The sequence below is a fragment of the Periplaneta americana genome, chromosome 1 (genome assembly GCF_040183065.1).
Source record: "Periplaneta americana isolate PAMFEO1 chromosome 1, P.americana_PAMFEO1_priV1, whole genome shotgun sequence".
NCBI classification, from domain to species: Eukaryota; Metazoa; Arthropoda; class Insecta; order Blattodea; family Blattidae; genus Periplaneta; species Periplaneta americana.
The window spans coordinates 153524034-154037592 of record NC_091117.1 but is presented as its reverse complement, the minus strand read 5'-3'; the positions used below and the strand labels follow the sequence as shown (position 1 = coordinate 154037592).

General features: G+C 36.5%; 1 protein-coding gene and 1 non-coding gene across 8 annotated transcripts; both read left to right on the top strand.

Moving 5' to 3' along the window:
• The first annotated feature begins 33297 nt into the window (after positions 1-33297).
• Positions 33298-33369, top strand: TRNAD-GUC (transfer RNA aspartic acid (anticodon GUC)). The gene has a single exon. It is a non-coding gene; the product is annotated as a tRNA-Asp (tRNA).
• A 61758-nt stretch (positions 33370-95127) lies between these two features.
• On the top strand, positions 95128-466534 carry Cdk4 (Cyclin-dependent kinase 4). 7 transcript variants are annotated; one of them, XM_069829863.1, is made up of 10 exons: positions 95128-95354; positions 178173-178268; positions 178424-178664; positions 253738-253811; positions 357626-357901; positions 377089-377257; positions 447269-447410; positions 449375-449703; positions 454847-454982; positions 460426-466534. In XM_069829863.1, the coding sequence occupies exons 5-10, from the start codon at positions 357781-357783 to the stop codon at positions 460600-460602; spliced, it is 1074 nt and encodes a 357-aa protein (XP_069685964.1). In that variant the 5' UTR covers positions 95128-95354; positions 178173-178268; positions 178424-178664; positions 253738-253811; positions 357626-357780; the 3' UTR covers positions 460603-466534. The 7 variants fall into 7 exon arrangements, with proteins under 7 accessions (XP_069685964.1, XP_069685957.1, XP_069685973.1 ...); XM_069829856.1 differs by lacking the exon at positions 178424-178664; XM_069829872.1 differs by lacking the exons at positions 178173-178268; positions 178424-178664.
• The last annotated feature ends 47025 nt before the right edge of the window (positions 466535-513559 follow it).

Genomic DNA, 513559 nt, shown 5'->3' with positions numbered 1-513559 from the left:
GGCGGGCTGATGTAAGGGCGCCAATGAACCTCCGGGTTCCTTAAAAGCCATAAGTAAGTATCATCATGAAATTCTATAACAATTATTTCATACTGATACATGATACAGTACTTGGAGTAGATCGCTAGAAATTCCACTCCACACATCATCTCTGTATTCCTCATCCTTCACTATTGCTACTTCTCGTCACTGGAACTCTCTGCCGCCTGAAGTCAAAGGCTGCCGAACCTTGAAATCTTTCAAATCCAAGTTAGAAAATTATCTTATGACGACTTGCCAAACTAACTTACTGTTATGACAAATGTTGTATTGCATGTTTCCACGTATTCACTACAATTTTTTTTATATTCTAGTGATATGTAACTTATTTTATGTTTTTGCTTTCATCATATTTTCCGATAATGGTATATCTATTATGTGATAACTTGAGCTACTTATAATCATAATTTTCCTTACTTTGTGTACCTAAAAATATTGTGTTCGTTGTATGCTTTATACTTCATTATTTTATTAACTTATTATTATTATTATTATTATTATTATTATTATTATTATTATTATTATTATTATTATTATTATCTCATATTTTTTTATTTTGTATGTCTCATTTATTTTGACTTATTGTTCACATTTTATTATACATTTTCCTTTCCTTCTATATCTTATATATTATGTCTGATTTCTACTGACTTGTTAAATGTTGTTAAATGTTACATTTTATTTAACGACGCTCGCAACTGCCGAGGCTATATCAGCGTCGTCGATGTGCCGGAATTTTTGTCCCGCAGGAGTTCTTTTACATGCCAGTAAATCTACTGACATAAGCCTGTCACATTTCAGCACACTTAAATGCCATCGACCTGGCCCGGGATCGAACCCGCAACCTTGGGTATAGAAGGCCAGCGCTATACCAACTCAGCCAACCAGGCCGACTACTGACTTGTTTACATTATATTATGATTATGTACTTCAGTTTTGAGTGTGTATGTGTGTGTGTGTGTGTGTTCGTACTGTAATTTGTAAATTTTGTAGTGTTTTTTGTATCGCAGTTTTACTTCTGGTTGAGTGTTAGAGCCTTAACTCTGCCAGGTTAACTAAACCATTATTATTATTATTATTATTATTATTATTATTATTATTAAAAGTTATTTATTTATTTATTTATTTATTTATTTATTTATTTATTTATTTATTTATTTATTTATTTATTTATTTATTTATTTATTTATTTATTTATTTATTTATTTATTTATTTATTTATTTATTTATTTGTCTGTCTGTCTCTGTGTGTCTATTTAATCTGGTGGGCTTAAGTACATAAGGCCTTCTCTGCAACACCATTAGAAAAACAAAATTTAATACAGAGAGAAGAAGTGAATAAGTTAGAATATTTATAAGTACAGATACAAATACGAATACAAAAAGAGGAGAGGAAAGAGCACGAGTACAGAGAGAAAAGTGCAATAGCTACAAATAAAAATGTGTTAATATATTAATTGCTTAGTATATTTAGTGTTATACTGCATGTTCAGTACTTGATCTAGACGGTGGTGGTGGTGGTGGTGGTGGTGGTGATGGTGAGTTAATACATTAGCCTTGATCCAGTTTCGCATAAGAATGCTTGCATTCCGCTTAGATCTAGTCTGCTCGCAGATTTTGATCTTATCTCGGCTACTCGAGGTCGTTTTACGGTGATTGTAATCAGAGCAGCAAGCAGCTAACGCATAGTAATTCTCACGCTATTTTATTTTCAGTAGATGCCATTAAATTCTCTGCTTAAATTGGCGTTTCTTCACAGTTTTAAATAGGTCACAAAATAACTTCATATGTTTTTTCTTTAAGAGAACAAAATACTTGAGTTACCTTTTCTGCATTTTAAAATGTGCAGTAGGGGAAACTGCTGTACCTTTAGCATAGTATACCTTCGAATATTTGTTGTTTTTTTATTTTTTTTTTGCTACCTAGAGGACTCAAACTGAAGTAGATAGTACAGAAACCCCTAAGTAGCTCTGGTCATAATTTCGGTTTGATTTATTGCAAAGTGTGAACTCTGTGGACAAAACAATATTTTTAGTACCAAAAGTAAACATTTCGTTCATTGATTATGTTTTCTAACACAAAATCATATTGTATTTGTTACTACCAAGTACAATGTGTTCCCTATCATCTGGTGAGTAAAAACATATTTTAATTTCCATGATTTATTCGAATCTATAGTTTTGGGAGCCATATTAGTTTAAACGTGCACCCTCTTGTACCTTTGAACACAATACATCTTGTACCATGGAACATGTTCCAAGGTACACAATACTATCGGTTTTTGTTTTTCTTTTATTTTAAAATCATGTCACGAAGTAAGTCTGGAGTTAAGAGGCCCCCAATTGATCCGGATGCCTTGAAGAAAGCTGTTGAAGCAGTTATTGCTCCTCTAGGAAATACAATCTCAATCAGAGAGGCCTGCTCTGGTTTGTGATGGCAAATACATTTTAAATATGATTGTCAGTTTTTACAGCTATATTTCAGCTTACAAGAGGATTTGTTCTAAGATACATGAACCTGTTGTACCTTTGAACACATTACAATATATCCCTTCATTTTACTTTTTCCATCCTTAATAAATCTGTAAAAGAGGAACATACATACAGGAAGTTGTAAAGGAATCTTCAGTAGTTATTTCAAGCATTCTTTCATTTAAAAATTTCATTTCCAAAAATAAAAAAAAAAAATAAAAAAAATAAAATGTGAAAAGTGTTCAAAGCTACAACAATCTCCCCTACCTATTTTAAAAATGCATTTGGTATTTGCATAAAATTGTTCTCCATTGCCTATTTATAAAATGACTAAATTATTTGCTTAGCCATCAGTTTTTTACAAAGTTTAACATAGACATTCTTAGCGCGGGCTTCCGGTGGATGATCAGCGAACTAACGTTTTTCGAATTCATAAATCAGTGTTAACGGTACGATATGATACGATACGATACGATACGATACGATTCGATACGATACGATAAATGATATGATATGATATGATATGATATGATATGATATGATATGATATGATATGATATGATATGATATGATATGATATGAATCCTGTACAAGTAATCAGTCGATAGCCGGGACTTGTTTAGCACGCTTGTAGCGCGAGCTAGCGAAATGTCTATGCATAGCACCCTTGGTTTCTAAATTTCTTGATAGGCTACGGAAAAAGAATCCGCAGCCAAACAGTGTAGTAGGCATAATAGACCTGCCATTTTATTTCCTACAGATCTGGAGTAGTATTCTTTTCTCATTCGAGTTTCCTTCCCCTAAACAGGTGTTCGTTGGCGTATTTTATGGGAGTCCTGTCTTTCTCACCTCTACAGGTTACTACACTCGGGTCAAGGGAACCTGGAGCTGTAGATGATTCGCAGTTCCGCGTAGGCTATAGATCTTACGGAAGCAGTGTTACGAGAGTTCTTATTTTCACAGCTGGCATGCGGTACATCACTTGTAATATGTTACACACTCATATAACAATACATGCAGCATTCCTGTCTTTATTTTTTATACAATTGGTAATAACACTAACAGACAGGTTATAGATAAGAATAATCCTATATTATTTCAGTTACCTTTGTGAAGTTTAAAATAAGCTTTAGCATTTATCTTTGCAACCAAGATATATGAATTTTGCATGTGACATTGCAGTTTTACCGTATATCTGTTATCGTGAGTTGGCCTAAACCTAGGATGCCAATTATGAAATATGTTTTCTGTCTTTATTCTTTCCCCCCCTTCTTTTATTCGTCTCACAGTTCTCAAAGGGCGTCGTTCTGAAGATTTCTCAAATTTGTACAGTAGTGGCAAAAAAATCTGGACCGACCCTTGTAGCTGATTTCAGAGCCTTGTTCACTCCAGAGCACGATAGACTGGTAACTAAGACTTTCGTGGTTCGAATCCTGCCTGGAAAGAAAACTTCTTTTTTTTTTTTGTTCCTTATTCAAATTTATTCCCAATACTTTTCAATTTCTGGTAAAATTCATGTTCTGGGAATAATAAGTTAATTAAGTAGTAAAATATCGCTGCAATCGAAAATTATTAGGATAAAATTTGAATAAGTAATAAAAAAAAGTTTCCTTCCCAGGCAAGATTGGAACCACGAAAGTCTTAGTTACCAGTCTATCGTGCTCTGGAGTGAACAAGGCTCTGAAATCAGCTACAAGGGTCGGTCCGGTTTTTTTTGTCACTACTGTACATTTTAAATGCTCCGAAATACCATATGGAGTGCTTAAAAGCAGTAAGTTTAATGATACGGGCGAGAGGAATCGTCACAGAAATGTTTGTAACTTCTGTAAATAATTCCAAGTACATGCCAAATTTATCAAGGATATTAGGTTATCGGCGCCAGAATGTTCACTCACAGTACTTAAAAGTCATTCATACTCCATATACGTTATTGCTGTTCATTCTTTTCTGGATTTGCTCAGTCAACATATTTTTACACGTAAAGCGCCATGTACAAAAACATAGTCCATTAGTAAGGGAAAGTCGGCTTTGATAGCGTAGCGGGTATAGCGCTGGCCTTCTATGCTCGAGGTTGCGGGTTCGATCCTAGCTCAGGTCAATGGCATTTAAGTGTGTTTAAACTTCTCCAGTTGCGAGCGTCGTTAAATAAACCATAATTTAATTTTTAGTAAGGGAAAGGGACTGTACTCAGAGTTGTCTCCGGTTATTTTAAAACTTAACTTCGGAATATGTCTTATATGTCTTTCTCGTGTTAAATTTTACCGTACCTGGTTAACATGTTTCGGCCTATTATTGACCTTCTTCAGAACTGGTTGTTGCTGGTCTTGGCACTTTTTTTTTAATTTATTGATTATGCCCCAACGAGTATAACTCATATGTAGGGGCTATACAAGAACACATACATAATATAATTGAAAAGTCATGAAACTACAGTCTGTGAAAAACAAACAATAACACAAGAATTTATGAAAGAAAGAAAGCAAAATAAGAGCAAATAGTAAGATAACATAAAGTTTTGGGCAGAAAGAAGAAAAAGTTTGAAACCATGAAATAAATATATCAACTGAGAATTAAAATAAATAATCTTCCCAAAAACGTATTTTTAAACAATTCTTAAAACACCGGCAATTTGGTAAAAGTCTATGTTCTAAAGGAAGTTGGTTAAAAGTTGTTGTTAAAAATGGTTAAGTCCTTTCGTTCCATAAGTTACGGAGCTATGCTGAGAAAAATACATATTGTCTTTTTGTTTTGTTTCCTGTGAGGGTGTGTTTGTGTAGTGTAATGTGGAGTCAAAGAGTGTGTTTGTTCTGAAATTGAGTTGTATGTTGAGAATTTCATTAGGATGTGTTTTTGTATGTCTGTATATTTCGTATTGTTCTAGTGTTTTAGTTTCTGACTTTTTGGTTGGATGTTTAGAATTTCTATGTCTGTGTTGATGTCTCTGTAAGTGTGGTTAGCATTTGTGACGTTTTTGCATATGTGGATGTGTTTTGTAGATTATTTCAAACACGTTAGAAAGAACACATCACAGCCATAACAAAATTGCTATCTGCTGGCGCCCTTGTGAGGATAGGCCGCGCTATTAAACAGAGACACACGCCAATATTGTAATTGCAGTGAACAAAGAGGACATTATGTAATACACAATACTGATACGGAAATAAAATTTGGAACTCCCTTACTGTATAAATTTCACTTACAATACACTGCGCATACGCAGTAAACGGTATAAATTATGATTCTTGTGGACAGTGGTGCAAAATTGTTGCCTATATACAGATAAACTCATATCAAGACTTGCTTCAAATTTTAATTATGTACATACATACGTTTCTTGTTTCGGTGTGCCCGCCAATATAAACATTTTCAGGTCATAGTATAGCGAATGTTCTTGATGACGTAACCTGCTATATTGGACTAACAGTAACTGATGTCACATTTCTGTTGAAACTGAAATATTAATTGAGTTATTTTCCAAGTATTTCACTTCCAGCCAGCATGTGTGGCTTTACAACATGCCACAGTTTCCCTGCAGTATGCAATTCATAATTAATTCTTTCGTGACACATCGAAGGTTTCGTACTTACTATTGATGGAACGCAAATGTACTCTTGTCGAACTGCTTAATCTTTTTTTTTTTTTCACTCAAACTTTGAAGTGTAAACCAAAACACAAACAATGTAAGTCGAATCAAAAAGTAAAAGGAGGGAGAAAAATTTAATATGAACACACCTTGATTTCTTGCAAAAGATCTCCGAATTCTACAATCCAAATGAAGGTTCTTGCATCAATTTGAGGGTGATGGGAAACAGACAATCTATACCTCTTAGGACTCGTAAAGGGTTGGATGTCTACGATACTCGCTAGTTCAAGAAGCATAGCTTTCTTCGACACAGGTAAATTGGCTAGTGGCTACGCCAATATTCTATCAGCAGAGTCATGTCTCAAAGTTATCGAGAGTCGAACTTCAAAGAGTTATTGAATTTCCTTCTCCAGCCACATAAATACAGTCGGTCTCAAAAGTATTCATCCGGTCACTACTTCCAATGAAAAAGAAAGTGAAAAGTATGACAACTAAAAAAAGCAGTGCATATTGAAATTAAAATATGCATTGATTAGCACATTAAGACATGACAATATAATAAATATCTCTCAAACAGTGTCCTATCAAAAACCAATGAAACATATAACATTTTCTTGGAAAAAGAAATGTCACAAAAGTAATCGTCCACTACAATAAATAATAAATTTATAAGCTTTTAACTGCATATCAGTACTCTGTGGACTATTCTTTGGAAGCAATGACTGCTTGAAGTTTTCTTGGCATTGATTGCACAAGGTTTTGTGTCACTTTTGGTTCTATTGTGTTCCATTTTTCAGCGAAGCATTATCTCCAACTGTCTGTACTTGTAACCTACTTTTTATTAATTTTTTTTACTTAAGTTCCCCCATAAATGCTCTATCGCATTTAAATCCAAAGACTGAGATGTGTATGTAGCACATGAGGTATACTGTATACTCCGTAGCAGCCATTCGTTAACAATTCAAGCAGTTTGCTGAAAAGAGAAGTCGCCGTCAATGCCTATTTTTTTTATTTTCTGGCAATTTATTTTATTTTTATTATTTTTGTGAAATTTGGTTTGAAGCTAGATTAGTTGTAATTGTGATAATTAATGATAACGGTAGTAATAATAACTGTTGTTTTACTATTTTATTATTAGTAGGTATTATTTTCATTTTGAAGATTCAAACTGTGCATAGTTACAGCACGAATGGCCGTACAGGCTTGTGCGAAGGATCTTGTGTACATGAGTTTGTATAATTTATTATGTATCAATAAATGCACTCCTATCTATCTATCTATCTATCTATCTATCTATCTATCTATCTATCTATCTATCTATCTATCTATCTATCTATCTATCTATCTATCTGTCTGTCTGTCTGTCTGTCTGTCTGTCTGTCTGTCTGTCTGTCTGTCTGTCTGTCTGTCTGTCTGTCTGTCTGTCTGTCTGTCTGTCTGTCTGTCTGCCTGCCTGCCTGCCTGCCTGCCTGCCTGCCTGCCTGCCTGCCTGCCTGCCTGCCTGCCTGCCTGCCTGCCTGCCTGCCTGCCTGCCTGCCTGCCTGCCTATCTATCTATCTATCTATCTATCTATCTATCTATCTATCTATCTATCTATCTATCTATCTATCTATCTATCTATCTATCTACCCTAATCTAATCTAATCTATCCCATCTATTCCATCTATCTATCTAATTTTTGCACACTTAGCGTCACATGCTGTTTTAGGATGTTCAAATACTCCATCTTGTCCATAGTTGTAGCCATTTCATGGTATTCACCTACCCCAGTCTCCGACATACACTCGCATATCATTATGTATCTTCGCTCATGTTTTATTGTAGGCTGTATATTCTTAGATTGGAGCTCCTTGTTCTTCTTTCTCCATACCTGTCGCTTGTCAGAGGAATCAAATAAGGGAAAAATTACACTCATCGGTAAATAATATTTGTTTTCAAAGCTCAGATGACTTGCTAACATGCTGCGTTGCAAACTCTAATCTTTTCTTACGGTTCACTTTACTTACCCATGGCTTTTTCCGGCTTATACGTCCATTCAAACCAGCTCTATGTAACACAGTCTGTTTCGGTGCTGATCTTCTTATCAGTTGAAGATATTACCTCCGATCGAAGTATAGGGTCAGAAACATGAGGATTTTTCTGCACAGTCTTAACAATGCTTCTCTCTTCACGCCGTGCCTGCTTCCTTGATCGTCCTGTTCTTGGTCTATTGATTACAGATGATGATGTTTAATATCTCTTGATGACATTGATTATTGTTGTTCGCGGTATTCCTGCTGTATTGGCAATTTCTCTTCGAGAGTTCCCTTTTTCATGTAGTTGAATAATTCGTTCGCATTGAACAAAGATCCTTTCCTTTGTCTTCACCATTTCGACTCTGTTTACTCACAGACACTGCATGCAATACTGACTGACTCACGACTGTATAGTAAATAAGGAGGACGAATACTTTAGTGGAACTATATCCTGGAGTATTTTTAATGATTTTTATTTAAAAATTATGAAATAATACGAAGCTTATTCTGGCTGCGTTATGTTAAGGATTTATTAGTGTTTAATTGATAATTTTTACGAGTTTTAAAGTGCTTTCTTTATTAACTTTTTATCCATAGATCGGATAGACGAATATTTTTAACCTAGGCGCACATTGTCGGCGACTGTCAGGACTAAATATTCGTACTGTACTGCCAGATTTACATGTAAACAGCTGGGATGTCCATTCTATCTCTAGACGCACTGTATAACCAACTGTCGTATCTCTTCTGTGATGACGAACCTGTATTCAACGCGTCTTTGTAGTTTTTGGACATTTTTGCATTTTTAGTACCGGTATATTTATTTCAAATGTATGAGTCGCGTAGAAACAAACTACACTTTATCCAAAAGTCTGATTTGTCAAAAAAAAAAAAATCTAGTGCAGTTAAGTAGACTGCAAAAGGTGATTTTACCACTAAAGTTAAGGAGCTAAATTCCAGTTTGACTCCAGATGAGCAGTTTATCATATTTCCTGCAAAATTCTGCATTGGAAAATAAATTAACCCTATATTTCATAATTATAAGAAAATGCAATTCGATTCTAGGCGACTCAAATGCAAAATACTAAAAAGACGCTTTTCAGGCACAAACATAGGTTTTAGGCATTTATAGGAATTCATTGTTTATATAGGCGTTTTAGATCCTATAGAATTTCAATAGAGGGGTCCTGTGTACATGAAACGTAGAGATATCTGAATAACATAGTCTAAAACGTAACAAACAAAATAGGTACGGAACTAGAAATTCGTTCCCCAGCAATGACAATGTATAAATCAAGGATAAGGGAAATTGAATTAAAAGAATATAATGAGAAGATTATTCTAATTCCACAGTCTTTATTTGAACATGTGAGCATGACTTAGCCTATCTCATTATAAGGTCCAGTTGGTTTATGTTGGCACAGGATTTTTAGTAGTGAAATAAAGGCTTCTCTTACTTACAAGCATTGTTGCCAAAACCGAGAGGGTGAAATCTCTGCTATGTGGTCGCTAGATGAAGTAGTGGTAGAGCAGTCCCTACTATGGTTATAAATCTCTGCCTATTTTTTTTTACAACTCCGGCTTGCAAAATCACAAACACAAAGAAGTGAAGCCACCACCGATATATTAAATAAATATTACACAATACGGTTTGCAGTTCCGGATTCATGATACATAGAATATATTTCAACTCAAAACCAAAACAATTTACAATGTCAACACCACTATTGACAACTACCAACTGACTCACAAGCGGCGCGGCAGCTAGGAAAAATGTATGAAAATAGCGTTTAGTTCCTGCGAAAAATCCTAGACCTTAATGAAGGTTTTCAATTGTCCTTCAATAAAGGTGGAAGCAGGTCGTTGCCAACATAAACCAAAAGAGTTATACAGTGCGTCTAGAGATAGAGTAGACTTGCCAGCTGTTTACATGTAAATCTGGCAGTAGGTGCAGAACTCTCGTCCAGTCCAAGGCCGCCGTGGTCCACTTTATCTCTAAACACACTGTAGTATTAAGTAAACAAATTTATTTTAACAAATCTTACTAACACCAAGAAGCAAAGTCTATAATTTTATTATTTCTATATTATTATGATGTACCGAAGTACATATGATATTTACGTGCAGAAATTCTACGTCATCATATGATGAAAGATGAGTGGAACAGAGAAAAATTCTCTCCGGCACCGGGATTTGAACCCGGTGCCATTGGCATATATATATATATATATATATATATATATATATATATATATATATGGCGCAGTGCATGAGGGCAGGCTACTAGAGGGAACCCAAGAGGTGGAACTTAAACTGAGAGGATTCGATCCGACATTGGGATGGGAATCCGGTGTGGCTTAGTGGATAGAGCATCAGCCGGAGAGAATTTTTCTCTGTTCCACTCATCTTTCATTATTATTTCTGTTGTAAAATAATTAAATGATTAATGATATCGCCAATATTACAACACCAATAACCAGAAAAACGTAGGCAGATTTGCAAATGCTGTAATGAAAACTTTATATTATCACTTGTGACAACACCAATTTCCTTAGAAGATTTTTAAAGTCCCTTTAAATGAAACGGAATTCCATTGACTTATCAATTCAGCTTCGAAGACTTATAAAATTAAATCCTCCATTTTGTCCAACATGTGACAGCCTTTCGGAACAGGTAGAATTAACATCCCAGTAGCATGTAAACTTAGCAAATTATAGATCAAAGTTTTGCCATTGCTATACAGGTATTCTGAATCATACAATTTTTGCATGCTTACATCAGACCATATCATTCCCAAGTCTCCGTTGAACACAGTCCCTTTACAACTTTCAACAATCTCCTCAGAAGGCCGTTTGTCCACGATGCGCCGCTTCATAGATTCGTCCTGGACGCAACATCGCTTGCTTGAAGTTTTATGCAGCAGTTGATATTATTAAACGAGTATTCGTGCACGAGGCTATATACACACTGTTGCCAACACGTTGGTTTACCCACTAAATCTAGTTTTTTTAGTCCTCTGTCAGTGGCTAAAATTCATTAAACGGTGGGCAGTGGGAAATCTAGTTTATTTTAATGTCAGTGTACATTTTTTTTAGTGATTTTGAAATAATTCTCAAACACATCTGTAAGGCAGATTGCATATAAAACACTTACGACTCTTTCGACGATGGCCATTATATTTTAAAAACACTTGTCTTGCAATATTAGATGTCTATCAGTGCACTCTGCAGTTACCCGTATAACAACCCAATGGCTGGAACTGAAAACAGAACAGTCTTAATACACAATTCATTATTTTTTATAAAAGAATATTTTTTTTTCTATTCACACACCCGTTTTGACGTCTGAGACCCCGCCTTAAATCCTGAAGAGTTCAAGTGAAATATGTGGTGAACATTCTGCGTTTCGGACAGGGTTTTAAGAACTATTCCCGTTTCCACTGTCGCATTGGCATAAATTGTCCCATTAATCATTATTAAGTACTTTCTTTAAGTACCGTATATTAATTCTATGATGTATCGAATGATTTACAGTTTCGCACTCCCAGAGGGGGATTCTTGATCAAGAATTAAAGCACCCACTATTGGAGAACGAATTTCTATAAGGAGAAGAGACATGCAAACCGACTGAACTGGATGAAACACAAATTCTCTCAAATATATTGCACTTTAAAAGGAAGAAAGCTCTCCATTCTGAAATGTTTCCATTTTTATGTGGCTGGTCAGTTATGAGTAGAGTCCGGATTTTTATGCAATATTCACGGTAAAAATATGTACATAAATATGTAACTAAAATCTCAAAATATGTACTAAATACGAGTATGTAACATCAAAATTGCAAATAAATTATTTATTTAAAAAATAGTTTAATTTTAACTAAATAAAATTAATTTCATACAAATTACACATTCATTTATGTCACGATATAGTTTTTGGTGCGATTTTGAAGTTAATTAAGACATGAAGAATAATATTTTCAGGAGTTGAAGTTCCGTTGGTGATTGGATAGCATGTTCTTATACATCGAAAATGCCTCTCGGCATCGTATGAGGTAACTGGTGCATATTTAAACAAATGGATGAGGCTGACAGCAATGTCTTCTGGAGGGTTCCGCATTTTTCCTATGACGATTTGGATAACAGTGAATAAACTGGGGTAACCCCGATTTCTTTCAAGAACAGTTTCGAAATTTTTCACGACTACAGGAGTGGTTGCCTTGTCCTGAATGCTGAAATATGTATCCCATTCTGCACAGACAACATTGAGTTTGAAATTGTATTAATATTTTTATAATTTAGTTTCAGTCTATGCTAAAATATTGATTCATTTCTTTTCAAGACATTTAATTTAACGACATTTGACATGGATGTTAATTTTATGTAAAAATATGTAATTATCTTAAAAATATGTAGTATTGTGCGAAATATGTAAAAATATGTAGTATTAAAATTAAGTATAATGATCTTAGTAACCTAATTCGCAAAAATTTTTCGTTTTCAGACATATACATACCAAGGAAAAAATATGTAATTACATAAAAATCCGGATTCTAGTTATGAGTCCTTAGTAAACGCTGGACATCGCAGTGCTGGATGGTAAAGAGGGGCGGTTTCTCGGGGGGGGGGAGTAATAATGAGTTGATATTTAGTGAAGAGTTGATAAAATTATAATTACGAGAAATGGAAGTAATTCCAGATTTTGTTTACTGTAAATTTAATTCCACTCGAATTCTTCAAGATTTGAAAGAGGGTTTTTACATGAAAATCCTATGCTCTAGCAGTTAACCTAACATTTTACTATATTGAACAAATAGGTTAATTAATTAAACAACACTATGCCAAAGTCAAGATAGTTTTACATATTCTACAATATCTTCTATTTGAGGAAGTCAGTAAACAATATACAGTGCTCATGTGTTGTGTGTCTTAAATAAAAATATACTTTTGACATGTGGTCTCTTTGAACAAAAAATGTTGACATCTTGCACCTCTCATAAAAGAAACAAGAAATTTGTTTGAATTCCATGCAGAAAAGGTTCGAAATTTTGATGTAAAATTATGGTACTACAATTACTTATACATGAGGATCAAGTTCGTCTAAAATTATTTTCTTTCTACTGAATTAGAGCTCTAAATGTTGCACCCATTCTTCCAAATCAATAAAAATTATTGTACCGGTACTACTGTAGTTGCAGTGCACTCTTACCTTTTCAACACATCTAGGCTATTTTAAGAAGATCGTGTTGTAGTAAATCCTAGCCGTATCCCCATCACCTGCTGTTACTGTTCGAATGGCAATGAGTTCGAATTCTAACACATGCACTGAGATTTTTGATACAGAAATCGACGTTATTCATGTTCGTATAGCCATTACACCATTGCACCATTTTCACTATATCATCACTCACGCTATCATCTCCGAATAGTTTCTATAGTTGAAAATAAGTGTTGAATAAAAGATCTACAAGAAATAGGTCTATATTTCGTGTAATAACTGATTACTGTAATATGTCATGGTGAACTAACACGAGAGAATCATAAGCAGATGTGCTGAATGTGCTTTCTCATATTCGTAGTGTGGCAATATTGAGGCAAATACTAATTTCTTTGATGGAAATTGAACTCGGATCCGTTAATTTATATCCGAAAATGTCACTAATTAAGCTAGAGTAAAATATACACTAACATACACACATAGTAACTTCTTAAACTATCATCTACGATGCGCGAAAGTGACTCTGGTCACTGACTTCGAAACAGAAATTATTGAGTTTTGACTTTTGCATTCCATAATAATTCAACCACAAACGAAATTGTAGCTAAAATGCAACCAAATAAGAGAAACAAGAAAGCCGATTGCACGTGTTCCAGAGAGAACTTCACATACTCTCCATCAGGGACGTTAAAATCTTTTGCTGACGACAGCACGGCGATGTACTTGTAGTGTTGAATCCAGTGCTCTATCAAACCAGCTTGTACAACTCGCAAAACCATTTTCCCAAGTCGCTGTATCAAAGGGAAGCCTTTCGGTGTTATCATTGTTATCACTTCAATAGTATAGCCTTGATCTAAGTGACAGATCAACGGTCTGTTGTCAGCATCGGTGTATTTGGAAGCTATCAAATACTCGGTAGGAATCCTTCCGAGAAGGATGGTCATATCACCATTTAGAGCTATTCTTTCATAGCAAGCCAAACGATCTTTGCACGCATTACGACGGCGATAACGTGGACTAAGAATATCTGGAAAAATTGGGACGACATCCTCGATGATACCCAATTCAACTTTTGAACTTAACATTTCCTTCTCTGTTGACATCTGATGCTGGAAGCCAGGATCAACCATGAAACTTGTCAAGTATGTTTGATACACAGTATTGACAGCCCAGCAATACAGCACCCATGTAAGGAACACCGCTCTGATGGATGGTGCGTGGGGAGGGTTGTTCGATGCGGATTCTTCAAGTATAACTGCCCAGAAATTTAAAATGCATTTCTGAAGAGACGTATATGCCTGATTTTCTATTGGTCCTGTAGAGACTTTGTTACTGGATTTCACCACAATCCACATCGCGATAGCCACTACGATGTAAGCTACCAGAAAACAAAGCCAGAGCGAAAGAGTAAACACTCTAGTCAAGCTCGTCCAGCGAGGAAATGGTTTTGCGCAAGGTACAAACCATAAAATTTGATCAACTATGTGAGACGTCACATAGTCCATTTCCTTGACTATATGGTAGAGATTCCAGAATCCTGCAGCACCAATGTCCGATTCATCATTTATTGCAAGATGTATGAGTCCAGTCCAGGTACCGTTTGGGAGGAGGATTCCCCACAATTCGTTATCAGGCGGTCTTCCCAGAAAGTTTATAGTCATATTCATCACTTTCGTACATTCTTTCAGTAAGTGTATGTCCACACCGCTGTACACGAAAGTCTTTGTACCATTGCTGTGTACTGTCACTCTTTCAAAAATATATGGAGGATGGTGGAAATTTGTAACACTTATTGGACATCCGTGTAGATCATCCGGAATCTTGTTCGGAAATAAACTAACGTCGTTAATAAAATGTCTCTTATCATCTCTGTCTCTTATCCAGCTGTCCAATTTCACAGAGTCTTTCACGTTTGCACAGTGTCCTGGAGGGTGATATGGAAACCATGTATACACATCGTATAACGAAACAGTATTTCCTTGGTCATAGTCAATTTCTGTATTCTCTTGTTTCGAATTAGGCAGAAGTGTAATTGCATTTACTATTTTATGTTTCCAAAGTTCGGCATGTATATCTTCTGCCAGTTCACTTCCTCCAAATTTCATTCTGTAAGGTGCTACAATATATTTCCCTCTAGGATTCCAGTCTGCATATTTCTTCAGTGTCTTCATCTGATAAGCCAAGTCCTGTATTATATCCTCACGTTTCTGCATACGTGAAAGCAAGATATAATTTCCTTTACATGTCCGAGTCATGTGTGGTGCTTTACTTGGACTGTCCACATCCATCATGATTAGAGACAATCTTTGTGATTCTATTAACTGAGACACTATCCACTTTTCACCTTCTGTTTCATGACACGATGAAATGTAATTGTCTTTTAAAGCAGTCATTAACGCTTTCGTTCTATTACATTGATGAAGTTGCCTGGAGTTAAAAGTAACTATTACACATGTCGATAAGAAATTCTTTGATGCGATATCAATCAGTGACTCAATTAAATCAGAAAACACCTTTCCATGCGCTGGTAATAGAACACTAAAAAACACTGCATAAAACACTTGCGACATTATGATTCTAAATATTAGCAATGTGCGTATAGTCTTACTCTTTTCCTACATAAAGTTAAAAATATCTTTTTGAGTTTATTGTTTTGAAAATCTACTCATAGCAGAAATACATTACCGAAACTACACTCAGTTCGAAATACTTCGGTTAAATTATTCGCTAACAGTTGTTAGGAAACCTGTAGTACCTACGAGGTGATAAAAGTCACTATGTAAACACACTCTTTTCGACTTATAAACCCTTTCAATTGCGTTTAGCATACAAATTAATAATGAAAACTATTCGTGTCTGTCAATATATGATTGCTACAATCCTCTTAACTTGCGGCCTATTGGAAAGTTCTATAATATGCGAAGAAATTGCAGCCTCATTTCAGTACTGTATTATTTAAATCTAAACGATGTCTTGAGTAATTCATCACGAATTTGTGCAGATGTAGGCCTAGATTTGTTTCTCAAAGAATCCATTAAAATCAAAACTTACATAAGATAACTGCACCGAAAGCTAACACTGACCCAAAGCCTGACACTATCAGTTTCAATGTGTCATAATAAGATTAGGCCTACACGTAGTCAGAAACAGAATTTCTGAACATCTTCCAACTTCCTGTTATCTAGGCAACATTGCACAGTATTTTTGTGGCAATACCAACGAGTTAGAAAGAGGCCTTCTAACTCGTTGGGCAATACACCTAAATCACTGCCTGCTGAATCGCATCTTATGGCTGCTGACACTGTCTGCTCAATAAGCACTTATGTGCGAGCACGGCCGACTTGATGCTCGCTTCGCACAAAAAAGCGAAGGGGACATCAAGTCGGCCGTGGTGCGAGTAATAAAAAAAGTTATTTTGCCGCTAGGTGGCAGGTAGTGTTCACCGCTATTAACATTATCAGTATATGTAAAGTACGTCCTTAAGTAACAGAAGAGACAAGGACTTAGGGAAATGGTGGCCCAGGGTGTCCGGATCCTTCCGCAGTGCTTAATGTGTATTAATATTAATACTGAACTTAAAACTTATTTTTTTCTAAGCGATACTACATCCAAACACAAGTTGTAATTAACGGGTTTGCATCATATAAATACAGTTATACACGTATGCCTATGCATGCTTTAGGCGTTTACTAAAATATTATTAAAATTAATTAATGTAATAAAATGTCTGAAACTGATGTAAAATATTTCAACAAGTTTAAACATATTTACGAAGAAATATATGCTTCCTGTAACCGAGCTAAGAAATTATTGGAAATCACGGTTCGAATTAACGACAGTATGGTGGTAAGTTCCTGCTTGTAAAATGGCAGTTTCTTCAAATCCATGGAAATGTTATACAGACACTAGGCCTACTGTTTTATTAAGTTCAGCATTACCAGAAAGTAACTTCCCCATATATAAAACGGTCCACTCGAAGTGTGATAAATTTTGCGCTCATGAAGGTACGTGGGGGGCATGGTGATAGACCCCCACGCATTCCATGACCTCGGCACTAGAATGAGGTGGTGTGGTCGGCACCATCCTCTGGCCGCCTTTAACCCCCGGGAAAGACCCGGTACTAAATTTTATAGGAGGCTGAGTGAACGTCGGGGCCGTTCTGAGAGTATGGCAACGAGAAAAATCCCGTCACCACTCGGGATCGAACCCCGGACCTTCCAGTCCGTAGCCAGCTGCTCTACCAACTGAGCTACCGCCCCCCCCGAAAAGAAATGATGAGTAAAAAAACTAAAAACAGATCATTTACCCCATACCTTTGGAAATATTAGTTTATAATTCAATGTATTTTACGAGACATTGTAGTGTTCTGAACCTTTCCACTTCATGTTGCTGTAATACCATAGATTACAGATAAGTTACACTTAAAATGACAAGAAATTAGCATAATTAAGATTTTAATAGGAAAAACTTACACCATCGTAAATATATATATATATATATATATATATATATATAATTAATATTGTTATGTTTAGGAAATCAAGTTTTGTATATCCTAAAAAAATCTTGTTTAGAAAACAACATTAAATTAAATGTATTTTAACTCGAGTATTTCTTACTTCCAATATATTTTCAAGAACAACCACATAATTAATAAGCAATTTGGTACTTTTATATTGAATCAAGACTGCTTAGAATGGCCTATTTACGATTGTCGAACAAGTGCTGAACTAAAAAACTTATCAGCTTGCAATTGTGATTAGCATATATTAATAAAACGGCAGTCTATAAAATTCACGATAATTTTTAAATCATTATTCTCTCATTGTCGCTTTATGATACAACATACAATATACACCCTATCTATTGTTAAATAGAATTTCGACGTTACTGCACGTTATTCTTTATCATTGTTGAAGAGAATAATCGAAATAAAGGAGTAATACATTTCAATTGCATTTCTACAGTCATTACAGTGCTCGAACAAAATGATGTATAAGTACAACTTGTCACGAATATAAATCTATTAAAAAATCTCATACTGGAACTTAAATCTGCACCAGGCGAAATTACAAAGACCGTAAAAGAAACTACAAAAAAATCCAAGCTGTCATACATTACCACATATTGCCAATATCTTTTGTCTGGTAAAATGTAGAGCAAATTGTCGGACATTGAAGAAACATTGTCACTGGTAGAAATAGCAAACTTTAAATATGCGCCAACAATGTAAGTTGTAGCTGAACGTTCTTTCCTCAAAATCAATTTTTAGAAGCGATGGAAAATTGTTTGTTTTTTCAAACCTTAAAATGATTACTGTTATACACTATAGTGGGAGAAATTAAGTTCACTTCAGCAACAATTCTAGTCCACCAATTAAGGTGAGGTTTATAACATTTTTATTCTCTGGTAGGCCACGTGTTAACTTAGATTTTCAGTGACAAAAATTATGGATGGAAAAAGAACATAATTCCAATTTTTTTATTATTTCATTTTTATGAGGTTTTGGATAGTAGCCTACATATTTTCTGGGTTTTTAATGCATAATATAGGCTATTCCTGTTTTAAATCTCATAATTACACACATATTTTGCTACCAAAGAAAGAAACGAAACCATAAGGATTGGAATAAAAGTTTTTAATTTAGTTGAAAGAATACAAAATTAAAAACAAATTTGGAAGTTCATCGATTACCGAAGGTGATTCTCAGCCATTGCTGAGAGGAAGGCGTGCTGGTAGGTCTACAACTCGCGAGATAGACGATAAAAGCACGATACCTATACTGTGATAAAAATCTTTGAATTCGGAATAGAAGAAGAAGAAGAAGAAGAAGAAGAAGAAGAAGAAGAAGAAGAAGAAGAAGAAGAAGAAGAAGTGCATATTAGATCAAATAAATCTGAATTACGCATGTTCTCTAATTTTCCCAAAGTATTCGTTCATGGTTCATGGCTATAATTTATAATCCCGCGAAATATAGTCGGAAAAAAAAAGTGGCGGCAGTTTGTTCTCCATTCTACAGCAACATTCGCGCCATCTGTCAGGCAAATTATAGTAGTCTTTCCTAGCGGATGAAGTTAGAACTACTTAGTATGTTGATCACCATTGAGCCACTTTTACACGCAATGTCATTCTTTATTAAACCATTCGTCCAAATTACAACTGTCACAGCAACTCAGGAGCTCGAAACGTATTTATTTTGCAGAAACTGTATTTGTTATTAATATCCATAGCAACATCCACAGTCCAAGGCCAGGGGCGTCGTTTCAATTTTTCACTGGGGGTGGAGCTAGATTTTTTAGGAAAGACCATATCGCGTAGCTTAATTCCTACCTATTTCCCCTGAAACGAACTGTTTTCTTTATATTAAACTGGGGTAAACGTGACTATAAAAATGTTTAAACTATGGTACTAGATACCTTTGGGGAGACCGAGGCGTAGATGGGAGGATAATATATTAAAATGGATTTGGGATATTTTTATTTTATTGGGTTATTTTATGACGCTGTATCAACATCTAGGTTATTTAGCGTCTGAATGAAATGAAGGTCATAATGCCGGTGAAATGAATTCGGGGTCCAGCACCGAAAGTTACCCAGCATTTGCTCGTATTGGGTTGAGGGAAAACCCCGGAAAAAACCTCAACCCGGTAACTTGCCCCGACAGGGATTCGAACCCGGGCCACCTGGTTTCGCGGCCAGACGCGCTGACCGTTACTCCACAGGTGTGGACAATTTGGGATCTGATGATAAAGACTGCACAGGATAGGGACCGATGGCGGGCTTATATGAGGGCGGCAATGAGAACCTCCTTAAAAGCCATTAAGTATGTAGTAAGTATGCTATGATACTTGATTTATTGAACAACTTTTAAAATCCATTTTTTTTCTCCGTTTCTTAAGTATTTTCATTATTCACCGTTAGGTTTAATTTTTTTTGTTATATGATGAAATTTATCTAACTTTACAGTGCATTTCTAGTTTCCACATACAGAGCTACTTTTACCTTCTTATCCTACGCAATTTACATGCACTTGCTGCTAATGTGACGAAGGTGCGTACAAATGATCAAACGATTTTAATCAAAAGAGATTTTTTTCAATTTCAGTTAATAAGAAAATTGTACCTACTTTTATTCGCAATAGATAACAGCTACTAATGTATCAAAGGTAACGTTTTACTTTCATTTTATTTTTTTAAAACGAAAGCAAGACGTTAATTAGCTCGAATTTTTTATTTCTTAAGCGTTTATAAAAGTGGATTATTTTAATACATGGGTTGTATATAAGAAGTGGCAACACTGCCGGGAATGGGTCATGCGCATTCGCATGCGTTACGAGACAACTGGTAATTATACTCGTAGTTGGAGATATTGTCGTTGTATTGAATGATGAAACCGGTTGCTATGACAATAGATGTTATTGTGCGTGGTTAAATGTAGAGCACTATTTGAACTGCTTGCTCTAAAGCATGTTTACTAAACTTGAGCAGCGATCGTAGATAAAAATCGAGGTAGCTCGTGGTAGAAATGCACGCCAATGTTATCAAGGGTTACTTGAAGCTTGTAGCAACGATGCACTATATACCGTATGGGATGGTTACAAGATGGGTCTTTGAATTTTGTACGGGTCGGAATGAGACGGCACATGTGGCTCGCACAGGTCGCCGTACCATTTGTGACGAACAAATGGAGTTAGTGCGAGGTCTCCTTCCTGTTGGCCATCGCTGGACTATACGAGAATTATCCATCGAGATTGGACTCAGTCATCAAACTGTGTGGCACATCCTGAAGAAAACCTCCACATGAGAAAAAGTGCAGCACGCTAAGTTCCTCAAAACCTGACAGAAGCACAGAAGTGGCACCGATACGCAATAGCTCAACTCCTCCTACAGAGATACCCAGCGAAGGAAACGCATTCCTGCAACGTATTGTTGCCATTGACGAGACATGGGCACGGGCATACGAGCCTGAACTAAAGCATCAGTCTAATGACTGGCACCACAAAGGATCACCACGGCCAAAAATAAGTGTGATATGAACTCTCTAGGGTGAAAGTCATGCTGATAGTGGCATACGACGTGAAGGTGTCATTAGCCATGCTCAGGGGCAGGTATTTATGGTGATTAATTTTATCATTTGTGTTTTTTAAGATTGATGTCAGCGGAGATTGTTGGAGATTGATTTGTACTCTTGGTGGAGAATAATGGAAATTTTGAAAAATATAATTATTTTGGAATTGGAATATTAACTCAGTATGAATATTACTTTCCAAATAATTAACATTAAAATTTCGTTGGATTCTGGTAAAGGTGCGTTATGGCGAATAGACAATATTTGTTTGGTTGAGACTCTATTTAACACACATTCATTAAAAACGAGAAAAAAAAACTTGCAGCCCTCAAATTAACACTTTCAAATTATTAGTGAAATGTTGAATTCTCCGTCTTTTGAGTTCACTAATGTAATCAGAACACCTGGAATACCGTGTAATGTAGCCTACTTGGATATATAACAAATTCAAGTGAAAAAAAAAATCCCCCCCCTCAAAAAAAAACTCAGAATATGAAATTCGCTATAAAACGACGCAATAGTAATAATTCGCGAATATGTTCATATTTCGCTACTAGAACTCTATTTCGCGACTTTCCGCGATAATTTTATCCGCATATTATTAATCAGAATCACTTAATTCGTAAAGATTAGTAAAAATCTATTGTATATCTATTATGTTATGATTTTAGCGATCTCCATAAATACCCGGCCCTACTCATGCCGTACCTCAAGTCCAAAATGTCAGTGCAATGTACTATACCAACATTTTCTCGAACATAACTTACTGTATGTCCAGTTATGGGCGCAAACGCCCACATTTCCTGAGAGACAATCCACCTTTCATCTTGCATGTATCTGTACATACAAATTGCTACAATGTCTTAAACTTAAACCTTAATGTACCTTCGGATGAAATAGGGTTTCCCATGCTGAATCTACAATAATAATAATAATAATAATAATAATAATAATAATAATAATAATAATAATAATAATAAGAAGAAGAAGAAGAAGAAGAAGAAGAATTTTATTTACATATTTACTATTTACGTATAATTAATTTATTTTTGCTGTAAAACAGCCTGGGCCCAATAACAGCTCAACACAAGATTTACAGTGAAAATAAATTACAAACACAGTGGATTACATAATTATTCCAATTAGAGACAAATACAAAGAAACAAAAATGACAAAATAGATAAATAACTGTAAATTACATAGTATGTAATAACTAAAATACAACACTAACGAATAATTGAAATGAATGTGATATAGATGTGTATACTTAATATATGAATAACCAAACAACATAACTACTGTACATATATAATAAACGGATCTAATTAATACAATGTAAATTGGCAGCTTTCATACATCAGACAACTGAAGAAAGAGATTTAGGCTTATAGGTATATATATATATATATATATATATATATATATATATATATATATATATATATTTTAATCTTAAACCATTAGAATGGACACGAAGGTAGATATTGCTTATGAAGAATTCACAATCAATACCAGCCTTTAAGGCCTTACAAAAGAATAAGTAGTCAAGTTGAAGACGTCTAGCATAAAGACTAGAAAAGTTAAAATATTTACAAGTACGCTCATAATTGAAAACATGAATTAGGTAGAAACCCATAAGCACATAGACATAGGGACACTATTAAAAATAAAATCTTTTCGTCAGGACGCAAAGGGCGTAAAACCAGTAATAACATTTTTCAGCTATGTCTCAGATGTTTCGTACTTATAACATTAAAATCACATTTTTAGTAACGTGTGTTATTCAGCATTGGATAACTCCATCCTTACCTCTTGCCATGCCTTGAATCAGGTTAGAAATGGCTTCTTGAGGAATGTCTTCCCATGCTTTAAGAAGTGATTGTCTTAACTCCTGTAAGTTTTCTGGTGGTGGCTGCCTCTTCCTAATACGCTGTGCCAGCGTACCCCACAAGTGCTCAATTGGATTTATGTCAGACTTTTTAACTTAACTTTTTCATGTTCTCTCGCTTTTATTTTATTGCTGAAACTCATGTTTACAATATCATGCTCTTTCAACCTACATTACTTAATAAATAATATTTTCTTTTATTTTGTGTTAGAAGAAAATGTTGATATTTGACCATTTTTAAAAATGAATTTTTTTTCATCATACAATTTATCAAAGGTAGAGAAGTGATTTTGCTTCATATTGTAAATATGACATGCAAAAATACACACAAAAAATTTAATCACAGAATGTTGAATAGTTTTTTAGTTATGAGAGAAACGCTTCATCACTGCACAGTGAACTGCCCCCATTTTTAATTTTGAAAAAAATATATATACCGGTATATATATATATATATATATATATATATATACTTTTTTAAATCGTAAAAATATTTTTTATAGCATGACAATGTTTTACACATACCAATTTTCATTATTGTATAAGATACAGTAATGGAAGAAAAAATGTTGAATGTTTCCAAAAATTTTACTGCTGTAAGCTGTACCTAACCCCTTAACAAATCCTGATTTAGGTTATTTTGGTTTTAATAAATTTAAGAAAAAATTTAACAAATTATATAGTATTCATGTCTCTTTTTCCTATTTTCTTTTTCTTAATTTCAATATGCTTATTCATTCCAACTTATATTCTGTTCTTGACTTGATTCTCTACTTTTATCTTCCTAATTATTCCTGTTTTGTAATAATTTTATTGCATTGTGATTTTATTGTATCTTTGTTATGTTCCACTTAGTTCAAAAAGTTATTTATAGCAACCGTCTCAGAAAACTAATTTGCTCAAACGAGTGTGCGCTACGTCGGTAATATGTATTTATTTTGTTTTGTCTGTAGCAATAAATACTAAATGGTAAATTTAATATCGTTAGTAAAATTTGTAGTCTAATTATACAAAAATGAGTCGATATCTTCATAGTACAGTAAGGTCCGAAAGTCTTGTCATCCCCCTTGTTTGTATGTTGATGTGCATCCATTTTGAACATGTCATAGCAGATGTGTGACAATAGTTGATACTTTACGCTCCAGCTTGTTTAGTGATCCAGAACATCAGTATGGTCACCATCATTGTCGCGGCACAAAATGATGCGGCACTATGTCCTGTGTGAAATTTCCGCAGCAAAGGCGGTGTGATTTCCCTAAATGCCTCCTTAAGAGCTTACTTCAAATCTTCAATTGTCTGGTATCGATGGACATGGCGCCGCATCATTTTGTGCCGCGACAATGATGGTGCCCATACTGATGTTCTGGATCACTAAACAAGCTGGAACGTAAAGTATCAACTATTGTCACACATCTGCTATGACATGTTCAAAATGGATGCACATCAACATATAAACAACGGTGGGGGGGGGGTGACAAGACTTTCGGACCTTACTGTAGAAATCTACATATTTACGAAGATTGTAACAATTTTTAATAATAACATAATGACATGATCTTGAATTCTGTTCACAGACGAATGAAATGAGATCGTGTGTTCATATATTGTGCAGATTTTGAAAGCTGCAAAGTGTAGAATATACTGTAAGTTTTAATAATTACATGACATGGTCTTAGATTCTACATACTTATGCCTAGATGAAAAGAATGTGACTTTTCACGTAGCCTTTGTACTGTCCGAAGACGAAATAAAAGCAATGCCTGAACATGAAACGAGCGGGCCCAGGTTAAAATCGCAGTTGGGACAAGTTACCTAGGTGAGGTTTATCCGGAGTTTTCTCTCAGCCCATTAAGAGAGAATGCTGAGTAACTTTCAGCTCTGGACATTGGACTTATTTCGCCGACATTTATCACCTTCATTTCAATTAGACGCTACATAACCATAGCAGTTGATAAAGCGTCGTAAAATAACCAGTTAAAAATAAAAAAAAAGGCTTTTACTTTTTTGTTATTTTGTATTGTCTTTAGTTTTTTAGTTAGGTCCAATTTTTATTTTGTCATTTATATGACACCGATGAAATACTCGTAGTTCGTTTAGCTTCTCATTTTGCTTCGCGTTGATCTTCAGGCCGAGGATGAAGGTAGGAATCTCTGCGAGTCCTATTGGAAATTGTGATTAATAAAGACAGTGATGGGGACTGGATTTCTGAGGTTCTTTATGCGGTGTCATTCCACCAACTATATAATCATAATCGGGATTAACTGAAACACAACTTTATCGGCCGCTGTGGACATAAAATATCTTCATGATACAACGACCTTCTCGCGGGAAGGAGCAAGCTCAGCTCATTCTCAGAAATCGCTTGAATACTTGTGAATGATGCAGTCAAGTACACGCGAATAATCTCGACGGAATGTACTTTGTCATTCATAAATTTGTTTGAAGTTGATAAACATTTAACTTTTAGACTCTTGCAAGTGAACCGGCTGGAGTTTGCCTTGACGTCATCCACACTTCCGGATAGCAAACAGTTTATTCACAAAACATTCTTTCCCATTAGCCTTAGCGACTTTGAGAGACTTTCAGATATAGCCCCTTTAGAGAAGAGTTCGAACCTTGACATCAAGAGCGATATCAGTAATGACTCAATAGTTTTTATGGCTCTCCTAGTTTAATTTCAAGGCCAATCATCTATTAGTATAATATAGCGTGGTTTAAACCTGGGATGATATAGCCTACACGTGTATATGTATATACTTTTTTTTCACTGCCTATTAGTGACGATTGGTCTCTCGATTAATTTTATTATAGATCCCTCCTAGTTAAATTTCAAGGCCAATCATCTATTAGCTCAGTGGTTCCCATCCTTTTTTGACTGACGACAACTTTATTGAACGCTCATGATATCGCGACACACTTATTTGATTTTATTAATAATATTATTAATAATAATAATAATAATAATAATAATAATAATAATAATAATAATAACAACAACAATAACCAGTACTTTTCTTCTGAGAAATAGGTGGTGGAACTCTGTGTAGAACATTTTATAGCGGACGGGGAGATGATTACTGTTCACTGCACGGGAATTTTGTCGCTTTTAACCTCCTTTTCGTCCAACTAAGACTTTCAAGATTTAAGCGAAATTCAAAGAAAAATTATATTAAAAATATCGTTATTCACACATATTTCGGTTCCACAATGAAAAATACAACAAAAAGGTGCCGGAACACCGTTCTAGCGCGTTTCGCTAGAAACAAAGCACTGATAACTTCTATGTAGTGTTGGACATCCAGTGTTGTAGATAGGTTGATGTTTACGCGTAATAGAAAATACTAAAAGAACAAGCAGCAACTTGAGTGACATTAGAAAAAAATAAAGCTATGTGTAAAATATCCCAACCTATCTATGCTGGATGTCCGATAAAATATTTTTATTATCGTTTCTGAAAACTCGCATATTTAAATTAATGTGAAGTCTGCGCTTGGTTGGTTGCACAGAGTGACTTTATGGTTGAAAAACTGGACTGAGCATTGTTGCAGGTGTTCACTTTCATTGGTAAAATCTGCCTCAAAATAAAATGTACCATATCAAAGACTTCGTTGCAAATGAAAAACGTGTTGTAAAGATATTTTCTGAATTGCATAAAATTTATTTTTCAATTCCAAAATTTCGCGACACACTGGTTGGGAACCCCTGTATTAGTATAGTATAGCGTGGTTTAAACCTGGGATAATATACTCGTGTGTCCTGGCAGATCCTTTAATACAACCCGTTGTAGGCACACTGGCTGCAACAAGACATCAACTATTGGTCACGTATTGGGATTCTGCAGGAAAAGCGAGCTGCTACGGATCAACAGACATCATAGAGTGAGGACAAGTATTGCAGAAGTCCTAAGACACCTTGGTTGGGAGGCTCATGAAGAGGTTCATTGCATTTAGGTCTCAGATTCCAACAGGCGCGAGGATATCGTAGTCATCGACAGGGTTAAGGATAAGGCCATGGTATTAGATCCAATCATCCGCTTTGACAGAAACCTCTCGCAAGCGGACGAGGTCAACAAAGAAAAACAAGAAATATATTAACCATGCCTACCGTTCCTCTCTTCTAAATAACTTATAACCAGACATCGGATTTTAGGGCAAATGCCTATTTTGTTTCTTTAGGAGAAAAGTAAAAATAATTATTAATATTTGTGTTTCATGGGAATTGAATGGCATTCAGAGAGTTTTATAGTGCCCTAAAATGCCCTAAAACGGTTATTAGAGCCTAATTTGTTAATATTCGCCTAAAATGCCTAACTCACTGTAAAGTTTCGCATTTTACTCTTACTTTTTATAATTTATACATGTATTCACTGCGAAATTTAAGGCATTTAAAAAGTGGAAAGTTTGCTTCACACCGGCCATGAAACCATTGATAAAGGAAACAAAATGTTTTGAATCTCACGACACTCGCAATAGATTTCACCGAATTTAACATGTTTGGAGGCATAAATGCCGACAAAGAACCAACCTTAGTTTTGAAGCAGGCAACAATCACAACATGTGCTGCTACCGATTCAGAGATATACTATACTATAAAAATGACTGTTTTCGGTCTGAAACCGATTAGCTGTACTGCCCTTCAGAGTGTCATAAAATCACAATTTTTGGAGAAAGAGTGTTTTTGAAATATTTATGAAAAGTCGTAAAACTCCGAATTAGTAGGGTGAACCGTTACAAAATATTTAAAAGAATGGCCCTCTACCAGGAAACACTACCAGGAAATGCAACAATAAGTGGAACTTTGTATTTTTGTCCAATTGAATCTCAATAACAACGGTTCATTTGATTGCTCGTTAACAGTTGCTCTTTCCCTCACCTTATTTGTGTTGAGAAGTTTTGAGCGGTAGGACGTTTTCCTGTGAAGTTTAACGCGATAATGCCGAAAAATAAAAGTGCAAAATCTACATTGATCCGGCAATGGCTAACAGAATATTCAGAATTCACTTATGATGGAAAAATAATATTCTGCAAGATTTGTAGCAAACAGGTATGTAACAATAGTTGAAATATATAAATTCTATTAATTTTAATGAGTAGGCCTATAATATTTATACATTGACTGAGCTATCCTGAGGTATAATTCTTTTTAAGACCACTACACTTTAACCTTTTAAATTCAGATAGTTAAAGTATTTGCAGGTCATTAAAATTTTGATTGTTCGAACCCACTAACTTTGTGATAGAAATACGGCAATACAACAATTAGGATTTTATTTTAATTCAGTTTACTTTACATTTTTAGATTTCGCAAGAAAAGAAGTGCCACCTAAAGCAGCATGTGCAAGGAGCGGCTCATAAGGCTAAAGCTCAGCAGAAAAATCAACTGCAACAAACTTTACTAACACAGCCTACTTCATCCAATCTCAGCAGCAATTTCTATGCTGATTTAACCAGAGCGTTTGTTGCTGCTAACATTCCCTGGAATGCAATTGAAAATCCGGTTTTAAGACAGTTTTTACAAAAATACTGCAAACAAAATATCCCATCTGAGTCGACCCTAAGAAAAAATTACTTAGACAGAATATACAATGAAACTTTAGCTTCCATTCGGGAGGATATAGGTGATTCTTACATATGGGTCTCTGTGGATGAAACCTCAGACCCTATGAATAGGTATATAGCAAATATGGTAGTAGGAAAACTTAGTCCTGATGGACCTTCGATTCCACACCTCGTATGTGTTAAGGAACTTTCGAAAGTGAATAGCCAAGCCATTGCTTATTTTGTAAATAAAGGCCTACAGTCTTTATACTCAGGTAATATAGACGATTCTAAAGTTCTGTTGTTTTGTACTGATGCTGCCTCATACATGGTTGCTGCAGCTCCACTTCTTAAAACATTTTATCCTAACCTCACGCATGTAACCTGTCTAGCACATGGCCTTCACAGGGTTTCTGAAACAATCCGGAATGAATTTCCTCTTGTCAATTCGTTTATTTCTAACACAAAAAAATGTTTTTGTAAAGCCCCATCCAGGATTTCAATATTCAGAGAGAACTTTCCAGATATCCCACTCCCACCTCAGCCGGTTGTTACACGATGGGGAACCTGGATTCAGTCAGTGGTGTATTATTCTAAGTATTTTAAAGAAGTGGTCACAGTTATTGATAAATTACCTGAAACTGATAGTACAGCGTGTGTGAAAGCAGTGAAAGATTGTCTGAATGACTCACGAGTGAAAAACGATATTGCCTACATAACATCAAACTTTTCTTTCATACCTGCAAGCATTGAACAATTAGAACGTGAAAAACAATCTCTTTGTAGCCAAATAGCAATAGTAAAGGAAGCTCAAGTGAACATACATTCTGCTTTGGGCGAAACTGGGAAAAAAGTTAAAAATAAGTGGGACAACGTATTAAATAAGAATGTAGGATTTTCATTGTTGGAAAAAGTATCAAGAGTGATATCGGGGGAAAGTGTAAATGTTCCGGTAAGTATTGATGTTTCTATTGTACCTAATTTAAAATTTGCGCGTCTCACATCAGTTTGGGTTGAAAGAAGTTTTTCTGCTTTCAAAATGATTCTCAGTGACAAAAGGCAAAGGTTAACTGTGGAGAATTTAGAAAAAATTCTGGTGGTGTACTGTGCAGATAATTATAATAAAGTCTGAGCATGGAACTGAATTTCAATAACTTAAAATGAGTAATCTTGATATCAATAATCATTATTTCATTAGTTTCAATATATTAAATTTGTGCAGCTCTGTTTATAAATATAATATAGTGTTATTTTTTAATGTTTAAACATACTTTTTTGTGCGTATTTTAGTGTATAACTAAAAATTTCAGTGAAGAAATAAGTATGATACCTTGATGTGCCTAAAATGCCTATTTTCATTAAAATAGAGCCTAATTTTAAAAATTTTGAGCTTATTTTAGGCGCCTAAAACTGCAATTTTTAGTGCCTAAAAATCCGATGTCTACTTATAACATATCTGTTAATCAGTGAGAGGTTCCCTTCCACAGTCTACCTACCAACTATTAGTGAAATTAAAATTCCAAGTCCTTCAAATACAAAACCTCCTATTACAAATTCTTAGGGACTTTTTACATATCATCCAATATCATTTATAATTTAAGAAATATAATTTTGTCAATATGACATTTTGGCATCAAGCGAATCCCAAATCCAAAATTTAGTATTTTTTTAATTAATAGACTAAAAGAACATAATTGCTCTATATTCAGGATCCTTGTAGTGACCCCCATTGGAGGGCTGATGATTTAATCAAATATATCTCTATCCCTCTCCTTCCTCTCTCTCTCTCTATTTTTTTTTTTCACTGTTTAATACGTGACGATTTATCTCTCGATTAATTATAGATCTAATCAGGATTGTTCACGCACTACACAATAGTCGTTTCGAAACATTAATTTTAGTCTGCTCTACTAATACTTCAAAATATTAATCCTAGACAGCTTACAGTAAAGATTGTATTTATGGGAGCTTAATTTGTATTGGATATTGATTAAAAGTACATATGAGGGTGTCCGGTTTAAAATCTGCTTAACGCAGTTTTTGATGAAATTGAGTTATGTACCAAATCAGGTATTCTGGGACATACTCTACTGAATGTAGTAACTATGGGTATCAAAATGTACTGTATTACCAAATAAAAAGGCTTATAAAAGTAAGGCTCCGCTGCAAAACATGCTTAATGCATGAAGTTAGTAGTGATTAGAGATGAACAACGATCGAAAAGCAAGACTAACAGCGCCCGCAAAGCCGAAAACCCGCACGACAATGTTGTATTACGTCGCGTCGTTGTCGTAAAAACTGCTTGTGAGTGTTCCGAGACGTCGAGATTGATCGCTCCCGAAGTCCCGAACGTCAAGCAGCCTTGAATCGCCACAATGAGTCACGACCCACCTCCTTCTTTATCCTAATTAACTCTTTACTATCATTTCTCGTATCATCCTAACATCTCCCGCGTTTGGCGTGCTACCTAACCGTCGAAGAAGACTGAACTTAGTGTGGTTAGTGAAATAAATGGCAGGTTACTTATGATTAGATAAAATAAAAAAAATCGTAATCATTAACAACAAGGATTAATCGTCACTGGCTTGTTCAGGTCTCAAAAGAATATTCAAAATTGTTGAGCTCATCCTTTTACTCGTCTCACATTTCTTCTTTGAATTGTTTGTAATGGTAAACAATCATGGTATCGAATAAGTACAGGAAATATTGGCAGCATAATGTACAAAATAGGGACCGATTCCGTACTGAAATGAATTGCATGTCAAGAGAGGACACTATGACCCAGCAGGGCGACAGAAAGTTTATTGCGCTAACCCTCAGACTGGAAGCTTTCTCAACCCACTCCGGCTGACTGCACTAAGGTTCGCTGCGTAGGCTACCTAGCTTTCGAGCAGCCAACCTTCTCCATGCGTCGCCAGCCGGCGTTCTGGGAATTCTAGTTTTTTTTTATTGAAGTAGGTTATTTTACGACGCTGTATCAACATCTTAGGTTATTTAGCGTCTGAATGATTATGAAGGTGATAATGCCGGTGAAATGAGTCCGGAGTCCAGCACCGAAAGTTACCCAGCATTTGCTCAAATTGGGTTGAGGGAAAACCCCGGAAAAAATCCTCAACGAGGTAACTTGCCCCGACCGGGATTCGAACCCGGGCCACCTGGTTTCGCGGCCAGCCGTGCTAATCGTTACTCCACAGGTGTGGACAGGAATTCTTGTGAATTATATTTGTCACCGAACGGTCGCGCTTTTATAAGAATACAGCACGCTGCAACGGGAACTTAGGCCGGGCTATGATAGTGATGGCAATGTCAACGCAGAAAATTATCAGCAGTTCCACTGGTACCAGTTGGTTGAGGGAAAACATAGGAGAAAATTATTCCAAATAGGTAACTTGTTCCAGTCAGGATTTGAAACCGGGCCAGCGTTTTCACAGATAGGCTACCGTTGCTCCGCAGCGGTGGATACCGATTCCGTACATCCCGTCAATTTTTGTAATTTTCAATATATTCATTCATGTCATCGTCCTAAAGTCCAATCCTTTTAATGCTGGCGAGAGACCGTAACGGGCCATTTGCCTAATGAAGAAAGGAAATGGAAGAATCCCGAGAAAACCCCACTTGGCTACATATGGAAAATCCCAGGTTCATCCGGGATTCGAATCTCTGACCACACAGCCACTGCAAACCGCTGAGGTAAATGAGCCCTTAGTCAGCTAATCAAATTTTTAATTCAGATGATGACGTCATATGCTCTTTACCGTTAGCCACGCTCTTTACTCATATTACCTCTAATATTACCTTCCATATTATCATGTTACACAGTAGACCAGAAAGACAGTAGAGAGTGCTAAAATCCAGAGCAATGCACGCGCGCAATCTGTGAGCAGATTACGATAAACTGTATCCCTTGTGGTGGTAATTGGAACTACGAAGCAGTCACTTGGATATAAGCCACTTTTACTTTTATTCTCATAGTTGTATTTCTAATCCATTATTGATCAATAATTCTAGAGATGTAGCCATACATACAGTAGCCTAGTTTCATATAAGAGAATTGTATAGCATAAAGAAAATTAAATTTTAAGCATTATACCACAATATATGTATACTGTGACTTTACGATGTATAATGGAAATCTAAATTCAATTCTAAAAGTGAAATAAACATAGTCATTCACTTCGTTCATCATCGCCATCTATTAACTAAACAATATTCTGCAATATTAGTATTCATCTTATGAGTATTGCAAGTATCTTATGTTTCGACATACATTTGCCATTTCTTTCGTGGTCGATATCTCTTTCTCTACGCATTGTGTATTGCATTATCTGAGTTGGAATTCTTCTTAGAGAGTTGCTATATTCCTGTCTATATACCATATATTATATTCAATGTTCTATGAGTTTCCGAACTATCTTACCGATTACAAAGAAGTGAGTGGAAATTATAGCACAACATCACATAAATATTAGAGAAAGTCGTACCGTGTCCTCGGTAGTATAGTGGTCAGTATCCCCGCCTGTCACGCGGGAGACCGGGGTTCGATTCCCCGCCGGGGAGAACTTTTTTTCTATTTTCTTTTTTTTAGTCTAATTTCAATTGCTTCTATACATTGTCTTCTTATGTGCGACAAATGTATGAAATAACTTTTTCTCATCCGAAAATGAAAAATTGTGACAAGTTTCCAATACCTTTGGATTTAGAGTCCACAATGACTCACTTCTACATAATTATATAAGATTCTTTTAAGGATGATGGTGTTCATGCTTAAGGTCATATGACGTGTCGTCATATGTCAGGCAGCATTGAATCAGATGTGTAACAGTAATACTCAGACGAATGAAAAAGCCGAAGATTCATAATCAACAACAGATAAGCCTGACATTAGATCTGTATTACTATAAATGCCGCCTTGAGTCATAGGTCGGTCACATTAATCCAATTTTCAATATCAAGGGTCATAAGGATGATTGTCTTTTGATTTGTAAGCCTATTTGGGATTGATGTTTTTATTACTAGTCATTTCATATTAGTTATAGGTATCAAATTTACATTTATGACTCATAATACCTTGTGAATATTGTGTATCGTACACAAACGAGAGCTTGGTAATTTAGCTCACTAGTTTTTTTTTTTGTAGGTTATTTTACGATGCTTTATCAACATCTTTGGTTATTTAGCGTCTGAATGAGATGAAGGTGATAATGCCGGTGAAATGAGTCCGGGGTCCATCACCTGAAGTTACCAAGCATTTGCTCATATTGGGTTGAGGGAAAACCCGAAAAAACCTCAACCAGGTAACTTGCCCCGACCGGAAATCGAACCCAGGCCATCTGGTTTCGCGGCCAGACACGCTGACCGTTACTCCACAGGTGTGGACCACGTGTTATTGTGTTGCTTGAAAATGTGAAATTTTTTTCAATTCCCTTTTGTTTGTGGTAAGGTTAGAGTGATTATTATTATTATTATTATTATTATTATTATTATTATTATTATTATTATTATTATTATTATTATTATTATTATAGGTAATAAATTAAAGATATTGCTCGCCATCGTCTACCTGAAAACTTGAAACACGGGTTCATCTTTTTTTTTTTTGTACGATAAAGGTTTGCAGATGTTTTCTATTATTCGATTACATTGACTGCATAATAGCAGCTAAATACATAGGTATATTTCTTTTCTATTTGAAAATGTCTTTATTATCTATGCAGTTAATTCGTAAAATTCTTATTAAAAGTATTGCTTGACATTACGCGATATTATTTTTTATCATACATTGTAGTATAGGTCATTAGTTATCTCGTAAAACTAAATGCATGCGTGCGCCGTAGCTTACAGTAAGAATCGGGGAAAGCGATGTAACTAGCTACAAGTGGAAGCATAGCGCAGATAGGTTTCACGAAATAACGAATGACCTATAATACTCATAAGTTACGAAACAATTTCGAAACAGGTCGCGTTCTGGCAATGTCCATCGCTCCATCTACAAAACTTGACAGTATAATTTTCAATAGAAACGAAAACAAAGTTGAATTTTTGTTAATACGTTAAAAGTGTTCAAGATCCAGATAGCCTATGTTTTGTTGTCGAAATTTAAGCTGTATATTTCCCGGGCGGAGAGAGGCTGTCTATCGGTATGCAGCTATGTAGGAGGAATGGAAGGTTATTCGAAAATAACCGGTTATCAGTTAACCGTTTATTTTAAAAAAAATTTAACCTGGAGGAACTTAACCGATCAAAAATATCAGGCTGACTTTTTTAATATATAAATTCGGTAATTTAGTCAGGAAAACGAAGTGATAAGTTATTGTCAATAGATATCAAAGAAAAGTTTACAGTCAAAACTGAATCAACCAGAATATAGTTAAAATAACGTCATTATACGCTGAAGATCATCAAAGTGTCCCTAAACAAAATACAAGTAATAAGAGGTTATGAAATTGTAGTACGCAGGGTGGTCCACTTACCTCTTTCACCTCCGATAGCGTGTGAAATATTTCAGATATACACAAATCGACAATTATAAGTTAAATTACATCGAAGAGGACATCTGATACACGTAGTGTATTTTTTGTACTTGAAGATATTAGAGTCAACTTTCTTTTTTTTTAATGGGAACGAACTATGTTTTTATTGCAAATGTTGCGTTAACTCTGTCTAATAACAACTGACTACTTCACTGGCTGTTTGATTATCATCAGTAAGACTAAACTGTCTGACCAAGGATCGAACAGAGGGAGGACAATTCTGGTTAGAGTTGTGCGTCAATATTTTTATGTCTCACTTCACCATGTGCAGTTTCTTTAAAACCAATAATTCCATTTAATCCAGTAATGTGGGAAAACTGAGCAATGTTATATGCACTAAATTTGATTGCATTCGTTTTATCAACATTGAGCGCTGCTAGTTTATCTGCATTAAATCAATCATTCATTAGGTTTGACATCATAATCAGCAGCATTTATGAAGTGAGCTACCTTATTGTTTACTTGAGATAATCACACTTTACTATGGTTACATTTCCTACTTTTCAGTAAACAAAGAGACCCCAACCCAAATACACTGTGGAGGATTAAGAGAGGGTTGTCACAGATATGAAAAATGGTAACTACAGTTATCGTGAAGCTCAGGAAAGGTACTGAGTTCCTATACCGTCATATATCATAGGTTAAAGGGACGAAATGTACCAGTGACCAAAATTGGAGTTGGAAGTAGTACAGCTCTTTCTTTTGAAACAGAACAAAAAATGTTCAGTGTCTGATAGCCCGTGCGAAAATTGGTGTTTACAATTACCCTCCTCTCAAAGTGGTAAATGTAAACAGGTGGGGTAAATATAAACTAGCAATTAAAAGATGAAAAAAGTCAACATTATTTTAAACCAATTTTCAGGGAAAAGAAAGATCTAAAAATAACACAATGTTTCTTTGTCATGCTTACCGTTACTGAGGGTTGTGTAATGTTGAAATATATTTGAAATCAGTGAAAAATGTTTACAATTACTCTGGTCTACCCTAGTAATAATAATAATAATAATAATAATAATAATAATAATAATAATAATAATAATAATAATAATATAACCTACGTGAGTCAGCGAGAAGAAGAAGACAAGAAGCTGAATCAAGAGGGTTCTAAGGGAGATAATGAGAAGGTGCTGTTAGCGATCAGAGAAGACGTAGGATGCGAAAAGTATGATGGGTGAAGAGATAGTGATTTCGTCACCACAAGGCAGTATTTTATCGTTGACGGGTACATTTAAGGGCCAAAAAAGTTACAATCTTAGAAGTTGGTGCATGAGCGGTAAGAAATAAATAAAAGGTCTGAATGAAATTACAACAGGAAGTTTGGTGATTTAATGTCTAAATCGTGTTTAGTGTGATGGAAGTGTGTTTAGGGGATCATAGATATAGAGATCAGTTAGGAAGTTATAGAATTGAAGAAAAAATGTTGGGAAATTAAAAAGTGGCTAGTTAATAAATATAGTTACCGAATGAAGTTTACTGTAAAGAAGTAAATCTTAGAAAGTGATATAGTGAAGTTTATGAAAGATGATCTGAGTGATAGTATTTACAATTTTCTATGTTTTTTTTTTTTTTTTTCTGAGTGTTGATTGTGGTTAAGAAATGAATGATCAATCTAAAGTGAACTAGATACTCATGTCAAAATTTAGTAAGATTATAATGACGTGTATTAGGTAGAAAAAAGATCCCAATGAGTATAACCGGGTGAAGTGTTACGAGTTAGATGTAAAGTAGAAAGACGGAATTACATATAAATTTAGTTAGCAAGATTAGAATGCTGAAAGGAACGTAAGTGTGGAACGAACAGATGGTGGACAGTTAAGATCAATAAGAAGAATTTGACTGATTAGAGTTAAGTTAATTGCGGGAGTAGATGAATTATGAGTTTAACAGCTGTCGGGATTGCATGCTATTTGTAGGTATATGTAATAGAAAGTTATGGTGAAACCCCTATACATAAGTTGTGGTACACCATAACTAATATAAATGTTGATGACAAATAAATATCTATCTATCTATAATAATATGATAATACACAAAATTTAAGATACCGATAATGTAAATGGTGAACAATTTTAATAATAATTACCCTCCACCCGTGACAAAATTCCGCGTACGCCACTGGTTGACATATTTAACTTCTCTTTTTAAAGGGAGAGATCATGTGATGAGAAAGGAAAAGCAGAAACGTCGCAGAAGAAAAAGCGTCTGGAAGAAGGCCGCTGCGATGACCACGTATGAAACATTCAGATTAAATAAGGAAACGTTTGCAAACAATAGGCATAAATTATTATTAGGAAAATGTTTGTTTGGATAAAATAATCTGTCACAATAGGCCTATAGTTTGATTTGCAAGGAAAAGTCTTCACGGCTTGTAACACTAATAATAATAATAATAATAATAATAATAATAATAATAATAATAATAATAATAATAATAATTTTATGAAGAATATACTGAAGCCTCAGCGTTTCTATTTCGAGTATTGCTTATGAAAAGTGAAGTAAACCAATCGAAATGGAGTAATCTTAGGGGCATGTTAAACCTGTAACATGAACATTATTATTCATTTATAGTCAAGAATGAAATGTGTTTATTACTAGCTTAAAAAGCATGAAGAGTCTTTATCTCTTCATTGGTTACATTAGTTCAAAAACATCGACACGCCTCAAATGTAGTAAAAAAAAAAGCAGGGCACATTGCTGTCTTATCTCTGAGCACGTGGCCTCAGCCATTTAAGCACAAACAGAAATGTCAATCAAAGACATAGCTGTTGAATTCTTTTTGTCCTATTTGCTTGATCTAAAAACAAGAATTCCAAGAATACAAGTCCTCAGTTTTTACTCCCATTACTTTAACACTTTTCAATGTCTCTTAATGTAATTTGACGTTTGTGAGAATTTCCTTACTAGAAATGTAGTGAAAACCAATACAAAAAAGACATTTGTACTTGACAGTTTATCGAGCAGTAAGAGTAAGGATGTTAAGGAAGTACATCAGACATTGCTTAACATAAAACATAGTTATTTCTTAATTGAAACTGTAATATTTTAATTAATATTTGAGGAAGAAAATTCACTCCGGCGCCGGGAATCGAACTCGGGTCCTTGGTTCTACGTACCAAGCGCTCTGACCATTGAGCTACGCCGAATTCAATCCACAGCATCGGATCGAACTCCCCTCCTTCAATGTTTCCCTTTGTGGCCTGACTCCAAGTTAGGCATATATGTTGACGAATTTTTCTCCTCAAATATTAATTGTCAATATTACAGATATTATTCTGTAGAACAAATTAATAAAATCTATAATATTGTAATATTTTAGTTTAAAACTTCTCCTAATTAAGAAAAATTTCCTTTATTTATTTTAAAAATTTTCACACTCAAAATTAAGAGCCAAATTGTTTAAACAAGTTATAATTAATTTTAACATCCATTATTATTACTCCACCTCGAGCGAGAGGACCTGGCTGCTTGAAAACCTACCTAGTAGTTGATATAGCGTCGTTAAATAACCAACTAAAAAAATTGAAAACCTGTTGGGAACCTCCCCTCTGTAAGAAGAAAAGATTGTAGTTCTATTCTATTTGTAGTTCAGTCGATGGGTTCACGAATATATCCCAAAATAACCAGAATTCTATTTATTTTCCTGCATACTTCAAAGTTATTCTCGACATTACTCTGATCGGAGGCTTTTTAAGACCGTCTTAACATCAGGGCCTGAATCACGAAGGTACAAATTACAAATTACAGTTGACAAAAGTTACAAATCTACGTATTTACAAATTTTTGTGTTTCACAAAGATACTCTTGTAAATTCGTAAGTGAAGTAGAAAACAACAGGTTCCAGGCCGTGATATTACAAATTCAATTGTAATTTGTTTACAATTTTACAAATTGTATGTTACAAATTATGCAAATCTGGCTTTCAGGTAGAAGCTCCCTGTGAAGCAGGCTTGAATAATTTCAAGGGAAAAATTGTTCCGGGGCTGGGAAGAATTGTGACGGTGTCGTGTATAGTTCCTGGGTTAGCTCAGTCGGTAGAGCATTCGTGCACTAAGCGAAGGGTCCCGAGATCAATACCCGGCCCCGGAACAATTTTTCCCTTGAAATTATTCATGTATGTTACAAACTTACAAATTTTGTAACAGATTCTTACCCTACTCTTGATATGGGTTAATAGCTTAATTGGAGGTTATATCGTATTATTTTAGATCCTAAAATTGGCTGATGTGTGTTTTGTAAAAAAAAATACATGTATTCTTCTTCTGATGATGAATAAATTGAGATTATCAACATAATCGCCATAGAAAGAATATTTCGAAAAAGAATTAATTGTCAATTTGAAAGTTTAGTGGAGTTTAATGAGTGAGTTAGGATGAGTGAACTTGAACTGCGACTAAATGATACAGGTATTGTACTTATTATTCATTCTGTGGATCAGATATTATACAGATTGAAGATATGTCAAAGTATGAAGATACATATACAGGCATATAAAAAAAAGATCAATTGATATTACATATTAAGACAATAGTAGATCTGAAGAAAATAGGAAGAAAAATCCATAGTCATTCTTATTACTAGGTACATCATGTTTAATTGTTTTGTTATAGCTGACATTCTAATATGTTTTGCATTCATGGTAGTGAATATTTTATTGATGTAGCTTCAATAATGACTTTTCGGAAATGTATGAAGTACCTTACCTATTTGGCTTCTCGTTTTCAAAATTATCCGCATATCATCAGCTAAGTACAAGATCTCATCATAACAATTTACTCATTATACCCTACCACAAGACATCTTTATATTCTTCATCTTATACAGTTTCAGTTGCTAGAAATTGGAACTCGCTACCGAGTGATGTAAGGGGTTGTTGGACAGTAACTTCATTTAGGTCAAAATTACATAAATTCTTACTTAACAAATTAATTGCTGATTAATATTTATTACATATAATGAAACTAACATCTGTTCATTCTTATTATTATCATTAACTTCTATAAATAGATTTACAAAACCTCTAATGGCAATTACATTAATATTCTCATTATAGAAATATATTTTAGATTTATATTTTTTTTTCTCCCTGTAACATAGTTCTAGTAAGCTTATATTAAATTAATTTTCATCATCACATCAGCTATCTCAAATCTCAAATCAATTATAATTGATTGAATTAAATTAGCTCATAAATTAAGTTACTACTTTACCTTACAGGTTTATCTAAATTTAAATAAATATGTAGTCTACTACTCGTTAAAACTTAACTGAGGAATATTGCTGGAGAACCTTTTAAGTGTAGTGTAAATATTCGTAATTTAAATATGTATTGTATTGATTAAGGGTGGTTGAGTGGAAGAGAAGGCCTTATGGCCTTAACTCTGCCAGCGAAAATAAAACATTATTATTATTATTATTATTATTATTATTATTATTATTATTATTATTATTATTATTATTATTACCTAAACAAAAGCTTATTACATAAATCACTCATGACCTACATTCTATACACCAGGAATACTTTCGAATGGTTTGTGAATCACATTCTACTGTAATTTGTAGTTACGGATGTACTACCTGTAAATTTGTAATTTGTACTTTCGTGAAATAGGCCCCAGGTAGGCACGATGCTAGACTTCCACTTCAGATAAGTTTTTTCTTATTTTTAAATGGATTTTATTTAACGACGCTTTATCAACTCCTGGATTATTTAGTATCCATGGAAAGATGATGCCGACGATTTTGTCACGTAATTATTAAAGATTTGCCTTACAATTGGGCAAATGCTTGAGAAACACCAACCATGGAATCAGCCCAAGCGGGAACCGAACTCATACCTGAGCGCAGTTCCGGATCAGTAGGCAAACAGGCGTACCACCTGCACTACGCGGGTGGCCATTTCAGATAATACAAAACAGCACACTGAAAAGAAAAGAAAAAAATATTCCTTAGCCGGGGTTTGAACAAGCATGCAGCATTAAAACTTAATCATCATTGTTTATATGCGTATTATTGCGTTAATAATTTTCTTTCTTTCTTTCTTTCTTTACTGTTTTTCTTGTATTCCTGTCATTAATCTTTTTTTTTTATTCTCTCTGGGGCCTTTCCCTCGCTCAGAAAATTTGAAATTTACGCACTAGACAGACAGAAAGCGGAACTTCCATCATGACGCAGGACCTTCACCCAAGACAACATGTGACGTCGCATTGACAAAAAACATCCAGTGCTCGAGACTATACTGGAACTTATGACTGTAACCTCTTCGCATTGCTAGCACCTCGCCTTTTAACCACTGTCCGCAAATTTGAGGAAAAAAAATAACATCCAAATTTATGTGACACAAAATACCGCTATCAATTTGGGCAACCCTGATCTGTGTTACTGGTTCCTTCACCCACGCAAACTTGCCCATTGTAGCACGAGATTGTTATATTTGCGACTGAGTCAATCTCCGTCTGCCGTATAAACATTTCCCAGTTGCCATAACAACCGATCAGCTGACGGTCCTTCAGCTCTTGTTTAAATATATTCGTATGACATCATGACCAGCGCCATATTGGCAAGATATCTTCCCCGTCGCATCTGTTGCGTTTGCTTATTATTTATGAATGGATGACATCATGCCAAGGAATTTAGACAGTCAGACAAATCAATCGATCGCCCCGATTCCCTAGTTACGTAACAGAGAGCGAGAGAGAAAGAAATGTTTCAGATCTTTATTTTATTAGTGCTCCCTATAAAAGGTACTGATCCATACAATGCTCACTGGGAAAGTCGTGGAAAATGAAAGCAAGAGTGGCATACGAGGAGACGTGATAGAATAGATCGTTCAGCCTGAATAAAAAATTACATACAGGGATTCTTATCTCATAAGAATTTATTGTCACTAATTCTGTTGTCCTCTGCTGCGGCTCAAGTAATAGTCTACCTCAATGCTCCGCAACCGGTGTGCCAATTCTTAGGACCAGGTGTGCCGCGAAATATATGAGGGGCTCACAACCAGAGTGGACCAAGTCCACCAGTGGTCAGTTTGTGGATTAATACAATTTCGGATGAAGAAAACTTAGCTTTATTCATTGCCATAACAAACAAGTCCATAACTTATTTGTTACTCCACAGAGGGCAGCATTTCCTATGGAAGATGAAGGTTGCTAAGCGTGACTCAATTTCTCAGAATTATTACAGATGGACTTGGTCCACTCTGGTTGTGAACCCCTCATATGAAACTTACATATTTCGTAATCATGAGTGTTGCACATTTCGTCCCAATATTTCATTTTGGTTGAATGTTAAGAGTTAAGTTACTATAGTTCCGGACAAAACGTAACGTTCTTAGTTCCAAGAAGTAATGGAGGCACTCACCCCATACCGATACACCCCACTGTAAATATGAGTGAACAAAAGGCAACCCTTCTCATACAAAGAAAGTTGAGCTGCCTTCATGCGGTGGAGTGGTATACGAGTTACAATAGCCGCTATTTTTTCATATAGCAGAAGGACAGTGTTTTACACACACCAATTTTCATTATTGTATAGTCCGACCATCGGATCTGTGCCCCCGTAAGATATGCGAACTGAACCTTAATTCCTTTTCAGCCTCGGCAATTCATTTCTCTCTCTGTATTCCTATTTCTCTCTTTTCTATACCTCTCTCTTTCTCTCCCCCACTACTCACAATTTTGAGCCTTCTTGCGGGACAGTTTATTTGCACTTGCAGTCCAGTGTTGTCAACTCAACATGAATACTGTAGCACGGAGTGGTGAAAGAAATATTATTAAGCAAGTAATAGCATTTTGCATAAGTCAATCAGCGTCATTAGACCTACTTAAATTAAATTATGGATAAGTAATAATTAACCTTACAGTATTATAAGCAATATTCAAGAGACATGATACTGTTTGACGAAAGTTTGGCAATATCCCTATTCGGCAAGGTTCGTGGCCTGCTGTTTGACGTAGTGGGAGAGAAACGGGTGGAATGGGGTGAGTAGAGGCGTTAACTTTTCCAATAACGACGACAGCGCTGAAGGGGCATAGATTCGATGGTCCGACAATACAAGATATAGTAATGGAGGGAAAAAATGTTGAATATTTCCAAACATTTTACTGCTGTAAGCTGTACCTAACCCCTTACGGTTAACGTCGGCAGCTCTTTGATACTGAAGATACAATGCACTTGTTATATTTTTTTCTACGATTTTGTAAACATTCTTGGGCGAATATACACGCCCACACATAGCAATGAGATAGCTCAGAGCGTGTTTTGTTTTTAGTATACTCGCCGTGCTAATCAATATTGTTGATATAAGGCTTGGCACCAGTATATCAATTCGCAGAAGAGCAATAAACATAAACATATGTCGGTTCGCGATGAGAAACATTCACATTCGCCAAGAATCATCGGAACACAAAAATCGCACTGTGACAGAATTGGTATTATCGATCGCGATTTTGAGTTTGATAATTTTTATTAGGTTTTTGTTTAATCAAAATACAGTACAGTATTAACAATGAGTGTTTTTACTCATGAACTGTGCTTTCCATGCGGACATACATTATGCAGTGTATATCATACTGTCTACAGCACATTAGCGTACACTATAGAGAATGAAGTTAAATTGAAAAATAATCATAATATGGATATTTATACACATTTTTGAAAAGAGTGGCCGTTCATTTCGATACAGGCTTCAGTTCTTTTGTGCATATTATCGCACTATAGACTATTGTACGTAATTCCAATTATCATGTTCGTACTTCGTATCAGTAACTCATGTTGAAATAATTCTGTACCTACTCTATAAAAGAGACCTTACGTACTGTAAATTCAATCTTCACTTCTGCCCGATCCGAAAAGATAAAATTACTCAGACATGCTATCTACTGTCCGTCCAAGTGGTTACGTCGCAGCGCCGTAGAAAGGGAGGAAATCACGTGACAGTTACTTAACGAAGCTCTTTTATTTAAGTTATTTTAAACAATTGTATGGGTATAATATTACGTAAAAGTCCAATTCCTAACAGAAATTAATGTTCTCAGAAAAGAGCTAAGACAGCCCTGCCACTAGCATTTACAGAGAGGCGAATAGAAGCAGGTGGGGGAAACCGGGATGTGACGTAGGCAAATGGAAAATAATGCAATATTGAAAGCTCTTTCGTCACTGTGAAAACGCGAACATATTTTTGGAACATACTGTTTACTATGACCGTAAGGCTACTATGACTGTATATGCAGTCTTGGATCTGTGTGGAGGACGGTTGAACTTCATTAGTAGAGTGGGTGGGAGTGAAGTACATTAAAAAAATCAGGTACAATAAAAATAGAAGTAAAAATAAAATGATGTCCCTGCATAACACTCTGGTAGGCTATAGGTCTCGCAACCACGGGCTATAGGTCGCGCCAGGGATTTTGGCAGATGGATTTTCTTAATGTGAACTGGAGAGCGAGTTCTTTCCCCGCTGCAAGATCGGCTGTTATCTCTGTCGCAGTGGAATGGGTAGGACATAAGAGTAAACATGCACGCCCGAGTATTTGTGCACTCTGGACAGTCACCTCTAAAAACTAAACAAATATTACAGTAGTCTATATGTGCCTTTGGTATTCCCAAGAAACTTGTTCGATTAATTAAAATATGTCTCAATGAAACTTACAGCAGAGTCCGTATAGGCCAGTTTCTATCTGATGCTTTTCCAATTCACTGTGGGCTAAAGCAAGGAGATGCACTATCACCTTTACTTTATAACTTCGCTCTAGAATATGCCATTAGGAATGTTCAGGATAACACAGAGGGTTTGGAATTGAACGGGTTACATCAGCTTCTTGTCTATGCGGATGACGTCAATATGTTAGAAAAAACTCCACACACGATTAGGGAAAACACGGAAATTTTACTTGAAGCAAATAAAGCGATAGGTTTGGTAGTAAATCCCGAAAAGACAAAGTATATGATTATGTCTCGTGACCAGAATATTGTACAAAATGGAAATATAATCTGTTTTATATATATATATATATATATATATATATATATATATATATATATATATATCCTTAGTAAATAGATAAGACTGAGTTTTACGAAATATGAACATTAAGGGATGGAAAATGGGAGGCAGTAATGATCAAAATAATTATACCGATTTATTTTTTTTAACCAGCAGACGTGCAGCCTTTAAATTTAAAACAAAGATTCACTCATAAAATTGGGTTAGACTATTTATCTTATCTCTCAGAATTGTTTCTAAAATGTATAAGGAAAGTAAAAAAATTGAATTTCATGTAGGCTACACCCTTGAAATAACTTCAGTTTTTTTGTTTTTGTTTTTTTTTTTTTTGTTTTGTTTTGTTTTTCTTTTTTACTTCCGAGCAGAGTGGAGAGAGATAGAAGTCGACGATTTTAAAATTTCACTAAATTATATTTAACTAGAGACGTAAAATTTAAAATGAAGGTTACTCTCTACAATATTGGTTAAACGTTCTTAGATTTTTTAAATACCATATCCTAAGATACTGATGAAAAGGCAGAAGGGAGTGAGAAATCTCATGTCATCCGATTTCGATGAAAGTCGACATCTGGGGATCTTTGCGATCACAGAATACGAATAAGGTATTATTTAGTCCGACTTTGTCCCTAAAGTGGTGGAGTGGGACAAAAATGGTTGAAAAATTAAATTAGATATCTTAGGGGTTTTCGAGACGAAAATTACGAATAATACAATTTGTGCGAATTCAATATGGCAGTTTCAGTACTATGAATTATATTTTTAAAAATTAAACATCGGATATCGCACAGGTAACACATGTACAGTATTTAAGGGGGTATGTAACACCTTTTGATAGTAGGCCTATACATTTAGTAAAATCCAAAGTGTAATTTCTACATGTTCTGAATGAATGTTATGCTGGAATTTAGTATAGTCATCAGCCAATACCTCTAGATTAATAAACAACTTTTTAGAATCCATAAAATACAGTACTTATTTATTGTGAATGGTAATTATATTTTTCAATTGGTGCAATTTGTGCAGGGAAAATTTGTTTCTCGATATTTTGTACGATATCGAATATTTTAAAATGCTTTCTTCTCTGTTATATTCACAATGTGCGTGTGAAGAAATTATTGCCCTTGTAATATCCATTACAATCCTATTTATTATACTCTTATATAAATCTAACTTCCACAGCATGCAGTTTTACCCAATTAACCAAATTATATTTTGATTATTAAGAAGAATCGTAATTGTATTAACTTGAATTGTCGCACCACCAGTAGACGATCCCTAGATTGTTACTGGACAAATCTTGTATATTGATCTGGTACGGGTAGGATTTTATATATATATATATATATATATATATATGCGCAATGCAATGCTTTTTCCTTTTAATTAAGAATTAATTTAATTTAGAAAATGTAGGAGACGTATTGTAAAATCATTGCGAACGGAAGTCATTTACATTTAGGCTATTAAAGGTATTCTTTGAGTAGGACTGTACCATGGTGTGTTTCATAATAAGGATAATTGATATGAGCTGCTATTATGAAAATATGAACGACTCAGAATGTTATCGCATCTCATTCTCGCAGCTTACACAAACAATATTGGCTCGCCTACTGGAAATGTCATCGAGGTCATCTGCCAAAATCGGTGCCTCCGACTATACCAACGGAAGGAATGCGAATCAAACACTGCGATAAGGAAGAGCGGGCGAGAGGAAAGGTCACGAGATAACTTGAATGATATTCAAGAGTACAGTCGGAAAAGAAATGACATCGATAGAATTAGTCTTGCGTTGTGATAGTTACATTACGACTTTAGTTTGTTCCATTGCATGTGAATGCGTGTCTTGTATCGCACGGTATTATTATTTCATTCGTAAACATGTGTTGCGCGTTTAATTAGTCTCGAATTTTTCTCGTGCTACGTTCTTTATTTCCATAACGATGTCTTTATTTGTTCATCTTCTTGGAAGAGACAGTACTTCTATCGGCTCGCACCTCTCCTCCCTCGGCGTGCCTACATTCACACGTCAAAACAGACAGCAACGCCACCATTGGTTTTCGGAAATCGTTTCTTGCGCGAGCTATACTCTCATACAGACTATTGATGAAACCTGTAAGCATTCTGCATATTTACTGTATATAGTTTCTGTGCTTATCCAGCATATAGGAAAAAAAAAACGTATTTGCATTGTGAAGGCTTTCTGGGCTCTAATGTGAAAGTCAGCGGTCACATAAACTTGAATACATTTCTCTCTCAGCTTTGGTACAGTTCATGATATTGGTAAGAAGGGAAACCTTTGTAATGTGTCTTGTGTAATTATTTTAATTTCCGAGCTTGTGCTTAAGGAACATGATTTATATAATAACAAAATTTGAGAGCCATGCCCACCTACAATCAAGAGACACCTCCCTTGAACTCTTGTTTCTTTGAAAATGCTGAAGCCATAATAAGACATCATCATTGATGTCAGTCATTTCTACAACGGAACCTGGTGGAGATCCTTTTTGAAAACTTCTTTGAATCTTTTTCTCTTGAAAACGATGAGACGTCATACTAAGGAAGAACCTATTGAAGCATTTCAACACACTACTGCCGTCACATTTTCTCATCTTTCCACGTTCGTAAGATTCACTGCTTTCCGATTTTCCTTTTCTGCTACAATCATTTTTTATGAGTTATTATTTAATGAAAAACCAGTTTCATCAACATTGTAGGCTTATATTTTTTTCTGCAGTAAGAAGCTTATCTGTTTCTATTGTAATTTTTCGATACAGTTCGAAATATTCTTTAAAAATCTTTTATTAATTCCTTCAGCGTTAGCCTTCGACAGACCCTCTGATTTCCGCAATGACAGGTCTGGGTGTCGCTTCATAAATCCAGCAAATCAATCCTCTCTCGTTGCTTTTTCATTTCCCAAGAATGATTAAATTGTTCTTTTTTTCTCTTTTAAGCAAAGGTATCTTTCCTAACTGCCAATTTTCAATCTTCCCTCCAACTCCTCATATTTAAAAAGCATGGTTTAATGCTTAACTGATTTAGGAATGAAGAAGTTTGCTCCTTGAAGGGCCTGTTTTGTTCTGGCAACTGAAATCTTATTCTGCAATGTCGTATACAGTGCTTTGAAGACGGCTTCTTCTGCGCGTAAATTTATTTTAAATTTTTATCTCCACACAGTACACTTGATATAGCCCTCTCTACTCATATCGTAATCCGGCCAATTCATTCGAGTTTCTTTTCTCTTGTACGTGCTTACCAACTGAACGGATAAAGAATATTGTCGTATTTTAATTTCGGAACGTAATTTTTGTTAAAAAAAAAAAAAAAACAATATATCGGTATAGTCCCGAAAAAAAATGATCGTAATAGCCCCAAGGGCAGATTTGTATTTCGTAGGTTTAGCTACACTGCGCCAGCAACGTGGAGCAATTAGCCTAAAGCTGTAATGCCTAACCTGTTGTTGTTTAGTCAACTGTCCGAACACAGGTCTGAACTTCACAAATGATACCAAGAAGGCACCACTTATGAGGCAACTAAGCCAGGAGGTAATGGGGTAGAGTGACCAGTTCCTTTCCCCCTCCATTGCATACATCGCCGACTAACTACATATGACATTAGTCGGACTTCAGATGCAAACAAACAATAATTGAACAATTTCTTCTTGGTGTTGCAATTTTCATTTTGTGAAGTGTATAAGATGTATACCGATAGTTCATTACAAGACACTCTCTCTGAGGTTAGAGTTTTCCGGACTAATAGGCCGTGGTCTACTGGCGTTGTAACGACCAGACGTTTCGTCTACAACTGTGGCAGACATCATCAGTAAGGAGCGGATTCTTATGTAATTAAATATTCTTTTTGCGTGTGATAAAACACAGTTAACAAAGTTAAACATTCCGAACATGAAGTTTCAAGTTTAAAACCCGAATTTTATTTCACATAAAAACACATATTTTCACAAAAAAAATTATGTAAATACATATTTTCAGGAAATGTATTATAAATATATAAATCTTGGAGATTTTTTACTTAAATAATTTTTACAAGAACTTTTAAATATTTTAAAACTAAATCAATTATATCACTCAGAAGTACGTTACCTTTTTAAGAATTCTTGGTTGCTTCGTGTTTCTAAGCGCTGTGAGGTGAATCCGTGATTCATTTTTGTAATAGTATCGCCTCAAGTTCTGAGAACTGCTAGGCAGCATATCAGTGTTATTATCAGAGAATAAATTAACATGGACAAGAAGGAGAGATCTTGCAACACATAATTAGGAATGTTTATTGTTGCTGAAGATGATTTCATTCCACGCTTGTTTGTGAAACACAACAGATAAGAGCACGGGTATGAATATTATTTAATTTAAACCAGTGGTCGTCAGCACACGGTGAAATGTGCAATGGATACGCGGTGCCGTCCCGTGTGCACCGTCGTGCAACAGGGAGAGATGGAGAGCATACCCGCTAGCAGCTACGAGAGCACTATAGTGCACTGCGTTTTCCGCAGGTAAGAGAGGCTAGCCCCAGCGTGCTCTGTGCTCACGACTCCTGATTTAAACAAATCTCTCGTCTCTCGCTCAAGTCTATCAAGTAAGGCAATATATCTTGTTGTGACTCCCTGTTATCGGGCTTCATCAATTGATATCCTTCAAGACATACTGAAAGATGGTTGTTTAAAAAACGATTTGGCTTTCCTATTAGCAAATCTAAGCTTTTTGTGTGACACCATAAAAAACTCGAAACATCCAAAAACCTGTTGTCTGAAACAGGGAGGTGCGTGCCGTGGAAATTAAACTAGACTCGCTACCAGGTTCAGAAGTACAAGTACTAAGGGACAAATTCCAGAATGTGTTCGGGAAAAACAGTGGATATAAAAAAATGTGTAAAGTTGCTCAAGTGTTGGAGGGTGTGCCTATAGGTGAAATTGACGGTGTTTGTGTTTGTCACATTCCTCTCTTTAAATATGCACGTCTGACGTCTTGTGATGTGGAAAGATCGTTTTCACAGTATAAGTCGTTGTTCAGAGATAATCGGCATGCATTTGTGATGTAGAATCAAGTGTGGTTGGTGAGTACCTAGTAACATTTTTTTTTTCAAGCTAAGTACGGTATTTTTGTCATATTAAAAAAAATATATATATATTTTTTATTTTTAGGAAATATTTTCGTACTTTTTAGCACATAAAAAATAAATATATTTACATTTTTTAGCACATAAAAATCCGCTCAGTGGTGAGGCACTCTGGGGAGTAGTGTTCTCTTCAGCGTGCCCTCACCACTGCTGCAGCTGTAGACGAAACGTCTGGTCGTTACATCGCCAGTAGACCATGGCCTATTAGTCCGGAAAACTCTATCCTCATTGACGCCGGCCGTGAAAGCCTACATTCGAAGACTCTCTTTGTTAGGAATTATTTCTACGAGGTGAATTAGGCCTGTTCATTGTAAGACTTTTCTATTTCGGAACTATTTCTACAAAGTGTACACCGATTGTTCCATTACAAGACTTGGAATTGTTTATACGAGGTTACACTGATTATTCATTACAAGACTTGTTTTTGTAATTTAGGAGTTTCTCCACAGATGTAAACCAATTGTTCATTACAAGATTATTTCGTTTAGGATTTCTTTCTGTAAGGTGTACACCGATTTTTCTTTACAAAACTTTTTTCATTTAAGAAATTGTTTCTATAAGATGTACATCGATTTTTCTATTACAATATTTCTTTTATGAATTGTTTCCACAAGAAGTACATCAATTTTTCATTGCAAGATTTGTTTCCATTTAGATATAAGTATCGCAGATCTTTTTGGCCCCTGAAATGTTAAATGTTAAGCAAAGGAACGAATCACTATCCACCTTGTATATTGTCTCCCAACCAGCTGCAGCCCCTAACTGATACCCGCCTGCCAATCGCCAAGACAGTAGCGGTCTTACTAATAAAAACTCTTATACAGACGTTTAACTGTCCTATACTTATACAATGAGTAGCTCGTCTATAAGTCGTGTGTAAATTTCTTACTAATAATCACTACATACGTCGTGTATAACAGTATAGCTGTTACACAGCTACGTCATAGTTTCGTCATTACTTCATTCCGAAAGGTAATAGAATATCTGTGGTTCTCTATTGCATCCAGAAGAGCGCTCTAGTGTTCCGTGTTAAGTATCGATAGTACAACTGGTTCTCATCGATTACCACACTATATTTTGGTCAAAGAGTACAAGCTACAGCAATATTATTCTAATTATTCTGCGCTCTTTGGTTTGTTCTTCTGTGGTTACAAGGCAACCATCATCATAAAATGGCTGTCGATACGAACAGCTCTTAGTGGGGCGCCCATTTTTTCTCTATATACAACGCTTAAACAAGGGGTTTCGTGTATATAACTACTGCAAAGCAATTCCCATTGTATAGTTACAGACTGTTTAAACGTCCATCGCTTATGCATAGTTTATTAGTAACGTTTTCTGTCTCAGCTCTGCATAAGTCTCGTATAAAAACTATACACGGTTTATTAGTAAGACCCAGTGGCGGCTCGTGGATATTGAATTCAGGGGGGCTGCATACAAAAATAAACCATGCAACTTACCTTATTTAAAGATTAGTTCCATGCGTCTTGTCTTTTAGGTTGCAAACTTTTGAATCATCTTCTTATTAAAATCCGATATGTCGTTTAACATAGTCTTTGCAATGGAAAACATAGCTAATGCGGTCAGTCTCTCTTCTCTCATCGTATTTCTGAGATAGGATTTTACTCTCTTTAAACACGAAAAGCAACGTTCTGGTTCGGAAGTTGTCATTGGTATGGTGATAGCTATGCGTAGTAATTCCACAACTTCTGAAAATGAGGCCTGCAAGTTCTCAGATAGAAGAAACTGCAAGAGCTTGACTGTGTCACTGATATTTCTGAATTCTTGTCTCTGATACAACACAGTGAGTTCCGTTTTTAGTTTGTCTTTATCGAACATTCGAAAAAGCTTCACACATTCATTTAGGTAATTTTCAGGAAATGAGCATTTGTAGCATTCAAATTTTTCTTGACACAGAAGAGAAGATAATATGAGATGATCTATGAACTGGAATCGGGTGTTAGCTCGTGTGAAAATAAGGTCACACACTTCCTTGGCTGCCGCAACCCTTGTCTGAATCCCTTCGACCTTATGACGCTTTTTAGGGTTTTCATTTTCACAGATCTCGCTGCTCAACATTAATGTGCACTGTTCAGTATTGTCTGTATGGCATTAACAAAGCTTGATATGCAGAGTCGGCCTCGGTAGCATAGTCGGTTGCGGGTTCGATCCCGGCCCAGGTCGATGGCATTTAAATATGTTTAAATGAGACAGGCTCATGTTAGTAGATTTACCTGGATTTAAAATAATCCTGTGGGACAAAATTCCAGCACACCGGCGACGCTGATATAACCCCTGCAGTTGCGAGTGTCGTGAAATAAACCATAACTTAATTTTTTATATCCAGATTTGAACCTTAGAAATATCTAACTGGCGATGTTATAATATATCTACATGATAAATCAATAAATGAAAAAACTGAGCCAGAAATTGAATTCAGGATCTTCAAGAGTACGCACCAGGGCGCTTGCCTCATTTATTGTGATGATGTTAGATATTTCAGATTCCATTATGGTTTGAAAACATTCTAGCAATGGCTCCTTCTTCTCATGAACAATATTTACTGTTCTTACTTTAAAACTCCATCTTGTTGCCCCAGCTGATGGAATTGTCTTTGAAACACATTAATCTAATACAGACTGTGTGGAGATCGAGAGAAGAAAGCAGGGATACTGGATAAATTAGCAAAAAGTATGCGAGCTTTGTAGGCTATTTTGTTTAGCGGCTCTTTCCATTATGAGATTCAACTGATGGGCACTTAATTTCACATTTTTCCTGAATTGTTAAGGTACTGAACTGAATAGACGGTAAATATTGTACAGAATTAAACATTGTTGCACTTGTTATACTCACAACATTAAAGAAAATGTATTTAAAACTGCGCGCTACTGACAAACTGCTGCAAATTTTACAGCGCCTGGAAACTCTGGATTCATGGCAAGGGGCAGCAGGGGGAGGGGTAAAACTACGCGCAAAGCATCCGAGACGAGACTGGCAGCTCCAGGGGAGGAAGTGGCTTCACCAATCCGTCCTTGTCTCTCGTTTCACTCTGACAGCACCAGGGGAGGAAGTGACTTCACTAACAATTGCGTGCATGTCAATGAGAGCGAAATTTAAAAAAAAATTCGAGCCGCTAGATGAGACTGTATAATAAATATATTTCACAACATAAAACGATACAAGAGCCACAAATGTCTGGGGGTGCTGCAGCTCCGCAGCCCCCTTTCGAAAGCCGCCCCTGGTAAGACCGTAGAAGTATAGATCTGTGATAGAAGTGTAGATAGATCTATAATGCCAAAACGTCACGAACACCAAAGCTAACAAAACGTTACAGAGTGTGCATTTATTGTTATTGTTAGAAATAGTTGCCTTTACACTATCACTACAACTGCTTTCATTGTAAGTTGTTATTACTGTGATCTCCATCCTATGCTTATAGTTCGTTAGTCTATCTTCCCACTAGAAGATGATGGGTCGGCCTTTCTCTCTGAACTTTATGACTGATAGAGATGATATTCTTTGCCTCTCGATCAGAACACTTCTATTTTTCCCCATCTTCTTACACTTGCACCCCAACTCTCTTAAAATATTCCTTAAACTAGTGTAGAATGGCTATTTTGCCATAGACTTTTCTTCCCTGATGTTCCTTCAGCTCCAAGTTATTATTGTTGAGCAAAATCCTCTTCACTGTTGTTAGAGACACCTTGTTTGTCTCTGCTACTCTCTGTATCTTATTTTTGACTACGCTGCTTATTTCGTCATAAAATTGTATACATTAAGAACGCTCTCTCTTGTTCACCCTCTTTTAGTAGGCCTGCTATATTTTAGTTTAAAAAGTTTCGGGGGCAACTCGCCTACAGGTCGATTTCTTCTTAGCAACTGAGCATACTTTTCTTTAGTGTCATTGCTCTTTCCTTTCCTACCTCAGTCCCTTTACTTGACCCATCCCTGCACAGGACCACCATCATAAAGGCTCGCTTGCTAACTTTCTCTCTCTTCACAGGTGCCAAAAAGATTTGCGAGTCTTACATCAATCGTTCAAGGTGTCTTTGCATAGTAACTTGTGTGCACTATGGTTAAGCTAGGTTATCGCATATTATTAGGATCTTACGAATGTACAGTACATGATTGCGTATTAGTATATTACAGTATATGATTTTTTTCCTTTCGGACTTTCTCTTCAGTATTTATTTTTTTTAGTATTATCTGGTAAAAATACGTTCTCGTATATTTACTGTAGCCTATATTACACCGGCTGCGTATCTTAAAGTTTGCTTTCATCTCGGACACAATACTAAAGAAAAGAACAAGGAGAGAGAAATGATTTAAAGAATCTAAATGAGAGCGAGTGCAGTCTGAATGAGTTGCTCGCGGGGATAATGGGTGTTGCAGCAACAATAAAGCAGGAGAAAGACCACCGGCGCGCCGTAGAGAGGGAGTGAGCTATTTCTATGGAAAAAGATACTTACTGGTGACATGACTGTATTATAATAATAACAACATATCGCGTTTATGATGCATGGGAGAAGGGGATTGGTCACTTTCCCACGAGCAGGCGCAGAAAATCTGCGCATTTACTGTAGCGAACGACAAGAAAACGGGTTCCCAACACATTGAATTCGTATGGCTTATTGACTTACATATGAGTATTTCTCCGCGCAGCAATGTCTCAAGTTGGAAGTTTCGGCACAGGTGCCGACTGTGACTTCATCCAGGTAGCCAGTATTCGATCCCAGGACTGGTCTTGATGAAAATTGTGAACAAATTATACATTGCGGAAGGTTTTGTTGGTATAATCGCTTTTCCTCCACCATTCCATCATCATTCTCCACACCCTCACTTCATCTACCATCTTCAACATTTAAAAATGGGCTGGGGTGAAATCTGGAGTAGTATGGATTTCCTACGCTGATATAGTGAGGACTTGAGGCCCTGGGATTTATCAGGTATTCATCTGGGGATGAGACCTCGTTTACCAGAAGGACACAGACCGATTATTTAGTCCTGACAGCTCAGCGACGCGAAAGAGGGGAAGTAATAGGAGGAGTGGGGATAGTTCCGGAGTAGAGATAAGGGCGAGCGGTCGGTAAAGGAATGCAGTACAGCTTAATTGTACTGGAAACATACCGCTCTACCGCACGCATGACATCCGATCGCTCCGAAGGCAAGCGAGTGAATAACCCATACACCCCTTGGCGTAACTAAATGGACTCGCCTGACCTAGGCGCACATCGCCGGCGACTGTCAGGACTAAATAATCGTACTGTACGTACAAGAAGGAGCCTGGCTGGTTACCAAACTCGTCGCTCGTAACTCGTAACCTAGCTGGTCACTGGGCAGAAATACGGGGTGATCAAAACGAAGCTTGTTTGCACCTGCTGGTCAGTGTAGCTTTTTCAAAACTGTCTTTAAAAACAATAATTATTTGTAAAAGTGCCAGGATGGACTGTATTGGTCTTCAGGTTATCCCAAACGTACCTTAGATATTTGGCCATTTTCAGTACGGAAATTATCACGTAAATAATTCCACTTTTCTGGAAAGTGTCTTCTGTCATAATAAAAGCCTTTCATTAAGTCCCATATACCTAGTTCATTCTGATGCAAATAGAACATTGATAAAATAATATGTATTAATTGCCGAAAGGTCAGTACCAATAATTATCTCAAGTTTCTAAAATCGTCACTTTCTGTAAAACATCAATTTTTTTATTTAGAAATCGGCTTTGGTGGCCGGGTTAAGCCTGATTTCAAACATTGTAAACATTGGTTATCTACCGAAAAAAATATTTTTAGAATTTAAAGTCTTGAAAATACGTCAAATTTATATCAATGTACTATTAAATTTTATACATAAAAATCACACATATTTCAGATCATATACTCACAAACACAAAACCAAAGGCATGGATACAGTACGTTTTTATGAGCCCAAGTGTTTAACGAGCACTGCTTTCAACCATAGTACTAATATCGGCCCTAGAATTTATAACAAATGAATGAAAAAATACGCGCATCTATTTACTCGTACTTTCAACAGCTTGAAATTTTAAAATGTAAGCAATTTGATATGAGTAATATTATTAATTTTTAGACGTTATTTTATTGTAATTTATGCATATAAATTTATTATGTATCGAATCCTCTCCTGAGCACAAGAATACTCTTCTTAACGGAAATGGTAGAATTTTGTAAGTTTACAATTTCTTTGTATTGTATTTTTTCAGGAAATAGACATTATTATTATTATTATTATTATTATTATTATTATTATTATTATTATTATTATTATTTGAAATTAATCTTTCACAATCCATTACACGCGTTAGAATGAATAGCAGTAGGTGTTTAGCACGTGGGAAAGTTGTACGGACTCTCAGAACGAATGCTTAGTAAAGGCATTTAGGTCGCTGGTAGCTGGGAAAATGAGGAGATCCATTCTACCAGCTACCAGCGGGCCTAGGTAGCAATCGACCGAACAGTCTTCGTCTTGCTCGTCTTCATTGCATAATGTTTAGGCATTCCTTCCAGCAAGGTAACCAGTCAGGCTGTCAGCTACCAGGCAGGCTTCGTCTTATACGTATCCCAAGGCAGAATGACCCATCTGACAGCATCGGATTCATGGTGCCACCCAGGCCATCTTCGAATTTGGACTTTTATCACATATATAGGATGCACAATGGGTCAATATACATCTAGGTGCACTAGCTAAGCCAATACTTGGTATGAATCTTACAGCTCTTGAAGAGTTTCAGTCCAATTCCATGTTACGACTTTTCTTACTGTGAAATTCTTTAGATAGACATATAGTGGCTGTGTGACAGGGTCGATATGTGACTTCCATGTTATTGCCATCATCATCATCATCATCATCATCATCATCATCATCATCATCATTAGCAGCAGCAGCAACAGTAATTCAAGGAGTACATCAAATTGTTATTTTTTCTCTTCAGTCAAAGTTGGTTGTTATGACTTTTTGACTTAGATCTACGTCTTTCTCCTTACTAGATATGAGGAGGATGGTAAACCTTGGGAATTGACCGTCACATAAAAATGCAAACCCCTCCCGCAGCTACTGCTCGCAAATGATAAGAGACAGACAGTGCATATACTGTTGGATAGAGGAAGGAACACTTCATCGAATGAGATGTAAACGGCGGCTACCAGATGTGTCTGAGCGGCCTGCCAACGTCTCAAAAATGTCTCACATTTGACTCCTTCCCTTTGTATTCACCTTGCTCTTCTTGTATTCCATTTGTCCTCTAAGTTATTCCCCTTTTTATCCCTTTCGACGTAGAACGATAGAACTGTATCTTTCTCCTCACTAGATATGGGGACTAACTTGGCAAATGACCGTCTTATAGAAATGCAACCCCTTCTCGCCGTAATGCTCGTAATTGAAAAGGCACAGAGATAGTGTATATTAGTGTCGTGCATTTCATGCTCTATGTTCGGTTCAAGTTTGTCGAGCGTGACAAGAACCGAAGTCTGCTTTGAAGAAGCGGATCTATCTCGCTCGCTCGATCTTGCGCTTTGTATGATCTGGGGCCTTTAAGTTCGCTGGCCTCTCCTACACTCCTCTCCCAACCCTTCACGCTTTTAGCTGAGTAAGGATTTTAAAACAAATCTTAGGAAGTTTTATTTAAATCTAAGGACAGGTAATTTTTATTTTAAAAAATATGATTAAACTTCGACAGAAATAGGCTACATGTGCATATAGGTACATCACATTATGTTTTTAAAATACATTACAATACATTTTGTAACACATACTGTAAGCTGTGCCTTCTTGGTATTACTTGTGAGGTTCAGACCTGTCTTCGGACAGTTGACTAAACAACATTTTCTTGTCATACTGTTTGTGAGGAAAGTAAATTAAAGAAGAAACTAAAATGATTTACATTAGAGCACATAGTTCAAGTTTCTATTTGATTACCTTGAAAATAATATAAAGACAAGCTGAATTATTTGTAAAATAAATAAATAAATAAATAAATAAATAAATAAATAAATGAAAAGGAAAAAACAATTAACCCAGAATATAGTTTTGAAATTCTCACTTTGTCTTCAAAATACTGTTTTTTTTTTTTTACTTTGTTGGTTTGATATATTTTATCTGTCTCTTATCGAATGTTTGTATTATTTTCTTATAGAGCAACTTGATAGTTATGTGGGCTAATTATAACAAATTTCCTTATTGAGTATGTATAAATATATTTAGTATACACAATAATAATTATGGAGTATTTAAAAGCAAGATTATTGGTAATAAATGAAGTAATATGTGTTTAACGACAATTTGTTTATGGTGTAGCAACTCCTCATCATTAGTAGCGATGAAAATGGTAACAACTGGCACCATCTCGTCACTGAGAGTGTAATAGATGTTATAAACGTCTAGAAAATAATTGCAATGAAGTTTCTTTTGTGTCTTGTTAATAGATTCTGCTATGTGGAGAAAAGTCCGAATTTGGAAAGCACGCACGGGGCAGCTGGATCGCTCGCATTATCAATGAACCTGGTAGTCTAGAGTCTAGACCGAACAGGTGCATTGTATTGCAGAGCCATAAAAACGTTCCAGTACATGATTCTCTTTTGGTACCGACTTTTATTATTATATTGGTCGTTTAGGGTCGAAGGTAATGCACCGGATAACATGACCTGTCCACAGCACAGGTGATTTTACTTCAACAGAATCGAAACGCCCATGCAATAAAACAGAGAAGCATTACATTGTTTCTTTATACTTTTTTGTATACTTTTTCCCTCTCTCTTTCTTGTTATATCTTTCTCACATTGTCGGTCCGTCTGTCAGTCCTTCCATCCATTTTCTTACCTTCTTTCTTTTATTTTTCCTTACATTTACCTTTTTCTTTTACCTCCTGTCTTTTTCTTTCTCTTTTACTTTTTCTCTCCCTTTAGCTTTTTTACTTATTCATTCTCTCTTTTCATTTTTCTCTCTCTTACTTTTTTCTCGCTATCGCCAGTTATTCATTGACTAATTAATAATTAATGAATTATCTAGTTTCTTTCTTTCTTTCTCTCTTTTGCTCTCTCCAGATATTTATGCACTCATTAATTCATTCATGCTTACATTCTTTCTGCCTTTCTTTTATGCTTTTACTATTTTCTCTCTCTTTCTTTCTGTTATTTTCTCCTTTTCTTTCATTTCTTCTCTCCGTAATACTAGTGACTGACTACAGTCACTAATCGCGATTATCGACTTAATCGCGATCGTGTTTGTAGTGTCACCACAGTCTAATATATACGAAGCTCAATACGTAGGGAATATGCATCCATGGATAGTTGCTAACCACTAGGATCGCTACTATCGCCTCATTACAGACAATGCGAAATAGTACCGGCACAGTCTATTGTTCCTAGTACTCTCAACAACTCAAGCTTCGTGACTGTGGTGTCACCCTTCTCGATCGCGATCAGGAGCTTAATCCTGTTTCCAAAACTAGATAATAGCGCTGAGGCACGGCCCAGTAGATGAAAGTAACATCTTTGATTTCGAATCACCTGGATTTATATTATTTAGGAAGTCGTGATAGCTTCTGCTGTGAAATTTTGTTACCCCTTCCATTGTATTATATGAAAGAGAAACAAAAATGTATGGCTAGAAAATGACATTTGGCTACTATTAGACGTATTGGACAAATTTAATGCAGATGTGAGAAGAATAAGAAGAAATATATTAACAAATGCCAGACGAATTATTCATATATAAAAGGCAATAGAAGGCTGCTGGAAGATATCTCATTTCAATAAAGATTGGAATACAAACTGGAACTGATTTCTTTTTCATATTTTTAATTTCAGTGTCCATTATAGAGCTGCTTATGATTAGGTTTTCTCCGGAGCGGTAACCTCCGGTTACCTCCGATTGATGCCGCGCAGGTTGTATATGTGCTGTGGCGCAGACATACACTTTTCGCTGAGCATTCCTTTAATCGGATCAGGTAGTGATTCGAGTCCTCTGACGTCCGCGTATCTTTTAAAATAAGTTGTAATTTCTTGTTGTTTATTCTCTCCTTTATGCTAATCTCTCTCTCTTTCTTCGGCTCTTTATTTTTTCTTGTGTTGCTTAAAGTGCTACGTTAGTTGACAGATTTTTTTTCTAGTTTTGAAATTCATAGTATATGTGGAAAGACGTATTAGTTTTATGTCATTGATCAAATTAATAACATTCAATCTAACTGCAAAACTAACGCAGAAGTAAAGCTTTTCAGTAGCTAATGTAAACATTTATACTTTAATTCTCCTAGAAACTCTCGTTTAATCGCAAACAGATTTTGTCAAGTATTATTCTAATCGGTTTAGTTTAACGTAAAATATATTAAGGGAGCTTCAGAATGGAACAATAGAAACGTGGGCTATCAATGGGATAAAGTTTACTGTCCAACATAATTTATTCAGATTCTTCACCGGACAGGATTGTGATTATTGTGTTAAAGGGTGTCAGCATTTGAACTGCCTCTTCTAAAACGCGCCACTCTTGCTCTGTAATAAAAATATAAGTGGATATCAACTTAAGGATAATTGTAATTATATTATTACCACATGTTTCTATAGTTTCATTCAGAAATATTTTAATCCAAACAGTAAAATATAACTCAAGTTGTCTAAACAGCAAAATATAACTCAAGTCGTCTTGTAAATATTTCATATATTTTTTATTGCCTCGAAAGTTACGTTTTAGAGAAATTTCAAGACTTTTTCCTAGACTGTGAGCCTTTGGAAACAATAGCACTAAAACAATTTAAAAAGAAATCCTATCAAATGTTTTGCGTAATTCTTTTCATCAAGTTAGCGATTGTACGATCGCTTCAAATGGTCTAACAAATTCGAAGTTCCACCACCCTTAGAGTAAATTCGCCCACAAAGTTTACAGTGTGCGACTTTATTATTACCTTCAACAAAATTAAAGAATTTCCATGCGACGGATATCCGATTTGGTGCTATTTTATTCCACTCACAACTACCGTCAGTCCGTACGCGCCAGTCGTCCTTGAGCTAACTGTCGCTTCGCTCCGAACCACCGCATCCCTCCGTATGTCCCCTGTTCCACCTACGGTAGTACCGGAGATCACCGGTGGAGAGCTTTATTCGTAATCTCCGATTCCTCCGCGGTAGTAGTCACTCCGATGAGCAGCACTGGTCCATTACGATGATATTGTTGAAGTTACGGTTGATTTTAAAAATATGTTTTTTTACAAAACAATATAAAGCTTAAATCTAATGATATAAATTATATAGGTTGTACAATCTCCTTCCAAAATATTATAGCCTAAATAGTAGTGGTATGACTTGTATCAGTTTAGATTATAAAACGTGTAAAAATTTTAACAAGCGAATTCCCATTATCAAGCCGCAAGAAACGACATTTAAAAAAAATGAACAACCATGAACAAACATCAAACGAAAGTATGAAACTCAGATGTTGTCCAGAAGGGAAACAAACATAATACGTACATAGAGAAAATTGTTTTTTCTATGGTAATTCAGCTGCTGACCAGACGGGAACAAGCGTGACCTAGTGTGTCTACACATTTTCGGTAATCGCGATCGGAGATAATCGCGATAATGGTAATCGCGATTAACGACTGTAATCTGTCACTAGTATTATGTCTCTCGTTCTTTCGTGTAGTTATTCTCTCCTTTTCCCTTTCTTGCTTATTTTCTGGCATCGTTGCTCGCTTTTTCTCATTCATTATTTTTTCCATTTCCCATTTCTCGTACTGCCTTTTATTAGGGTGACCAGATTCACATCGATAAAAAAGAGGACACAAAGCTTAAAAAAGGAGGGGATTGTACAGAAAAGATGACAAAATATGTAGAAATAAACTTCATTATATCATTAATAGTAATTATATCACTAATAACATTATATTATTATCTACGAATTTGTTACGCAAGCTTCATAATTTTATATGTTGAACCAAAATGAAATATTCAATTCCATACCTATAAAATTATTCCAACTGGAATAATTTTATCTTCAATTTCCATATTTACAGTAGTGGCAAAAAAAAAAAACCGGACCGACCTTTGTAGCTGATTTCAGAGCCTTGTTCACTCCAGAGCACGATAGACTGGCAACTAAGACTTTCGTGGTTCGGATCCTGCCTGGGAAGGAAACATTTTTTGTTCCTTATTCAAATGTATTCCCAATACTTTTCGATTGCTGGTAAAATTTAAGTTCTGGGAATAAGAAGTTAATTAAGTAGTTAAATATCGCTGCAATCGAAAAGTATTGGGAGTAAATTTGAATCAGGAATAAAAAAAGTTTCATTCCCAGACAGGATTCGAACCACGAAAGTCTTAGTTACCAGTCTATCGTGTTCTGGAGTGAACAAGGCTCTGAAATCAGCTACAAGGATCGGTCCGGTTTTTTTTTTTTTTGCCACTACTATACTTAGATTTAGGCTTAGCCCCTATATTATACCTACTTTAAATTACGTCAATATCTGTTTTGTTAAAAAACATTTACAGTACGGATTTAGGCTGATATCATACTTAAAATTATGTTAATATCTATTTTATTACACAATAATTATAATAAAAGTAATGATTTTACAGTTAGCTTCATATGAAAGCCAAAGGAACTATAATATTAAAGAGGACAGGAAATATCTATTTAGATTTAGGCTTAGGCCTATATTATACTTAAAATGATGTCGATGTCTATTTTATTACAGCATACTTATGATAAAACTTAATAATATAAGATGATTTTACACTTAGCTACATATGAAAGAAACGACCATAACAAGTATAGGAACAAAGAGAGTTATGATCGTTGGCAAAGAGTATATTCCGCTGATGCTGCTACCATCTACAGGCAAATTACTTGGAAAAGGCGTCAAATCAGATAATTTCAAAATATCAGGCATATAAGTTGCGAAAATGAGGACAATTTTGTGTTTTTTTTTAATCCGCCCGAACCCCGGCCAAAGGCCTAAAAAGGAGGACATGTCCGGACAAAAGAGGACGTCTGGTCATCCTACCTTTTACGTTTTTTCCTTCATACGTGTCTTCCTTCCTTTATTTATTTATTTATTTATTTATTTATTTATTTATTTATTTATTTATTTATTTATTTATTTATTTATTTATTCATTTACTTACTTATTTATTTATTCTTTCTTATTTTATTTTATTTATTTTTTGTTTCACTCCTTACTAAATTTTAGTAAATCATTAGTAAGAGAATGTGATGAATGAATGCTTTGTTTCTAATGGAACATTGGAACTTTCAGTGATTATTATTATTATTATTATTATTATTATTATTATTATTACTACTACTACTACTACTATTATTATTACTACTACTACGCACTACTACTGTTGCTATTGCAATTACGTTGAATAATGATTCCTAAATAATATTTCTTTTAACGAAATGTCTCAAAATTTTCCCTATTTCAATCAACAATATTGAAATGGTGAATTATGTTCTAAATTTTTTGAGAAGTTTCCAGGTAACAGCAGAACATTATAAGGTCTTCAGAACAATTTGACTCCAAGTTAACCTTATTACTATTGTTTATTCATTGCTGTTGGCACACCAGCAAATTCCCATCCCATCACCAGAATTGACACTGCCTAGAATTACAGGCTAACAGAGTTCAATTGCTCCATGGCACGTAAACATAACCTTGTTAATCAATTAATTACCAATTTCGCTGTTGCTAGGACACCACTTCCTGGAATGCGTCACACCAATTGACTGTCAGCTGGAGGGAAGTAAATATCTGTCAAGTGGGAGGGACGTGTGACTCACGTTCATTCACAACACATTTGTTCATTAAACAGTGTTGCTGTAATACACAAATAACCGACCAGATGCTTCGGATGGATTCCTCTTATATTGTACTGTGTGATTATTTAACTTTCATGAAATAAATCATAACAAAGTACATATATAATAACTGTGTAACTATCGCTGTATTTTAGGATTGTGGTAACATTACATTATAGTTCAGAGTCTGAAGTGACTGTGTAACATTGTAGTTTACGTTTGTGATGATATTACACTGTAGTTTTTAGGATTGTGATAACCTGATAACATTACAATGTAATTCAGAGTCTGATGTAACTGTATAACTAACACTGTAGCTTAGGATTATGATAACATTACAATGTAATTCAGAGTGTGAAGTAACTGTGTAACTAACACTGTAGTTTAGGATTATGATAACATTACAATGTAATTCAGAGTGTGAAGTAACTGTGTAACTAACACTGTAGCTTAGGATTATGATAACATTACAATGTAATTTAGAGTGTGAAGTAACTGTGTAACTAACACTGTAGCTTAGGATTATGATAACATCTATATATATATATATATATATATATATATATATATATATATATATATAATTTGAACTATAGTAGGGAGCAAAGATATTGGCGGGTCGTACTTAGCACATTTTTGCACGTATCACCCCCTCTCTTCTGACCTGTCCATTGGGATGACTGACTGGCAGTGTGTCGATGCGTTCGGGTGTAGTTGCTTGCAAGGCAATCGTTGGGTATTGAGAGAGTAGCCATCGTAGCTGTTGTCTGTTCACTGTGCACATATTAAAACAGTAATTTTCAATACTAACAGTGGAATTGCTTCTGTGCCTAGTTGAGCGACATGTCTAAAAGGGAGCGGATACGCAGAGCCAAGCGAAAGGAATTATTTATAGTGTTTACGAATACTTTAAAAAACTTTAATTAATACAACAAATTAAAATTTTCGTAATATATGATTGAAATTCTGGTTATTAAGAGAATGAGGAAAACAGGAATTAGGTCACTATAAGTTTAAGTGAAATATTTTAAGATCTGTTAGTATATTGGCAATATACTCATTGCAGTGAAGTAAATCGTTAAAAACCATTGTGTTATTATTATTATTATTATTATTATTATTATTATTATTATTATTATTATTATTATTATTATTATTAAATTTGCACTGATGGATTTTATTTAAAATAATATCACAAGCCATTGTTAAGTCAATTATATTATATAAAATAAAACCTGGGTACCGACACAATACTATTCACAAATTATTTACATCGACAACACCAGTGATTTTACTCACGGGACTGGCTTCATCTTTTCTTGCAACCTTTGTTTTGTTCAAAAGGTCTCTGGTCACTGCTGTCATTTGGTCACCTGCTGTGATTCTTCCTGCCGGAAGGTCCCTGTTGACTTTCTTTGTCGCAATCCCAGGACCGCTGCCATCATTTTTGGCCTCATTTCTGAACAGCTGGAGCCATTCATCACGACTTCTACTCTTTGTGAAGCGGATGACAATAGGACGCGTCTTCCCTGGCCTGGATGGTATGCGATGTGCTACGATTACATCATGTTGCACCAATTCACTATCACATATGACCTCCGATATTTGGTCAATGACTTCGTAAGTTGATTGTTCATCGATCTCCGGAACTCCAAATAGCATTATATTGTCTCTGCGTGTGTATTGCTGCAGATCACTCACTTCCTGTTTGAGATGGTCATTTTCTTGCACTAGCTTCTTCATCTCCTCCTGCGTGGAGTTGAGTTCATGTCTTGTGTGCGCCAATTCCTCTCTAAGACTGTCGAACTTGGAAGATATGAATTCAACTGATTTTCTTAGTTCATTCACCTCAAAATACGAATGCTATTCGATATCAGTATAATAGATATAAAATCATGTCGCATATTGTGTACCAGTAGTTTGTATTATAAGTTATAACAAATGAAGTGTTCACATGTGCTGTTGTTTAATGAAATAATTATAATGCTGCGCACAGAAAATTATACTAAATACTGACACACAGACAGTGTTTATATGTAAACACTATTTCGATGTTATAGACTTTAGGTTACGTAGCGAGGAGTGAAAGATGTTTCGGAAGCGACCCTTCGAAGAACGTTTACAGCTAAAGTAGGGGTGGAACGTGGGTTGGGTTAGTATGAAGGGGTATACCTCCATCCGCCAATATTCCTGCTCCTACTATAGTAATGGAAATTACGGGAAAACGGCTGAACGGATTTTAATAAATGGCCCCTCATTTTGAAGCTTGGAACCCAAAGTTTTTCGGAAAAGTAGTAGTTTTCAGTGAAATGTCAATTTTCCTACATAATTTTCCTATTTTCCAAAATCCATCTGTTGTCAGTTTTGAGAACTAATTTTATTGAATCACGGCCGACTTGATTGAATTTCAGAACAAAACACACACTACAATAAACAATAGGCTATTACACGAAGGCCGTGACCTGCAGGATTGCCGACATATTTAGAGCTCAATTCAATTTGTTATTAAAAACTGGTTCTGCAGTGTATAATTTTCTGAGTACAGCTGTGTATTGGATATTCTAATCTACGAAACTTGAGGTGGTTAGATGACATTGTTACCACTAGAAATTAAATATTATTATAGTTAATATCATGATGCGTCTATTTTTCATTAATTATACATAATATTGATGCTATATTGATGACATGAAAGTGAAACGTTTTGAGGTTACGTAAGTAAATGTAGAGAATATCTTAATTTAGATCTTCATTTCTATAATTTACTGAGTGGCTGCTATATATAACTACAAAACTTAAGTAAGATAATAATATTGTTATTAAAAATCAAATATTTTTATACTTATTAACCCAGTGGGGTTGGGTCTTTTCCATATACTTAATGGCGGTGTAGTGTAGATATTGATATGTGTCATTGTTTTCAGTATTGGCTCGAGAGAGCGCAAAAATTACAGTTCCTAAGGAAAGATCAAAAGGTATTACTTACTGATAAAATAAGAGGCCTAGAAAATTTTGTAGTCTCCAGATCATTTCAGCAAGATCTCTTAGTAGGATAAAATGATTTTACGCTCTACATTTCAAGTTCTACATGCAGCAGCTATACGAGAATGCTATTGTTCGAAAGCTTAGCAAACCTGACATTTTTTTAACTTTTTCCTACAATCCACAATGACCTGAAATAGCTACTGCTATCGTCCTGACATTGATACTTGCGTTTTCGCGTTGAAACTCAAAAACTGAAGTTGGATAGGTTCAAGAAAAAGTATTTGGCCTAAAAAAAATCCATTCAGAGGGAGTGTGTTTCATTATTATGGAAGAAAATAACTATTAAAAAGACAAGTATTCTTCATTGAAAATAAAGCTGAAAATTATTTATTTGAACGACTAACGAACTTAGTTTGCAGCAGCATTTGCTGCACAAGCCACTGGTTACAATGTAATTCAGAGTGTGAAGTAACTGTGTAACTAACATTGTAGCTTAGGATTATATGCCGTTCAAATTCTGAAATGAGTTTAACTGTCACTGTAGTTTAGGATTGTGATAATCTGATAATACAATGTAATTCAGAGCGGCTGTAACTAATACTGTAGTTTAGCATTATGATAGCATTAGAATGTTGTTCAGAGTCTGTAGTGATTATATAACTAATACTGTAGTTTAGGTTTGTGATGGAATTGAATGGAATTTACGGGAGGGGGGGCCAAACATTGCGACCTGTTACGATCTATTGCGCTAACTCCCAAGCTAGGCGCATTCCCAAACCTACACTAGCTGACTACACTAAGGTTCGCTGCGTACCCAGGTTTCGAACAAGCAACCTCTCCTCGTTCTTAGGCCAGCCCCCTCCGTGCGTCGCCAGTCGGCGATCGGCGAGTGCTATGGAATGATGACGAAATTGTGATGGGATTATGTAGATGCTTAATATTGGGGAAAACGGGAGAACTCCGATAAAAACCCCAAACTTCGACCTTGTCCGCCACAAGTGTTACTATGGATTTTATAATGAAAAATTCCAGATCTGATTGGGACTCGAACCCGGACCGCCTGCGTGACAGGTCGGAGGTCTAACCACTCAGCCACCGCAGGAATCTTTAGGTTTGTGATAATCAGGTAGCAGTGAGGAGGGGAACGATATGTACCCACCTATAGTTGTCAGTGTTGCCAATTCAGTTGTTTTCCCGCTAGATCTAGTGTTTTTCATTGTTAGTTTAGCGGGTAAAATTGATGAAATTTGTATTACTCGTTTAGGGATTTAGCGGGGGTTTTTTAACACTCACAGCGATAAAATAATCTTATTTTACATTGGCAATATATATATATATATATATATATATATATATATATATATGTATATATATATAGTAATTTAGCAGTTTCTGCAATGTATCTTAGGGGTTTTTAAGGGTCGAGTTAGCAACACTGAAGGAGCGGTACAGTCTGTACAGGTATAGTCCATTTTATATCATGGAGTGCAGTTCGGTGGCTCCTTTGAACACCCACTTACAGATTTATGACTTCCTACACAAACATCTCTGATCAGTCCATCCTGTACCCTCGTCCCAACAATCCTGGCGACCCTCGAAATGAGAGGATTTGTGGTCGTCATCCCCATCTGGTTGCCACGTGTTTTGAAGAAAACGTAATATCACAAGCTGACCGCTCAATGAATACTGCAGAATACACTCTCAATGATACTTTCGTGTTAACTGACGGGATTCTTGGAATTCGGAAAAGATGTGGCAACTCTGCCTCCACGTGGATTTGACGGGACCCTGTCAATTCTTCTGAACGAGATTGTGATTGATTATTAACAGGCAAAGACAAGTTCTCATCACAGTAAGGAAGATATTTATTTATGACAACCAATTAGTAGGGGGCAGTAGAAGGTCTGTCGGCACAAAGTCCTTTCTATAAACTGCGCTCCATGAAATAAAATCGACTATAACATGAATCATGCGTACGATACTTTGAAATGAAAGGGAGAAGTGAAGTGTACACAAAATGTGTCAATTGTACGATGCTAACGTTTGAATTAATTTTCGGGAGGGGAGCTTTTTTGACCCAGCACTGCAATATTTCAAGATCTATTGCACTAAAGCCGCGTTGACACGATACGAGTGCAGTCGAACCGAGCACACTCGTACGAGCCACCTTATACGATGAGCACACTCCTAGAATCGTTTGGCACGTTATCACCTATAGGATAATTTAAAAAATGGCGGATCTGGTATCGGAGCTGTCTCAGACATGCTGATCAAAGACCTAGAAATACATCAAACTCTTTCCCGTAGGTACGGCAAACAGAAGTAGTAATTTCCGCAGATGGATTAGAAGGCGCGATGAATTGAGTCATCTATTAATTTAACTTTAAACCTGGAACCAAGGTTCTCTAATCTTTTTAATATAAAAAAAATTAATGCGTCTTTATTTGAAAATAAAAATAACACGAAATGACAATCTACTCAAAATAGACTGTACAAATTTTCACCTTCCATAAGATGAAATTACACATGAAATGTTATAATATATGCACTATCAAATTTCGTTCAAAATGTGCAATATCTTTCAAAATATGTAACATATACCTAAATTGCAAGTTTCTTGTTTAGGCCTATATTAGTTAATTAGTTAGGATACAATTAATTATGATACTTAATCACTCATTTAAAGTTTGTGCGACTGCAACCTTATTGTATTTGTATTTCTGGTGGTGTGGAAGAGAAGGCCTGATGGCCTTAACTACACCAGAATAAGTAAATAAATAAATACTCTAAATAAATAAATAAATAAATAAATATTTATTATGCACCAAAATGTAGAAATATGTAACTTAAAAATTTGGAATAATGATATCTTTGGTGTGATTCGCCGATATTTTAGCTTTTCTTATAGCTACATATAATTATATAGGAACAGAATTATGTAATTACATAAAATCCAGGCTCTACTAACAACAATAAACATCTGTCGATTATACGTCAAGCTTACAAAATAACGCAGTGAACACTCGTGTCATGTGGCACAAATTTCAATTATTACCAATAACAAATTTATCATAATCGGTCTCACAGTAAATTATCAGAACGTATTTTTCTTATTTCGATTATCAATGGGGGGCACTTGTCTTGGCTATTAATTTGTAGGCTGAAAACAAAAATGGGGACTGATTACGGTAAACGATGGAAAAGCGAAAGTTGGCAGTTTGCGTTTCTTTGCATCGAATGCCAGTATATGCCATATTTTACAACCTGTCATAACGTGAAAAGTGCCAGAACAATGTGCTTTAGTTACTCGTATAATGTTTGTTCAAATGTTTCGTTAGTGATGAATGTACCAGTTGAGTGTTCAGGAGAACGCTGAAAATGCTTCTACAAAGCGTGACGAGAGTTTAGTTGTGTAGGTAAGGCTAGTCCACAATAAACTGGAAACGGAAACGTCAACGAGAAGGAGAACGGAAATATTTTTAAAATAAATGTATTTAAATGTGAGCATTCACAATTAATGAGAAGCTTACCGGAGTCCGGGAACGGGAACGTGAAAGTTGATTGTTAATGCTCACATTTAAATACATTTATTTTAACAATATTTCCGTTCTCGTTCTCGTTGTCGTTTCCGTTCCCAGTTTATTGTGAACCAGCCTTTAGTGATTGGGATAAAAAAAAATTGTTATTTTTTTACTGTAATATACTATTATTTTATCTAAAATATTATTTTTTTTTAATTTTAGAATTTAAAAAATAAGGTAAAGTATAAACTAAAAATTTTGAAAAGTAAAAGAAACAATTCGTTCAGGAAAACAAATCTGAGTATATAACTCTTTCTTAATCCCCTTTGTTTTCCATAGCATTATTCATGTAGCACAATAGTATTTATATGGTTTTACTGCAATAAGTAATATATGTACTAATAACAATATGTGGAATGGGAAAATACTGTTTGGTAAGATTCCCCAGAAGTTTTGTTTGTGACACTTTTTTCTTCGTTCACCATATTCAATCCTCAAATCATACCTCCACTTATGTGAGTGGTGAGTGTTTACAATTAGGCAATGATGTGTCGAGTTTTCAGATTTAGTTTCACTTGATTTTTTCATCAATATCTCAGCTGCCGAACGATAGCTTTTCAATTCTGTGTTCTTGTTAAACCCTGTCTTCACTCTCATTTAAGCTTCTATAAATACTTAAATTATTCTTCCTATAATAATTGTGTTATTGTATTCCTATGATTGTAATGTTTGCCAATATACCAAAAATTGAAATAAAAGCACAAATTTAATATTAATAAATGTCACAGATACCCTCTGATTATGTGTTAAATAGGCCTATAGGAGATAATACCATGACATTCTTATTCTTTCTTGGCATAAATTTTGCTCTCGAGGCAGTAAACTTACCGCGCAGCATCAAATATATCGATGCAAGGATTATTTAATTAATAGCAGCTTCAAAAGCCACGTTCTGGACGTTGCTCTCGCAAAGATGGAATTCTTGATGAACCCATTTCTCATATAAGAAGAAGAAGAAGAAGAAGAAGAAGAAGAAGATTATCTGTGAGAAGCCATGACCAAGTCACGTCACGTGGACAAGAACACTTTCAGTAACTGCATAGCAGGGGCCAAGTATGAAGCAGCATCTGTTAAAATAATGAGTAGTAATTTGTCTTCATCAACGTCAATATTATGAATGTTCAGTCCATTATTGAGGACACAAACTACTGTTTCTTGGTTTGTGTTGTACGATTGTTTTGTTCTTATCAGGTGAGGTCTAAAGTTTGTCCATTGCGAGTCGGAAATCAGGCCTTTGAGCGACCACAACGTTGCCATATAGCTGTAATAGTTCCAAACAGAGTTTTGGATTAACCAGAGCGCTAGCTAGAATCACTATAGGCCATTCGTTATCTCGTGAAATATACCTACGCAGAAAGTGTACTGAGAAGTTTTCGTCCCTCACTACGCTTCTACTTGTAGCTAGCGAGTTCACTTACGCCCACCATAAGGTTCTTTCTATATGCTACGGCGCACGCAATTATTTGATTTCATGAGATAACGAATGACCTGTATCTCTGTCACTTAATCCCCATCTGCTGCTTGCTTATGCTGGCTTTCGTAATCCATCCCTTAATACAAAACAATGTACTGTAAAATAATGTAAACATAAAACTTTAATATTCGATAAAATAATTCAATCTGTTTTTTTATTTTTAATCTGCTTCCTACAACAGTTTGTCCACACCTGTGGAGTAACGGTCAGCGCATCTGACCGCGAAACCAGGTGGCCCGGGTTCGAATCCCGGTAGGGGCAAGTTACCTGATTGAGGTTTTTTCCGGGGTTTTCCCTCAACCCAATACGAGCAAATGCTGGGTAACTTTCGGTGCTGGATCCCGGACTCATTTCACCGACATTATCACCTTCATTTCATTCAGAAGCTAAATAACCTAGATGTTGATACAACGTCGTAAAATAATCCACTAAAATAAAATAAAAATAAAAAATACAACAGTTCACAGATTCGAGTTACACCATGTTATTGTAGATTTCATTCATAAATATTACCTAGTACTTAAAGAAGCGAAAGTGTTCAGAAACACGATAATTAAATACTACTATAAAACAATAACAAAATCTATATATACCGAGAGTGACAGTTCAGTCGCTTGTGTCTGAGACAGGTATTCGGGAGATCCTGGGTTAAAATTCCCATCTCGCCCAAACCGATTGAGGTTTTTTTCATGGTTTTCTTAATTGATCATACTATGTCTTTCCAATAACAAAGGCAATTATTTGCTATGTTGGTATCTAATTTCCACAAAAGACAGACCCATGTATGCAATGGAGGGGGGAAAGGAACTGGCCACCCTATCCCATCATCTCGTGCCCTAGTTGCCTTGTTGGTATCACTTGTGAGGTTCAGACCTATCTTCGGACAGTTGACTAAACAACAAACAACAACCCTCTAACAATAGTATCTACACTTCGTTTCTGGGATCTGTAGAGTATACATAGGAACTGAAAGAAGTCCTTTGTGCAAGTAGTGGTGGAGGGGGCAGTCCAATGACCGCTCTGAGGGAAAGCTGGGCTGCTATTCGCTGGGCTGCTAATCCGGAGCTGCGTTCGGGCTTGGGTTGGATCCCCCTTTGGTCTTTGGTTTCTTCAGAGGTTTTCCACAGCCATGGGACTGAAGCAGGATGGTCTATGGCGAGTCCTCGGCATCAACCCCTTTGATTTGATTACCTGGTTGGGTTTTTCCGAGGTTTCCCTCAACCAAAAGGCAAATGCCGGGTAATATTTTGGCGAATCCTCGAACCTCACCTCATCTCACTAATCTCGCCAAAATATTGTAAAAAATTGCACAAAATTGTAAAAATTGTAGAAAATTACTAAATTGTAAAACTGTAAAAATTTGTAAAAATTGTAATTGTAATATTGTAAAATTTTGACTTGTTCCACATCTTAAAGCTTCATTGCTCATGTAAGATCTATGGAATAAAATAAATGAATGAATGAATGAATGAATGAATGAATGAATGAATGAATGAATGAAAGACGAGCGTCTAAAATGCCACTCCTTCTGTCAAGCGCATATTACCCCTTACCCACTCTTACTTATATATATATATATATATATATATATATATGTGTGTGTGTGTGTGTGTGTGTATGTGTGTGTGTGTGTGTGGAATTCGCGTATTGATATATTACCCAGCGGGAAGACGGGGCATAGGAGTCCTAGGACTAGATGGAAACAGCAGTTCCATTGACATTGAAACGGGGAAAAAAACCCAATCCTTGTTTAGGCGGAAGAAGAAATTATTTAATTAAATTTTTATTTAATGCAAAATAGTCGAATGTTTATAATATGTTCATAGAACTTATAAAATTGTTATTATTATTATTATTATTATTATTATTATTATTATTATTATTATTTTCGAGATCCCCATTAACTGCTTTAGGCTCCCAGAGGGCAGTGGCCTGCATGTTCGTTATAATATTATAGTCAGTACAGCTTGGAGTCTGTAATGAGTGAAAGACAGTATAAGGAACACGGTAGTTTTGAAATGTGTTAACCTATTACAATATAGTTCACATTTTGGCATGATTGTGGAATTAAAAAGGTAGTTTAGGATTTGTAATGCCTGTAAAATCAATTCTGTTTTCCCGAATAAGAGAAAGATAAATTATACTGCAGTTCACTTTTCGCTTCAGGTTATCAAAACACACATGCCGTGTAATAAAACGTTACTGAATACACAAGCTACTAAATAAGTCTCCCTTCCTTCTTGAAGGGGTCAGGATTGTTGGGAGATTAATGCAAAAGGCAACACAAACGATCCCGAAGGATTGAAGTGCTAAAGTCATCGAATGAACCCCCTCTAAAAACAACAAGATACAAATAAGTAAACATATTAAGAAATAAGATAATTAGTAAATAAATAACAATCAGCGCAGTTTCTCTTAGACGCTTTCAATTAAATAGGCTCACAAGCAAACATTCTGATGGGGGCAGATAAAAAATTATTTTTTTTCCTTCGCCATATTAATAATGTCAAAATAAGTGTTTATGCAAATTTTGGCCACTCGACCGCAATTACGAGGGCCGTAAAAAATAAGTTCTTCAGGGGCCGTTAGCAGAAAGAAAACACAGTTTCATTGGAAAAAAATTATAGGAACAGACACAGCAATTGTTGAGCTATTTGCCAACGTATTCTCCGCCGGAATTGAGACATTTGTCATATCATGGGATCGACAGAGAGGTGCAGACGGCTGTCAAACGCTGGTTCCGATCCCAGGCGGCTGACTTCTGCGACACAAGGATACAAAAATTGATCCCATGGTATGACAAATGTCTCAATTCCAGTGGGAGATATGTTGACGAATAGCGCAACATTTGTTGTATCTGTTTCAATAAATCTTTCCATGTAATTTTGTTTTTTTTTCTGTAAACGGCCCCAAGGAAAATCACTTTCTGGACGGCCTCGTAATTGCGGTCGAGTGGCCAAAATTTGTATAGCACTTCTTTTGACTTCATTAATATGGTGGAAGAAAAAAATTTAACTTTTTTATTTGCCCCCATCAGAATGTTTGCTTGTTAGTTGTTAGTGGAACTGATGACAACTTTCTTTCAGAATTACTGAACAATATTAAATTTATTATTTAGCAAATAATGTTTTTTTTTTCCAGTTACCATAATCTTTATCTCTGATTGAGGTTCTGGCTGATATGTACATTTATTTATCAGGCAGTGCATCTCATTTGACGATATGTGGTAGAGGAAGAACAATTGTTTGTATGCATCTGAAGTCTGACTAGTGTAATATGTTACTAATCAGCGATGTATGTAATGGAGGGGGAAAGGAACTAGCCGCCCTACCCTATTATCTTTTGGCCTAGTTGCCTCATGAGTGATGCTTTGTTGGTGTCACTTGTGGAGTCCAGACATGTCTTCGTACAGTTGACTAAACAAACAAACCATAATATTTTTGCTTGAGATAATTCTATCTAATAGAATTTCTATATAATTTGTACTGTCTCTTAAACGCTAGTAGAGAGAAACACACAGAAAGAAAAACTGTATTAATTTTGTAGTAACTTTCCTTTCTTTTTCCTTCGGAAAATTGGGGAAAGAAGATATTTTATGAAGGGAGAGCGCAAGTGCAAGATTTCTGACTAACGAAATTGAGCTATAAATGTATAACAGAAAACAGTATTATCGGTTATAGGGTTAGAGAATTGCGGCAATCTCAGCATAATACGAGAATTTAAGGTAGACTATGTGTTACAGCGTGTAGTGAATGGTTGATAATGACTTGGCTGAAGATTGGGAGACCAGTTTCTTACCAAATCATTTATTGTTGGATAAAAAAGTTAATTCCGCTTAATTTCCTTAAACTCGAACTAATAACCCATTTTTCTGCACCTAGGGCGATTTTATGAAAGTGCTTCTTACATGCCTTCTCTCTTTTCAGCTGTGTTTATTTCCATTAATATTCTGACCTGACTAAAATTGGTCCAATTTATCATGCAACTGTCATGGAAATTCTGAATGAACTGCGTTTAATGAGACATAAGAATTAAAAATAGTTGGAAATTACATCATCGCTTGAAGTTTGATAAGCGATGCGTTTTGAGAATGTGGAAGAAAAGAAGAATACTTCACTTACGAAAATCGTTAATTATTTTCACACTGTGAACATACTGTAATTATGAAGACTTAAGGAAGAGGGCAGTGATGATAATTTCTTATGTAACGCCCATTTCTAAACACAAAGGCCTATTCAGAGAAGATGATAATACGGTGATTAATTTTATTAAACGGTTGTGAGATGAAAATATTAAAGACTCGGAAGTCCTCGAAGAGAAACTACCTCACATTCGCTTTTTTCCCACATGATCGACCCAGGATCTCATCCTTGTTCCTTTTGATGAGAAGTCTTTTGCTGACTGATTGGATAAAGGCTCTACCAGAGTCACAAAAGAAACCTTGATCAGGGATTTCCCCACTATCTGCTCGAATAAATTCCGTCACAAGAGTTTCCTGTGTTCCTCATGATTAGATTTCACGTGTTCCGGCTAGTAACAAACTCGTGTGCCTAATACAGAATGACGACGATTCCAAAATTTGTTTTAAATACGAAGTCTTCCTTTGACTAAAATAACATTTTACATAACATGAAGTGGCAGAACTTACAATCAGAAGCGGAACTAGCCGGATCTGATCTTTGACCAGGATTAGAAAAATATATCATTAAAAAGAAAGAAAAACAGGCTTCTTAAAATTAATCTAGTTTTCATTTTTCTTTCAATCAAGTACTTGAGCAATATTATGAATGTACAAAGCATGCAACGAAACAATGTTCTACATTGTAAAGTTATACTTATTTAACTATTCTAAAATCACAAATCAATTATCTAAAAAAAAAGAAAAGAAAAAAATCACAATATATGAACATGTTTGTACATATTTATTTCTCAGTTCCATTTCTTTTGTACAAAATAAATTGACATCATTGGCTAACTTCTACTAAAGTTCCTTCCTCCAGTATTCAACTGCAATTGATAATTTTTCATTTTAAAATAATCCAAATTAATTTCAACACTGAAAACACTAAATAGGAAAACCATTTTTGATGTTTTCTCTGTATTCAAGAGAGTAAATTATTCTGCTGAAAAAAAGTGCTCAATTCTAGCAGAGAAATCCTAGTTGTGAACAACTGTTCATTTACATGGGATATTTTATTATTAAATTTAAGCAGTTCCTTTCCAAGACTCCTCCACAATCTCCCCACAGTCCCGACTTGGCACCCTCCGACTAACATCTTTTCGGTTCTGTAAAGGAGCAGCTGCGAGGCCAACGCCACGAGAGCTGGAGGACATCCGGAAAGCAGTGCGTCAGTGTCTTCGGGAAGATGAAACGGACTTCTACAACATGGGAATTTTCAAACTTACAGAACGGCGGGAAAAATGTGTGCAAAGAAGTGGAGACTATGTTGAAAAGTGACAGAAAACTCTGTAGATTAAGATGATATACCTAGTTTTTCTAAATAATAAAAATTAAGAATTATAAATAATGTGTTGCTCATGACTTTCAGTATGACCCTCGTATCTCACAAAAGCATAAGCATAGCGCTATATACAGTAATATAGTGTCCGGTGTGCGCTGGCCTTTAGTCAACAGTGTGGCTATTAAACATAATAAAATAATAAAGATTTAAATGACATGTAGTTAAGGAATAAAAATTTTCACACCCCGATACTTTATTTATAAGTCACAGGACGAAACATATTTCCACAAATAATGCCAGCCGTGTCTGACTAATTTCAAGTACATCAAGTTAATGTCCAATTTCATGATAGTCATATCCTGCATTGCATTGGTTCATACAGAGCGTTTTCCCGGGAACTTTAGTCTAGTGAACAGAGCGCCTGTTGCCGAATCAATCGGTCGTGTGTTCGACCTCGCTGTTATGCATTCTTTTTTTTTCCTATACTTGTTAAATTAAAATAATTACTTCTTCATTTGTTAACAGTATTTATCGCACTACTTATTTACGCTGAATTATTTTCCCTGGAACTTGTTCTAACTACTAAGAGACGACATACAACGAAACGAAAGAAATTATATTATCCATGTTGAATCTTTCGTATACTACTTTTAACACTTGAATATAAATAATTGATTGAATTATGGTGTTAATTATGTAAGCATGTGTGGCTTACAGCTGTTTCGGTGTTATTTGACAGCTAGATCATTCAAAACTGATACAAAGAACACATTAAAGCAATAACCAGTGGACATAATACATCTACATATGCCGAACACATAACTAATGCTAACCACACATACAATAACATAAATACAGACATGGAAATCCTACACATGCAACCCAAAAACCAAAAACTCAACACACTAGAGCAATATGAAATATACAGACACACTAAAACACACCCTAACCAAATTCTCAATACACAGATCAATTTCAGAACACATACACTATTTGACACAACTCTTCATCACACGAACGCACCCACACAACAGGCAGCGAAGTTGAGATAGCGCCGAGATCTAGTAGGCTCTGAGGATGGTGTCAAGTAACATCGAAATAGCTGTAAGCCACACATGCTTACGTAATTAACACGAGTAAGATCGCCATTCAATCAATTATTTAAATTATATTATCTCAACTAGTCGTTCTCTTATGAATCAGATCGCTCGTCCTCTGATCATGCGCACTGCATCCTTTCTGGGACTAGGCCACAAAACCTTTTTCTAAGACAGTACCTCCTATATCATTTGCATGCAGGCCAACAGTGAAGCAAAGCAGTTACAAAATAATAGTGAATGGAGAAAAAGTATTATTATTATTATTATTATTATTATTATTATTATTATTATTATTATTATTATTATTATTATTATTATCGCCATAATAATAGCTTTGTAATTTCAATGTGTGCGTAAATTTAATTCTAATAAATGATACCAATTAAGTTTTGTTATGTTTGAATGCACATTGTGTATTGATTTACTAATATTTCTTAGGTAGTCTATGTAATTAAAATAACCACTTTCATGTGTTAAAATAAAAACTCAGTTGTATGTTACCTACTTGACCAGTTTCAGCTTTCTCTCAGCAGTTCTTATGATATTCTAATCTCTGATAAGTATTTCTTCTAAAATTTTGAGTACCATGATCTTCATGACGCGGTATCTTTCGTGAATTTTTGTGTCATTCAATTTTATCAAAATGATCGTTTCTTAAATGGTTAACATAATCTCCATCTGACTCTCAGTTTTCGAGCAGTTCCAAATATAACAATTCTACGTCGAAACGTTTCGCCATTTTGTATTGCAATTAGTGAACCATTAAAAATTTAAAGACGGAAATTTCTATCACTAAATTTAATGATAGCTTTATTGGTTTGTTAGGCTAAAGATGCTTGGTGAGCTATAAAAATGATTTAATGAATCATTAAAATCTTAGTGAGGCTTGGTGAAACCGGCCCTCAGGCATGTAGGCCCTAAAGGGCTTTCACTTAGGTAAGGCAGTGAATATACTTTTACAGAAATTTGAGACAATTTCTAGTTATTTCAAAGGCATTAAAGATTGCCCAACTTTGTTGCAACAATTTTTTCAGAATAAAGATGAAACAAGAGAAAATGTACCGGTACTTAAAATTTATCAATGTTTTTCTAGTAAAATTTTTAATGTATTTCACAAAACAATCCTGAAACCAGAATAAAGTAAATTAGTAGTCATTGACACATGCGAGGCTATAGTTGAATTAAGAGAAAAAATTGTAAATAGAATTAATGAGAGTTTTGTTCGAAAAGGTGCAAAAATGTTAATTAATTGCCTTCTGCAGAATGAACAGAATAAGATTTGGGAAAATATCATGAGTTTTTACAACGTTAGTCTGAAATACCTAGAAAAACACTTTGATTTTTATGATAAAGTTTTTGTAAACTTAAGTATTGTTAATCTTACAAACAAGTTTGTCCAGCTTTCAGCATTTGAAGAAACTATAAATTCCCTGAATTTTTGTGAGATTTGCCAAAGTTGTAGTGCTGACAGTTTCTATGAAGAATATTGTAGACCTAAATGTAAAGCAATATTTAAATAAATTTTTCATCTAAGATTTGACAGTGTGGCGAAGTGATTACGTCTTTTAGTAAGTTTCCCATTAATGAATTCCCATTATGTATTTACTATACTTATTTCACACATAATAAGTAGGGCTAGGATTTTGATGATCTATAAATAATAAAAAAATGTCCTAAAAACAATGTATTTATGACCTAAAAATCTTTCAAAAATGCCCTTCAAAATGCTCTAAAAATTGATCTTACATTCTAAAATTGCCTTAGTAGGAAAAGGAGTTTTGTGCTACTTAATATTTAGACTAGTAATTAAATTAAATTAAATTCTAGTACTAACATTTAAGTTTACATATTTTTTTCTAAGTGGTACACTTTAATTATTTTACCTGATGTAGTTTCCATGTAGTTCACCACAAGGCCACTCTTATCCGGAACTAGCAGGTATAGAGGAGTCTATATTGAAGGGGTGATTGGATTGATCCATTACATGGGGTGTACTACGTTAAAAGGGCTATATTTGTGTAGAAAAACGATTAAAATATTATACAAAATAATGGGTATTAGCCACCGGCATAGCTCGGTCGGTTAAGGCGCTTGCCTGCCGATCCGGAGTTGCGCTCGGGCGCGGGTTCGATTCCCGCTTGGGCTGATTATCTGGTTGGGTTTTTTCCGAGGTTCTTTCAAACCGTAAGGCAAATGTCAGGTAATCTATGGCGAATCCTCGGCCTCATCTCGCCAAATATGATATCACTATCACCAACTCCATCGACGCTAAATAACCTCGTAGTTGATACAGCGTCGTTAAATAACCAAGTAAAAAATAAAGGGTATTAATGGACAAAATATGTAGACAAAATATCAAAGGAAATAAACATTATTTTATATTAATAATGGGGATTTGTGGCCAAAATTAAATGAAAATGCCTAAAAAAATGTCCGAATAACACAAAAGATGCTCTTTTGAGTTTAAACGGGCAAAAAATGCAAAAAATGCCCTAATAAATATGTCTTAAAACACTCAGTTTATCACATAACATATAAATACTAAAGCGGCTATGTTTCTGGCTTACTAGAAAAAAGATGCAATTTCATCAAAATCCTAGCCCTAATAATAAGTATACCAGGCTCAAACTCATTTGTAGAAAGAATGTTCTCTATATAGAAAAAGAAATGGAGTGATGAGAGAAACAGGTGTTCTATGGAATGTATTAAATCAGAAATTCAAGTAAGCTTAAATTATGATTATAGTATACAGGGTGAGTTTTAAGTACACCGACAAACTTCAGGGGGTGATTCCTGACTGAAAATGGAGCACGAAAGTTAATATCACCTTGTGTCCGGAAATGCATAGTTTCCACGGTAGATGGCACTGAAGAACGACATCAAACAAAGAGCCCTGGCACACAGTACATGGCCTGAATCCCATCCTTATCACAACAGATGTTCAAAGTGGCCTCCATGGGATGTAATGCACGCGTTCACACGTCACATCATGGATTGCCTCACTCGTTGGAATGTTCCGACCTGTGTCTGAATAGCGTCACAGTCTACGTGGACACGCTGTCCAAGGGTCTCAACATCAGGAACAGGCACACCGTACACAATGCCTTTCAGATGTCCCCACAAGTAGAAATCCAGGGGGTTTAAGTCCGGTGATCGAGCAGGCCATGCGCCTCTCGACCGTTTCCATCTGCTTGGCTATACACGAACACCATCTCGGCTTGTTCCTGGAATGAATACCGGACCATTGTGCTTCTGCGTTGCTTAAATCACACTATCTGCAACACACAAAACGCACACTGCAAGTTATGAGAGAATGTCGTCAGTGCCATCTACCGTGGAAACTATACATTTCCGGACACAAGGTGATATGAATTTTTGTGCTCCATTTTCAGTCAGGAATCACCCCCTGAAGTTTGTCGGTAGACTTGAAACTCACTCTCTAGATTACTTCGAAAAAGTTAATAAAGGTGAAAAACTTCTGTCTAAAGCTAAACAACTTTCTAAATATGAATTTTGCTCAAGACTAAGAACAAAATACACAGTGTAAACTAGCTGTAAAGATTGTTTTGTTATTATTTTATTACATAAAATAATTGTCATTGTATGCATGTGTAATTGTCGGTCATTGAATTGAGTACAATCAAGTGACTGTGTGGCTTAAATTTCAGTGATTTATTATTTGTGTATCATTTAAGCAACTGATGTTACACCAGACGTGACGAATTGTAATTGGCCATCTGTCGCATAGATAAGCAGGGTGCAAATTAACGGGGGGGGGCGGATGGGGGGAATTTCCCCTGTTGGAAAGTTATCCCCCTCTCATAAATTCATATTAACATCCCTGCCAGGGATAACTTCTACCCCCTCTCACAAAATATAATTGTTTTAATACGAATATATGTACTTTGTAAAGTATAAACTAATCAAAGAAAACAATATTGATATATTATCATCACCAGCAAACTGACAACAATCAATAACTTAGGAATTACACATCTTATCTTAAGCCTGCTCATGGAATAATAAATTATGATAAAGATGCAAGACAAGCAACTCAGTGCGACCAAGCGTTGAGCCGTATCGAATGAGGGTAATAATAATTTTATGTACAGTATGTATCTAGGATTTTATCCTCCCCTCATCAGAAATCTTAATTGTCACCCTGTAGGTAAGTGTCCCTTATTGTGATTCTGGGAAAGTTGGCAACCCTAACTGCTACTCCGATTACGATGAATACTACCAAGAAATTTTGAAAATCGTTTGAAGAAGGTTACAAATCTTTCGAAACACATATTTTATTATATTTATTTTGTGATGAAGATTTGTGACTAACAGTAAGTGAATGAAGAAAGGTGCCTTCTTTGGGTCTATTATGTTGTAAATGATTCCTGTACTGTAAAAGTGATGTATAATGAAGATGTAAAGGCGTGATGTGAAGTCATTAGTGCTTTTTTAATAGCTTCCCCATACTAATCATTTAATATTTTGTAAAGTGTCATGTCCAATGATCATTATACTATCGACACGGTGATCTAGTGGCTAGACCATTGGACTTATAATTCTGTGAATCCGGGTTCGATCCCCGGCTTACCTCCGAATTATAACTTGTGCTGGGCAAGCCCGTTGTCCGGCAATACAGGGGTTTTCTCCGGAATCTCCGCTTTCCATGTGGCATCCCAACAAATCTCCCTCAATATATTTTCATCTCATTGCGGATGTAGCGTAGGGTGCATTGAATTGAATTGAAAGAGAGGGAAGTGGGAGAAGAAACTTTAAAAGGTACGCCAAAATACGTCCTATAAGGAATTCGGGGCTGAGAAACTGAATATGTGAGCTCCTTCATGTTTTTGCACCAATTTATTAGATATTGACAAGCACAAGGGTGAAATGTAAGTGCGACAGAATGTTTTTGCGGCAATACTGGGAAAACTTTGGTATGAAATAGCCTATTTTAGGTTGGCATTACGGATGTTTATATCAAACTTTTGCGAGAAGCAGTGTATAGAGAAAGTCGGCGTGTTCTTCTTCCATTGTCGAAGTCACGTGATGAAGTTCATGATTTTGTAACGACGATACAGACAACCACTACAAAGAACGGAGAATTCGTCTTAATTAATGACAAAATAGTACTTGCTTGCGCTCGTTTCATAAACATACTCGCGTCTTAATTACTACCATTATAGGATCGTTGCATACGACTTTTTATGCTCGACCGCATTTCTAACTTGAAATTGTTCATAAGTATTCATGTTATTCTTATCTGAGTGGGGAGCGGAACTGACCTTGTGCAATATCTCGTAAATTATGAGATTTGCGCAGACGCGAAAGTATTGAATTTTTCCGAGAAACAAATGTCATTGACCTTGATATAATCTAGAGAGTAAAATAAAGATTAATCTTGATATAACCTTGAAATTGATTTAGACATTGAAAAACGAGATGACAATTGAATTTATCTGAATATTATTTACAATTAACGCTAATTATTATAGTTATATTATCGCCTATAAATGCGACAGTATTGGATTTCCAGCCTCCATGACGTTTCGCTAGTTGTCTTTCGATTGCATATCCGAGAATAATCGATACTTGCGCTTTCATATTGCTACAATGCTGTTTTCTGATTGGTGGAACACCTGAACTTTAATGAATAGGTGTACTTTAATGAGGTCCATTAAAGGGCTGCTACCAGGTGTATAATTACTACATTTCGGCATGGTCGAGCATAAAATATACATATATATATATATATATATATATATATATATATATATATATATATATATATACAAAATTGTGTTTGCATGTGAAGAAAACCTGCGGTTATTTTGCAATGTTCAGGCTGTCTATATGGATGGTACATTTACTGTGCCAACTACTACAGTCACACTAGTACACTACACATTTTTTGTGTTGAAAGACAAAAATACACTTACATTGATATTTGTAACGCAATTTTGCGAAGTGTGATCATCAGACATCGGATTCTAGGGCAAATGCCTATTTTGTTTCTTTAGGAGAAAAGTAAAAATAATTATTAATATTTGTGTTTCATGGAAATTGAAAGGTATTCAAAGAGTTTTATAGTGCCCTAAAATGCCCTAAAACGGTTATTAGAGCCTAATTTGTTAATATTCGCCTATAAATGCCTAACTCACTGTAAAGTTTCTCATTTGCCTCTTACTTTTTATAATTTATACATGCATTCACTGCGAAATTTAAGGCATTTAAAAAGTGGAAAGTTTGCTTCACACCGGCCATGAAACCATTGATAAAGGAAACAAAATGTTTTGAATCTCACGACACTCGCAATAGATTTCACCGAATTTAACATGTTTGGAGGCATAAATGCCGACAAAGAACCAACCTTAGTTTTGAAGCAGGCAACAACCACAACATGTGCTGCTACCGATTCAGAGATATACTATACTATAAAAATGACTGTTTTCGGTCTGAAACCGATTAGCTGTACTGCCCTTCAGAGTGTCATAAAATCACAATTTTTGGAGAAAGAGTGTTTTTGAAATATTTATGAAAAGTCGTAAAACTGCGAATTAGTAGGGTAAACCGTTACAAAATATTTAAAAGAATGGCCTTCCTAGTGTTAACACTACCAGGAAATGCAACAATAAGTGGAACTTTGTATTTTTGTCCAATTGAATCTCAATAACAACGGTTCATTTGAATGCTCGTTAACAGTTGCTCTTTCCCTCACCTTATTTGTGTTGAGAAGTTTTGAGCGGTAGGACGTTTTCCTGTGAAGTTTAACGCGATAATGCCGAAAAATATAAGTGCAAAATCTACATTGATCCGGCAATGGCTAACAGAATATTCAGAATTCACTTATGATGGAAAAATAATATTCTGCAAGATTTGTAGCAAACAGGTATGTAACAATAGTTGAAATATATAAATTCTATTAATTTTAATGAGTAGGCCTATAATATTTATACATAGACTGAGCTATCCTGAAGTATAATTCTTTTTAAGACCACTACACTTTAACCTTTTAAATTCCGATAGTTAAAGTATTTGAGGTCATTAAAATTTTGATTGTTCGAACCCACTAACTTTGTGATAGAAATACGGAAATACAACAATTAGGATTTTATTTTAATTCAGTTTACTTTACATTTTTAGATTTCGCAAGAAAAGAAGTGCCACCTAAAGCAGCATGTGCAAGGAGCGGCTCATAAGGCTAAGGCTCAGCAGAAAAATCAACTGCAACAAACTTTACTAACACAGCCTACTTCATCCAATCTCAGCAGCAATTTCTATGCTGATTTAACCAGAGCGTTTGTTGCTGCTAACATTCCCTGGAATGCAATTGAAAATCCGGTTTTAAGACAGTTTTTACAAAAATACTGCAAACAAAATATCCCATCTGAGTCGACCCTAAGAAAAAATTACTTAGACAGAATATACAATGAAACTTTAGCTTCCATTCGGGAGGATATAGGTGATTCTTACATATGGGTCTCTGTGGATGAAACCTCAGATCCTATGAATAGGTATATAGCAAATATGGTAGTAGGAAAACTTAGTCCTGATGGACCTTCGATTCCACACCTCGTATGTGTTAAGGAACTTTCGAAAGTGAATAGCCAAGCCATTGCTTATTTTGTAAATAAAGGCCTACAGTCTTTATACTCAGGTAATATAGACGATTCTAAAGTTCTGTTGTTTTGTACTGATGCTGCCTCATACGTGGTTGCTGCAGCTCCACTTCTTAAAACATTTTATCCTAACCTCACGCATGTAACCTGTCTAGCACATGGCCTTCACAGGGTTTCTGAAACAATTCGGAATGAATTTCCTCTTGTCAATTCGTTTATTTCTAACACAAAAAAATGTTTTTGTAAAGCCCCATCCAGGATTTCAATATTCAGAGAGAACTTTCCAGATATCCCACTCCCACCTCAGCCGGTTGTTACACGATGGGGAACCTGGATTCAGTCAGTGGTGTATTATTCTAAGTATTTTAAAGAAGTGATCACAGTTATTGATAAATTACCTGAAACTGATAGTGCAGCGTGTGTGAAAGCAGTGAAAGATTGTCTGAATGACTCACGAGTGAAAAACGATATTGCCTACATAACATCAAACTTTTCTTTCATACCTGCAAGCATTGAACAATTAGAACGTGAAAAACAATCTCTTTGTAGCCAAATAGCAATAGTAAAGGAAGCTCAAGTGAACATACATTCTGCTTTGGGCGAAACTGGGAAAAAAGTTAAAATAAGTGGGACAACGTATTAAATAAGAATGTAGGATTTTCACTGTTGGAAAAAGTATCAAGAGTGATATCGGGGGAAAGTGTAAATGTTCCAGTAAGTATTGATGTTTCTATTGTACCTAATTTAAAATTTGCGCCTCTCACATCAGTTTCGGTTGAAAGAAGTTTTTCTGCTTTCAAAATGATTCTCAGTGACAAAAGGCAAAGGTTAACTGTGGAGAATTTAGAAAAAATTCTGGTGGTGTATTGTGCAGATAATTATAATAAAGTCTGAGCATGGAACTGAATTTCAATAACTTAAAATGAGTAATCTTGATATCAATGATCATTATTTCATTAGTTTCAATATATTAAATTTGTGCAGCTCTGTTTATAAATATAATATAGTATTCTTTTTTAATGTTTAAACATACTTTTTTGTGCGTATTTTATTGTATAACTAAAAATTTCGGTGAAAGAAATAAGTATGATACCTTGATGTGCCTAAAATGCCTATTTTCATTAAAATAGAGCCTAATTTTACAAATTTTGGGCTTATTTTAGGCGCCTAAAACGGCAATTTTTAGTGCCTAAAAATCCGATGTCTAGTGATCATATTGTGTGTAAAATTTGAATCAAGAATTAACCTATAGAGGTTGGCTTTTTAATGGCTATCCATAGTGATGTCAGGCAAGTTTGGCGGGGAAACAACAATATCAGGTTGCAAATTTCACCTGGTACAAGCCTGGTGGAGAAAAATGCAATCTCTCAGCCTGGCTAAACTATATATAATCAAGAGACACCACAAGATAAGTGGCTTCATATTTTAAGCCTGTTTTATCTACCGCCAGAGGAAGTAAGTGACTGTTTTGCAATTGTTACGTCTGAAAATAATCCAAATAATGATGTGGTAACTGCGTTTTGTGATTATTTAGTTGACTATTACATATCTGAAGATACCGACTATTCTCCAACCAATTGGGCTGACCAGTCATCTGAAACCACACATACAACGAACGAATGTGTTTTATTCACCACATCCTGACATTTACATAACACACTAGAGGAATACATAAATTAATACAGGACGAACAATCTATCTAGAGTCCATTTTGCTAAAAGTATTGCCTACTTGAATAAGCCCCTTCAATAATAACATGATTCGAAGGCAGATTCGAAGTAAACAGAACACAATTTATAAATACATAATGAATACAGGGTAAAAATCTATGTAGATTGGATTTTGTTAAAAGAAGTTGCTTCAATAAATTAATAAAATTATTCTAATAACATGACTTTTAACAACACCAATTTAGTACTATCAATAAAAATTACCGCGAAAAATTTCCACTTTCTTGATAATGAAATTACCTGGTTGAGGTTATTTCCGGGGTTTCCCTCATCCCAATATGAGCAAATGCTGGGTAACTTTCGGTGCTGGACCCCGGACTCATTTCACCGGCATTATCACCTTCATCTCATTCAGACGCTAAGTAACCTAAAATGTTGATATAGGGTCGTAAAATAACTTACTTAAAAAAAAAAGATACTAAAATTCTCCAGCTGGTGGTCTAGCATTTAATCTGCGCATTTTATTTTCTTCGCAAACTTCACTTTCCTTTAAAATGCAATAATGATAAATGTTTCAACAGTTCAGCTTCTAATCGCAAACTAACTTATTCCCGCGAAAGAGAGTAGTAGTGTGTAGTAATTTGGAAGGCTTCCGCTAGAATACAACTCGTCTCAGGTCGTAGGTCCCACTATTTAATATTTGTACTCCTATTTCATATTTGTAATACTTCCTCTATTATATAAAAAATATTTCCATTGGTACAATTTCAAAATGTTCTGGGAAAAATGTAACATTCGCAGTGTTGCTAACAGTTGTCACCTCAAAGTGGTTAAATTCGATGTCAAATATCGCTAAAAAGTAGCTAAATTTAATTTCACAGCGTATATAAAGAAAGATTAGTACAAATTCGTTGCACGTTTTAAAGAAATCATCCATATCCTTCTCTTCTACTGCAACTGCTGACGTATAATATCAGAAGTGTAACAAGAATACGCATTACTAGTTGCAATCTTCCGCAGAACACGTTTTTCCCGAAATGTTTAGAAGTTGTACGGGAAATATTTGCTCTAGATAATAATATTACCCAATACTAAAAATCCTTTTAAAATAAAAAATATTAACATTATTACGACTTAAAACTTCAGCGATCTTTAGGTAACCCATGAAGCGACGTTGACTTCCTTTGGGGAGTCCGGTGCGTCAAGGTTCAGACAGTTCATACAGACAAGCAAAATTCACAGGGCTAACGGCTTCGAAGCTGGGTACCTGGTTCTAAATGAAGTGCACTGGTAGCAATTTGAAACATGTGGGCATGAGATAGTTACTCTGCCTGCCATTAAAATTCACTTCAATTAAATCCCCAAGGTAAAAAAAAAGAACCTCACCACGTTATTGGTGTCTCAAATTTATGTCACCACATTAGTTAAAGATTAAACATACATTGCTATAAACGTAGATTATTTCTCTTTAAAAATATATATAATTAATATTTCTAACATTGAGGAATAACAATGTATATTCAAGAAAATAACTTACCACTTTCACAGTTCTTAAAAAAGTTGTTAATTTTGGAAACGCTTGAATAGCTTTTGTCTATTATTGCGCTTTTTTCGTTTGACACAACCCTTTCCTAACGTTTCATTTTGCTACTCTAGTCTATTTCAAAGCATGTTCGTCTAATTATCGCCACAAATAGCCTACATTGCCCACAACTTTTTAATTCTAAAATACTTGCAAACCGGACCAAGATAAAACATGCGTTTACTGTGTTTTTTGTTATGGTTATGGATAAATGAGTGTTGAAAGTTACAGATTTTCTGGCATAATAATTATTACTTCTAGGCAGATCTTTATTTGTTTTTTTTTTTATATTGTCGGAACCTACGCCAGTTCAATATTCAAGGTCATATTCATTTTCTGATAAAGTGTGTTCTGAAGATGTGTCATTTTCACTCGAATTGGGAACTATCTCATCAGGACCATTATCACAATCGCTGAAATATGATTCATCTAACCAGCCCATTACAGCTATTTCACAATCTTCATCTTGAACAGTCACAATCCACCTTTTCTTTAAAACAAAATTAACATCATCTTTACTGAGGGATCTTTTTATTCCTGAAGGACCTCGGCTGTCCATATTGTACACGACAGCTAGGCTTGCCAACCGTTCCGTTTTTTTCCGGGACAGTCCCGATTTCGACCATTGAGTCCCGCGTTCCGAAATGAAGAGTCCACTGCAAGAATGATGGATGTCATTTGGAATACATTTTGCAGGAGAAGCAATTGACAGTTTGAAATGCTTAGTGCTCAAAGCTTAACTGTGATTTTCCGATCATTACTGGACAATGACTATCAGTGTTAATGCCATATAACTCTCTATGTACATTTTATATGTCTTAAGCTATACATTGACAGTCTTGGTTCATTTTCGACAAGAAAGTGACATCCATCATTCTTGCAGTGGACTCTTCAAATAATTTGCTCATGTATCAAAATATCCCGATTTCATGGCATAGACATTCATTCACAGCTGATTTTCGTTCCTAGAAGATTGTTGGATTTAGTCTGGATTGGAAGATAATTCCGCAGTCTCATACACACATGCATACGAAATGGAGAAATGACTCTAGTACGCATGTTCAAGGCAGAAATTTAATTCTCGTTGATGTGTCAATAGTGACGGGTGCAATGATCGTAATACAGAAGTTAGGGTAGGTTTGGTCACAGGATATTACTTATTGAATCATCTATTCTCTGTGCTCATCTTATGCACTTTATGCACTTTGACTTAAGTTTGGTGCCATTCCGTATTATGTCCACTTTGTTCCACTTGATGTGTCATTCATTGGTTTTGGCGGAAAAATGGAAAAAAGAAAGATTTATACGACCACTTCTACGACAGATATAGATCAGATTAGATTGATTAGATAAGATATAACAACAAAGACTTGTAAAATACCGCAGCCCCTCACGTGTGATAAGATCTGATGGCTCGAGTGAAAAATCAAGTAAACGTCTCTGTACTTTCCAAGAAGAGTGGCTGGAATCTTTTGTGTAGATAGGTTAGGTTAGTTCGGATTACGTTAAGTTAGGTTAGTTCATATTAAGTTAGTAATTACTTCATTAAGAGGTTCCTAGTTTCCATTTCTTTTATAAGGGATTTATGATTTATACTGTTTTTCAACTTGTTTTGTGGTCATTTTGACAAGTTTTTGTATTTTTTTTTACATATGAAATAATGTGGTTGTTAAAATATACATACACTGTTATAAGAGTACTACTGTTGAATATGTGGATAAATAGGTGGAAATAATTAGTGCAGTAAAATTGCTAGTAACGTTAATGTCCCTCATTTTTACTTACGAAAGTTGGCAAGCCTAACGACAGCCAATAAAAGAAACCGAAAATAGGAAAAAGTGAGAGCAGAGAAAACTTATCGAAATAACGTAGTGGAGTCAAAATGACCGCAAAGGACTTTTACTGTGATGTTACTTACGTTATAAGAGCTCTGGACCAAACACCTCACACTTCGGCAGTCACTTAATAACTAGACTCGAAGCTAGCGAGCATTGTGCCTAACTCAAGAAACACGAAATCCACTACGGAGCTGCCAAAATTCCGCCATGGTTGTGGGTATTGAATAAATATGGATAAATCAGAAATATGTTAACGGATCACAGAAATAGATTTTATTGTATTTGCTGGCCTAATTTGTATTGTTTACAAATCAAAGCTGTGAATCATACGTTTTTGCAGGCTTCTATTATTTTCACTTAACTGTACTTGGCAACGGAAAGGGTTGTTATGTACCTCTCACAAAAAGGCTCGATTTTCTTGGGTATTGCTGCTGTGAGACACCGTGCACTCTGACTACGAAATCACTCACTACTGGTCTGTCACCTTTCGCCACAGTTCAGCTGTCGTGTGACTTCCGAAGCACATGATGACATTCAAAAATCATTTCCAGAGATCGGAAACAACCCCCCGTACTTGAGAGAAAAAATCTGGAAAGTTGAAACTGTTCGTCTTAAAGCTATCTCAACGAATGGTCTACGTCTCGCTAACCTCTAAAATGTCTTTGGAAGGTTGCGTGCAAAATAATTTTCAGCCCTCTGCTTTTCGAATTCGCATAGCAATTAAAATAATCATAGAAATTACTAATTGTAATTACAAGGAATGTCTGTAAACAAATGACTATGGGACATAGCGAGAATCCACCTTAGCACTTTGATGTGAGGCACAGTACAGAGGTGGATTGTTTACTGTCCAAATTTTATTCCTATTTACACTTCTGTGTAAATATTGGAGCGCTTATAGATTTGGGAACGATAAAGCGTTTTAAAAATCTTTTACAAGGCTGGTATACTAGATAAGCCTACTGTTACTTACAAATGGCTTTTAAGGAACCCGAAGGCTCATTATCGCCCTCACATAAGCCCGCCATCGGTTCCTATCCTGTGCAAGATTAATCCATTCCCTATCATCATATTCCACCTCTCTCAAATCCATTTTAATATTATTCTCCCATCTACGTCCCGGCCTCCCCAAAGGTCTATTTCCCTTCGGTCTCCCAACTAACATTCTATATACATTTCTGGATTCGCCCATACGTGCTACATGCCCTGCCCGTCTTCAACGTCTGGATTTAATGTTCCTAATTATGTCAGGTGAAGAATACAATGCGTGCAGTTCTGCGTTGTGTAACTTTCTCCATTCTCCTGTAACTTCATCCCTCTTAGCCCCAAATATTTTCCTAAGAACCTTATTCTCAAACACCCTTAATCTCTGTTCCTCTTTCAAAGTGAGAGTCCAAGTTTCACAACCATAAAGAACAACCGATAATTAACTGCTTTTTAAATTCTAATTTTAAGATTTTTTGACAGCAGACTAAATGGCAAAACCTTCTCAACCGAATAATAATAGGCAGCCTACAGTTACGGTATTAAAAAAAATTCATGCAATATTAACGACACTTTGATCCTCTTTACCCCACGAACTCAGCCGTAGGTCAGTCATTTATTTAACGACTTCCCATGGTACTAGGGTTTGATCTCGGGCAGATCCTGTAAAATGTGTGATTGGTAGAAAAGGTACTCAGTTAAATTTTATTTTACACGTCAGTATTTCTTGCTATTTTAATTGTACTTTTGCTCTAATATCGTATTTTCTCGAAACTTGAAATTTCAAATAGTTTACATAAAGACTTCTTTTGTGTAAATTTCATTACTTGCATAATTGTACTTCTGACATTTAAAGAAAGGTTATAAACATTCGAAAGTTAACCCTACTTTAGATATCCTTTGGGAAGATAGCAACATCACTGGCATTCTTCAAATTCTTTGAACGCCCACGAGCTATGGTAATGTTTGTGGACATACTTGTAGGTCAAGTTGCTAGGAGGAGAGAAGCGAAATCGTTATAGAAGCAAGTTTCCACTCTGTTACTTTGTGTAAGTTTTATATAAAGACAGATTATGCAAAACTTCCTCTCTCTAACTTATCTCTCTTACCTGTTTGCCCGACATTCTGAAAAAATTAATTTAGAACTGAATGAAGACGATTTTTTTAATTGTAGGCCTACACTTAGAATATTCTATTTGCATTTAGCAGAACCGGCCAAAGGTTTCAAATATCTTCTGTAACATAATTATATAATTTGGTAATTTCTGAATCATATAAGCTAATGCAAATTAATTGGGGATGTCGAACAGTAACTGTTTGTAAATTGGTTTATTTTACGACGGTTTATCATCTGTGATGGTTATCTAGAGTCTGAGTGAAATGAAGATGATAGGTCCAGTGCCGAAAATTATCCCAGAATTTGCTTTTAATGGGTAAAATGGATAAAGGAAAAACCTCGGGAAAACCTCAACCAATTCGTGACTTGTCCCAACCAGGATTTGAACCCGGGTGTGCTCGTTTCATGGTCCAACACGCCAACCGTTACTCCATAGTGGCGGACGCGTACTTATTTGTTCGAAAGTCCTGTGTAGGCCTACGTACGTACGTATGTATGTATGTATGTATGTATGTATGTATGTATGTATGTATGTATGTATGTATGTATGTATGTATGTATGTATGTACGTGCACCCGTCTCAAATGGGAAGTTTGCAATTTGTATATGAGCATCATTAAACTCAAAATTTTGAAAATTCTTAGACCGTACATTAATAAGAAATTGACGAATTTTGTTCTATTTTGCTTTTAGTGCCTTAAAATAACAAATTTGTGGACAATAGACTATTATTTAAACTATGTTAGAATAAAAGCTATTCTTTGTTGCGTAAGTCATTATAGGATAAGTACTAAACTACTTTGATTCTTTTAAAGATTTAGATTCTCTGTTTGTCATACCATCTAACTCAAGGAAGTTGATTAATCTGTCCCCCCCCCTTTTATTTTGCACATTTTGAAGATGAAAATTCCCGAATTTTCACTTTTCAAACACGGCAATACTAGATTGGGGAAACGATTGAATTTTCATTTTTATGCAAATCCATCTTCCAGATAAGACACGTTTCTATTGTATTATGGTAAAATGAATAATCTTTCTTACTTATCGAAATCGTGTTCATTATATAATTTAATAAGATACGGTATTGTTTAAAAACAATATGAACATTTTCTATAATTTTGTTTAACGCGCGTGCGATAGCATTTTTTATTTATAAAATGGCCAATAGATGTCGTGGTCCGCGTTGAAAGATAGAACACACGGAACTTCTAGGAATAGTATGTAACTTGTATTGACGAATTACTTAACACTTCTAAGTATTAAAATAAGCATATAGTTATGCATAGAAGTACAAATCACGTTCGCATTTTAAAAATAAAGAAAAGTGATAGCAGAAACAAAGGATTGCTGGAGCGGTTGCGGCAGAGCAGAAGGAACACGATGAAGTAGCTTTCCGGTGGAGATCTTTGAAAAAGCATGTTGGGAATTCCATTCATTTGCTCTCAGTGGGTCAGACAATCAGTTCGTGTCGCGAAGCGCTGCCGGTAGAGTGTTACTGCGGGTGCTCGGTTCTTGGTGTCGTTCCTAACCGATGTTTGTACAGAAGATCTCAGTTACACGATGTTCTGAATAGATACGAGAAGACTTCAGGATATATCACTCCATCATCTCATTCAACATTTCCTGACAAGATAAACTGGAAGTGTAGACTGCTTTTGAAGTGAGTAATGTGTCTTGTTATTTCCTTTGTCTAGGTTAAGACTGTTTAGATCACGTAAACATAACATTGTTGTCAAAAATATATGTTATTTCATTTCCGTTACAGTTATTGTCATTGTTGATTTAGGTGGCGTATTTTGTCTGAATAGTAAATGTAGATTTAATGTTGTTTAGTTTGACTTTGCGATATGCCGTTATAAAATGCCGGTTGTCGCATGTGTATCGAGTTGTCTCTCAGCTGATTTTGACTGTCGACATTCTGGGGCCAGCTGAAGCCGGTTCACATTTAACAAATAAGCAGTTGCGTAATGAGTTAAGTAATCTTATGACATTAAACATTGACAGTGTTGAAAATAATACTGATAAGCGTTTTTAAAGATCTTTTATGCATTTCCGGGTTAGATGCGTAAAAGTAATTTCTATTAATAGTTGTGAGTGAAGATTTCCATGTGAGAAGCCCAATATTTTTATGTGGAATTTCTCAAAATACATTTTGTAAATGCCATGGTTTCTTCGCTTGTGTCACTGTTAGTGCGTTAGATATTTTTGGTTAAATGATTTTAAAAGAAGTGCATTATAAAGTATGTAATATTAAAGTAAGTAACTTTAACATAACGGTGATTCGGATAAAATAATCTCATTGTTGTGATAATACTAGACCGTTGTATTTGATTAGATTATTAGTGACGTGTAAGTTACGAAGGTTTTATTAAATTTAATAACTGTTGGTCATAAATATTTTACTCATATTTGGGGATAATGGATTTAATGTGATTTTATTTTAATTAATTTCTGACTAGTGCAATAATGGAAATTATCACTTTATCTTAATTTTTGGAAGTTACCAATTCGTTTTCTTCGGTCACTCATTTCTTTAGTCTGGAATGACACGCTACAAGATAGAAAATATACCTATTTGTGTTGAGGTTGGTTGTCACATTGAATTGTTGTTTAAGATTGATTTTTCTTTTGGGATGTCTGCACGTATCAACCATGTTTATGTGTTATGTCTACAGTGCATATTGTATGCAATTTTAAAATAATGAATTGTATTTGTAAAAATATGAATTGTACTTATTGTATTCCTGTATATACAAAAACGTATAGCATAATGTGATGATGATGATGATAAAGAGCAAGAATTGTGGTATACTTTGGAAGACTTTAATATTATTTTTCAAAATGAAAATATTTATAGCATGTACACCTATCAGACCGAATCAAATCGTAGGCCCCATTTCTCTGCTTTTCTTAATCATAAATGTAAAGTTGCCACTTCGCTGCCTTTTGTAATAATTAAATGTGTGTAAGATTGACACCTGCCCTGATTTTGTAAGTACTAGGCTATTCGATTTCAATGAAATTGACCCGCGACCCTACAACGCTTCGTTAAGATTTTATGCATTAAGACAAATAAAAATTATGTTTGAATGTTTGATAATCTTTCGATAAATGAACAAGTGACGGAAATCAGTCACCTTTTATGTTCATGGAGACAAAGATTTATGTTTCATTCATTGTTTAGCGAACGAAGTTTTCGCTGATCTCGAATCATATTTTGTAATTTGAACTGTATTCTAATTATTACTTAAAAATGTAGGGCTAGATTATTTTCTAAGCAACAACTATCAACTCCTTGTCTCTCTACCATTATTAATTTCCTGACTGGTTAGGTTTTTGACGTATGGATGATAATAATAGGCCAAAAATAACTACAACAATGTCAGCGAATACTCTATTATCAGAGGAGTTCGTTAAGGAGTATATCGACAAATGAGAAATGAATGGGAATATTTCGCAATGACAGTGCTTCATATTTTTTTTAAATTGTCAGTTTTGTTTGCAAGCAGAAACTGTGAATACAATTTCTTTTTTAGGCTAAACTGCAAGGTAACATGTTAGGTATTGTCTCATTCTTCAGAAGACATCTAGTGACCAAAAGTATACGTTTTAAAAGACAATATCAGCAGCAGTAATTGCTACTGCTGCTGCTACTACCACTACCACATCCACCTCCACTACTACCACTACCACGCAGCATTAAAAGTGAAATATGTTAGGAAGAGAGTGCGGATATTTGCATATTTACGTATATACTGTAGGCCTATTTAATTTCTCGATGAAAAACTTTGCTACAAAGTAAACAGGCTTCTTACTACTTGGAATGAAATAATGAAGTTTTATAGTGCACACAAATGTATATTTGGTAATTCGGTAGAAAACATAGGTCAATATGGCGGGCATCATCCAGGATCAGCAACAGTTTAGGTTTGGTTTGTTGAGGCTTTTGGTATGCCTACCAAAAAACATACAAGCTTATTCAGAGCATATCAAAAACCTCAACAAACCAGACCTAATCTGTCACTAATCGTCGATGATGTCATTGATGTCAATCATATTGACCAACTTCTTTTTTTTTTACCGAATTTCCGTATATTTCAGTAAGAATACAGTATTTCGGCGCAACTTCCATAGAAATCTAGATTAATCGCAACAGTTTCGCCAACATAGGCTACCTAAGTATCATCTACAAGTAAAATACTACTGCAACGAAAGTTAAACTTTAGAGACCAAATTGTTTTCCGGGAATAACGAGGACGTCTATTCTCCGGGAACAATAATTAAAAATGAGAGGTTGTCCCCAGAATTAGGGGACGTCTGGTTATCCGAAATAATTATAAGTCCATTTTTTCTCTTTCCTTCGCTGCTTTTAAATTTCTATAGGAAAGAATCGTGGAGTAACTTAATCTTTCAGACGAAGAGATGGAAAATTAATGAGTATAGACACTACATTGTAATACGAGAAAAAAGAGTTACCCTAAGTGAGCCGAAGTAGTACTATATCATTGAATAAAATACGAGAGTTGTCGTAATAAAACGAGTATTTTCCTGAGACAAAAACTACAATAAAAATGGAGTAAAAATTAGTAAGTTATTTTACCGTGGACTTAAGTGCACATTATCGTGGCTTACTATAGTGATTCCAAAGAAAATGAACTAAAGGCTGGTTCACAATAAACCTGGAACGGAAACGACAACGAGAACAGAAATATTAAAATAATTTTATTTAACAATATTTCCGTTCTCGTTCTCGTTGTTTCCGTTCCCAGCTTATTCAGAACCGACCATAAAGAAATGTACTACTGAATAAGAATCTTATTTATTGTTAGCAAAATAATGTCCCTGTTTCGGTCTTGAGGTTAACGAGAAGGGCTCATGCTTTGAGGCTATGCTAAGGCGTGGGTTCGAACCCGTGTTGGATTAATAACGTAGTTGGGTTTTTCCGAGGTTTTCTTCATCTGTAAAGCAAATGTAAGACAGTCTGATGGCGAATCGTATTAATCTCGCCATCACAAATTCCACCACCGCTGTATAACCGCGCAGTTGATTCAGCATCGTCAAATAAACGATAAAAAGGCATAGAGTACATAAATCGAAGAAAAATGTGGTTTGTTCCGAGAATGCATATGAGTGTAAAGGTTCCTATGGCAGTGGACATGGGTATCAAATTAACTTAAGCATACCATTTTGCGATTCTGCGAGTACGAGAAACATCATCTATAGATTTCTTTGAACGATGGGCAGTAGTTTAACTTCCAGGGGGTCGTATTGTACTGGTAGCGTTTTAAGTGTTTTGGAAATGCTAAATGGAAAACAAATTCTAAATATGTAGGCTACTGCTCTAGTGTATTGTTATAACATGAGGATTTTGTATGTAATTTGTGCACACTTTGAGTTTTTGAGCGCATAATTTACTGTTTAAATAGATAAATGCATACATATGTGATAGTTTTTTTAGTGCATTTAAATCCACTCTCTGTTTAAAAGTGTAATTTTAATTAATTATTGGTGGAATTTAGTTAGGCAGCTGGAATTGAAAAATAACGTACTTTAGAAGACAGTTATACCGCTGCATTTCAAGAGACAACTTTAGATACGTGAACATAATCGGTAGTAACCATGTCTTTAATAATCCGAGCACTTCAAAGCGTCCTTAAATAAAATACTAAGCTTAATCCTGTCCTGATTTCATCCACTTAGCGCGATCATTACTGAAGTGGACTAGTCATAATTGCATAACTTAAAAATACTATTCTCAGACACTGAGATTTCAATACTGTCAAATTAGTAAAATTCAAAAGCAAGAGTTAAGCACAAAATTATTAGGTAATTTGTATCCTAGTTAGCATAGTTGTTGTTTTTGTCGTGTCAACTGTCCGAAAACAGGTCTGAACCTCACAAGTGATACCAAAAAGCACCACTTATGAGGCAACTAGACCAGGAGATAATGGAGTAGGGTGGCCAGTTCCTTTCCTCACTTTATTGCATCCATCGGCGATTAGCTACATGTTACACTAATCAGACTTCAGATGCATGCAAACAATTGTTCTTCCTCTGGCACATTTCGTTAAGTGAGATGTACTGTCTGATAATGGAGATACATATTAGCCAGAACCCCAACCAGAGGATAGTTAGCATAAACATATCGGAAAATCTTCTGGAGTCCCTTAACCCACTAACAAATACAAAGGGCTTACAGCTACGTTATTTCTTATTTAATTAATGTCCGTTTTAGAATAAAAGAGAAAATGAGAAATTAAACAAAATTGAACGAAGAAATGTTCAGATTATGGGGTTTCTGTTAATAATCGGTTCTCGCTTAGCGGGGACTACTGCGTCACCGCTGTTACAGAGTAGAAAGATATGCTGCTTTGCTCATTACATTAACTGAATGCAGTCGGCAATATACTGTAACTAAATCAGAGTTATACGTAGTAAGATTATGAACATTTAACAAAGTGTTTTACGTTTCGTGATGCAGAAGCTACTTTAATTTCTTTGGACATTATGGCGGAAACCTGATGCAGAAACCATTTTAATTTCTTTGGCCATCATGGCGCCAACCTGTTGGAGAAGCCATGTTAATTTCTTTAAACATCATGGCGGAAACCATTTTGCTTTCTCGAAGAGAATGGCGAAAGGAACGCCCTTTAAATTTATCGAACACTATGGCTGTAGTAATAACATAAAAACTGAAGGCGAATGGAAGTATTGTTGATATTAGGTATATAATGTAATTAATTAGTCACATTTATGCTTTATTTTTAGTTCTATAATGTACATATGAGGCTTTTATACCCTAGATGCTGTCGTTTATAAATGTGTGAACATTTTTTATATCGTGAGATATGGTAAAACCTTGCGGCCCTAGGCTAGTCATGTTTGGAACCTCCCTCTACAAATAAAACTAGTAAATTAATAATGAGCCAACATAATATTTTGTTCATACTGAAATTACATATTTTATAATTCCAATTTATATTATAGTAGAGCCTACCAGAACTATCAACATTACACAATTTGTAACAGGAGCCCTTTTAAGTTCAATCTGTATGTTTTCACGGTAGCGAAGTCTTTGATAGTTCAAGTTCTTTTACGAATACAGAATTTGCTACAAAACTTTTTTGTTGCCTAGTGGCGGTCGTCTTTAAAACTACGACGAGGTTAAGTCATTGTATTTACGTAATTCCCAATTCGCCCCTCCCTCAGGATTCAGTAACTTGTAATGTGTACGTCGCGGGAAATGGAGAGGTAAAATTAATATACTGTTACAATGTTGGTAACTTCAACTGGGGAAGTTTCCCGCAAACTCGTAACTTCCCCAATGATTGGGGAGGTCTCTAGAGCTCGCGGCCCTAGGCAATGGCGTAGCGATAATCCACCACTGGCTCCCGAGACTTTACCATTCGCCCAAAGAAAATGATCATCATTTCGGTTTATGTATTTTGTCATAGTTTTTTTTACGCAGAATTACCGCTATATTGCATCCATTTTCATTTTAAAGTATGAGGTCTACAATTTCATAGATTTTTACATTTAGGCCTATTTGTGTTTGTTGTTTTTTAATAGTAAGTATACATAATGGTCACAAAACGTTATCGTCATGAAAATCTGTTCAGATCATAGAGCTGTTCTGTTTTAGTTGATGTTCAACTGTCCATCGTTTCTTGCGCGATTTCTCTACCTCTGTCCGTAAGTGAGATTGAGATTCAACTTTCGTAGTTCTTTTTTTATTCATTGTGGTAACTTTTCATTTTCTCTGATATTTTTAATGATCCACCATTTGTTGGTTCTTGCTTTTTATCTGCTCACATTTTACTGACAATAAATGCATCTTTTAGTAATTACGTATCTTAAAAATACATAGGCCTACAGTATGCGTACCGGTACCTTCAAGTTTGGAGCATGTCTGTTGGCTAAAATTTCTTGCAGAGTAGTATAGTAAAAAATAGTTTTGAAATTAATACGGAATCATAATTCATTATGATAGGAAGTAACGTCTGATTATTCCATTAATTTTTAACATTTTAATAATTTTTTACGTTTTCTCAGTGGCTGTTGCTCAAAATGTATTCAGATAACTACATCGTTAATGATTTTCTTCAAATATACTAGGGAGGATCGGAAAGTAACGGACAACAATTTCTTTACGGTACAACTTACTATCTTGGTTAGGAGTTCAAAGTTGGCAGATAGTTCGACTCTTGCGCTACAGACAGCAATGGCTCGATTAGGTGTCACCCTAGCAGAACTAGCGGTAACTACTGAGTAAAGATGGAACGTGTGCTAGCATCGTCTACTTGTGAAGAGCAGCGAGATGTAGTCCGGTTTTCCTGAACAGAACAAAAAAGTCCGAATGAAATCCACAAGGAAATGTTGGAGGTGTATGGTGCTGATTGTCTGGACCATAGCAACATCTCCAGGTGGTGCAGGTTCTTCGAAGAAGGCCGAGTAAATCTTACTGACGAAGCACGTTCCGGCCGACCAGTGACCGCTGCAACTCTACCCAGTGTCAGAAGCATTGAGGCGGCAATCACTCATCGTACAGCGCAGACCTCGCACCATCTGAGTTTCACCTCTTCGGGCTAATGAAAAAATTCCTAGGAGGCCGACGCTTTGGTTCGGATGAAGAAGTGAAATCAGTCTTGCGCAGGTGGCTATACGCCCAGAAAACGAAGTTTTATGAACGAGATGTACTGAATCTGGTGTCACGAGAGACTTTGTTCCTGTGTTGAAAATAGGTGAAACCTGTTGCTTTTTTCTGCATTATTTCGTTTTGCTTGCCTGTTAAATACGTTCCCACAAAAAGTTGTTCTGCGTTACTTTTCGATTTTCCCCCGTAATTAATTTCTTCTTAAGAATAATATTCTGCCGATTAAAATTTGTATAAACCAAAACGAATTACATGCTACTGTGTTATGCTAACGAATTTTTTAAGACTTTCTAACACACGAAAACTAGTTTCTGTGCTATCAAATAGTTACATTCCCTTATCCCTACCTTCTCGCACGTATGATTGTAGCAGTGAGTCGTCGGAGACTGTATTGTTCCATAGGCGTACTACATTATAGTTATATAGTATCTTCTCATTAGACTACAAACTTCATCGGCATCATTTTCTGGGGAGGAGAAACGTAATCAGTTCTAATTCTAAAATAGAAGATAAAAAAAAAAGAGTAATTTGAGCCAACTGATTGCTGCGAAATTGATATACTTACTGTTTCGCGTATATATGCACCATCCCTACCCCATTATCTCCTGGCCTAGTTGCCTCATAAGTGGTGCCTTCTTGGTATCACTTGTGAGGTTCAAACCTGTCTTCGGACAGTTGACTAAACAACAACGTAATGAATACGATCCTCCTGAACCCTGTTTTCATGAAATTTTCGATACGTACTGAAAACGATTTGATTGCGGAAATTGAAATTTCGAAAGTAGTTACGTTGGTTAACATGTAATCTAGATCTTAGCATGTTGCTCATCTTGTAGGCCTCGACTATGAACTACATTGCTCTTTCTAAATGAGGCGCATTAAAATTAATATTCTGGTCGATAATTTAGAATGGTAATAATGACGTTTAGGAAAATATAAAATATTATGGATTATAACACTACTTTTCACCATATAAAATTGCACTCGCTGTTGGTAAAACAGATGACAGATCAAACAAATGACGATTGTTCATGCGCTTAGCGTATTGAAATAGTTTTCAATACGATACCCGTTTTCATGCAACTCAATCCGTATTGAATACGATCTGATCCCACTTTTTAGGTGTATCAACTTCGAGATTCAGATCGTTTTGAATCCCCGTTTTCGTGAAGATTTCAATACAGTAAGCGTATTCAAGATTTGAATACTCCGTGAAAACGTAGTAATAGTAGCCTATAGGTAATTCGTTATCTCGTGAAACCAAATACAGTGAAACCTGTCTAAAGCGGCCATGTGAAGTTACCTTGTAAAATGGCCGTTTTATCAGGTGGCCGCTTGATTAAGGTTGCGGTTCTTTTATGAATCAGCTTGAAAATACTGAATTTCACTGACTTTTTAGGACTGTGCGCGTACAAAAATTCATGCATATTAATGTCAACCTCTTCCATTTTTGCAAATATCCTTTTCCAAACTAGCTAGCGGTACCTAAGTTTAAAAGACTGGATAATACCTTGATCAAGGGGCTGGAGGTGTGATGTATTTGGGGGAAGAAACGCCAATTTCACGGTCACATTGCGATTTTGTAGTTTAATCTTGGAATTGAAATCGCATAGTTAATTCGCAAACAATGATGATGTCATCCAAGCTTTATTGTTGGCAGTCCACTTCACCTCCAATAAGCCCATGTCAACATTTTTCAAACATCTCGGTTTCAATGATTTCCCTATCATTAAGAGTGGTTCTTTTTCTCCTGCAGCATTGAAACAAATGAGCAGGGTCATCCTGTCTTTTGCCAACTTCCCCCCTTTACACTCTTTTTTTCTTAAAACTTAAGTTTTGTTAGGGAGGACCCTGAAAATAAACCTGTTTCGTCAACATTATAAATGTCACTGAGTTCATATTCCGCAAGAATTGAAGGCAGTCTATTTATTTTATTCTTCAATAACATTGGTTGCAATGTCGCCTCCTTCACCAGACAGTACGAAATGCAATGTTATGCCGTTTTCTAAAGCACTCTAAACACGCATTACTAGCAACAAAATTTCTTACATTGAGTTCTTTCGCAATTTCAAGAGCTTTCTCTTGAATCATAAGCCCACTTACAGGCAATTTCTTCGCCCTCGCACACTTGAACCATTCGTAAACGAACTCATTCAAACTACTAAACACAGATTCTGTCTTCCTTCCATTCTTTTAATATTTCATCTTTATTCTTAATTATATCTCTTATTTGTGTCTTTCCACATTTGAATATTTCTGCAATTCTTCTCGCAGATGTTTCCTTCTCACTTTCTTCAATCATTTTTCGCCTCACCTCTAAACTTAACACCATTCTAAATTTATTGTTAGACATGATTTCTCACTCAAACTAACTTCACAGTTCCTCTGAATCAAGTGAATGAAAAGAAGAAAAATTCGTAAAAGCTGGTCCATATAGAGAAAGACAGAGAGAGGAGAACAAAAAAATCGAACGGTTAACTACCTAAAACATACTGTGACGTTTTCGTTAGAAAAAGTCCGTGTTTTAATCCTTAGAAAACGAGTAAGAATAATTTATAGTTGTGCAGGGTCGGAGTGGAAAGTGACAAGAGTCATAAAACAGTAACCAACTAACCCTAAGATATGGAGGGTGTACTGTTGTACACTTAGCTATTGCTTCCTGTCCTCTAACCGTCGAAAAAATAGGTCAGACAGTATCCGTGAAAAGATTTTTTGTTGGACAGTGACCGTTATAGTCAGGCTCCAATCCAAATAGACCCCGGCCGCTGGCCGGCGCATGAGGTGGCCGCTGAATAAAGAGAGAACTTGTATTGAACTTATGGAAAATCCAATTGGTTCCAGAGAAAATTGGCCTTTTGGCCAGGTGGCCGTTTAAATAAAGTGACCGCAAAGGCAGGTAGCTTACAGTTGGGGGTAAGGGTATGTGGGAGCTAACTACCTGCGAGTGGAAACGTAGCGAGGGAGGGAAGCTTCTTAGTCCACGTTTTTCTTCCCCTTCCGCGCAGCTACATTTCACGAGATATCGAATGACCCATAACTAACTCTGCCGACTTCACAGCAGCCATATTAGTAACCGCTTTGGCTAAGACTATCGCAATTACAATTTTATTAGCAGCCATTTCAATTGTTACATACTTTGTACCTCGAAATAAGATCCTGGTCTTGTTTAAGTACTTAATTTAAATTAGTATTGAGGTCATTTTCTGCATCTGATACAGTTTTTGTGAAACGAATTGAACATTGATTTTGTGAGTGGACATTCTAGATGATTCTCACACAGTCACAGTTTCGAAAGTTTATCTGTAGTGCTTGTATTTATTCATACGCCACTCTTTTGTATTTACATCTTGAAGTAGTTGCGCTAGCTTAAATTGGCTCAACAGCTATTTGTCCACATCCCTCGGCATTGCCAATTTAAAAACCCATTTTCTGCAACATCGTTAAACAAAGCAGTAAATGAAAAAAACTGCACTCAGATCCGGGTGAAATCCGGTTCCAGAGCTTGAAACTTGGCATGGTTCGACTCGTCCTGTAGGCTACCCCCGATTCTGATTTTATTTATTTTTATGTTCTAATTATACGAGGTATAGAGAAAGTATTGTACTGGAGGAAACAAATTTTGATGTAACTGCGTTTCCAGGATTCTTTCTGCAAACAAGTTTTCGGTATTTGCGTCGTTTTTCTAACATCTTATAGCTCAAGGCATTGGACACCTGCAGGATAGGGACTGCATGGAAGACAGCGTTTGAGGTATATTGATAACTAGAGCCCGGATGTTAGGCAAAATGCATTTTTAAAACTGAGTGTATGTATGAAAGACCTATGAGAGATAAACCTGTTTCCACACATTTGGGGATGATAGACCAATTTTTATTTTGCCTGTTTTAGCTCCCGTTGCCTATTTTAAGGCTAAATGTCTTTTTACGTCGCTATTGTACATTTTCTATATTTTTTATGCATTTAAAATAAACCGCACATAAATTATATCAAAATACAAAAAAGAACGGTTGTACAAATTAAAAATATATTTTCACCTCACACAAATATTTGCTGAGAATCTTATTCTCCAGCAATACATATGTTTCCAAGAAGTCGGTAAACTTTTCTCCCCTACCGATTCCATCTTTGTCACTTAAATAAATTGTTTTAAGTTTGCTCCAATCACTTCAGTAGAAGTAGAAAGATCTTTTTTCACCATGAAAAACGTTCTCTCTGACAGGCGGCTCATTATGACAGTTGACAACTTAAAAAAGCATCTTGTTGTGACATGTAACCGTATGGGATAGTTTATTAAGTATTTATCAATTTTTTGTCTGTTTCCATGAATAATAAATGCCTATTTCACTGCCTATTTTAACCAAAATAAATGCCTAAACATCCGGGCTCTATTGATAACTAAGCTCGGATTTATGTACGAAAAAGTATGTTTCTTATAACATTCTGATCTGTGAAAATTATATTTTTGAAACGTTACCAGTTTTACGAAATTACATATATTCAATTGTGTACGTAGATGCATTTTTAAAATATATAAATTTTTTTCGTGTGCATTGTTTTCTGTTTCTGGAAGGAAATGCAAATATTAATTTTGTACTTCTTGCGTGAGGAGGCCGATAACGTCTTGTAAAGAAAAACATTTTCACTGCATATTCTTAGTCGTTTCTCGTGGCATTTTTTATTCTAGTATTTGTTTTCGCATACATATGAGCACCATTTATAACGTTAAAATGTATCTGAAGCTACGAAACATTAATGGCCAACATTTTTCATCCTTTCTTGAACGAATAAAACCAAGGTAAAATGAAATCATGTCAGTTACGCAATTGACTTTCCTGAAAATCGGCTTTTGATTAAGTCGAATTTTGAACAATTACAATTCTCTCAGAATCTCATATTTCCTTTGGAGTTCGAATTAAAAAGATTATACGCTACTGCTGCTGCTACGTCTACTACCGGTACTGCTGCTATTACTACTACTGCTACCCGAAGGACTCGAACTCTTTTCTGGACCATGTTAGTCTTAATCCAATTTAGAAATTATTGCTTTTCTCCAATCGAATTTGTGGTGCGGGACGAGAATCCTGCGGAATCTGCGAGCAAGAAATCACGTGGAAAAGAGTCTGCGAAGTGCCACACATACCACAGACCCCTCATTACTCTCAAGTCATGCATGGAAATTGAAAACGGGCCCGCGGGCTGTGGTGAAAGGGGGCGCTAACACACGTCTCGTTTGGGCCGTGGAGAGCGGTCGATCCCTCGAGGTACTTTGATTTGCACTTAGTATTTCAGGAATGTCGGAAAGGCGTACCTGTCAGGTTGGTAAATTGCACCCCTCTCAGATCGAGTATGAGACCGCACCATATAATTTTTCCGCAGGGGTTAGAACTCTTCATCTCTCTTTGCTGGACCAATTACTCCACCATCCTTCTTAAAGCGTAAAGATCCGGATCTCTGACATCCATAAGAGACGCCGAGGAATGCTCTCTTCGCATTTGCGGAAATAATTTGGTGTACAATTTATCATTTCGATACTAAGATTTTTGGATGAACATTAGTACTATGTGGAAAATACCTCAGTCACGTTCATCAGACACATCGCACTGCGCTAAAATTTCGAGCCGACAGCCATTTTATCTCTCTCTCCTATTGGAGCTGGTTTCGTGTCGGTTGTCTTGTTTGTCCTGTGTCTTAAGTGGTAACCCTGCGCCGTGATGACCCCATCACCAGGGAATCCTGCTGCCTATGGACGTTCAGAATTCAACCGCAAGCATTAGGTCCTATAGGGATATCTTATGCGAAGTTTTACCGCTAGATGGCAGGAGCGTTCCAGGCGGCGCAACATGTTGTAGGGCTATGTTATGTCATATGCTAGAGTTGATTACGTTTTCCCGTTTGTTGGTTTTCTGTGAGTGTCAAACTTATATTTACAATTATTTTGTATAACATAGAATAATTTAATATAATTCAATATTTTCTTACCTCATAATTTAATTTAATTTACAATAAATAATAACGTAAACCTGTATAATATTGAACGATTCCCCAAGATGGATGGGGGAATCTGCAGTATGCAGAATATAGGATACGAGTAAATTGAATGTTCATGAACCTAAACGAGAACTTTGAGAGCGAGGTGCACGAACAAAAAATAGGAACTAAGTCGACGGTGAATATTGCCCTCTTTAATCATTAATATTTAAGAACTGTACGCTAAAATCAGGATATGCAGCCACCAATGTGCTTTTTTTTATAGGGAAGGGACTATCGAGACTGAATTCCTTGTATTTTTTTTTTCTGTAGTTGCAGAAAGATCAAATGCAATTTTTAATAGGATGATATAATATGATCGCACTAGTTATCAGGATTAGTCGTGCGTTTTGTAAGTTAAGGACATGCAGTTTTGAATACTATGTAGAATGATTTTGAAAATTTGAAGTTAAAACCTGGTTTTAATAATTAGGGTACAGTACATTAAAAACATTATTCACGAAATGGATTTCACTACGGATAGTCCTGGATAATAAACATCCCAGTTTATCGAGAGTTTACTGCAGGCGTAAACTTCGGAGACTCCTACAACTACTGCATATAATCTAAGCTAACATAGCTCGCTGTCGAGATTGCATGTTTTTATTAATTTTTCTTTTCCCTCGTCCAAAATGACACTGTAGTCAACAGTTCCTTACTTGAAGTAGTTACTTTTATTTAATAGCTAGCACTTTCGAGGCGCAATTTAATTACTTGTATTTTTTGAGGTTTAAAGCATATATTCATAATGTTTCGGGGCCTGATTGAAGACAAAAAGCTTTCCCTGGTTTTTACATATAGGAACATAACAAAAAATTGCCATTTTTAGTTGTTTTTAAGAGTGTTTCATATACTAATACACTACGTACAGTATATTCTCAATGTTTATATACCGAAAAACAAATGCACACGCAAAGCGCATTTCTCAAAGTACACGTGCGCTATCTGTTGGTGCTAGTTCAGGATATCCCTATTGGAGCTGGTTTTGTGTCAGTTATCTTGTTTGTCCTGTGTCGTCTTAAGTGGTAACCCTGCGCCGTGATGACCCCACCGCCAAGGAATCCTGCTGCCTATGGACGTTCAGAATTCAACCGCAAGCACTAGGTCGAAAACTATAGTATGTGTGGTAGCGAGGTTTGTGGTGACGGCAGTTACGATCAACGAGCTTCATTCATTCGCAATTCACGCTTGGTTGCGGATGTTCTCTTTGTGTTGGCGTCAGGAGTTACAGGTCGACCACGTTTTCGTCACCAACGGTAAGAATGTAAATTTCTTAGTTCTGTAACACCTCGCACAGTAGTAGCACAGTCTAGTATATACAGTCACGAAGCTCAATACATAGTAAATATGCATCCATAGATAGTTGCTAACCACTAGGATCGCTACTATCGCCTCAGTAGAGACAATGCGAAATAGTACCTGCACAGTCTATTGTTTATAGTACCCTCATAAACTCAAGCTTCATGACTGTATATACTAGACTGTTGTAATAGTGACTACGAGGCTTACTGCTGCTGTAGTTACCATAGTGATATTATCTAGGGAGCGGATTCCTATGTGATTATAGAAATATACGTTACGAGAGCGGTATGTTGACGTTTTCATGTTCGAGGAAAAGATTGAAAAAGCTCAACTACGTTTCGCTTTTTCAATCTTTTCCTCGAACATGAAAACAAACATACCGCTCGTGTATCGTACATTATTTTGTGCGAAGATCGTTTATTACATACCTGAAAGACGAATTTCTAATTAGTTGCAATGAAATCTCCATGTTGGTTTCTGTTTAATGACGCCAACTTCGGAACACCAAAATATCTTTCTTCAACATTGTTGCTGTAAAATGTTTTCTGTGTTTACTATACTCCAGCAGGCCGTGATATACATCTGTCTTCCCCCCCCCCCCCCAGTCTATAAATGCGAACTTAAAACAAACGGTAAGATTATGTAATGATTTATTTTTCATTTTAATATTTTAACAATATTATTTATACAACATATTGCAGTAATAACATCGGCATCTGGAATCTCGTTGATTTTTTCACGGCTTCCTTAATGTTACTTGTATCAGGAATGCAATAAGTTTCGTGGAGTAGTAGACTTTACTTAATTTTTGCAAATATTTAAAAGCAATAATTAACATTGCAATTTATGTGAAATTGCGGTGGTAAGTTTCCAATTTATAATTATTACTATGTTAAACGTCTCTAAAAATAATGTTAAAAGCCTAAAGCAGTAAAATGAATGTCGCGCTTAAGCGGTAAGAAGAGGGAAATTGTTGTGTGTGTTACGTTGGGAATACTGAATGTGGTATTTCACACTTACCGCGTATTGGTTCTGTGCGGAAAACAAGCAAATACGCACGATCTCGCACAAAATATTTTTTGCACGTGATAAAACGCAATTATCTAACAAAGTTAAAAATTCTTAATGTCAAGTACCAAGCGTAAAAAACAGATTTTTATTTCATATAAAAACATATTTTCACAAAAAAAAAGTAAATACGTATTTTTTTGAAATCTATTCATTCATAGTGTTCTGCCCAAGAGCAGGTCTTTCACTGCAAACCCAGCATTCTCCAGTCTTATAATTTCTGCATTCCTCTTTGTCTCTGCATATGATCCATATATCCTAATGTCGTCTGCTCAGAACTCTTCTCGCGTTCACCATTCCTTTCAGTGCATCCTTCAGTAGGCAGTTTCTTCTCACCCAGCGACCCAACCAATTCCTTTTTCTCTTCCTGATCAGTTTCAGCATTATTCTTTCTTCACCCACTCTTTCCAACATATCTTCATTTCTAATTCTGTCTGTCCATTTCACACGTTCATTCGTTTACATATCCACATTTCAAGTAATTCTATTCGCATCTCTTCACTTCGCTGTAATGTCCATGTTTCGGCTCCCATACAATGCTACACCCCACTCAAAGCACTTCACTAGTCTCTTCCTTAGGTGTTTTTCCAGAGGTCTGCAGAAGATGCTCCTTTTTATGTTAAAAGCTTCCTTTGCCATTGCTATCCTTTTGACTTCCTGGAAGCAGCTCATGTTACTGCTCATAGTACACCTCAAGTATTTGAAGCTGTCCACTTACTCTACTGCCTCATTTAGAATTCGCAAGTTTACCTTCCTTACTTTTCTTCCTATGACAATGATCTTCGTCTTGTTTGAATTTATCTTCATCCCATTTAGCTTGAGTAGCATCCTTTATGTTAGTATCATCTCGTCTTCTGCTAACAACGCTATATCATCAGTAAATTTTATGCACTTTATTCCTCCTGCTATCACTCCTATGTTCTGAAAACAGTTCTTCACTAAATCTTGCAAGTAGATGTTGAGCAGGGGAGATGATAAAGGACATCCTTGACATACTCCTCTCCCTATTTCGCTTTCTTCTGACATGTCTTCTATCCTGACTTTGACTCGTTTCATATAGGCCTACATAAAGGTTACTGAACAGCCTCTCCTCTCTTTGGAAATTTATAATAAAGATATAAATCGTGGAGTTTTTAAAATTGCATTAATATTTGAGAACGCCTCAATATTTTAAAACTAAATAAGTTATATGAATTAGACGTACCTTATCTTTTTAAGAGTTTCTACGCGCTGTGTTGTGAATGCGTGATCCATTTTTGTTGTTGCAATATCTTTGACTGTACTTCCGTAATAGTAATGCCACAAGTTCTGCGAAGTGAAAACTGCTAGGCAGCATATTATCAATGATATCTGAGAGTAAATTAACATGAACGAGAAGTCTTGCAATATAATATAATTTCTAGGAATGCTTATTGTTGCTTCGTTTAAAATAAATAACCGATAAGAGCTCAGTATAACAAAGCTCAGACTTGTCGCCCATTCCCATTAAAGTGTCGCAATATCCCAGCAAATAATAAAAGGTCTGGACGGGCCGAAAGTCTTAGACCCGGCCCTGCCCGGTCCGGTCCGATCTGAACCATACCCGAACCCGACCCAATACCAGAGATTAGCTTTTATAACAGGCCACAAGGGTCAGGAACTGCTATGAGAGATGTCAGTCCAGTAGGAGCATGAGAAAGTGATCCCCCAGTAGAGATGAGCTTAAACTATATTTTCAAGTATCTGTGACAACTGTGACTTGTGACAATTAAATATCTGTGACTTTTATCGGTGATTTTGTCACACCGATATTTTATATCGATACGTAGCATGAATTACACTGATATTTTGTCACATCGATAAAAATTTAGCAGGAAATATTGAAGAGCAGTGAAATACGAATGCGATCACATCACTCATCAGTGATTTATATGGGAAAATCCAACAAAGAAATTATGTACATGTACCATTAACAAATAGATACTTGCCTAACTGAACAGTAACATGTCAAAAGTTAACCTCATGTACCAAGAGGTTATATAATAGATATTTAACCAGTTCATCATTTTTAAATGTAGTTGGGTATGGAGAAATTGAGGTTATATGATTATCCTAATCGTTTTAAAAATTGATTCTTTTTATTGTATATAATATAATGGATAAATTATTTTAAGTTGTGCATTAACATTATAACATTGAGTCATAGAATAAAAATTAATGAAACATAAGTATTCGGAAAAACATTGGAAAATAATTACAAAATAAAACAGTTGTTCAGACAGAATTTTACACAAGATTAAGTACTGGTAACCAAAGGTGTCGTTATTTAATTCGTATAATAACTACATCATTCCTTTGCTGTGGTCGTGCCAGAGAATCAGTCCTATTCCGAAGCTTATTGTAGGGATTCGTAACAAGCTGTTTTTTTTTTACGGTGATATCTATGCGGATGACGTGAATATGTTAGGAGAAAATCCACAAACGATTAGGGAAAACACGGAAATTTTACTTGAAGCAAGTAAAGCGATTGGTTTGGAAGTAAATCCCGAAAAGACAAAGTATATGATTATGTCTCGTGACCAGAATATTGTACGAAATGGGAATATAAAAATTGGAGATTTATCCTTCGAAGGGGTGGAAAAATTCAAATATCTTGGAGCAACAGTAACAAATATAAATGACACTCGGGAGGAAATTAAACGCAGAATAAATATGGGAAATGCGTGTTATTATTCGTTTGAGAAGCTTTTATCATCTAGTCTGCTGTCAAAAAGTCTGAAAGTTAGAATTTATAAAACAGTTATAATACCAGTTGTTCTGTATGGTTGTGAAACTTGGACTCTCACTCTGAGAGACGAACATAGGCTAAGGGTGTTTGAGAATAAGGTGCTTAGGAAAATATTTGGGGCTAAGAGGAATGAAGTTACAGGAGAATGGAGAAAGTTACACAACGCAGAACTGCACGCATTGTATTCTTCATCTGACATAATTAGGAACATTAAATCCAGACGTTTGAGATGGGCAGCGCATGTGGCACGTATGGGCGAATCCAGAAATGTATATAGAGTGTTAGTTGGGAGACCGGAGGGAAAAAGACCTTTGGGGAGGCCGAGACGTAGATGGGAGGATAATATTAAAATGGATTTGAGGGAGGTGGGATATGATAGAGACTGGATTAATCTTGCACAGGATAGGGACCGATGGCGGGCTTATGTGAGGGCGGCAATGAACCTTCTGGTTCCTTAAAAGCCATATGTAAGTAAGTAAGTAAGTAAGTAATAACTGCACCATTTATAATAAGATGGAGAAACTACCGCCAGATTGCTGTTATTGTATCATGCGCACGCGCAAACCTACGACGTAGAGGAGAAAATATCAGTCACAGAATACGGAGCAGATTTCGATAGCGATATTTTGTCACAGATATTTCGCGTCATCAGTCACAGGTTTATCTGTGACAAAGAAATACCTGTGACAAAATATTGGTTTGTGAAATATCGGCCATCTCTATCCCCCAGTCAAATAGTGTAATAGAGTAGAGACAGGACAAATTCCGTACGAAATGTGAAGTCGAACTAAACAATAAGGGCCCTATTCATAGACATTCTTAGCACGGGCTTTCGGTGCATGATCAGCGAACTAACGTTTTTCGTATTCATAAACCAGTGTTAGATATGATATGAATCCTGTTTAGCACGCTCGTAGCGCGGGCTAGCGAAATGTATGAATAGCACCCTAAATTACGATACCGGTAGTCTAATGTTCTGGAAGGATGTCGGGTGGACATCTAATCGTGCATGCATTAAAATCGTGTTATTTTTAATAAATATATAATTCTCGGGGAGGAAAAGAGATTTGCGTTTCTTCAAGGCCCAAGACCGACCCTAGCCCGTGCAGAACTGTCGCAAATGTGGTGATTCCCCGTCATCGGGTCACAAGATGCATAGTGTGTATACATATTATGTGACGGAAGAGCGGAACATTTTTTTATTAGTAAATCTTTAAGGGCAGACAGAATAGTGGCGTCGCATTGTCAGTACTTGGAAACATTTACGATAAGATGTTTGTCTATTAGCCTCTTAAATTGCCGAAAATAAAATCGAGTTTGAGATCGCAGATCACGTCTTCAGCCGTAGATAAATTTAAAAACATATTTGGACAAATTTCAGAATGTTTCCGGGAAAAACATTGGATATGAAAAAATGTATAAAATTGCTGAAGTATTGGAAGGTGAAATTGCCATTGTATGTGTTTGTGGCATTCCTTTCTTTCAATTTGCACATCTGATGTCCTGTGATGTGGAAGAATCGTTTTTACAGTATAAGTCGTTGTTCAGAGATATTCGGCATGTATTTGTTGTGGAGAATTTGAAGATGGCCTTTCTTGTTCGCTGCAATTATATCGGACAACTGCTAGCAATGATACTCGAGTGTAACTGGTGTGTACATTTTTTCCAAGTAAGCAAGCTATTTTTGCCATACTTAGTTTTTTTTTCTTTCATTATAACAAATATTTTCGTATTCTAACACATAAAAATAAATATATTTAAATTTTTTAGCACATAAGAGTCAGTTCCCTAGGGATACGTCTTCGTGGTCACTGGTGTAGCTACTGTATTTCGATGGGAAGAAAATTATTTACAGTGTGTTAAGTTTCTGCTTTTCTTATTAAAGTTTTGTGATGCTGCAAAAATATATTTCGTATTATTCGCGGAAATGCATGTTTACTAATAACGAAAAAAATATTTTAGGCATGCTATCTGCCTATTCGTCTGCGTGTAGAGATTCCTTCTAAATTATTGGACGGTTTCTTTTCCTTTTTTTGATATTCAGTTATATCTACGAGTCAGTTCATCTGAGAATGATGTTCGAAATATGTTTTTTTTTTAAGGTTAATAGGTGGGCCTATTATTTTGAAATATAACGGCGATTAACTCGAAATGAGTTCACGACTTTTTTAGATTTTGTATCTTTAACGAAACAAATTGTTGTGACCCAGGGCATAACTACCCTGTAGCATTTTATCCATTTGTCTATGATTATCGTTGCCCTGAGTGGCGCAGTTGGTATAGCGCTGGCCTTCTGTGCCCGAGGTTGCGGATTCTATCCCGGACTAGGGCGACGACATTTAAGTGTGCTTAAATGCGACAGGCTCATGTCACTAGATTTAGTGGCATGTAAAGAACTCCTGCGAGACAAAATTCCGGCACACCGGCGACGCTGATATAACCTCGGCAGTTGCGAGCGTCGTTAAATAAACCATAATTTTTTTTCTTTAATTATCTTAGGAAATATTTAGAAATAATGTAACTCGTTTAAAAGCGTCGAGAAGTAAGTTAATAAGTTGTACAGAAATCTATTGTATAGTCAGGAAAGGAATTCGCTGATATAACTATGAACACGGTTAGACGCCAGCAGCCATCGACATACCTTTATCAACACGTGGATACACATCACAGTCTTCAATAAGTGTATTCATTCATGTCACATCGAAGTAAGATTGCCTACGTATAATCGTGTTCAATTCTAATTGACTATCAATGACGGAATATTAACAGAACTATTTTCCTGAGCGGAATTCCATTGTATTCACTTATATCGTTATTGCTGTTAAAGATAATTTGATGTGTTAATTTGTATTGTGTTAATTATGATGTCCCTATGGTTTTTCGTAAGGCATAAACATCTTAAGGGCACTTTTCCGACTGAAGGTGAGATGCGGTTGTTGAGAATACAACCCTTTTCTTTCAAGTTCGCGCTATCATTATTACTGAACTATTGTTGGCTTTTCACTGTCTAAGACCAAATATAGATTGCAGAAGATACTTCAAGAAAGTTCGGAAGAAATTATGGCATCAATTGTTGGACGGGACGAAAGAATGAATGAAGATATGTTTTAGGCAAGTAATCTGTTACACTGTTTTTGTAAATTCAATAAATCGAGTATAGTTTTGTTTTTAATTAGCCTAATTTAATCTTGAATCTGAATTAAGAAACAAGTAGATTTCCTATACATTAATTAATTTATTAATTTAATTTCTTCCTTTAACCACTACAGGTTGCCGTCGACAAAGAGTACCATGATACAATAGAGTAAAAGCCTTGAGGCTTAGTGATAAATTGTTGTTAGAGTGAAAAAGAAAGAATTTTAAGTATATTGAAACACATGATGTTAAACGAAGTAACGTCAAGGAGATGCGAATTAGTCATGGTCCATATGTATGATGCCTGAAAATAGCTATTGAGCCTTTGAGTGCTGCAATTGTTAGATCTCTTAAAATACTTTTATGCAGGCCAAAAGATTTACAGAAGTCGACTAGGAACCGGGGTATGGTCCCACGGGCTCCTATCATTAGTCCCGTAATGACGATGGATTCCAGATGGTATTTGTCCTTATAAAAACTGATGGAAGGTTCATATATATTCCTTTTTTCCTCGTGTACTTCTTCTGGCTGGTGTTCGTGCGATTCGAATCTCACATAAGGGTCTATGATGTAACCTTCAAGAGAGGGAGGTTTAAATGCAATTATGTCAATTCTTCGATTACTGCCCTCACTGGGTATGCCGTGTACTTCTTCATATACTGAATAACCTTTGTTCCTTAAGGCAGTTGCTATTATAGATCTTACTGTATGATGCCGCGTATTTCGTAGAAGTTCACCGTGTGGACAGGCCCCCAGGACATGGGCAAGGGTTTCAACCTCCCTGTCGCAACGTCGACAGAGGTTACTGCCCGAAGACCTGCCAGGTACACTACGCACAGCTGACACGTTCGCATTCATCTTGATTGCTTCCCTCCACTCACTACAGGAAAGACCATTGTGATTCCGGATGCACTTATTGGCCGGGGTATATTGTTGGTATAAGAGCACGCCTTTGCCTTTATGTTTTTTCTGGCTCCAGTTCTCAAACGCTTTTTCTCTTAATACTTGCCGTACCTTTCGCGTATCTACAGTGCCGTACTTGTCCAAAATATTTGCTGATTCGGTGATATTGAGTGCTGTGAGACTGGATGTAATTTCTTGGGATAATTTCCCTGTAGCATGTAGGAAGGAATAATTGGATTGAAGCAATATCTTGCATGCTAAATTTGCTAAGCTTCATTTCTCACACTAGTTTATTAAACCTTGTCGGACCGTAAAGAAAACAACTATCGCAATGTCCATATTTTATATGTTGTACACTATTATATTATTGTGAAATTTTAATCTTCCTACCAATTTTTTTCTATTCTATTAAAATTATAGCAAATGCTGCAAACTAAGTTCATTACAGTAGAAGTTCAAATTCAAATTTTTTAAATTTATTTCCAATGAAGAATACCAGACATTTTGGGAGTTATTTGCTTCCATAATAAACATATCCCTCTGAATGGTTTTCTTCATGCTAAATACTTTTTATTGAACCTATACATCTTCAGTTCTTGAGTTTCAATGCGAAAACGCAAGCAACAATGTCAGGACAGGACGATCAGTCGGTTTTTCATGTGGTAGTGAAGCAATAGGTCATTGAGGATTGTAGGTTAGAGTATTGAAAATATCAGATTTGCCATGCTTTCCAACAACAAACATAGCGTCTTGTATAGCTGCTGCATGTTTCGTGAACTACCTTGAAATGTAGAGGGTAGAATCATTTTATCCTGCCAAGTATCTTGCTAAAGTGATCGGGACACTAACAACATTTTGTAGGCCTCTTATTTTATCAGTAAGTAATACCTTCTGGTCTTCCCTTAGGCATTATAATTTTTGTGCATCCTCCAGACAATACTGAAGAGAATCACACATATAAATATCTATATCACTTACTTACAGATGGAGGTTCATTGCTGCCCTCATAGGCCTATATAAGCCCACTATCGGTACCTCTCCTGAGCAAGATTAATCCAGTCTCTACCATCATATCTCACCTCTCTCAAATTCATTTTAATATTATCCTCCCATTTACGTCTACCTCCCTTAAGGTCTTTTCCCTTCAGGTCTTCCAACTAACACACTATATGCATTTCTATAGTAATTTACAATTCATTTTAATATATCAATATGCCTGGTAAATTATTAATAAGTATTTAATGAATTTCAATCTTAAGGCATATAAACTTGCAAATGTTTATTTGCTATTTAATAACAATATATGAACGTTTTCGCCGTTTAGGGCATCTTCAGATATAATAAAACAGATAACATGTTTTGTTATATCTGAAGATGCCCTAAGATTGAAATTCATTAAATACTTATTAATAATTTCTATATTAACCCATACATGCTACATGCGCTGCCATCTAAAAAATCTGGATTTAATGTTCCTAATTATGTTAGGTGAAGAATACAATGCGTGCAGTTCTCCGTTCTCCTATAACTTCATTCCTCTTAGTCCCAAATATTTTACTAAGCATCCTATTTTCGAACACCCTTAATCTCTCTTCCTCTCTCAAATTGAGAGTCCAATTTTCACAGCCATAAAGAACAACCAATAGCATAACTGTTTTATAAATTCTAACTTTCAGCTTTAAATATCTACACTACACCACCATTAAATATAATATCGAAAATATCCATACCACTTGATTAATAACTATAAAAATATTTCATTTTTTATAACAAAATTGTTATCTTATGTAAGTTTTGTATGGACTACTATATAGCCATCACTCAGTAAATATTACAGAAATGAAGATCTAACTTAAAAAATTCTCTACGTCTACTTATATAAACCCAAAATGTTTCATTTTCATATCACCAATACAGCATTAATCTGTATGATTAGTAACAAAACTCACATCATGGCATTCACTATAATAATATTTCATTTTTAATGGTAATAATGTCATCAAACATTCCTAAGTTTTGTAGTTTTTAATATCCAACGCACAGACAGCTCTACTCAGAAAATTACACACCAGAGAATCTGACCTGTAAATTCATTTTAATAAGTCATGAAGTTTTTAATAACCAATATTACAGAAACGTTCTGAAAAAGTTACACAAATGAAGATAGACATATTTGAATTATGATGTCAGAGAATCTGAGCCATCTCAACTCTAAATATGTCAGCAATCCTGCAAGTCGTAGCCTTCGTGTGATATTGTTTATTGTAGTGTGTTTGTGTTTTGTTTTATTCTGAGAAATCAGTAGGCTATACAAAGAAGGAAGCGAGTATCAAGTCGGCCGTGATTAGGCTTATGTATTTCTCAAAACTGACGAAAGATGGATTTTGAAAAATACGAAAATGATGTAGGAAAATTGACATTTCACTGAAAACTACTACTTTTCCGAAAAAAAATTGGGTTCCAAGCTTCAAAATGAGGGGTTATTTATTAAAATCCGTTCAGCCGTTTTCCCGTAATTTCCATTACCAGTTCAAATTATATATATATATATATATATATATATATATATATATATATATATATATAGCCTATTAACCTGTTGTATCCTATAGGATGCTTTGTCAATTTAAGGGTTAAAACTAGCATAACAAGTAAAACAAGTGATATTAGCTAAATGAAGTATAATCAACGAAATTAGCCAAACAAATAAGATGTTACAATAATTGGAAACAAAGCACAATCAGCCTTTTTTTCATTATAAGTAAGGGGCGGATTCTTATGATCTAAAAAATAGGATATAAACTTGCAGTTAAGACCTAAAAACAAAAATATGACCAATAAAATTCGAAATATGACTTTATCGTCATGTATATTATATCCTCTGATTGAGGTTCTGGCTCATATGTAAATCTATTGTCAGGTCCACACCTGTGGAGTAACGGTCAGCGCGTCTGGCTGCGAAACCAGGTGACCCGGGTTCGAATCCCGGTCGGGGCAAGTCACCTGGTTGAGGTTTTTTCCGGGGTTTTCCCTCAACCCAATACGAGCAGATGCTGGGTAACTTTCGGTGCTGGACCCCGGACTCATGTCACCGGCATTATCACCTTCATATCATTCAGACGCTAAATAACCTAAATGTTGATACAGCGTCGTAAAATAACCCAATAAAATAAAAAAACAAATAAAAAAAAATAAAAAAGAACAATTGTTTGTATGCATCTGAAGTCTGACTAGTGTAATATGTAGCTAGTCGGCGATGTATGCAATGGACCTAGTTGCCTCATAAGTGGTGCCTTCTTGGTATCACTTCTGAGGTTCGGATCTGTGTTCGGACAGTTGACTGAACAACAAACAAAATGTATATTAATTTTTTTTTAATTCTCTGCATTATATGTGTGTACTTACGGCTTTTAAGGAACCCGCAGGTTCATTGCCGCCTTCACATACGCCCACCATCGGTCCTTATCCTGAGCAAGATTAATCCAATATTATCCTCCCATCTACGTCTCGGCCTTCCCAAAGGTCTTTTTCCCTCCGGTCTCCCAACTAACACTATATGCATTTCTGGATTCTCCCATACGTGCTACATGCCCTGCCCACCTCAAACGTCTGGATTTAATGTTTCTAATTATGTCAGGTGTAGAATACAATGCGTGCAGTTCTGCGTTGTGTAACTTTCTCCATTCTCCTGCAACTTCATCACTCCTAGCCCCAAATATTTCCCTAAGAATCTTATTCTCAAACATCCTTAATTCTGTTACTCTCTCTAAGTGAGAGTCCAAGTTTCACAACCATACTGAACAACCGGCAATATAAGTGTGTTATAAATTCTAACTTTAAGATTTTTGACAGCAGACTAGATGGCAAAAGCTTCTCAACCGAGTAATAACACGCATTTCCCATATTTATTCTGTGTTTAATTTCCTCCCGAATGTCATTTATATTTGTTACTGTTGCTCCAAGATATATGAATTTTTTCCATCTCTTCGAAGGATAAATCTCCAGTTTTTATAGTTCCATTTCGTACTTCCTTTGCTGTGGTCGTGCCGGAGAATCAGTCCCTTTCCGAGGCTTATTGTTTGGTTTCATAACAAGCTGTTTTTTTACGGTGATGGGTTGTTAGCCCTTCGCCCAACCCCCCAAGCTGGAGGACATTATACATTGATTAAAATGCAATATCTAATTGGTTGTTATATTACTTAAGCAAATTACTTCAAATGTCCTCTGTCTTTAGAATAACATGTTGGAAAGATACTGAAGAAACAAGGAGTGACCGAGAGGGAGAAGAAAGTTACGAACACTTGAAAATTGTAAGGAAACCCTGTTTTGTTGTCTACAGCATGTTTTCGCTCACAGGGCCAAACAATAGAAGCCAACCTGCTACTTGAAACCACACATTCCTAATTTTGGTCGTAGGTTTTGCGAGGTACTTCGTTCCACTATATTGGTATCCCACCACTGCGTCATTAATGATCTTAATCATGAGGAGCTATGTACTGTTCTCCAACCAGGAGATAAACCGTGAAAGGAATGTGCTTGCTATTGCGTCATCTATTGGAGCGAAGTAGATAGATAATATTAGAGTTATAACGTCAGTTTAAAAATCATGCGCTCTCCTCCATATGTTATTTCCTGTATGGTGGGATTAAAAGACCAAGAGATTAACAGTGATCTAATTATGTAACTAGGGTAGTATAAAAATGTGTTATGGTTTGTGCTTTAAGAGATAGCCAATAGAGATATGAGTACCCACGTGTGTGACCTTATGACATCAACATTCATTCACAGCATCACCCCGCTTCCCTTCATTCTCTGGAGACTTTCTTGTGGTTGGAGTACAGTATGTAGGGTGGGTACCGACTGCTCGCGAAAGAGTCAATTTTTTGCCCAACTGTGCGCAAGCGACTGAATTGTAAACAGGCCAACTGCGCGCGTGCTACTGAAGTGTAAACAGGCCAACTGCGCGCGAGGGGATGTACCACAAATATGTGAAATGCTTGCGAGTAACAGAATTGTGACAGCACTATAGTAGGAAATATTGTCAGTAATTTGTTTCGAGAATAGTTGTGGCTATAGGGATGATAGAACTGTTAACGACTGTCGATTGTTTCAAGTATATATATAAAATGACGTGGATATGATGTACTCCTTGTGTGTGTACATCTACATAATATATACAACTTTCTTGACAGATACTTTTACAAATCTATGTCTGTCTGCGAAAAACGTAGGCAATACATAGAGGAATTAATTTTAAAATACAGGCAAGGAATTATCTTAGGATTGCATTTCCTAAAGAGTGTTTGTTATTATTGCAAGAAAGCCACATAATTTAAGTGCATATTTTAAATTCTTGACAAATGCCCTGTTCTAATACAGGTATGCATATTTTAACTTCTTGACAAGTGCCCTATAGTCTACTAATTTCGACACGCATATGATACTACACTTTTAACCATATCTATGAATGGCAAATAGACTAGCATTCATAGAGAGTCCTAAATCTCCAAAAAATGGGAAGGAGAATACAGGAATAATCGCCGTGCGCAGTTTGATATATACTCAAAACTAACCGTCGCGCGCAGTCGGGCGCTTTAAAACAGGTAGAAATTTATCTAGCGCGCAGTCGGAATCCTCCGTGTACAGTACAGTATGTAGATTGCCTCCTATGGTGCACCGAAGGCAATACGACGCGGCGGCAAAAAGATCTACAGTTTGGCGCATCACTCCTAGAGGGGGACGCTTGGATGAATGGCGCAAAGTAAAGTACCCGCCATTGGGTAAAATATGACGATTAAGAAAGAATATTATGTTGATATAATTTACAAAACAATTATTATTAGAGCAGAAAAATTCGCCCCAAGCGCTCTAACCACTGAGCTACGCCGATCCTTCTCCTCTAGTGTTTTTCCCTTTGTGGCCTTACTCAATGTTCGACATAGGCCTAATGTTGACATATTATATTCAGTCAACTGCCATTATACAAGGAGCGCACTCAACTGAGTGACTTGGTGACGGGATTTCACAATATATGCACTGTTGGACGAAGAACCTACGTAAAGATTAATTTTTTGGTTTATCTGTTATGGTAACAATTATTATTAATAATAAGCCGCAAAATTTTAGTCAAGAAACAAGATACTGTGCACTAGAGAGTTAAATAAAGAAGAAATGTTAGACCAGCGGTCATCAGCACAATGCACCCTCGGGCTAGCGTGCATCCGTGGCTGCTTGCGGATATGCTTTCTACCTCTCCCATCTGCACGACGGAGGATATTACGATACACTCGTTACACTTCACCCATTTCAGCGAGTGCTGACGACCACTGTGTTAGACAATCGCATAATGCGCAGCAATCTGATATTTTGTATGATGAATGAGAAAGTGAAGGGAGTACGTGATGATGCAAACTCTGTAAATTATCTACGTAAAGATTAATTTTGGTTCTACAGAATTTATCTGTCTATCTGTCTCTATCTTTCTTTTTCAATATTTGAACCTGATTAAGTACAAGATTTTACATAGGTAATGAATCAACGCCTCGTTGAAAAGAAATGATGGAAAGTACTTTTCGGCACGTTTGAACATTTTTCTGAACTACATAAAATTCTGTCCTAATCCCCGGCATATCAAAATCGACAGTAATTGTATAACATTTCTATTGAGTATTCCAGGTGAGTGTTCCCCTGGTTCCATTAGAGATTTTTGATCCATTTTCATGTTTTATTTTCGTTTCTTTACGAATGTTTTTTTATCAGAATTCTATTGTTGGAACGCCTATTTAGGCCTATTTTTCCGCCGTAGGAAATGTTGATTTTATTTTAAACATTATAATTAAGTTGGCAATAATTTTTCGCTCTTATTTATGAATAGTTTTTCCACGTTTCTGTACACCAACATTATTTTGTAAAATGACTTAAAAGTCATCGGCGTAGCTCAGGTGGTAACTTTGACTTTCCCCTTCAAAATTTTTTAGAGCTCCTTCAGTGGAGCAGCGTAACCCGGAGTAAGACAAGTGAACAACAGGCTTGGAGCTCACATACTCAGTTTCTCTCAAACTCCATTTGCAAGAACACTTTTCGAATTTCTTTTAAATTTCTCCTCCCATTTCCCCTCACTTTCAATTCAATTCAGGCGGTAGACGCTATCGCCTGCCGATAAGGAGCTGTGCTAGGACATGGGTTCGATTCCCGCTTGGAGTGAGTATTTGGTAAAGTTTTATACTAAAGTTTTCTCCAATCTTAAACGAACATCAAGTAATCGCTTGGCAAATCCTGTCTCATCTCTCCCCAAATACCATTTGGCTATTACCAATGTCATCACTAAGGAAAGGAAGTTCATGCATTTGCATATTTGTTCTCTATCGTTGTGCGATTATTCTGAATCACAAATTTCTGAATACAATGATAGTACTTTTATTGTGCATAAAAGTGCATATTTTGCCTTTATTAATAAAAGCATCAGATTTTAACATTTATGCATTAAAACTGCATATTATATATGTTAATTTGTCTTTCCCTCATTTTTTAAAAATGTGTAACCTCGTAAACACGACTAATTTATGTTTATGAATTTTGAACGTAACGATGACGCCCTCATAGGAGCCTCTCAAGTTAGCAATTGGTATTCCTTTACTGCAGTCTTTAGCAGATTTCGATAGAACAATATCCAGTTTAACATCAGTAGGAGATAAAGTGAACGAGAAAACAGCAAATATTCTTTCCAAAAGCCCTGGCTATTATCAGAGAAATTGAAGATATTCTCGAAGGAAAAACATCCCAAAAACCAACAAAATTTTCTATAGAACAGCTCACAGCTTTTGTGCAAGCCCCTCTTACTTCTTGTGACGTAAAACGAAGTTTGTCGCTCTACAAGCTATGGTGAGAGACAACAGGCGAAGAATGACAACAGAAAACATACGTCACTGCTTAGTTGTGAACTGTAACAGCATAAATGGAGCATTCAGCAATGAGACAGGCACTTCAAAATCCATAAACTAAACTTAAGTTACCTATACCTTATTATTCTGTTAAAATAATCTCAGACTGATAATGCATATTTTGTACCATATTTATCTATTTTTACAACATAAATGCATACATATTTTCACGTTTTTAGGGCATGAACTTCCTATCCCTGGTCATCACGTTAAATAACCTACTGAAAAAGTATTGTATAGCATTGTGCTGCAATTTACAGCCCCATTGAGTCGATCAATAACACTGTTCTTGGCAACACGCACGGAAGTGACCAACTCCTTGCAAGAACTTGTGAGGTACAATATCCAGTATGTGTGTAACTATTTTTTTTTAATTTATAGTCAAAATAGTGAAATTCAGAAATGAAGGGCAACAACTTGTTGAAAGAATGACTCACATCCACAATCATATTTGAAACTCGTAATAAACTAATAGGCGAGATGGAAGAGGAATATTGACAGACCAAAGGAAAGATAGCTTGAATGTTTTGCACTGTCAAAATCTCGGAACAGACATAATTCTGTTTGATGATAATATTAATGCAGATGGCGGCCGGGTAGCTCAGTTGGTAGAGCAGCTCGCTACGGACTGGAAGGTCCGAGGTTCGATCCCAGGTGGTGACAGGATTTTTTCTCGTTGCCAAACTTTCAGAACGGCCCCGAGGTTCACTCAGCCTCCTATAAAATTGAGTACCGGGTCTTTCCCGGGGGTAAAAGCCGGTCAGAGCGTGGTGCCGACCACACCTCATTCTAGCGCCGAGGTCATGGAAAGCATGGGGCTCTACCTCCATGCCCCCCCAACTGCCTTCATGGCATGTTACGGGGATACCTTTACCTTTTAATGCAGATAATATTGATAATGATGACGATGCAAGTGATAACGAATGTTAATGTTGATGGTGCAGGTAATGATTATGACAATGATGATGAATAACGAGAATGAAAACTACTGTGACGGTGATGATGACGTCGAAGATAGTAGCTTATATTGAAAATGGTGGCGGTGATAATAAAAAGCTTACAAAGATTCGCATTTGTATAGTTTGGCGTGACAGTGCTGGAGACAAAGGGGCTGGTGCTGTGATAAGGAGCGCGTTTTTATTATGAGTGTTGGAAGGAGAGCGCACTGCGCGCGGCGGAGGGAGAGGAGATCTGGGAACGTGTCTGGCCTCGCGTTCCCATCCACTATGCATGCGCACAACACCCGGCGGCACGGCAGGGTTGCGGGGCCGGATATCTGCCAACTGTCCTCATCCCAAAGCGCTCAGGAGAATAATTGTTGCACCCCGTTGCAGAGTGTTGGAGATCTGGGGTGTAATTGCGACATGCAACACAGGCTCCTTGCCGTACTGCAAAATGTATTTTGAATGTAACATGGTACAGCTTTATTCAGGGATTTTGGCCCCTGCAAAAAGTACAACTGGATTCAGCGTTATTGGCCCTTGTCCTTGGTTGTTTGGCTAGTGAGCGACCTATGTGTTGCGTCATAAGAAATAAATTTAATCACAAACATGCATTGGAGGGGAAGAGGATTACTGAATATAATATCGTAGCTGAGGGACACTAATGTCAAGATATTTTTGAGTAGCTTAATATCAAAGACTGACATCTGATCTCAATCGAAATTTAGATAGCTGTGGCTTTTATACAATTTTTCATGCTCTTTCCAGTTATAGTGAAACCATACGCAAACTCTAACACTACATTTATAAAATAAATTGTGTTAAATATTACAAAGAACACTGTGAATTAAAAAATTGCGTCTAGATCAAAACTATGGAGACGACAGATGTCCGGCTTTGATATTACGCTACTCATATCATGAGATTGTTTAGTCAACAGACATAATGGTTAGTGACGGGACATGTGGAAGAATATTGTGTTTTAAGACGGAGTGTACCGCGATATGATAAGAAGGAAGTGTTAAGGCTCATTCACAATGAAAATTAAACATAACATAAGCGTTAACTTAAGAATATAAACGTTACGGTAAAATCAAGAAGTCATACCATCATTCACGATGGGAACATAAACATAACCGCAAACATACTTTGTAACCATGGAAACATAACAACGACGCCATTTTCTCATATTCTGTCGTATACTTCAGCAAACTTTCATGTTAACGTCTTATGGTAATGTTTATGTCAATGCTTATATGAATCATTGTGAATGATCCCATTTGGTAGCCTGGGCGCAAACTTCTGTGTTTATGTTACGGTTTGTTTAATTTTCATTGTGAATGGGCCTTTAGGTGTTTTGGCCTGACCTGTGTGACCCAGCCCGACAATATTGATGAGTAACTCGCTCTTAGTCTATTTACTTTTTGCAAGGACCAAAATCCCTGAATCAAGCTGTAGAAAGACTATAGGCCCATTCACAATGAAAATTAAACATAACCGTAACATAAACACAGAAGTTTGCGCCCAGGCTACCAATTGGGATCATTCACAGTGATTCACATAAGCATTGATATGAACATTACCGTAAGACGTTAACATGAAAGTTTTCAAACTCCAAACTTTCATGCTTATGCTTACGTGATTTGCAAACAGAACACAATCGTGGAGCGCTGAAGTATACGACAGAATATATTAGGAAATGGCGTTGTTGTTATGTTTCCATAGTTACCAAGTATGTTTGCTGTTACGTTTATGTTCCCATCGTGAGTGATGGTGTAACTTCTTGATTTTACCGTAATGTTTATATTCTTAAGTTAACGCTTACGTTATGTTTAATTTTCATTGTGAATGAGCCTCATGAGTGAATTACTCATGAATACTGACGGGCTGGGTCACACAGGTCAGGCCATACAGTCATAACACCTAACATTTCCTTCTTATCATGTCGCGATGGACTCCGCCTTAAAACACAATATTCTTTCACACGTTCCGTTATTATCCACTAATGTCTGTTGACTAAACAATGTCATGATGACTTACATTTTCTTGACATGAGTGTCCCTCAGCAACGTGCATAGATATTATTTTCATTCTTCATCTTCCCTCTTCCCCTCTTGTGATTAAATGTCTTTCTTATGCCGCAACACACAGCTCGCTCGCTAGCCAAACAACCAAGGACAGGAGCCAATAACGTTGAATCGAGCTATACTGTTCATATTTTCCAGTTGATACTGTAGACTACTTGATTGTAGTTTTTACATTTTTTTAGTTATTTTACGACGCTTTATCAACATCTCATGTTATTTAGCGTCTGACAGATGGTGATAATGCCGGTGAAATGAGTTCCGAGGTCCAGCGCCGAAAGTTACCCAGCATTTGCTCATATTGGGTTGATGGAAAACCCCGGGAAAAACCTCAACCGGGTAACTTACCCCGACCGTGAATCGAACCCGGGCCACGTGGTTTCGCGGCCAGACGCGCTAACCGTTACTTCACAGACATGGACTCGAATTTTCTTATTTTCAAATCCTATTTCATAAGGAAACACAAAATATTCTTATGCAACCAAATCTGGAGAATGACAACAGTTTAAACCCACCGTCTTGGAATATCACTTCAGCTCAAAACATTCTATAAGCCAATCGGTATCTCGTGAAATCAACTTGCGCGTCAGGGGAAGAAGAAAGTGGACTGAGAAGCTCCCCTTCTTCGCTACGTAGCACAGTGATAACTAGTTTGTGTTTGTTCTGGTGGTCGCGTTCTTAGTAAACACTTTCCTATAACTTGGTCTGCAAGATCGCCAGATATTAACCCAGTAGATTATTATTAGTTGTGGAGCTTCCTGCAGGAAAGAGCGTTTTTGAGCAAGCCTAAGACAGTTTATGTGTTGAAGGACTCCATCGCACACACTGTGGCGGATATTCCAGAACACGAACTCAACTGCTGTGTAAAGCATTGAAGAGCGGCTGTTGCTTGTACTTGCTTAAATGATGGACACATAACAATGTCTACGAAGAAATTACGACAATAAATAGGTAATGATGCAAAAAAATCCCATGTCTTGTGTAATATGCCAGTGCCAGAATTTTTAAAATTGTGTAAAATATGAAAAACATAAGAACAATTAAAGTTAGGTACCTCTTTTGAAAAACCTTATACTGTGTATAGGCCTATGTAGTGTGAGGGAGTGAATGGTATGAAGTAATTAGTACGTATATTTACAGAACTAAATTAAAATAACTATATTTAATAAAACAGGAAATTGTGACATTACTGAAAAAATCCATGACGTGATAGCCCATAGGAGTCTTGAAGTCCGTACGTCTCAACTGAGGTGAACGATCACCCAACCAGTACGTAGGTAACGTGTGGTTAACACGATCCCCTAATCGTATAGCTGGCTTACGAAACCGGATTTCGCTAGCCAAATTCATCACTATGCTGGGTGGGCACCTGTCGCATATACTGGTCGAGATTTCATGAGAAAATTTCTTCCCCACATGAGGACTCGAATCAGCGCTCATTTCGTATATATGTAGCTAGTAGAGATGGACATAAGTAACTGCCGCTCTCGCTGTGTTCGTTGCACTTGTCTTTCGAGTCTCGTCTCGTCTCGTAACTCTTGTGCGCTTCGAGTCTCGCTCATCATTTACGAAATAGCATTTGGTCGACGTAGAAAGATTTCGTAACTTTGAATAACATACATAATTGAAATAACATTAGAGATGTTTAATTGGTATAAAAAGACAAAGGAAATCAATATCACAGTTATCAAAATGTTCTGGTTCTACTATCGCTACCTATGGTTGTATAAATACAAATTTTCAAATAAATTTGAATTTCTAAGAAACATAATACATAGCGTTAAATAAATAGTTTTTTTTTTACTTGAGATTGTATACTTTATCTCAAACATACGAAAAAAGAATTTCCTAGTCTTTTAATAAGGGCCTAGTAATTAAATAAAAATTGGGGAACGGATTACTGCACTGAAAGGTGGAGATGACGTTTAAAATAGGCTACTTGATTGTTTATACATATACAACGGTTGCCAAAACAGATAAAAGTTCAGTCTGGTATAAACAACTGTCACGATTCAAGGCTGCTTGACGTTAGAGTTGATCACTCCCGAACTCCCGATATTTTGAATGTTTGGTTACAAGCAGTCAACGACAGGCAATACTGTCGTGCGGGTTTTCGGCTTTGCGGGCGCTGTTAACCCTTTCTAACCCAAATTAAATTTACAAGCAATCCATGTTGTAACAAATAGCTGTATTAGGACCAAGTTACGGGAGTGGCAACATTTGAAACAAAACTATATTGATGAAAATGTATTGAAATAGAAGTTATCCAGCAAAATTTACCTTCATATGAAACACACAAGTATATAAATGCTATAAAGTTAATTATTGCCATATGGTATCTATAGGTAAGAAAGGGTTAAGGCCCATTCACAATGAAAATTAAACATAACCGTAACATAAACACAGAAGTCTGCGCCCAGGCTACCAAATGGGATCATTCACAATGATTCACATAAGCATTGACATAAACATTACCGTAAGACGTTAACATGAAAGTTTGCAAACTCCAAACTTTCATGCTTATACTTACGTGATTTGCAAACAGAACACAATCGTGGAGCGCTGAAGTATACGACAGAATATGAGGAAATGGCGTCGTTGTAATGTTTCCATGGTTACCAAGTATGATTGCTGTTATGTTTATGTTCCCATCGTGAATGATGGTGTGACTTCTTGATTTTAAGTTAACGCTTACGTTATGTTTAATTTTCATTGTGAATGAGCCTTAAGTGTTGCATTCTCGCTCGTTGTTCATCTCTAATAGCTTTCCATGGCAGGACGTCAGCTATGTGGCCTACGTCGCGAGCACAGATTATTTCTGTATGTAATGCCGGAAATGCTAGTGTTGCTGGGCGTAACAATAACGATAGTCAAGTGTTTGTTCATTAGTCTGTTATTTAATGGCAGTGTACTAACTGTGCGTTGTTGGAATTGGTGAGCGAGATATTTTAGCCAGATGAGATTGAGAGTCGCCATGGATTACCTAACATTCACTTTTCAATTGGAGAAATCTTGGGAAGAACCAACCAGATAATCAGTCCAAGCGTGATTCGAACCCAGGCCGGGTTAGAAGACCGGTTTCTTACTCCTGATGTACGCCAGTGGATATTAATTATTTAAACCACAGGGACTATTGAGAGAAGGGACGACAACATGCCGTTGTTAAATGGGGGTTGTAGGAGAAACCACATGAACCACAACTCCTGCTGGAGATCGAACTCCGGTCAGTTTGCGAGTCTCAGTTGACTGAGCGACGGCAGAGTAACGATGGTTGAGGTCGTTATCTCATCAGTAGTGGACGTGGATAATTGCATAAAGGAGTGGATTTTTTTTTTTACATGCGTTTGAAACTCGATACATGACCCGTCTCGCAGCGGGTGACGGGTTTTATGTGCACCCATAAAACCATGTACTCGTAACAATAAGTGCATCGCATCTTGCTCTTTATGAATATATTAACACCTGATATCTAGCAACTGTGCAGTTGCATTCTGAGTAGGTTTGAATTTCATACATCTCTCTTCACTCGATATGGCTACTGACCATGCGAGACGAGTACGTGCGTCTTGGGGGAACGAGCGGGGACAAGCAAGGTCATTTTCTCCCTCCTTGGATTCTCGATTCGTATATCGCACCTACTGTATGTCATTTAAAAGTATATTTATTCTAATTTATGACATGATGTTCTTGTAAGCAACTATATACCTAACTTTGTGTTATGATTGAGAAAGCTTATTAATAAGTATTTGTATTCTCTTCTTCTTCTTCTTCTTCTTCTTCTTCTTCTTCTTCTTCTTCTACTGTATGTATAATGGATTGAGTTTCTGGACCCGTTCCTAGACTAAGGAAATAGAAACTGCTGCCTCCATCTTGTCTATGTCCAGTTTTCCATTTGGATTATAATACATTGTGTTCCGAGAATCATTATCACAAAGAAACCTGAATATCTCCTAAACTAATAGTGACTGAATAACCGGACTTAGATTTTATATTAAACTCCTTAAGTTTCAGTAGATCTCCACATGTGCGCCCCTGGTGGCCCGAACAGTATCAAGACTGTATTGTCTCCCTCCATGTGTTCGACAGCATTTACTTACTTACTTCCTTACTTACTGGCTTTTAAGGAACCCGGAGGTTCATTGCCGCCCTCACATAAGCCCGCCATTGGTCCCTATCCTGAGCAAAATTAATCCATTCTCTATCATCATATCCCACCTCCTTCAAATCCATTTTAATATTATCTTCCCATTTACGTCTCGGCCTCCCTAAAGGTCTTTTTCCCTCCGGCCTCCCAACTAACACTCTATATGCATTTCTGGATTCGCCCATACGTGCTACATGCCCTGTCCATCTCAAACGTCTGGATTTAATGTTCCTAATTATGTCAGGTGAAGAATATAATGCATGCAGTTCTGTGTTGTGTAACTTTCCCCATTCTCCTGTAACTTTCTCCCTCTTAGCCCCAAATAATTTCCTAAGCACCTTATTCCCAAACACCCTTAATCTCTGTTCCTCTCTCAAAGTGAGAGTCCAAGTTTCACAACCATACAGAACAACCGGTAATATAACTGTTTTATAAATTCTAACTTTCAGATTTTTCGACAGCAGACTGGATGATAAAAGTTTCTCAACCGAATAATAACAGGCATTTCCCATATTTATTCTGTGTTTAAATTCCTCCCGAGTATCATTTATATTTGTTACTGTTGCTCCAAGATATTTGAACTTCTCCACCTCTTCAAAAGATAAATTTCCAATTTTTATGTTTCCATTTCGTACAATATTCTGGTCACGAGACATAATCATATACTTTGTCTTTTCGGGATTTACTTCCAAACCTATCTCTTTACTTGCTTCCAGTAAAATTCCCGTGTCTTCCTTAATCGTTTGTGGATTTTCTCCTAACATATTCACGTTATCCGCATAGACAAGCAGCTGATGTAACCCGTTCAATTCCAAACCCTCTCTGTTATCCTGGACTTTCCTAATGGCATACTCTAGAGCAAACTTAAAAAGTAAAGGTGATAGTGCATCTCCTTGCTTTAGCCCACAGTGAATTGGAAAAGCATCTGACAGAAACTGACCTATACGAACTCTGCTTTACGTTTCACTGAGACACATTTTAATTAATCGAACTAGTTTCTCGGGAATATCAAATTCAATAAGAATATCATATAAAACTTCTCTCTTAACCGAGTCATATGCCTTTTTGAAATCTATGAATAACTGATGCACTGTACCCTTATACTCCCATTTTTTCTCCATTATCTGTCGAATTCAAAATATCTGGTCAATAGTTGATCTATTACGCCTAAAACCACACTGATGATCCCCAATAATTTCATCTACATATGTAGTTAATCTTCTCAAAAGAATATTGGACAACATTTTGTACGACGTCAACAAAAGTGATATTCCTCGAAAGTTACTACAGTTAGTCTTGTCCCCCTTCTTAAAGATAGGTACTATAATGGACTCCTTCTATTGTTCTGGTAAAATTTCCTTTTTCCAAATAGCAAGTACAAGCTTATAAATTTCGTTAGATAATGCGCTTCCACCTTCTTGTATTAATTCTGCTGGAATTTGATCGATACCTGGAGACTTATAATTTTTAAGATTTTCTATCGCAATTTCGACTTCAGAAAGTGTGGGTTCGGGTATAAATGGCTCAGCAGTTTGTGTTTCAATTTCGTCCCGATCATTTCTATTTGGCCTATGTATATTTAGTAGTTGTGCAAAATAGTTTTTCCATCTGTTCGGGATTGAATGAGCGTGTGCAAGTAAGTCACCATTCTCATCCTTGATCACGTTGACCCTTGCCTGATATCCATTCTTGAATTCCTTTATGCCCTTATATAAATCTCTAATGTTTTTATTTTTACTATTTGTTTCTACCTCATTCAGTTTTTCCTTCAAGTATTCTCTCTTTTTATTCCTAAGCGTACGATTTGCTTCCCGTCTTATATTGAAATAATTATCTGTATTCACCTCAACTAGATCCTGTAAGAATTTCAATTTTGCCTGTTTCCTTCTTTCTACTACCATGCAACAATCTTCAAAAACCACGGTTTCTTTTTATTAGTTTCATAATAACCTATGCTCTGTTCATCTGCAATTTTGATATTATCTCGTATATTTTCCCACATGCTGTTCACATCTAACTCTTCCTCAACATCGTCGGAACTTGCTAATACGCCAAACCTATTTGAAATTTCGACCTGATAATGTTGCTTAGTTTCCTCGTCCTTTAATGTCGGAATATTGAATCTTCTAATATTAACTTGTTGCTCTACTCGCTTGGCTACTGATAGTCTTTCTCTTAGTTCTCCAATTACCAAATAATGGTCAGAATTACAGTCTGCCCCCCTGAAGTTCGAATGTCTACTATACTAGTATGTCTTTTATCTATCAAGATGTGATCTATCTGGTTATGTGTCAATCCATCTGGAGAAGTCCAAGTATATTTATGTATATCCTTATGGGGGAATGTTGTACTTTTAACAATTACATTTTTTGATGTGGCAAAGTTGACTAACCTAATTCCATTGTCATTACTAGATATGTGTAGGCTCTCTTTTCCAATTGTTGATTTAAAAATATCCTCCCGTCCTACTTTAGCATTGAAATCCCCCAATGAAATTTTCATCAAAAGTCTGTTCCAATCCCTCATAGAAGCTATCCTTTATATGGTCGTCTTTCTCTTCTGTAGGGGCATGAGCATTTATAACTACGATATCGCACAATCTACCCTTAAGTACCAAATACGATAACCTATCACTGATAAATTCGACCTTTTTTACTGCTGATTTTATTCTTTTATGAATAAAGAATCCTGTTCCTAATTGGTGATTATCGTTTCCTTCCCCATAATACAACAAATAATCTCCTATTTGTGTTATGCCATTCCCATCTAACCTAACCTCCTGTACTCCCACAAAGTCTATTCTATATCTAGCTAGTTCTTTTGCTACTAATGTTACTTGTAACATTCCAAGTACCAAATCTCAAAACCTTATTCCTTTGCTGTGGTCGTGCCAGAGAATCAGTCCGATTCCGAGGCTTATTTGAAGGATTCGTAACAAGCTGTTTTTTACGGTGAAGGGTTGTTAGCCCTTCGCCCAACCCCCAAGCTGGATGACCACCCCTCATCGGCTGTCCGCGACTGCTTATTCAATATATTCACAGCTACCCTCCATATCTGGGGGCCGTCTCCTCGATCCGCAACCTGAGGACGCGCCATGCCGTGGTGATAGGGACCCACAATACCCATACATGTTCCGCAGCATTACATTTATCATTTATAATAATAATAATAGTAATAAAAGTAATAATAATAATAATAATTTATTTTGTTTGAGAATAAGTTGCTTAGGAAAATATTTGGGCTAAGAGGGATGAAGTTACAGGAGAATGGAGAAAGTTACACAACAGAGAATTGCACGTATTGTATTCTTCACCTGACATAATTAGGAACATTAAATCCAGACGTTTGAGATTGGCAGGGCATGTAGCACGTATGGGTGAATCCAGAAATGCATATATAGTGTTAGTTGGGAGGCCGGAGGGAAAAAGACCTTTGGGGAGGCCGAGACGTAGATGGGAAGGTAATATTGAAATGGATTTGAGGGAGGTGGAATGTGATGATAGAAATTGGATAACCTTGCTCAGGATAGGGACCAATGGCGGGCTTATGTGAGGGCGGCAATTAACCTCCGGGTTTCTTAAAAGCCAGTAAGCAATAATAATTTATTTATTCTGGCGAAGTTAAGGCCATCAGGCCTTCTCTTCCACTTAGCCAGAAACGAAAGAAGCTGATACAATTTTACTAATATTTAAAGAACACTAATAAAAAATGTATACAGTCATACAAGCACAAGTTGAGTGAATTAATGCAAACATACTGAATAATAATTACAAAATAATATAAGGCTCGAAGTTACATTCAATGAATATGCAAGCGGTAAGTGAACCAATATTACAAATTACAAGAATAACAAATTCAAAGTAAATTATAACTATACAACACTGAGGAAAATTAGGCCTACATGTATACACATATACACACAAAGGAGAATTAAACATGAATACTGATCACGTGTTTAAACAATTTACTTTTAAATTGTAATATTGTTCGTCAGTTCCTGAGGGAGCTGGCTAGGGAGTTCCAGAAACGAAATGCTGATACTGTGAAATAGGAAGAATAGTGAGCTGTTTTATGGCAAGGCATAGATAATAAAGGGTCATTTTTAGAACGAGTACCCTGGCTGTGATAAGAGGACAAGAAATTAAAACGCATCGAAAAAGTATTGATGATGCGATATAGGAAAATTAGTGAATGGATATATCTTCGGTCCTGTAATCTTACCATTGGAGCGTTTCAAGGAAAGGTGTAATGTCGTATTTGCGATGTTACAAATGAAACGTATGCAGGCATTATGAACGCGCTGCAATCTTTGGGTTAATCGCTGCAGCTTTTGCACAAGTTGGATTTTGTACGCTCTAAGTCGCTATCTTTTATGGACAATGTTAGCAGTCGACTTCGGAATACCCAGTTCTGAACTGGCCCGTCGAATTGATTTCCTTGGGCTGCGCTGAAATACTTGCCTGACATCTTCAACTTTAACTGCGGACACTGCTTTTCTGCTGCTTCCCTTCTTCCTTAACACAGAGTCTGTTTCCAACAGCTGATTATACCATTTCACAATGGTGTGACGCTATGAAGCATTTGCACCATTATTCCTGCCTAAATCGCCTTTCCACTGCAATTGAGAACTTCATTTCGCCTAACCAATAATAACATTTCACTTTCTGCTGTACCGTGAATTCCGCCATTTTAACTCTGTGTTGTCATACCCCGCGCATGCGCACTAGACTCATAATGTTCATAGCTACCAAACTTGGAGAGTTTCTGTATAAGACAGGATGATAAATATATTTCTAAATTCACTGAGTGACGAGATATTTATATTTTTTATGGTAGTGATTTTACGGGACACAGTGTAATATACTTGCCTAGATAGGCGTTTTGTGTTTACTGTTTTTGACGATCAAAGGGCACGATGTCTAAACGTACTAATAGGCCTAGTTAATAATTACACTGGTCAACAACCTTTTTGTGCCAGAGACAAAACCAATTCTTACTGATTTCGACCTACTAAATAAAAAATTAGCAAGCAAAATGTTCCATCAGTGCGAATTTTTTAGACACACAATCATTGATTTTTTTAAAATAAAAATTTGCATTATTTCGCGTTTAACACATCTCTGTACAAAAGTGACAACAATGTTAATGTTGCAAACAACATTAAGATGGGTAGATCACCATTGTAGAACGATTTACTAATGTGAAAGTTTTACTACCCTGTCACAGTGATTTATTGAGGGGTGAAATGGGAGAGTCATATTATGAATTTGCTTTAGTTCAGTTGCAACCTTCAATTGAGGTAGTATGTTTGAGACGTGAATTTTATTACAACCTTCAATTGAGGTAGTATGTTTGAGACGTGAATTTTATTACAACCTTCAATTGAGGTAGTATGTTTGAGACGTGAATTTTATTACAACCTTCAATTGAGGTAGTATGTTTGAGACGTGAATTTTATTACAACCTTCAATTGAGGTAGTATGTTTGAGACGTGAATTTTATTCTCAATACTCTTTAATTATTGTTATTAGCTATATTTTACAACTTATAGTTAAAAAATGTCTTGCATGTTAAGGAAAATGATATTTTTTATGTTATGACGAATTCATTCCAGTGAAACAAAAGTGCCGCCCTCAAGCCCGCCATTGGTATCATCCTGAGCAAGATTAATCCATTCCCTAGCGTCATATCCCACCTCCCTCAAACCAATTTTAATATTATCCTCCCATCTACGTCTCTGCCTCCCCAAAAGTCTTTTTCCCTGAGGTCTTCCAACTAACACCCTATATGCGTTTATGGATTCACCCGTACGTGCTACATTTCCTGCACATCTCAGACGTTTGGATTTAATGTTCCTAATTATGTTAGGTGAAGAATATAATGTGTGCAGTTCTGTGTAACTTTCTCCATTCTCCTGTAATTTCATCCCTCTTAGCCCCAAATATTTTTCTTGCAATTCTGTGCATCTTTTATTATTAGTACGGTTTCAAGTTCTCATTTCGGCCACTGGTGAACATAAGCACTGCGATGATGAAATAGCGTCTGCAATTTGTTACGTCGTTGTTAATCAGATAAACTTACAGAAATTTTAGTAATTGATTATTGTTCGTACGTCATTGCCCACGCTTGCACGCAAGGAAAAGGTCTTCAGTTTCCTTATGCAGAAAGAATGTTGTCTAACAAACAATGCAAATACGTTGCCAATATTATCCAGTTTCGGTTCCCAGACTGTCTCGTATGTGGGCAGTGCGATAAATATTATGCACTTAACCCCGAAATCACCGGCGCCTGCGCAATACAATGACCCTGTGGTCTACACCAGGGGTCTGCAAATTGTATACATTATCTGACCTTTCCTTCTAACAATGTAAGCCACGTAATGGATTTGTATTCTAGAATATAATTTGGTTTTCATTGCCATAGAGGAAGAACGAGAAAAATTTAGTCGTGCCTTATATATAATTTAAGGTTCGGATAAAGTAGCTGTATCAGGATAGGCATCCTTGATCCATGCGTTTTGTTTACAAACATTAACTAGGGCTATACTGTCCATTCACTGATGTTTTAGCTAGGGGTGGCGACCGCTCTTCGCAGTATTTAGGGTCTAATGTTTGTAAACAAAACGCACGGACCAAGGATGCCTATCCTGATACAGCTACTTCATCCGAACCGTAATAATTATGATATATACACATATGAGCAAACCTATATTTGGAATTACAAAAATGTGTGTAGGTTATATCTTGTAAGAATAAGTATATATATATATATATATATATATATATATATATATATATATATATATATCCTATTAATCTTATATACATGTATACTTATTCTTAGAAGACAAAACCTACATACGTTTTTGTAATTGCGAATATAGGTTTGCTCTTTGGAAAACGAATAATTGCAATATTGTGAGCACAATGCTTTTCGTTTCTGAATTATAAAATGTACGGTAAGTTCCTATTCCTATCTCAGGAGTTTCTATGTTCGTCTACCAATATTTCGTTTTCCTTTTAGTTTCTGTATTATTGCTTTCTCTAGTATTCAATCTACCTAGATTCATCCGATCCCGGGCCAGGTCGATGGCATTTAAGTGTGCTTAAATGCGACAGGCTCATGTCAGTAGATTTACTGGCATGTAAAAGAACTCCTGCGGGACAAAATTCCTGCACATCCGGCGACGCTGATGTAACCTCTGCAGTTGCGAGCGTCGTTAAATAAAACATAACATTTTCATCCGAAGGTATTATTTGCTCGTCCTTCACCGTGGTAACTTCATTCTCCTGACGAAGTTTTATTCTCTTTCAGTGTCGTGATTTTTTTTTCTTTTTAGGAGGGAGGGAACATCCCACGCACTACGACCTGAGGTCTATTGTACGCCCCTCCCCCCCCCGATATGGGATGAGTAGCGTGCCCACCGGTCCTCTACGCGCACCGACCTAACCACTCGACCTCCTTAACGACCGGTCCATACAGCCAACAGAGTCCATGTACCACTCCTGCTTCGGCAACCCCCCTAAGGCTCTCTTAACGGTCCGAGGCGTAAGTCCTCCCCCGAGAAGGTCTGCCCCGGATTCCGTTGCAGAATCTATCCATCATCGCATGAATACAATTCACGGAGGCCGGTCGAGAGAGGCAGCAGCTTCGGAGGGCCGCCTGTAGAGCGATCTGAAAACCAGAAGTAGTAACTGGATGATGAATGAAAGGATGATAGGGGAGGAAAGGAAGTGGCGAAGATGAGTGGGGTTCCAATCGCCTGAAAGTTTTATAAACTTTGAAACCTGGGTATGAAGAATATTGCATTTTGTTATGTTTCCTATTGATAGGACTACTCTTGTTCTAAAATATAAATTGAGGAAGTGGTGTTATAAGGTGATACAAACTATAGTGCGTTTCACGAATATGGTTCCGTATTTCACCAATTAAATAAGACACTACAATTAAGCATAAGATAAAAGTTACAGTTAAGATTGCCATTGTTCACAAGATCACGATTCACATCAAACTGTTTGAAATAGCAAACTGGTTATAACTTTATAGTATCTATGCAATAGGAACTACAGCAACATCAGCGACTTTATTTCAACCCTCACTACACCTGCATCAGAAAGTGTATACTGTATATGTATGTATTTATTCACACTGCAATGGGTATATACCCGGTGGCAGTGGTAACTAATTACACTCAATAATGACAATAATAAACTCATTAATTAAAATACAATTAATAATAATACTAATAATTAATAATAATAATAATAATAATAATAATAACAACAATAATAATAACAGAGAATATCCTAAATTAAATGAAGCACGATCACTTAAAATAACATTTAAAATAAATCTAATTTGTATCTTAAACTTAAGTTCGAACTAAAACCCACGACTACGATATGTTCATATCTGCACAAGTACCTTTCAACATTACTCATTTCGCTGTCAACTCACTCACTGCACTGGAACTACGACACATTTCACTGATTCTATCCTGATTTCACTAACACTTCAAAAACATTTCACTGTTCAAATACTTTGCACTGCCACTATAAACTATAAAGCTTCACTGACAGGAACACGTTTCACTTACACAACACACTTCACTGACACAATATAATTCTTCACTGTTACAACACTTCAATAACAAAATATCATTTACACCCTTTAAATACTGTGTATAATTACCGTCTATCAGTAAAGTCCTTAAGCTTGTTTTTAAATAGTATGTATAATATTAAACATTTCTTATATTTTCGGTTTTGGATTTGTGAAAAATTCTGACACGATGGCACAATTTGGAAGTCTGTTTCGAATTCAGCGCGAAAAATCTGATGAACCCCTTCAAATCTAAATCAGAAAAAAATTCAAAATATATAGGACAGTGTTAAATTTGTCTTTTTCTCTTTCATTGATGGTATCAAAACTTCCCCCAGAAGAGAGATTTCACTCACTGACTTGTTTTCGTTGTGGCCGGACGGCCAACTCTGCTTGTGGGGTCCGTTGGTCGCGCTCACGGGTGGCCTGCCCGGCCAACCTCTTCTGTGCGGGACTCACAAAAGGATTAAGGAACCCTAACCTAGTGAGAGAACAGACGCCCGAGGCGGTGTTGCCGCGTCGGCCGCTTCCAGGTCCAATCACTTCCTTTACATTCCACAACCAATTCGTCTGGCTTCTCTTTCTTTCGAAGCCATATTAGAATTATTACATATACTTTCCCGCATCCATAAACATTGACCTTTAATATATCGCAGATTCACTTCCTTTATTCCATACATAATATAGTACTGTCTATCGAAAAATTTAAGCTCGTATTGGCAACAACGCACTTAATGTTATTTTCCTTTAAGGCCACGCCTTGCCATAGTAACACAGTTCGTCGAGATGATGATACTACAGTGATGTCGACCTGATTGGCGAGTTGGTATTGCGCTGGCCTTCTATGCCCAAGGTTGCGGTATCGATCCCGGGCCAGTCAATGACATTTAAGTGTGCTTAAATGCGAGAGGCTCATGTTAGTAGATTTACTGGCATGTAAAAGAACTCCTGTGGGACAAAATTCCGGCACATCCGGCGAAGCTGATATAACCTCTGCAGTTGCGAGCGTCATTAAATAAAACATAACATTTAACTATAGTGATTCCAACGAATGAAGTATCACTCCGCCGAAGCACGTGGTACGAAAGGGTAAAGTAATTATGGAGTGGTAGGCCTATTTATTTCACTTCAATTTGCACTTTAAGAATCAGTAGGGACTGTATTTTTGGTGAAATAAAATCGATGATTTCTGTGTTAAACCTGCTACTATATATATATATATATATATATATATATATATATATATATATATATATATATATATATACTTTTCTTTTTTCTTACACATCATGACATTACATATCAGCGTGATAAAATATGAACTAGGCAAGGTTTCTACATTGTTCGCACAAATATTCGTGTAACAATGAGTATTTTCGTATACGCAGAAAAGTTCCTCTTACTGTCACCTTAGATATAGAGAACCATACTGCCTGCACACAATTCACACAAAATTCTTTGTGGTCCTCTTTCCTCTACTGGTTCCTCCAGATCTCTCAAAACCTGTTCGCATCAAAATACAGCCCCCCCGGTGCGTAACATACTGCATTATTATTTGTGAAATAGAAAAAATATAATTACGAATAATTGTATCTTGTCAAGATAAAATTATTTAACTAATTTTTCGCATCAGAAGTAGGACTAATTGCTAATTCACTATAAATTGCTTTAAGAGACCATTACTTGTTTTCAGTCATCTGATAATTATTCGTTATCTTCAAAATTCAAGTAAAGATTGAATAATGGTATGTTACATACGGCATTTTGCAGCACTCGACTACAGACATCAATAGTGATAGTAAATGTGTGTGTGCACAATATCCATAGACAAAATTCAGAAAAATATTGACGTTTCCAAGCGATTGACAAATTGACTGAATCAAAAGTCAAAAACATATTTTTAACAATGCTAAACAACATTTTGGTATATATTTCGTAGTTTTCGCGACAGAAGGGATTTATTTCGTGGTTAGTGGCGTATTTCGCACAATGATCCATATTTCGCTTTATTTCGCCAGTTCGTTTTGCTTAAATGTGATATTTCTAATTATCTCAAAGAATAAATATAACAAAGACAGTAACTTACAAAGAAGTACGGTTCCTAAGAATCTGTTACACTAGTGAGATCAGAATTTTCTCTTTCTGCAACCACATTGAAGACGAGGTCGGTTATGTTCTTTAGGGACTTTTTCGTAGTATTTAAAATGTGAACCCGAAAGCAAAGTGGTGAAATTAAGAGCTTATGGTCATATCGTAGGTCTTCTATAGGTATTTCTTGTGGTTTCCACCGAGGACAAGTGACTCCGTAAAGTCGTAAACAGCGGAACGGGGAAAATGCATCTTTGTAACAGAGTATTTTATAAATTTGTTTTATCTTTGTAACGAGGGGCATTCAACATAAAGTCCATGGAAAATATGCCACGATAGTGAAAAATTATCGCAATTTTCGGCTTTATTGTTGTATCTATCTTCGTTATACAGAGATTTAACTATATTATGTTACGTCATAAACTTATGAAGAAAATTAACATGAACAGTTGGCATTGCAATTGATGAAGAGACTTAATCAATCATGACAAAATGATGTAATATCAATGAGAAATAATATAAACAGATATGTTTACATCCATAACAAACTACTAGGACATCCAATAAAAACACTGGAGAACCCTAATCCAGAACACTCCCAGCAACCCAAGAAGGGGTGCAGTAGCAGCCTTCCGTCTCAACACTGGGCACGATATTCTGGCAAAACACTCCACTGCTTTGGGATTTTGGACTCTCCTACCTCCTACTTTATGGAATGGACGAAGATATGGACTGACAAAATCTCCAAAGATGTCCAGCCCTCCTTTGCTCCTCGGAAAGTATATTCTTTATAATTATATTGTCATTTAAGGCGTTAAAGTTTTAATATATATATATATATATATATTTTTTTTTTTTTCATTAAAGGATAACTTTTTTTAACTGTTAAAATTTACTCCAGAGGAGAAAATGAAAGTGAGATTTTGGAGATGTAATTTGAGGAAAAATATCTCTTCAGGTCGGTGTGGTACTAATAACATTAGAACATACTTTCAGAGAGAGGAATCTTCTTTCCTGTTTGGGAATGAATACAGGAATGCTGCAGTTGGGGAAAAAATCTAGAAGGGAAAAATTTCCTGGTTTGGCCTCCTTCAATTCGAATATTGATAATGTGTAATACAATGACATCTGCGTTCCATAATTTGCGTGGTACTATTGCCGTACTGGCATACTATATACTGTGTGATCGAGAAGTCTCTCCGCAGTGCTTGTGTAGCCGAGAATCCACTAGGCAGAGAATTAAAGTGTGTTTGATGAAGAATTCAAGTGGCAGCACTGGCCGCTATGTATAAGGGTGTGAGGTTGTCAAACCGGAATGAATGGGGGAGTGCCAACTTTCTACAGGATTGTATTGTAGGGTTACTAGAACTAATAGAGCTGCGGAGGAACTTTTCGATCGCACTGTATAAGATGGCTACACATGTTGCCTTAGTAACACATATAGTTCGTACTATTTCCTCATATGTAGTAGGTGACTTCTTTGAACATCCATTATAAATATACGACATCCTACGTCAACAGCTCTGACTACCCCCATCCCATTCACATACTGCACAGCTGCCACATTCCTACCGTCCCTAGACCGCTCAGTTTATTCATAAATATGGCTGCTGTCTCTCCACATCGAGATGATGGGAAAGTGTCAGTTTTTCTAAACGAGGGATTTGGTTGGTTATTAACAGGCGAAGACAACATTTCTGCCGCAGTAAAGAAAGACAACCAATTAGTAAGGGGCGATAGAAGATCAGTCGGCAAAGTCATTTCTGTGAAACTGCACTCGAGGAAATTGAACAAACTATAGCATGAGCACACTGCGGTTGAAACTTCCATCTTATGTACAGTAGTGGCAAAAAATACCGGACCGACCCTTGTAGCTGATTTCAGAGCCTTGTTCACTCAGAGCACGATAGACTGGTAACAAAGACTTTCGTGGTTGGAATCCTGCCTGGGAAGGAAACTTTTTTTTTTTTTGTTCTTATTGAAATTTATTCCCAATACTTTTCGATTGCAGCGATATTATACTACTTAATTAACTTATTATTCCCAGAACATGAATTTTACCGTAATCGAAAATTATTGGGAATAAATTTGAATAAGGAACAAAAAAAAGTTTCCTTCCCAGGCAGGATTCGAACCACGAAAGTCTTAGTTACCAGTCTATCGTGCTCTGGTGTGAACAAGGCTCTGAAATCAGCTACAAGGGTCGGTCCGTTTTTTTTTTTTGCCTCTACTGTACGTAAGTTATACTTCCAAGTACAGTTTGGACTACTATAGGGCGACTAGAACATGATATGGACGGAAGAAAATATATTAACTAACGTTACCCGCGCTCCCGCCAATAAGCAATTAATAAAATTCACCGTCAGACATAATCGGTCAAATACATTTATAAACTACAATATGTAAAGACTACGCAAGTTGCTGTTAATGCAGTGCTTATCCAGATTATTAGCTGACACTACAGGGGAGGGGTTCTCAACCTTTTTGAGATTGTGAGCACCGGCCACATGTAATACGAGTAGTAAGTGAGCGAGCGCCATGAAATCAAATATTTAAATACAGAAATTAAAAAAAGAGGTAAATGTAAAAGATAATGAAAAACGTAGCCGAAATAAATGAAAAAAATATATGCGAAAGGAAAGACTGATATGGAGAGAGTTTTGAAGATACTGTGATATTAACTAGGTAACAAGAACGAAGAAAAATTATATAAAGAACTACACCTCATTGAACATACGTCAGTGAACGACCTCACAGTTTTTGATAGGACACCGCAGTTGTATTGCTTCTGTGCTCATATTCAATTTAGAGGTGTGACGTCATGTACCGCACTTGCAGCCGCCCACTAAGCAGCCGAACCACAAAGAAATGAGAGTCCAGTGTCGAATTACAGGTCAGACCAGCACACCCCTTCTCTCCATTTGCACGATCAGTTTTTTCGTATTGAGTTGCGCTAGTTTCCATGGCAACATAGTAACTTCGTTAGTCTTGGATACGTACAGTATGTATTATTTTTAAGATATGTTCGTTACAGCGCGAGTTTTTTGAAGGTGAAAAATAGCTATAAGTGACAATCTTATTCTTCTTCAGTTTCCTTTTATTTTACTTTATTTTATTTTAAACTTGATGATCAGATGTCGATAAACACATTAGAATTATATTATTGATCGCATGGTCTTCCCTATCTTATTTTTAGAGTGATTTCTGTTGTTTAGGTCCCTTTCATAGGCGGAGAGAGAACCGTTTCCTTGGGGGGGGAGCAAAGCAAAACCTTCAAAATCGGGAAACAAAAAATATATAATATAATTTAATAAATCAACAAGATAAATAATTCTATTAACAAGATATTCTATTACAATTATTATAACACTGTCAACAATTATTATAATAATAGCGACAGTGTTATCAAAAAAACAGATCCCTATATAACGGGGTTATGGGGACATCATGTCTCTCCTCCCCCCGTTATAGCTTGACCGTGGTACAGTACAGTATATCGGAATATGATCATATAATAAAGGTATTTTCGGGGAGGCATGTTTCTCACAGTGTTAAATCCATATCCACAATGTTTCGGACCGAATTGTATAAGACTTGAACTATAGATCTACTACAAATTATAATAGGGCATGATTTAAAACAGTCTCTCTCTTTTCTTTCTCGTACAGGAACACATACACATCAATAAAAGTACGTAAAAGTGCTAATAGAAACTTTTTTATATTAAGCTTTCCTGAAGATATCAAATGAAATATAAACTCTAATTATTTTATTTAATCTCGTCTTTAAGTTTACGCATTATACCAGGATCAGTTTTCTTTTTTTCTGCATTGTTGTGCAGTATGTTATTCATATTTCTCCAAGTGGCGGCCTGAACACCTGCAGACTTCTAACACATGAGTACAGGCTGTTACAAAATAAATATTACAGTGCTTTCATTCATCAAATGAGGAATAAAAATTCTTACACAATCAAAAATTTAAAATAAATATTATAATCAAGACACATGATCTGAAGACATTAATTCGTAATTTTAAGCACACAAACGTAATCATAAACAAAAGCAAAAAAGATCTTTTGAATTAAATTTTTTTAACGTTAATCAAAAAAAGAGTTCAGACGAGTTTCGGGGGCAGTCCCCCCTCCCACTCCCGTAACTCCGCCTATGGTCTCTTTATTAGTGTCGTCTTATTTTAAATTCGTTCAAATTTTCTTAAAACATCCAATTAGTTTGGTAGAATTTGTTTCTAAGCTGTGTTGTAAGTTTATGATCCTTTCCAAGTCCCGATGATGTGACATTTAAGTATGTTATTTGTTTTTGAATGGTGATGTTTGCAAGTGATACGTTTGAAATACAAATATTCCCACGCAGTTATGCACCTGCTCCTACAGCAGTGCTAACGCAAGGAGTGTTATGGTATTCTCAGAAATTTCTTTCCATATTCCTGTCCGCTGTCATTTTGTAACAATACGCAGTTGCCACACAGCCCACACTTACGAGTCTGTTCTTCACTATGTTGCTTTTGAGACTTAGTGAGCCCCAGAGCATGGATTTTTTTTTTTCGGGCTATAGTACCGATCTTCACATGCCCTTTCTATTCTTGGTGTTCACTACATCACTTGGATTATACCCTTTCGTGAACTGGAGATTTTGTCTTGTCAATTATTTTCTAGATAGCCCATATTTGTACCCAATAAAAGACTTCAAGGGCTAGTGGCTCCGCTGAGCTAGAATGGGACTTCAGTGTTTTTTTACAAGATTGTATTTCTCATTGATAAGCTTTACTTTGACTAAGATATAAAGCTCTGTGATACCATATGCTTTATCATTTCACTGAAACTATGGTTCGATCTCAGGAATCTGTGGAGTAACTTCGCGCTTATGGGGGCGGAGTCTATTTGTGCCGGAGTGTATTGCGGGCAGCATCAGCTCGAGTCCGCTAAGGGGTATGATGCTAGTGGTACAAGGTAGAGTAGAGTTCATATAGAAATTATCACCTCCTGCAATCATTGAATCATTTTGAGGAAATTTTTTTTTACTTCCGCTTCCTGATGTTTTCTGTGTTTCACGGTGAAGCTGTGCCGTTGCGACCTTCCTTTTTCTTTACAATAGTTCGTTACCATAATTAACGCTTCTGAAATGTCTTGCCATGCATCATGGTTCTATTCAAACAGTCTTCATATACATCATTCTATAAAACCGGCCAGTCTCCGTACACATCTTTTAAAGTGACTGTACTTTCTCTGTTTCAGTCCATATTGGAATAAGCCTGTAACTTGGAATAAGAAATGGAACACTCAAGACTAAAAGCCTTGAGCCCCAAGTAAAATTAAATGCTCATTGTAACTGTGTTGACACCAATGTTGCGCCTTAACAATGTTGTCAACACATGTTTCCAACATTTCTTTGATGCTTACCGCTCACTGACTGAAAGCTATTTTTTGTTGTCAACGCGTTGCCAACATTTAAAACTGCTTTTTCACGTTTTTGTTGTATGTTATCAACATATATTGCCAACAATGTTACGCCGGTGTAAATGCGTTTTAAACTGTTCACTTGTTATGGGAGACTTAATGAGAACGACGAACTTTAAATTGAACGATGATTTCAACAGGCGGACATTTTCTCATTTTCGGTAACACTGTATCAGTAAGACATCGGGTTTCCACCTGAGACAATATAGGGTATCTCATAACGAGGAACATTTGATTAATGTCTGGCGGGATTTGGACTCGTGGCAGTGCCTCCATACAGTTTCGATGATCACGTGGCATACAGGTTTTATCAAAAGTTTAAGGACACTCCTCCATAGGTGATGTTTCATTCTGTCCTTATACAGTAGAGCATCGATTATCCGAATATCGAATATCGCTCAACCGAAACATCGGTTAACCGAAAGCGTTTCAGTCGGCAAATTTGAATTTGCGCGCGCGCCATGTATAAGTTTCGCTAGCGCTGTTTGCGAGATTTAGCGGCAAAAAACGAATCTTAGCTCTGAAGGGCGGGGGGGGGGGGGGGAGAAGTTTGGACTTCTTTCCATAAACTGTAGGCCTACTTTAATGGCAGTTTTCAACTTGTTAAACTAGGCTAGTCAGTTTTCTGTGTTATTTGTAAGACGTGTGATACAAAATATATACTTTATGTACAGTTTTGTGTTTAATATCAGTGTTTCTTTGTTTAATACTGCTCCTATGACTCGGGTACAATTTGTTTTCGTAAATGATCAGTTATTCGAAAAATCAATTATCCCAAATTGTTTCGAATAATCGATGCTCTACTGCACTTCAATACCCTGATGTTTATACAGGGACGAAATATCTGCGAAACGTCAAGTTTCTACTGCAAGCCCTATTTGTCTATCTTCCAAACTGTGGATTGTATAACAATGTCCACACCTGTGGAGTAACGGTCAGCGCGTCTGACTGTGAAACCAGGTGGCCCGGGTTCAATCCCGGTCGGGGCAAGTTACCTGGTTGAGGTTTTTTCCGGTGTTTTCCCTCAACCCAATACGAGCAAATGCTGGGTAACTTTCGGTGCTGGACCCCGGACTCATTTCACCGGCATTATCACTTTCATATCATTCAGACGCTAAATAACCTAGATGTTGATACAGCGTCGTAAAATAACCCAATTAAATAAAATAAAGTATAACAATTTTTCTGTTATGAAACTTATGAAAAATTACATGTTGTGTAGGAAGAAAATTAATTACTCCAGAATGGGTTGACTTAGATCAATGAATTTTGGAATGGAGTTAGATATTATCTCCAGTCATTCTTTCACATCCCAATAATCCGCGACTTCACGTCCATGCTCATTGAATTTCAACCTATTTTCATTTTTTTTCAGGGAAGAAATCCAATCTTTCCACACTTGTAGCAAACTCCACAGCTGATTACTAAAATTGAAGGGAATAAGCTGATTCACCAATGTTACCAACTCCCAATGTAATGTTGTAAATGGCAGTGGCGGATCCGGGTCTATTTGCCACAAATTTCAAGCTCAAGATAATTTTAGGAAATGACAATTTTTCCTGAAGGAAAAAACAACCATGTGGGTTACAATGCCTGCAAGAATTGGCACAAATTTTTTAAACAGAAAACAATAATTACACAATAAGTCTTTCAGATGTGTTTAAGTTCTGGAGTAATTAATTTTTTTCTACACAATATGTAATTTTTAACAAGTTTCATAACACAAATACTGTTATATAATCCACAATTTTCGTCTGATTGAATATGTACAGTATATTATCAGGCAGTACATCTCACTTCACGATATGTGTCAGAGGAAGAACAATTTAAAATATTGTTACAAAAACAACCCTTGTCAAAATTGCTATTTTTCAGAACCCAAAAAATAAATAGAACACATGTCAGCTGTTTCCGTACAACTGGTGTTCATCCTTGTGACTATTTCACCTGACATGTATCATTTTTGGAGTCTATAAACATTTGAAATAGTAGCAAATGTATCCTTAACTCAATTTCATTAAAAATGACTAGGGCTGTTTTTGTAATAATGTCTTCAGTTATTTGTATGCATCTGAAGTCTGACTAGTGTAATATGTAGCTAATCGGCGATGTATGCAATGGAGGGGGAAAGGAACTGGCCACCCTACCCCATTATCTTCTGGCCTAGTTGTCTCATAAGAGGTGCCTTGTTGGTATCACTTGTGAGGTTGACCTGTCTTCGGACAGTTATTAAACAACCCACAGTCTGGAAGATAGACAGATTAGGTTTGCAGCAAAAACTTCATTTTTCACAGATCATTTGGTCCCTGTATAAACATCAAGGGTGCTATGCATAGACATTTCGTTAGCTCACGCTACGAGCGTGCTAAACTAGCCCCGACTGTCGAGTGATTACTTGTACAGAATTCATATCATATCACATCGCTAACACTAGTTTATGAATACGAAAAACTTTAGTTCGCTGATCATCCACCGGAAGCCCGCGCTAAGAATGTCTATGAATATGGCCCCAAGGGATTTCATATAAATATAAAGATATAAATGAAACATCACTTATGGAGGGGTGTCCTTAAACTTTTGGTGAAACCTGTAAGTACCGTACCACATGGGCTACAGTTGAGTTCTTCACAGTCTTAGAAATTTCAGCTGGTCGTTTGCTACGGTGCGGATGGAAATCCTAAACAGACCTTCAGCCACTCTACACGACTCCATTCATGAGCGTTCGTGTACCAAATAACATAAACTTTGCAGTTGTTACGACGTCGTTAAAGTCAGTCGTCGCCACCAGCGACGCTGGAACAGCTTGTACCTCACACAGAGTCCTGCACGTTAGCTCCGTCATTTTCTTTTAATGGCTCGACTGTGTCCGTGTAGTTGTCACATTAAGAGTCTTCAGAGCATTGCAGACTCAAGAATGAATAAAATAACTTGGGTATTGACAGTTGACTGACGAGTACTACATGGTTGTCAGTCAGTTGTGTGGAGGGAGAAAACATGTACTGTTATACAAAGTAAATAGTTCAATGTATTACACTTTTACACATACTTTCTCATACATATCATCCTAAGAATCATAGTCATCACTTCACATACCCTGGAGGTTCTTCTGTCTGATATGTGTGTGTTTGTCACATTCTACCTACTCCTAAACTTTTCTGTATCATATATGAAAATTTATTACTGGAATGTGAGGTTTTATTTCTTTCCTTGTTCTTCCAGTCTTTAGCCTAGTTTTTCTTTATTTGAATTTTTTTTTTTTTTTTCAATTAAGGAGAAAATGTTCAGTTCCTATCTTCTTATCACCGTTTCTTATTTGCCACCATTCTTGTGCGACATTCCACCGTTTTAATATTTAATTTCCACTGCATATATTACATCGTTTTCGTTTCTATATACTTTACATCTATACGAAAGTAAAATAATAATGTACAGGCTTCTTGCTTATAAATATTACATATATATACATAAATGCATACATGCATACATACATACATAATAATTTTGTATCTTGTATTAGTATGATGAATGTAAATAGCCAAAATAGACTAAATTAAGCGTATTCAACAATTCAGATCCAAATGTATATTGTGGGGGAAGAAAAAACCCTAAAAACATGTAGTATTACTCTGTAATGGAGCATGTTGTTCAATAATAATAATAATAATAGTAATAATAATAATAATAATAATAATAATAAATACATACAGTCGGCCTAGGTAGCGTAGTCGGTATAGCGCTGGCCTTTTGTGCTCGAGGTTGCAGGTTCGATCCCGGCCCAGGTCGATGACATTTAAGTGTGCTTAACGGCGATAAGCTCATGTTAGTAGATTTACTGGCATGTAAAAACTCCTGCGGGACAAAATTCCAGCACACCAACAACGCTGATATAACCTTGGCAGTTGCGAGCGTCGTTAAATAAATCATAATTTAAAAAAAATACATACATATTGAATTCTTTCTCCCATATTTTAGCGAATTAAATAAGAAGTCGTCCTCGGCGGCCTCGAGGTCACCATGTTTGCCGTTGATCCCGAGGCCCTTAGGTTCAAATCCAGACGAAAGCGATTTTAAAGAATGATAAAAATCCTTAGCGTAGCTTCCTATGGGGAGAATTTAAAGTTGTGGCTCCCGTGTCATAGATTTACGACACGCAAACGAACTCTGTCCCTAATAGAGCTCTAGGCAAAATTTGTGTTGTTCAGTAATAAGGGAAATGTGAAATAATATCCAAGTTTCTGCCCCATACAGTGCCATATTGTGCACGAAGCACTTACTAGTCTCTTCCTTAGTTATTTTTCCAGAAGTCCGTAGAAGATGCTCCGTTTTCTATTGCCATTGCTATCCTCCTCTTGACTTCCTGGCAGCAGCTCATATTTCTGCTTATAGTACACCCCAAGTATTTGAAGCTGTTCACTTTTTCTACTGACCCATTTCGAATTCGCAAGTTGAGCTTCTTCAGTTTGTCTTCGTCTTGTTTGCATATATCTTCATCCTGTACTGTTCACAGCTGTCATTTAATTCCGCTAGAATATGCTTTAGTATCATTTTCTCTTCTGCTAACAACGCCAAATCATAAGCAAATCTTAAGCACTTTATTTTTCTTTCTCCTACTATCACTCCTTCCATGTTCTGAAAACAGTTCTTCACTAAATCCTCCAAGTAGATATTGAACAGGATAGGTGATAAGGGTATTCTTGTCGTACTCCTCTCCTTATTCCACTTCCCTCTAATATTTTTCTCCTATCCTGACTTTGTCTCGTTTAATATAACTGTATAATCTCCTCTGTTTCCAGTCCACACCATTTTCCGTCACGATCCCCATAAGTTTCAAACCCTTTCCCAAGTCCCCAAATGCTACATAGCCTACTCTTCATTTTTTCTAGGTATCTACCTATCTTCTGTACTTACTCCACGAGCAGCATTGTGTCCACTGTGATGGTTACCTACCCATTTCAATTTCAGCTGTTCCCTATTCTTGACTCTGGGGTTTCTATGTCTGGTACCATTCTTTGACATAATGTAATACCACATATTTCCGCTGTAATTTAGTATAACTTTGAAAGAGTCCATATCTAACGTATCTTTTGGTCTCTGTATGGTGAGACTACCGCGATTTAGGTCAGATACGACACTGGGCTAAACATTATTCCAAAGAAAGAATTCGAACTCACGATCCAGCCAGTGAATCTTACCAACTAAACCGAACAAAACTGGCCACCTAACCAGAACAACTAGATCAGCCACCTAATCCAGACTGACCATCTAACATGACCAGTCAGAGCGACAGTCAACCAACCTATCAACCAGCGGACTATAGTAGGGAGCAGGAATATTGGCGGATGGAGGTATACCCCTTCATACTAACCCAACCCACGTTCCACCCCTACTTTAGCTGTAAACGTTCTTCGAAGGGTCGCTTCCGAAACATCTTTCACTCCTCTCTACATAACCTAAAGTCTATAACATCGAAATAGTGTTTATATATAAACACTGTCTGTGTGTCAGTATTTAGTGCAATTTCTGTGCGCAGCATTATAATTATATCATTAAACAACAGCACATGTGAACACTTCATTTGTTATAACCAAAGCTCGGAACTTGGGGACTTGTGTCTTTGCACGTGACTAAGCGACCGGACTTCATGTCAACAAACTTCCGCTTCCAGCACGGAGGTACTGTCAGGTCTGCTACAAAAGTGGTTTGTGGCTGCAACAACATATTGATAATATTATGGTAGGTTGAAACACGTAATTTCATAGAATATATATAATAAAAATAAACATGAGGAATATATCAAATTTACTGTTCTGCTGTGTACATTTTATTACAGTGTATGACTACCTACATTCGAAGATTTTTCGGTAGTAGACTTAAAATACTGATTTTTTTCACTGTTACTGTTTTCTGTTCGATTTTCAGCAGTTGCTAGCTGATCTCGTATCTGAGAAAGATAAGTATATCCTAAATTTTTCTCGAAAATAGTTTTCAATTAGTGTGTCACTACTAGGGCAGGTCCCTCTACGTCTCGATCCATGGCTATGGACAGATTTTTTTACAATTTGAGGGACTGCAATGCCTTTCAATGAATTCCGTTTCCAGCCTCTAGTTTGTGTGTGGCACAACTTACAAAATATAAACTCTCCATTCGAAAAAAATTATGTATCTCCTCCGAATTCTCCACGAAATTCTGTATCTAAAATTAAAAAAAAAAAAATGTATTTTCAAACTTCTATAATACCCATTCGAATAACACGTATTTTCTAATTCCTCAAACAGACCGTTTACCTTTAATTCTCTGAATGCCATTGGCTTCGACATAACAGTTTCTTCGTCCGTCTTCCTGTCATTAGTTGTGGCCACTTTCTTAGTATATACGACTGTCCCTGAGCACTTGCAGCGTGAGCTTTGTGTACGTTGTACCTGTAACCTTACTCATGCACACGACACAAGTCCCCAAGTTCCGAGCTTTGGTTATAACTTATAATACAAACTACTGGTACACAATATGCGACATGATTTTATACCTATTATACTGATATCGAATAGCATTCGTATTTTGAGGTGAATGAACTAAGAAAATCAGTTGAATTCATATCTTCCAAGTTCGACAGTCTTAGAGAGGAATTGGCGCACACAACACATGAACTCAACTCCACGCAGGAGGAGATGAAGAAGCTAGTGCAAGAAAATGACCATCTCAAACAGGAAGTGAGTGATCTGCAGCAATACACACGCAGAGACAATATAATGCTATTTGGAGTTCCGGAGATCGATGAACAATCAACTTATGAAGTCATTGACCAAATATCGGACGTCATATGTGATAGTGAATTGGTGCAACATGATGTAAGCGTAGCACATCGCATACCATCCAGGCCAGGGAAGACGCGTCCTATTGTCATCCTCTTCACAAAGAGTAGAAGTCGTGATGAATGGCTCCAGCTGTTCAGAAATGAGGCCAAAAATGATGGCAGCGGTCCTGGGATTGCGACAAAGAAAGTCAACAGGGACCTTCCGGCAGAAAGAATCACAGCAGGTGACCAAATGACAGCAGTGACCAGAGACCTTTTGAACAAAACAAAGGTTGCAAGAAAAGATGAAGTCAGTCCCGTGAGTAAAATCACTGGTGTTGTCGATGTAAATAATTTGTGAATAGTATTGTGTCGGTACCCAGGTTTTATTTTATATAATATAATTGACTTAACAATGGCTAGTGATACTATTTTAAATAAAATCCATCAGTGCAAATTTAATAATAATAATAATAATAATAATAATAATAATAATAACACAATGATTTTTAACGATTTACTTCACTGCAATGAGTATATTGCCAATATACTAACAGATCTTAAAATATTTCACGTAAACTTATAGTGACCTAATTCCTGTTTTCCTCATTCTCTTAATAACCAGAATTTCAATCATATATTACGAAAATTTTAATTTGTTGTATTAATTAAAGTTTTTTAAAGTATTCGTAAACACTATAAATAATTCCTTTCGCTTGGCTCTGCGTATCCGCTCCCTTTTAGACATGTCGCTCAACTAGGCACAGAAGAATTCCACTGTTAGTATTGAAAATTACAGTTTGAATATGTACACAGTGAACAGACAACAGCTACGATGACTACTCTCTCAATACCCAACGATTGGCTTGCAAGCAACTACACCCGAACGCATCGACACACTGCCAGTCAGTCATCCCAATGGACAGGTCAGAAGAGAGGGGGTGATACGTGCAAAAATGTGCTAAGTACGACCCGCCAATATCTTTGCTCCCTACTATAAGAAACGAACCAACGTACAAAACTTGGGCCTACGTTATTCTGTCGGGCGTGGAAGGTATGCAGTTAAAGTGTTTGCATAGCAAAACATTAGTGTGTTAAATACCCAGTTAAAATAAAAGTAGCTGTGAATTCCCAGTCATTCAAGTACGAACGTTATTAGGTATACATCGGTGACCTCTGTTGCGACAGTCTGACTGTTAATGGCATTTCTAATTAATGCCAAAGTTAATGATGCGTATTGAGGAGGCTGTCTTCGCATTCATCCACAGAAATCGAAGGGAAATCCCGCGGAACTCTCCAATAGAAATTCACCTTGAATAATTGCAACAAGTTCCGGTCATATCTCAATAAACGTCTAGACCGCTGATTTCCAAACCATGGTTCGCGAGGAACCGTTTCATGGTTCGTAAGGTCTCCTGTCAGTACTTTGTAGAAATCGTGGTAGGAATTTTATCGTTCTTGTGGATTCAGTCCCGATTAGAGTCTGAGATCGAAGAGCATTCTCAGCATGACTTAATATTTATTCTAGGAAAAATCCGAAGGTAGAATCCTGTCTCTCATTGAGATAGCAACATGCAAAATTCAGGCATTTCTCGCGCGCGTCAAAATGCTCATTAACTATTAAATTCTATATCGACTTTACTTGTTCTACTAAATGGAGGTTCTTTGTCGGTACGACAATTAATGTTTTTGTCTAGTATCGTGGTTGGCAAAGATTACGTCATATAAAATGCAGCCCGGAATACACAGCAAAGGGAAAGGGAGGATCGGGAGATAACCAAACTGCTTAACATTGAATGAACAAATGATGGCTGAGGGGAGGGAGGTCATGCCTCACTCCTACCTGCTCGTGTATTAAGGGGTTGACTCACGAGTCAAGAAATGCCGACCAGTACTGGTCTAGTATTACCTATGTATGCGAATTTAAATGTGACCTCAACATTAACGTAATGGAATTAGTTCTGGCTTAAGTTAATTGTTCTTATATAACATATAATGGAAATACACGGCAGAAGAGGGCAACCAGTATTTCCATTAATTTAACATCTCTTTTCAATACGGAGACTATTTAGAGACGTCGTATGTTGTAGTGGTGAGGTAGTGAAGTTGAAGAATCGAAATATAAGGCCATTCAAAAGTCATTTCAAACTATAAAGCGTTTCAAATATTATAATATATGAGGGGAGGGATAAAAACATAATGGCGTGTTGGGCAAACAGTGGGGTTTGGTTTTTAAAAAACATTGGGAATATTCCGTCGCTCTCTTGTTCAACAAATATATTCTTCCTGCGATAATATAAACAGCATTTTTGCAGAAAATATCTTGGAACATTCCCAATTTCTTGCGTGGTAGCATCTTTCAGTTGCTGTACGGTTGTTAGGTGTCTCACGAAAACTCGTTCTTTAAGGTATGGTAACTTCACAACCAATAGTCGGCCAGATTGAGATCTGGAGATCGTGGAGGTCATATTATTAGAAAGTGCCTACTGATGACACAATCGTCAAAGGTCCGAGCAGTTGTTTTACAGTGGTGTAGATATATAACGGTACGCCATCTTGCATGAAAATTATATTTTCCAGATCGTGATTCCTCAGTCTAAGGGTGACGAAGTTCTGTAGCATACTTTATTTACGCTCCCTTTTTACTGTGACACTCTCGGTTGTTCCATTGTTTTCTTGGAATAAATATGGACCAATGATGAATTGCGAAGTGAAACCACACCATACAGTGACTTCAAATCATGACGATTTACAACCGGAAGTCATTTTCAGATCAAATTTTGCAGTTACTTTTGTTAATCCCACCATTAAGAAAGAAGTGTGCTTCGTCTGTCCGGAAAACTTTTCCCAGCCAATGATTAAATTGAATCTCTGCTAGCACAAATAAAGGAAAATCGCATTTTCTGGTTGTCACTTTCTTTGAGGGCGAACACTTGTTTTAGTTTATATGGGTAAGATGCTTTCTTGTTCAAACTGTGCTGTTAACTCGTTTGAAGATGCATAAACATTTAACACTTCTAATTTCACAACAATTATTTATACTTGTTTCATCACTTATCTGAAGCACTTCAGCAGCAGTAACATAATTGATTATTATCTTTGGTCGTTCAAATTTATTGTCGCAATAGAACCAGTTTCCTCAAACCTCGTGATTAATTTTTCATATTTACGAATGTAAAATGGGCCTTCTTTTAAATTAAGTGTTCTAAATCCTTTCAGACCTTGAGAAAGACTCCTATAGCTTTCATAATGGCACTGGATCAGCTGTATCATAGCATTTAATGATAAAACCATTGTTTGAAACTTAAAAATTTCTATAACAGTACTAATGAAATTATTTTTTTAATGGACAAAATGTTGCATAACTATAGAAATTAAAAAAGAAACAAAATGGAAAAACTCCGTTGTTTGCACAACAGTGATTCTTCTTTCTTTGTCTTTTTCTGCTTAAAATTATAATAATAAATTATAGTGTAATACGTAGCTAGTTGGCGATGTATGCAATGGAGGGGGAAACGAACTGGCCACCCTATCCCATTATCTCCTGGCCTAGTTGAGCTTTTGAATTATCTTATATTTATAGAAAACCTGTCGTACTATCAATTCACTCACTGCAAATATCTCAAATTGAATATTGGACCGTGGCAATCACTATATATTTGAAGGCTTAGTGAAATGAAAGTTTTTAGAAGTACAGTACATATGAGCCGTTCAGAGCAAAAGTGGTGTAAGTCAGAATTGGGTAATGAGCAGGGAAAGGATTTATATGTAAATACATATTTACTTATAAAGCTAATATAATTTATATTTTGCATTATCTTTATGTTTCACAATGTGTAGGGTTGAAAAATCCTACTTTTATTTTCCATATTTTTCCATATTTTAGAATTTAGTACATATTTTCGTTAATTTCCATATATTTTCCATATTTCATATAAAACAGTCCATATTATATTAGGTTTAACAATAAAACAAAACAAAATTCCATTAACTTTTAAAAATACATTTCAACAATAGAGATTTAAACACATGTTCAGTAATCCCTTTAACATCAGAGTTATTTGAAAATTAGCAGTCCTATCAACAATGGGAAAGTAAGTTACAAAACTGTATTAATTTAATTTAAAATTTTTAACAGACTTCAGTTGTGCAGCTCAACAGTTAAATGCCAGTCAGAGTACACATAGGTTCAGTTTTGTAAATCATACTATAAAGACGGTAAATATGCCAAAAGTACGTCATTCAGTCAATTTAAAATCAAAACTAACAAGTTACATTTCAGAATTTAAAGAAGATGGTTTATCAACTGACAATAAAATATTATTTTGTAATTTGTGTCAGTGTGCAGTATCATCTACACAAAAGTTCCTGGTGCAACAACACATTACAACTAGTAAACATCAGGCCAACAAACAACTAAATTCCAAGCAGAGACAATTGTTTTTAACACAACCAACAACATCGAATGTAAGATCTAAGTTTAACATCGACCTGTGCCGTTCTCTCATCTCTGCTGATATTCCTCTCTACAAACTAAAGAATAAGGTCTTCAGGGAATTCCTTGAAAAATATACTCAACATACAATCCCGGATGAGTCAACACTTAGGAAGACGTATGCTCCATCCATCTACGATGAGACAATACAGAAGATAAGAGATGAAATTAAAGATAGTTCAATTTGGGTTTCCATTGATGAGACTCCCGACAAAGAAGGTAGACTTGTTGGTAATGTAGTTATCGGTTTGTTAAGTGAACAATATTCTGAACGAATTCTTTTACATTGTGATGTTCTAGAAAAGTGCAATAACAAAACTATAGTTAAACTGTTCAACGAAGCTATGGGTATCCTGTGGCCAAAGGGTATTATGTACGATAATGTGTTATTCTTTATTAGCGATGCTGCCCCTTATATGGTCAAAGCTGGACAAGCATTATCTGTTGTATATCCTAAATTGACTCATTTTACTTGTGTGGCGCATGCATTTCATCGTGTGGCAGAAGTGGTCAGAGACAATTTCCCTAAAGTAGATTTGTTGATTTCATCAGTGAAAAAAGTATTTCTCAAAGCTCCCAGTAGAGTTAACGTGTTGAAAGAAATGTACCCTGAAATTCCATTGCCACCAAAGCCAATTTTAACTAGATGGGGTACATGGCTAGAAGCAGTTGAATATTATGCCGAACATATAGACTCTATTAACAATGTTCTCCTTGCATTGGACTCTGAAGATGCAGTCTCAATTGATACTGCGAAAACAGTTACCTGTGACATAAGTGTGAAGAATGACTTAGCTCACATTCAGCATACATTTTCATGCATCATAAAAACGCTCAAAAGTCTCCAAAATAGGCACCTTTCACTATCTGAAAGTTTTGAAATTATAAATAGTACTGTGGAACAACTGAATCGTGGTAGAGGTAAAGTTGCAGATGCAGTAAGAGCTAAGGTGGACACTGTACTTTCAAAAAACCCTGGATATGAAGAACTACAAAAGGTTGTTGCTGTGATGAGTGGTGAATCAACAGTGAAGATTAACTTGGACTTATCCCCAGCAGACATTGTGAAATTGAATTATGTACCAGTTACTTCTTGTGACGTCGAACGCTCTTTTAGTCAGTATAAATCTATCCTCAGAGACAATAGAAGAAGATTCACTTTTCAGCACTTGAAAGAAATGTTTGTAACCTATTGTTATGGTAACAGACAATAAAAATTGTGTTTTGTTGAAACTACATTGGAAGATAAGGTACGTCCATTATATTTTTTGTTTAGTTTGATTAAAATGTACCAATATTTAACGTACATAGTCATTTTTTTATAATTTTAAGTCCATATTTAATTCCATATTTTGGTAAAAATCCATATTTAATTCCATATTTTGGTAAAAATAACTACATATATATTTACATATTTCATATATTTTTAGTCCATATAAATCCGTTCCCTGGTAATGAGGTTTAAAGTAAACATTCTGTAAAATACAGTGCAAAGTAGCAATTAATATGGTCTTCTTGCTATTCACTGACTACTAATAGTTTAAATAAATTGAATATTAATTGCTACTTTGCGCTGTATTTTACAGAATGTTTACTTTAACCCTCATTACTCATTTTTTACGTACACCACTCTTGCTCTGAATGGCTCATATGTATACGCTATGCAACTTCCACCTCCTATATTAATACATAGATTAATAGGTTTATTCGCTCAGTAATATTCTTACTGTTGCTTTGTAGCTAAAATAAGGAACATCTCCAATTCTTACGTTCATCATATAAAATGCAAATATGGGTTAGTTACCGTACATAATGTATGAACTATATAAAGAGAATTATTAGCTACATTAATATTTGTTTTAACATGTTGGTGGTTCCCATTTAATGATATATGATATGATTGTACACATGATTATTACATTCTTATTTACACAGTATTGTGAAATGTCGAGAATTCATCCACAGAATAGAAGGTGTGAGAAATTAAGCAATTTTTTAGTTTGGCCTTAACTGTTTTTGTTATGACTTTTAATGTCCTCAGGAAGACTATTGAATATTTTTCGTTGCCATTATATTTTGAGATTGCGACACCAGTAAGACTAAATGTATTCCTCTTGATGACAGGCTGATAAACGATGATGATGATGATCAATGATTAGTGTCGCGGAATATTGATAGACCAGTATTGTTGCGTGGAGCTCTGTTTCTCAGTGATAATTATCTTACATGATGTTAATTTACGGTATGGGGCATACTTTCCGAAGGACGTTACACCGATTTTTCTAATAGATCTTAAAGTCCCTATTGTTCTTTATGTGGATTGAAACTGCAAATCTAAGATGTGATGGTGCCCTTGTCAAACCACCATCATCGACGGTAACCTGAAAAACGGAAGCTGTCTGCTTTCTTCTAACAGTATTACTTATATACAAAGAAAGTATTTCATCTAAATTGTAACGCGTTTGCTTCAGTTCTTGTCCGTAGAAAGCTCTCTCCGGAATCTTGTTTATGCCCAGGGAATGTTATCATCATATAAACTAAAGTTCAAGACATTATTGTATTATCTGGCTAGACTTTTTTCATGTGTGGTAATCATTTTGCAAATGAGGCATGCATTTATGGGATGAGGACAACATTGAGCAGAAGGGGAGAACCGTGGATTTGATTCTTATGAAGGCCAGTGAGGCAAGTTAAATTGTATTCTGTTACATGACAGACTTTTACAGTAGGTGTCGAAAAAAGTTGACTATATAGAAAGCGACTAAAAGTACTCGTCTACGATGAACTTAAATTGCTTGCAATGTCTAGTTGACCGAGAAGGGTTAGAGTCGCTCAATGTAAACGACATGCAACTTAAAATAATTGCATATGCATATGCTACTTGCGGTTTGCGCAATAAATTACAGGCACTTTCAAAAGTGGCATTGTGTACACAGAATTAGGGTAAACATTGGTAATTTCGTGATAATTTCATGAAAACTAATTTAAAATGCAAATGTGTAAATATATCCTTATTCCGATTTTTTCATCTAAAAGACTATAACTTGCTGTACAAATCTGGAGACATAAAAGATTGGATACGTTCTTGAATATGTGCCAAAAACCACTTTTACAACTCAAGCTGAAAGGTTGGTTATTTCGTGATAACCTTGGTAATTTCGTGAGAGGTAGAAGAATTGTGGAAAAATTCATTAAAGTCAAATGAAATTCTCATTCATTGTTGTAAGACTTCAAACATAGTATTTCCGTCTAATATTCATAGCAAGAAAACATAGAAATACATATGAACACATAATAAGAATGAAATAAAAGTAAAAATTGAAATTGAAAAGGGATCTTCTTTGCCCTGAAAGGGTGAACACTTTTATTATGGACTTTATGTAGCCTATATTACTAGGGTAACACCAAAAGTAATGCATAACGTTTGTTTAAAAAATATATTTTTATCCTACAGCTTTGCTATTTTCACAGAATGTAGATGCGTCCTTAAGGAACAAAACGTCACTTTTCCACATAATCCCTGTCCCTTTCAACTGCCTTATGTAACCTAGAAACGAGGGCCTGTAGACCAGCACGGTAAAAGTCTGGACCAACACGTCTGAGCCACTCTTTAGCAGTGTGCACAAGGGAGTCATCTTCTAACCTCGTTCAGCGAAGGGATCCTTCAGTTTACCAAAGAGATGGTAATCGCACGGTGCCAGTTCAGGACTGTAAGGCGGATGTTTCAGTGTTGTCTATCCGAATTTTCTGATCTGATCTGTGGTCTTGTGACTGACATATGGCTGTGCGTTGTCGTGCAATAGCAGAACATCCTGCTTCTCCCAATGTCGTCGAACAAGACTCAGTCGAACTTTAAGTTTCTTGAGAGTTGCAACATACCCGTCAGAATTAATGGTGGTTCCGTGTGGCATGATGTCCACAAGCAACAGTCCTTCTGAATCGAAAAACACAGCCATAACGTTTCCTGCCGAAGGTGTACTTTTGAATGTCTATTTCTTTGGTGAATTTGCATGATGCCACTCCATTGTCTGCCTCTGTCTCCGGTCCAAAATGGTGGAGCCATGTTCCATCTTCTGTCACAATTCTTGCAAGTCATCTAGCACATATCATCGACACTTAGCATGATAACAAATCAAACAGAAGCTACACTGAATCCATTGCGTCTCCGTTTTCTTTTTTGTTATCACATCCTGTCTTCAGATTTCTAAAATTCCTATTGTAATACATTTTATACTATTTTAAAAATTGTAACACATAATGCTCAACAAAATTTCGCCTCAAACAGCTAAGATTTCTATCAGTAAAGTTAAGCCTATATGGCGACTACAGATGTATCTAAAATTCCAAAAACATTTCCTAAAATTTCATGAAGATACAATAAATCTTTGTACCAAATATCATATGCTTACCTTTAGTAATAAGCCTGTAATGCAATTACAGACATACACAAAATTTGTATGCCTGAGAAGTCGACGCAAACTTGATCTCTCCAAACATAAAAGCTCACTGAAGCAACTACAACACAGAGCTTAGCTGTATGTTTCTGGAAACTGGACAACATATGCAATCCCTTGGCGGAAATTTGGATCTCGTAACACCATTGGTTAGTTCACAAAAGAGCAAAGAAAAAGTATCACGAAATAACCACTGCCACGGAATTACCAATGTTTACCCTACACCATCTGAAAGTGACTTTAAAAAGTTAAGATAATTGTAATTTTAGTTGCGCAAGCTATGACGCCAATGCACTTCGATACTACGCTTGTTCGGTGAATGGAAGGATTAGATAAAGAGTATTGTGTGTGTATGGTCTGTTATTGTTTTATTTTCAACAATATGTGTTAATTCGTGTATGATCTTTCGATAACTACCTGTACCGGTACTATGAAGGGTATTAACAATTTTTATAGTAACGGTTAACTTGTGTGACCGCGAAACGAGTGGGCCCGGTTTCAAATCCTGGTTGAAACAAGTTATCTGGTTCAGGATTTTCCGGATGCTGGGTAAAGGGTTAGTTCACAATAAACCGGGAACGGAAACGAGAACGAGAACGGAAATAATGTTAAAATAATGTATTTAAATGTCAGCATTCACAAGAATGTTCAAATTTAAATACATTTATTTTAACAATATTTCCGTTCTCGTTGTTTTCGTTCCCGGTTTATTGTGAATCAGCCTTAACTTTCAGCGCTGGACTCTGGACACATTTCTCTGGCATTATCACCTTCATGTAATTCAGATGCTAGAGTCGACGGCAATTGGGAAGGCGGGTGTCTGCTAGCGTTTGCGTCGAGAGAGACAGATAGAGAGAGCAAGGCAGCGTGCAACATTGCCACATCATTCTTCACGCGCACGTGTAAATACAAATAGCGCAGGAGAGAATTTAAATTATCAAAAGACAATAATGACCTTAGCCTTTGATTACTATAAGCATGACATCAAACATAAACTATTTCCTTCACTAATAATATTCTTTGCACGGTTTTCAATCCCACACCACATGCTTCTGCAGTCGTTTCTTGCGCATTGGCAACGTTGCAGCCAGCATCAAGATCGCCGGCAGCGTTCTGCTCGTCAACGTTTTTAAAATAATTATACACCTTAAACACTGTTTCCCGCGCCTGCCTGTGCAGTACTTGTCTTTTCACAGTCTCTTGTTCCATTTATTTATCTTACACATACACAGTAAATGTTAGTTATTCAATGTATTGAAACACTCACACTTGAACAAACGAACTCTGGAAGTACTTGTTATAGACTGATTCTGATTGGTTCTACTGTACAAGCTTGTGACGTCACATGCCAGAAATGCCATGGCGCATGTAGGAGCCGACCGCCTTCCGAACTGCCGTTTAGTCTAGAATAACCATCACAGCTGATGAAAATAAATCAATAAAAAATAACGTTTTGCGAGTGTCTGATAGATTTACTAGATTTATTTCTATCATTTTATTTTGTTACGTTTAAACACGCTTAAACATCTACTTCATATCGTGTACGTAGGATCTTTGGGTGTATCAATAGGCCATGGACTATTGCTGTGATTCTTTTTCTATTGTAGTAATATTTTATATAGTATGGCTTGTTCATTTTAACTGATTTCAGTTTTTATTATGATAATGGTGATTAACGCTGTGATGATTCATGGTATGTTAATTTTCAATCCGGAATTTACCTTTGTGGCTGAGGGGAAATCTGAAAAACCCGTCAGATTGCCTGGTCACTGAGTTTGTCTCAACGACCTCCATGCTAGTCTATAGTCTAGTGCGTTATCATTGAGCCACCTTGCTGGATAATGTTTTATTTATTTTGACCATCTTACTATAATTCGATCCGAAGAGCGTGGAAGTTAATGTAACATCATTTTCTGACATTTGTATTTTATTAGTCATTTCTGCGAAATTTAAGGCTGACCGGTTTTTTATTTTTTGTTATGGTAATCCATCCTTGCAAATTCTACATAAACAAATGAAATTTCACTAGCTACATACATACATACATACATACATACATACATACATACATACATACGACCACACCACCTCATTCTAGTGCTGGTAAAATTCATGTTCTGGGAATAATAAGTTAATTAAGTAGTAAAATATCGCTGCAATCGAAACATATTGGGAATAAATTTGAATAAGCGACAAAAAAAAGTTTCATTCCCAGGCAGGATTCGAACCACGAAAGTCTTAGTTACCAGTCTATCGTGCTGTGGAGTGAACAAAGCTCTGAAATCAGCTACAAGGGTCTGTCCGGTTTTTTTGCCACTATTGTACATCAAGAATCATTGACTGTGATTTTACAGCTGTGAGGGAAAAGTGAGAAAAAATTAACTATTAATAGCCTATTTAGATATTCTGATACAAATATAATTGAAGACATTATTACAAAAACAGCCCTAGTCACTTTTAATTCAATTGAGTTTAGGACACATTTGCTACTATTTCACATGTTTACAGACTTCAAAAATGACTCATGTCAGGTGCAATAGCCACAAGGATAAACACAAGTTCTACGGAAACAGCTGACATGTGTTGTTATGTTTATTTTTATTTTTCTATTTAAAAATAGCAATTTTGACAAGGATTGTTTTTGTAATAATGTCTTCAGTTACATATTCAGAATTTATTATATAAACTATTGAACTCCAATAGTTTTTTTCTTTCCATTACCTTCTTGTTCAAATGAAACCTAAAATCATCAAGTTGTGTTTACAATTTTGGCGATGAGGTTGGAATGTTGGGCACTAAGGTGTTAAGAACGTGTAGAAGTGCAGAGTACAATGACGACCGTTCTGTGTGAGCATTGCGTGCTACGTACACAGCTTTGGGGCAATCAGGTTTGCTTTTAACTAGCCGATATCATCAGGATTTCTGTCACGTTACGTCACTTGTCCAAATACGGAACACCTAGAATTCTAGGAACAGGTTTGCAGGGATCCGTATCATATGTTACGGTAAACGAGAAGAATGCAATCCGAGGTCCCACATATTTAATTACTAGCGGGACTCTATTAGCTTGCACCAGTGCCTACGCGGAGATCTAGACCAGCCTCGACGATATTTTGTAGAGATCAGCATAAAACAACGGAGAACTAAAATAAAAGAGTAAGAAAAAAAACATCCAGTGGCAACCGGGATTCCATACCGCGGAACACTTATGAAACTTATAGTGAACAAGCACACGTTTGGTAGGTTTTCTCAGGTTATTTCGGCTTTTAGTGACACTGTCATTATTTTGTAATGAAATAAGCTGTCTGGGGTAGTCAAATATGATTTTGAGTCGTATAAGGTTTCAGTAGTTTGTTTTCATTTTTTTTCAAATACATATTTAATGAGAGAACTTCTTGGATATCACTCTAATACCATCATAATTAAAAGAAGTCTGACTAGTGTAATACTCGGGGAAGTATGCAATGTGGGGGAAAGGAACTGGCCACCCTACCCCATTATCTCCTGGCCTAGTTGTCTCATAAGTGTTGCCTTTTTGGTATCACTTGTGAGGTTCAGACCTCTCTTCGGACATTGACTAAACAACAACATAATTAAAATTTACTTATAAATGGCTTTTAGAGAAACCGGAGTATCATTGCCGTCTTCATATAAGCCCGCCATCAGTCCCTATCCTGAGTAAGATTAATCCAGTCCCTAGCATAATCACATCTCACCTCCCTCAAATCCATTTTAATATCGTCGTTGTTCCTGCAATAACTCCTATGTGCAAAATATGTAATTTTTCAGTAGGAGGAAAAAACACATTTATTCATCCTATGGCAGCCGTACATAGGGGATTGTGAATTCTTACATTTTCGAAAAAAAAAAAAAAAAAAAAAAAGGAAATATAATTAGATATAGGCGATTTTATTATTTGCTATATCACTATTTAAGTTAAATAGAGCAAAAATCTGAAAATCAATAAATATGTCACATAGGAGTTATTGCAGGAACGACGACGATATTATCCTCCCATCTACGTCTCGGCCTCCCCAAAGATCTTTTTTCGTCAGGTCTCCCAACTAACATACTAGGCCTATATGCATTTCTGTATTCGCCCATACGTGCTACATGCCCTGCCAATCTTAAACATGTGGACATAATGTGCTTAATTATGTTGGGTGAAGAATACAGTGCGTGCAGTTCTGCGTTGTGTAACTTTCTCCATTCTCTTGTAACTTCATCCCTCTTAGGCTCAAATGTTTTCCTAAGCACCTTATTCTCGAACACTCTTAGCCTCTGTTCCTCTCTCAAAGTGAGAGTTCAAGTTTCATAACCATACACAACAACCGGTAATATAACTGGTTTGTAAATCCTGTCGGTAGTTTTACTAGGCATTTCCCATATTATTATGAGTTTAATTTCCTCTCGAGTGTCGTTCCTCCAAGATGTAATTTTTCCGACTTTTCATAATTAAAACTAGTATTAACTTGGCAGTATAAAAAAAAAAAAAGAAAAATTCTAAAAGTTGTGAAAGAATTCTTAAAATGCAATACATAATCTCTTTTCATAGGCGATTTCGTAGTAATATCATCTTGCATCAAGGACTCTGGTTTCACCGTCATTTTCATAGATTTCTCGTGGATGCAGTGCAACAGTTTCTCATTGTTTTCTCGATCGATTATAAAGATGATAGTGAATGTACCAGAAATTATGTGACGACAGAAATAGTCTGGTCACTTGCATCTCTGTCCATAATAAATTTTACTTGGACTCTCCAGGAAAATTAGAAGCTTAGTTATCTAGTTAACTGTGTGTCTCGCAATCTTAATCTTAATATTAATTACATTTACTAGTTAATGATGCTTTAATATCGTTAATCATTTTCCTTTTCTTCATAATGATTTGTGGAAAATTAATGAAGTTTAACCACGGTCTAGTATATACAGTCACGAAGCTCAATATGTAGTAAATATGCATCCATAGATAGTTGCCTACCACTAGGATCGCTAATATCGCCTCATTACAGACAATGCGAAATAGTACCGGCACAGTCTTTTGTTCCTAGCACCCTCACAACTCAAGCTTCGTGACTGTATATACTAGACTGTAGTTTAACTGTAATACAGTTTTCATGTATGTTTTGTATATAATAATGGCTGTGTTAAGGAGTGGTAGTGAGTACTAAGGAAATAAATATGAAGGAAAGTAACCAAGGAATCGAAATATGGGTGGTAGGTAGGTAGGTAGGTAGGTAGGTAGGTAGGTAGATGGATAGAAGTGTATATGGATGGGTGTTGTTGCTTAGTAAACTGTCTGAAGATAGATTGTAACCTTATAAGTGGCACCAATAAGGTGTTATCCATGAGGCAATTAAGCCAAATGATAATGGGATAGGGTGACCAGTTTCTCCTCCATTGCCTACATCGCTGACCAGTAACATATTTTACTAATCAGACTTAAGATGTCTATGAACAATAAAATTGTTCTGCCTCTGGCACATATTGTCAAGTGAGATGTACTGCCTGCTAATATATGTACACATAAGCCAAATATTAAATCAGGTAATAAAATAAAATAAGTAAAATAGAAAAGTGCGACAAAATGTAAATATAAGGAAGAGTGGAAACAAAAATAAGAGACGAAGATAGAACAAGGAAGTAGGGAAATAAGAAAGAACGAAAGTAATTGACAGAAAAGTGAAGAAAGGAAATTATTACGTAAATCGAAATGAAAAATAACAAAATAATTTCGATATGGTAGTAAGAAAAATAAGGAAAAAGAAATCATGAAAAGAATCAAACTCAATGGAAGTAAGAATACATGGAAAGAGACATAAGTAAGAAAATAATATATGTAGGCTATAATGAAAAGCAGAAAAAACAGAGAAAATAATTAAGGAATATGCTGGAAAAGAAAGATAGAAAGAAAGAAGACAATGTAATAGTGAATACGGAATGAAGTAGTAAAGTAAATTGATGTAGGAGGAGACATGAAACAAATATAAAGAGACGGATAAAAGAAATTGAGAATAAAAATATATAAAATAAGATGGAAACGGAAAGATAAGAAATAAAGGAATTGTACAGAGAAAGAAGTAAATGGAAATAAACGTAAACAAAAAAGTATTTCTAGTACTTAATTGTAAATTATTAATGAAACGTATATGTGTATGTATGTATGTATGTATGTATGTATATATGTATGTATGTAGGTATGTATGTGGCAATGGTATATAATACCCAGTAATATTACAGTAACTACAGCTACTCAGTAATAAAATAACCAGTTAACACATAGCATAAACGTAGAAGTTAGTCTAACTATAAATAAAGCCTAAATAAAAGCAAAGCTAACCAAATTAAAAGTAAACCTATTTTTTTATTAATCCACCCATTGTCAACATAAGTAATTACTAATTACATATCATCTTATGTAATTACATGTTAACTTAAATACTTGCGTTGAATCTGCATTACTTTTCAATCTCCTCCTGGTAGGACAGTCCTTTAATAATATTTATTAACACAGTATAATAATCAGCCTACAAGAATAATAATATATTACAAGAGATTTTTCGATAGCTATGGTTGGAGGTTAAAATGTCCATTTAAGTACGTCCGCAAACAGAAATGTCCATTAGCAAAATGTCCACTTATATAAATGTCCATAAAAATTAAATGTTTTCTTGGTTTATTTACATGTAAGTTATCCATATCGGCATTGGCCACACTTCTCGCATCACAGGTGCTTCTTTCTACACGCTTCCAATATAATTTATTACCATTTTTGCTCCTTGAATGAAAGTGATACGAAAAGCCAATGTGTACTAGAATGTGTTTCCTTTTTTGTGAACATATAATTTCAGCCATTCTGTCACTCTTGATTTAAAATTTGGTGCGTCGCTTAGCAATCTGAAAAAACATTTTACTTTGTACTCTTTCTCCTGGTTACTGCTTTTGTAAAAAAAAATGGGTTTTTTCTTCCAATTATGGACGTTTTTATGGGCATTTTTGAATGCAGACTTTTTTTTTATACTGGATATTTTGCCAGTGGACATTTTTATACTGGACATTTTTCCCTTGGATATTTTGCTCTGGACATTTTTTATTTGTGACCACTTTTCCTCTGGTCATTTTGAAGTGGACAATTTAACCTAGAAGCATAGCTATCTCTTTTACACTCCTTGGAGGGTTGTGAAGGTAGTTATGGAAAAAAGAAAGACATTAAAGTATGTGAAATAATGACACAAGAATGTAGAAAAAATACGAAAAGAATAAATAGTCTTAAGAAGTTGAATGCAAAGAATAAAAAAGAAATTTGTTTACATGAACTTCTGGGAATTCTTGCTTGATAAGTACTAGATATATAGGAATTCTTTCTTTTGTGTGTGTCTGTGTGCGTGTTTGTTTTGTTGTTGGTTGTTGCCCCCTAGATTTCCAAATTCCCTCCGCCAACACTTATGGAGCACTATTCAGCGCATTCTAAGCCGACATTTATGTATGACTTTTTTTTACAGTAGTTCGTGACAGCATTTTGTTATGAATGGGGTTGTGGTGGTGATGGCGGAAGCAGGTGATAATGAACGGGAGGGCGTAGTACGATCCCCTTGAGGGGGCCCCTATGCTCTTGATGTCGGCAGTCTGGAGCCTGAAGAACCATAGATCACTGACCCGTTCGTTGTGTACACTGGACGGCATCTCAAGATGCCCCCATAATTTATTCTACCTGACAGCCCTCAAACTCACATTTTAGAAAGTAATTATGTTTCTCATTTGACTATAATATACACTACAAAGGACACAATTTAAATATTTAATTTCGTACGAACTATATTGACAGGTTACGAAAATATTTTGTCTGAAATGTAATGGAGTAATAAAACTTTATTAATTATAAGAAATCCAGGTTTTACCCTGTGATTTGGAGGAGTCTTTTCTGCTCACAATAGCCATAATTGTAGTGCTTCTACAAATTTACGTTTATACCACTGGCATGGTAACACATGTAATGTGCCAATTGAAGTCTGCATGAGGATCAAATTCTTGTTATTAGTTCTTGTCGATGTTTGGTCGTTTTCCGTGTTCAGGCAATTTCTAGATAAAGAGTGACAGGACGCCTTGGACCTAGGGTCAGCATGATGTCGGGCCTCAATATAAGATCACAAAGAATATAGATTTAATAACGACCAAATATCCAGTCATCAGATGAGATTCGAACCAAAGACGCCTATCTACCTGAGACTATATAGTGTATAGTCTATACACAAATATTGATATTGAATGAAGTGTGGACAAATTACTACCTTTATTATTATTATTATTATTATTATTATTATTATTATTATTATTATTATTATTATTATTAGGCTACTTTAGGTTTCTATGTATATATTTATTCACACTGCAAATGGGTAAATACCCGGTGGCAGTGGTAACTAGTTACACTCAATAATGACAATTAATAGAACACAGTTAATAATAATAATAATAATAATAATAATAATAATAATAATAATAATAATAATAATAATAATGAGCATCGCAAATTAAATGAAGCACGATCATTTAAAGTAAATCTAATTTGTATCTTAACCCTAAGTTCGAACTAAGTATATGTTCATACATGCACAAGTACCTTTCAGCACGACACTCATTTCGCTGTCAACTCACTCACTGCACTGGAACTACGACACATTTAACTGATACCATCCTGATTTCACTAACACTTCAAAAACATTTCGCTGTTCAAATACTTTGCACTACCCCTATAAACTATAAAACGTCACTGACACAAACACACTTCACTTACACAACAAACTTCACTGACATACTTCTTCCACTGATACAACACTTCAAATAACAAAACGTCAATTACACCCTTTAAATAGTGTGTATAATATACTACCGTCTATTAGTAAAGTCCTTAAGCCTATTTTTAAATACATTTTTGGTTATTGGTAAAGCCTTTAATAAGTCTGCAGGTAAAGCAGGTAAAGTATGATCTGTGTAAAGTATTATTGTTCAGTAGTCTGCACAAGTCACATAAATCGACATCTTTGTAATTATTATGGGCTTCTATGCCAACTTTATAGGGTGTGTATCTACAGATTAGAAGTATGGACAAGCTTTGTAAGTGGAAAGTTTTAACCTCTAACTATTCCCGTCCAGTTATAAATGTGCAATAATAAACTATAAAAATTTGTAGTTTTAAATCTTAACTACTGCGCTTTGCTGTGGTCCATTTGAGGTGTTTGAAAAATATGAAGTTGCTGTGTTGCTGTAAATGCAATGTGCCACTCATTTAAAATCCTCCTATTTTAATTAAATGTCTGCAGACACACACTAGCGTCTGGCTGCCACACAGAGACACGCCGACCTGCCTCTGACAATATTCAACTCTTTTTTTCTACGCTGTCTGCCTATGTTTAAAATGCATCTCCTCGAACAAAAATTGTTTTGGTAGTTTTTCTTTTCTGTAAGTCACCTTGGCAGCGAGAGTAATGAAATGTAGTGTGGCTATATAAACTGTATAGGCTATTGCTTGCTTCTTACAGACCGTACTTTATAGAGGTAGTTTCTGGGCATCGTGATAGCAAAATACGAGCCTTACGTAACGTATTATAACGAAGGCCCGGAAGTTGGTTCATTTGCATATTTTTTACACGTGTATACGACCTGTCAATTTTTAAGTTAATTAAAAATGACTTTACATTGCATATAATCGGTATTCAAACGAAGAAAATGTAGAGGAGGGTGAGAAAACCCGTTCAAATATCGGGATATTTTATTATTATTATTATTATTATTATTATTATTATTATTATTATTATTATGTCCGCCGAGTTCTGTGGTAACGTGTCCGCCTCCAGACTAGCCGGCCCGGGTTCGATTCCTCGGGACTAGGAGAGACGACGGTGCGCAACTTTTAATCACTAGATGGTGCACCAATATGCCTGAGTTAAATCCCAAATCTCTTCGCAGTGCATATGAAGAGAAGGCATATGTCACTGTTGATAGTGATTCGTCCGTCGGACGGGGACGTTAAGCCTGGCGGCCCCCTTGGTGCTATTCAACAGGAGTAGGCTACGTGCAGCACCGGGTTTCCCCTTCTCCCTTCCTCATCTTCATCATCATCATCATCATCATCACTCATTCCAGACACTACACTTATACGAATACTTACACATACACTCACCCTAATACACGACATAACTCTCCACAGATACACATCATGTACAGGTCCACACCTGTGGAGTAACGGTCAGCGCGTCTGGCCGCGAAACCAGGTGGCCCGGGTTCGAACCTCGGTAGGGGCAAGTTGCCTGGTTGAGGTTTTTTCCGGGGTTTTCCCTCAACCCAATACGAGCAAATGCTGGGTAACTTTCGGTGTTGGACCCCGGACTCATTTCACCGGCATTATCACCTTCATTTCATTCAGACGCTAACCTGAGATGATGATACAGCGTCGTAAAATAACCCAATAAATAAATAAAAATAAATCATGTACAGTGTGGCCCGCCGAAGTGGTGTACAACTACAAAATGGGTCACAGTCCTGCCATCTGTCCCCAATATACGGAACCCGAATCATGTAAAGTGAAGTGGATAGGCATTGGATACATTATTATTATTATTATTATTATTATTATTATTGTTATTATTATTATTATTATTATTATTATTATTATTATTATTATTATTTCTCTTCTAATTGCTGTGACACCAGAGAAGGTGTTAAGATTTAGTGATACTGTAGTAAGTGGTAAGTCTATTTAAAATAATAAAAAATTGTATCAGAATGGAATAGTAGCATAATATTTCAGGAGTAATTTTCTTTTCCCAGTTGGGAATTAATACAAGAATGCAGAATTTGGGCAAAAAATCCGGAAAGGGGAAATTCTTCTACTTCTCCCCTTCAATTTGAACACTGCATGTTAATTGAATATTTTCGCTTATCAGTACCTAATAAGTAGAGCCCGGAAGTTCAGGCATTTATTTTGGCTAAAACAGGCGGGCAAGTAAGCACTTAAAACTAAGAGAAAAGGCAGTAAAATAATAAAAATAGGCATTTAAAAATTACGAAAATAGACAGTAAAATAATCCTGTGTACCATATTTCAGTACTTACTATTGTTTTTCTTGGTTACATGTCACAAGATAATTTTTCTCAGCTGACATAGTCAGCCGCCTGTCAGAGAGAATGTTTTTCATCATTGAAAAAGATCGTTCTACTTCCATCGAAGTGATTTGAGCATACTTAAAACATGCTCTTGTGTAGATGGACTCATATCAGTAATAATAGCGCAAACTAATGTGCCATTCCGACTAATTGCTTTAAATACAATTCGATCTGTCAGAGAATTTATTATTTTTCTCTCTCCGCAATGTTTTCTTGGAATCTGTAGAGTCCGAAACTCTCAGACGAAAGAAACCAACTGCCTTGTGGTGTGAGGTGCAATAGCAGTAACTGGTCTAATCAGTATAGGGCTGCTTTTTAGGTACGCCGCCACAAATAATGTAAATGTGTTTATGTGAAGTGAGATTCTCAGTATAGATTTCCATTATGTAAAAATATCGTTTAATTTTTGTAACAGGTGCTTCTTTTTAAAAATAAAATATTGTTTTCATTTATATGTTTTTTTTTTTCATTTCATTTATTATATTCCATAGATCTTACATGAGCGATGAAGCTGTAAAATGTGGAACAAGTAAAATTTTTACAATTTTTACAGTTTTACAATTTTGTAATTTTCTACAATTTTTTACAATTTTTTTTACAATATTTTGGCGAGCTGTAGTGAGATGATGAGAGGCCTGAGGATTCGCCAAAAGATTACCCGGCATTTGCCTTGTGGTTGGGGAAAACTTCGATAAAAACCCAACCAGGTAATCAGACCAAAGGGGGTGAAATGAAGTGAGGCTGAGGACTCGCCATAGACCATCCGGCTTCAGTCCCACAGCTGGGGAAAACCTCGGAAGGAACCATTCATTGTGACCAAGTGAGGAATCCAACTCAAGTCCGAGCGCAGCTCCGGATCATCAGGCCAGCGAGTCTGCCGACTGAGCTACATCGATGGCTCTACTAAAAATATAGACATAGCCAGTCAGATTAATTAAATTTACAAACGCAAACGATTATTCATCAGTTGATCTATAAAATATAATACTAAACAATTCAATCAGTTGTAATATACAGAAATCGATAATGCTTATCATGCAAATTACTTCAAATTACAAACACAAACAATTTAATATATTCAGAATTCGTACAATATTTCATTGTACTGATTTATAGTATTTAATGTATGCATAATAGCAGAAAATCTCCATCGAAAGCAAAAAAGGCAAAATAAGGCATTAAACCTTAAAATAGGCAAAAAAGAAAGGCAAAATAAGAATTGGCCCTAATGTTCCGAAATGTGTGGAAACATGCTTTTCTCTATTAAACTCTTTCGTGTGTGTGTGTGTGTGTGTGTGTGTGTGTGTGTGTGTGTGTGTGTGCGTGTGCATGTGCATGTGCGTGTGCGTGCGCGTGCGTGTGCCCACATAAAAAAGACATTTTGCCTAACTTTCGGGCTCTACTAATAAGTATTTTCAGTGTGCTAACGTTGACTGTAAGATGGTGTATTAAATAGTGCATTTATTTTATTTTACATCAATATTGTAATAGCTACGTGTTTACTATCACCTGAGCATGAAGTTGTAGAGGAAATTGAATGTATTCATCTTCATGACCATTACGAAATAAATACTCGAACAGTACTTGTAAGGTTGAATCTCAGACTTTGAATCTGGAACTTACTATTTATTTTCGTTGGTAGGTTGATTCATATCTTTCAAAGTATTTAAGCAACAGAATTTCAAAAGTTGATCGCTGAGGATAAATACAACACGTTTTCGAAGGCATACCGACCTACCATGCCAAATGACCTGCCACTCTCTGGGGTACGATGCACGTCATTTAGATGTACCTAAATAACATGGTGCTGGTTATAAACTGCATTTCATTGCTGATTTTGGACAATCAAACTATAGGGTGATCCGTTTGGGTATGGATAAAATAAAAACACCGTAAAACATTTACTGCTAAACTTTATTTGTTGAAACTTTGTCCATACAACATTGAAAGATGGGAGATTCCTCAGAGCTCAACATGACCCCCATTGCGCACCCTGCACAACTCATAACGGTGATGCAATTCTGCCTATGTCCGTTGTAACATAAGAGGAGTGATTTGTTGAAAAGCTTGAGTAATTTTTACTCTCAGATCATCAATGTTTCTGGGTTTCTGTGAATACACAATGTCTTTAACAAAACTCTACACGAAGAAGTCAGGAGGGGTTAGATCTGGGGAGTTTGGGGGGCCAAGTTAAGAGATAGCTGCTTCTCGTACTTGGTTTCGCCTGCGATCTCCTGCATGTTTTTTTAACACAGAACCTGTTTCTATAAATGTTCGATACCACAACATTATGGAATTGTGTTTAGGTACATTATGAACATCATACTCACTTCGAAATTCTCTTTGAACCCTTTTAACACTCAAAATTAGCATACCAAAGAACACATTGTGCCCGCTGTTGATTTGTAGTAGCCATTTTAATCATTACGATTTTCATTTGTCCTTTCAGATTGTGCGTTGTTGATCGTCATATATGGAAACTCCCATCTTATAATCATACTACAACCAGCAAGAGATTTTTCCTACTACGAGGCGCATCCAGAAAGTAAGTTTCCCTATTTCTTTTAAAAGGAACACACACTTTCAGGAAAACATTTATTGGCACAGGTACAGCAATGTTTCAGCTATTTTTCAACATAGCCACCATCAGAATTGAGAAACTTGTATCGTGGGATCAACTTTTGTATCCCTCTGTCGTAGAACTCTGCCGCCTGTGAATGGAACCAGTGTGACAGACGTCTTCAGCTCTTCGTCGTTGCCAAAACGCTCACCTGAGGACAGGAATTTCTTGAGGCGCAAGAAAACGTGAAAATCGCTGGGAGCAAGATCAGGACTGTAGGGTGGATGATCAAACAACTCCCAGCCAAATTCCGTCAAAACAGCTGCTGTGCGCCGAGCCGTATGTGGACGAGTATTGTCATGGAGGAGCACAACACCTGCAGTAAGCATTCCACGCCTCTTGTTTTGAATAGCACGTCGCAATTTTCGCAGTGTTTCACAGTAACGGTCAGCGTTCACTGTTTCACCTCTTGGAAGGAAGTCAATGAGCAGAATGCCCTTCCTGTCCCAGAACACCGTGCACATCACTTTCCGCACCGACAGCGTCTGTTTTGAATTTCGTCCTGACCGGAGATCCACTATGCCGCCAATGCATTGACTGCTGCTTGGTTTCCGGGGTGAAGTGCGAAATCCAAGTCTCATCGCCCGTGACGATCCTGTCGAGGAACTCGTCGCTGTCATCGTGATACCGTTGCAGAAATGTCAGTACTGCTCCTAAACGTTGCATTTTGTGTTCGGGTGTCAGGTTTTTCGGCACCCATCTGGCACACACTTTTTTGAACAGCAGGTGCTTAGTGACAATCTCATGCAACAAGGATCGCGATATCTGCGGAAAATTGCTGCTCAGCTCCGTAATCGTGAAGCGACGGTTCTCCATGATGCACTGCGGCACCAGCTCAACACGATCATCATTGATGAGGGACGGTCGCCCACTGCGCTCTTCATCATGGACACTTTGACGACCTTCGGAAAACTGCCTACACCAGCGACGCACCATCTGCTTACTCATGATGTTTGGCCCATAGACCTGACAGAGCTGCCGATGAATTTCAATTGGCGCAATGCTTTGTGCATTGAAGAACTTTATCATCGACCGAACCTCGCAGACGGCGGGAGAAGGAATAAGAGCTTCCATTTCGGACCACTGCTGCCACGCTACTGGCACCAGGCGGGACCTGTCCGGCATATGATTGATACGTGATAGACATGTTACGCATGCGCAATTGACACGGCTAATTACGTTTACTTTCAAGAGGAAAAAATCGGGAAACTTACTTTCTGGATCATAATAGCTTTATAATAACAAATTAATATTATCCATATCCTAGGAAACGAGAATGCGGATGCTTTAGCAAAGAAGGGCAGCACTGCTACTTACAGACCTGTTACGAAATCTGCGTATTACCACAGTCTACTATATACAGTCACGAAGCTTGGGGTGATTTTTTGCAAATCTCGCGATAGTTGCTAGCCGCTTGGAGCGCTGTGAGTACTAGGAACAATAGACTGTGCCACAGCCATCGTGATCTAATACAGGCCGTAAGGCAGACCATGTAACTCGCTTAACCCGATCACGAAGGGCGGCGTTTCAACCATATAAATTAGTTGGAATGCATAAATAGTAACATATGTTTCTCTAAAATGTAGTGTACTTCCATTAATAAAATTTAAAACAATGATTATGAGACACTTCAGACATAATTCACTTGCGAGTTAAGATGTAATATTATTTATTGTGTGAAAATTACGTTGTTCGTATGTGTAATACCTGCCTTTATTTCGATTAAATATTGCGAAATTCTTGTACATTCATTTATACACGATTCAATAATTTTAAATTGCACCGCACGGATATTTAGATATGTTGAAATTATAGATTATGTTTACTGTACCAGTTGCCCCTTTCTGTCTAAATTTAGTGATCTCCAATGCCTTGCCATTCATATGAAAATTATAGGTTATGTTTACTATATTTAACTTATATTCCTAAATTCGCAATCATACATTATAGTTAAGCATAATGTCATGTATGATACCCCGGACATTCAATTTGTCTGTATTTTAATACTACAATTGAGTACTGAATTATTGTATTTATCTACTACCTAAGGGACGAAGTAACACAATTGTACGTACACTAAATGGTAAATGTTTTGTCTAAAATTCAGGAATGTAGATGTGCTAAACTGAAATCACAATATAAATTCTTTTTTATTAAACCTCAAAATAGCTTCCATTCTAAACTTGAAATGTTGACGCGAACAGATTATGTTAACATGTAAAATTTTCTTCACATTGAAATAACACAGTTTTGTAATTATTTCTGCATCGTATTATGCAACAAGAAGTAAACGGAACTTATGGACACATTACACAAAATAAAGCTTAGCAATGATAAGCAATAAAGTTATAATATAATATTTCACTGAGCTCCATACACTGAAATAGAAAACCCGAACAAACATTACGCCTGGTCTAGATCGAAAAAGCATTTTTGTGAAAAGCTATGTAAACTGTGAAATGTTCGTTATCGGTTGTAATAAATGTAAATGGCTAAAATACAATAATTTGAATAATAATATGGGACAAGGAGACGTTTGTAGTACTATAAATTGTAAGAAAAATAGGTTGGAGTTATCCTTCTTCCGAAAGATCCAGGAAGGTGAGTTTATAGAATATAATATGTATTTTAAAAAAGTAATGTATAAACCTTATGATTTTTCATATTTCAATAGTGTAAGGAAGATGTTAATTTTTTCAAAAGAACACGATATCGAAAGTACAATACATTTTATGGTTTGTTAGGGAAAGAGTCTGTGATGAGGCGATAGTAGCGATCCTGGTGGTGAGAAACTATCTATGGATGCATATTTCAACTGTTTGTTTGCATATTTAGTAAGTATTAAGCTTCGTGACTGTATATAATAGACTGTGGCATTACTCTGTGAAAAGATTTATTGAATCTACGTACTTAGACTTCAACAAACAAAATTTGATAACACAATCTCAAGGAAAAAAATGGAACTCTCTGCGTCATAATCCACAGTTAGGCCTAATTCCTGATTTACCACGAAAATTGTCTATAGCTGCATTTAGATTGGTAACAGGCCATGATTGTTTGGCCAAACACCGGCATAGAATTGGAATATATCAGTACCCTAACTGCCCATTGTGCAACTCAAACCAAGAAATGGATTCGGAACACCTCAAAATCTGTGCTTCAGTGGCTGACCATGATAATAACTTTGAAAAATATTGGAGTGCAAGAGGTCAAATGACTTTGTCAAACTCCTGGCATTAGAAAACAACATATTATCCATATCCAAACGGATCAGACTGTACTTATTTGTTTCAATTTCTGAAGAATAGAAACAAGTCTATATTTGTTGAAGTTACTGTTACAGGAAATCATAATTTTCTTGATTTATTAGTAAATGTCTAATAGTGTATTTTTTTCATTTGTTAAGGTCATAATTGCATGCATATTTATTTTGTTTTAGAGGATGAACTTCGGATCCTAATTATAACCATTAGAATAGTGCAGATGATGTCACATTCGTCACACCCGACGTTCTGAGAAAGTTTACAGCCCTGAAATCCGTCATTGGATTGATGATGAACATGACGCTCCGGTACCTTGGCCAGGACGTTTATCGGATTGAATTCTTTCGATTTTTCCCTATGTGAATACTGGGCTGTGCTGCTACCATTCCCAGATAGACGAATTGTCTTATCGAAATAAACACGTTACAATGCCTCCAGGACTGAAACGGGAATCTTTGGACAGGTGCACTGTTCACTTTCACACCGAACTGCCTGTGAATTTGAAACTGCTCACTGAAGTTGGAATATAAACTGCTATTTTACGTAAGGCTCATAGAATGCGTATTCATACCAATAAACTACTGTGGAGTATGGCATGTAATAATGATAATAATGATACACTGCATGGTTTTATTGGTGAAATACATGAAACTGATAAAATCTATTCAAAATAGGCTACATACTAGTTAAGCGTTCGCGTAGGCTTCTGCGGCTGGTGTACATGGTCTGTGGATAAGCTTCGGGGCTTCTACCGCGTTGTCTTGGTGTTGGTGGCTGACGTTTCGACCGCTGTGTTGTAGTCATCTTCAGAGCATTTAGTCTTAAGGCTCATTCACAATGAAAATTAAACATAACGTATGCGTTAACTTAACGTTACAGTAAAATCAAGAAGTCATACCATCATTCACGATGGGAACATAAATATAACAGCAAACATACTTGGTAACCATGGAAACATAACAACGCCATTTCCTCATATTCTGTCGTATACTTCAGCGCTCCACGATTGTGTTCTGTTTGCAAATCACGTAAGCATAAGCATGAAAGTTTGGAGTTTGAAAACTTTCATGTTAACGTCTTACGGTAATGTTTATGCCAATGCTTATGTGAATCATTGTGAATGATCCCATTTGGTAGCCTGGGCGCAAACTTCTGTGTTTATGTTACGGTTATGTTTAATTTTCATTGTGAATTGGCCTTTAGTATGACTTTCTTCGGAACGTAAGTGCATCTGGGAAGTACACAGAGATCCTACGCAGACCGGTCCCATTCCAACTTCTGCCTAAGAAAATCTGTTGTCGGGCGGCGAACTGTCGTTCGACGGAGTACGTACAGCTCCGTGTACGCTTCCCTACGCAGACCGGTCTCACTCCACTCCTTATCGCTTAGCTTCCTCGGGACCGACGCCCCGCACTATCGTCATTAAGCCGACGTAACATTACTACCTGGAGCCAGTCTGCATAGGAACTTTCTGTACTTGTCATAGGTTTACGTTACGTAAAAATAACCCCGAATGGGAGAGCTTCAGCCAAAACCATTCAGAGAAAAAAAATAATATATATATTGTTCATCCACGAATTCATGATCTTCACAACTGACTAGGAGAAGCAAGTATTTTTCATTACAAATAGCGACACATTCCGCTCTTGCTTATGTCTTAAATTTGTTTGTGGCGAAAGATTTCTGACTATAGGCTAGTATTTTGCGACTTATACAGAAGAGTAAAATGTAAGGGCCATATTCATAGACATTCTTAGCGCGGGCTTCCGTTTGATGATCAGCGAACTAACGTTTTTCGTATTCATAAACCAGTGTTAGCGATATATGATATGAATCCTGTACAAGTAATCAGTCGATAGCCGGGACTAGTTTAGCACGCCCGTAGCGCGGGCTAAAATCTATTTCACACACATTTTATGCAGGCCTAAATAAATATGATTTTAGGTAAAATACTACAAGGTATCAGTACTACAAAAGTCTGAAGTACATTTAATATAATTACTCAAAAACTCTGGGTGATACAACAATTTTGAAAACAGATCTGAAATCAGCACGAAAAATGCTACAAGAAGCACTCATTCGTTGTCTTTTAACAAAAAATATGTTTCATTTTGTTGACCAGTGTCTCATTGCTATTACGATTATAAATAGCTGCAAGCATTGCTTAGGCGTTAGCGCGTTGATTCGGAGCTACCCATGGGCGTGGGTTTGATTCCAGTTTAGGCTGATCACCTAGTTGTGGTTTTGCCGAGATTTTGACCAACTGTAAGACGAATGTCAGGTAATTCATGGCGAATCCTTGTCCTCATTTCTTCAAATACTACCAATTTCATGGACTCTGAATAAGCTAGTGGTTGATGCAGTGTCGTTAAATAACAGACAGTAAATAAGACATAACTTGTGCCTACGTGTCCTGTATACTCCTTATGTCTGGCACATGGTTAACAGTCAGACATTCACCTTGTGTGTATTTTTGTATACATTTTTCTGTCTGAGGAAGACCCGCGTATCCAAGGCCGCCTGCTGTTAGCACATCATTATGTAAATGCTGTGAACCAATTTAGTTTGTTCTCTATAAGTTAGTAGAGGCCGCACTTATTTTGAATGGCTGAGTCTTGGACAGGCTTTCCAGTTACTGACCCGGCCAGATACCGGTTTATCGGACTCGTTAAGTATTTGTTAAAGCACTACAATATTAAATTACGGATGCTTGCTTTGTTCTAGCCGAAGATCAAATTTGTGGTGGTTTCAACCGAAATTATTATCTACATTAAAATATAAAGACATGTTTCTAAGGTTTTAATAGTTTGTCATCTTACAGGCCTATCTTAACACGTTGACGTTTTCATATTTTATTTCACTTGCAGTATACCGACATACGGAGGGATCCCTTGGATTGGTGTTTAACTTGACGCTAGGATTCCACTTACAGATATAGAACTCTTAACGCAAAAACTCGCTAGAATTTATGGGTCAAAAAGTGGGGCCGACTGTGATTATACAGTCACGAAGCTCAATACGTAGTAAATATGCATCCATAGACAGTTGCTAACCACTAGAATCACTACTATCTCCTCATTACATACAATGCGAAATAGTACCTGCACAATATATTGTTTCAAGTACCCTCAACAACTCAAGCTTCGTGACTGTATACTAGACTGTGCTAAGACCGTTGAACTGTTCCTTTCCAAACTGTCCTATCATCGGGTTCTGTCTTCCAGTGTCCAATTCCAATCACTCGGGGATTCTATTCTACGAGGTCTTTCTCTTTTTCTTGTTTAAGTTACCTTATAGAAAGTTACTTTCTTACTTAGTCTGATATCCTTATTCTGTATAGGTGCCCCGGTCATCTTACTGTAGTGACTTCGTTTTTATTAGGTCTCAGTCTTTGTATGTGTTATAAAATGGCCGATTCATCACGCTTAACCTTGTATAGTACCTACCAAATATTTTTCACAGAATCTTCCTTTCGAAAATGAGCACATTATCCTCGGAGGATTTCGGAATTGTCCAGCTTTCTGCACCATGCATATTTTTCGGTGTGATCGAAGTTTTAGGGATTTGCTTGGCGTTAGTTTTGATAATTTTTTGGATGGAATTTTTTAACTGTCAGCGAGTTTTATAATAATAATAATAATAATAATAATAATAATAATAATAATAATAATAATAATAATAATAATAATAACACTTACAAATGGCTTTTAAGGAACCCGCAGGTTCATTGCCGCCCTCACATAAGCCCGCCATCGGTCCCTATCCTGTGCAACATTAATCCAATCTCTATCATCATATCCCACCTCCCTCAAATCCATTTTAATATTATCCTCCCATCTACGTCTCGGCCTCCCCAAAGGTCCTTTTCCCTCCGGCCTCCCAACTAACACTCTATATGCATTTCTGGATTCGCCCATACGTGCTACATACCCTGCCCATCTCAAACGTCTGGAATTAATGTTCCTAATTGTCAGGTGAAGAATGCAATGCATGCAGTTCTGCGTTGTGTAACTTTCTCCATTCTCCTGTAACTTCATCGTTCTTAGCCCCAAATATATATTTTCCTAAGAATTTTATTCTTAAACACCCTTAATCTCTGTTCCTCTCTCAAAGTGAGAGTCCAAGTTTCACAACCATACAGAACAACCTGCAATATAACTGTTTTATAAATTCTAATTTTCAGATTTTTTGACAGCAGACTGGATGATAAAAGCTTCTCAACCGAATTAATAACAGACATTTCCCATATTTATTCTGTGTTTAATTTCCTCCCGAGAGTTAGTTGGAAGGCCGGAGTGAAAAAGACCTTTGGGGGAGGTGGGATATGATGAGAGAGATTGAAATAATCTTGCACAGGATAGGGACCGATGGCGGGTTTGTGTGAGGTCGGCAATGAACCTGCGGGTTCTATAAGCAATAATAATAATAATAATAATAATAATAATAATAATAATAATAATAATAATAATAATAATAATAATAATAATTCTTCAAGGGTTGGGCATGACCAATTCCGCCTCATTTGAGAATTTTGAACAAACTCTAGATGCTTGCGAGAGCTGGGACCTCTGTCTGTGGCCATCATGACCCATTAAGTCGACACAGGAGAGAAAGTATATACATATCCAGTCCATATAAGAGAGACGAAGTGCCACTTCTCTACCTACAATGTAATCTATTCCGCTGTATTTTTGGTAGAAGTGTTGAGCCACGATGGAATCATTGTTAATGGTATAATTGATATGAGTTTCCCAGATTTATAACAGGTTGCCATGGCAACCCGTAGCACTAATCGTGTGGACTGTGGAAGAGTTATGGTGCTTTATTAGTTAAAAGAGGAGCGTATAAAATTGGGCACGAGGGAGTCTGATGCGGGAGCTGGGATCGCAGACAGTTGTAAAGGTTTTATGGCCGCCGAGCTGCGCGTTGAGGTAGGCTCTTCGACTCTACCTGGCTGCTTGGCATACCTGTGCTGGCATCCTTCCCTCGGGCGCGGTGGCGAAGGACGGAACGGGGCAGGTAGGCACAAAAACAACTCTTCTCCACGCACGAGGGTGAAATATCACACCATGTCTCCTCGTTAAGATTTTACCCGTTACACATAAACATATATTTACGCCTGAGTCGGCTTATGTGCGTTCAACTTTTCCGTCTTTAGTTCCTCCACCTTTCCAGGTAACTTAAAATATAGGTAATTCTTGTTTAATCATGATCTGCTTCAGAGATTCGGGCCTTTCACTCGGTCCGCTCTCATTCATGTAAGAATTTTGAACTAACAATGGACATCACAAGTAGCAGTACCCATTTGATCCCTCCTACAATAGTGTAGAAAGTGTAATTCTGTGTGATAATGAAAGATATCTGTTGAGATTAAAATAAGAGTTTGGATTTTACATCGTGTGTTGAATTTAATATTTCCAACGTTTCTAGAGCTACTTGCGGGTTCATTTTCCCTTAGGGTAATAAAGTAGCATTACTCTTCCACAGTCCATACAATTAGTGCTACGGGTTGCCATGGCAACCTGTTATAAATCTGGGCAAGTTATGTTAATAATACCATGGGTTTTGTTAATTGTTCACACTAAGCCGGAGAGACAATTCTGCTAGCACTTGTTGCATTGTCGATCTCCGTCAATGTGTTGTCTGAGTGACAATCAGCGCTGCCAACCTGTAAGGAAGAAATTTCGGGAGACGAGGGAGAAAATATCGGTAGATTGGAAGGAAAATCGGTATTTTGTAATGTCAAAATTAAAAGCAAGCTCATGTCACAAGTGATGCTATAAAAATTATTTGTATTTTTTATTTAAAAAATCTTTATTGTATTTGGTACCATAGTAAGTAATAACAAATGTAACTTCCCTTTAATTAATACTAAAATCGAAGTGGCATTGCTACAAATAACACAATATTGTTAACAACATATTATTTTGTTCTGAATTCGTTCAAATCAATTGCTTTCAACATCACTGTCCTCTTTCTTTGAACCATACAGATACAATTCACTTTTTGACATTTTATTAATCAGTATTTTGCTTACTTTGAAATTGAAACAGTCGCTTTTGCAATTCCTGATGAGCTTTTGATGCACTGTGTTTCATAAGGGCATCTTTACCGGAATCTATTTTAATGTCTTTATCGCAACATTAGCAATAGCCATATATTTCTCCTTTCTGCTTGGTTTTAACCATCCCTTAAAATCATGAATATTTTCCTATTCTCCTTTATAGGACTGGACATACTTTAATTTCTTCCGCGAATTACTAGGCCTAGCTGATGCTTGGGAAAAATCACTATCCGAGTCACTGTCACCCATTCCGATTTCCACTTCCTTCACCTGACCTGAAATTCTTAGTACCTAATGTGATGTGATTATGAATGGCTGAATGAAAACGACTATTGGACTACAGAAACAGAAGGTTGGCTTATCTGCATTTTAAAATAACAGTTGTTCATTGTTGATGAGGAGCGAGAAAGGGAAATGTCGAAAGTCGAAGACAGAGATTTATATTTCCATTGTTAGAAGCAATTAATTAATTAAAGAAACTTGTCACTTTCGCATTAGCTTAATTTTTACTGTACTCATTGTTGACAGTGCTTTGTCGATGTTATGTGTAGAATACTTTCTAAGCGATCATATCTGATGTTGGTTCTGTAATAAAGATTAAAATTAAGAAAGTTGAAAAATAATCGGTAGAAATTAAAATGTTTCGGTAGATAATATGTGATTTCGGTAGATCTACCGAAAAATCGGTAGGGTTGCCAGCACTGGTGACAATAAGAAAGACGTAGTTGTTTTAGTGTAAATGGAAGAATGAAAATTCATGCTGGGATTGGTGACGTAATGTGATTGTGTAAGTTAAAGTTTATCTGGCTACGATTTACACTATCCGGTTTCTTTAAGAGATGATAACATTATAGCTAAACTCCATTCATGGAATTTGTACAGTATATCAGACGAAGCAAGTCCTTTGCGCAAGTGATGAGTGGAGGGGGCCAGTCCAATGGCTGCTCTGGGGGAAAGCATTGCTTGAAGACGAGCGTCTAAAATACCACACTATCCATCACTTTCTGCCACGCGCATCTTACCCCTTAGCTGCCGTGAGCTGATGCAACCCGCAACACACTCTCGCACTGATAGGCTCCGCCCATTCGTTTCTAATCGGCTCCACCCGAATGCGTTGACTTAAGCCCGGTTCAGACGGTGCTTGTTTTCTTGCTGGCTAGCAAGCTGGGTGCCGCGTTGGCTACGGTGATGGTTGTTGTTCTCACGGAGCTCGCTCTTCTCACAGTTCAAATTGGAAAATCATCTACTATATCATCTGTTGTCAACACTCAATCAAGAAGAAACTAAGCCGTGAGTAGAAAACAACTAAAGTCCTACTTTAACAATAGTAAATGTCGTAATAAAGTAATTAAGCCATAAGTGCAAAACAGCCAAAGTCCGATATTTAATTGCTGTTTCTTAGAAACTAGAGAACAAGAAAAAACAGGTTTCATTGGAAAACAACGAACATGGCGACATGGTTTCAGTGGTGATACTATAACATCGTTGGTTCCAGCCTGCAAACCAACACGAAAAATCAAGGAACCTACCCTCGAAATCCAGCAAGCTAGCTACCAAAGCAGCCATCAGAGCGCATTACTTCCAGCAAGTGAGCACGCAGGCTAGCCATCAGCGCATCCACCTTGGAATCCATCATGGAAACACGCACCGTCTGAACCGGGCTTTACTCTACAGATTCCAGAAACGAAGTTTAGATGTATATTTGTGTGTACTTTTATTCAATCATATCTTACCGCATTTACTCGCATAAATTCCCTCCTCCTTGTTTTTAGAACATATTTTTCAGAATTGTATTTACTTCGCGTAATTGACCTCAATTAGATTGAAAATGTAGACACCTCTTTTCACCTCAAGAGTATTTATTCGAAGATTCCAAGTAGACCTATCCTAAAAATAGTCATTGAAAATTTAACGTCATTGTCCAGCCTTTCTACAGTGAAACACTCCGATGATTAGTTTGACAACACGGAAGATGATCTCGATTTGTTGTTCGATGAAAATAATGGAGTGTGAAATATGCAGTATAAACCCGATTATCCGTCATCCTATTAACCAATCGGCGGATTATCCGACTGCCTTTCTCTCGCAGAAAAAAATGTAGTACTATACCTCATTATTAGCTATTTTTTCTAGAGTGTATTATTAAAATACACAGTATTACTGCCGGCAGTAAGTTACCTGAAGGTGTTTTTCCCAACTTGTAAAGTATTCACTACTTGCTTTCAAAGAAATAATCCCACTTCCGCACAATTTATAGCAAACCCATGCCGCGTTCAGTTCTTGTTCTACTGTTCGAGTGCGCATACATTATATATTCTATGCAATTAATGTATCTTCCATGGGCGTCAAGTGTTTTGCTAAATATCGAAATAAAAATGCAAACAATTGAGAGCTTTGGGAGAAGAGAAACCGTGGTTAATTTCTCATCAGAATACGAGATTGGCGTTAATACTGTGCGTGAGTTAATGAAAAATAAGGATAAAGTATATAAAGTAGGTAAATTTACAACAGGAGACATCTATAATTCCAGCGTTTCCACGAAGAAACATCACAAGCAATTTCCTTGGCCCTTACAAACCCATCGTTGACAAATTAATGAACTTCTGGTCCACTATCTAGAATGTCAAACACAACATTGCGGAGGAAATTACTTAATTCATGAAAATATGTTATAGTACGGATTATACGATTTTTTCGATTAACCGTCCAGTCCACTCCCTTAATTACCACGAATAATAGAGGTTCTACTGTGTGTCGATAAGATTAATTTTTTTACACAATAGATCTAAGTTAATTTTGATGCTAAATTTACATGTGAGGTTAATTAAGACAAATAAAAGCTGAAAAACTGTCTGTAATTACTCAAATATACACATTTAGCGTTAAACGTTAATTTGATTAGTAGGACTACAAGAATTGTTTGTTTCTTAATTTAATTATATAAATTATTTCAGGTCAAGGTGCAGTTTATGTTTTGGTGGATATGGATTACATTTATATTTATTATTGGATTTAGTGTTGGTTAGTTTTTTGGGTGGTTGATTTGGATATGAAATTTCTATTTTTTTATTTAAATGACAACTGTATTGCCGAGATTTTTGGTAATCATCGCGCAACTCTCCCCGTCCTCTCGTTTTTTTCATCGAATTTTTCGAAAAAGGAGGCGGAAACTACTCCAGTAAATACGGCACAGTATTTACACTTGGGTACAATGTGTTTATGATGATAGTCTTTTTCTGACAGTACAGTGCGAATATTGCTTGTAATCACAGTGACATGTCAGAAATGGAAGATTTACTATAGAAGAAGACTGACGACAGTTTCTGAATAGAACATGTGATTACGTGATGTGATGCAATTAGCTGTAAGCTCTTTTAAGCATACACTGGTGACTCGTTTCCATTAATTTCCACTGGCCAAAAACCGCTGTGAGAATTACACTCGAGAAAATCTACTCCATATTTGCTTTGTCAAACAAATATCACATAGAATCTCCTAGGGATAGAACTGGGATCTTTTTGATGACAAACCTTTGCCTGACGACCTATGTGAGTCGTGAGGACTGGTGTTAAAAGCCACAACACAGCGATTGGTTGTCTGGCTGGCATTTAACAGAGCAGCAGCACCGGCGATGTGTACGTATGCTGCGTATCGGTTCGAAGTACAGCTGTTCTTGTAAACACGAGGCCAATGGCCGTCTCCATAATTACACAAATTACACTGATTCATACAAGAAAACCCATTATGCTTCTTCTGAATTATCTTTCAAATCTCATTTCTGCAATTGTCCCTTATCTTTTTCTCCATTCTTTTCCTCTGTGTTTTTCAGTCTGTGGATCGCGAGTCTAATGACAGTAGCTCCACTTGGTTACTACTAGGTAATGAATGCTCAGACATTTAAATCAATTAATGTTAGGCATCTAAAGAATGATTAAAAATCGACCCTCACAAGTATTAACATTGTAACTCACTTTCTTCCATTTTTCAGGAGAAGCAAATGAAGTTTTAAAATGATCATGTAAATCAGTGTATACAGATGGTAACAATAAGATTTTACATACGTTTGGGAAGGTTTAGAGCTACAATGATAGTACTGGAAGAAAAAGAAACAATTTAAGACCATATTAACTAGCATAACTCAAAACCATAAAAAATTGAGTTACAATGTTAGTATTTGGGAGGGTCGAAATGTGCAAAGAAAGTTAGAGAGAGAGAGAGAGAGAGAGAGAGAGAGAGAGAGAGAGAGAGAGAGAGAGAGAGAGAGAGAGAGAGATCGTCCGGCCTTAATTAAGGATGACCACGAGAATCTGGAAATTAATAGCAAATAAATATAATTAATTAAATATAAATATTGTTACAAAAATAAAATGTAATAATTAAGAACCATTGATTATCAATTATAAAATAAAATCTTAGAAGATGACCTGAAAATTATACCTATAAATAAAAGATTTTATTTAAAATTAGCATATTCTTAATTAAGACCTTCTGAGTGGTATAAATGAAACTCTATAATCTGTAGGGAATCTTTAAGAATTTGTGAGATGATTTTTTGAATTTCAAAAGATGGTATTGATAATTGTTTAAAAAAAATATATATGTAAATTTTGGTAAAGAACTCCGACCACCAAAAAATAAACCTGTCGCTGACCAATTGAAGAGAGGGATGTTATACTTGGCACTGAGGTAGGGAATACAAGGCTCATAAATGACCCTCTTTTCATGATCAACCTGATGATGAGCTTGGTTTAGATCTCTCTTCATGCGTATAGTTGGATCTATGATAATAGACTTTTGTTGTTGCCTTAGATTTAAAATGTGTAGGCTCCAAAAATAGCTTTTAGGTGGCTAAATTAGGCGAATAAAGCTAAGAAATAGACTCTAAAAAAAACTAAAAAGCATGACCATTCATAACATCTTATTCAAACTTAATAAGTATCTCTTATACTTACGATTATTGATTAATTGATTATTAAGAGTCTTATAAAAATATTGTCCTTCAGAAATTCCCTTATACAATAATGAGTTTATTTTCCTAACTGTTTTTATTATAGGAGTATACTGAAATGGAATGGAAGCACGCAATGATGAAAAACTGAAGCATTTATTTTATTCCCTAAATTTACAATAAACTTTATTCATTTTAACCATGTGCACATTTCATAACACAGTAATTGCACTCGCACTACACAACAGTAACTTTTTCAAATTTTCGAGAGAATTTACATTTTTTATCTGTTAGCAAAATCGTGTAGGCAGAAAACTTAATACTTAACTAGTCTACTGATGTCGCGGCAGCATACTCAAATTTTGGAGGTGTTTACACTGGAAAGTTACATTTTCCACTTTATTACACTTCCCCGATAAAAAATTCGTTGCTACATTGAGATCGGTAAATCCAGGATTCTTCTGAAAAACATTTTCTAGTTTTTCACCAACTGAACTAAGTTTCTCCCGATCATGAGCGGGAAAGTGAAGTTGCTCGGTTTCCCTTTAGTTTCCAAAGAAGCGATCACAACACTCATTGTGACCTGATTTAAGCCTCCTCAATGTAGAGTCATTCTTAAGAAGATCATTAGCACAGGAGATATAAGTTGCCTCATCTTCCGAAGAGAAAAACTTGTGACTTCATCAAGATGAAGCGAATTATTTTCTTTGTTAGAAAGAAAGAAAGAAAGAATATAGGAAAAATTATGTTATTGATATTTTAAAATAAAATCGGCTAAAATGGGTTTTAACGTCAAATTAGACATTTTAAACTCTATAAAATTAGCATTGTTACTTACAACAATCCATGAAACGTGTTAGTACAAGATGAGTATATCTCTTCAAACACAAAATAGGTTTTTGCCTCAAATTCAATGTATGATTATAACTAGATCTCGGAGTTTAGGTTAAATGCCTATTTTTTTCTGTAGAGATAAACTAAAACTAATTAAATATCTTCACATTTTATACGTATGAATTATGGACGTTTGAAAGCGGTTTTATGGTGCCTAAAAATGTCTATTTTGCCCGTTGAGACCTTGATGTAAGCCTATCATGGTAGGAAACTACATTATTCCAATAAAAGCAACTTTAGATGACAAAAGTGTCTTCCGGGGACAATAATTGAAAATGAGGGACTGCCCACGCACGGAAATAAGGGATGTCTAGTTGCCATAGTCTAAATTCAACGAACTCTGAGATAGCTTATAAAATAAATAAAACAAATGGAATAAGTAAACCCCAAAATAGAAATAGGCTTATACAGCTACTTTGGACTATATAGTACGTAAATTGATTTGGTCTGAAACATTCCTTTAGTTGATTATAACGCACTGTTTTATCATGTTTGTCATGCAGGCCTATGTTCTCATACACATTATTTTTATTCCTGTTTATATAATTGATTGTATGTATGTATGTTGTATCATGTCCCCATGTATATAACCTAGTTCTCAACGCGACTACAATGTGTTCGATGTAAAAAGACGAACACGAATATTCTGACAAGTTTTTCTTATTGTGTATAGCCTCTGGGATATCTCACTCTTAGTATAAAATATGGCCGCCGTGACAGAGCTGCTTGTCTTCCGAAGCAGTGACTTGCTGGAAGTGTTGGCAGAGAGTGGTTTTTTGGGTCTCCCGTCTTTTGTTTGCCAACAGAGTCGCTAGAGACTGTCCACCTGTCTTTTGTTTTCCCAGACCACTTAACGGGTATATGTGAAATATGTGAGATGAAGTGATTCTTACTTGATCCTGCCCCATGTACTTTATTCGAGTAGTAGTAGTAATAATAATAATAATAATAATAATAATAATAATAATAATAATAATAATGTAAAAGACTAATAATGAAACTTACTATGAATCGGAAACAGGCCTATATATGGACAAAATTAAAGAATTGAAGACCTGAGAATGATAAGTGGATAAAGACCATTTTTTTTATGAAATTGAGATTTTAATGCCAAACGCAACTATAGCCCTTACTTCATCTACTGGTGCGAAATGGTAATCAAATACTTCGTACAAAGAGAACTACATGGCTCTGAATGTTATCATTTTCTAGATTTCCACTTTTGTTGAGAAGGAGAAGTGGACGAAGACCCTACTTATCCTATTCTCTCTCATTGTTACAGCAGAGTAGCGTGGTATATACATTACGCATGTCTAAAGTATGGCAATTTCGATCCCGGCCCAGATCGATGACATTTAAATGTGCTTAAATGCGACAGGCTCATGTCAGTAAATTTACTGGCATGTAAGAAACTCCTGCGGGGAAAAAATTCCGGCACATCAGCGATGCTGATATAACCTCGGCAGTTACGAGCGTCATTAAATAAAACATAATTTACAATTTTACAAATTTTTTTTTACTAATTGAGTTGTGGAATATGTAAAACGTTTGTATATTCAGGTAAAAATATTGCAGTGTCTGAGACACAACATGCTCGTAGCTGATACTTTTGTTGCTATGAAGAAAAAAGTGCATGTGAATGAAATTAATTTGGATTTAGCTGGAAATCTGTACGAATCGTCATTACCAAGAAATCAGAAAAAAATTGCGTGATATTTTGAAACTTGAGAAGTTCATTCCTCCAGTGTATAAACTGTGGTATAATCATATTCGTGAGTAGGTATGGATATTAATAAAAAGAACAGAGATGCACTCAGTCAAAATACTAGCATATAAATATATGTTTCCTATTCTTTTAACTAACTGCAGACATTATTTTGGCGAATAGTATTTACATTTACATACACATTTTGTCTTGAAATAATTTGAATTCTTTCTTTGAGTGCGAGAACTAGATACGTTTATTCTTATATTTGTTAAAAATAATATAAAGGGAATTAGTTAATTTTTACTATAATGCCATAAAATGATTATTTTTAATGTTAAAACACATTGTAAGTAAAGTTATTAATGTAGCTAGTGTAAACTTTTCAATGACTATTAAAACATTTATTGAATGTTGAAAAAAAATGATGAAAATAGTTCTTCTCGATTATCTCAAAACTGCTGTCTTTGTCTTTATCCACTTATCAATCTCGGGTCTTCAATTATAGAGAGAAAGAAAGACGAAGTACTAAATTTAAAGTAGTTCATGGTTCAGAACTACAGCCACACAGATAGCCTCATACACAAACAGCTTTAGAGCTGAGAAAACAATAATTTAAAGGAAACGTATTAATGTGCAATTTTATTGCAAAGTGACATGAGTCTAATCAATGCTGCGCTGAATAACGCATACTGAAGTTGCAAATACATTTTTATCACAAAATATCTACTCAACGTAACTTAATTCAGGCGAGATAACAACAGATAATGTGTACTTCTTCCTCAATGAGGACGTAAGGAGCTATTACAACACTTAAGTACGTTGTGCTTCTCATAAAGTAGAAATTAATCTCTAGAAACCGTAGAGGATGACCAGCTTCACGATACTAAGTTTTATTTCTTGAATTTCCTCGGCAGACAGCATGTTTCCCGAGGTATCGATGTCTGCTATGTCTTAAACCAGGAGAATCCAGCAGCATTTGAGGTATTGACTCAAACATCCATCCTCTATTTTCTACATGGATGAATGAATGAATCGATTCGAGGATGGATGAATCGATGGATGATTGATTGTAGTGAGAGAAGAAGAATTATCAATTAAATAGTAGGCCTACACGATGATAATCGCGTCCTTACAAGGGTTCTTGGAACTCCTGTATGGCTTAATGTGGTCTGGCTTTGCCGTCCAACCACGAAGAGTGAGAAACCATTCGAATAGTCGTTAAACTGAACCTGAGACACTCCGCAAGACGGAAGAGTTTTGCATACTGACTACAGCGCCTGGCGTTCAATAGCAATATATAATTTCTATTTTTCGTAACCGGTTGTGCACGACTCCAGTATGTTATTCACATAGTGTTCGGTCAGAAGTCTGCCCATCTAAACTTCTCCTTTCTATAGCTCATATACATAGCTGGTGTATATCTCCAGGCTCGCGGTAAACTCCTCTTCAGATTGTCGTTTAGAGCCTGTTTGATTAGCTTTAAGCTGAGTCTTGACGGGAGAATAAAATGTCTGACACTTTATCTCAGACACCTAGTTTGTGTGTTAAAACGGCCAGTACAGCAAGTTGCTGATATAGCGACACTGCTCTACTGGCCGTCTTAACACGGAAACTAGGCGTCTGAGATAAAGTGTCAGACATTTTCTCTCCTGTTAAGACCCAGCTTAATACTTAGAATACCGACGCAAGATTCCGGGCCATAGTATTGGATGGTAGTTCCATGCTTGTCTAATAAATTGGTTTGTTCATTATCGTAAATCCTACTGGATACTGAGATCCAAATGAGACGTTCTTTATTATTTCTGGGTAGAGTTTCTAGGGTGATCCTGGATTCTTCGACCAGCTTGGAGTGTACCACTCTGTGAGGTTTCTGCACATGCAAAGGAGCTCTGTTATAAGAAGAGAAATGTAAATGCAGAATGCATAAATGAAGTGATTTGTTATGTATCGAATGCAGAAGATACATTTTCGTTTTCTACATTGCATGCACCCGCGTACACACACACTGAGGTATTTTACATGATCCCAAGTAATAAGACATTTATAAACTGTTCGGTTTAGGTAGCTATGTATGTGTAATTAATTGCTACAAATATACATAAAATGTACATCTATATATATGTTCCCATATTATTTTAATTTTAATATATTTTTTCTATTTAGGAAAGTCGTCATTTAGAAGTATCATAATTTTGAAAGCATACTCATATGAATACTTTATTACGACGCTGAAAAAATGTTTTCATTTCATTCTAAACCTTCAAGAACTTTTCAGTCACTCAACCGTCTGTAACAAGTGCTCATACAAGCGACATTCTTGCAGGAACAATGGAGTATCCTCGTGTTCATTACCTGATCATAACTTAGATTTTGCTACTTAAAGAAATTCGCAGCGAAAAAGTAGAAATAATTTTCCATTACTGTATTATGATTAATTTTTCTTAAACAGTGTTTCCGTCGATACAGACTCACCCATCTCATTTGTAAGTTTATTCTGCCGAAAAAAATAAAGTAACTAAGGTTATAGGCCTACTTTAGTTCTCATGTTACCAGTTATTCCTCTCTACGTTAAATAAAATCACATCCTTGCATTGTACTTAACATTCGATCTCTGCTATCTCTCTCAACAGGCACACTCACTTTCAAACACATGCATAGAATTCTCAGATTCACGTGAATTACTTATTCATGGAAGGACAGAAATAGTGGAGGAAAGAAAAAAAGACTAAAAGATATACTAATAAATTGGGGGGGGGGAAGAAGTCATATTTAATATTTTGACTAATCTGTAAACTGATTAAGTAGATATACTCTATGTATGCCTACACTAGATAATTTTACTGAAATTTTCATAAATCAGCTTCTATGTTACAAACTTTCTTTATATGAGTATATATTAATATATATTAGGGCCTATACAATTAATACATATACACACAGTGTATATCGGTACCATTTCAAAGTGACTTGATCGTTAAACTATATAGACTTTGGTTCACTCAGCTCTTAGCAAATGCCTTTATAGAAGGGAGGTCTAATCTTTCTGATACTTGAAAATGGACCTTCTTTACTATAAAAATTAAATTAACTTAATAATGGTTTTTAACAATCTAAATAATGAAACAATATTTCATTGTTAATGTCTTAAATAAACAACTTAATATAGTATAAAATAAAATGTTACAATATCTAAAAGAAGTATATTACTGATTTAAATGTAAAATTCCATATTATCTATATCTGTCTGTGTATTCTTTAAATAAATATATATAAAATTACCAATGTAAATTACAAAATTTGTAATTTTAGCTGCTACACACATTTTATAAATTACTTATATCAGCACAAGTGTTCAGTTAAGGAAATGCGATGTATGATGGAAATCATCCTTATCACTAACAGGCTTCTTGTATTCTACAATCTTCTTTGGATATGAAAAAGATGGCTCCATAGGATCATTGTTTTTCTGCTATTCTTCTCCCTTTGGCACAAATTCTCTGGACCAATCGTAAAGAAGCGCACAGGCGTTTGACAGTGACTGTGTTGTTCTTGCAAGAAACAGTGAAGTTGATAAAATAAAACCTTTAGTAAGGCTTCTGATATCAGGGCCCCACTGAGACATGATAGTGATTACAGTACTCTGATGATTAGTAGCTGTTTAAAATACTGTTTATTATGAGATATATTGTATTTACGAACAAACTGTAGCACAGTAGTATCACAGACGAGCACTTGTCAATAACTAACATTCGAACGGAGCGACAGAAAGGTATCTTTGTTCAGGTCATAAACCGCTAGAGAAAGTGTGGAGTGAGTTGTTTCCGTACCAAACCAAAAATCCGCCTATTGATTCTGCCTGTACTATAATATTAAGTGTAGTACGAGGCGTGTTCTTAAAGTAAGTTCCAAAAGGGTGTAGAAAGTAAACGGGAAAATATTTACAAACCATTTTTGCATTTGTGGAAAATTCAAGGAAAGCGAAGAAATTGTGAACCTCCTGTTCTCATGAATTTTTTCATCGACAGCACGCACCAAATCGTCATTGATCAAAGATGGCCGACCGGTATGCTGCTCGTCATGCACAGAGATGCGGCCCTCGTTGAACTTTCTAACCCATCTCCTGACCATTCCATCACTAATGGCATCATCACCATACACCTCACAAAGTTGATGATGAATGTCAGCTGGTTTGATGTTTCTCGCATTCAAAAAACGGATAACAGACCGCATCTCACAGTCGGCGGGGTTCTCGATCACTTTAATCATTTCAACTGATCACAACTAACCACACACACGGACTGAAGCTCTGAAACTGCATGCACAGCTTGTCTGAGGACTGAAGAAGAAAACACGTATGCGCAAAATAACGATTGCAGCGATGCGACAGCTATAATTGAAAATGGAACTTACTTTAAGAACACGTCTCGTAGATAACTCACATGCTTGAAGGCGGTTCTGACTTGAATATTCGTAAAGAAAAGGAAAAGTGGTTCTTTATAAAATCATTGAATTCTTCAAATCTTGCGGGCCTGGAGACGTTCTGAGTTCCTCATTTCGTTTATGCAGGAAATAAAAATAAAACAAAGTCGTTCGGGTAGATTTCGGGTGCATGTTGTGGTTTTCTTTCAATTGATAAATGGTTAAATGACTCTAATCAAGGTAGTAAAAGTAATTCTCAGTTTGTGTCATATTCCAACTATTAAAGCTTCTTAATGCAGTATACCATATGTGAAATATCTACAGTGAATGTGGTTCGATTTCTTAATCCGCCATAAACTTATGACATTTATTTCCGGAAAGAAAAGTTTCATAATTTATTAATTAAAATTTAAATGGTGTAATAATGATAATAGTGGCCTAATAATGTTATGTTTTAATATATTTAAGAATTAAGCTCTTTGAATATGTTTAGGTCTTGTTCGTGTTAAAATTATGAATCAGCATTTGTCATTCACAAGGAGTGAAAATCTCTGGTAGACTATCATTGACGACAAACAAAACACAAGACAATGTTACGCACCCAGTGAACAATTTCTCCAAGTTTCACTTGTCTGCCGGATATAGATCTCGATTCGGTGGATTTACAGCCAGCGACATGCTATATAGAATTATAATTGTAGTGATGTTGGTGATGACGACGAAAATGGTAATGAAAATTTGTCCAAAGCTAATTTTATGAGAATAAAATTTCTTTCTCTGCTCAGACGTTTGTGACACGTGCATATCGCACATCTACGTGAGTACATGAAGGTAGATGATCAGTAGACGAAGTCTCGCGGTTGGGGAGACGTGTACGTCACTTAAACGGTACACGCACACACCCCTGCGCCGTGTTGACCGTTCTTTGAAAGGTGAGACGAAGGATGTTGTGTCTGTGGTCCGTGGGGCTAAGGCAAGGTGGGAACTCTGATAAGTAGGTCGAGCACTGGGGCAGCACTGACATGATTCTGGCACGTGATCCCGGCTCGACGCGGAATGGTTCCAGGTTCGATCCTGTCACTTCGTTTAATCAAACGGTTAGCAGTTCGAATCCAGAAGTGGAAATGACAATGTTGAGAATTCTAAATTTGTCGTAGTGCGTTTAGAATGAGTATTGAAGTAAAATAACAGTATAAAAATTGAAGGAAATTTGTAGGGATAAATCATATTTCTGAAGCACTTCGTATAAATAAGGTCAGTAGATTTACATTGAATGAATCTTGAAGAATGATAGTACAAAAAAAAAAAACGGATGATTATATGAAGAAATTGAAAGTACTTTATTTAGATAAACTAATTGTGAGCGAAATATCTAATAACATATGGAACGAATGGACAAACTATAAGTTACCTTTTATTATTGACTTACTGCAATCAATTGACAAGATATTGCAATATTTATGAAGCACTTCGTATAAATAAGGTCAGTAGATTTACATTGAATGAATCTTGAAGAATGATAGTACAGAAAAAAAAAACTGATGATTATATGAAGAAATTGAAAGTACTTTATTTAAACTAATTGCGAGCGAAATATCTAACAGCATGTGGAACGAATGGTTAAACTATGCCTTTTATTATTGATTACTGCAATCAGTTGACAAGATACTGGACGACTGAATAAATGTTGCAAAGGTGAAGAACATTTTGACATTCCGTAGCAACAGATACTTGGTCCTAAAGCATGTTCATTATTATTAGGCTATTATTATTATTATTATTATTATTATTATTATTATTATTATTATTATTATTATTATTATTATACCGAGGATTTGTGTATGAAAGAAAAAAAATAATTAAATATGCATGCATATATAGCCTACATGAAAATTTGCTAAAATATACATTATCAGTATATAGTTGCAATTGGTATAATTACAACAAATGCCTTACATCAAAAAGTTCATTTTATGTTTTACATTGCGTAATAAAAGGTAATTCTGACACTTTCTCCGATGAAACTTCGCAGTTTGTCGCAAATGAATGTGCTAGCCTATATAGTGGCAATATTGTTTCTTCACCATACGTCGTCACCGATGTCCATACATTACAGAAAAAAATTGAATTGATTACGATTTTTCTTCACTTAGCTGTTAGTGTAAAGCATATTGCCACATTCTGACCCCCTGAAAATGGGCCAGTATGCGTTTATTTTTTCAGAAAAGAAAAATTATCGAGCGGAGTAATATTATTTTTCGAATATCTCTTTTGCGCATGTTTTGCACATAAATCCGGGATATGATGTGGTAGCATTTTAATAAGCAAATTATTTCACAAAAATAGTGTAGTCTACAATATTTGCCATGTCTTTTCGTTAGGTTCAGAATTTACTGAGCCATAAGCAGGAATGACATTATGGAGATATGAAATAATTTAGAAAAAGTGGGTGAATACAGAAACGCAGAATAAATTGGGAACTGCTTGTTATTCAGTTGAGATATTTTTGTCATCCAGTCTGCTTTCAAAAAAAAAAAAAAAATTGAAAGTTATAATTTATAAAACAGTTATATTACTAGTTGTTTTGTATGGTAGTGAAACTCGGATTCTCACTTTGAGAGAGGAACAGAGGTTAAGGTGTTCGAGATTAAGGTGCTTAGGAAAATATTTGGGGCTAAGAGGGATAAGTTACAGGAGAATTGAGAAAGGTACACAACGTAGAACTGCACGCATTGTATTCTTCACCTAACATGATTAGGAACATTAAATCCAGACGTTTGAGACTGGCAGGGCATGTAGCACGTATGAATGAATCCAGATGTGGTATGGAGTATTAGTTGGGAGACTTGAGAGAGAAAAATACCTTTGGGGAGGCCGAGATGTAGATGAGAGGATAATATTAAAATGGATTTGAGGGAGGTGGGATATGATGGTAGGGACTGGATTAATTTTGCTCAGGATAGGGACCGATGACGGGCTTATGTGAAGGCGGCAATGAACCTCCGGGATCTGTAAAAGCCATTTGTAAGTAAGTAAGGTGGATACAGTATCTGAATTATAATGTTCAACTTATAAACATGGATGAACGAGAAAGAAGGATGGACGAAGACTGGAAACATAGCAAATAAGATTTTTTAAATATCTTTCAGGTTTCAGACCATACCAAGTAGGAGTGTGATCAGTTGACTAGTATTGTCTGCCTGAAACAGCCCGACTTCCTCGACGTGATCCTTGTGGGCAGCGAGGTACTATTCAATACCATATTCGGTATTTTATTGTATGTAGCTATGTTTGGTTATTTAAAGTAAATATACAATTTAAATACTGTATTATACTGTGTAATGCCCGGTTCCTGGTACACTTCAGTTAACTCTGTTACTTAACTGCTCTTATAAATTTAAGTGCACTAATAGCTTTCATGAATTAAATGTAGATTTATCAGCGCTTGTAACTAACAGTTGAGGTAACTTCAAGTTCAATATCTATTGTCGTCAATAAATGTCTCCACTAGTATTTTATTGGTGATCTTTTTAGTTATTTATAGTTACTTTCGTTTGCAGAAGTTTTCAGTAGTAATATGGCTGATAGATAGTTTACAGTGAGGTCTGTTCCAGTAGGTGCAAGATTTTTTAATTAAAGAACCATGTGATGAACGACAGTGTTCATTTACACTTCCATCTCAATCGTAATATGATTAAAAAACCAATAATTATTAGTATTTGGCATTATCATCGAGGTAACTAATAGTGGAGAGAAAGCTAGATGTAACTTCTGCTACAAAACTGCAACCGTATTGGTGACTATGGCAACCATATTGATACACATGCAAAAATATTTTACATTCGTCCATAAACTGCTTTTGCCTCCATGTGTTCAAATTGACTTTTTGGGTCCCGAAATACCATTGGTATTGGCAAAGCATCCAGTAATAAAATATTCCTTGACTGACGACTGATGACGAACATTAAGCTTTAGATATTCAAAATTATCTTTACAAACACACGTAGAAAGTAGAACATTTACGGTAAGTTACGAAAATAAAACGTCAATTTTTTTTAAAATTATACCGATAATATAGTAAATTAATTTATTGTGATTTATATTATTATTTAATATCAGTTAGGTACTTTAGTTTACGAAACAGTACTGCAGTAGCGCCACATGATTTGTTAGAATCGGTACTAACAGCCAGGTAACTACAGGCCGAGGCACAGTTACCAGTTGAAGCACAGTTAACTGTAAAGATTACGATAACTGTTGTTTCGGAAACTCATTTTAAACATATCAGCACGTTAGATCGTAGCTAACTCTGTATGTATAGGTAACTATCTTTCCAGAAACCGGGCATAAATAAGTTGTAGCTTAAAGTTAGTCCCATTCTCACAGGAAGCTATGTAATTGTAATTAATTTAAATACTATAGTACAGGAAGTCGCAGGTTCGAATCCCGCTCGAGGTTGTGAAATTTTTCTTTCATACCATGGCATGAATGTGACTATAATAGTATTTAAATTCATTAATATGTCACATCAACGGACGTTTCTACGTCACCAACATCGTAAGATGAAGATAACAATTGTAATGCTTTTATAATTGAAAGATAACTTACTTTATCACGTGGAAAGAAATCTTCGGAACCGTGGGTTCCATTTCATTATCATATTTTCTTGTTTAATTTAATATAATAACTTTCACATTAATTTGATAGAATATACAGACATATAATAGCCTATAGATCTGTGTTTAGACCTATATTGGAACTTTATTTAGGCCTATTGCGATCCTTTATTGACTGAGTGTGAAATCACAATCGTGAATTCGATCTTCAGAAATGCATTACAATTAAGCTGAAGAAGTTAATTCCATATTTTACCTACTGCTCTTCCTTAAACTAAGATATGTGGAGTCCAGAAATGGTTTCTGCATAGTTGGATGACATCCCTGGCGGTTAGAGCTTTATTTTATTGTTGCAACATCTAAACTTGTCAATGAAGGTGCAGTGTCCGATTTTGATTAAATTTACTCTATACAACATAAATAATCAAATCAAATTAATTAATTGCTTACAGTAAATTTCGTGCTGAGCACTGAGTAAATCGACAATCGTGTTTGGAAATTTAAAACTACAGCTTTAAATATTTTTTATTTCATATACAGTTATGGTACGTACTTCGAATTTCATAGTTGCGGAATACATGAAAATGTGGGTTTTTGAAAAAAAGAGAAATTGTGACAGTAAAGAAAACTTCTTGATTCGAAAGGAAAATGGCTGCATCATGGTTGCGAGGGTCGCAGCTGCCTGAAGGCAGTGACCGTCATGTGAGTCACTACTGCAGTTCGGCTGATACAATGTCAAGGCGACCACTAATAGTGCTCTGTGGCGCCCCAGACTTAAAGCTGATGAAATACACATATCTCTCCATGTTCTTTACATGAAAAATCATCTTCGTTTAAACCACAGTTTGTGGGCCATACACGGTACTGTATATACTAAACTCAAGTGTTTTGGTTGTTCATAATGTGACTCACTAGCATCTTTTGACTTCGGTTTTTTTGTAGACTCTAGAGATTCCCCCCCCCCCCTATTTCATGAGCTATTACTCATAGGTCTATCAGTTACCACGTCAAGTCCACCATTAGTTTCGAATTGCTCTCTGGCACGTCTTAAACGGTCTCGTTTGCCAGAACAAGGTACAAGCTCCATTTGATTGTAGGTAACTTACATTTATCGCGAAGGTTCGCACATTCATCGTGAAGCAATCAGGCTAATGCGATCTTAAGCCTGAGTGAGTCATTTTTATAGAAAGAACTGAAATCTAATGGGTGAGGTGAGATTCAAGGTACTGTATGTATAGGCCTACATTTTTTTTTTACAATTCATTTTGAGGAAGTTTTTCAGATAAGTCTTTGAAATTAAGTAAGTGGATTTAATGTTGTTCCGTCAATGACTCAACATGTTATACATAAGGTATAAAACCTTTATATTACATATTTAATTGTTCGTATTAACGTTTTCGTCGCTTTTGCTTGCGACATAATCAGATACCTTTTTTACATTCATAATATAACCTCTGTAATTGCATACCATTAATATCAATGAAGTTAAAGTCTAAAAATACATGTACAAAGTTTGATATAAAATTACAAATCTTCATTATTTTTTTTAAATCTACTTAAAATTCTAGTTAATAATATCAATGTTCTTATATTAAAATATGAAGACTTGTTTACATTTCATGTTTGACTATTGTGTCATATGGAATTTATTGTGTATTATGATGATGTATGTGAGTCTGTTATTATAACATTGATAAATTTATATTGACTCACACACATTAATTTGTGCTAAAATTAGTAGTTGTAATTCAGAGTTGATGTGTTTGCCGAAGAAGATAATTAATATGTGTTTATAATAAGAGTAACATATATATTTTCTATTACAGATGTATTCTTCTGTGTTGGAAGTAGTAGCGTGAAAATTGCATATCATTAACGTGTTCGAAAACTATTTATTGACTTCAATCTTCAATCTAGAAGGGATGTAATGTGACAGTGTGACATCAGAAGATTTCCGAACTGAAAGTAAAATATTTATGAATACTGTTTAAAATTAAGATTATCAAATTGTGATTAATATTTTTGAAAATAATTCGTTTATAATGTTATATCTTGAAATTATAAAGTGGGAAATATTAACAAGTACATAATTTTGCTGTCGAAAAGTTGTATTTTATGAAATTAAACATAAAAAAATGTTTAATGTTCATAAGTGGAAAAATTATATAACGTATATTAGACATGTAGATAAACTTGCGTTATATTTTATGTTATAGGAAATTGTGTTCACTCTGGAAGTGGCGTACATTTTTTGTCAAATTAAAAGACACAATTTATTGCAAAAAGTTTAAAGCAGTGATTTCTAACTGACTAACCTTTGACGTCGAAGCGCATTTCCCCTCACGGAGCAGAGCTAGTAGAACACCTGAAGGAGGGCATGTTGTGTCTTCGCTATTTAAACATCTTCACCCCTTCCACTGCCACTTCCCCTCCTTTGCTCTTATAGCTATGCTTCTCCTCTCAAGGAGTTCGAGAGGAGAGCCGTGTGACGTCACAGAGTCAGTAGTTGGAAATGCCTGGTTTAGAGCCTCTAGCAAGGGAATGACTATTACTAGTTATTACTAGGGGGCGGATTCTTATGCGCTAAAAACGGCAAAATATGCACTCTTAAAAAAAAAAAAAAAAGATAAATTTACTATTATTGAAGGGTTCAAAACCATAGTGCGCCAAGCGCCATTTACTAAAACCGTAAACAAAGGTTAATATGAAGTTATTACCATATTAGCAAGTAATATAAAGTATACACATTAAAACTAAATGATATGTCGATCTTCATTAAACTATGGTATTCACTCAACTTTAACCCTTGCTTTCTCCGTTTTTAATAAATGGCGCTTGGCCCACTATGGCGCTGAACCCTTCTATTGATGGTTTTTCTGTTATGGCGTACATAAGAATGTTGAGACGCCATCAGTTGCTAATGTTGCGTATTCTTGAGCCCACTGCTTAAGCAGTACACTTCTAGCACATTTTTCGTTAGACATAGTTGATAGAACTAATTCAAAATTAATCATTTACTTGCAGCTAAGCTGTTCTAAAATACATTGTACTGTACTCACAGTCGAAGTTTATTAAGACCTGACAGTATGATAAAATGAAATATTCTGATTTGCCACGTTAGCAAGTAAAAAACAGAAAATTGCATTATCATGCATATTGACAGCTAACAAAATTCGAGTTTAACGAGTGCATAACTCCTGAAGGGGGGGGGGAGTGGATTACAATGCCTATACAAACTGACACAACTTTTTTTTTAAACAGAAAACAATAATTACACAAAAAGTTTTTCAGATATGTCTAAGCCCATTACAAAATTCACTGATCTAAGTCAATCCATTCTGGAGTAATTCATGTTTTTTCTACACAATGTAATTTTTCAATAAGTTTCATAACAGACAAATTGTTATATTATTATAATCCACAGTTTGGAAGATAGGCAGATTAGGTTTGCAGTAAAAGCTTCACTTTTCATAGGCATTTGGTCCCTGTATAAACATCAAAGGATTTCATATATGTATAGGTCTCGCAAGTACGGATTACCGACGGAAGGAATGCGAATCAAACACTGCGATAAGGAAGAGCGGGCGAGAGGAAAGGTCACGAGATAACTTGAATGATATTCAAGAGTACAGTCAGAAGAGAAATGACATCGATAGAATACATTACGACTTTAGTTTGTTCCACTGCATGTGAATGCGTGTCTTGTATCGCACGGTATTATTATTTCATTCGTAAACCTATGTTGCGCGTTTAATTAGCTTCGAATTTTTCTCTTGCTACGTTCTTTATTTCCACAGCGATGTCCTCATTTGTTCATCTTCTTGGAAGAGACAGTATTTCCATCGGTTCGTACCTCTTCCCCCTCGGCGTGCCTACATACACACGTCAAAACAGACAGCAACTCCACCATTGCTTTTCGGTAATCGTTTCTTGCGCGAGCTATATAAGGAAAGGAGTGAAACATCACTTATGGAGGGGTATCCTTAAATTTTTGGGAAAACCTTTATTTAAAACTACGTCCCTCCTTCTGTCTGAGATGAAGTCTATCAAATGACTCTGTTTTTGTCACTTGCTAAACAAGTGTGTGAGTCATATTATCATTTTAGTATTGATGTGAAAATTCCAGAGGAATGTGCACCACTATGTACTTCCACTAGGTAAGCCAGGATAACGTATTGACAACGGACAAACCTGTCGTGAGATTCGAACCCACTTCGTCTTCCATGGTCGACTACAAAGTGAAATGTTTTCACATTTCTGGTTGTATAGTCGCTTATGTTGGTGTTTCTACAGTTTCCTTGGCCTCAGACACTGTCTTTGTCCCCCAAGCAGCCAGCAACTGAGGCTTGTTTGTTTTATTTCCGTGGAAAGAGGGTTGCAGGGGATTTACCGTTATCTCTTTCCTCTTGCCGGCAAAGAAACATTCCTCACATCAGCTGTCGACTTCATATATCTCCGTCCGTACACTGGTGCTTATGCTAAGAGCATACATAGCCCAGCGAGTTTCAAAGGAACCGTGCTGTAGGCCAATTGTGACGGACCCTTATCTTCGTTTACAAGAGATGAGTACAGATTTACTCTACCGGCGAGACAGGATATTTACATTTAATTTAAAAGAAATGGAAAAAAGCGACAGGAAATACGGTTCTTAAAGTTAATGTTGCATTCTTGGACAAATAAATTGAACATGTGCTTTTTCAGAAGAGAGGAGCCTAACCGTATGTAACGATTTTTAGTATTTTCATTCTGACAATTTGTCATTTTAAACTTAAGAAGTTGGCACACCAGTACGTTATACAAACGACGAATTTCACATTCAGCATTTTGAAATATAAGTGAAATGCCCTTTAGGTAAGTGCTGATAACTGGGTTATATATGTAGGCTGTAGTGTGTACGCGTTAATTTCATTAGGAACCTGTGTCAGAAATATACATTAAAAGTGCCAGTAATTAATAAAATATGATTATTTAATAATTTTACTTGTAAAATAACACTGTTGTAGCAACCGGGTTTACTCAAGAGGTAGGCGCGTGTGCCTACTGATTCGGAGCTGTGCTCGGGCGTGGGTTCGAGTCCTGCTTGAGCTGATTACCTGGTTGAGGTTTTTCCGAGTCTTTTCCCCCCAACTGCAATGCGACTATCAGAACACCCGTTGTGCAGTCATTCTATGTCAAATATAATTAAACTTTAATTAATGAAAACAGTTTCTTTCGGCTTTAACAGAAGTAATTATGTATAGGTCTACTGGAGAAATATCTAAAAGAGTCATTTGTAAGGCCTTTTGGACATGGAGCTTAAATATTTGGATTGCATCAATGTAATTGAACCCGGTTATCTACACAATAATAAAATTGTTAGGTATATTTATTAATTATTCTCATATTTATCAGTTGCAGTTGTTGGATTTCTATACCTTCAGTCATGATTCTTGTTATCGTCCTTCACATTTACAAGTATAACAATGCGCACAGTCATTTGCAAATCGAAATGCTTATCAAAATCCAGACAGCGGATTTTCGGGCCCGATACTGAACGTTAGGTGTAGGCCTACGTCAGTTACAGGGAGATCATCGAACTCATTGCTACGTTCCCTCCGTAAGAAAAGGAACGTGACGTCTTGTCGCTGTGTAGGGACCGAAAATCCGCTGTTTACTTATCACTGTATGGGGAAGAGTGTATTCAATCCGAATTGTTTAATTAATTTTTTGTTTAACAAATCGCTGACGATTTATCTGCAACATACGTAGGCTAGCTACGAGCAAGGAAAATAGAATTAGGCTATATTTTCCTTGGCTACGAAGTTAACATTATTTTCAACGATCGAGCAGTGAAAATAACGCAGAGTATTCAGTTACTTACTCTTGTACCAAAATTAACTCTAGATTTAAATCATGAGTTGAGTATTGCTGAATCTAGCAGTATGAATTTTTTTTTTACTAGCTGAAGATTTTCTCCTCTGGTAAACTTTACCTTTAATAGACTTGAGTTCGATTCCCGATGTTGACTGGAGTGATACTTGTGGTGGACAAGGTGGAAGGGTGAGGGATTTTTTCCGTTGTTTTACCGTTTCTCTCAACTTTACAAATTTCATTCCCGCAGAATTATATTTCACGTACTTCCCCGCATTGTACCACACAGTGATACCAGATAGAGCTGGCCAGATTATAACTGTGTAACCTCATGACCATGTATGGTGCCCAGACTTGCTGGATTGATATGTCCTATGGGTCGCAGTTAAGGAACAACAAGAATATATTTCTGCGGTGTCTTCTAGTTGCAAATAAGCATAATGTTTTCTTATCTCCTCATCTCACCTAGGGGTTGTACATTTAACCTATCAGACAATGGGTATATTGCGGAAGACTTTTCCTCAACCCCTCCGTAGATAAACACAATCCTCGAGATATACTGTCACAGTTACGTTATATCAGAGCCGAGAAATAAATCTTTTGAAGGCAATTAAATTTTGATAGCTTATCTCCCGCGTTGTTGGGTTAGTGGGACAATAATTATTAAGATTCATGCATTTGATGACCTTCAGGGTTGTATATTACTTATATCTAATACTTTGCCCCTCCCATGATATTTGTAATGTTCATTTTGATTGTCTAGCAAGAAGTTTATTTTCCTGTGTTCTCAAGCCGTAGGAAAATTTCTTCATTCTATTAATCAACTTTAACATTTCTTAATTATTTTAGTACTACTGTATATCTTCTGATCTGCAGTTGAAAATATAAGTAGCCTACATATGTAGGCCTATACTTTGGAACTTCTCATATAAATTACAATTTAAATTTTTCTTTCTTCGACTTTCATGGAAAATTGTTTACAGTATCGGTACAGTGCTGTTACAAACTTTGTAGAATGTATTGTGCGCTGGTAATGTTCGTTAGAAACGTTGAACCTCTGGTATATCGATGTGTTACTTTAATTGTAGTGAAAGTGGAGAGGCCTGTTGTGGGGTGTCTTGTCATAGAAATTCTGTGCCAATAATTAGCGAAGCTCACGAAATCCCGTTGCATTAAAGAATGTTGATCCATAAACGGAATTGCAATAGTGAAAGGTTCTTTAATATTTTAAAAGTTTTGTCGAGTGCTTTCATGTGAACGAATGAAGTTATTAGTGACTGATCTTTAACTAAACTTAAATAAACTTATGGCATTCATCTATTAAATAGGCCTATAAACATTAATTATATTAACTTTATTGAAATAAATAGGCCTACAACAATTTGAGATTCTGAGTTCAACATACACCAACATATTGCCTGTGAAACTTAAATTTGGAAAATAGAAATACAGAAAATGATACAAAACAAATTGTGAAAGATGTATTTAAAAGTATGTTGTAGATTTAAGACATTACAGACATTTTGTGTCACAAGCTAGCCTATTGTGGAATTCCTAAATATATGAAAATATCCTCAGAAATAACATTTTATGAAACTTTATAATTTAATTAAACATAATGTGGCCCCAATTTATGTATTTAAACTTCATTTAATGGAATGTTGTAAATAATTCTTGAATTAATAATTGACACATTTACCAGTTATATTTTTCTCACTTATTTTCAATTAAATGCGTTTTAAGATTAATATAATTTGATTAAAGATTGAAATTATCTTAAATGTTTGTATTTTTGCCTGAAATAATATGATAAACTCTTCCCATTAAACCTCTAAAGGTACTTTTATTTTAAAGTTCCTTGGCGGCCTGATGTATGTTGTAGGCCTAATATCATTGCAGTCTTTTAAAGGATTGGGACTTTCTTAACAAGTAAAAACTTTATTATCTAGTACAGTAGAACACTAGAGTGCTGAGTTTGACAATATTTTTAGATTAATAAACATTGTTTGTTAAAATTTTGCGTAATTTCTATTTTTACAAGTACGCGCTAAGATAATTTGTGTTTGATTGGTTTGTTAAAGGACCTAATGTTTTATTTTTTTACATAGCTATGTTTATGGGGTCTGTTAGATTTATTTTTTTGCAAAAACGCTAATTTTCAGATGACAAATGCTGTTAGGTTTTTACAAAAACTGTGTGGGGAATTTAATGAAGACTTATTGTATGAAATAAGGGCCTTATGTGAATATATTTGATATGTAACGAAAGTTAAGAAACGTTTTCGTAATATTAGCCACAATTTGTATATTATTTTTATTCAGGCTGGTCATTTCAGGCATCATATTTTTAGGCCTACCTTTCGGCAGTACCATTTGTGTCTCTAATTGCCTATTTAGCATAATATTATTGATATTTATGTATTATATTAAATGAAGACGAAGTGTAGATGTGATAGAATACTTAAAATATACTTTAATATCATTAATTTAAACTTAATTAAACGTTTTTATCATGTTTATCAAATTTGCAAATTTTTTATTGTAATTTTAATTGACGTATTTAACTAAATACTAAGTTGTAATCGATTTAGAGAGTGAAGGAAATCTTTATTCTATCATATTTGTCCTTAAATGTTAACCGGATGTAAGATTTTCGCATACATTTGGACGGATTTATACAAGCGTATGGTAGAAGTGCAATCGCCAAGTCGGCATACAAAATGGCGGCCGTAGGTCGGGAGACAGTCATGGCGGCCTTGGAGACTGCAGTGTTGCTGTCTGCGGCATGTTAGGAGCAACAGCGACATAAGTGCACTTTTACCCTCAAGCCTGGCTACTTCGACACGTGGTGGGGCGCAGTTAGGGCTGTTCTGGAACTATGTATAGTTAATATATGAATGCAGAATGTATTTTATGGACCTTTAAATTATATTCACAATGTATAGTAAATACATATACACGCCATCATTAGTTTCTGTATTCAACTCGTCTTTCACATATAATGTTGGTATGCTTTGATCATAAAATTATGCAGCGATTTCTTTTTGTGCGTTAGACACAGTAATAGACTATTACTTTGTGTTTTATATTGGTTTGGTAGACTACTATTTCGTAATATTCATTTAGGCGATTTTCTCTTAAATGTTACATATAAAATGGAATTAACGCATGTGAAAGTACTGCATTTGTTAGCTAGTTAGCATAGTCATGATTTCGATTCCCGCTAGAGGCAAGTGTCATTATTTTCTCAAATTTCAGGACTATATTGAAAACACTGCAGATAAGATTATGGTTTCGATTTATTATTATTATTATTATTATTATTATTATTATTATTATTATTATTATTGATTTAGCCAATAATTTACATTAATTTGATGCATTATGAAAGAAAATAAGAAATTCACCTCTGTAATTAGAAAAAAAATAGTAGCCTAAGTGTGGGCTTACTATTCAATTTACAAAGAAAAACATTTACTTCAGCCTACATATTGTCTGAAATATGGCCGTCTTTCTTGATAAAACAGAAGCAAAATTCATTTTTATTTTAGCCTATTAATGTTATTCTTATTAAGTTATTATTATTATTATTATTATTATTATTATTATTATTATTATTACATCGATTGTAAACTGCAATCCAAAGTCGTTAATGGGTTTTACTTATGAAAAATAATAATTTACATAAGTATAGGCTAATCTTAACTTAAGGTTGACTTCTTTGTTGAGCCACTAGAGACTATAGCATAACGTCTTTGGTTGAGCCGTGCATTTTCGTTATTTTTGTTGGGAATAAAGTTTGCCTTACAATTCCCTACCCTTCCTGATGATTACCGTTTTTTAAATATTTTCATTACCGTTTTTAAATATTTTTCTTCCTTATAGGCTATTACATCAGTTGAATATATAGCCTATAAGCTACTGATTTTTTATATAGGCTATTTCTTCGTTACTCTTAAGTTAGATGTTGCTATTTTATACCGACTTTATTTAAAGCAAAATAAATTTAATTAATCGGTTTTAATTATGAAATAGTATAAATAGTTTGTGTTATAGCCTATGTAGGCCTATGATAAAATCGTAATTTTATACATACGGATTTAACAGTCCCAGATAAACATGTAGGCCTATATAGTTACGCAAGACTAACATGCACGAAGAAATAGCCTATATAAAAAAAACAGTAGTTATAGGCTATATATTCGCTTAAAGTGCTTATGATAGATTAGGAAATACAAATTAATAATGTAAAATAATGTTTTTATATTGTTGGAAGCATAGGTCTGCTCATTTTATAATACACGTCCGAAGTGCTGGCCTCGATTTCGAATACATTTACCCAAACGACACCGCTGGAGTGGAATCTATGAGGAGGAATTATGCCGAATATTTCAGGATTCCCATATGAAAACAAAATCATTATACCTAAATAACAGAAATAGCGTAAGATCCCATCCCGCAAACCATTACTAGCTAAAGCCTTTGTCAGCTGATCTAGTATGGTAGACACACTAGCGTACTCCCTTTTGCGTTAAGATATTACGGAGTTGACTGAGTGTGCGGGATTGCATAACTTAGTGTAAATAAGGGGTAAGTGATTCACTGGTATTATACTCTGTGCATCGTGATTACTAGTAGGGCCAATTTGTTTTGCCAAGGAAAGCTTATACAAAGAGGACTGAACAGTAGTTCTTTCGTCCAAGAAAAAACAAGCGTAAAATAAACGCATAACTCGGCGTGCTAATATTACTTTGTTTCATTTTCTATAGCAAGATTAAATCCGGAGCGGGAAAGTATGGAGAAGGGTTGGTGTGGAGTTGGATTTCGTCGCTATAGAAACACGTTAACGAGAGTCCTCCTCAGAAAAGTGCACTCGTATATCACATAACTTAATAATTAATAAAGGAAGGTTTGTACGTGATCGTTACTCTCTTGTATTATGTAATATCATCAAAGTATGTGGGCCTAGCTGCAATTTTTTTTACATATTACTTATTGCACTTGCACCACAAATGCTTGTCTCTATAAGCATGTACTAGAATATTTTGTTTCAATGTCTCTTGCAATTTTAATGTGAAATGTTTATGCTCGAGAGTCAAATGAATAAATCGTTACAAAAATTTAAACATCTAACTTCAGCTGTTGTTTAGTAACGGCAGTGAGTTGTACGTCACACTTTTCTAATGTTACTTGCTTAGCAACGGATCAGACCTTGCACTGATATGGTATTTGCTAGAGGGACGAATTTACTTCTTGCATGAGTTATATTTCTTATTTCTCTTGTCATACTACTGGCTCTCCAACAAACCAATTCAGGCGAAACACAGCAAATTCATTGTAAATACTACAGATATATAAGTATATACAGACGTGTGCAAATTATTAGACTCAGCACCACATTTTTTACATTTTCATAATTATCATGAATTACTGGCCACAAAATAATTCTGTAGGACTCTATGCGACACGATCAGTACAAAAAAGTCCTAGAAACCCGAATTTTTCCACAAATGAGGGACTGGTTCCCTGATGGTGAATGTGTATTCATGCAGGATGGAGCACCCTGTCACAAAGCCAGATCAGTAACTAATTTTCTGGCTGAAAATAATGTAGACGTACTTCCCTGGCCAGGTAACAGCTCAGACGCAAATCCAATCGAAAATCTTTGGTCTATTGTAGAGAGAGAGAGTGAGAGGGAGAGGGAGATGGAGATGGAGATGGAGAGAGAGAGAGAGAGAGAGAGAGAGAGAGAGAGAGAGAGAGAGAGAGAGAATTGCGTTAAACTTATTTCAACCCCAGTCATATTTACAATCCTTACATCAATAAGTTACCTCTCATTGAGGTTCTGCCTGATATGTACATCTATTATCAGGCAGTACGTCTCACTTGACGATATGTCATATATGATAATTGTTTGTATGCATCTCAAGTCTGATTAGTGAAATATGTAGTATTCGGCGGTGTGTCCATTCGAGGGAGAAAGGAACTGGGCACGCTACCCCATCATCTCCTGATCAATTGCCTCATGAGTGCTGGCTCATTGGTGTTACTTGTGAGGTTCAAACCTGTCTTCGGACAGTTGACTAAAGAACAATATTAATAAGAACTGATTCCTCTAAATACCACAATAACACCCAACCGAGAACATAAACGTTCAACCCAATTACAGGAATCCTATGAATTAATTCCCTGTCATTTTTTTGTTTTCACAGATTTTTTCCGTTACATCATTGAATTTCCATAGACCTACATCAATATATCCTGAGTATTTATTCAATTATGTCTAAACGTACTATAGTATTACAGATTACCATGACAACGTGTGTAAATTCTACTTACAGTTGTTAGGTCTATATCAGATTTTGGAAATGAAATATGTTCCTTTAGCCCTAGTAGAGAAAGTTTTATGATGTTTCCCTCCACGAAGGTCAAACGATTGCAGAAAAGCAAACACAACACCACAGCGCTGTTTACATCCCCCGAATATGTGCTCCTCATTCTTGTACTGTATTTTAGAATGAAGGGAGAGCAGGTTTTGAAGGTCTCACCTTTGTGCGCTTCTCTTCACAAAGAAGCGCTTTGTGTGGATGGAAAGCGAATTTAGTGCTCAGGGAGAGTTTTTGAGGGTTCATTGCAAAGACGTTATACCCTATAGCATGTTCATTGCAGGCAGAGGCATCCTATTGATATTTGTTCGTTCAGTGGCGTTGCTTTTCCAAAATAATAATGATGATGATGATGATGATGATGATGATGAAAGGGACAGAAGCCTTGGACGTCCAAATTCAAGATGGTTTCAATAATCCTTTGAGCAGAAACGCGCCTAATTCCTGTATGATGGTGATGATGCTAATTATGATATTCATATATCTGGACGCCATTCTGTTCTGCATAATGATTACATTTACAAGCTTAACAAAAAGTTAAAGCTACCTGTAGATTGTCAGCAGTTGGCAAGACAAACCAGACATCGTCTTCTTCTTCTTCTTCTTCTTCTTATTATTATTATTATTATTATTATTATTATTATTAATCCAGTACAGTGTAAGGGAGGATGTCTTTGGACCAACTATGAAACTCTCTTAGAATGCGGGCCTCCCAGATCAGATTGTGTGGTCAGCACGATGGCCATCGCGGAAGCGACACAAAACAAACACAAAGCAAAGGAGAAACATCCTGTCCCATTGGAGAAAAATCTCTGTTCGCACCAGGAATCGAACTACTGACCATTTTGTTTGGAAGCACACACGCTTTCCGTTGAGCAATAGGTATAGGCAGACATCAGACATTCTTAAATTCAAGAAAGTAATTGCATGGACCTACAAGAGTTTCATCATCACACTAGCAGCTCCGATTCTTAAAACATGGAATATCGTGAAATCATTCGTCAATATGCAGTAGACACTTTATTTCTTAGAAAGGAATTTTGAAGAGGACAATACAAACGCAATAGGCACCTCTTCCATAAAAGATTAATATTATTTAAAACAGAAAATGTACGAGTATGTAGGCTTACTTGATGTGATATTCACGTTTACGTATGAGAATCATGACTCAATCATGCAATAGTATATTAAATAATAAATAAATAAGAAAATAAGTAAGGAAGTAAATAAGTAAGCAAGGAAATAAATAAGCAAATAAGTAAATATGGAATCTGCAACTGGGCACTAATGCCTGCACAGGCTAATCAAAAAATATCACGACAAAGAGTGACTGTTGGATATTTTACTTACAATGGACGGAAAGCAGAAGCAAATCAATTTGTTCTTAAAAGCAATCCTGTGCTTGAACATTTTCGATAAGGTCTGCTGTTATTTTCCCAGTTTAGAACTGTAACTATCGTGGTGGTAGTACTGTAGTAGTAGGCCTTCTAGACATTGACATTTTTTCATGATCTTCATCTTCAACATCATATTTTTCATTATGAGTCGCATAGCTTACCTGATATACTCTCACTTGAGTATGGTTGCATATCGATGATGTTTAGGTAAAAGAGCTTAACCCTCACTTTTAAATGTGACTTTTTTTGCTGTAATAGTGTAATTAGTTAAAATTTAATTAAAAAACGTGGAGATATGTTTTTTTTACAATTATGTTTACATTGTTCATATAAAGTAAGTAATTGGCTTGCTCTTTGGTGCAAGGGGCACTATATCAAGATTTTGTATCAATTTCTTTCATCGTTTCCATATCGATCTTTTGGAACTTCAAGATATAGCCATTAATGTTCTAAGACATTCCTTGTTAACTGTAAATAACCATCTGTACAGTTCTATATATGAAAAAAAATACTCATGTCGAGGATAGCTGGCCCCCAAAAATAAATTAAAATAAAATTAAATAAAAATAAAATTTAAATTTAAAATAGAATATTGTTGATCTACAATTAATTTAGGCCTAGGTGCTGTTACCGTTCGGTACCCCTTCTTCCAGGGCAGCTATCGTTTTTGGATTCTTCTCTCTCTCATATGCTAAAATTTAATTAACTTATAGCTGTTTCTGACAAAATTTCCTTTCGTGGGATAAGCCATTTTACTGGACACCGTCGATATTTTATAACAGTTTTATGCAGAGAAGATAATTTATTTGAAACTAACTTTATATTGCGGTAAAGTTTAACTAACAGCAAATTTTGAAGCCGAAGCAACTCGGTCGCCATTTTTAAAGCGTGGTGCTATTTTGTTAAATGTCCTCAGATACATTTTATACCGTCTTTTAACTCGGACCGCTATTTCTTACGTGGCTAAATGCAAAGGATTCTTGTGGTATGAAAATAGTTCGAACACCTGCATCTTGCGCGAAGTGTGATATTAATTACAGCTGGTCACTGTTTAATTCTGCTGCTTTAAACAAAACAAATACAATAGACATACAAGCATTGCTATTGTCAATAGGAATCTCTGATTAGGACATGCGAAAAAGCTTTTTATTACTGTATAGGTCTAATGACTTTAGCAGTGATGTCGCCGGTAATCTTGAATTTAAGAGGATTTCGTTGAATCGGTTATAAATTGGATTTAAGAGGATTTGAAGGGTTCAGAACCATAGTGGGCCCAAGCTCCGTTTACTAAAACCGTAGAAAACAAGGGTTAAATTGAAGTTATTACCATAATCCAATGGAAACATATAACAAGTAAAATAAGTATATACATTAAAACTAAATGATATGTCAATCTTCATTAAACTATGGTATTCACTTAACTTTAACCCTTGCTTTCTCCGTTTTTAATAAATGGCGCTTGGCCCACTATGGCTCTGAACCCTTCTTTTCATTGTGTAACATTTTCAAGTTTGTTAAATCGTCTTTTAATCAGATCTCTTATCAAAACTTTGTGGAGTTTGTTGCGGTGTATCTGATCGTCAGAGTATTTTATTTTACGTCGCTTTATCACCTGCTATGGTTATCCAGCGTCTGAGTGAGAAACAGGTGATCATAGGCACCGAAATAAGTCCAGGGCTCATTGCCGAAAGTTACTCAGCATTTCCTCTTAATGGGTTGAGGGAAACCATCTGAAAAACCTCAACCAGGTAACTTGGCCCAACCAGGATTTGAATCCAGGCCCTCTTATTCCACGGTCAGACATGCTAACCGTTAATCCACAGCAGTGGATGAGTATATCACCGTCCTTCGCAAGTCTTTCGTGGCTCCGACTTAAAGAACGCAGAACTTTACACTCTTTGTCTTTACTCTTTCGAATTCTGCACACCTTAACACCAAATTACCTTTCGTCTCTTTTCTCTTATCTATACTCTAACCACGACGTAAATACCAGATCACTATCTGTGGCACGCTAAGTATACCTCTTCATAGAACATCTTGTTATTCATCATCTTTTACAGTATCCACCTCGCGTCAATGGAATTCCTTGTCACAAAGTATTAGGGGCTGCAAGACAATAAACACCTTTAAGAACAGCTTAAAAGATAACCTTATTAACATTTCACTCCAATCATACTGATTTAAACTATCACTGACTACATTGTTACTTCATTCTTTTAGACATCATCCTGATTGTGCTGTATTTTCAAAATTGTCTCATAATAATCTCTTTCTATTATCTAATATTATTTGAAATATATTAACATTCTATGTATTTTAGCTTAATTCTGTTACACAGTTTATTTTAGTGTTTAATTAATAGTTCATAGTATTTTGTTGTTTAATTCGTAAATAACTCTTGTATACATGTAACTCTAATCTAAATCAAATTGTTGAATTCTTGTAAGTTCATGCATATGTATATACTCTTTTTTGCTGGTTGAGTGGAAGAGAAGGCCTTACGGCCTTAACTCTGCCAGCTAAAATAAATTATTATTATTATTATTATTATTATTATTATTATTATTATTATTATTATTATTATTATTATTATTATTATTATAGTACTGTGTATGGTTTGAAAACCACTGGTTTAGAAAATTAATTTTCATACAGTTTTCCTTTAAACTGTGTTAATTTAGTCCCTTATTATTGGCTGAATTTATATCTACGTCTTGAAATTAAGTTATATTCAAATTAAAACACATTCGTATCTCTTGAAATAAAGAACCTAATGCTCTGTGGTATCCTCAAGCCATCAGCGGAGTTAGCTACAGCTGGGCTCTGTTGCTGAAAGAGTATAAAGAATTTTTCGTGCCGTCGTCATGGAAACCAAACACTGGCGTTGACAGTTGGCAGCACTGCGGTTGCGTAGCAGCACGAACACTAATGTCACTGTTGCGCTCACGTCTCGAGCCTTGTCATTGCGCATGGCGCGTGTGCAGTGGATGGAGATTCACGGGAGCCAGGCCTCTTCCCCCTCTCCTGGCAGCATGTCACTTAGCAGTATAAGTACTGTACTGTGTATTAAAGCAACAGGGAAATCGTGGGAACCTGTCTGCAGAGCCTTCTTAATCGTGGAAACATCTTGCAGGATTTTATCAGTATGTTATAATTATCATCCTTGTGAGAATAGCGGCAGTTTTATTTATCTGTCTTGAATACAAATGCGTTTTTATTTTTATTTCTTTCTTTCCACATTTGTTTGTTACTTTCATTCCTTTCCCTATTATTGTTAGTATTTTCTTTTTTGTATTGTTTATTTTGCACTTTGTTTCTTCTTTCTTTTCGTACTTTGTTCCTTTTTCTGTTTTCCTTTTCGTTTATTTCCGTTCTGAGTTCTATTTCTTCCTTTTTTTGCTTTTCTTTCAGTCTGTATTTTGCATGTCTTGTTTTATTGTTTTCTTTCGTTCCGTCGTTGCTTCTTTGAGATTTTAATTACATAATACAATTTCAGATTTGCTTCTTCATATTTCTGACGTGTCGTTATCTTTTCCATATAAATATTTCTTTTGCTAGTAAATTGCGTCTCTGGGCAATTTCGGATGATAGCTGCAAAAGAAAAGCATACAATTATCACGAAAGTTCACAATTTGTCTTTTATTGATATTACTGAAATTTGTTGTTTAATTATTAATTATATGAATATATTTATGATAATCACTTTCATGTATTAAATGTAAACTAAGTTGACTAGTTTCAGCTTAGTAGTAGCCATCTTCAGAATAAATTGAACACGTAAAAATGATAATCATAAATGTATTAAGTGATATAGGCCCTAGTGTTAAAAATTGTGTATTCGACATGTAGTCTAGGCCTATATTAATTTTATTAATTTATTTTTATTTGAACACACATTAGAGGAAACATAATTGTACGATAGTAGAATTACAAGACGTTTCATTTTCTTTAGATATTGTTTAACGTCATTTTTTGAAGAATCTGATGTCAAAGTTAAGAATAAAGCAGGTAAACCTGCTCCATATTTGTATTGCGTAGGAAGAAATACAAAATGAAGTATTAAAGGTTGAAAAAGAAAAGCTTTGTTATAAGCAATGAAGTGCAATTTGTTCAGTTGTGGAAAATCTTGTGGCTTTATTGCGGGCGATATGGAGATATCTCAGCTTTCTAAATAATATGTTTTCTTTTTAGGAAAATGAAACAATAACAAATTGAAAGCTAATAGGGAAACGAGGAACAAAATGGCTAACGATTTAAACTCAGAAAAGTAGATAAATACTTTTCTGAGTTTAATGGAATAGGAATTAGATTGCAGTTAACAAAATAAGAAATTCTTAATGCAATAAATGCTGTTAATGAATGTAACGCATTTGACCGAACCAGCAGCAAATTAAGTGATGGATAATGGCGTCAAGAAAATAACTTCAGAAGAGCAGTTAAATAGAGAAGAAAATAAGCATTCCGCCCAGGTTGACAATAAAATAAAAATATGCGTAATTCACTTATATCCCTAAGTAATTTGACCAATAGGCTAAGTAATTGAACTACCAAAATATTATGCAAGATAAGTAGAGACGGAATGATAAAATAAACGACAAATAATCCAGCAAAAAAAAAATAAGTAATGCAAATATGATGCCCAGTTGATGTCGCCATGGTAACAGGTGGTGCGGTTCTAATTGGCGGCTCGCTCCCGACGCGGTGCTCAAGGTCCGGTGACGCAGCACCCGCATGGCCGGCTGCTCGTTGTTCACTTTATGACTCGCAGTAAAATATACAAAATTTGAGGGTAATTGTTCGTGAGTTTCGGGCGTGTGCTGTAAACTATCCCACAGTCACGCGCTGAATTGCATTACCTAGAAGGGACTTGGTCGAAGAGGACCAATGTCTCGTTAGATGAAAGGCCTATGTGGAGCAGGTCATCTTCTAGTTATTAGGCTTATTCTCGTTGTTAAAATTGGTCGTGCTGAATTATTCTTTCACCACCACTTACAGAGACATTGTACTTTTTTGAGAGGTTCTTGGATAAAAAATTGAAGACATTCTAAATAGTAGAACTCGTAGAGCTTCTGCAGTTGTCATGGCGCAAGGCCACTGGCGTGGCTTAGATGGTAGCGCGTTTTCCTACTCATCCTGAGTTGCGTTCGCGGCGTGGGTTCGATTCTCGCTTGAGCTGGTTACCTGGTTGGGTTTTTTCCGAGGTTTTCCCCAAACGTAAGGCGAATGTCAGGTGATCTCTGGCGAATCCTTGGCCTCATCTCGCCAAATACCATCTCGTTATTACCATTTTCATCGACGCTAAATAACCTAGTAGTTGATAGAGCGTCGTTAAATAGTCAAGTAAAAAAGAAAGACAAACACAAGACTTGGGTACAACAGTTGTGGAAGGGGGCTTGGCTTGGCTTGGCTTGGCTAGGCTTTTCTAGGATCGGACTCAGGACGGATTCTTCACTTAGGCTTACATTGGTCAATTGTGCTCCATATATAGGCTATGCTATAATTCCGCAAGTCCGACAGGTCGCATTCGCAAATTCGACGCTGACAGGCGAGACATCCTACCTCAGTTCTAATAGCCAGGCCCCATCTCCAGACGAGTGCCTGATACGCTCCAAGGCCTGGAGCTCCAAGCCCTTTCTGCATCAGCATCGGAAACCTGTACTATCCCCAGAATTTTACTTTAGACTATTTTGAATTATTGCATATGATAGATCAAGTGAAAGGAAAGTGGAGAAAGTTGGTGGAATGATAGTGAAGAAACGGGAGTAGACTAATTCGAGAAGAACCTTCTGCAATGTTTGCTTTGTCCATCACAATTTCCGCCACCGGGATCGAATCAGACCGCCTGGATGGAAGACACCGCGTGAAGCACTGACACTGCCTAGATGGAAGAGGGACTAGTCGAACTCGCGTCCTCTGGATTTGTAGCTTATTGTGAAACCTTGAATTGCAAAGAAAGACTCGATAAAATGATAAGAGGACTGGTCAGAGACAACGGAGGATTAATGTTGAAGGTGGTGGTGATCTCTGTTCCCTATAAATTTCGAAGAATCTGTCCACAACTTTAGCTCCGTTCCCTTTGAAGAAAAGTCGTCATATAAGTTTCTGACTATGCATTACGGCTATTCATGTACCGATGAAAAGAGACTTATTATTATTACTATTAATATTAGGGACCGTATTCTGCCCAAGGCATATGGAGATAAGGCTAGTTGTTCATAGACTATATTGGCGTGACGTCATGTTTCGCGCGCGATACAGGTACTATTAGGGAACATTTCTTTCTTGTATGTGCTGCAGTTTACATTCTATTAATGATTCAAAACTATACAGTATATCAATGAACGAAATGTTTACTTTTGGCACTACAAAAATTATTTTGTCCACAGAGCTCACGGTTTGCAATAAATCAAACCGAAACTACGACCAGAGCTACTTAGCGACTTTGTCTACAGTCTACTTCAGTTTGAGTTCTCTAGGTAGCAGCAAAAATTAAAATATATATATATATATATATATATATATATATATATATATATATTTATTTATTTATTCTAAGGTACACTATGCTGAAGGTACAACAGTCTCCCCTACTATTTCCACTGTTATAAAGGATGTAGGCTTACATTGATTGAACATATTTACACTGTTATATTACTATTCACAAAATCACAAAATAAAATACCTTGCACTACAATATACAACACTGTACATAAAAGTATAAATAATGTGTAATTAGTGTAGGCCTACGTTCTTTTGATAGTTTAAATAGTAAAAATAGCGTATTCTAGTGTATAAATAATTTAAATTGTACATATTAGTGTAATTGATAAACTGGTTCATGTTTTGTCCTGCCCAATCTGACGAAATAGAAGTCGCTTGAGCAGGCAGTCAAGTACATCTCTTGCATGTGGAAGCACTTCGTCCACTTAAAAACTGAGAAATACTTAACCTTGTAGCCTCGTGGGACAAAGTACGGTAAAAATAATAAGTCCACACCTGTGGAGTAACGGCTAGCGCGTCTGACCTTGAAACCAGGTGACCCAGGTTCGATTCCGGTCGGGGCAAGTTACCTGGTTGAGGTTTTTTCCGGGGTTTTCCCTCAACCCAATATGAGCAAATACTGGGTAACTTTAAGGTGCTGGACCCCTGACTCATTTCACCGGCATTATCACCATCTCATTCAGACGCTAAATAACCTGAGATGTTGATAAAGCGTCGTAAAATAACCTACTACTACTACTACTACTACTACTACTACTACTACTACTACTACTACTACTACTACTACTAATAATAATAGTGGAGTAACGGTCAGCGCGTCTGGCCGCGAAACCAGGTGGCCCGGGTTCGAATCCCGGTCGGGACAAGTTACCTGGTTGAGTTTTTTTCCGGGGTTTTCCCTCAACCCAATACGAGCAAATGCTGGGTAACTTTCGGTGCTGGACCCCGAACTCATTTCACCGGCATTATCACCTTCATATCTTTCAGACGCTAAATAACCTAGATGTTGATACAGCGTCGTAAAATAACCCAATAAAAAATAATAATAATGCAGTGTTATTATTATATGAAATAAGGTGGTTCATTCTAGTCTCTTTTCTTTAATACAGTAATTGAAAATAATAGGCCTATTACTGACATGGTTCAAGTGGAGAGTAAGTTTGTGGTTCGGGGTACATTAATGCTTTTAGTTTTATTTTGAGGAAACTCAACTGTAGACTATCGGTCGGACTGTAATAAGACTAGAACCTTAGGTCAGGTAACCAGTCCACAGCCCTTAGAAAGTCTTATGAGAGCTTTGTATTGTACCCACTCCTAAAAATACCTGGTTATTAGTTTTATATTAGAATGACATATAATAGACTATATGTCAAGCAATGTATTCTACGGAACGGTCCGGCTGAGCTACGAACGCACCAGTGCGTACCTACATTTATTGCTTTTGTACAAGAAGAACCATTTTCTTTCTACTATAGAACATCTTAACATTGTCAGTTAAGTTACTCGTTAATGCTATTCTTTCATATTCTAAATATAATAAGTTTATGTGGCAGTTTTTGCTCAATGTCTTCAGAAATAAGATCCTTAAATGGCGGTAACTCGTGAATCACCCTTATACATTTTACGAACTAATAGGCGTACTGAGAAAGACGAGAACGATGAAGTTATTACAGTAATAAGTATATATCATAATAGATGTGCAAAGTATGTGCACCAGTCAGGAGACTATTTAATAGTAACAGTAGTAATCATCTCCTCCGTATTCGTTCGCACCTTGGGAGCACGAGTTTGACAGGCATGATGTGTACTGTATAGGAACAAAAATGCACCTAATGGATCACGATTAATTGCTATACGTGATTAAACGGGCAGAAAAAAACACATGCAGAAAGTTTCGTTTCTGGTATCAGCATAAACATAGCCTATCTTACATAATTTAAATGTCGATATCGAAAACGTGTGTATGAAAATTTATAAATCGATTTCTTACATCTTGCATTACGTACTTCATTTTGTGACTCTTATAATGAAAGTGTAAAAAATACGATGAACTCAAATGTGATAGCAAATTTCCAGCTTAAAATATATACAGTTCTGGAAATGAGGCGTAGGGACATCCTGTTGCCCTCCAAATGGCCTACCTGGTCGAAATAACACTCGTAACCTCAGACGGGTTTATGGGCGACCTGCTAGATCGTTTAAGTTCTGTCTTCGTCGATAGTACTCCTTTTTATTATTATTTTACCGATGCGAACTGAGGCTACCATGCAGTGTGACAGTACACAGCCTCTAAACACATGCCGCCATGAGAAGGCTTTATTTCCTTTGTTGATGCGATTCTGTGAGGTCAGTGACGGCTTTCGCTTGTTGTTAGATTTCACTGCTCTGTAAGGGTTGCTAACTTTGATGTATTTCCTATAATACGAAGAAGTATTTATAAGTTAGGTTTATTTTTGCTTATAATAGGCGTTATTATAGCATAGTTTTTATTTGTAGTCCTATGTGTATTGCATTTATTTATAGTTAGATTTAAATTTACATTTATTTTATTTTTTATTGCTGTAAGTATTGTAATTTTATTATGGCAATTATTGTAATATTATTGTATATTATATATCACGGCCACCGGGTAATGTTGATAAATACATAAGCTTACATAACAGCAAATGCCAGTTTCAGTCTGCCGCAAGCCGATTCACTTTAAATGTTCGGCTAAAAAAAAAAAAGATTATGTCTCTTTGTGGAAGGCGCTATCATTCTTTCCCTAATACACAGGGCATGAATGTGATAAGTAGCCTGTTTGATAGCAGATTGTAAAAGGACCAAATGAGAGATATCTCTGGCAGGAGTATGTTAACATTGGCTGAAGAAGTTTATATCGGTAGGTGGAAGGACCTGTAGATGGGTTGATGGGTGGAGTAATATTGTATAGTTGGTTTGTTTTTTCAGTTGGTTGTTTAAGATGTATCGAATGTTAAATGTTAAGTTTTATTTAACGACTCTCGCAACTGCATGCTGTATCGACTACTAGATTATTTAGTGTCAATGGAATTCGTGATAGCGAGATGAGGCCAAGGATTCGCAATAGGATCACCTGACATTCGATTTGCTGTTTCGGAAAACCTTGGAAAACCCAACCTGGTAATCAGCCGAAGCGGGAATCGAACCCACGCCTGAGAGCCTCTACGGATCAGCAAGCAAACACATCTACAGCTTAAAATACGTAGAACACTTGTGTATGTATGATTGTATGTATGTGTGTGTGTAATTGTATGGGTGGAGGGTCTATAGGTGGGTGGATGTATGGGTGGAGGGTCTATAGGTGGGTGGATGTATGCATGGAGGGATCTAAAGATGGATGATTATATGAATGGAGGGAGGGATTTATAGATGGAGGCTGGATGAGTGAAGGGATTTGTAGATGGATGAATGAATTTATAGATGTATATAATGTACATGGCGCGTCCATAAATCTCACAGCTAGCAAACCATATGTTGCGCGAAGCGACTGGGTGTACGTGATAGAGTAATGTCCTGGCATGGCGCATGCGCTAGCGGAACTTCCCGAGTGTTCTCAGTAGCTTCGTTGCTTCGACTTTCCTATTCAGCTCCCGCAGAGTGTGAAGTGCGGTCATTGAAAAAGTTTTTGAATGCACAGGGCATAGCGCCGATTGAAATTGATCGTCAGCTGTGCCAGGTCTATGGGCAAGCAGATGGTGCGGTGCTGCTGTAGACAGTTTTCAGCAGGACGCCAAAATGTGCATGACGAGGAGCGCAGTGGGAGGCCAACCATCATCACAGACTACTTTGTGGAGCAACGCAGCATCTGCTTGCTCATCACGTCAGTCTCATGCCCTTCATCAGCACTCACATGCGAACGCAACCAAAACGACATTAGGTTGTAGTAAGATCAATGAAACGTACTCGGGGCGTTGGATCGATCGCGGTGGAGTTATTTCTTGGCCACCGAGATCACCCGATCCCTGATCTTACTCCATTGTATTACTGGATGTGGGGTTGGCGTAAGGCCGAAGTCTACGAGCGCAAAGTGGAAACAGGAAAGGAACTTCTCGCTCGCATTTTACATGCTTGTGCTCAAGCAAAGGAATGTTTGAATCAACTCAGATCAGCAACATAACAGCTGTTTACAAGAGCTACAAATAGCATTGAAGTTGACGGTGGACTTTTTGAACATGTTCTGTAAAGAAAAGTACACAATTAAACAGAACATAAGGAGGCCTAACAATGTTTTAATTTACTATCACCTGCACTTTTCTCGTTCACCATTGTTTCCATTAGTTTTCTCCAAAACCGTTAAGAACAGGACATAGCTATGTTCATATAAACTTTTTTTTTTCTGAATCACCAATATTATCATCTCTCAAACCATGTAACTCTCCTACTGCCTCACCTTGTGTTGTTACATTGTGTGATGAATTGATTTCTAGATGGATGGTTGTGTGGGTGGATTTATGTATTATATATGGAGGAATTTATACTCGTAGATAATGGAGAGTTGTGTAGTTGGAGGTATAGATATATTCTCTATGGAATTATGATGGAGTTATAGATGGATGGTTGTATAGATGGAAGGATCTGTAAATGGATGGAGGGATTTGTAGATGGATGAATGGAGGTATTTAAAGATAGGTGAATGGATGAGAGATGGATTAGTTATTACAACGTAGGCTTTCCAGCTGGAGACGAGAACAACTGGAATTAGTTTTGTTCATCGTGTACTGTAGGCACAGTTTCCCCCTTCAGTAACAATAAAAACAGGAATCTACCACAGAATCTCTGCCATTAGCTGATTGTGATCTAGCAATTTTCTCCTGAATACTTCGTTATTCACTGTAAAATTAATACATAAATGTTAAGTCGTATAATTACCAGGCTTTGAAGTAGTGGTCAGCGTATCTGAGTGCGACGAAACTAGTGGGCCCGGGATCGAATCCTGGTTGGAACAAATTGCCAGGTTCATGGTTTTTCCAAGGTTTTCCCTGAACCCATTAAGAGCAGATTGTAGGTAACTTTCAGTGCCAGACCCTGTGTTCATTTCGCCGTCATTAACGCCATTTTCATCAATCCTGCCTATTTCCATACTCATAATATGTTATCCTATCATACGTAGCTAACAGAATCCAACATAATGGGTGCCCCAACCTTAGAATAGGATTTTTTCGTCCACACCTGTGGAGTACGGTTAGCGCGTCTGATCGCGAAACCGTGACTCGGGTTCGAATCTCGGTCGGGGCAAGTTACCTGGTTGAAGTTTTTTTTTTTTTTTCTGGCGTTTTCCCTGAACGCAATATGGGCAAATGCTGGGCACTGTAACTATAGGTGCTGGACCCCGGACTCATTTCTCCGGCATTATCACTATTTCATTCAGACGCTAAATAACCTGAGGTGTTGATACAGCGTTGTAAAATGACCCACTAAAAATATGATTTTTCATCATAATCGCCAAAACGTAGGCCGAGGCGCAAATCGCTACAAATCAGTATGAGCGGCGTTAGTAGTAAAAAAAAAATAGCTTGTCATGAAATAGGGGTTTTACGCTACCGGACATACTACTGTAGAACTGAAATGGATTTTAAAATATTCTGTAAATGTAATTATCATAATCATTGTTCTGAAATCAGCTTTTGAGTCTAGATACGAACTGCCGTTTCTGTTGGGAAGCAAACCTGGCTCAACAGTCGGTTTGCAGAGATGTTTGTGTAGTGCGATAGGACTGACCTTGATGCCCTTGGTTAATCTTGTGATAGTTTCCTCCTTACGTTATTGCTTATAGCCTAGTACATCCCAAGTATTTGAATCTATCCATTAGGTCTACTGTCTCATTTAGAATTCGCAAGTTTACGTTCTTTATTTTTCTCCCTGTGACCATAGTCTTCGTCTTATTTGCATTTATCTTCATCCCATACTGCTCACAGCTGTCATTTAGCTCCAGTAGCATATCCCTCAGTATCATCTCCTTTTCTGCTAATAACGTCATATCTTCAGTAAATCTTATGCACTTTATTCTTCTTTCTCCTACTATCACTCCTCCCATGTTCTGAAAATAGTTCTTTACTAAATCCTCCAAGTAGATGTTGAACAGGGTAGGTGATAAAAGGCATCCTTGACGTACTCCTCTGCCAATTTCACTTCCTTCTGACATTTCTTCTCCTATTCTGACTTTGACTCGTTATTTCGTAAAAAGATTACAGAACAGCCTTCTCTCTTTTCAGTCCACATCTATTTTCTTTAGGATCCCCATTAGTTTATTCCAATCCACTCTCAAAAGTCTTTTCTAGGTCCACAAGTATGACATCACATTTGTGGAGCACCTTAATATAGGACATCTGGCTTATTTTTCATCTATATTTCAAAATTAAGTGTTGCATTTTGAATTTAATTCTTTTGTTAATTCGTGGGGGTCTATTATTTTTTGTTTCCTCACATAAGAATGAACACTGCAATGTAATTGCAGACATATTAGCATCATCGTCATCGTCATATACGTAGATGGGGAGATCAGTCGATCAGTGGATGAAAAGATGAAATATGAATGAAAGAATATTTTATTGAGATATGGATGGATTGATGGACTCTGTAATGGAAAAAAGAGATCTGTACATAGTTACAAGATCTCGTATTTTATCTCTGCCTCCATGCAATGTCACATTTGCGGTGGGGAGGCAAGGAGATGCGAGAAAAGTTGTAATGCTTTTCAATACGCCAACGCCCACGTTGTAAGATAAGCCACTTGAAATTTAACGGCCATTGACCGAATATAATATCTACATTGTTAATAAGTTATTCAATTGACATTACTGCTCAGAAAATCATCTACTAACAGTATCTAGTACTTCCATTGAAGTAATCTTTCACAGCCATGCAGAACAACTGGCAATATAATTGTTTTATAAATTATTTCAATTTTTTTGAAAGCATATTGGATGACAAAACTACTCAACCGAATAATAGCAGGCATTTCCCATATTTATTTTGCACTTAATTTCCTCTTTAGTGCCATTTACGTTCGTTATTGTTGTCTCAAGGCCTATCTATACAGTGAAGTCATATGTTTTATTTTTGGATTTACAAAAGTAATACATGAAATTGTTTAATACTCATCATCGTGATTAAATTGTTAAAAAATTCTTGAAACATATAAAGAAAAGTGTGTGTCCTTGGTGAGACTCGTATTTTTTCGAATTGACGCATGTCTGGCATAGTTTTCAATTATACAACGCAGGATTTAATATCGACAGCAGAGAAACGAATATGGCGTTAGTTGAATTCGAACCCACGACTGTGACATCCTCTCAAAGTTAAACCCGTGCCCCTTACTCTTTACGTACAGATACGGAATTAAAATTTGATTGAAATCCACCTGTATGTAGGCAACAATTTCACACAATTGCCCACAAGTAGCGTATAGGGCTACATATTCAATTCAATTTATTAAGCCATTAAACATACAGTGATAGGCTTCGTCACAATACAGAAGGGAGGAAAAAAACATACATTTGGAAATACACATATAATTGAAAACAGTGAAGCTTAAATAGAATGAAAACACAAAACATTTTGAAACTCTAAAATTAATGAAAACACTTCACTCTTAATGTAATATTTGTAACAAAATGTAAATAACTTTATTTATTAAAAACCATTTTCATATGAATTTATGTTAAGAAACTCATCTACAGAGTAGAAAGGATTAATTAAAAGCCAATTATAAAATCTAGCTTTGAAACTATTGGTTGGTAACTTATAATATTGACTGGGAAGCTTATTATATAATTTCATCCCCATGACAGAAAAATTTGTGCTAGTTTTATGTAATCTACAGTATGGAATATTAATTTGTTCACTATTTCTGATTTCATGATCATGTATATTGGTTATTAATGAGTAATTGTCTATATTTTGTCGAGTGTAAAGGACTAGGTCGTGTGTGTGTGTGTGTGTGTGTGTGTGTGTGTGTGTGCGCGTTATATATATATATATAAACTTAGACAGTTAATATCTGTGATTGTTTGAAAAGAGGTCGACAATGTTCAAGATAGTTTGATTGACATAGAATTTTAATGGCTTTCTTTTGCAAAATCAAGGCACTCTCAATTTTGCTACCATTTCCCCAAAAAATTAAGGCATACCTAATTATCGACTGAAAGAACAAAAAGTAGGCATATCTTAAATAATTTTGAGAAACGCAAGTCACTAATTTCTTTAATAAATATATAACTCATGATAATTTTGTGGATATATATTCGATATGGTTTTTCCTAGGTTAAACTGAAGTCTATAAAAAGTCCTAGGAATTTGGTATAGTTTTGTATGTTCCTTTTTATTACATGATTTAAGGTAAAAGTTATGTTGATAGTCTTTTCTTGATTAAGCAAAAAAACATTAGATTCAAACCATAAAGCCATCTGTGATAGAATATCATTGGTTAGAGCATGTAATTCATTCAGAGTAGAGCTAGAACATATGAATGTAGAATCATATACAGGGTCTCCTGTTTATTACACATGCGCAGTGTGTTGTAAGCGCAACTTATGCAACAAGGGCGATCCAAATTTTATTTCCGTATCGGTAATTGCGGCAGATTGGAAAATGTGGTATGAGTTATAATTTTAAAAGGATGTTAAATAAAGAACTTCAGTTGCCATTCACTCCCGTAATCTGTGTTGCGTACCTACTGCGCATGATTAATGAGGCGGTACGACATGGGAACGTGGTGCGCGGATCACTTTCATTCTCACCTGGTGGGTAGGTAGGCAGCCCGCGTGGCTGTGAAAGCTTAGCGGGCGATCAGGTGAGCGAGACGGAGCTCTTCTCGTGTCCCGCCCGAAGCAGACTGACCGCATTCCTATCAGCTGGCCGTTCCCACGCCCACACCACACCCGGCGCCGCTACCCCTCACTGACTCATATCTACCTGACACACACTTTACCTAGTTTTTTCTTGCCATCTTGCACTTTTTTACACTACCTTACGTCATAATGACGTGTGAAGACATGGGCTTCATGCCTTAGGGGCTTCCTGTATTAAAAAATCTTTGTTACACGAAGTACGGAGAAAGTATACGAACATTTGAGTTATTTAGTTTTAACCATTTCAGATATTTTTGGCAGTGTTTGAAATCACTCTCATCATCGTCTTTTCAAAAATCGTCTTCGTCGCATCGCTTGTCATTGCCGCCGTCGTCTGAATCGTTATCATAGTTTTTTCTTATTCATAATGTTGTCTTGTTCCTCGCCTCAACGATTCAAAGCCAGGATAGAAGAAATGTCTTAAGGAAGTGAAATAGGAAGAGGAGTACGACAAGGCTGCCCTTTATCATCTACCCTGTTCAACATCTACTTGGAGGATTTGGTGAAGAACTGTTTTCAGAATATTGGAGGGGTAAAAGTAGGAAGAAGAATAATAAAGTGCATAAGATTTACTGATAATATGGCGTTGTTAGCAGAAGGGGAGATGATACTAAGGGATATGCTACTGGAGCTAAATGACAGGTGTGAGAAGTATGAGATGAATGCAAACAAGACGAAGACCATGGTTGTCACAAGAAAAATAAAGAAGGTAAACGTGCGAATTCTAAATGAGGCAATAGAGCAAGTGAACAGCTTTAAATACTTGGGATGTACTGCAAGCAGTAACATGAGCTGCAGCCAGGAAGTCAAAAGGAGGATAGCAATGGCAAAGAAAACTTTTAATAGAAAAAGGTAGATATTTTGCGTGCCTCTGGAGAAAGAACTAAGGAAGAGACAAGTGAAGTGCTTTGTATGGAGTGTGGTATTGTATGGGGCAGAAACATGGACATTACAACGAAATGAAGAGAAACGAATAGAAACATGTGAAATGTGGATATAGAGAAGAATGGAGCTTGTGAAGTGGACAGACAGAATAAGAAATGAAGTTGTGATGGAAAGAGTGGGTAAGGAAAGAATGATGCTGAAACTGATCAGAAAGAGAAAAAGGAATTGGTTTGGTCACTGGCTGAGAAGAAACTGCTTACTGAAGGATGCACTGGAAGGAATGATGAACGGGAGAAGAGTTCGGGGCAGAAGAAGATATCAGATGATAGACTACATTAATATAATTATGTGGATCATAACAGGAAGACAGAAAATAGGAAATATTGGAGAATGCTGGGTTTGAGTGATGCCTGCCCATTGGCAGAATATGTATGTATGTATGTATGTATGTATGTATGTTATGTGTATGTATGTTTCTCGCTTTTGTCATCGTCTTCCCTGTCGTCATGTATTGAGGGTCTATATACGACACATGACAAAACTGAGTATCTTCTTGCAATATAATAGGCCTACTGTCAATCTGAGCTCAGAAATCGTAGAGTAGAATGTATACTGTCGTGCATGCAAGAATAGCTGTATCAAGTTATTCCATATAGGTATAGAAGTGTTTAGCGTCCGGAACATGGGGCATCCCTAAGCACTTCAGCCCAAAACGGCTTTTCGTACACCTGTGACGGAATGAGTTGCGTGCCGACTGTTTTGCTTGGCAAAACCGACCCCCCTGCATCCGTCATACTATTGTCCGCGAAACTTATCTGGGCAGTTAAAAGAGTGATGCGCGGAGTTAGAGAGGTAGAAGAAGAGAGGAGGACGGTCTACGAGACAGGTAAAATACAGTAGTGGCAAAAAAAACCGGACCGACCCTTGTAGCTGATACGAAAGAATCCTGTGCTGTGTATTGTGTCACACTGTGGTAATTTCAATATGGATAGTGAATCCAGTGATATGTACTGCTATTTAATGTAAAAATACGCAGTTATCTTTGCCGAATAGAGGCAGAAATGTAATATTGATACCAGATGAAAATAAAACTCTCAAAGGTTTTTCGTCTGTAAGTTTGAGGCACTGAAGGAAACAAAAGACGGTAAGAATGGAACAAATGCAATAAATTTCATTGTTACAATTAATTATACAAGATGGATGTGTTTTGTGACTAGCAAAATTTGAATCTGTGACTCTGAAATCAGCTAAAAGTGTCGGTCCGTTTTTTTTTTGCCACAGCTGTACATTTGCCTGCTTAGTGTGATCGAAGAGTCGTACTTACAGTTGTGTATTATTATTATTATTATTATTATTATTATTATTATTATTATTATTACTTTTATTATTATTATTACTTACTGGCTTTTAAGGAAGCCGGAGGTTCATTGCCGCCCTCACATAAGCCTGCCATTGGTCCCTATCCTGAGCAAAATTAATCCATTCTCTATCATCATATCCCACCTCCCTCAAATCCATTTTAATATTACCTTCCCAATTATTATTATTATTATTATTATTATTATTATTATTATTATTATTATTATTATTATTATTATTATTATGTTATTTTACGATATATGTTATATATGTGATTAATATTATACTATGTTCTATTAGAATATCCTTATAAAATCTTTGAAACGTAATTTTTTCACAGCCCAATTTTTAACATATTTAACAAATTTTAACGCATGTTTAATTTTGTATAATAAAAGATGCTTGTGTTATTATTACACTTGCACAAAAATTATTTGTTTTTTGTACTAGTAGAGTCAGAAAGTACCGGAACTTCGGGTGGCAACGCCGTGCTCTATAGTCAACTTCCCTGCCTTGTCCTTGTGGTATGTAACCTACTCTCCAGGCGTATAGAGTCGGTGCGAACATGCGTAGGTACCTGAGTCATTACACGTCAAATCGCATAAATTTAAACTCGAATTGACCTTCATGTCTCTGATTTAGATAAAACTAATTTTTCACATTCTATATATTGAAAAAAATGCCACAAGTTGGGTCTTCTTCGTCGAACCGCATCACGAAGACGCCTAAGAATTGCAACATACGCCTCCTTACTGACAGTTTGACCCTCAGCAATAAACTCGAAATGTACGAGACTCTGGATATCAAAGAACACTTCAAGCATTACTTTCGCCTTTGATCGGTCGGCACGGAATCTCTCTTGCCGTGGTGAGCCGGGAGATTTCCTCGTTGAAGACTGCCGCTTTGGCTGCGGATCGTAAAGGAAACAGCGTCACCTGTGATCACTCTGTGCAAGAGAGTTGGATCCTGGCCCTCCCTCTCAATCAGGTCTCCACCAACTACTTGCCTCTGTTCCCGCTGCTCATCTGTTAGGCTTCTTGGAACAACGTGCTCACACACACGTTGAATTTTCAAATCATTGTGGAGAATGGACTGCACAGAACCATGCGAAATGCCTACCAAAGTAGCCACATCATCTATTGACTGTCTGCGGTCTCGTCTGATTTCTTGTGCAACTCGAGCTATCATTTCCGTTCTTGCCGATCTGAACGTGGATCATCATCTGTTGAAAGATGACCACTTGTGAAACGCTTGTGCCACTCATTCACTCGGGTCCGAGACATTGCTTCTTCTCCATATGCTTGGTGCATGAGTGCCAAAGGCCCAGTAAATGTTTCACCGAGTTTAACACAAAATTTAATGTTATCTTTATGCTCTTTCAAGCTCATTTTACATGTCTTCACTAAACGAAGCGGAAAACTACACTATCTTACACGTCTTCACTAAACGAAGCTGAGAGCTGCATTGTATTTCGTTTGGTTTCCGGCTTCGTTAGTTTTCCCATTCTCATGCGCAGCCGCACTGAGTCTATACGCCTGGAGAGTAGGTCACATACCACACGGACAAGGCAGAGAAGTTACTTATAGAGCATGGCGTTGCCACCCGAAGTTCCGGTACTTTCTGACTCTGCTAGTACAGTATATAATAGTTAAGACACTTAACTAATGATGTCGGTACGTTTTGAACGGGATCGGTTTTAAACCAGAATGCTGTTTAAAATGTTTTTATCACGTTTTATTGGATTAATTGGTTTTATTATCAAATAAAAAAGATTCTTGACACAAATATTAATAATAAAAATGAGAATACAAACGGGTAGTGGTAGTGGTAGTAGTAGTAGTTAAATACTTTAGAGCTAGAAAAACTGAAAGTAAATTTTCTTCACAATACATGCTACAAATGTAATATAGCTACACTAATAGTAAGAGGAATAAAACTTAAAAATAATAAACATCTTTTCTCTTGTCATTTTGAAAACCACCATAGTTAGTTATAAACTAGAAAACAAATTTTGTTGCTACACTAATCTTCCTCAGTATTTGGTTCATCAGATATTGTAGGCTCTAGATTCACTGGTTCAGAACTAGTACGAGCTTACACAGTTCAGTATCACGACACGACTGGTTATGGACTAAAGCGCACACTGAACTGATCCATCAGTTGTATTATGGATTTGTGTACAAACAAGACATCCAACGACCAGCAGCATACACCAACAACGCTAGCGTCTAGCACACACAAGTAAAAAGCCCGGATATGTATGCAAAATGGATGGCGTGTGATGTTTGGATTGCATTCAATAAAATCCAATGAATCCTAGTAAACAGGGTTTTAAACCCATAAAAACCGATGTATATGGATTTAAACGGATTAAAACAGTTTTTTTACATCACTACACTTAACATAACAGGAAAATCCATGGAAACAATTAAATGTAATGAAATATATGTAATTTTATTTCAAAGTTCAAGGGGGGCTTCAAACCCGATAACCCTCCTTGCGCACGCCCCTGTAACAGATCTGTAGCTCTTCTACTTGAAAGACTTTATATGTCACGTACCATGAGTACTTGACAGTCAGATACGAATTGTAATAATTGGAGCTGTGATTATACTGTATTGTACACGGACGAGGAAGAATGTTATTTATTTATATTTATTCTGTGAATGCAAACACTTTCACCTACCATATCCAATGGAATGCACTGATAATACCGAATTATGTTTTTGTAACTGTACGTACAACTGCTGCAGCGATGATCAAATAGCTAGCAGCCTAGATCATGTATATATACCCACTTGCTCGGCCTTATTAGGCTTTGACGGTAACAACTTTTGTCAGGTTTACTATGCTGCCATCTAGTTGTTACATAAGGAGTCATGTCATAACTCTAATTTGAATTGCATTAGCGACTGTACTGCCATCTCGTGTTCGTTTACAGCGGACAGGTGGCGATTCTGGCAGTTGTTCTCTTCAAAGTGCTGCCGATTTTAACATAAGGATGATCAATCTGTTACATATATGATCTAGGCTAGCAGATAGCTACGGGGCAGTGAGAGAGCACTATGGAACTAAACTGCCTAGATAAGTTGCGCTGACAGTACGCCTGCCGTGCTCAATTTTGTTTTTACGCCTTTCACAGAGTTTGCGATAATCCGCCAAGCATGGTGACGTATGGCCATCTGGCGGCAGACTTTGTATGTAACCAGTGGTGGCTGGTGCAAACCAAAGGTACATATCGTCTTAGACACAAATAGTGGTCAGCAGCCATAGGCCAAGTCCCCTTCGGAAAATTTAGTGCGCCTTCGTGAAAACTTAGTTTCACACGTGAACGAATGTATTATGCGGCGAGAGAGTTCCAATAATTTGTTGTCATTGTTTGGAATGACTTCTATTGTAAGACTACGTAACTGTTACCGCGAGACACAGGGTTCACGCGGCGGCTTAATAAAAGAGAGGGTATACGTGCAAGACTTCGCAACGAGTCTTCTCGACTCCACCTGCACTGCGAAATGACGAAGTTTCTTTCAATGTGCAGACTTACACCAGCCATTTCTTCCTCGTCATATCCCGTGATCACTTGATCACATTTCCCTTCCATCGCATATATGGTACCTAAGAGGTTACGTCCATGTTCGGCTTTTCCCCTTCAAAATGTTCTAGAGCTCCTTCAGTGGAGCAGCGTAACCCGGAGTGAGACAAGTGGCCAACAGGCTTGGAGCTCACATATTTAGTTTCTTTCAGCCCCGAACCCTTTGCAAGGACGCGTTTTGCGTACCTTTTAAATTTTTCCTCCCACTTCTCTTTCAATTCAATTCAAGCAAGACTTCGCTCTGTATTTCTTTTATTTTGTTTCTTTGTAGTTGTTTCTGTTTACAAATCAATAAATAATTTAGAAGTACGATATATTCAAGGGGTAAATGAGTTGCAAAGTAAATATCCTTTCCCTCGTCGTGTGAACCAGGTGCTGTCTGAAGGTGGACTTGTAAGAAATTCAGGCTACAGGAGGTCGCTCATTTTTTGTGTCGAAGAGTGTACATTGCAACAGTGTAAATTAAGTAATTCCAGTATTCATTCCAATCTGTATTAGGTGGGTAAATAATTCTCGTATTCATTCCAGTCTGTTTTCTGTGGGCTGCAAAATATTCTAGGCTTACACAATATAACATACACATTTAAAACTATAAACTTCAAAATGCATATTACAATATAAGAAATAAAATCAAAATAATGTGTTGTTAGGAAATAGGCTACTAGAAAACAAATCCATCAAATTTATCAAATCACTCATCATAATTCCACAAGTGTAGTTGTCTGAAATCGGGAATTACATCAGTCATTGCAATTGTGAGCTGATCCTTCAAATTATTATCGTCTCTTCGAAACAAACACGACTAGATTTTCTTATTTATGTGATATCACCACCACCAAAATGCGATAATCTATTACTGCTAGATATTATTAATCTCTTACGAGTAATTGATCTTTCTGTTTCGAAATATATTCTTAAGCAATACTCGACATTCACACTTAACGAAATTCCTAGTCATGTGGTGAACATTTCATGACTGTCAAATTAATCAACACGTGTTCTTAATCGGGAATAGAACCTGAGTACGCTGCATCAGCTCTCGGAAATGCCAACATTTGAACCACAGCGGGACCTTTAATATATATGTCAGAAGGTCTGATTCAATATGATAAACTATTGACAAGCGCCATTTTTTCCTTCATGTGACTTGTTAGACTACAGTTCTTCCTCTGATGACGTCACTGCAGTGGGGGTTGTTTCACATATCCAATAACAAATATTAATTTCTTTTATTGTAGTTCAAGCGAGCACTCTTATATAACATTGGATTCGGAAGAGGAGTTGAACTATTTGTAATAGGATAGTGGGCTTTATGATCTATGACGTTGGATTCGGAAGAGGAGTTGAACTATTTGTAATAGGATAGTGGGCTTTATGATCTATGACGTTGGATTCGGAAGAGGAGTTGAACTATTTGTAATAGGATAGTGGGCTTTATGATCTATGACGTTGGATTCGGAAGAGGAGTTGAACTATTTGTAATAGGATAGTGGGCTTTATGATCTATAACGTTGGATTCGGAAGAGGAGTTGAACTATTTGTAATAGGATAGTGGGCTTTATGATCTATGACGTTGGATTCGGAAGAGGAGTTGAACTATTTGTAATAGGATAGTGGGCTATATGATCTATGACGTTGGATTCGGAAGAGGAGTTGAACTATTTGTAATAGGATAGTGGGCTTTATGATCTATGACGTTGGATTCGGAAGAGGAGTTGAACTATTTGTAATAGGATAGTGAGCTTTATGATCTATAACGTTGGATTCGGAAGAGGAGTTGAACTATTTGTAATAGGATAGTGGGCTTTATGATCTATGACGTTGGATTCGGAAGAGGAGTTGAATTATTTGTAATAGGATAGTGGGCTTTACGATCTATTCTTACAGTTCCTTGCTTTACTCTTATTTTATTTTAATGTAGATCTAATGCTTAAAAATATATACCGTACTGGTAATTATATAATTTTAACATCTGATGTTTCTGGAAATACGATAGAGTGATAGGAGTGCTTTTCTATGCATGCACAGACTTCCATCCCTGTCTTTCATACTCTTCTCTCGCACAGTAACGATTTCCGAACGCACAGATAAAGTGTCAGAATTCTAGTCTTGAAACGTTTCCTTGAATTCTTAGTTCTTACAGATTTCAGGGATCAGCACAGACCCAGAAACAAAATTTGGGCCACCTAATTTTACGAAATTTCAGATACAACGCATTGCGCATGTGCAGTAAGCGCCTAAATGTATGCTACTTGTGGACAGTCTAGTTGAGCTTCTTGCCCACATAGAGGAGGACTGCTACCAAGACCTGGCCCATTTTTAATTCCGTATCTGTACACAGTTGTGATTTCACTAAAGGTGGGCAGAATTATTAATCATGTTAAAATTTGACAGAATATATCAATTTCATTACGAATCACACAGATGTGGAAAACCGTTCTGAGTGCCGAAAGTAAAGATGATTTTCAGCGCCTTTTCAATTAATTTAATGCAATTAAAATGTATAGAATAATTTTTCAACTGAGAAACTACAGCAATTTTAATTGATAAAGGAACTTTCTGGTGACTGTCAGAGCTTAAGGTAAAACTAAGCCGGAGACTTCCTTCAAATATCAAAGAGTATGTAACTACCGGCGTACCTCAGTCGGCTAAGGCGCTTGTCTATTGATTCGAAGTTGCGCTCGGGCGCGGGTGCGGGTTCGATTCCCTCTTGGGTTGATTACCTGGTCGGGGTTTTCAGAGGTTTTCTCCAACCTTAAGGCGAATGTCAAGTAATCTAGTAATCTATGGCGAATCCTGTGCCTCATCTTGCCAAATACCATCTCGCTATCATCAATATCATCGTCGCTATATAACCTAGTAGTTGATACAGCGTCGTTAAGTAACCACCTTAAAAACTTCTAGTAGGCCTAATCGCAGCTTACATAAAGAAGTAAAAAATAAAATTAATACGATCTCGAAGATATCTGGGTACTAATGTGATGCTTAACGTTTCAATATCTAAGTCGTTCTGAATTCTGGATTTTGAAAACTAGAAAGAAGATGAAGAGTTTATGGCCACACCGCCAGACGTTGGTGGATAATTTATTCTAATTCTCGGTCCTTCATATTTTATTTAGGAAAGTCGACTATAGTGTGTGTGGAAAATGCGTGCGTAAAATGTTCGGCACTGAATGTAGGAAACTGTACTTCCAATGTCAGTTCTGTTGCCAGGAAACTATCATTCTGCATATTTGTAGAAAATAGTATATTCCGATACAAGCGTGGTAAGTGAGATTTACAGGAACGAGGAAAAGTTTGAAAAGACGTCTTTTAAATTTCCGAATTTCTGTAATACACTTCACACATGTATTGCACTCTATTTTTGGTCGATCCTAATATAAAAAATAAAATAATATTAATCATTTTAAATTTAAATAGTTTGTTTTTGCACGTGTGATCGCCGTTTGTTATTTTTGATAGGTGTCATTCTTTTGTTATTATTCGTATTTGTCGATAGGTGTTATTCATTTGTGCGAGATCGTGCGTATTTGCTTCGTTTCCGTACAAAACCAATCCGCGGAAAGTCTAAAATTCCACATTCAGTATTCCTAACCTAACACACATAACAATTTCTCCCTTCTTACCGCTTAAGTGACATATTGATTTTACTGCTTTAGGCTTTTAACATATTATTTTTAGAGACGTTCAATATAGTAATAATTATAAATTGGAAACTTACCACTGCAATTTCACCTAAATTGCACTGTTAATTATTGTTTTTAAATATTTGCAAAAATCAAGTAAACTTTACAACTCTACTAAAGTTACTGCATTCGTGATGCAAGTAACATTAAGGAAGCCGTGAAAAAATCAACAAGATTCCAGACTCATCATTGACTGGGGGGGGGGAAACAGACGTATATCACGGCCTGCTGGAGTATAGTAAACACAGAAAACATTTTAAAGCAACAATGTTGAAGATAGATATTTTTGTTTTGCAAATTTGCCGTCATTGAACAGAAACCAAGATGGAGATTTCATTGCAACTAATTATAAATTCCTCTTTCAGGTATGTAATAAACGATCTTCGCACAAAGTAATGTACCATACACGAGCGGTATGCTTTCTTTCAGTTCTCTGAAATTAAAAAAAAGCTCAACTACGTTTCGCTTTTTCAAACTTTTCCTCGAACATGAAAATTTCAACATACCGCTCTTGTAACTCATATTACTATTGTTATTTACTTATCGCACGTATGTTGGAAGCTTAACTTTCAAGACCTGCTAAGAACGTCGGTAAGGTTGTTAAAAACACAATCCGCCAAAAATAAATTTATATCACCAGGAATCAAAATTAATTTTCTAAAACAATGGTTAGGTCTATTATAACAGCATATGGAAGTAACTTTCCAGCCGCAGTAACTAAGTAATAAATACAATAAAACTGGGAAAACCCAGGAGACGCAAAATAGGAAGTGGAGACGTGAGAAACTGCAGAGTACAAAATATCATAAAGTAGGTGGAAGCTTAACGAAAAGAATGGATTAATCAATTAGGGCTATCACATGGACGTAATCTAATGTAAGCAGCAACAGTCGGCAAGCTGCATACTATGTTAGAACTTAGAAGACTGACAAATACTGTGAAACGAAGGCCACTAAACAGACTATTGGACTTCTTCGGAAACACAGAATGAGTAAAGAAAAACAGTGTAGTTTATACTCTAATTATAAGAAGACTTTGAACTTTAATGAGCTGAGCCTTAGAGTGGGTGTTTGTGTAAACGTTTTCTCCAGGTTGCAAAGTGTCGCCGCATTCCTTGTTATAATTATTATTGTCATTTATCATGAACGTATTTACACAGCATTTACCGCTATTATTAAACGCTACATTTAAATGGACCAATTTAAGCGCAGCTTCTCAGAATAAAGGCGTGATAATTATTTCAAAAGGAAGTGACGATAAAAGATAAGATTAGGCCTATATCATTTTTGTTTCTTATTGTTGTATTACTTTGCTTGTTCTGAATCTTACAGTTTGTTTTTCGAGCAAATTCCTTTACGTTATTTTACATACACTGGGAAATAGAACGAAAATTGAAACATTTCATGCTATTATGTGCATTAAATTCGGCTTCAAAAGAGTCAACAAATGCTGCCATAACTATAGTTTACCAGAAAATGTAGTTAAACAAATTGTACCCTTCAATTATACCGTGTACGCCCGCAGAGTCAACTTCTCGAGAGGATGTCGTCTTTGAAAAGGAAGAATAAGAGGATAAGTATGTTTTAAGCCTTAAGATAGGATTATAATTTTTTAATAGTGGGACGTATCTTTTTTGTATTTTAACACAAATGCTTCCATATGAGTAAAATTAATCCAATATGTTTAGGTGATTTTCTGGTGATTTTGGCACTATTACCTGGTGAAATTTGACTTGAGTTGGCAACTCTGTTTCTGTAGAGAATATTTAAGGGTATATGTACGTGAACGACCACAAATATTATCAGAAAATGCAGGCTCTAAATTTCTAAAATTTTATAAGGAAATGAACTCACTATAGGACAAAAATTACAACGTACCAAAGCTTATTAGAACTTAAATATCTTATAAAAGTATAAAAAAGCTTACTAATAATATTTTTAGAATTCATTTTATACTTTCAATTAAATTTTCCAAAATTTGAAAATTTTCACACATTATTTCGTAACTCCACAACCTAGAGATAGAATTCTGAAATTTTGTACACTGATTTAACATGCATTTATGCAAAAGATTGACTACAATAATGCCCATTTCTTTGAAAATAGAAAAATTAGGTCACAAAACATTATGTAAATTTTAATATAATTTATAAGGGACGAATAAAAATTTAATTGTATTAAAATAAACAATTCTACATGTCTGAGAGTAGTCTACTTTTCAGAAATAAGTGTTTATTACATACAGGAAAAATATTAAATTTATCAGACAGACCACAACAATGTTTATGTAACTGCAGTTTTTTTTCATACTTTGATAAAACTGTTTTGAAAAATACTATTAGTAATCTTTTTTATACTTTTATCAGTTCTAATAAGTCTTGTTGTGGTACCTTGTAATTTTTGTCCAATAGTGAGTTGATTTCCTTATAATATTTTAGAAATTTAGAGCTTGCATTTTCTGATAATTTTTGTGATCGTTCTCATACATATACCCTTAAGTGAACATGGACGGAAGAGGAGAAATACTTTTGATGACGCTGCTCATACGGAGAAAGAATAGACGTAGAAATAGAAGAATCTGGGTCCATCCATTGGTTTTTGAAAGACTGCATCGATAACTATTTCACATTTCATTTGATGATTTACATGAGGACGATAATTTTTTATTATTATTTTCGTATGTCTAAGTACTGTAGTCATTTCAAAAGCTTTTAGCTAGAACTAGCAATGAAATACGAAGCAAAAAAAAAAAAAAAAAAAAACAAATAACACCGTGGCACAGTAGGCTTATACTAGTGGGGCAGTGTAGGAAATTCATGGTCCAACATTCATCCGTTAGCAGCGCTATCGCCACGCTACTAAAACTAGTGGTGTGGCTGCAGCGCCGTGTCGTGTGAAACCTGCAAATCAGTTCCAAGTATTGGGACGGGAAGCGCCACTTTCAGTTTGTAGCGTAGACCAGCCTCCTATGGCGCATCTTGGACACCGACTCTTCTGGTAAATTGGTCTACAAAACTGGCTTCGTATGGGTGAATGACGAAGAGTCAAGTACGCGCCATTAGTAATAAAATAAATATCCATTACTCACAAGTTACAGCGCTCCTGAAAGACGCTATTAAGTGTCTTCATCTGAATTATATATGCTGTAAGTTGAAGTAATTTGTATGATATGTATTATCTGTTTTTGTATATATGACTTGATTGAATTGTTGTTTAAATAGTTCATTTGTGAAGCAACTTTCTAACCCTATCCTTTTCTTCCTTGAATATGTTTATTCATCCCGGAATAATGCACAACCTATTGACTAGCTGTGAAATGTGAGGTCCAGCATTACATGTAAAGAAGTGCTGTGACGAAATACAAGGTGGGTTAAAAGTCTCTTTCCCCAATATTCGTTCTTACGTTTCATACTTACACACGTAAGATGTCATAACTTGAATAAACGAAAGCTGTGAATGGTGTATCGAGAAACAGGGCCTCCATTTTCAACAATATCTATAAAGGAATGTGTAATTAAATGTAAGGAAGTGTTTGGGGAAAGCGACTTTTCGCCCACTCTGTATAGTATATCATATACAGAGTGTTTCCGGACTGGTGTTACAAGCTTTCAGGGATGATGGGGAAGGGCACATGTATCAATTTGAGATAAGGAACCCTGGTCCGGAAATGACTGAGTCGAAAGTTATAAGCAAAAATAGTTGTGTGGAAATGGAATTATAATTTCGCACAAAGTGCCCTCCGTCCCTTAAACTTTGAAACAGTCGTGGAAAGATGGTTTGGGCCGGATGTCTCCTGCGCCGGTACTTGCCCGATACAATCTGTGATTTTATCTACTATTCACATTGGCTCATCCGTATTCGAAAATCAGGTTTGCATATTCCGTTCTCGTGTAGTTCTCCATTTCACTAGGACTGATCGACTGGACACTGCAACTTGTACACATACACTGCTGTCTACAGACGTGCATATCAGGACCGACCATGTCCGTTACACATTACACTATCTGCATTGCTTTAGTGTAGTTTCCTGTCCCCATCCCTCAGACAGCGCACTGAATGGAATACTGTAAGTAGACAATGTAAACAACGTCAGATGAATACAGTATGTGTAAGATGTACAGATAAATACACATAAATAAGGTGTACAGAGGAATAAAATTATTTCATTTCCACACAACTATTTTTGCTTGTAACTTTGGACTCAGTCATTTCCGGACCAGGGTTCCTTATCTCAAATTGATACATATGCCCTTTTCCATCATCCCTGAAAGTTTGTAACACTAGCTCGGAAACACTCTGTATATTGACTAACTTGAGAGTTTGGACCTAATAATCTTAATCCAGAATTTGAAATGTGAATTTTTCGTTTATTTATTTACTTATTTTATTAAGAGTTGCTGATTGCATCAATCAAATAAAGTTTAGGCCTATTTACTGTGCAAGCACATTTTAAGTGACGAAGGAATATTTCATAGTTGAAAATTATTGAAAGTATTTCGGTATACTACGCTAAGATTAGAGAATGCTGGGTTTGCAGTGAAAGGCCTAACCTTGGGTACAAAACATATATATATATATGAAACTTAACAGAAATGAGTTTTCTTTTTTTACATAATGGAATATTCGGAGATATGAATAATATCCACGTATCTTCAAAATGTTAGGCAGTTTAAATGATCGCTTGATAGAGCTAGAAAATGCTGGCCTACTAGATTAATTTGATACTGTTTTGTGAAATTTGTACTTTCGTGATTCTATTTTTTTCCTTGTAATTTTTTTTTTAAATGTCTCTTTTTTTGTTCTTTTTATCTTTATTTAGGATATTTGTTGATAATATTCCTCTAATAACAAAATATCGCTGGAAGAGAAATGCTTATTTCACATTTCCTGTTATTAGTAGCTTATCAGTTATCACACTCGTTAGGCCGATGACCTTGTGAGCAACTGGGGTGTGGTTATCATCGATGACCCCCATTAAAAAGACACCGCGACACCGGAGCAGTCTTTGTCGCCAAGTAATTTCTGATGCAGACGAGTTATATATAGTCTCATGTTTACTTCCTCTTCATTTCGTAGTTCGTAGAATTCACTGTTGAGTTCAGTCTGACGATATTGGTCTTGGTTTTGTAGCACGGGTGGGCAACTCGTGCTCACAAAGTGCTTAAAACCTTGACACAAAGAAGACAAACGGAGTCAGCCGCTGCAGTTACTATAGACCAGACGTCTCCAAAAGCCTACTCGCGAGTAAGCCCCTGAACGGAACCAAAGCCAGTACGTAATGCGCGTGCTCCGCCTCACCCATCCCCACCTGTACTGTACTCAATGTTTATGCGCAAACGAAGAGCAGTGGCGGACTGCCATTATCATTGTGTTGGTCGGAGTGTTCCATCGTTTCACAATGTCTTCTAAACATGGACGTAGTACATTCAAGGATGAAAGGGAAGAGAAATATATTTTCGTGTTAGTGGGAAGAATATGAAATGTTTAATTTGTTCGAAAAATCTTAAGAGTGTGTTAAAATTCAACATGTGAAAATAATTTATTTTGGGATGTCTATATAACTGTTGGTTATACATAATAATAAGTATATTACGATACGTTTACACTCAGCTTCGCAAGATATACTTACAGTTTTCGTTTCATTTTAGGTGAAATACATACAAATATTTTGATAAATTTGAAACAAAATACAAACACAAATCACACATGTATCCTCAGTCTTAAACAAAAAAACTTCTTGCTAGCTATTTTCTGACTTGGAATATTGGAAAATCAATGAAGCCCTTTACAGAATGAGCATTTGTAAAATCGTGCATACAGAATGTCTTCTAGTTGTAATGCGAAATGAATTATTCCAGTATTGAATATTCCCCAATCAAAAGTAGAAGCTTCCTAGTATGTCAAAATAATATACAAACGTATGATATTTCTTATCCTTTCGATGTTATTATTTGTAAACAGGGAGATCGTTGCCGCAATCCCTCACTGACCGCTCCCATTTGTTGAGGTACGAGTCTCTCCCCTTTCTCTACAGCACACAGTGTTCGGCGGGCAGCATCGGGATCACGAATGACTATACGCGTTTTGGAGACCTCTGCTATAGACCTACAAGTGTACTCGGTCCGATTGTACCCATGTTAACGCATCTTCATAGATATCGCCCTAGATCACATATATAACAGATAGATCATCGCTATGTTAAAATCTGCAGTACTTTGAAGAGAACAACCGCCAGGATCGCCACCCGTCCGCCGTAAACGAACACGAGATGGCAGTACAGTCGCTAGTGCAATTCAAATGGGAATTATGACGTGACTCCTTGTGTAACAACTAGATGGCAGCGTAGTAAACCTGACAAAAGTTGTTAATGTCAAAGCCTATAAGGTCGACCGATCTGGGCTATATATATCACGTAAATGCACGTCTATAAAAGTTGTCGGTACGCTGCAGAAGCAGTTCGCTGCCATGGTGCTGCACAGTTTGCAATAACGCAAATCTAGCTGGACAGAATTAATAACTTCTCTGCTCTCCAACGGATTGTTACGAAACTCTGTACAGACTGTAGCCTATAGGTAACACACATTCTTTGCGTACAAACTCTGACTACGTTTGTGTGACAGGAACTGTCCCTTTATAGGGGTAATTTTAGACAAATAGTAACCTCTCCTATCTAAACAGATTTTTATGAAACATTGTACGGAAGTTACAGGTAGAATATATTTTTTTGTGTATAAACTATATTTACGGTTCCATAAGAGGAAGTACCCCTTTACTGGGATGTATTTACACAAAATTAACTTCTCTCACACATAACAGATTTTATTAAACTTTATACAGGAGTTACAGGTAACATACAAGTTATTTTTGTGTACAAATTCTGATTACACCTGTATGCTACCCGTAGACGTAATTGTTGTACAAGGTTTCATAAAAATATATATGACATAAGTTAATTTTGTCTAAACGCACCACTATAAAGAGGCAGTTCCTCTTATAAAACATAATCAAACTTTGTTGACAAAAGACATATTCCATCTGTAATTCCTATATAAAGTTCCATAAAAATGTGTTAAATAGATAAGTTGTTAACTTTGTTTAAATGTACTCCTATAAAGGAGTAGTTCCTCTTATGGAACTAAATTTATTGGGAGATCACCGCTTACTCTACAATTGACGACAAAACCATACCAAGACTGTCAATAAATGGGTCGTTTATTAAGTATAGCGACACTGTAAAAAAAACTTGGATTATTAATGAACAGAGATCTAAACTGGAATAGTCAAGTAACTCACATAGCTGTAAGAAAATATTTTCATTGCTCCACTCTCTAAATCACTTGCGAAACAGTCTGCCTCTTTCCATAAAAAGAAACGTTATTCAATCGCTAGTGATGCCCCATTTTGATTACTGCGATTTTCTCTTGACAAATATAACTGTCAATTTAATTGAAAGACTACAAAGTGTTCATAATGTGTGTGTCCGCTCCATCTGCAATACTCGTAAATTTTACCATATAACGCCATCTTTTGAAGTTCTTTCATGGGTCCGTCTAAAGGAGCGGAGAATAGCACATTCTTTATCTGTTCTGTTTAGAATATTATTTACTTCTACTCCAAAATATCTGAGAACTCGCTTTGAATATCTTACAACGTTACGGAATCAACATCAGGCCTTATTATCCATTCCTCGTCACCGTACCTCTTTCTATTCATCCTCTTTCACAGTGTCAGTTTGTCACCTATGGAACTCCTTACTCGTCATGTCAGGGATTGGCGAACGGTTAATCAATTTAAATTAAATTACACGAAATTGATTCGTGAGCGTCAGCCGATTTTTATAGGTTATTTTGTGTGTATATAAATTATCGTTTAGGCCTATCATAAAGTAGAATTAGGATATGAATTGTAAATAACTTAATTATGTATCATGTTTAGTTAACATTTCATTATAGCCCATGTAAGCTTGTCAATGTGCATGAAAATGATTTTTAAATTCAAGTATGACTTCACTATTTTTCGATGAAAGAGTAATGGAACGGAGAAAAATTCTCTCCGGCACCGAGATTTGAACCCGGGTTTTCAACTCTACGTGCTGATGCTTTATCCACTAAGCCACACCGGATACCCATCCCAGTGTCGGACAGAATCGTCTCGGTTTAAGTTCCAACTCTTGGATTCCCTCTAGTGGTCGCCTTCTGCACTACGTCATAGATGTCTATGAACGTAGGACTGAAGTCCACACATGTGCTGAGGTGCACTCGTTATGAGTGATATTACTATATTCACTATTTTTGTCATTGTTTCATTATGTATTTCACTTCTGGTAGTGTGGAAGAGAAGGCCTCGTGGCCTTAACTCTACCAGAATAAATAAATAAATAAATAAATAAATAAATAAATAAATAAATAAATAAATAAATAAATAAATAAATATTTAAATAAATAAAGTTTGTGCACAAAAAATATATGCTACCTTTAACTTCAGTAAAATGTTTTATAAAAATCTGTTAGATAGGAGAGAAGTTATTAATTCTCTTAAAATGCACCAGCTATAAAGGAGTAGTTTTTCTTGTGCAAACGTAATCATATTTACACCAATATTAGGAGAATGGGGAGAAGCATAAAAAATACAAAGAGAAGAGTAAGTATTGTTGAAGGAGGGCAGATGAAAGGGAAAAATATGGCTGAAAGTTATGGAATAAAATGAGAGAGGAAATAGAAAATGTTGAAAGAAGCAGAAAAATGAAACTATGATAATATAGATGAATGAAAGACGGATAAGGGGAAAAGCAGTAAGCCTGCAAGGAAAAGAATGGGCCAGATGGATAGGAAACGAAGATGAGCAATATGAATTGAGGAAAAAATTGTTGAGGTACGAAGATGAAAAATGGAGAAGACAGGGTTCTGGCTGCCGTTTCATCACTTGTGAGTTGGACAATGACTCAGGCGTTTGTTCCGTACGGCACAGGAGCGGAGCTTGTTTGACGTTGTAATTGATAGAATTATGTGTTTAAACTCTAATCTGTTGCTTGGGGAACGGGGACAGCTCTTTAATAGCCTTGTGATGCTTCTGAAGGACATTTGATGCTTTCGTGCAACCCATTCCAATTTACTGAGATAGTTGAGAACTCGATGAGCGTGGATAATCAGACATTTTAAAACGTGTGGAATAAATTGTAAATGCCTAATATACGAATGTCACTCCGCTGTGGCTCTAGTAATATTTGCAGATTTACAAGACCCGGGTTTGATTCTTGTAGAGGGCGAGTATACATCTGCATTCTGATGTCTTTGATGTGTAGACTTTAAGCTGTGATCTTGCTCCATGCTGATAATACTGTTTGAGGGTTGAGTTACATCCGAATTCTAAGTAGTTTTAATGGACAATATGAACAATATACTCAGTATTAAAATGTCTGTGTAATAATAATAATAATAATAATAATAATAATAATAATAATAATAATAATAATAATAATAATTAGAGACCGGATTTTAAAGGGAAAATTTGTCATCAAAAAAGGGAAAGTTATAGCCAGAAAAAGGACTTAAAAATGGACTATATTACTCCCCAAAACACAATTCAGCACATTCGTGGAAATACATGGCATACACAATCTTACATTTATTTCTTCACAACATAAGGAAAGTGTTTTATTTGATGTAGTCAAAAAAGGACTTCAAAAAGGACTAGGCCTATATTACTCCCTCAAAAGGGTGCTATTTTAATTGAAAACACACCAGCACATTCACGGATACACATAGCACACACAAGCTTATATTTATCGCTTCACAACATAAGGAAAGTGTTGTATTTGATCACATTCAACATTTCAATATGTTTCAATGTGATTCTGCCTCTTTAAATGCAGAATGTCTTTATAAACAGAAAATGACCGCTCAATATCAACTGAAACCAGAGGTGAAAACTTTCATCCTGAACTCTAAACCAGCACACTTTGTATTAGTTGTCTGGAATCAGATGAAGCACGATATTTATTTTCGCTTCCTCAGGAATTTTTAGATCTATCGGAAAACTATAGGAAAATTATATAAATGTTTGCGTTATTCTGTCAAAAAAGGACCAAAATAAGAGATGTTTTTAAAAGGGGGGGAAAGAGAATATGGACTAAAAGGGGGGGGGGAAGGGAAGTCAAAACCACATAATTTGGTCGGTGGAAAATAGGTTTGAACATCGTAATTATTTCATGTTTCATCTTGAAGTAAAAATAAAATGGAGATTCCCTTTAAAATCCGGTCTCTAGTAATAATTATGACATTGTTAGAACAAATAGTTAATGGTGGTGGTAGTAATAGTGTTGACATTTTCTGAAAGATTTTATTAATGTTTGAATTTTTAGAATTTCGGGAAGATTATAGTTAAATAACCGAAGAGAGAATTTGGTTGCACACGATTTACATGATGAACTGAAATTATTTTTCACCTACATATTTTGTTTGCATATCTCTCTCTCTCTCTCTCTCTCTCTCTCTGTCTGTCTGTATTGCACGCACGTATACGTGCGACACGAAAGTCACTTTCCAGATGAAAAAAAAATATTTTGAAATGACAAATGTTGGATTATGACAATGACAACGAAAAGGATCACGATAAAGACCACGATAAGGATTACAACATGCACCATTGTGCTCGGCGGGTCCATATTGTCGTCCTTACTATCGTGATTCTTGTCGTGATGCTGGGTGCTCGTCGTGGTCCAAGTCGTCATTCTTACCCTGGTGCTTCTTTTATTTTTCATGATCCTGTACTTGTCATTCCAAAATAATTATAATATTTCTTCTTTAGTGGAAGTGACATTTGTGTGACACGCTATATCCTATACTATAATATAGAACGTATCGAATTAACGGTGTAAACATTCTATTGCTACGCTTTTGTCAGCCCTACAGTCCTATTTCATAGTATAAAACATCTAATTTCGGTTGTTTTTATTTCAGACTTGTGATCGAGATTGTTGGAGTACAGTATTCAGCCGGAGTGTCTAGCAATTGTCATTTGAATCCGTATTCTGGTAAGTGAATGTTAATCTTTTTTTCATCTTTTCTTGAATGATAGTTTGCTAGTATATTCCGATATTAATCTCTTCAATAGTCTAATAGGCTATTAGGGTACGGAGCTTTCTTAAGGTTACCTTAAGAAGAAATTCTATAGGAGGTTATGGAATCTAAAATAAGAGGACATTGCTGAAAAAAGGAGGACTTTTTAAAATATGGTATGAGCAAAATTAAAGATAAAAACAACGGCTCACCTTAGTTTTCTCACTAGTTGCTGAATCAGTATTACATCTGTATTTATCGGTGAAGCCCACTTTGTGCACAAGAGCCTGAAGAGACAAGCTTATATCTTGTAGCAAATAACTATGGTAGTATTCACAGGACATGCCCTTGAAATTATATTCACCATGATGATATCTCTGTCTCCTTTAGCAAGCGATTTCGTTCTTTTGTCCATTGAGCAGATATTAGGGAAAATACTCTCTCAGCACTTCCATTGTGACTTGGGATAAATAATAGAATTGACATTTTTAAGAGTTCTGAGAAAGTTTTAGAGCTCGCAGAACTATTGGAATTTAAAATGTTCACCATTGTTTATCTAAATTTAAATCTTTGTCCAAATTAACTGGATTGGCATATCTCTGTATATTGCAGAATAAAATTGATAAAATAGCTTAGAATCATGAGTGTAAGAATTCAATGCATGTCAATATGTCATCATATTTTATGTTTTTTATGTGCTCCAGCTTCAACCATTGAAAGCAGTTAAATTCTTTCATAGGTTTTCACCATTTGTTTAGATATTCTATGCATAATATCGCACATTATTCAATATTCATATTAATTCTAGTTGAAATGCGAAATGCCGGACATTTCAATTTTTTTTAAATGCCTGCCGGACAGGATAAAATGATTAAAAAAGAGGACATGTCCTCCTTTTGCCGGACGGATCGTAACCCTAAGTTTTCTTTCATATGTTTATTTTATTAGCCTGAAACGCAACGTACGAATATAAGAATTAGCGTTTTTTAGTAAATTTATAATTAAACTTGTTTTTGTAAGCAGTGTAGCTATAGCGATTGTTGTGGAACTAACTTATGGAAGAACATATTTTCTAGAAGTTACCTTCGCAAGTACTAGGATTTTGATATTATTTTCTGCTTTGTAAGGCTCTACCGATCTTTGTTTGGAGTTTATTACAGGATTGTTTTTTACCTCTGGTATGATCGATCTATCCGAATAACGTTAGTATAATTTGGAAAGTGATGTAGGTGTGTAATTGATAAATTTCGTTTCACCGATGTTTCGTTGGAAAACACTATTTTATCCAATTTGAACGAGTTTAAGCATCAGCGAAGTGAACGTGAGTTTGGACAGGGATTGTAAAATTGTGTTGCCATGGCGTGAAGTATGAATGTGACCATGTTAGGTGCTGGTCAAAGTGTGTTTGCCAAGTGGCGCACTTAAGGCGTGCGTCGCGCCTGTTCAAGTCCAAGGACGGGTGAACAGTGCCCTTGTGCACGCGCTCTAATTACCGCCGTGTGGACGCACGACCTGGCGTGCAAGCGTCGAGCGCTTGTCTTTTATTTATATATTTTCTTTCCTCCTCCTTTTGGATTTCTCTTCGTAGAAATTATAGAATAAAATAATGCGAAGTTGCAAAACAGAAACTGTTTCAAGATTTTGATAATAAAATACATTTCGAGCATCACTTGTATTGCAGGCGTAAATTTTGGCGCACAAACTATCTCATGATCTTTTATACAACCATTCTTGTTACTTACTGAATAGGTTACCAGACGTCCCCGTTTTGCTTTTTGTTTCTGAACAAAATTTGTCCCCACAATATAACCATTTCTGCTACCTTTTGAGTAGATTTACCAGACGTTCCCGTTTTTCGGAAACAGTCCCGGAATTTTCTTTTTGTCCCCAGAATGTACCTGGATCTAACAGTTTGTCTACAGATATCCCCGGATTTTCAGTATTAATTTAATATGGTTTATATTACAGAACACGCTGTTTTCATAAAAGATATACGCACCAGTATTTGTTTATGTTTCCAATATTTTGCTGTATTGTGGCTGCGATCTCTTTGATCTGTTCCTGGACCCCTTTGTTCTCTAAAGCCAGAGAGTCTGGAACGAAGTGAACATCATAGTTCAAGTTCTGTAGCGTAACTTCCACTTAGTTTGCAGCCTGACGGACCTGCATTGTGATAAAATAATATTCTTAGTATCTATCAGCGGTGTACTGTCAGCCTACTAAAGGAATCTCCTTTCCTCCGTTGTGGTGTAAGTGAATCTGCTGCTTTTTGTTCTCTGTTTATATTAATTAATTAAATCATTCATTCATTCAATTAATTAAATTAATTAATTCATTCATTTATGTATTTCTAAACAAAAAGTGTCCTGTCTTTGGAATTTCGGTAGTACCGGTAGTAGTTGTCTTCGTCTTCACCACCACCACCACCACCACCACCACCACCACAGGAATACTTACGAAATGTGAGACGAAATTATAGGATTCGAATCTAGATGTAATAGAGGGTGTTAAGTCTGCTGAGTAGACGACCCTATGAAATTGTTTAAATATGAATAAAATATTACTTCTTATAAATGCAAAATTTGACGATAATAAGAAAATCATAAAAGTGACGCCACATTGAGCGCCTCCTATGAACAAGTGTTCAGATCTCAGAAAGTAAGTGTTGTAGGACCCAAGTTTCTTAGACATTTTTTTCTTGTTTTGATGCATACTATCACCTCCTAAAATATTGGATACTTTTTTTTTAACACCCTGTATTAGTCAATCAGTATATTGCATGATTACGTTTTGTGCCCATTGTGATCTCATGTTTTTGCATTTTTGCAGTAATGTTTTTTTTTTGTGTTTGTATTTGTAATTTTATTTCTATTTTTATTTACTTCTCTCTGTATGATTGTAGACCTATATCAAGCAAACATATTTTTTAATAAGACAAAGTAAATTTTATTCAATTGTTACCCGGTTGTTATCGGTTTCATGTATGATGGAGTGTGTCTGGTGTTCTGTCTACCTGCAAAACGTAAGGTGTAACCGGTTGAAAATCGAATATTCGGTCGTTGCTCGACGTTGACGGATGTTCTCAAACCGGTCGAATATAAGCCGGTTGTAAGCGCTATTTTGCAGCTCTCTGGTAGAGAAGGCCTGATGGCTGTAACTCCACCAGATTAAGTAAAAAAAGTGTTGAAAATAAAATTAGAGCAGTTTCAGGGGATAATACAAACACACACTTTTGGGGGGGTTTGAGAGAAAAGGAAGAATAATTGGAAATAAAATATTGGTTTAGGATGTCTGTGTGATACACATTGTTCTTTGAATTGATAAACAGATGTTGATGTTAGATGGACGGAGAGCAGATGGTTGAATGGTTGGGCGAGTGAGCGAATGAACGAATAACGGATTATTGATCGAACAGATGGATGGATGGTTGGACGGACGGACGTATGGTTGGAGGACAGAACAGAAGGAGAGAAAGATGATTGAACGGATGTATGAATGGGTAGGTAGGAAGGAGAGAGATTGAAAGATAGAGAGGTTACGACATCAATGAACCCCATTGAATCCTGGATTATGGGGCTATTCCCTTAGCCACAGGTCTTGTGTATGTAATTACAGTTTCCGTCGCGCTGTAGTTCATTGATCGGTAAGTAACGGAAGTAGCGTTTTCTGATATCGTCATCAATTGGCGCACCAAGTCGCTCTATTGTTCATCAGAAATCTGATGCGATACCGGCGCTCGACAAGTAGGAGCAGACTGCTATAAAACATACTTATTTTAATGGTGCATTATGATTTTATACGTTTCCTTTGATTCTTGCGACTCTTGTAAATACGAGACACGGCATTTAAATTAAATATTACTTTCCGCTTGTAATTATTAAAGGGTGTCCCAACAAAAACGCCGGATTTGATATGATATGATATATTTACGAGGCGCATCCAGAAAGTAAGTCTCCCTATTAAAAAAAAATAACACACACTTTTAGGAAAACATTTATTGGCAACAGGTACAGCAATGTTTCAGCTATTTTTCAACATAGCTACCATCAGAATTGAGAAACTTGTATCGTGGGATCAACTTTTATATCCCTCTTTCCGTAGAACTCTGCCGCCTGTGAATGGAACCAGCGTGTGACAGACGTCTTCAGCTCTTCGTCGTTGCCAAAACGCTCACCTGAGGACAGGAATTTCTTGAGGTGCAAGAAAACGTGAAAATCGCTGGGAACAAGAGCAGGACTGTAGGGTGGATGATCAAACAACTCCCATCCAAATTCCGTCAAAACAGCTGCTGTGCGCCGAGCCGTATGTGGACGAGCATTGTCATGGAGGAGCACAACACCTGCAGTAAGCATTCCACGCCTCTTGTTTTGAATGGCACGTCGCAATTTTCGCAGTGTTTCACAGTAACGGTCAGCGTTCACTGTTTCACCTCTTGGAAGGAAGTCAATGAGCAGAATGCACTTCCTGTCCCAGAACACCGAGCACATCACTTTCCGTACCGACAGCGTCTGTTTGAATTTCGTCCTGACCACTATGCCGCCAATGCATTGACTGCTGCTTGGTTTCCGGGGTGAAGTGCGAAATCCAAGTCTCATCGCCCGTGACGATCCTGTCGAGGAACTTGTCGCCGTCATCGTGATACCGTTGCAGAAATGTCAGTGCTGCTCCTAAACGTTGCATTTTGTGTTCGGGTGTCAGGTTTTTCGGCACCCACCTGGCACACACTTTTTTGAACAACAGGTGCTTAGTGACAATCTCATGCAACAAGGATCGCGATATCTGCGGAAAATGGCTGCTCTGCTCCGTAATCGTGAAGCGACGGTTCTCCATGATGCACTGCCGCACCAGCTCAACACGATCATCATTGATGAGGGACGGTCGCCCACTGCGCTCTTCATCATGGACACTTTGACGACCTTCGGAAAACTGCCTACACCAGCGACGCATCATCTGCTTACTCATGATGTTTGTTCCATAGACCTGACAGAGCTGCCGATGAATTTCAATTGGCGCAGTGCTCTGTGCATTAAAGAACTTTATCACCGACCGAACCTCGCAGGCGGCGGGAGAAGGAATAAGAGCTTCCATTTCGGACCACTGCTGCCACGCTACTGGCACCAGGCGGGACCTGTCCGGCTGGCATATGATTGATACGTCATATATCTGTTACGCATGCGCAATTGACACGGCTAATTACGTTTACTTTCAAGGGGAAAAAATCGGGAAACTTACTTTCTGGGTGCGCCTCGTATTAATCTATCATATATCTATAAGACAGACCTGTTACAATTCTATATTACCCCAGATCTGCCTTACTTTACAATTTTAATCATCTATGCCAAATCTCACAACTAAAAAAAAAATAAACAAAAACAAAACAAAAAGCACACACATACACACTACAAGAAGGATCAATTTAATACACATTACTTTTAACTATCTCTTCCCATTTCATCTTCACTATCATTAAAAATTTGCCCAATTTATTTAACTCTCTCATATTAGTTAAATATTTTCTTATATGCTACATATCTATTCATATTAAAAACATTATTATTTACCCACTTTTTCCTTTTATTGTCTGTTACTTGACATTCTAATAACATATGGAACGCGTCTTCTCCCATGCCGCAAAGGGGGCAGATATCCTTCTCTATGGTATCCCTCCTGTTTTTCAATCCTTCTCTATGGTATCCCTCCTGTTTTTCAATTCCCATATTTCTAGTCTCCACCAAGCTAAGCCCATCCTCACTTTCCTATGTTTTATTCAGACATGTTCTTCTTGTTCCCATAGCGTTTTAATGTCCTTATAGTTACTTAATGTTCTTAATTCGTTGAGATTTTGATATAACTCCTGTCTCGAATTTCATTACACCTCTCTTTTACGATTTTACAAATTACATTTAAATTCATTATTCCAATTTCCTCCCATAACCATCTTAGATCTAATCTACTCATCTTGTTCTTTAAATCTTCTAGCCAAATTGGATTTCAAATTCGTGTCCCGAAGAAACTGCAAACACTTCTTTTTCTTCGGAATATGTATTATATGTCTTTCTTGTGTTAAATTCTATCCTATCTGGTTTACATGTTTCGACCTTTTATGGGTCATCCTCAGAACTGGTCGTTGTTGGTCTTGGCGCCTCTTGTTTTGTTTCCTGTGAGGGTGTGTTCGTGTGGTGCAATGTAGAGTAATAGAGTTGTGTTCTGAAATTGAGTTGTGTGTTGAGAATTTCATTGGGGTGTGTTTTTGTGTGTCTGTATATTTCATATTGTTCTAGTGTGTTTAGTTTCTGGCTTTTGGTTGGATGTGTAGTATTTCCATATCTGTGTTGATGTCTCTGTAGGTGTGGTTAGCATTTGTGATGTGTTCTGCATATGTAGTAGTGTTTTGTAATTTTGTTATGGCTCCGATGTATTCTTTGTAACGTGTTTGAAATGATCTGCCTGTCTGTCCTATGTAGAAGTTGTTGCAGGTGTTACATTTGAGTTTGTATACGCCTGTGTGAGTATTTGTTTGTGTGTTGAGATGTTTTTGTAGAATGTTATTTGTTCTGTATGCGATGTTGTAATTTAATTTCTTGAATGAGGTTGCAATTTTGTGCGTGTTTTTGTTTTCGTATGTTAGCGTGATGTATTTTTTGTGTTCTTGTGTTTGTGTTGTACTCTTATGTTTTTTGTGATTATGTTTTGTCTTTCGTATTATGTTGTCTGTTATGTTAGGGTTTACCCGTTTTCTTGTGCTATGTATTTGATTGTGTTTAGCTCTTCGTTGTAATCCTGTTGGTTCGTTGGTGTGTTTAGTAGTCTGTGTACCATTGTTCGGAATGCAGTTTGTGTTGTGATGGGTGGTTGGATGTGTTGTGTTGGGTGGTTGGATGTGTTGTGTATGTGTGTTGTTGTTGTTGGTTTTCTGTATACTTTGAATGTGTGTTTGTTGTCTGCTTTTGTTATTGTGATGTCTAGAAAATTTATGGATTTGTTATTTTCAATTTCTAATGTGTAGCTTTGGGTGTCTTTTTCAATGACACTATCCTCTTTCTCCATAAAACGATCTAAGAATTTTATTTTCCTTACTGGTACCGTTCCCATAATACTGTCTACCTCCATTCTAGCAGCTAGGTTAGAGGAGAACGCTGGATTTAATACTGTGAATAAATGTAACACAAAGAGATAATAATTTCGACAACCCAATGATAACAAAACATCGTTGAACATTGCGTAATTGTCTTGGTATTGGGTTGGCGAAACTTTTGTTTTGTTGAATTTATTACTATTATTAAATACGGCATTCTTCTTCGGACACTCTATATATATCTCGCCAACCAGTTAACTACTGTAGAGACGGATGTGTCCTTGGTAATTATTGAGTAAATAGATGTTATTTGACAGACTGTTTATATAATTCTTGCTAGGTTGGTATGTAACAGTTACGGTGAATAACTTAAGATTGTTTATAGAAAATTACGAATTATTATGTCTGTATTAATAATGATATTCATCCTGTGCATGAAATCTGATCATTAGGGATAGGAAGTTGATGTAATAATAATAATAATAATAATAATAATAATAATAATAATAATAATAATACATGGCGCCAAAGCCCTTGAAGGGCCCAGACCGACCAGCCGGCTGCTGGCTTCACGTTCACATGCCAAGCAGAGGTGGACGTCCATCCAACCAAAATGGAGGTATCGTGTGGTTAGCACGATGATCCCCCCAGCCGTTATAGCTGGCTTTCGCAACCGGATTTCGCTATCAATCGTAGCTCCCAAAGTTAATCACAATGCTGAGAGAGTGATAAATATGACTGGTGTAAAATTAAGGGAAGGGAGATGGGAGAGAGAAAGAAAAGGAGCAGATAAGAACTATAGGAAGGGAAATAGAAGGAAAGAAGAGATAGAGAAGCTACAAATTCAAAGGGAAGAATAAGAAAGAAGGGCAGAATTAAAATGAGAGGGCTGGGTAACGGGGCAGATGAAGAGCGTATTAACTAGGCCTACCTAAAGGTTTTCAATAGATGATTTTCATTATTAAAAATATGTCGGAATTATTATTATGTTTGAAATGTGATAAAGGTAGGCTATGTAATAATGCAAATGGTTAGCTTTGAGAAGTGAAGGAGTCTGATTTTAAAATATAGGAAAAACCATTAACATGTACTCTTGAAGACTGTCCTATAATAAAAGTTTCTGGCAGCGGAAAATGTCTTCAAACAGCTCAAGAAACTTCGAAGCGATGTCTAACCCAATTAGAGCGTATAATGACTATAAAAACCTGTATTTTGAGAGCATATTTGAAGAAAATGTCACCGAATTATATGCCTTTGGCGTGGAATTATGGTGCGCTTGCAGCTAAATGTGTTTACCTGTCCTGTTTTAGGGCAATTTGCCGCTGACGTCGATAGTGGCAGCAATTAGTGTCCTGCCGTATTCAAATTTGTTGCTTCCGTATTTAGAAAACACACCGCCGCCCTGTGATGAGGTATTAAATAAAGTCGTAATTTTGGTCTATTTCTCCCTACTTGTTAAGACGTTGTTTGAAATTCCAAACTTGGGGCATTCCATATTATACACTATTCCATCTTATGCTCCGCAGTGGCGGTTGGTGCATTAAAAATTCATCCCCCATTTTGACTCCATTTAGGCCGAGCGCAGACCAGTATAGCACAATTTTTTTTTTTTTTTTTTTTTTTTTTTCTTCGAAAACGCTGAAACGTGCTATCGCTCAAAAAACAAAAGCGCTGTCCAACACGATTTGACACGATTAAGCAAAAAGCATTCTGCTTGTCAGATAAATTCGGAACATTGCTCTTTAACGAAGAATTTTCTTGTGCACCTGCGCCTTTGGTTTGTCAGAATTATACAGTCTTTGTCCTGATGTGATGCTTTTTTCTGCAGTGTCTTGTCTACTTATTTTCACACTGATCAGGTCTACAATAAAAGGAAAAGTATCAGAAAGCAATATTTAAGTTTGTGATTGTTTTTTGTCAGACTCTTTTTTTTTTGTAAACAATGATATTTTTTTTTTCAATATGATTGCATGGAGAATTTTGTTCAGTTTTTAGTCAATAAATAATTTTTTTTTGAAAATGCGTAATAATTTTGTAACTGTAGCATTTACCTGTTAGAAAAGTGAAGTGAGATTATGGCAACTCATTTGTTTCGGAGAATATTTACTGAAAAACTGGCATAATCCCACCCCAAGTCATGGGATGAAATTGTGCCATACAAAAGTTCTTTTTATACTCACATGTGACTTGTTAATAAGTGGCAATAATTAAAACGCCAAAGGATTAAGATAGTTATTTCAATCATAGCTTCAGAATTATTCCACTTACTTTCTATTAAATTATATATAAAGAGCGAAATTAGTTTATTAACAACAAAAGCCGCCCTAAATAAGGGTTCATAGATCGGCCTACTAATCCATTCATAATGAATAATAATTAAAAACAATTATGTATGTGATAAAAGAAAAAGAACAATAGTTTGAAAAAAGAAACATAATATAAATAATGAGAAAACACAGGAAATCATTTACAATAAAAGTTTCTTGAATATAAATTATTACTAATATAGCTAAGGATGATTTTAACACATGAGACCCTATGGCACCGATCGTTGCAGCAGAAATTTTAAATTGTTTAAGTTGATTTAAAGTTTCTAGAGGATCATGCCACGGGCACCTACCATGAGCCCAAACACTGTCCAGTTTGTGTTGTGATATTGTGCTCCGAGATGCTGCCAACAAGGCCCATATATGACTTGTTTTTCACGGCACGCCTCTTGCGGCTGTTGCTCATGCGTCTCGAAACGGACTGTGGGATCTAGAATGTCACCCTTATCCTTCTGCCGTTCAATTATGATATCAGCACATCTAGTAGAGCCATCAGAAGAGACGCAACCAAACTTCTCATAAACCTCATAGGAAGCATTCTGACGGATTGAAGCTGCAATGAGAGAACGAACCGTATTACTGTATGTCTGTTGATTCGGAGCAATTCTCCATGATGGCAGAAACCCAAGACGTGAGAAAGCGTTTCTTGCTTGTCGCATCTTCAAAAATTGAGTCAAGAGTTCTATCAGGGAGAATACGTACAGGTATTGTATTACAGTTAATGGATTGCGTCCACTGACTGCTCGAAAGCCCTTTTTAGTTGAGATCCACGAATTACCTTTCTTCCAGTGAGAATAGAAAGCAACTCCCAAACGTTTACTTTTCAATTTGCTCCATTGATGAAAAGAATCTTCACTTTAAAAATTGACACAATCTCATCTCAATTTACGGTATATTTATGTATAACTTGTATGTTGTTTTCTCTCTCATATACCAACCTAGGAGACTTATAGTTCAGTGTAATTATACTATTATTCATACTACGCAATGTAGAAGGAAAGTCGTATATATATTTTGCACATTCGCTAGAATGTGTAGAGTTTATAAATTTATATAATCTCTTCGTATAAGGAATCAGTTACTAATCCAATAGAATAGGAGACACTGAAGTGCAACACAAGACCCACTGACACAGTACCTTAATAAATTAATCATTGAGCATTATACTTGGTAAATAGATTGTTGAGAAATCGTAACGTGGCAACTTGGTTCTCGGTCGAGCAGCTCGCAGAGAGCTTGCTATCGGTAATAAGCTGCGCAATGTCGGTAATTCAACATGCCACAAGCTATTAATGTAAAATATTACCAATCATTAGCATTTAAAACATTTTCTCACCTAAATTTAAAAGAAGATGGCAATACTGCTTTCTTATTCCAAATTTTCGTCGCACTTGTTTGAGAAATGTCGCACTACTCACCGCAGTTTCCGCGGAGTAAATGAAGGCGATGTTTTCGTGAATAGTGTTCTTAAATCTCTTCCAGGGTGTATAGACCTATTTTATTTTTGTACTCTTTATCTTTTAAAGTTTCTCAGAAATAAAAGCCCCGATAGGTTAGGTCGGAGGATATTATTTTATTAGTGTGAACCAACGTAGTGGGTTTGCCTTACAACACAGAATAGCTCACAGTAAAATTTAAATAAAAATATAAACAGGTTTCGAACAAAGAAATTAAGGCATATCGAAAGGATACGTAGTACAATTTAAATTGATGTACAGTAGTGGCAAAAAAAAAACCGTATCGACCCTTGTAGCTGATTTCAGAGTCTTGTTCACCCAGAGCACGATAGACTGGTAACTAAGACTTTTTGTGGTTCGAATCCTGTCTGGGAAGGAAACTTTTTGTTGTTCCTTATTCACTTTTATTCCCAATACTTTTCCATTGCTGGTAAAATTCATGTTCTGGGAATAATAAGTTAATTAAGTAGTAAAATATCGCTGCAATCGAAAAGTATTGGGAATAAATTTGAATAAGGAACAAAAAAAATTTCCTTCCCAGGCAGGATTCGAACCACGAAAGTCTTAGTTACCAGTCTATCGTGCTCTGGAGTGAACAAGGCTCTGAAATCAGCTACAAGGGTCGGTCCGGTTTTTTTGCCACTACTGTACAATTGAAATAACTGAAGAACATTTATGTGGCTCTGTTTTTCTTTCACATTATTATAATTTAGTTTTATAAAAACACTATATTCATTTCTAAAGCACCAGCAATTGAGGAAATACTGCACTGTTATAAGATGTCGGCTGGAGGTTCGTACACGTTTAATATTTCGGTAATAAAACCTGTAGAATACTGCTTCTACCATTTCCATACTTGAGGCATAAAAATTCCTACTTTTAAAACAAAAGAAGCCTTCTTTGTTTATTGCTGGCTCATATAGAAGTTCAGTACTGCTTCCTGAAAAGCCAATTCAGAAACAAGTGGTCTCCGTTAAAAAGACCGTTGGAACACACTTCAACCGGCAAAATCAAGGAAGTTTATCACCTGTTTACTGGACTGCCAGGAGCAAAATGAATTAATTTTTCTCTTCAATTGTTATGGTTTATATTTCAATTTGATGATCTGTATCTTGTTAATGTTTAGTTTTGTGTTTATTATACCATATTTTAATGTTCGTTATGTAATGAGATGCCATTTATAATGGATTAAGTTTCAAATAAAAAGCCATATGTTACAGTACAACAACATACTTCAACCGTGTACTAATGCCACTTCTTGTTTTGTGTGCTACGTAAATAACTAATTTATCCAGTACACTTATTTTTGGAGACACGGATCTGTAAATTTCATTAGCCATTTTACCTTTTTTGCATAAAAATAAATCGTTAGAACTGACTTCGAAGAATAAAAGTGGTCATTTATTTTGTTAAGTTTATTGCATAAAGGACCGTACCTGTATAGTAAAATGGCTGTACTTGATTTTCAGTTGAATTAAAAAGTAGACACTGATTATAAATAAAATCCGTCCAATTGATTTGGAGAAGCCGCTGTATACAGACAAACGGCATACCAAAAGTCACTATTTCATTAACAAAAATGCCGAAAATATATATTTCCGCGGGTTCTATTACCAATGTAGTCGTATATTTTGCAATTGATCTAATTCTTCCGGCCGCACCAGTTCACTCAACTTCTAACAAAATGAGCATCAGGATGTTCGATTGCCTCGTGAGGTGGGAGTCCTGAGATCCCATTACCTAACGAGCCTTTCGGGACCTGTAATAGGATAGCTTGTCTTAGCATCTTGAGAATTATTACTTCATTTCTATACTCCATGGAAAAAGAAAGTGAACATACAAAAAAATACTTTCAGTAACAAGAGCCAACATTAATCTGCCAGAAACCGCCACTGATATTCGGGGAAGGTCTCATAATTAAACAGCGGGTGCGGAGGCGATTTGACAAGAATGTTGCTATGTTTAGCTGGAATTTCCTCGGTTGCTATGTAGATGTTATACGTGATGTTCTTTCTCTGTCTTGTCCACATGACAGGAATGTCTAGTGCTCCTTGAGAACGTCTGGAATCCTTCCCCAAATCAGAGTCAAGGCTGATTCACTCCTGTGCTCATTTTGGAATGCCTGTCTTTTGAGGTAGTGGCTTATCCTGCTACGGAACTTAGGTGAGTCGGTTTCTATTATCGGCAGAGAAATGTGGGCTTATCTCCATTTCTTAGGAACAGTATGTGTCCTTTGGCTTGAATTTGTCCTGAGTTATATACCTTAAACGGTCTTCCGCCACGGAAACGACATGGATAAGGAATTTCCCTAATTATGAAATATGTGTAACAGAAGTAGGTCTGAATGGTTAATAAAAACTAAGTAATAATAATAATAATAATAATAATAATAATAATATAGAAACATCCACTTACTAATTACAAAACCAATAACGTCTTGAAGAACAAGAACTCTATCGAAAAGTATCACACAATCATGCTAATATAACATCTGATATCTAGAAAGAAAGTCACTCACTTTCTGATATTTTGTCTTGTGATCTTCAAAATTATATGGATTGAAAAAAATCCGTCCTGTGCAGAGAAACTGGCTGATGAAATAAAAACTAACCGCGACAAAAGAAATACACATGACCGCACGTATTAGTATATTATGATGCAAGGTTGGGATGTGCTTTTTACAAAATCGAGGAGAAGTTTGAAAAACGAGCAGAGGGAGTTTTTCATTTTCCTAGATTTTGTAATGCACTTAACAAACGTGTATTGTACATTTTTTTCACGATCGTTTTTAAAATTGCAAATACAATATATTTTGCATTGGAAATATAGAGCAATATTAAATCCAAAGCCTTCGCAAAGCTGCACTGTAATGGTAACTAAGTAACAATAAGTGCACTGTAATGGGTCTATTTCAATATAGTTTTATGTTGTGAAAAATGATTTCCCTAGCAACAAGTTTCTGTGTGGGAATTCTAACTTTCAAGACCTAACAACAATAGCTGTAAATACAACAAAAAACACGACCGTGTAAAAAATATTATTACAAAATCACGAAAATTTAGAGATTGAATAACCTATTACAGGCCGAACTATGAAAGTTCATTTTGCCGAAGTATGTAAGACTACTTAGACGTCGCCCTTAACATAAAGTGAGCGTTAGAGAGGTATACTAATGACTATAGGCCCTTCGGCATGTTATAAATCCCTAATTCCCGCGCGGGCGTAATTTATATTTTTTTTATATATCTCGTATCCAAGGAGTAAAACTACTATAATGTATAAATAAGACGTAATATTTAATACATCATTGTTGTCATAGCAACATCTTTCTTCATAGACCATGATATCAAACTACCCATCATTACAAATCTGATGTTGATTTCTTTAATAATTGTTTTATATTGTTGTTGTACAAAAAAATAACGTATGAAACACGTTTATATGCTACACATTTATTGCATTAATCAGAATTAGAAAACTCGCTTCGATCGTTCCCAAAAAATAGACTCATGCCGTAAAGCATAGCATCATAAACTTGTTTCATAATATAGCTGTTTTCTTTGCCAAACACACGTGTGTGTGTGTGTGTGTGTGTGTGTGTGTGTGTGTGTGTGTGTGTATGTATGTATGTATGTATGTATGTGTATGTGTGTGTTTTGCACAATGCTATGTATGATATGTAACAGTCCACACCTGTGGAGTAAAGGTTAGCGCGTCTGGTCGCGAAACCAGGTGGCCCGGGTTCGATTCCCGGTTGGGGCAAGTTACCTGGTTGAAGTTTTTTCCGGGGTTTTCCCTCAACCCAATATGAGCTTTCGGTGCTGGACCCTGGACTCATTTTACCGGCATTATCACCTTCACCTCATTCAGACGCTAGATAACCTAAGATGTTGATAAAGCGTCGTAAAATAACCTACTAAAAATGATTCATAACATATCGTGAACTGATTTATGAAATCAAGACTCGTAAATAATATAGTGCTGTAACCAAGGAGGAAACACTTGAAAGGGATTTGGAAACGGAAAGTTAATATCTCATAACATCAGGGCCTGAGATTCACTCCGCTGACAATAGAAGCTGTCGGCATTTGGCCAACCTACAGTACCGACATATGCGAAGCTGCCGGAGTGAAGGTCATTGTCCTTGGCATACATTAACTCTATCATTCATATCCCATTCATAAGTAATTCTCTGGGAGTCTGCGTAGGGGAACGGGGACGGGAGGATATCGGGTGACCTTGAACTTGGACAGGGGTCACTCTGATAGTGCCATTATTACTACAGACAGGCAACTTTGACGTTTACTATTGACTCATGACTATCTTATGCATTAAATTCTTTCATATTATTGAACGGATGGATCATTAACTAAAATGATCAGGTATAACAGCGCTCACGTACTTAACCAATATCACATCTTAAGTCATTTTCTCACACTTGAAAGAAATTTTCATTCATGTTGAAAGATTAGTGACTGAAAAGCAGAGAATTTCTTATTGCATTCCTCCTTAATCTATGATATAGAAAGCATAACTACTGTATTTACAATTAGAATATTATCTTCGAAATGTTAGAATTTAAACGTAAACATTTTTTGCTTATTTATTACAAATACATTTCCTTATGACAATCATAAAACTATTTATGCCTACACATACTGGCTTTATAGTTTCTTTTAGTTTTTAAGAATACATGTCATTATATAGCAGAGAATTGAACATTGCATTCCTCCTTAATCTATGATATAGTTGTTACTTTCGGAAAGCTCATCTCTTCAGAAAATAAGAAATTCTAGCAGAACACTGCAAACAGCCAACAATCCCAGTTGGCATCATAGACAAATACGAACTTTGAATCTTTTAAAAATTATATTTCAGTGACAGTAAAACAATGGTAATGCTTGCATCTGTGTAGGGAATTTAATACAGAGAAAGAAATATACTGTATGTAGGTCACGCCTTTTTTAAAATTCAGAGTCATTAAATTCTGTTTTGTTTCGAGGGGCGAACATCAGCGGGATGAGTCAACGACAGGATTGGACGATGGAGAAAGACTTTGACATAATGTACTACTATATGTATTTTTATGTCTTGAAACATACAAAGACAAAAACTTACTTCTTAATTTTATCCATGTACAGATTCTGAGATTACTTTCCTTTTTTAATCTTCATGTCTTATTTTGTCGCGCAAAATTGTTGTTGTGCAACTTCTTAAAATATTCCTCTGAGATGTTGGAAGACGTTGTGTTTTTTTTAATTATGTTTGTCCTCGTTGTGGATCTTATAAATAATTTATATATCCTAACCTTACTGACAGGGAACATGAATTTATTGTACCGTACTAACGCGTTCCTGGTGGTCTAATGACTTATCAGTCTTGCCAGTGGATCCTAAGTTTGCAGACTCAAACCCGACAAAAGGCGATGAATTTTTAGGAGTGGTATTAAACTCTTGCATTGCTTCCTTAGATAAGAGAGTAAAACTACTGTACTATTTCATAGATTTGCGGTACTATGAAGAACCCTGATTCAGGCTAAACCTGGCTACGTATATGTTCGTCGTTCTATCAAAAACAGTTCTATTAGCGGTCCAAAATCTCGTAGGGAGTGCAGAGGCCTCTGGAGGACAAGACAGGAAACAAAATAGAAAATTGGGACACAAAAGATCTTCAAGGACCGTAGCCTTTATGGAACCTGAAGCGAAATGAACTACTGTATTAGGAATGTTTTAGATTTAGGTAATACCATTAATAAGCCATTTTGTCATCTAGACATAGCTGCTGTCTTCTATAGTTTCCGCCGTGTTGGAATGTGAACGTCACAAGGAGGAGTATGGGGATGTAAAATGTGCTGTTGTCACTTCATGTCAAGGAAAAAAGAAATGAGAGAAAGGGAAGCTTCAGATTTCACAAGCTTCAGAAGTACAGTATGTATATTCTTCTTCCTTCCGATGTTGATTATGAACATTCCGATGTTTTTTTTTTCCTTGCAGAAAAATGATCTATAGTAATGTCACAAGAGGTCTGAGATTTGCCGATAAATCTCAGACCTCGAGTGACATTTATTAGGACTATTTCGTGAATAAAATAAAAATGTAAATAATATATCTCTAAAATTCGCTCACAAAATGTTAATAATTAGGCTATTGTATATTTATGAATACTTAACCTATTCAGACACTGTGAAGTCGAAATAGATGAATAACGGTTACTGCAGTAAAGAAATTGAATGTTATTCAGTAATGCCATTTTAGAAAAGCGAAATACAGGTTTAAAAATGTTAATTACACAGCGCTTTTCTCTTGTTATTATAACAGCTTATCTGCTGAAATCATAATTTAATTTAAACATTTTATAGTATAACTACAAATGACCTGATTAATATATTAATTAAAGGACCAATAATTGTTATGAAGGAGTGTTATTTTCTTTAGATACAATGGACATGGAATTAGAAGATGAAGATGTAGATATGGAAATAGTATTTCGCACTTTATTTAGTACAATGCTCATCGACTTACGTGGAAACAGTTGGCGACACTGACTAAACAAAAGAACGACCATGCGATAAATTGATAGTGATAAATCGAGCTGCAGAAATTATTGGGATGTATGACTATGATTGGTTGGAATTCAAAATTTCATTACACTTCATTGGCAGAAAAGGAAATGGCGTCATATAAACGAAATAGTAATTATAAAAAAACTCTAGGAGTGCGATGAGTCATAGCACCGCAAATTTTAACATAGATTACGTTAGTCAGCTATATATGCACTGGAGGAAGGAAAGGAACTGGTCACCCTACCCCATTGTTTCTTAACTTAGTTGCCTCATAGATGATGCCTGATTGGTGTCAGTTGTAGGGTTCAAACCTGTCTCCGGACATTTCGCTAGACAACGACAATTGCAGACGATAGATGAAATGAGTGGGGATGAAAAGTGTTAGTGGAATAAGAGAGAGAAACTTAATTACTCCAAGAAAAAAAAAACCCCTATGCAACGTCTGCTTTGTCCAACACAAATTTAATCATGATCAGGCTGGGGTTCGAACTTAGGTCGCCTGGATGGAAGACCAGCGCTCTAGCACTTTAGGCACAGACGCGGGTTAGATGAGGGGATAGGTAAGTGACATGGGACCTTGGAATGTGACGAGGTTAGATGAGGGGATAGCTAAGTGACATGGGGCCTTGAAATGTGACAAGGTTAGATGAGAGGATAGGTAAGTGATATGGGAGCTTGGAATGTGACAAGGTTAGATGAGGGGATAGATAAGTGATATGGGACCTCGGAATGTGACAAGGTTAGGTGAGGGGATAGCTAAGTGACAAGAGACCAAGGACTGTGAAGAGGTTAGTCACATATGCCACTAGTGTCTCCACACAGCTGGTGCCGCTCAAGTAAGCAAATACTGCGACCGTAATGTAAGGTTAGCTTCATTAATTTAGAATTATTTATTAGTTAAAGTAATCCTAATCTTACAGCGATCATAGTTTTATTTGCTTGTGCGCCATTTTAATGATCTAGTACTTATACCTTGTCACATGGCATTACCAATATCCGTCGTTATTGCTTCAATCACAGCCGTCGATTGTGGATGATTACAATTTGTTTTGTTGACATCCGGATTAAAAGTAAGTACAGTATAACAGACTTCAGCAGAGTATAATTTTTACGCGGGCGACGTCCACTCTTTAACGTACTATCTGGAGAGACTACTTGTTTATTTCTTTTAGTTGGTTATTTAACGACGCTGGTTATTTAGCGTCGATGAGATTGGTGATAGCGAGATGGTATTTGGCGATATGAGGCCGAGGATTCGCCATAGATTACCTTATGGTTGGGAAAACCTCTGAAAAAAGGTAATCAGCCCAAGCAGGGATCGAACCCGCCCCCGAGCGCAACTTCAGACCGGCAGGCAAGCGTCTTAACCGACTGAGCTACGCCTGTGGCTTTGTTTTATTTTGTTTCCAAAGAGTTTTCATAATAATTTTTGACAGATGGCTGTTACAACGGAGAACAGCTGGTCCTTATACTGTATGTAATAGAAGATTCACACAATGAATCCAATGCTAAAGCAGTTCAAGATGCTGTCACCTTCCACAACTAATATTTTAAATAGACTAGCAAAAGGAATGCCGGCAGAGGCTACCTTGACCGGGATGGGTCAGGCGGAAGACATGTCTGTCTCGCGACGTGCGCTTACGTCACGGTCCAAGCATCCGCCAGCAGCTGTCGTGGCGAAGACCACCGGAATCATAAATCCGGTAAATCGCATTCGTCTGCCGGAGTTTGAGGCACTTCCTCTGCTTCAGAATACAGTCACGGATCTACATGCCTTGTGTGTGCCAAGATGCTGCATAGCAAGATGACGAGACTACCGTCTGCAGGGTGGTTTGAAATAGAAATGAGGTGATGTCGGAATTTTCTCGATACACAATATCTGCATAGAGTACAGGTATTTGATACTAATAGTTCGTGTCCGAAATACATACACCGTGTCCCGCTTGAAGGTATCGAGAAATAAGTGCTAATTTAAAGTATAAATAATGGTTTTATAACATAACTTTTTGTATGACTTGATGTAAAAACTGTCAGAGTTTCGGAGAATGGTCAGTGAAACTCGATGTGTGCGCCTCGACCTAACCTGAAGACATCCAAAAGGTACTCAACCTTCTGCCAAGCGTTCCATAACTTTTGTGGGATGATTAGCGCAGCTGCATTTATAACGCGTTGTCTCAGTTTTTTCAATGTCAGCTGTATCACATTGGTACACAACACTTGTCACAAAACTCCAGAGGAAGGTCAATGGGCGTCAAGTCGGTTGTCCTAGGTGGCCAGGCAAGGGTTCTCCTCTTCTGATCAACTTATTGGGAAAGTTTGCATTCTACAGACGTGGACAAATTATTAGACTAAAATAATTATATGTGCAACAAAGCTGTATTTAGCGGCAGAAATAATGACCAAAAATGTATTTTGCACAGAAATAGTGAATAGAAACTTGAGTCTGGAGTTTACTAATATTTTGTGAACATTCCCTTATTCTTTATTAACGCGTTGATTTTGTCAGGGATGCTGGAAACCAAAGTTTGACACTGTTTTTGAATATCAGCATCATTTAGCCAGATATCAGACAGTGCTTAAATGAGTCCATGTTTTGTTGTAAGCCTTATTTTGTTCACTTTCTTCTTCAGTATAGACCACACATTTTCAATTTCGTTCATGTCCGGTCTTCTTGCAGGCCATGTGAGAACAGAATGTTGAATATCTTCTGAAGTATATAATTAAAACACCAGTGGTACCAACACAGCCAGACAAAATATACTTAACCATTGTAAAAATATACCAGAAGATGTAAACAATCATATTTACAACATTAGAGACTCTGTGAATTATACTGATAGTTGATATGACGAATTATATTGTTTCAAAGAAAAACGTTTTAGTTTAATAATTTGTCCACGTCTGTAGAAGTCACGCACTGCTCCATAGTAATGGAGTGGAGTCCCATGTTGCTGAAAAACCAATTCTGGGAAGAGTTGGTCAACAACAAAAGTTCTGCAACATGTTCAGATACACATTCCCTGTGACTGTTGCCTCGATGAAGAAGAATGGTCCAATGACGGAATGTTCTAATGAATGGCGCCAGGTTTGTTTCCACGATAAACGTTAATGCGCATGCGCATGCATCTGTTTTTAAACCATTGGTCCATAAACTTGGACAGTTTGTGCATTTTGTCAGATGTAAATCAAAACAATATCTTCATCTGATTTTAAATGGTGAGCATTTATTTCTCGATCCCTCTAAGCGGGACACCGAACAGTTCACTAATGATTTGTACTCCCATCAAGAGAAGTCGCAAAAATGTGGACGGAACGCAGCTGCGCACAGCACAGATCTCCTGTTTCTCATCTGCCGGAATAAATGAGGGGTTTGGGGAGAAAAACCAGGCAGCTCCAATTTTTTTCACTTTTGAGTTATTTATGTACAAAGGACAAAAAAAAAATACGCTCTATCGTTCGGTCGAAGAACCAAGTAGTTCCAAGAATTACATTCACAGTTATAAATCATTTTGGACCAGCCTCTTCTGTACGTGCTTATTGTTTGCGGTAAGTTTTTCTTCATTATCTCGAAAAGTACTGAATTGGAACTGCCTGGTTTTTCCCCCAAACCCCTCAAATGTAGCACGAGTTTACTGAAAGTACGCCTTTTTTGTAATATAGTAGTGCTGTGTTATGGAGCTTCAGTTTAAAGAAAGGTATCCATGTTTTCATTACCTCGCCATTAGAATGAAGTGATGTGATCAGCGTTACTCTCTGACTGCGTTTTACCACCTGGAAAGACCCGGTACTCAATTGACAGGAGGGTGAGTGAACCTTGGCACAAAGAAAATTACTGCCGCCACTACCAACAGTACCTCTACCGTCCAGGATTGAACCCAAGATCTTCCAGTCCATAGCCAGTTGTAGGTAGGCCTACTGCCAACTAGGTTCAGCGTAATTTTTTCATTGGTTATTTAGTGGTTGATTTTTAAGGAACTTGTTACATTCATCGTGTTAACATAAACCGCAAAAGCCACCGGCGTGGCTCAGTCGGTTAAGGTCTGCCGGTCTAAGTTACGCTTGGGCGCGGGTTCGATCCTCGTTTGGGCTGATTACCTGGTTGGGTTTTTTTCGAGGATTTCCCTAACTGTAAGGTGAATGCTGGGTAATCTATGGCGAATCCTCGGCCTCATCTCGCCAAATACAATCTCGCTATCACTAATTCATCGACGCTAAATAATCTAGTAGTTGATACAGCGTCGTTAAATAACCAAATAAAAAATACACCGCAAAAGCCATTTCCGTTTCTCTTTTTCCTACCTCCAGTTAATTAATAAGCAGTACAATATCTTTACAAAGTTAGGACTTTGGGAGATACAGTCCTTCAAAAGTGCATATTTTGATCTCTTCGGAGCTCCATACACCAGAAGTGTGTATATGCAGTCTTCTTGAAACTGCCATACAGTTTTTAAATGCTCTCAGAAGTCAGTGTAGGCTATAGAATTGTTTGTTATTTCTGAACCGTCTTCTGTTATGTTAGAACAAAGTTTTGGTCATTGTGTTCTTCGACATTAAGCCTAATGTTGATAATGGCGATTTAATTGTAGGTTTTTATTGTATTATCTTTTTCTTCAATGACTGGTAGCTCTGTGCTTATTCACTTGGCTATTAGCGTCCTCTGAACTGTCGATCACATTATCTTGATATTTCCTGTTTTTGAAGGGCTGACAGAAGCCCTTTGCACTTCAGACTGGTTGATCTATTATGGGAAAAACTCCAGGATGAAGGGGCATTCCCTATGGGTAAATTTTCATATCCAGATACCTCAGAAAGTTGCTAAACGATAGTCGGTTCTTACCATCAGGGCGTGCATATACTACTGTAACAAGTAGAGATGGGTAAAAATAGCTGGAACAGTTTTTTTGAAACTGTTTCACAATTGAAACTGTTTCAGTACGAAACAGTTTCGTGAAATAACCTGTTCCAACTGTTCCAAAGAGTGTTACACTGCTCCAGTGATCACTTCAACACTCAACAAAACCGAGTTTAATTCCATAATAAGGACGTAAGTTTGAACAAGTATTGAAAATATTACAAAAATCGTCACATGTCAGAAAACCAGGCAGATTAGGGTTAATGTATGTATACAAAAGGTGTTCTTCCGTGAAAATCTAGGTTTGTTTTTTTAATGTGGCAATACTTTCTTTTAATATCTCGTGTAACGAGAAACTAAAGTGTTTTGTTACGTTAAAGACTTTTTTCTTTTTCCGGAATGAACAAATGCACCGAAATCAAATGTTTTCAGTTTGCTTCACAGTACAGTATTTCTATATGGAAATAGTTTGTGTTTAAGTGTATTTACTGTCATTATATCAAGAATTTTTCTCTTCGCGTTGCCATGATGATTCATGGTAACGCTCGGATTCCGGGCGGCTCTTTGGAGCTTCCAGAAACCGATAACAACAGGAAGTAACACTTCATTGGCTCGAAACCTGATACAGAGTCCAGCAACACAATGAATCAGTCAAGTGTACTGAGGACATAACAGGCGCAACACAATTCTGAGTATTAGTATGTGCTCTAAATACTTAAATTTAGGTTAGTTTACGAAAGGAAGTAAGCTTCATTAGTTGATCAGCTTCACCTATGTCAGGAGTTCTCTAACTTTTTGAGACCTGTCTACCTTCACAAGTCACATTTTCTCCTTACGACGCCCCGTTTCTGTAAAAAAAAAACTGAAATTCGATTTGGTGATATTTTTTAATAAAATAGTATTTTACATTAATAGCTTGTATTCTTTTAAATTTAAAGATACAACATTGGATTAAATAAATATGTACACGTAGACTACTGAAAATTTGTATGTTGTACTTCTTTATACATTATACTTGTAGATTTTAGTTTTGCCATATTGGCGCAACGCCCGTGATAAAGACCGGTGACGCACCAGGGCGTCGCGACGCACAGTTTGAGAATCCCTGACCTATGTAATATAGAAGAAGTCAGTGTTGCCAAATCTGACATGTAGTTTGAAGTTATAGTATCTTTATTGTAAACAGTGTTATTAAAGTGAATACTAATTTCTACTACCCACCGGCGTAATTCAGACAGTAGTGCGTTGTCCATTGGTCCAGAGCGTGGATTATTCTCGTTTGAGCATATTACTTTGGTTGGGTTTTTTCCGAGGCGGTTTTATCTCTCCAATTACATCTCTCTATCACCAGTTCTGTCGACTCTAAATAACATAGTAGTTGATACAGCGGCGTTAAATAACAGACTAAAATTATTACTAATACATACTACTATCAAGATGTGATCTATTCGGTTATGTGTCAAACCATCTGGGGAAGTCCAAGTATATTATGTATATATATGTAAAGTGCTTAGGAAAATATTTGGGGCTAAGAGGGATGAAGTTACAAGAGAATTCAGAAAGTTACACAACGCAGAACTGCACGCATTGTATTCTTCACCTGACATGATTAGAAACATTAAATCCAGACATTTGAGATGGGCAGGGCATGTAGCACGTATGGGCGAATTCAGAAATGCAAATAGAGTGTTAGTTTGGAGGCCGGAGGGAAAAATACTTTTGGGGAGACCAAGACGTAGATGGGAGGATAATATTAAAATTAACTTGAGGCAGGTGGGATATGATGATAGAGACTGGACTAATCTTGCATAGGATAAGGACCGATGGCCAGCTTTTGTGAGAGCGGCAATGAACCTGCGGGTTCCTTAAAAACCATTTGTAAGTAAGTAATACGTACTACTACCACTACCTTCTAATATTACTACCACCGCTATTACTACTATTCTATCATCGCTACTACTTCTACTATCAGCTTGTGCCATCCCTACTGCTACCTTTCCCACAACCAACGCTTCTTCTAGAATTGCTACCAATACCATCACCACTGCCATGAGCCACTTATCCTAGAGCTACCACCAGCACCTCTCCTAGAGCTACCACCAGCACCTCTCCTAGAGCTACCACCAGCACCTCTCCTAGAGCTACCACCAGCACCTCTCCTAGAGCTACCACCAGCACCTCTCCTAGAGCTACCACCAGCACCTCTCCTAGAGCTACCACCAGCACCTCTCCTAGAGCTACCACCAGCACCTCTCCAAAAATTACCACCATAACCTCTCCTAAAACTACTACCATCGCCACTACCACCAGCACCTTTCCTAGTGCTGCCATCAGCACCTTTCCTAGCGCTACCACCAGCACCTCTCCTAAAATTATCACCATAACCTCAACCTCTCGTAGAACTACTGCCATCGCCACTACCACAATCACCTCTCCTGGAGCTACCACCAGTACCTCTCCTAAAACTATCACCATAACCTCAACCTCTCCTAGAACTACTACCATCGCCACTACCACAATCACCTCTCCTAGAGCTACCACCAGCACCTCTTCTAAAACTACCACCATAACCTCTCCTAGAACTACTACCATCGCCACTACCACCATCACCTCTCCTAGAGCTACCACCAGCATCTCTCCTAAAACTACCACCGTAACCTCTCCTAGAACTACTACCATCGCCACTACCACAATCACCTCTCCCAGAGCTACCACCAGCACCTCTCCTAAAACTGCCACCATAACCTCTCCTAGAACTACTACCATCGCCACTACCACAATCACCTCTCCTAGAGCTACCACCAGCATCTCTCCTAAAACTACCACCGTAACCTCTCCTAGAACTACTACCATCGCCACTACCACAATCACCTCTCCTAGAGCTACCACCAGCACCTCTCCTAAAACTACCACAATAACATCTCGTAGAACTACAACCATCGCCACTACCACCATCACCTCTACCACCATCATCTCCTAGAGCTACCACCATAACCTCTTCTAAAACTACCACCATAACCTGTCCTAAAACTACCACCATAACCTGTCCTAAAACTACCACCATAACCTCTCCCAGAACTGCTACCATCGCCACTACCATTATCTCCTCTCCTAGAACTACCGAACTACCACCATCACCTCCTCAAACTACTACCATCGTCACCATCACCTCTCCTAGAATTACTACCATCGCCACTACCACTATCACCTCTCGTAGAACTACCAAACTACTACCATCGCCACTATCACTATCACCTCTCGTAGAACTACCATCAACTCCTAAAACTACTACCATCATACCATCACCTCTCCTAGGACTACCACTACCACCACGTCTCCTAGAATACGATCATCAGCTATCGGCGTGACTCAGTCGGCTAAGGCGCTTACTTGCTGATCCAGAGTTGCTCTCGGGCAGGGTTCAACGCCCGCTTGGGCTGATTGTCTGCTTGAGTTTTTTCCGAGGTTTTCCTCAACCGTGAGACAAACATCAAGTAATCTACGGCGAATCCTCGTCCTCAAGTCGCGATCATCACTCCCATCGACGCTAAATAACCTAGTAGTTGATACAGCGTCGTTAAACAACCAAGTAAAAATGCCATCACACTACTGCCACCATCAACTTTCCTAGAACTATCTAGACCACCACGATTATTATTACTATCACCAGTTCTGCTGCAATTATTCTCACCACTTCTAAGCCATTAGCACCAAATACCTTACTATACTATATATACATCAATACCGCCACAACTAATATCACCACCGTCATTAATACCACTGGGCAGGGCATTTGGCACGTATGGGCGAATCCAGAAAACAAAAAGCGAAGGGTGTCAGATTCAAACAAAAGATACTTTATGCTGAAAACCATGGAAACATACAGGCTGCAAGAGAATTCAGTGTAGCAGAGATCAACATTCGATTATGGCGCCACCACAGAATGGCTGTATTTGCTTCTAAAGCGACGAGGAAGTTCGCATGCCCACGAAAAGAAAGACATCTTGACGTAGGCGAAGAGGTTTTGAAATGCATAAAGGAAAAGAGAAAAAATTGCTCTCTGTGACTAATGACATAATTGGAAGTACCGGTAAAGCTTATGAGGTGGCTACAGCCCGTGGTATATCGAGACAAATGTAGATAGGTAAAGTAAAATTAAATTCCGAACCTGCCTTGCAGTTGCACATCACATTCACCAGTTAATGTGTGTGTGTGTATGTGTATGTGTATGTGTATGTGTATGTTTTATTTTTATTTCAAGCCTTTAACAATTGAGGTGCGCATTAGATTCGAGTAAATACGATATGTCGTATGTGTTCTGCGCTCCTTTTTAACATTTGAGGTTATTATCTTGGTATTGACAGAAATATTATTAAATACATTGTCTTGCAGGTAGCACAACAATAATTAGGGCCTATACATATAAGTCTGGCGTAAAATAAACAATTGTGTTCAGAGAAAACGTGGAAGATTTTCTACAAGAATTAATAATACCTCAGACGATCTGATAAGCAGTCTATGATTGTTAAAGCATTAGAACCACATACCTCTGATTTGCATGTTCTGATCACGAAGATCATTTCGTTTCCGAGGTCACGGGTTTTCTTGTTCTTTATACCTTGCATTAACATAATATGGTTGCTGTGAAGAGAAGACCACGCTAAAGTGATGAGTGTGATAAGAGGTGGAAAAGTCTTACATCTAAAGGCATTATGAACCAAACAACTGGGTTTCCTCTGTCATAGCGTTGTTGGTGTATGTACATAATAGAAAGTGCATAGTTCACACTGCAGCGATGAGTATCTGTTTGGACGTTACAGCCTACCAACATCAAATAGTTTTTCATTCGTGTCTTCTTTGTCTTTCTTCCCTTAATTGATTAATTAACTCACTGCTTTCTATTTACTTCGTGTTTTTTTTTCTATTTTTATATTTTGACATTATTTTTCTTGCTCACCTTATTTTTTGCCTTCCCTTCAAATTTTTCTCACCTTTTTTTCCTCTTACGTAGTGTCTTTCATTGTCTAGTTTTCCCCCTTCCATGTTTCTTCTCTCTTTTATTCCCTTTTCTCCTTCCTTTCTAATATCTTTCTTTTCTTCATGTATTTTTTTTAGAGGCAGGCTCTTGACTTGTGCCTTACAACTCCTTTTCTTTACTTACAAGTGTTTTATTGAAGTCCGAATGACTGCTTTCTTTATAGGCGAATGACTGCTTTCTTTGTAGGTATCGTAACCCTAGATCGTGATCTGGGTCGTAACTCAGTTGTGTGGTATCGTCCTAGATCAGCGTTTCTCAAACTTTTTTGAAGTGGGGACCACTTTTTAAAGTCAGAACAGTTCCGCGGACCACCTTACTCTTGTTCCCTTCGAAAGCAAATTTATCACTTTCGTAGCATATTTTAGTGCCAGTATAGGCCTACTTATATTTTAAAATTGAATTAAGGTTTGGTACTTTGGTCCTCCGTTATGAATTCGGGTAGTCCCTGGCTGGGTTACAGGCGCGGCGCCAGATGTGCAGGGAAAAGATGTAGAGAAACACCACGTATATAGTGCTTTAAATCCCTCTTTTGTTGCTGAGAGTAGAGTGGGAAGTCGATAGACGGGTAGAGTAATAAATTTCATAAAATGCAGTACTGGGAGAAAAAGTGAAATTCAATTGCCATATGTCATTTCCAAACTCTGAGATTTAAAGCTATAGAGAGATACGCAATTCGTTTGAATTGTATTTTTTCTTCTGTCTTTTTTGAAAGACGACAAAGGCAGACCTCGAGGACCATAGGTAGTCCGCGGACCATAGTTTGAGAAATGCTGTCTTAGATCATATACCCAGATTGCTCAGCGTTATAGGCTTTCATGGTAACAACTTTTGTCACCTGCCATCTAGTTGTTACATAAGGAGTCACGTCATAACTCCTATTTGAATTGCATTAGCGACTGTACTGCCATCTCGTGTTCGTTTACGGCGGACGGGTGGCGATCCTGGCGGTTGTTTTCTTCAAAGTGCAACCGATTTTAACATAGGAATGAGCAATCTATATGTGATCTGGGGTATCGTCTGTCAATTGAGCCATGTAGGCTTAAGGTTCCAGTGAAGTCCACTAGAGTGCTCTTTCACATCAATCCGAAAGCGTATTAGGCCTACTCCTCCTCAGATTGGTGCAATCTGTACGCCAGTAACAGAATACATCACACCGACACTTAATGAATATTAAAATGGAGAATGAAGGTGGGATGATGAAGGGAAACGAGAGAACACTAACGAAAACCCTCAGGAACCTGGTTCTGTACATCACAAATACGATTGCACCATCACTGGGATTTGAACCTGGGTCCTCAGTCATCTTATCGTTATTTTCAATCTCGTTTTTTTATTTTTCGATTCTTCCGTTCCCCGTCCTTCTTTTCTCGTTTATTAATTTCTTTCATGTGATTCTCTTCTTTCGGTGTTCATACTTTTACTGTCTTTCTGTAGTTCTAAAGGAACGTTCAATAAAGAATTGCGCGTAAAGAAGCGTGTCTGTCTCTCTCGTTCTTCGCCCTTTCATTTTTCTTCACGTAATTCTCTTCTTTCGGTGTTCGTACTTTCTGTCTTTCTATAGTTGGAAAAGAACGTTGAATAAAGAATTGCGGATAAGAAGGTCTCGTCCGGGATCAATCCGTAGCCCGACTGAAAAGAACTCTCCTTCCCTTCGTTGCTTGGCGCAATGACCCTCTCCCACAGCCACTGTTGCCACTTGGAGTTGGCTCGTTGTTGTTCCAGAGCCGCGGAGTCTGGACCATGTCTGCTGGACGCCCCACCCGCCATTCACTGTCACGTGGTGCCGGCGATCACGTGCACGTGTGGGAGACATTTTTGCAGGGAGGCTTAAGGGAAGCACGTGGCTGGGTGGGTACTTCCTGCGACCCGAGCCTTCCTCGAAGCGCGGGCACCTGTCCGGAATACGAGTTGAAATGCCATGAACATGTACCCTACGTTTTATTACGAACAAATAATTTATTTGATTTCTATTCTATATAAGAACGAACGGTCTAGTGAAATGCTGTATCGAGATCAGCGAGGAAAGTACCAGAATTTTCAGTCCCTGGAAATTTCCTCTACCATTTCTTCCCTTACCTCCTGTTTTCCATATTCGGTCTGTTTGTCTTTTTTTTATTATCCAATTTAATAAACCCTATTTCACCCTGAGGTATATTAGGGTTATAGTTGGCATCAAAATACATATTTTATAACCAATAAACAATAGTAAATTTATAATATAAAATAGTGGTCACCGTTACAATTCACATGAATTATGTAGAAGAATGCACCTTAATGAAAGAATGGATCCTGTTAAAGATTAATGAGATGTTTGAGGAATAATCAATGCAAAATATATACAAGAATGTCTAACCGTTTCAGAGTAAATACACGACCTTAAAAATATAATCAATAGTAGATTAATATAACAAAGTTTGACTTTCACTTTCAAATTAATACTTAATTCATGAACAATGGAACAGTTAAGAGTAATAAAGGAATATTACAAGCAATGATTTACGGTTACAAGTTACGTGATTCAGGAACAAGTACAATAATTAAAATAATAAGACAAGTAATGACTTACAACTAACGAATAACGAAATTCTTGAAGGGCATTATATAATAGTAGGGGCAATACAAAAGATTTAAAAACAAATGTAAACAGTAAAGGAATAGTAGAAAAATTGACTTAAAATGACAAGTTAAACACATTCTTTTTAAAGTAATAGGTAACAACAAAGAGATACTAATAACCAGGGAACGGATTTATATGGACTAAAAATATATGAAATATGTAAATATATATGTAGTTATTTTTACCAAAATATGGAATTAAATATGGATTTTTACCAAAATATGGAATTAAATATGGACTTAAAATTATAAAAAAATGACTATGTACGTTAAATATTGGTACATTTTAATCAAACTAAACAAAAAATATAATGGACGTACCTTATCTTCCAATGTAGTTTCAACAAAACACAATTTTTATTGTCTGTTACCATAACAATAGGTTACAAACATTTCTTTCAAGTGCTGAAAAGTGAATCTTCTTCTATTGTCTCTGAGGATAGATTTATACTGACTAAAAGAGCGTTCGACGTCACAAGAAGTAACTGGTACATAATTCAATTTCACAATGTCTGCTGGGGATAAGTCCAAGTTAATCTTCACTGTTGATTCACCACTCATCACAGCAACAACCTTTTGTAGTTCTTCATATCCAGGGTTTTTTGAAAGTACAGTGTCCACCTTAGCTCTTACTGCATCTGCAACTTTACCTCTACCACGATTCAGTTGTTCCACAGTACTATTTATAATTTCAAAACTTTCAGATAGTGAAAGGTGCCTATTTTGGAGACTTTTGAGCGTTTTTATGATGCATGAAAATGTATGCTGAATGTGAGCTAAGTCATTCTTCACACTTATGTCACAGGTAACTGTTTTCGCAGTATCAATTGAGACTGCATCTTCAGAGTCCAATGCAAGGAGAACATTGTTAATAGAGTCTATATGTTCGGCATAATATTCAACTGCTTCTAGCCATGTACCCCATCTAGTTAAAATTGGCTTTGGTGGCAATGGAATTTCAGGGTACATTTCTTTCAACACGTTAACTCTACTGGGAGCTTTGAGAAATACTTTTTTCACTGATGAAATCAACAAATCTACTTTAGGGAAATTGTCTCTGACCACTTCTGCCACACGATGAAATGCATGCGCCACACAAGTAAAATGAGTCAATTTAGGATATACAACAGATAATGCTTGTCCAGCTTTGACCATATAAGGGGCAGCATCGCTAATAAAGAATAACACATTATCGTACATAATACCCTTTGGCCACAGGATACCCATAGCTTCGTTGAACAGTTTAACTATAGTTTTGTTATTGCACTTTTCTAGAACATCACAATGTAAAAGAATTCGTTCAGAATATTGTTCACTTAACAAACCGATAACTACATTACCAACAAGTCTACCTTCTTTGTCGGGAGTCTCATCAATGGAAACCCAAATTGAACTATCTTTAATTTCATCTCTTATCTTCTGTATTGTCTCATCGTAGATGGATGGAGCATACGTCTTCCTAAGTGTTGACTCATCCGGGATTGTATGTTGAGTATATTTTTCAAGGAATTCCCTGAAGACCTTATTCTTTAGTTTGTAGAGAGGAATATCAGCAGAGATGAGAGAACGGCACAGGTCGATGTTAAACTCAGATCTTACATTCGATGTTGTTGGTTGTGTTAAAAACAATTGTCTCTGCTTGGAATTTAGTTGTTTGTTGGCCTGATGTTTACTAGTTGTAATGTGTTGTTGCACCAGGAACTTTTGTGTAGATGATACTGCACACTGACACAAATTACAAAATAATATTTTATTGTCAGTTGATAAACCATCTTCTTTAAATTCTGAAATGTAACTTGTTAGTTTTGATTTTAAATTGACTGAATGACGTACTTTTGGCATATTTACCGTCTTTATAGTATGATTTACAAAACTGAACCTATGTGTACTCTGACTGGCATTTAACTGTTGAGCTGCACAACTGAAGTCTGTTAAAAATTTTAAATTAAATTAATACAGTTTTGTAACTTACTTTCCCATTGTTGATAGGACTGCTAATTTTCAAATAACTCTGATGTTAAAGGGATTACTGAACATGTGTTTAAATCTCTATTGTTGAAATGTATTTTTAAAAGTTAATGGAATTTTGTTTTGTTTTATTGTTAAACCTAATATAATATGGACTGTTTTATATGAAATATGGAAAATATATGGAAATTAACGAAAATATGTACTAAACTCTAAAATATGGAAAAATATGGAAAATAAAAGTAGGATTTTTCAACCCTACACATTGTGAAACATAAAGATAATGCAAAATATAAATTATATTAGCTTTATAAGTAAATATGTATTTACATATAAATCCTTTCCCTGCTAATAACAATACACTGACTGTAGTTACAGATTAAACACATTATTTTAAAAACAAACACGCAAAAGATCAATAGCTCTTTTCAGGCATTACATACATGGACCATGACTTTAATTCATATCTTCTTGACGTTACTTCGTATATTATCTTGTATTTCAATCTATTTCAATTTGTTATTTTTCACTGTAACAACAAAAATATGTTTCATAAAGCCTCAATACATTTCTCTATATTTATTATATCATGGTACTCTTTGTCAATGGCAACCTGTAATGGATCGCTTTACTTGCTACAAGTAAAGTTCCCGTGTTTCCCCTAATCGTTTGTGGATTTTCACCTAACATATTCACGTCATCCGCATAGACAAGAAGCTGATGTAACCCGTTCAATTTCAAACCCTCGTGTTATCCTGAACTTTCCTAAAGGCATATTCTAGAGCGAAGTTAAAAATAAAGGTGATAGTGCATCTCCCTGCTTAAGTTGAAAAAAAGTAACTGTACCTCAAAACAAAACTTTTGTTTATTTACTATAATCACCGTTCACGCTATACTTACGCTTATTTCAATCGTCATTAAAGCAATATTAGGTTTGTAAACCTTAAAGAAATATTTGTCTTTGTCTGCAAACCACCTTTCAAATTAATTATTACTGTTTCATTCCTTTCAATACTGTATTTGTTTATTTCGGAAATAGGAAGATAGTCCGAGAGGATTGAATTTGGCGAATATGCGGTTAGTATAAAACCAACTTCATCGATTCATGCAAAGCAGTCAGGGACTTGTGACCAGGTGCATTGTCTAGAAAGAATGGCACACCTTTAGAAATTTCACCACGATGTTTCTCCACATTTTTTTTGCCGAAGCTCAGCTAATAATAAAGAATACGTTTCCATCACAGTTTTACCTTGTTCTAAGTAGTCTTATTATAGTTACTTCGTCTTTGTCTCCCACCCCAGAAAAAAAAACTAATGCAGGAACCTTTCCTACCAATTTTTGAACGCGAATATTTATTGGCGGGGAGAACTAGAAATTTTCAATTTTTTTCATTGTTCTTTGTTTTTTAATCATAATGATGGATCAAGTTTTGTCCATAGTTACAATACGATCCAAAAGGTTACCAGAGCCTTTTTAAAAAAAAGCAGCAAAGCGACTTAGAAATTGTTACTCTGAGTCGATTCTGATTAGCGTTCTGGTATTTAGAGACCATTTAGCAGGTAGGCCTAATTTCTCATAGCCAAGTCATGATGTATGGTGTGAAAGTCATGTATATAGGAAGTATACGTTTGAGTCCATTTCGTGAATTCCCCAAAATCATGTAATGCACGGTATCGATATTTTCTGAAATGGTTACAGAAACAGGTCTTCTAACACAATGTACATATTTAACTCCATTCTTCTTCTATTAAATTCCGCAAGCAAGTTTTTTATAGTGGCATATGAAGGGAATGCTTGCTTGATATATTCATTGCATCTGCATAAATTTCCTTGTCGAATAACTCTTTCAAAAATAGGTAGTTTATCATCGTCCGATACTCATTTTATAAAAATTGTTAAAAAATATAGGTAGTTTATCATCGTGCGATACTAAATTTATAAAAATTGTTAAAAATATGGGTAGTTTATCATCGTCCGATACTCATTTTATAAAAAAACTGTTTAAAAAATAGGTAGTTTATCATCGTGCGATACTCAATTTATAAAATTTAAAAAAATATATGGGTAGTTTATCATCGTCCGATACTCATTTTATAAAAATTGAATTACTTTTCTGTCACTATTTATTTAAAAATTTCACAAAATAGAATGGGCTGAAATTTTTATCACCAAACATGAATTTATCAAGCAACACAATCTTTCCATGCTAACCGTTCTCGTTTTTGTTTATAACCAAGGTCCAATATCCATTAGGAATCAGTGAAATAACGAAGAGCTATTGAACTAACGAAGAAATGAAGAAATTAACAAAGAGAAAAGAAGTAATAAAAGCAAAAATAACTGACGAAGCTGCAAAAGTAGCTAGATAGTGAAAAAAAAAAATCAAGCAAGGACCTAATTTATAAAATTATGAAGTTAATAACGTCGAGTAAACAACAATGTAAGTAACTGTGAGAAAGAAAGACTGGAAGAATAAAGAAAGGAAGAGGGAAAGGATGTAAAGAAAGACGAAGAGAAGTAGTCTTGTGCGACTGGGTCGCTCACGGTAGGACGGACGGACGGACGGACGGGCCGGGTGCGCAAGGTTAGCACATAAAGCCGCTCGCGGACCACCATCGTGGCTGCCGGCCGGTTCTGCCAGTCCCCGCATCCTCCGTGGGTGGGAGTGGAAACATTTTGGCATCATCGAGCAAGTGGTTAGGGTGTGGACTTCCGGTGGACCAGTGACTCCAGCACACCCACCACTTCCTGTAGGCCAAGGAAATGACCGATTTACACTAAAATAACAAAGTGTAGTAAGAGGAAGATTTTGTCGATTCACGGCACAGATTTTGTTTTTAACACATTCGGCAGGACTTGAACTTCCTATTATGGGCTCTCCAAATAATCGAAGTAGAGTATTTCGTGAGAGAGTTATGTAAAGAGAGAGATCTAATGGAATTTGAATGGTTATAAATTGACGCTACTATTAATATTAGCATACCCATTACCAAGGTACGAGTATTACGTAATTTTTCATAGTTTATCAAATAAAGTCTGAATAAAACAATAGAGTAAAATCTGACGCCGTAGTAAGACAGAAGATGGACTTCTGAAACCACTATATAATTTTAATAACATTCTAAACGATTGTGTCAGAAATACCTACAGAAAAGTAGAAAATCATATTCTCATGGACAGGAAACCCAATAGGAGCAAATTTTACAAATATAGCAATGTATTAAAGTGAGAAAAAAAGTTTAAAATATCTTTGCTATTTCTTATGTTAATATATAAAATTAGATATTGACAAAATTAGTAGAATCCGTAAAAAAATAGACTAATAGATACTTCTAATTCTGTTTGAAAACATACCTAAAAAATACTCCAGGTTAAAATATATATTTTGGCAACGTAGACTTTGAGATAGGTAGCCCTGCAGTAGTGAGGTACGGATCATCTTTAAAAGAGATGAATAGAGAGTCAAAACTGCTGAAGAAATGGTCTTATGAGGAGAATTATTGGCTGCTTATTGGTAGACAAAGAGCCAAACCAAGGTCCCATGTCAAAATAAATATAATAATAGTACATATGTATCGACTGAAATGGGAACAACGTAGAACGGATTCTACACGATAGCCATAACAAATGGTACGATAAGTAGGCTACTATAATAGTACATATCTATCGACTGAAATGGGAACAACGTAGAACGAATGGATTCTACACGATGGCCATAACAAATGGTACGATAGGTAGGCTACTATAATAGTACATATCTATCGACTGCAATGGGAACAACGTAGAACGAATGGATTCTACACGATGGCCATAACAAATGATACGATAGGTAGGCTACTATAATAGTACATATCTATCGACTGAAATGGGAACAACGTAGAACGAATGGATTCTACACGATGGCCATAACAAATGGTACGATAGGTAGGCTACTATAATAGTACATATCTATGGACTGAAATGGGAACAACGTAGAACGAATGGATTCTACACGATGGCCATAACAAATGGTACGATAGGTAGGCTACTATAATAGTACATATCTATCGACTGAAACGGGAACAACGTAGAACGAATGGATTCTACACAATGGCCATAACAAATGGTACGATAGGTAGGCTACTATAATAGTACATATCTATGGACTGAAATGGGAACAACGTAGAACGAATGGATTCTACACGATGGCCATAACAAATGGTACGATAAGTAGGCTACTATAATAGTACATATCTATGAACTGAAATGGGAACAACGTAGAACGAATGGATTCTACACGATGGCCATAACAAATGGTACGATAAGTAGGCTACTATAATAGTACATATCTATGGACTGAAATGGGAACAACGTAGAACGAATGGATTCTACACAATGGCCATAACAAATGATGCAATAGGTAGGCTACTATAATAGTACATATCTATGGACTGAAATGGGAACAACGTTGAACGAATGGATTCTACACGACGGCCATTACAAATGGTGCGATAGGTAGGCTACTGTAATAGTACATATCTATGGACTGAAATGGGAACAACGTAGAACGAATGGATTCTACACGATGGCCATAACAAATGATGCAATAGGTAGGCTACTATAATAGTACATATCTATGGACTGAAATGGGAACAACGTAGAACGAATGGATTCTACACAATGGCCATAACAAATGGTGCGATAGGTAGGCTACTGTAATAGTACATATCTATGGACTGAAATGGGAACAACGTAGAACGAATGGATTCTACACGATGGCCATAACAAATGATGCAATAGGTAGGCTACTATAATAGTACATATCTATGGACTGAAATGGGAACAACGTAGAACGAATGGATTCTACACAATGGCCATAACAAATGGTACGATAGGTAGGCTACTATAATAGTACATATCTATGGACTGAAATGGGAACAACGTAGAACGAATGGATTCTACACGATGGCCATAACAAATGGTACGATAAGTAGGCTACTATAATAGTACATATCTATGAACTGAAATGGGAACAACGTAGAACGAATGGATTCTACACGATGGCCATAACAAATGGTACGATAAGTAGGCTACTATAATAGTACATATCTATGGACTGAAATGGGAACAACGTAGAACGAATGGATTCTACACAATGGCCATAACAAATGATGCAATAGGTAGGCTACTATAATAGTACATATCTATGGACTGAAATGGGAACAACGTTGAACGAATGGATTCTACACGACGGCCATTACAAATGGTGCGATAGGTAGGCTACTGTAATAGTACATATCTATGGACTGAAATGGGAACAACGTAGAACGAATGGATTCTACACGATGGCCATAACAAATGATGCAATAGGTAGGCTACTATAATAGTACATATCTATGGACTGAAATGGGAACAACGTAGAACGAATGGATTCTACACAATGGCCATAACAAATGGTGCGATAGGTAGGCTACTGTAATAGTACATATCTATGGACTGAAATGGGAACAACGTAGAACGAATGGATTCTACACGATGGCCATAACAAATGATGCAATAGGTAGGCTACTATAATAGTACATATCTATGGACTGAAATGGGAACAACGTAGAACGAATGGATTCTACACGACGGCCATAACAAATGGTGCGATAGGTAGGCTACTGTAATAGTACATATGTATCGACTGAAATGGGAACAACGTAGAACGAATGGATTCTACACGATGGCCATAAATGGTACGGTAGGTAGGCTACTATAATAGTACATATCTATCATTTTCGTCGTGATCTTTGTAGTGAATAGTAACGTGCTTCATAAATTACGGAACTTGAACATATTATGCCGATGTCACTAGAGATGATTTTATATTGCAAGAAATTCTTTCAATAGCACATCACGTTATTGGTGCATGGTGTAGTACAAGATATTCCTATTGTCTGATATTTTTTCGTGTTTCATTAGGATATTGCATGTTGCTCATCACTGAAATCCCACTAATTTTCTATAGGCTATACTTTTCTAGAAATTTTCTAAAATGTAGATTATTTAATTTATTAATTGGGATATTGGCACTGAATAGCATGGTAGGCTACACAAATCCATTCTAAACGTGGAGTTAATATCTTATAATTTTCAGGTTTTGATGGCACTGGTGTTTTTGGATTACGTTCAACACACTTTCTGTGCCTTTTGGTATTGCAGTGCCTTCCAGTGCACTATTTTTGTCACTTTTACGTTTATTTTACACACTTTTTGTGTAATGTTTAGGCCTATATTGACAGTGGAAATATTAGTTCAAATATCTTCAACTATGCCCTGCAATATTACACGCTTGAGCGTCTTACCTAAGGTATTTTACCTCTGCAATGAACCTTCAATCACCCACAGAGATGTAGTTATTTAAATAATGCGTCTAGTAAGAGCAGTGATCGATAAGACTATTCACTATAATTGCGCCTCGGTTTTGACTTCCTAGAGGAAGAGGGCAGATTTTTTTTTTTTTAACCTTTGGGATTTAGTGAAGTGAATTTTTAATGGCAGGCAGAGTAACTATCTCATGCCCCCATGTTTAGATTGCTACCAGTGCACTTCATTAGAACCAGGTACCCAGCTTCGAAGCCGTTAGCCCTGTGATCTTACAATATATTTATGTTCCCCTATTATCATAATTCAGGGTTCGTATCTAAGAAATTAGCAAGTTCTTTGTGATAGTAGAAGAGAAAGAGTGGGGGAAAGGAAGTGGTCCGTGGCCCATTTCTTTTAGGGCTCATCCCGACATTTGTCTTATTGCTCAAGGGAAACCACGGAAAAACCTAGAGCAGGATGAGATGTCGTGCTGACGACAAGCCAATTGGCTATAGTGTGGTCGGAATATGTTCAGGTGGGAGGTTTTGATTTAATCATTATTCAAAATACAAATACATTAAAGGTACATTAAAAAAGTGTTTACAATTAGAACAATGCATCTATGCTGCCAACAATGTGATGACCCTGAAACAGAGAAATAACATTATTAGTGCATTAATAGACTTGTCTGTGTGTAGAGTCAAGTGGTTATTTAGTGTTCAAGTTGGTATTAATCTTGTACGTTGTCGTTCCAAGCTAGAGGGTGGAGTACGCTCTTAGGTCTTTTATGTTTGTTTAATGCAGGGTTGTAATTTCCAAGTGAAGAAATTAGTGGGTTTGTGCTGCTGTACGACTTGGTGTACGTGCAGAAGGCTTGATTTGAAATAAATTCTTGAATTGTCGGAATTTCTAGTTCTTCATGAATCAATCTAACAGGAGTTACTCTAGGAAGTCCTGTGATGAATCTTAAAATTTTGTTTTGGAAAACTTGTTATTTTTTACTGACTAATAGGTGCATGTCCCCAAGCAGGACAAGCATATAGTATTACTGACCTAATTAATGTTTTATACAAAGTTAAAGCTGTGTGTATGTTTAGATGTCTGCTTTTATTTAATATTGGATAAAGCTCCACCAATCTAGCATTGGCAAGTCTTGAGTTTTTGTAGTACGTGTTCGGAGAAAGTGAGCCGTCTATCCAGTGTTACTCCGAGATATTTTACTGAAGTTTTCCACACGATTTGTGATCCATTTATGGCTAATTTTGTGTGATTTATGCCCGGTCTAGGGCAGAGGATGCGTAACTATTTTGTATACGAATGTACCTGTACCTGCGCTGTGACGTCATATATTCTTCGAATCAGGCAACTTCATTCCGGTTTTAGGTAGCTGGAATACGGAGCCTAGTAATATTATGCGTATATATTATTTTTTGTTGGGGGTGGGAGATACAGGAAGAAACTTGTTTTGGATGTTGACTGCGGAGAGAATCAAATTTGGAAGATAGTTCTGATACAGAAGTATCACCATGTCGAGAAAATAGCTTTGCGTATTTTGTAACGGATTACGCTGCCCGTAAACAAAATTCAGAGAAGCGTTAACTTTTTATTCCAGCCCTCAATACAAAGACCGGGCTGTAAATGCGTAATTGTTCCTTGGGGCAACATGGTCTTCCCTCTCGAAAATATAAAATAATAAAATGTGCAAAATATCCCAAGGTTTTCGGTTGTGTTTATGATACCGAGAGCAAAAAAGTTTCCTGCTTTTAATAACACGACAGTTCATGTAGGAATTATCTAAATTGTACTCTGCGGTCTAGGAATGAGCGCGTTACATGGTGTTTAAAATTCTTCGGCACCGATCACACCTTGCATGACGGCTCCTCCCAAAACGAATCTGGGGTTCGATTTCCGATAATCTCGCGATAGACTATTTGTGATGGGGAAAAGAAGTTGCGTAGATGATTTGTCTCCACGTTTTTCGGTTTCTTGTTTGCATGGTTTTATAAAAAACAAATAGCAATAAAATAAATTCTTTATAAAATTTATTGGTGAGAGTAGTAGTCTATAATTAATGTGACACAAAATATTTTTTTACAAAGATTTTATTGGAAGCAAAAATTACATACAATAACAAATACTTTACAACACTATTGTAATACTCGTATATGAATATTCTTCAGATACGTACAGTAAATTAAGATGAGTAAGCAAACCTAACATAAATTTATAGAATGGAAACAAATATACAGTACATTGAAGTAAACAAATACAACATATCGTATTTTCTCGAATATCCCACGCCCTCGAATAAACCACGCACTCCAATTTTGAAAGGAAAAAAAACACTAATTACAACAGTTTCAACAAATTTATTGGCGACAAATTAAAATAAATTGAACACAAATTCAGTTCAGTTAACAATAAATAAATTTACTCCTGGAACAGGATGCATTTCAAATCCATTCGATGCACACGCACTGCAGGCATATGAGTTGTCTTGCTTAATCGGCTGTTCACACGATATCCTGCAACATTAATAGCACACGTCATGATTTCCATGTTCCTCTGCATCTTTGGTAATTTAAGTTTTTCACTCCAAATGAAGAATCGCAACCTCATGCCTTTACTGGTACTCATTTTCAGTATTTTAAATATAAGACGCACAAACTATACACTTATCACACTTGAACTTGATTATGACACATGTACTGCTAATGGAAATACCATTTAACGATGTTAACAATTCAAATACCCACTCAGGAAGAATTGGAATTCGCTACACCGTAACAAGTTGCGCAGGAGCAAAATCGGGTAATATTGTCAACTTCATTTCGAATAGGCCGCGCAGCCGTATTTTGTACTTGTATATTTGGGAAAAAAGTGCGCGGGGTATTGGAGAAAATTAAATCAAATCAGTATAAAAATTAATAAATAAAATAAGTAATAAGAAACATGATAAAAAGATAAAAAAGCAAAACGAATAATCGAAACATGATTACAATATTGCATAAAAACAAATAATTATGAAATAAATTAATGAGGGAACACTTCATATCTTAGTTTCCTTCAATTATTAAATAAATCAGAAAAAAAGATAAACAGTTAAAGTGGGTGGCAAACATGATAATAATTTGGTTTGTCGATAAACCGTTGGGTTCACCGATTTAGTTTGAATAAAAGGACGAAGGAAGTTGACTTCAATAAAAGAAAAAACTACATAGTACAGAACTTGAATAAGAAAGTATAAACGCCTTGTGTATCTACTATTCGCATTACGCAAACCTGAAAATTTATGTGTAGCTTTTACATGCAGAAACAGACTACAGGCACCCTTCAGAATCGGCAACTTCTTCAGCTTATTCGTTACGCGGGTAACAGATGAGGTAGGCGCTCTTTAAGGGCCCAAATATTTACAGAGTAATAGGCAATAGGATATTCTACAAACTTCTCTAATTATAGCAAGAGGTTTATACAGTTTTATAGGTTTTACTTTGAAAATATTATTAGTTTTTTTTTTTACCAGACTAGACTAGCACATGGTGGGACTCCTTTGTCATGGATCCGACATGACGTTAGTTCTTTATGAGTAAGATATTAGCGATGGCGGCAAGGTAGAGCCATAGAATCGTTCCAAATATGAGGAGAGAGTTTTATTTCCGGAGAATTTTTACGATTCAAAGATAATTGTAAATGGTAAAAGAGTTTTGTAAACATATTCATTGTTCCAGTGAAAAGGAGGAAGAAATTCGTGTATTTATTGAGATGCAGTTAAATGGATTTTATATTAATTTATATTGGTATATTGAAACTTAACCTTCCCCTTTTTTATATTCTACGTTTTAATGATCAGTTCCAAAATAGAGTTTTTTTTGCCTTTATCGAATGCAGATAAAGCTAAAAGTATAAAACAATATTCTATGTAACTTGCTGTAACAAAAATTGGTCACAAAATCCTTCCTGTCCTTTTTTTCCCCCACTATTTCTTATTTTTCCAGCCAGGGGTCTCTACAATCCAACATTTCATTTATTATATTCCATAGATCTTACATTAGCAATGAAGCATTAAGATGTGGAACAAGTTAAAATTTTACAATATTACAAATACAATTTTTACACTTTTTTACATTTTTTTTTTTGGCGAGATGTAGTGAGGCCGAGGATTCGCCAACAGATTACCTGGCAGATTACAAAGAGACATCTATCTATAAATCATAGAACTTAATGGGCTAGAAAGAAAGAATGGAAACTTTTTGGGATATCTCGTTCGTATATTTCGCGGCAAGAAGAATGGGCCACCGGCAATTTAGAAGAAGCAGATACATGATATTGCGCATGCTCGTCTTGTCAAAGATCCAGTTCACCAGGTGACACATAGTTATTAAACTCTTTAAATTTGCTGTATTTTAAGGGTATGAAATTATAAAGTCGAATGAAAGCTTGATTCTACATACATCAGGAGCTCTCAAGAGTGAAATAATAATAATAATAATAATAATAATAATAACAATAAAAATTGATAAGTACAAAATAAACGGAAGCGAATAAGAACAAGAAGACCACGTATTATGCCGATGTGATACTAACAGCTTCAGTAGCGTAGATTTTTACGGCATGAGTCTCTAAAGCGAGTGAATACTACTAGTTCAAGGTTCGAGTCTCCGACAATCGTAATTTTTTCAATTACAAATTTCCAATCATATGTCTCGCAAAGTTAGATATGTGGAGACATCAGACAACATGGATCATGTGCGGAGACTAATAGGAAGGCGAAAAATAGGAAAGATTTGAGAGTGCTTGGTTTGCAGTGAAAGACCTGCCCGAATACTATGTATGTATGTATGTATGTATGTATGTATGTATGTATGTATGTATGTATGTTTTACAATGTGGACTATGCCCGTACTCTGGTAAATAATGAACCCCAACTCTCCCATGCAATGCTCGTGTATACGGTCGGTCTCATCGTTACTCTCGAAGTTGGCAGATAGCAACAACTCCCTAACTGCCCTGGTTCTCATAGGTTATTCTGCATCGAGGGCAGCCAGAGTGATTGGAGTCACCTTGTTAACTGCTAAGAGATGGGCTAATTTTTTTTCTCGAGAATGTTGAATTGCGAATCATCCAATTCCTTGTTGGCCGCGTATTTGTACAAGGGAACATGACGCCATGTTATTAAAAGAAGTTTAAAACCACCTTTTTAAAACAGCCTCAGAACTCAAGATGGCATGAGAAGATGTTTTAGAGCGTGGCGTAAGGCTTCGTCGAGCTATGATGAAGGAACGTTTGAGATGGACTGTCCAGCCTCCTAGCATATGTTACTCTCCAACAGGACTTCGATTGGAGAAATTATATATTTTCCAGCGAGGTATTTTTCTCCAGTAACAATGGTCCAGCCATATTTTATCATATGGATGACCACCGTTAAGATGAACGCTTCTTGGGACGACTTAACAAGTCGGATCGCGTGAGCGTCGCGTATTGGGGATGGATGTCATAAGATGGGGAGGATCTCTGGAACGCATCCACGATCGGCTTACGGAAAAAGTCTACGAACACATCCTGGCAAACGTAATGGTTCCTTCCGTCTGAGAACGATGTCCGGAAGGAACACTTTTCTTCCAGCAGGATGCAGGGGCGTATTTAAGTCTTGGCAGACTAGGCAGCTGCCTAGGGCGGCAGATTTGAGGGGGCGGCTTTTATACTACAGTATTACTACTGTTAATTTTTTTTATATTTTTTAAAATTTTATTCATAACTCTTTTTTAAAAGAGTACATGGACTTTAAAGGATATGAGTAACATTGAGAACAGTCAGTTCAAATTTATTCAACAGTCCGCCAACGGAAAAAGGACAGTTTTTCAATAATAGTGTCACAGTGCGATCATAGCACTTTTTTCAATGTTATGCCCTCTCACCGTGAGAGTTTCACGTGATAACATTAAAGAACTTACTGGTATTATATTACGATATGTTAGGAAGGCAAATCTCGCCGCTCTGTCATAAGAGTAGTCCGTATCAGTGTTCAGTAATATCCATTCATACTTCAGTTCAAAGAAAATACCGCCAGCCATTGTAGCAGCTGGACGCGTGGCAGTTCAGTTTAATTTGAAACGGTAGAGAGTGCAGTTGTTTGTACCTAGGTGATTTATACAATTTTAATATTATTATACTGATTGACAGTCGGAAAGAGCTAAGTGCTTCTCAATACCGGAAACACCTCTGATTGAGGTTCTGGCTGATATGTACATCTATTATCAGACAGTAAATCTCACTTGATGATATGTGTCGGAGGAAGAATTGCATCTGAAATCTGATTAGTGGAATATGTTGCTAGACTAGACGCCAGTTCGGAAGGCGGTCGGCTGCTAGCGTTTGCGTCGAGAGAGACAGATTGTGAGGGAAAGGCTATGTACAGCATTGCCACATCGTACTTCACGCGCGCGCGCAATACAAGTAGCTGAGGAGAGAATTTCAATTTTAAAAAGATAATGACCTTAGCCTTTGATTACTGCAAGCATGACAAACCTTTTATCAGAACATTATCAAATCTTACATTATATTAATAATCTTATACCAAGTTTTAAGACTTTTATGTGCGGTATTATTATTATTATTATTATTATTATTATTATTATTATTATTATTATTATATCACACAGTTTTAATACGAAATGTATACGGTGTATTACTAGAAAAAATGATACACTATTTAAGTAGAAATTGTATTTAGGTCTATTTCTAGGCGCAAATTATTTTAGCTAGTTAAATACCCTAAAACAATAACTACGAGTACCATGTTATATTGCCACATTTCGGTCACATTTAATATAAATTAGTATTTAATAAATATTCAGTACCTGGTTTTCATCGAAGTCGCTGATTCCCTCATCAGTCCCGTCAGATTCTTCAGAGTCGGATTCTCGAAGGTGCATATCTAATACTGTACGTCGCAGCACACTTTTATTAAAATCATCTAATTCAGAGACTGTTTTTACACGACGAGGATGTTTTCCAGGAGAACGAAAAGTGGCAGTTCCGCTCACATTAAAAGATTTGTTTCCTTCACTAACAATTCTTTACACGGTTCGCAAACCCACACCACATGCTTCTGCAGTCGTCTCCTGCGCGTTGGCAACGTTGCGTCCAGCAACATGATGCCTGGCAGAGTTCTGCTCGTTAATGTTTTTAAAGTAATTATACACCTTAAACACTATTTCCCGCGCCTGCCTGTGCAGTACTTGTCTTTTTATAGTATCTCCATCCATTTATTTATCTTACACATACACAGTATATGTTAGTTTTACTTATTCGATGTTTTAAAACACTCACACGTGAACAAAGTAACTCGAGAAGCACTTGTTACTGACTGATTCTGATTGGTTCTCCTGTTCAAGCGTGTGACGTCACATGTCATAGAGGCTACGGCGCATCTAGTAGCCATCCGCCTTCCGAATTGCCGTCTAGTGTAGTCAGCGATGTATGCAATGGAGGGGGAAAGGAACTTGTCACCCTACCCCATTATAAGATTATGTCTCGTGACCAGAATATTGTACGAAATGGAAAAACAAAATTGGAGATTTATCCTTCGAAGAGGTTAAAAAATTCAAATATCTTGGAGCAACAGTAACAAATATAAATGCACTCGGGAGGAAATTAAACGCAGAATAAATATGGGAAATGCCTGTTATTATTCGGTTGAGAAGCATTTGTCATCTAGTCTGCTGTAAAAAAATCTGAAAGTTAGGATTTATAAAATAGTTACATTACCTGTTGTTCTATATGGTTGTGAAACTTGGACTCTCACTCTGAGAGAGGAACAGAGATTAAGGGTGTTTGAGAATAAGGATCTTAGGAAAATATTTGGGGCTACGAGGGATGAAGTTACAGGAGAATGGAGAAAGTTACACAACACAGAACTGCACGCATTGTATTCTTCACCTGACATAATTACGAACATTAAATCCGGACGTTTGAAATGGCCGGACATGTAGCACGTATGGACGAATCCAGAAATGCATATAGAGTGTTAGTTGGGAGACCGGAGGGAAAAAGACCTTTGGGGAGGCCAAGACGTAGTTGGGAGGATAATATTAAAATAGATTTGAAGGAGGTGGGATATGATGATAGAGACTGGATTAATCTTGCACAGGATAGGGACCGATGGCGGCCTTATGTTAGGGCGGCAATGAACCTGCGGGTTCCTTAAAACCCATTTGTAAGTAAGTTTCACCAACCACTAATGGTATGATACGGATTAGAAGTGGAGGTGGTCCAACCGGCCTTCATTTAGGCACTGATAGACCGATTGTGCTGCCTCCAAATTTCGACGTGGGCTAGATGTAGTCGTATAGATTTGTATGAAGACCTCTGTTAGGGTAGACGTCTTTCATCTGTCGCAAATGCACACCAGTCCCCAGCTTTGTCTCCTTTCGGAGGGAATGATTTAGCGCCCTTCAGATCTATCGCTCTCGGCCGGATTTGAACTCGCGAACCTTGGATCCAGTGGGAAGGGAGGTAACTACTAGACTACAGAGGATAATCTTCGAGATTCATTATTAACGTTGTGACCACGAGGAAGACTTTAATCCTCTACCAGAGATGGAACTCGCGGCCTTCCATTCCGTAATTGATAGTTGCTCTGCTATCATGAGAGCTAACACGACTTGAGCCGCATGAGAAGTGATATAACCGCTCCACGAAGCCTGGTTCACATCTAGTAGCGTAGCAAATTATTATCTCGGGTTACTAGAGTTCACTGTGGTTGACAACCATGTGGTTCTTTGTTCTCTTGTCAAGACAGACGTGGGAACTTGAAAGCAACTGTTGACAGACGGAATGTCATTTCGAGAGGTCAAGCAAGGCGCGTTCCAGAGATGGGAGCTTCTAGTTACATGTGACTCAGCATTCCACAGCACACCCACTACTTCCTGTCAAGGTATCACACGAGCCCTTCTTTGTTCCTTAATTTCAATTCGTATTTGTTTATAAGATGTCGCTTCTCGGGTGATAAGTAAAAAATGCATTCATTTCAAGGACACCATTTCTTAATTTCCTTTAGGTTGATTTCCGAAGAGAAAACAAGTTGTATTGTAATGATATTTCTTGTGTCTCTGAGACTTCCCATTAAAACTAATGCCCTACTGGACGTAGGTACTTTGGCCAAACGTGGTACGCTTATGATGACACTACTCAAGAATTTCGCAGCGCTTATAGAGGATGTTCCGTCACGAAACCCACACGTGTTCGGATGATCATTCTAAGCAAAAGAGTTCATATAGAGTACACACCATTGATAAATTCGGTTTTGTTCCCAAAATATAAGCACTTTGTTGTACAGGGCCCCATAATGAAAGCTCTATTTCTGTATTCTAATTATTTCATTTACTTATATTAAATCACATTACCATTAAAATCACTATACTGACATTCTTTAAAATGCTCTCCTGTTCACAGGTATAGTGAGGGCCACATAAGAACAGTTCCTGAACAGCAAATATTGCCGTCTTGTCAATGTTGCCAACTGTTACCAGATATCACCATACAAAATAAAATCACGATTCTACGTACTGAATGACTTATTTACTTACCGTACTTTACCATTATATTGGAAGAATATTCTAAGTAATTCAGTAATTTGTAATATTTTTTCGTAAGCAAACTGTTCGAGAAATAGATCAACATCTTAGGTACTTTGTCTGGCAATATGAAATTCATTGGTTTGACTAAAGAGACCTAACCAAAAAATGTATTTTGTTTGTACTAACTCCGAAAACAGAATATAACCATGAAATGTATGCTTAAGAATACTTACTCCTAATAATTTTGCTGTTCTAGTTATAATTGCTGTCTCCGTGAGCACAATTTTATTCCCTCTTCATTATCTTCTTTCGGTTAAATCTGAAAGAGCAGAACGCCAGTAAAGAAGTTATCCAACTCTCACAGCACGCTTTACGCTTTCTTGGTGGAGTCGCTGCCATGCTTTTTCCTCTTTTGTGACATTATTGTAATAAAAATCTAAACACGAAAGAAATTAATTAAAATGTTAAATGGTATTTCTATTCATTACCCACCTGCATTATTACACCCAAGTATGTTATATTTATTTACACTTACCTGACTATAGTCTTGAATTGTAACCACAATGCAACACATAAAATAACTATTATGTATTAATATTAATACTGATATTAATTAATTATTACTTATGTTCAAATTTCATTAGCTTCCAGCAACCGGCTCAGAAATCCACTACAATTTTAATTTCATGGAACTCCAGTCTGTCTCAGCTGTCAACATTAACAGTTACAAAATCACTACCGTTTGTAGTATTTGTCAGTATCGAAGTTCGAAACGAAGTTGGCAAAAGAAAATTCATCCTGCAAACTAGAAAATCACCACAATCCACTAGCATATGTAGTAATGCGGGGAAAATTGTTAGGTTTCTAGGTTTCACCCTTAGGGTATGAAAAGCTGACCCGGGCTGTATTGTTCAATACGATGCTGTAGATCTAAATATTGCGTTGTGCATACTTCTCTTTGTCTACAGTACCTCTCCACTTAATATGATGATTCGCGTTCCGCAACTTTTGTTAATGTGACCGAGTTGTAACAGAAACGTAACCAAAACTAACACCTGAGGAACCTCGGAGATGTCAAACCCGAGCATTTTCCGTGTTGGTTCGATAGCTCCGGTGTACTGGCATTTCAGTCCATTATCTTATTAACAAAGTTGAATCGTCTCATGGTACAGTTGAATTCTTTTGCTTAGAACAGCGGTGACCATCCACTCTGGCAATGTGCGTCGGTTTCGAGACTGAATACCTTGTATTCTATTCTTTTCATAAAAGAACTGTGTGTCCATAAGAGACGTGATCAAATTTGGCCGAAAGTTTCTTTACCTGAATATGGGAAGTTTTGAAGCTTTCATTTCTTCGGATTCTATCAACGAAAGTTTGTCATATTTTGTATGGACAGTATACCGTACAAGGGCTACAGGTGTAGCTGAGAAATGGGGAGCTGCGCCTTGAAGTGGTTTCTTAACCCACTTGGACTGATCACCTCAGCCGTTATAGTTGGTTTACGAAGCCAGATTTCGCTATCTATGCTAGGTGGGTACCGGTACCATACACTGGCCGAAATTGTATGAGCAAATCTCTTTCCCATGAGGACTCGAACCAGCGTCCATTCCGTAACTCGAATATAGATATGATGCCTTAAGATGCTACGGCGCGGGATGAGAAAGAAGAAAACATAACTGTAAATACTGTTTAATTATCTAAATCCATCAGTATAGTCATAGTCATCATTATCATAATTCCTGGCTGTACAGCTCTATATGAGTCTTTGCCTTCCTCAAATGTGTTTGCGAATTTTCTCTATTTATTGTCAGTGTCCTCCAGTTCTTTTCCCCAGTGTTTCTCCACTCCATCTTCGCATCATCGATGATTATAACTCCTTGTATCCTATAGAGCCCTGATAGCGGAAGAAAGCGTCATATGCAAATATTGGAAAGCTACATCACTAATGGTTTCATTGCTAGACGCGACTCCACATTAGAAATCAACCAACCATATTCCTTTCGTAATTACTTAAACCTATATGCCATTCTCCCTATTTAATATATGCGTACATATCATGTAGAACCTAATGCTTTAGTCTAGATCAGCCTCGGGCATTTGTGGCACTCAGGGCCAAGAGGAGCATGACAAGTAACTCCCACTTCTCGGTTATGAAGCGCTGAACGCAGTTTGATTACTACTCCTGAACGTCTGTAATACAGTCAGTAATGTACTGTACGATTGTATGGGTTCGAAATGGACATTTCTGGTAAAAGAAGGCTTCGAATGTTTCGAAAGGAATGGGAAAATGCTTATTTCAAGGTATTTAAAGATGATAAAATGTAATGTGTGTAGGTACTGTAAAAAACAGTTACAAAATATAAAAGCATACAACGCACAAGACACTACAAAACTCATGCAGAATTATTGGTTTTGAAAGAAATATAGCCTATATTTTATAGATTTATTTCTCACGCAATCTCTGTTTACTGTGTTATGTTATGCTTAAACCTAATTCGAATGCAGATCGCAGGCTTATATTATATTTCAGATGACGACAAGAAAACAAAATAGGCCTATATATGGATCTCTTGAAAGATTTCAATATGGAATTGGAAGAAAAATCTAATTTCAATCCTGCATTAGAAGCAAACTATGTAATTTCATATGATATAACACATTCTTCCAAATGTTTTTCTGATAGTGAATTTGTTGAAAATGCTTAATTAAGACATCAGATATTGTGTGTCCTGAAAAAAAGTATATGCTTTTCCATTGTTAGATTAATTCTTTTGTGCACGGCTGCATGGTCAACATATTCCGCCACTGCGAGATCGAATCCATGAGAGCGTCTTGGTAAGACACACCAGGGCTCGTGAGGAGGGTGGGAATCTTCATTCGCCCTTATAATTCCCCTCTTGTGGCCATGACTGGTCTACATGATAATCTTGTTGCTTTCAGAGACAAAATTAGAAAATTCTGTCCTTGTAATGTTAAAGTTATACAGGGACATCATTTTAGTTTTACTTCAATTTTTATTGTACCTGAGTTTTTGAATGTACTTCACTCCCACCCCTTCTACTAATGAAGTTCCAACTGTCCTCCAGACAGAATCAAGGTCGCATATAGTAAACAGCACTGAGTTAGTGAGTATAGTACGTTCCAGAAATATGTTCGCGTTTTCCAGTGACGAAAGAGCTTTCAATATTGAACCATATTTTCGCACAGGTACTGTCCGTTTGCCTACGTCGCATCCCGATTTCCCTCACCTGCTTCTGCTCGCCCCTCTGTAAAAGCTGGGCTGTCTTAGCTCTTTTCTGAACACATTAATTTCTGTTAGGAATTGGACGTTTACGTAATATTATACAACTGTTTAAAATAACTTAAATAAAAGGGCCTCGTTAAGTAATTAACTGTCACGTGATTTCCCCTCTTTCTACGATTCTGCGGCATAACCACTTGGACGGACAGTAGATAGCATGTCTGAGTAATTTTATCTGTGCGGGTCGGGCAGAAGTGAAGATTGAATTTACAGTATGTAAGGTACTCTTTTATAGAGTAGGTACAGAATTATTTCAACGTGAGTTACTAGTACGAAGGACGAAACTGGCAATTAGAATTAGATGCAATAGTCTATAGTGCGATAATATGCACAAAAGAACTGAAGCCTGTATCGAAATGAACGGCCATCATTTTCAAAAATGTGTTTAGATATTCATATTATGATTATTTTTCAATTGAACTTCATTCTTTATATCGTACGCTAATGTGCTGTAGACAGTAGGCCTATAATATACACTGCATAATGAATACGTTCGCATGGATAACTCAATTCGTGAGTAAAAACACTTATTCTTAATACAATACTGCATTTTGATTAAACAAAAACCTAATGAAAATTATCAAACTCAAAATTACGATATTTCCTAGTTTACGTAAATGGACGAACTAATTTTCTTCCTTCCTATACCTAGTAAAGTGATTTGTTTGTGTTTTACGCCAGTATCATCGAACTCCAGTCGTGGAAGGGATTAGCGAACGGTGTTTACGGTTCTCTAAAGGTATAGCCAGGTTAATATTAAAAATGTTAGTAAAAATAAAATGACGTCCCTGTATTTGCTTTTCATTCGTCCTTTGAAACATGTTATATACGCCACGCCTGATTCCAGTCTCTGGCGTCAATTTCATGGATTTCCCACTGCTGCTTATTCTTCTCTTAACTCGTTATTATTCCGGTAGCTGAGACTAGGTGTTCTCTGAATATGATACGGTGAAGTAATCGCCGGTGATACTGATGGTGGTAGTTTTGGGAAAATTGCCAAAGTAAACGGAATAGTTTCACAATACATGTACTAGAACGGCATATAAATCTTGTGCAGTTGTTTGAAGTATAGTAAAATTATCTTTATGAAATTGTAACTTGACTAGTGAAATGCAGTTCTTTTAGTAATCGATAGCATGTTAGTGATTTGTGAAAATTGCCTTTATCAAACTCTGGAACGTGCGGCAGATTGTGTTAAGTCTATCAGCTGGTAAGTTTTGAATAGGCTGCATTCTGTCTTCATTAAAATGCAACACACGCAGACATGCTGTTACTTATCAATCATCGACACCTCTAGTAAAAAGTTACAGTACGTGCAGTGGATGTTTAATTTACAATTTCAACTGATAAAATGTTTAATGTAAATTATAAATGTGTTCTTATTAAGCTGAAACATCTTGAATGGATGTTAATTTTATATATCGAGAACGCGTGTTATATAGGTTGCAAAATTCTTCTTTATTCATTCATTTAGTGTTCTGCCGAAGGGCAGGTCTTTCACTGCAAACCCAGCTTTCTCCAATCTTTCCTATTTTCTGCCTTCCTCTTTGTCTCCTCATATGATTCATATATCTTAATGTCGTCTATCATATGATATCTTCTTCTGCCCCGAACTCTTCTCCCGTTCACCATTCCTTCCAGTGCATCCTTCAGTAGGCAGTTTCTTCTCAGCCAGTGACCCAATCAATTTCTTTTCCTCTTCCTGATCAGTTTCAGCTATATTCCATCTTCACCCACTCTTTCCAACACAGCTTCCTTTCTTATTGTCTGTCCACTTCACACGTTCCATTCTTCTCCATATCCACATTGCAAATGCTTCTATTCGCTTCTCTTCACTTCGTTGTTGTGTCCATGTTTCTACCCCCCCCCTCATACAATACCACACTTCATACAAAGCACTTCACTAGTCTCTTCATTAGTTCTTCTTCTTCCAAAGGCCCGAGTATGTTTCTGATTATTCTGGCGGTTGTGTTACCAGAAGGTGCTAAGATCGCCCAATATTAACTGAGCAGATTATTGATTTTGACACTACAGGTATCGGAAGGAAAGTGTGTTCTTGAGCAAATTTTCCGTCGTACACACTGTGTCAAATATTCCATAAAACGAACTCAGAACTGCTGTATACAACATTGAAGAGAGGCTGTTATTAGTACAAGAACAAAATGGTGGATACATACAACAAATATGGTGAAGTTACGGCAATGGGTGATGATGCGAAAAAGTCTCATTTCTTGTGTATCATATCTAGGGGGCGGATGTTAATGACCTAAAAATCTACTTAAAATGATCATTAAAATGTCCTTAAAGTAATGGAAAAAATGACATAAAATTCAAGGAAAATGACATTTAAATATTATTCACCGTACTCTGACCACAACTTCTTAAAATTAGTCGCCTTGTTTCAATGACTGCCCACCAAACTCGGAGAGAGGAGGCAATGTCCTAGAATTTGGCTAAGATAAAGGAAAAGAACATGTAACAAAATGAAGGTTTTAAGGGAAAACTAAAGATTTTAATGAGGATTTACAATGTGTTTTGATCAGGGGTGGTCCATGTCAGTGCCTTCATTCTCCGTCTCCTCCTTCCGCGCTTCACTTTTGTTATCAGATCTTCCAGGTGAGGGAGTGTGAATGACAAAACAAATTGTGAGCGCAGCGTGCATTCTTGCAATCTTTGTGTTAAAAATATTGTCTACTACAGTAGACATCCCTTCCGAACCATGTTGAGGACACAACATACTGTCCAGGACATGGTGAAAGTTTTCCCTCTTCCAAACATAAATTCTAAAGACACCCTCGTACCGACAAAAGAATAGTAGCGGTCAAAATCCTCACTTAAACTAAGCTGTTGTCAAGCATTTTATATTACTTGCGTTGTGTGAAGTGAAGTCTTCAGTGGAATGAAGGATGGACTTTAGATATAGTCTGATCCATACTATAAAACTCTAACTTCATTGTTATTCTCTTATTCAGTAGGTAATTACTACTGACCTATTTGGTTAGAAAATGATTTAACAGACCTATTGGTAAAGAAGAAAGTAAAATACATTCCAAATGATTTAAAAGTTCTTCAAAGTATTAAAAATGATCATAAATGTCGAAAAAAAATATAAAAATGACCTATTAGTTCAAAAACGTAAAAAAATGCAAAAAAAATATAAGACATTACTTTTTTACGTTGATATTAACATAGAAAGGATTTAACAGACATCGTCCTAATGTGAAAAATAAGATGATGACTTTTCATCAACATCCGCCCCCTAATTATATCAGTACCAGAATTTTTAAGATTATGTAAAAAACGAAGAAAATATGCGCAATTAAACTCACCTCTTAATCTTGAAGAACCCTAATTATAATAATATAAGTGTTATCATCAGTTTATAAAAGTATATCTTTTGCCAGTATCACGCACCAAGCAGTAGAAGACCTTTGGGGAGAAGGCCGAAACGTTGTCAGGAACCAGCAACAGACCATCGGTCTAATATGTGCAATAATGACGGCAACGATATTTTTCTCGGTACTTACGGCCTTACTAATAAAAACTCTATGTACAGATGTTTAACTGTCTTATACTTATACAATGAGTAGCTCGTTTATAAGTCGTGTGTAAATTCCTTACTAATAATCACTACATACGTCGTGTATAACAGTAAAACTGTTACACAGCTACTTCTTAGTTTCGTCATTACTTCGTTATGAAAAGTAATAGAATATCTGAGGTTCTTTACTGCATCCGATAGAGCGCTGTAGTGTGGCGTGTTAAGTATCGATAGTACAACTGGCTCTAATCGATTACCACACTACATTTTGGTCAAAGAGTACAAGCTACAGCAATATTATTCTAATAATTCTATGATCTTTGGTTTGTTCGTCTGTGGTTACAAGGCAACCATCATCATAAAATGACAGTCGATAGGAACAGCTGTTAGAGGGGCGGCCATTTTTTTCTCTATATACAACGCTTAAACAAGGGGTTTCGTGTATATAACTACTGCAAAGCAATTCGCATTGTATAGTTACAGCCTTTTTATACGTCCATAGCTTATTCACGGTTTATTAGTAACGTTTTCTGTCTCTACTCTGCATAAGTCTCGTATAAAAACTATACACGGTTTATTAGTAAGACTGTTATAGTAAAATAAGAAGTGTTGTAAACCATTCGATTGTCTGTTTTATTACTGTAGATAGTTAAAAGTGTTTTATCATTCGATAACACATATAGTATGGACTGTAAATTTACGTCTACCAACCGATAGGGATTTTAATATAGATGTAAAGGTGCCTCATTAACAGATATCGTGTTAAATGAACCGTTGAGTCCACTTCCGTGATTTGCACGGGGTTGGTGACCAGGCAGGTGTGCAGCACGCGCCGCGCCTGCCCGAGCAGCTGGCGGCTGCGCCAGGTGCTGGCCGCACCGCAACACACGTTGAGCAGACCGGCAGCTTGTTTGTGGCTCTGGAGTCACTATTAACCCTCTTAAGTTCCACTGTTCCCTTCGTTGTAATCGGGGACAAGGACTCGATCTCGGACAGATGTTGTGACGCTGTGAGGGAAGCGGCGTGTAATAGAAGTTTTTTTCCAGCGTACTTCGCTCGCTCTTTCAATTTTATTCCATCATTGCTCCATTGTTGGTCTGTACTCATCATCTCTAAGTGGGTTTACTAGCTGAGAGAGTATGTTAAATGATTCAGTTTCACTATAATGGGGCCATAAAATATAATGAAAAGCATTGTAGTGTAACGAAATGTAATGAAGAATTTAAAATAGAATTTGTAAACTTTTAGTTTGCACAGTACCTTTTTATTTTTACTTTCTCATTATAAAATCATTGTCTTCTCTTGGCTTCAAAACCCAGAGTGGTTTTGGCCTTTTCAACAATTTTCTTTCATTCTGATCTGTTTCTCGCTAACCGTCTCCATCTCTTCACTCCAGTCATACCCGATAATCTTCTGCGTCATCCATCCATCTCCGTTGTGATCTTTATCTCAATCTTCGCCCCGTAGGTTACTAATAAAATGATTTTCTGGGATTCTACTACTGTACATGCGCAAGGCGTGACCCAGCTAGACCAGTCCAAAAATTTTACACATAGCCTATTCCTAGGATGGCTCCAAAGATTTTACACATTAACTTTCTAGGGTAGGAAAGAGTTTACACAGTATCTTCCTAGGATGGCTCCAAAGATTTTACACATTAATTTCCTAGGGTAGTTCCAAAGAGTTTACACAGTATTTTCCTCTTATGGCTCCAAAGATTTAACAGTGTCTTCCTAGGATGGCTCCAAAGATTTTACACAATATCTTCCTAGGATGGCTCCAAAGATTTTACACAATATCTTCCTAGGATGGCTCCAAAGGTTTTACACAGTACTTTCCTAGGATGGCTCCAAAGAATTTACACAGTATTTTCCTAGGATGGCTTCAAAGATTTTGCACAGTATTTTCCTAGGATGACTTCAAATATTTTACATAGGCCTAGTATCTTTCTAGGATGGCTCCAAAGATTTTACACTATCTTCCTAGGATGGCTCCAAAGATTTTACACATTAACTTCCTAGGATGGCTCCAAAGATTTTACACATTAACTTCCTAGGGTAGTTCCAAAGAGTTTACACAGTATTTTCCTAGGATGGCTCCAAAGATTTTACACAGCATCTTTCTGGATGGTTCCAAAGATTTTACACAGTATCTTTCTAGTATGGCTCCAAAGATTTTACAGGGTATCTTTCTTTAAAAGCCTCTTCAGCAACTGTTCATTCTCCAGTTGATTCACATTCGAATGTGGCAGTTGATCTTATAATGGTTTTGTAGAACTTAATTTTTGTTCCTCTTCTCATAAGTGTACTATAGATATATTCTTCCGAGATAAATCTTAATGTCCCTATTCCATAACACCGTCTGGACGGTTGCCTTTTGTTCTCACTATAGTTAACGGTGCTGCTAAATAGGAAGGATCTGGAACTGACGTCATTATGTTCTGTCCTCAGAAAATACTTGAGTTTATACAGATGGCTTAAGAGAATAGTTCTTTTAAAAATAGAAATAAACATAAAACTAGGGATTGCAACCCTTTGTCTGTAAAACAGTGCCTCAACTCTATAGACTACATTTGCACTAATGGTTTCTCAGAATCTGGGATGGTCAGGTGCACCGGTCATTTAACTTTGTTACAAATTGGAAGTAGGCTATTAGCGAGGGGTTTGGGTTCGGGTGCCAGGTAAGTCAAAATACCATTATGTGTGCGACACAAAAATACTTTTCTACGAAATCTTATGGCACAAGAAAAAGCATAGATTGTGGCAGAGACAAGTTGTATTTGCAAGCTATACAGTGAGGTGGAAATAGCAAATCGACTTTCCAGACTGCATTTTCCCTTTTCAACTGATCAGTTAAATTGTGACGACATTTTTGTGAATTTAATACATTAATAAATAGTGATTTTAAATTACATGATATTACAAAAATCCGGGGCCTAATGATAATAGTACTGCGCTTTCGGCAGCGCTGTTGCCACATTTTGCACGTCCTTACACTGCCGCTGAGCAAACGACTTACGGAAGAAATTCATTATTGGTCATCTCATTATTAGAGACAGACAAAATACGAAATGTAATATTCTAAACCATTTCTGCTAACGATATGGAAACAAGGATTTTCACAATTCACGATGTATGGAATAAAATTGACGGCAAAAATGTAATATCGTATTGTGTTTTCACCTCTGAACAATTTAATATGTGGGAGGTAATAGTGACGCCACGAATGTACGGTAATACCTCCGTTAACCGAACCTCTGTCAACCGGAAACCAGTTTAACCAAAACGAGTAAATCGTGTAGCTGAATTTTTACAAGTATCAATTGTATTATTTCTTTCGATTAAGAGATGTTTCACTATATTCTCTTTCAATGATCATTGCTTTGTTGCCCAGTTCATAACAAAAGTCCATTTCCTTCAATAGCAAACGAAGGTTTGATCTATTGAAGTTCCATTACTCATTGTCACTGTTTTCAGCTGGATGACATTGATGACAAGTATAGACGAGATATTGATGGCAACCGTAGACGAGATACATATTTTGTGACGATGGTGATATTGACCAAGATTTTGCGTACAAAGATTGTGATACTGGTGATGGTAATGAATGTGATTGTGTTGAGGATGGAGGCGGTTGTGATTAGAGAGCTGCAGAACAGCGCTTAGAACAGGTTTATATTCGACCGGTTGGAGAACAATCGACCGAATATCCGACTTTCAAGCGTTTGCTCCTAATGATTTTCAGACTAGACAGAACACCAGGCGCACTTCACCATACAAGAACTCTGATGACATTTCGTGACTACACAAATGGAGTAACAATTGAAGGAAATTTACTTTTCCTAATTAAAAAAAAATGTTAGCTCGAAATAGGCCTATAATTGATTGGACACTTTTTTAATAATAATAATAATAATAATAATAATAATAATAATAATAATAGTTTTATTTTCCGTGACAGAGTTAAGGCCATCAGGCCTTCTCTTCCACTCAACCAGGATCAAACAATCACATACAGAAAAATATATACCGGTATACAAATATTAACTTAAAATAATAATAAACATAATTAAGTTAAAAAAAGAGAGGTTGAATACATATACACAATCAGTATTAACTTTAAAATAGCAATAATAAAAAAAATATATATGTACAATAAAAAAAAGAGACTGAATACATAATTTATCTTCATAACTACTCAACTAATGGACACTAGTAACAACAAAGGAAGTAAACGTAATGCATAGGTGAAATCTGACATGCAAACGAAGCGAGAATAAAATAAATTACAATTACTTACAAAGTAGAAGAGCAAATAAGTACACACTTTACTAACGTTCATACTTTAATCTCAAAATGCATAGGTTACCGCTAAAAGAGTAGATTTTGATATAGTCTATGCCTTTTAATTATTGTAAGTGGATGTGTTATTATTTTGTTAGTAAATCATTTTTAAAGAACGAAAAAGTTATTAACAAAAATGAAAACACTCTCAAGCTATAATGATAGCTTCATGATGCATGCTTTTGCTTCTGACGATACCTAACTACAATATCTGGATTGCTGAATGAATGAATGAATGAATGAATGAATGAATGAATGAATGAATGAATGAATGAATGAATGAATGAATTGGGGAGAGGAGGAAATATTAATTGAAAGATACACGATGAAATCACGTCCTTGCAACGATTCTTGAGACTCCTGAATGGCTCAATGTCGTCTGCCTTTCATGACCCAGAGCCGTCCACCCGAGAAGGACTCGGACATTCGTTAAACTCAACATTGGATCACTCCGCGAGTTGGAAGAGCTTTGCATACTGTCTATAGCGCCAGGCGTTCTGTAGTAATTATATTCTATTTTGTAACCGGTTGTGCACGACTCTAGTTGTGATGACGGTGAGGTGCTTTTATTTTAGTGGTTATTAAACGACGGTGTATTAACTACTAGTTTAGCGTTGATGGAGTTGGTGATAGCGATATGGTTTTAGCGATATAAGGCCGAGGATTCGCCATGGAATTATCTGACATTCACCTTACAGTTGGGAAAATCTCGGAAAAAAACCCAAGGCGGGTAATCAGACCAACCTTGAATCGGACCCACGGTCGAGGACAGCTTCGGATCAGCAGGCAAACGCACTACCGCCTGAGTTGTACCGGTGGCTGACGAGATGTTGATGGCAACTAGAACGATAATTAGGAGAAGAAATGTGAGCAAAAGAAATGTGACGTTTCTATAACTACACATAGTTTCGTAATGTACAAATCCATGTTTTTTCCAGGAATCTAATCACACAGCCTTCCAATCACAATACCCCCATCCATCATGTTGGCACGTATCTTGCAGAAACTTGTCACGTGCTTTCGCGGTTACGTCACCAAGATGTGGTCACAGAGTCATGAAGGAGCAGATGAGTTTTGCCGACTGTTTCCTTATAGTTCAGCAATTGTTGTGGTTGTGTAGTATATGAGTGTTATACATAACTAGTTAACGATCGTGATCCTATTAACATTTTGATCGATAATCCAAAATTAATTTATTACCTATCATAACTGTTTGAGGCGAAAGAGACCATAATTATTGCAGTGCACTAAGCAGTGTTTTTTTTATTTTATATTTCGGAATGTATTAAGTCTACAGAATTTAGAGATGGTTGGTTAGTCCTAAGCGTTTCAGCCTACTACATCTTGCAGCATACTATTTTTCTGATTCGTACATACATTAGAGATAGATCAGTCCTATTGAGTCAACTGTCAGGAAAGCAGGAAATATTGAGCTGAAATGGTTTGTAATTAACTCAGCTTGGCGCCATTTCACTAAGTTCTCACTCAGGTCTTTCTTCTCTGTCGAAGGAATTCATATTGAGTAAAGATTTCATCCCCTTAAAATTCTTCATTCCATGTCGGGTTTGAATCCGCTTCCTCGAGTCCAGAGCAACGACTAGGGAGGATGATTCTTGAAGTAGAAGAACTAATTAACTTGCAACTGTGAAGTATCGACCTTCGGGTTGGCGGGAGAAATTCATGTCGTAGTATGTCTACTACTTATAACTAGGGAAAGGAAGTTCATGCCCTAAAAACGTGAAGAGCATGTATGCATTTCTGCCGTAAAAATAGGTAAATATGCTACAAAATATGCATTATCAGTCTGAGATTATTTTAACAGAATAATAAAGTATAGGTAACTTAAGTTTAGTCCATAGATTTTGAAATGCTTGCCTCCTTGCTGATTGCTTAATTTATGCTGTTACAGTTCACAACTAAACAGTGACGTATGTTTTCTGTTGTCATTCTTCGCCTGTTGTCTCTCAGCATAGCTTTGTAGCGCAAAAAACTTCGTTCTACGTCACAAGAAGTAAGAGGGGCTTGCACAAAAGCTGTGAGCTGTTCTATAGAAAATTTTGTTGGTTTTTGGAGTGTTTTTCCTTCGAGAATATCTTGAATTTCTTTAAGTTGATAATAACCAGGGTTTATGGAAAGATTATTTGCTGTTTTCTCGTTCACTTTATCTCCTACATTTCCTGGAACTGATGTTAGACTGGATATTGTTCTATCGAAATCTGCTAAAGACTGCAGTAAAGGAATACCAATTGCTAACTTGAGAGGCTCCCTATGAGGACGTCATCGTTACGTTCAAAATTCATAAACATAAATTAGTCGTGTTTACGAGTTACACTCTCTTAAAAATAAGGGAAAGACAAATAAACATACATAATATGCAGTGTCCCTGCATAAATGTTAAAATATGATGCTTTTATAAAGAAAGGCAAAATATGCACGTTTATGCACAATAAAAGTAATATCATTGTATTCAGAAATTTGTGATTCATATAGATAATCCTTCAGCATATTCACACAACGATAGAGAACAAATATGCAAATGCATGAACTTCCTTTCCCTACTCATAACTTCTTACGTATCGAGTGACAATTTGACTTTTAAAGTAGTAATTTCGGGTTGGCGGTTGGAATCCAAATTAGACTATTCATAAATCATAACCTCATATCCAGTTACAACTTGAAAGATACTTGACGTTTCAGAATCAGTGCACACAAAACAGTTGTACAGTAATTATCTTCGGACGAAAATCAGCAAAACCTCACTAGCAACAATCATTCTTTTCGTTAACACAGTCCCATGACAGAAGAAGATTAAATACTTAGGCATCACTATGGACAGAACTTTTCGCTGGAAAAACACATACCAATATAATTGTCGATAAAGCTCTTTCACGCATCATATAACTATTATATGCTTTAGTTAGGCCAACATGCACAATCACCAATGATTCACTGGCTTGGCTTTATGAGGGCTGAACCCGGGACGGATCCTTACACTGCGTACCCAGATTTCGAGATAGCCACCCACTCGTTCCTAGACCAGCCCCCTCCGTTCGTCGCCAGTCGGCGTTCGGAGATTGCTACGGAATGATGAAATGAAGAAATGTTAACGGAATTATGTAGATGCTTAATGTTACACAGATGCCAAATGTTCCATCGATGTACATCGATTCATTTTTTTTTAAACAAGATCGTACATTTGTTCTGCAAGAAAATCAGTATATTATTACTCACAATGCCATAAGAAGAAACTGTTTTTCTCTTGAGGTTCTTAACAAGAGCTTGCTTAGGACTACACTTTCATGAGATAGACGATAGAAGACTTGGAAAGCATTTACGACGCATGTTATAAACCGCTTCACTTAGTAGTTTCTTGTCCAAAAATGTAATAAGTTAGCTGAATTACATGCATTCTCACCGATAACTTCAGAAATAATTGCATTAAGTTTTTCGTAAATATAATGTGCAGTTCTCCGTTTACAAGCTATTCAGTTTCTTTCAATGACTTCATGGTTGTGATTACCTGCCATTAATAGGATAACAACTAGCAATATTATTACTTCAGCACAACATCTTTGTAATGTCCCGCCATCTTATACGTCCGTTTGCATAAGTGTACGCACATCTATAACCTACTTACGATAGTTAAAAATCAACTAATCCTTTCTTGGATTGGTTCTGTCATACAGTAACCATCGCCATACTCAATTGATCGACAGAGAGAGCATGACTGTCAGCAACTACGTCATGCAAGTACAGTTACATCTTTAATTTACATAAGAATCACCCTAGACTTTTGTGGAAAATTAATTGTTGTGAACAAACTGGTGCAAAATCAGGGACCTCGAAAATCTGGCAATGAAAATTAGAAATAATTCCGTATAAAACTAATTTCCCTTCGCAAAGCGCTTTTTCGTCGGTACTAACATCCCCATTTGTCAATTTATTCTTCTGAATAAAAAATTCATTAAGGTAATCATCTGCAAATTCTTAAGGGAAAAGTAATTGTGTGTTTATTTCATTCATATTTTAATACAAATGATTATGTTTCATGTACGTCATTCACTCACAGTGCTGCGGAGGAAACGAAAGTGTATTTTCTTATTTTAGTGTGTATATTGTATGGTTTCGTTTATATATTTTGAATAATAATTCAAGAAAATAAGTAAATTATAAACAGTAATATGTGGTCGAGGCTTCATACCTTAGATTAGCGTTGAAGATTGAGCGCTGGATAAAGTCCTTATAGGGAAGAACTCAAAGAACTTTTCTCATGAAATTTCGGCCATTGTATTGGACCGATGCCTAACCAGCATCATGATGAATTTGGGGAGGTATAGTATGTAGCGAAATCTGGTTTCATAAGCCAATTACACTCCGTTTCTGAAATCTGTGGAGTAAATCGACACATTTGGTTGGAGCCTATAACAAGCAAATGGGCGGAGCCTGTCAGTGCGGGAGTGTATTGCGGGCTGCATCTGCTCACGGCCGCTAAGGGGTAAGATGCGCGTGACAGAAGGTGATAGGTAGGGGTGGCATTTTAGACGCTTGTCTTCCATCAATGCTTTCCTCCAGAGCGGTTATTGGACTGGCCCCTCCACTCACCACTTGCGCAAAGGACTTGTTTCGGTTTCTATACTCTACAGATTCCAGAAAGGTAGTATATAACGACTGTATACCACATGTTCTCCGTACTGATTGATAATCTTTCACCTCTGCTGAGGCGTGTGGAAGCGAGACTAGCAATTGTTTGTTCGGCACTGGCCCTCCATGGATTTTCCTGCTTCGGTGTTACAGAATCTGAAATCCCACAGAATGACCCAACAGGAATATTTCTTGTTCCGTCCCTTGCTAAACAATGAATTAAAAAAATTAAATTATGATTTATTTAACGACGCTCGCAACTGCCGAGGTTATATCAGCGTCGTCGGTGTGCCGGAATTTTGTCCCGCAGGAATTCTTTTACATGTCAGTAAATCTACTGACATGAGCCTGTCGCATTTAAGCATACTTAAATCCATTGACCTGGGCTGGGATCGAACCCGTAGCCTTGAGCGCTATAGCGACTGCGCTATCCATGCCGCTATACAATGAATTGCTCCACGGATGTAATGTAATGTTTTTCTTAACCGAGGTGAGCATCTATTTTGAAGTGAAATAATAGTCACTTATTCTTTTTTTTCCTCTACTCTGGTACCACAGGGACTTTTTACTAACATTTCTAACATTAACTTGACTATACCTTTGGATTAACGGTTGAGAACCGGAAACACCATTTGCTACCCCCATCTACGACTGAAGTTCGATGATACTGGCGTAAAATACAAACAAATCACTTTACTAGATGTAGGAGTGAAGAAAAGTAGTTTATTCATTTACGTAAACTAGGAAATATCGCGATTTTGAATTTGATCATTTTCATTAGGTTTTTGTTTAATCAAAATACAGTACTGTATTGACAATAAGTGTTTTTACTCACGAACTGAGCTTTCCATGCGGACGTATTCATTATGCATAATATATCGCTCGTGGGCTGCAATAGTGGCACAACTCAAAAAATACGAATTTTGAGTTAATGCACTCTCCAGAATTGCGGATTGGTCTACCTTCTAGCAGCAACAGCGGCATATCTTATAGTACAACATTCCATCACGAGATGGCAGAAGTATCCCTGTTGCATTGTCTGCTTTGTTGTTTACACTGGCTGCAATACCGACACTTCTCAGTTAGCATCCGGTCCTTGGCAATGAAGGAGCGTGTTCTGTTCGTCAATAGTGACACTTTTCAAGTTGTGCCAGTGTTGCAGAAGTATTTAATAGTTTTCTGCAGGACATCTCTAATTGTGCCGTTGTTGCAGCTTTACATGAAGATAAAATATTCCCAATTTATCTGTGTTCTATCCGTCAAAAGGCGTAATTAACATGAATAGCCGAGGAGAACGGAAGCTTGCCACGCTTGGCATACAGTGAGTATAAGTGTGGCGTGGTGTTGATTGTTTCTTCCTTGATTTTGTGTACTTTTCCATGTGCAATGTGGTAAATGCTTTTTTTTTTAGCATGCAGAAAAATGGGAATGAAGGTAGCTGGCGCATAACGTCCTGTGCCACATCGAGTCCAAACTCTAAAAAAAATGATGATTCTACAGTACCAGTAACAACTTTTGCAGAAATAGGTAGGCATCGAAAACTGAGGAGTTATCATACTATTTTGTCTCTATCTCTGAACAATTATTATTTTATGACTTTTTCTTTTATTATACACATTATTATTATTATTATTATTATTATTATTATTATTATTATTATTATTATTATTATTATTATTATTATTAATATTAATTTCAGAGGCTAGGCAAACTGACAAAAGAGAAGAGTGTCGGAATGAAATTGCATCGGTTTCAGGCAGTGCCGAGTCAGCTTCAGAAAATATGGACGATTCGGATGCAGATCCGGATTATTCCTATTCTGAGTCATCATCATCATCAACAGACATCCCTCCATCTGATGAGGAAAGAAATGATGATAACCAGAAGCAAAAAAGTCGGAAACGAAAAGCAGCCCCCGAACAATGGAAAAGAAATCAGTGTAAATTGTTGAGGAATAGTGGTAAGTCTTACAAATCTCTGCGAACGAAGAAGGAAGTCAGCGCGAGAAGGTTGCGTCCTCCGTGTGATATTAAATGTCGATTGCAGTGTTCTACTAAATTTACTGAAGAGGAAAGAATGAACATTTTTGATAAGTACTGGGCCTTAGGGGACGTAAATATTCAAAGAAGTTTCATTCTGCAGGCCACACAAAAAATCTGCCCGCAGTATAGACATTCCTTGTCAAATACAGGACAACCAATTAGAAAGTTCAATAGTGCCTTTCATTTCACAAAGAATGAAGAAAGACTGAGAGTATGCAAAACTTTCTTTACAGCGACTCTCGATATTTCCAACAGGTGTATACGAACAGTAATGTCCAAAAGTGCGGATGGTTTCTTAGCCAATGACTTGAGAGGAAAGCATGAACACCACGTTGAAGTTTCAGAGACAATAAAACAAGGCATTCGTGCACACATTTCATCCATTCCTGTGTTAGAAAGCCACTATACACGTGCAACTTCCTCTAAACAGTATATTGAGGGTGGCAAAACAATAGCGCAGTTGTACAGAGATTACAAAGAGGCTTGTGAGAAAGAAGGGAAGTCTGTCGGAAATTTAACAATGTACACCAGAATATTCAATTATGAATTTAATTTGGCATTTTTCTCTCCTAAAAAGGACCAGTGTCAACAGTGTGCAAGTTACATGAATCTAAGTGAAGATGATAGAAACAAAGCCAAAACTGAGTTTGATAGACATATAGAAGAAAAGGAATTAAGCAGAAAAGAAAAGGAAAGTGATAAGAATTGTATCAATTCCTCATTCCAAGTATCATGTTTTGATTTGCAAGCTGCTCTGCCTACTCCACGTGGAGAAGTGTCATCATTTTATTACAAGTCCAAATTGTCCACCTACAACTTCACAATTTGTGACTTGAAAAAAGATGGGCTGAATGATGTCTACTGCTACCTATGGCATGAAGGCGATGGAAAGAAAGGTGCTACTGAAATTGGAACATGTTTGTTAAAATTTTTGGAAGAAAAAGCAGCTGCATGCAAAACAAATGAATTAGAAATAACACTGTATTCAGACAATTGCTGCGGACAACAAAAAAATAAATATATTGTTGCCTGTTACTTGTACGCCGTGTCAAGATATCAAATTAAAAGGATAACACACAAATTTTTGGTCGTGGGACACACACAAAACGAAGGTGATTGTGTTCACTCTGTTATAGAAAAAACTATTCAACGATCACTCAAATCAGGTCCAATATACGTCCCATCACAATACGCAACTTTAATTAGGATGGCAAGAAAAAAAGGCAAACCTTTCCAACTGTTCGAAATGGGATACGATGACTTTGTTGATGTAAAGGACCTCACAGATAGGACATCTCATAATTTTGTTGTAAACACTGACAATGATAAAGTCCTCTTCAACAACATTTCTGTACTGAAGGTAGAAAACCAATCATTGGATTGCTTTTTCTACAAAACTTCTTTCAAAGAAACAAAATTTAAAACTGTGAACATCAAAGCATCAAGATCCAGAAGGAGTTTGGAATTGTTTCAGGAAGCAACACTGAAAAAAGCTTACAGCAAACCTCTTCCAATATCTAAGAAGAAATTCGACGATCTACAAAGTTTGATCGCCAGCAATGCAGTACCAAGATGTTATTCAACATTTTACAACAACCTAACATTTGAATCCTAAGAATAGGTTTCACTTTGAAACTTACATAAAGTTATGAATTTCCGTGGTATTGCTTCTTGTTTATGTTGTGAAGATTAATAATGTGATAGGCCTATTGGAACATTCATAATACAATAAAAAAGAATTACATCAAAGCTCTTCCAAGATCTATTCTAAATTTCAAGGATATGGATATTATTTCTTGGTGTTTATTTTGTATTTTGTATTATTATTTTTTTATTTGTTATTATTTTTTGTGTTCTGTCTTGGTTAGTGATTACACTGTATTAATAATTCGTTTACATCATTAATAAAGATTACTTTTTTGCCTGTACATTCATTTCATAAACCACAAACGTCCAGGATAATCCAACATAATGTATTAGAAACTTTCAGCAATAGTGACACATCTCAAAACATCAGTCATGGAAACAACAAGGAAGGTGAGGGGGTACAATTTTTATGATGTTATTATTAATTGAACCTTTACGGAGCCACTTAGTACCATTTACCACTTATTCCATCAATGAATCCTATGCATGATGCATTTCAATACATGGTGAAACTTCAAACTCATTTATCTCAAAACCTGAATTTTTTAGTTATGCCACTATTGCAGCCCACGAACGATATATTATACTGTCTACAGCACATTAGCGTACAATATAGAGAATGAAGTTAAATTGAAAAATAATCATAATATTGGATATTTACACACATTTTTGAAAATGGTGGCCGTTCATTTCGATACAGGCTTCAGTTCTTTTGTACATATTATCGCACTATAGACTATTGTACCGAATTCCAATTACCAGTTTCGTCTTTCGTACTAGTAACTCATGTTGAAATAATCCTGAACCTACTCTATAAAAGAGTATACCTTACGTACTATAAATTCAATCTTCACTTCTGCCCGATCCGTAAAAATGCCGAAAAGAAGAAATTAATTTTTCCAGAAAAGAGCTAAGACAGCCCAGCCACTAGTCTTTACAGAGGGGCGAGCAGAATCGGGTGGGGGAAACCGGGATGCGACGTAGGCAAACGGACGAAAATATAATTCAATATTGAAAGCTCTTTCGTCACTGGAAAACGCCAAGATATTTCTCGAACGTACTATAGGTTACTCGCCAACTCAGTACTGTTTACTAGGCGACTTTGACTGCATACGCGGCCTTGGTTCTGTGTTAGTACTGTTGGAAGTTTATTACTAGAGGGTGTGGGAGTGAAGTACATTAAAAAACTCAGGTACAATAAAAGTCGAACTAAAAATAAAATTATGTTCTGTACTTGGTCTGTATTACTTAAGTGTTACAGAGCTAGATGTATAGAGAATCTGAAATCTCACAAAATGATCCAACAGGAATTTTTCTTGTCGCATCCGTTGCTGAACAAACAACTGCTCTCATTAACCACTGCGTCGCTGTGACCAGACATCTCTCTCCGATTCGCCAGTTCAAAAATAAATGTTTTTGCGGACGCGTTTTCTTATGTGTGGGGTGTGCAGTGGGCGTCTTTATTGCTGCATTGTTGTCGGTGACTCAAAGACTTCCTTGCGTGAGAATACGCAGAGGTGAATCATTATGGTTCTTATTCATGACAGAGAACCGATTTGTTCCATTAGCGTCAAACATGAGTAACGCTTTATGGTGCTGTTATTGTAATAAAAATAAAATCACCTTCCGTAATTCGTTGCCGGTGAGTGCTCAACCATTTCTGCCTGTGTCATCGTTTGACATGGCCTCACGACGCAGCGTAGTTGAGATGGGAGGCCTGCAACAAAAGAGCAACTCAACAGCTGCGAAGCGGGCCTGCCGTTTCATTAGGAGATTTCACTTGCAAGTTCCAGTAGCGCCGCCCTCTCCCCGCTGGCTGGACATTCCACCTACTATTATCTAGCTTGCCGTTTTAATCTCTGCATTTATAAATAATGTTCGTTCTTCATTGTGGTTCAAGAGTTGATGAGCAGAGACGGCAGGAATGAGATATTTAAGAATTAGCCTAAATTAAAAATAATGTGTATGTGTATGTATTTATTCACACTGCAAATGGGTATATACCCGGATGCGGTGGTAACTAATTACACTCAGTAATGACAATTAATAATAAACACAACTAATAAAAACAATAATTAATAATAATAGTAATAATAATAATAATAATAATAATAATAATAATAATAATAATAATAATAACAAGGAGCATCCTAAATTAAATGAAGCATGGTCACTTAAAATAACATTTAAAGTAAATCTAATTTGTATCTTAACCCTAAGTTCGAACTAAGACCCACGAGTGTGACAGGTTCATACCTACACAAGTACCTTTCGGCACTACACTTATTTCGCTGTCAACTCACTCACTGCACTGATTCTACCTGATTTCACTAACACTTCTAACGATTTCACTGTTTAAATACTTTGCACAGCCACTTCACTGACACCAACACACGTCACTGACACACACACTTCCTCACTGATAGAACACTTCAAATAACAATATATCAATTACACCCTTTAAATAGTTACTACCGTCTATTAGTAAAGTCCTTAAGCCAATTTTTAAATAAATTTTTGGTTATTGGTAAAGCCTTTAGTAAGTCTGCAGGTAAAGCATTCCAGTCCCTGATAGTACGATTGAGAAAAGAAAACTTTCCAGTGTCCGTCCTCTGTCTTCTTTCCCTCAATTTATATGAGTGGTCGTTCCTTGAAAAGTAATTTGACGGCTGCAACCTATTTTTTATTTCTCTCCAGGCAGGCTCACCTCTGTATGTTTTGAACATTGCGCATAATCGAATTCACGTTCTCCGGTCCGTGAGTGTGTCCCATTTTAATGGTGAATTATTACGACACTTGAGAGCCGGTTTTTTAATCTTTTCCAGTGTCTTTATATGTTCTAATCTGTAAGGATCCCAACATGCAGCACCATATTCCATTACTGGACGAACTAGTGATTTATATGCAATCTCTTTGGATTTATCAGAGCCTTTCCTTAGTACCCTCATCACAAAGTGTAACGCTCTCCATTCCTTTCCCGCTGTGTCAGTAACGTGTTCCCCCCAGCCCAGAGCGCTGCTAAATGTTATTCCTAGGTATTCCAACTCAGGACAAATTTGATGACTTATAAAAAGAGTGGATCGAAGAGAATACCTCAAGCACTGAAGTTTTAAACCTACTGGATAAAGAAACAGGAATGTCGATAAAGAAAAGTGGACGAATCAAAATTTGTTGCGTTCTGGTGTTCATTTTCTACGGTTGGGAGCACCAGGGTTAGCCTACCACAAAAATATCCTGCTAAATATTTTCCTTACAAAGGTACTACATCATACAAAAACGTACTACGATTTATGTTCATAAAACAGCATTTTTGCACAAATTTACATGCAAAGCCCGGATAAATTACGATTGTGTGAATTCCGTAATTCATAATATAATAATCAGTGGTTACAAGTTGGGCATACATGTTGGGAAGTAGTTCAACTGACAAGCAAACATTCTGATTGGAGCAGATAAAAAGTTATATTTTTTTCTTCCACCATGTTAATAATGTCAAAAGAAGTGCCGTCCAGAGAGTGATCTTCCTTGGGACCGTTTACAGAAAAAAGCATAATTGAATGGAAAGATTTATAGAAACAGATACAGAAATTGTTGCGCTATTTGTCAACATATCCTCCACTGGAATTGAGACATTTGTCATACCGTGGGTTCAATTTTTATATCCTTATGTCGTAGAAGTCAGTCGCCTAGGATCGGAACCAGCGTTTGATTTCGTTTTTGCAACCTAATTTTCAAAACTATCCTTTAACATGTTAAAAAAAAGTTCATTTATATGTTCTCCATTCATACAGTCTTTCAGTGGTGCCAGTTATTGAATTAGCTGAATATTACATAAGGCTTCTTCTGGTGACATTTTTTCAATTGAAATTTTCTCTTGACTTAACCTCGTCGTTGATCACCGGATTTTTCTAATCGGTAGGAGGAAGAAAAAATAAATTATTGTACTCTAATTAACAAGTAACGGTTTGATTTTTCTTGTACAAAACGAAAAGTAAAACCGTCATACGGCATGAGAAATCTTACCTTCCAGGAAACTGTTAGCCTTAAACAACGGTGCAAATAATCCTTTGTCATACCTCGGAAGCCGTCTGCAAGCGGTCATTGTATCTTTTTCCTAGCAATACCCAACATTCCTTAAGGGATTAAGGACAGAAATGGGCATTCAACATGAATACGGTACCACTTAACAACTTTGCTAAATATCATTTTAACTTCTAGTTCTGTAACGAATTTCTTGGAGTTTATTTAGGCTACAGTAATGTAATAAAATTCTAAATTGTAAACTAAAAAAAAAAAAAAAATGGTATGGTCTTTTAAAAGGGGTAAAATTAAGAAAATGGCTATTCAATCACAGGTCGGTGGTCGGGAAGAGAGGTGGTCTCTTAAAAGGGGTGTGATTTATATTGGTTTTATGGATGTTTAATTCGGTTCTTTAAAAATCGGCCTTTAGGAGGAGTGGTCTCTCAATAGGGGTGATCTTTCAGACAGGTTTTACTGTATATACTGGTTACACAGTACAGCAACTGTTTAGATATAGGTAATAATAAGAATCATCATCATTTAAATCTAATTGTAAGTCATCGTCCGCTATGTATAATAAAAGAAGAATGTCTGTTTTGCATAATAAGTGATGTCGGAGAAGAAAGGTAGCATTGCATTTGTAATGCGGTAAACTTCAGCAGTGCTGACAAATTAGTCACGGAGCCACAGTCTCCTCAGAATTGGTGACAGAACGGTCCAATTGACCAGTCCTTGAAACAGTTGTTACAAGAGCAAGTGCGTGAGAGAATGAAACAGAGTGGGCGGTGTGGTGCGGTGCGGGGCGTGGGCACGTCTGATGCATTCATATATTCACTCATTGTAATGCTCACTGCACATCACTCATATAAAAGTAATGATTCACGCACTTGGAATGCCTCGGCAAGGTCACTTTTAAATTTAGTAGAGCCTTAACCGCTACGTCAAGACGACGGACGGACGGAATATAAATAGTGAAGAATGTGGAATGAAATGTCACTCTGTTGTATCCTACAATTGCTGATTGGTTTAGTTTGGGAATACAATTTTATAAATATACATGGTCGCGATCATTTTCATTGAAATTATCACATTGACATTATCAACTTCTTTACCATGATATGGCCATCTTCATTATTTTCTTTGCCACCATTGTCACCACCATAGTAATTATCAGTATTGTGTTCATCACCTTACCAAAGCCACCACTGCACTGTCATCATTGTCACTATGGTCGTCTTCATTATCATCTTCATAATCGTCACAGTGGTCTCCGTTGGTCGTCGCCGCAGTCTCCATTGGTCGTCGCCGCGGTCTCCATTGGTCGTCGCCGGGTCTCCGTTGGTCGTCTTCGTGGTCTCCGTTGGTCGTCGCAGAGGTCTCCGTTGGTCGTCGCCGAGGTCTCCGTTGGTCGTCGCCGATGTCTCCGTTGGTCGTCGCCGAGGTCGCCGATGTCCCCGTTGGTCGTCTTCGTGGTCTCCATTGATCGTCGCCGTGGTCTCCGTTGGTCGTCTTCGTGGTCTCCGTTGGTCGTCGCCGAGGTCTCCGTTGGTCGTCGCCGAGGTCTCCGTTGGTCGTCTTCGTGGTCTCCGTTGGTCGTCTGCGTGGGTCATCGCCGAGGTCTCCATTGGTCGTCGCCGGGTCTCCGTTGGTTGTCGCCGTGGTCTCCGTTGGTCGTCTCTTATTTTCTGCCTTCCTCCTAGTCTCCGCATATGATCCATAGGAGACTCCAGAGTTGTATCCAGAGAAAGATCCTCACTACTTTTAACATATAAAAATCTTACTGCTATCATAGCAATCCTGGTGGGATGGTAAAGAACCTAAAGTTAAGTAATTATGTAAAATTTTAGCCCTCAATAATGCACGATATCCATACGGCAATTCTGTCAATACGAGAAAAAATGTAAAAATGTCGCATACTATGTCAAAAAAAATAATTCATAACTTCTCCTCTAATTGAGGTAGAATCTTAAACTTGGGCTTATTTTAAAGATAAGGGATCATACGTTTCAATAAAAATAGGTTTCCATCAAAGCAATGAATTCTTTATTGAATGGTCACGTGAAACACATTTTAACATTAAATATCTATAAATGCGGGACATAAATTATTTCGCGAAAAATGTATGTTATAGAGGTAAGAGTATTCTCCCCTTGGTGTAAGTTTCATTTTGGAAACGTTTCAGGAATATCAGTAAAAAAATATATCAATGTATTGGTTTGTAGCACTTAAACCCGTCTTACACCAACACTGCATGCGCGCGAGTTCGTACTTGTATAATAAGCTGCGTCGTAGATCTGTCAGGCCGTCATGAGTGGCAGTTTATACAGTCTTCAATTTATACAAAACGTGCAATCTGTTTCAAGTGCAGTGTCGTTAGTTTTCGTAGTATGTGGTAGTTTTGTGCGATGTAATGGAGTCGCGTTTTAAGTTATAGGTCTATGTTTGCTGCAATCCCTTCGAGAAATCAAGGCATTGTAATTAGAGGAAAAATTTAAGAAGTGTTATATCGTGGATGCTTAATGTATTTCCTGATTTAAAACAGGAACAAAAGGTGTGTGCTATGTGTCGCAAAGAAATAAAAATATAATATAATGTTAATACGCAGAATCCTCATAATAACTCTAGTAATGAAGAACACGTCGACTCTACAGCAAATGTAAGTTCATTAAATACAAGTCTTTTTGACCAAGGCGTGTTCCTTATTAAACAAGAAAGGCTACAACAAGAGAAATATAAGAGACAGAAATTTGAAAATATTGTAAAAGACAAAGTCTTCGATATTAAAGATGCCGAGGAACCAGGACCTTTCTGATTCTGAAATTTTGTCTCAGTTGCAGGAAAATTTTCAAAATGCAGGTAAAAGTGAGAAAATCACCATTTTAACACTACTACATAAAAGCTGGAGCGTAAATAATATAAAAAAGAGTTTCTTTCAGGTTTCGAATACATAATTCGGAAAACCAAAGTCCTGGCAAAGGGAAAGGGAATTTTGTGTTCACCAAATCCGAAACCTGGAAAACCCTTGCTCGCGGCTGTTGCCGGTAAAGTTAAAGAATTCTGTTGTTCTGACGAGATAAGCAGAATGATGCCTGGTAAGAAATATTTGTTGTGATTAAAGAATCAGGGAGTAAATCACATGAGCAGAAATTAATTATATGCAGTGTTTAAAAATTCTAACCCTGACCAAGAAATTGTATTCTAGTTGGAGTTAGTGGACTATACTGTTTGTGTTTGTGTCCTTATCAGAATATAAAACTTATGCCGGAAGCAATTTATTAAAGTTTCAGGTCTACGTGGATTTCAAGAAAATTTTTCTTTATACTTTCCAACTTAACATTTCTTGGCTACTATGGTGTGCAATCCTCCTCATATAAATTGCTTGTTCAGGAAATGTACAGGATGTCCTGAACCATTCAAAATAAGAGAGGGTTTAGAGAAATGTTTCGTATAAAACTTCAGTGAATCAGTGACCTACAAGCAGTGGATGACGACTGACCGATCAACGCTTGAGATTATAATGAAACCCACAGACAAATTTTTCGACTGTCTCTTGGAGAAACTTGGTGATTTACTGACTCACTCATTTATATCATCTGGACAAAGTAAGTTTCTACGTGATATGAAATCATTTCTACAGCCATGTCTGCTTGTTGTGTTATGCGACTTCGCTGAAAACTATTATTTCGTAATCCAAGATGAAATTCAGTCATATCACAGGACTAATGTGCAGACAACCATTCATACTTTCGTAATATATAATAACGAATCGTCATCCGATACAGTCTCTATTAAAAATCTGGTAATAATTTCACACTGCCCGAAATATGACACTACAGCTGTACATCTGTTTCAAAAATATCTAATGGAGTCATTAAAACAAACATCTGTAATTCACCACAAAAATTATATATTTCTCCGATGGATTCTCTGCTCAGTATAAAAATAGGAAAAAATTCCTGAACCTCACATTACATGGAGAAGATTTTGGATTTCCAACAGAATTGCATTATTTTTGCATATCGCATGGCAAAAGACCTACGACGTTGTATGTGGGACACTTAAAAGGTTTGCGGCTTGTGCTAGTTTGCAGAGAACATCCGATAAACAAATAACTACACCTAGGGAATTGTACGACTGGACAAGGGATCATCTCCCAAACATTAATACCGTTTATGCGACTAAAAAAGGCTATACTGAAGAGGAAAAAATGCTTGCTCTTCGATTTGCAAAATCCAATACAGTGCCTGGAACACAAGTTTCATACAGTCCTGCTGTTTAGGATAGGTATTATACTTGCTAAGCAGTTTTAAAATGCAGCTGAAACAACGCAGCATCCTGTCTGGAAAGATGATCAGGCTATTTCATCTCAGCAATGAAAGGTAAGCATTTCTTACAGAACTTCAGGTTTAACAAAATCCATGTGACAATAATTTATTTCAGGTAATAATTTTAAAAATTCGAATTATGTACTACATGTTAAATTACATAGTGACATTCAAGAATATGATCAAATATAATTAAAAGGAACGAATGTGTGGGACATAATTATCGCGACTTATACGGTTAGCTTACGCTTGCTGTGACATAATAATTTTTATCTTTGTAACCTATGATGATTCCAAGTTGAAACTTATCAGTTCATTATATCACTAATTGAGGCGTACTATATATTTTTTTCATTAAAATAGAACCCCCGCATTTTTAAATATGAATATATGAAAATTGTTTCACCATGTTATTTTAGTGTAATTGAATACATGCAGAAAACAATATAGGCAATAAAAACTATCACATATTAAGAATGTATCACCCAATTTTTGTAAATTTATCTGGAGACGTTGTTGAGATATATAATTTTAATTGAAGCGGCGTGCTTACAAAAATGTGATTTTTCTTCATGTTTGAAATGCCACTGACAGAAAACGAAAAGCACAGGACATATGAAACTCGGCAGTTTTAGTTAGCGCGGCAGGTAAAACAAACCCTCAAAATTTGAAAGAAATCTGAGTCGGTCGGGTTGAGTGCCTTGTTGATTTGATATGGAATGACCCTATATATACATGTCCCGCGCCGTGGCGTCGCGGTCCAAGGCATCCTGCCTAGGACTCACGTTACGGAATGCGCGCTGGTTCGGGTCCTCATGAGGGAAGAAATTTTCTAATGAAAATTCGGCCAGTATGTGGGACCGGTGCCCACCCAGCATCGTGATGCACTTGGGGAGCTACGATAGGTAGCGAAATCCGGTTGCGAATGCCAGCTATAACGGCTGGGGGGATCATCATGTTAACCACACGATACCTCCATTCTGGTTGGATGATCGTCCATCTCTGCTTCGGCATGTGGGCGTGAGGCCAGCAGCCGGCTGGTCGGTCTAGGCTCTTCACGAGCTTTAGCGCCACGATTATCATTATTATTATTATTATTATTATTGTTAAATACATATAATATAATATAACAAATTGCCTCATGAGTGTTGCCTTATTGGTGTCACTCTTATGAGGTACAAACCTGTCTTCGGACAGTTGACTAAACAACACAATTTCATTTACTATTTTCATTTAACGTTTAAGAAAATTGTCCATGTACCTATTATTTTCACTGCATTTAAAGTGATCTTTTCCCATCACAGTGAATTTCTCCCCCTACTTTGAAGATTAGAAATCTCTCCCATCGCATTGATTTTTTTTGCGTGTTTTAGATCCATCATTTTGTTGTGAATGCGTATAGTCTTGCGTAACTGTTAAAATTCCCTATAAAGCCCCTCCTCATGCTCACAGTGTTCCGTGTACCCCCTCCACTTCCTTAGCGCACGCAGAACACCTGTCCCTCATCCCTCTAACTGCCAATCCACGTGCCCCCGGCTGTGCCCCACACACTCCAGCTGTCATACTCTGGCTCCCTTTCCATTTGCAAGCGGTTTATCCTCCGTGCTAGTGCTCTCAGTGTTCCTAGTGCTCCTCTAAGTGCATAACAAGTGTTAGAAACATCTGTGTGATTTTATTCGACAGACTGGTAAGTTCTTGTACAGTGTGAGATAGTTTATGGTCTTTAATTGTGCGTAGTAAGAAGTGGGGGTTCGGTCAGTTTGTGAGAGATTTGTAGTATGGAAAACGACTGTGCTGATTTTTTTTCTAATACTTCCACTTTCCGTATCTCCATTTGTGTCTCACACATTGCTCCATTATACAGTAGGTGTATCATCATTCATCACCTCATCTTCAAATATCTCTGAAGCTAAATGGTACCTATGTGAAATGATTACCATTACAACACTTTAGGTCTTAGTACAGAAATATTTAGTGAATGAATGATGCAATTAGCGAAAAAGTAAATGCCTGGGTGAGCGAATGAATAAGCGTATGAATGGATGATTGAAAGGGGAAATTCTTGAGTATCTCGGTGAGTGCTACCCTTCGCTTCTAGTTTTATGTTTTTTGTTCATTCTTTACTAAGGTTTTATTTTATGTTCTACTACTACTACTACTACTACTACTACCAGAGTGCAAATTAATGGGGAGGTTGGGGGATATTCCCCCTGTTGGAAAGTTATCCTCCTCTCATAAATTCATATTAAGAACTCTGCCAGGGATAACTTCTATCCCCCCTCACAAAATATAATTGTTTTTATTAACACGAATATACTCTATAAAGTAAGCAAAGACAATAATATTGATGTATTATCATCACTGGCAATCTGACAACAATCAATAACTTAGGAATTACACATCTTATCTTAAGCCTGCTCATGGATATAATTGTTATAATTAAGATGCAAGATAAGCAACTCAGTGCGGCCAAGCGTTGAGCCGTATCGAAAGAGGATAATAATGATTTTATGTAGGTATGGTATTCTCTTGCCGGCGATTCTACCCCCCCCCCCCCAATCAGAAATCTTAATTCGCACTACTGATGTTGTAAGCTGACATAATTAGGAACATTTGACGTTTGAGATGGGCAGGGCATGTAGCACGTATGGGCGAATCCAGAAATGCATACAGAGTGTTAGTTGGGAGGCCGGAGGGAAAAAGACCTTTAGGGAGGCCGAGATGTAGATGGGAAGATAATATTAAAATGGATTTGAGGGAGGTGGGATATGATGATAGAGAATGGATTAATTTTGCTCAGGATAGGGACCAATGGCGGGCTTATGGGAGGGCGGCAATGAACCTCCGGGTTCCTTTAAAGCCAGTAAGTAAGTAAGTAGGCCTACTGATGTTGTAATGCAACTAATACTACTACTGTTCTGTAACTACGACTGCTGTTGGACTGCTACTGCTGTTCTATTGCGGCTGCTAATATTTCACTTTTACTACCATCACTATTGTAGCACTGTAGTCACCACTTCCACCGTCATTACTGCCATTATTGTATCATTATTCTATTGCCATCAAATCCCACTACTCTAGTACTATATTCACTACTGTTTGTTACTGTTCCACTGCCATTACTGTCAGTGTTGTCAATAAGTGAATTGGATAAGTCACTATTCCGAAACCTTAAAGTCATTAGAAAATCTCTAAGATACTTACGAAAGTTGCTATAAATGTTGCTAAAGTAAATGAAAGACAAAAAGTACCTGTAATATTAAGTTATCTATGACCCGCGGATTTTGATGACCTAAAAGTTAAAAATGAAGCTGAGTGTACACCATTAGTTGTATCTAAGAATATGTAAGGTAAATACCCATTTACGCTGCTTTGAAATTGAAAGAGTCTTTGCTAAACACACGATATTTCAACTGTAATATTTGCTTTGTTTACATTCATTGTCGAGGAATTATCGGAGTCAATGTTCACCAGACCGTAACAAAGTACCCAGTGACAACGAGGTTTCTACCCGAGGTAGCTAGAGGAAATGTTTGCTGATCTTGAACACTATGTTGCAATACTAACTTTTAAGGTCATCAAAATCCGCTCCATCAATTACTCTGCGAAAATATAAAGGAGTGGGGAAACTCATTGCATTCTCTTCTGTCAATCATACAAACAGGTATATACCTAAAGTTATTCGTATTACGGGGCAGGAATTGTAGACTTTACAGGGTAGCCGGAGATTAGGTTTCCCACCTTTGCACACAACCGATATGTTATGAAATTACCTGATATTAATACTGCATTGCCTGTGTTGTAAGTGACGAATTACTTGATTATGTTCTATGATTTCCCCTGAAACCTTTCTTGTAATTGTTGAATCAATTTTAATATACTTCGTATCCTATTACATTTATGATAATTAGCCTACTGTATTTGAAGTGCACAGGGGAAAACGTGACAAATAAAAATGATCGATTTTTTCTTTTAGATGTCATGCAATAGCTCAGGTAGAGTAGATTTGTGTACTTCAGCTGAACAGAATAAAAACTTTGTTAGTCCAAAGAAATTTGAAGAATGATAACCCAAAGCCAATAGACTCTAATGGGTCTTGAAACTTTTAACTTCTTATTCTGTAAAAACGGTAAACTGTGACTTACCAGGTTTTTCTCCTGTACTCTTCTTTAATGAAACAACGAAAAAAGAACCATTTGGGGAAAATAAGGCGATTAAGACATGAACAATTTATAAAGTGTGCTGTACATAATATGCTGAATATGTTGTGAAAAATAGCAAGATTCAAGCACTTTGGATACATGGATATAAAAGGGGCCAAAAATCTTACGTGGCTTATTTTTTTCAGCGAATTTGGGAGAAAATGGTACCAAAAAAAAAACTGAAACCAGTATCTCAATCAACAATCTCCAACTATTAGTGTAATTCCATACTGGCCTGATGTTTCTGTACAAATAATAGCAGAAAAATTGGAGCCGCCTGTTCAGATTATATGGGGCTTTAAGTGTAATTGGCGATTAGATTCAGCTGAAGTTTCGAGAATCATTTTCACAAAGTGCATTGAATAATTTATTTAGTGTATTACGCTTACTAAAAGAATAAACAGAACTTCTTGGATCTATAATAAAATTAATTATGAGTGTATTTAGATACTTTGAGAATAAGGTTCTTAGGAAAATATTTGGGGCTAAGAGGGATGAAGTTACAGGAGAATGGAGAAAGTTTCACAACACAGAGCTGCACGCATTATACTTCACCTGACATAATTAGGACCATAAAATCCAGACGTTTGAGATGGCAGGACATGTAGCACGTATGGGCGAATCCAGAAATGCATTTAGAGTGTTAGTTGGGAGGCCGGAGGGCAAAAGACCTTTGGGGAGGCTGAGACGTAGATGGGAAGATAATATTAAAATGGATTTGAGGGAGGTAGGATATGATGGTAGAGACTGGATTAATCTTGCTCAGGATAGGGACCAATGACGGGCTTATGTGAGGGCGGCAATGAACCTCCGGGTTCCTTAAAAGCCAGTAATTATTTAGATACACTGCCTGTGGCGCTCTCTCGATAGTCTCCGATGAACTAAATGATCTACGTTTCTCGGCATTAGTGACATCTTTAAGCCACGCTCGTTGAGTCGAGGCGAATAACTACAAATTTACTTACGGGCCCTGCCATTGCAAATTAATGAATGATTAAATGACTGAATAAATAAGTAAATAAATTGAATAAAAACATTGAAATTGTTTTCCTGGTATGAATGAAGTGGCCGAGTATAGGCACTACACTTGCCCAAAAAGAATTCTATCCTTTTCCTAATAACATTACAATTTTATTTTTAATTACTTCTTTTTTACGTTTACAATGCTTTTTCACTAGAGGTACTTTTATAGACTTTTCTACACAATTCTCAAATGTGTTTTTCTTGATGTTGGGGATATTGCTTTTATGTACCCCCGTGATACATTCTGTTTCTGAAGAGAGATGTATGAAGAATTGAACTAGTGTTCATTATGGTTGATTATGTGTGAAGATTTCAAAATAACTAGAATCGCTATCAGAAAGATAATCTGTATACCTAAATGTATTCTCGTCTGTAGCACATGAAACAAATTAGGCCAAGATGTTTGTGGATACTTAAATTTACTTGCTAATGTTAGAGAAGGAAGTTTAAAAAACAATGAATGAGAAGCAGGCCTGGATGTTTTATAAATATAAATCATGGCTTTTATCACTGAAGTGTAGAAGATAAACTATAATATTTTAACGAAATAGATCGCAATATAAATGTAGAAGTGCACTTTTGTCTTTTTTTTAGAATGCCTAGATAACGTCAGTAAGAACATCTGACATAACTATGAATATTAAATCCAGATGTTTGAGATGGACAGGGATATAGCACATATAGGCGAATCCAGAAATGCATATAGAGTGTTAGTTGAGAGGCCGAAGGGAAAAGGACCTTTGGGCAGGCCGAGACGTAGATGGAAGAATAATATAAAAATGGATTTGAGGGATGTGAGATATGATGGTAGAGACTGGATTAATCTTGCTCAGGATAGGGACCGATAGCGGGCTTATGTGAGGGCGACAGTGAACCTCTGGGTTCCTTAAAAGCCATATGTAAGTAAGTAAGAAAAGAGAAAGATTCAGTCGAGATTTAAGTGGAAGTGAGGTACCTGTATCGATACGGGGGGGAGGAAGGTCAAAATATGTGAATATAATCCCGAATTTTTTTAGAGAGAGGGAGGGAGAGAGAGAGAGAGAGAGAGAGAGAGACCTACCGTAGTTGCATAGGCGAAGTCATCTATACGAAGCTTTATCTAAAAACACAGGAATTTAACCCTTAAGAGTAGGAAGACAAGTTTAGATTTTTCATATATTTTGGTATTGCTTATTGTCATGTAAAAATGGTTGCATTTGCACTAGTATTACGGGAACTGCAAGTTTAAATTAAATAATTCATTACATTTTATTTTTATCTCATAATTTTTTTTTATATATTTTTGAGAAATTCTGATGTGATGGACAAAAAAGTAGTCATTTTTGGATTCAGTATGAAAAATCTCTTCTTGATTATATTTCAATTTTTAAAATATTGGAAAATGATTTTCTAAGTCAATAATAATAATAATAATAATAATAATAATAATAATAATAATAATGGCGTATACCTCGCTACTCAATCTTGGCTAAATAAAAATACTTATTTGCAGATACACACATTATCAAATTACCAAACATACATGATTAAAAAAAACTGCTGATGAATGTGAATTACAGACAGTTGAACACCATATAAATTACACTCTCCTATGGAACCACTAAATAACTTAACCACTGACAGGATAAGAATTGCAAACAGAGCCGACATAATCATTAAAAGACGCAAGAAAAACATGTACAATTATCGATGTAGCTACGCCTGAGGACAGAAATGTTATTATAAAAGAGACTCAAACGGACATAATTACAAGGATGTTTGTATAGAAATGCAAAGAATCTCGAACATGGAGCTACAGAAAAGCTCTTACGAAAAAATCTAAAGAGGCAAGCTACTAGAACAGAAAGGAGTAAACACCGAACATCCCAGGATCAGTTCTTTTGGAAATTATACAAAATTGAGACGCCCACTGTAAACCTACATAAAGTTTTAGATATGTAGCTTATCTCTGAGTAATTTCGAGAGAAAAATTGTTCCGGGGCCCGGTATCGAACCTGGGACCTTTGGTTAAAGGTACCAACGCTCTACCAACTGAGCTACTCAGGAACTCTACCAGACACCGATCCATTTTTTTTGTGTGCACTCAATGTTGGTTGCTTGACTGTTGTCAGTCCACTTTGGAGTCTGTGGATATCTATGGATATAGAGGGAAAAATTGGGTCGGTGTCTGAAAGAGTTCCTGGGTAGCTCAGAAGGTAGAGCGTTGGTGCGTTTAACCAAAGGCCCCGAGTTCGATATCCGGCCCCGAAACAATTTTTCTCTCGAAATTATTCAATTCAACTTCACAGGGAGTTATATCTGAAAGCTCGATTTGCCTAGTTTATCTCTGTTCCAAACCATGAATCACATATGGTTGTTGTTGTTGTGGTGGTGGTAGAGCTGTTGCAGTTTCAGCTAACCCATAACTTTCACAATGCACACAACAGCAGCTCCAATAAGAAATGTCTACATTTGTCACAGCAGCTGAAACCCTTTACGCAAATAGTCATTGTGAAACCTAAACGTCGTTTCTGCAACGACATTGTAGAATCTACTACCTTAGGATAAGCATGTTGTTAAATTTAAGTTGATATACGGTACTCTATACATCTAGTCAAAATATTACCTGATCTTCTGGATGATGATGATGAATTTTATCAATAGTAGGATCTCATTATTACTCGTGCATGACAAAGACTTTATGAATATAAGGTAAAGATCATCTATTATTTATATAGGGGAGAGTTGGGTAGTATCGGATATCGGGTAATATCGGACAGTACGTTTCTTTCATTTACCACCAGATGATAGTACCTGAATGACATGGTTACGTTTCTTTATGCGTCATCACAGAAACGTAACCATGTCATTCAGGTACTATTATATAGTGGTAGATGAAAGAAACTCACTGTCTGATATTACCCGATGTCCGATACTACCCAACTCTCCCCTACTAAAATATTATGTTAGGAAAATGAAAGTATGGTTATCTGGAAATGCCACGGGAGACCGAAAATCTGTCCGCTGTCACTTTTTCGTTGGACTCCATGGCAATTTAATCTCAAAGTCTAACAAGAAAAAAACTTGTGGGTCCGCATTGGAAACTATGGATCGGTAAACGCAGTTATTATGTCACAGTGTTCTGGTACCAGCTGGCAGGATGCCGATCTAGAAATATCTCGGCATGTTTGTAACAGAAAGTTTCACAAGTAAAGGAAATTTGGTTTCATTTTCTCAACGGAAATTAAAACCGGTCAAACGGGCATGAACTGGGTAGGCAGGCAGTCACCCATCTCAAGCTAAACTTCCTCTCAGAAATCGGGTGTTATTACCCCACGGTGCATGTGCTCCCTGTGTGCCTCACATACTACCGCCTTTTCCTGGATTTCCGTTGCTTGCAGCAGCCGTTAGCAGATTTTCGAACGGAATGGACTAAGATTAATTTTACGTTATTGGTCAGTTACGTAAACCAAGTTTAAATTTGCAAGTGTTTGCGATTCGGATTAAAGAAAAGTATATTTTACGAGACTGTGTCAGCTTGTAAAACGTACCATCGGATAGAGAGAAGAGGTAAAGAAAATAGATCTTCTACCATTTTATAAAACAAAAAGATTAATTAATATCAACTGGAACTTTAAATTACGTGAATTTTATTAAATTACACTAGACAATGTACTTACTTATGGCTGAAGACAGGATTTTCATGCAAATGCATGTTTTTATATAAGCTTGCTACAGTTCTCAAACTTTGTAAATATCCGTTTCATGGCTTAGTGATTCGAAATAGGCTATGTATACTTTTTCCGTGCATATTTGCATGTTTTGGTCTTTTTAGTGGTAAATTCATGCATAATGCATGTTTTTTTTTAGGTTTTAAGTTTAATAATGCATATTTTGAGGTTTATGTTGCATATTACGTTCATTTTTATAGTTTCATTGCAAATTTTATATTAAATCGCATGATACTGCATTTTATAAATGTTGCCTCGTAGAGTTTGGTATTTCTGAGCTTACAATATATGAGTATAGGCCTATATACTGAAAAATGTAAGTGAAATGCTAACGGTTTGCAGGGTTTCTACCCGAGGACTTTGAACCTTACCAGCTAATCCTCTCATTGTATTATCACACTGGAATTCCACACTCCTGTTCTATACAAGTCTTACCCTGAGGCTAAAATTATTATTAGAAGAATGCCTCTTCTGCTCCCTCCCGTACTTTGTAGTTTGGCGACAATAGCACTAACATGCTTCCCCTAACATGCCTTTAATTTGGAAAGGTAGATAGGTAGAAGATCTGCAGTAGGCTACATGTACAGGAGTTTTGTGAATTAGCTACTGTATTTGTGTTGTGTGTTGATCTGTGGAGTGTTGTAATACCCCCGATTAAATGTTCGAGAAGAGATCTTGTGGCATAGTGGATCAAGGGAAAAGAATATCTTAGAAATTTGGAAAGACTGTTAGTAGTACATTGTGCCATTCGAAAATAAAATAAGTTTCAATTTTGATAGTGCATATTTTCAGTGTTTTTTCTCTTCATTGTGCATATTTGGCCATTTGATAGTGCATTGATGCATGCATATTTTACGATTTGAGTGCATTGATGCATGCATATTTTACGATTTGATAGTGCATGAAAATCCTGTTTCTACTTATGGCTTCTAAGGAATACGGAGCTTCATTGCCGCCCTCACATAAGCCCGCTATCGGTCGCTATCCTGAGCAAGATTAATCCAGTCTCTATCATCATATCTACCTCCCTCAAATCTATTTTAATATTATCCTCCCATCTACGTCTCGGCCTTCCCAAAGGTCTTATTCCCTTCGACTTCCCAACTAAACTCTATATGAATTTCTGGATTCGCCCATACGTGCTACATGCCCTGTCCATCTCAAACGTCTGGATTTAATTTTCCTAATTATGTCAGGTGAAGAATTAAATGCAAGCAGTTCTACGCTGTGTAACTTTCTCCATTCTCCTGTAACTTTATCCCTCTTAGCCCCAAATATTTTCCTAAGCATCTTATTCTCAAACACCCTTAACCTATGTTCCTCTCTCAAAGTGAGAGTCTCAAGTCTCACAACCATACAGAAGAACCGGTAATATAACTGTTTTGTAAATTCTAACGTCCAGCTTTTTTGACAGCAGACTGAATAATAACACGCATTTCCCATATTTATTCTGCGTTTAATTTCCTCCCAAGTATCATTTATATTAGTTACTGTTGCTCCAAGATATTTTAATTTTTCTACCTCTTCATAGGATAAATTTCCAAGTTTTATATTTCCATTTCGTACAATATTCTGGTCACGAGGCATAATCATATACTTTGTCTTTTCGGGATCTCTTTACTTGCTTCAAGTAAAATTCCCGTGTTTTCCCTAGTGGATTTTCTCCAAGGAGTCACGTCATCCACATAGACAAGCAACTGATGTAACCCGTTCAATTCCAAACCTTCTTTGTTATCCTGGACTTTCCTAATGGCATATTCTAGAGCGAAGTTAAAAGGTAAAGTTGATAGTGCATCTCCTTGCTTTAGCCCGCAGTGAATTGGAAAAGCATCTACAGAAACTGACCTATACGGACTCTACTGTACGTTTAACTGAGACACATTTTAATTAATCGAACTAGTTTCTTGGGAATACCGAATTCAATAAGAATATTATAAAAATTCTCTCTTAATCGACTTATATGCCTTTTTGAAATCTATGAATAACTGATGTACTGAACCCTTATACTCCCATTTTTTTCTCCAATATCTGTCGAATACAAAAAAAAAAAAAAAAAAAAAAAAAAAAAAAAAAAACTGTTCAATAGTCGATCTATTACGCTTAAAACCGCACTGATGATCCCCAATAATTTTATCTACCTATGGAGTTAATCTTCTCAAAAGAATATTGGACAAAAATTTTGTGCGACGTCAACAAAAGTGTTATTCCTCGAAAATTACTACTGTTAGTCTTGTCTCCCTTTTTAAAGATAGGTACAATTATGGATTCCTTCCATTGTTCTGGTACAATTTCCTTTTCCCAAATAGTGAGCACAAGCTTATAAATTTTGCTAGATAATGCGCTTCCACCCTCTTGTATTAATTCTGCTGGAATTTGATCGATACCTGGAGACTTATACTTGACAATGTACTAGGACAATTTTTAATGGTGAAAATGACCATGATGATGATGATGATGATGATAATAATAATAATAATAATAATAATAATAATAATAATAATAAATATAATAATAACGAAGTCGCAATTCAAGTGCTTCCGAAGTTATTTTCTAAAATTAAAAAAAAAAAAGGATGAGTGCAGAATTAGGAGCTGAGAAAATATGTGACGTGGAAGGTGAAGATGTTGTTAGTAGCAGGGCAGCATAGAACTAGTTTAAGCGATCTAGTGATGGATCACTAGGATCACTATATCCACAAAGATGTGAATCACGATATCCACAAAGATATTGATCACTGACTATCCACAAAATTGGAAGAGCAAGGAGGAATCACTCGGCAGTATCAATGCACTGTCACTACGTTTTGGTGTTCCTAAGGCCACAGTCTGTTGCCACCCCGACAAATTTCGGATTGTGTCTAAACGGCGACAGATCTCTGTGAATTGATCGAAGCACAATTATAGGGGAAAACTTTCGAGACGACCTAATAGGAAAAAAAAATACTTAAATGTGTTTAATATGAGGAGTGCGGACGCCACTGTTATGTATTTCGGGATACGAAACCGCAGAAGTCGCACTTAACGATCCTGGTCGCAAGCAGACGAGTTTCCTGTCCTCTGCATCCATAAATCCATCGTCTCCCATTCATAAATATAACTGCTACTCTTCTTTTTATTCCTGAGTTACAATTGGTTTTTTCTTCCCGTGATTTGCTGTCGGAGTCTACCATTACTACTTCCGGCGCGTTTTTAACCTGCTGAGTGATGCAGATGTAGTCGTCATTCAAGTGTTGATGCACAGCGATTGAAGACTCGGTGACAATTGTCGCCGACCCCCGCGACCTCGTCGTTGTGGTTGACATTGAAAAATATATTATGAATCCCATCACTTACAGTGCCACTTCACTGCACAGCACTCGTTACGGCGAAACTTCTAGCATAGGCAGCAAATCGCAATGCAACTCAAGTATGTAATGCATTTATTCACTTAACAGTTTTAGCTTAAGTCATCATCATGATCATTAAGGCTCGGAAGTTGATGAAATATCTTTTTTCTCAGACATCACAGACAATGCTGGATGCAATATAAACTCGTTTCATTTTTAACACGAACCAAGTTAGCCTACTTTTATTTTGCATTTTTATGCTTTTTCCTGTCTTTTATTATCTATTATCTATTTTATATTTATTATCTATTATCTATCTTTTAGGAAACGTTCACCTGTATGTTGCATTTTTGCCATTTTCTGCTTTTGAACGGACTTTTTTTTTACAGGGTAGTCGTAGTCTATATTCGAGAACCTACCCAGTTCGATTGCATCATACAGGAATTTTTCTTATGCTTGCATCAATCTTGACTCCTGATCACGTGTGTTACGTGCTTCCCCCAATTCAACGCATCAGAAGAAATACTGTAGTTGCAGTGCCCGCAGTCATCATATTATATCACACAAGTGAAGACATAAAAATGCAGAAAGTAAAGCAACCGGCAATCCATCAATGCAATGTTGAATAAGAGGTAGGCCTATGTCTGGGAATTTCAATTCATGCTGATATTTAAATGTGCTTTGGCGTGATTTCGAAGATATTCATTATTTTTATTTATTTTTTTTTACTTGGTTATTTAACGACGCTGCATCAACTACGAGGTTATTTAGCATCGATGATATTGGTGATAGCGAGATGGTATTTGGTGAGATGAGGCCGGGAATTCGCCATAGATTACTTGACATTTGCCTTACGTTTGGGGAAAACCTCTGAAAAAACCCAACCAAGTAATCAGCCCAAGCGGGAATCGAACTCGCACCCAAACGCAACTCCGGAACGGCAGGCAAGCGCCTTAGCCGACAGAGCTACGCCGGTGGCTGACATTCATTATTATTATTATTATTATTATTATTATTATTATTATTATTATTATTATTATTATTATTAAAATGAATTTGAGGGAGGTGGGATTTGATGATAGAGAGTGGATTAATCTTGCTCAGGATAGGGACCAATGGCGGGCTTATGTGAGAGCGGCAATGAACCTCCGGGTTCCTTAAAAGCCAGTAAGTAAGTAGTAAGTTTTATTGTTGTTATTGTTAAAATTTTGGCCATTTTTTTAATTTTCATGTCATATTTTTAGAAATTTAAGGTCATTTTATAGGTCATTTTTCTGTGATTTTTAGGTCATCAACTTCCAAACCATCCATCATCATCATCATCATCATCATCATCATCATCATCATCATCATCATCATAATCATCATCATCAGTCGACCTTGGTAGTAGCGCAGTAGGTATATCGCTGGCCTTCTGTGCTCGAGGTTGAGGATTCGATCCCGGCCCAGGTCGATGACATTTAAGTGTGTTTAAATGGGACAACTCATGTCAGTAGATTTACTTGCATGTAAAAACTCCTGTGGAACAAAATTACGGCACACCGGCGACTCTGGTATAACCTCGGCATTTACGAGCGTCCTTAAATAACCATAATTTGAAGTTTCATCATTATCATTTGTCTTTTCTTTAGCTTTCCACGTACATACTTTTTCACTTGTGTTATTTTTTCCTTTTCCAATTGTATTTCCTTTTCTCCCGTTAATATTTCTTTTAATGTCTTTCTCTTTCACTGCCAACTCCCCCCCCACTTCGTTTTCTTTCAGTTTTGCTATCTTCTACACTTTTGCTTTTTTTTTAAGTTACTTAGACTGTTTCTTTCACTTTTATACTTCAGCGTCTTGTTATACTTTCTCCAATTCTGTCTAGGCAACTTTTCCATTTCTACCTCATTCACTTCCACTTACATCACTTATTTTATTTCTATTTTTTCACCTCCACTTTTTTTAACTTCTTCCATTTCTGCTAGTTCTACTTCTTTGACTCCTTTTCCTTTCACTTCAGCAACTTTCATTTTCATTCAGTTTCACTTATTTTAATTACACTTCTCTTCCAGTTTCCCACTTCTTATTCAAGTTCATCACTTCTGCTTTTTAAATTTGTATTTCTACTTTTCATTTTTCTCGCTTTCACTTACATTTAATTCCTTTAGTTCCACTTCTTTTATTGCCACTTATTTCTTTTCCACTTTTCAACTTATTTAACTTGTTCTACTTCTGCCTCTTTAACATATACAGTACTTTTGCTTTTTTCACTCCTTTCACTGTCACTTAATTCCCACACTTACACGTGTATTATTTTCACTTGTTTTCTTAAATTTCACTCCTGTTTTCACTTTTTTCTCTTCCATTTCTACTTCTTTCACCTCTTTCATTTTACAGTAAGTTCCTCATTTCTCACTTCCATTTACTTTTTTAGTTCCATCTAGATTTCCTCCTCTTTCACTTCTTTCACCTTTGCTTCCTTAATCTGTACTGCTGATTTTCACTCCTTTCGCTTTCGCTTTAATTTGTTTTATTCAATTCCACTTCTTTAACTTGTACTTCTGCTATTTCACTCACACTTTCACTTCCACTTCTTCACTTGTTCACTTCTGCTTCTTAATGCGTACTTCTGCTTCTGTCACCGCCTTCACTTTAGCATCATTCACTTCCTCTCTTCCACCTCCGCTCTCATCCACTTTCATTCTTTCTCCTCCACTTGCACTTCCTAAATTTCCAGGCAGTCTTCACTTCTCGGAAATCTGTCTCGAAGCAGTATTAAAGTGGGGCAATACCGATCAATTTTTAGTGTTTTTAATAATAGCTTCTTAAGCGAGTTTTTTTTTCAGTACACAAAAAAATGTAATATATATTCAGTAGAGCTTTACCCGTCCAAAGATCTGGTTTGTAATTTTTTGGGTTCAAATAGCCTATAAGGTGTATAGGGTCACGTACTTGGGTTGTATTGTTTAACGGTGTTAAATCGTTACAGCAGTATTACCGATTGTTTATATGGTTTCTAAAAAAAGTATGTTTTCAATTTTTAAAAATATGAACTCAAAATGTTATTCCAAGCTTATAAGAAGCTCTGTAATACGACTACATAAACTTATTAATATAAGTTATTATACCTTATATTTCGAAATATAGATTCCCTATAACTTTCTGGCAAAATTATTACAACTCAAAACCTTCCTAATTTGAAGAGAAATAAATATATATTGGGTTGGGATTGCGTCCTCCTTGAAGCCTCAGTAGTTTATAGGTGCCTATGCAATTATTGGTGTTACCCTAAGAAAGAATAATATTTCAATCACGGCCCCCTTCAAAGGCCTACTATTATTTCTGTAATTTTTTTTTTCAAAATTGATTCCATATTAACTGTAATTTATATTTAACTTAAACAAAAGTGAATAATATACCATGTTTCATAAAGATTTGTGAGATTACATAACTTTATTGCAAGTAAACTGCTGAACTTAGTTAATGAAACTAGTCCAGAACGAAGAACTCAAACATTCTGTGTGCATATGTTTCGTTAAGACGAGAGTCCACATTCCTGCCGCTAGGCCGTTTTGTTTTTTTCAGCTGTAGCTGATGCTCGTATTCCGCTGCTGCTAGGCAGTCACTAACATTTTTCTGTTCACTTGCAGCTCGCATTCCTCATTGTTGTGCAATGACTACTACGCGTGTGAAGAAATCGTTCTGCATTTGGAATTTCACACTACTAGCTCAGTGATTACTATCCTACATGAATTTCGAAGAAAATTACAAAAGGAACCCACACAGTGCTGCTAACGCGTTAGAACGTGCATCTGAAAATGATTAGTACTTGATGCTGTGACCCCCAAGATCACCAGACTTCACACCGTGTTACTTTTTTGCGAGGTTGCATCAAAGACAGGGAATTCGTTCCACCGATGTCACGTGATATCGCAGATCTAAGGGAGCGTATCATCGCAGCGATTAACACTATCGACAAGTTCATGTTGATGCGAGTGTGGCAAGAATTAGACCATCTTGCGGGTGTGTGCCGTGTCAGCCGTATTGAAAAATGTTTTGAGTTTCTCGTTAGTTCTGGACTTGTTTCATGACGTAAGTTCAGGAGTTTACTTGCAAGAAAGTTTTATGAAACACGGTGTATAATACTGTCCTAAAAAGTAGATGGTCCTCAATAATACGCTACAAGGTGTTGATATTAAAAATTATAAAGCATAACAATACTATACTTTCAATACATTATTGTAAAGAAATTGGGTATATTTTTACACATTTCCTCTCCTCCCACACTGCTATTGTAATGCTGCGGCAAATGGATTCTCTATTCCCTTGAAAATTAATGACAAAATTTTTATTTTCTTTTCACATAGTCTACTTATTGTTGTAGAATCTTATCGAGTTAATATAACGGAATTAATATTCTCTTTTGCCTTACTATTACGTATATATCCAGCCTCCAGCAGAACCTAATATTTACCTTAACTCAAAATGATGGCACGAGTAGAATCCTTTTGATATAGCACTTAAAATACGAAAAAGATTTCTTTTCCAGTTTTATAAAATTGTTGACCATCAGCATATCTGATGTTGCTTTGGTGTGACGTCTTAATACCGTAACTTAACCAGTGCAAATTTGCAAGCATGAGTGTGTGTTAATTACAGAATATTAATTTTATTTTTCTCAACTTTCTCTTGCGGAGAATATTGATGTAATGAAGTGAAATTAAAGGGTCTTCCGTTACCCGACTTAAATCTTACTTAAGTTTCATCCAGCCGAAATAGTGAATATATGTAAGAAAGTATAACAATGAAATTTACTCTAAGCATTTGTGGTTACGTGAATGTGAACAAAGAAAAATCTGTATTTTGTTTTCCTTGCCTCCTCTTCGGTGGTGATGCTGCATGGACTAGGAGTGGTGTAACAGATTTAGGACATTTGCCCCTAAAAAGCAAAATGCACGAATCTTCGCAGTCTCACCTGAAAAAATGTAGTTTCATTGGCTATGTTACGCAACTCATACTGCTGTGCAATTAAATGAAACGAACAGAACAAACATTCTCAAACATAATCAAGAAGTGAGAAAAAATCGTGAAATTATTTTTAAAAAATATTGATTGTATCAAATTTTGTGGCCAATATGAACTTCCCCTTAGGGGACATGATGAAAAAAACGATTCGAAGAACACTGATGTGTTTCGTGGGTTACTACAGTTCGTGAGTAATCTAAAAGAGCCTCTCAAAAATCATTTGGAACATGCTACTGTTTAAGGTTATTCTAAGACAATTCAGAATGGACCGGTAGATTGCAAGTTGAGTGTCTGCCGATCTGAAATTCAGACTGAAATCGATGGTATTAGTTTTTTTTAGGGATTACCAAATGGTCCCACAGACATCTCCCAACTAAGTCAGGAAGTTTTGGTTTTTCGATATGTAGTGCATTTATTTTTGTCCTATACTTATTAGTAATGGTATCAAGAAGTGAAATTTGTATGTACCGAAATCTACTGCAGCTCTCCCAATTCACAAGTTCACGAGCCGCCACTGCCTACTTCATATCGGTATTGCCCCATTTTACGGTATTTCTGTTGCCACGACGGAGAATTTATATAACAACTTAGTAATAGTAATAATAATAGACTAATAATAATAATAATAATAATAATAATAGACTATTAATAATAATAGTGTAATAATAAAATTATCTATAATCATGATCACTAGCATAGCATGGTGTTCTCAACAAAATTCTTTTCCTTCATCAAGATGAATTTGACACCTTCTAGGATGTTTTATGACTATTAAATTTTTTGTGTATGTGTGTTTTTTTTTGTAGTTGAGTGGTACATTCATGATTAATCGTTTATCTCATTCCTATTAGTTGTAGTAGTTCCATATATATATATATATATATATATATATATATATATATATATATATATATAATTCGAAATAGGCCTTATGTAAATTTACATGTGTGTAGTTGGAGCATCAAAACGCGTTGCAGGATCTGCATTGAGGCTATATGAAAATTGTCAGAGGCATGAGCTGAAAAGCTTAATTCGCATGACAATTACAAACTTGCGAGGTCACGCGATTAAACTATCGTTAATAAATGTCAAGGCAAGAGCACTGTAAAATACACTTCTTGCACATTCCTAAATGTATTGGCCCTCGGCTGACCCGTCGGTCACATTCCCTTGTGCAAGCCATTTCCTTCCCCTTGGAGGACATGAACTGCAACACAGAGTAAACTGATCGGTCTGTGCAATACTCAGAGATGCGACTTTTTTTTTTTTTATGAGGTTGACAAAGGTTTGGTCCCCGTGTATACCCCATGAAATTTGTAATGTATAGAGTCCTTGTAGTTGGGGTTTTCTCTTAGTAATTCGATTTCCCTGCCGGTTCTGTCCTACCATTGCTATGTCATCAGAATATCGACTACTAACCTATGAGTATCTTCTACAATAAATGGTGAATTAAATCGTTCAAAATCACCGCTACGCTGTATTGTATTTATATTATGTTTACCTTTTAAAGCTGAACTTTCTCGATTCGATCCCCGATGTTCACTGGAGTGATAGGCCTATTGCTGGATTTGGTGAGCAAGACTCAGGTTACAGGCTTAGGTTTGAATCCAATTTGAGCTGATTACCTAGTAGAGCTTTTTCAGAAGCTTGATCACATATAGATTGCTCATTCCTGTGTTAAAATCGGTTGAACTTTGAAGAGAACAACGGCCAGGATCGCCACCCGTCCGTCGTAAACGAACACGAGATGGTAACATAGTCGCTAATGCAATTCAACTGGGAGTTATGACGTGACTCCTTGTGTATCAACTAGATGGCAGCATAGTAAACCTGACGAAGTTGTTACCGTCAAAACCTATAACGCCGAGCAATCTCAGTACATATGATCTAGGCTATTGTCTACCCAGCATCTTGAGGGATTTGGGAAGCTACAGTGAGTAGAGAAATCCGATTTCGTAACACACCTATAACGACTGGTGGAATCATAATTACCATCGAATTAGTTGATCGTTCGCCTCTGCTGAGACCTATGGAGTAGAGGCCATCAATCGACTGTTGTCCTGACCCTTCATTGGCTGTCACGCCACGGATTTTTATTAAACATTTTGGGCCATATTCATAGACATTCTTAGCGCGGGCTTCCGGTGGATGATCAGCGAACTAACGTTTTTCGTATTCATAAACCAGTGTTAGCGATATGATATGAATCCTGTACAAGTAATCAGTCGATAGCCGGAGCTAGTTTAGCACGCTCGTAGCGCGGGCTAGCGAAATGTCTATGAATAGCACTCTTAATCGACGCTGGATAACTGCGTAATTGATACAAAGGTTAAAAAAATTGGAGCTATTTGGTTATTTATATTCTCCTGTTTCCCTCATTGTTACAGATTTTATTCCGTGAACCTTACATAACGGATTAAAAGATAGGGGGATTGAAGGTTTGAACAAAAATTTGAAATTTGTAGGAAGAAAAGTGATTTTTCAAAATATAATTTAAATTATTTTACAGGAACGTTAATAATTAATATAGTTTTGGTTTGGATAATGTCCTTCCCCACATTCTCTCTCTCTCTCTCTCTCTCTCTCTCTCACACACACACACACACACACACACACACACACACACACACACACACACACACACATTTTTTCTGACCTTTGATATTGCCGCGCAGGTGTTGGAGGTGACGAAATATTATCGCAAAACCAATGAAAGAAATATCATAAATGAACTATTTCACAAGTACGTGAGATGTAAATAAAACTCTTTAAAATCAGTGATGAACCAATGTTCTACTTATGACAGTTACAAGACCAATTAATTATACGATTGCGGAACATCGCGCCGCTCCATTGACAGTTTCGGAGTAAATGTTTGTGTTAAAAAAAATAGCCCTAATAATAGTAGTGATAAGTAAAGTCCTGAGTTTGGTTACTTTGAGTACAAATTAGGTGTACATGGATCATAGGCCTACTAGCTTCGCTTGGAACGGAGAGCTCTTACTCGATTCCCGCTCTGTTTCGTATGTTTACATCTGCCTTTTCCTATAGGGCAGGCTTGCAGAACTGGGCAACAATTGTGGCGTTACGTCACTCATCGGATACGTCACTCACCCCTTCCTTCCACTTCCGCGTCATTGACTTGGTAGGGGAGGGGATTTGCATTCAATGTCTGTCTTATGTGATTGCGTACTGGCCACAGATACGTCATTCAACGCCGGTGGACTATGGACGGGGAACCAACACTTTCCCCATGCTTTCCACCCCTCTCTCGTCAGTTCTGTATCCCTGCTATAGAGTTTAGGCACTGAACAACGAGAATACTACTTACTTATTAAATATAATTACTGTCATGTGGATTTAATAACAAACTAAATATTTATTTAAAGCCACCTTATGGGCAACAGAGAATTATTCTCACAATATGTAAAACGCATTTAGATTCTAGATATTTTCTATTTTATAATGCATTTTCCATCCAAAAAGTAAAAACCGATGCTCATTATTTTTCTGCAATTTACAGAGTTTTGAATATTTAAATTACCTACACTTTTTAAATAAATAGATCTATTTTATCGAAACGAAAATGATTTTAGAAAGAAATAATGTGATAAGTTATTGAAAGGATTGAGATTAGAATATTCACAATTAAAAATGAGTTAAATATATGTGGAATATATTTCGGTCCTGATGTTTCAACTTAAATAATTTGGAAATGTTTGTAGGTTTCTTTTTGTCTCCACGTATTACCGTCTCTAATGCAAAATTATAGAAATTAATTATGAATTGGCCTACTTGTTTTACACGTGAATGTTGTAAATAATAATAATAATAATAATAATAATAATAATAATAATAATAATATGTTATTGCCAGAACAAAGATACATATTGATTTTTTTATATAAGAACTTTCTAGCACCCCCAGAAAGAGTAAGTGCTCAGGGGGCATTTCACATAAGTTATGTTAAGACATTTTATTGAATAACAGAGTAAAAAGTAATGAAATAAAAAAAGAAGAAGTTAAAACACATATCAGAATAATTGAACTTTAAATTTGTCTGTTAACAGCAATTTTAATAGATTTTTTGAAATAAGGAGCATTAGGAAATAGTATGTTTGGGAATTTATCTATTATCATGTTATGAAGTTGCTACTGTGATTATATGCTACAGTTGTAGTAAATTTAGGAACTGTCAAGCATATGTTGTCTGATCTTTGGGTTTTATATTTATGTGAATATAAATTTAAAATGTTTCGGTTTTTATGTACGAAATTCAGTAATACATTGTTATAAATTTGGTGGAAGTCAAATACTTTAAATTCTGAATGGACACTGATTATATATGTACACATTTGTAAATAAATAAATACATAAATAAATGGTGCAAATTACAATAATACAATAACTCACAGTAAAAACAATATATTTTATACTGACTACTTGCTTTACGAGTCTCTACACATGTTAAGTGTTTCAAAAGAAAAATTTCGCTTTCTTTCTGATAAAATACGTTTTCTTTTTTCCTAATGAAGTGCTCGCTACCAAATTCTTGTATTGGAGCACTCACTTTCAACAGTCTAGTTTTGTTTTGACGTGTTCACTGAACAGCAGACCTAAACTGTGTACGCCGCGCTATACTCGTACATACCTACACTGTTGCGGGTAGCTTGGAGGCTTTAGGTAACCAAAAGCAGGACTCTAGTGATAAGATTGGTGATAGTAATAACTAAACTGAAGCTGGTATAGTTGTTAATCGCAAGTATTTTAATCGATGAGATATGTATTTGTGTTCGGATTTCCATGCTTCCAGTTGCCGAAGTGTGTTCGACGAGGACTGACTATATACGCAAGTCTGAGAGCTTCATCAGGAAATTGTTAACTCTCGAATCATTTGCGCATGAGTCAATCCGCAGGAAACAGCAAAAATGAGTCAAGAGCTGCCTGGTTGGCAGGTGGTGGTCTTGACTCACTGTTGTGCAACAATGCTGACAACTAATCGCCCACTTCCCGCGACGCACTCTCGATGCTCACCTGTTGTCTGTCGTCTTGTTGCGTTGCTCTATTTTTTCGCCATCTGTTGCGCACAGAAATTATGGCAGTATTAACGGAACGTCACTTCCGTTTACTTGTTTCAGTAAGAAGGAGGTTAAATGTTTTAGGTTGGTACCAGCACTTCAGTTTAAATCCCTTTTTACGATGTGCTGTTAGCAGATTTTTTTTATTTTGTGTCTGTCTTCCATATTCAGCTTAATAACTGGTTAGATGGGAAACTGGACGTCTGTACATTTCCTCTTCCAGTGGTGGTATTGAAATGATGATGGCAGTGATAAAGTGGTGATGGTGATGAATGACGAAAGTGGTGGTGGCCTGTGGTGTGTTAGAAAATTCGGGGCGCCCACAGTCGTATTCTTGTCTTTTTGTAGGTCATTTACACCATAAATTGTCTGAAATTCATCGTCGTCATCTCCCGTGTTTGGGTGTTGTAGCCTCGTAACGGTCTCAATAATATATTATATATAATGTAAAAGGCAATGCATAGACAATTTTTGAGTCCCTAATAACGAAGTACGTCTTGGTACTTTGCTATTACATCACGACGTCGCTGTGGTCGTGATAATAAGAAGTGATGGCGGATGATTGATAAATTTAGGAGTAATATGGGTAATGTTGAGTTAGAATTTATAAAACAGTTATATTACCGGATGCTCTGTATGGTTGTGAAACTTGAACTTTCACTTTGAGAGAGGAACAGAGATTAAAGGTGTTTGAAAATAAGGTTCTTAGGAAAATATTTGAAGCTAAGAAGAATGAAGTTACAGGAGAATGGAGAAAGTTACACAACGCAGAACTGCACGCATTGTATTCTTCACCTGACATAGTTAGGAACATTAATCCAGGCGTTTGAGATAGGCAGGGCATGTAGCACGTATGGGCGAATCCAGTGTGTTAGTTGGGAGGCCGGAGGGAAAAAGGCCTTTGGGGAGGCCGAGACGTAGATGGAAGGATAATATTAAAATGGATTTGAGGGAGGTGGGATATGATGATAGAGACTGGATTAATCTTGCACAGGATACGAACCAATGACGGCCTTATGTGAGGGCGGCAATGAACGTGCGAGTTCCTTAAAAGCCATTTGTAAGAAAGTAAGTAATGTTGGATTATGATTTCTAAGACACATTAACTTCATTGTGGTTAATAGAATTGGGTCCTTGATGCTTTCAACTCCTAGATTCCTCTTTATGCTTTTTGATGCTCTTATTTTCAGTATTCTAACGAAAAATACCGGCATAGCGTTTGCTATTGATTCGGAGTCGCGCTTGAGCGTGGGTTCGGTTCCCGCTTGGACTGATTACCTATTTGTATTTTTTCCGAGATTTTTTCGAACCGTAATGTGGATGTTAGATGATTCTATGGCGAATCCTCGTCCACATCTCGCCAAATACCATCTTGCAATCAATGCTAAATAACCTGGTAGTTGATATAGTGTCGTTAAGTAACAGGCTACAAATTTTCAATGACACAATTCCACCATATTAATGTTGTTTGAGAAATGTTATACTGTATTTCTTTGTCCCTTTTCCAGAAATGAGGTTTGTTTAGACAATTAGAAGTATTTTATAATGTGCTGTAAAATGTTTGTGTTGAGTCATTGGCTGGAGTTATGGATATTGCTTTGTGCGCAACAGATAGGTATACAGGACGTGTGAATGAACTTTAGATGTCTTGAGTAAAATCCTGGAATTTTCTAAAGTGTCGAGTTGCACAGAATTCTTCTGTAATGTTCAGTGTTTATATTGAGATAATTGCATTAAATTTCGTTAAAGAATATCATGGTGCATTCAAGCCACCACTGAAACTCAGCAGACATAGCCCTGTAAACGAGTACACGATCGCAACAGAACGTCGCAGCTGGTGGAAAGAGGTAACCCCATCCTCCCCTCTTACAACTGCGGTTATGCATCCCTAATATATGCATGTAAGTACGCAAAATAAAAATATGCGTTTAAAAGGGAAATCCCTCAAAATATGCATTAATGCAAAATAAAATTGCCTTTATGCAAATCTGGCTTTCAGGTAGTAGCTCCCTGTAAAGCAGGTTTGAATAATTTCAAGGAAAAATTGTTCCGGAGGCGGGTATCGATCACGGGACCCTTCGCTTAGGGCACGAATGCTCTCCCGATTGAGCTACCCCAGAAACTATACACGACACCGTCACAATTTTTCCTTTATATCCACACAACTTAAATGGGCTGACAAGAAGCCAGATCCCAACTTTGAGTGCACTTTGTGTGACTTGTCAGCCCATTTGAGTTGTGTGGATATAAAGGAAAAATTGTGACGGTGTTGTGTATGGTTCCTGGGGTAGCTCAGTCGGGAGAGCATTCGTGCGCTAAGCGAAGGGTCCCGGGATCGGTACCCGGCCCCGGAACAGGTTTTCCTTGAAATCATTCAAAATTGCATTTATTCGAAGGTAAAAATTATGATCGGCAGAGATCCGCTTTTACTTTTTTGATATGACAAATTAATAAAAACACGTAATTGCATGAAGTTCCACGGTCAACTCAAAATCATTTCATATTTTCTTTAATTTTATTATGGTACTATGTATGTATGTATGTATGTATGTATGTATGTATGTATGTATGTATGTATTTATTAACACTGCAATTGGGTATACACCCGGTGGCAGTGGTATATAATATACAATAATACAATTACAATAATTAGAGCAATAAAAAATAAAATGAACGTAATTTACTTCTAACTACAAATAAATAGATGGAATAAACCTAGGACTATAAATAAAAACTATGCTATAATAACGCATACAATAAGCAAAAGTAAACCTAACCTATTTCACCCAACTATTAACAAATTTAAGTAATTACATATCACCTTAATTAATTACGTATAAACTTAATTACATATAATCTTAATTACATATCACCTTAATTTATTTACATATCAACTTAATTACATATCATCTTAATTAATTACATATCAACTTAATTAATTACATGACACATCTTAGATAATTACACTGCACCTACAAATTACATTGTCAGTCTAACCTTTTCAACCTTTCCTTAAATGTATTGATTTTGAGAGGACCACCCTGAAAGATTGCCGCAGGTAAGCTGTTCCAGTCTACTATTGTGCGGTTAACAAAGGAAAATTTTGCCACTTCCGTTCTTTGTTTTCTACATTTAAACTTCCTAATATGATCAGCCCTGCCTAAGTATGAAGGTATTACTAATCTAGCATTGATATGGTCCATGTTTTGTGTCCCATTCGTGCCTTAAACAATGCGGTGAGTCTGGTTTTTCGTCGCCTTGATTTGAGAAGTTCCCACCCTAAATCTTTTACTATCTCTTCACCATGTCCCTTTCCCATTTTGACATATTTTGCTGCCTTGCGTGGACCTTTTCTATTGAATTGATTTGGTTTTGTCTGTACGGATCCTACCCTACTGCTCCATATTCCATAATTGGGCGAACAAGAGTTTTGTACTCTTATTCTTTTGACCTTTGTCTTCGGAATTACATAATATAATGTGATCATTGTGTTCTACTCCAGTACTTCCTTTAAATTTAAAAATGTTCAGCATTCGTAATCACTCTTAATGCCTGTCATCAAATTTTCGTGCATGTGTGTGTGTGGGGGGGGGGAGCTCCATTATCCGGACACGCTGTAATTAGATGTTGATTATGAACGAAGTGTTAGTGATCGTACACGCATGGCTTAGCAGCCCGCGATGTGAATCAGCAAGTGTATTGGACGCAGTTTTATAATTCCCTATAGCGAGCCCATTTCCGGCTGACAAGTCTTGTTGCTCTTGTCTCGTCTGGGTTATCTTTTTGTCTACTGTTACTTTTTAGCCAGTTTCGCCTTTGTAGGAAGGACATCCAAGCTTTCTCTGATTCCCATGCTTTCTATATGCAAGGTGGCAAGAAAAGCATTATCAGTGGTTTTGTGCATAGGCCTACTTGATGGAAGCCGTAGATATACTTTATTTTTTTTTTTTCATGGAGTGCAGTTTCATAGAAAGGACTTTGCCGACAGACCTTCTACTGCCCCCTACTAATTGTTTGTCATAAATAAATGTCTTCCTTACTGTGACGGAAATCTTGTCTTCTCCTGTCAGTAACCAATCATAACCCTCGTTCAGAAGAATTGACAGGTGCCCGTCAAATCCACGTGGAGGCAGAGTTGCCGCATCTTTTCCGAATTTCAAGAATCCCGTCAGTTTCACTGCATAATTTCGAAGGTCACCAGGATTGTGACAACTGTGCAATGTTGGGACAAGGGGACAGGATGGAATTGTCAGAGTTGTTTGTGTAGGAAGTCATAAATCTGTAAGTGGGTGTTCAAAGGAGCCACCGAACTGCACTCCTTGAAATAAAATAAGGTATATGTTATGTTTTCTCGCTTAGGGACCCGACGTTTCATCATGGACACATCCTGTAAGATTTATAGTGGACAGAGGATAGACTTTCTCTGGCTACTTTGGTTTACTCTTAAGTTGTTATTTCACCTTTGCTCCATTTTCGCCTTGTCATCGCCATATCTATTCCATAAGGTAACTGTAGAGGGATACTTAATAAATGATCATTTGAAGACACTAGTGAAGTGCTTTGTGTGGACTGTGGCATTGTATGTGGCAGAAACATGGACATTACAACGATGTGAAGAAAAGCGACTAGAAGCATTTGAAATGTGGAAATGGAGAATAATGAGCGGCGAAATGGGCAGACAGAATAAGATATGAAGCTATGCTAGGAAGAGTGGGTGAAGACAGAATAATGCTGAAACTGATCAAGAAAAGAAAAAGGAATTGGCTATCACTGGCTGAGAAAAAACTGCCTACTGAAGGAATGGTGAACGGGAGAAAAGTTCGAAAGAGATGAATATATCAGATGATGAACTATATGGGATTTAATGAAAGGGTTTTTATTATTTCCAGAAAAGTGGAATTATTTACATGGTTATGTCAAAATTCCTAAGGTACGTTTAGGAGAACCGGAAGACCAATACAATCCATCCTGGCACTTTCATGAATTGTTATTGTTTTTTAAAAACAATTTTGAAAAAGCAGAGTAACTTCAGCTACACTGACTGGTAGGCGCAAACAAGCTTCGTTTTGATCACCCAGACTTTCTGCCCAGCCACCAGATATAGGTTACGAGCGACCAACACGGTAACCAGCCAGGCTCCATCTTGTACGTACCCTTAGTATTTCATTCTCATCCTACCTAAATTATTTCCTCACTTGAATCCTTTATTCTTTTATTTAGTTTCTCTAAGCCAGCCATTCATAATTTCACATTCCTTCGTGTTTGTATTTATAATATCATTCTTTGTACAACATTTGACTTCTTAATTTTTTTGGTGTTTAACTTAAAATCAATTTCTTTTGAGTGGATTCTTTATACTAAGTTGCAGTGATTTTTTAAAGCCTTTATTAATCTTACGCCTTTTCAGTTTATGCTATGACGGGAGAGCCACTTTCCCAACAGGATAGTGCAATTAAAATGAAGATAATGACGGCGGACTTCCTTTTTAGCTGACTTCTTCAGTCTTGTACTGACTATAGCATATTTCCGAAATTATTATAAAGTGCATACATTTTGTCTTTCCAAGATCGCATATGGGCAAGTGGCCTCTTCCGCTCTACCTTCGTGAGCCTGGAAAAAGAAAATATATGCACTATAGTTTGGTAGTTATATTGTCATATGTAACGTCATAGATTAATTTTTAAAGTGGTTTGTTCCAGAATGCACAATTTTTTATTCGTATTCTTTCAATTTAATCAGTGTCCTTAACCGTATTGACGTATGCACTCTCGTTTATTTTTCCAGGCGCCATGTTGTGACGTGACGGCCGTTTTTGCTTAGAGATGGTGCGGTGATGGTCTGGTCGCATCGTCGAACACGGCGACGGCGTGCTGGCGGCGCAGAGTCCAGTGTCCGGGGCTGGGGACGGCCCGGGAGTGGCGCCGACTGAGGGCAGCGAGATGCCCGGGCCAGCTCCACCCTCGAGTGGCAGCAGTGGCAGTAGCAGCACCGTCATGGCCTCCCCCAATGAGCTCTTCCGCGAGCACGGCCACTACGAGGAACTGGCCCTCATTGGCAACGGTAAGAACACACATGCTACCTTCATGTATTTGTGTCTCTCTACTTGAAAAAACATGCCACTTACGTCTGTTGGATTTTTATACGAAACAATGCAAACCTTGATATTTTTTAGTAACATGGAACTTGAGAAATAATTTGACTTATCGAGATTTCGATGTCAGAGATATATTTACTCTACCTTGGCTTGTAAATCTCATTTTATTTTAAACTTGTTATGTCTTAACATCTTTGTTACCCAGCAGAGAATACACTAACATTGCTGTATTTTATTGCAGTAATTAAAAGATACAATGGGATATCGCTTGCGCTCGTTTCATAAACATCCATACTCGCTTCTTAATTACTATCATTATAGGCTCGTTGCATACGACTTTTTATGCTCGACCATATTTCTAACTTGAAATTATTCAGATGTATACATTTTATTTGTATCTGACAAGATCGAAAGTGACCTTGTTCTAGGTCGTGAATTGTGAGATGTGCGCAGACGCGAAAGTATTGATTTTTTCCGAGGAACAATGTCATTGACCTTGATGTAATCCCGTTAAACTTGGTATAACCTTGATTATTGAATTCGACATTGAAAAACGAGATGACAAATTGAATTTATTTGAATATTATTTACAATTAACGCTAATTAATATAGTAACAGAACATAACCTTCTGCGACAGTATTGGATTTCCAGCCTCCGTGACTTTTCGCTAATTCTCTTTCGATTGCATATCCGAGAATAATCGATACTTGCTGTTTTATAACGGTACAAAGCTAACTTGTTATTGGCTGAACACCTGTAAGCTGAGTTGTCATTGGCTGGAAACACCTGTACTTTAATGAGTAGGTGTACTTTAATGACATGCATTAAAGGACTGCTACCAGGTGTATAATTACTACATTTCGGCATGGTCGAGCATAAAAATTCATACAGCATTCAAGATGTAAGTTACATTTTATTAGGAATTCTTGTTATTGCTCTTTTTTTTTTACCTCTTTTTGCACTTTCCTTTTCCACTAAAAACGATTGTGAATGTCTCTGGAGAAAAGGAATAGGGTTGTTGTTTAGTCAACTGTCCGAAGACAGATCTGAACCTCACAAGTGATATCAACATAACACCACTTACAAAACACCTAAGCCAGGAGATAATGGGGTAGGTTAGCCAGTTGATTTTTTCCCTCCATTGCATACATTACCGATTAGCTACATAAAGAATAGGTAATTTATAATTTTATACAGAGCGATTCAAACGTAAGTTAGGCTACCCACATTCTTACCGAGCTACGAGGTTGCTTTTTGTCGTTTAGCGTGTTGGGTTTTCCCTTTAGCTTGAATAATTTCGAGGGAAAAATTGTTCCGGGGCCGGGTCTCGATCACGGGACCTCTGGTTGAACGTACCAGCGCTCTAACAACTGAGCTGCCCACGAACTCCATCCGACACAGTCGCAATTTTTCCCCTTATATCCACACAATTCGAGTGGGCTGACAAGACGCCAGAGACCCACATCGAGTGCACACAAACTCTGTGTGACTTGAAATTGTGGTTTTCTGTTAACGTACCTACAGTAACATATATATTATGCAAGTCTAGTTTTTCAGGTAAAGCTCCCTGTGAAGCAGACTTGAATAATTTCGAGGGAAAAATTGTTCCGGGGCCGGTTATCGATCCCGGGACATTGGTTGAACGTACCAACTGAGCTACCCAGGAACTCTACCCGACACCGTCTCTTGTTTCTCTTCGGATCTCCAATGAAAGATGTTTTGCTCTAGGCCAGTGTTCGTTAGCACTCCCTGAAATGGGTTACTGGTAAGCAGTGCATCGCAATATGCACCGTTGTGCGGGAGGAAGCATACCCGCCAGCAACCATGGATGCACGCTGGTGCTGTAAGAGACGCCAGCCCGAGAGTGCACTGTGCTGATGACCGCTGCTCTAGGCGGAAGTACGCTCTCTAGTCAACAGAAGCAGGAGAGGGGGAGTGTAATAGGCCTACGCAGCTGTTGCTCCTACCGATTTCTTATACAGTGAGGTTATTTGAAATACGGGCCACCAGAGCGTGGGAAAGTGCCATCGAAATCTGTGCGGGCAAAAAAAAAAAAAAAAAAAAAAAAAATGGAGTTTATTTATGTAAACAGCGATTGATATGAAATATTACATGACTTTGATTACATTTTTTTCGTATAACTTGTTGTATCAGGGTTCTTATCTAAATTAATGTTTAAGTTGATAATGGAATTCCGACAAAATGTTATCGGCTATTTTGATGCGGATATTAATACCGGAAACGTGAGAGTGCATAGAACAGAGAGCGTGTGGACATTGTGACACATTGACAAGGAGTGCCTGGAATACGTGTACAGAGTACAAAGGGTGGGTGGATAGCTGATTACTAAGATAGACACAGTGATTTCTGTCAACTCGTCTTTATCTTGGGACTGTATTTCAATTACAGAACACTTTGAATGTTCACAGATAATCTGAGATTTAAGACGGAGGTAATAGTCATTGAAACATTTCGTGGATGTTTCGGTTGTTCTTCCATTAAAATTCCGCACATTACTTTAGCTTACTTCTAGACTAGATAATTATTCCATTGTGTATGAACAACCTCTATGTTTCAAAATACAATGTGTCCGTAGAAACATTCCGGGGTTATAAACTGCTATAGCGTCGCTGTTAATTGTCGGATTTATACGAAACTGGTATCATTAGAAAGAGAAACGCAAAAATTTTTGTACCTACCTCAAAGACACTCAATGTGTGCTCAATAAATTTTCACAGAAAACACATAATTTCGCATGGTCATCAGGTTTTAACTTACGCACTATTTGCAGTTTATAGGGATGAAATTGCAGAAGAGAACGTAGGACCTTGGAAACGGTGTATTTAGACTAGCAGGCTAGCTCTACGCACAGACTTTCGAGGACTATGTACAAACGCCTCCCGCACCTGTTCTACAGTTTCCGCACTAACAGGCCGTTTTCCTGAATGACATTTCCTTTTATCACATACGCATCCATGCCCTACAAAATCTCAATACCACTTCAGAATCGTTTTGTCGATAGGTGCCTTATGATGAAAATTCCGTCTGAAAGCACTCTGTACTCTTACTACACTCCGAGTACTATGATATTCCAATACACACGAACTACGTTCCTTGTATTCGCCATAACCTAAATATGCCTCTAAATGCTGCAGAATTCACCCAGATTTGAAAATCTAACACTCAGATCATTTAACACAATTTGCTTATATCTAACAATGCCTTAATGACAAGCGAACTAGCGCGAACGACGTTTTTTCTTTCTTCTTGTGCTGCCCTCTGTTGTTTCGGTCAACAATTGTCAATGACACATTTTCTGAAATTCTTTGAGCTGTTCTTTCTAATGACACCGGTATGAATTTCGTAAAACACATAGTGACAGAATTATAGCAGTTTATAACCCCGGAATGTTTCTGTGGACACACTGTATATTTAATAAAAAATTAATAATAGATACGTGATAGCCGCCCCAACCAGAGTTTAATAATCGGCCTCCTAATCAGTTCTAAATGAATATTTATATTTAATTCAATTTTTTTTAAATAGAAACTTCAGTTAGGTAGGCAATAATTTTATTGAAAAATGTATTAGGAAATGCAATAGACAGTTTAGGCTACAACACAAATTACATTTTATAACAGGGGTGGGAAACTCGTATTGTAAACAAAGCAGTCAGCATGAGTATTTACGTACAACAGCAACTGTAGCGGGAGAAGCTCAGCGCTCTGAGAGCGGCCGTTTTATAACGAATATAAATGATAATTATGGAAATCGATGACTTCAGTGCAGTAGAGGATATCATTTTCACGGTGCTGTCAGGAACTTTTAATTTCCGGAAGACTTCTAAGGACTCTAGTGGGATTGAGCCTCTAGCCCCAGTCATAATTTCTATAACGTCCCATGTCTTGGTGTTATATTTGGTCCCCAAATCACTGCAGCGTGGCAAATAAATTGCTCGTTTTTCTTTGTTATTACTTTGTAAGAAAGATTTGTGCTGGAGGAAGCAATAGCGGAGAAAGTTTCCTTACAGTTCTTAGGTTTTTCCTTTCATTCCACCATTGCTCCATTACGGGCTTATTATTATATGATTTCTGAACTGTCTCTGTAACTAACATGGGCATCATTTAAATAATTACTATAATTAATATCGCTCGGAATAGATTTAAAAAAAATATTTATGACTGAAAAAAGTTTTCTTCAAACGCTTCATTCCCTCCATATTTTAATTTCATAATCGTTGCATCGTCACTGCATCATCTCTTTTTGCGTGAATTAATTCTCCTGATTGAATAATTTCAAGGAAAAATTGTTTCGGAGCCGGGTATCGATCCCGGGACCCTTCGGTTAGCGGACGAATGCTCTACCGGCTGAGCTACCCCAGGACCTATGCACGACACCGTCACAATTTTTCCTTTACATCCACACAACTCAAATGAGCTGACAAGACGCCAGAACCTAACTTCGAGTGCACTCAAATTCTGTGTGACTTAAATTGTGGCTTTCTGTTAACGTACCTCCAATAACGAAATATAAAATATTAAATAAGCGTCTCACTCTCAGACTGATACATTTGATTTAACGATGCGAAAAGACGGCTGTTAGGTTTTCAAGCCAGTGCACAGTTATATCTCTGACGATTTGAAAACAGTCTTCCTCTTGTATGAGATAATCTTTATGATATTATGTTTACGGGATTTACCCCGTTATTGAGTTTGACTTTCAATAATTTATATGCAGCCTGTTTATTTATGTTTTTTATATATATATTTTTTTTGCGTCCAACATCAGTACAAGTACGGTACATAGTTATTATGATGCTGCAAAAATCGTATTTCCAGATTTTCATAGAAATAGAAGTGAATTATTATACTGTGTCATATTTTCTCATCTTTGCTCTACCACGGCATCGTCTCGCCATCTCTTACTAACTTGAACACTTGAAAAACGCCGTTAAATACACTACGGAACTGAATTATTATATGTGTTTTCTTAGAATTACATCAGAAGAAAAATTACCAAGAGATGTTGACTTTTCGTTTTTGTGTTAATTTGCTACATCATACCACAATCATTTCCTTCTGTGTGCCTTCTCACTCCAGCATTGAAGTCTCCAAACAGTGTCTTGATTTGACTACCACATGGCTATGATATTGTGTTAGTTTTTTATTATTTATCCTCATGGGTGGTTAACGCACCTTTGTTATGATGATATATCACCATGGCGACGTTGTCACGCCTCTTTGTTAACTAGCGTGACAAATTGTCAAGTCGTCGTGTTGGATAATTTTCTTATACATTAGTCGCTTTGTATTTTGGTGTATCTTGTTTTCCACAAGTTTGAGAAAGAGAAGAGTCCTTCCAAGAGAAGAGTTTGTAGCAAGAACAGTCTCTGCCTCATCTGGGAGGTAATAGAAAATGAACGGCTCGCTTAAATTTTAAGATAGTGGACTTTTTGTATTCTTCATTATCATCATCATAGTCGTTATCTTTCTCATCATTTTCATTATTATCGTTATCATTATGATCTTTGTCATTATTATTGTACAATTCAGCATATTAGCCTGTTTTGTCTTCGCTCTTGTGAGAATTGTAAATCATAATGTGATCTTGATCAGATTTTTTCAACCAAAAATAACTGTTCACATTCTAATATGCTATGTGGTAGATGGTACATTATAGTTCTAGAGCCAATAAGATAAGTAAATGTATTCATTCATTCAAACTCAGCTTCCTCCAATCTTTCTTATTTTCTGCCTTTCTCTTTATCTCCGCATATGATCCATATATCTTAATGTCGTCTATCATCTGATATCTTCTTTTGCCCTGAACTGTTCTCCCGTTCACCATTCCTTCCAGTGCATCCTTCAGTAGGCAGTTTCTTCTCAGCCAGTGACCCAACCAATTCCTTTTCCTCTTCGTGATCAGTTTCAGCATCATTGTTTCTTCACCCACTCTTTCCAATACAGCTTCATTTCTTATTCTGTCTGTCCACTTCACATGTTCCATTTTTCTCCATATCCACATTTCAAATGCTACTAGTTGCTTCTCGTCACTTCGTCGTAATGTCCATGTTTCTGTCCCATACATTGCCACATAAAGCACTTCACTAGTATCTTCCTTACTTCTTTCTACTATCTCATTTAGAATTCGCAACTTTATCTTCTTTACCTTTCTTCCTATGACCATGGTCTTCGTCTTATTTGCATTTATCTTCATCCCATACTGTTCACAGCTGTCATTTATCTCCAATAGATATCCCTTAGTTTCTTCTCCTCTTCTGCTAACAACGCCATATCATCAGCAAATCTTACGCACTTTATTCTTCTTCCTCCCATGTTCTGAAAGCAATTCTTCTCTAAATCCTCCAAGTAGATGTTGAACAGGGTAGGTGATAAAGGACATCCTTGACGTACTGCTCTCCCTATTTCACTTTCTTCTGACATTTCTTCTCCTATCCTGACTTTGACTCGTTGTTTCATGTAAAGATTACTGAACTTACGTACTTACTTACGGCTTTTAAGGAACCCGGAGGTTCATTGCTGCCCTCACATAAGCAAGATTAATCCAATCCCTATCATCATATCCCACCTCCCTCAAATCCGTTTTAATATTCTCCCATCTACGTCTCGGCCTCCCCAAAGATCTTATTCCCTCCGGGAAGATTACTGAACACCGTTGGTAAATGCGCCGATGACGAAGCAATGATGAGATAATAGCTGGTGGGAAACGGAAATACCGAGAGAGAAGTTGTCCCAATGCTGTATTTTCCTACAAAAAATTCTGCTTGAACTCTACATAACTTAAACTTCTGTCTTCTGCGTGGAAAACCATTGCCCTAGCTGTTTATCTAGAGCAGTGTTCCGCAACCCTTTTTTTACTCACGACACACCCTAGACAGGCCTAGACTCAACACAGCACACCAAAATGTTAATCCTTCAAAAAATATTATTGCACCGCGGAGGAAATGTTGACAGTGCAAGCCTAATTTCTTCATCGATGGATTTGAGTCTCTCCCTCCTTAATGTTTTAATTTCAGTTGACGTCGAGAAGCCCAGTTCACACATATGTATATGCAGCTGAAAATGAGAATAACATATTAACTTTTTCTACTTCGTGCATCACAATTTTCAGAGGAGATGGCAAAGACTTAGCAACAATGGCTTAGCGGTGAATGAGATAATGGTCGCTCCATATGTTAGGATATACTTCACGTACTTTAGCCACGAATCCTATCATAGAAGCGGCTCCATCTTTAAAAGCTAACGCAATCCTCTGTTGTTAATCAATTACGGACCACATATTCATTAGTTTTGTGAAATATTTCTTCACCGGTTGCTCGCTTGGACACTTCTTTGCACAAAAAAAAAATGCAATTACATTCCCATGAATGTATTGAATGTAGGAAAGAAGTTGTGCATGACCGCTAATATCTGTGGACTCGTTGATCTGAAGTGAGAACTTCTGACTGCTCTATATTTTCTCCTTCATAATGTCTTGGATGTCACTGGACATATCACTAACTCGGCGATTGATTGTGTCAGCAGAGAGAGGAATTTAATTTTAATTTAATTTAAAATAATTTTATTAATTTCTTACAATAATAGGTAAAAGTTCGCGTCACACTTTTCACCTTGTGGAGGCACATCAGTGTGCTGCGGTACACCGGTTGCGGAACACTAGATTCTAGAGGTAGACCTCAAAGTTGTTTTTCGTAAAAGGACCTTCGATGGGAATTCCTGGAAAAATTCTGCAGTGCTTGGGAAAAGTGACATAAGTCAGTTTCCACAAACATTTTTTATTAATTTATTGACAACTTACGGAACATCTGATCGCTTGGGAAAAGAGACAAAGTATTTCTCCCATTACAATAATTCATACAGAGGAAAATCAAATGGACATAAACCAGTGTGAAGACAGTTTTTTTCATTCTCCTGTAAAATTAACATTTTTGACTTGTGCAACTTTTTCCGAGCACTACAGAATTTTAATTCCTTGGTTTTGTAAGACGGCGGACTTTGATTAGGAAACGAAGAAAATTAAGAAATTTGTATTCGTGCGTGTGGCAGGAATGCCGAGAAGGGGGTTCTAATTAAGCCGCTGTCTCGTTTTGGGGAATCCGGTGTCCGTGGGAAGCTTGGGCAGCCCTACTCGCGCTAACGGCTGCCGGGAGATGAACAGGCATTCTTTGTCCATGTTTGGTGGATGGCGAGTTTGGTTTGTCTCGTGGTATGCGATGATTGTGAGCCGCCGCCACCGCTGCAGACTGGGCCCCGGTGCACCGTGCGATTCTAATCTGCGCTTATCTTGCTTCTTGGCCCTTTCCCAAACAGAATAAGCTACCCCCATAACGAGGCCATTTCACTTTCTGATCATTATCGTTTCCTTTTCATTATGAAACGACTGTTGCCGTAAAATTGGCCCTCTGGTGTTAAAAAGGGATTGTCGAAAACGAAAATTTATGTTAAGAGTTAAAGGTTCAAAATCTGTCATTGGACCTTTAAATGGAGGTACTGTAAATTTTTAAATATTGCGTTTAATGAAAATGTTGGCCATCATGTGGGTTGTTTTATTACACCAGGTAATAATAATAATAATAATAATAATAATAATAATAATAATATTTTATTTCCAGAACAAAGATACATATTGATTTTTTTTATATAAGAACTCTCTAGTACCCCCAGAAAGAATAAGTTGCACACTCGTGCCCAGGGGCATTCCACATAAGTTAATGTTAAGACATTTTGTTGAATAACAGAGTAAAAAGTAATAAAAGAAAAAAAGAAGAAGAAAAAACACATATCACAATAATTGAACTTTAAATTTTCTCTGTTAACAGCAATTTTAATAAATTTTTTGAAATGAGAAGCATTAGCAAATTGTATGTTTGGGAATTTATCTATTATCATTTGTTACAAAGCTTTGGACCGAAGTTGCTACTGTGATTATATGCTACAGCTGTAGTACATTTAGGAACTGTCAAGCAGGCGAGTAAAGAGTTTGGAACGAAACTTGTAGCATTTTTTCCATTTTTAATTTTATGAAGAAAGAAAAGTGATAGGCAATGAAACAAGAAATATTTGTTTATATTAAAAAAAAACTGTGTGTGTAATTTATAAAGAGTATGTCAATGAGTCTCTTTTAATGACACCACGTACTTATTTTTACATTTTTGTATTCTTCTGGAGTCTATTCCACAAAGGTACCTTGTTGCACAAATTACAAATTACTGATTAAAGATGTTGTAAAGTAAAGTTTCTTTTCCACGAAATAATTAAAGTGTGTTGTACATTACCAATGAATCGCTACTAGTGACGTCATATCAATAAACATACTACGTCATAACGTGAAGCAGCTGGTTATCTTCGTATTTCATTCATCGAATTAGGTTATGTTTGTCTCTCTATTCGTAATGTATTTTAAGGTAGATTATACTGCAAAGATTCGTAACCCTCAATGTTATTTATTTTAGTTTACTTATTTAATAATGAAATATTTACATCTTTATTATTATCATCATCATGTTCTTCCGCGATCCCCGCATAATGCTCCTTGATAGTTTCCCATATTACCCAACAGATGCCACTAATAATGATCTTCACCCCAAACGTAATTGTTACGAAATTCTTCTTCTTCTTTTTCTTCTTCTTCCCTTCAAGTATTAGGCCAAATGGCCTGTTACGATCTCACAGTTGAATTTTCAATCCAGCGCTTCTTTGGACGACCGAGAGATCTCTTCCCGTTTGGACGATAGTGGACCATGACTTTTGGGATTCTATCTCTATGCATGCGATGTAGATGATTTATCCAGTTGTTCTGATAATGTTTTACGTGATTAATTACAGGTTCTAGTTGTAATTCTAGTTGTACATCTTCATTGCGTTTGTGATCCCATTTCGCATATCCTGCTGTATATCTCATAAATTTCATTTCATTAGCCGTTATTCTGCTTTCGTCTTTCGTTACGAAATTACAAAACTGCAAAATTATTGAATTGGTGTCAGAGGATATGAAATGTTTATTTTGAAGTAAATAGAAGCAAGAAAGGATATTCTACATCACATATTTATCAAAATATATATTAATATTATGAAATATATTTAAATGGCATTAGTACATGTATGTATTAGTTTCCATTCATTGGTAGAGAATATTTGACAATCCACTAGTAAGTTACAAATATTACTACTTTTGTGGAACACAATCGTCAAATTTCATTGGTAATTTGTAAGTACGGAGTGGTAAAATACTACTGTAGAAAAGTCTTTTGTGGAACAGAAACTCCAGTATTTTTACTATTTTCTAGAGGATTTACTTGTAATGTACAAGTGGAATAGGCCCCTGGTCACAAAACCTACATAATCAAATGTATATATTTTTTTTATAATTTATAAACTATTATTTTTAGAAATTTATCAAATTTATAATCTCAATATAAGCCCGTGTGTAGCTATATAACAAAGAGAGATGCTTCAGTATCTCAATTTATCACTACGGAGAATAAGACGGTCGTGAATTAAGTAAAGTTTTGTCTGGTTAATTCTTGGGCCCCTCATTCTTCATAGTTATAAATTGATAGGCTTATATTGAAGTATTTATTTTATTGTGTAGCCCTGCACAAATATTTGTGTCATACAGTTCAGAAATTTAAAAAAAAAAATAATAGTTTATAAATGGTAAATAAATTGTATGTTTTGACTACTGGCTAATCCGAAAATAAAAAAATAAGTCCATCGTGACATTAAAATAAAAACATACTTCTAGGCACATGCTTTATAAATGAAAAACGTAGTGTTTGAAAACATGTTCAAAATATTCTTTTTTCATTCTTATAAATTTTGTGTAGGGTCTATATATAATGTTTTAATCAAATTAAAAATAGGACAACTAGAAGCAAGCTTGTTCCATACTTTCTACTCATCGGGTACACATTTCTATAATTTTAGAAGTTTAATTGTTTTTTCCGTGATATGAAATATGACAGAAATCGTTCTGAGATGACATTAGAGATTGCCTTGATGTTATGAGTCAACAATATTCATATCCGTGGATACAGGGAGTTACATGACTTATTACAAATAATCTGTACAAACTAAACGGCTGAAATGGGCAGGACTGTAATAAGATCCCACGACCAATTAGCCACTAAAAATATTTCAAAGTTTGAAGGCAAAAGATCCAAAGGGTGACCAAAATTATGATGGGAAGTTGGGGTAATTAAAGGCTCTGTTAACTTCTTTTATCACCACGTACTTGAATTGTAATTATTTAGCTTACTTTTTGAACTTCAAACACTTTTCGCAGGAATGAAATCATACGGTGATAATGGAGGAGTGGTGAATTAGCATGAAGAGAAATGAAGTATTCGAAGAAGACCTTCTGAAATCTATTTGTTCACAAATTTCGAAGGTTTCCTAAGGATCCAAAATGTGTCTAAGCAGTACCGACAATTGACTCATAATAGCTAACTTGAAAACAGAAAACTGATGTTAATAATCTATACAGAGTGTATACAAATGATTCTTCGGGTTTTGACATCGTATATCTTCAAATGTATAAAGTCCATCCATTTGTACTAATAGCCAATCGAAAGAGCACATTTTCAAGTTCTGTACATATCATTACAAATGTTCTATGTGCCCTCGTGTTACCCGACACACATCTATGCGGTAGTCCAGTTCGACCCATACACGTTGGAGCATGTCATTGTCGATGTTCCTCAGCGCAGCAGTGATGCGATCCAGGAGTTCAGCTAATGTTGTCGCATAGGTGGCATGTAAACATTCTCTTTCACGTTACCCCCAAAGAAAAAATCACAAACTGTGAGGTCAGGAGACCGCGGGGGCCACCTGAGGAGTGCCAAATCATCCCGAGCAGAATCTTCCACACAGTTGCACGAGGAATGTCCAGTTCGCGACTTGCTCGACGTGTTGATTTTTGTGAGCTACGAGCGAATGCCTCTCGGATTCTCTCCACCTTTTCAGCTGAAACACCTGGTCGTCCTGAGCTTTTTCCTTTACACAAGCATCCTTTGTCTTTCAACTGTCGATACCACCGCAGAATACTTTGGTGGTTTGGTGGGCTCCTCTGTACTGTCTCCGGAACGCACGCTGCACAGTGATGATGGATTGAGTACTCTGATCTTCCAAAACACAAAATGCTTTCTGTTGATCAGTCACTATTTTATCAACCGCCACTAGTGAGTCACTGAAGAGTCAGAATGAAATCTGAAATGAGAGATACCAAATTTAAGAATATGCTCTTTCTATTGGCTATGAGTACAAATGGGTGGACATTATAAATTTTAAGCTATACGATGTCAAAACCTGATGAATCATTTGTATACATTCTATATTTTATTTTTAACGCGAAACAAATTGCTATGGACATTCGATTAAATCTGATCATACTTTCTGTTAATATAGCAAAGCTATTAATTACAATAGGCCTTGGATGACTGAAATTGTGTTCAAAACAAAGCAGTTTCGAATCCAGCCAGTCGTGGTAAAACATAAAATAATAGAAAAGCAAATACTGTGACATAGTGAATTCATTTTTTAAGTAAGTGTAAAAGCTTAATGTAATATTTAACCTAATCTTAATTTAATAACAAAAAATTTCATTTACAAATGGGTTTGATTAATACTGGGAATCTACGTAGATTATAGAGAATACTGCACACTGACATAAATTACAAAATAATATTTTATTGTCAGTTGATAAACCATCATCTTTAAATTCTGAAATGTAACTTCTTAATTTTAAAGTGGTTTAATGTGGTACGTTTGGCATATTTACAGTTTTTATAGAATGATTAGCAGAACTGAACCAATGTGTATTCTGACTGTCATATAACCGCGAAGTTACACTCTGTTACAAACTTCAAAATTAAAATACTGTAATAGAATTTCTTAACTTGCTTTTTCATTGTTGAAAGGACTGTTAATTTTCAAATAACTCTGATTTTAAAGGAATTACTGAAAATATTTAAAACTGTATTGTTGAGATGTATTTTTAAAAGTTAATGGAATTTTATTTTATTATTAAGCCTAATATAATATGGACTATTTTATGTGAAATATAGAAAATACATGAAAATAAATTAATTAATTGAAATATGTACTAATCTCTGAGATATGGAAAATAAAAGTAGCATTTCAAACTCTACGCATTGTGAAACATAAAGATAATGCAAAATATAATTGTCGTATTTACATAGAAATCCTTTCCCTGGTTATAGCAATAACAAATTAACTTGCGTTTTTCCACATCTACAGATTCCTGAAATACGGTTCACTGGTACGATTTCTGACAACGTTGACTTTAATAAAATGGAGTGATTCATGCTGTTCTTGTTAGGCGTGTTGTTTGAAAATTCAGACTTGCCCACAGTTCACACAGCAGTCTAGTTATCTCTCTGATAACGTGAACACAGCATGCTTTGTGACGTAACAGAAGACTGATTCTAAGGAACAATCTTAAGCAACATCTTCTTTCACTTCTCTTCTTCACCTCCCCTTCTTGCATTACCTCGTCATTCCCTTGATGCTCCTCTTTATTTTCGCTCCTTCGCTTTCTCTTTGTTTACATTAGTGTTGTGATGCTACAAAAAATATTTTCAAAATTTTCACGGAAATACACTCTATAACCGAAAAGTTGTTTTGGAAATGTCGCCTGCCAATCTGTATACGATTTATTCTAAACTATTGTACAGATTTTGTTCATATTCAGTATTATCCGAGAATGATGCGTATGAAATGTAATGTAATACAATTTTTAGTAAAAATTAGGTTTTACTGAAAATCAAAACAAACTAGCGTTATAGTACAAATAAAAATCAGTAATTCTTCTTGTCATTTTTAATAACAAAATCAAGTGTCATAGTAGTTCGTATCGATAGAAAAAAGTTCTTCTCGTGATAAATTAATAACTAGCTACACCTATTTGTATCTACACGATTATTCCTACTCTTAGTTGTAATTTCCGTCTTGAGTTCTATATCCTTCATCACAGAAAAATTAACTGAGTAGAAGGAGAATAATAATAATAAAGAAACAAATTTAGGTCGCTGCTTACAATAACTGGGGTTTCTCCTTTTCTCTGTCATCCACTTTTTCTTTGTCATCCACTTTTTCTGTACCTTTACCTCCCCTCTATCCTATTTTCTCTCTTTCCGCTTTTTATTTGTCATTCACTTTTTTCTTTGCTTTTACTTCCTCTTCCCTCGTTTGTCTTTTCTTTCATCTTTATCTTGCCTTCTTCCTCTTTCTGTTTGTCCTCAACTTTTTCTTTATCTTTTGTCATTCTTTTTCTCTTTACAGTTACCTTCTCTCCTGTCCTTTTATCTCCTATTCTTTCTCTTTACCTACTCTCCTTTCCCTTTACCTCTTCTCTTTCCTCACCTTCTCCTTTTTTCCTGTCTCTTTATCTTTATCATCCTATTTTCTTTACCTTTATCCCCTCTACTTTCCCTATACCTTCCCTTCCTCTTTCTCTTTATGACATCCACTTTTTCTTTACCCTTATCTCCTCTATTTCTTCTTTAGCTTCTCTTCTTCTTTTTCTTCATCTATTTTCATCCCCTTTTCCTTTACCTGATTTCATTCCCCTATATCTTCTCTCTTTTCCCCTTTCTCTTTATCTTTGTCATCCTCTTTTTCTTTACCTTTACCCCTCTCCTTCCAAATTTATCTCCTATCCCTTTCTCTTGCCCTTCATCTCCTCTTTCCCTTTCTGTTTCTCTTTATCTCAAGCCTTTCCATTTACCTCCATGTACCTCCTCTCCTTTCATTTCACTTCTACTTTCATCTTTTTCCCCTTCTAACTGTACGTCCTCTCTTTTCTCATTATCCGCTTTCCTCATATATATATATATATATATATATATATATATATATATATATATATATTTAAATCAGTCATCAGCAAAGGTGATACCACCACCACATTTTTTTGTTCTTCCGCTGTTTCGTATCTTTTGTGACAGAAATTACGAATCGGTTCCCAATCAGCGTGGTACTTTGGAATTCTGCTTATTTATAAGAAGATTACAATACCAGATTTGTTTTCAGGCAATGATTTATGTTAACATGAACTTAAGTCAAAGGTTTGTGTGTATTCTGATGGGTCTTAGGGAACAAAGGTCTCAAGCATTTCTTATAATTGTCGTTATAGAAGGCAGCATTACTCTGTAGACTCTTGTTTCACAGTGAGGGATAACATTTAAGTCTGTCTGCGGTCTTCATTCGTCCTGGCCACTAGTTCTTTTTTGAAATTGTTGTCTTGAAGTGAATAGTTTCGTCATAAGAATTAACTTTGTGATTAATTCATGGGATAATAATTCTTCACGTTGAAGTGGAGTAATATTTTTATTCATGTTTGAGATTTCGATTACTAGTGCTGGAAACATTCTTTAAGTTGTTAAATTTTTTGAAACGGCTGTGATTCTCAGGCGAAGCAACTTTCAGTGTTTAACTTGTGATTTTTCTTCTTAATTTGATAAGCAAGTAGTTAAGTATACGGCAACTTTCGCTGGTGCATACCTTTTTGTCCCAGTAAACACAGTATACCTATATGCGAAGTACTGAACAGAGATTGTTCGTGTAGACAAATCTAAAAGCAGTGGAATTTTCCAATTAGGGTAGCTCGGAATTTCAGGGTGTGTACTTCCACTTCTGAAGGTACAGAAAAAGGAGAGGTGGAGGGTTGAGTGTTACCAAACATTCCCCCTCGTAATAAATTAAGAGATTCAGTTCCTGGAAGGACCCGCCGTTGAACTCGAGGGGTGAAGATGCGGTTCTGCTGTAAGCCCAGTTGCTTTAGTTGTTTGGAAAGCGCTTTTTCCCGGGCTAAATTACTTCTCGAGCAGTGTCGGAGTTCGACGCCCGTGGACGACGGCGATAACTTGCTACATACACCACCTTTGACACCAGAGAAGCCAGGACCTAGCACACTTAAACGCTGGGACGTGTCTACCGTAATATTCCAGGATCATTACCTCCTCAAGGAAGATGTGCCTGAGCCTCAAGGTAAAATAAATTGTTCCCGCATATTTTTTAGCGCCTTTCCGCTTTTAACCTTACATAGTCCCATCATCGCTTACCTGTAATTAAAGTATATCTCAAACTGTATGCAGAATATGAAAAACTAATTGTCTGTTAATTATTAATATTGCAAATACTATTAGAAGTAATAGCACTGTTTTCTAAATTTGTAAATGGTGAGCGAAGCAACATTACAAAATCTTAATACACAGTTTTAGATATATTCCGTGATTAATTCATTCAAGATAATTTTTTTCATTCTTTATGCAGAATTAAGTAGCTATTTCATTGTTATTATTAGAGCCCGGATGTGTAGGCAATTATTTTGGTTAAAATAGGCAGACATGTAGGCACTAAAAATAGTAAAAATAGGCAGTGAAATAGGCATTTATTGTTCATGGAAACAGACAAAAAAATAGACAAATATTTAATAAACTATCCCAACAAGATTCTTTTTCCAGTTGTCAACTGTCATAGTGAGCCGCCTGTCAGAGAGAACGTTTTTCATGGTGGGAAAAGATGTTTCTGCTTCTACTGAAGTGATTGGATCAAACTTAAAACAACTTATTTCAGAAGGACTGTCTCTACTTTCTTTCAGAGATCGGGGAAAACCTGTGTAATGTCTCAAAAAGAGGAATGTTGGAAGGGATTAGAGACTTCAAAGTACGCGTGACTTGTGCGTGCAAGCGACAACAGTAACGGGACCTGGAGACTTGCTTTTAATACTTCCCTCGTCCCCTTTTTTTCGCTGATAAACCCCGAAGTGACCTGAGCACTGAGGATTTTACTGTTCAAACATCTTTAAGTGACATAAAAGATGGATTCGGTAGGGGAGAAAAGTTTACGACTTCTTGGAAACATATGTATTGCTGGAGAATAAGATTCTCAGCAAATATATTTTGTGTGAGGTGAATATATATTTTTAATTTGTGCACCCATTCTTTTTTATATAATTTATGTGCGGTTTATTTTAAATGCATTAAATATAGAAAATGTACAATAGCGACGTAAAAGGGCTAAGAAAAAAGGCATTTTACTTAAATTAGGCAACGGGAGCTAAAATAGGCAAAAAAGGCAAAATGTACATACACTCAGTTTAAAAAAGGGATTTTGCCTAACATCCGGGCTCTAGTTATTATTGTTCTGTGAACTAGTTCTCTGCAAGAACCTATTTTTGAAGTAAGAGTATGGATTGATGAATGTAGTTAGGATGAGGGGGAAAAGAGCCACAGAGGCAGGCATTTTATGTATTGTAGTACTAAAGGCTCTTAACAGATAGCGCTTGTCGCAGCCCTCCCTCGAACATTTCACATTCTAACCATTCAGAAGTTAATGTAACGGGGGAGAAATTTGTATGTTCATCAACTGTCTGTACGAGAATCATCTTTGGCCTTAGCACTCCATCCTGTTGGCGTATTATGCAGTTGTTTCCTACTTTGACTGTCAGAGGCCTCTGCAGCCTCACGAAATGCTGGCTTGTAAAGACACTGTGCGCAAAGCAAGGAATGTTTTGGGCGATAAGTATGCAGTAAAATTGCTCGCAGTCCCTAATTTATGTTGAGGAACCTTTATGTCTCTTTATTGCACTTAAAAATCTATTCCTGGCGGAGTTTTGTATCCATAACTTTTGGTCTATAATGGCAAGCATCACAAGATATTCGACAACCACGGAAGATCTCCCGCTTCTTTTTCTCAAAAGTATGAGTAGTGTTGATTCGAAATATAAAATGTGACTTTGCTCATTCGACAAATTTAACCTTCCAATTAGACGCACGACAAGACTAGTGTGGACTCCACCACGTTGTTAAATCTTTATCAAGAGCGATAAGATCGAAGTTATCGGCAACGGTCAAGCATCTATAGTAGGGTGACCAGATTCCCAAAATAAAAAAACGGAACACTTATATTAAAGTTGACATGTATCAACATTCATTATTACTTGTGTTTATATAATCTCAGTGAACAGTTTTATTTATTTTAAAGTAATAAATACTACACCATTTACAAAAACTAGGCTATAGGCGTATGGGTTTGGTTCAAGGACCGTGTAATATTTTGGTTTTAGGAATAAAGAAATTTCTGGAAAATGAATGGTTTTGTTGAGCACTTGAGCAAGCAGTAGAAAAATGGTGAATGGGAAGGATATAAACCTATTGCAGGCCTCCGTCTCCCTAAAGAAGTCAGCAGGGGAAATATTGCTAGATTTAAATATGCACCCATTGCTTCGGTATCATTGAAAATGCATTTTTTTTTTCGCTTATAAAATGTTTCTAAGACAGGCCTGCAGAACTGTAGCTCTTGAGAGCGACTGCTTTCCTCCCCTTTCTTACCCCACCCACCTTTTCTACCTGTGCGATCACGGCGTTCTAGTTACGCTCGGCTGCATCAACATTCATTCTAGGGGCGGAAGTCGATCATCCCCAATAGAAGTGGAGTGAGGCTGACGTCTTAGTTCCCCTCCTTGCGAGTTCTGCATGCCTGATCTAAGAAAAGGCAAAGCTTCACAACAGAAAATTAGAGAAAACTTTATGTATTGCAATGCCAATTATGAGTAATGTGTTAATTGTAAATTCATTGATAAATTAATTAATTTAATTGTAATATTAGCACTTGTGTATTAGCAGCTATAGAACATGACGTCCATGAATTCATTTTAAGACAAAAATAAAGTTTCTAACCGCAATAATATTTTACTGTTTTTATCTCTGTAGACCATAATATTTAACTCAACAATCATTGTAGTTTAATGAATATAATTACATTTTAGCTGCATAAAATCGTATTTTTAACTGCTTGAAATTGTATTTTTAGGTGTCTAAATCTGTGGTTTTAGTGCCTGTTTTGATAAATTCAGAGCCTATTTTAATTATCTAAAAGTTGGTTTTTAAGGGCCTGAAACTGTGAGGTCTACTTATAACATGACAAAGGGAGAGATGATGTAGGTAGACTTACATTGTCACTTTCTTACCTGAAATGTAACTCGAGTCCACCGTATTTTCAGTCTCGTTTTCAGATAGCAATTTTATTATATATTTTTAATATCCTGGTTATCTCTCCTTCCTTCGCTCATATGCCATCCATCTTCAAAAGATTATCTCCTTCATTTCAGGAGCGTACGGCACGGTGTACAAGGCTCGGGATCTCACCAACAATGGGCACATCGTGGCGCTGAAGAAGGTGCGGGTGCCCCTCACCGAAGATGGCGTTCCCATGTCCACGCTGCGGGAGATAGCGCTACTTAGGCAGCTAGATCAGTATGAGCACCCCCATATCGTCAGGTAAGAACTCAGCCTATTGCACGATTGTCTGCTGAGTAAATGGTGTAGTCTACAATGAAGAAGCTACGATGTCAACTGAAGCAGTGACCATTGTTGCCTTTGTTGATATCGCCCAGTCCTGCCGTCTGGTTACCGTGGAAAGACCATTGCAAGTTTTACCATTAAAATACTTGAATTGCAAACGTTCGACGTTTTCCCCAATTGCAAAACGAATGTCATGTAATCGTATGGTGAATCCTCGGCCTCATCTCGTCAAATGCTCTATCTCCAATTCTATGGACGCTTGCTGTTGATACAGCATCGGTTGAAATCGATCAGTAACAATTAGGCCCGGTTTCATCAACAGGGGTTAAAAATTAACCTCATGTTATACAGTTTTAACTCTAGATCTGTCTAAAATTCTGTTTCATCAACAGAAGTTAATTTTAACACGGGGTTAAGCTTTAACCTATTTTCAGTTTGGTTAAATGTTTAACTCCGGGCTAAAAACAAAATGGCTACTGCAAATCATGTTTTTGACGCAGAACTGCTTTGTTTAGATCAGTGCTGTAGTTGAGCCGGTACGCCGCACCGTCTAAAATAAAAACTCGCTGTTTTAATGTACCGGAAAAAAAAAGACTAGAAAACTTTTAATTATGCCTAAACAGTCTATTTTGATATCTGGCATAAAAGTAGTGGCTGGCATCTCATATCCTTTGCTTAAACGCTTGTCCATTCGTTGTTTTATCCGAAACCATGGTCTGGCACTTCAGGAGTAGTTGTGATTTGCTAATTTCAAGCTTGCATACCGCCGTGGTATTTCTGTAAGTAATTAACACTAACTTTATGGCATGGCGTCTCAAGAAATCTGCTACACTGATTCGCTAATTTTAAAACTTGCGTAGATGCCTTCGCATAACATTAATTTTATGATGTGGTGCCTCAAGAATTCTGCTGCACTGATTAGTTAATTTTAAAACTCGCTCATACGTAATGCTGGCAGTTGCTAGAAGAGGGAAATATTGTTACTTTTCGTACGTTTATGAATCTTGAGTCCAGTTACATGTTATAGATTCTATTCCAATTTCAACTAAATAATGTGAATGAGCATTACTGTAATGAACAATATTGCACTAAGAAAAGGAATACTCTTCCAGTAAAAGAGGTTTTAGGCTTTTGTTCCTAAAAAGTGTTGGGCCACCAGCGTCGGCGTTTAATTTCTTGTCTTATATGCAATTGTGACTGCGATCTGGAAAGTCTGCAGAGGCGACTGCATGACGGAAGAAGTAACCTTGGAAAAGAAGTGCAGTACGAGTCCATACAGAGTCTAGTCTGACCAAGGAGATTCAACAGTACCCCTAAAAATTTGTTTCCAACTACAGCAGTGATTTAGATAGTACGAATATGTTAATGGTGTTCCTAACAGAGAGACCTCTGAGAAATGATTTTAAATTAGGAACAATTTGTAAGGAGATATAGATTGTCGAAAGCCGTGGTCAGTAAGATTGTCGATGAAATTTGCGAGAGGTTAGAATACACAACGGAGAGAAACAGTCCTCCATCTCTTTTGCTGCAGGTACTATTAATATTAAGATATTATGCTACAGGGTCTTTTCATAAATGATTGAAGACAATGTTGAAGTTTCAAAAGCTGTTAATGGAATTATCTCTAAGGTGTCTGTAGCTATAGTATCAATGAGACAATGGTAGGTAAAGTTTCCTTCCAATGAATAAAGTCCACATGTTATTCATGACTTCTATCAAATGTACCATTTTCCTAGTAGCGTTTTAGTTCTCTGCTGGGTCTGACGGTAACGTGGGCAACGCTATTGACTTTTTATGCAATCCTTTCCTACGTCTCATACTTTTCCTTTATTTTTAATCCATAGTTCTTCTTGAACTCTACGATATCTTTTTATGTATTAAGTTGCTAGACCTAATTCAGTCAGCAAAGATGTATCTGTTACCGAAAAATTTGAGCTTCTATATCTCTTCATGACCTCTTCTATTTCCTTGGTTACTGTTACGGATGGAGTTGTAGAAAAAAGCAAAAGAAACACGCAATAAGGTGCGTTCATAAAAATAAATTCTCGGTCACGGCCTTCTAGATTAAAAAAGGTTAAGAAAGATGAGTTAGTTTTATGTGTCTTGCTTAGTACACTTTAGAAGCTCTGTGGTAGGTAGGCGTTTCTTTAGCAACTGGTCATTTGACGGAATAGTCCCATATGCCCAATTCTTTTTTCTTAACCTGGAATCCTCTACAGTACTTTCCCCTTGGGTTAAAGTGGTGGTAGCTAACTCTCTGCCGAAAAGGCTTGGTGAAACGCATTACTCGCAATAACAAGTTAAATTTTTAACCTGAAGTTAATAAACTCGGAGTTAATATAATTATATCATAACCCCAGTTGTTTTACCAGTCATTAAGAGTTTTAAAACTGCAGTAGGCTACCATAGAATATGAAATGGCAGTGTAGAATGTAATAGTTTTCTTACTAACATTCGTATAATACAATGCAACCTAAGATACACCAAGGCTCTGCGAGTTGCATAAACACCAGGCGATATTATCTATCATTGCTATTGAAATTATTCTATAATAATATTATTCTATAACATATGGCTTCGTGGTCTTGAGGTCAGCATTCCTGACTAAATCATGAGATACCGCGTTCGTTTCTCGTCGTTTGTCCTTAAAAGACTATTTAATATTTTCAATCCCAATTATTTAGTATCTAAATGAATGTAGATTTCTGTAGGCAGAAGCACAAGAGTGTTCAAGTAAATGCTGTCAGAATGCGTCGTATGTTTGAAGTGTGTGAACTATGTAATAGAAAAACCATCGACAAAAAGGAAGCTAATTAATGCAAACAATGCATATCGATTCATTGTATTGCTGTTGCAACTGAACACTTAAGTTATTACTTAAAAAATTTAAGTAAATCAACGAGAGAAGAGTTTGGAGTAGGAGAAGTTATCAGATGATAGACGACATTAAGATATATGGATCATATGAGGAAACAAAGAGGAAGGCAGAAAATAGCAAATACTGGAGAGAGCTGGGTTTGCAGTGAAAGACCTGCCCTTGAGCAGAACACTAAATGAATTGTTATTATTATTATTATTATTATTATTATTATTATTATTATTATTATTATTATTATTATTATTATTATTATTATTATTACATTATCATAGTCTCTAATTCTTGAAAATTTTATTTTTCTCTTTATGCATTGAATATTCACTGTAGTTTATACTCATTTACTTCAGGATCAGATACGAACAATCTGATTTTTTTCTACAATACTTTCTAAAGGATATGAACAGTTTCAAATAGCACAATTCAATTTTTTTCCATTGCAAGTGGTTTTAACACGTTTTATGCTAATATTAATTGTAATCCACACTATGTCAGTCTTCACACACCACACTGTTCCTCTCAGTTGCCAACTGGAACTGCCTACATTTTGGGCGATTTTCAATCTCGTTAGACACCACGTCATCAGTCAATGGATTTAATCTGCTGATAAAATTTTACGATCATCGGCATAAACTATTGGCTGTGGTACGTCAGTAAGTTCATATCATTTATTACGCGTATCAGAGATATTGAAAACTTGACTTCAATACCGATTGAAATACTTCCAGGTTTTTATTATGATGTGCGCATTCTTTCATCGTAAGAATAGGGAACGAAAAAGCACTTGGTCTATTAAAAGTTCCTGCTACAAGACGGATTTTAAGGGAACACGCCACTAGAAAAGACAACTTTTTTCCTAATCATTTTTTTCAAGCAAATTTTGAGAGCGTGTTTACAATGTAAAGGACTAACAAAATCCGAATTTTGAATTTCAAAATGTTAAAATGTTTTTGCTTTTGATTTTTTTCTATTCCTTTTAGAAATATTTTCAAACCCAAGTTTTTAGTAGAAGAGATCAATTTTTAAGCTTCCTTTTTTTTTGTTTACATTCACAAGATATAGACAAATACTTCTATGCATTCATTTTATGAAATATCTCATTTATTAACTTTCAATATATATATATATATATTTTTTTTTTAATTTCAAAAATTTTATTTTTCCTGTAATTCACGAAAAAAAAAATAAACTAGCAGCATTTTTCACAAAATAAATGCATAGACACATGCAGCTACCTCATAAATACTTGCAGTAAAATGTTCATCCGGATTGATTAATATTTGGCATAAAAAAGTTGGTGTTGAATCAAGAAAAATAAACTTACGGAAAAATGAATTTGAAAGTAAAATGAAAATTAATGTAAATTAAAATTATCATCCGCTACATTGATCTGGTAACTTCAGGGAGCCAACTTTATAACATAAAGTTACTAGGTTTGTAATTAGAAATGTGTAAAAGAAGAATTCTTTGATGAAAATAATTGTGATAGCTCTTTAAATGACATGCCCCCTTACAGCCTTAATTATAAAAAAATAAATATATTTGTGTTCAGAATTGAACTAAATCCGTATGGGATATGAAAATAGGTCTATACATTCCAGAGAAGTGAAATAGCCAATAAAGCCACAGACGTAGCTCAGTCGGCTAAGGCGCTTGCCTGCCGATCCGGAGTTGCGTTCGGGTGCAGGTTCGATTCCCGCTCGGGCTGATTACCTAGTTGGATTTTTTCCAAGGTTTTCCCCAACCATAAGGCAAATGTCAGGTAATCTATGACGAATCGTCGGCCTCATCTCGCCAAATATCATCTCGCTATCACCAATTCAATCGACACTAAATAACCTCGTAGTTAATACAGCGTCCTTAAATAACCAAGTAAAATAAAAAAGCCAGTAATTTTTTTCTCGAAAATTTTCATGATTTGCAGTGGAGTCTCCCCTTAAGTGTTAAATAACTCAGCGTATTTATTGATATGGGATAACACTAAGATGGAACACTACTGATAAATTCGTGATTAAGCATATTTTTCCTCAAACATCTGACATGAACTGCAAATAAACACTTTATAGAGCACCTCGCTGCATTCAGTCCAATACGGTCTTCGTCATCACTGTGGCTCGCTCACTTTTCCCCTTGCACTCTCACATCCCGCAGTTCTTTGCTTTGCGGAGTTACAATATTGTGCAGGCGATATCTGCGCGTGCTCCACAGGTTGCGTTACTGGCAAGGAGAAAGCGATAATGAGCTGGTGAACGTGGTTCCCACGACGATGAATGGCGCCCCGCACAGACGGGAAGTGACGATTAGATTGCAAACACTTCCCAGAACACACACACAGTATCTCATTCATGGACTGACTGACTGCCTACATTTAAATCTCTGTCGTTCAGCTTTCCAGCCTGGCTGCAGGCCAGACGGAGTCACTCGGTTGAAACGACTGATTCACGACTACGCAGGTTCTCACCAAAGAGGACCGGGAATCGATTTATGATATAGAAGGTGGGACAGGGCAGGCTTTCTCAGAGTGCTACGGCGTTTCTTTCCACTATTGCTCCATTATTTATTTTTAGCACAATATTTATAGATTTCAAAAAGGCATATGACTCGGTTAAGAGAGAAGTATTATATGACATTCTTATTGAATTTGGTATTCCCAAGAAACTAGTTCGATTAAATGTGTCTCAGTGAAACTTACAGCAGAGTTTGTATAGGTCAGATTCTGTCTGATGCTTTTCCAATTCACTGCGGGCTAAAGCAAGGAGATGTACTATCACCTTTACTTTTTAACATCGCTCTAAAATATGCCATAAGGATAACAGAAAGGGTTTGGAATTGAACGGGTTACATCAGCTTCTTGTCTATGCGGATGTCGTGAATATGTTAGGAGAAAATCCACAAACGATTAGGGAAAACACGGAAATTTTACTTGAAGCAAGTAAAGCCCAAAAAGATGTAGTATATGATTGTGTCTCGTGACCAGAATATTCTACGAAATGGAAATATAAAAATTGGAGATTTATCTTTCGAAGAGGTGGAAAAATTCAAATATCTTGGAGCAAGAGTAACAGATATAAATGACACTCGGGAGGAAATTAAATGCAGAATAAATATGGGAAATGCGTGTTGAGAAGCTTTTGTCATCTAGTCTGCTGTCAAAAATCTGAAAGTTAGAATTTATAAAACAGTTATATTACCGGTTGTTCTGTATGGTAGTGAAACTTGGACTCTCACTTTGAGAGAGGAACAGAGATTAAGGGTGTTTGAGAATAAGCTTCTTAGGAAAATATTTGGGGCTTAGAGGGATAAAATTACAGGAGAATGGAGAAAGTTACACAACGCAGAACTGCATGCATTATACTCTTCACGTGACATTATTAGAAACATTAAATCCAGACATTTGAGATGGGCAGGGCATGTGGACGTATGGGCGAATCCAGAAATGCATATAGAGTGTTAGTTGGGAGGCCGGAGGGAAAAAGACCTTTGGGGAGGCCGAGGCATAGATGGAAGGATAATATTAAAATGGATTTGAGGGAGGTGGGATATGATGATAGAGACTGGATTAATCTTGCACAGGATAGGGACCGATGACAGGCTTTTGTGAGAGCGGCAATGAACGTGCGGATTCCTTAAAAGCCATTTTTGGGTAAGTAAGAATTTATAGTACACCACTTTTCATTCTTCCATTGTTAATTATCTCTATGTCTGTATGAAATCCGTGAAAAGTTATTCAATGCCTTTTAGCTCAGTAATTTGGCACAGGGTTCTCAGTTCACCATTACTCCATTATCGTCATACCTCTCAATTGAAATAAACTTAGAATACAATGGTTTTATTATTATTATTATTATTATTATTATTATTATTAGTTAAATCAGGATTTGAACATCTACAAAATGCATTCTGCAATTGAAAACCTGATTTGACATACATCCAAAGTCTAAAATTAGCCGAATTTGGCTTTTTATTGTTTTTTGGATAGGCTACCATCCTGTAAAAAAAGAATATCCCAAGCCGACTCAAGCCTATGTTTTTTAAAAATATAAATATTTATTTCAATATTTTTATATTGCAAGCCTATATGTAGGCCTAGTTTTTTTGCTCTCCTGAAAAACTTACCCCAATGGACTTCGGATGTTCGTCAATTCAGGTCTTCAATTATTATTACTCATGTTATTGTTTTTGTAAACCGCTTTGATTGCATATGCACGCTGTGCACCGTTCCAATATTCTATGGCGACTGATCATGTAATGTTGCGTAAATGGCATAATTTAGGCAATATAACAACAGATAACAGCACCGTGTATCGCCTACGATAATTATGTAGCGCATACTTTAAAATAGCTCGTTTCCCTGACGAACCCTGTACAATGAAATTAACAACAAATTTAAGGCCACCGGTGTAGCTCAGTCGGCTAAGGCGCTTGCCTGCCGATCCAGAGCTGCGCTGGGGCGCGGGTTCGATTCCCTCTTGGGCCGATTACCTGGTTGGGTTTTTCCGAGGTTTTCCCCAACCGTAAGGAAAATGTCAGGTAATCTATGGCGAATCCTCGACCTCATCTCGCCAAATACCGTCTCACTATCACAAAGTTTATCGACGCTAAATAACTTCGTAGTTGATACAGCGTCGTTAAATAACCAAGTAAAAAAAAAAGGAAACAAACTTAATTTTAGAAGGAAATAAAGAAAACTTTAAATAACACAGCTATTAATTATTTTCTACTTCTCCCTTCATCCTTCTCTTCGGTATTTATCTTTACATATCTCCATTCTCTTACCTCTTATTAATATAATCAAAACGCATGTGGGTTACTTCTAATCACATTAAAATTGATCTTCTATTCTTGATATCATAATATAGCAATATTTGTTATATTGCTTACCATTCTTCGAACTGTTTCACATAGTATTTGAAATGTATCAAGTTTATTTTTAATAATAAACATTTTCCGATGAGTGTTAAAGCCTACAGTTACCTTCATCCAAACCAAATATTGAATGTAATACTGTAATGTTACGGAAGATATTACAGATAATTTTAATCCCATAGCGCACAACACTCCCGTATCTCTGTAACTTTTTGTTATGTTGATAAAGGATAATCTCGGGTGACCCAGCTCGCGGTCCAGATGTTGAGAACCATCGTCGTGCAGGTTTGAGGTACGTGAAAGGGCCGCATTCTTGAGCAGATCTGGAGATTTACTTTGACCGTTGAACTCGTCTCTGAGGTATGAAAGAGCCTCGTCCATTCATCTACGTGCTGAAATGTGCTGAAGCATCGTCAGGAAGCGCCCGCGGTTCCCAGAAACGCGAATCCATGCCAAGTACAATATTTACCATTTCCACGCACCGGTCCTGCAACGTCGCTTGTCCGCTCTCGAATTGCTAACCTAGCAACAAAGAATCCGCTATTCGGTTTATACCCTAGCAACAGATGTAATACTCTCTCGAATTCCTAATGAGCAACAGAACGCGTTCTCGAATTAGTAACCTAGCAACAGATAAAATCCGCTCGCTTTCGAATTGGTAACGTTGCTACGTAATATAGAATCCGTTCGCCGCCGAATTGGTAACCTAGCAACATATATATTCCACTTGCTGCCGTGTTAGTAACCTAGTTTCGAGAACCTAGTTTCAGTAGGGCGTGAGAAAATTTTGAATTACGCGAATTTGTGCAAATTTTTTAACTTGTCAATAGCGAATCGTGTAAGACTTGACGTACCTGATCTCTGCCTGTAATTATGTCTGCGTGCCATGAAGAACAAAGGAATCAAGTAATCTTCTCTAGGTTTATTTCGAGCAACAAAGTAATTTTTCAATGGTTGATCGTGATGGGTGTGCCAGTCCCGAATAATAGCATTAGGATTATTCCACGAAACAATTTAAGAAATTTTATGTACTTTGAAAGATAATATTCTCCATTGTATTTCTATGACATGTACAGTATAATGTTTTTTGCTCATCTCTTCATTAATTTTACGAAATTTTGAAAATACCCCTCTCCTTTTTCCAGTGGACTGTTGAAATGTAACGAGTTTGTTTAAAAACAGTCACTAGACTTCAGTGGCAATTTAATTTCGTTGGGACGTTTTTTTTTATCAATTCATATTTTTGAAAAGAAATGAACTCTCACATTGAAAGAGAAACAGAGGCTAAGGGTATGTAAGAAATAAGTTTCTTAGGAAAATATTTGGGGCTAAGAGAGATGAAGTTGCAGGAGAATGGAGAAAGTTACACAACGCAGAACTGCACACATTGTATTCTTCACCTGACAAATTTATTTTATTTTATTGGGTTATTTTACGACGCTGTATCAACATCTAGATTATTTAGCGTCTGAATGAAATGGTGATAATGCCGGTGAAATGAGTCCGGGGTCCAGCACCGAAAGTTACTCAGCATTTGCTCGTATTGGGTTGAGGGAAAACCCCGGAAAAAACCTCAATCAGGTAACTTGCCCCGACCGAGATTCGAACCCGGGCCACCTGGTTTCCCGGCCAGACGCGCTGACCGTTACTCCACAGGTGTGGACTTCACCTGACAAAGTTAGGAACATTTACTCCAGACGTTTGAGATGGGCAGGGCATGTAGCAACGTATGGACGAATCCAGAAATGCATATATTGTGTTAGTTGAGATGCCGGAGGGGAAAATATCTTTGGGTAGGCCGAGACGTAGATGGGAGAATAAAAGGATAATATTAAAATAGATTTGAGTGAGATGGGATATGATGGTAGAGACTGGATTGATGTTGCTCAGGATAGGAACCGATGATGGGTTTATGTGAGGGCGCCAATGAACCTCCGGGTTCTCTAAAAGCCATTTGTAATTAAGTAGGCCTAAGTACAGTAAGCAATGGTTCATCTCTACGAAATTGCATTGGAGTTGTTCAGTATTATTACGAATTAGACGGGGATTTTCAGACGCCTTTAGAAAATTTTGCGTATGTGACGGTGAAATATTACCAAGAACGAAGGCCACCGGCGTGGCTCAGTCGGTTAAGGCGCTTGCCTGCCCGTCTGAAGTTGCTCTTGGGCGCGGATTCGATCCCCGCTTGGGCTCATTACCTGGTTGGTATTTTTTTGCGAGGTTTTCCCCAACCGTAAGGTGAATGCCAGGTAATCTATGGCGAATCCTCGGCCTCATCTCGCCAAATACCATCTCGCTATCACCAATCTCATCGACGCTAAGTAACCTAGTTGTTGATACAGCGTTGTTAAATAACCAACGAAATAAAAAAAGAAAAGAACGATATAGTAACAATTTGTTTTGTGGCTTCCATTAGAAGAGAAGTAAAACACATAAAAACTACTCTATCCCCGAATGAGAATTTTCAGCAAAAATTGATAAATTATTTGTCGCCCACGTCTTAATTTTGAGGTAACACAATATGCCCTTGTTAGCTGCGTAAGCGCGTGTTCGTTTATTCCACCTTCCACCCTAATTCATACGAACACGCCTACAGATTAGCATCAGAACAGTATGGCGAATTCTTAATACAGTTTGTCCGTATGAAGTTCAAGTTCTGTTCGAATTCAAGGAAGAACAGTTGCTAAAATTGAAACGATTCCGCAGTGGTTTGACGATCGTTTTGAACTGATATGCAGTATAGTTAGTCTTGGACCTATCTATACAAAAGCGAAAATGGTTGCCATGGAAAAGGGTAGGCCTATGTTGTTGATAAATAGTTACTCCACGTTCGATGAGAAGTTTAGTCGATTATATTCTGTGAATAGGCTATTGTGAATTTGGCTAAACTGGAGAATTTGTGTGGAGCCGTTGAACCATGCCCTTATGATGACGACCAGTACGACATGATTTAGGTATTAGAAATTTATCTGCTAAATAGATCCCTAAATGCGGAACAGAAACGACTCTGTGACAATTTCAAAGTCGTTTTGCCTCCGTTTAGAAGAGGATTCTACTAGCATTTTGGATAGTAGGCTTATTGTAACTCTGGATGAAATATGGATAGACTACATTATTATGATCCAGAAGCAAAAGAACGATCAAAAGAATGGGAACACTCAATCTAAATAAAATATTTTCCAGGGGAACAAAGAGAGAGACAGAGTGAGAGGGAGGGAGGGATAAGCCCTTAATAAGGGACACCGCACTGTTAGTCATTTCAATATATTTTCCTTGTTCATGCTTGCCATGTTTGAAAATGTTATGATTAAATTACCTGAAATACATTTCACATTTTCAAAAATACAATTAACGATTTACAAAATACAAACTATTTCTGAAATTAAATTTACACATTCTGATTTACTTTGATTAAACTGAAATACAGTTGGTGCTTTCTCAAATGAAATAGACTAAAATGAAAATCATAACTTTTTCTGAAATATGATTATGTAGTCTGATATACAAATGGTACTTTCTGAAATAATATTTAGAAGAGGTGTTGTGTACGATGAAATAAATCTCAAGAAAGGAGGAGATTAAGAAACGGATCAGGCATAAAAATATACCCGAATAGGACGATACGCTTCCATAAATTTTAAAACTTATACAATTTCTAAGCACCGCCTTTGGTAACCCATGTCATTACTAGTTATTTTACTGTAACTTGGTCTGTTAAATCGCGCAACATTAACCGTCTGTTAAATTTGGCGACATTAACCGGTCTGTTAAATTGCGCGACATTAACCGGTCTGTTAAATTGCGCGACATTAACCCGCCTTTGGTAACCATGTTATTACTAGTTATTTCACTGTAACTTGGTCTGTTAAATTGCGCGACATTAACCGGTCTGTTAAATTGCGCGACATTAACCGGTCTGTTAAATTGTGCGACATTAACCCGCCTTTGGTAACCATGTTACTACTAGTTATTTTACTGTAACTTGGTCTGTTAAATCGCGCGACATTAACCGCCTGTTAAATCGCGCGACATTAACCGGTCTGTTAAATTGCGCGACATTAACCCGCCTTTGGTAACCATGTTATTACTAGTTATTTTACTGTAACTTGGTCTGTTAAATCGCGCGACATTAACCGTCTGTTAAATTGCACGACATTAACCGGTCTGTTAAATTGCGCGACATAAACCCGCCTTTGGTAACCATGTTATTACTAGTTATTTTACTGTAACTTGGTCTGTTAAATTGCGCGACATTAACCCGCCTTTGGTAACCATGTTATTACTAGTTATTTTAATGTAACTTGGTCTGTTAAATTGCGCAACATTAACCGTCTATTAAATTGCGCGACATTAACCGGTCTGTTAAATTGCGCGACTTTAACCCGCCTTTGGTAACCATGTTATTACTATTTATTTTACTGTAACTTGGTCTGTTAAATTGCGCAACATTAACCGTCTTAAATTGCGCGACATTAACTGGTCTGTTAAATCGCGCGACATTAACTGTCTGTTAAATTGCGCGACATTAACCGGTCTGTTAAATCGCTCGACATTAACCCGCCTTTGGTAACCATGATATTACTAGTTATTTTACCGTAACTTGGTCTGTTAAATTGCGCGACATTAACCGTCTGTTAAATTGCGAGACATTAATCGGTCTGTTAAATCTCGCGACATTAACCGGTCTGTTAAATCGCGCGACATTAACCCGCCTTTGGTAACCATGTTATTACTAGTTATTTTACTGTAACTTGGTCTGTTAAATCACGCGACATTAACCCTGAGGACTTGCGCTTGTGAAGTCATTTAATGTAGAATTGTTTAAAACGTGTGTCTTTAAATGGACATACATGAGTTCATCAGTTGAAGGAATCCGTCGCGCAAAAGTGGCAGCTGTTCTAATACACTTTCTCGTAATGCTGTTTACAGCACTGAAGAGGCTATTAAAGAACTTGCAGTAGTCTATGGTGTATATGTACAGATACGGAATTAAAATTTGGAGCGAGTCTTGATGGAAGTCCATCTGTATGTAGCAATAATTTTACAGGACTGTCCACAAGTAGTATATTAGGCTACAGGGGCTCTTGTTTGCTGGACAAGCGCAGTGTGTTGTAAGAAAAACTTATACAATAAGGGAGCTACAAATTTTATTTCCACATCTGTACAATATTGTTTACACTGATCGCAATATTTTGACAAACTTCGCTTGTTTATGTAGAAGAGATTCTTTGTTTTTCAAATTAAGTTGTTAATTGACGAAACTACTAATATTTTGAAATAATCTCTTACTTTGGGGGGGGGGAACTTAGTGTACTAGAATACCTAAGTAATTATTTGATTCAAGAGCTCTCAAAATGCATAATGCAACGGTCTAATAGAAAAAATCTGACTTTAAAAAAATCCTCTAAGAATAAGGTTATGTCAGAACCTTCTCATAAACAAGTATCGGGATTCATTGCCCATAAAATTCCATGGAATTCTTTTTGTTGGCCAAAGGAGCAACTACCTACTTCAATATTCCCAAAAATTCTTATTCCACTACTGCGGATCATCCGTAGCTCAGTCAGCTCAGAGCATATCGCAAAAGAGAACCCATTTAATTTCCTGAGTTTTTGTTATATTTTTTGAGTTTCACATAGGCTACTTTATGTAATGTGCTCCGGAGGGAGCAACAAGAACTATTTTAAGATGAAGATGAAAAAAACTCTTGGGTTTAAAAGGGACGATAAAAACACATAGGGTGCTATTCATAGACATTTCGCTAGCCTGCGCTACGAGCGTGCTAAACTAGCCCCGGCTATCGACTGGTTACTTGCACAGGATTCATATCATATATCATATCATATATCATATCATATCATATCATATCATATCATATCATATCATAACATAACATATCATATCATATCATATCATATCATATCATATCATATCATATCATATATCATATCATATCCTATCATATCATATATCATATCATATCATATCATATCATATCATATCATATCATATCATATCATATCATATCATATCATATCATATCATATCATATCATATCATATCATATCATATCATATCATATCATATCATATCATATCATATCATATCGCGAACACTGATTTATGAATGAGAAAAACGTTAGTTCGCTGATCATCCGGCGGAAGCCCGCGCTAAGAATGTCTATGAATACGGCCCATATAGATTAATCTGAGGCCCAGAACTCTGGACTAGAACATAGATGTCTTCATTCATATCTAGACTAATCGTGTGGAATTTGTAGTCAATAAATACAGCATTTTGGTAGTTTCTCTCGAACTTCCGCTTTCTCTAACATATTCCAGCATTTTGGCATCACTATCACGTGAGTTAACGTGTTAGTCAGCACCGTAAATGCATAGACAGATTTGAATTGCAAATGTCAATATCAAATAGTTAATGCAATGAGGACAGAAATAAATAAATTATGGATAGGTGGGTGATGAGAAAAAGTAGTTAAATAATATTATCTTGTCAAGATGAAATTATTCACAAGAATATTTTTGTATTCCACAAATAATACCTTTAAGATGAATAGCATTATTTATTTTCTTGGATGTAAAGATAAATGGGCGAATTGGCAGGTGGTAAAGTGGACAGAGAGATTAATAGAAGGAGTGGTGGTCGGTAACATTGAGAGAAACTAAATAAGGAATAGAAAAAACAACAGATGAAAGAGAAGAAAAAGGATTTGAAGAAAGAGAGGCGAATGGATACAGAAGAAAGGTAAACATAAAAAAGAGAGCAAAAGAAGGAGATTGAATGAAAAAATTATGAAAGGAATTCAAAATAAAGGAAGATGAGAAATGAAAGAAAATAGAAATAAGAGGAGGTAAGGAAGGAAGGAGAAAGAGAAAGGAGGAAAAAAATAAAGAAAGAGCAAGCATAGTAATCTTTTCACCTCCGAGGACAGCCAAAGAGAACGAAAGAAAAATGAAAGAAGGAAGCATAATGAAATGAAACGAGAAAAATAGGACAGAAAATAAGACAAGAGTAAACAAAATCAACAGGTAGACCTATATAGCTTTACTGTGCTGCATATTTTTACGTAAAACTACGTGTGGGTGCTGTCACCTGTCGACAGGTGCGTAGTTTCACTATAGTGCATATCTTTACGTAGAAATACGCGTGGGTGGTGCAAGAGGTGAAACAAAGAGAATACATGTGTAACGAAACTACAAGGAGAAAAAGGGATGGCAAGGGGAACGAGGGGACTGCAAGGAGAAAAAGAAGAGCGAAGCAAGGAGAACAAGGGAAACTTAAGGAGAACAAGCTGAAGACGAGGGGAGGACAAGGAGAACATAGGAAATGCAGGAGAACAAAACGAACGAGGGGAATACAAGGAAAATGGAGAAGGAAAGGAGAACAAGGGGGATTCAAGAGGAAGAAATGGGAGCTTGCATATTTATGTGACGGTCAATTACTCAATTTACCTCCCACCCCATACAGAGTGAGGAGAAAGACGTAATTCTACGTTGAAACAGAAGAAGAGAGACGAGGGGCAGTGGAGGATGGAAGAAAAAAAAAGAGATTAAAAAGTGAGGACAGAATGAGACATGAAGGAGAACAATAAGAGAGAGGGACAGTTAGAGTGGCAGAAAGAAAGGAAGTAAAGAGAGAAGAAAGGCGAAGGAAAGTAAAGAGATATGACTGAAGGAAAGAAGGAAAATTAAGGAAAGGAGCAATTCAGTTATGTGAGCATGTGATTTCTGCCTGTGTATGCTTGGGGCACCATAGTCAAGGTGAGGGCTCCGTCCGCTCACTCGGTGGGGGTCTGTAACCTTTCAGCATTTCACCTGACGGAGGCTGTGGGAAAATACCACGCCCAATATACCAGAGAAATGGGGCAGCGCCGTGCACCCAATTTGTTCGTGCAACAATTGACTGAGGACAGACAGATGCACCGTTCCGCTCTCCCACAGCTACAGAGACTGACTGGCCTGCGAGCGGGCGGGCGGCTGCCGGCTGGCTGCCTGGCTGACCTAGACAAGAATGTGAAATTCTTGAGCGGGCTTTGAACCCCGGTCCAGTGTCTGCATTCCCCGCAGTATTCCATGCAAGGTCGAGGTTTTCATCAACATCGCCCCCTACCCTTCCCACCTTTCTCCTCCTCCCCGTCCAATCGCGATGATGGGCAATTTGACGATGACAGTGAAAAAGAGTTTGTAAAATACGGGATAATTTTAGACTTTCTTTTGCACAAAGTTAATAAAAACGGACGCCAAAGCATGAAGTTACCAAACTATGTTCACTACACTACGCTCACCATAACTAGAATAGAGATAAAATAATAATAATAATAATAATAATAATAATAATAAATATAACTTTTATTATATTAGGTTTTTATACCGTGGGATCAACAGAGAGGTGCACACGGCTGCCACATACTGGTTCCGAACCCAGACGGCAGATTTCTACGACAAAGGGATACAAAAAAATCATCCCAAGGTACGACAAAGGTCTCAATTTCGATGGGGAATATGCTGAAAAATAGCTCAACATTGCTGTATCTCTTCCAATAAATCTTTCCATTAGATTGTATTTTCTTTCTGTAAACGGCCCCAGGGAAACTTACTTTTTGGACGGCTCTCATAATTGCGCTCAAGTGGCCAAAATTTGTAAATGCACTTGTTTTGACGTTATTAACATAGTGGAGAAAAAAATAACTTTTTTTTATCTGCTTCCATGAGAATGTTTGCATGTTAGTTGGTGTGACTTTAAGGTGTGTATTATTGGGTAGACTTCAGTTTATGGTTATAGTTTACAAGGGTCGACTGAAGTTAGTGTGGTTAGTTTCTTGTAGTGTTGTGGTATTTAATCGATTAATCGATCAAAAATATTTAATCGAATAATCGAATCGATTAAAATTAATTGGTTGTAGTTATTAATTATTATTTTGTTAATACAAACTCATACTAAAAATTCCGACAATATTTCCATCTCTGAAATTGTTTACTTAAAAGCACAAGAGTACTGTTATTTTCTAACTGTGAACCAGGTAGAGTAGGGAAAATCTTTGCACAAACACTTCAGAAAGAGATGGAAATATGAGAACAATGACCTAGTCTACCTCTATTGAAAGTTGAAATAATGCGAAACCCTTATTAAGTTTTATGGTTTTCCAAGAAAACTTCCAGCTTGTTAGCTCATCTTCCCCTCATCCCTTATAAGGTAGCCATGTCTACACTGTGTGCAAGTAAGAGCGTAACTACCTTCTTCTCTTTTCAAAATCTGCTAATGCGATTACAATAGAGGCCAGTCTTCTGTTTCGACTGGTGTACCGCAATTGCAGTTTCTGTACTGAGTTTGTATATGAAGGTTGTGTGTTTAGTTTCATAAAGAAAAAAAAGAATCAGTTTTCTGTGGTTTGTGAAAAGTGTAAACTCTATGTCATAGGCCTATGATAATTTGAGAGGTAAACTCGGTGAAACGTTTGGATTTAAATTGAACGATCGTGGAGAAGTGCTTGACAGAAAAAAAAGTTTTTTCGTGTTTAGTGATGCAGGAAATATTGTTACTAAACGTAGAGCGGCACTTAATTCGGAGCATGTGAATACACTCACATGTTTAAAATCATGGATGAAGCAGTATTAACTAGGTGAGTCTTCATACTTTTTGTTATTTAGGAAGTGTTTGTGCAAAGATTTTCCCTACGCTACCTGGTTTACAGTTAGAAAATAACAGTTCTATTGTGCTTTTAAGGAAATCATTTCCGAGAGAGGAATATTGTCGGAATTTTTAGTATGAGTTTTTATTAACAAAGTAATAATTTATCAACTACAGCTGATTAATTTTAATCTACTCGATTATTGGGTTAAATATTTTTGATCGATTAATCTTACAACAGAAATTGATCGATTAGATTAATCGATTAAATCCCACAATACTAATAATAATGATTAATGGCTGAAATGCGGAATGCCGATAACAGAAACGGGATTTTCATGCGATAGCCTGCCCCGAACACTATCTTTCTCCACCTCAAATTCCGCAGTTTGAACCTGGCTTTCAGACGAGGATAACCGATACTGTGCTATAACCAATCGGCTAACGGTGCACCAGCCTTTGAGACCATTTCTAGATGACATGGTTGCGTTGAACCTGGTAAGGTTTCCTTTTTCCAAAGTGCGGTAGTGTAGAACGCTGATAAAATCCTTAATTCTAACACTACTTCAGTTCCTTCCAGATGTGAACATCAACACAAATTGTCGTACACGTGACTGAAAAACAAGGTAGTTTTCCACTGAAATATCACAACTTTTTTTATTATGATTAAAGTGAATTTTAATGATACGAACCAGAACTGATTATAAAGTTCTTTGTAGTTAATCTGTAGCCTGAAATTTCAAAATACAACCACTATTTAATGCTGTTAGCCCCCCCCCCCCAAAAAAAATCTAATTCCCTGTTAATGACAAACTCCTTCCACTCTAATCTGCGAACATTTATGTCTGTAGGATCGTGTCGTTTGATCTTGTTGTTAGTGGCTGTTGCGTAGAAATATATATATTTTTTATGTTTTTCAATCAAGACGTACCTCTATTAGATAATAAAATTTCATTTGATTTCGGAGTTCAGTTAAATGCTGTCAGATTGTAGTGGCCGGCTGGCTTCTTGAGATGCATTTTCTTAGAATATTTAGGTTTTTATTGCATTTTCATTAAAGTTTCGCAACAGAAGCGATATAATCTATCCATAAACGGTAGTTTAAAAAGTTCAAACCCGGCAGAGTACGATTGGGATTTTAAAGGCGATGATAATCCTCTGCATAACTTCTTCGAATGGGAAGGAAAGCAGGGAGGCTTATGTCGAAGATTTAGAGCATATAAGAACTCCGTCTATAAATGTAGATGCTCGGTGCAACATTTGCCGGCCGTTCCTTTATATATAATACACTGTATATAAAAAGGGATGGACAGCCGGAAGTGTTTTATGCGTGAATATGTCTATGTTGTCTGGCGAAATAAAATGCTACGATTTATTTTGAGTGTCACATTACTTTCAGACACGACACAACTCCTTTTAATGTCCATATCAGGCACAACAGGCACAGAAACACTTAACTTGACATTTAGATCAGTATTATTCAATCTGTTTTGCTAGTGTACCCCCAAAATGTTTTTTTTTTTTTTACCTTCGCATCCCCAAACTGCATTGTAATTATATGAGAAATAATAAAAAAAAGAATGAAAATACGTGAACTGAAATAATCAGCAACAAATATAATAAAGTATGTCAGCATTTTTACATACGCAGTCAGTGGATCAGTGGAATGCATACCTATTGAGACAACTGGGGGTATGTGCGTACCATAGATTGAATACCGCTTGTTTAGATAGCTAACATAAGGCGTCAGTGGCTTAATTCATGTAATGAAAATTAGAGTTAATTTTACCTTGCATTTCGTTGCCAAATAAGTCAGCGATTGAGTTAGCTGGAAGAAGGGCGTTTATCCGCATGCGTTCTTTGGCGGCGTTTCTACCAACCACCACAACATGCACGAATATATAATAGGATGCGAAACTTACTGAGTTTCCCGTAACACATACTTGAGGCGCTGTTGTAGAAATTGATCTTGCTGCCACCTGTTGGGGGGGAGGGGCGTTATTGCATCTAGCAGCGCACCAAGTAGCAAAAAGAGTAATTACTCCATGCATTTAGCAGCGCACCTGGTGACGAAAATGTTAAACTGTGCAGAAAGTATTCCCTCCCACCCTCATCGATATTCAAAACTAACTCAATTTAAAATAAAACATTTACATTTTTATTCCTCACAGCATCTTCTACTTAAAATTCTTACCGAAGCCAATAGGCAGATAAAGGAGACGATCTATTTTACACTACCCAATTAAAATATAACCAGACAGAGACAAAAAAATAAAGCAAAAGGTTAGATAATTGGGATTGTATTCTTTGGGTATTTATTGTACAGCGCAATGGAAAAGTCTGCAAGAACTACTTAGATAGTTCCAATTTATTATATTAGGCCTACTATTACTTTACAATACATTCAACAACACTTTTTACAACGTCCATAAACATCACTGTTTAACATTCACTGCTTATACACACGTGTCACTTATGTTCACCTATCAGCAAGTTTCTATCTGCCATCTCGTCTCCTCGAGCAATATCACGAACGGATAAATAGAGAACTCTGGGTAATGTACCCAACACGTAGTTCTAATATTCACCACCTACGACGTTGGGCGCCAATCATCTTATTTCAACCCCCCGCCGCCAGATGGTGCTGACCGCAGTTTCGCATCCTATTATATATTTATCCATGACCACAGTGTTATGCCTCTACTCCCAATAGATTGCAATAGAGAGGTACAGTACGATTATTTAGTCCTGACAGTCGCCGGAGATGTGCGCGTGAAACAGGCGAGTCTATTTAGTTACGCTTAGGGGTGTTAGGGTTATTCACTCGCTTGCCTTTACCGACTGCTCGCCCTATCTCTACTCCGGAACTCTCCCCACTCCTCCTACTACTTTCCCTCTTTCGCGTCGCTGAGCTATCAGGACTGAATAATCGTCTGTATTATTTAACTGCGTCCATCTTTCATCTCACTACAATGATTCGAGGACCGGCGAAGGTAACTGCAAGGGCGTTCGCGTTGTTTGACGAATGTTCTGATCTATCCTATCTTTCGCTTAATGGAAGCGAATGTAACCTTTGTGATGTTGAAAGTATCAGTGAAAATGAATTACATACGGAAAGGTAGAAAACTGAAACGGTTTAACAAACTATGAAAGAATAATCTAGCAAGCGACGACGAAATTATGGCAAAGCTTGCACAAGTAGGTCAGGAAAAATGGTGAAATAATGTCAGTGGAGAATGAATATAAGATACTAATAATATAAGAGTATGCAGTACTATAAAATGTTAGATCCAGGCTAGCAGTCAGTCATTTAGGAAAGACCATATTTCTGACAGGTTAGCAGCAAAACATTTAAGCCAGTTGCTGCCAGAAGAAACATGAGATGTCTACAGAGGAACAAGCCATTTTCCATTGAGGATTTTAGGAAACTGGAATAAAAAACCAACAGGATGCATTTCTTATGGCTTATTTGGAGAAGAGGACCATTAAGCAACGTCAAACAACTGTAAAACCACAGCACCGACAATTTTCTTGGGTATACAGTATCATGACTGAGAAGAATTTTTATGCAAGTCCTTTATTCTGTCATTGTTCAAAATATCTAAGAAACGAGTGGTGACTGTACAAAATATAGTGAAACTAGGTGATACTGTAATGACAGATATGAGAAGCAAACACTCCAATAGGCCTCACAAGTTCCTAATGTTGTTTAGGTTATCAGATCACTTAAAGTGGTATAGTGTTTGTAAGTCTATATTCTATATACTTTCAGTTAAAATGATAATGTGAAATAAGTGGGATTAATTATTTGATGCTCGACCATGCCGAAATGTAGTAATTATACACCTGGTAGCAGCCCTTTAATGGACCTCATTAAAGTACACCTATTCATTAAAGTTCAGGTGTTCCACCAATCAGAAGACACCATTGTAGCAATATGAAAGCGTAAGTATCGATTATTCTCGGATATCCAATCGAAAGACAACTAGCGAAACGTTACAGAGGCTGGAAATCCAATACTGTCGCAGAAGGTTATGTTCTGTTACTATAATAATTAGTGTTAATTGTAAATAATATTCAAATAAATTCAATTTGTCATCTCGTTTTTCAATGTCTAAATCAATTTCAAGGTTATATCAAGATTAATCTTTATTTTACTCTCTAGATTATATCAAGGTCAATGACATTTGTTTCTAGGAAAAAATCAACACTTTCGCGTCTGCGCACATCTCACAATTTACGAGATATTGCACCAGGTCATTTCCGCTCCTCAGTCAGATAAGAATAACATGAATACTTATGAATAATTTCAAGTTAGAAATATGGTCGAGCATAAAGAGTCGTATGAAACTTGCCTATAATGGTAATTAAGACGCTCGTATGAAAATTATGAAACGAGCTTGCGCTCGTTTCATAAACATACTCGCGTCTTAATTGCTACCATTATAGGCTCGTTGCATAATGTACTATTAATGTTGTGATAACAATTTAGTAAACGAACATATTATATATATATGTATATTTGTAGAACATATATTATAATTATCTTCATTATTGTAGTATAGACCTATATCTAGCCTTTCCTATAGAAATATAGAAAAGTTAACAATATTGCAGTATTTTCAACACTCTTCTATGGAAGAAGGGCGTAGTTAAAAAACATTGAATGCTTCGTTCTCGTAGGCCCTACAATATTTAAACATTAACCATGGAACTCATTGTAATCACAAGAGAACGTATTACCCTACAATATATATATATATATATATATATATATATATATATATATATATATATATATATATATATATGGTGTCATATTCCAGCAGGAGATCCAGGCTACAGGTAGTTTTTGTTGATTATCTCAAACCTATGTGTTCTGAGTTACGCCCTTCTTCCAACTAACCCCTCATTTGCCTTTTACCAAAAGAAAGGGTGTTCGATAGGCTTCAGACTGTTATATGTCATAGTAGTGGTGCGGATTTCTCCGACGTTCTTGAACGCCAGGTAAGTGATCAAAATGACGCTCTGGCCCCGTTACCTCCGGTAAAGATCTCCGATACTCGTTCCACACACGGCTTTATGGGCCAACTAGCAGTTCAGGTGCAGAGAGGAATTCGCAGTTACCGCCCGGCATCGAAGCCAGTTTGTTTGCCAGTCACTGGCCCTATTTCACATTCCCAGTTATTCAGCAGCTTGGTTTAAGTGGAATGTGGCTCTTATGTTGGACAGCCCTGGGATCTGGAACACGTGTTGCTCCTCGGTCACCCGACATAGGAAGTGCCAGGAGGGCCGGTGTACCAAAGGACCGGTTGAGATATCGGCTGCAATAAATAATATCCAAAGGATGGAGTAGGATGCGTCGTTAAAAGAGAAGCGCATATTGCTCGTGGGCTATTGTATGGGTTTTAAGTGTCAACGTGGGATGAAGACACTATGGATTATTATCAAACATTTTATCTTTTCATTGCATTCTTTGTCGATTTCTACTTCACTTTCCTGACTCATTTTTCTTTCCATTTTACTTTCTTTTCTCATTTCTATTTTTCTTTGTCCCATTTGTCGTCTTTTTTCTTCTTTCTAATGTCTGGCTTTTTCACTTTTCCATCTCTTTTCTTTCATTTTCTGTTCTTAGTTTATTTTTTCTCACTTATTTTATATATATATATATATATATATATATATATATATATATATGTATATATATATCTTTGTCGTTTCTCCTCGATTTATCAGTTTTTATACCTTTCTTCTCGTTTTATTTCCCAACTTTCCTTTTACCATTTTTTACCTATCTGTGTTTATTTTTCTTTCATATGTCTGTTATCTTTTCTTGAGTTCTGTCTGTCCATCTTTGATTCTCAGTACCTTTTTTTTTTCTCTCTCTCTCTCTATGTTTTGTATTTTTTTCCCTTTTTTCATACTCCCATTTTATTTATTTATTTATTTACTCTGGTGGAGTTAAGGTCATCAGGCCTTCTCTTCTACACCACCAGAAATACAATACAACTGTCCACACCTGTGGAGTAACGGTCAGCGCGTCTGGCCGCAAAACCAGGTGGCCCGGGTTCGAATCCCGGTCGGGGCAAGTTACCTGGTTGAGGTTTTTTCCGGGGTTTTCCCTTAACCCAATACGAGCAAATGCTGGGTAACTTTCGGTGCTGGACCCCGGAGTCATGTCACCGGCATCATCACCTTCATTTCATTCAGACGCTAAATAACCTAGATGTTGATACAGCGTCGTAAAATAACCCAATAAAATAAAAAAATACGTCAATGCAATTAATCTACAGTAATAATGAGTGACAGAATGAATACGACACAAAAAACAACTGAACATACAAATACAAATTGAAAATAATAAAAATTAGTGTAACATATTAAATGATGCAAAAAAAGTGAAAACATATACAACAATACAGACACAAAATAAGTGTCACTGAGCATCATTGTTATTAACTAAGGGACAATAGTAGTATCCTGGCACAAAGACAAGAGAAAGGGTTAATCAAAGAAAACGAAATTATTACCAAAATACTAAAGGAAAATACTTCGGCATAAATCTAGCAATTTCTCAGAAACGGATTTCGTGAGACGAAACATACTTTTCTACGTTTTATCTCATTTTGCCCCTTTGCTTCATTAAAAAGGGTGATTCACGAGAAGTTACCACCACTTACGAATCTTATTTCTGAAGACATTCTGAACACAAACTGTCTTATACACATGTGTCATATCTCAATATTTTTAGATACACTAATTTGAAGTTGTTAAAAATACCTTCTTCTTTAGTTTTAATGGTAAAACAATGTTGCAAATAGAAAATGAACTATTCAGAAGTATACTTTCTTTAATTGGCTAGTATTTTGAAGCTAAAAATGTGTTGTTAATTCCTTATTTGCTTTGTACAGATTTTCTTTTCAATTTTTAAATAAAAATAGCATTATTCTTATACTTACTTACAAATGGCTTTTTAAGGAACCCGCAGGTTCATTGCCGCCTCACATAAGCCCGCCATCGGTCCCTATCCTGTGCAAGATTAATCCAGTTTCTATCATCATATCCTACTTCCCTCAAATAAATTTTAATATTATCCTCCCATTTACGTCACGGCCTCCCCAAAGATCTTCCCTCCGGTCTCCCATATTTTCCTAAGAAGCTTATTCTCAAACACCCTTAATCTCTGTTCCTCTCTCAAAGTGAGAGCCTAAGTTTCACAACCACACAGAACAACCGGTAATATAACTGTTTTATAAATTCTAACTTTCAGATTTTTTGACAGCAGGCTAGATGACAATAGCTTCTCAACCGAATAATAACAGGAATTTCCCATATTTATTCTGCGTTTAATTTCCTCCCGATATACACTTATCACAATTGTTACGGATCACAGGACTTCTAGCATCTCTATTTTCTACAGTTCAACTTCGTATCCGAATATACAGTCTTAAAGAGTTTACAAGAATGATGTGATTTGTAACAATTTTGTTCTTCTGATAAATGCTTAAAAAAATGTAATTTTGTAGTTAAAAATTGAAAAAAAAAATATATATATATCTGTACGAAGCAACTGTGGAATTAAGAACAGATTTTTAGCCAATTAAAGAAATTATACTTCTGAATAGTTCATCCTCTAATTGTAGTATTCTTAAAACTAAAGAAAAAAACAACTTCAAATTAGTGTAACTCTGAAAATATTGAGAATAAGACCCATGTTTATATGATAGTTTTTGCTCGGAATGTCTTCAGAAATAATATCCGTAAGTGGCGGTAACTTCTTGTGAATCACTCTGTATATTTGTACTGTTAAATTATTTCCCCTTTCTGTTCCATGTTGTTTTATCATCTTTCCATTTCTTACCGTTCATATTGTTTTTAATTTTTATTTTCTTGAGTTTCTTTCTCTTTTCTCATCTTTCCTTTTTAATTTCCTTTACTTCTCCCTCAACTCTCCTTTTCTGTTCCCTATCCTTCATATCCTCTTCTCTCTTCGTTGTCTTTCCATCAATTTCTGTTCCATCTCTAATTTTCTGTAAGCAATTTAGATGGTATACAACTCTTGCCTTTCATTTAAATCCGATTGTATAGTCAGGGTATTCTTTTTCTCTGAATACTAAGTTATATGATAATAAGATCAACAGTCTGACCACAGGAATGCGATGAACCCCGGAATACTCCAACCCCGGAGGCTTCCTCCCGGTTGCAGCACTCGCGCGACGGCCATGTTGAATTCCCCCGTGCTTGGGATCCGGTTTTTGCTATCATCATAACCTTGCCAATGTCGATAGTTTAGTGTGAGGGGAGGGGGCGGAATGTCGGCTGGTTTGGAGGGGGTGGACCGATATTTCGGCAGGTTTTGAACTTTTTTTGTAACCCTCCTCGTGCGGTCGTTGTCTTCGACAAACCAGCATTCACGTTTGCGCGATGCAGGAATTTCGTCACACCAGCTCCGAGCCGACAAATCAAGTCTTACCGGGTAGGTGTTACACATGGACCCATGGACCCTACGGACCTGTAATTCAATATCTCCATTTAACATTCCTTTTTAACTACGCAGACTGTTCAGGCACGATGGTAGAAACAGAATGGCAGGAAAACCGAGCCACGAGTAGGAAAACTGACTGTGCCATAATCCTTTGTTCACATTTTGTAGATTCTGCCAGAAGTCGAGCCCATGTCTTATATGGCGAAAATTGAACAAGGGTACCGTGACATACGTCCCGGTTTTCCGGGATTGTCACCGCTTTTGTCTCCACTGTACCGCTGTCCCGACAAATTCGTTCGATGCGGTCAGATGTCCCGATTTTGAGTTGGTTTACAGCTTCTTTGGCCCGGTTGCAGAAACTCCGATCAAAATATGATTGGCGATCAAGGAGGGTTTGATTGGCCATCAGTTCTATTTCTGTTCCAGAAAGAACAATCAGTATTTGATCGGAGATCAGTCTTCCATCAAATTTGATCAACAGATTTTTGCTGGTTAAGTGACTGATCATTGATCAAGTATTTATGTTATTCTCTTTATAGTGCAGTTACTGTATTTATATAGTTATAACGTAACAATATTGTTTTCGACATTGGATTCTTCTGATGAAGAAATTTAGAATGAAAAAAAAAATATTATTAAGAAGAAGGCATTTCCGTGACAGACTTGAACTGTTTTTATGTATAATGACAGAGAATTTAAGTAAGGATTTAGGTTAAGTAATAATTCGTGTGTTTTGTTACTTTCAAAAATTGAAACAAATATATGCAGACAGACAAATTGAAACCTTCCATTTTCTTCTGTGAACGAAGTTCTAATAACGCTGGCATTTTATGCTGGAATTTTTCAGGCAGTCTTGGGTGATCTTGTTGGGGTCCACAAATTAACTATTTTCAGAGTAGTTAGAAATGTTAACGTATGAAATTGCTTTGTTATCGCAGGATCTCGTAAAGTCCCCAAACTCAGACAGGGAACGATTTGAAATCCAGAGAGAATTTTCAGCCATGTCAGGATTTCCAAGAGTAATATTGGTTGTATAGACTGCTCACATCCCCATCCAATCACCTGGTTGAAATGATGCCGAACTTTATCGAAATAGAAAAGGTTTCTTTTCTGTGAATATACAGGCGGCAATATGTAGCCTACACGATCATTGAAATTCTGCAATGTTGTAGCCCGTTGGCAGGGTTCTACACATGACAACACAATATTTTTAATGAGTAGGTTACGAGCTCAATTTGTAAACAGAGACATGGGAAATGGAATTATTTTGGGCTATGGAGGCTATGCATAGGCTATTCCTATTTCTTGTTGACTCTCCTAGCAAATCCCACAACAGAAACCCCCTCATGTTTTTTTTTTTTTTTTGCTTCAGTTTTCTTCACTATATTGTAGTCTATATACAAATAGAATCCGCCTGTTTTCTTTCTACAAAAAGCAACAAAACAGCAAAGCATTCACTTGTTTTCCTAGTCACCGCCCACTATATGCATTCGTTTCGCGACTTTTAAAGAGCATCAAATTGGCTGTGGTTGCTAAATAGCGCTGTTGTCAAATGCGTTTCTTTCTCAAATCAGCAATTAGTAAATCGGAACAAGTTGATTGGAGATTCACGTTTGTGCAACGCAATGAACAATAAAATAAATCAGACATCAACTGATTGGCGATCAGGGACTGATTTGATTTGAGTTTCTGCAACCGGGCCTTTGTATTTTAAGGTTTCTACAACATAGTGTGTCTATTGTGTGATTTAGCCGAACTTGTTGAAAACTTTAAATAGTGATATAGAAATGATATAATAATGTACAGTGAAACCCCTCCTTACGGACACCCCCAAGACACGGACACTCCTCGTATACGGACAGATTTTTATGTCCCAACTGAAATAATATAGAAATAATGATAAATTTAACTCTCGTTTACGGACACTCTCAGACACGACAGCTGTTTCACAGTCCTAAACCTTGCTTTACCTCCTGACTGCGGACAGAACTTGGATTTCAAGACCTAATGTGTTAAAAAAAATCGAAAATTTAGTTTTGAGAACTGTACAGAAATTCCTTATCATGAAAGAAGACAATAAGGGTCTCGTAGGCTACCACTAGCCCAGTTGGCTACCCCTTGTTAGCTAGAAGCAGGTGGTTAAACAAAGTCATTAAATTTAACCTGTCTGATGGGTCCAAGGTTTCCGCGATCGTGAAATTGTATTCGACACATGATAGGATTAGTAGGATTATTCTCTTCACTTCAATCAGCTGTTCTGTTTTGAGAGACGTGGCACCTGAACGTAATAGTAATATGCGTTACAAGAGCGGTATGTTGAAGTTTTCATGTTCGAGGAGAAGTTTGAAAAGCGAAACATAGTTGAGCTTTTTTAATTTCCGAGAATTGAAAGAAAACATACCGCTCGTGTATCGTACATTATTTTGTGCGAAGATCGTTTATTACATACCTGAAAGAGGAATTTCTAATTAGTTGCAATGAAATCTCCATCATGGTTTCTGTTCAATGACTGCAAATTTGCAAAACAAAAATATCTATCTTCAACATTGTTGCTTTAAAATGTTTTCTGTGTTTACTATACTCCAGCAGGCCGTGATTACGTCTGTCTTTTTTTTCCCCCAGTCTATGATGAGTCTGGAATCTTGTTGATTTTTTCATGGCTACCTTAATGTTACTTGCATCACGAATGCAGTAACTTTAGTGGAGTTGTAGAGTTTACTTAATTTTTGCAAATATTTAAAAACAATAATTAACAGTGCAATTTAGGCGAAATTGCAGTGATAAGTTTCCAATTTATAATTATTACTATATTGAACGTCTCTAAATATAATATGTTAAAAGCCTAAAGCAGTAAAATCAATATGTCACTTAAGCGGTAAGAAGAGGGAAATTGTTATGTGTGTTAGGGTGGGAATACTGAATGTGGAATTTTAGACTTTCCGCGGTTTGGTTTTGTGCGGAAACCAAGCAAATACTCACGATCTCGCACAAAGGTTAAGTTGAAAACTGTAAATTACAGTACTGCATAACTGTAGACCTAGAATAAAATTGCATGGCACAGTACTATATTTTCCTTTTTCGATCTTATCTACTGTAGTTTAAAGTTGCAAAGAATATACTGTAGTACAGTAGACTGTATTTAGAATTAAACTACAGTAATACATTTCATTTAAAGCGTGAAGGGATACATAGCCTAATGCATATTATAAATTTACTCTTAGATTGGGAAGCCTCCCTCCCAATAAAGGACACCTCCCAGATGCGGACAAATTGTTACGTCCCTTTGATGTCCTTAAATGAGAGGTTTCAGTGTAGAAGAGATATTGGCTTACCAAAAAAAAAAAATGCAGCTTTCAGAATATGAAGTATTTGATCAGTTTGTTTGCTTGAAAATCTTTGTGAGTGCAAACTTGGGTGTTCATGAATGGGAAAGCGGAAAAGTTCAAGACAAGTGGCTTAAATTTTTTGAGACTGTAAACCATACAGAACAGTGTTCAGAATTATTGGAAATCTGTCAGTATATTTTCGCTGTGTCTGCTCGCAGTGCAAATCTTAAACGAAAATTTTCTCTGATGGCAGCTAAAAATCAATTTTTGTACATTGAGCGGGTGTTTTAATTATATATCCCGGTTTTAGTTCCAAAGTTAATGGCAACTCTGGACATGGGGCATAAAATAATCGTAGAAAACAGTTTGTTTCTCAGATGTCAAACGCCTCCTCTAGAAACAATGTTTTTAATGTATAGGTTACTTCTCTGTCTTAGCTTGTCTATGATGCACCATTAGAAGTGAATCTGCATTACATCATAATGTTCATGATAATAGTAAGTGGGAAATAGCGAAATTCTGACGCAACGACCTGCCTCAAACATTGATATTTCACTTGCATTAGCTGGGATTTTAATCTGGGTTTTCGGATTTTCCAAAACAGACTATCTAGCCGTTAAACAACGGTACGTCTTTAATAGTACATTATGCAATGAGCCTATAATGATAGTAATTAAGAAAGCGAGTATGGATGTTTATGAAACGAGCGCAAGCGAGTTTCATAAATTTCATACGAGCTTCTTAATTACCATTATAGGCGACTTTGATACGACTTTTTATGCTCGACCATATTTCTAACTTGAAATTACCGGTATTCAGATGTATACATTTTATTTGTATCTGACAAGATCGGAAGTGACCTTGTTCTAGGTCGTGAATTGTGAGATGTGCGCAGACGCGAAAGTATTGATTTTTTCCGAGGAACAATAATGTCATTGACCTTGATGTATAATCCCGTTAAACTTGATAATATTATAATATTATAACCTTGATTATTGAATTCGACATTGAAAAACGAGATGACAAATTGAATTTATTTGAATATTATTTACAATTAACGCTAATTATTATAGTAACAGAACATAACCTTCTGCGACAGTATTGGATTTCAGCCTCCGTGACTTTTCGCTAATTCTCTTTCGATTGCATATCCGAGAATAATCGATACTTGCGGTTTTATAACGGTACAAAGCTGACTTCTCATTGGCTGAACACATGTAAGCTGAGTTATCATTGGCTGAAGACCTGTACTTTAATGAGTAGGTGTACTTTAATGACATGCATTAAAGGACTGCTACCAGGTGTATAATTAGTACATTTCGGCATGGTCGAGCATAAAAATACTTTTCCCACTACTATTGACATGTGTCGGGCATCGAATCCTTGTAGTTGGTGTGCCGAATATCCGTACCTGTGCCTGTGCTTTGATGTCATATGACTGCGCTAAGGCAGGATTATCTTGATTCATTCAAGACTGTGCTTTTGCAAGAGAAGCTGTGCCGCTTGTTAAAATATGAAACTTATTAAATGACCGGAATTTCCCTGTCATGGTGTTAATTATAACGACCGCAATATGAGTGTTGATAATTTGTGAGATACCACTCGCAAATAAGCTGAGGTTAGTTTCCGGGGTATTTTAAACTCTATTTCCAGCTGGTATTTAAAAAGAATTGTGTTCGTTCTAATTGAACTTCATCCTCTTCTAGACTCTTAGGTAATAGTAAATTTAAGAGATGTCCGGAGAGAATACCTCCCCTCCCCCACAGTAATAATTAGTTCCTCCCAGGAGATAATTATTACAAATAATTGTTGTAAAATATATTATTCATATTTTTCACATACTACCTAGAAATGTCTTTATTTATAGAGTACAATGTAACTTTTTGCACGATCGTATTTTTTTGTTGTATTTACAGTAATTGTTGTTAGGCCTTGAAAGTTAGAATTCCCACACAGAAACTTGTTGCCAGGGAAACCATTCTTCATAACATAAAACTATACTGAAATGGACCCATTACAGTGCACTTATTGTTACTTAGTTACCATCATAGTGCAATTTTGCGTACACTTTGGAATAATATTGCTCTAAATTTTCAATGCAAAATATATCTGTAGTGCTCGGGAAAAGTGGCACAAGTCAAAAATGTTAATTTTACAGGAGAAGGAAAACTTGTCTTCACACTGGTTTATGTCGATTTGATTTTCTTTTCTATATGAATTATTCTAATAGGAGAAATACTTATGTGTCTTTTCCGAAGCGAGCAAATGTTCTGTAAGTTGTCAATAAACTAATAAAATTGTGACATTGTGATACATTTTTGAATTCGTCTTAATATGTGTAATCAATGTAACATGATTAAAGTATGTAGTGCTATTTGAAAAATTGACGACGTTACGTGTATCTTGTACCATAATGTAGTTACATGCACCAAATCTCCACACTCATGTTAGCCCCTCGTTCTAACATAACGCTCAAAAACAAAAATTCCAATACCCATCAAAACAAAACAGTTATAATAGGTGCACAGGATAAATGGGACACTCTGTATTGAAGAGATGTAAATGTATTTTCCATATAAGCTCAATAATATAATCGTACTGTCTATGTTGCCACTATTTTATTTACAACCCTCATATATAGGCGGACGGAGAGCACACCAATAGACTTTTTTTCGGCATCAGGGATACTGACGAAACTTTTTTTTGAGGCTCTTCAACACTTTTTTGAACGTTGTGTGTCATAAGATTAAAAAAATGTGAGATGAAGTATCATCAGATCGCCATGCTACAAATCCATTTTATTGTGGTCTCTGTGGTTCATTCATTAATCTCCATGGGAACTAACGCAAAACCGTAGTCTCGTCCTGACACTGGAGGTCCCTGTGGTTAGGGTTTGCCTACCACGACATAGTGGTTAGGACACAAAAACTGTGCATGTTACGGTCGCATCCTTCTCTCTGTTTACTTTGAACAATTTCATCCACTTTAACATTGTTTACGATACACAAAAAATCAATTTACAGATACAAGTGAACAAGCGATTCCAGACAATCGTGTAACTCGGCGTTTTATTTCAGAAACCTCAGAAGTAGATCACGTGACAGTCATTCAGATATATTATTATGAGGCACGAAATGGAGGAATATTGACCTAGTGAGCTTACCCACAGTTAAAAGAGAAACGTGTTGAAATATACAGTAGTACGGGACCAAAAAATTATTTTGCTACATGCCGAGTATATCCTGCCTCATTCAGATTCTGGCGTAAAATACTGGAAAGTCCATTCAGTACAGATGCCTCAAACTAGGAAGCTGCCTGGAGAGGGGAAGTAGTAGAGCTAACGGAGGGGGCCCACCTAGGCTCCGATACCCAGGTATAGCCATATTATCTGAATAGTTGACCGCTTGACAATGTATTCAAGATTTACCCTCCCTATGCAGCCTTCTCAACTGTTATTAGAACTGAGCTGTACCGTTCTAGTCCACAGTGCACAGCAGTAGGCGGACAGTGGTAGGGGAGAAGTGCTCTATGCGCCTGCGCGAACGAGACAGCTTGCTAGTTTGAGGCATCTGCACTTACTAGTGCCCTGCAATGTTCGAACATGAAAGTGGCAACCAAAACATTAAAAACTTTTAATATTTGAGGAAAAAAATTCGCTCAGGCGCCGGGGATCGAACCCGGGTCCTTGGTTCTACGTACCAAGCGCTCTGACCACTGAGCTACACCGAATTCAATCCACAGCACCGACCGAATCCTCCTCCCTCAATGTTTCCCTTTGTGGCCTGACTCCAAGTTCGGCATATATGTCAACATATCACGAGATACGCGCTAAAATCTTTTTGCGGTTAAGACATGAAGGGGTGGGAGTGGAGAACAGCGAATATTATTGTAACAAGGTGGAACAAACACGACAGGCCTCCTTCTGCAGAGCAAACATTGGCGAATATCGAACTTCGCCATACTCGACAAACTTTAACCGAACATAACGTCTGTAATGCACGACTCTAGTACCTACATTATTTCGAGGAGGAGTGAAGTTACAGGACAGGGAGGAGCAGAAAGAGTGAGCAGAAAGGAGGAGATAAAGCAAGAAGGTAAAATTAAAATGAAACGATTATATGTAAGGCGGAGAAGAAAGAGCGGAATAATGGAACGCAGCAAGAGCGAGAAAAGAAAGGGATGAGAATAGGATAAAAGTGAAATGAAAGAAGAGGTTTACAAAGAAGTGCACTGCTTGGCTGAGAATGGGTCAACGAGAAGAGCAGACATTATAGCCATCGATCGCCGGAAACAAAGAAGCCTCATTCTTGACCCCACTGTCCGTTTTGAGAAGGATGATCAACAAGCCAATAACGTTAACGATGAAAAGAAGTCTATTTACAATCCATGTATTCCTCACTTCAGTGAGAGATACAAAATGAATATTAATACTTGGGAAGTGAAAGGACTTCTTTTTGGCGCTAGGGGAACTTCATTTAAGTTAACCAAAACCATTCTCCTTTCTCTTAAATGTTCTAATGAGGACATTAACAAAATTTGTCTAATGGTATTGAGAAATTCATTATCCATTTTACACAATCACTTGTATAATACTAAGTAATTTTTTTTTCACTTCATTTCATTATTCTTCAATGTATTTTCATCTCATGTTTCTCCGAAATCAAATTTTACTTTATCTTTAAATTTATCATTGTTCCGTATTCTCTCCGCAATCATATTGTATTTTTCATTTAACCTCTGCTTTGTATTCTGGATCCTAGTGGTCAGGGGTAAATCCCTCGGGTTACAAATGTACCGAGGGAAAAATTGTGTTTCGATCTAGTGGTGTATATACTATGTTTTTTATCAGTCGCTCTTTATTGTCACTTTTTATTTCAGTCTTAGTAGGCTATTGAAGTTCGCTGGAGCTATTGTGTTAGCGCATATGCACATATGCAAAGGAAATATCATAGCAACAACGATAATTTCTACCTCGGGACTAGGAGGGATGGCGGTGCACAACTTCTAATCACTAAATTGTGCATCAATATGCTTAGGTTAAATCCCAAATCTCTCCGCAGTGCATATGAAGGGAAGGCATATATCACTGTTGATAGTGATTCGTCCGTCGAATGGGGACGTTAAGCCTGGCGGCCCCTTTGGTGCTATTTGACAGGAGTAGGCTACGTGCCGGCACCGGTTTCCCCTTATCCCTGCCTCACTTTCATCATCATCTCCTCGCCCATTCCCTATACCACACTTACATGAACACTTAACATACACTCACCCTAGTACACGACATAACTCTTCACAGATACACATCATGCATAACGTAGCCCGCCGAAGTGGTGTGCAATTTGAAAATGGGTCACAGTCCTGCCATCTATCCGTAGTATGTGGAACCCGAATCACGCAAAGTGAAGTGGGTAGGCATTAGATACACACACACACACACACACACACACACACACACACACGATTAATATATTTTATTGTTAATATTTCTCTGCTTTAGGGAGGGAAAAATAACTACTCTCTCTCTCCCTACGGAGGCAATGTTATACATATTTTTCTCCCAATTTTGGTAACCTAGAAACCGACATTTAGGCCTACTCCCGGTCGTGAAAAAATGATTTAAGTGGAAACACCAATAAAACTACAGATAAAGAAGGAAGAGAAGAGTAGTATTAAGGATGAGAAAGAGAAAATTGAAAAAAAAAAGAAGCTGGAAGAAGAAGAAGAAGAAGAAGAAGAAGAAGAAGAAAACTGGAGGTTAAGCGGAATGAAAGGTAAGGGGGAAGTTGATAAAGTGGGGGGGGAAATTGAGAAAGTAGAAATATCTGTAAAAGGTTGAGAAATAGAAATATCTATAAAAGGATAGAAAGAAGAAATTATAGAAGAAAAGCATCATTAAGTGTAAATATACTAAAAAGGAGATGAAGTAGAAGAGAACAATGATGACGATTGGTAAGTGTAAGGTGAAAAAAGAAAGGAATAGGAATGTAGAGATTGAAAAAGTGAAATATCAAGAATTATGAGTAGAAACAGAAAGCTGCAGATTAAGAATGTAGTGAGAATGCTGTGTTTGCAGTGAAACACCTGCTTTTGGGCGGAACACAATGAATGAATGAACACATGAAGTTTAAGAAGCAGACGCAAAGACAAAGCTAATGAATTAATTTGGAAAATGAAAGACAAAGAAGACGAAAACTGGTGATTGAAACGGTGGGCAGTGAACTTGGTACAGCGGGAGGACGTCCATTTGACAGTTGACACTGCGGGATTGCAGCTCGCATCCGGTCCTGTTAAGTGTGGATTAATCTGGGGATGACGTCACGGCATGTCGTGGGGTGGCCAACCTGCCGCGAGAGATGGATCACCCGCAGCCGTCTGGGTGGCCGACGCCCTTTCATCGAACATTTTAAATGCACTTACTTCATCATTACGTGTTTTGCACGGTAACCATAATTATTTATACAATGTTTCGAATCAAATTAGTATATGTTTGTAAGATCTAAAATTTGAAAATAATTTTGGAATTGAACTATGTTTGCTTAAACATTCGTGATTTTCAAACTGCTCGTTAATTTTTGTCAGGTCACATTTTCTTAAACTCTCTGTCTTATCTATTCAATGCAACAGAAACTAGATTTACATCATTGATCGTAGGTCTAATAACAAAACAGTTTTGTAACTGTAGTGATTTCGATTAGATATATTTGTATAGGGGTAATAATTACTCCAAAGAACAGATACTCTCACGGTATCGTTCAGCACTGCTCTTAACGTTCAGACATAAGTTGAAAAAGAAAAGGACCGCGAGAAAATCTCTTGCCCCTCTTTGTCCACTACAAATTCCTTCGTAATCCAGATGGGGATCGAACCAGTGGGAGTCAGGCTAATCACTCGACCATGGGAGCATATGGTGTAGAATAATGGCGATCATCGGATGGAATCATGTTGATGTTGGTGCCTAACGCAGGGAAATTGGAGAATCTCGAAGAAAAGAAAAAGCAGCTACCTTGTCCGCCACAATTGTCACTATCGATTTTTTAATAAAAAAATTCCTGCCCTGATCGGGGTTCGAACGCGGACTGCCTGCTGAGTCTGTGTAAGTTTTCTATTTTTATACCTAATTAGGCTCACTAGACAACGTTTAACATCGTCTTGACAATGTTGTTGTTTAGTCAACTGTCCGAAGACAGGTCTGAACCTCCTCAGAAATGATACCAACAAGGCACACTTATGAGACAACTAGGCCAGGAGATAATGGGGTAGGATAGCCAGTTCCTTTCCCCCTCCATTGCGTATATCGCCGACTAGCTACATAGTACACTAATCAGACTTCAGATGTATGAAGAAGCATTAATTCTCAGACGAGATTCGAAGAAACGCATGTCAAAGCTTCATCTTCAACGTTCGTACGGGCTACGGCCGACGTAGTGTTATATCACAGTCTAGTATATACAGTCACGAAGCTTGAGTTGTGAGGGTGCTAGGAACAATAGACTGTGCCGGTACTATTTCGCATTGTCTGTAATGAGGCGATATTAGCGATCCTAGTGGTTAGCAACTATCTATGGATGCATATTTACTACGTATTGAGCTTCGTGACTGTATATACTAGGCTGTGGTGTTACCATTATCTTAATGTGGAGTACGTACAGTATATGTCATAGGTAATCATTACTTCGATCAACATTCTCATACTTTTCAGCATTAACGTTTTATTCTTTTTCTTCGTTTCTGTGGCTATGTTGCGTGCAGGAAGGTCACCTTCGAGACAATACATATATTTAAAAAACAATGAAAAAGAAAATAGGAAATATGAATCAGTTCCTATAGCAGACTTACGTAAATCCACACTTTCTTCATTGAGATTTAAACTCACCGGGATTCTTCACTCAATTTATATTCTTTGCGAGCTATAATATTCATATCGACGTTGTTCCTGCAATAACTCATGTGTGACATATTTATCGATTTTGAGATTTTTGTTCTATTAAATAACTTAAATAGTGATACAGCAAATAATAAAATCTCCTACTGTATATTTAATTATAGTTCTTTGTTTCGGAAATGTAAAGGCCCATTCACAATGAAAATTAAACATAACCGTAACATAAACACAGAAGTTTGCGCCCAGGCTACCAAATGGGATCATTCACAATGATTCACATAAGCACTGACATAAACACTACCGTAAGACGTTAACATGAAAGTTTGCAAACTCCAAACTTTCATGCTTATGCTTACGGGATTTGCAAACAGAACACAATCGTGGAGCGCTGAAGTATACGACAGAATATGAGAAAATGGCGTCATTGTTATGTTTCCATGGTTACCAAGTATGTTTGCGGTTATGTTTATGTTCCCATCGTGAATGATGATATGACTTCTTGATTTTAATGTAACGTTTATATTCTTAAGTTAACGCTTACATTATATTTAATTTTCATTTTGAATGAGCCTTTGAATTCACATTCTCCTATGTGCGGTTGCCATAGGATGAATAAATGTTTTTTTTTTCTTCCTTCCGAAAAAATTTATATTTTGCACATAGGAGTTATTGCAGGAACAACGGCGATATTTAGAATCAGTGGAATGATACGACAGGAATTGAATAGTTGTGAAAGGAATGGTAGGTCGACCGACAACTTTTCGCCAAAAGGGACCAAGGTTTGATCCTCAACAGACGTGAGATTTGTGTTAGACAAATCTTCAATGAGAAAATTTCTCTTTAGGCTCAGTTTCTACAATACCTCCTTTTCACTATTGCTCCTTTCACTATCATTATTCCATTATTTCTTAATGACCGCTACAGTTCAAAAGAAGCGTTGCAAGAGAAGTACTAACATTTAAATAAATGTCAACCTCCATGTCCTCTAAATGTTACGGCGACATTCTCTTCATTTCATCTTAGCATATTAACATTTAACTTGGACTTTGTTAAGAGTCTGGAGATCATATCCCGCTTGTGTTCTTATGATATTTCCCGTTGTGTCGCTGCAGACACTTCCTCATCAGTTCTTGTGGTTGCCATCGCACCTAATCACGGCAGTTGTTAGCCTTGGAGAGGGTCGTCAGGAGCGTGAGAAAGTCTGGATTAATGATGCGTCTTGAGACAGATGCACGGGCACATTTCTAGGGCCTTAAAACTAGGATTATCCAGACGATACGACTCTTGAATTTGTATTTAAGATTATTTAAAAATTGTCCCAGACAGACATTTAGGCTACAGTACAGAATATCTAGTGCGCTTCAATTTTCGGAGGAGGGGGATAGTATTCGTGTTCCTCCTCGTCCTCATCTGTCTTCTTTTTTGACTTCCCCTATCGGCCTACCACGGCATTGTTTTCATGACAATCCAGTGTCCTGAAAAGGGGGAATCGTTAGTCAAATGTTCATGTCTCTTTTCAACGCAGTAAAGCTGGGTTCAATTCCAAGTGGAATTTGTTGCAGACAAAAATGGAGTTTGAACACTCACTCACTCACTCACTCACTCACTCACTCACTCACTCCTCACCCACCCATCCAGTTTTGTGCCCAAGGTCAGGTCTTTTACTACAAACCCATCATTCTCCAGTCTTTCCTTTTTTTTTCGCCTTCCTCTTACAAGCAAATGTTCTGATGGGGGCAGATAAAAGAGTTAAATTTTTTTCTTCCACCATATTAATAATGTCAAAAGAAGTGCTTAGGCCTATACAAATTTTGGCCACTCGACCGCAATTACGAGCCCGTCCAAAAAATGATTTTCCCTGGGGCCGTTTATAGAAAAAAAAGCACAATTGCATGGAAATATTTATTGAAACAGATACAGCAATTTTTGCGCTGTTTGTCAACATATCCCCCACTGAAATTGAGCTATTTTTCATACCATGGGATCATTTTTTGTGTCGTAGAAGTCAGCCGCCTCAGATCGGAACCAGCGTTTGACTGCGTCTGCACCTCTCTCTGTCGATCCCATGATGTGAGAAATGTCTCAGTTCCGATGGAAAATATGTTAAAAATAGCCCAAAAATTGCTTTATCTGTTTCAATAAATTTGTCCAATGAAATTGTGTTTTTTTTTCTGTTATCGGACCCTGGCGAACTTATTTTTTTACGGCCCTCATAATTGCGATCGAGTGGCCAAAATTTGTGTAAGCACTTCTTTTGACATTAGTAACATGGTGGAAGGAAAAAATTTAACTTTTTTTATCTGTCCCCATCAGAACGTTTGCTTGTTAGTCTCCGCGTATGATCCATGTATTTTAATGTTATCTATCAAATATCATCTGCTTTATTCTTCTTGCCCGAACTTTTCTTTCCGTTCACCATTCCTTCCAATGCATCCTTCAGTAAGCAGTGTCTTCTTAGTCAGTGGCCCAGCCAATTTCTTTTTCTCTTCTTCTCCCATTCTTTCTAGCACATTTCATTTCTTATTCTGCGTCTTCATTTCACACGCTCGATTGTTATCTGTATCTACATTTCAAATGCTTCTAGTCGTTTCTCTTCACATCGTCGTGATGTCCATATTTCTGCCCCCGTATAATGCTACACTCCACACAAAGTACTTTACTAGTCTTTTCCTTAAATATTTTTCCTGAGATCCGCAGAAACATGTTCAATATTGATATTCTCTTTAAGCTGCACGGGTGCACTGCCGTACAGTACCTAACTGAAATGTTTCCGCGCACACAAAATTGTTGCCGCTTAGCTGGAAATTTTTAAAGCATTGTGTGAAGAATATGTATGATTCTGCGCTTTCGCCAATCGTGTAAAAATTATCTTTTCACAGAAGCAGCAGTGTGTACAGCATTAATAATCGGGAAAGTCCTGTTGCCTCAGTATTTTAAACGAATTTTTAGTTATCAGTTATCGTCATGGCTCGATCCACATCTCTTGAAATATTTATCTGTACGTACTTTTGATCTTCTCCGTTTCATCTTCTTCTTGCACTTAGGTGAGGATACCTCTGGAATCTGGATTTGTTTATTTTTGTTTTCTGTCGCACTCCGCGTTTGGACTTAAAAAAACAAGGTTCTTTTCATTTTTCCGCGCGTGTTTTAGAAATCGACCCAAGATGTTCCTTGGTACTCCGTTTCTGGTCTCCCTAGCTGCTGTCAAGGGAACTCAGCGTCGTCGGCTTAGTTCTTTGTTTAAGTAAATTAATAAAAATGTATTATTATCTTGTAATCGTAGGGTTGCCATAGCCAGATGAACAAACCGAGACATAAAGAGGGCTCCATTTAGTAATTTCAGCGCTCATCGTTATAAGCGGCACTTAACGTCACCTGCTTCCTTATCAGCTGAGTCAGTTTTTCGGGGAAGGAGCAGCACGTGACCATCCAGTCATTCTAACGCAATGTTTCGGCAGAGTATTGGGGCAAAGAATTATTTGGAATTTTCTTGCAAAGTATAGGGTATTTCAAAAGTCAGTTCAAACATTATACTGCTGTAAATATTATAATATTTGAGATAGGGAAAAAACAAAAACATCACAGTGTTGAGCAAACAACGGGGTTTACAAAACATTGGGAAGATGTCCGCCGTTCTCTTGTTCAACGTACAGCATTCTGTCTGCGACACCATGCACAGCATTTTGCAGATAATGTCTTGGAATATTGGAAATTTCTTGCGAGATGGCATCTTCCAGTTGCAGTAGGATTGTTGGATGTGTCAGGAAAACTTCGTTCTTTAAGGTAACCCCACAACCAAAAGTCGGCAGGATTTAAATCTGGAGATCGCGGAGGCCACATTGTTGGAAAGTGCCTACTGATGACACGATCCCCAAACATCTGCGTAATTAATTGTTTTGCAGGGATAAAGATGTGGGATGGAAGTCTCTCAATGTCAAGATATTAGACCTACTGAGAGAGGCCGCTCGGCATGGATAATTTTGTACGAATCTTCGGTGCTCTCATGCCCGTAGCGAGGGTAGGTGGCATTATTGGATGTAGTTAACAAAATTTATATTGGATTATGGCCTAACTATTAATAAGATTGGCATTGGATCGTGGTTCATAGTCTTGTTGCAGTTTGAAATTGTCATTTTTTTGTTTCATCACGGAGTCCGGAACGGGTGTGCATACTCAGTATGGAGAAAGACGTATTTTATGTAAGAATTAAAGAACGAAATAGAGAATACGTTGTATACCGACTGCGATTTACTCAGCTACTTAAGACTCTATAAGTTAGAAAAGCATATTAAATGGTTCGAAATCCACCTAGGATATACTGTATTGATTACCAGTTGTCTACGTTATGATCAGTGGCGAAGCTTGTTATAAGTGCATACAAGGCTAGACAGTATTTTAGTTTATCTTATCCCATCATTACTGAATAATCATCATCATCATCATCATCATCATCATCATCATCATCATCTGGCACTACAACGCTGGGTGTGTTTTGGCCGCTTGCACAACAGTCCTCCATTCTGTCCTATCTTCAGTCTTCTTTCTCCAACCCCTCACTCCCATTATTTCTAGGTCCCTGATGACCCCATTTAGCCATCTCTTCTTAGGTCTTCCTTTTCTTCGTCTATTTTGGACTTTCCCTTGTAATATTCTCTTGGGAATTCTGTTTTCGCCCATTCTTTGTATGTGTCCCAGCCATCTCAACCTCTGGGATTTTATATATCTTGTCCTCCAATCATTTGATTGATTTCTTCATTATAACGTATCCGCCATTCATTGTTTTCATATACCGGTCCGTATATTCTTCTTAGAATTTTTCTCTCGAAACACCGTAGGAGATCTTCTTCTACTTTAGTTAGTGTCCATGTCTCAGATCCATAATTATGTTATTACCGGTCGAACATCATTACTGAATATTTTATAAAATTAATAAAGCCTATACTAATGCTACTACTACTGCTGCTGCTGCTGCTGCTACTATAAATCAGTACCGGTATTATACAACTATATTATAATTACTATCGCAATGTATTATTTAGGTACCGGTAATGCAATTCCATTAACTTACTTCGCTACTCAGATTCTAAGGAAGTACTTTAGCAAAATGGGACGCAGTAATAAAATTGTGATGTCTGAATTTTGACATCTCATTTTAATTAACTGTCTTGTAAATAAGTTTGCGCCTGTCCTTCATTTCTGCAAAAATGTCTATTACTCTGTCTTTGAATTCCGGGAGTCTGGTAAAGTTCCACAATAGTTCTCTTTCTATAGAGAGCATACTTAGATTCGACAGTCTTTTGTATATCATATTATAGTTCTTAAGTATGTTTTCAAGCTCGTTGGTATTCATCTTCCCAGAACACTCATTGCACGCTCATTGGACGGACAACAGTGGTTTCAATAATTGTGTGTGTGTGTGTGTGTGTGTGTGGTTTTTTTTTTTTTTTTTTTTTTTTGTAAATTTACAGATAGATTTTTCCATCTTTCTGATTCAGATTTAAACCGGGTTTGCTTTTTTTTTATTTTTTAACGTGATCGTTTTTTGAAGTATTAAAGTAGAAAAACTGTTACTCAATAAATACGCCACAGAATCGAAATCAGGATGTTAAAAACAACACGCCATCGCAAAAACAAACATTTCACATAAAAATATTTGAAAACTAACGGATTACTTAGAAAGTTTTGTGTCGTTGACAAAAAGGAAAGAGCGGAAAAATAAGCCAGTAATATCTCGGTAGACACGTCTCTTGAGTGTCATAAATCACGTGCTAGCAGTATTTAGGCAGCGGGGTTATATTCGCTTCGTTTTTCTGTTTAAATAGTACAGATACGGAATTATAATTTGGAGCGAATCTTGATGGGAGTCCACCTGTATGTAGGCAACAAGTTCGCACTATTGTCCACAAGTAGTATATATACAGGTTCTCTTGTTTACTGCACATGCGCAGTGTGTTGTAAGCTAAACTTATACAATAAGGGACCTCCAATTTTTATTTCCGTATCTGTGCATATCTATGCTGAGAACGATTTATAGCCACTTATGAACCGTGCTATAGGTCTTGAAACATTTTCACCCTCTCAAGAATTATTATATCCTTTGATTGATGTTCTGGCTGATATGTACATCGCAGTACATCTCACTTGACGATATATGTCAGAGGAAGAACAATTGTTTGTACAGATCATGCATTTTGTCGAGACACTCGCGATGTGTCAGTACGGGAACAACGTTTCTGTAGAGGGGGTAGGAGTAGAAGGGAAGGTCGGGCGTGTGTCTACCCAGTTCAAGGCAAAGGCTAACCCATTCCCCTATAATTCGTAAGTAGACTAATCCGATCTCGTGCGCAGCTCTGGTGGAAGAGAGGGGGGGTGTCTTGACAAAATGCATGAGCTGTATGCATCTGAAGTCTAACAAGTGTAATATGTAGCTAGTCGGCGATGAATGCAATGGAGGGGGGAAAAGGAACTGACCACCCTACCCCATTATCCCCTGGCCTAATTGTCTCATAAGTTGTGTCTTCTTGGTATCACTTGTGATGTTCAGACCTGTCTTCGGACAGTTGACTAACAACAACAACAATAACAACAAGAATTATGTCCCTCACTGTACATCTTGAACACTGAAGACTTGGGTGTTTGTCCTCCTGGTAATCTACGCAGACATTGAAATGGTGTTGCAAGATGAAACGCGATGAATTTCATAGAGCATATAAACAAAATTTGCATGTGTTATTTTGAGAACGAAGAGTTATAAAGATAGCAATGCTTGTATTGTATGCTGTAATGGATATTTCCGAAATCCGAATACATCTACAAGAATGTATTGAAATTTGTCATTGGACATCCATTTCCATTTTATGACGATATTCTTATCTGTCTCTCGCATTCAGTTTAGTGCTTCTCGCTTTACAATTACATCAAGCTTGCCTTCTTAAGATCTGGTTATGTCCAAACATTCACACCACTTTAAGACTCCCACTGAATACGTTTTGAACCACAATGATAGAAGATTGAGGTAATGCTGTGCACTAGAGTCTGTGTGATATATCTTGTCTCACTGTGAAAAGAGAGAGAAAGGAGATATGTCTTACTTCGTCTGTATTGTTATGGCGGTGGGGGAATGGAGCGGTGCCGTCCATCCATCCAGTGGCGGAAGGGACCAGTTGATACATTCTGTAGCGCAAAATAAAATTACAAAATATCTCCCTTTGTACTGTATAGTTCCGTCACTGAGCTTGTCTTTCAAGAAATTGAGTTCCGGTAGCCTGTACAATAACAAGGTTTTGAAAGGAATACTGAAAATTTACAACCCTCCTATAATCTCCACCCTCATTTGAAGGGACTTGGTTTTATTGCTACTGAGACAAGATAAACCTTAACAGGTATAATTCAATCTCACTCAGCCGTGCATATTGTGAGAAGTATTTTTCTCAAACACTCGTCAAATGATGTACTCCACACTAACAGTAAGTGAATCATAAATTATTAATTGATTGTCTAATTTAGATTATGCTGAAAGCAACGGGAAGCTACCGCATTTATCTTTTACAAGAAAAACTGCAAACATAGCATGATGAGTCCACGTTAAAAGGTTCCGGACGTAAACTATCGCCCTATTTGGATGTCTGGGAGGGGGACTGGGGAAAAACACATTATGAAGCAACCCAACAGAGAACATTAAGATATATGTCTCGTCATATGATATGTGGGCATAAATATTACTAGCTATTCAATTTTAAAGCAGATGCATTGACCAATAAAATAAGGCCAATGGTTGTATAAGGGAAATAACATGGGGAAATACATTTTTAAAGGTTGATGCAAAAGTAAGGATATGCAAATCGGTTGTTAAATTAATTATTTCTTATACAACAGAAACCAGATCAGATACAAGTGAAAAAAAATTGAGCAATAGCAAATAAAACATTAAGAGAAAATGTCAGAAGTGAAAAAATAAGACATGATAAAATATACCAAATACCACATTGGATTCAAAATAGAAAAGAGGAGTGGATAGTGATGAAAATCGTATGAAAAATGGAATAATCGTAAAAATAACAAGGGATAAGTTTCCAGTAGGAAAATTAAGCTATCTTGGCCAAAAGAAACTTGGAAAAGATGACATAGAGGTAAGATATTGAACAGTTAAAAGTAAAATGTCTATATTGGACGATAGATTTTATAGCGACTTGGCCATCCGTGTAGTTCAGGCGGTAGGGCGTTTATCTGCTGATCCGGGGTTGCGCTTGGACGCGGGTTCGAATCCCGTTTGGCCTGTTTACTAGGTTGAGTTTTTTCCTATGATTTCCTAACCTTAAGGCGATACGAATCAGCGTCATTTCGCCAATTTATTATGCTTACACGAGTATTAAGTCCTATGTTTCACCTTGCAACTCGATTTCCACGTTCATATGGGCTCATTATTAGGACACATGCCTTGGTGCTAATCCCACGTTACATGAGTCCCATCGTGTGTCAGACTATATCGTCTTCTGAAGAAGAGCCGTAAAGGTAAAAAAAAAAAAGGTAAAGGTATCCCCGTAACATGCCATGAAGACGCTTGGGGGGTATGGAGGTAGAGCCCCATGCTTTCCATGACCTCGGCACTAGAATGAGGTGGTGTGGTCGGCACCACGCTCTGACCGCCTTTTACCCCCGGGAAAGACCCGGTACTCAATTTTATAGGAGGCTGAGTGAACCTCGGGGCCGTTCTGAAAGTTTGGCAACGAGAAAAAATCCTGTCACCACCTGGGATCGAACCCCGGACCTTCCAGTCCGTAGCCAGCTGCTCTACCAACTGAGCTACCCGGCAGCCGAAGAACAGCCGTAGCGTACAGAAATACCGTAAGTTAATAGCCAAGATGGACAATCTGAGTTTATGCTTGGCCGCTTGGACAGCCCTGTCTTGGGTGGATGCTGTAATGGTCCCTGCTGGTAGATTAGAACAGCTGTTTTCTTGACACACTCACAATATCCCCTTTACCATGTCGTAGACTTCCTCAACTCATTCGCAGCCTATTGCTCACAGACAAGATAGTTGAGCGCCTTTCATTCACAGCAAGCAGTATTGTGCCCCCATTCTCAAGACAAACATTAATTTGGAATCCCACAAGTAAGAGCAGTATAGCTTCCCAGTGGGGTGGAGGGCAGCATCGATCACAAAAAACAGGTTCCATGTGATCGGGGCCGACCCGGAACTTCGCTGTAATCGCAGATGTCTCGGATGAGAACCATTTAAAGCAATGGTTCTCAAACTGTGCTCCGCGTAAGCCTATCCTTTGCTTATGCTACGGCGGACGGAAATTACGATAAATATTTGTTTTACGAATACTTACTTATACAGGGACATAATTTTATTTTTACTAACATTTATAATATTAACCTGGCTATACCTTTGAATTAACGGTTGAGAACCGGAAACACTGTTTGCTACCCCCTTTCACGACCGGAGTTCGATGATACTGGCGTAAAATACAGACAAATCACTTTACTAGGTATAGGACGGAAGGAAAGTAGTTCATCCATTTACGTAAAATAGGAAATATCGCGATTTTGAATTTGATAATTTTCATTTCTTTAATCAAAATACAGTACTGTATTAACAATAAGTATTTTCACTCGCGAACTGAGCTATCAATTCGGACGTATTCATTATGTAGTGTATATTATACTGTCTACAACACAGCATACAATATAGAGAATGAAATTAAATTGAAAAATAATTATAATGTGGATATTTAAACACAATTTTGGAAATGGTGGCCATTCATTTCGATACAGGCTTCAGTTATTTTTTTGCATATTATCGCACTATAGATTATTGTACCTAATCCCAATTAGCACTTTCGTCCTTCATACTAGTAACTCATGTTGAAATAATTCTGTACCTACTCTATAAAAGAGTACCTTACGTACTGTAAATTCACTCTTCACTTCTGCCCGATCAGAAAAGATAAAATTACTCAGACAAGCTATCTACTGTCCGTCCATGTGCTTTTGTCGTAGAACGGAGGGAAATCACGTGACAATTAACGAGACCCTTTTCTTTAAGTTATTTTAAACAGTTGTATAATATTACGTAGACGTCCAATTCCTAACAGAAATTAATGTTTTCAGAAAAGAGCTAAGACAGCCCAACCATTAGCCTTTACAGAGGGGCGAGCAGAAGCGGGTGGGGGAAACCGGGATGCGACATATGCAAACGGACGACAGTACCTGTGCGAAAATATGATTCAATGTTAAAAGCTCTTTCGTCACTGGAAAACGCGAACATATTTCTGGAACGTACTATACTCACTAACTCAGTACTGTTTGTGTTTACTATGACTGTAAGGCGATTTTGACTGTATACGCTTGGTTCTGTGTTCAGAACGGTTGGAAGTTTACTAGTAGACGGGGTGGGAGTGAAGTACATTAAAAAACTCAGGTAGGATAAAAATTGAGGTAAAAATAAAATGATGTCCCTTTACTACTTGATATTTCTCCTGTCTTCCTCCCACTCCTGTGTTCTGAAGTCCGAGTATGGTTTTGGCTTAAATCTATGAGTCTATTTATAATGCTTTATTCCACCGTTTACTACCTGACATTGAGTGACACATGGCAGATTTTTCATGATGTGGAATCAGGACTACACCTGGCCTTCAATTAAAAACACCACAGTTTATATTTGTGTATTTTTTCCACTCGAGAAACGCAAGGTACGATACCCAGTACGTGGATTCACACTCCGGACTTCTAGGACAACACAGTGACAAGGGATAAACGTCCCCGGTTTAGACGGGACTCGAACCCGCAGCCATAAGCTCTGTGCTGCAATTTTATTGCTTTATTTTACGACGCTTTATCAACTAGTTTCTGAATCAAGTGAAGGTGATAATGCCAGCGAAATGAGTTCAGGGTTTAGCGCCGAAAGTTATCCAGCATTTGCTGTTAATGGGTTGAGGGAAAACCCCGGATAAAATCTCAACCAAGTAACGTGTCCCAACCAGAATTGAACCTGTTTCGTTTCACGGTCAGACATGCTAACCGTTACTTCACAGCTGTAGACTATAAGGCATTGAAGTTGCTCCTTTTTAAATTATTTTATTTTACGACGCTGTATGAACTGCTACGGTCAGGCTGTTTAACGTCTGAGTGAAATGAAGGACATAATGCCAGCGAAATGGGTCCAGTGTCCAGCGCCGAAAGTTGCTCAGTATTTGCTCTTAAAAATGAGTTAAGGAAAACCTCCGAAAAACCTCAATCTGGTAACTTGCCCTAACCAGGATTTGAACTTGCGACCGCTTTTTCACGGTCAGACATGCTTACTCAACAGTGGTGGACCAAAGTTGCTCTTTAACTACTACCAAGTACACATCATTATCATCATCATCTTCGACTTGATCTCCGAGTATTCTTAGACCTTAGACCAGGGATGCAAAACTGGCGAGAGAGGTAAATTTAAAAGGCATAGTGATACAATAGCTAATACAATAACATTAGGAGTGATCAGGATCCGTCTGTGCTTATCTGTTTAACAAATATTGGTTGTTATAATACTTGTCACCTTTGACCATGGCTCTTATAGCCCTTGTTTTAATATTTTAATCAATTTATGTTCAATATTATCACCATAGAGACTTGTAATTTCAACTAATTCATCTATTTGTACTATATACACATGTACCCATTTCTTTTATGTAATTAGGCATATAACTTTTCTGAAGATGGCTTATTCAAGCCGAAAACGTTAAAAGCTGAATAAACTAATGTGACAAGTATTATAACAACCAATATTTGTTAAACAGATAAGCACAGACGGATCCTGATCACTCCTAATGGCGAGAGAGGGGTAAAGCATAGGGAAAGCGTTGGTTCCCCGTCTACACTGGTGACTGGTTCTCAGTCAATAAATTGGTATTAAATTGTAACAAAACTAACATAATTCAATTTAAATCCTGTGCAAATTCAACCTCGCAAACTTCTAGCGCAATAATTAACAACAGATCCCTATTAGAAACAACGACAACCAAATTTCTTGGTTTAAAAATCGATAATGTGTTAAATTGGAAAAATCATATTAAAGAAATTACCCCCAAACTAAATTCAGCTTGTTTTGCTATTAGAACCATGCAAAAGATAGTAAATATCAATACCTTAAAAACAATATACTTTGCATACTTCCACTCGGTAATGAGTTTTGGAATAATATTCTGGGGAAATTCCACAGATAGTAACAGTATATTTCTATTACAAAAAAGAGTAATTAGAATAATAGTAGGTGCCAAATCTAGGGAATCGTGTAGGACTATTTTCAAAAAACTACAAATAATGCCCATGGCTTGTCAGTATATCTTTTCATTAATAGTCTTCCTCGTATGTAATCGTGAAAACTTTGTAACTAATTCAACAGTTCATAGCATAAATACACGTCAAAGAAATGACTTTCATACTCCATCGGCAAGTCTATCGTGCTATCAAAAAGGAATGCGTTATATGGCAGTAAACATTTTTAATAGCCTCCCTATCGATATAAAAAATGAAACTCAAAACATAAGATTATTTAGGGCCAAATTAAAGAAGTACCTAATTTCTCACGCCTTCTATTCTGTAAGTGAATTCATGACATTCAGTAACACTTCATGAAATTGATACTAAAACTATGTGTTGTACTAGTAGACTATATTGTAAATCTCGTCTGTGTATATATATTTCATCTAGACTGTGAATATAAATTAAGACTTTATAATAGTATTAAGTTTTTTGACTTGTTCGATATTCTAGCTGTAAAGCAATGTATGAATACCATGGAATGTTAATAAATACAATACAATACAATACAATACAGTCCACCAGCGTTGAATGACGTCTCTGTGACCCGTGCGCAATCACATAACACAGACACTGAATACAAATCTTCTTCCCTTCCAAGTCAATGACGCGGGGGTGGAAGGAGGGGATGAGTGACGTATTCCGCCATACGACGTACGTCACAATTGGCTCCCACTTCTGTAAGCCTGCCTTAGGCCGTACTTAGATTTCTTCTGGACTTAAAAGAAGACGTACACACGGTTGGACTCCCAAAAGGTGAAGTTTTCACCACAACGCCGGTTATCCGCAGTATGTCATGTTCACAAGGAAGAAAAATATAAATCTAAAATATGATTCATACTCATAACCGTAGCTCATACGAGACGTCAACACCGATTCGAGTGCTAATTAGGTACATGACACGTGTGTCACTAGGTGAAAGTTACGAATATAGGCTATATATAATATCATAATGGTCATCAGTCACTATTATTTTCTCTTGGACTTTAAAATAAGTTACGCGTACGGTCTATATATTTGCTTAGTGCGACATTGAGCTTCTTTCTGTGACAGCATAACACAAGATGTCACAGGTAGAACTATCCTTACTCTAAGCGAGATTCGAATCCATGAACTCGAATTCCACACACCGTTAAACCTGTGCCTAGAACTTCTTGTTCTCGGATCTCGACCATCTCACCCTGTAGATAAATATTTGTGTTATCTCTTGGTGTTTGGAAATCCTGATGGCCGTCATGTGTCCAGTTTTTTACTACCGAAGCCAGGGGGCGTCCCTTCATCGTGCATCTGTCGAAATGTCCGCCCCTTTATACAGTTTCCAATTTGACGTGCACGACCACGCGCGTATGAAATCTTGTCGCCACTTCCCACCCCTTTACAGGGTGGAGGAGGTGCTTGTTTTCCCATGTGCGAGCTTTTTAATCCCAGGAAATGTATCACGCAAAATTTTGTTCACACCGGTGACATGCAACTGAGCCAGTGTTTTGTTTCTACGGGATGATGGCGTGATTTCGCGCCCTGTTATTTCTGAAAGCCGCAGTGGATCTGGGCGCTTCCGGACCTGCTTGTACGAGGAATGTTTCCTTGGCGTGACTCTCCCCGCCCACTGTTTGACCACCTCTCTCTGCCGTGATTAGGATCAACGAGGTTGAAAATTAAGAACACGAACGATTCTGTGATCGCCAAGACCGCCCATGTCTGCTCAAATATTATCCTTCCATGTAGGCATACTGCTTTACTCTCTGTATACCTGAAGCCCATTATTGTTGCAGTGTAGCAGTGCTTCCCAAAATGTCCAATCTCTCTGTCTCCTTCGGTGTTCTGCTTTAATAAATGTGCTCAGATATTAACCGAGTACTTACATGGTATTTTCAGATATCTATCGGGCTTAGAATCTCATGGCATCTACTATACAGAAAATTCCTATGACATCGGTTCCAGGTAGGAAGTAATGTTCCGTCGCTATGACCATAGTGTGGAGCGCCTTCCTGAGAAAGCTAAGCGATGAAGGTGGAATAGGACCCGTCTGCGTAGGGCAGCGTACACGGACTTGTCCATACGCCGGAGTACGACCGTTCGCCACCGGCCAACAGATTTTGTTTGGTAAAGGCCTAGATCTTATGTATATGTAACAGATAACTCATCGCTATGTTAAAATCGGCCACCCGTCCGCCGTAAACGAATACGAGATGGCAATACAGTCGCTAATGCAATTCAATTTTTTTTTTTTCAGAAATGGTATATTTATTTAAGTACCAGGTCGCAAAATGGACCCATGCCTTTTACAAGATGTATGTAACATAGTACATGATTCAGTATAAAAATACAATTTACATTCAAACACTTTCACCAAGAGTGAAGTGTTTTACAAGAAATCATTCATTCATTGAACATGAGAAATTACTAAACTATTGAGCAGTGGATTTGGATGTGTTCTTACAGATTTTATAAATTTGTATCTTGCATTTTGAGTACTATAATCATTAAATAACATTATATTTAGTGACTCATATAGTTGGCAGTTACTGATATCTTAGTCTGCTCCCATGATTGTCCTACATACTGATCTTTGTAATCCATCCAGTCTTTTAATATGACGTATATGAGTATTTGACCAAATTTCACAAGCATATAACATATATGAACGGATCAGACAAGTGTGTAATAAAACTTTGACTTTAAGAGAGATGCGAGTTTTGAAAAGAGGATACAGCAGCATGAAACGTTGAAAAGTTGTGTCTCTGATTAAATTTGTATGTTGTCTGTAAGTCAGTCTTCTATCAAGATAAACGCCGAGATATTTTACAGCCGAATTAAAAGGTAGGCCTATATTTTGTTGTTGAACTGTGAGTTCTTCTGGTAAGTGTGGGAATCTTTTAGTGAAAACCACTGCCTGTGACTTAGTTCCATTAATCTTTATTCGCCATTTTGTAATGCAATTCAAATGGGAATTATGACGTGACTCCTTATGTAACAACTAGATGGCAGCGTAGTAAACCTGACAAAAGTTGTTAACATCAAAGCCGACCTATCTGTTACACATATGATCTAGGTAAAGGTTAGCATGGAACCGGCGTGCATAGCAACTCTTTGTGCTTATATATCCATAAGAAATGTTGATGTCATCGTCCTTCTAGATACCAGAGGAGAGCATCGGAGATTAATCAGCAGAAATGAGTACAAGCAAAAGTTGGAACTGTAGACGGAGGATACAATTACCCTTTTGAGAATAATGTAGAGAAGAATGAAACGTGTGAAGTGGACAGGCAGAATAAGAAATGAAGTTATGTTGGAAAGATGCTGAAACAATTAGGAAGAGGAAAAGGAATTGGTTGGGTCACTAACTGAGAATAAACTGCCTACTGAAGGATGCACTGGAAGGAATGGTGAACGGGAGAAGAGTTGGGCAGAAGAAAATATCAGATGATAGACGACATTAAGATATATGGATCATATGCGGAGATAAAGAAGACGGCAGAACATAAAGATTGGAGAAAGCTGAGTTTGCAGTGAAAGACCTGCCCTTGGGCAGAACATTGAAAGAATGAATGAGTGAATGAATGAATGAATGAATGAGTGAATGAATGCATGACTTTGAGATCGGAATGGGTAGTGCTCGTGTTCAGTCGAATTCAGGGTTGCCAGACGCTCTGGATTTCCCAGGATTGTTCTGGATTTTAATGGTGTATCCTGTGTCCTGGATTGAGTTAAATTTGTTCTGAAATGTCAAAGATTGGAAAAATACAATTTTTTGTTGATTTGTATAACATTATTTTTAAACTTCTTTAATCATTTTTTTCAAGACCCTGTCGAACCAATGTTCAATGTCATCGTAAATGCCGACTGGTTCCTCCTATCTGGTTGTATTGAAATAAAAACGATAATACTACAGTATATATTAGGTATTATAGACGTACAGTATATTCTTTACTCTCTTTCGAAGTTGATATATTATTTATAGGATTTAAACACTGTATCATGTATTTTTTTCTGTATAGATCCGCTGTAATATGACATATGGCATTATTTTTCCAGATTTCATCAATATTTAAAAAAAATTCATAATCTATAAAACAGTAATAAAATTAGTAGTTTAGGCCTCTAGTTCGATTAATTAAAATGTCTCTCAGTGAAACTTACATCTGAGTCCGTATAGGCCAGTTTCTATCCGATGCTTTTCCAGTTCACTGCGGGCTAAAACAAGGAGATGGACTATCATCTTTACTTTTTAACATCGCTCTAGAATGTCATTAGGAAAGTTCAGGATAACAGACAGGGTTTGTAATTGAACGGGTTACATCAGCTTCTTGTCTATGTGGATGACGTGAATATGTTAGGAGAAAATCCACAAACGATTAGGGAAAACACGGAAATTTTACTTGAAGCAAGTAAAGCGATGGATTTGGAAATAAATCCTGAAAAGACGAAGTATATGATTTTGTCTCGTGACTAGAATATTGTACGAAATGAAAGCATGAAAATTGGAGATTTATCCTTCGAAGAAGTGGGAAAATTCAAATATCTTGGAGCAACAGTAACAGATATAAATGACACTCGGGAGGAAATTAAACGCAGAATAAATATGGGAATTGCGTGTTATTATTCGGTTGAGAAGCTTTTGCCATCTAGTTGCTGTCAAAAAATCTGAAAGAATTTATAAAACAGTTATATTACCGGTTGTTCTGTATGGTTGTGAAACTTGGACTCTCACTTTGAGAGAGGAACATAGGTTCAGGGTGTTTGAGAATAAGGTTCTTAGGAAAATATTTGGGGCTAAGAGGGATGAAGTTACAGGAGAATGGAGAAAGTTACACAACGCAGAACTGCACGCATTGTATTCTTCACCTGACATAATTAGGAACGTTAAATCCAGACATTTGAGATGGATAGGGCATGTAGCGAATCCAGAAATGCATATAGAGTGTTAGTTGGGAGACTAGAGGGAAAAAGACCTTTGGGGAGGCCGAGACTTAGATGGGAGGATACTATTTGAGGGAGGTGGAATATGATGATAGAGACTGGATTAATCTTACATGGGATAGGGACCAATGGCGAGCTTACGTGAGGGCGGCAATGAACCTGCGGGTTTCTTAAAAACCATTTGTAAGTAAGTAAGTTTAGGCCCTAGGCCTATATAATTAGTTGAAATACGTAAACCAAATAAAATCAGTTATATTAGAAATTGAATTAATTCAAATGTGTAGTCACATTAAAGTATGCAATATTATGACCTGTCTTGGATTCCTGACGATAGAATCTAGCAATCCTGGTCGCAGTTCAAAAATAGGATATCCACGTATTTCTTCAAATGTGATGGGAGTCTACATAGGCCAGAGTAATTAAACAATTACTCGGGACTGAGCTTACCTAGCCCATTAGGAATAAATGAATTGATGTATGCACGCATGATATGTGCATACATATTAATGAATGAACATAATGTGGGTATGAATGAAGTTTCATGGCGGTCAAGATGTACGTCATCAGGTTCGCTTGGTATGTGGAGAGTGTCGGGAGTCGTCCACGCTCCATGAGACAGGAATGCTTTCAAACGGTACCTGGAATCACTTACCGTATCCTTACCATGTTATTACTATCATTATAGCCTTGAAACATTTGGCACAAGTCAACCCATCAACACTGCGGCTACTATTTGATCAAAATGGTACACTCGTACCCATGCTGAAAATAATCGTCATAATATCTTCAAGCACTGAATCTTTTCGCCTGTTCGTCCCCATTCTCGTGTGAGTTGTAAGGCAAAATTATATATTCACAAATGCCTGATTCCATGACAATGTGATTAACATGTCTTAAGGCTTCTGCTGAAAAGAACACAACCATATGACATTAAGTCCTTGTGGAATGGGGACAAATGCACACTTCTAAGCCAGAAATCGAATCCAGGAATTATAGCCACTACAAGAACGCTAGCGCTCGAACCACATCCGAATGCAAGGAAGTATGTACAATAGTGGCACAAAAAACCGGACCGACACTTGTAGCTGATACAAAAGAATCCTGTGCTGTGTATTGTGTCAAACTGTGGTAATTTCAATATGGATAGTGAAGCCAGAGATATGTACTGCTATTTAATGTAAAACTACTCAGTTATCTTTGCCGAATAGCGGTAGAAATGTAATATTAATGCCAGATGGAAATAAAACTCTCAAAGTTTTTTCGTCTGTAAGTTTGAGGCACTGAAGGAAACGAAAAAAGGTAAGAATCGAACAAATGCAATAAATTTCATTGTTATAATTAATTATACAAGATGGATGTGTTTTGTGATTAGCAAAATTTGAATCTGTGACTCTGAAATCAGCTACAAGGGTCGGTCCGTTTTTTTTTGCCACTACTGTACACAGTCCTAATTTTATATGTGACTATTGCTATTCGTCTCTTACTCCATTAAAAATGTTTCATCAGACGAACTAGAAAGCTTGAGATTGTTCGAAGGAACTGGTGGCCAATGTTTACCTCGTTCAGTACTTTTTTTTGGTCCAGTTTTGCAGCATCGAAACACGAGTGCTCCAAGAAAACCTACATGGACAGTTTCTCGCTAGCATTTGGACTCGTGTAGACTAGAATCTAAATCTTCAACGGCAGAAACCATGCTCTTCTAGTCTTTTCGTTTTACATATGAGGATATTAAGTGCAAAACTCGCCTTATCAAAAAAAAAAAAAAAAAAGAGTTACATATATGGGATGTTGTACTTCTTGCAGCTCTGTATCTACTGATATAGTCGGTTTGTGTAAATCTTGTCTAAATTCCTCTTCCATAGAGCTCAGAAAACTACTATCAAATGCAAAACTGTCCATATCAATAACGGTTTTTCCTGTTTTCTGACAAATCACTTTACCTGGATAAAGCGAGTTTTGCATTTGATAGCCTCATATTTTAAAGTGTCACCACAGTTTAATATATACAGTCACGAAGCTTGAGTTTATAAGGTTGCTAGGAACAATAGACTGTGCAGGTACTATTTCGAATTGTCTGTAATGAGGCGATAGTAGCGATACTAGTGATTAGCAACTATCTATGGATGCATATTTATTACATATTGAGCTTCTTGACTGTATATACTAGACTGTGGTGTCATTGTACATTTTAAACGTACAGAAGAACGTTAAGTTCTAAATGAACATGAGGAATGCAGACTTGACAAGCGAATGAGGGCAGTGGCCAAGGAATTTTGTTTACAGCCGTTGACCAGTAGACAAGACATTTGCTACGGTTTGAGTCACCGGATCTCCGAGTCTGGACTCCAACCCCTGTAAGGAATGCGGAACGAGATGACTTCTCCAGCTGATTCAGATCATGTATCATGCACATGACAAAGATCACTAGAAGTTTGTCTCTATGTCTTAGAAGGCTAGAATAATTGTTCTCAGCTTTACACTATTTTCTGACACAATCTCAGTTTTGTCACCTACCACTTCTCACCAAAGAGCGGGCTTCGATCCACTGTACATCCTGTGAGATTTGTAGCGGATGAAACAGTTCTAGAGCAGGTATTCTGAGAATACTTACGAACTCTCTACCATTGTCATTTCACCATTGCCCAATTATTGCCGTACAATTTAAATGTTTCTTAATATAGTCTTTGTACTTCAAAAGATCAGCTAAAACAGTGGTCATCAGCACTCGCTGAAATGGGTAAAGGGTAAGCGGAGCCGTCCCGTGTGCCCCGTCGGGTAGAGAGCATACCCGCTAGCAGCTACGAATGCACCATAGTTGCAGTGTGTTCTCCGCGGGTTAGAGACGCTAGTCCCAGGATGACCGCTGAGCTAAAATATGAACAGTTATGCTAAATATTATGCAACAGAGGAATGGTCCATCATTTTATTATTATCATTTATAATTTATATTTGTTGTGAGCAAGGATGCTATGGTCCACATCTGTGGAGTAACAGCGCGTCTGGCCGCGAAACCAGGTGGTCTGGGTTCGAATCCCGGTCGGGGCAAGTTATCTGGTTGAGGTTTTTCCGAAGTTTTCCCTCAACCCAATTTGAGCAAATGCTGGGTAACTTTCGGTGCTGGATCCTGGACTCCTTTCACCAGCATTATCATCTTCATCTCATTCAGACGCTAAATAACCTAAGATGTTGATACAGTGACGTAGAATAACCTATTTAAAAAAGGATGCTATGAAGCAGGTTTTCTGAGGGACTTTGATATTCTTTTGGCATTTTGATTCTATGATTGCTTCACTACAGTCATGTCGTCTCATCATTTCTAAATAACGAACTTGATAGAAGAGAATGCAAATTAAAGTATTGCATAATCACTGCAGCAGAACAGGAACACAGCAGGTATTTGCAGAGTGGAGATAGGTTAGTCCTGAACAATTGGTTCGATAGTCCAAGGTTTTGTATTCCTCAAGAAGGAAAAGTTGCTTAAACGCCTCTGAAAGCTTGGTCAGTTTCAGAAACTGGCTCACAATCCCTTTCAGTGGTATTTACTAGGAATTTTTAACATCAAGTAGTTAATATTTTCTGAGATTTAATTAATCATTCTCGGAAACTCTATAACATGCGTGTCTCTTTGTAGCTGACGGAACTTATATACATAGGGTAGAATCTTGTTCTGTGCATGTTTTTATAAGAGTAGGCCTACAGCTCCCCTCCAGCAACTTGTCACTATCCTCATGTTGCTACTTTTCAGGGCCCAGATATATGTAGTTAGGTCTTAAGAGCTGGAATGGGGAACATTGTTTTCCCTGTGATTATATAAAAAGAATAATAAAAATTAGACATTACAAGGATATCCATGTTGAAAATTCTATCAAGCCACATACTTCATTGTATAACATAACTAGTGGGAGGAAATACACGAAATTTAATATTTTACACCGTTAATCGCAGAGTATTGGGAACAATAATTTTTGTATTTCGTCATGCATAGAATCGAAATGGAGACATTTTCCTCTCATGTTTCATAATATTTCATAAAAATTATATTATTAACAAATCTTTGTATTTGTTCATATTTCCTAACGCTGACCTACCTTTGATGTACTAGGGAGGATCGGAAAGTAACGCACAACAATTTCTTTACGATATACTATTTTGGTTAGGACGTTCAAAGTTGACAGATAGTTTGAATCTTGCGCTACAGACAGCAATGGCTCTATTAAGTGTTACCCTGGCGGAACGAGCGGTAACTACTGAGTAAAGATGGAACGTGTGCTAGCATCGTCTACTTGTGAAGAGCAGCGAGATGTAGTCCGTTTTTTCTGAGCAGAACAAAAAAGTCCGAGTGAAATCCACAGGGAAATGTTAGAGGTGTATGGTGCTGATTGGACCGTAGCAACATCTCCAAGTGGTGCAGGTTCTTCGAAGAGGGCCGAGTAAATCTTACCGACGTGTCGCGACGAAGCCGTTCCGACCGACCAGTGACCGCTGCCGTAGTTCACTGTTGTCAGTGTGGTAATTCCCCTAAGGCCACATAAAATTCTCAGTTGAATCTAAGAGATCTGTCATATTAACTGGCAGCAAAACATTTCTAAAGCGATTTTTTTGCATTGAATTTTATTTGGAAGGGAGCACTACGAGTCATTGCTACGACCTATAGCCGCGTATCCACGAAGCGAGACTGCCTCATGATGCTTGCTTCGCTCAGTGGATACCTTGCCTCGCAATAGTGCGAGGCTGCCTCACCCGTGAGCCAGTTATAGTCGGTTTCTGGATGCGATCATAAGTGCCTCGTAGTGATTAACTCGCACCGTGTGAATTGTTCCTTGATAAAGATGCCATTACGCAACCTGATGTTTTTTAGTAGGTTATTTTACGACGTTTTATCAACATCTTGGGTTATTTAGCTTCGGAATGAGATGAAGGTGATAATGCCTGTGAAATGAGTCGGGATCCAACACTGAAAGTTACCCAGCATTTGCTCATATTGGGTTGAGGGAAAATCCCGGAAAAATCTCAACTAGGTAACTTGCTCCGACCGGGATTCGAGCCCGGGCCACCTGTTTCGCGGCCACAGGTGTGAACAACCTGATATTAACTGCCTCAATTGCCGCGCACTAACTGATGGCTCACGCTGCTTTCGTTCTTGCCTCGCTACCAGGACAACCGCGAGGCAAGCAACAAGCGAGGCTGCCGTGAGAGGCGGCCGCGCTTGGCATCCTCACTTCGTGGATCTGCGGCTGCGGCTTAAATGATCTATTTGGCTTATCTTCCAGCTAGGCGCTCCCAACACACACCGACTAATTGTTGTTGTTTAGTCAACTGTCCAAAGACAGGTTTGAACCTCATAAGTAACACCAATAAGGGATTACTCACGAGGCAACTAGACCAGGAGATAATGGGGTAGGGTGGCCAGTTCCTTTCCCCTTACCGACAAATTATACTCGTATTAAGTTCGTCGCGTATCCGGGTTCGAGCAGGCAACGTCACTCGTCCCTAATCAGCCCCGACATTTGGGGAATGCTACGGAATGGAGTTCGGACGATATGATGTTGATACCTAACGGGGAGAAACGGGAGAACCTGTGAAAAACCACAGTTGCATGTCCACCACAAGTGTCACTATGGATTTTTCCCAGGTCTGATCGAGACTCGAACTCGAATCTTCTACTCGTACGTGACGTCTAATCACTCAGCCACCCGCAGGGACAAGCGTCCTTAACAGTAGATAAAGTAAGAGAAAACATAAAATTGGTGTACGAAGCCAGTATCGTGTCTTTCTGTTTATAAGTAGGTCTATAATATATGACAAAATAAACAACGGTTAGGCTGTACTGTGCTTCAAAATGTTATTGACTGCAGCTCGAACAATAGAATTTACAAGAACGTCTTCCGTCATAATCAGCAACAGAATTCCCATTCCTTTAACTTCTGTGTGGTCTCCCTTTATATGTAGTTTATACAGGGACATCATTTTATTTTTACTAACATTTTTAATATTAACCTGTCTATACCTTTAGAGAACCGGAAACACCGCTTGCTCCCCCTCCAAGACTGGAGTTCGATGATACTGGCGTAAAACACAAATCACTCTACTAGGTATAGGAAGGAAGAAAAGTAGTTCATCCATTTACGTAAACTAGGAAATATCGCGATTTTGAGTTTGATAATTTTCATTAGGTTTTTCTTTAATGAAAGTACAGTACTGTATTAAGAATAAGTGTTTTTACTCACGAAGTGAGTTATCCATGCGAACGTATTCATTATGCGGTGTATATTATACTGTCTACAGCACATTAGCGTACAATATAGAGAAAGAAGTTAAATTGAAAAATAATCATAATATGAATATTTAAACACAATTTTGAAAATGGTGGCCGTTCATTTCGATACAGGCTTCAGTTCTTTTGTGTATATTATCGCACTATAGACTATTGCATCTAATTCCAATTGCCAGTTTCGTCCTTCGTACTAGTAACTCATGTTGAAATAATTCTATACCTACTCTACGTACTGTTAATTCAGTCTTCACTTCTGCCCGACCCGAAAATATAAAATTACTCAGACATGCTATCTACTGTCCGTCCAAGTGGTTATGCCGCATGATTGTAGAAAGGGAGGAAATCACGTGACAGTTAATTACTTAACGAGGCCCTTTTATTTAAGTTAAATTAAACAGCTGTATAATATTACGTAAATGCTCAATTCCTAAGAGAAATTAATGTTTTCAGAAAAGAGCTAAGACAGCCCAGCTTTTACAGAGGGGCGAGCAGAAGCAGGTGGGGGAAATCGGGATGCGACGTAGGCAAACTGACAGTACCTGTGCGAAAATATGATTCAATATTGAAAGCTCTTTCGTCACTGGAAAACGCGAACATATTTTTGGAACGTACTATACAGTAACTCAGTACTGCTTACTATCTGCTGTCTTGGCTCTGTGTGGAGTTGGAACTTCATTAGTAGAAGGGGTGGGAGTGAAGTACATTCAAAAACTCAGGTACAATAAAAATTGAAGTAAAAATAAAATGATGTCCCTGTACAAATAATGTTACCGCTACGTTTGACACAAAACGGAATTAAACAGACAAAAATAAATAGATAAATGAAAATCCTACGTTTTGCATATGCACAGTATAGGACTTACAGTACGTATTTGTATTACGTCTTTCTCTCTTTGACGTTAAATCTCCTTAAATCTACACCTGGTAATAACGTTGAGTTGCTCCATTCCTGCCTTCGGTCTTTCACTGATCTTTATCTTCACATTAATAGGCGAGCAGATAGACTGACGGACATAAGTTGGATAAGGAAGAAATTCGAGGCCACCTTAACAAACGAAGGCTCATGGACTTCCCGTATTTCAAAGAATGTATCAACTCCTCTTTGTTGCAAAGCTAAACACAAAATGTTGAATAGAGTTATGTTTGCATTTTTTTAACAATTCCTCCCGAAAGATTTCCGTTTCTTTGAAACATGAACTCTGCTGCAGTAATAAATAATTATTGTTTATACAGCTGCCAATGCTACCGCTTACCAGAGCTTCCCCAATTTTGTCTTTGTAAAACTGCAAGTAGTGGACGAATACGGAAGGGATTCAGGGCCTTCTTGACAAATTTAGGGTTCTGTCCTTGCAGTTTGCATCAGGTGTCGAGTTGTGTGGGCCAGTGTGCACTATTGCGCGCGGCATGACGAATTTCGGTGGAATGTTCGTTGCGGTGCAGGTGGGCGGGGCAGGCAAGTCGCGCCGGTCACTCACACAAGACAAGCGAACGAAGGACGTCGCTCGTTGGAACATTTTCACGGTTGTGACCCGTGTCTCCGCCACAGGCTTTTTATTCGGGCCATCATTTATTTAAAAAATGCACTGTTGTACCATAAAATGGGGTAAACTTGGCCACTTCTCATACGAATTAAATGTTTAGTGGTTTAACGAAACAGATAAGCTGCTGTTTTTGTGTGTCAGTGTGTACTGTATAACGGCCTGGGGTAATAATTTTTATACACCAATGTCTGCCACCGAAAAAAGGTGAAGGGAAACTGAAACCTTACAGGTCAAGTTCATCCCAAATAGGGGAAACTTCACGAAATATAGGATGTATACAGTATTTTCATCACGACCCGGATTGTGGACTATATGATGGAAGTGTTTGGGATAGATTTTTTTTCAGGATATCCTGATTCCACCTGTCGGAATTTCACATTATTTCCATCCGTAAACCTGGCGTATTGTAAATCTACTTCCCATAGTGTACTACGGGCAATGTAAACGATGAAGAGATCTTCATTTTTAGAGTGGACGATTCTTTAGATCAGCGGTGGCGAAAATGTAACCGTGCGCCGAGCCACTGTGTAACCTGCAACGTGTATAGCACCTATGGAGGGAGGCGGACACCTGAAGGGGAAGTGAAGCAACTGTCTGACTTATTAACGTATTTTCTTATTTTCCATACGTCAAGCACGTAAATATAATTTTATACAGTACAAGGCTACGAACTAATGTTTAGTACGTGTAACGAAGAAAGAAATGAACAATATAACAACCTAAAATTAACTGTGTTCAGAATGTCTCTGCGACAAAGTTTCAAAATCAGGAATTATGTCACTTACTGCCAGTCGTAGTTGATCACGAAGGTATTTATCTGTCGGTCGTGATCTAAATTTGGCTTTTACTATTTTCATTGTCGAAAATAATTTTTCACAAACGTAAGTTGTAGCGAAATGGCTTCAACAGAGCAAGTGAAAGAACGAAGCTTCGGATATTTATTTTTTGGCAAAGATTTGAAAAGTTCAACATTTGTTGAGTCCTTACATCTAGCTTTCATTTAACATCACATTGAAAATCTATGACATTAAATTGAAGTTCTAACCGCATTATTCGTACATCTGCTAAAAAAGGATCGACGTACAGAGATAACAATAATAATAATAATAATAATAATAATAATAATAATAATAATAATAATAATAATAATACAACAACAATACTTAACCTTTTAATGTTTCATGAATGACCTGTAGTATAATGCCGTTTTATGTTATACAACCGTTTTCCTCGTAATACTTGTGAACAAATCATACATTTAATATTCTCATCATATTGGCAGCAAAAGAATGCGTCCTCCCATCCTACTTGAAACTTTCGTTTTTTGTATAGGTACATGGTTTCGAGAGAGACATATGCCACTCGTAGGTCAGAGACAAATGCAAATGGAACGGAGTTTGACTCCGGAGAGTGAGGGGGTGCGGGTTGGGGAAGGTATAAAGCAAGAGAAATGCACAGCTATCATTGCGAGCCACAATGTGCTCGTGAGTCACTTTTCCGCCACGGCTGATATATAGGATGTATACAGTATTTTCATCACGACCCGGATTGTGGACTATGAGGGAAGTGTTTGGGGTAGATTTTTTTTCGGGATATCCTGATTCCACCTGTCGGAATTTCACATTATTTCAATCAGTAATCCTGATGTAATGTAAATCTACTTCCCATGGTGTACTACGGGCAATGTAAAACGATGAAATCTTCATTTTCAGAGAGGATGATTCTTTAGATCATTTGTTCAAGAATCAAAGCACTTGTCGCTAGGGAGAGATAGGGAAACTTGCGAAGTGAATGGAACATATTTGTCATTAAGCGAGTACATTGACAAAAAAATTACTGGAATTCACAAATATACTGAGAATGAAAAATGGAGGTGTGCCACAAAGAGCCCTGGATTACCAGTCGAAAAAAGAATTGGTCCTGGACGTCTAAAGAAAGTATAAAGAAGTCGAAACGGGGTTGATTTATTTATTTATTTATTTATTTATTTATTTATTTATTTATTTATTTATTTATTTATTTATTTATTTATTTATTTATTTATTTATTTATTTATTTGTATGTATGTATGCATTTATTTATTTATTTACTTAATTACTTGTTCATTCATTTATTCATTTGATGGCGATAGTGATGAAGTGTATTCAACTTGCCATATGAGGTGAAATATTTTCGATACTAAGAGTACAACAACTATTAGCAATGTTTAGTCACATTTGCAGGCCTATACAAAATACAATTTAAAAATGTACAAAACTTAAGTACACATATCAATCACTTTGGAAGTTCTAAGGCTATTACGTGACAGCGAAATTTGGACTCTTCAGGAAAAAGACATGTCAAGATTAAAACACGACAGAGAAGAGATTTATAAACTGTACGCGGTGTCGTGGTATCCATTAATAGTAATGAGCTGTACACAGGCGGCTTTTATGATGTTTCTCAATTTTTGTTTTTCTTGTAGTTATATGACGGAATAAATTTTTCTTACAACATTAAAGAAAGATCCTAATATCCGTGTTCTTCAGAGTTGGTATGGATATGCACATAGCATCCCCGTCGTTTCGACATTCTAGAGATGGGAACGGTTTTCATTATGTGGACAATTTCTAAAGCAACCTGACTCTGTTTTATGGGAATCTGTTGGTCAAGGGGCAAAGATTCTGGCCTCCAGTGTCAAAGGTCTTGGTGCCAAGCCTGGCCAGATTCGACGCGAATTTTTCACACGCTTTCCTTGCCTTAATCACTGAAGTAATAACTTTGAGAATGTATATGATAAGCAGTATCCAAGGTGTGTTGACCCAACCGTTGAGGGTAAACCAAGATTAAGTTATATTGATACTTGCACACTGCATCTGTACGAAGATGGAGACAAACTAACGATGAAATCAGTAATTTGGTATATGCGGATAAAAAAAGAAAACGAGAAAGAAAATAAAGCTATTACTAATACGTACCTCTGATTGAGGTTCTGGCTGATGTGTACATCTATTATCAGGCAGTACATATCACTTGACGATATGTGTATTGTATTGTAACATTCATACTATTACAAAAATAGCACAAATAATACTAAAAAAGGGCTAACCGACTTTTCAAAACAGACCAGCAATTGATTTAATGCTGCAAAGCAAAATAAATAAATTAATAAATAAATAAATAAATAAATAGATAGATAGATAGATAGATAGACAGACAGACAGACAGACAGACTGATTAATTGATTAATTGATTAGTCAGTCAGTCAATCAATGAATCAATCAATTAATTAATTAATCAATCAATCAATCAATTAATTAATTAATCAATTATTTTTTCCGAATTAAATAATCCAGCCAACAACAGATTTGTGCAAATAGCAATTATACTTCTCTCCTCCTCTGCCGGCCATGTTTACTTCTGTCAGACGTTGTTGTTTAGTCAACTGTCCGAAGACAGGTCTCAACCTCGTAAGTAGGGGGCGGATGTTGATGAAGAGTCATCTTCTTATTTTTCACATTAGGACGATGCCTATTAATATAGAAATCCTTTCTATTTTAATATCAACGTAAAAAAGTAATTTCTTATATTGCACTTCTTGCATTTTTTGAAGTTTTTGAATTAATAGGTAATTTTTATATTTCTTTCGGCATTTTTTGCTCATTTTTAATACTTTGAAGAACTTTTAGATCATTTGGAATGCATTTTACTCTCTTCTTTACCAATAGGTCGTTAAATCATTTTCTAACCAAATAGGTCAGTAGTAATTACCTACTGAATAAATGAATAACAGTGAAGTTTGAGTTTTATAGTTTGGAACAGACTCTAAAGTCCATCCCTCATTCTACTGAAGACTTCACTTCACACAACGGAAGTAATATAAAATGCCTTACAACAGCTTAGTTTAAGTGAGGAGTTTGACTGCTACTGTTCTTTTGTCGGTACGAAAGTGTCTTTAGAATTTATGTTTGGAAGGGAGGAAACTTTCACCATGTCCTGGACAGGACGTTGTGTCCTCAACATGGTTCGGAAGGGATGTCTATTGTAGTAGACAGTATTTTTAACACTAAGATTGCAAGAATACCAGCGCCAGCTGTACCCAGAATTTGTTTTGTCATTCACATTCCCTCACCTGGAAGATCTGGTGACAAAACTGAAGCGCGGAAGGAGGAGACGGACAATGAAGTCACTGACATGGACCACCCCTGATTGAAACACATTGTAAACACTCATTAAAATCTATAGTTTTCCCTTAAAACCTTCATTTTGTTGCATGCTCTTTGCCTTTGTCTTAACCAAATTCCAGGAAGTTGTCTCCTCTCTCCAAGACTTGCAGGGCAGTCATTGGAAAAAAGTTGACTAATTTTTAAGAAGTTGTGGTGCGAGTACGGGGAATAATATTTAAATGTCATTTTCTTATAATGTTATATCATTTTTCCATTAGTTTAAGGGGATTTTAATGACCATTTTAAGTAGATTTTTAGATCATCAACATCCGCCCCCTACTCATAAGTGATACCAAGAAGACACCACTTACGAGGCAACTAGGGCAGGAGATACTGGGGTAGGGTGGCCAGTTCCTTTCCCCCTCCATTGCATATATCGCTGACTAGCTACATATAATACTAGTCAGACTTCAGATGCATACAAACAGTTGTTCTTCCTCTGACACATATCGTCAAGTGAGATGTACTGCCTGATAATTATGTATTATAATAGATGTACATATCGGCCAGAACCTCAATCAGAGGATATATCAGACATTAGGCTATGGAACGAAGTAGGCCTATAGGTTGCTGTGCTCTCTTGTGTTGTGTTGTGTTGTGTTGTGTTGGTGGAGAGTCTGTGTCGTAGTGAAGTCACTTCGCGGAAGTCCCTCCTTTTGCCTGTCTAACGTCAAGTTGAAATAGCGTAAACAGGGTTAGTGCAAACATAACCCCTAGTATGAAAATCCTAGACACTACTCGTATACCATATTATGATGTTGGAGGTTGGAAGCTGTTTCTACCACATACTGTACTACTATTTGTATACCTAATTGATTTTTTCTTCCGTTTTCTGTTCCTAACAGGAAGGCTGGATCTTTCCTTAGATATGTCTTATTTGATTAATGGTTTGTGAAGTATCCAGTAGTAGTATTCCAGCTTCTTACAGACGTTGATTAAAGTAGATTAAAGACTAGAAACGTTGTGCTTTTCTGATATTTTATGCAATGAAATAAAGTCCATAAAAGTAACTACTCACTGTGATATTATATTTCTTTAGCTTATTACTAGAGACAGGATTTTCATGCACTATCAAATTGTAAAATATGCATGCATCCATGCACTATCAAATGGCCAAATGTGCACAATGAAGGACAGTAACACTGAAAATATGCACTATCAAAATTGAAACTTACATTTTATTTTCGAGTGGCACAATGTACTATTAACAGTCTTTCCAAATTTCTAAGATATTCTTTTCCCTTGATCCACTGTGCCACAAGATCTCTTCTCAAACATTTAATTGGGGGCATTACAGCACTTCACAGATCACCACAGAACACAAATGAAGGGTACACGGGAATAACGATCAAGATCCATTTTAGAAAGTTTCGAGAAAAACGAATTTTAAAGTTTAAGCACTTAATACTTTGTTATGTGTGTATTTAATAGAAATTGACGTAGTGGAATGTCAAGAACGACGATTTCTTATTACTAGCTAGACCACATGATAGTAGTTCCTTTCCACTATAAGATAGCATTTTAAACTCAATTTCGATTTTTGATGGACCTTGATCGTTTTTCCCGTGTACCCTTCAAATAGCCTACAGTAGCTAATTCACAAACACCTGTACATGTAGCCTACTACAGATCTTCTACCTTCTACCTTTCCAAATTAAAGGCATGTTAGGGAAAGCATGTTAGTGCTATTGTTGCCAAATTACAAAGTATGGGAGGGAGCAGAAGAGGCATCCTTCTAATAATAATTTTAGCCTCAAAGTAAGACTTGTATAGAACAGGAGTGTGGCATTCCAGTGTGACAAGACAATGAGAGGATTAGCCGGTAAGGTTCGAAGTCCTCAGGTAGAAACCCTGCAAACCGTTAGCGTTTCACTTATATTTTTCAGTATATAGGCCTATGCTCAAATATTGTAAGCTCAGAAATACCAAACTCTATGAGGCAACATTTATAAAATGCAGTATCATGCGGTTTAATATAAAATATGCAAGGAAACTATAAAGTTAAAAAGAATATATATATGTTTTATTTAACGACGCTCGCAACTGCAGTGGTTATATCAGCGTCGCCGGATGTGCCGGAATTTTGTCCCGCAGGAGTTCTTTTACATGCCAGTAAATCTACTGACATGAGCCTGTCACATTTAAGCACACTTAAATGCCATCGACCTGGCCCGGGATCGAACCCGCATCCTTGGGCATAGAAGGCCAGCGCTATACCAACTTGCCAACCAGGTCGACTGGAAACTATAAAGATGGACGTAATATGCAACATAAACCTCAAAATATGCATTATTAAACTTATGATATAAAAACATGCATTATGCATGAATTTACCATTAAAAAGACCAAAACATGCAAATATGCACGGAAAAAGTATACATATTTCGAATCACAAAGTCGTGAAACGGATATTTACAAAGTTTGAGAACTGTAGTAAGCTTATATAAAAACATGCATTTGCATGGAAATCCTGTCTCTACTTATTAGATTACGTTGCATTGTATTGTAGTATATTACACCATTATTTCATTCCGTCGGTTTGTCATTTTCTCGTGTTTGTCTCCTTTCTCTAGTTTTTTTTTTCGCTCTTCCCTCTTTATCACGACCATTAACACGAACTCTTCTCCACCTCTCACTCTTTTCTACTAGTTCTTCCTTCCTTGCAATCTGTGGTTCAAGCGCTAGCGCGCTAGTCTTCCATTCAGGCTGCTTGGGTTCGATACCCGGTCAAGTCGCGATGGAATTTGTCGCGGACAAAGCAGACGTTGCAGAGAGTTTTCTCGGGATACTCCAGTTTCCTTTTACCATTCACCAACACACTATCTGTCATCTGTAGTAGTTAAAAAATAGGCGGGGTTAAGTCTTGAGGGTAATACGAATTTGCGATTTTGTAGGAAGGGCTAGAGCTCTGAGCTCTGGTACTTATCAGGCTATTCGTCTGAGGAAGGGACCTGGCTGTCGGGGCTAAGGTAGAATGGTCCACTTGTCAGCATCGGATTGGCGGATGCCACCCAGGGCGCATAGTGGGCCACAGCAAACCTGAGTGCAAGGACCAATTCTGTTTCCACTCCTTGAAAAACCAAGCCGAGCCTTCTTCTTCTTGTTCTCATCTTTTTTTTTATTTTTCCTCGTCTTCCTCTTTCGTCTCCGCTTTTACTCTTCTCTCTTATCTCTTCCCTTTTATATTTCCTCTTTTCTTCATTAAGCTGGTCTTCTGTGCCCGAGGTTGCAGGTGAGCTTAAATGCGACAGACTCATGTCAGTAGATTTACTGGCATGTAAAAGAACTCCTGATATAACCTCGACAGTTGCGAGCGTCGTTAAGTAAAAAAAAACATAATTTAACATTCATTAAGGTTTTTTCCCCTCTTCGTCTTACCATTGTCGCTTTTCTTCTTTTCTCTCCTGTCTAAAAACGGACATTAAACATTTACGTGTTTCGAGGCTTTAAGCAAAATATGCTTAATCTTATTGTTGTTTGATTATTTATGATAAAATAAAGGTGTAGGAAAGTATTCCAGAATCAGGATTTGCTTTGGTTTGGAAATTTTCTAAAAATGAAGAGTTTCGTTTATGTATTCATGCAGTGTATATAAAAATCTATATGTTGTGTTCTTACGTGAAATTGAAATATATATTGATTATTGGAACAATGTGTTACAGGTTGCTGGACATCTGTCATGGTCAGAGACTGGAAAAGGAGCAGCAGTTGGTGTTGTTCCTGGTGTTCGAACACGTAGACCAGGATCTGGCTAGCTACATGGAGAGATGTCCTCCTCCTGGATTAGGATCTCATCGTATAAAGGTACCAGGGCCATAAAATTATGTCAAAATACACACACCAAATGGTAACATCTCTAATATTAGCGGACTGCTTTATTATTATCTGAAAGTTAAATCCTAACATCCTTATCAGAAATACTTTTTTTCCAAACGAAATGCACTGTGATTGGCACCACAATACTGAAACTTCTTTTTCTTGTATTTTGGAAATGCAATAATTTGCATGAAAACAGTTGCTGCCTGTATTATACAGTGCAATTATTTTCTTGTTGCTCTCATGCCAGCAGTTAGCATGCTGTCATTGTTCTCCTGAGATCATTAACCACATGGATCTGACAAATACAGAAAGCAGTATCGATACTTGCCAATATACAGAGAGTGAAAAAATTATTGAATGTTACTCACGATTTCGTATTTTGTTTTTAGTTTGACCATGCCTCAGTAATTTAGTCACCCACTTGCAAATCATATAGTAATCAAATTGAAAAAATTCAAAAACGATTCTCAAGATATCTGTATTTTAGAAAATATCATTATTCGGCCCTCCATAACAAATTTTCGTACAACAATCTACTTGCTGAATTTAATTTAATATTTCTTGGAAGTCGTAGATTACTTCCTGAGCAACTTTTATTATATAAAATATTCACTGGTTTACTGGATAATAGCGAAATATTATCACAAATCCAGCTTAATGCTAGAACATCACATTTAAAAAATCGTCAATTGTTATATTATAAAAAAACCAAACACTTCAGCACATAAAAATTCACCAGTGTTAAAAATGTGTTCAAATTTCAATGAAATATGTAAAACATGGGATATAGATTTCAGCATTTCTTACATGAATATAAACATTTTCTTATTAATATACTGAAGGTAGTTGATTTTAAATAATATTGCTATCTATTTGTTACTCTGTAATTTGCCAATTGTAGCTACATTTTACATTTTTGGCTATGATATCTATACTTATCTATTTTACATTTATTTTTATTTTGTATTTTTCATTTATATCTATATCTGTGTCTTTTATTGAGGTAGTATATCTATTTGTCTGTTTTTTTTATTTGTAATTTGTATTTACACTTGTATCTTGCATTTGTATCTGTTTTATCTCTTTTTTTCATGTTATCTGCAATTCTATGTTTTAAACAAATATCTGTACTGTCTATTGTAATTGTGGCTTTGCCCTGTTATAGATATAAATATATAAAATAACATATCGTGTACTAGAGTTATTTGAAATAAATCAAGTAATATCATTGAGAAAAAATTAATATATATTCAGATACATAGAGTGTGAACATTCTTAATGACATCCTTTATTAATTTGTACATATTTAGAATGTGCATTAAATTTCATGTATGAAAAGAAAATTTTGGCAGTTTGTGTCAGTTTAAAACAAATAATAATAATAATAATAATAATAATAATAATAATAATAATAATAATTCAGAGAGTCTCGGTGACATACATATTACACATTGGCCAACAAGCGATAAGATCCTCACACTACGGCTGCAGTTTGCCTCCATGGATGCTTGGCTTCATCATATTAAAACTTTTTTACGCACCCTCCTTACAGTAGCTGCTGGAAGTGTAATATTACTATAATTATGTAGCACACATGAAAGAGAAATGGAGTTAAACAGGGTTGCCCACTCTCACACACCTTATTTTATGTATGTACAGTATATATACAGGGTGTAAAAAATATGTTACAAGGCTCGGTGGTGGATATATGGGTACCACGTGATCATATTTTGTTAATAAACCCATGTCCAGAAACGCTTTGTTTATGTGCTAGCGTCTCTGAAATGTGGAGGAGGAGGATGTAGGAGGAATATTGTGAGGAATTTTATTACAGTGTGATTTTCTGTATGATAGTGAAGTTTTTCTCTTCTATCGACGAATATCTACCTTGCATTCAAAGCTATTTCATCACATTGAATAATATGAAATGTGTTGACACTGTTGTGCAGGAGATAATGCATCAGATTCTGTGCGGTGTGGACTTCCTGCACACACATAGAGTCATCCACAGGGATCTGAAGCCGCAGAACCTGCTGGTCACTAGTACCGGCAACATCAAACTGGCTGATTTTGGGCTTGCCAAGACTTATGACTTCGAGATGAGGCTGACATCTGTCGTGGTGACACTGTGGTACCGTTCACCTGAGGTGCTCCTTGGTCTGCCCTATGCCACGCCAGTAGACATCTGGTCTTGTGGCTGCATCATGGCCGAGCTGTTCAGACTGTCTCCACTGTTCAGTGGCACTTCAGAAGGTGACCAGCTAGACAGGATATTCAGGTGGGAAGAAGTTACATTGATACTAAGAATAAATGTTAGAAATTACATCCACCATAATTAACTGCGGAAATTACATTCAGACATAATTGTTTCCATTATTAATATTTCAGTTGAAAGGCCTACAGCGATATATTGCTTTTCCCCATTACAGACAGAAAATTAAGTAATTCTGATAAAGGCCTCCAGTTTTGCTTAATATTTCAGCATAAAATCAAGCCTAGAGAAGAAGCACAATTTAGTGTTCGATAAAACATTCATTTTATATTCTGACAATCGCGTACTGATACTAAATTTTGAAACTGTTCACAGCCAATTGAATAATTGTAATCACCAGTGGCGGGTCTTGAACTTGTGGATTGGGAGAGCTGCAGTAGATTTTGGTACATACAAATTTCACTTTTGATACCATTACTAATAAGTATAGGACAAAAATAAATACATTACATATCGAAAAACCAAAACTTCTGACTTAGTTGGGAGATGTCTGTAGCATCATTTGCTAATCGCTAAAAAAAACTAATACTATCGATTTCAGTCTGAATTTCTGATCGGCAGACACTCAACTTGCAATGTACCAGTTCATTCTGAATTGTCTTAGAATTACCTTTAAACAGTGGCATGTTCGAAATGATTTTTGAGAGGCTCATTTAGATTACTCACGAACTGTTGCAACCCACGAAATACACCAGGATTCTTCGAATCGTTTTTTCATCATGTCCCCTAAGGGGAAGTTCATATTGGCCACAAAATTTGATACAATCAATATTTTTTTTAATAATTTCACGATTTTTTCTGACTTCTTCATTATGTTTGAGAATGTTTGTTCGGTTCGTTTCACTTAATTGCGCAGCAATATTAGTTTTGCCTAACATAGCCAATGAAACAACATTTTTCAGATGAGATTGCGAAGATTCGTGCTTTTTAATTTTTAGGGGCAAATGTCCTAAATCTGTCACACCACTCCTAGTCTATGCAGTATCACCACCGAAGAGGAGGCAACCACAAATGCTCAGCGTAAATTTCATTGTTATACTTCCTTACATATATGCACTATTTCGGCTGGATGAAGCTTGAGTAAGATTTAAGTCGGGTAATGAACAACCCTTTAATTTCACTTCATTACATCAATTTTCTCCGCAAGGGAAAGTTAAGAAAAATAATATTAATATACTGTAATTCACACACACTCATGCTTGCACATTTGCACTAGTTAAGTTACGGTACTAAAACGTCACACCAAAGCAACACTCAGATATACTGATGGTCAACAATTTTCTAAAACTGGAAAAGAAGTCTCTTTCGTATTTTACGTGTTATATCAAAAGGATTATACTCGTGCAATCATTTTGAGTTAAGGCAAATAAATTTTGTCATTAAGTTTCAAGGGAATAGAGAATCCATTTGATGTAGCATTACAATAGCAGTGTGGTAGGGGAGGAAAGATCTTCCCCAAAGAGTTTGTAAGTTATATATTACAAACCCTTTGATCTTCCCTTGTCGCCTGGCTCTGCAAGCCAATGCAGTGAAATATGGGTTTTAAACAGTGGCAATTTACCCTCTGCTTCCCTTCACCTCTCTACCCCCTGACCTAGCAAGACACACTCTCTATGATCTGTCCCACCCTGCAGATCCCAGGACGAATGCAGTGTCAATTCCAGTACAGTCTACGCGCAAAAAGATAATGCATAAGATAATAGTACATATTCCCGGCCAGATGAAATATAAAGCAGTTTACCAATAAAAGCTGTAACAATTCTTCTACAAATTAAAATAAATATTATTTTTATTTTCCTGTCAAAGCAGGAAGTGCTGCAGCTCCGCAGCTCTTATGGACGGGCCCATCCCTGGTAATCACTTAGGACACTTTTCTCATATTTAAAAACACTTCCATGCAGTTGCAATGTACGGGTATAAGAAACAAAAGTAAACTGTTTTCTTTCACAGTCAGTATGAACTTCTATGAAATGAATAGTTAAGGCTATGGTGAGTGTGAACAACAATCTGAACACTCCCCCACACAAAAGAAAATCTTATTTAAGTGCAAGTGAAGATATAGCTTTGAAGTCATTGTATAATTTTCAGAGGTGGCAACTATTACAGATTCTCCTTAATTATTACGGATTTTCTCCCACTATTACGGCCTAAGGGAAAATTATTACGGAAAAGCAAAATTATCACCACAATATATACATCATTTTCCACTTATAGGGATCGAGAAATAACTGATAATTTAAAGTATAAATAATTGTTTTATAACATAACTTTTTGCGTAACTTGATGTAAAAATGCTCCGAGTTTCGGAATGGTCAATGCAACTTGATGTGTGCATCTCAAGTTATCCTGCAGACATCTAAACTATACTTATCTCCTGCCAAGTGTTCTGTAACTTTTTTGAAGTAACTAGTGCAGCTGCATTTGTAATGCATTGCCTCAGTTCTTCAAGAACGTCAACTCAACCAGTCGGTACACAACACCCTTCACAAAGCCCCAGAAGAAAAGTCAAAGTCGGGTCAGGTCAGGTGACCTAGGTAACCAAGCAAGGAGAACTCCTCTTCTGATCAACTTGTTGGGAAAGTTTGCATCCAAGAAGTCATGCACTGCTCAATAGCAATGGGGTGGAGCCACATGTTGCTGAAAAACCGACCTTGGGTGGGTGGGGGTGGGGTGGGTGTTGGTCAACAACAAAAGTCCTGCAACATGTCCAGATGCACATTCCCTGTGACTGCTGCCTCGATGAAAAGAATGGTCCAATGACGGAATGCTCTGCTGAACAGTGCCAGGCTTGTTTCTGCATTACACATTGGTGCACATGCACATGAACATGCGCCTGTTTTTAAACATTGTTGCATAAACTTGGACAGTTTCTGCATCTTGTCAGATGTAAATCGTAACAATATCTTAATCTGATTTTAAGTCACCATTTATTTCTCGATCGTTCTAAGCGGAACACAATGTATATCTTCTGAAAGGAGGAGAAAAAATATGTAAAGGTATTTCCAATTCAGGATGAATTTCTGAAGCATACAGAAGTTACAAATACTGTATTTCACACAGAAAGAATATTTTATATTCATCTCTTGAATATTTTATTCGAAGATTCCGAAATTTTGTTAATGAACATGAACATGACGTACTTGAAGAAAAATTTGCAGCTTACCAATTTGAGGTTCTGGCTGATATATAATAGAGATCTGCATGGGCTCGGGTCAAGCCCATGGACCTAGGCTCAGCCGGGCTGGGCTTGGGTTGAAATTCACTTACAGTAGAACTTCTATTATCCGTGGTAATGAAGGGGATCGACTGAACGGTTAATCGAAAAAATCGGATAATTCGTACTACAAAAGATTTTAAATGTATAATATTTATAGTCTCTTAATAATTTGAAACTCCTGCTATACTGAAGTCTTCATACTACACACTACACTACACAATATTATGCTGGTTATAACTAATAAATACAATGAAGTACAGTAACACGTAGCACTTTATCCTAACGCCAGTCTAGTATTCTGATGCAAGAGGAGCTCAATTATTTGCACTTTTATTCCCGATACTTAGCACAAGGGGCTCAAGTGTATCATTTTCATTATGCAAGCTATATCTATCTTAACAAAATGATGCTGAATGTCGTTTTCTATGAAAGTCTTTCTTCCTTCCAGGGGACAATAAATTACATTTATTATTAACAATGAAATACCATATTAATTTAATAACTGAACAGAGATAGTCATAAAGAAAAAAAATCCTTTTTTTTTTTTTTTTTATTTTTATTTTTTTTAATTTCTATTCTGACAAGATGGGTATTAAAATTGTCTTGGTGAATATCTGTTTCAAATATTACAAGTTTTTATAAAGATGACACTTGAGGTCAAATTATCAAGACCCAAAGTAGCCACCATTGTGAGAGGGTGGGAGAGTGTTTTATATTGTAATCGTCTTTCCTTTCAGTGTTTTAACACTGTAAGTCCAGTCCAGCATACCCCTATGTCAGCACTTTTAAATGCCTCAGCTATGAATAATTTTCGTGAGGTGGGTATTTGACATAGGAAGATCTATTTTATTACCAGGTCCTTAGCGATTTAAATGCCAGGTATACCAATAATGCCACTAGGTTTAAAGTGTTAACAAAGTCTTACTCAAAATATGATTACTCCTGTTAGTCTCGTTCAGATGTATGTAATTTGCTGAAATGTTGACACAAGTTGTGTATATGTGAGCAGTTCAGCATTTTTGTTAAAAATCCGGAAATGAGTTGATCACTGGAGAGGATGAGGGAACAGTTTTGTTTAGCTCATTTGCGCATTTCTCAAAGAAAAAAAGGGCCTGATTATATAATTCAGAAAAAAAATACAACTTACCTAACTTCCTAGGGAAAAGATCAGAACTTAGTAAAGAACTACAACTGGAACTAAAAAATTGGACGCAATAGTTGTGCGAAAGACATTTGTGCTTAGTTGTCGTAATGTACATAGCATGCATCTTAACAATCAGTTAATCAATGAATGAGCTTTCGATCACTGAATATGACATGCAGATATTGTAATACAGTAAAACCCCGATTAACCATGACCGTATTAACCTATTGGTGGATTATCAGACTGTCTTTCTCGCTCGCTCTTTTTGTTTTGCAGAAAAAATATGAGTACTATACATTATATTAGTACAGATGTCAAAAGAAAACGTGTTTGCTACAAAAAAAAGTAATTGAGTGGTTTGGGAAATGAGAAACTGTCTCATCACAGTATGATATAAGAATTACAACTGTGCGCGATTTAATGTAAAACAAAATATAAAGTGAATCAAATTTGTAGTAAATGTACAACATGAGACCTTCACTATTCCTATATTTCCACAGATAGCTATCATAAGGAGTTACCTTGGCCATTAAAAATTCGTCATTGAAAACTAGACTTAAATTAGTGAACTTATGATCCACTATCTAGCGTGTTAAAAGAAAAGACCACTGGGAAAATTACGAAACTGTATTATGCACTTAGTTTATGAACATCATTTATAGTACGGATTATCCGATTTTTTCGATTAATCGTTCACTCCACCCCCTTCATTACCACGGATAATAGATGTTCTACTGTAATAATGTTATTAAGTTATTTGCAATGTGCCTGTCTGTCTCATGTTGCAGAGTGATTGGTACCCCAGGAGAGTCTGAGTGGCCAGAGAATGTTTCCCTGAACTGGAGTTCATTTGTGCAGCATCGTCCTGTGCCGCTGGACTCACTGCTTCCAGAAATATGTGAACAAGGACAGAATTTCTTACAGGTATAATAGTGTTTGCTTTCAAGCTGAGGTGAATTCTCACCAGAGGAGACTGAAATCTGGTTCTGGAAGTGTGAGATTTATGGTGAAAAGAGTGGCTGTGAGGCATATTTTTCTTTCTTTTTCCATTTGTCATCATGCCATGTCTGTGTGATCACTCAGCTAGATATTATTGTGGTCTGCTGCAGAGTGGTGGTAGGCTTCGATTATGATTCTTTGTGTGGGCAGCACATTGTTGTTAAATATCGGGTCTTCCAATAAGGGTGTCCTATTTTTAACATATAACAACTGCTGTGTTTATGAAGCTATACCAGTCATATTTTTCCCATGGTTACAGTTGTTGTTGACAAATAATCATGGAATGTTACACCATTCCACAATGCGTAGAAATAGTTAAAATTTATTATCAAAATGGGTCATCTGTTCGCCAAGCATTCCATGCATAATCATTTCTGCGTGAGAACAATTTGATGTTTGATCGAAAAATTTGAGGCAACTGGTTCTGTCGCAAATAAAACAACACCTGTACGTGAACGACGCGAAAACTCCAATAAAAACATAATTGCTCTTCGTGAGAGTGTATGTGAGAATCCATGGATATCATTTTTTCAGCGAGCACAAGAATTGGGTCTTTCATCGACCACAACTTAGATGATTTTGAATCTGGACTTGAACTTACACCCTTACAAAATTGTTTTAACTCAAGAACTGAAGCCAAATGACCATAGATTGTGCCGTGTATTCGCTTTTAAGCGAAAAATCATTTTTAGTGATGAGACCGATTTTTGGATGAATAGTTTCGTTACCAAACAAAATTCTGCTTTTGGAACCATGAGAATCCATTGGAGATTTAAGAACGACCACTTCATTCCCAAAAGGTTATCATCTGTTGTGGATTTTGGTATGGCAGAATCATGGGTCCATATTCTTTTTGCAAGTTGAACGAGGAGTGACTTCGACTGTCAATGGAGAAAATTACTGGACTATGATAAGGGATTATTTTTGGCTTCAATTAACTTAATCATAACTACAGATGTTTCGCTAATTGATAAATTATTTTATTTATTTATTTAAAATCAAAATGTGTTCTTAAATAGCTTAATCACAATACTGAAAAATAGAAAATAAATTTGTAAAACTGTCTTTCATTTCACTTCTCTTCTCCTTTTTCTTATTTTCTCTTCTATTCTTTTACTTTTATTTCCCTTCTGCTTCTTCGTCATTCTCTTCCATCTTTTTCACGATCATATTCCTATGAGTTTCATAAGATTTCAAGAACGATTTTTAACTACATGAGCCTATGGTACTTTGGCTCATTTTCGGATCATGACCTCTCCAACTTCCTTCCTCCGATATATTCCGTCTAATACTGCTGTTTTCCAGTCCCATATATGGAGGAGAGAAACTGCGTCCTCTTTAATGCTGTCCTCCCATCTGTTCCATGAGCTTTCTACTAGCTTCTTCCTCCAAATATCTGCTTTGTGATACAATCGTCTTCCATTACATTACTGGCCCAATTAAGTTTCTCTATTCTTATGTAAATATAGTTTTCATTGTTATACTTTTAATAAACTGTTACTGCATATAAATATATAGTTGTTCTCGAAAAGGATCATCCTCATAATTACATCGAATTTAAACAACTGTGTAACATGTCAAATGCAAAATATGTTTGGGTGTTTTCTGTAATGTTTCTTAAATGTTTAAGATAATTTCTTGCACCACATTAGTTACAGCAACCAAAATCTACACCATAGCATCAGTTTGTATTTAATATACAGGGTGTTTAAAAAATACGGGGCATAATTTCAGGTATGTATTTCCCACATGTAGACAATCAAAATAGTTCATTACAACATGTGTCCGGAAATGCTTCATTTCCGAGTTATGGCCTTCACAACATTGAAATTCACCGGAACATTTTTCTTTCCGCAGGTCGTTGCCATCAAAGGAGACATTAAGAGGGCACTGACAGTTTATTCCGAGGTGAAGGTTACATTCAGTGTTGTGTAGGCGTTAGACTGTGCGACATGTATTCAAATCAAGAGCTGGCAGAGATACACTTCATGTACGGTAAGGCGGACGGCAATGCTGCGCTGGCTCGTCATTTGTACCAGGAGAGGTACCCACAGCGACAATGTCCAGATCGGAAGACATTTGTACGTTTCCATTACCGTCTGTGCGAGTATGGAAAATTTAACTCTCCTGGTTTGGGAAGGGGACGACCAAGATCTACAACTCCAGAAGTACAGGAGGAGATTCTGGAGGCTGTGAACATGACTCCTTCTATCAGCACACGAAGGGTAGCATTGCAAGTCAATGTTCCTCATACGACTATCTGGAGACTGTTGAAAGAGAATCAATTGTATCCTTATCATTTGCAACGTGTACAGGCCCTGTCACCAGCAGATTACCCTGCTGTCAGTGGTTCTTGCAGCAGTGTGGTGTAAATCCGAACTTTCCTGCCTTAGTATTATTTACAGATGAAGCACAGTTCACACGAGATGGCATAACAAATTTCCACAATCAGCATGTATGGGCGTATGAAAACCCACGTGCGACTGTTCCATCTCATCACCAGGTGCGGTTCTCCCTCAAAATGTGGGCCGGTATCATTGGTGATCGATTAGTTGGACCCCATGTACTTGTAAACAGACTTACGGGGCAGGCGTACACAAACTTCCTGGAAAACACCATACCTCATGTTTTAGAAGACACTCCACTGATCAATCGCCAACACATTCACTTCTTGCATGATGGCACTCCTGCACACTTCAGTCGTACGGCTCGCCGGTACTTGGATCGAAGGTTTCCTGATTGATGGATAAGTAGAGGTGGCCCAATTGCTTGGCCTGCACGCTCACCTGATCTGAACCCTCTCGATTTCTACTTGTGAGGCCATTTAAAATCATTGGTTTATTCGTCTCCGGTGCCTGATTTGGAATCCTTTCGGAATCGAATTATGGCATGTTCTGAGGACATACGCAATACTCCTGGAGTTTGGGATCGTTTTCGCAGGTCAATGAGACATCGATGTGAGGTCTGTATTCAAGTAGGAGGTGGACATTTTGAATATCTTCTGTAATGACAACGACCTGCGGAAAGAAAAACGTTCCAGTGAATTTCAATGTTGTGAAGGCCATAACTCGGAAATGAAGCATTTCCGGACACATGTTATAATGAACTATTTTGATTGTCTACATGTGGGAAATACATACCTGAAATTATGCCCCGTATTTTTTAAACACCCTATATAACCCGACCACAATGTTATTACTTGTGGCAGAAATCGGAACACATCTGTGTTCCCCTCAACAACCTGTGGCTTTCTACCGATGAAAGATGATGTTGTATATGAACAGCAGTGCTTCAAGACCAGGGGTAATAACATTCTGGTCAGGTCGTATGGCGTTAACAGTTTTGTTTATATTTCCAAAATGAGTAAATATGAAAACTAAAGTAAGTTCGCCAGTTCTTTATTTTATTACAAAATATCTTATACAGTCAACTCCAGATATAGTGAACCTCTGCAAACTTGCATATTTCGTTCACTATATCCGAAGTGTCTCTCCCCTAACCTTGTAATGATAGAAATGAATGAAATTGTGAACAAGAAAATAAAATATTTAATTTTTGTGGAATGGATTACATTGTATATGTATACTGTTGCTCACAGTCGATTTACTTAAACTATGCTGTCGACCCAAGTCCGCTTGTGAAAGACCATGTTCAATGGAACTTATTATATTTACCTATCTTCCACAGAAAACACTTTACACTTAGACTTTTTTTATACAGTACATTCATTGTTGGATCACTAGAAAGAGACTGATCAGGTAGAAATGACAAACGCTGTTATGCTGTGACTGTGTACTTGGCCTTGGAATTTCCCGGGCCACTTAATGGAAACTGGGGGAGGGTTGTTGGAGTTTGAAAGCCATCGAAATCTTGCCTTCATTTATGCTCTGGACATAATATCTGTCTCTTTTTAATGAAAGAAGGAATTTCATTTTCCGTTATTTCGATGCTATCCATCACAGTGGAAATGTTTCTGAGAACAAAAGGCAACCCTTTGATGATGGAGGATTAGAAGTAACAGCAGAGTAGAGTGCCTGAGAACAGAATGTCAACCGTTCGACGGTGGAGTGAGACAAGATCGTCGTCACGCATTGCCTGGATTTACAGTACAGCTCATTATCTAGGAATCACTAATCCTACCTTTGTCCTTCGACTAAAAGAGTAAGAAACTTAGAATGTTGTTCTCAACACATTCTTTGAATTTTATACAAGAAGGTCTGACTTCAAATAGTTTGTCAGGATACAAGGTTCACTATAACCGAAGCCAGGGAAATATTAATATATTTTTTAATGTATGTGGATCGGGACAAACGATTTAGGTTCACTATAGCCGAATGTTCACTATAACTGAGTTCACTATATCCAGAGTTGACTATATTTAAAAATTAATCACTTAAAATTCTACTTCTTCAGATATTTATTTAAAATTCCTTTTAATATAAATCCTGATACCATCTGTTTAAAATTGTGTGCATATTTTATCCATGTTGAATCTTTCATACACTACTTTTAACACTTGAATATAAATAATTTATTAAATGGCGATCTTACTCGTGTTAATTGTGTAAGCATGTGTGGCTTACAGCTGTTTCGGTGCTTCTTCACACCATCCTCAAAGCCTACTAGATCTCGGCATCATCTCGAACTTCGCTGCCTGTTGTGTGGGTGCGTTCGATTGTTGAAATGTGGTGTCAAATAGTGTGTGTGTTCTGAAATTGATCTATGTGTTGAGAATTTGATCAGGGTGTGTTTTAGTATGTCTGTATATTTCATATTGTTATAGTGTGTTGAGTTTTTGGTTTTTGGGTTGTATGTAAAGTGCCGAACACATAACTAATGCTAACCACACATACAATAACATAAATACAGACATGGAAATCCTACACATACAACCCAAAAACCAAAAATTCAACACACTAGAAGAATATGAAATATACAGACACACTAAAACACACCCTGGTCAAATTCTTAACACACAGATCAATTTCAGAACACACACACTATTCGACACCACATTTCAACACTTTTCAACAATCGAACGCACCCACACAACAGGCAGTGAAGTTCGAGATGACGCAGAGATCTAGTAGGCTCTGAGGATGGTGTGAAGAAGCACCGAAACAGCTGTAAGCCGCACATGCTTACACAATTGCCACGAGTAAGATCGCCATTTAATCAATTATGCATATTTTATGTTTACTGCTATGCAGGTTTAAATTTGCCTAGGCAGTTGCTTTCATAGAGATCAGCTTAAGGTGAAATGAAAAATAACAACCAACAACAATTCAGTTCTGGTAATTTAATTTGGTAACTTGCAATTCAGTTGCCTCTGGTGTCTCAAATTTGAAAAACAAAACACTTGTTGCAGTGCATGCTGAGGTTTGATCCAAGTGAACGGGTCAGTGCTGCTGATGCCTTGCTTCATCCATACTTCCGTGACAGTGGTCTGGAGCCTCTGCAGATAACGTCACCAGTGAACCGATCCTCTCAGCCAGCGAGTGGCAATACATCAGAAGACTTGGGAAGACACACGGCAATCAATTGAACATCGACTTATTCATCATATCACAGTCCAATAGTCATTGATACAAAGGCTGCCAACAATGCTTTAAACTCCATTCCACATTCTATTCCCGTCATTCCACAGAAACTGTGATCAATGAAAATAGCAATAGTCACTGTAAATACATTTGTTCTCTCTTGCTTTATCCCATGATTAATATTTCTCCATAGAAACTGGAGATTCTTTACTCTGTGATTGAAGAATTTTGTTACATGAATATCGACTGCATTTTTTTTTTTTTTTTCAGTATGTGGTGTTAGCAGTTTAATAGAAGTAATAAAAAAAGTTAAAGATTCGTATCTGGATAGTGGGCAATAATTTAAATATTTATGATTATGTTTGTGAAATTGTGGTACAAGGATTTAATTATGATAGCCTTTCATCTACAACGAACTAGTGGCATTTGCGAAGACTCTTAAAAACAGTTCCTTTTGTGACTGTATCACAGCTAGTCTCATACGACTACCGTACATTTTTTTTATTTGTGTACATATAGGTATCTAGTATTGAAATGTGGACATGAGGAGGTTAATGCACCATATAATGCAATTATTTACCTTTTTATATGCCGTATATTAAGATTGAAGATATTTCCTTCCTCTTCTTTAACTTCAAAGTCTGATTCATAATGAATAACATATCAGTCATCATTAATTATTAATTACGAGTGGTTCCAAGTATTTACTTCATAGATCACATTCACATAACACTATGAAAGGTAATTTTCATTTATTGTGTTTTTGTTTTCGTATGTCCTGTGGATATGCAAGTCATATGTAGAGTAACGAACATCTTCTTGAACAGTGAGAGAGGGTGATTGTTTATATATAGATTAATTCGTCAAAAACTTGGGAACACAACATTAAAAAGAAAACCGTAACTGATCTCAAGAAGTTCAACATTTGCAGTGTTATTCCATGTAGGTTTCATTAAAACTTTGATAAGATGCAGATGACACCATCAATCTTTCTATTTTTTGCAAGCCAACTGATCAGTATTTAAATTTCGTTTGAATTCAGCTGATTATTTCTGAAGGGCTTTAATCAACGTATAAGACGAGGCGCGTCCATAAAGTAACTTTCCCACTCGTCCCACAGCTAGCAAACCATATGTTGCGCGAAGTGACTGCGTGTATGTGGTAGAGCAATGTCCTGGCATGGCGCATGCGCCAGCGGAACTTCCCGAGTGCTCTCGGTAGCTTCGTTGCATTGGTTGAAGATGGACGCTCCTATTCCAGCTCCCGCCGTGTGTAATGTGCGATCAGTGATAAAGTTTTTGAATGCACAAGGCATAGCGCTGATTGAAATTTATCGTCAGCTGTGCCAGGTCTATGGGCCTAACGTCATGAGCAAGCAGATGGTGCATTGCTGCTGTAGACAATTTTCAGCAGGACGCCAAAATGTGCATGACGAGGAGCACAGTGGGAGGCCAACCATCATCTCAGACGACCTTGTGGAGCAACGCACCATCTGCTTGCTCATCACGTTAGGCCCCTAGACCTGGCACAGCTGACGATAAATTTCAATCAGCGTTATGTCCTGTGCATTCAAAAATTTTATCACTGATCACACTTCACACGCGGCGGGAGTTGGAATAGAAGCGTCCATCTTCGACCAATGCAACGAAGCTACTGAGAGCACTCGGGAAGTTCTGCTAGCACATGTGCCATGCCAGGACATTACTCTATCACGTACACATAGTCGCTTCGCGCAACATATGGTTTGCTAGCTGCGGGATGAGTGGGAAAGTTACTTTTTGGAAACGCCTCGTATATTATTTTCCATATTTACTCGGCTATAGAATCTCATAGTGTATAGTAACCTCCCTTAATTTTTTTAAAGTTCAAATACAAAATGCTGTAGTAATTTCGTTTTATTAAATACGTGTATTATGTAGCATAAAAATACTAAAAGACCTTATTTTTTAATAATTTCCCAAACCAAGAAAGTGATTCTTTATGAAGTTCGCATCTATAAGACCCTTCCCAATTTTGGAAGTAAAAATAGATGAAAAAGTGAGGTGTCTTATAGCTGAGTAAATACAGTATATTGAGATGGTAGGACATGGCTGTTGAGTCATTTTCCTTTATCTTGCTAGTATAAGCTGACATCTCCAGTTGGGCTTCATGGTTCAGTGCTGTAAATGTTCTTATCCATGATGTAATTCGCATTACTAGACCTCGGATTTTTAAGCACTTAAAAACTAATATTTAAGACCTAAAATAGGCCTTGAATTTATCAAAATAGGCACTAAAAACATATATTTAGGATTAATTGATGAACTAGTGGACTTAATCGTGTTAAATATGTAATATTTGTCAGGCTTACAGCTGTTTCAGTGCTTCACGCACCATCATCAGAGCCTACTAGATCGCGGCGTCATCTCGAACTTCTCTGCATGTTAGGAGGGCGTGTTTTATTGTTGGAAGGTGTTGGAGTGTGGAGATGAATAGTGTGTGTGTACTGAAATTGATCTGTGTGTTGAGGATTTGATCAGGGTGTGTTTTAGTGTGTTTGTATATTTCGTATTGTTCTAGTGTGTTGAGTTTTTGGAACCTAAAAATACAATTTCAAGCAGCTAAAATGTAATTTCTATCCACACAAACTACAGTAACTATAAAAATGCAATTAATTAGTGACTATTAAACATTACGATATATAGTGACAAAAATAGTAAAAAAATATTGCTGTTAGAAACTTTATTTTTGTTAAGTCTTAAATTATGAATACTGGTACGTAATTTTTCATTAACTCATTGGCCTCATTGCTCTAAGGCTGCTAGTATATAAGTGCTCATATTACAATTAAATTAATTAATGTACCAATGAATTTACAATTAACACGTTAGTCATAATTGGCATTACAAAACATAATAACGTTTTTTCTAATTTTCTATTGTGAAACTTTGCCTTTTCTTAGACAGAACCATTTTATAAGTGGAAAAAAATTCTTCCCAATGATACCGAAGCAATGGATGCATATTAAATGTAGTACTATCTGCCATGCAGATTTCTTTAGGGAGAACTACATCCTTCCGATTCATCACATTCCTACTGTCTGCTCAAGTGCTCAACAAAATCAGACACCTTCCAGGAATTTCTTCATTCCTACAACCAAACTATTACAGGATGTTTGAACCAAAACCACGCCATGACATTCAAAACTTTCTCTTTCACTGGAACACGAAAATTTAAAAATATATTCGTAACAAATAGAAATAGGCAATTTTAGGCTCTAAAACCTTAAAAATGGGCAAAATAGGCATTTTTAGGCACCATAAAACCACTTTCAAACGTTCATATTTTATATAAAATATAAAGATATTTAACTAGTTTTAGTTTATTCCTACAGAAAAAAAAAATAGGCATTTAACCTAAAATCCGAGGTCTGGTCATTACACAGGGAACATACACCAGTTGAGTAGATGGAAATTCTACGAAGGTGATGAACATTCTAATTCTACATTACTTGCATAATCTACAAGACAGTTCTGCTTGTTGCATTATAATTGAATGTAACTTTTGTATTCTTTTAAAAATAGTTATTAACTGCGTTGTTCATGTAGTGTTGATGAGGTTTGGTAACAATATGGTTTCGTACTTCAATTTGATATATTGATTGTGAAATAAGTATATGCTTGGAACATACTTAACCAATAGTCTGTTGTTTAATTACTCGACAGACACTTATAGAAAATTACACAATTGCTAATGGTCACTTTGTATTTTTCAGAAATAAGATAAGTAAAAATAATTACTTATGAAAATTATTACCATTTGAGGAAGTATTTTTGTAAACGTATTACTTGACAAGAGGAGTGTAGGACTAGTACTTACTTAGGACATAAGTCTGTTTGGGTTCTGAGTGAGACTTGGAGATAGATGGTACGACTGAATATACACACATGGCAAGTGACTTGTGAAGAACTAGGCAGTCAAATTTTTTAACTACATTTATCTGGACTTTACTGCATGATTATTAACCCTAGGATGCATGACAATTGGAATATACAATAATGCATAACGGGTTCCCTAAGACTCCTTGTGTAATTAATGGAATAAATATGTATTTTCTTCTCTTGGGACTATGAGAAACTTCAAATAGTCAATATATTTATTAGGACAATGTCTAGCTCAAAATGAAACAATAAATGTATTAATCAATTAATATTATATGTTAAAAATGCCTTGTCACTACATTAATTTAAGTTCTTTAGAAAACTTTAGGAGGTGTTGTAAATTTTTTATATATTTCAACAAAATAAAATTAGATCTTAATACATTATATAAATCTCAATACAGTAGAACCCCGATTATCTGTCACCCTGTTAACCGATTCGTGGATTATCCGACTGTCTTTCTCTCGCCCCCCCCCCCCTTTTTGTTTGCTGCAGAAAAAATATGAAGTACTGTACAGTATATCAGTACGAATTTTTTCTACAGAGTGTTCTTTTACAAACTTTTACCCTTACACAGTATGGTCTACTCTTTGAGTGGCCGTACTGTCTAACTTGTATGCAAAATGTCTTCCACAGATGTCAAAAGAAAACGTGTAGTGCTACAGAAAAAGTGCAAGTAAGATAGAGGTTCGGGAAAAGAAAACTGTGGTTCAATTTGTATCAGAATACGAGATTTAAATTACAACTGTATGCAATTTAATTAAAAAAAAACAAGTATCATATGTATTAAGTATGTAAATGTACAACATGAAACCTGTAAGTTACTATTATTATCATTCCACAGACAGCAGTCTTAAGAAGTTTCCTCAGCCATTAAAAACCCGTCGTTTAAAACCAGATTTAAATTAGTGAACTTCTAATCTGCTACCTATAGTCTATAGTGCGTTAAAACAAAAGACCACTGTAGAAATTGGAAACCTTTTATGGTACGGTTCATCCGATTTTTTCGATTAACCGTTCACTCCACCCCCTTCATTACCATGGATAATAGAGGTTCTACTATATTACATCATCATTTGAAATAATTTTTTTTCTTGCGAACCTAAAACTAATAAAAAATTTTATAAATGTGAGCTTTTTCATTCATTTACAAAACACCGTTCAATAAACGGAAGTTTTCATAGACCTCCGTTATGCATTGAAGTGGTACAGACATAAACCATCTTATATCTAATAAATGAAATTAACAAAACTTATTTGAGTGCCATTGATAAAAACCTAAAAGACATCTGAGAGCATACTAAAAATTGCAACAGATATTTAACACTTAATTTATTCTGGTTGGGGTTTTTTCTGGCGTTTTTCCCTCAAAAATGTTGAAGCAGAATTGCTGGGTAACTTTCGACGTTGAACCTCGGACTCATTTCACCATCATTATTTCACATATCATCATCATCCATTCAATAGCCCGGGTTGAGTTCATGGTGTGGCACTGTACAGAAGTGTGGCCGTTCACCTACCCAATCATTCACAGTGCAAACCTTCGGGTCCTTCCGCTATACAAAAAGGAGGGGTGGGGGGCGAAACGCGTAATTTAAATTGATTGGAAAGTACTAAGGGTCCCGGGGGCCCCTGTTATGCATCCTAAGGTTAACAGAGATAGCAAAAATAAAATCCAGAATGTCATAATACAAAACATAATTACGTCGAAATTATAGAGAAAGTTACAATGTAATTACAATTGAATTAGGCTAAATAGAATTAAATAATAACTGATAGGTGATCTTAAAACAATTACGATTATATTAAGGTATAATCAAACTTCCATAAGTGTCGTTTGACTTAGTTGTGTTAACAGTCAGTACTACTTGCTTATCAGTGGTCATTAATGTAAGCAGATTACTGTTTGTTTGTCTTCGAATGTCTACACTTACTTATCTCTGTTAAACAGGCTGTTTGTTCTTTGATATGTAAAGCAGTCATTTGTATAATGTTTGAATAAATTGATAAGACATTTCACATGAGTAACCATACTTCACAAGAACACAATGCAAAACTTGGTGACCTATCTGAAATATTTTTAATAACGAATTAAAAAAAATGTTTGGAAGAAGAAAAAGAAACTGATTAGGGTAAGGCAGCGTTTCTCAAACTTTTTTGAAGTGGGGACCACTTTTTAAAGTCAGAACAGTTCCGCGGACCACCTTACTCTTGTTCCCTTCGAAAGCAAATTTATCATTTTCGTAGCATATTTTGATACCAGAGTGCTTATATTTTAAAATTGAATTAAGGTTCGGTACTTTGGTCGTCTGTTGTGAATTCAGGTGGTCCTTGGCTGGGTTACAGGAGCGGCACCAGATGTGCAGGGAAAAGATGGCGAGAAACACAACGTGTATAGTGCTTTAAATCCCTCTTTTGTTGCTGAGAGTAGAGTGGAAAGTCGATAGACGGGTAGGGTAATAAATTTCATAAAATGTCAGTACCGGGAGAAAAAGTGAAATTCATTGCCATGTGTCATTTCCATACTGTTAGATTTTAATCTACAGTGTGATACGCATTTCGTTTGAATTTTATTTTTTCTTCTATCTTGTTTGAAGGACAACAAGGGCAGACCTCGAGGACCACAGGTGGTCTGCGGATCATAGTTTGAGAAACACTGGGGTAAGGTGTCCTGAATATGATACAAAATCACAAAATTTGAAGTTATTTTGATGCAAAATGTATCTTGTGCAAAATATATATACAGTAGAACTTGATTATAACGACATCCAAGGGACCTTAAAAATTATGTTGTTATAAACGATTGTTGTGCTAACCGAGATTCACATTATCAATCTAGTTTGGTGGAAAATGAAAAATAACAAACTTAATTAGACTTCTTTTAGATTTATGTATTGACGTTTAAGCCTACAATGAACATAATAAAATACACGTAGGCCTACAATTATAAATACAGTATTCTGTATTAAAACAGTTTGTTCAGTACTCACCAAACTACTTTACTTAGAAGTGAAGTAATCAGTCATTTTACTCTGTTGTCTTCTACATGCCCAATACACACTTTCTAGGGCTAAATTACGTTGTATGTTCATAATTTCAGTTGCAATTTCACTGCTCCCTTCCCTAGCTTCATAGAACATGTTCATAATTCTAATGACTTCTAAAGCGTCACTCACTTCTTTTAGTGGCCATACTGCGTTAAAATGCGTGCACTTAGTGAAAACGTCCTGTCGAAATTGATCTAATACCGCATGAATTCGGGCAGGTTACAATGGGGTGGGGAGACAGAAGGAGACTGTAAAGAATTTGTCAGGGTCAGATTTCAACACAATATTTCTTAAAATACTTTGGTTCTTAGAAAATCTTATTCCAAACCGAGGTTGAAAATTACGTTATATGCGAGGTAGACGCATATGCGTTTGTCATATTAAGCAAGGTAGGAAAGCATATGTCTTATGGGGAATTAGTTGGGACCACAGAATATTTGACGTTATAGGCGAGGTGTCACACAAAATGAGGTCGCTATAACCAAGTTCTACTGTATATATATTTCTAGCTAGGCAAGATGATGTTCTAAATAATAGGACTGTAATTAGTTAGCCACAGTTATATAGCAAGCCTAGAAAAAAATAAAAATGCTGTAATGTCACATTTTGAACTGAAAATCCTAAAAATGTGATACAGTTGTTTCGAAAAATGATACATATAGGATATCCATGTAAATACTGTAGATAGCAAATTGAAGTCCTAAAAATGAGGGTTAGAAATATGATACATATGAATGTTTGGATTTTTTCTGTGGCTTTTATTTTCAGAACGTTTAGAACATAAAACATAGGCTACAACCACCCAAGGAAAGTCCATATTTCGTATCTCTTGTTTTTAACATTATATGAGTAACACTGCTGGTAACACCTTTCAAAATTTTATTCAAGTTTTCTGGTCATAAAAATATAAACAAACAAAAATCCTAATCATCACTTACTTTTTTTCATAAATATCAATGGGACTACCGAATACAAAACAAATTCCACGTCTGACATTTCCCACCACATCAAGTGATATATCTTTCTCAATCAACTTCAAAAACATTTTGGCTGCATCCATAGACTTTAAGGCCATAACGTTCAAGTTGCTTTCCAGTACTTTTCGTACCGTACAAACATATGTGTAACAGTATGAGTTTTCTTCCCTTCTTAAAGTTTGCTAGTATATAATCCCCTCCAGCTACATCTACTGCATCCAGCATGGTAACAGGGTCTGGGGTACATTCTTCAAAGGGATCAATATCTTCGAGACTATCATCAATTTTTAAAGAAATAACATCAGATTCTGAATCTGTCTATTTGATTTTCTTTCTTTTTGAATTACTTTTCTCACTTTTGACTGTGGTTTTCCGTTTGTTTTGTTTTCCCACTTTTTTCTTTTTGGTCTTTTCTTTTTTCACTTATAAATTTACCATACTCGTCTGATGTTATTGTCTGTGACAGTGGGTCACAAAAATGCACATTTCAGATGGAAACTGTATTCTAACACGGAAGGAAAACTTTTCTAATGTATCACATCTTGGAATGACCTCTATCATATTTTGAAACGTGATGTATCATTTTAAGGCATATATTAATTGCTCAATAATTAATCTTGTATTGTAGTTGTGACATGAATATTCCGGTAAATAGAGCATTGTTTTCTTTATATGTTAATTTGGTTTATATAAAGTGTCAAATTTCATAATTCTGCCAAGTTATATAATACATTTTGCAAATTTGTTTACCAGAAAATAAGAGTATCATAATTATTTTTTTATATCTCTTAGTTAACCCTTTGTGGCATAGTGGTTATTCAGAAGAACCACCGTTTTCTTTCTTTCTAAATTTTATGGCACAGATATTCCACCAAGGAACCACCTCTTGAGTATACTTAGAGTTGCCATTAAAATGTTGAAAACAATTGATTGAAGCTTTGGTATGATCCATGATATAAAAAACATAAAAAAGTTAATTTGTGCTTCAAAGGGTTAAAAACATAAATTATGCTTAAGTGACCCTAAACCATGCTAGCATTAATAAAACTTTGAATATATTGGATAAACCTGATTTTCTTGTGAAAGACTGGGCTGTATCATATTTTGGACAGTTTTGACTATCTCATTTTAGGACACCTTACTCTAATACTGAAACATACTGTATATCGACAATTTTTGTCATCTTTACAGTAGATTTTCTTGGAGGGCAGCTAAATGTTTTCATAAACATTACAAATTGTTGTGCAGACTTAATGGGGCTGATGATGATGGTAGAACAAATTTTGTTGCGAATTGTTTTATTGAGTGTATACACAATGATACTTCTGACTTTGATGTTGCATTTCTCACAGATGAATCATAATTTTAAAGTACAGACAATCTTTTCCTAACTCACAAAGTGTCTGTATTAGTAGTGAAGCATGACATAATTTTTGGGTAAGCTGAGCTGAAGACATGGTTCGGAAATAGTGATCTAGGCCGTGCTTTACATCGCTAAAAGGTAAACGAAATGCTGAAACGCTCCTGTTTTTAATTAACTAAACTCTAAATTGATCTTGTCCCTTCTTCGAAAATGTTTGGGAAAGCTCAGCTTACCCTGCTTACCCTGAAGCTTCGCCACTGGTCTCTATGCGATTTAAAAGTAGAAATTTGGTGCGAAATTGATGCTAAAGTAATTATTATTCCCTTTTCTCCTGCATGGATTGTAGTTTTCTCTGAACTTGTGTAATTGATTTCTGTTTCTGGATTAAGCTAATATAAGTAGGCCTGATTCATGACCAGATAGGAGGTCATAATTGGTGTCCAATGATACCTTCGACTTGTGAGATTTATATCTATGGAACACACACCTTATGACCACAAAGTACACTAGAATCTGAAAACAGTATCCTAAATTGAGATTAATTGTTATTAAACGTGAAGATCTCTAGTAATACAATTGATTTTACTCCTGAAAGCTGTCATTAGTGACATCACCTTTTTCTGGTTTTAAGATCTAAATTTATCACACCAGTCCTATAGTTCTTTTTGTCAAGTAGTGCACTTTTATAGTAACAGATTCTGTATGAATGAAATTTTAGACCTATAATGTTCTGAGGTAATAATGGAGTATAGGAGAAATAAAGCACATTTCAGTTAACCAGTTAGAGGGAGGAGTTCCTAAACTATTGCTTTTTGCTGTCTTCAACGATTGCTTCTTTTACATATAATTTTAAATGTTCTCTCTGACATAATACTGAGGCAACACTACAATCATAAAGCTCTATCTTTAACCCCTAATACGTAGTATATTACGAGGGTTCAGAATGACAAGGCTCTATCTAGTGTTTAGTAAATTTTACAGGAGAGCATTTTAAAAGTTTGATTGTTAATAAAATCAGTACATATAAGAACTTTTTCAAACTAACTTTATCACGCAAAATAATTGAGATATTAACATATAATTTATGTGGTAGGTAGCTGTGAAGTAGCAGAATTCAATGCAACAAAAATTTCAATTTTGCTAAAAATGTCAGATAGAACCTTGTCATTCTGAGCCCGTGATTAGTAGATAATTTTCCTCTTTGACATATTCTGCCATGAGGTAATTATAACATATCATTGTATGTAAACTCTATTTTAATTTCAAAACGAGTATAGCAATGTTACTGATTATATTACGTGAATAATCCACGCCCTTAAATAATAATCTGCTTACCTCAATTTTGGCGAACATATTTTTGAAAAAAGAAAAAAAAGTTTTCGAAAGGCTATTTTATTGCTGTTTATTTAAAAATAGTGAACTCTACACTACTGAATCTTCTGCTGAAGCTAAATCCATTCTGCCTAAAAAATCTTGAAAGCCACTCTTGCTTGTCTTGAACCATAATAGTAGGCCTACTTCTAGATCCTTGGCTAGTGACAAGACTTCTAACATGCGCATTTCACTAGTAATAGCAAAGCGAAATTGTATCTTATCATTCACATAATCACACAAATTTGTTTAGACTTCTGGAGCTCTAAAGTCTTCACTGTTAGTTTGTTGAAAGCACACTTAATTCTTAATGTGTACCTGCTTCAGCAGGGGAAGAAAGTTCACAAGAAGAAAACTTCCACGAAGAAAGGAGAGAGGAGTCCGATCTTTAATGAAGTCATGATCTTCAGTGTGCCGGCTCACACATTACAGCAGTCAACGCAAACCACGCAATGAAGATTCAATTAAGTATTGGAGCGGCGTCAGGATGAGATTGACTCAGGATGGCCTGACAATCCAAGCTTTCCTCGTCCTGTTGGTTTCTGGTGGTTCCAATGTCAAAATGTTTTACTGAAACAAGTTTCAAGATAATACAACTGAAAGGGATTGTTTTAGGGCACTAATGAGACCCCTGCAGGACGAGAATTTCCGGAAGATGCAGCGGCACAGAATGCTGTGAGAGACTGGTTTGAACATCAAGGGCTGGAACATTGCCGAAACGGAATCTTCAAGCTTATGCCAATGAGGGACACATGAATTAATACTCTCCAACCTATGCAGAAATACAGTCATAAATATGTTGCTTCACATAGTAATCTCAACTTTTGTACAATATGTATATAACTAACCTTAAAAGAATTTATAATTCCAATGGTTAAATTCGCGTGATTGACTGAAAAATATGTAAAGATGGACTTATGTAACATTCATTCTTAATGTAAATGCAATCTTCTACTTCTTGAGTAATAGTTGAATGGAAAAGTATACGTTTTATTTCTTATTCTTAATGTCAATTATGGACACAGTTTTCATTCGCGTCTTATTTTTTCATTTTGCCCGGCTGCTCTTTTCTTCAGCGTAATCGATAATTTTTAATTTTCCTTTGTGTTAAATGAGAAGATGAGAACTTGGTGGGTATCCTGCACAATGGATACACAGTGACTGTTGGCTAACTACTAGACCTGCAAGTTTTTACTGATAGGTTATCTTTATCTCTTGTATATTCTCTCCGTCATGATTTTCAATGCTACATTTTTTGGAGGAAAAATGTATGCGGATTATTCACTTAACCTATGTACAGTATTTTAATATCTTTTGTTGTGTTTAAAGCCCGGTTCAGACGGTATGTGTTTCTGTGATGGATTCCATGGTGGCTGCGCTGATGGGTAGCCTGCGTGCTCACTTGCCAGAAGTAATGCGCTCTGGTGGCTCCACGGATGGCTAGCTTGCTGGATTTCGAGGGTAGATTCCTTGCTATTTTTCGTGATGGTTTGCAGGCTAGAACCAAAGATGATCATATAATATCACCACTGAAACCATGTCGCCATGTTCGTTGTTTTCCAACTAAACCTGTTTTTTTTCTATATTCTTTAGTTTCTAAGAAACAACAATTAAATATCGGACTTTAGCTGTTTTGCACTTATGGCTTAATTACTTTATTACGACATTTACTACTGTTAATGTAGGACTTTAGTTGTTTTCCACTCACGGTTTAGTTTCTTTTTGACCATGAGTGTTGGCAACAGATGAAGCAGCAGATGATTTTCCAATTTGAACTGTGAAAAGAGCCAGCTCCGTGTGAACAACTACCATCACCATAGCCAACATGGGAGCCAGCAAGTGAGCACGCAGGGCAGCCATCAGCGCAGCCACCTTGGAATCCATCACAGAAACTAGCACCGTCTGAACCAGGCTTTACTTTAAAAGAACTTTTACCTGATAACTAAAAATCAAAATGATTTTAGACTTGTCAGTTCCTCTGGTTCTATTACATAATACTAAAAAAATTAATGCACATATTTTCCTTTACTCAGTCTCTAACAGAAATGAGTACCAGAGGCATTTTCTTGGAGGTAAAGGTGGCAGGTACATAGAACTGACATCCTTACCACAGTATAAGGAAGAAACAATAGAGACAACTAGCCCATTTCGTGGGAACGAATTCTGAATCAACTTTGTGTTTTCTAGCTCAGGTTATCATATCTTCATTTTGAACTGTATGTACAGATATACACATGGACGGTAATGTTCTTGCGAATAGAGTTAAGTGGAGAACATAATTGAAGAATGAAATGTGCATTTTTGTGACCCACTGTCACAGATAATAACATCAGACGAATATGGTAATTTATAAGTGAAAAAAGAAAAGACCAAAAAGAAAAAAAGTGGGAAAACAAAACAAACGGAAAACCACAGTCAAAAGTGAGAAAAGGAATTCAAGAAGAAAGGAAATCAAATAGACAGATTCAGAATCTGATGTTATTTCTTTAAAAATTGATGATAGTCTCGAAGATATTGATCCCTTTAAAGAATGTACCCCAGACCCTGTTACCATGCTGGATGCAGTAGATGTAACTGGAGGGGATTATATACTAGCAAAGCGAGATTTTCTTTAAACTGGGTTTCCTTAAAAATGGGAACATTAAAATAGGGTTTTACTGTACTATTTTAAATTATACTTTGAGATGGATTCAATCCAGGTTGTCATATTTTTTTCTACACTCTTGTCTGTGATTCAACCACATGAGCTATCAAAACAAGTTGAGGAGTGAGAAAATATGCTTCATATTTAATTTCAGTGAGAACACATTTATCGTAGTTTTACTATTAAAATAATGAGTGGCACTATACAGCTTTATAATTTAACTATAAATGTAAATAAAGAAAAGCATTCAGCATTCAGTGGAAGTTATGATATTTCGTGGTTTGACTTATGGCAAAATCACAAACAGCAGGAAAGTGTGTTAATAATTCCATCACAGTCTAAAACAGAATGCTTTAATTGGGGAGAAAAAGATTTAAGTATCGTTACAAAAAGATCAAAACGAAATATACAGTTTCATTGGAATGCCTTTCATGTAAGAAAAATTCTATGGTGCCCATGTGTCAGTGAAAAAGTTTAGGTGTGACATATTCATCCTTACAGAATTTAGCAACAGAAATAGCAGCATCAGGAGTTAATGCCACTTTTACCACCATCCAAGAATACTACAGATTTTGCAGAGAGGTATGTTATGACAAATAAAACGTAGGTCCATCTACACTGTAGAAATTGACGAATTTCATATGTTTACAATAAAAGACAATAATTGGAGATTTTTGCATAATGAACATCGTCAAGTATAGATTTTCGAGGAAATACTCGTAGCATAGAGAACTAGTAAATGCTTCATCACAAGAGTTCATGAAAGAGTTCAAACATGGCTGGAAAATGCATCCATTCAGTGTTGTGAACTAATCAATAGAATTTGTCAATGAAAATGATCTAGAGGTTGATACTCAAAACATAGAAAGACTATGGAAATCATTGAAAATTAATTAACTTAGAGATATAGAGAGGGAAACGAAATTTATTTTCCAATTCATATCTTTAAAACTACAGAAGAGTGCTGGGAATGAAATACCGAATAAACAATCCAGTATTGTATCTAGGTTACAGGAAAAAGTACTCAAGACCAGTCAGTATGTTATGTATCAAGACAATAAAAATAGCCACTGGATGAATCAAGGTATGTGCAATTTAGAATATTGCCGTACAATATTCCGGATAGTGAGTAGCCATTATGTCATATATGACATCATTACCTGTATAGGTAGACTATGTTGAGCTACACAATCTAAATAACTAGCAAAAAATATCTAGGATGATGCATTTATTTTTAAGAAAGTAACTTGTTTTGCCCTAGTTGTAGCATTATTGTTATAGTATTCATAAACTAATGGACCCTTTAAATGATCAAATGTCGAAGACTAATAATTATCTGATATAACACTGTCATAACTGAAACATTTAAGATTCTCATCAACAGCTCTTCGACAACAGTCATACAAATCCATGTAATCATCCATTTTGTTTTCATTTAATTTTACTGTGAATATGAGTAGTTAGTTTTAAGTAGCATCATTTGTAAATACTTATGCTGTGCGAATTACCTGCAGAACTCTCATTGACAGATATCTCTTGAGCAAGATTGTGACTAAAGAATGTGACGTAACATCAATTATGTTTTTTAAATATTTGGTTGTATCTGTTCAAGGGTGTTCTATAGTGTTCCTTCTTGTGCGCCATATCCCATACCTAAGTTGCTCCTTGTTACTATACTCTTAGAGATATTGTTTATTTGACTGCAATTAAGCTACATGGTAAATAGCCCAACATAGATGCGTTTATCATACTGTACATGTTTTTAATTTTACAGTAACAGTAGCCATAAACATTAACAAAATCTTGCGTTATCTCTTTTAGCTTGAAATTAGTCTGAATAATCCTTATGTAGTTGTCATAACTGCATATATTTTTGAGCTCATACTGGAGTGTGAAGTCAGCAGTGTTATTTTACGAATGGGAAATAATTTTAAGTATTTTTTTTTTTAATTGCCAGTATATTTAAAATTTCACGCATATATTTCATACATGTAAACAATTGGTGCTGGAAGATGGTTCAGATGTTTTATCAGTAAAGAATGAATCTTTTTGTTACATATTTGACCTAATAAGTTTTTGGAGAATGTAGGAATTAATATTTAACAAATTTTCAATTGAAACAGCTTTAAAACTTCTATTGTTTTATCTCTTATTTTAATTCTGTATTAGGAATAAAATTTCACATCAGAATCCATTAAAAATTAAGAAACGTGTATTTCGAGCTTTGGTCTAATGCAATATCGACATATGAGCACACTGAAATTATACTTGCTAAGAAATATAACATTTTAAGGTGTATTATTCTTTTTTAAATAAAGATCTAAGTTTAAAACCTTCACAGCCATAAAGAATTACATCAGCTGCGCATGGTCACTCTGTTATTCTGCTCTTTAGTTATTACCTGCTGTCAAAAGGCCAATAGACGTCTTTCCTTTTTCAGGTCCTCGAATTTCACCATCTTACTAATTCCTAACATGAGAAAAACAATAATTCTTGTACTGTCGATGTTGGATACTGTTATGTTGTCTTTGGAAATTATGTATAGTGAAAAGTAATGTAAAAAATGGTAATGTTGCAAATGATCATATAAGTTAACATCATTTACTTGCGTCATTCATTTTTATGTGGATACAACAAGTATTTTAAACATAAAGTTTGATTATTGTCATTACGGAAAACCACAACACTGTGGAGAAATCTAGGGGATGGAGGAGAATGAAGTAACTTCTCGAGAATGAACACATACCAGTACTGTACAGTCAGAACTATCATTTGTTTGTAAAATTTCCTTGTTAAGTCAAAGCTTTTGCTTTTCCATGCCTGCAGAAGATAGAATTCGATGTGTGGGAAAATATTATACAATCAAATTACACATTGGAAAGCTGTTTTCTTTTCTTTAGTTTTCGTTAATTAACCAAAATTTCATACGCAATATATTTTCTAAGTCATACGATTTCGATAGTTTTCTGTAATATATTCTGACGTTTATATTATTGCATTTTGTTCTTCTAATCTCTTTTGGGAACATTTAAATTTGATACCGGTATTAATTTTCTTGTCTTTCATTCTTACAATACTTGTATGATTATAATGTTTTAATTACTAATTTCATATAGGTAAATTGCATTTAATATTTACATTGACATTTATAATATGTCATAAACATTTAAAAATTCCTTTTGTCAATGTGTTACATGACATTAATTGAAGTATAATCCATTTGTGAATTAATAACTTTTGAAATCTAAATTGTCGAATACATTGGACAAATTCATTGGATAAAAAATAACGAGTTTACGGTTGTTTAGAAAACTCTTAAGTTTCTGTGTGAAGATACGCAAAAACAGTTTAAGTGAAAATGCCTGCTAGTAAAATGGAATACAGTAAAACCCCGATAGGATGCTGTTCAAGGGATCGCGTGTAAACCGTGTATTAGGCAGATATACTAATTTTGACTTATATTCAGTATCTATTAGCATATTACACTTGATAGCGTAATAAGCAGGTGTGTCTTATCAAGGTTTTACTGTATTGTCAAATGTACACACAGTTTGTTATGCAGGGTGAAAAAAATGCTTAGTATAGCTTTTTGCTCTGCTGGGCATTATGAATGTCTATCACTTTATCAGCTGAGATAATGAATTCAACCATTATCACAGAAATAGAATTTTCATCATTGTCAAAGTAGCAGATCCCATGACTGTATTATTTCGCCTTATTAGAATATGTCTGGATGATTTTAATTTCTCTGTCAAATTCACTAAACTTGTTCATAAGTACTGTTAGCAACATTGTGCTCCTTAATATGAAATCTGTTCATATATTTCCAAGAACTTAATTATGTTATAGTTATTTCACTTAAACTATAGAGCTTCGTTCCTTTCACATTACTCGATTTTCTAATCAAATACAGCATAATACTGTTGCTGTAATCTAGCTTGCTTTTTGTAATCGGCTTTGTAAAAGGTTCTGAAGACAATTAACACACGAATAAATCCGTATCTTTTTCTTTATGCTAAGTTTACCAATTTTCTATTTCTGATATTATTTTCAATGTTTATCGAATTTTTTCATTTTGTCTTTGAGTGAGTGATAACATTATAAAAAATGGTTTATGGTGTTTGTTGAAGCTGTAGAACAATGAAAACATTATATCTTCGGGTATCTAATAATAGAGCATGTAGTTCTAGAATTGTTTATATGAAATCTTCAGTCCAGAGCGCCAAGTTAAAATTCTGAAATAAGCTCGAAATCGTGTTCAAAAAAAGCTGACACCACTACCGGTAATAATTTTTTTCATAAGAAATATTATAAGTAAATACATTATCATACATAAAAAAAGGTAAAGGTATCCCCGTAACATGCCATGAAGGCACTTGAGGGGGCATGGAGGTAGAGCCCCATGCTTTCCATGACCTCGGCACTGGAATGAGGTGGTGTGGTTGGCACCACGCTCTGACTGCCTTTTACCCCCGGGAAAGACCCGGTACTCAATTTTATAGGAGGCTGAGTGAACCTCAGGGCCGTTCTGAAAGTTTGGCAACAAGAAAAAATCCTGTCACCACCTTGGATTGAACATACAATAACAAATTATTCAGCATTGAAAATGTGAAAAACACAACATATAATACAGTACAGCAAGATTATTATGAATTACTTTTATTATACTCTTCAGTAGCACGTCTATCTTTATTAAAATATTTTTTCATCAAACACTTCTTTCTGGCACTTTCCTTCATATTTTAATTTGTAACGTACAATGAAAGAGAGAGAGAGAGAGAGTAATGGCTATCCTGAATGAGGAACGAAATTGAGTTTTATTTTGTCTGTTTAAACCAAGAACTCTCTTCTGTTGCATTAGTGTGTGGTAATGTAATAAATTGTACCTAACTTGTCATACTTTGAACTGTCAGTACAGTTCAGTTCTTTGTAAAGATTGTTCCACATTTCCTCGGAATCGGAACTATGGGAATTGTTGGTTAGATCTTTCTGTTTACATCTATAAACTGTAAACTGATCATACAAACAATTCATATCATCATTTCAGAAATGAAGGACATCTTTGTATCTATTGCAAAAACATTGAACTTGGTCCAAGTTACATCCCATATTAGGTATTTACATTGGCAAATGTTGACATTACAAACATCATCATCATTGAATGGCAAATTTACTTGAAAATACTTGATGGAAGTAGAAAAGAAAGCTCTCACTCCCTCAAAAAAGTATTGGCCTGACTTTCTCCAATACTTCCATTACCTATTACTTTCCTGAGAAGCTATTTACATGTCAAACCAATAAACAACACTGAATTTTCTAGTTAATAAGCTCTTTTAATATTAACACATGAAAGATTAGGACCAGACGTGCATCAAACTTAAAATCTTTTAAAAAATATGTGCATGGTGACTCTTTCTGCAGAGTCAAATTGAAAGAATTAAACACGGGCAATACATGCTGGAACAAGAGTAGAAGAATAAACTTCTGTCATGGTATCATTAAATGAGTTCTGAAATCTCTATAAAAGTTTAAATTGAAAATTGAAATAAACCAAATGATACAAAATAGAGTCTTGCACACCTGATAAATGGGTATCGCGCTGACAAACTGACTTACCTTAGAAAACGCTGATGTCAGCTTTAAGAGCTGACACTTGGCAGCCCTGTCAGTCCCATCCTTAATCATCATCATCATCATCATCATCATCATCATCATCATCATCATCATCATCATCATCATTTATGATTATGTTTTGATGTGATTCATTTATCTTGACTATTAATCAAGGCACATTATTGTATATATAATAATAATAATAATAATAATAATAATAATAATAATAATAATCATCATCATCACCATAGTTGAGTCCCCGTCGTTTGTTCCATTCAAGTACCCCATTGGTTTCTTAGGCTGGCATTTATATCCTTACATAATAATAAAATATTATGTAAGGACAACAACCGGGCTCCTGTTTAATACCTCTCTGCTAAAACTATTGAAGATTTTAGCTCTTGAAAACAAATATAAAATAAAATTATTAATACGTTTAAGAGTGACAGAATTTTCTAATTGATACTGTAAGGTGTTAGACTTAGCAAACCTTTACCTTGCATTTCTCTTCGATAGATTCAGTTGGAATAAAAGATACATATTCAAATGATACCAATTATGACGATTTAATTTACAAATATTGGTGAGCATAGCTCCATATTTGATTATATATCATAGTAATCAAGTGATGCCTGACTACGGTATTCACGAGAGGTGATGTACTGTTTTGTATACTGCAGGTACAGATGATGAATGTTGTGGAATTGATAAAGATGATCATAATAATGGTCATGAAAATGATTCCCTGCATAGAAATGGTGAAATCCTGGCAAGTATAAGTAAATTAAGAAATAATAAAATATTTGTCAGCACCTGTTGTCACTACACATTTCACATGGTCTTAATGGGATATGAACCTAAATCTTCATCTTGGTAAGTTCTTCGGCTATCAGTGTATCTACGGTAAAAGAAGCTAAATAGTAGTGTGGTAAGGTAGTTAAAGATTTCAGGAACTATGAAGTATTGAATCATGATTTGGTTTCACGAGATAACAAATGGGCTATAATATTGTTTCATATGAAACTGAATTTGATATTAATCATAAACAATTTGATAAATATTACTGGTGTCATTAACAATGTGGCTAAATCAAAACAAACTTTAACTAAAACCCGGATAAAAATGTATAACATATTGGCTCTTCCGACTTTGCTATACAGTTTTGAAAACTGGGCAATCAAGGCAAAAGATAAATCAAGAATAACTGCGGCAGAAATGAAATATTTAAGAAAAAAACAACAGGTTATAAATGGAGTGACTACAAAAGAAATATTGAAATTTTGGAAGAATTGAGAATGACATCAGCCTTTGAACAAATTTTAAATTATAAGTTACACTGGATACAACATGTCAATAGAATGCCCTGCAACAGATATCTTAGATTACTAAAAAATTACACCCCAGTGGGCACAAGAAATCCTGAAAGACCACTGAAGAAACTTCTCTACCTCTAATATGAAACCAGAATGGGCCAATCTATAGCCCAACTCCTTTAAAGCTACATGATGATGATGATGATGATGATGATGATGATGACAACGATGATGATGATGATGGTGATGGTGGTGATGATGGTGATGATGGTGGTGGTGGTGGTGATGATGATGATGATGATGATGATGATGATGATGATGATGATGATGATGATGATGATGATGATGATGATGATGTGCATATTGTGGCAGTTGGACAACTTTTTCAATAAACGTGAATACTTAATAAAATCTTTATTACACATTCTTCTTTTAACAGATATTTTCACTGAAGTACAAGAAAAACTAAATTACTGAAAGATATTATCAGAATAGCGTGATGTTATAGACGAAACTCTACTACTAAACAGCATGAAATTATCCGAGCATTCAGCTACTTAACATACTCTCATTCGCAAGTTTTAATATGTATACTAATTTCTCTATTTATCAGGTCACATGTTTTTTTTTTTTCTGTGTCCTGCCCTGTAAATCTCTGACGTATCTCCAAGGAGGCATGCCCATGTTGGGGACCACAATTTAAGGTAATCAAACATTATATCGAAAATTATGTTGTTTGTTATTTAGTCAACTGTCCAAAGACAGGTCTGAACCTCACAAGTGATACCGACAAGGCACAACTTATGAGGCAACTAGGCCAGGAGATAATGGGGTAGAGCGGCCAGTTCCATTATATAATCATCGATTAGCTACATATTACATTAATCAGACTTCAGATGCATACAAACAATTATTGTTCTTCCTCTGACACATATCGTCAAGTCATATGTACTGCCTGGTAATAGATGTACATATCAGCCAGAACCTCAATCAGAGGCGCAAAAATTATGTATTATTGTTACATTAATTTGAACACTAAATAGGAAGTGAGTAGGCCTATATATTTCCTCTTTTTATATTTTACACTTAATTGTTAGCTACTGTATAGCATGCTCCCCAGGGATAGAAGCTTTGGTCGAATATCCTAAATGAGCAGTTTCGTGGTTTCTTCATAAATTTAATATTAACTTTTAAAACAGTGAGTTACGGATCATTCCATCCATTGGCTTCATAATTCATAGTCCCAGTATCCTACTGAAAATGTATAGGTTCTGCACTTGGGAGATCAAAATAAATAATTTATTTTACAAAAAATGAACATTTGCTATTTACACATTTCTCGTAATATCCCCTGATTAGTGCTAAATGAATTATAGCACTGTACTGGCTTACCAGATTAAAATGAAAACAAGTGATGGTTGTCAAACTTAATGAAAGGATCTAGATTTCATAAATCAAAAAGTAGGACACTTTAACCATTTTTAAAACTACAATATAACTGTGGTAAGATAATGTAACCAAAGATTGTCACGATTTTTTAAATATGTGTAGGCCTATTGAAAAAAAATGGAAATTCATTATTTCTGAAACACAACAGTTGACTGCCTGATAGTATCAATCATGTATTCTATTTGAAGCTCACTGGAAGCAAATTAATATTAGTGATTGATAGTGATTAGAATTATCGAGCACATGTTCCATAATGGAGTAGGATTAAACAGAGAGTGGCATGTTATTAAATTTTGTACCATTACCTATATGGAGAAATTGTTCAAACGTTTTGAACGAAAATTATGTTAACTTTGGAAACGAAAATAATTACTTCCGAGGAATGATCTTTTATCTATAAACAACTTCTATTTTTTCTAAGGTTATCCCTCACTCATTTCAGAGATTAAACATTTTTGACTTGTTCCATATTCTAGCTGTAAGCATGTATGAATACCATGGAATGTTAATAAATACAATACAATACAATTGAAAGTACTGCATTTAATTTGAAAGCAAAGGTTTTAATTGGAAAAACGATTAAAAATGATAATATGAAATAGAAAATGGTATACTTATAAACTTGTTGGCTACTTGTTGTTTTATGTACTTAACCAGCTGAATTGATTTCAGGAACTTTACCTCGCCATTGGTTGGTTATGTAAGGGAATGAATGAGAAACTCCATAGCTGTATCATAAATGCTTAACTCTGTAAATGACTGTGTCAGGTTTGTAAGTGAACATTAAATTGTATTTTGTTTGAGTAATACAGAAACAAAATATGAATATTTTTTTTTGTATCATAATCACTATAAACTGTGATTCTTCATCTTAATCTGTCATTTTACTTTAGAATCTCTGTATATACCTGTACTGTACGTATATGTTACGAAAAGAAGGAGCATTATTAAGAGCATTTTGTATATTCTAATTCCAGATTATCAACTCTATATAATATGCAATATGAGTTGATAAATATAGTGTTTTGTAAACTGTATTAATCGTGTATCTAGAACAGTTACTGCTGGTATATATTGAAAAAATTGATTTATTAACATTTATGGAATATTAGGGGTTCTGTTGAGCTGTTTTCCTTTTTGTGCTGATTTTTAAAAACAGTGTACATACTGGTGTTTCAGAACCTCAAGTATGTCTAAATATTGGTCTCTGAATATATAAATGCTGGAATTTAGTGTTAATACAGTAACTATAGAATTACCTCAGTGAATTGCTTTCTTGAAGCATACAGTTTTAATGTTCTGAAGGCTCTGATTGAATGCTTCTTTCTTTTTTCTTTTTTTGAGTATGTTGGTACTTTTTTAGCTATTTTACGTTCTATAATATACCGGTACTGTTAATTTTCAGCATTTGAGACATAGCATGCTTTTATTATTTATGTCGGAATGCTATGTATGCTGGGTACAATTTACGTATATTAATCATGATCGAAATCTTGTGTTCACACTGCTATGATTTAAAGAATAACAGTTATTGCACCAGTTAATCGTGCCATCTTGATATATAGAGATCCCATATTAATAACCAAACTATTATACAAGTGATTTAAATTCAAAGACGACCTAGAGAGATTCAGCTGAATTTGTACTTAGTTCAGCTTGTGATAGGAAACAATAAGGAAGTCTTTTCGTAGACTAATGAATAAATATGAAGTAGGTAATGATATAAACTGTACTTTTAAACGAAGTGTGCGTATATTGGGTGATATTAGACTCCTATGTACTCTGTGAGGAGGAAGGATGCATAAGATTTATATTCTAGATTCTATTCTCGTCTATTAAGTTAAGTCGTGCTGGTATACAGAATTTAGTATTTTAGCTCATTTTTATTGTATAATCCTTTATGACATGGTTATCTTAAACTTTTTTTTTTTAATATAGAAGAGAAATAATTTATTATTTTGTTCTTTTATAAGTAATAGGGTTTTCCAATGTCTACCTACTTTTTCAAAGTGGATTGTTCGATTGCAATCAAAACGACACCATGTATTATGCTACCAAACAGTGAAGGTTTCTAATTGAAATTGGTTGAATTAGTCTGTTGTTCTGTATTTATTCGTTACCTAATAGATATTCAGTATAAAACTATTAATGTGACACCTAACAGCAGAAATCTTGAAATATTTCCATAATGATTCTTCACTTTTGTTACATTTGTTTTCTTGAGATTTTTCAGCCAGGTAAACACACTATCATTCTGTTTTTCTGAAATTGATAGTTTTCTTTTTCTATTATTAAAACTAGCTTGCTTATTCAGATATTGAATATTTAGTAGGCAATGATTGTCAGCTAAACGTTGTAACATTGTACAAAGGATACCAAACTACGAGTAGAACCCATGCAGTACATTGTAGGGGCAGCTGTTTGTAATGTTGTAGAAGTGTCCGGTAGACACTACATTTATTATCCATATTATCATGTAAGATTACGGTTCTGATTAAATATTATGTTTGGATACATCATTTTGTAAGCACAAGCACTTGTCGTAATAGCAATAACAGTAGTGGCAATACCTGAAAATGGAAAGAGCAAATGAAAGAATATACAAATGAAAAAAAGGAGCATCATTTCTTTATTTCTGATGACTCATGGAGGTTTGCGTTAAAATTAAATTAAAGAGAATTTTTATGAAGTTATATCTAAGTGACAGACCCAAGTCTGTGACACATATCATTGTTCTTGATTAATCTGTATGCATGCGGGTGTGATTTGCTGTACAGTATACAATAGCGTTATGTAGTACATATCCATATTATAGCCCATTCTCTGCATTGGTATTGCAAAATTGATATCATAGCACGGAAGTTTTGTAATAATAGCACAGTCTAGTATATACAGTCACGAAGCTTGAGTTGATGAGGGTACTAGGAACAAGAGACTGTGCCGATACTGTTTCACATTGCATGTGATGAGGCAATAGTAGTGATCCTAGTGGTTAGCAACTATCTATGGATGCATATTCCCTACGTATTGAGCTTCGTGACTGTATATACTAGACTGTGATAATAGTCTAGGAATCTGTCTGCTAGTCTGTAGCCTGTAAGAAATGGCACTACCGTAAACTGGGGTTACTTTGAACACAGAGGAAACTTTGAACATTTTTTCAGAAAATCATATTTAGGTTTCTACATGCTGCACTTGTTATAGATGGAGGTAAATTATCATAAAATCATTCTCATACCAAATTTACCTCCATCTATAAGAAGTGCAGCATGTAGAAACCTAAATATGATTTTCTGAAAAAATGTTCAAAGTTTCCTCTGTGTTCAAAGTAACCCAAGTTTACGGTATTTGAGGCATGTGGGTAAGATTACAGCTTTCACATCGTGTTTTCTTAAGAGTGCTCTTTCATTTCTTGGGTTACCTAAGTAAATGTATACGTGTTTCGAAGTGGTGTACCCTCACTTAACTTTACCAGATTCTGTTAGTCAGTTTATTTAATTTTCCTGGGGATAATGTTCTACACTTTACGCTCAGGTTAGGCACACATTTTTTTTTCATTTTGTCATTGTTAATGTAATGGAGAACTATTTAGTACTATACTAGCTGTAACCTGACTGTAGGCTACTTGAAATTTAGAAGTATTGTCACAAAGTGTGTTCCACATTTTCATTACAACTCTTCACTGCTTGGTTAGATCATGCAGTATAAATCCCAATCATACAGTGCCTTACTAATTAGGAAGATGATGAATCCACTATTGTATTTATTTTTTAATAAACAACACAAGTTACCAATAAATTTGCTTTCAAGTTTTCTCTGATCTTATTACATTTTCTATTAAAAAGAACAGAAAACTTTTATCGTCTATATTAGTTACTTGAAAGTCAGCATTTCACATAATCGTATTATTATGTCTTCAAATATTATTATTTTTCTTATGTAGTCTTAATACTGCATGGTGAAGGAAACTGCATTTAGTGCAGGATTTACTCATAAATACCAGTGGCGTAGCGTCAATGTAAGCTAAAAAGCTCAGCTTCCCCAGTTAATAATAATTTCATAATAAACTTGCAGTTTATGAACAAAATTACTTATTAATTTTAATAGAGTTTATATTTATGCATTAAATATTGTGATGCGGCAGCTCAGGATGATTTGTGATGCAGCAGTAAACAAGAAGCCTGCACACACCAGCTTCCAAGCAGACTGGTTTCTTTCACTCATTCTTCTGTGTAACCCACCCCGCAGATTTTCATCCCTTTCTAACTAAACTACCCTGCTCGCAAGGCACGGAAGAAGCTAGCTTTAACATTTAAAATGAGTAGTTTCCGAGTTATCCCTTTTCGTCAGTTGTGTTCAGTTGAAGTGTTAGTGTGCATTGTGGCTGATATAATAAATAAAGAGTGAAATAACAGTTCCTGACACCGATTTACTTGAGTTTTTAGGACAATTCTATTATCAAGACTGACTTACGAACAAAAGTGCGATTTAAAAAACAAATGACCGTGTCTATTTGTTAGAGATATGTGTAAACCTTGAACTCATATTTTACTACGTACCATTTGAGGTCATGCCTTATTGGTGTTACTTACGAGGTTCCAACCAATCTTCGGACTGGTGACTTGACATTGACTACTATTTATTTTAAGACTATATTTTTGTAATACGTTTTCTCATATGTACATGAAAGACAACTTGAGTTAGCTTTCCCTGCTCAAAATTTCATGCTACGCCACCGATAAACACATCTGTGCTGGTAAAGCCATCTCAGCTGTCTGTATCGCAAAGCTCAATGCAAGTTATTCTTTCCACCACATAGTTAATTAAAATATATATATGTATCATAGGACAATCATCTTGAAAACCTTAAATATAGTATATTGTTCAGAAATAGATTTTTGTTTATTTCACTATGTTCTGGAATTCAAAATTTCCATTGTTTTGGAACTACATAGAGTGTTCCACTAGGATAAATAGGTATAACCAAAGAGATGGTTTACTCTTTGAGTGTAGTTGCCTGCAGTAGCCAGACATAACGAGTGCAATAGAGCAGGTGATCCCGCTGGTCCTACCTATCTGCTCCGATGATGGAACCTGTACATTAGTTCTGAAACATTGGAAATGTCAAGTTCCAACACACGGTAGAGTACCCAGAAGTACATTTTTGAATACATTCACTGTGGAAGCCTAAAATCCCTTATAATAGCATATATTGTTGTTGTATCCCAGAAGTTTATTTGAAGTATAAGAGAACAGTTTCCCATAATGCTCTTCAGGTAGTTTAAAGATGTTAGTGTTTAATTTCATGTGTTGGCATGAAAAGTAACTATGTTCGTAATCACTGAATTAAATAATAATTATTATGAATCGAAGGTTAACAACTTACACATATATTACGAGTACATCATTAGTTTTGATAGAAGTTATTTGATAACTGTCACTGTGAAAGTTGCACTACAGAAAGAAAAATAATAAAATAATTTTATAATATTGTATTTACTTTTAGATTTGTATTTAAACTTTTATATTTGTATTTAAACTTCTAAGTAAAAAGTAGGTACTGAATAGCTGGATTTTCTATGTTCTTACAAATTGCTGTAAACATTCATTTGTAATAGTTCTGTTTGGAATATTTACCAATTTACTTGTAAGTAATAAAGTGGATGTTTTAAAGTACTTAGAGATGTTTACTGTTATACTGCGAAATATTAGAATAGGGTGAAATTATTAAACATTTATTGTTCCCTTTTCCTCGTTTCTTCCTTTCTTTCTTTCTTTCTTTCTTTCTTTCTTTCTTTCTTTCTTTCTTTCTTTCTCTCTCTCGCTTTCTTTCAAAGATTTGCCCCAACTCAATTTTTTTAATTCATCTAATTTTTAGTTGTTCTTTTCCTTTTTATCTTTATGTGATTTATAATGAAACACACACTGAAAATGTATTTATGAACAATCACTTTTCTTCTTCATCCTCCCTCTTTCTCCTCTTCATCTAATAAACTTGTAATGCTAGCAGTCTTTTTATGAATAAATACCGGTAAGACTTCAATATGTAAAACGCTGACAAATTAGAGGATTTCCAAAAATGTATGCAGACGACTATTTTTATTACCAAAAAGCAGACATGTCCGCCTAAAAGCTGACATATAGGTCTGCCGAATTAGTTCTGTGATAGTACACCTGCCTCCAGACTAGCCAGCCTGGGTTTGATTCCTGGCGGGTTCAGAAATTTTCATGTAAAATTTCTACCTCGGAACTAGGAGAGATGGCGATGCACAGCTTCTAATCACTAAATTGTGCACCAGTATGCCTGGGTTAAATGTTAAATGCTGTCTGCAGTGCATATGTCACTATCAATAGTGATTCATCCGTCGGATGGGGATGTTAAGCCTGGCGTCCCCTTTGGTGCTATTCGACAGGGATAGGCTACGTGCCGGCACTGGGTTTCCCCCTCTCCCTCCCTCAGCATCATCATCTTCACTCATTCCCTACACTAAACTTACACATACACTCATCCTAGTACACGACATAACTCTTCACAGATACACATCATGCAGAACGTGGCATGCCAAAATGGTGTGCAACTTGAAAATGAGTCACAGTCCTGCCATCTATCCGCAGTATGCAGAACTCGAATCACGCAAGTGAAGTGAGTAGACGCGCGCGCGCGCCCCCCACCACACACACACACACACACACGCACGCACGCACGCACGCACACACACACACACACACACATTCTAGAAGGTCATGCCTACTTATTGCAGAATTGCCGACTTTACTATCACCGAGAATTATTTAAAGAATAAAATAATGAAAGATTTATTAATGTTAAAGTTTTGACACTGAAATATCTATCTACTTATAGCTTTTACAGCTGTTCACTGTTTCGCCATTTCCAATCTCCAGACTTGTCGATCTTGTCCATCTTCTATATGTAACTTTTTGCCCAGCAGTACTGGAGGTGGAGAATAAATGGGTAGTTTCTGGCACCATGAGACCAGATGCTGAGGGTAGACTGGTGAGCTCTTTAGCCATGATTGGCAACCAGTCTAGGAAAGGGTTACTCCGAAATATAAACTTTGGTACTTCCAATTTTGGGGTTGGTATGGTGCACCAGCTCCACATCTTCCATAAAAAAAAAAGTATTACTCGAGGGACTAATCAAAGGATGCTGCATGATTCAAATTGTCGACATTGAAGTATTAATTATAATAGATATAGAGTGTTCTCAGGAATCAGAACTGCCCAGAGAAAAGATCAAAGAACTGTTGCTTGACTTGTTCTTGTAGAATTTTGTGATAGTTTTAAGGAGTTGAGGGCAAAGATATGAAGTATACCAGTCACTGGCATTATGCGTAGGGCCTTATTCTGAGTATTTTGTGAGAGTTTCAGAATTGTTCTTGGAGAACCATACAGGATAAGCATATGCAATGACTAGAAAAATAAGCTGCTTATAGAGATTGGCCTTCTGTTCCAACATAGGACATCGAATTAAAGAATAGAATTAAATAATGCAAGCAGTTTCTTTTGCTTACGTTTGATGTGATAATAAGCTTTTATCCAAAATGGCTCGTAAATAAGCGATTTGCTCAACATAATTTATTTTTCAGCCAAATAATTCAATAATTCGATCTTGTGTACAAATTTGTTAATTGAATGGAACTTAAGAATACGGCGTAGGAACTTAAGTCTTTATTGCATTATTGATTTTATTATTTTCGGTGCAAAGAATATCTTTATATTTGTTTATTTAATACATATTTACTATATAGCCGCACAGTCTAGTATATACAGGGACATAATTTTATTTTTACTTCAATTTTCATTGTGCCTGAGTTTTTGAATGTATTTCACTCCCACCCCCTCTACTAGTGAATCGTCCTCCACACAGAACCAAGGCTGTGTATGCAGTCAAAGTCTGAAAAGTACCGAGTTAGTGAGTATAGTACATTCCAGAAATATGTTCGCGTTTTCCAGTAACGAAAGAGCTTTCAATATTCAATCATATTCTCGCACAGGTACTGTCGTCCGTTTGCCTACGTCGCATCCCGGTTCCCCCATCCGCCTATGCTCGCCCCTCTGTAAAGGCTAGTGGCTGGGCTGTCTTAACTCTTTTCTGAAAACATTACTTTCTGTCAGGAATTGGACGTCTGCATAATATTATACAACTGTTTAAAATAACTTAAATAAAAGGGCCTCGTTAAGTAATTAACGTCACGTGATTTCCATCCCCCTTTCTACGACCCTGCGTCAAAACCACTTGGACGGGCAGTATGAGCATGTCTGAGTAATTTTATCTTTTCGGTTCGTGCAAAAGTGAAGATTGAATTTAGAGTTCGTAAGATACTCTTTTATAGATTAGGTACAGAATTATTTCAACATGAGTTACTAGGACGAAGGGCAAAATTGCTAATTGGAATTAGGTACAATAGTCTATAGTGCGATAATATGCACAAACGAACTGAAGCCTGTATCGAAATGTACGGCCACCATTTTCAAAAATGTGTTTAAATATCCATATTATGATTATTTTTCAATTTAACTTCATTCTCTAAATTGTACGCTAATGTGCTGTAGACAGTACTGTACTGAGTGTTCAGTTCAAAATGTGTCATGGCTCGCTGTATGCCGTCATGTGGCTAGCCGATGAGCCTAGAGAATTCAATCTTCCTACACTTCCGCAGAGGTGTATAACCTAAGAGGCAGAAAAGTTGCCTAACAAGTACGGCGTTCATTCTGAAGAGTAGTACCGATACGTACGGTAACGCCGGTAGTGGCAGGAATGTGAACTGTTTGGAAATACGTACTGTCGGGAAAAGGGGGAGAGGGTTAAGACGATTACTTACGTATTTGTTGACATTAACTTCGACGGTCAACATGGACACGGAGCATTTGATTTGTGTTGTGGAACGTTACCGTACGCAACCGATGATAACAAATACCCTGCGTACGACTTGCCGGCGCAAAACACAGTTCGAAAGAGGTTATGGTAGCACACAGAGCGTACAGGCCGCCATCTGTTGCTACGACGTTCAAGTTATACCTTACACGTTCTCAAGTTCAGATTGAAGAACGCCTTAAATAATAGGCAACCTCTCTAACATATAAGCTGAAACTCGCTTCAAATCGTTGACCCAACAACAGTGACGTCATGACACACTTTGAAATGAACACCCAGTCTAATGAATACGTCCGAATGGATAACTCAGTTCGTGAGTAAAAACACTTATTGTTAATACAATACTGTATTTTGACTAGGCAAAAACCTAATGAAAATTATCAAACTCAAAATCGCGTTATTTCCTAGTTTACGTAAATGGATTAATTACTTTTCTTCCCTCCTATACCTAGTAAAGTGATTTGTTTGTATATTACGTCAGTACCATCGAACTCCAATCGTGGAAGGGGGTAGCAAACGGTGTTTCCGGTTCTCAACCGTTAATCCAAAGGTATAGCCAGGTTAATATGAGAAATGTTAGTAAAAATAAAATGATGTCTCTGTACAGTCACGAAGCTCAATTCGTAGGGAATATGCATCCATAGATAGTTGCTAACCAATAGGATCGCTACTATCGCCTCATCACAGATAACGCGAAATAGTACCGGCACAGTCTATTGTTCCTAGTACCCTCACAACTGAAGTTTCATGACTATATATACTAGACTGTGATAGCCGTCCTGATCAGAACTAAGAAAATTGAACACTATATTTCATGACTTAAAGGAGAATATCTTAGGTTTCAATCCCTTCCTACTTCTTCATTTGCGTACCGAGGATTTTCAAATGGTGTGTGTTCATTTCTAATGTGCATCAGACTTGAAGGATAAGTTTAACAACGTCCCTTCATTACGCTAGAGTTCCAGTCCAAGTAGCAATGTCCCCAAAGGAAAAGTGTGCCGGCATTAATAGACATGCAGTTCGTTTCGCGTCACTTTTCGGCAGCGTACGTTATGCGAACTAGTAAGTATTCTCCAGAATGAAGCATGTGAAGTGAGTAACGAGATCGGGGTCACCAACAGTCACCTGGAGAGTTCGCTTCGAGTTGCTATATTATCTATTAAACCTAATATTGCAAGCCTTGTTTGTGAGAATCAATGCCAAGTCTCGCACTGACAGGTAAAATTAAATTCCTTTATATTTTAATTTAATGTAATAGTGTTTTTTACTTTTATAATAAAACGAACTCTTATGAATGTTTAATTTGTTCAGGTTAGATTTTGGTTAGGTAGATATTCATATAACTTAAAGTCTGCGAACCAGTCCAATTTAACAGTGATATGTTTAACACGCCTGGTATGGAACATGTAGAATACAGGACAGCGTCTTCTTCGGATAGAATTCTGTTTCTTTAGTATCCTGCGGTACTGTTTTGTCTCATTCTGCCGATACCGATGTACCAGTACTCATTACTTTTGTTACCAAAGTACTGTTACCGGTATTACTATTATTTTGTGTTCTAATATGCATTTCAGGGGTCATTTACCATTTACTAACCGCAGCGTTTCTCAAACTATGGTCCACGGACCACCTGTGGTCCTCGAGGTCTGCGCTTGTGGTCCTCCAGAAAAGACAGAAGAAAAAATAAAATTCAAACGAATTGCGTATTACATTATAGCTGAAAACCTCAGAGATTGGAAATTACACATGGCAATCGCTTCCACTTTTTCTCCATTTTATGAAATTTATTACCCTATCCGTCTATCGACTTCCCACCCTACTCTCAGCAACAAAAGAAGGATTTAAAGCACTATGAACGTGGTATTTCTCGCCATGTTTTCCCTGCACTTCTGGTGCAGCCGGGGACCACCCGAATTCATTACAGAGGACCAAAGTACCGAACCTTTTCATGTATTTATGACTTTAAATCTTTCTTATGTGGTACATGCTAATAGGTGTCTATGTCTGTCTTAAATAGTGCCCATTATACATAATGAAAAACTGGCTTTGATCCGGATCTTTGAAAAGAGAGGAACGTGATAATACTCTTCATTTAGGCACTGCTAATAATTCAGAAGCTGTGTGTGAAAATATTAATATCAATGATTCTAGTGCCATTAAAGAAATATCTAGTCATTCAAATATAGGCCTAGAACAACTGTGTACGAATCGACAGGCTCATTTATCTCACTAATTCGAGTACCAACATTTATTTATTTATGTTTTTAGTTAATAAGTTAAAGATTATCCAAACTCTAAAGCCTTGAATTATTAAAAAAAGAAAATAAATTTTCTTCTATTAACATTAACTTAATTAGCTAATAATAATATAAAATTAATTGAATTAGAATTAATTTTAATTAATTAATTCTAATTTAAAGTATAAGTATAGTGGTATTAAATATGCTACAAAAATTATAAATTCACATTCGAAGGGAACAAGAGTAAGATGGTCCGCGGAACTATTCTGACTTAAAAAAGTGGTCCCCACTTCAAAAAAGTTTGAGAAACGCTTCGTCATTAATTCAGTTGTTTGCATATACCGGTACTTTCAGTTCAGTTTGAAAGATGTGGTATGATAAAATAACTTCACTTTTAAGGTTAATACACTACATTTTTATTTGCCCGGTATTTCTTTTACACATATTCTGTAGTCATCCGATATTTATTAAAAAGTTGTGGACTCAAGAACCCTTTTAAATTTTCTTTAAATTGAAATTTTGTCAGTAAATTTATCATAAAACTGGGTAGAATCCAAGGAAGAGTCGCTGTTTTCCCGATTAAGAAGTTGGATGACGTAATAGACCTATATGACGTCACGTATGTCTCCACGTGTCTCCAATTAGGTTGCAAGTACGAAAAACTGTTTTAATAAAATTGTGGCAATTTCTCCATCTCTCCCTACCCGTCTATCTCTCTCTCTTTCTACGAGTGCTTTACTAATACGTAGCCTATATAGTCCAACAGGACATTTTTCTTAGAATAAGGCTTTTTATTATATTTGGTATGGTACGGTTTATTTAAATTTATTTTTACGAATGTCTCGGAAATGGAGTGAGACTGGATATTTTTAGAATTAGGCTTTTTATTACAGCTACTTTCTATGTTAGAGTGATTATTTTTTAGGAGTGCCTAGGAAACATAATAATAGTAAAACTATGTTTTTTTTGTAGAGTTAGACTTGATATTATATTATACAGTATTTTGTGTGTTTGGGTTTATTCGATTTTTTTTTTTTTTTTTTTTTTTTTTTTTTTTTTTTTTTTTTTTGTACACCAAAAATGATAGATAAAACAAATACCTTTTGTATTGTCGCCAAATATTGGAGAGCTAAACTGTTACTGGCTTAAATGCCAAAACAGCACATTAGAAACCAACCAATCACAAATACTTTTTTTTTTAGTGGACGTAGCATTTTTTACTATACATTTTGTGTTAAGGTTTATTTAGGTTTATTACCCGTTTCCTAAATTTATACAGTTTAAATGCATGTCTCTGTTAACTTTGTTTTGCCTTACCTTGGAACCTAGTGTGCGAGCCCAGCTACCCTGTTCTCGCATTCCAAACATCACTTCTAGCGTTTTTGAGAAAACAATGCAACTGTCTGGTTTTGGTTTATATTCGTATTTAGGAATATGCCTGCACCATACAGTGCAGTCTGTGTTGAATTCGCGTGTCACGACTTGCGCTGCTTAATTTGTGAAGTGTGATTTCTACAATCGTACGTTCTATTGCTTTAAAACGTCATTTGCCTTCTTTTTTAAACACGACTTCATTAAGGAAGAGACAGAAAATTAAAGACATGTTTTCGCCAATATTTTGCAAAGGAAAAAGGGAGCTAGCAAGGCGAAAGGAGTGTTAGTTTAATTTTAAAAATATTGAGACTTAGGAAGGAACGTGGAGCATACTGACGCTAAGAAAATTACGGAACTCTTTCGAAAAAATTGTTATTAGATTTACTCTTCACGACTTGTATATGCAAGGGGGGTCTATGCCGACCATACAGAGACTGTTAGTAAAATTGAAGACTTGAAATAAAAAGGCTCTAAGTGCCATAATCATGAATTTGAGGAAAATGAGTTTTAAGTGTACTAGGTAATTATTGGTCATAATTTCAATATTAATGTGTTTTAATTGAAAGATAAGCATAGTATGGAGGTAGTGTCCAAAGGAACTTACAAACGTAATATTGCAATAGTATGAAAAACGTACTGAAAGTGGAAATTTCACGAAAGGCTCTAAGTTCCATAGTTCAGAATCAGCAAAAAGATAGTGAAGAGGACAAACGAATGAAACAAAAATGGTTTTTTGTTCATAAAATAAAAGTTTATTCTGTAATGCTTCTGGAAAACTGTTTGTGGTCATCATTTTTGTCAGGTACTGTATCATTTCAGTCAAATTCTTCTTCTTTTCGGTTAATACCTGGATTTTCTTCTAAGTTAACGAAAATATTTCAGAAAATGTTTCTCTGCAAACTTGCACTAAGTCACCTTGCCTATCTGGAACAGAGTAATGAATAGTTGCTTGTCTCCTGCTCTGTGAAGGGTCATCGTAGATACCATGACGTCTTCTTTTAACATGTGATACTTGCATCAGCCCCATCAAGTATCTCCCTCGCTTTTCAACATCTTCCAGATCATAAAAATCTTCAAACACCCCGACCTTGTATTTCATAGTTGAGGTTCTTGCATTTACATTTGCATGCACACCGACTCTGAAAGCAAGATGGAGAATCCTGTGCACTATATCTGATTAGGTCTACCAGTTTTTTCTGTTGTCACAAGCAACATACTTTAGTTAGACCTTATTGTTGCTTTCATGCAAAAAGAACAAGAATAAACAGTCTGTCCAGGTATGGTGTAGGTTAGCGATCAGTAATGAGACTAGCCTCCTGTGCTGGACAAGCTTTTGCAGGAACATGTTTATTATTTGAACTTATGTATTCATTTCCTCCACTTTTCAGCTTTTTTTTCATTGCAGCCGCAGTATCTTCTCCTTTAATTCGTCGTTTCTTTCCATTCAAACTCTTACAAATATCTGCCGCATCCGCCATTTAATCTAGTTGGAAGCGCGCGGGACATAGAGCCTTTCATATGTTAACAGCAGCGGCAGTTAAACCGCATGTTATCTGTCGATTGCATTTGGTACTACATTTTCATTCGTGGCAGTTTGAGCCTTTTATACATTATAGAGCTTGGCATATAGATCCCATTTTGCACACAATTTCAAAATTCCTTATTATGGCACTTAGAGCCTTTTTTATTTCAAGTCTTCAATTGAAAAATAGGCTACATCGCTACATTAGCTTACACAAGTCTGACAAGAAGGGAAGATTCAACAAAGATATTGAAATTGAATGGGGCAGCGGAACCTAAGATATTATTTGGGTGCAAGCGACAGAGACTGGAGTCCGAGACTAGTCGCTTCCTATCTGCTCCCTATGAATTTACTGTATATGAAGTACATTATTTGAGATCGCGAGACAGTCGACCGAGACGGAAACTCGGACAGGGGGCATTGAGACCTCTTTCGGACCAGTAGTGACTCGCGACTTCTTATGCAGCACGTGTTTTGTGGCGTGAAATATATCAAATGTCAGAAATTAAATTGACTAATGAAGAAGACAAACAGTTATTAGAATTAATAGCAGAAAACGTATCTTCTACTGATAAATGGTTCTTTATTAACAAATAAAAATCCTTCTTCACATCTTGTTTTGAATATTGAACTCATAGACCTTTATTTATTTCGCAACCTGCGAATACTGAAGCGACGTTTATACAGAGTGTTCAAAATAAAAAGTGTTGCATATTTTTACAGGCGGTAGCATTCGTCGAAACTAGAAAAAAGCCGCACAGACTTACATAATTAACACGAGTAAGTCCGCTAGTTAATCAATTACTTAGAAAAAAAAGTTCCTATAAACATTTGTCCGGAACAAATATAGGCCTATGTTGAGATATGGGCCATGTTGATAAAAATTGTGCTAGCCGGAGGGAGAAACTATACGAAAAGGCTAATTTGACGTCTTAAATTAATGACTTTAATTAAATGTTTCATTATCCACGTGAAATGCAATTGGTAACTATAAATGTTTAATTCTAGAGCTCTATATGGTTACCACACATTGTTACACATGCTTCAGCCCTTTTTTTCAGTGAATCATAAACTCTTGCGACCACACCTGGCTGTTATCGGATTTGTTCACAAGCATTGGATACACGCTCCTGTAATGTTTGTACGTTGTCGATGGGTGTAGCTTACACTAATGTATTTAAATGTCCCAATAACCAGAAATCGAAAGGATTAGGTCAGGTGATCGGGGAGGTCATGCTACTGGACCTCCTCGAGCAATCCATCGGCCATTAAACCTCCGGGTTAGATATTGTCGCACGACGCGTAGAAAATGGGTGGTGCCTCGTAGTTCATGAACAGAAAGACATCCTACACCAGTGAATACTGTACGTACTTACTAACACAAGTAAAATGATAGACTCCCCAGTATACTGAACCTTTGTTTACCACTACGTTCTCTGTTTACTTCTGTTGAGGGATGCTACCTACTCTCAAAACATGCACCATTGTTTTGTGTTTTTAAACGAATGACTATCATAGGCTACAATACAGCATGACCCATATCTCGACGGACACATGTTTATAGGAACTTTTTTCTAGTTTCGACCTATGCTACCTCCTGTAAAAATATGCGACACTTTTTTAAATACCCTGTATTCTAAGATGGAAGGAGAGTTGGAAGAAGAGCAATTTGGCTTCAGGAAGGAAAAACGTAAGAGAGGTGCAATTGGACTGCTGTGAACAATAGGCGAGATATACCTAGAGAAAAATGAAGAAGTGCATATAGTATACATATGTGGAACTGGAAAAGGCTTCTGACAGAGCGTATTGGAATAAACTAATGGGAACTCTGAAGAAAAAAATAGGTGTGGATTGGAAGGAGAGGAGATTTTTCTAGTATTCTGTAATTTTTATATGAAACAACCAAAGTCAAGATACGAGCAGAAATGTCAAAAGGAAGTGGAAAGGGAGAGGAGCACGACAAGATTGCCCTTTATCACCTACTCTGTTCAACGTCTACTTGGAAGTTTTAGTGAAGAATTGTTTTTAGAACATGGGAGCGGTGATAGTAGAGGGAAGAAAAATAAAGTTCATAATAATTGTTGACGATATGGCGTTATTAGCACAAGAGGGGACGATACTAAGGGACATGCTACTGGAGCTAAACGACAGCTGTGAGCAGTATGGGATGAAGATAAAATGTAAAAAATAACGAAGACCATGGTTTCGAATCTGTAACAGGTTAGGTTTGGTTAGTTTAGGCTTTTGTCATGCCTTTTGTTATCCCTTATAAATTCACTTCCGAAATCACCGGAACCACCTCAGCGCTAGTTTCAACAGTTTTGAAGGAACGGTATTATCTGGCTAAGGGTATATTCGTTTAGTTTGGGGCGCTGGCATTGCTAACAGAGCGTAGCTGAAGAGTGTACCATAAAAATCTGTAATCTTCAATTTTGTAAACTATTTTGTATAACTAAACTGAACTGCGCCCGAACACGAGCTCCTGCTCTTCGGGCTGCAGTGCCAAGTGTTGTAATGACCTAATGTGCTAGTAAATAATTTTGAAATTTGAAATAAAAAACGAACTACTATAGCGCCAGCTTGAAGGGATAGGTGACGGATGTATGGACAAATGTTGTGGTAAGCATTTTAATAAAACTTGTTCCCATATAAATACTTACGTAATGCAATTTTCCCTGAGTGTAATGTTGTATACGCACCTATTTTTTAGGCCTCGTACAGGCATCTCAATTTTAGAAGCACTGTGATGTTGATCACCACGACCATCTAGAGCTGTCACATAAATCCACAGCGTTTATTTTAATTAATTCGACTTATTTCAGAAGGTAGACAACATTCCATTTTCTTCTTGGAAACTTGAGGAGAAAAATACCTTCAGATTAATGACACGGAAAACATTGATAATAATTTTGCTAGCCGGAGGGGAAGCTATGCGAAAAGACTAATTTGACGTCTTAAATTAGTGACTTTAATTAAATATTTCATTATCCACGTGAAATGCAATTGGTACCTATAAATGTTTAATTCTAGAGCTATAATATTTTAGACTTACGAAACAGTAAAACTATAAAGCGTTCGGAGTTTAGAAAATACCGTTGGATATATAGGCGATTTCTTAGCGGATATCCACCCTCTTTGTATTATAACTTAAAAAAGTTATTTATGTATTTTACAATTTACATAAAGTACTAGAAGTATATCCGATTTATTCCGTTATAGGAAATACAAATAAACTAATACAGGGTGTCCCACTTATCTTGTGCATCTATTATAACGTTTTTGTTTGGATAGGTATTGGAATTTTTGTTTTTGAGAGTTATATTAGAACGAGGGGCTAACATGAGTGTAGAGATTTGGTGCATGTAGCTACATTATGGTACAAGATACACGTAATGTCATAAATTTTTCAAATATCACTACATACTTCAATCATGTTACATTGATTACACACATTAAGGCGAGTTCGAAAATGTATCACAATGTCACTCTCTCAATCAATAACAACAAAATGCAAAATGATTGCCATCAGAATGTGCCGTTTATCTGGTGCCCCATTCATCTTGTGCATTAACTTACACAAAACGAAAGACGACTGACGTCCGTACACGTCGTGTTTTATGTGTTTGCTGTCTTAAAACGTAAAAAAAAAACCACAACTGTCCATGCCACAATCCACGTACAGTGGCCTGTACGTTCTCCGGACCTGTCACCACTCGACTTCTTCCTGTAAGGAACTGTAAAGGACAGTGTGTACCAGAACATTCTGACAACACCAGACGACATGCAGCAACGCATTCGTCAGGCTTGTGTGTCCATTCAGCCAGCAATATGCCGGACAGTCATACGGTCTTTCGGGAAACGCCTTCGGATGTGCATTAATGTGAATGGTCACCATTTGGAACATCTTCTGTGACTCTCGAAGCATAACATTATCACATTGGAAGTACTTTTTTGTTTCGTTTTGTTGCTATTGATTAGGAAGGTGACATTGTGATACATTTTTGGACTCGTCTTAATGTGCGTAATGAATGTAACATAATTAAAGTATGTAGTGATATTTGAAAAAGTGATGACGTCACGTGTATCTTGTACCATAATGTAGTTACATGCACCAAATCTCCACGCTCATGTTAGCCCCTCGTTCTAACATAACGCTAAAAAACAAAAATTCCAATACCTATCCAAACAAAAAAATTATAATAGGTGCACAAGATAAATGGGATACTCTGTATTAGTTTATTTGTAAGCAATAGAAAGCGTTTATATTTGAAGCAATGCTTAGTTACAATATTTAGATTTACTTAGTTATTTTGCAAACGTTATAAAATATGCAAATAACTTAGCGTATTTACAATAAAGAAGAATCTTTCCTCCTGGTCTCCAGATACAATCCATATATCTTAATGTTGTCTATCATCTGATATCTTCTTCTGCTCCGAATTTTTCTCTCTCCACCAGTCCTTCCAGTGCATCCTTCAATTTGCAGTTTCTTCTTAGTCTTTGACTCCGTTAATTTCTTTTTCTCTTCCTGATCATTTTCAGCATTATTCTTTCTTTACCTACTCTTTCTATAACAGTATCTTTTTTTAAGGAAGTCAGTTTGATAAATTTATTTATTTTCATTAAGAATTAAATCAGTCGTTGGACCGAGAGATTGGTCAGTTTTCTTACATGTTGAAAGAAGTGGCATTGAAAGCACAATCAAAACATACAATTGCTCATGTATGAGTATTGTATTTAACATGTGCAATGACGTTAGATTCTTCTAAAAGATTAAATTTTTAGAGATTTTGTCCAACTGTAAAGTGAATGTTAGGTAATTCTGTGACGAACTTTTTACATTCATATCATCAAAATGGGACCTATAACTAATTTCATAGACGTGAGATAAATGCACAGTTGATACAGCATCGTTAAAATTAAGGAATTAGTATATGAAAAGAATTGATCATAAAGAGGAATTAATTTAGTATAGAATTGTAGCATTGTTATGCTATGTATGGAAATATGTCTCAGAATAATTGGAGTGTACTTGTAATTTCAATTTATGCGGTCTGGAACCTGTTTCTCAAAAATACTAGTTTAGTAGTTCACCAGTTACTAGTTACCATAGTATATTTCACCAGCTCTAGTAGATTCTGTTTCTCAAACTATTTTAGCAGTCTAGTCACTTGTGACAATTTTTCAATAGTCACATGATCTCTTTCACTAGTCAGCTGATTGAGTTCATTTGTTTATAGTCATTTGGTAGGTACTGTTATTTAAGGTTAGAAGGCTAAGTTGTTTGTGTTTTGATTTTGATTTATCTTTTCGATTAATGCCCTCAATTGAAAACAAATTAACTATACTCAATATGATTAATAAATCAAAGGATATATTATCCGGTGTTTTTTCAAGCATATTAACAAAAAATGACAACAGTAAACTAATGGACCTCAGAACAAAGATTATGCATACGTTAGGAACACTTACTGGCCCAACATTAAGAAAGCAACTTTGATAAGTACCAATTCAAATTCATAGTTAGTGTCATAACATGGACATAATTATTATGAATGCCACTTGACTTGATGAAAAATTCGCTAATTTTTTTTTTCCAGTTTTACATTTGATCTATTCATAAATTAGTGTACCGTACTTTTATATTTAATTTGTAGGCTAAAGTTGACGATGTCAGAAGAACAGGCAGTGGAGGAGGAAAGCCAGCAAAGATGGCTGCAGTTGATGAATTGATATTAGATTATTAGGAAAGAACTCTGCAAGTGTCGCTGGTCTAGGACAGAAAGACCAGATGGCATTGGAAAATAATCAACATCCCAATTTGTAGCGCAATTTGTATTTGAAGTTTTGCTGGTAATGCATGACTTCTATTTGTTTGTCTTGTTATGCAGGTCCCACTATATTTAACAACTCTTCAAGCTTTCCAGCACTTTACCTAAACTGTTCATTATATTTAAACATTGCTCCCTTCAAGGAATAATAATATTGTTCTTTCTCGATATAGTTTTAGCTCTTCTCACAACAACTTCATCACTTCAATAGGAACAACTAAATCACATATTAAAAAATAACTACAATATTTTGTTTCGATTATCTGAGAAAGGTTGTCACTGGTAACTGATAATATAGAAATCACCAGTCTTTTGAGTCTTGTAGCAATATTCCTGTTGAATACTAGTGTAATCAAGTAGATTAGCATTTTGAGAAACAAAATCGCTTATGAACTGGTGAAATCGACCAATATTACTAGTCTGTGAACTGGTAACTACTACTTTACCCTTGTAGTTTCTAGAAACACAAACTTGTAAAATAAACTAATATTACTACTGTGCAGACTAGTATTACTAGTCCATGAGTTTTGAGAAACAGACCCCTGAAAGTAAACGCTTCTTCCCTTTTAACACTGTAGATAATGGTTTTGCTCTGATTTGGAATGCATTTGAAACCTTTCCCATTAACATCCATGCAAACAGTTTTCGCTACATTATACTAAAGTCAGACGTAAAGGTACACGAAAACACACTGATTAGCATAAAAGTGGATAATTTTGTAAAAGCGAAATTAGAATCGATAAAGAGAGGGCATTATTACATTAAGATGGTTTTATGAGTATAAACGCTTGTATTAAGTAGTTGTATTTGGAGTCGAATATAAAGTTTAAGAGGTCATAAAATGCCACTCCATGAACCACTTTCCACCCTAAGCATTAGGTCATGTCATTGTTTTATTGTATCGATCAGCTATAAAACCTGTTTTACAGTAATGGAGCGGAAGCTAATGATAGATTATCCATGTGTGGCACATTTTGTTTTAGTTTCTCTTTCACATTTGACAAGTTAAGTTGCCTCTTAGCCAAAAAGAAAAAAAAAAGTTGTGTGTGTTGTCGCGTTGGTTGAGAATGGATCATACGTTCGTTTTGGAAGCGTCAAATGTGCCCTACAATGATTGTGAACTCTGTACAAGTCGAGATCGACACACGACCGCAGTCCAGGCCAGAAATCATCTCGAAGCAATAAGAAACGTCACTGAGATAAGAAGATTCGGAAAAGACTTAAAGAGCTGCTGGCTGACTGGCTAGCTGGGTTTACTAGGGCTGGACGTACACTTAGGTACGCTTTGGCCCATTGTGCGCCCTATATATGAGATGATCGTCGGAATACGACAGATGACCTGGGTGGCATTCGTGAATCCGACGGTAACAGGTGGATCATCCTGCCTCAGCCCCTGATAGAGCCAGGGGCCCGGAAATGGATTGTAATTTCGCACCACGTGCCCTCCTTCCCTTAACCTTTGGAACAGTCGTGGAAAGATGGTATGGGCCGGATGTCTCCTATGTGGATACTTGAACCGATACAATCTGTGAGCTTGTCTACTGTTCCCATTGGTTCACCCGTATTCGAAAATCAGATCTGCTTATTCCGCTCTCGTGTACTCCTCCATTTCACTAGGACTGATTGATTGGACACTGCAACTTGTACACATACACTGCTGTCTACAGACTTGCATAGGCCTATCAGGACCGACCATATCCGTTACACATTACGCTATCTGCATTGCTTTAGTGTAGTTTCCTGTCCCCATCCCTCAGACAGAGCACTGAATGGAATACTGTAAGTAGACAACGTAAACAACGTCAGATGAATACAGTATGTGTAAGATGTACAGATAAATACACATAAATAAGGTGTACAGAGGAATAAAATTATTTCATTTCCACACAACTATTTTTGCTTGTAACTTTCGAGTCGGTCATTTCCGGACCAGGGTACCTTATCTCAAATTGATACATGTGCTCTTCCCCATCATCCCTGAAAGTTTGTAACACTAGCCCGGAAACACTCTATGTATGTATGTATGTATGTATGTATGTATGTATGTATGTATGTATGTATGTATGTATGTATGTATGTATGTATGTATGTATGTATGTATGTATGTATGTATGTATGTATGTATGTATGTATGTATGTATATAAAGGGTGTTTAAAAATACGGGGCATAATTTCAGGTATGTATTTCCCACATGTAGACAATCAAAATAGTTCATTACAATCTGTGTCCGGAAATGCTTTATTTCCGAGTTATGGCTTCACAACATTGAAATTCACCGGAACGTTTTTCTTTCCGCAGGTCGTTGCCGTCAAAGGAGACATTAAGAGGGCACTCTGACAGTTCATTCCGAGGCGAAGGTTACATTCAGTGTTGTGTAGGCGTTAGACTGTGCGACATGTATTCAAATCAAGAGCTGGCAGAGATACACTTCATGTACGGTAAGGCGGACGGCAATGCTGCGCTGGCTCGTCGTTTGTACCAGGAGAGGTACCCACAGCGACAATGTCCAGATCGGAAGACATTTGTACGTCTCCATTACCGTCTGTGCGAGTATGGAAAATTTAACTCTCCTGGTTTGGGAAGGGGACGACCAAAATCTACAACTCCAGAAGTACAGGAGGAGATTCTGGAGGCTGTGAACATGACTCCTTCTATCAGCACACGAAGGGTAGCGTTGCAAGTCATTGTTCCTCATACGACTGTCTGGAGACTGTTGAAAGAGTATCAATTGTATCCTTATCATTTGCAACGTGTACAGGCCCTGTCACCAGCAGATTACCCTGCACGAGTTAGGTTCTGTCAGTGGTTCTTGCAGCAGTGTGGTGTAAATCCGAACTTTCCTGCCTTAGTATTATTTACAGATGAAGCACAGTTCACACGAGATGGCATAACAAATTTCCACAATCAGCATATATGGGCGTATGAAAACCAACCCACGTGCAGCTGTTCCATCTCATCACCAGATGCGGTTCTCCCTCAAAATGTGGGCCGGTATCATTGGTGTTCGATTAGTTGGACCCCATGCACTTGTAAACAGACTTACGGGGCAGGCGTACACAAACTTCCTGGAAAACACCATACCTCATGTTTTAGAAGACACTCCACTGATCAATCGTCAACACATTCACTTCTTGCATGATGGTGCTCCTGCACACTTCAGTCGTACGGCTCGCCGGTACTTGGATCGAAGGTTTCCTGATCAATGGATAGGTAGAGGTGGCCCAATTGCTTGGCCTCCACGCTCACCTGATCTGAACCCTCTCGATTTCTATTGTGGGGCCATTTAAAATCATTGGTTTATTCGTCTCCGGTGTCTGATTTGGAATCCCTTCGGAATCGAATTGTGGCATGTTCTGAGGACATACGCAATACTCCTGGAGTTTGGGATCGTGTTCGCAGGTCAATGAGACATCGATGTGAGGTCTGTATTCAAGCAGGAGGTGGACATTTTGAACATCTTCTGTAATGACAACGACCTGCGGAAAGAAAAACGTTCCGGTGAATTTCAATGTTGTGAAGGCCATAACTCGGAAATGAAGCATTTCCGGACACATGTTGTAATGAACTATTTTGATTGTCTACATGTGGGAAATACATACCTGAAATTATGCCCCTGTATATATATATATATATATATATATATATATATATATATATATATATATATATATATATATATATATATATAGTTTTTTGAAATGCTGCACACGCATAATTTGGTATTATTATTATTATTATCATTATTATTAGCATTATTATAATTATAATAATAATTATTAGTATTGAGACTTTATAGGAAACATACACATACATTGCTCAGACTTGTAACTAAAGGTAGATGTGGCGAGCATTAGCACTTCAATTGGTTAGCATGGCGCAATGCCGCCGTTTAGGGCAACAACATGAAACAAAGGAAACGCAGCGAAACCACATGAAAGGGAAATGTATATTTGTTTTTCTGTGAGCTACGTCGGAGGACATAATAACCGTCATACCTTGTTTAATTATGTATCTTCTATATTACTGTAACCTAGGCAACAAGCGAAGAAACGCAAAGCGTGAGGCATACTTGTCAGCTGTACGGTGAATGGTTCTAGAACCCTACTTGACCAACCGGCGTGCATAATTGTTAAACTCGTTAAACTGTGCCCTTTAACGAGTAACACATCTGACGGCGGGCGGTGTGAATCCCTCATTAACGGCACAATTCATTACTCTGCTATTAAAAGCAAATGTGTCGTAACCAAATACAGACCTCGTTAGATAACTACATTTTCCATAACAACGACTGTCAGGAATGCAGAAGGGTTTGATTGTGAGAAGGCGGTGGGACAGTGAAGTCGGAATAATATTGCTGCATAACTTTTAAAAATGATAAGAAATCCTTAAAAAAGATTAGTTTACATAGTTATGTTCATGGTCTGTGTAAGAAGAATAAAGCGATGCGCAATGACAAATTCGTGATATGTATTATAATGTATGTTAGTTACATTAAGCCTACGATTCATTTAATTTTTTTTATTTTTCTAGTCATTCTTTGGAATATAAATTATTATGATATTGTTAAAATTCAGTTGATAATTGTAACGGAAACACGTTAAAAAGTTATTTGTCGTACCGCCTATTTGTCATTTTGTGTTTAATTCTTTTCGCCACTTGCGTAAAATAATCGTTCTTAAAAAACTTATTGTATGAGATTTTTTAATAACAAATAGGCCTGTTTATGAAGGAAAATGTACAGGGACATGATTTTATTTTTACTAACATTTTTAATATTAACCTGGCTATAGCCTACCTTTTGATTAATGATTGAGACCCGGAAACACCGTTTGCTACCTCCTTCCACGACTGGAGTTCGATGATACTGGTGTAAAATAAAACAAATCACTTTACTATGTACAGGAGGGAAGAAAAGTAGTTCATCCATTTACGTAAAGTAGGAAATATCGCGATAATTTTCATTAGGTTTTGTTTAATCAAAATACAGTACAGTGTTAACAATAAGTGTTTTTACTCACGAACTGAGTTATCCATGCGAACGTATTCATTATGCAGTGTATATTATACTGTCTACAGCACATTAGCGTACAATATAGAGAATGAAGTTAAAATGAAAAATAATCATAATATGGATATTTAAACACATTTTTGAAAATGGTGGCCGTTCATTTCGATACAGGCCTCAGTTCTTTTGTGCCTATTATCGCACTATAGACTATTGCATCTAATTCCAATTACCAGTTTCCTCCTTCATACTTAGTAACTCATGTTGAAATAATTCTGTACCTACTCTATAAAAGAGTAGGCCTACCTTACGTACTGTAAATTCAGTCTTCACTTCTGCCCGACCCGCACAGATAAAATTACTCCAACATGCTATCTACTGTCCGTCCAAGTGGTTATGTTGCAGGATCGTAGAAAGGGGGGGAATCACGTGATAGTTAATTTACTTAACGAGGCCCTTGTATTTAAGTTATTTTAAACAGTTGCATAATATTACGTAGATGTCCAATTAATTCCTAACAGAAATTAATGTTTTCAGAAAAGAGCTGAGAAAGCCCAGCCACTAGTCTTTACAGTGGAGCGAGCAGAAGCAGGTGGGGGAAATCGGGATGCGACGTAGGCAAACGGACGACAGTATCTGTGCGAAAATATGATTCAATATTGGAAATTTTCGGCACTGGAAAACGCGAACATATTTCTAAAACGTACTATAATCACCCAACTCAATACTGCGGCCTTGGTTCTGTGTGGAGGACAGTTGGAACTTCGTTAGTAGAAGGGGTGGGAGTGAAGTACATTCAAAAACTCAGGTACAATAAAAGTTGAAGTAAAAATAAAATGATGTCCCTGTATATGTTACCGTCAAAATCAATTTCAACTAGTAAAAACTAATTTAAACAAACAAAAGCAGGAACAAAAAGCGTATGTGCAAGGCGAGTCGCTATGAGTTCCTACAAAATCATAGCAGGTATAAATAGGCTATTTGAAAAATGGAGATATGTTAAGTAAAGCAAATCCGTGGCGCTACACCCATGAAGGGCCAAGACCGATCAGCCGGCTGCTGGCCTCACGTCCACATGCCGAAGCAGAGGTGGACGATCATGCAACCAGAATGGAGGTATCGTGTGGTTAGCACTATGATTCCCCCAGCCTTTATAGCTGGTTTGCGAAACCGGATTTTCGCTACCTATCGTAGCTCCCCAAGTGCATCACGATGCTGGGTGGGCATTGGTCTCGTGCACTAGCCTAAATTTCATGAGAAAATTTCTTCCCTCGCGAGGACTCAAACCAACGCGCATTCCGTAACGCGAGTCCTAGGCAGGATGGGGATATGTTAGTTCGTACAATATTAAAGAAATGGGGATAAGTTAATTCCTACAGTTTTGTAGGTTGGTAAATCTGTTGATCTACTATCATGCAGTCGCTGACTACCCTCAACGCCGTACACAGCCAATAGTCAACAGTCCGCCGGGGCGTACACGCCTTCATCACCAGGAAGTGTAGTGTATACAGAGCGAGAAGAATAAGCCTCTAATCGTGGTGAATAGTTTTAAATGTTGTAAACATTACAGGTCTGTGAAGAACAAATGCACATGACGCTGCGTCCAGACAAGTTGTCGAGCTGAAGTATGCACTGATGGGGTGAGTACAAACATTCTCGATACAAACAAATGCGAATTCGTACACAATCATGATGTAGATAAGAATTTGAATAGACAAAAAATGAGCAACGCTTTTAAGAGAAAAGCTTTGGAAAAGTATCTATTTCAGAAAGGCCTACAAAAATAGTTAGGATTGAAATTGTAAAACATGAAAACGAAAATGAACTGACGTTATCAGGCGTTGCTCTCATAAGACGTAACATGTATTATGTAGATCAAGCCTTTACCCCGTTCTGCCTAAGCCTAGATAAGCAGTACAAGAAATATTGAATACATTTGACATAAAGACCAATAGAGGCGAAAATTTCGTTGTTGAAAATTATACAGAAAGTGAGATAGTAGTTTTCTCATGCGTAACAAATTTAACAAACCTAAAAAACTCAACAACTGTTTATATGAACGGAACATTCCAGTATTGCGCCGAAACTTTTACTAATTTATACCATACATGTTCTCATGAATAGTAATTACGTACCATTGATTTTCACACTTTTGCCAGATAAGAGATATGAAACCTATACGAGACTCCTTAATATAATGAAAAATTTTGGAGTTGTTCCTTCTAACTTTGTAATCGATTTTGAGATTGCTACAAAAAGAGCAATTGAATCAGTATTTCCAGAGATCGAAATACAAGGTTCTGCTTTTAATTTAGGCCAGATTTGGTATAGGAAAATGCAACAATTAGGGCTTGCCAAAGAATATGTTACTGGAGAGAGTGAAATAGGAAAGTCGTTGACTTACTTCTTTGGATTGCCATTTCTTGATAAGGAGACGTAAGTGAATACTTTGTTAGGACTTGAAGCCTCAGAACCAAACATTAGACGAATTTTGTGATTATATTGTAAACACATACGTATGTCAGCGAAGATAGTACTTTCTCACCACAGATGTGGTCTTTTTTTTCACACTACCAATGCCTGTTATTTTTCTTTCTTTCTTCCTCTTTCTTTCTTCTTTTCTTTCTTCCTTTCCCTACTTTTCTCTTTCTTTCGTCCTTTCTGTTTCTTTCTTTCTCTTCCTTTCTATTTCTTTCTTCCTTTCTTCCTTTCTCTTTCGTTCTTCCTTTCTTTCTCTCGCTTTCTTCCTTTTTCTCTTTCTTTTTCCTTTCTCTTCCTTTCTTTCGTTCTCTCCCTTTCTTTCTTTCCTGCTTTCTTTCGTTCTTTCCCATTCTTCCTCTTTCTTTCTTTCTTTCTTTCTTTCTTTCTTTCTTTCTTTCTTTCTTTCTTTCTTTCTCCTTTACCTCCTCTCTTATCTGACTTACTAGTGCAGATAGGGAAGGGAGATTCATTGGATCGCACATTACAGCTCTCGTAAATGAGGGCCTCCCTGGGCACGGAATCGGCATGATGCAGGGCCACCGCAGAAACATTGCAGGACAATCACAAGACAACGAACAAACACCCAGTCCCTTGGACGAAAGAAAAATGTATTCCATTGTTCGAAATTCTGGAAGTCAGACCTGGGATCGTTTGGTTGGGAAGCGCACTCATTAGGTTTTACCTAACAAAGCACTTGATCTGTGTACACAACGCCGTCGGTGGATTAAATGAGCTTTGCTAATCGTTTACGCATTTAAACCACTCGGAAGCGTTTTAAATAGCTGCGTATGAAACTGCACTGAAAGTAGCATTCTGCACCGCAACAGCTTCGTTATTGGAAGGGTTGTTATTGTATCAAATCAAACCAGTTCCTCATAGTCGTACCTTAATTTTCTACTGAATTTATATTTGTTACGCATTCTCTGTGTTAATTCGTAAACGCAAATTTTTGTTGCTTCTAAAATAAAAGTAGACCATTTTTAAGTGGTAATTATTTTGTATGTGTTATATAAGTATAATAAAATTATCCAATTACGCAAATAATGTATGGTATATAAATTTAGTATAAATGAAGGTGAATGTAGGGAGATAAAATTTATTATTATTATTATTATATTATTATTATTATTATTATTATTATTATTATTATTATTATTATTATTATTATTATTAAAGAACAGAATTGGAGTCATCTGAATCTTGCGTTCTTTGTCGAAATTAACAGATTGAAATAGACTGAATAATTCCTAGAAAGTTATTTTCTTATATTATAATTTGGAACATATCTGTATAAGATAATGTATTAAAATTGTAAAGACGCCAGAAGTATTGAACGTAAGGTTACAGAAGGGAACAGTTGATTGGTCGTAAAAAGGAAGATGACAGCCAATTTTCTCTGCTCTCCAATTGGTATTACGGAATCTAATTTGGGTCTCAGATTACTCGAAAGCTTCGAAAGCCGGTTCTTGTTAAAATAAATTTAAGGTTATGTTCTTCTGTCGCTATTTTAATAGTCTTGCTTGTATGTAGAATGCTTCTGAGTTAGACGAAATAAAAAAAGGCTGGAATTATCAAGACTGTCGCTTTAAAGGAATGCATGTGTACAAAACGATAGGGTTAACCTTAATACTATGTAAAACACTCAAGTTAGGCAGCTTTATTGGTTAATTGCTTTTTTACAACGTTTATAAAAGTTGCAGCGTGGTTAATTACTTGAGGGAGTGAAATTCTTTAATTAACTGTGTCTCTCGCGTAGTTCTTCAGCTCTTGCACATTCCTCTAGGGAGGCAATAAATATCCCAGAGTTTGCGCTATTTTAACGTCTGAGCCACAGGTGCCGTAGTCCGCGGTGCAGATGGGCATATCTCCAATCCTGTTCTTTTTTTTTTTACCGAGATACTTTTCTCTATCACCATAGTTACACCGGACCAAAAAGTATTGGCATACTTAATGTTTTCCTTATAAGATCTGTAAAAAGGGAAAATTTAAGAAAATAATATGTTTATTCCTTAATATAATGTAAAACTAATAATCTTTCACTGAAATTACAACAACAATAACACAAAATAATTATTTACAAAAGAAAATCTAATTTCTGCTTTAAAAAATGTAGGCCTATTGGCACATTATACTAATGTATTTTCAGTATTCTCTATGCAAGCCATTAGCACGGATATCAACTTCCAGACGTCTCGGCATTGAATGAATCAAATTTCTCGTTGTTTCAGGGAAAATTTCAGATCATACATCCAAGAACCCTCTTAAATTCTTTTTAATAGATGGTGACGTTTGGCCTTTTCTCTTTCAAGATAATCCCACAAATACTCAATGGGATTCAAACCTGTGCTCTGTGCTGGAGCAAGAAGTATTTTGGAGGCATTATATAGCCGTCAAATGAGCAAACTTGGAACAGTGTTTAACTTGGAACATTATCATAGGATATTTTCGTTTTGTCACAGTGGCAACATAATATTCATTTGTTACTTTGTTGTGCAGTACATTGGTTCTATTACAGTTTGGTGTTACTGTGACAAAACGAAAATACCCTATGATAATGTTCCAAGTTAAAACACTGTTCCAAGTTTGCCCATTTGACGGTAGCCATTCTGTTGTTTTTAAAGAGGTGTATTAGGGGTCGTTATCTTGTTGGAAACGGAAGATTTCATCCAGGCTAAGCTTGTGCACGCTGCTGGACAAAATATCCGCAACACACCAATGAATTTGTACGGATCCATTTCTCCATTAATAAAGGTCCGATTTCTAACTCCCGAGGATGCCAGGCACCTCCAAACCATAACATGCCCACCTCTATGTTTTACTGTTGGAACTACGTGTTGTTGTTATTATTATTCTGTGTTACGTTTTCGCCACACTTTTTTCCGTCCTTCAGAACCGAAAAAGTTGAACTTGGACTCTTCTGAGAATATGACATTGTTCCAGAATTCCAATGATTTTCCATAATATTCCTTGGCAAACTCAAGGAGTTTTTTTTCCTGTTTATCTAGGAAATATTTGGTTTTTGCTGGAAGACCTGCCATAAATATCAGCAAGATCTTGATATGCTGCTTTCATTCAAGGTTCTTAAAGATAGTGTTACCTGTGAATCTTGAACAAATAACGTTAGCCTTTGTGTTCCTACGAAAGGTATGAATTGTCACAATCTTTCCTACACAAGAAATTATTAATCTTTTCGTCGGTTTTCAGATCATTAAAACTTCCAACTTGCGATAGCAATAAATCTGATACATACATGTTTCGTAATTTATAATTTGCATAATGGTAAATACTGTATTTTTAGCATAGGTATGTGTTATTGTTCTTATTATTAATATCATAAATATTATTATAATCATTCTTGATCAAGGAAGAAATGTCTTGCGTTGCCTATTGAACGTCCTTTTATAACTTAATTTCAGCTTCTACATTATCGTGGTCATCGTCACCTCTTCACCTCGGACTGTACAAATCAAAGTGAATCCAACTTATTCTTTCATTGTGATTGCTGACATAGTATTGTTGGGTTGCGTGTTGACGGCCTCTTTAAACATTAACACCGCCATTTTAGGCTGTAAACAGAACGTTATAACTTGCACCTGCTGAACATTTCGTCCTTTACTTTCTGCATTCAGTGGTTGTACAGGGTCACTCCAAACGTAATGCACAACATTTATTTAAAAATTACATTTTTATCCTACAGTTTTTCTATTTTCACAGAATGTAGATATATCGTTTAGGAACAAAATTTCACTTTTCCACATAATCCCCGTCATTTTCAACTGCCTTACGCCACCTTGGAACCAGGGCCTGCATACATGCACGGTAAAAGCACGGTATAGAGTCACGAAGCTTGAGTTGTGAGGGTGCTAGAAACAATAGACTGTTGCGCTCGGGCGTGGGTTCGATTCCTGCTTAGGC

What these genes read in the sequence shown, in the direction of transcription:
- Cdk4 (XM_069829850.1), top strand. Translation starts at nt 373,727, where the DNA reads ATGCGGTTCTGCTGTAAGCCCAGTTGCTTTAGTTGTTTGGAAAGCGCT. An exon ending in GAGCACCCCCATATCGTCAG is followed by an intron (nt 377,258 to 447,268) that starts GTAAGAACTCAG and finishes AATGTGTTACAG; the next exon opens with GTTGCTGGACATCTGTCATG. An exon ending in TAGGATCTCATCGTATAAAG is followed by an intron (nt 447,411 to 449,374) that starts GTACCAGGGCCA and finishes ACTGTTGTGCAG; the next exon opens with GAGATAATGCATCAGATTCT.